General features: G+C 41.3%; 3 protein-coding genes and 1 pseudogene across 3 annotated transcripts; 2 read left to right on the forward strand and 2 right to left on the reverse strand.

Moving 5' to 3' along the window:
- The first annotated feature begins 5,547 nt into the window (after positions 1–5,547).
- On the forward strand, positions 5,548–21,237 carry LOC140211883 (solute carrier family 35 member D3). Its single transcript, XM_072282071.1, has 4 exons — positions 5,548–5,586; positions 6,079–6,258; positions 11,668–11,962; positions 15,477–21,237. The coding sequence occupies exons 1-4, from the start codon at positions 5,548–5,550 to the stop codon at positions 15,989–15,991; spliced, it is 1,029 nt and encodes a 342-aa protein (XP_072138172.1). The 3' UTR covers positions 15,992–21,237.
- ecd (ecdysoneless homolog (Drosophila)) lies at positions 19,865–50,742 on the reverse strand. The gene is made up of 13 exons (XM_072282675.1): positions 50,460–50,742; positions 47,574–47,691; positions 47,380–47,467; positions 46,420–46,598; positions 45,253–45,445; positions 43,758–43,886; positions 37,803–37,934; positions 36,613–36,698; positions 32,876–32,982; positions 27,753–27,933; positions 27,212–27,279; positions 26,762–26,976; positions 19,865–20,494 (listed from the first exon to the last, which is right to left on the reverse strand). The coding sequence occupies exons 1-13, from the start codon at positions 50,674–50,676 to the stop codon at positions 20,288–20,290; spliced, it is 1,920 nt and encodes a 639-aa protein (XP_072138776.1). The 5' UTR covers positions 50,677–50,742; the 3' UTR covers positions 19,865–20,287.
- Positions 32,086–32,167, reverse strand: LOC140212271 (U4 spliceosomal RNA; annotated as a pseudogene).
- Positions 50,743–90,434: 39,692 nt separating the features above from the next.
- Positions 90,435–440,294, forward strand: LOC140211885 (heparan-alpha-glucosaminide N-acetyltransferase). Its single transcript, XM_072282072.1, is given in 20 exon segments — positions 90,435–90,556; positions 129,756–129,883; positions 186,967–187,036; positions 193,562–193,612; positions 208,918–208,930; positions 210,775–210,863; positions 318,217–318,293; positions 320,418–320,436; positions 335,169–335,341; positions 353,380–353,492; positions 362,395–362,404; positions 364,568–364,678; positions 368,264–368,391; positions 369,881–369,967; positions 403,069–403,144; positions 406,554–406,556; positions 426,544–426,613; positions 435,595–435,707; positions 439,884–439,956; positions 440,186–440,294. Coding segments are annotated over 20 exon segments (1,635 nt in total).
- The last annotated feature ends 60,080 nt before the right edge of the window (positions 440,295–500,374 follow it).

The raw sequence follows: 500,374 nt of genomic DNA on the forward strand, positions 1-500,374 counted from the left end.
TAGGTAATAAAAATTATGTCTTTGTAGGGGAATGCAACAGAAATACTTATATTATTTTACACTTATTCTTATTTCTTATGTTGGTGCAATCAGTGAAGGGAAAGGTAAGTGTATCCCAGACTTCATGATTGTGACGACGTGAGGATCTGATGTCAACAAAGGAATGGTGGGGTGGGGGGATGGAACACAAAGGAAAAGAGGGAACAGGGTTAGCTATGGAGTTGCAGTAGATTACAGAGGAAGAGCTGCAAAACGTGGGCGAAATTTGAAAGAAAGGTGTGGATTTCAAAATAGGTGAATTATTGCAAAACTGTTCAACCCATGACTTAATATCACTTCGATTCTCCTCTTATCTCAGGGCCTTGGAAATGTTTCTTTTTTATACATTTATCCTTTTTGATAATGTGGTATGCAGAAGAAAATCTTTTCGTACCAATTATTAAACGTGATTTTTCGTTACCAAGCCAGGTTAGAAATAGTTTCTTCACATAATTTTGAACATCTTTTAAAATAAAATGTCTCCTAAATCATTTCCATTCCAAGCAAAATGATCTTACTTAGCTTTAAAACGCTCTCTCCGCCAGAGAAAGCAGGATCTCCCAGTGGCCACACATTTTAATTCCACATCCCATTCCCATTCTGACATGCCTATCCACGGCCCCCTCTACTGTAAAGATGAAGCCACACTCAGGTTGGAGGAACAACACCTTATATTCCGTCTGGGTAGCCTCCAACCTGATGGCATGAACATTGACTTCTCTAACTTCCACTAATGCCCCACCTCCCCCTCGTACCCCATCTGTTATTTATATACACACATTCTTTCTCTCACTCTCCTTTTTCTCCCTCTGTCCCTCTGACTATACCCCTTGCCCATCCTCTGGGTTTCCCTCCTTCTCACTTTTTCCTTCTCCCTGGGCCTCCTGTCCCATGATCCTCCCATATCCCCTTTGCCAATCACCTGTCCAGCTCTTGGCTCCATCCCTCCCCCTCCTGTCTTCTCCTATCATTTTGGATCTCTCCCTCCCCCTCCCACTTTCAAATCTCTTACTAACTCTTCCTTCAGTTAGTCCTGACGAAGGGTCTCGGCCCAAAACGTCGACTGTACCTCTTCCTAGAGATGCTGCCTGGCCTGCTGCATTCACCAGCAACTTTGATGTGTGCTACTTAGTTTTACTTGTCTCTTCACCTAACTGAAACCTTTTTCTCCCCTAAGAATTTAGGATTTGGCAGTTACCAACTTATACACAACTACATTTCATTTTTAATTTCCTTGTATGGCTTTTTATATTTGGCTGCGTGTCGGGGCTTTGAACGTGATGAATGAAGAAGGTCAGTTGGCGTAAATTTAATGGATTGTTGAAAATTGGTAGTTCCATTTCCAGAGCCTAAAAAATAACCTACTTCACCAGATCTCAGCCTGACAGCTCTGACACATGCTGGCAAAAGTATTTATGATGAAAATACACACAAAGTGCTGGAGGAACTCAGCAGATCAGGTAGCATCAATGAAGAGGAACAAAGAGCTGACATTTTGGGCCAAGACCTGAAACGTTCCATGAAATCAATTTGTCAGACAAAAATGAATCTCTCGTTACTGGCCAGCATATGGGTGATTGATTTAAGAAGAAATTCTCTTTTGTTGTAAAGTTTTTCTTTAATAATTGGAGCTGGACATGTTGGCTATGCTTTCTTTGGATGCTGGATTCTCAATTCAGCCTTAAACAGGACACATACTTATCAACAGTGTGTGTTACAGTTAGTGGATGATATCTTGTGATTTAAATTTAGATATCACATGATATGATGTGTACAGTTTATTTAGAGATACAGCTCAGAATAGGGCCTTCCAGCCCAATGAGCTGTGCTGCCCAGCAACCCATCTATTTAACCATAGCTTAATCATAGTAGTAAGCAGCCATCGAACCCAGGGGATCATGGGTTTGTGCCTCTGGTGGACTGTGTCCTCTCCAGGACATAAGCCTGGGTGGGAAGATTTGAAGAACCGGCTGTTGCCCATGCAGCAGATTCCCTCTCCCCACGTCACTGATGTAGTCCAAGGGAAGGGCAAGCGTCAATACAGCTAGCACCAGTGTTGTCGCAGAGGTTGCCAGAGTGAAGTAAACAACATCAAACTGTCTTAGGGACCCTGGCTCCGGATTTCTTCCTCCCGAAGCCTTTTCCATGGGTGGATATGGCGGCAAGGCAGAGGAGGTTTTAAATCGGAGTTTTCTTTCTCCTAGAGGGGTTGCCGTCCAAGGCTGATGAGCCCCCCAGCTATGACAACCTTAGGAACCAGCTTAATCATAGGATGATTTATAATGACCAATTAACACCATATTCTTATTCATTTACAACAGGTGGTGGGTGCTGGCAAAATATTTAAAATAAATATGTTTAATAAAGATGTAAAATAAGAATATTTAAAACAAAATATTTAAAGATAAAAATAAAATAAAGAGCTAAACTATGAAGTTTGTACTTATTAGGAAAGTTAGAACAGACTTGGTTTATTTTCTCCTTTTAAAGGAGACTCCTGAAATGTTAAATGAGAAGAAATTGACAGGCTAGTTATAAATCAGTAGCTTTAACCTCAGCAAAACACCAACTATTTGAGGGACAGTATAAAATTTCATTTTGAAAGGCACCTTGATCAAATGCAGCATGGATTTTCTAAGAACAGAATTTCCAGCTCTTCAATTTTTTGAAGGGTGAAGATGTGAATTGGAAGGTTGATGAGTGCAGTATATTTGATGTAGTCTTTGTGGATTTTAGCAAGGCATTAGATAAGATGTCCAGGTGTAAAAAAAACAAACTAAAACCCAATGTGATTCAAACAAGATTAGATAGAAGTTGGCTCAGTGATAGGAAACAAAGCAAAGATGACAATGAGGATATTTTTACCACTAGGAGATTATTACTATTGGGGCTCCACAAAGAGCTGTATCAATCCCTTGCTTTTGTAGTATAAATAATTTAGACTGAAATGAAGAGGACATGATAAAGAAATTTACACAAGGTACAAAATCTGGTTTTGAGAAGAAAAGCTTTATCCACAACAAGATATGATGGTCTGGTCAATTGGACAGAAAACTGGTGTGGAGTTCAATCTAAAAGTATGGGAAGTAATACATTTTCGACAAAGCAAGAGAATACACAAAAAATGGAGAATACAGAGAGGTGTGAAGAATAGAAAGACCTCGGAGTGTATGAAAGAGATCATTAAAAATTGGATAAATTATTAGCAAAAGCATAGCATATAAGAGCAGAGATTATGCTAGAGTTTATACAATACTAATTGAACCATAATTTGAGTATTGCAAATACTTATAGTCATTGCATTTCAAGAATGATGCAAAATGTAGAAGACAGAAATAGAGTAGATATTTGAGAATACTGCAATGATGGAGAAATTGTGGCTGTGAGGAGATGAAACTATGAGATCTGGTCCAAAGTGATGAAGGATGTGGTTGCATTGGAGAGAGCATGGAGGACCTTCACCAGGATGTTGCCTGGATTGGAAGATGCTAATCTTTTTATTCTTAAACCCATTGTTCCTACTAGGGCGTAGGCTGCTAACAGCAGCTCACCAGAGTCCTGGGGCTGTTTCACAAGTTGTCTCTAAGTGTAGCCTATTTTAAGATTCTTCCTCTTCCAAGGACAAAGTCTTTGGAGCTTCTGCTGGCGTCTCTGCATTTCTATTTTTTTTCAGGATGGCATTGCCAGCCCTATGCCTAACCCTTCTCCTATTGCAGCCAGGCTTGGGGCCATCCATGGCAGAGCTGATTCCAGTAAAGAGGTGAAATGTGATAGCCTGAGCTTGTTTTCCTCGAGTAAAGAAGGCAGAAGAATGACCTGATAGAGAAACATAAAATCATAGGAGGTATGGGGTAGATAATTAGAAACTTTTCCTCGTGATAAGGTATTGAAAACAAGAGGTAGAGCATCAACGTGATAGGAAGGAATTTTAATCAGGATTTGATGGGGAAGTAGTTTGCACAGATGATGGTTGATATCTGGAAGTCATTGCTGAAGAAAGCTTAGATGGATGCCTAAATATACAAGGCATGGGAGGGTTTGGATCTTAGGCAGGTTAATGGGATTAACATAGTCATAGATGGTCAACAGGGCTTGCTTCCGGACTCTCCTCAATACCATAGAACTCTATGGCTCTTGACATGCGAACAATAGATCACATGCAGGATGGTGGGGTTAAGCTGAGTACTGTATCACTCCTTTGGCCAGCACAAACCAAATGGGCCTTTAATTTTATAAGATGATTTTATAACCTGATTCAGTTTTTTTAAAATTAAGCAATAATTTGAAATCAAAACACGATATTTCTATTCATTTTGAGTATATCTGGCTTAAGGACCCTGTTTAAAACAAACACCCAGAAATCGAGTAGAGAGAAAAAATTAATATATTTGAGATTAATGTGAAAATGTGGGACTTGCTATCTAAAGGAGACAAATTGTATGGAAGAATTTGACAGGCATACACGCAGAGAAGTAGTGACCTGAGTTTATGCAAGGAAAGATTGGAAGAAGGTTGAAAGGAGAATAAACGGTGCTGGGTTGATTGTGCAGAATGACCTGTTTCTATGCTGTTCAGTTTATAAAATTACTCTGATGTACAATTGTAAGTTCCACCAAGAGGACCACAACCTTGTCGTGGTTTGGAGGCTTGTGTGCCTCAATGACCCGGAGAGCTATGTCAGCTGGAGTCAGGGCTTTATGCTTTGACCCTTGGTAGGGTCGCCCATGCCAAAAGGTCAAAATATTCGTAAGGCCAGTGATGTTGTAGGGATGGAACTGGACTGTTTGACGGTGGTGTCTGAAAAGAGGACGCTGTCCAAGTTGCATGTCATCTTGGACAATGTCTCCCATCCACTACATAATGGACTGGTTGGGTACAGGAGTACATTCAGCCAGAGACTCATTCCACCCAGATGCAACACTGAGTGTCATAGGAAGTCATTTCTGCCTGTGGCCATCAAACTTTACAACTCCTCCCTTGGAGGGTCAGACACCCTGAGCCAATAGGCTGGTCCTGGACATTTCCTGGCATAATTTACATATTACTATTTAATTATTTATGGTTTATTACTATTTAATTATTTATGGTGCAACTGTAACGAAAACCAATTTCCCTCGGGATCAATAAAGTATGACTATGATTATAACTATGACTATAGAGGACAGACTAAGAGTGGTCCACCGGTCCTCCAGGTTTGGGGGTCCATCTTAGGGCTAACAACCCTGACTGGTAAAACAAAATCGTTACGGAAACAGCAATGAAGAATTCTTCTACATCTGAGTGCGACGGTATTCCTGAGTATCCACCTGGGACTTGCATGACTGACAGTAGTGAAGACCGAGAGGAAGCTACTGACACGATGAAGGAAGCCCTGAACACCGCCAGAAATGAAGGACCTTCATTGCTGCCCTAAACGTCGGTGGCATAACTGTCAGTAAGTACAATTGCAAACTGAGCCCGCCGTAGTGTTAATATTGATGTGCCCACTTTGACTCCCCAAACACAAACATGGAGCCTCTTCAGGAAAATCCACATCGTTTCCACAACGTAAGACGCTGGCGCTGCCATTCTATGAGAAATTTTGATATGGTTCTTATTATCATTTCCTTTCGTCACGCCCTTTTCTAATTGTAATTTAATCACTCCATCTATTTACCTGTCTGAGTCGTGCTTATTTCTATATGAAGTATCATCTTTCATGGTGTCAGGGACTCCTCAACTAAGTAAACATTTTGAACCCTGAGAATTAGAAAGACACCAAACAAATTAGATATTTTCTCTTTGAATTTTGATTTAAGGACACTCGTAAAATAATATAATCCACCATTTCCTGTGCCTAATTTTGAACATCGGACATTCTATTTTTGATTTACAGAATATTTTTTCTGTATTTCTATCCAGGGGCATTGGGTATATCCCGTAAATCATTAACTGTTGTGGGAATAAAGGTCTGTGGGGAGAATTCAACCTGGCTCCCTCCACAGTTTAATTGCCCGTGGTTAATTTTTAATTTGACTCGGGTTGGACTTCCCGCCCCAGGTCCCATTCATTGGGATGGCGGTCCCGGGACCAGAAGGTTTGCGAAAGTGGCTCCAATGCGGCTGCTGGCTGTCAGCCTGTGTTCTCTACACTGCCTGTTCTGCGTTTTTCGAGTTCTTCAGTAGGATCTTCATTAACCAGTACCGCTTCACCTTCCCCGCCTTCATTGTCCTCTGTCAGGTGAGCGAACCCGGGTCTATGCATGCATCCTGGGATTTGTAATCCAGCAGTTGGATAACTTGCTCTGTTGCCGGAACAAGTGTCTCAGTCTGAGGACTACAACTCCCAACATCTTCAGCAATGTATTTAATATATCGAGTTTAATGACGCTTGATCCATCAAATAGATAAATATCTGCAACGGGGCTTGAAACTATTGTTTTAAGCGCGACATCACGTGTTTGAACACGAGTTAAGTAACTTGGAGATGAGAGGAGTTAGCGTGATCTTTAATTCGAGTCCGATGGTTGGACATTTAACTCTGTAGGGTTGAATACAGAATCCAAGAGAGCGTGGGTCGTACTGCGTAGGACCTGATGTTAGTGGTAATATATTTTTATGTATCTGCAATTGAAATAAATTATTTCATTAAAAAAAACAACTGATATCCCCAAATTGGAGGGTGTGCGTTGGACTCTTTCGGGACAGAGTAGTTGAACCGAGAGCCTGCCTGCTTTCCCGATTAGTATAAAATATTTTGAAGGAGAAAATAAGATGCTGGAGGATCTTCGCAGGCCAGCAGGTTTTGTGGAAGGAAATTGACATTTGACGCTTCCGGTCAAGACCTTGATCTCAACCCCAAATAACCCCTGTCCATTCCCCCCCCCCCCCCCCCCACAGACGCTGCCTGACCTACAGATTGTTTGCAGCTCTAGATTCCAGCAGCTACAGTCTCTTGTATTGTCAGTATTTTGGAGACTAGGGAAGTTCGCCCCATTGCCTTAAGCAATATTTACACTTCACTCAACATTACTCATGCAAGTCATCTGTTCATTATTACATTGCCCTCTGTGTATAAAATAGCTGTTTCCTGCATGGCAATAGTTTCTCTGCATGCATTATCTGTAAAGTACTTTGGGACTGTCCTTCAGTGACTAGACTCCAACAACATTCAGGATACTTAGCTCCCTCCGTGACACAGCAATCCACTTCACTTGTACCCAATCCATTAGGGTAAACATTCATACCCTCCATTACTGATGCACAGTGGGTGGATCAAGATTAGCTCCCTAAATCCATACATCTTTGGAACGTAGGAGGAAACTGGAGCACCCAGAGGAAACCTACACTGTAATGGGAAGAACATAACACACTCCTTCCAGAACATACCATAAGACAAAGAAGCAGAAGTCGGCCATTCGGTCCATTGAGTCTGCTCTGCCATTTTATCATGAGCTGATCCATTCTCCCATTTAGTCCCACTCCCCCGCCTTCTCACCATAACCTTTGATGCCCTGGCTACTCAGATACCTATCAATCTCTGCCTTAAATACACCCAATGACTTGGCCTCCACTGCGCCCGTGGCAACAAATTCCATAGATTCACCACCCTCTGGCTAAAAAAATTTCTTCACATTTCTGTTCTGAATGAGCGCCCTTCAATCCTTAAGTCATGCCCTCTCGTACTAGACTCCCCCATCATGGGAAACAACTTTGCCACATCCACTCTGTCCATGCCTTTCAACATTCAAAATGTTTCTATGAGGTCTCCCCTCATTCTTCTAAACTCCAAGGAATACAGTCCAAGAGCGGACAAACGTTCCTCATATGTTAACCCTCTCATTCCCGGAATCATTCTAGTGAATCTTCTCTGTACCCTCTCTAATGTCAGCACATCCTTTCTTAAATAAGGAGACCAAAACTGCCCACAGTACTCCAAGTGAGGTCTCACCAGTGCCTTATAGGGCCTCAACATCACATCCCTGCTCCTATACTCTATTCCTCTAGAAATGAATGCCAACATTGCATTCGCCTTTTTCACCACCGACTCAACCTGGAGGTTAACCTTAAGGGTATCCTGTACGAGGACTCCCAAGTCCCGTTGCATCTCAGAACTTTGAATTCTCTCCCTATTTAAATAATAGTCTGCCCGTTTATTTCTTCTGCCAAAGTGCATAAACATACACCTTCCAACATTGTATTTCATTTGCCACTTCTTTGCCCATTCTTCCAATCTATCAAAGTCTCTCTGCAGACTCTCAGTTTCTTCAGCACTACCGGCCCCACCACCTGTCTTCGTATCGTCAGCAAACTTAGCCACAAAGCCATCTATTCCATAATCTAAATCGTCGATGTACAATGTAAAAAGAAGCGGCCCCATCACGGACCCCTGTAGAACACCACTGGTAATCGGCAGCAAACCAGAATAGGATCCCTTTATTCCCACTCGCTGTTTCCTGCCAATCAGCCAATGCTATGGGAATGTAACTTTCCCGTAATTCCATGGGCTCTTATCTTGTTAAGTAGCCTCATGTGTGGCACCTTGTCAAAGGCCTTCTGAAAATCCGAATATACAACATCCACTGCATCTCCCTTGTCTAGCCTACTTCCAGACAACAGTGGGCATCAAATCCCAATCTTACACTATGCAACTGTGCAGCCCATCTACAAAATGCATTGCAGTTTCTCATCTGAGCAACTCTGTCTCCAAACTCAGAACTTCAAGACATAGGAGCAGAATTCGGCCATTCAGGCCATTGAGTCTGCTCTGGTGTTCCATCCTGGCTGATTTATTATCCCTCTCAACTCCATTCTCCTACCTTCTCCCTTTAACCTTTAACACCCTTACCAATCAAGAACTTATTAAAATCAGTTTTAAATATACCCAGTAACTTGGCTTCCACAACCATCTGTGGCAATGAATTCCACAGAATTATTACCCTCTGGCTAAAGAAATTTGCCCTCATTTCTATTTTAAATGGACACTGCTCTGTTCTGAGGCTGTGCCATCTGGTCCTAGACTTTCCCACTACAGAAAACATCTTTCCACCTCTTTCTCTAAGTCTTTCAATATTTGATAAGATCGAAGTTTCAGTGAGATCCACCTAATTCTCCTAAACACCGGCAGGTGTAGGCCCAGAGCCATCAAACACCCCTCATTCACTAAACCTTTCATTCCCAGAGTCATTCTCATGAACTTCCTCTGGACCCTTTCCAATGCCAGCATATCTTTTCTTTGCCCCAAAACTGCTCACAATTCTCCATTTGTGGTCTGACCAATGCCTTATAAAGCCTCAGCATTACATCCTTGCTTTTATATTCTAATCCTCTCGAAATAAAATGCTAACATTGCATTTGCCTTCCTTATTACTGATTCAGCCTGCAAGTTAACCTTTAGGAACTCCTGTACAAGGACTCCCTGGTTCCTTTGCCCCTCCGATTTCTGAATTTTCTCCCTGTTTAGAAAATAGTCTAGCCCTTATTTGACCAAAACTTCCTCACACTATATTTCATCTGCTAATTCTTTGTGGACTCAACCACAGGCTGTTCCAAAAAGGCACTCTACAAAATCCTTCTCTTGGGATCCAGCATCTACAAAGCAAATGCTGATAGCTTGGTTGTTAACCAATATGGAGACTGTACAGTGATTTGAACACGGTCCAGGAACCAAGGCTTCATAATGAGGACAGATCTGAGAGTGTAGTACAGTCCATGCCTGGGTAACAAACAGGTTTCGTTTTTAACAGATGTTCATAAGTCAATTTTGTCCCTACATCAGAATATATATAAAAATATCTCCATATGGTAACCCTACCACCGCATTATTGTAATAAATGACATCAGTAACACAAAAGACTGATAAGAAAGAATTACTACTAACAGTCATAAAGCACTACAGCTTTATGGACCTTCAGTCTGTGCCAAACTGTTATTCTGTCTCGTCTCATTGACCTGTAGCTGGACTGTAGCTCCCTGTATTCCTCCCATTCATGTACTTATCCAAACTTTGCTTTTGAAGTTAAAATACGACCCACATCCAATCCTTGGGCATCTTGTTCCAAAGTGTAATGAAAGAGAGGAAAGTGGTTCTGTCATCTGCATGAAAGAACGTGTACTTAGAGTATTTTGAGGATGTAATGAGCCCAGTGGATAGAGTGAAAAAGATGGACATTATTTACTTAGATTTCCAGAAGGCATTTGATAAGGTGCCACATAAAAGACTGATCCATAAGTTAAGGATACATAGAGTTGGGGGTGATGTATTAGCATGGAGAGAGGAGTGGTTAACTAATAGAAAGCAGAGAGTTGGGATACGTGGGTATTACTCTGGTTGGCAATCAGTGGTGAACGGTGTGCCTCAGGGGTTGGTGCTGGGTCCACAACTGTTCACGATATACATTAACGATCTGTAAGAGCGGACCAAGTGTAATGTATCTAAGTTTGCTGATGATACTAGATTGAGTAGAAAAGCAAATTGTGTAGAAGATACGGAGAGTCTGCAGAGAGAAAGAGATAGGAGTGGGTAAGGGTCTGGCAGATGGAGTACAATGTTGGTAAATGTGAGGTCATCAAATTTGGAAGGAAAAATGAAAAATATTATTATTTAAATGGTAAAAAATTGCAGCATGCTGCTGTGCAGAGAGACTTTGGAGTGCTTGTCAAGATTCCAAAGAGTGGTCAATCTATGGAGTGCTTTGAAGCACAAAAGGTTGGTTTGCGGGTGCAGCAGGCTATCAAGAAGGCAAATGGAATGTTAGCCTTCAGTGCTGGAGGGATTGAATTTAAGAACAGGGAGGTTATGCTGCAACTGTAGAGGGTACTGGTGAGGCTGCAACTGGAGTACTGTGCAGTTCTGGTCTCCTGATTTGAGGAAGGGTATACTGGCTTTGGAGGCAGTGCAGAGGAAGTTCACCAGATTGATTCCAGAGATGAGGGGATTAGCCTATGAGGAGAGATTGAGTCGCCTGAGATTCAGAAGAATGAGAAGAGATCTTATAGAAACTTATAAAATTATGAAAGGGATAGATAAGATAGAGGCAGAAAAGTTGTTTCCACTGGTAGGTAAGACTAGAATTAGGGGGCAAAGCCTCAAGATTCAGGGGAGTAGATTTAGGTTGGAGATGAGGAGGAACTGTTTTTTCCAAAGAGTGGTCAATCTATGGAATTCTCTGCCCAATGAAGCAGTGGAGGCTATCTCAGTAAATATATTTAAGACAAGGTTGGGGTTGGATAGATTTTTGCAGAGTCGGGGAATTAAGGGTTATGGGGAAAAGGCTGGTAGGTGGAGATGAGTCCATGGCCAGATCAGCCATGAACTTATTGAATGGCAGAGCAGGCTCATCGGGCCAGATGACCTACTCCTGCTCCTATTTCTTAAGCCAGACTTTGAATTTAATAATATTATGGGGGCTTGTTTGCATCTAAGGATGTTCCTAAGTCAGGCGATTGTAACCCGGGGAAGGCCTATGGTCAATTATATTGTCAATGTTGAAACAGTCAAATTTGCCTTTGAAGAGGATATCAATAATATCATTGTTTCATTCCAGAAGGAAATTCAATGTATACAGCTTTAAAGAAATTCATTTTCTGTAATGTACTGAGACACTCATATGACAATATTCTCCATAAATTTGTGTTTACCTTTTGATAGGCACTACTGACCATTGTAATACTGCAGTTATTAAAACGAGCCAGGCTGCTGAAGATTGAACCCTATTTACTGGAGCGTGGTGAGATTTTCTTGCTCCCTTCCATTTGTTTCAGTTTTCATTCCATCTTAATTATGTGGGCTGTGACTGCCTCCTACTCTACTGTCTTCATGTTCATCAGGCAGTTCACCCCAATGGCCAGCTTAGCTCTGATGCAAGCATTCAACCTGAAAAAGAGAGCCTCTTCCAGCATTGGTCACCTGGTGCTGATGGTTACTTTGTGCTCAGTTCTTGCAGGTAAGAGGTGATGATGATGAATTTGTTTGTAAAATTTGTATTAAAAATGGGCATCTTTCACGCCCCTTTCAAAGCACCACAAAATATTTCGCAGAGTGTAGTCATCGATGTACTGTAGACAATATATGAAAGTCTGGATACATCACTTCAAAGTAATTCCTGAAGTAATATATGCAGAGGCAAGGTTGTGGTTTCAAGTTCTGCTTCCACATCTGATAAGATTTAAGAGCAGAACTGGGAATACAGAAATAGGAGCAGATTGTGGGAAGCTGGTGGACCCCACCGTGGTTCCTGATGACCACATCTGCAGTAAGTATTGCTGTTGGAGAAACTCAGGCTCAAAGGTGATGACTTGGGATCTGAGCTTCAAACACTGCGATGCATAGGGGAGTGGGAGAGTTACCTGAACTCTCTGTTTCAGGAGGCAGTTCACACCCAACAGATTAACTACTTCAAATTTGGTCTGTGGTCAGGGACAGGAGAGTGTGACTGTGAGCGAGGCAGGTAGAGGGATCCAGTAGGTGGTGGTGCTGGAGGAGCCCTTGAGGTCAGAGATTGTTGCTACCATGAGGCTGAGGGTGGGGGCAATAGCGAGGATGAGCAATCGAACTATCATTCAGGGACCCAGTCCAGGAGGTGGGGGGGGGGGGGTGGCAAGAGAGGAGAAATGTATTTGTAATTGGGAATAGTTCTGCTCCTATGGTCTAATTAGGCCATTTGGCCCATTGAGTCTGCTCTGTTTTTTGATCATGGTTGACTTAATTTCCCTCTCAACCCCATTCTCCTGCCTTTTCCCTGTGACCTTTAATGCACTTCCTAATCAAGAACCTATTAATCTCCACTTTAAATATGGCCAATGACTTGGTTTCCACAGGCACCAGTGGCAACAAATTCCACAGATTTACCACCCACTGGCTAAAGATATGGATGCCTGTATGCATACTGTATATGTTTGTAATCTAATGTCTTATCTCCACAACATCTCTAACCCAGTGCTGGAGTCTGTGCCTTTGATCCGACATTCACGATATCCCATTCTCAGTGGCAAGGCTTCAGCACCTGTGACGTTATACTTTGTTATTTCCTTTCATGTCTATTGCAGCTAACTCTTTCCATGGAAAGTTGACTACAAACTTGTTTCAATCCTTATCTAATTTTTCAGTCACCTCTCCCAACACGTGTTCAGAACTCTTAAGATTATAAGATGCAGGTTATTGTTAAAAGTGAGGAAAAGTTTATATAAAAAAAACCCTCAAACTCCAAATGCCCCACCATTCATAAGATGATATATAGAAATACAATGGTTAAGCCACACAATGAGCAATTCATTATTTTGGATAACAATTTGGCTGAGGGATTTAAATTCAGTAAAATATATTTAGTGATCATTATTAAATCAGTAATGTTGACCTTACAACATATTAGACTGAGATAGTTTATTCACGTCCTTTACGGTAGAAAATTTGCTGCCTTAACTTGGTGGGGTTCATAAGGTTCTGGACAGAGGCAATGTGGTTTAGAATGCTGGCTTTCCACAGGGCATTGATTTTCTTTTTTGTCCAATGAGTTTACAAGATTTTGCAGAGACACCGCTGATGGTATTTCCATTGCCTTGAGGTGCATGCTATAGGTAGTCTGTGCTCAGATGAGTAAACATGTAATTTATTGCTACATGGTAAACCAGGAGTTTTCTATACTCATTCAGCTCTGTTGAAAGTACCATATCTTTCCCATGCTCAGCACCAGACTCCTGAAACACAAAATATCCCACAAGAAAAGATTACCACATTTACAGAAGAACATGTTCAAGGATGTGCTCATAGTATCCTTGAAGAAATACAATATCCCCAAGTCCTGGGAATCTCAGACTTCTGGCTGTTCAAAGTGAAGAAGGAGCATTTGGGATGGTATTGAGATTCTGAAATCAATGTCACGAAGGCACACATAAGTTCTGTGTAAGTAGCAGAATGAATGCATTACTGACTACCCAAACATCCATTCCCTCAAGCTGCTTATCCATTTGTGCAAGAATTTGGTTCCAAAGTTGGTCTCGCCAGCCTCCTCAAAACCCAAGAAAGCAGAGTGGTAGCAAGCTATTCTCAACCCCAATAAACTGCCTAAAAATAGTTTGTCCTTTGAAATCGCCTAGCAATGCACTGAATTGTTAAAAAAAATACAAATTAGAATGGATAATGCAGCTGACGCTGATCTTAAACATCATAGTCATGTGCTGTAGAAGAAACAAACTGCTGGAGGTAATCAACAGGTTAGTCAGCATCTGTGGAGGGAAATAGATGATCGATGCTTCAGTTCCAGATGTAAGGCTTCAACTTGAAACATCCTTCAAGAGGGTGAACCATCACCAAGCATCAGGACACGACAGTGTACCTGGCAGGGTTTGAAAACCTGTGCCAACCATCTGATGGGAGTGTTCAAGGGCATTTCCAGCCTCTCACTACTGCTGTGAGTGGGTCTCACCTGCTTCAAAAAGATATTAAACATACCAGTACGCAAGGGCAGCAGGGTGATCTTCCTCAATGACTATCAGACTGTAGCACTCATATCTACTGTGATAAAATGTAAAATGGTCATGTCTAGAATTAACTCCTGTCTGAGCAAAGATCTGGACCTGCTGCAATTTGCCTACCACCACAACAGGTCCACAGCAAAACCATCTCACTGGGTCTCCTTGTCCACTTTCATCTCATGTTATTCATCCAGTCTGTTAACTTTGGATGCTTTACGTCAGACCCCTTCCTTTCAAAGTTAAACACATCAAGTTCCTTCACTTTTCCCTTTCATAAATCAAAACTTCAATGCGTGGGCAGCATTTGAAATTCTACTACTTAAGGCCATGCACTAAAAGCTGGCAAGTGCTGTTCAGATAGAGAATTATTCTGGGGGACATGAGAGACTGCAGATGCTGGAATCTGGAGCTAGAAACAAACTATTGGAGGAACTCAGTGGGTCGAGCAGCATCAATGGAGGCAAAGGGATGATCAACATTTTGGTTCGAGACCCTGCATCAGGACCATTCTTTTCAGCTGGCATGGGCATGATAGAATGAAAAACCCTCTGTGATGTAAATGGTTCATGGTTTAACGAACAAATCTATATGTGATAAAGAGTGAACAGTCCTCAGGATAATTGTAGATTAGGGTACAATACAGTTTTTTCAGCTGTTCCTCTGCATTTTACTGTACTGTTAAATATTTTATTGTAGTGTCTAAGAATCCTCGGTTCACATCAACTCAATTACTTCCCTAGGCTTCATGAAGCATGTCACCCATTTCACTTCCTGGGACAAACATCTTACACTTACTCTCCTTAAATTCGATCTATCACTTCCTTAATAAAGCACAATATCTTTCTTAAATTTGGGAGCATCACAACCAGTAGCTCAATTGATATTCATTTGAATGTATTATGTTGTTTTGATTAATGAAAGAAAAAGTTTATCAATATTCCCGCCCTAATTTCTAACTTTGTCCTGTTCTAATTTTCCCTTCTTTAGGTGTTCGCAGTTTCAACGATGAAGCCATTGTCTACATCTATGGGTTGCTGAACCTCATGCTTGAGAGCATGTATCTCATTTTGCTCCAAAAGATTTGTGAAGACCAAAAAACTTCGGTGATGGATGTCCACTACACCTGTACCATTAACAGCTGCCCACTGCTGTTTGTGTACTGCCTTCTCCACCCAGAAACACAACGAATCTACGTGTCAGGAAGTTGGACTAGTCTGATCTTTCTGGGCTTCTTTTCCTTGGTGCTTATCCTGGGGTGTTTGCTGAAGTTTCTCATTTGTCTGTGTACCTTGCTGAGCTCAGCTCTGATGGCGAGCATGATGGTGATTGCAAAGACAGATGCACTGACTCTAAGGACCATCATTGCTAATGAATGGACGTTCTTATCACCACAACTCACTACTCTTCTCATCAGTGCCAGTGGAATAGGCATCTTTTTATATAAAGTTAGTGGAGAAACAAATATATCAACAAGGAAAGAGAGAGTGGGAATCCAACTCTGAAAAGTATCTCAAGCATTGGAATTTATGGGAGCCAATGTAGCCTGGCTGTTAGCATGATGCCTTTAGTTCAGAGCATCAGAGTTCAGAGTTCAATTGTGGTGCTATCTGTAAGGAGTTTGTCTGTTCTTCCTGTGACAGTGTGGGTTTCCTCTGGGTACTCTAGTTTCCTCCCGCAATCCAAAGACGTAGGTTAATTGGTCATTGTAAATTGTCCTGTGATTAGGCTAGGGTAAAATAGGTGGGTTGTTGAGAGATGCAACTCATTGGGCTGAAGGGCCTGTTCCATGCTGTAGGGCAGGGGTCCCCAACCTTTTTTGCACCGCGGACTGGTTTAATATTGACAATATTCTTGCGGACTGGCCGACCGGGGGTGGGGGGGGGGGGTGTTTAAGGAGGGTTAAACTCACCTCAACATGTATTTTACAGTTAGGGTTGCCAACCTTCTCACTTCCAAATAAGGGACAAAGGTAGCAGTCAAATCCCAGGACACTTTACCCCAGGAAAGACTACCATGACCATGATGCCTTGCGCGGGCACCTATGTACGCATGCGCATACATGCCGACCCCCCCCCCAACAAATCGGTTTTGCCTTCATCTTCCCGACTATACTGTGCATACATTATTTCTACTTTATATAGACTGTGTATTTATCATATCATTCCTGATTTTACTCTGTTAGTGTTATTTATTTTCGGTTTTATGTGGTATTTGGTATGACTTGGTAGGTTATTTTTTGGGTCTGGGAACACTAAAAAAATTTTCCCATATAAATTAATGGTAATTGCTTTTTCGTTTCACGCCATTTCCGCATGAAAGGTTTCATAGGAATGCTCTACCTTAGCGGGGGAAATACAGGACAAGGGCGGTCCCGTATGGAACAAACCAATTTAGCCCAATATTCGTGATGTCCCGGCAAATACGGGACAGTTGGCAACCCTATGTTCAAGTTCAACAGTGCGTGACAGGGAATGAGGAAAGGTGCAGCTGACTCATATCATTCCCTCGCGGCCCGGTAGTTGGGGGACTGCTGCTGTAGTGGGTGCTATGCTAGTGTACCAGTTAGCATGATGCCATTACAGCTTGGGGCATTCCAGAGTCCTCCCCATGGAATGCATGGGTTTCCTCCCACAGTCCAAAGACCTACCAGGTGGGTTAATTGGCTGGTGTAAATTGTCCCGTGATTAGGCATTATAATAAACACTGGAGTAGAATGCAGAGGAACTGCTGCATAAACTGTATAGTACCCTAATCTACAATTATCCTGAGGACTGTTCATTTCTAATCACATACAAATATTTGTTAAACCATGAATTATTTGCATCAGAGGGTTTTTCATTCTATCATGCCTATGCCAGCTGAAAGGAATTGTCCTGATGCAGGGTCTCGAACCAAAATGTTGATCATCCCCTTGCCTCCACAGATGCTGCTTGACCCACTGAGTTTTTCCAACAGTTTGTTTCTAGCTCCAGGTTCCAGCATCTGCAGTATCGCGTGTCCCCCAGAATAGTTCTCTATCTGAATAGCACTTGGCAGCCTATGGTTCGTGATCTTAAAAAGTTGTAGAATTTCAAATGCTGCCCAGGCATTAAAGCTTTGATTTTTGAAAGTGTTTGCTCGATTGGTGTGGCTAGAAGGGACTACTCCGTGCTCTACTGCTAAAATATAAAAAAAAATCCGAGTATATTATTGCTGGATCACTCTACTAAAGATGAGAACACTTGCAAATACAGGCCACAATAGTAAATGATGTGAAAATACTCAGCATCATTTGTGTAGACGGGCTCTTGTGATCTACAGCTGTCCTGAGATCATATGATATCTGATAGGATGACGGCAGAACAGCGATGGCTGGAGTTTCCGGGAGCAATTCAGGAGGCTCATGAAAGATACATCCCAAAGATGAAGTAGAATTCTAGAGCGGATGAGGCAATCGTGGATGACAAGGGAAGTCAAAGGCAACACAAAAACGAAAGCATAACATAGCAAAAATTAGTGTGTAGGTAGAGGAATGGGAAGCTGTTAAAAACTAGCAGAAGGAAACTCAATAAAGCATAAAGAGAAGAGATGGGATACGATGGTAAACTAGCCAATAATATAAAAGAATTTTTAAAAAGTTTTCAGATATATAAAGAGTTAAAGAGATGAGAGTGGATTTCGGACCACTGGAAAATTGAGAGAGGTAGCAATGGGGGACAAAAGAATGGCGGACCAACTTAATAAGTATTTTGTATTAATCTTCACTGTGGAAAGCACTAGCAAAATACCAGAAACATGAGAGTGTGTCGGGGGCAGGAGTGAATGTTGTTGCTATTCATAAGGAGAAGGGGCCTGGGACACAGAAAAATCTGAAGGTAGATAAGTTACCTGGAGCAGCTGGACTACTCCCCAGGGTTCTGAAAGAGGTAGCTGAAGAAGAGATTGTGGAGGCATTAGTAATAATCTTTCAAGAATCACTAGATCCTGGCATGGTTCCAAGGACTGGAAAACTACAAATATCACTCCACTCTTTAAGAATGAAGGGAGATAGAATAAGGGAAATTACAGGCCAATTAGCCTGACATAAGTGGTTGGAAAGATGTTGGAGTCTAATATTAAGGATGAAGTTCTGGGGGACTTGGAGGCACATGATAAAATAGGCCAGTCAACATGGTTTCTTTAATGGGAAATCATGACTGACAAATCTGTTTAGGGAATGACAGGCAGGATAGACAAAGAAGAGTCAGTGGATGTTGTTTATTTGGGATTTTCAGAAAGCCTTTGACGTGTTGCACATGAGGCTGCTTAACAAGATAAGAAAGAACCCATGGTGTTATTGGAAAGAAACTTGCATGGACTGTCCTGACGAAGGGTCTCGGCCTGAAACATCGACTGTACCTCTTCCTACAGATGCTGCCTGGCCTGCTGCGTTCACCAGCAACTTTGATGTGTGTTGCTTGAATTTCCAGCATCTGCAGAATTCCTGTTGTTTGCATGGAGAGAAGATTGGTTGACTGCCAGGAGGCAAAGAGTAGGAATAAAGAGGGCCTTTTCTGGTTGGCTGCCAGTAACTAGTGGTTTGCTGCGAGTGTCAGTGTTGGGATTTCTTCTTTTCACATGTCAATGATTTGGATGAAGAAATGGCTTTTTGGCCAAATTTGTGGACAATATTTAGATAGGTGGAAGGGCAGATAATGTTGAGGAAGCAGGGTGTCTGCAGAAGGAATTAGATTGGGAGAATGGGCATAGAGGTGACAGATGAAATAGCCTGTAGGGAAGTGCACGGACATGCAATTTGATAGAAGGAATAAAGGCATGGACTATTTTCTAAATGGGGAGAAAATACAAAAATCAGTGGTGCAAAAGAACTTGGAAGTCCTTGTGCAGGATTCCCTGAAGGCTAATTTGGAGGTCAAGTTAGTGGTAAGACGACAAATGCAATATTAGAATGGGGGGGGGGGGGAGAATCTCGTTGAAACCTATTGAATATTAAAAGGCCGAGATAAAGTGGATTTAGAGGGGTTGTTTCCTATAGTGGGGAAGTCCAGGACCAGAGGGCACAGCTTCAGAAAAGTGACTGCCATTTAGAACAGATGTGGAAAATTTTCTTAGCTGGAAGGTGATGAATCTGTGGAATTTGTTGCCCATAGACAGCTGTTGAAGCCAAGTCACTGGGTATATTTAAGAAAGAGGTTGGCAGATTCTTGATTAATCAGTGTATCAAAGGTTACTGGGAGAATGCTGGAGAATGGGATTGAGAAGGTTAATAAATCAGCCATGATGGAATGGTGGAGCAGATTAGAATTACTTCAGGCCTAATTCTGCTCCTATATTTTACAGGTTTGAATACATGTCAATTGAAATTTCATTACTACAAAATTTTGGTTAGTGATTTATGATTACATAAGGTCAAATTTATTTTACCCAAACAGGGGGCTACTGGTATAGTATACATATAAGATGATATTCATATTAACAGTGAAATGCAGAATAAGTGATAAAATTATATGGATGACATATTCACCACACAAACCCATATGTTAGCCTGCTAATTTCTTTAACGATAATGGCATGTACTCAAAGTTCTATTAAGTTTTCATTTATTTAGTTACAAAAATATTTTCTGAATGATTTCAAGGAAAATTAAAGAGGCAGCTACACTAAAGTCAGATTTAAGGACTCCTCTTCTCTGAATGATGGAATGGTATCCTTAATTGAGAAATGCATCACTGCGCAGATGATCATGGTGGAACCAAGTGGATGATAACAATCTGATGGAAGTACTTCAGCTGACAGAATCAGTTCGTGGCACTCCTTTTTTACATGGTGTTGTCCTTGTTATCTGGTAGTCGTAGACCCATGCTCTGTAAGATATTAGATGCAGGTCCAGGAAGGCCAGCTTGTGAGCTATAAGACTCCAAGAAGTTCTCTACTAGATTCAAGTCCACATCCACAGGCAGTAAGCTCAAATTCTCTTTTGACTCGCCCTTTGCTGTTTCTGCCAGATCAGGGTCGTCCAGATCAGCCTGTGAGACGTCAAACAGAAAGCAGTGTAAGTGACAAAAAAATCCCCTCTAAGATAAGTGAAAATTGCAGGCTAGGCTGTTTCAGTTCAATGTAACACACAAAACGCTGGAGGAACTCAGCAGGTTAAGCATCAATGGAGAGGAATAAAAGTCGACATTTCGGGCCTAAAACATCTAACTTTTCATCAGAGTCTTCGCGCCAAATGTCAACTCCCCACTGATTTTATTATATCTCAGGATAATTAACTCATTGGAGAATTTTATGTAAAAAAAAATTAGCATCAATGATCAAGTTACTGGCTGGTTTTCTTTTAAGACGAAAGTGAAATGAGCTGATGAAAATCTGTGCAATGAGGATGAAGGCTAAAGCAGAATGGGTGTTTATTGTAGGGAGTTTACTACAATTAGCTTGAAAAATTATATTGGTTAGAATATCACAAGTTCAGATTTTGTTTCTCAAAGGACGTAATGTGCATTATGTATGGGGAAAAAAATTAAGAGAGGATAGACTGTGAGTAAGAAGAATTTGGAACTGTTTGCAGTGGGGAATTGGATTGTTGAAAAAGAAATAGTATTTGCCAAGCTCAGGGTAAAATGCAAGGAAGGCAGGGTAATGGATAATTTATGGATCTGTAATCAGAGGACTGGACTTTGATTTATAAACCAGTGTTCAAATAAATCCCACTTTGGCAGTTGAGCAATTTATTGATGCAACAAGTTCAAAAGTTCTAAGTTATCATATTACATACGTCACCATATACAACCCCGAGTTTCATTTTCTTATAGGCATTCACAGCAAATCAAGAAACACAACAGAATCAATGAAAGACTGCACCCAACAGCATGGAGAAACAATCAATGTGCAAAATACAATAAAATGTGCAACTATAAAAAGAAAAAGTTAATACTAAATAAGCAATAAATATCGAGAACACAAGGTGAAGGGTCTTTGAAAGCGAGTTCATTTGTTGTGGGAACAGCTCAGTAATAGGGCAAGTGAAGTTGAATGAAGATATCCCCTCTGGTTCAAGAGCCTGATGGTTGAGGGGTAGTAACTGCTCCTGAACCTAATGATGTGGGTCCTGAGGCTCCTGTATCATCTTCCTGATGGCAGCAGTGAAAAGAAAGCATAGCCTAAATGGTTGGTATCCTCGATGATTGATGCTGCTTTCCTGTGAAAGCACTCTGTAGATGTGTTCAAATGGTGGGTAGGGCTTGACCCATGATGGACTGGGCCATATCCACTACTTTCTGTAGGCTTTTCCGTTCACGCACATTGGTGTTTCCATACCAGGTTGTGATGCATCCAGTTAGTACATTTTACACCACACATCTATAAAAGTTGGTCACAGTGTTTCAGATGACATGCAGGATCTTCATATTTCTAATAATGTAGAGGCACTGCAGTGCATTCTAACGGAACTGATATTCTGGACCCAAGACAGATCTTCTGAAATAGCACTGAAGGATTTCAACTTGCTGACCCTCTTCACCTCTGATCCCCCATGAGGACTGGTTCCATTTCCTCTTCCTGAAGTCAATAATCAGCTCCTTGGTCCAGCTGACAGTGAAAGAGGTGGCTGCTGTGGCACCACTCAACCAGATTTTTAATCTGCCTCCTACAAGTTGATTTGTCACGATTTTGACTCAGGCAATGACAGCGATGTAGTCAGCAAACCTGACTATTGCATTGGAGCTGTGCTTAGCCTCATAGTCATAAGTATAAAGCAAGTAGAGCAGGAGTAAAGCGCACAGCCTTGTGATGCATCTGTGCTAATGGAGATTGTGGAGGAGATTTTGCCAATCTGAACTGACCGGGGTCTGCAAATTAGGAAATTGAAGATCCAATTGCACAAAGAGGTATTGGACAAGGTCCAGAAGCTTATTGATCAGTTTTGAGGAGATGTTGGCACTGAATGCTGAGCTGTAGTCAATTAATCACTGATGTATGCAGCTTCACTGTCCAAATGTTCCAGGCTTGAGTGAAGAGCCATTGACCTGTTGTGACAATAGGGAATTTGGAGTGGTTCCAAGTTGCTTCTCAGACAGGAATTGATAAGTTTCATCACCAACCTCTCAAAGCACTGCGTCAGCAGAGAAAAAGATTTGGAATTAAAGGTCATCGCAGCAAATTTGACTGAAGGATACAGATTGTAGTAGAAATGCTTTTCAGGCATAGCTTCTTCCCCAGTCTTGCTTTGGTCTGAATCTAGATCCACAGCAATGTGGCTGATTCTTATCCGCTCTTAGACATCATATTTTGTAAACATGTATTCAATGGCCACTTTATTAGCTATACTTGTACAACTGCTTGTTAATACGAATATCTAGTCAGCCAATCATATGGCAGCAACTCAATGCCTAAACGCATGCACACATGGTCAAGAGGTTCAGTTGTTGTTCAGACCAACCATCAGAATGGGGAAGAAATGTGATCTAAGTGATTTTGACCAGGGTATGATTTTTGGTACCAGATGTGATGGTTTGACCATCTCAGAAACTGATCTCCTGGGATGTTCCACACACAACAGTCTCTAGAGCAGGGTTTCTCAACTGGGGTTCCACAAGAGGTTGCTAAGGGTTCTGTGAGACCATGATAAAAGAAAAATGTCTTTAGAACTTTGCGCAAAGCGCAATGCTAGCACCTGCAGTGGTGAGCAGTGTCCAAACAGCCCTGTTAGCAATCTCGTTAGAGGTCTCTTCAGCCCAGTATGGTAGTGCGCAGTAGGACCGTGTTTATTTGGTTGAGCCCATTCTTAGTTTTTGACGTGAGATAGGGGTGGCAGTTAATAATTGGTGAGTGCTGTACTGCAGAGGGGAGGTTGGTAGGCTGATGAGGAGCATGGAGTGTGTTTTCCAAGCATTGAATGGGCTCGCCCAACTTGAGCTGTGATGTCAGCCTCTCCCTCCGGAATTATCTCCCCCAACTTCCCCTTACGTGTCACCGAGTGACTCATGGGAGCGAACAAACTCTATTGGTATAGTAGAAAAATGGAGGGAAGTTTTCATTCTGAAGAAGGATTTTTTTTTTTTTTTTTTGTTTTTTTAACGTGCCATGACTCAGCAGCTGGCCTGCCACTTTGCTGTTGTTGTAACGTTGCAAAAGGTAGATAGCGTAGGTTAGAAGTGCATTGTATTGTGAAGTTCTTGTATTTTTTGTGGTTTTCTTGTTTAGTTATTTATTATGTTCTAGAATTTACAGAAAATGGTGCAAAAACATAATCAGTGAGCGGCAGTTCTGTGGGCAAAATACCTTTTAATGACCTAGGTCAAGAGAACTGCCAGACTGAATCAGTCTGGCCAACAGTTCGGCCACAGCAGCAAAAGAACCTTAAAGTGGTGCAGGAGACCATAAACATACACTCAGTGGCAACTTTATCAGGTACAGGAGGTACTTAGTAGAGTAGCCACAGGTACAGGAGGTACTGAACAGAGTAGCCACAGGGTGTATAAATAAATGTGAACTTGACACTGTTGAAGTGGGAATTTACTTCAAGTAGGTACAAGTTAGAAAAGCGTTTAATTGGAGTGAGGGGAATTATGTGGCTATCAGGCAGAAAATTCGAAGATGTTCTCAGGGAAAAGTATGGAAGAAATGTGGCAAATGTTCAGGGGATATTTGTGTGGAGTCCTGCACAGGCATGTTCCAAGAAGACAGGGAAGTTATGGTAAAGTACAGGAACCGTGGTGTACAAAAGCTGTAATAAATCTAGTCAAGAAGAAAAGAAAAGCTTACAAAAGGTACGGAGAGCTAGGTAATGTTAGAGATCTAGAAGATTATAAGGCTAACAGGAAGGAGCTTAAGGAAGAAATTAGGAGAGCCAGAAGGGGCCGTGAGAAGGCCCTGGCAGGCAGGCAGGATTAAGGAAAACCCCAAGGCATTCTACCAGTATGTGAAGAGCAAGAAGATAAGATGTGAAAGAATAGAACCTATCAAGTGTGACAGTGGGAAAGTGTGTATGGAACCGGAGGAAATAGCAGAGGTACTTAATGAATACTTTACTTCAGTATTCACTATGGAAAAGTATCTTGGTGATTGTTGTGACGACTTGCAGCAGACTGAAAAGCTTGAGCATGTAGATATTAAGAAAGGGGATGTGCTGGAGCTTTTGGAAAGCATCAAGTTGAATAAGTCGCTGGGACCGGATGAGATATACCCGAGGCTACTGTGGGAGGCGAGGGAGGAGATTGCTGAGCCTCTGGCAATGATCTTTGCATCATCAATGGGGATGGGAGAGGTTCCGGAGGATTGGAGGGTTGCGGATGTTGTTCCTTTATTCAAGAAAGGGAATAGAGATAGCCCAGGAAATTATCGACCAGTGAGTCTTACTTCAGTGGTTGGTAAGTTGATGGAAAAGATCCTGAGAGGCAGTATTTATGAACATTTGGAGAGGTATAATATGATTAGGAATAGTCAGCATGGCTTTGTCAAGGGCAGGTCGTGCCTTACGAGCCTGATTGAATTTCTTGAGGATGTGACTAAACACATTGATGAAGGTGGAGCCGTAGATGTAGTGTATATGGATTTCAGCAAGGCATTTGATAAGGTACCCCATACAAGGCATATTGGGAAAGTAAGGAGGCATGGAACCCAAGGGGACTTTGCTTTGTGGATCCAGAACTGGCTTGCCCACAGAAGGCAAAGAGTGGTTGTAGATGGGTCATTTTTTGCATGGAGGTTGGTGACCAGTGGTATGCCTCAGGGATCTGTTCTGGGACCCTTACTCTTCGTGATTTTTATAAATGACCTGGATGAGGAAGTGGAGGGATGGGTTACTAAGTTTGCTGATGACACAACTGTTGGAGGTGTTGTGGATAGTGTGGAGGGCTGTCAACAGTTACAGCAGGACACTGATAGGATGCAAAACTGGGTTGAGAAATGGCAGATGGAGTTCAACCCAGATAAGTGTGAAGTGGTTCATTTTGGTAGGTCAAATATGATGGGAGAATATAGTATTAATGGTAAGACTCTTGGCAGTGTGGAGGATCAGCGGGATTTTGGGGTCCGAGTCCATAGGACGCTCAAAGCAGCTGCGCAGGTTGACTCTCTGGTTAAGAACGCATACAGTGTACTGGCCTTCCTCAATCGTGGAATTGAATTTAGGAGCTGAGAGGTAATGTTGCAGCTATATAGGACCCTCGTCAGACCCCACTTGGAGTACTGTGCTCAGTTCTGGTCGCCTCACTATAGGAAGGATGTGGAAGCCACAGGAAGGGTGCAGAGGAGATTTACAAGGATGTTGCCTGGATTGGGGAGCATGCCTTATGAAAACAGGTTGAGTGAACTCGGGCTTTTCTCCTTGGAGCGACGGAGGATGAAAGGTGAACTGATAGAGATGTATAAGATGAGAGGCATTGATCGTGTGGATAGTCAGAGGCTTTCTCCCAGGGCTGAAATGGTTGCCACAAGAGGACACAGGTTTAAGGTGCTAGGCAGTAGGTACAGAGGTGATGTCAGGGGTAAGTTTTTTTTACTCAGAGTGGTGAGTGCATGGAATGGGCTGCTGGCAATGGTGGTGGAGGGGGATACAATAGGGTCTTTTAAGAGACTTTTGGATAGGTACACAGAGCTTAGAAAAATAGAGGGCTATGGGTAAGTTTAGTAATTTCTAAGGTAGGGACATGTTTGGCACAACTTTGTGGGCCAAAGGGCCTGTATTGTGCTGTAGGTTTTCTATGTTTCTACGTTAACATAATCTCTTATTATTAGTAATGAACAGTTCTTGTTCCCCATCAATTAAATTTGAACATAAACAGAAAATAAAGGTAAACCCAACTGGTTTAGAAATTGTTAAGTTGCATTTTAATAGCACTCCCCAGAGGAAGACATACCTTGAAGAGGCTTTGTTGGGAGTAGAAGTGTTGCCAATGTGCAGGAAAAGGATGAAGTTTAGGAAAAGATTTGAAATTAAGATTAACAGCAGAAAATGGAATGGCCAAAGGGCGTGGTAAGTATTAGAAAGAAAAAAAAACAACACTGATGAAGACCTAGAATCAAGGATCAGAATTGTTAAGAGAGAATTCAAATTATGCAAGAAATAAATGGAATCAAAGACATAATTGTCCTGAACAAGTTAATAGGCATTTACTGTTTGCAACGTAAAAGGCCCAGAACTGCTTCTAGGACAATGAATCAAGACCAATGAGGCTGTTAAAGCCAATGGTCACCATAGTTAGATCAGTCATGACAAGGTTTGGTGATAGGTGAATCTGGTGTTCTCTATGCAAGAATTCACATACATGATTGGCTTTTTCCAGATGGCTTACCTCATTGGCGACTTTGGTAAAGCTTTTGCCAATGTGGGTGCCAGCTAACTCCTGATCCATCTGCGCCATGTAGTCTCGGATATTCTCTAATGCCTTAGTTGCTGAAACACATTCCCCTGGGTCTTCTTCTCTTCTGTCAAATTCTTCATCGCTGTCCAATAAATCAATATCCTCCTCTTCAAGATCATCAGAATCAAGTTCATCTGATTCTACCCCTGTAAATCAGGACCAAAGTACTTAATACAGCACACTGGGTTGAAGTGGGAAGGCAAGACTATACAAGCTGTATAACTATTAGGCTTATCAGTGCAAGATAGGTTAACATTTCAGTTCTGATGCTGGGTCTACAGCTGAAACATTGACCTCACTAATCAAGAACCGATCAAACTCCCCTTTGAAGATGCTTAGCCTGAACAGACCGATGGAAGTGGTACCATCAGTGGTTCCTACCTAGAATCTTTTCCAAAGCACTGGTGATGGAGTTCACGTCAAATTGAACTTGATTGTTAGCTGAAGACCTGACAGGAAGATGAAGAAAGAAGATAGTTTTATCTCAAGTTTGGCATCGTAGCAGTTGATTATTTAGAAAAGAACTGTCAATGGCAATTTCTATTTTACGTGGTTTTAATAATCGCTCATGGGGGATATGCAATGAGTTACTCAGTAAATTTGGGCATTTAGAACTCAAAATATACTGGCCACCTTAATTGTATCACATGGCACTATACAGGAAATATCCATGTTAAGCACGGAGATATAACTAGACTACATGAAGATAAAATTCAGTTTTTATTCCAGTCATATTTCTGTCAAGCAATCCACTTACCTTCTTTTGATTTTATATTCATAATTAATTCAAGAAAAGTTCAATGAACAGATCTGTTACAATGTATGAACACCCCATGATTCAGTGTTACAGGTGAATGGCAATCAATGAATGTTATACACATACACACACACAAATCTTTAATATAAATTTCTTTTTTCATACCGTGGCACCTCTGCTCCTTCATGTGAGGAAACCTTTGATACAAATGCCTTCATACAGTTTGTGATGTCGTGTAGATCATAATCCTCCTCCTCTTTTTCCTCCTGTCTAAACAGTTTTGTTCCAGAGGCCTCCTCTAGCATTTGATCCAACTGTTCCAGTGAAATATTCAACCAACTGTCATCTAGGCAGGCAATGGATCAAACTAAGATAACAGCAATGAACCATGGTAGTTACTTAAGTCAGTCATATAAACCTTCCCATCAAAGCAAGAAGGGAGCTGCAAGTTGCTAGAGGACAGACTACCCACCCAAGTTTGTTTATTTAAACATGGAAGAAAATACACAAATCATTATCTTGTGCCATTCTGTATTAAGGTAATAACAGAACAATTTTACAGGACTACCGTGAAATTTTCATTGACTTTCCACCCAGATGCTATGCATGAATAAATATACGGTTGCAATAAGTATCACGAAGTGAAAGACAAGCCCAAGAAAGAGGACTCTGGCGAGCCGCGGTCTATGCCCCAATAGAGGTGATGGGCTTAAATAGGTACAGCAGTACTCAAAGGGTAAGACCTGAAACAATCCATTCCAACACACTAAAGGACATCTTTCATGGTGGCTGGGGAACTGGTGTAGGGGGCAGGGTTTCAGATTTCAGGATCACTGGAACCTCTTCTGGGGCAGGTGGGACCTGTACAAGAGAGATGGGTTACACCTGAACTACAAGGGGACCAATATCCTTGCAGGGAGGTTTGTTTGTGCTTTTGGGGAGGGTTTAAACTAGATTTGCAGGGGTATGGGAACCAGAGTGCCAGAGCAGATAGTGGAGCGGGGGTGAAAATAAATGATATTAAAAGTTCATGCAGAATCACAAATAGAAGGATTGTGTGTGATGGTGATAATCTTCTGAGGTGTGTCTATTTCAATGCAAGGAGTATTGTGGGGAAGGCTGACGAGCTGAGGGCATGGATTGACACATGGAATTACGACATTATAGCCATTAGTGAAACTTGGCTGCAGGAGGGGCAGGGCTGGCAGCTTAATGTTCCAGGGGTCCGACGTTTCAGATGTGATAGAGGCACAGGAATGAAGGATGGGGGGTGCGGTGGCATTGCTAGTCAGGGAAAATGTTACAGCAGTGTTCAGGCAGGACAGATTAGAGGGCTTGTCTACCGAGGCCATATGGATGGAGCTGAGAAACAGGAAAGGTATGACCACATTAATGGGGTTGTATTATAGACCACCCAATAGTCAGCGAGAATTGGAGGGGCAGATCTGCAGAGAGATAGCAGACAACTGCAGGAAACAAAGTTGTGATAGTAGGGGATTTTAATTTTCCACATATTGATTGGGATTCCCATACTGTTAAAGGTCTAGATAGGTTAGAGTTTGTAAAATGTGTTCAGGAAAGTTTTTTAAATCAATATATAGAGGTACCAACTACAGAGGATGCAATATTAGATCGCCTATTAGGAAACGAGCTAGGACAGGTGATGAAAGTGTGTGTGGGGGAACACTTTTGTTCCAGTGATCATAACACCATTAGTTTCAACGTGATCATGGATATAGATGGATCTGGTCCTTGGGTTGAGGTTCTAAACTGGAAAAAAGCCAAATTTAAAGAAAGGAGAAAGGATCTAAAAAGCGTGGATTGGGACAGGTTGTTCTCTGGCAAGGATGTGATTGATAAGTGAGAGGCCTTCAAAGGAGAAATTTTGAGAGTGCAGAGTTTGTATGCTCCTGTCAGGATTAAAGGCAAAGTGAATAAGAATAAGGAACCTTGGTTTTCAAGGGATATTGGAACTCTGATAAAGGAGAGAGAGAGAGATATATGACATGTATAGGAAACAAGGAGCAAATAGGTGCTTGAGTATAAAAAGTGCAAAAAAATACTTAAAGAAACGAGGAGGGCTAAAAGAAGACATGAGGTTGCTTTGGCAGTCAAGGTGAAGGATAATCCAAAGAGCTTCTACAGGTATATTAAGAGCAAAAGGATAGTAAGGGATAAAATTGATGCTTTTGAAGATCAGAGTGGTTGGCTATGTATGGAACCAAAAGAAATGGGGGGGATCTTAAATAGGTTTTTTACATCTGTATTTACTAAGGAAACTGGCATGGAGTCAATGGAAATAAGGCAAACAAGTAGTGAGGTCATGGAACCTATACAGATTGAAGAGGAAGAGGTGCTTGCTATCTTGAGGCAAATCAAGAGTAGATAAATCCCCAGGACCTGACAGGGTATTCCCTCCGACCTTGAAGGAGACCAGTGTTGAAATTGCAGGGATCCTGGCAGATATATTTAAAATGTTGGTATCTACGGGTGAGGTGCCGGAGGATTGGAGGATAGCTCATGTTGTTCCGTCATTTAAAAAAAGGCTCTAAAAGTAATCCCGGAAATTATAGGCCAGTAAGTTTGACGTCGGTAGTAGGTAAATTATTGGAAGGAGTACTGAGAGATAGGATCTACAAGTATTTGGATAGACAGGGACTTATTAGGGAGAGTCAACATGGCTTTGTGCATGGTAGGTCCTGTTTAACCAATCTATTAGAGTTTTTCGAGGAGGTTACCAGGAAAGTAGATGAAGTGAAGTGGTGGATGTTGTTTACATGGACTTCAGTAAGGCCTTTGAAAAGGTCCCGCTTGGGAGGTTGCAGAGGAATTTGGACCAGCTGTTAAAATGGACTGCAAAATGGCAGATGGAGTTTAATACAGACAAGTGTGAGGTATTGCACTTTGGAAGGACAAACCAAGGTAGAACATACAAGGTAAATGGTAGGGCACTGAGGAGTGTAGTAGAACAGAGGAATCTGGGAATACAGATACAAAATTCCCTAAAAGTGGCATCACAGGTAGAGAGGGTCATAAAGAGAGCTTTTGGTATATTAGCCTTTATAAATCAAAGTATTGAGTACAAGAGTTGGAATGTTATGGTGAGGTTGTATAAGGCATTGGTGAGGCCGAATTTGGAATATTGTGTACAGTTATGGTCACCAAATTACAAGGCGGCTATTAATAAGGTTGAAAGAGTGCAGAGAAGGTTTACAAGGATGTTGCCGGGACTTGAGAAACTGAGTTACAGAGAAAGGTTGAATAGGTTAGGACTTTATTCCCTGGAGCGTAGAAGAATGAGGGGAGATTTGATAGAGGTATATAAAATTATGATGGGATAGATAGAGTGAATGCAAGCAGGCTTTTTCCACTGAGGCAAGGGGAGAAAAAGAACCAGAGGACATGGGTTAAGGGTGAAAGGAGAAAAGTTTAAAGGGAACATGGGGGGGGGGGGGTTTCTTCACACAGAGTGGTGGGAGTGTGGAATGAGCTGCCAGATGAAGTGATAAATGCAGGCTCACTTTCAACATTTAAGAAAATCTTGGATAGCTACATGGATCAAAGCTGTATTGAGGGATATGGTCCAGGTGCAGGTCAGTGGGACTAGGCAGAAAAATGGTTCGGCACAGCCAAGAAGGGCCAAAAGACCTGTTTCTGTGCTGTAATATTCTATGGTTCTATTGCCAGAGTTAGTCCATCCATACACAACCAAATCTGTGAGAAGACCTTCACTAGCATTGGAAACAGTCCAGATAAAATCCTTTAAGTTTATTCCTAGGGTTTTCCCATCAAGAGCTAAAGAAACAAGATCTATATTCTTTGACGATTAGTAGAATGAGCAGTAACTTATTGAAATATGTTAAGATTTTGGGGAGTCATGACAAGGTAGATACTGAGATGTTGTGGAAGAGCCTTGATTGATAGAACATAGTTAGAAGATATGGAGGGAGTCATTTTAAACTGTGACATACTAGAAATCTTCTCATGGGGGGTGGGGGGAAAGGAGAAGGTGGCAAATTCTCTACTCCAAAGATTTGTGGAAGCATGATCATTGGGGGTATATAAAAAGGAAATAGATTACATTTTTAAAAGATTGGGGAATTGAGGATCATGAAGAATTGGCACTGAACAGTAGCTGAGGCCTAGAACAGATCAGCCAATGAACATAATGAAATGAGGAACAGGCTTGAGGGGCCAGCCAGACTTTTCCTTCTCCTACCTCCTGCATTCTTGTCTTGGTATCATACCAGGAGCTATTTTGATTTACTACTTTGAAACGGAACAAGTGTCACCATGGTTCCGGCACCAACATAGCATGTCCACAACTTGCTAAACCTAATCCTTAGGCCTTTGGAATGAGGGAGGAAATCAGAGGAAACATACAGTCACAGAGAGAATGTACAAACTCCTTCCAGACAGCAGCAGAATTGAACCCATGTTGCTGTGTCTGTAGTTGCATTAACAGACCACTGTTCTACTGTGCTGCCCATACATCCTCCCATTCTGGAAAAGTTTTCAATAAGCAATAATCGCGCCTCGGGTAAACCTCATCGGCTACGATACTGCCACTGCTCAGTATACAAGATATATAGTACAGACAGTATCCAATTGGGCCATTCACGCTGTTGTTGGTGGTACCTTCTTTCCTCAGGGTATTTTATTTATCCTCTTTTTGTTATGTGCTTGCCAGCCTGCCCTTAAAGGTATCAGCTTATTTGCTTCAAAATTCTCTCATACAGTTGGTTATCAACAATCTATCAGTTATTTAAAATAAAAAATTACCTAGCATTAGTTTATTTTTTTTTAGAATGCTAAACCTTTATATCCCCATCTGCAAACATTTCATAACTTCATCCTGAAAGGCCTGCCTCCTATTTGTGGACTACATCTCTTGAACATGGGTTTCCTAGCTGTAAGAATGCCTTAGACATTTGATCCTTAGGATCCTCGTCCCTGTGGCAAGTTTGATGAAGATTAGAAAATCTTACAAGTTTAAATAGAATATATTGTGATCATTAATTTAGTGGTTGACAAATGAACAGAATGAGGAAGAATTCTTCTTGCATATCACAATGTATGGTTACGATCTGCAATGCATGGCCTGAAAGTATGGTCTTTAACTGAGAACTGGATAAATAAGATTAAAATCTTAGACGTCAAGAGGCAAAGAAGGGTAACTGGATTGCACTGCAAAGGCCCTATTAGCCAAAATGCCTCCCTTTGTATTTTAGTGGTTCTATGATTGAACAAATTCCTCAGATATTGATACTCACACACACATTACTTACCATCTTCTGGAGGGAGATTCTCCCCCTCTTTCTGTAGTTCTTCCACACTGTAGGACAGAGTTTGCAAAAGCTGCATAATCTGTTCCCCTGGGCTTGAAGTAGATAAACTAAGGAAAAAAAAGACTGTATGACTAAACAAAAGGAAAAGGTATTAATGAACAATTAGTAATTCTAGTAGCCTCTTAGTGAGAATCCATAATTAATGTTCATTAACTAGGAATAATTTCCAATGTAATAAACATAACTAATGGAAATTTTCAGTATATTGCTATTTGACTTGTATTATTCTCACCAATTATTAACAAGGGTGAAGAAATAGGATATCATCTGCAGCACATCAGTAACAATACAGTTCTCTTTAAGCTTGGATGCTTTCAGACACTTACAATAGTGGCACAATTCTAGGCGTACTCCCAAGTAGGGATGAACTATAACTTATTAATGTGGAGAAGCAAATAGAATGCGTTGGCCATCACTGGTGTCTGAAGATCAAAACGAATAGTCAAAAAGAACAACGACAAACATTCACAACTTGGTAGAAGAGTTGTGTAATATTAGAATACTTATCCTTAAATTATGCACTCCATTTCAACTATTGCTCTTAAACTCATTAATGTTAATAGGCCTGAATTTGCAGTCTGGAATTGATATACAATGTCATATGAAGCTGGCGCAGCTGTGCTAGTTGGTGCTTAGAGCTGTACAATAAAGTTCAAACTGAACATCTGATTTAGGGTAATATTAGAACTTGAATTTTTGGTGCAGAATATATATATTTTTGTTATTGATATTACATGCCCACAAAAAACAAAATCAGACTGTAGATAGGATCAGATTGCTGATGAATTGGAAACATTGGAAAGCTTAAAATATAAATGCCAAAATTATAAATACACTGCCAGAATTTTATTAATATAAATTAAAATTAGTTTTTAAAGTTTAGCTTTCAGTTAACGCTAAGAAAATCAATCTTAGGTATTGTGCATATTTAATCATAACCAAAATTCTCACCTACTCAAGCCTTTCACTCAAACTCTTCTACCACTCTATACATAACTCCAGTCTATTGTGAGTTCCTTCCTCTTGCCAGCACCCCCTACTGTCTTCTTCAAAAAGCTTTGTTATCTAGGTAGGTTAAGTCACCTACTTCTCCTTCCATTCAGAATTATTTCAGATTCCCCAGAGCTGAGGTTATTATGTGCACTGTTCTACACAAATATTGTAGTTATGTGGTATGTTTTTGTGTCTGAAAATCCTTTAGGCCTTTTCAGTAAACATAGCTGAGGTCTGTCAACATGCAAAGCAAATCTAGCAAAGGAATGCAGAAAGTAGCCAATTCTATCTTTGAGATGCCTTCCAGATGTTTTAATTTGCAATTAGCCAAAAGAGCTTTTTGGGATCGCAGCAGAGGCAACCTCATTATATACATTTAAGATAGAATTAGATAGATTAGCAATCAAAAGCAGACTCAATCGGACAGATGGCCCATTTCTTATACTCTCATTTACACATGAACCTGCATGTATATTGCCAGCTTCGACTGATGCAGCCTCTGTAGTCAGTGAAGTGCATGAGACGTGATGGGCGGGGTGGTGGTGGACAAACAGCAAACTGTTAACATGGGGTTTATTCTCCAGCTGGACCCCAATAAGTCTGCCAATTAATCTGCTGTTTCTTATCAGCAATCACTTGGAAACAGCTCCCACTGTCTAAATATGTTACGACAAAACGGAAGATAAATGCACTGTTAGCAATCATTTCAGGAGGACTAGAATATAAGAACGTGTATCGCTGAAGCTTTATAAGCCACTGCTGAAGCCTCACTTGGAGTACTGTGAGAATTTTTGGGCCCCTTTTCTGAGAAAGGATGTGCTAATATTGGAGAGGGTTCAAAGGAGGTTCACGAAAATGATTCCAGGAATGAAAGTGTTTTTAATATGTGGAGTGTTACATGGCTCTGGGCCTGTACTCATTGGAATTTAGAAGAATGAGTGGGGAATCTCATTGATATTTACCAAATGTTGTAAGGTCTAGATCAGCGGTCCCCAACCACCGGGCCGCAAGGAAATGATTTGATTTGGCGATATGAGTCAGCTGCACCTTTCCTCATTCCCTGTCATGCCCACTGTTGAGCTTGAACGCACGCGAGGTCATTACCTGCGCGTCATCCATGTCAGCGCGGGAAGGAGATCAACTCCTCGAGCTTGCAAATGACAGCGGGCTGAAAAGTGTGTTTGATATAACATCTCTGCCGGCATTCTGGATCAAAGTCCAGGCTGACTATCTTGAGATAGCCACGAAAGCACTGAAAACGTTGCTTCCATTTTCAACATACCTCTGCAATGAATGCAACGAAAACTAAATTGTGGAACAGATTGGACATAAGGAACCTCCTTCGAGTATCACTGTCTCCCATCACCCCTCGATGGGACTGTCTTGTTGCAGGAAAAGAAGCCCGGGGCTCCCACTGATTCAGCGATATTAGAGTGTTGCAATGATTTTATATATTCATACGGGGAAAATATGTGCTGTGTGTTTAATAACCAAACGTTACTTAAAATGTTATGATGCTATTGACTTATATAATCATATAACAATTACAGCACGGAAACAGGTGATCTCGGCCCTCTAGTTCGTGCCGAACGTTACTCTCACCTAGTCCCATCGACCTGCACTCAGCCCATAACCCTCCATTCCTTTCCTGTCCATATACCTATCCAATTTTTCATTAAATGATAATATCGAACCTGTCTCTACCACTTCTACTGGAAGTTCGGTCAACACTTCAAGATCCCCTGATAATTGACTTATCGCTATATTCATGCGAGTAAAATATGCGCTGTGTGTTTTATATTAAATTCGATAAACTCTTTGAGAAACGAAATTGAGTTATTAGTCACTTATCACCTATATTGCGGTCGTGATTAACACCAACCCCCAGAACAGAATTGGCAAAAACAATTTGCAGAAAAGAAATCGGCACGAACACAGATGCGCAAGTCATGCATTCGCACTGGTGCCCACGCAAGGCTTCATGGTCATTGTAGTCTTTCTCAGGGTAACCCCAACATTTTGACAGCTACTCTTGTCCGTTGGCAACCCTACCCCCCCACCCCTGGTCGGCCGGTCCACAAGAATATTGTCAATATGAAACCGGTCCGCAGTGCAAAAAAGGTTGGGACCCCTGGTCTAGATAGAGTGGATATGGAGAGGATATTTCCTAGTGGGGGAGTCAAGGAGCAGAGGACACAACCTCAGAATAGTGATGTCCATTTAGAATGGAGATGAGAGAAATTTCTTTTGCCAGAGGGTGCTGAATCTGTGGAATTCGTTGCAACAGGCTGCTGTGGAGGCCAAGTTACTGGGGGTAATTAGGGTGGAAGTTGATAGGTTCTTGATTAAGTAGGGAGTGCAAGGTTATGGAGAGAAGGGAATGGGGTTAAGAGGGAAATGGATGAGCCATGATAAAATGGCAGACAAAACTTCCTCTGTCTTATGGTCTTATGTTGAAAGGCTATTATTCCCAGCTACGAGGAAAAGTGATGTCAGTGAAGAGAGGGTTGCATAGTGATATTTGTTGGAAACTAAATGGAGGAGGAACTTAATAAAATGAGCAATAATATTTTGTCCTGGCTATGATTTTAATGAGGTTAAGATGCTTAGATCAGAGTCTCATGGTCTGAATTTCAGTCCTGTTTATGTACTTCTGTACACAGGGTATTAATCTAGTGCTGTACCTTTTAGGTCTGGTGACAGACTGTTGGAAGTAAATCTCTGCCATTTGGAGCAATTCTTTATACCGTACTGAACCTTCCAGCTCTCCCTATCAAAGATAAACACAAAAATTCTCATGTCAAGTTGCTATTAAAAATTAAACTAGCCTTCAGACATGTGGGCTGAGTTTACCATCTTTTTGCTGCCAACAGCTCAAAACTTTTCTGCAGCCACAATGACCTTCACAAATCTAAATCTGCAACGTCTGTGTTATGTATTTAATATTTCAATAATATTTGAGTGATCTTGTATATATTGTTTGATTAAGCGTTCATTTGTTTAATTATGGGTTATAGGTAAAAATACGTTAATTGCATATGTCAGCATGCTACCATGTCATACATAGCGCCTCGCTTAAAGATGTTACACCCTTATTTCAGGCCCTGCGTCTTCCTTTGAAGATTAGTATAATGTCCTGAAGTTACAAAACACAAGTTTGCATGTTCTCAAGGTGACAAAGCCCTTAGATGAACTTTAACATTTATTTAGGTGAATTTTAGCATAGAATTAAAAATAGAAGTCACCAATAGTTTTTAATAAGATTGTTTAAAAAAATTGTCTCAGCAGTGATGCAAATGTAAAGACGTTTGATATATCTGCGTAGTTTATTTTGATTGCAGCCTTAAACTGTGATCAAGTCATAAGTAGCTGTAAAGCAAATATGCAAGAACACCTGCTCCTGTTTGAGCTCAATTGCAGATTTATACTAGCGTCACAGCCAATTCATATGTATTGATAAGCACATGCTCCACAGTAGTCTTCAATACATTTAGTTGCTGAAGTCACTGAAATATCTTTACATATTATTCAGCTCACAACCACCTGAGACACATGGTAAAATGTTAACTTATGCAGCCTTCAGTTCTCATATGGTGTTTCACCAATGCATTTATGCCTCGTGCTTCACTTACAAATTAGTTTACTACTAACTATATAAAACACACACATACACACACTTTTATTGAGCAGAAACAACCAATGTGAAACGTAGCCAATGATCTCAAATGCCTTTAAAAGCTTGTGAAATTAATATAAAAACTCTGCAGAAAAGTTGTTCACTGCAATTTAGTCCAATCAGCTCATCTGCAACATTCCAACAGCATGATATGCAAAGACACATCTCACAATGAATGGCAACAGCTTTAGTTCTTACCCTGAAATAGGCATTTTTCTTTAGACTGTTTAGAAACCCTTCCCAGAGGGGGTCATTGGAGACAGAATTTCCAGGTGTAAAACTAGACAAGGGTTGGGAGCATTTGGAAACCAGGATCTCAAAACCATGGGCCTAGAAAAGGGGGCAAAAAAGAGTAAATAATATTTATAGTTAACTATTCAAAAGCCACATGACATCAAAAGTGCAATAAACAAACTAACTTAAGAGGCAGCTGGACAACAAAGTATCAAAGAATGGTCAAGTGAAACAGTTTGAGGTGGGTCAAAGAATTTAGAAATATGCTCATCTTGTCTCTCCAGTCATTTCAGAACCTCATTTTTCATATGCTGGAATCCCCGGAGAATTAATTAACCAAAATCAAAATGACAGGTTTTGAATATTAATTATGGATATTAAAAACAGCACAAGAGGAGCATCTGTATGCTTCTTGGCCTCCTTTTATTTAATCTGATCATTGCAGATATGCTCTGGATCTCATCTCTTCTATGCCAGTTCACCATAACCCTCGATTTCCCAACCTTTCAAAAAACATTTATCAATTTCTTTGAGTACCTCCAATGATCTACAGTCTACAATCTTCCAAGGTGGAGAATTCCAGAGATTGACTATCTTCTTCAAGATGTACTTAAGCTTTAAGTGATTGCCCCTGAATCCTGTAAACGCGATCCCTTGTTCGAGATTTTTTCCATTAGTGCGAACATCTTTGACATTTACCCTTAGGATCAAATATTTCCATAAGATTAACCCTCAACTTTTCCAAACACCGAATAATTTACATATTATTTCTAAAGCCACTTGTAACAGGAGAACCCTATCATCCTGAGATAGTGTAGTGCATCTCCAATGTCAGTATATCCCCTTCTTAAATAAGACGATGAAATCTTTGCACAGTTCTCCAGACCTCACCAGTATTTTGTATCACTGTAACAATACTTCTTTACTTTTAATCCTCAATCTTCTTATCACAAATGCCATTTGCTTTTCAAATTACTTTCCACATCTGCTTCAAAGTTGCTGGTGAACGCAGCAGGCCAGGCAGCATCTCTCGAAAAAGGTACAGTCGATGTTTCAGGCCGAGACCCTTCGTCAGGACTAACTGAAGGAAGAGTTAGTAAGAGATTTGAAAGTGGGAGGGGGAGGGGGAGATCCAAAATGATAGGAGAAGACAGGAGGGGGAGGGATGGAGCCAGGAGCTGGACAGGTGATTGGCAAAAGGGATATGAGAGGATCAAGGGACAGGAGGCCCAGGGAGAAAGACAAGGGGGACCCAGAGGATGGGCAAGGGGTATATTCAGAGGGACAGAGGGAGAAAAAGGAGAGTGAGAGAAAGAATGTGTGAAAATAAAAAATAAGTAACGGTTGGGGTATGAGGGGGAGGTGGGGCATTAGCGGAAGTTAGAGAAGTCAATGTTCATGCCATCAGGTTGGAGGCTACCCAGACGGAATATAAGGTGTTGTTCCTCCAACCTGAGTGTGGCTTCATCTTTACAGTAGAGGAGGCCGTGGTTAGACATATCAGAATGGGAATAGGATGTGGAATTAAAATGTGCGGCCACTGGGAGATCCTGCTTTCTCTGGCAGACAGAGCGTAGGTGTTCAGCAAAGCGGTCTCCCAGTCTGCGTTGGGTCTTGTCAATATATAGAAGGCCACATTGGGAGCACCGGACGCAGTATATCACCCCAGCCGACTCACGGGTGAAGTGTCGCCTCACCTGGTAGGACTGTCTGGGGCCCTGAATGGTGGTAAGGGAGGAGGTGTAAGGGCATGTGTAGCACTTGTTCCGCTTACAAGGATAAGTGCCAGGAGGGAGATCAGTGGGGAGGGATGGGGGGGGACGAAGGGACAAGGGAATGCCTGCTCTGGATCTCTTTATCCACCCCACTCTGGTCTTCTGCCTGCTCTGGATCTCTTTATCGCTAACTGCGATGGGACATCAACCGTCTCAACTTCACCGCACCTTGTTCCCATTCCAACCTCACTCCTTCGGAATGCTCTGCTCTCCACTCCCTCTGCACTAATCCTAACCTTATTATTAAATCCGCCAATAAGGGGGGTGCTGTTGTAGTCTGGTGTACTGACCTCTACCTTGCCGAGGCACAGCGACAACTCGCGGATACCTCCTATTTACCCCTCCATCGTGACCCCACTAAGGAGCACCAGGCCATTGTCTCCCACACCATCACCGACTTTATCCGCTCAGGGGATCTCCCATCCACTGCTACCAACCTTATAGTTCCCACACCTCGCACTTCCCGTTTCTACCTCCTACCCAATATCCACAAACCTGCCTGTCCTGGCAGATCTATTGTCTCAGCTTGCTCCTGCCCCACCGAACTCATTTCTGCATACCTCGACACAGTTTTATCCCCCCCTTGTTCAATCCCTTCCTACCATGTTCGTGACACTTCTGACTCTCTTAAACTTTTTGATGATTTTAAGATCCCTGGCCCCCACCGCTTTACTTTCACCATGGATGTCCAGTCCCTATATACCTCCATCCCCCATCAGGAAGGTCTCAAAGCTCTACGCTTCTTTTTGGATTCCAGACCTAATCAGTTCCCCTCTACCACCACTCTGCTCCGTCTAGCGGAATTAGTCCTTACTCTTAATAATTTCTCCTTTGGCTCCTCCCACTTCCTCCAAACTAAAGGTGTAGCTATGGGCACCCACATGGGTCCTAGCTATGCCTGCCTTTGTGTTGGCTTTGTGGAACAATCTATGTTCCGTACCTATTCTGGTATCTGTCCCCCACTTTTCCTTCGCTACATCGACGACTGCATTGGCGCTGCTTCCTGCACGCATGCTGAGCTCGTTGACTTTATTAACTTGGCCTCCAACTTTCACCCTGCCCTCAAGTTTACCTGGTCCATTTCCGACACCTCCCTCCCCTTTCTAGATCTTTCTGTCTCTATCTCTGGAGACAGCTTATCCACTGATGTCTACTATAAGCCTACTGACTCTCACAGCTATCTGGACTATTCTTCTTCTCACCCTGTCTCTTGCAAAAATGCCATCCCCTTCTCGCAATTCCTCCGTCTCTGCCGCATCTGCTCTCAGGATGAGGCTTTTCATTCCAGGACGAGGGAAATGTCCTCCTTTTTTAAAGAAAGGGGCTTCCCTTCCTCCACCATCAACTCTGCTCTCAAACGCATCTCCCCCATTTCACGCAAATCTGCTCTCACTCTGTCCTCCTGCCACCTCACTAGGAATAGGGTTCCCCTGGTCCTCACCTACCACCCCACTAGCCTCCGAGTCCAACATATTATTTTCCATAACTTCCGCCACCTCCAACGGGAACCCAGCACTAAGCACATCTTTCCTCCCCCCCCCCCCCCGCTTTCCGCAGGGATCGCTCCCTACGCGAATCCCTTATCCATTTATCCCCCCCCATCCCTCCCCACTGATCTCCCTCCTGGCACTTATCCTTGTAAGCACTTCCTCCCTTACCACCATTCAGGGCCCCAGACAGTCCTTTCAGGTGAGGCAACACTTCACCTGTGAGTCGGCTGGGGTGATATACTGCGTCCGGTGCTCCCGATGTGGCCTTCTATATATTGGTGAGACCCGACGCAGACTGGGAGACCGCTTTGCTGAACACCTACGCTCTGTCCGCCAGAGAAAGCAGGATCTCCCAGTGGCCACACATTTTAATTCCACATCCCATTCCCATTCTGACATGTCTATCCACGGCCTCCTCTACTGTAAAGATGAAGCCACACTCAGGCTGGAGGAACAACACCTTATATTCTGTCTGGGTAGCCTCCAACCTGATGGCATGAACATTGACTTCTCTAACTTCCGCTAATGCCCCACCTCCCCCTCGTACCCCATCCGTTATTTATTTTTATACACACATTCTTTCTCTCATTCTCCTTTTTCTCCCTCTGTCCCTCTGACTATACCCCTTACCCATCCTCTGGGTTCGCCCCCCCCCCCCGCCTTGTCTTTCTCCCTGGAACTCCTGTCCCATGATCCTCTCATATCCCCTTTGCCAATCACCTATCCAGCTCTTGGCTCCATCCCTCCCCCTCCTGTCTTCTCCTATCATTTTGGATCTCCCCCTCCCCCTTTCAAATCTCTTACTAACTCTTCCTTCAGTTAGTCCTGACGAAGGGTCTTGGCCTGAAACGTCGACTGTACCTCTTCCTAGAGATGCTGCCTGGCCTGCTGCGTTCACCAGCAACTTTGATGTGTGTTGTTTGAATTTCCAGCATCTGCAGAGCTCCTGTTGTTCCACATCTGCTTGCTATTTTTTGTGATTCGTGCACAAGAACATCTAGATTTCTTGGTACTTCACTCACCTGCAATCTTTCACCATTTAGGTAATAGTCCACTCTTGGATTCCCGTACTGAAGAGCATAAAAATCCCTCTTTCCTCTATGTAATACCGTTCACCAAAATTTTGCCCACTCATATGAAGTAAATCCTCAATTATCTTCTGTACAAAATGCCTCTCTCGTGGTTCAGCATTCTAAGCCTGTTTTGACCATTTTGCCCCATATACAGGTGCCTATAAAAAGTATTCACCCTCCCCGAAAGTTTTCATGCCTTATTGTTTTACAACATTGAATCACAGTAGATTTAATTTGCCTTTTTTCATACTGAGCAACAGAAAAAGACTTTCGTATCAAAGTGAAAACAGATCTTCATAAAGAGATTTAAATTAATTGCAAATGCAAAATAATCGATTGCACAAGTATTCACCCCCATTTAATATGACACCAGATCATCAGTGGTGCAGCCAATTGGTTTTAGAAGTCACATAATTAGTTAAATGGAGTTCTGTTTTTGGAGACCTCTGTGTAGTCAAGGTGCTTCAATTACTTACAGTAAAAATACATCTGTATCTATAAAGTACAACTTCTGGTGAGTTAATATCCTGGCAAAAATTAGACCATGAAGACAAAAGAAAACGCCAAGCAACTCTGCGAAAAGGTTATTGAAAAGTACAAGTCAGGAGATGGATACAAGAAATTTCCAAGTCACTGAATATCCCTGGGAGTACAGTTAAGTCAATCATCAAGAAATGGAAATAATATGGCACAGCTGTAGAACTGCCTACAGCAGGCTATCCTCAAAAACTGAGTGTCCGTGCAAGATCAGGTCCAGCGAGCGAGGCCACCAAGCGACCTATGATAGATCTGGAGAAGTTGCAAGCTTCAGTAGTTGAGATGAGTGAGATTTTACATACAACAACTGTAGCCTGGGTGCTTCACCAGTCGCAGTTTTATGAGAGGCTGGCAAAGAGAAAACCACTGTTGAAAAAAGAGCTCATGAAATCCCAGCTAGAATTTGCCGGAAAGCACGTGGGAGGTTCTGTGAAATCAGCTGGAAGAAGGCTCTATGGTCTGATGAAACCAAAATTGAGCTTTGTGGCAATCAGACTAAATGCTATATTTGGTGTAAGCCAAAACCACACATCAAAAACACACTGACAATTTTTGGCTGGACTTGAAAAGGGCTGTTCACTCATGATCCCCACGCAATCTGACAGAACTTGACCAGTTTTGTAAAGAAGAATGGGGAAAAATTGTAGTGTCCAGATCTGCAAAGCTGATAGAGTCCTATCCACACAGACTCAAGGCTGTAATTGCATCTACTAAATACTGATTTGAAGGGGGTGAATACATATGCAATTATTTTGTGCTTTATATTTGTAATTAATTTAGATCACTTTGTAGAGATCTGCTTTCACTTGTCTTTTTCTGTTAAAAAAAAGTGTCAAAAAAAATTAAATCCATTGCGGTTTAATATTGTAAAACAATAAAACATGAAAACTTGGGGGGGGGGGGGTTGAATACTTTTTACAGGCACTGTATATGTTTTCTGAATCTTTCTGTTACAACTAAGTTGCTCATGATAGCATACCAAATAGCAAAAACTCATTTTTACAGTAAACAAATACTAAAATATTTACATTCAGCATTTCCTACCAGTTTCATGCCAAGTGAATGTGCTTTGAAGTTCCGGTCAGATTGTGTTGGCAGCACATAACCACTCCGTCTATCTGGCACAAACTGCTGCTGCTGTAGTTGAGCATACAGACATTTTGTAAAAGTCACCTAGAAAAAGAAAGGTTGTAATGAATTGTAGTAAACTTAAGAGCTCTCTCCCCTTTGATTAATAATTCTGGAAGTATACATTCACATTCCTCACATGCAATAACAATTTCTAACAATCTTTTTCTCCCCTGCCATTGAATCAAATGTTTTACTTTATTTCCTCTCCACATATTTAATCAAATTGATGGGAAAGAGAAAATAAAAAGAACAAATTAAACATGTTATATTCCTGTCTTGGTTATACAAAGCCAGGATCACGCAAATTTCCCTCAGACCTTGGTGATATTGTAAGTGTCATTATCTATAGCTTCAAGATTTAATCTGGCAGTAGGTGCACATTTTGCAGGCCCATCCCTCACAAAATGATACCATAAGCGTACCTGCCAAGCACTGAGATAGCAATTCTGCTCAGTATGTTTGTACCAAACCTTGGTAGAACTATTCTGTATGAAGAGTATGCAAGTTTTCACTGTACCTAGGTACACAAGACCATATGATATAGGAGCAGAATTCCCATTTGTCCCATCGTTTGCTCCACTATTTGACCACGGCTTATTTATTTTCCCTTGCAATCCTATTCTCCTGCCTTCTCCCAGTAACTTTCAATGCCCCTACTAATCAAAAACTCATCAACTATAAATATATCAAATTACTTCACCTCTACAGCCATCTGTGGCAATGATTTCCACAAATTTACCACCCTCTGGATACAGAAATTCTTTGTCATCTTTGATCTAAAGGCATGCCTTTCTATTCTAGGGTTGTGCCCTCTGATGTTAGACTAATGAAACCATCCTCTCTCTCTCTCTCTCTCCCCACGCCTTTCAATGTTTGGTAGGTTTCTAAACCTCAGTGAGTACAGGCCCAGAGCCATCAAATACTCATGTGTTAACCCTTTCACTCCTGGGATCATTCTTATAAACCACTTCTGGACTCTCTCAAATGCCAGCATGTTCTGTTAGAAACCTACTTTGTTAGATATGGGGCTCATCTGGCCATCTATTTAATTTCCCTTTGAAAATTGAGAAACATATTCTAGAACACAACACTATATATTTAAAGAAAGAAACCATCTGCCTCCTTTGCCAATCATTTAAAAATCTAAGTAATGATGCTATTGCAGCTAAGCATGGCTAATTTTTATTTTTCTCTTTATAAATTATGTATTACCTATTTATCACTTTCATCCTTCTGTTCAGCTTTCTCTGCTCAAGCAGAATAACAACAACTTTTCTTTAAGTTAGTAAGTGTCCAAATAAGAAATACCCAACATGCCAAGAAATTTTAGGGTATAATTTACCTCAGTACTGCACGTTCCCATGAGACATCTTAAAAAAACTGTTCAGTGTTCAATGGAGATCCTTACCAGAGCCATCACACGTGTCTCAGGGCGAAAGACCTTAAAGGAACGGCAAGCACGGAGGTCAAAAGGATCACGTAGATAGAAGGCCTGGATAGCAGGTGCCAAGAGATCTGGACGACGCTTCAGCACCGCAGCTATACCTGCTGGAACATAGCAGCAAGCTCGGTGTTGATCATTGTGAATCTTTTCTGGATAACTGCACAAGACAAAGTAGTATCAGCCAAGAAAAAGGAGGTAAAATGATTCTCAATCTTTCCAACTTAAAAGAATTATTCCAAATATATCTGAAAGATTAATATCCTATGACCTAATCAACATTATAGCTCACTGAGCAGTAAAGACAACTGTTGTGTCTGTACCACGAAGAGCTCATTAGCACTAAGTAGATGATCAGTCAGCTTTCAGTGAGTTAATTCAGTACCCACTTTCTTCTGCAATCAATATATCCTAAACTCTGAACAGCAAGCTGCCAAACACAGCTTTCAAATTTCTCACAACGCACAGCAGCATTTAGATTTTGGCTTAAAACTGACTGAACACAGTGAAAATAAGCAACTGGTTTTATCAGCACTAATGTCAAGAGGGACAGAGATTGATGCTCTGACTGGGGAACAATATTGTTCACTAGCATTATCAGATGGGAAAAGGGGAATAATGATGGGAATTCTAGAAAACAAAATTGACAGTAGTATTGGTAAAAAAGTCAAAATATTGTAAATGTGCTGACCATAACTTTTTTGCCATGTACATCTTTGTGTTCTTTTCATTAGAATGCAATTGGAAAATTAACCCCTCTTATTAATGGCTTTAGAAAACTAGTTGCTACCATGTACCAGGATTTATCATTTTTACTTGAAATTCAACCTGAATTTGACTCCCTATGCACAATAATCAATGCAAGGTTAATCAGTAGTTATTCTATATAAAAACATCTAATCAGCGAGGTTCAAAAATAGCTTGAATTTCTGGATCTGTCCTAAAATGCAAACATTGTAAGTGGTTAGCTGACACTAAGAACCCAGCCATGGGAGAGGAACTACCTCTGTGGATTTTGTAGTGGAAGAGGATCTTTCACTACAAGATTTCTTTAAAGCTGTGTTTCTTGTTCTTCCTTCCTACCAAAAATTATGTTTTGCTCTAATGAATCAATAAAGACTGAGAACTAATTACCTTTGTATACGTCTGTTTATAGCTTTGCGAATGGGCTCTGCTGCCAGACACCTTTCAGAATGAGCGGGGAGCAGGGTGAGGACCTGAGGGATGGTAGGATTGCCAGCTGGTAACCATGTCAGTTCCCCTGGGTTCTGAGGTAGTGGGATGATGTGTAAATGTCCATGATAGAAATATACCTAAAGAATAAAAACAATAAATCTAAATTTCCTATGAAAAGAGACAGCTGGGAACAAAAGAATATTCCTAAAGGGACAATGCTAGTAAGACCAGTTGCAAGGGAGAGAGAGAGAGAGAGAGAAACATTCATTGCAAGAGATGCACACCATATTGATTGGTCCATGAGCAATGCTATCAAACAACTTGGATAAAATATCTCAACAATCATCTTAACCATCATTTTAGGACTAGATATTCCTTTGAAAATATTAATCTGGATTAAAAATTTAGTTACCAACAGTTCTTAAGGTTTACTGGTATTAATGTACATTTTTGAGACTAAAAATCCCATTGTTGAACATTGATCATGACCAAATTGCTGTTTCTGCACTTTGTTGTGTGTAAAATTGTACAAGATTGTCCTTCTAACAGAAAATAACATGATATGACATAAAATAGAAAGAAGATTTACATATTATACAAATATCCTTTCACACCATACCCTTTAAGATTCATTGATGTGGCAAAACTGTTGTAATGTTGGAAATGTGGTAGCCAAAATAGCATACAAGAAAGTTCCCACCAATACCATGTCAATGATCACATTACCAGAAGTTGAGCAAGAGATAACTATTGGCCCAGAAGCATTTTCATGTTACTACGCTACCAAAATTAGAAATTAAATCCAATCCTAGATATGCACATGAAAAATGTTATTTCACTAAGCCACTGGAAGGCTCAACATGACCCATAGCCTCCATCAGTGAGAAAATTGGTGAGATAAAATGAAAGGTTTCTTACGCGGTTCACACTGGTTTCAGGGTTCAACCACTTGGGAAGATATTTGGCAGCCTCTATCAACAAGAAGTCTCCATCATCATCATCTATGCTGATTGCAAAAACAAATGTTTCATGTTACTTTGAATTACAAGGAGCTATCTCTTACTCTGTTTCAAATTTTATTTCTTACTGATTAGTAATGAGAGAATGCATACCTTGCCACCAAGTCAGGGAACTCTTTGGTGACCTGTTGAATAAGGTACACAATAAACCATTCATCATCCACATTATCACCAAAGTTCGTCATACCACCGATATGGGCAGGAATGTCTCCTAAAATGAATAGACTTCCATTATATTTTAAATGCATTAAGGTATGGAGGCTCAAAATGACTCTTAATACTAAATTTTCAGAATTAGAACCGAAGTTTTTGGACATCTCAGAGTTGGACTGTGGTCGGGCATGGCAGGGAGAGTTTTTCTTCTTTCTCGCGTCTGCGTGAGATGTGGGACATTTAAGAGACTTTGAACTTTTTACTGTGCCATGGACTGTTCTTCAAGTTATGGTATTGTTGCACTGTTGTAACTATATGTTATAATTATGTGGTTTTGTTAGTTTTTTCAGTCCTGGTCTGTCCTGTGTTCTGTGATATCACACCGGAGGAAATATTGTATCATTTCTTAATGCATGTATTACTAAATGACAATAAGAGGACTGCGTGTCTTCATAATCTAAAAAAAATTCTTAGTGCATCATAAAGAAAGATTGACTTGTACACAAGATACAGCAAAGTCACTCACATTGCCAAAAAAAAAGTACAAACACCAACAATTCTACAGATACTGGATGGAAATCTAGTTACACACACAAAATGCTGGAGGAACTCAGCAGGTCAGGCAGCATCAGAGAGCTGATGTTTCAGGCAGAGACCTTTCGTCAGGACTGGAAAGGAAGTGAGAAGAAGCCAAAATAAGGTGGTGGTGGGAGGGGAAGGAATGCAAGCTGGAAGGTGATAGGTGAAGCCAGACGAGGGGGAAGATAGGCAAGTAAGGGAAATGGGGGTGAAGTGAGAAGCTGGGAGGTGATAGGTGGAAAAAGCTTAAGAGGGAATCTGATACGAAAGAACAGTGGACCATGGGAGAAAGGGAAGGAGGAGGAGCACCCGAGGGAGAAGAGATAAGAAGGGAATCAAAATAGGGAATAGGATAGTTTTTCTTATGTACTGTATAAAGCACAATTTCTTTTTGTTTAAAAGATGAATGAGAATAAAAAGTTAAGAGTGTTCAGATGAACCTGTCTTTGTATGTGAATCAATTAATGCTTACAGGTATAGAAAGCAATTGGGAAGGAAAACAGAATGCTAACCTTTACTGCATGAGGATTACAGTATAAGAAACATGGACATCTAAAAAAAATTATTAGATCCTAGTGAGAATGCATCTGCAAATATTGTGCACAGGTCTGGCCTCTCTAGATAATCTTAATATAGACTGAGTGCAATAAATATTCACCATAGTGATTGCTAGAATGGACTGGGGATCCCGTGAACAGAAATTATGAAGGCTGGGCCTAATCTCTTCTAGAGATTAGAGGATTGAGTCAAACTATTGACAGTGTGTGACAGGACAGATGATTCTCAGAGGTTAATTTAAAAAAAGGGCCTGTCTGAAAATAAAAATCCTTCATCCATAGAGCTTTGAACCTTCAGATTTCCTCAAGACAACTGTGGGAGTTCAATTTCTGAACATAATGAAGACAGAGGTTGACAGATTGCTGGAGTTTAAAGGAAATGGAGAATATGCATTTAGTACAGGAAAGAGGCACTGATAAATCCACCATGATTACTGAATGTTGGAGCAGACAAGAGTTTTTCCTATTTATAGTTCTTAGCAAGAAAGGATACAAGAATGCACAACTACGAAAAAAAGTCTTTGAGTGTCACCTTCTCTTACTTTTCTCATCTCAAACAAGTATTCCAAATAAGAGTTTTTCTTTCTCAACTCCCTGTTGAAACTAATGCTAGAAATACATAGAGCCACAGAGTAATATAGCACAGAAACAGGCCCATTAGCCTAACTCATCCATATCGATCAAAGCCCTCATGTAAGCTTCTCCCATTTGCCTAACTCTTAACTCATTTCTCTAAACATTTCCAACCCATGTACCTGTCTGCATGTCATTTACATTGTTAAGAGAGCACAGATACAAGGTGAGAAAGGAAAGGTTTAAAAGGGACCTGAGAAGCAACTTCATGCACAGGGTGATGTGTATCTGGAACAATCTTGCCTCCAGCACTTCTTCCATTTACATACATACACCAGCCTCTGCACAAAGTTGTTGCTCCTCAGGTCCTTTTATATTTTTTTGTTTCCCTTTCGTTAGGAAAAAAAGCCTGTGTTTTAACCTCATCTGCGCTCCTCAAGGCCTCCTACACTTCTGCTAAGTAACACAATATTGAATATACTGAGAGAATAGATAACTTCAATTTAATAACTAAAGGTAGCTCTGAAAGTGCAAAACTCTCTCACTGCTTCAGTAGAATCACTTTAGATTCTTGTGCTAAAGTCTCTGGAGAAAATTGAACTCAATTCAGAGGCAAGAGTACTATCAATTTATACTACATTACAACCTTATTTACTATAGTTACCTCCCATGGAATCAAACGCTGGGAAATAATGTAATTTTCAGCCAAAGGAGGATAACTGCATATTGTTGAAGATATACCCCACTTTCCTTTCATGGTGTAACTGCACATTCTTACATCTCCTTTACAATGGAAACCCTGCACCCTAATTATATTCTGCCAGTGTTGATGCATCATCCACTGAAAGATTTTGACGTCCTGACCAATGTGTACGTCATGAAGTCTGTCTGCATAAATAAAAAAGTACGGTATTTGGAAATGCAAGATAAAATCTGATTTTTGGTTTGTAATTGTCATATCAGGTAACGCCTATGGAGAGAAAACCCATAGTATAATATGGCTGGAAGAGAGGAAGGATCCAAGAATACTAAACAAATGCAGCTGCGCAATGAAAGTGTTGTGCATGAAGCATGAGAAACTCCGGGCAGAACTCCCTCCTGGAGATAGTCCACTCACCCCGGGCCGCTGTGTATTTCAGACTGAAGGCCTGGTTGTTCCAGATGTACCCCGTAGACAACAGAGCCAAGCGAGCCACTATTTGCTCCAAAAGTCGCTCCAACATATCCTTACAAGCTTGGGGATCCGAAGGAGAAACCTTGCTGTTGAGGTAGAGCTTGTAACAAACAGTGTCCTGCGGCAACCGGTCTTGTTTCCTCTCTGCAAACCCCTCCATGTTATCATGCGCTCGATGTCCGACTCTAAAAAACGTCCCTCTCGTTCCAACACTCAAACCCTTCCGCCTACTTCCCAGCCAGCTGAGATCACATGCGCACTAACCATGACCTGCCGACCGTGACGTCCAAGTCTCCGTTCGTGACGACATTACGTAGGGAACTTCACAGCCTTGCCGTATGATCCCGACTTTGTGGTGATTTGTGCGTTTCCAACGGTTGCCTGACGCTGACAAATGGTTTAGCCAGTATGGAACTGTTGGGCCGAAGGGTCTGTTTCTGTGCTGTGTAACTTTCTAGTATGAATATTGCTATTGTGCCTTTACAACAGCATCTTGCATTTACATACTACCTGTAATAATGATTTATATTAATATTAATACTGTTGCAATGTCATCAAAACCAAAATAATGTAGGAAACAGCATCACTGAGCAGAGAAACAGAGTGAATATTTGAGGTCAAGGATACTGGAGAATTGGAAAAGAATAGAAGTAATTATGTTTAAATTGCGGAGAGTGGAAAGAGTGGAGATAACAGCGGGAACGTATAATAGGAAGCATACCAAAGTTGTCGAGGGTTCAACTTTAAAAATAAGAATAAAAGGGGATTGAGATAGAAAGGGTGTACTACATCTGCGAAGTTGGAGTTTTAAAAAATGGTTACTGAAAATTATTAAACTTAACATTGTCTTGATGCATACAAAGGTGAGGTGCAATATCTGGAACTTGGACTGTGTTAGAGCAGTGTGTAGGACAATGTGGATGAGACTAGAATGCAGACATCCCACCCTGCAAAAACTCATTTCAGGGAGGTAGCACCACCACCCTGCCCCCCACAACCCCGTATCCCCCCACCGCCCGGTCGACCTCTGTGTATGTATACAGGACATTTCATTATGAAAGAACACAACAATTTATTTGATCACATATTGAAATTATTTACACACAGATATATATACATATATTCCTTGTTGAGTATTTTGTTGGCAGTCTCAATGCTAATAGCTGAATGCTAATGCAACTAGCTTTTCTATTTCTTTTGCAAACTTTCCTTGTACTGTGATGTGGCTTGCTTGGCAGATTTGGGTATTTTGCCGGAAGTCTCAGCCTCATAGCAGTCTGTGTCAATGAATTTGTTAATTTTGCAAGACATCAGATTGACAAGTGTTTTGTGAGACAGCTGACTTCTGAATTCTGTCTTAATGTGACACACCATGCTGCAAGCATTGAATGGAACACACCAAATTGGAAGAAATGCAATGAATTACTGCTTCTGCTGGAAATACTGTTTGCATCCCCAGATGATTGGAAAGGAAGAGCTTGTTCCTATTGTCTCAAAGGAATGTGATCTAAATTACTTAGACTGCGGAATGATTGTTGGTGCCAGACAGGGTGGTTTGAGTATCTCAGAGACTACTCATCTCCTGGGATTTTAATGCACAACAGTCCCTGGAGACGAGAGTTTACAACAATGATGTGAAAAACAAAAAGCATCCAGTGAGTGGCAGTTCTGTGGTTGAAAATGCCTTGTTAATGAGAGAGTCAGAGGAGAATGGCCAGACTGGTTCAAGCTGACAGAAAGGTGACAGTAATTCACGGGTAAAGCCTTTCCCACCATTGAGCATATCTACTTTCAGCATTGTCACAGGAAAGCAGCATCCATCATCAAAGACCCACCATTTAGCCCCCATGCTCTCTTCTCGCTGCTGCCATCAGGAAGGGGGACCAGGAGTCTCAAGCCCTTCACCACCAGGTTCAGGAACAGTTATTACCCCTCAATCATCAGGCTCTTGAACTACAGAGGATAACTTCATTCATCCTCACTTGCCCCATCACAACCTATGGACTCACTTTCAGGGACTCTTCATTTCATGTTCTCTTTATTATTCTATTGTGTTCTTTTTGTATTTGCACAGGTTGTTACCTTTTGCACATTGTTTCTCTGTCCCATTGGTGCTATTGTGTTTCTTGTATTTACTGTGAATGCCCACAAGAAAATGAATCTCAGGGTTGTATATGGTGGTGTACATGTACTTTGCTAGTAAATTTACTTTGAACTTTGAACCACATGTTACGTCAGTAGTGTGCAGAAGAGCATCACTGAATGCGCAACACATAAAACCTTGAAGTGGATAGGATACGACAGCTGAAGACTATACTGAGTTCCACTTCTGTACCTCATAAAGTGGCCACTGAGTGTATATGTAAATGGGTGTATTGATGCAATTGCAGGCTCAGCCAATGGTCTGTGCTGTAGAACAAATGTTTCCTCAACTTGTTTATAAATTTGATAAGAAAAATACCACATATTCATCAACTCTCATTGTCACAAGGTATTTACAATACCAACATAAATCAATTGTGTATTGAACTCATGTAGCATTTAGCTGAAGACAAAAACAAATTGCAATGCGGAGTACAGATAGCCAAGAGTTATGCGAACTTTAACAATCCCATGAGGATTTTGTCTGTGCAAACTGAAATATTAATAGCTAATTTATTTTGTTTACATAAAGTAAATTACTTCTGATTATATCTACAACCATATATCTGAAAGTTAGTTCTGAACTCTATTCTAGTCTTTTAAAGCATAATCCAAAGTTCAACTCATATATGTTCTTGTCTAACATGGAGGTGAAAAAGGCTGTGGTTAGCATTGTTTTCGTTGCAGTGATGAGTAGTCATGGAATTTCTTTGAGTAAGAAATACAAATGGAGCCTGCAAAGTAGTGATTTGATTCTGATATTAAGATAATACTGATCTATGAGACAATATCTTGTCATTTAATTTCTAATCTGCCATGCAGATTGGATTTATGTTTTACATGTGCATGTTCTTTACTTGTAGACAGGTTTTATTTGGATACAGGTTTTGGTGTTTAATGAGACTAGCACGTAGCATTAAATGGTGGCATCAAAGCATCATCGAGTATGCAGTACAGTTCTGCACAGATAGATGCTAAAAAAGGGAAGTACTTGATTTTATATAGTATTTTTCACATCTCTTTTAGAAGATCCAGTCAATGAATTCTGGTGGTTATTGTGAAGTAAGAAACATAACAATCTACCACAAACCGCAGTGTTATAATGTCTTGATAACCTATGTTAAAAATGTTGGCTGAAGAGCATGGGATCTTTTACATTCACTTGAGAGATCAGACAGTTCTTTGTTTCGTTTAAGCCATCTTCAACACCAAAGCCCTTTTTCAGTTGAGCAGTGGAGTATCAGCCAATTCCTTGCTGAAAACACCTGGACTTTAAACTTTTTAAATTAAAGAAGAAACTGCTGTCAACTGAATTGTAAATGAGAGCTGCATTTGCCAAATAGCCAATGAGAAACTCTGAGCCTTGGGCTGCAGGAATATCCAAGCGTATCATTGTTTCATAGTCATATTACAGAAGAAAGTAATTGCTTCCAAAGCACCGTACTACAAGTGGTTGAACCACAAATGAATGTGGTTTGTTGTGTTTTACACTATGCTCAAAAAGAATATGGTGATATATTCACCATATCAATAGAAAAGGCAGTGTCTCATGGTAGTTTTGGTGCTTTGAGCAGTGGTCAATCAGTGTTCGGAATTGATTAGCAAGAGCAAATTAAAATAAAGCAGGGGCAAGTGGAGCGGCCATTGTCAGAGTGGTCAGAGTTGGAATGGAGATTTTTTAGTATTTAGCTCTTTGAGGCTTCAGCGAGGAGAGGCTTGAGTGAGAGAAGGCAACAAACTGTAGGTAGAGTTCCCTCCCTCCCCACCCCCACAGTTTATTGTTCTTCCTTCTTTATGTTTGCTCAGTTAGAACAGTAGAGGTGCCAAGCAGGATAATGGAATGGGTAGGCAGGGAAACTTCCAGTCTCCTTGATGACAACACCTGTGAGAAGTGTATGCAGCTGCAGCCATGTTTAGGCATTGGAGCTGGAACTGAATGAACCCTAGATCATTCAGGAGGCTGAGGCAGTGATAGATAGGACATATAGAGAGGTAGTTACTCTTGAGGTGCAGGACACAGGAAATTGAGTGACAATAAGGATCACTTTGGATATTGTTGGAGGGGGCATGACCTAGCAGAGGACAGTCACAGTGGTCAGGTCTCTGGCTTTGAGTATGGCTCTGTGACTTAGAAGGGGGTGGGGAGAAGAGGTGAGCTGTGGTAATAGGAGATTCGGTAGTTAGGGGAACAGAAAGGAGGTTCTGTGGAAGAGAACAAGATTCCTGGGTAGTATCTTGCCTTCCAGGTGCCAGGGTCCGGGACACCTTGGATCGAGTCCTCAGCATTCTTAAGTGGGAAGGTGAACTAAGAGAGGTCGTGGTCCACATATGTACCATAGCTAGGATGAGTGATGAGATTCTGCAAAGGGAATTCAGGGAGTTAGTTCTAAGTTAAAGGACAGGACCTCCAGGGTTGTGATCTCAGGATTTCTACCCATGAAATGTGCTACTGAAGCCAGAAATGAGGAAGACCATACAGTTTAACACGTGGCTAAGGTGTCGGTATAGGAGGGAGGGCATGAGTTTTGGAACATTGGCCTCTTTTTCAGGGAAGGTAATTCGGTTTGCACCCGAACTGGAAGGGGACATAGCGGGTGGGTTTGCTAGTGCTGCAGAGTGGGGTTTAAACTAGAGTTGCAGGGGAGGGAACCAGAGTGCCAGAAAAGTTAGTGGAGAGGTTGTGGAGACAAATGTTGCTAAGACCTCAAAGTCAGGAATCAAAAGGTTGAGCATGGTGTGACTAGTGTCCTGAGCTGCATATACTTTAATGCAATAAGTATCACAGGAAAGGCAGACAATCTCAGAGCATGGATCAAACACCTGGAATTATGATATTGTAGCCGTTAGTGGAACTTGGCCACAGGATGGTCAGGAGTGGCAGTTCAGTATTCTGTGGTTCCATTGGTTTAGACATGAAAGAGTGGGAGGGATGAAAGGAGGAGAGGGTGGCATTACTAGTCAGGGAAAATGTCATGGCAGCGCTCAGTCAGGACAGAGTGGAGAACTCGTCTAGTGAGGTGTTTTGGGTAGAACTGAGAAATGAGAAAGGTATGACCACATTCATGGGGCTATATTTCAGATCACCCAACAGCCTGAGGGATTTAGAGGAACAAATTTGTAGAGAGATTGCAGACTGTTGCAAGAAACATAAAGTTGTTATAGTTGGTGATTTTAACTTTCCACATATTGACTGGGACTCCCATACCGTAAAAGGACTAGATAGGATAGAATTTGTCAAATATGTTCAGGAAAGTTTTTTTAATCAATATGTTGAAGTCCCAATGAGAGAGCGTCTGATCCTTGATCTGCTATTCGGGATGAGCCAGGGCAGGTGACAGAAGTTCGTCTGTGGATCACTTTGCATCTCATGGTCACAATGCCATTAGTTTCAAAGTAAATATACAAAAAGATAGGTCTGGTCCGTGGGTTGAAATTCTAAATTGGAGAAAGGCCAATTTTGATGGTATCAGAAAGGATCTGGCAAGTGTGGATTCGGACAGGCTGTTTTCTGGCAAAGGTGTACTTGGTAAATGGGAGGCCTTGGTAAGGTGAAATTTTGAGAGTACAAAGCTTGTATGTGCCTCTCACAAGAGAAAGTAAAGATTACAAGTGTAGGGAGATATTGAGGCCCTGGTTAAGAAAAATAAGAACCCCACTTGTGATAGATGTCACTTTGAGGTGGCTTCTTTAACTCATAGGTTTTGGTCCTGTACTCTTTTGGAAAAATGTTGGAAAGATATTTTTGCTATTTCAATAGTTCTATGTTTTGATTTAAACCCCCATCCTATTATGGCAATTTTTGGATTGCCAATGGTTGAACATAGATCTTTGTCTTCTTCAGCCTGTCGGATGATAGCATTTGTTACTTTAAAGGCTAGAAGATCAATTTTGTTGAACTGGAAGGAAATCAATCCTCCTCCTACATTCCAATGGTTTTCTCAAACTTATATTAAGTTTAAATTTAGAAAAAATTAGAAGTGATATTTTTGATCCTTTGGTTAAATTTGAAGAAACTTGGAAACCTTTTATGCAACATTTCCATATGATGTAATCTGACCTTTCCGAATCTTTTTTTTAACTTAAATTGTATGAATAGAGGAGCGGAGTTGACGACATTACTGAACGTGTCTGATTCAAGATATTGGTCTAGCCCTGTTTTGTTCTGTATCTTTTTGGGTTTTTTTTTCTTTTTCTTTTGGAGATTTTTCTTTGTTTATATATATATTTTTTTCTTTTTATTTCCTTTTATGACTAATTTCATTATGAGTTTGGAAGTCTATTATGCCTATGTTACTTAAAATCCTTTTCGTATATGTTGATTAAGATTATTCCAATCCCTTTGTACCAACTTTGTTATTGAGTTTGTAATTTTGAAAATTAATAAATGATTTAAAAAGAAAGAAAGAAAAATAAGGAGGTGTACAGCAGGTAAAGACAGGTAGGAACAAATGAGGTGCTTATGGATTATGAGAAATGCAAGAGAACACTTAAAGAAATCAGGAGAGCTAAAAGAAGGCATGGGGTTGCCCTAGCAGATAAGGTGAAGGAAAATCCTAAGGGATACGTTAAGACCAAAAGGATTGCAAGGGACAAAAGTGTTCCTCTGGAAGATCAGATTAGTAATCAAGGTGTGGAACCAAAAGAGATGGGGGAGATCATAAATTAATCGTTTGCATCTGTATTTATTCAAGAGATGGACACAGAGTCTATAGAGGTGAGACAAAGCAGCATTGACCTCATGAACCCTATACAGGTTACAGAGGAGGAGTGTTTGCTGTCTTGAGCCAGTTTAGGGTGGATAAATACCCAGGGCCTGAGAAGGTGTTCCCTCGGACCTGGCGGGAGGTAAGTGCAGAAATTGCCAGGGCCCTAGCAGAGATATTTAAATCATCCTTAGCGACAGGGGACATACCAGAGGATCAGAGGTTAGCCAATGTTGTTCAGCTGTTTAAGGAAAAAAACCAAGAAATTGTAGGTCAGTAAGCCTGACATTAGTTGTGGGAAAATTATAGGAAGGCATTCTAAGGGACCATATATATAGTATAAGTACTTGGATAGCTAGGAACTGATTAAGGATAGTCAGCTTGGCTTTGTATGTGGTATGTCATGTCTAACCAATCTTATAGGGTTTTTTGAGAAAGTTACCAGGAAAGTGGATGAAAGCAAGGGAATGCATGTGGACTTTAGCAAGGCATTTGACAAGGTCCCATATGGGAGGTTGGTCAAGAAGATTCAGTCACACAACATTCAAGATAAGGTAGTAAATTGGATTAGACATTGGCTTTGTGGAAGAAGCCAGAGAGTGGTAGTTCGGAATGGGAATGGGAAGTGGTATTAAAATGGGTGACTATTTAATCCCACCTTTTCTGACAAATGGAGCATATGTGCTCAGCGAAGTGGTCTCCCAATCTACGACGAGTCTCACCAATATACAAGAGCCCACACCTGGAGCACCGGACACAGTATATGACCACAACAATCTCACAGGTGAATTGTTGCCTCACCTGGAAGGACTGTTTGGGACCTTGAATGGTAGTGAGGGAGGAGGTGCTGGGGCAGGTGTAGTACTTGTTCTGCTTTCAAGGATAAGTGCCAGCAGGGAGGTCAGTGGGAAGGCACAAATGGACAAGTGAATTGTGTAGGGAGTGACCCTTGCAGAAAATGGGAGTGAGGAAAAGATGTGCTTGGTGGTGGGAGATGGCAGAAGTTTCAGAGAATTATGTGCTAGATGTGGAAGCTGGTGGAGTGGTAGGTGAGCACAAGAGTTACCCTATCCCTGGTAGGGTGGTAGGAGGATGGGGTAAGAGCAGACGTGCATGAAATGGAAGAGATATGATTGAAGGCAGCCTTTATGGTGGAGGAAGGGAAGCCCCTTTCTTTGAAAAAGGAGGATATCTCCTTCGTTCTAGAATGAAAAGCCTCATCCTGAGAGCAGATGCGGCGGAATTGAGAGAAGGGGATGGCTCTTCCCAAGTAGTAGGGTGGGAAGAGGTATAGTCCAGGTAACTGTAAAGAAAGCTTTTGGCACATTGGCCTGCATAAATCAAAGTATTGAGTACAGGAGATGGGATTTTATGTTGAAGTCGTATAAGACATTGGTGAGGCCTAATTTGGAGTATTGTGTGCAGATTTGGTCACCTGCCTACAGGAAAGATGTAAAGGTTTAAAGAGTATAGAGAAAATTTACAAAGATATTGTTGGGTCTGGAGGACCTGAGTTATAAGGAAAGATTGAATAGGTTATGACTTTATTCCTTGGAACATAGAAGAGTGAGAGAGGATTTGATAGAGGTGTAGCCCCCCTGGCCAGCCTCAGGGTCGCTCGGCTCCCTGTCATCTAGGGAAACAGCCCTCAGCCCCGGCAAACTGGGTAATGTTTGGGTGGATGCTGTGTGATGTACCCCACCCCGCCCAGATAACAGACAATACACCAGATACGATTAAATGATTTACAGTTTATAGATATTACTGGAATTATATAATGAATAGAGAATAAAACATAAAAGAAAAATAAAAGGCACCACACTTACCAAAGTTCAAACTCTTCGTGCACAAACAGTTGGAGCTCAGGACCCTTCTTCTTCACCCTGCGACCCCTCGGACCACCTCGACCGGCCGCCTGGAACCAACAACAGTGGTCGACCAGACCCTCCACACGAGTCTGTCTCCGTCTCCTCTCCTCGCCGAACGCCCCGCTCGGGGTCCGACCCCGTTAGCGGACTCACAGCACCTGGTCCATCCTCTGTCTCTCTCTCCCGCCTTCTGCTGCAAAACCCCGCGCATACAATGTCTTCAAATACACCAAAAACGTAACAACTATCCCAATTGGTTCGTAACATATTCTTATCACACTCTAACCCAAAACAAGCTGCTAGCGCAAGAACTTTCTCAGCGTTTAACATAACAAAGAAGCATTCCCAAGTATAACGTAGCAAAGAAGCCATTTTAATTAGCCTACGCAGTAACATAAAAGATGAAACCCCCTTACAGAGGTATACAAAATTAAGAGGGGTATAAATAGGGTAAACGCAAGCAAGCTTTTTCCACTGAGGTTGGGTTTGTACTACAAACAGAAGCCATGGATTAAGGATGAAAGTTGAAAAATTTAAGGGGAATATGAGGGGAAACTTCTTCAGAGCGTTGTGAGAGTGAGAGCATTTGCCAGCACAAGTGGTGTCTGCGAGCTCGATTTCAATGTTTCAGATAAGTTTGGATAGGTACATGGATGGTAGGGGTATGGAGGGTTATGGTCCTGGTGCAGGCCGATGGGAGTAGGCAGTTTAAATGTTTTGGTGTGGACTAGATGTGCTGAAGGGTCTGTTTCTGTTCTATACTTTGACTCTATGTGTACATTCTATGAATAGTTGTCTTGAGCACCATATAATTTGAAGGCAGCTTATGCACACTCCTATTATCTGTATACTGATCAATTAGTATCTTCCCACTGCAAATGAGGAGGTAAATACTATATGTTCTGCCTGAAATTGTGCCAGCTGTTTGCTATTAATCATAGTTTGGAACTTTTTCTGAACATTCAATATCAGTGTTCAGCAAAAGTTCCAAACTGGACTAGTTGGACTGTAGTCTCCAGCCTAACTGATTAAGTGACTGGATAGAATTGTCACTTGGGTAAGAAGTTTATCTGCTAGTTTACAGTGACTCTAAGCCAATATTTAAAAGAAAATGGTGACTCTTGTTCGACAAACATTGGAATCTTAACATTTTTCTATGCTGTCTCGTTGTGGTGTTTTTGCCATTGAAATACTATTAGTACCTTTCCATACATTGGCTTCTCTGCATTTTACTCTTACCAAATTAGTCTTAAAATCTCTCAGTTTAAGGAAGTATTTCACCAAGGTAAGGAGAGTATTGGACATACATAATATTCTGGAATAAAAACAAGCATCTTTTCCATTTCATGCTTCTACAATCATATGATAATTTGTTCATAACCCTCTGGATATGATGTGTGAGTATTTGAATGTTACAGCTTAGACTTGAACACAGGTTGCTTAATATGCTGATCAGAATGTTTTAATTGCAACTTTGGCCAAATTTAATGAAGATCACAACATAAGAATACACTGTATATGTGACTTATGGAACATGTGTCACAATGAATTGAATTGAATTGACTTGATTTCTTACATCCTTCACATACATGAGGAGTAAAAATCTTTATGTTACATCTCCGTCTAAATGTGCAATGTGCAATCAGAGTAATTTATAATAATTTATAATGAATAGAACAGTCAAAGTAACATAGAAGTACACTCAAATCAGCGTGAGTTAATCAGTCAGATAGCCTGGTGGAAGAAGCTGTCCTGAAGCCTGTTACCCTGGCTTTTATGCCGCAGTACCATTTTCCAGATGGTAGCAGCTGGTACAGTTTGTGGTTGGGGTGGTTCGGCTCCTCAATGATCCTTTTCTCACACCTGTCTTTGTAAATGTCCTGAATCTTGGGAAGTTCACATCTACAGATGTGCTGGGCTGTCCACACCACTCTCTGCAGAATCCTGCTATTTTGGGAGGTACAATCCCGTACCAGGCAGTGACGCAGCCAGTCAGGATGCTGTCAATTCTGCCCCTGTAGAAAGATCTTAGAATTTGGGGGCTCATACCAAACTTCCTCAACCGCCTGAGGTGAAAGAGGCGCTGTTGTGCCTTTTGCACTACACATCTGGTGTGTACAAACCACGTGAGGTCCTTGGTGATATGGATGCCGAGGAACTTAAAGCTGATTTACCCCCTCAACCCCAGATCCATTGATGTCAATAGGGGTTAGCCCATCTCCATTCCTGTAATCCACAACCAGCTCCTTTGTTTTTGCGACATTGAGGGAGAGGTTGTTTTCTTGACATGACTGTGTCAGAGAGATTACTTCTTCCCTGTAAACCACCTCGTTATTGTTTGTGATTAGGCCAATCAATGCAGTGTTGTCGGCAAATTTAATTAGCAGATTAGAGCTGTGGGTGGCGACACAGTCATGGGTATACAGGGAGTAAAGGAGGGGACTTATTACACAGCCCTGAGGGGCTCCTGTGTTGAGAGTGAGAGGGGTGGAGGTGAGGGAGCCCACTCTTACCACCTGCTGGCAATCTGGCATAATTAGGTTAGGACAAATAAACCTCTCAGCTACTGTCCTAACATGTAATGTTCCTTTGTATTCCTTGCTGATGACCTATCTCCTTCACTTGAAAGCCTTCTTACTCACCTCTCTTACAGTAAAGTCCTACATACATATAAATATACCTCTAAGAATTGTGTGCATTATGTGGTATGAGGTTTGATAAATTTTTCTGCTCTTTTATTTTCTGCCTTGTTTCTGTTGAAAATGTATGTTGCAATATTTCTGTTATCAATTGAATACAACACATATAAAACATAGCAAATCATAACTTTCCCTAATGACTATAATGCCTTATTAATTGTGATTGGTTAAATCAACTTGAAGATTTACTACATGGCTCAAGCAAGACTCCTTAATTCTTTAGTTACTTAACTCTTTTAGTTACAATACTCTTTGTTTTCACATCTTCAAAAACCTACTACTTCTATCTGGATACAGTGGATTCTGATTAATTGGGACATATTCGGACCAGTACATTTTGGCCCAATTAAGCTGCTGTCCCAATCAGCTGAAGTTTCATGGAAATAATTAAAAGGTATAAAAAAGACAAACTACCATTTAATGATTTATATATTTAAGTGAAATACAGAACAAATTAGAACACTAACAATACCTCTACAGTCCTATAAAATTGTGTATTAGTTCCCAATAATTATCGATGGAGGAATTCCTCCAGCGTATGCAGGCACGCTCTTTACATTGACTGTAAATGAACAAAATCAGCACGACACCTAGTGTAGATAATGCACTTCCTTCATACAATGCCTTAGACAATTGCATCCTCCAAATCTTTATTTTCATTGTAACATTCAAGATAATTATCGATACCTTTGTAATTCCTAACTTGTTGAAGAAATGAAATCATTTTATTTTTACTTCTAGCTGTTTCTGGCATCTCCAAGCTTGAATGCTTGGACCACGGTGAGCGAAGCATCAGGTTTTAATTGTCTTACTGTTTATTTTTCACCTACTATCAATGAGAAAAATAACCGTTTCTGAACACAAACGCGCAACTGAGGCTTTTTAAGAACTGATCTAAGCACCGTGTAGTGTCTTAACGGCCTTACAAGTGTACACAGCTGACACTAGTTGGAAACTGTTCGGCGACAGTCTCCTGCCCCAGTTAAGCGGCATATTGTCCCAAATAAGTGAAAGGGAATTCAAACTATTTTCTCAATTTAATTTTTGTTCTTTAAGAATTATCCAAAATAAGTGGATTCCTTGTTTAACCAATCGCTCAATTAACTGGAATCCACTGTATTACTCACGCAGGTGAACCTTACTGGGGTCAACGCAGTGAGTTAGTTTACAAATCAGATGCCTAGGGTCTTCTGAAATTACTGGCCACCAGAGTTATTACTATCAGTTTTCTCATGAGGGGTCTGTTTTACACTTCTTTACATATCTCCCAGTTATTACTTTAATTTTATGGCCAATTTTATGGTTCTTAGTCTATTACTTTCCTAATGTGTACAAGTTCCTTTACTATTGTTCTCAATATTACAGATATTAATTGAGAATACAATATTAATTGAGAATGTTCTCAAGTCTGTAAAGCAGCCTCACCTTAAAAGCTCTCTCAGGCATGCTCCCACACTAATGAAATTTCAGTGTCTTCATTGTCACACAGTCCCTTTGCAATCTTACCAGGTCTGTTTATTTCCAATTCTTCTGCTTAACTCTTTTTTGTTCAACTGTTGACATTCCTTTTAGAATTAGCTTTCATTTTAGTATCTTTCTTTGAGGTAAATCCTCATTTCAACACTGCACAATTTTAAGATCAATTATCAATTCAATGGCATTTATTGTTTCCAATAGACTAAGTAACATGAAATGATAAATTCAGAATAGCAGTGAATACCCATATCATTGATTATAAGTTATTTTGTAACTGGATAAAGACTGCTTAGCTGCTAAAATGGAGACTAGCTAATCTGGCCTGTCCTTTTAAAGATAATTTTGGTCATCTCGTCAGGGGAAGTGGTCATAATAGGCTGCCATGGAGTTAATTAAAAAAATAATTTGGGCCAAATTGCTACTAATTGGTAATATTCTCCATGGAAAATTCAGGATGTTAAGATCGGAAAAGTCAGCATTGATGATCTAGGCTTTCTATATTTGATTCAAACCTCATAGTTTGCTAAATTGAAGATATTATCAAGAGTGGCATAGATGCAGGGCAGACTAGGGGATATGAAAATGCTGTCACAAGAAATCAACATCCATCATCAAGGATCTCCACCATCCAAATCATGCTCTCCTCTCGCTGGTTCCATCCAGCAGGAGGCACAGGAGCCTGAGGTCCCTCACCACCAGGTTCAGGAACAATTATTACCCTTCAGCTATCAGACTCCCGAACCAGCATGGATAACTTCAGTCACCTCAACACTGAACTGTATCACGACCTATGGACTCACTTTCAAAGATTCTACAACTCATGTTCTCAGTATTTTTTATTCATGTTGTTATCTATTTTTTTTTTGTATTTGCACAGGCTGTCTTCTTTTGCATATTGGTTGTGTGTCAGTCTTTGTGTGTAGCTTTTATTTGATTCTATTGTGGCGACCCACTTGGCAATCCGGCATTTCAGGTACTTCTTAGAAGGTAGACCCTTCACCGCGTTCACAGACCACAAACCGCTTACCTTTGCGTTCATGAAGGTGTCCGACCCCTGGTCGTCCCGCCAGCAGTGACATCTGTCCTACATCTCCGAGTACACGACGGACATCCGGCATTTCTCTGGAAAGGACAACGTCGTGGCGGACGCACTATCCAGACCTACCATACAGGCCCTGTCCCAGGGGGTGGACTATGCAGCGCTGACAGAGGCACAGCAGGCAGATGCTGAGATCCCCAGTTACAGGACTGCAGTCTCCGGTTTGCAGCTCCAAGACCTCCCCGTAGGCCCAGGTGAGAGGACCCTACTATGTGACGTAGCTACCGGCCAACCCCACCCCGTCGTCCCAGCAGCCTGGCGCTGGCGGGTTTTCGAATCCATTCACAGCTTAGCGCACCCCTCCATCAGGACAACCATACGGCTGGTCGACAACAGGTTCGTGTGGCATGGACTGTGTAAACAGGTCAGTGAATGGGCCAAAACGTGCATGCAGTGCCAAACAGCCAAGGTGCAGCGGCATACCAAAGCTCCGCCGCAGCGGTTCGAACCCACCCGCCTGAGGTTCGACCACATTCATGTGGATATCGTGGGGCCCCTGCCAGTGTCACGAGGAGCGTGGTACCTCCTAACTATGATAGACCGGTTCACCAGATGGCCAGAGGCAGTCCCACTCACCAACACCACCTCCGAATCCTGTGCCCGAGCACTGATCGCAACCTGGGTAGCCCGCTGCGGGGTACCGGCCCACATTACCTCCGACAGGGGCGCCCAGTTCACCTCCAGCCTGTGGACGGCTATGGCCAGCCTTTTAGGATCACAGCTACACCACACAACTGCCTACCACCCACAGTCGAACGGACCAGTGGAGCGTTTCCACCGTCACCTGAAATCGGCTCTCATGGCCCGCCTGGAGGGGCCTAACTGGGTGGACGAGCTTCCCTGGGTCCTGCTCGGAATCCGCACGGCGCCCAAGGAGGATCTGCACACCTCATCGGCCGAGTTGGTGTACGGCGCACCCCTGGTAGTCCCAGGAGAGTTCATACAGCCCCAAGGGGGCAAGAGGAAGAACCCGCAGCAGTCCTGGACAGACTACGGGAGAGGCTCGGTAACCTGGCCCCCATCCCCACTTCACAGCACGGACAGAGCCCGACCTGCGTACCCAAAGACCTGCAGAACTGTAAGTTTCTTTTTGTACGACGGGGCAGACACTGGGCACTGCTACAGCGGCCCTACGAGGGGCCGTTTAAGGTGATCAGGAACAACTGGTCCACGTTCGTGCTGGACATTGGGGGAGAGAGGAGGTTTTCACGGTGGACTGACTCAAACCGGCCCATGTGGACTTGGCGCAGCCGGTCCGGGCTCAGGCACCGCGGCGCAGGGGCAGACCTCCCAAACAGAGGCCGATCCAGACTGTGGACATTGGGGGAGGTATCGCCGGTTCTGGGGGGGGGTTATGTGGCGACCCACTTTCTGGCACACACGAACCAGCTCACAACAGCGCGTGCAGGCAGAGGGCCGGCCCCAAAAAGGGCGCTAGGCCATCTTCACCAGCAGGGGGAAAATCCCGTGCGCGGAAAGGGTCTGGGAATATGCATTGGCCACAGCAGTCTCGCCCCAGGGAGGGCGGGAACGGGAAGGCTTTAAAGCAGGCCGCGAAGTTTGAATAAATCTCTTTCATCGCAACTCTAACTCACTGACTCCGTGTGGTTATTCTAGCGCTGTGTGTAGCACACCGCTACACTATGATATTTCTTTGATCTATTGTGAATGACTGCAGGAAAACTGCAGGGGTAGTATGTGGTGACATATATGTACTTTGATAATAAATATTCTTTGAACTTTTGAACTTTGAAGAAATCTTGTATTCAGATAAAATTAAAAGCCCATTGGAGTTTCATGTTTGAAATGGGCAAAGTCATCTGAATCTGTTGATGCATTATTAGCATGTAGCGTTGGCCTTTGCACTTAAATATTATGGATTATTCACATTTGGAGACCATAAATCAAATGTAATGTTGCTATACCAAGCAAACAAAGTTTGAGGAAACAGACCATTATTCTTGCTCATGTAGTGGGACACCAGAGACCTCAACACATGCAACCAATTTGTGAGTGTAACATTGGTAGCTGGGAGTAACGGTCAAGGTTTGACAGAAATGCATGAAGAAGAAGAGTCTGTAATAAAAATTGACTCAATCAAGAATTTGCGGTTGTAGTGAGGATTGATTTATGGATGAGGAATAATGGGCTCAATAAACAAAATTGTAAACTATACAAGTTTGATTGGATGGTGAAAAGTGGGTTTCAAGAAATGAATTTAATTTGCAAAATCAATTTTCTTCCTTGTGTGCATATTTATTGCAGTTAACAACATTATTAGCAGTCCTTAACGTTTGGCATTCTCAGATCTGAGTCTTACGGGCCTGATTGTCCCTCTCCAGCAACAGTCCTTCTAACTTCTTTACAGCTGTGCAGACCAGCCATTACTTCCAGTAGGAAATTTTTGCACAGCCTAAAAACTGTACGACACTTTAAGTATATTTTGTAATATGCAGACTATGAATATTTAGAATGAAAACTGAAAAAAATTTATTTATTGATTGAAGGAAATAATGAAATATAGTACAGCATAGAGATCATTCATGTTTTGTAAACTATTAAATTTGGATGGTGTTGGTATTCAGCGGACCAGAGGAAAGAAGAGGGTCCCAAGCGAACAACACGACCAAGGGCAACATCCTGCAGATGGTTCATGAAACTACTTCTTTCACTTCTTTTAAGTCTTCATTTTCTTTCATATGTGATTCTGCTACTGTTGGAGCCTATGAGTTACATTTTGGTGGTGTGATTTTGGGCTGATTGAGCAATTTGGTGCTTTGCTGTCTCCAAAGGTATTCAGTGAGGCTTTGAGCGAAATGTGTGGCCTTGAGGCCACGAAGCCTGGAGAAGGGGCGCGAGTCCACAATCAACTCCATTTTTTTTTTACCAGACTTGTGAGTTGAAACTTTGAGGAAGATTGAAATTATTGAGACTTGAGTGGAAGGCGAGCAGGTGTTCACTGCCATCTACCAGCCTCTCACTGGCTGCTGCCTGAGGAAGGTGTCTGCATGTGATGGTCTCTCTCTCTCTCACTCTTGTCCACTGCTTTCAGAGGAATGTCCCTGCATTCCAATGGTCTCCCTCTCCCTCTCCCACTCCCTCCCCCACTCCTGCTCTCTCCCTCTCTCCCTCTCTCCCATCTTCACCCTCAATATAGCTGGAGGATTATGCTTGAATCCTGGGTCTTGTGCAAGGTTTAATAAATGCAGTTTGTGGATTGGACTCTGTAGTTCACAATATGTTGTGTTTCTGGTTTCTGATTGCTCCTTTTTTTTGTTGCTATTTTGGACATTTTTGATCGGGGTGGCCTGCAGATGATGAACAACACAGCAGTAGATTGAACAGAACTGAATATGTCTGGACTGTTTCAGTTCTGTGTTTTTCACTGATTTTTTGCTGTTTGCGCAATTTTTTTGTGCATGTGGGTGTTTGAACAGTTTTTATGGTTTTCTGTGGTTTGTGGCTGTCTGTGGGAAGATAAATCTCAGGGTTGTATATTGCATACATACTTTGATAATAAACATACATTGAATTTTGAAATGAGTTACTGACTTCCATTCTGTGTTTATTGTTACAATTTGTAACAGTTGTAACTTAAAACACTGACAATGTAAATAAGTTGAAACTTTGAAACTAAAATGTTTTAAAGTAAAGGTTGTGGTATGTTTAATATTTTAAAAATTGTGGATTATATTCATTAACATATCATTAATTACAGAGTATTTCACAATTGTATTAACATAGATCTTAAAATTATATTATCATAATTTCAAATTTATATTAACATTATATAAAAGAAAATGCTTGCTACCCAGCAACAAAGACTATGTGCATGGGAGCATTTCAGTGACTCTGCGGCTGTGCACCTGTGCAGCTTAGAGGGAACAGCAGTGCCGTCCAGAAACTGCAGCACAAAATATAGACTGACACCCAATAGTAGTATTGATAGAGTGCTGTGTCATCAAAAGGCACAACCATTTGAATGAGATGTTGAACAGTATCTTCCCTTTCAATGATATACAAGATTCTGTGGCAACACTTTGAGGAAAATGGAGTTATCCCCACTGTTCTTATCATATTAATCTTTCAGCCAACTTCACAGAAGTTAGATTATCTGGTTATTTTCATATTACTGCTTACGGGAGCTCGCAGGAGCAAATCAATGGACATAGCTTGCATAATACCTACATTTCAAACGAGCTTCATTGACTGCAAAGTGCCACTTTAATTAACAAAATGTTTTCACCCACAGAACTGCCACTCACTGGATTTGTTTTTTGTTTTTCGTTCCATTCTCTGTAAATTCTAGAGACTATTGTGCATGAAAATTCCAAGAGATCAGCAGTTTCTGAGATACTCAAACCACCCTGTCTGACACCAACAATAATTTCATGGTCAAAGTTACTAAGATCACATTTCTTCCCTATTCTGATGTTTGGTCTGAACAACAGCTGAACCTCTTAACTGAGTCTGCATACTTTAATGTGTTGAATTGCTGCCACATGATTAGTTGATTAGATATATGCATAAAAGAGCAGGTGTACAAGCGGATCTAATAAAATGGCCACTGAATTGAATTGAATTGAATTGACTTTATTTCTTAAGTCCTTCACATACATGAGGAGTACAAATCTTTACGTCTCAGTCTAAATGTGCAATTTATAATAATTTGCAATAAACAGTATGTACAACAGGACACTCAATATAGCGTAGAAATACAATTAATCAGTCTGATGGTCTGGTGGAAGAAGCTGTCCTGGAGTCGAGGCTGGTCCTGGCTTTAATGCTGCGATGCTGTTTCCCAGATGGTGGCACCTGGAACAATTTGTGGTTGGGGTGACTTGGGTCCCCAATGAACCTTCGGGTCCTTTTTAGCACCTGGGTCTGTAAATGTCCTGAATAGTGGGAAATCCACATCTACACCCATTCTGCAGAGTGCTGTGATTCACACCACTCTCTGCAGAGTCCTGCGATTGAGGGAAGTACAGTTCCCATACCAGGCAGTGACGCAGCCAGTTAGGATGCTCTCAGTTGTGTCCCTGTTGGAAGTTCTTAGGAGTTGGGGACTCATGCCAAACTTCTTTAACCATCTGAGGTGAAAGAGGAGCTGTTGTGCTTTTTGCAGCACTCAGCCGGTATGTACAGACCATGTGAGATCCTCAGTGGTGTGTATGCCAAAGAACTTAAAGCTGTTCACGCTCTCAGCCCCAGATCCATTGATGTCAATAGGAGTTAGTCTGTCTCCATTCCTCCTGTAGTTCACAACCAGCTCCTTTGTTTGTGCAACATTGGGGAGAGGTTGTTTTCTTGACACCAGGGTGAAGACTTCTCTGTAGGCTGCCTCATTATTATTTGAGATGAGGCCAAACAATGTAGTATCGTCAGCAAATTTAATTAGCAGATTGGAACTGTGCGTGGTGACACAGTCATGGGTATACAGAGAGTAAAGGAGGGGGCTGAGGACACAGCCCTGAGGAGCTCCTGTGTTAAGGGTCAGAAGGGCAGAGGTGAGGGAGCGGACGCTTACCACCTGCCAGTAATCTGACAGGATGTCCAGGATCCAGATACATAAGGCAGGATGAAGACCAAGGTCTCAGCTTCTTGTCAAGCCTGGAGGAAATTATGGTGTTCAATGCTGAACTGTAGTCCAAGAACAGCATTCTCAAATAAGCATTGTTCTTCTCCAGGTGTGTAAAAGCAGTGTGTAGAGCTGAGGCTACTGTGTCATCTGTTGATTGGTTGTGTCGGTAGGCAAATTGTAAGGGGTCCAGTGTGGGTTGTAGCATGCTGCAGACCAGCATCTCAAAGCATTTGCTTATTATTGAGGTGAGTGTGACAGGACGCCAGTCGTTCAGACATGTTACCTTGGTCTTTTTAGGCACAGGAGCAATCGTGGATGTTTTGAAGCAGGAGGGCAGTCTACAATGGGAGAGGGAGAGATTTAAAATGTCTGTAAACACACCTGCCAGTTGTGCTGCACACATCCTGAGTACTCGCCCTGGGATGCCGTCCGGTCCCGCAGCTTTACAACTGTCCACTCCTTGGAAACACCTGTGTACTTCAGCCTCAGAGAGTATATATTTTGTATGAAATATATCTCCTTTCATGTTCTCCTTACAACCATTTAATTACTTTTAATTAATAGTTTTAATTATCATTTTAAATTATTGGTTATATAATTTATGAGCAAATGTGATAGATGACTTGAGTACTGTAGGGTCAGGTGGAGAACAATTAAATAAGTTAAGGAAAGTGTTGATGTTAAGTGGTGATACTGAAAAGTATGAACTACACAGTGAGTTATTATTGGTTTGCACATCATTATGATGTGTTGCTTACAAGGAAATTAGATTTAAAAAATTTTTGGCTCATATGAACAAAAGAATAAGTTTAATTTTTAGCTCCATGTCCTTGAATGTAGCATGTTGCAGGTGTAGGAGTTCATGGTTAGGAATGAAATGAGCTTCAAACTCATTGAAGGGCTGGAAGGAAGTGGGATAACCAACAAAAAGAGACATGATTATTTTCTATTCTTTTATTTTCCATTGCCTACAGAGGATTGATCAAGCATTGGTTATTCTGCATAATACCTTGAGCCAACATAATGTCAGCATCCTCTACCTGTCAGATTACTGCTATAAGGTAATAAAGTGCTGGCCAACACATTTGACTATCACATCATTTATCCCTCTAAAAAGCAATAGTCGGGGCAGAGATTATGGGCAGTGAAAACTATGTACAGTAACTTCACACACTTGTGCTACATTACTTCCATTGATCTTTCTATGTTTACAAGTGGTTGCACATGATAATTGAAATTTTATATATATATATAAAAATAAATGTGGAGCGGAGAGTGAGTTTATAAATCTGGCAGGAGCAAAGGATGTTAGGAAGGGCAAAGGTTGAACGTCATGGGAGGGGTGTGGGACAGGTGTCAGAGAAGGAGTGCCAGGGACAGGGGTTGGTGTGGGTGCAGACACTCGCAGCCCTGCAACTTCAGGCAAGGTAATTTGATCCCAAACAACTGGTTTATTGATCTTTATAGAATGTTTCTCTGGTGCTCCTGCTCCTCCCCCTCCCTTCCTCTTTTCCCAACCATGATTCCCTCTCCCTGCCCCCTTTGGCTCTCAGTCCACAAAACAGACCCATATCAGAATCATGTTTATCATCACTCAGATATGTCATGAGATTTGTTTCTTTTTGTGGTAGCGGTACAGTGCAATACATAAAATTACTGTGGTCCTGTGCACCATTCTTAGGCACTGTGGCTACCTACATGTGCCTAAGGAGATCACACAGTACTGTAGACTGGGAGTGACCTGTCACTTGGACTGTACTTTCACACATCCTACATCAATTACATTGGTTGACACAGTAGTATCAATAATCGTGAGTTAGAGGTGGGATGGAAATTGTAGTTTATATTCATTCAAAATTGCAGTCGTCTATTAAAATGGCAAATTCTGGCACAAAGAGAACCAATTGAGTTTGACAGGAGTATATTTCTAGCAAGTTGCAGTGAGTGGAGGATAATTACACAAGAGGAAGTTATGTGTAACATCAGTCTTGATTCCCTATGGTAGTGAGGTCTCCAAGCATGATTAGTCAGGGAATAATATTGCCTGTACATGTACAGCTGAAATATTTTGTCTGGGTTGATCTTCATGATTTTGTTTCTCCTGGTTGGCTCAAATGCCATGCTTGCTGTCTGCAGTTGTCTCATGGGCTGAGGAAAAGATATGTAACTTGGCAAAATTTGTTCCAGAGTGGAAAGCTTTCATAGGTCTCCATTCATCTCACAGCCCTTCAAAGGATATTGTTGGCGCAGGGCAGTCATCTCTTTGCTTGTAGGACAAACGTATTGTGTATCAAACAGATATTGGTCATGTGAAGCACTAAACAATGTTTCCAGGTGAAAGATGCAATATTAAGAGAATGGTATAGGAATGTTGGAAAAATTGTCAATAGAGAAAGCTACTTTTTTTATTATGTTGACTTTTTTCCAAAATTGAAAAAGTAGTAACAGTGTAGCCTACCCTTATTTGTAATGTACTCTGATCACCGAATAGTCAGCAAATTCCTTTTAAAAAAATGATTGGCTGTCACTGAGATCTCCTGGGACAACTGAGTGCCCATAGATTGAAAAAATAACTTTTGAACTATCAGTCATCTTCCCTCTGAGCTTGCTTTGTTGCCATTTTTGGGTTATGCCAAAAAATCTTGGAATTTCACTTGCTATGGTGTTCAACATTGAAAAGGTTCCCTCTTGGTCTTCAGGGTGGACAATTAAACAGTTAATTGGAGAAAGAGGCTCTAAGTACACACTCGTCCTCAATGTTGGCAGGGCCTAATGAAAAAGGGTAAAGGAAAAAGGATATGTTAGAAAGACTTCAGAAGGCATGTGTATCCAATATTGTAATGCAAGAAAAAGCATCAGATGTGGTAAATCAAGTAATGATCTTGGAAATTATATTGAACTACATATGTTTGAAGGATTTTTTAAAATGTAAATTACTTCTGTTTCAGAGGAATTTGATTTACCGTGCTGCCTGTATTGTTTCACTCTGTTACAATCAGACTGCTAATTTATCATGGATCGTTATTAGTTGGAACCTAAAGGAAGACTGCACATCTGCTTCTTCCTGTCTCATTCCCTGCTTCCGATAAATACTAAAAATGGGAAGTAATTTGTTGATAAATTCTCCACTTTTGCCAGCAGGCGGTGCCAGAAGCTAACTAATCTGATGATAGTTTGCACTTGCTCGCACACAAACCTTTCAAAAACTGGTGGTCCATGACAAACCTGAAGTATAATTTATCATCAAAAATGAATGTTACACATACTACCTTGAGATTCATTTTCTTGCAGGCATTTACAGGAAAATAGAGAAATACAATATAATTTATGAAAAAAAACTACACATAAAGACTGCAAACAACCAAGGTGCAAAAGAAGATGTATTGTGCAAATTAAAAAATACTAAATAATACTGAGAACATAAGTGGTGGAGTCATTGAAAGCGAGTCTGTACGTTGAGGAATCAGTTTCACAGTTGTGAGTGAAGTTATCCACTCCGATTCAGGAACCTGATGGTTAAAGGAGGGTAATAACTGTTCCTGAGCCTGGTGTGTGGACTTAAGGCTGCAGTATGTCTTGGTCAATGGTAGTAGTGAAAAGAGAGCTTGGCTTGAAGGGTGAGGTTCTTGATGATAGATACTGCTTTCTTGTGGCAGTGCTACACCACGGGAACACACAGGAACAAAATATTGTTTACTTTCCTGGGGAATCCCTAAATAGGCATCAAAGAGTCTTCTATATTTGCCAAGCTCACTTTGGTTAAGTGAAGTCTATTTTCATACTTGAAGCAGAGTAGGTTCAAGCCCCATTCCAGAATGTGACTGTAAAGGCTGATGCAGAACAGAAGGCATATTGTATTGTCAGGGGGTGACATCTGTTGGATGAGACCTTTACTGACATCCTAGATGTTGTTCAGATGATGTTAGCTATCTCATGGTGCTATGAAAAAAAGCAAAGTAGGGAGTTCTATGATTATCTGGGGCAACATTTCTCCTTCAATCAATGCTGTATACCAACTGACCACTACTACAGTTTTGCTTGTAGCATCCTGCTTGTCAAATAGTAGTAACATGAGAGACTGAAGATGCTGGAAATCTGGATTAACACACACAGACATACAGACACACAGACACACACAGATACACACACACACACACACACACACACACACACACACACACAAAATACCGGAGGAACTTAGTATCTATGGAGGAAAATGAACAGTCTTACTTTTGGGCTGAGACTCTTCATCATGTCTAGAAAGGAGCAGGGAAGAAACCAGAATAAAATGGAAGGATAGCGGGAGGTGCTTGATCTGTAATAGGTGAATCCAGGCGAGGGGGGAAGGAAGGAGGGTTGGTGGGGGGAAAGGAATAATGTGAGAAGCTAGAAAGTGAAAGTTGGGGAATACAAACGGCTGAAGAAGAAGTAAGGAGAGGACAGTAGAAAATGGAATAAAGAGTGGGAGGTGGGATCCATTTTGCATTCCTTCTTTTATTCTTGCACAAGTCACTCATTCCCGTGCAATGGCAGGAGATGTACACTTACTCTTTTAGCTCATCCAGGGACCCAAACAGCCGTTCTAGATGAAACAGTGATGAACTTGCATTCTTTCCAATCTAGTGTATTGGGCTTGGAGTTACTATGGGAGAAACCAAATTCTGAACTTCCAGTTGTCAGTCACTTTGATTCTCCATCCTGTGTCCACTTTAATGTTCTATCTGTGGCTTCCTGCATCATTCCTATTGGATCAATGAAAGCTTGTTCCAACAAGTCTGACTTACATTTCATTATCTTTATGTGTCCCTTTGTTTGCACCCTCTCCAACTGCCCTCATTAATTCATCCTCATTATCAGTGCAACAATCCCACCCTATCAGAGATAACCCTTTTGTTCTATCCACACTAACCACATCCACTTTACAACTTGTTTTAGTTTCTTTCCCTATTCTGATACAAGGTTTTCAGTCCAAAACATCCATTTTGATTTTCTTTGTGGAAAGATAACATGAAAAATGTTACCTGTTCAAGCCTTCTTGGAATGTCTTTCCTAAATCTCAGGAATTCTACCTTTTAAGGCCATAAAGCATAGGAGCAGAATTATACTTTATACTTTATAAAGTATAAAGGCTGAGTTATGCCATTCAGCCCACTGAGTCTGCTCCATCATTTGATCATGGCTGATTTATTTTCCATGTCCTCCTAACTTATTTTTTTGGATCAATAATTTTATCAGTTGCTGCATTGCCTTGTTATTTGGCTCAGTTTGTTCTAACATGTCAACATATATCTGTGATGTTGATTCTACCTGTGAATGAAGATAGCCTTGGAATACTGCCCTTGTCAAAAAGTCTGAGTACCTAATCTTGGCAATGCACTTCAACCTTATACTGAGAAGTGCAGACATGCAGGTTGTATATAGACATATGTTGCTTATTCAAAGGTGTGTCACAGCCACTGAGTTAATTTTAAACTGTAAGGTTTTTATTGCAAAACCATTGTAGAATACAAGTGTTGTATCCATGAAATTTATTCATATTATAATTCACCAAGATACTTTAAATGGATACCAGTAATGAATTCCACATTTGGCAGCCCGTTCCTAAATACCCATGAGTTTTATTTATTCATTTATTGAGATACAGCGTGGAATAGGCCCTTCTGGCCCTTAGAGCAATCCCCTGCCCAGCAATTGTTGAATGTCTAGATGTTTTGGCTAGAAACATTAACTGCTCATGGCATCACTTGAAAAGTGGAACATTCTCCTTGAAATTTTCCTCCATTGATTAGGTTGATTGATCATTTCCCATTTGTGGCCTCAAGTATAACATTTGATTGAATTATCTACTTATAAATCACTTAATTATTAATTTATTGGCTGTTGGGATACAAAAGGTAAATAAAAAGAAAGTTTGTTCTTTATTTTCTTTCACTTATCTGCGGTATACCAGTTAAAATTTAGAACATGCACACAAAACTTGACAGATCACCTTGGTGTACTGCATTAATTTCCCTTTAATTTATTTCTGTGCAAAAATGATTATAGGTAAAAGCAATCAAAAAGAAAATTTATTCATATGGTGTCATTTCTATCTTTTCAAAGGAGCCCCAAACTGCTTTGGAACCACTAAAATAATTTGAAAGTATGATCATTGTTGTAATGTTAGAAGCACACAGCAAGATCCCAGAAATAGCAATGGGAGAGCGACCAGCTATTCTGTTTCTGTAATGTTAAGTGACAGATAAATGTTGATGTGATCCCACAGTAAATCTTCTGGCCCTCTTCAGACTGGTGCCATCGGATCTTTTATGTCGATGTATGAGAGTAGAAGGGACTTAATATCACATTCATTCAGCAACTTCATCAGAGCAAAGCTGCAGTGCAGTGATTCCCTATATTTTTATGCTTAAGGTTAAGCATAATGCAATAGTAACACTAAAATTAGAACTGTCCGATTGAAGAGACATATCATTTTGCTGCCTTCTGTAGACAGAAAATAAAATTGAAGCATCCAGCATATATTTTGAATGAATTGCAAATGAAATTCCCAACATCATGAAAGGTTTAGACAGAGAAAGTCTAAGTGGTACTTGAGATGAATGATCATAGCAAATCCATGGCAACAGTTGGTAAATGTATATAATCTGGAATCTGGAAAGAATTTTTTTAATAGTTAGCATATATAATAAGCTTCAGATGAGATTTATCAGAATACCTTTAAGTGTTTGAGGGTGGCAGACATATAAGGAATGGAGTGTAGTGTGTGTGGGGGAGGAGTGGGAGATGTGTTCTTCAGTTAAATTCACTTGTAATATGTCATCAGATTGTCCCCAAGAGCTTGTTTGATCACCTTAAGATATCTGGACCTTATCAAAGCCTTTAGTTTTACTTTCTCGATTTCTGCTTTCACGTTTTGCCACTGGTTAACATTATTAGTAGTTGAGGAGGGACGGGCGAGGTTACTTGGAGAATATTGGTTGGACTGATACTTCTCATCATTTTTTTATGTTTGTAAGCATATTATAAATCAGGCTGTTAGGCAAAAATATTGGCTGTCATGCTACCATTTTACATTCTTTTTCTGATATTATTGTCAAATAAAAATCTTACCCTGGAATGGTCAGATCAACAGTTTCCTAATTGATACAGAATGAGACAGAAGGTCATTTAGATTTCACTTGGAAAGGAATTAGATTGTTGGAATTATGAACTGCTAGAAAGGTAAATAAAGGAGCAGAATGGTAGAAAATTAACACAAAGATATTGGTGATTTGACTTTGGACATTGGGGGACCCCCAAGTCCAAAGGATTATAAATAAAAACAGATTTTCAAAATCACCCTTACAGGTCTTTAACAATGCAGTCTTTAATGTTCCCTCTTGCCTGGTAGTTCTCGTGACATATTTGTGAAGATTGTAGTTCTTTATAGTCCTAACATGTTTCTTTAAATTCAGATTTAGAAGCAGAAGGGGGCTGGCTGGCCTGCTGAAGTGTTCATTATTATAGCTGCTCTTCCGTTTTGTCTTTCTTCCTGCCTAATTCCCAGATCACTTGATTATTTTCCCACTTTAAGCCCAACAAACACAGTATTTTTGAGTTAAGATGTACGAGCAATTAATCGATTTTTGGTGAGATTTGAAACAGGAAATTTAGTGGTCAGGTCTTCCGGATACTTTCTGACAAACCCGTCTGGCTCCAAGATTGCTGGCTTTTCTTTTGCTGAATATGAAACTTTTATATGAACATATACAGAGAAAAACAATGAACAAAAATGCAGCATTTGTATAACTAAATAGGAATTTACATCCCTGGTAAAATGCTTTTGAGAATAATTATTTCTACATGCATTTGCTGGAACTTTGCTCTGAACCTTAACAATTCGCCTTTCTGGTGAGAATTGGCATTCCTGCCATCACAAGCATATCTGTAATAAGGTAGGGAAATCGGAGTCTGCCAGTTACACTGTTACCAGGACCCCTTTTAACTGAGCAAGAAATGTCTATTCTTGCACTCAAAACCTTTTGCACAAGACCTAATATGCTTCTGTCTTCCTAATTGCTTGCTGTAGTTTCTATCCACATGAACATCAACACCTTACAGTCTTTTACTTGGCCCAAAATGTCAACTGTTTATATCCCCACCATAGATGCTGCCTGACTTGCTGAGTTGTACTGGATAATTGAGTTAAATGTATGTTTTTAATTCTGTTCAATGCAACATTCTATTCAACAAAAACAGAAAGCTGACTGTTGAAATGGGGATTGACTGTAAAGCTTTCTACCTGGACAATGAATTATATTGAAGGGCAGGTGATCTGTTATGGCAGCAAATATTTACATACAGTGAGCAGCCTTTACTGCATTGGTCATTGTATCAATTTAATTGTAAGTGAATAAAAAAAAAATCTAGTGGGTCCATACACATATGTGGGATAATTTTGCAAGTACACAGCTCCAAAAAATTTAGACCTTGACCTTGAACCTGTAATTTTCTGAATGGTGATTCTGTCAGTGCCTTATTGCAAGCTCAGGTCCAGCTTCTGGGCTTAGAGCCAGAACCTTCTAATCAAAAGGTAACAATACTACCAACTGAAGTAAGGTGGCACATAAATATTAAGGGTTATGTAAGAAGACATGAAATATAGGTAGGTATAGGCCATTTGGTTTCTCCAGCCTGCTCCATCAGTTAATGAGATTCCAACTCTTCTTGTGGTCTCCAGGCACATTGTGGCTTCCTACATTGAAAATCAAATTCCCCAGCTCCTTGACTTTCGGGGAGACCACAGTGCGTGGAGATTGGAAATAATGTCTCCTCCTTGCTGGCAACCAACACATGCGCACCTCAAGGATGCGTGTGTAATGCCCTAGGAAAGGTTTCACTGCTAAATGTAATGGTCTTTCTATAGAAGCAGTGTTTGGGTTATGGTTAGAGATAATGGCTGCTTTAGAATGTGAGCTGGGTCCTTTGTTTGGCGAGAGATGAAGAGGGAAGACGCTGGAGAGAACCGGTTGTAGGATTCAACCCGGTAAGGGACTGCGATTGGACGGAGCAAGGTGCTGCAGTTGACTGAGGATCAGTGAATATTATTTTTGGAAGAGTTGAGCTCCAATCTGTGCACATTTGACTGTTTAATTATAATCGGCCCTTTTTGCTTATTCTTTCTTTTTTTATTAACCCTTTAGTTAATTAGTTTATTAACCCTTTAGTTTAGTTAAGTTAAGATTCATAAATATAATTCCTTTAATCATATGCCTGTTATTTCTTGGTACCGAGTTGTAACAGGGTAGCAAGTTACACAGCATCACACAAACCGGAGTTTGGGCTGGGAGAGCTGTTTCAATCTCATGTGTTTGGCGGGACCGGAGTGTCTTCCCTAGACTTATGCAGCCAAGGAAACCAGTGGGTTTCACATGCTTAGCCCATTGCTCTATTCTCTCTCTATACCCACGATTGTGTGGCTAGGTGCAGCTCAAACACCAATGATAAATTTGCTGATGACACAACTATTTTTGGCAAGATTTAAGATGGCGACGAGGAGGTGTACAGGAGTGAGACATATCAGTTGGTTGAGTGGTGTCACAGCAATAACCTCGCACTCAATGTCAGTAAGACCAAGGAATTGACTGTAGACTTCAGGAAAGAGAAGTTGAAGAAACACACACAAGTCATCATTGAGGGATCAGAAGTGGAAAGGGAGAGCAGTTTCAAGTTCGTGGGTGTCAAGTTCTGATGATCTATTCTGAGCCCAGTATATTGATGCAATTACAGGTAAGGCATGACAGCGGCTATACTTCATTAGGAGTTTGGGGAGAATTGGTATGTCACCAAAGACATTTGCAAATTTCGACAGATGTACAACAAAGAGCATTCTAACTGGTTGCATCACCATCTGGTATGGAGGAACCACTGCACAGGATTGGAAAAAACTGCAGAAAGTTGTAAACTCTGCCAATTCCATCATGGGCACTAGCCTCCCCACCATCGAGGACACCTTCAAATGGCAATACCTCAAAAATGTGGCATTCATCATTAAAGATCCCCATCACCCAAAACTTACCCTCTTCTCATTGCTGCCATCAAGGAGGAGGGACAGGAGCCTGAAGACACACACTCTATGTTTCAGGAAAAGCTTCTTCCCCTCTGCTATCAGATTTCTGAATGGACAATGAACCCATGAACACGGCCTCATTATTTTTCTTTTCCTTCTTTTTGCACTACTTATTTAATTAAAAATTTTTGTACTTATTGTATTGTATAGTTTTTATTATAATGTACTGCAATGCACAGCTGCTGCAAAACAACAAATTTCACGACATATGACAGTGACTTAAAACCTGATTCTGAACTCGCATTTTCTTTCTTTCTATGTCAGAACTGGCCATCTCTGCCTGTCACATTTTGGTTCTATTGTTATTTTTCTATTAGTATAATATAACCTGCTGAGTATATTCTACAGCCTTGCTAGTAACATACACAGCCAAAGGAGGTTAATGCTAAATTATCTAATTTGGGCTCATCCGATCAACAGTATTCTCTTTCATCTCCCTTTTTATACCTACATTCCCTGCTTCTGAAAGCTAACTCATTTTCCCTCTTTCCCAGATCTGACAAAGGGTCGCAGACCTGATACCTTACTGTTTCTCCTTCCACAGATGCTGCTTGACCTGCAGAGTATTTGCAGCATTTTCTGTTTTTATTACAGCTGATTACAATTTCCTGCCATATCCCTATATATTCTGGTTCCTCAGGTGACCAAAGCTCCATTAATCTCAGGCTTGAATGTAGTTCAAAAGATTCTAAAGAGAACTTCAGAGACATGCAAACTTCAGAATTAAGAAATTGCTCCTCTTTGCAGTGCTAAGCAGCTAATCCCTTAAACCCAGACTAGATCTCCTCGGTTTTGACTTTCCAGCCAGAGGAAAAAGCCTCTCAGTCATTTATCTTATCATCCTTGTCAGAATTTTGCATGTTTCAATGAGATCACGCTCAGTGGACAGGCCATGTCGTGAGCTTGCCTTGCACTATACTCCCAAAATGGATACTCTATTCTGAGCTCTGCCACAGGAAGCGATTATGAGACAGTAAGTAGAAAATATGCCAGAATACACCATCCTCCAATGACTGATTGGGACTGCTAGGACTGCTTAAAGTGGAGAAGGAGCATTTGAGTTGGCCTCAAGCCCATGCATCAAGAACACACAGAAACCAGTCCCGCCATCTGTGGTAGAGTTTGTGGCCTCATCACTCACTTCAGAACACAAAGAAAAAAGTGAAAGTACATCACCCTTGACCCAATGGAATAGGCAATGTACCATTTGTTTTCTAAATTACTTAACGTACTTCACATTTATTTTTTTATCACATTAACCAGAACACTGTGATAATTGTTATTGGGTATTTCTTTATTGTTCATTAAGTATCCTATTTTTCCTTTAGTGATGTAAAGCTCATTGCTTCACATTTTCCTATATTATACATCTGCCAGCTTTTAACACACATACGTAACCAGTCTAAGTCCTTTTGTCAGCACTTTGCATCCCCCTCCCTTTCCTTCCAAGTCATTGATATACTTGCAAATATACGAATTAGAAATATAAGACTATCTGCCTATTCCATATATTTTTGTAATCAGCCTTGTCTGAACTGATTCCCATGTGTAAGCATTCATCTTCACTGAACACTGTATCAGTTGTGGTCTCAGCAGTGCTTTATAAACTCAAACATAATCTCTTTGTTCTGTAATCTATTCCATTGTAATAACAATAACATTATGGTAGCTGTCATACTTTTATAATGTACTTGTATATTAACTATTAATGAATTATTTGCACTAGGACACTTTATGCATCCCAGAACTCAACATCTCCCATCACTTAGATAATATTTATCTTCCCTGTCCAAATGAACAGTTTTGCATTTTGCCAAACCATACACTATTTGCCAGATAATTGCCTACTCACTTTACCGATCTATATCCCATTACTACCTCTGTATGTCTTCTTTAAAACTTATTTTCCCACTTTGTGTCATCAACAGACTTAACAAACATTTTTTTTGTGTCCTCAAGTTATTCATATAAATTGTGAATAACTGCAGATATCAAACTGACCTTTTGGGTACCTAACAATTCAAAGTCTGCTAATCCAAAAAAATCTAATTTATCCCTACTCAATGCTCTATGTTTTTTAGCCAAACCATTATGCATGCTATTATATTGCTTCCAAACTACTGACCATTATTTTATAAAACAAACTTGTGTAATACTTTATTAAATATTGTTCAGCTTTCTATTCGATTAAAATCATAATTAAAACAAATAGTTTCCTATTTCCCATTAGCTCTTAATGTAATGAATTCACTTGGGCCAAAGTCTTATCCACATTCATGATAAGATTTTCTAGAAAGCCAAACCACTTATCATTCAGTGAGCAAAATTTCCAATCACACTTATAGAATATTCCTTTTGTATAATATTTAAATAATTCATTATATAAATTATACACATGGTGTTTTTATTACTAAGGCACTTGGATTATTTTGTAAGCACTTGTAGTTCCCAAGGTGGTAAATATTACACCTTTGACAGTTTTATCTCGACAAGTTATAATTCAAGTGCAAGAATTCTTGGCAAGTTAGCGATGCCAAGATCCATTCATCTCATTACTAATGCCACCAGCTTAAGACAGCTTAAAGGAATTCAGAATTACATTTACATTGGCAAGGCTCCAGTAGTTACTGAATAATGAGAGTGCCATGGTGATCTATAGGATGACCGATTAAACAGATCAGCATTTAGGAAACTAAGAATCGAGGGCCATTAATCTGCTACAAAGTGTGTATCTGGAATAATGAGCTGCTGATTTAACTCTATGTGGTTCTACTTCTCTACAAATTCAAAATAACTCTGATGGATGTCATCAATTAGAGGTAAATGAATCTGTGACATTGGTGTATAAACAGATTTGTATGACATTGTTATGAAATTGAGCTTCATTTTCATGATGTTTTAGCTCATTTATTTTAAAGGGGCTTTCTCTTGTGCTAAAATACAAACTAAATTCAGGTGCCAGGCTAAGGTTCAGTCAATTACTACAGATACAATAACAGATAACGTGCACAAATAGTTACTTGCACCTTTCTCAAGACCTTGGGATGACCTAAAATGTTTTACAGTCAATTGAGTACTTTTTGAAGCATACCGACCAGAATGATGTAGGAAATAGCAGTCAGTGACCATGCAACAAGGCAAATGGAAAAATGATAATTAGAAAATCTGTTTTAGGATTGCTGGCTGGAGAAATAATTATTGAACATCATGCCAGAGAGAACATGCCTATTCTTCTTTGAAACAGTCTCTTATTATCTTTTGTGCCCATCTAAGGGAGCATGCTGAGTCCAATTTTAAGTGTGTCCCAAACAAGGCCCCGTTGGAACAAGTGGCACTTCTTCAGTATTGATGAGAAGTCCTCACCCTGAAATATTAAATCTGCTTTTCTCTCTCCATTGTTGTCTCCCATGCTGAATATTTTTGGGATTTAAAATTTTTATTTTACTTCTTCGTGTTGCCCTCCTTCCCCTGAATGGCTATGACGACCTTAAGAGTTATAAGGAAAACCTAACCGAACTCAGCAGAATGGATGGTGGGTGAAGATACGTTTCTACCAAAGGAGGTGTAAGGTGCTCCTTCCCTCCACTAATCTGCAGGTCACCTTTGGGCAAAGGTATTGATAATAGCTGGGGTCATTTGTCTTGTTCAGACATGGCCCAGGAGAAGGCAATAGCAAACCACTTATGTAGAAAAATTTGCCAAGAACAATCAAGGTCATGAGACCATGATCGCCTACATCATACTGCACAGCACATAATGATACTGATTAAACAGAACTAAAGCTTTGGAGTTTAGGTTAAGTGGGTCTCATTTAATTCTATAAAACATTACTCAGATAGGCAAAATAAATGCTAAATATTGTTAAAACATAAAAGTCGGGTGAGGAGGAAATAAATGGAAATTGAAATTAAAATGATAAGTTAACTGAAAACATATTTTCAGATAGCACAGTAGCAAAGCATTAATATAACACTTTACAACCGAGATGCAAGATCGAGGTTCTGTAAGAAGCTTGTATGTTCTCCCTGTGACCACGTGGGTTTACTCCAGGTGCTTCAGTTTCCTCCTACATTCCAAAGCATTCCAAAAGATGTATGGGTTAAGGTTAGTGAGTTACGGGCATGCTAAATTGGTGCTGGAAGCATGGTGACACTGCAGGCTGTCCCAGCACATCCTTGATCAGTATTGGCTGTTAATGCAAACGACACACTTGGCTGTATGTTTCCCCAAGTTTCAACGTATATGTGACAAAAAAAGCCAATCTTTCTTTCTTTCTTTCATGCTTTATCTGGTGCTTCACTTAAATGATAAATAATCTGCCAAGCCAATAAATGCAGAAAATTTAGAGTTTTAAAATCTTTTTACATTATGATGAAGCAAATAAGTTACGAGAAATGTGAATTTTGTTGTGAGATTTAGATATTGAAGAAATAAGCTTTAGTAAGCAGTAGGTGGGATAAATCTCAATGACAAGGTCCCGCATGGGAGGTTAGTTAGGAAAATTCAGTCGCTAGATATACATGGAGAGGTGGAAAATTGGATTAGACATTGGCTCAATGGAAGAAGCAAAAGAGTGGTAGTAGAGGATTGCTTCTCAGAGTGGAGGCCTGTGACTAGTGGTGTGCCACAGGGATCAGTGCTGGGTCCATTGTTATTTGTCATCTATATCAATGATCTGGATGATAATGTGGTAAATTGGATCAGCAAATTTGCTGATGATACAAAGACTGGAGGTGCAGTGGACAGTGAGGGAGGTTTTCAGAGCCTGCAGAGGGACTTGGACCAGCTGGAAAAATGGGCTGAAAAATGGCAGATGGAGTTTAATACAGACAAGTGTGAGGTATTGCACTTTGGAAGGACAAACCAGGGTAGAACATACAGGGTAAATGGTAAGGCACTGAGGAGTGCAGTAGAACAGAGGGATCTGGGAATACAGATACAAAATTCCTAAAAGTGGCGTCACAGGTAGATAGGGTCATAAAGAGAGCTTTTGGTACATTGGCCTTTATTAATCAAAGTATTAAGTATAAGAACTGGAATGTTACGATGAGGTTGTATAAAGCATAGGTGAGGCCGAATCTGGAGTATTGTGTTCAGTTTTGGTCACCAAATTACAGGAAGGATATTAATAATGTTGAAAGAGTGCAGAGAAGGTTTACAAGAATGTTGCCGGGACATGAGAAACTCAGTTACAGGGAAAGGTTAAATAGGTTAGGACTTTATTCCCTGGAGCGTAGAAGAATGAGGGAAGATTTGATAGAGGTATATAAAATTATGATGGGTATAGATAGAGTGAATGCAAGCAGGCTTTTTCCACTGAGGCAAGGGCAGAAAAAAAACAGAGAACACGGGTTAAGGGTGAGGGGGGAAGAAGTTTAAAGGGAACATTGGGGGGGGGCTTCTTCACACAGAGAGTGGTGGGAGTATGGAATGAGCTGCCAGATGAGGTGGTAAATTGGACAGATACATGGATGGGAGGTGTATGGAGGGATATGGACCGTGTGCAGGTTAGTGGGACTAGGCAGAAAATAGTTCGGCACAGCCAAGAAGGGCCAAAAGGCCTTTTTTTGTGCTGTAGTTTTTCTATGGTTTCTATGGGTGACTTGGCACAACAGCATGATAATCTTTAGTGATTTGTATGATCAGTTCTTTTTGTGTCTTACATTTTGAATCAAAGAAATGTGATCTATGAGGTATGGCTGCTCAGGTTGCAAAGTGAAAATCATAATATTGTTTAGTTGTCTTAGTCAGGGCTAATTTTTTTAGATTGTGAGAAGACTCAGTCCTCTTTTATTGTCATTTAGAAATGCATACATGCATTAAGAAATGATAAAATATTTCTCCAGAGTGATATCACAGAAAACAGGACACACCAAAGACTAACACTGACGGAACCACATAATTATAACATATAGTTACAGCAGTGCAAAGCAATACCATAATTTGATGAAGAACAGACCATGGGCACAGTAAAAAAAAGTCTCAAAGTCCCGAGTTGATCGACTCCCGAGTCCCCGATAGCAGGCGGCAAAAGGGAGAAACTCCCTACCATAAACCTCCAGGCACCGTCAACTTGCCGATAACTTGGAAGCAGCCGACCACAGCCGACACTGAGTCCATCCATCCGAAAACTTTGAGCTTCCGAGCAGCCTCTCCGATACAGCCTCCCAAAAGCCATTCTCTGCCGAGCGCCTTCGACCTCTCCCCGGCCGCTGAAACACGCAAAGCCAAGGATTTCGGGGCCTTCAGCTGCAGAGATTCTGGTTACCACATAGTAGCAGCAGCAGCGAAGCAGGCATTTCAGAAGTTTTCCAGATGTTCCTCCGTACTCTCACGTCTGTCTCCATCAAATCAGAATTGCGCACGGTCCCCTACTTGACAGATAACAGATATCACCACCGAAGTGGCTGCACACTGCCGTCGCGCCACCATCTTCTCTCCCCTCCCTGTAGGGTTCTATTTCTATAAAACCAAATCTGTGAAGTTTCACTTGTAATTATTTATCTTTCATGGAATAGGAATTGTAAATGGATAGAAAAGGATGAGCAGAATATGGGCCAAGTGTAGGAAGTTGAGACCCCTCGGACAGTGTTTCCATGCTGTATGACTCTGAATTTGGATTGCACAATGATTTACAAATTGTTCCACTGACCCCTTACCAAAAAGTTTTGCATTTTGCCAAGTTATACTCTATTTGTTAGATTCTTGATCACTCACAATACCTATCTACATCCCTTTGTAGCCTCCCTACTTTCATAACTTTCCCTACTTCTAGAACTAATCCTTTTTTAGCATTAAAATACAGTGGGTCATACTCATTCAGTGTGTGAAATTAGCACTGTCAATATTGTCAAATATGCAGAATAGTGATGTTAGGTTTACCTATGTACATTCACTTGATTTCTGCCCGGTATTCTGTACTGATCTGCTGCAGCAGGTTGTTACAATATAGTGCACAGAGAATATCTTTCTAAACAGCTCATTAAAGGACTCACTAGTCTATACAGAGCTAAAGTCTTCAAGCTCCAAGACCGTGTTGCAAGTGTATGAAGAATGCTTGCCTTTGTCAGACAGGGCATTCAGTACAAGGTGTCATGTTACAGCTGTACAATATGTTACTGAGACTGATACCTGGAATTGTGTCTGCAGTTCTGGTCATTATGCTCTTGGAGAGATGTGACTAAGGCAGAGAGAGTGCAGAAAAAATCATGTTTCTGGGCTTAGAGGGTTTATTGTTTTCCCTGGAGTGATGGAGGCTGAAGGGGGACTTAATGGTGTTTTATAAAATTTTGAACTGCAGAGATGAGGTGGATGGACACAGTATTTTTCCTAGGGTAGGAGAGTCTAAAACTGGTGGGCATAAGGTGAGGGGGTAAGATTAAAAGTGGACCTGAGAAGCAAATTTCTCCACATGCCAGGTGGTGGGTGTGTTGCAACGAGCTAGGCAAGCCCAAGCGCAGGACACAGGCACAGAGATTGAGTTAGGGTGCAGATGCGGGTGTGAGCTTTGAACGGCAAACAGGAGGGAGTGCAGGAAAGCAGGAGGCAGGCAGAACTTATCTTGACACGGAGCGTAGAAAGGAAAGTGGCTGACAAAACTTTTCTTAGTACAGAGAGATGGAGTTACACAGGTAAACCTCGGTGCTGAAGTAAAACTTAGAATACTTATCTTGACACGGAGAGACTGAGTTTCACAGGTAACTCTCGGTACCGAAGCAAAACTTAGAACACACAGTCCTAAGCGGCTGGGAAACGTTAATTACCACACTGGCAAAACCAACGATCTGGCAACTAGTGGGTGCAAAGCTGGGGTTCTTATGCTGCAGGTCTTGATGAAAACCAGGTGTGCCGCCATCAAAGAGAATTAGGAGAAAATGGGGAATTAACGGTTGGAACCATGGCACAATCAAAGTGAATTAGGAGAAAATGGGGAATTAGCGGTCGGGAACATCATAGGGTGTATGGGATAAGTTGTTAGGAAAGTGCTGGAGGTGGATACAATTATAACATTTAAAAGATATTTGAACAGGTACATAAGATTTAGAGGGATATGAGCCAAATGCAGGCAAATGAAACTAGCTCAGCAGGAACCTTGGTCATCATGGATGAATTGGATTGAAAAGTCTTTTTCCATGCTGTGTAACTCTATGACATTGTGACTCTATAGATGCTGCAGAGATGGTCAGTGGTCTGCAGCAGATCTGTGGAATGAGTGTGCCCAGGGTTAAAGAGTAACCCAGAGACCCTGTGGCATCTTCAACTTGGTGTTGCCTGACCTGCTGAGTATTTGCAGCTTTTTTTATTTCTGTTTCACTGTTAGTGATGGTACCATGAATAAACAAAAGATGAAATGAATTTCCTGATGTGATGGGCACCCAGAAATGTGCACAATATTGTACCAATTGTACTGGGTTAACACAGTTTTCAACTATATAGTACTATGTCGGTTTGTTTTGTGAGTGAAAAAAACTAAGCTAAAAGTAATTTTTTAAGGAATGGGTTTAATTTGTCAAGTCATTTTGGTCAGCTGCTTCCCATGTGCTGGGAACGGAAAACCTTTGGTCCCTTTGATATCATCAAACCAACCCTATCATATTCTGTCACCACACTAAGATTCTTTTTAAACAAGTGCAGCATCCTAGTTTTGGTTGGACAGTTCCAGTTGCAATCACCTGTTAAAAGAACACTTCATTTGCATTTTCCTATCTCAGTGTTGTGCTCTGCTGCTTCCACCCCGCTGTTATTAAATGTTCCCTGCTATATGGTGCTCACTTGATCTCATAATGTATCTCATTATAATCTTGCACCTTGTGTTTACCTACACTGCACTTTCTTTGTAGATGTTATAATTTATTCTGCATTCTATTATTGCTTTACCTTATACTACATTACTGTAATGAATAAAGATTTGATGTTTATGAACAGCATGAAAGACAAGCTATATCTCAGTACACGTGACAATAACAAACCAGTTCCAACTCTCGAATTTGAATGTTAACTACCTTGTCTGATCTTGAATCTGTACCTTCTTATGAAATCAATAGTGAAAAATATCAACTTGATAATACAATGGGATAAAATTTAATTGTAAGAGTCTGAATATTCTCATCTTAACAGGAGATACTTTTCTATTAGAATAATAATATTTCCTTCGGTATTTTAGCTAAAATTTATTGAATTACTTTATTTAAATACTGCTTTAAAATCTGAACTATAAACAAAAAATGCTGAAAATGTGAAAGAAAAGCTTTGTTTAGTGTCTGTCATTACCTCATAATGTACCAAAGCAGTTTATAAACTACTTTTGGAGGATAGTTTGAATAATACAGCCTTAACATCAGTGCAAAGCAAGCATCAATTCTGTCTGTGTGTGGCTTCCATCTCACATCACAGTTTCCTCATGGTTCCTATGGTTGAAACTGTTCATTTTCTTAATTTGCAATAAACACAGCAGCAAAATTATCTACAGAAAGCTTCCATAAACGTTCATGTGATGATAACCAAATAATCCATTTTACTGGTGTTGTTGCAGAGATATTGGTCAGGACAACGGGGATAATCCTTTCAGTACCTGAAGAGAGAGGACAGGTAAACATTTCAGGGTAAATAAATTGAAAAGGAGGAATAGTATTAGTCAGGTTAAAGTCAACATAGTGTCCTTGCAACATAAAACAGTGAGAGAACAGGTAGAGGAGGGGAGAAAGTGTTGCTCTGAATGAGAACGAGAGGCTGTGAATCACTGAGAACTCTCGAGGCAAAAGTGCGAAGGATGCTGAAAATATTTCTTCTTTTATAGTGTCTTTATCAGGTTCTCCGTGGATTGTCACCTTGTCGTGGTGGAGAAGCTTGTGTGGTCCTGTGATCCCGAGAGCAATGCTGTCTGGAGCTATGCTCCTGGTAGGGTCACCCACGGCAGTAAGGTCAAGGGTGAGGTCCCTGACAAAGAACAATCCAACCAAGACCTCAACGGTGGAACACGTGGATGAAGTTACTTCGAACTCAATGGCTGTGAAGGCGGATGAAGGCTGCAACAAATCCATCAGCTCCAATCGTCGTGGTTTCCATGCCATTGGAATCAGTTGGTTAATTTGTGAAGTATCGTATGCTTCTTGGAGTGCAACATCAAGTACACGTTAAACAAATACACACACAGGCACCTTCACTCTGTGGGCCACTTCTTCAGAATGAAGACCATCATCCTCAACCTCGAGGGATAGCCACGACGATGACGATCAGGTTCTCATGTGTGCAGAGACTCAACAAGGAGACAATCCCACTGATTCTAGTGCTATTGTGAGTGTCCTGTTCCCCTTGACATTCCAGATTGTTGTTGGAGATGAGCATAACTACTCAGTCATCTGCAGGTAAGAAGAAAGTTATAATTGTGTAAAAGGATTTCGTCTTTTATGTTACTGTGTAGGCTAATTAAAATGGCTTCTTTGTTATGTTATACTTGGGAATGCTTCCTTGTTATGTTAAACGCTGAGAAAGTTTTGCGTTAGCAGCTTGTTGTGGGTTAGGGGGTGATAAGAGGATGTTACGAACCAGTTGGGATAGTTGTTATGACTTTGGTGTATCTGGAAGATTTGTATGCGTGGGGTTTTGAGGCAGAAGGCAGGAGAGAAAGTCAAAGGATGGACCAGGTGCTGTGAGTCCGCTAATGGGGTCGGAACCCGAGGAGGGCATTCAGCGAGGAGAGGAGACGGAGATGGACTCGTGTGGAGCGTCTGGTCGACCACCGTTGTTGGTCCCAGGCGACCGGTCGAGGTGGTCCGAAGGGTCGCAGGGTGAAGAAGAAGGGTCTTGAGCTCCAACTGTTTGTGCACGAAGAGATTGAACTTTGATAAGTGTGGCACCTTTTATTTTCCTTTTATACTTTACTCTCTATTAATTATATAGTTCCAGTAATATCTATAAACTGTAAATCATTTAATCGTATCTGGTGTATTGTCTGTTATTTGGGCGGGGTGGGGTACATCACACAGCATCCACACAAATTAATTACCCCGTTTGCCGGGGCCGAGGGCTGTTTCCCTAGATGACAGCGAGCTGAGCGACCCTGAGGGTGGCCAGGGGGGCTACATTTGAATGTCGCCATTCTATTCTATTAACTTTGATTTGTGAAGCATTTACAAGTTCCATGCTCACCTTTCTTCTTCCAATCATTCCTGGTCTCTCCTAATCTTACTTCCTGTGTCTTCTCTTTTTTGACTTTCTGTGTTCACTTTTCATAATTTTTTCTATGTCATTTCAACTAATTCAAACGCCCTAGAATAGCAATTGAATTGTACACAGTTGAACCAAAATAGCATGAGTCTGGACCAAAAAATATTTGAAAGAAGCTGGAAAATAGTGGACTTTTATATGGTTGAGAGCCTGAGAAAATCTTAATGAGGAACAGTACATGCATCACTGCTGGGATCAACTGAAACCCAACTAATATAGATAGATTACCAGTGCTGGGAAATTGAAGCAAGCAGCACTAATACAGCGTTAAACAGAGTTAACCTTTCCATTTGAATGTTTCTTATCAGACATTTGATGCTGCAAGTCTTGCTGTTGTGTCATTTTAATATCTTATTTCATAACCCAGCATCCATTTGCATCTCTATTGCAGGAAATTGAGCATAGTGTAGATACACACTGAACTTCTATTACTTTCAGGTCAGGTTGTTTGCAAGTAATAATAATGTAGTTTTCATGTCAGTGTCAAGCAGACATCAATACTGCAAGTGTGACACTTCCAATTCACACCACAGCTTCCTAATGGCTCCTATGGGTGCAACTGTTCATTTTCTTAACTATGGCAATTATGAACAACAGATCTGCACTTAGATTATAATGGAATTCTCTTACTTATGACTGGAAAATGATCAGTACTTCATCAGTCAGTATGAGATTAAACACCTGGACCAGAGGTGAAAGGCTGGCGCTGATCTCAGTGCAGTGAGACTTCACGCTCATTATACATGCCGTAGTACCGAGCCATTATTCCCTGCATCTTAACATTGTTCACTTACTTCAATCCCTCTAACTAAAATTCCTTTATTGAAATGTAGTGTAAGTTGATAACAAGAATTAAGATAGGTTACTGAATATGGCACTAACTGGGTGAGGAAAGGACAACTGCTTTCTCCTTGTGAGGATGTAAGGGAGAATAGGCAAGCCTTCTTTCCGGCAAGTCACATCTTTTGATATATGAGTAGTGTTAGGTATAGCCATGAATTTTGCAAATCACCACCATTTCCGGTATAGTGCCACTTTATGTTGCTAGTAATGGCATTTGTGACTCCTGGTCTGACTGAACACTTATCAAAGTTTGAAGCAGAGATGACAGAAGGAGGAAATCTTTCAACTTCGCAAGAATATAAATGACCTGCTCAGTTAGACAGAAAAGCAACAAGCAGAATGTTCCCAGGGAAATATGATATAATGCTGTAACAACAAGGGAATATAAAATAAATGTTTGAAAATTGGGAAGTGTGGAGAATAAAAGCACTTTTTCTGAAAAGGGAGCAAGACAGCTATAAAGGATGTTTAAAAACGTAAACAAAATATTTTCCTTTATTAGCTATGGCATAGGTGGGATAGGGAACCTATAGCGCATTTGCCTAGGATGGCATCCGAAAAACATTTGTTGGTAGGTAGCATGCATTGTCACCCTTGATTCTTTAAACCCCACCCATAATAAGAAGATACATAAGGATTATCTTTACTGCTGAATGAAGTGCCTCAGTGACTATTGTCCAGTAGTACTTACATTCACTATGATGAAGTGCTTTGAGAGGTTAATGAGAAACAAATGAACTCCTGCCTGAGAAGCATCTTAGATCCACTCCAATTTGCCTATCATCACAACAGGTCAACAGCAGATGCCATTTCATTGGCTCGTCACTCAACCCTAGAATATCTGGACAGCAAAGATGCATACATCAGGATGCTGTTCATTGACTACAGGTCGGCATATCATCCCCTCAAAGCTAATCAATAAGTTTGAAGACCTTGGCCTCCATACCTCTTTGTGCAACGGGATCCTGGATTTCCTCCCTTGCAGACCCCAATCAGTTCAGATTGGCAACAACATCTCCTCCACAATCTCCTTCAGCACAGCTGCACCAGAAGGCTGCGTGCATAGCCCCCTGCTCTATTCGCTTTATGCTTATGACTGTCAGACCCTGCACAGCTTCAATGCCATATTTAAGTTTGCTGATCACACCACTGCTGTTGGCCAGATCAAAAGTAGTGACAAATCAGCATATAGGACGGAGATAGGAAATCTGGCTGAGTGGTGGCACAACAAGCTCTCACTCAATGTCAACAAAGCTAAGGAATTGATTATTGACTTCAGGAGGAGGAAACCAGAAGTCCATGAGCCAGTGCTCATCAGGGGATCAGAGGTGAAGAAGATAAGCAACTTTAAATTCCTCGGTGTTATCATTTCAGAGGATCTGTCCTGGGTCCTGCACTTAAGTCAGATTACGAAGAAAGCACCGCAGCACCTCTATTTTATTAAACGTTTGCAAAGATTTGGCAATGTTATATAAAACTTTAACAAACATCTAGAGATATATGGTGGAGAATATATTGACTATTGCATCATGGCCTAGTATGGAAACACCAATGCTCTTGAGTAGAAAAGTCAATAAAAAATAGTGGACATGGCCCAGTCCATCACAGATAAAGACCTCCCCACCATTGAGCACGTCTAAATGGAGTGCTGTCATAGAAAAGCAGCATCTGTCATAAAGATTCCCACCATCCAGGCCATGCTATCTTTTTGCTGCTGCCACCAGGAAGAAGGTACAAGAGTTTCAGGGCCCACACCATCAGGTTCTGGAACAATTATTACCCCTCAACCATTAGGCTGAAACCAAAGAGAATAACTTCACTCAACTTCACTCGCCCGATCACTGAACTATTCCCACAACCAATGGACTCACTTTCAGGGACTCTATATCTCATGTTCTCAATATTTATTTATGTATTACTATTATCTCTTTTTGTACTTGCATAGTTTGTTGTCTTTTGCACAGTGGTTGTAGCTTGTGATGTTTGGTGCTGTCTTTCATTGATTTGACTGTGTTTTTTTGTAGTTATTGTGACTGCCCACAAGGAAATGAATTTCAGGGTTGTACATGATGACATATATGTTCTTTGATTATAACGTTACATTGAACTTCAAGCTCTTTGGACTTTGAATAATACAACCGAAGAGCAGTGAGATGCTCTCCTAGGAAATGTCTCACGTCAGCTTGGTGCCAGCTAGCCAGTTGTGAGAGCACCTGATGTTGGATGACATGTTTTGAAATCCTCGCAGTCTTAGTGTAGACATTAGTATTTGGATAGTAAACAGTTGGACCGGTTGCATTGGCTTCACTCTGCTTATATTTTTCCTTCTGTCATTTGTAAGTGATAATATTCAGGTGCTTTATGAAGCTTATTGTCTCCATGAATATTTTTCAATTGTTTTTTTTTAGAGATTAAAGTTAGTAAATTTTGAACAGGTTTTCTAAAATGCTTCATTTATTTCAATATGTTTCAGTTGCACTTTATTAAGAGAAAAACAATGTGACACAATAATAACGAGCAAGACTAATCCTTCCTCTTTAAAAAAAGTTTATAATTATTGTTACTAATTTATCAATTTATGATCATCTTTGCTCAAAATTACCTGGCAGAGAATATAGGAGCAGGAAGGTAATGTTAAAACTTCAGACAATCCTCAAAAGGTCACATCTTCAGTACAGAGCAGTGTAGAGTTCTGTCACCACATTGTACTGGAGAGAGTACAGAGGAAGCTTCTGAGGATGTTGGCAGATTGAAAAATTCTAGCTATGAGGGAAGATCGGATAGTTTAGGTTTGTTTTCAGTAGAACATATGAAAGGTATAGATAGGGCATATGCAAGAAGGCATTTTCCACTGAGTTTGGGTGATACTAGAACTAGAGGTCATGGGTTAAGGATGAAAGGTGAAAGGTGAAATATTTAAGGGAACGTGAGGGGGAACGTCATCGTTCAGAGGGTGGTGAGAGTGTGGAATGAGCTACCAGTGAAAGTAGTGGATGTGGGTTTGATTTCAAAGTTAAAGAGAAAGTTGGATAGGTACATGGATGGTAGGGGTATGGAGGGATATAGTCCCAGTGCAGGTCGATGGGACTAGGCAGAATAACAGTTTGGCATTTACACGATGAGCCAAAGGACCTGTTTCTATGCTATACTGTTCTATAACTCTACGACTAACAGAGAAATTTTGAAGGGAGACTAAGCAAAGGTGCATAATATTTTCCAATGGAGCTAGGTGAATGTGAAATGTCATGTATTTAAAGTAGTTGCTAGAAGAATTGAAAGGGAGATGGAGAAAGTTTAATTTCCACTAGGAGGATGTTAGATATCTGGAACTCACTCCTGAAAGCAGTACTATAGACAGAAGCCCTGCATGTGTAGTTTCAGGCTATGGATCAAGTGCTGGAAGTGTGGGATTAGATTAGGTAGCTTTTAGTATGATCACCACAGACGTCTTACTGGCATGAAATGGTAGTTCTACCAAATAATCCTTTTGCTGCGCAACCAGTTAACCTGAAATAGCTTTGGTGCTGTGAAAGGTAAAGGGTCATGGGCCCCATGCTGCAAATATCATCTGTCATACATACATCAAAATATACAGTGATGAGCCTTATGTGTGTCTAGTTAAATCAGGGAGGATTGTATTGGATAGCCCACAACTGCCACCACACTTCCAGCATTTGATCCATAGCCCGAAACTACACATCCAAGGCTTCTGCCTCTACCACTGCTAACCCACAAGTCTTTGGAGTGTGGTATGATACTGGAACAGTCAGAGGAGAAGAAGAGTAAGAACGTACAATCTCCTTATAGCATGGAGCTCAAGCTTTGGTTCTCTTTAAAGACACTATTTTCTTTCCTTTGTGTGTTGCGGGGTGGGGAGCTGAGCGGGTGCTACTCTGGTGGGATAGGTCTAGGAGATGTGGCCGTTGAATACCAAACACTGCCGACACTGGAAATCTGAAATAAAAGGAAATGATGAAAACACTCAGTGGGTCAAGTAGTATCTGTGGATAGATAAAGCAAGTTAATATTTCAGACCAATTTCCTTTGATCAAAACTCCATTATGATGCTGAGTATTTCAGCATTTTTCTGGTTTTATTTTAGATAATTTAGGGTATTTAATTTAGTTGGCTTCCTACTCTGGAATTGGTGATTGTTGTAGGAGCAGTGTAGAGAGTTGTTCTGTGAGTTTTCAATAGCTGATCAGTAGAACAGCTTAACTTAATATTCTGGGTAACACCCTTAAGTAGCTTTAATATTCTAAATAGCGGATGTAGGAAATCTAACAAATTAGCAATGTAATTAATGACCAAAAGTATGCAACTGAATTTCTCAAATGTGAAGTGGCACAGAAATGATTGCTGTTATGTTTTACTCTGGAACAAGTGATTTTCAGTTGCTTTGCTCTGGAAAAAAAAGTGTCATGAAATTAAATTTCTAGGTTATAATCTTTTTCTCTCACACCTTTAATCAAAAATATCTTGGTATTGGACACTTTGATTATTGAGAACAAGCTGTATAAATTGATTTAGAATCCAAGTGAGTGCTTCTAAAATCCAAATGCTGGGACTAGATGGCAAAGGAGTTCATTTCTGTCCAAAAAGATTCTCTATCTTGTTCTTTATAAATCAAATGGAGTCCCTTACTACTTGCATATTCCTCCTGTTCCGTGAAACAGTGCATTACTGTTCGTTGTCTTGCTTCAAAGCATAACAGAGAGCGCGGTTAAGTAGTGGAAGGGGAATTCTTTGAATAGGTAATTGTATTTAATTGGAAATTTGAACACAGATGATTGGAAATGAACCAGGAACAATTCCCTTTGATGTTTCTTTTCTTCAGTAATTTAACCAGATATTGTTCTTTTAAGTATTCTTTTGAACATGGTGATGGCTTTTAATCTATTATTAATCATCTAAATTAACCAAAACAAATGATAGAAGATAACAGTCAAAGTTCCTGTTGAATTGATGGTTACTTGCTTTGTTTCTAAATTATTCTGATTGTTTTAAAACAATAGAGCTGGAAATAAATTTGCAAAATGATCTATGCAGAATGCATTTGTATTTAATAATTTGCCATTTTAATGAGGCACTAACAGTCCAATACTAAGGATGTGTTTTATGTGATATGCTAACCTGATACTCTGTGACTGGATTTTAAAGATAGATGGATTGGGGTTTTCTTAGTGTGTTGACAACAGTTCTGCAGCAAATTAAGTTTCAGCTTCATAATCTTTGAGAGACATTCTTGAACTGAAAACACCCACAAAATTCTGGATGTTAAGGAATAAACAGTCGACATTTGCACGCCGAGCCCCTTTCATCAGGATATCTGATGAAGGATCTCGGGCTGAAACGTTGACTGCTTATTCCTTTCCATCGATGCTGCCTGACCTGCTGAGTTCCTCCAGAATTTTGTGTGTGTTATCCTGGATTTCCAGCATCTGCAGAATCTCTTGCGCACATTATGAAGAAGTATTGAGTAGGAATCCTCCCCATTTTGGAGCCTGGGGCTATGATATTCTATTGTGCATGACATGCACTCGCTTACAATGACAATTCTTCCCTGATCTTTTTTTCCTTTTGTAAAGAATAAAGATCACAAATTATGGTTGTAGGGAAAAGTGGTGTTAAGAAGAACCTACTCTCAGGGAGACCAACATCTTGGACTTCCTCCAGCTAATACTGAACGGCCTTAAATACTCTGATAGGACCTGGTCCAGGGTTCCAGGCCCATATCATTTGTGACTGTGTGTGTGTATGGTTAAAAGTTAGTTGCACAATATCAATCATGTATAATATGCTGACACAATAGACTGCAGGTACTAGAATTTTGAGCAGCACACACAATTCCGAAGGAACTCAGTGGGCCAGCTAGAATCTTTGGATGAAAATGACCAATTGATCTTTCAGATGGCACCCTTCATCTGCACTCTTCATCACCACATCTAATATGCTAATCAGCATCCTTGGACATGCCCTACAGTTTCTTTGTGTGTCCCTCTCATTAACTTACACCGGTGCCAAGCCTTATGGGTCCTAATGCCCTTCCCTCGGACAACATTGGTGTCGTGGAGAGGGGAGACTTGCAGCATGGGCAGCTGCTGGTCTTCCATACAACCTTGTCCAGGCCTGCGCCCTGGAAACCTTCCACGGCGCAAATCCATGGTCTCATGAGGTTAACGGATGCCTATCATTAACTTAGGTAGCCAGAAACTAATTTCTGCAATTAGTGTTCTGGCATATAAACTGCCCAATTACACTAGATGCTTGGGCTCTAGATAAAATTAATTCATATAACCATAAACATGTTAAAGCATAGCCTTTGGCCATCTGAGGAAAAGAATATTTGAAGACAATACCTTAAACATGGCACTAAATTCACAGTTTACCCAAGATTAGTAATCCTTGCCTTCTTATATGCTAGAGAGAGGTGAGCTACCTATATTAGACACCTCAAAACATTGGAGATATATCACCAATGTAGATATTGTGAGAACCTCCAAATCCATTAGTAAGGAAAATGAACGTCCATTGGCATCCTTTCCCAAGCCAACATCTTCAACAGTAGGCTCAATTACACTCAGTCAGCTCTTTTGGCCTCATTGATTTGTACCTTCAACATCAAACCCCAAAAACTAGTGCTTCACTACAATCTCCTCATGGCAATAAATTTACGGAAGGACAAAGAAAATATCTTGATTGTTTACAAAGCCTTTTTAGAAAAAATGTTATATCCTCATTGACTGTGAGAATTCCTGCCCTGTGAGCTCTCAAAATGGAGACGAAACATTTATTGTATTGTTTACAGATACAGCGTGGAAACAGGCCCTTGGAGCCCACAAGCCCACCCAATTACAGCCAAGTGAACAACTAACCATATAACCCATTCATCTTTGGAATGTGGGAGGAAACCTGATCACCTGGAGGAAACCCATGGAGTCATGGAGAGAATGTCCAATTGGATGGAATATCATATCAACCAAATTACTCAAATACCCTGTTATGCACTCCCTGCTCCAACTGTAGCAGAGTCTGTTTATCCCACAGGGATAGTAACACTGACCAGACTTCAAAAGAAAAGGACTTCAATGACTAAAAATATGTGATAGAAATACAATAGATTCCAGTTAATTGAAACATATTGGGACCTATACATTTTGGCTCAATTGAGCGGCTGCCCCAATTAGTCGAAGTTACATGGAAATAGTTAAAAAGGAAAATAAAGACAAACTGAGTAACAAAGTACTTATTTAAATAAATCACAGAACATATTAGAACACCAGCAATAGCACTACAGTACTATAAAACTGTGTATTAGTTCCTAATAATTATTGATGGAGGAATTCATCCAGTGTACATGGTGACATCGAGTACAGATAATGGACTGCCTTTGTATAATGCTATCAATGATTTCATCCTCCAAATCTTCATTTTAATTGTAATTACTAAGAAGTTTGTCAATACCTTTGAATTTCATTTAGTTTCATGCAGTTTCATTTTGACTCCTGGTCATTTCCGGCATTTCCAAGCCTGAATGCTTGAAACTGCAGTGAGCAAAACGGTTCTGAATTGTCTTACTGCTTATTTCTTGCCAGCCATCAGTGACAGAGATCACTGCTTTTTGAACACAAACGCATGCAACTGAAGATACTTAAAAACTGTTTGCTCTAAGCATGGTGCAGTGCCCAATGGCCACACAAATGCGTGGGACTGACCCTTGTTAGAACTGGTTCGGCAAGACTCCTACCCCAATTACCAAATAAATGAAGGGAATTCTGGCAATTTTTTTGAATAATTTTTGTTCTTTAAGAATTGTCCCAAATAAGTGGCTGGCATAATTAACAGTTGGCCCAATTAACTGACATCCACTGTATATTTTTTTTTCAAATGTGATTTAACCATTATTTTAAATCTTGAAGGAATATTTGCTAATATGCTTTCAGGAATAAGATATAATTTATCAAGTTGGTTGGCAAATACATAAATACAGATACAGTGGATTCCAGTTAATTGGGCCATCGGTTAATTGGGCTAGCCACTTACTTGGGACAATTTTTAAAGAACAAAAACTAATCAAGAAAATAACCAGGATTCCTTTCATTTATCTGGGATATTATGCCACTTAATTGGGACTGGAGAATGTTGCTGAAGAGTTTTTAACTAGCATCTGTCACATACACTGGTATGGCCATGAGACACTACACCATGCTTAGAGTGAAAAGTTTTTAAATATCGTGAGTTGAGTGTGTTTGTGTTCAAAAAGCAATGACTTTTATCACTGATAATTGGCGAGAAATAAGCAGTAAGACAATACAGAACTTTTTTACTCACTACAGTTTTAAGCATTCATGTTTGGAGATGCCAGAAACGGCTGGGAGTGAAAATGAAAGGATTTCACTACTACAACAATTTAGGAACTACAAAGAATTTGAAGGAATCGACAATCATCTTGAAATTTACAACGAAAATGTAAGTCATTGAAAGCATTGTATGAAGGTAGTCCATTATCTGCACTGATTTTTGTTCATTTACATTGCAGTGTACACTGGATTGATTCCTCCATCAATAACTATTAGGAACAAATACAGTTTTATAGTACTACAGTTGTATTGGTAGTGTTCTAATATGTTCCGTATTTCATTTAAATACCTACATAATTTGTTACTCAGTTAAATGGTAGCTTGTCTTTTTTATACCTTTTTAATTATTTCCATGAAACTTCTGATAATTGAGGCAGCCACTTAATTGGGCCAAAATGTACTGATTTTGATGGGCCCCCATTAACCAAAATCCCCTCTATTCCCAGATTACGAATGTCCAATTTATCTACAGCCCATCCATATGAATGAGTGTTTAGGTGATTTGTGTGGGTGGATTCGCAGCTGCTGCATGGCTGCAGGCAATTTCTGCTGCCTGGGATTGTGACCCCTGGCTGCCTTTGTGATTTTTGAGCTGTCTGGATAACGAACAGCTCACAGGAATGGAGCCCAGCTATAACCTGCAGAAGACATATATGTTTTGGAGACTGGTCAATCTAATTTAAAAAAGATAACGTAAAATAACTGAGGAGCCTCATGGTTTTGTTTGCAGTTATCAAAACAGACAAATTGCTGGAGGAACACCTCATATTCAATCTTGGTAGTTACCAACCTGACAACATGAACATCATTTTCTCTAGTTTCTGGTAACCACTCTCCTCTGCCCAACAGCCCCCCCCCCTCACATTTTCTCTTGTTCCTGTGGCCCCATTATCCCTTCTCTTTCCACTTTCCTACCTTCATGACCTGCCTGTCACCGTCACCTTCCCCCCCGTAGATTCCCCACCTCCTTCCGTTTCTTTCATGGCTTTCTGTCTTCTCTTGTTAGATTCCTTCTTCAGCCTTTTGCCTTCCCCATCAATCACTTCCAAGCTTCTTATATCATAAACACACGAGATTCTGCAGAAACTAGCCATCTTGAGCAACACACACACAAAATGATGGAGGAACTCATCAAATCAGGCAGCATCTATGGAAACATTGACAATTTACTCTCTTCCATAGTTGCTGCCTGATTTGCTGACTTCTTCCAGTATTTTGTGTGTGGTTATTACACCTTTCCCCCCGTCCCACCTCCTGCCTTTCCCCTTCACCTGGATTTACCTTTCGCTTGCCAGCTCTTTGCCTCTACTGTCTCCCACTCTTTCATTCCATTTTCTGCCCCCCTCCTTTCCAGTCCTGATGAAGAGCTTCAGCCTAAAGTGTCAACTGTTCATTTCTCTCTATAGATACCGCCTGACCCCCTGAGTTCCTCCAGCATTTTACGCATGTTGATCCAGTCTCTCTTGTATCTCTGCCTTTGTTTGCAGTTGTATGGATAGACAGTGAAAGTGCCGTGCCATTGCCATGATGGAGATATTAATCTATTGAATGCTTTGTTAAAATATTGGGGATGGGAATTGTTGAAAATGCTTTAAGCATTTACACACTAATATTCAGAGAGTAAAGTCAAGGTCATTCAGACTATTCTGTGTTAATGTTCATTCAATCCTATGCTCAAAGGAAAATGAACTAATTTAAAAAGGCAGATATAATATTGTCCAGCTGATCATTCGAGGGAAGGGTGAAATTAAAGGGGGAATGTAGGTCCTGGGGGAGTGCTGTCTGTTCAAAGTCATCCTCCAGTATAATGAGAAAGGTCTTGCGGAAAAATATTGATTGTAAAATAATCAAATTTATCACTCCCATAAAAGCTACCATGCCCAGTCTTCTTGTTTCTAGGTCACATTATGGTGATGATGATAGGATAGTGAGCCATTTGATCACAGTTTGAGTTGTGTCTTAACTCTGACTTGATTGCTCATTAAGACTGTTGATTCTGGTATAATATGATACCTTTGGTGTCTGCTCGATCCCCTATGAATGGTATATTGTCCTGTGGTTGGCATGATTAAGGATTTACATGAAGTTTTAATTTGCAAACTCCAGTGTTGCTGATCTACAAGGCACAGTGCTTCCCTCTGCCAATCACTTAATTCGGATGTATCAGCTCCTGCTCAACATTTCCTTCAGAAATACATTTTTGAGATTAATTAATTGTTAGGAAAGGGGCATTTAATTTTTCCTCCATCATTCAATGGTACAACATGCTGTTCAAACAGTTAATTCTCTCTCTATTAATGAAGTAACTGGATATCACTTTTCCCTCTAAGCTGTGCGTGTGTGTGGTTGCACAGTAACTGAAGTGCTCCCACGTAGATAGTCTTGTTGCTGTGCAGCTGGAATTTTCTTTTATATCATGCTAATGTAAGTTTGAAATTATGTTAATATAGTTTAGAGATCTATGTTAATATAATTGTGAAATACCCTATAAATTATGTGTTAATAAGTATAATCCTTACATTTTCTAAAATAATAAACATACCATGTGCCATCACTTTGTAACATTTTAGAACTTAGATGTATTTATATCATCAGTGTTTCAAGTTACAATATTGTTACAAATTGTAACATTAATCACAGAATGGAAGTCGGTAGCTCATTGTTAATAAACTGCTGGCCGATGCCGTCTAGTCAAAATGTTTTACTTTTGCCATTGTGCCTCTTAATTGTTTTGACTTTCTGACATAATTTACTTGTGTTGTGAGTTGTGGTTTGTGTTTGTTTGATGTGCATATTGCAAAAAAAACATTTAAAGTGCCGTACAGTTTTCAGGCCGTGTAAAAATTTCCTGCTCAGAGCAATGGTTGGTTGCGTAGCTGTAAAAAAAATTGGAGGGAACTTTGCTGTATATCTAATGGTTTATCCTAATTTTATAGTATAAATGTGCTCAGAAACCTTGCTGTCGAGCAGTTGCTTCATTGGGAAGTCCAAACTTTGGTTCAAGGCACAAAAGTATATGTCTGCATTGACAGCTGAAGCATTAATGTTGAACAGATGTTTAATTCCACTGAGAGGACCACAACCTTGTTGTTGGTTTTGGAGGCTTGTGTGCCTCAATGACTCAGGGAGCTATGTTGGCTGGAATCAGGACTTTATAAATTGACTCTTGGTAGGGTCACCCATGCCAAACAGGTGAAAGGGTAGAGGACAGACCAAGAGTAGTCCACCGGTCCTCCAGTTTAGGGGTTCAGCTCAGGGCTAACAACCCTGAATGGTAAAACAAAACTGTTATGGAAACAGCAATGAAGAACTCTTCTACATGTGAGTGCGATTGGTATTCCTGACTCTCCACCTGGGACCTGTGTGACTGACTGTGGTGAAAACTGAGAGGAAGCTACTGACATTATGAAGGAAGCCCTGAACAACACCAGAGATAGAGGACTGTCATTGCTGCCTTAAACACCAGTAGTGGTAATGGACAATAAGTAAGTAAGCAAATACTTAATTGCTGCTGCTTTGAGCAGTGTGCTATTGCCACAGACAGTGAGAGTTGGTGAATCAGGGATGTGAATTATGGCATTACTTCTGACCTGTATTTCCTCAGATTATCATTCAGACTGCAGTGTGGAATGTGGAATCCATTTTTTTCCAAAAATATACATTATTCATAATAAATGAAAATAAATATTATTTGGGCGTGTCTTGCACTACTTCAAATTTCAAAGTAAATTTATTATCAAAGTATTTAAATGCTACCTATACTACCTTGAGATTCATTTTCTTGCAGGCTCTTATATTCTCTTATAATGTGTTAATACCATTCCTGTTTCCTCCTTAAACCATTCATCTATGAGGCATTCGAAAGGCTGCTACACAAGCCCAGCTGCCTAATATTCAGTTGTGGTAGGACAATAGCCTGTGGTCCCCTTACAGAGCCACTGTAGCGATAGCACTGAGCTTTAATACAGCACTCACACTGCACCCTAGAATGTGTCAGTGGGCAGCATTTGCTTGCAGACATTTCTTACACTGGAAGTTTCTGGCAGACCAAGATGTCTTTTGCTATGTTGATGATCCTGCAGCAGCAATTAATTTTTGTCTCAGTGTCCCTGGGATCATCTTACGAATCATGAGTCAGTTACGCAGCTGCTCAAGGCGATCTTTGATGAGGACCACTGCTTCCCTTTCCAGACCTCCCGGCAAACAATGTTTCATGAGAAGGTGGATGATCGTCTCATCAGCGCTGAAGCTGTCTCCTAATGGACTTGAAGGATCTAATGGGAAAGTTCTGTCTCATTGATAGCCAACCAATGTTTTGTTGTTTCTTTGTGACTTCTGGCAATATGACATTCTGTCCAAAGATTTTGGAAGTGGTTAGGGAACCACCCCACAAGATCCACTGTCCCCTCCCATAGGATCTCTGGAACAGTTGTGCTGACCACTGCCCGATGGACAGGGTCAAAAGTACTTTTGTCCAGGAACTATTCTGCGAAGGATATGTGCAGTGGCAAGGTCTAAATCAGGGGTTCCCAACCTAGGATCCACAGATCCCTTGGTAATGGTATTGGTTTATAGCGTAAAAAAGGTTGGGAACCCCTGGTCTAAATGAATGGAATGTTATGTGGTAATGAAGCTAGGTCCATACTTCGCAACTATAGTGACATTGGTGCTTTCATGCTCTAGCTCTATGCATTCCTGGATGCAACCACAGATAAAGGTGGCCATCAGGATGAGAACTATTTTGGGTATGTTTTCCCCATATTTATTTGGAAACCCTGTACATCCTGACCTAATGGACTTGATCTATTCTGGATCTCCTGTTGAAACAGAAGATGGCTCAAATGTGGGAGTGGATAAGGAACACAGAGAGCACCTTTCACCTGATGTTCAGTTTCTTTCCCATTATTGAGAGGAAGGGCTGTTCCAAATTCTTGATGTCTGCTTCATTTTTGCTAGCCTCTTCAGTCAATTCTTATCTCACTTGCCCCAAAATGGATTGCCAGCACTTTGATGTATTTGGACCTGACAGTGAGTACTGCAGTTGAGTCCAACTACTGACACTGGTTCAAATTGGTCACAGATGTTGATCAACTCGTGGATCATTCTGAGGGTCCAAGCAGAGGAAAGCAATGCTGTCTGTATAAAGGGAAGCTTTGCCCTGATTGCCCCCACTTCCTGGCATTTATACACCTCTTAAGCCTTTGCCCTTCCTGAAGGATATAGTAAAAGGCTTGATGTAGCATACAAACAAGATAGAGAAGAATAGGCAACATTGCCTGCCCTCAGGTTTGATGGATGTTGATTACTTCTCACTCATTATTAGCACCTATGATAAGCTTATGAAGCAGCTGTATTCAATTCATGATTCCTTTCCCAAAATCCATTTTGGAGACCACATCCATCACGTATGCATGTGATGTTCTGCAAAAGACCTTCTCCTGGTCCAAGCTAACCAGGAATATATCCACTTCTTGTTCAGCATGTTGATAATAGTATTCCTGAACAGCACAAGGGTAGGGCATAGATTTGGTCTGGGGGATCACCTGCCTCAGAAACAGTTTTCACTCAATTGGCAATGACTTTGGGTAGAATCTTTATTAAATATTCATCAGTGAGGTGGGTCACCCATTTTGATGTCTTTCCTCTTCCCACTCTGCTTGTAAGTGATGGTGAAGATGCCCTTCCTCATTGATTCTGACATGCTACCTACTAGAAACATAGCCCACCGAGTTCCACAGACCCAAATACAACTTGGCCAGTAAATTGTTGCTTCCTGGAATCTTATTTGTCTCAAGGTAATGGATGGATCTTGTCAATTTCTCCAGGGTCAGTGGCTGGCTAGACTCTCCTACAATGCTGATGCCAAAGCCCTTAGAGACAGAGGACAGGAAGTTTTGGGAGGCTGTGCTTTCTAGGTCTTTTCCTTTGTATAGTCTTCCATTGATGGATTTGTAGATCCTTAATACATCTAGCTATGTGGCATCCTCTTCCTTAAGACTGTGGATCGTAGAGCTCCTTTTTTGTAATACATGAAGTGAGTATTTCTTATCCTGCTGCATGGAGAAAATTCTGATTTGCAAAATGATCTTGAGTGATTTTGAGGAAAGGAGGAAAATTGCTGGTTCTTTAACCCTCAGGGTTCTTTCTCCACTTCCTACCTGAATGACTGCAGCAGGAGTGGATTTTGTATGGTTTTCTAGAGGTGACACAATTCTCCCAGATTCTTTCTTACTTTCTGAACAATGCTCAAAGTTCTAAGTAAATTTATTATCGAAGTACATATATGTCACCATATACAACTCTGAGATTCATTTTCTTGCAGGCCTACTCAATAAATCCAATAACCATAACAGAATCAATGAAAGGCCACACCAACAGGGCGGACAACCATTGTGTAAAAGACAACAAATTGCAAATGCAAAAAGAAAAGAAAGAAAGAAATAGAGGGATAGATGAACAAACAAGCAAATAAATAAATTAAAATAGATATATACCTATCAAGAACATGAGCTGAAGAGGCCTTCAGAGTGGTTTGTGGGAACATTTCGGTGATAGGCAAGTGAGAATGAGGGAAGTTATCCCCTTTGGTTCAAGAGCCTGATGTTTGAGGGGTAATAATTGTTCCTGAACATAGTAGTGTGAGTCCTGAGGCTCCTGTATCTTCTTCCTGATGGCACCAGTGAGAAAGGAGCATGACCTGGGTGGTGGGGATCCCTGATGATGGATGTTGCTTTCCTGTGACAATGTTTCATGTAGATGTGCGCATTGGTGGGAGGGCTTTACCCACAATGGACTGGACTGTATCCACTACTTTTTGTAGGAATTTCTGTTCAAGGGCATTGGTGTTTTCATATCAGGCTATGATGCAACCAATCAATATACTCTCCACCACAGATCTACAGATGTTTGTCAAAGTTTTGGATGTCAGGCTGAATCTTCACAAAACACCTAAGGAAGTAGAAGCACTGCCATGCTTTCTTCATAATGTCAAGGAATTTAAAGTTGCTGACCCTCTCCACCTCTGATCCCCCAATGAGGACTGGCTCATGGACCTCTGGTTTCCTCCTCCTGAAGACAATAATCAGCTCCTTAATCTTGTTAACACTGAGTAAGAGGTTGTTGTTGTGGCACCACTCAGCCAGATCTTCAATCTTCCTCCAATATACTGATTCGTCATCATCTTTGATTTGGTTTATGACAGTGGTGATGTCAGCAAACTTGAATATGGCATTGGAGCTGTGCTTAGCCACACAGTCATAAGCATAAAGCAAGTAGAGCAGGAGACTAAGCACACAGCCTTGGGGTTCAACTGTGCTGATGGAAATTGTGGAGGAGATGTTGTTGCCAATCTGGACTGACTGGGGTAAATGAGGAAATTGAGGATCCAATTGCACAAGGAGATATTGAGGCAAGGTCTTGAAGCTAACTGATAAGATTTGAAGGGATAAAAGTATTGAATACTGTGCTGTAGTTGATAAAGAGCATCTTGATGTATACATCTTTGCTGTCCAGATGTTCCGGAGTTGAATGACGAGCCAATGAGATGGCATATGCTGTGGACCTGTTGTACCGGTAGGCAAATTGCAGCAATTGCAAGCTGCTTCTCAGGCAGGAGCTGATATGCGTCCTCACCAACTTCTTAAAACAATTAATCACTGTGGATGTAAGTGCTAATGGATGATAGTCATTGAGATAGGTTACCACATTCTTCTTAGGCACTGGTATAATTGAAGCCTGCTTGAAGCAGATGGGTACCTCAGACAGCATAGCGAGAGATTAAAGATCTCAGTGAACACTCCAGACAGTTGATCAGAATAGGTCTTTAATACTTGGCTTGGTACCGTATCTGAGCTGGATGCTTTCCGTGTGTTCATGCTGCTGAAGGATGCTTGCACGTTTGCCTCAGAGACGGAAATCACAGGATCATCGGGGCCTGTGGGAGTTAGTGATGGTTCCTGCATATTTTAATGGTCAAAGCGAGCATAAAAAGCATTGAGCGCCTCTGGAAGCCAAGCCCTGTCATTGTCTATGTTGCTTGATTTAACTTTACAAGAGTGATAGCATTCAAACCCTGCCACAACTGTCGAGCATCCTTCATTGATTCAAGTTTAATCCAGAGTTGCCACTTTGCCTGTGAGATGGCTTTCCGGAGAATGTATCTGTAACTCTTGAAACTTGCTTGGTTGCCAGACTTGAATACTTCCGATCTGACCTTCAGCAGGTTGTGGATCTCATGGTTCATCCAGGGCTTCTGGTTGAGGAAGATTCTGAGTGATTTTGTGGGGATATACTTGTCTACAACTGCTAATACCTTTGAGGATGAAGAATGTCTTGATGTTCTCCATGATTGCTTCCCGTCAGTTCACTGGAGAATCAAAGAGGCACTTCACATATCTCCAACATCTTTAATATCTCTTCAGTTCCTCGATGTTTTCTGGGTCAGCAGTCTGATATTCCACTTCATTGTCCCCCCGTCAGCCCTCTGGTCTTCAGAATCAAATTCAGAATCAGGTTTATTATCACTGTCATATGTCATGGAACTTGTTTTGTGGCTGCAAGACAGAAAAATTACTATAAGTTAGAATAAATACAAAATAAAACTGCAAAAGAGGATAGCAAGGCAGCATTCGTGGGTTCATGGACCATTCAGAAATCTGATGGCAGAGGGGAAGAGGCTGTTGAGTGTGGATCTTCAGGCTCCTGGTGCTTCTCCCTAATGGTAGTTATGAGATGAGGGCATGTCCTGGTTGGTAAAGGCCCTTAATGGCGGATGCTGCCTTCTTGAGGCATCACCTTTTGAAGGCAGGGAGGCCCGTTACCATGATGGAGCTGACTGAGTTTATAAACCACTGCAGCTTCTTTCAATTCTGTGCTTTGGATCTTCCACACGAGGTGGTGATGCATCCAGTCAGCATGCTCTCCATAGTACAGTCAGCTCGAAGTTGGCAATGGTCAGAGAAGAACACAGATGGTGGATCCAGCTGTGAATGCTTTGATCTCAATGAAGTGAATTACTGCACTATCTATTTACAGGTTTGTTAAAAACACTGTACTCCTTTTACCTCTTCCCTCAGGGCTCTAGAGCTGACATCCAGTTTGCTTTTGGCCCTGCTGTATCGTCCAGCTGCGTTATGATAGGGTTGAAAATGGGTAAAGCAACTAACCAAGGCACTGATGAATTAACTGATTCCAGATATAAATGATCTTCCTCCTTTTCTAGTAGTTCCCTGTTTATTTCCCTTTTTTTTCAATCTTTATACCAACTGTTTGGGGCATCACCAGCAACAATGGGAGTCACTGGAAGACAGTCAGGAACTCATTATTTTAGGGTGAGGAGCACACCCTTAGTTGGAGTGGAAGCTTACCTTGCACATCCTAATACAGCAACATTAGAGGTGCCATTTTTCAGGTGAGACAGTAAACAGGGGTCTCTCTTCCCCTCCTTAAAGTGAATAAAAGTGGCCATGGATGTGGTCATTCTCTTGCTATTCATTTCTGAAACTACATTGCTAAAGCATGTAATCTGGTTGTCAACTTGCTCTTTATGAGACTTCACTATTCCCCATCCAGCTGTTGTGTTCCCTGGCATAATAGCATAGCTCTCCTTAAAACATTTCACTGAATGTATAGTGCCTTGCCACAACGCGTATTTGCGAAAAGCATCTCATTAATGAAAGGCTTTATCTTTAATTTATGTTGATGATGGAAAAATGCACACTTTAAAGAGGGAAGATGAATTAACATTTTCTGGTTTAAAACCTCTTATCTGAATTATTCCAACCAAGGGTTCACACCAAAGCACTGATGAATTAACTACTTATGGATATAACTGATCTTTCTCCCTTTCCAGTAGTTCCCTGTTTATTTCCTTTTTTAAAAATCTTTATGCTAAATCCCTTTCAGGCATAATGTTTGAATACGATCTTAACAAGAATGACCCCTGTATTGATGTCTCCCTATTAATAAAAATTGATGTTGTAAAACAGAATATCCCTCCAGTTTAAAGAGTTTACACAATCCTATTAAAAATTTAGAGGATATAAAGGCAAACAAAATATCAAACTGTGGTTCTTTCCAAGGTATGGTTTCTGTCTGTATTTATAAATAATCTGAATGAAGTTGATGCTAATATTGAAAATTGCATTTGGGGTCAGCTTTGGTTGAACTTTGAAAGCATTGGATTTCTCCCTGCCCTGTTCTTGTCTGGGACTGGCAAAGCGTATCACCTTCAAATCAATGCATGGGTCTCTTTCTGTTTTAACCCAACTATCTATCGACCAGTTCTCACAAAAAAATCCTCAAGCTTCCTTGATCATATTATATATCTACTGGGAAATCAATATGGACAATTTTAAAATAGAAGGGACAAAGTAAAATGTCTCTCAGCTGATTGATACCTTATCTAACTAGAGGTGAATAGTCACAGATGGCTGGTGAGCTCTGAAGGTGGCACCTCCTGAGCTTGCTGAAGTAGAATGTTAGATCAGAATTATGGATTTAAACTCTTCGGCGACTCGTGTTGTACTGAGGAAGAATACCCCAATGAGAGAGATGCAGTCTTTCATGTGAATTATTAACTGAATGTCAACTAAACTTTCCCAATTCTACAGATAAATGGTGATAATTCCTTGGCACAATTGAACGAGTTTGGAATTTCAGAGGCCTGATTTATATCTCACTCAGACTTCTTTTTTCAAAAATTAACTTTGTTCATAAAAATATATAAAAGAAATACAAAAACCCAGTGCATGGCTTTCTTTACATTCATAGTTTCATGTAGTTAATTAATTAATATTGTTAACAGGTTTATACACTCACTAACCATTTAATTAGGTACTTCATGTACCTAATAAAGTGACCATTGAGCATATATTTAGGGTCTTTTGCTGCTGTATCCCATCCACTTCAAAGTTGGATGTGTTGTGCATTCAGGAATGCCCTTCTACACACCACTGTTGTAACGCATGCTTATTTGAACTATTGTCACCTTCCTGTCATCTTGAACCAGTCTGACCATTCTCCTCTGACCTCTCTCATTAACTAGGCATTTTTGCCCACAGAGCTGCCACTCACTGGATGTTCTTCTTCTTCTCCGTCTTGTTTTACAGCGGTTGGCACCCAGCTTAATGGTGCATTACCGCCACCTTCTGCTCCGGAGTGTGCAATAGACTTACATTCTAAATCCCTTCACCCAATCACACACACACATACCCTAACCTACACTTTATCCTCCCATCTTTGGCCATCCTAGTACCCATTCCTGCTTATCCGTCATATCCTATAAAAAAACCCTATACCAACTGGATGTTTTTTATTTTGTTTTCCACGTCATTTTCTGTAAACTCTAGAGACTGTTGTGCATGAAAATCCCAAGAGATGAGCAGTTTTTGAGATACTCAAACCACCCTGTCTGGCATCAACAATCATTTCATGGCCAAAGTCACTTAGATTATATTTCTTTCCTATTCTGATGTCTGGTCTGACCAACACTGAACCTCTTGACCTTGTCTGCATGCTTTTATACATTGAGTTTCTGCCACATGATTGGCTGGTTAGATATTTGTATTAATGGTTAGTTGTACATGTGTACCTAATAAAGTGGCCATTGAATGTACATTTATAGTATTAGTACATATTGCAAGCAAGACACTATTGCTCTTCCTGTGGTTTCCTTGGACATTGCACATTTCTGATGTTTGGAAGGCTTTTCTACATGAGCCATTCACTCAGTGTCCAATGGTGGCATGTTCTTAGGTGACAGTCCTTTTCCACAAAGTCTTTGTGTTTTCTGCATTGAACTTTAGTTCACCCCTTAGCTCGGTAGCAGCATCCTATTGCACTGGGAGACCAACAAGTTTTGGCAGACCAAAATGCATCTTTCATTGAGTTGATGATCTTCCAACATTTTATCTCTGTATGTGTCTTTGGGAACAGTCCATTGATCAGAATGTACTTGTTTATGCAGATGTTGAGGATAAACATTGACATCGACCATTGTATCCTTTGACAGACCTTCTTTGCAAATGCATTCCATAATTGTGTCATCTCATTACAGCCATCTCAAGCAGATTGCACGTGTTGAGGGAGAGATGCTAACTATGCAGGAAGGATCTGATGGAGTGGGTGAAGCATGGTCTTGGTGCTTGTTGTTGAGTTCTGGTGACTCTGCCAAATGGTTGTGATGAAACCATCCCATGAGATCCGTTGTGTCCTTCTCCTGCAGGTTGTTCAGTACTGATCATTGCCTGATGGATTGTGGTCAAAGATGTTTTCTTTGAAAGAACTTTTACACAAAGGATAGGTGTGTGTCAGTGTCCAGCCAAATGGAACATTGTGTAGCAACAAAATTAGATCTATCCTTCGCAACACTGGGGACACACAAGTGACCCTTGGTGTTTTCTTAAGTCAGTTCCACACACAGTTTAATACAGCCACGCACTAACATAGCCATTAGGATGAGGGCAATGTTGGGAACATGTATCATGATTCACGGGATGTGCTTCATCTTCCATCCCTAAATGAAATGGAAGCTGGCTTGGTTGACCAACTTGGTAGAGGAGCAGGTTATAGGTCACACTTCCTCCACATACAGCAATACAGAGAGCACCTCATGCTTGATGATCATGTCCTTGCTGGATATTAATAGATACCGCCACTTCAATAGTTGTTGCATTTTGCCTATCAGTTTCAGTCAATTTGTCTTGCATGTCTTGGCTCCACCGAATGACATCTCCAGCATCTTAAGGCAGTGAGACTTGATAGTGAGGGGACTGGAGGCTTGGTTAGGCCAATTGCCAGTGGTCAGTTGGCTGAGGCCAGTTCAAAATGGTTGCATGTGCTGATAAATCAGTGCAGCAGCTATGGATCCAAGCAGATAATTGTGATATTATGTAGACACTGAGGCTTTGATCTGAACGGTTCCATTGCTTGCCACCATCACTACTCTTTTGTTCTCATCTTTCCTGATGGATTCAATAAAGAAACCACAGCAAGACAGGAAGGAGCAGTTGGATGAAATGCATGATTCTTCTTTCAAAGCTCATTTTGGAGAACTTATCAAGTGTGTGTGTGAAATCCTGTCAAAGGCCTTCTTCTGGTAAAAGCTGACCAGGCAAATTTATACTTCACTATCCTGCCCATAGGCAATGATGACCCTGAGTATCAGAGTACCCGAAGGTTCCTTGCTGGGTATGGCTGGTTTGATCCAGGTGGATCGCTTTTCCAAGAGCACAATTGATCTGATTGGCAGTGACCTGGACAGAAGTTTGTAATCCACATTTAACAGTGAGGTAGATCTTCAATTTTCTACAATCTTCCTTTTTTACATGTAGATAAGGGTATTGATGGCCTTGTCTTGGATTCTAACATACTGCCAGGCAAAAGCATAACATTGTACTCTTCCAGCATGTCCAGGCCCATCCAGTCACACAGAGCTGAGTACTCCTCAGCCAGTAACCCATCATTTCTGGGAGTTTTATTTGTCTCAAGTAAAGTCAGTCATGAGCATACTGACATGAGCACTGAATTATGCCAGCAGCTCAGTGCAGTGTGCTGGGAATTCCTTTCGAAATCCATGGCAATGAACAGTTTTGAAGTATTGTGACACACCTTAGTTCCACAGCATTAAAAAGTCCGAGCAGGAGTGGGCCACCTTAACCTTCAAACCTGTTCTGCTATTCATCAACATCACGCTGATCCACTGCCTCTGTGCAACAGGCAGGATTGATCAATTAATCCCTTTTGCTACTTTGCCACAGAACAGTGAGGAAATTTCAGAACTGAATCTTGCCATCAAGCTAAATTGCTACTTTAGTAACTTTAGTACAGTTGTTATTACTCTTTCCCTGTTCCATAGATTCAGATAAATCTTAATGATTCAACTCTACTATTTAACAAAGGGTAGGGAATTCTCAGAAGCTCATAAGCAATATTCCTCCTCAGCTAACTGATGCACTATCAATTACTCCAAAAGACTGGAAGTAGAGTAAATACTGAAAGGCTTTTATTAACAGTAAAATGGATCCACGTCCATGCTGTATGTCTGTCCTGGACTGTGGGAGGAGCAGTGACACAATCGCCTTTATTTTGGGGTCTGTGGGAGGAGCCACAGTAGCAGTCAGCAGAGGAGCGTGTCCAGGCATGTCCAGCCAGGTAACCCAGTTACAACCTATATACATGGTTTGCCACACTAACTTATAGCAAAATTATTAGTTATTTACCTCCGATATTTTAGGCATCTTGCTAATGACTGCATATATCTTTACTGAACACCACTTACTGTACTTCAAAATTATGATTATTATGATTATGAGGACATGCAGTCCCCTTTTACTGTCATTTAGTAATGCATGCATTAAGAAATGATAAAATGTTTTTCCAGAATGATATCATGAAAAACACATGATAAACCAACTTAAAAACTAACAAAAACCACATAATTATAACATATAGTTACAACAGTGCAAAGCAATACCATAATTTGATAAGAACAGACCATGGCACAGTAAAAGTCTCAAAGTCTCTTGAAAGTCCCATCATCTCACGCAGATGGTAAACCTCCAGCGCTGCCAACTTGGCAGTGCAGCTTCCTGGAAACATCGGACCACAGTCCGGCTCCAAGTCCGTACGAAAAACTCCGCTCCTCCGACCACCTATTCGACACTGAGCACCGAGCACCATCTCTGCCAAGCGCTTCGACCCCAGCCCCGGCAACAGGTGATATGTAAAGCCGAGGATTTGGGGCCTTTGTCTCCGGAGATTCTCGATCGCACAGTAGCAGCAGCAGCGAAGCAGGCATTTCAGAAGTTACTCCAGATGTTCCTCTGCGCTTCTCATGGCTGTCTCCATCAAATCTGGATTGTGCACGGCTCCTAGTTACACATAATCGATATTCATTCAGAACGGCCACATGCACTGCGTTGCACCGCCATCTTCTCCTCCCTCCTTCAATTATCAATTGCAAATGAAACACTAGCTGGTATAGATAAAGTATTTTCTAAAGGATGTGTTTTTTGTTGTTCTTGGATATAGCCACTGTGTGGCAATATTATAAAGTTTCTAATTTGAAGTTCAACTAAATGTCTAACTGCCTAGTCTGGAATGGTCAGACTCATGAGAAAACTGAGTGATTAAATTTATTTGATTTCCTCTGCAAAAGCCTGTACAAAATTTCATCTGTTACCACACCTAGCCAATTCCATTGATTAAAAGCATGATAATACTGCATTTTACATGGTAAGATAATGTATCATACTCTGCATCAAAAGTTTTCAAAAACTTACTTCAGGCTGCAGTAAATTACTGTGTGTGGTACATTCAGAGGAACATGTTAGCCAGTATGCTGAACAGGATGTTAGGCCTTTGTTATTCTCACTCTCAGCAGGGTATGTGACAAAATATGCAACCTTCTCCATGCTTGGATGGTTACTCATCGGCAAATCAGAGGTGGAGAGGGTTAGCAACTTTAGAAACATAGAAACATAGAAAACCTACAGCACAATACAGGCTCTTTGGCTCACAAAGCTGTGCCGAACATGCCCTTACCTTTGAAATTACCTCGGGTTACCCATAGCCCTGTATTTTTCTGAGCTCCATGTACCTGTCCATGAGTCTGTTAAAAGAGTCTCTTAAATTCCTAGTTATTATTTTTCAGGACCTGTCCTGGGCCTAACATGTAAGTGCAATTCCTACTCCCTTAGGAATTTGTGGAGATTCGGCATGACATCTAAAACTTTGATAAACTTCTATAGATGTGTAGAAGAGAGTATATTGACTGCCTGCATCACAGCCTGGTTTGGAAACACAATGCTCTTTAATGGAAACTCCTACAAAAAGTAGTGGATATGGCCCAGTCCATCACAGGTAAAGCTCTCCCAGCCATTGCGCACATCTACTGAAATGCTGCCACAGGAAAGCAGTGTCCATTTATCAGGGACCCCACCACCTAGGTCATGCTCTCTTCACGCTGCTGCCATCAGGGAAAAGGTACAAGAACCTCAGGACTCAGCCAGGTTCAGGAACAGTTCTACCCCTCAACCATCAGGCTCTTGAATCAAAAGAGATCACTTCACTCAACTTCACTTGCCTCATCATTGAAATGCTTCAACAAACAATGGACCCACTTTCAAGAACTCTTCAGCTCATGTTCTCGATATTCATTGCTTATTTATTTGTTATTATTATTTCTTCTTTTTGCATTTGCATAGTTTGTTGTCTTCTGAACTCTGAGAACTCCCTAGTGGGTGGTCTGTCATTGATTCTCTTATGGTTATTTTTCTATAGATTTATTGAGTACAGTATGCCCATAAAAATGAATCTCAAGGTTGTATATGGTGACATATATGTACTTTGAATTTACTTTGAACGTTGAACTCACCAGGTTTACAGATGGCCCACTGGATCTTTTACCCAGGATCACGATACTGTCATTTGGCTTTTTGAGGCTACAACAGTTGGTCAAGGCAGAGTGTTTCATAAGTTACAGCTCTCAACATTTTTGCCAGGATGTAAATTCTCCAAAGCTATTGGTGTTTTTGGCATCCTGATTTTACCCTTATATTCCATGAAGACCTTACTTAGTAATTGAGTATCTCACATTGAACTGAATCAATTTTAACATTAATTTTAAATCTCAGCCGACTTCACACTTGTTGTTTGAAGCCTTTCTTTTGAAACACCCTATTTTGTTAAGTTCAATATATTCTACAGAGTTTTGACTATTTATGCTGAGTTTGTGACTCATTGATTAGAGGCTAAGGAATGATTTTCTCTTCTTCATATTCACTATCTAGATGAACTTTGCATTCTATCCTGCAAACTCTGTATATGTTTTAAACATATTAAACAGATCACTCCCTAGCCTTTTGAACTCTAGGGAACATTACAGAAATTGTAAAGAGAAATAAAACTTCTGCCAAAGGTTCATTATCAACCCAGATTAGTAATGCCTTTAATATGAGGTATTAGCCAAGCACTTATACTGGAAATATAACCTATAAGACGATCTCATCTCTTGGGTTTACAAACTTTCAAGATATCAATGCGTTTAATCAGCCTGTCTTCTTGTTTCTTCTTTCCTTCTAGAACTGTTGTCTTGACCCTCTTTGAAACTATATGTTCAAATCACTTCTCAGGACTTGAGAATATAATTTCAGTGAACCTTTAATGCAGTATCACACATAAAAGTTGCTGGTGAACGCAGCAGGCCAGGCAGCATCTATAGGAAGAGGTACAGTCAACGTTTTGGTCCGAGACCATTCGTCAGGACTAATTGAAAGAAGAGCTAGTAAGAGATTTTAAAGTGGGAGGGGGAGGGGAGATCCAAAATGATAGGAGAAGACAGGAGGGGGAGGGATGGGGCCAAGAGCTGGACAGTTGATTGGCAAAAGGGACATGAGAGAATCATGGGATGGGAGGCCTAGGGAGAAAGAAAGGGGGAGGGGGGAAACCCAGAGGATGGGCAATAACGGATGGGGTACGAGGGGAAGGTGGAGCATTAACGGAAGTTAGAGAAGTCGGTGTTCATGCCATCAGGTTGGAGGCTACCCAGATGGAATATAAGGTGTTGTTCCTCCAACCTGAGTGTGGCTTCATCTTTACGGTAGAGGAGGCTGTGGATAGACTTATCAGAGTGGGAATGGGACTCGGAATTAAAATGTGTGGCCACTGGGAGATGCTGCTTTCGCTTGCGGACAGAGCGTGGGTGTTCAGCGAAACAGTCTCCCAGTCTGCGTCGGGTCTCGCCAATATATAGAAGGCCGCATCGGGAGCACCGGACCCTTTATCACCCTTTACGTCTTTTAATGCAGTACGTAGAGATTGTTGCATGGTCAGAGTGTTAACCTTCAGACTCAGACAATAAACTGTTCTGTTGTTCCAGCACAGGTCAAAGTTTCACTTTGGCAATATTTAGGATTTGTCTCATTGATCCAACCAGCATTTGGTCCTCAGTCAATACCACCAAAAGGTATTTAGTGTGTAGGTTTTCGCAAATAAAACGAAGTGAGGTGTTTTATGTTGAAAGAAACCAGTAACATTTTTTATTGAACTTCCAAAACCTAAACACAAAACAGCGCTAAAGTGCCTTACTTGACAACGTCATCACGTCAGACCAGCCTCTTAAAGTGAAATCCTACTTAATGTCGGTAGTTGTGAATTATGCACATTTCTACCAATTATGTTACCCAACACAGGCACCCCCCCCCCCCCCCAAATTCTCTATGACCGGCATTGTGAGCCTGCTCAGAGCTCAGAAGAGCTGCCTGCTGAGGTCCTGTGTTTCATGGGTGGAGGAACCGTAGGTGCCTCTGGCTTGTCCAGTGGTGTGTTGGTATGCTCATGCCAGGGACTTGGCAGCAGAATACTCCAAATCTTGGTGGGCCGGTTTAAGGCGATCTACCGAAATACATTCAGGTTTACCCCTCTTATCTATGATAAAAGTCTTTCCTCCCCATTTCAAAATGTGGAATGGGACCTAAGGCGATGTTGGTGTGCATCCTGGTGGATGAAAACAAATGCGGTGGAACGTAGGACCCAGGAGAGCCGTACACCATGATGGCAAGTAGAAATAGGTGAAAAGGAATTAAATTTGCTGAGGAGGGTGGAGAACTGTAGAGAGGTTGACCAGGCATCAGGAATGAAATCGCCACATGGGCGTCAACCACCATCGGAATTAGGGACCATAAGGAAGGGTGAAGCCCAGGGGCTATTTGACTGGTGTAAAATGCCAAATCTCTCCACGTTGACAAACTCAGCTTTTGGAGTTGCCAGCTTTTTAGGATCCAGTCTACGTGTGTAGGCATGGATTGGTGGGCCAGTTGTGGGAATGTAATGCCCGACCCAATGTCTTGTGACTGTCGTGGAGAATGTAGGCTTGGTGAGGTCTGAGAATTCGCCCAGCAGTTGAGTAAACCCAATGCAGTGGTGTGTGTACTTGTCAGAGTCGTTGTGGGGTACTTACTGGGGGAGCAGGGTAACAACCCAAAGTCCTTTGCATCCACAAGCCGGCATTTCTTAAGATTGACCAACAGCCCTTGGGCACACCGGAAATCTGCACCAAGCAGAGGTCTAGCCGCTTTAGCCCAGATTGACATCCCATGTCTAATGTTGCCCACTGAAGCAAAGGATCATCCTGTAAGTCTGGATCTTGCTGCCTTTGGCAGCCTGCAGCAAGATTTTGTCGCCCTTTGCTTTCTCATCAATAGGTGATGCTGGTAGTACACTCACTTGGATACCCCTGTCACATAAGAAGTGTTGCCTTGAAAGGGTGTGCATAATGAACTGTAGACGCCCCTGGCAGCTGGAACTCACGGTGTTCACAATGCACTGGCACTGTCAAAGCTGCAAGGTGGTTGGCCCTACCTAGTGTTCCTATGCATGGTAGAAGCATAGTCCTGGCGTTGTCTGTTTTGCAGGTGTGGGCATGCTTACGTTGGGGGCCTTGCTGACTGAGGTTCATCCTCAGCGCAAAGCAGACTTAAGATTTCTGAAAGGCTATAATCTATAAAATTTATCTTTAGCATGGAATTTCCAAAGTACTTAAATGCCTAGAGGAGAAATTAGAATTTTCTTGTCACAAAGCATTATTAATATCTGAACAACACTTCCATAAACACTGAGGGGGAAATCAGACCTCCATGATAACTTTCAAAGGGAAATTGAAGATGAATTTGAAGAGTTTGAACTTGCAGAGCTATGGGAGGGTAGGTAGCGAAGCAGGGTTTAGTTGAATTATTCTTAGAATTGAACTGTCTCCTTCTGCACCATATGATTCCATGATTGCATCAATATTTTCCTAATTATTAGTCATTGGAACATAGGTCAAAGCCAGCCTGGGAATGGGAGTGTGGGAGAACTGGAGAGCCCCAACTTAGTTACCTAATCATTTTTACTTCCCAAACACATATGTAGCAAACTCAATTTTGAAATCTTTGCAACTGTCACTTTGTACACAATAAGGTCCTGTGAACGGCAACAAGAAAAGCAACCAGATATGTGATGTGGTTAAAGCAAAATATTGGTCAGGGCACCAGAGGCATCATTTTTGTTTCCAAATCTTGGATCTTTTATGTCTTCTGAGAGAGCAGGCTCTTAGTGGTTTGATGTTCCAACTTAAAATCAGTACTAAGAGTACAGCACTGTGTCAAGTATCAGCCTTAATTATATGCTTAAGTTTCTGGAGTAGGGCTTGAAGTTACAAATGAGATTGCTACCCATGAAAACAAACTGGCAGTGGTACATAGCTAACTAGGCTTCAATGTGCATGTTTCACTGAGCTCCACTAAGCATGCCTCATTCTTCAAGTTGGGTCTTTAACATTGGACATAGAACAACAGTATAGCACAGGAACAGGCCCTTTGGCCCATAATGTTGTGCCAAACCAGATAAAAAGTAAATCAACCCCCCCCAAAAAACGAATCCTACCTATCTACACAATGTCCATATCCCTCCATCTTCCTCATATCCATGTGCGTATCTAAATGTCTCATAAAAGCCTTTAACGTATCTGCCTCTATACCACACCAGGCAGCACATTCCAGGCATCCACCATCCTCTGAGTAAAAAACTTAACTCACATCCCCTTTGAACCTACCCCCTCTCATCTTCAATGCATGCCCTCTGGTATTAGACATTTCTACACTGCGAAAAAGATAACCCCTGTCTACTCTATTTATGCCTCTCCTTCTTTCTTTATTAATCTTTTTATTGATTTTTTAAAAAAGCATAAATACAGTCAAGAGGAGAATTAGTTCAAATATATATATATATCAGTACCAATATAAAGCAAGATTAAGACAAACATTGCTAAAATCATAGACATTGTTAAACTAGTATAAAATATACAAGAATAAAAAAATGAAAATAACAACTCTCCTCTTACCAGTTTATGAAGGAAAAGGAAAAAACATAGGGTTTTGAATGAAAAGAAAGAAAAAAAACCCACTACACTATAATAAAACAAATGAAAAAGGGACTGGGCAGTCCATTTTGAGGATATGACCAAAAGGTGAAAGAAAGGAAGACTTTCTGATCAAATGTAAAACTTCGAAAAAAAAGATTGAAAGAGTAATAAATCAAATTAAATGAAAATATTGGATAAAAGGTCGCCATATTTACTCAAATTTAAAGGATATATCAAATGTCCGACTTCTTATTTTCTCTAAACTTAGACAGGACATAATGGAGGAGAGCCAGTAAAAGACCGTAGATGGATTAGAATCCTATGCCTCTCATAATCTTATAAACTTCAATCAGATCCTCCCTTAGCCTCTGCCATTCCAAAGAAAACAACCCAAGTTTGTGCAGCCTCTCAAGATAGCACATGTTCTCTTAACCAGGCAACATCCTGGTGAACCTCTTCTGCACTCTCTCCAAAGCCTCAGCATCCTTCCTATAGAATACTATATAGTCTGCGAACTGGAGTACTGTCAATCGGCGAAGTTACATATTCCACTGAAAACTTATGTTACCAATCAAAACCAGTAATTTATATTAAGATCAATTAGTAATAACCAAACTGCCTTTTTATTTAATTGAAGGAATTTCACTGCGTTCAAGCCATTTTTGATCTGCCAGCCTCACTTTGAAAGTCAAATAATGAAATTAAGTTTTAAATAGTCATAAGATTAATGACCATTGAATTATGACTAAATTTTAAACAAGGCCTTAATCATCAATCGTCAGCAGTTCTGCTTTGTAAGTATGAACTTTCTCACAGAATTGCCATGATTTTTTCCCCCATCACCAGAAGAACCTACTCGGGAGCTTGGTTCTTACAAGAGAAGTGACACCAAGCGAAAGAGACAGCAACAGAAATTAGACCTTTGTACATCTCAACCTACTCTATGAACAGCAAATTACATTCTAGGGCAAAGATTTGTCAGGTATATGAAGCAATTGTGCAGCAGAATATCACAAACACAGCTTCACTTGTAGGGTAACGTAGCTGGGAGAAATGTGCATAATTCACAACCACTGACATTGAGTTGGGGTTTTGCTTTAAGAGGCTGGTCTGACATGATAATGTCATTACATCAGGATTTTTAGCACACTCTTGTGTTTAGGTTTTGGAGTTCAATAAAATGTGTTACTGGTTTCATTAAACATAAAACGCCTCACTTCGTTTTATTTGCGAAACCTACAATGGTGACCACAATGTTCTAGGAAGACTTCAGAGTTATTGAACATGTCGGCCAACACAGTCGCTTTGAAACTGCCAGAGTTTAGGAAGCAAAGTGCCAGCACCTGGTTTGTACAAGTCAAGGTCCAGTCTGTTCTGCGAGAAATCTCCGCTGACAACACCAAATATTTCTATGTAATAGCATCATTCAGCAATTCCATGGCTGTGAGAGTGGTGAGTCTACTTGAACACCCGCCTGAACATGATAAACACCTTTTACAGACTGTTGGACTATTGGAGTCTGAGCATACCAAATAGTTGCTGTCCTTACCTGGTCTTGGTGATGCTAGGCCTTCGGAGCTAATGGTTCTCCCGGGAAACCACTATCCTTATTTTATTTTTAAAGAACTCTTCGTGAAGCAAATGCCTGATCAAGTTTGCAAAAACCTCGCCAATGCACTTGTGAAGGACTATAGGGAGTTTGCTAAAATGGCTGATAGTTTACACTCAGCTAGACAGCGGTGCATCATTCCTCCTCCTTTCCCTACCTCAAATGGTGTTTGTAAACAATTTGTTGATGCAGTAGTAGATTGGATGTTACTTCCAGGTTTGAATTTTTAGTTCACTTGAGTAAGAAAGAACATACATTTACCGAACTTCAATGAATATACCAAAGTATCATCCACAGCTATTGGATTCCTTTTTAAACGTGGTATTGTTAAGTTGAAGGAGCAATGAATGATAATTGTTACTCTTCTGAAATTCACTGAAACGTGTGTAGTTATTTCATTTTAATGCAGATGGTTACTTTAATTAAATCAGGGGAATGAAAATCATTACAACAGAACCCACACATCCTATTACACAGTAACACACACAAAATGCTGGAGAAACTCAGCAAGCCAGGCAGCATGTATGGAAAAGAGTAAACAGCCAATGTTTTGGGCTGAGCCTCTTGATCAGGACTGTAAAAAAAGATGAGAACCAAAGTGAGAAGTGACAGTACTTTGCTCCCAAAACTCTGGCGGTTTCAAAGCAACTGCGTTGGCCAACATGTTTAACAACTCTGGAGTTGTCCAAGAGCATTGGGGTCATCAATGTAGGTTTTTGCAAATAAAACAATGTGAGGCATTTTATGTATATTTCTGCCGCTTACCTTGCCCTACAACAGCACTATAGGTAGCTACATTGTATGATCTACAGCAAAAACATAGAAGTTCCATTGCAGGCTGTGAATTGCATCCTTCATGGCCAAGTATTATAGACCATCGAGCCTTATATCAGTGGTAGGGAAATTATTGGAAAAGATTCTTATTATAGCATTTACTCACATTTGGAAAAAACAAAGACATATTAAGGATAGTCACATGGTTTTCTGCAGCTGAAGTATTGTCTCACAAGCATTTGACAAGCTCCTTCATGGTAGGTCAGTCCAAAAGATTAAGTCACATGGGATTCATTCTGGACCATTGTGAAGTAATGTGTTTTGAGAGGTCAAAGGCAAGAGGAAAGCATATAGTAAATGGCATGAGCATTAAGTGTATTGAAATGCTGATGAATCTTAAGGTGCAAGTCCATAGCTCCTGACAACACAAGTGAATGAGGTGGCATATAGCATACTTGTCTCCATCAGCTGGGGCATTGAGTGTGTAAATCGAGTTATCATGCTGCAGCTGTATAAAACTTGGTTTGGTTTCATTTGGAATATTATATTCAGTTCTGGTCAGTTTGGAGACGGTGCAAAAAAGGTTCACCAGGACGTTGCCTGGATTAAAGAGTGTTAGCTATCAGGAAAAGTTAGGCACACTTGGATATTTTTCTCTGGAGAGCTGGAAGCTGATAGAGGTATTTACAATTATGAGATAGGGTATATAGGGTAGATCGTTAGAGTTTTTTTTCCCCCAGAGTGGAAATGTCAAATGCTTGAGGGCATAAGTTTAAGGTGAGAAGGTGAAATTTTAAAGCACATTCATCAGGCAAGTTTTCTTTTATATAAAGTGGTAGGTGCCAGGAATGTGCTGCCAGAGGATGTTGTGGAAGCAGTTTATGGTAACACCGTTTAAGAAACATTTAGGCAGACAAACGAACAGGCAGTGAATAGAAGCATATGTGCAGGCAGATGTGATTAGTTAGACTGGCATTGTAGTTGGTGTAACATGGACTCGTTCCTGTGTTGTACTGTTCTATGTTCTAAAACTGCATGCAAAGTTTACAGTGGAGCAGACTTGATGGGCTGAATGGCCTAATTGTGCTCCTGTGTTTTATGGTGATGAGAATTTGAAGCTAAGCAGCAGTGAATTATAGCTGGTATCAGCAAGAGTATAAAGGAGACCTTTGCAATGGCTGGTTTTTGGAGAGCTTCCAAAGCATAATATTTATCTAAGAGCTCTTGCATATTTGAACTGCATTGTTCAACTCTTTAGAAGGCATTCATTGAGTACAATTTGCTGGTGCTGCAATTTTAATTTTACTCTGCATCAATCTAATATACTAATAAAATTTCCATTTTTCCATTGACAATTTGTTTTTTTACAAAAACTTTTAAATGTATATTTTTTTATTTCCTGTGAGTATAAGCAATAAAAATACAGCCACTCTTTCTGACTCTCATCTCTGCTCATTTGCTGAATTCTAGAGGCCTAGGTAAGAAGCTAAACTTCTAGAATTTTGGTTCAAATTCTCAGTCAATATTCTAATTCCAGGAATCTCTAAGAATCTTTTGCAACAGCTTTCCCACCACAGACATAAGGCTCACTATAATTACCCGGACTATCCCTACTACCTTTTTTGAACAAGGGGACAACATTCACCTCCCTCCAATCCTTCGGTACCATTCTTGTGGACAACGAGGACATAAAGATCCTAGCCAGAGGCTCAGCAATCTCTTCCCTCACCTCGTGGAGCAGCCTGGGGAATATTCCATCAGGCCCCGGGGACTTATCCATCCTAATGTATTTTAACAACTCCAATACCTCCTTTCCCTTAATATCAACATGCTTAAGAACATCAACCTCACTCATATTGTCCTCACCGTCATCAAGTTCCTCTCTCATTGGTGAATACCAAAGAGAAGTATTCATTGAGGACCTCGCTCACTTCCACAGCCTCCAGGCACATCTTTTCACCTTTATCTCTAATCGGTCCTACCTTCACTCCTGTCATCCTTTTGTTCTTCACATGATTGAAGAATGCCTTGGGGTTTTCCTTTACCCTACTCGCCAAGGCCTTCTCATGCCCCCTTCATGCTCTCCTCGGCCCCTTCTTAAGCTCCTTTCTTGCTTCCCTATATTCCTCAATAGGCCCATCTGATCCTTGCTTCCTAAACCTCATGTATGCTGCCTTCTTCCACTTGACTAGATTTTCCACCTCACTTGTCACCCATGGTTCCTTCACCCTACCATTCTTTATCTTCCTCACTGGGACAAATTTATCCCTAACATCCTGCAAAAGATCCTTAAACATCGACCACACGTCCATAGTACATTTCCCTGCAAAAACATCATCCCAATTCACACCTGCAAGTTCTAGCCTTATAGCCTCATAATTTGCCCTTCCTCAATTAAAAATTTTTCTGTCCTTCCTGATTCTATCCTTTTCCATGATAACATTAAAGGCCAGGGAGTGGTGGTCACTGTCCCCCTGATGTTCACCCACTGAGAGATCTGTGACCTGACCCGGTTCATTACCTAATATTAGATCTAGTATGGCATTCCCCCTAGTCAGCCTGTCCACATACTGTGACAGGAATCCGTCCTGGACACACTTAACAAACTCTGCCCCATCTAAACCATTGGAACTAATCAGGTGCCAATCAATATTGGGGAAGTTAAAGTCACCCATGATAACAACCCTGTTATTTTGGCACTTTTCCAAAATCTGCCTCCCAATCTGCTCCTTGGTATCTCTGCTGCTACCAGGGGGCCTATAGAATACTCCCAATAGAGTAACTGCTTCCTTCCTGTTCCTGACTTCTACCCATACTGACTCAAAAGAGGATCCTGCTACATTACCCACCCTTTCTGTAGCTGTAATAGTATCCCTGACCAATAATGCCACCCCTCGTCCCCTTTTCCCCCCCTCTCTATCCTTTTTAAAGCACTGAAATCCAGGAATATTGAGAATCCATTCCTGCCCTGGTGCCAGCCAAGTCTCTGTAATGGCCACTACATCATAATTCCATATATGTATCCAAGCTCTCAGTTCATCACCTTTGTTCCTGATGCTTCTTGCATTGAAGTACATGCATTTTAGCCCTTCTACCTTACTACCTTTATACCCTTTATTCTGTTTCTCATTCCTCAAAGCCTCTTTATATTTTAGATCTGGCTTTACCCCATGCACTATGCTCGCAATTCTGGCATGACCTTTATCCTCCTCCACCTCACTATCTGCTCTAATACCCTGGTTCCCCTCCCCCTGCAAATCTAGTTTAACCCCCCTCCCCCCCGGAGCAGCACTAGCAAACCTTCCCGCAAGGATGTTAGTCCCCCTCCAGTTCTGGTACAACCAGTCCCGTTGGAACAGGTCCCACCTTCCCTGGAACAAGGCCCAATTGTCCAGAAACATGAAGCCCTCCCTCCTGCACCAACTCCTTAGCCACGTATTTAGCTACATTATCTTCTTATTTCTAGCCTCACTCGTACGTGGCTCGGGTAGCAATCCTGAGATTGTAACCCTGGAGGTCCAAATGGAGCACCAACTAACGTGCCAAGCTGTCACAGGATCTTCTTTTTACGACTCCAGGGCTTCTTTCCCCAAAACGTACAGCCTGAAGAACTTAAATAGTGCAGGTCAGAGATTTCTTTCATACATAGCCAGCAGAATTCACAACCACATACAGCACAGGTCATATGATTGCAGCTTCCATCATTCATTTTTATTATGTGTGCTGCACATCGCGGACAAGGCTTAATAACATCCACTGTTGAACGAGATGGTAGAATTTGATTGACCAGCAGACTGTTTATTTCAGGTAACCCCTTTCTTCATGTAATCTCATCCTGAACGTATCTACGAAGTGTCCAGTTTTCTGTAGCCGTCGCTCCAGATTCTTGACTGTAGCTGACTGATGATGAATACATCACTCTTAGTCGTAAGCTCTGCGCTCTCGGTTGACGTGCAGCATCGCAAGTCTGATTCGGGTGCCATATTTGCTTACAGTGGTAACAGAACTCAGTACCACATCCTTCTCGGGCACAAGTCAGTTTTGGACAGCTGACAAAATAGTAAAAAAAAACAATATTAGTATTAGTTCCCATGTATATTGTTTTCTAAAACAAATTAATGAATATAGTTGAATAGAAAATGGAGGGTGTTGTTAGACTGATTTTGAAGTAGGTGAAAAAATTTGGCACAAAATCATAGGCCAGATGGCCTGTACTGTGCTGTATTGTTCTGTGTACTATAGAACTTGTCACGAACCTGCTACCAATTTAGGATAGTTAGCTCTTGTTGCAGTATTTGAGAAAGAGCTGGAGGTAGTAGCAACATTCTTCATTTAACTGATATAAGCACAGTAATTATTCAGTGATCTTACTGATGTTATTGAAATCTTTCTGTGTGCAAAACAGTGATGGTGCTTAGCAACTGTCGCTGCACAGCAGTTGCAGTCTCAGTGTTCATGTATTATTTGATCAGGTGTTGAATGAACATCAATTATCCATGGTCTGTTTACTTAACATTCGTGCTTCTGAAACTTTCCCCAAAAAACAAATATTTAGTAATAAGAACAGTTTGGATTGTCAGAAATGCACTAGAAGAGTCCATTCAGCCCATTGTTCTTGTGCAGGTTTTTTGAAGGATTGTTCATTATTCTACCATACTCCAATATTCTCCTTTTATCCAGATTTTGCCTTTTTCTCAGCTCAGCCCCATTTAAGTGCTTGAATTTTGTTGCAATATATACTAGACTATCTGTTCACAGTACAGTATTACTCAATGGATTGATAAAAAAACTTATAGTCACAGATTCAAACAGCATAGACGTGGATCCTTCAGGCCACAATGACCACATTACCAAATTACTCTAATCCCACGGGTGTTCATTAGTTCTATTTCTGAAACTCTTACTTTGGACAAGTGATTATGACCATCAACTCAGATGGGGTAGATAGTCAAAACTCACTAGCCCATGGTCGGAGTTTGAATAGGCTAGAAGGTTGGATAAGCTAGGCTTGTTCTAACCTGATAATCTCTCCTCAAAACTAAATTTCTCCAGTCAAGGCACCATCCTGGTTAATTTCCTCTGTGCTCTCTCCAGTGCAAACACATCATTCATCTAATATGGCAATCAGAACTGTGCACAGCACTCCAAGTGAATTCTAACAAGCTCTTTGTAAAGTTGCAACATAACATCCTTACTTTTATATCCACTGAATATGAAGACAAGCATGTCGTTTGCTTTCTTCACCACCTAATCTACCTGCCATTCATCTATGTTGAATACTCCTATGCTCATTGCTTGAAAAACAAGAGGCATGGGTTTAAGATGAGAGGAAGGACTTTTTAAGGGGATTTTAGAGCAAAGTTCTTGTTTTACTCAGAGATTAATTGATTTTGGAACCTACTGCCAGAGGATTTGGTGGAGTCAGATACAATCACTACATTAAAGAAATGTTTGGACAAACACTTAATGAGGCAAGACATATAGGATTTGTACTTAATGTAGGAAAATGTGATTAGTGTAGATAAACAAAAAAGTTAACACAGACATGATGGGCAGAAAAAGACTTGCCTCTGTGTGAGACAACTGTATCACTCTAAATCACTTAGTGTGCCAAATGATATACAAATCAAACTAATACATTGTCAGACATCTTCACCTCTTCAATTTGGTCACTTCTGCTTGGTTGGGAACCTCTATTCTTAATCCCTCAAAAAAGACAATTTAAGATATTAAACCTTATTAAACTTTAAATCCTGTCATGTATCATTTTAGTAACTTGCCTGAGTTCTGTAAAATATAATAATGCTTTCTATGTATGAAGTGCTAATTCTAACTTTTTTTTCTTTTGATAGTCATGATGATTCATATGGAGAGTTTGGTCATTACTTGATCTTGGTTCACAGTGCTTCAAGCGAAGAGTTAATAGGCAATCTCTCATGTAGCTACACCACAGACCAAGCACCTGTCAACAGCTACATACGTGAGTATGCGCAGAAGCATAACAATGCATATGTCAGGGAAAGACTACGGTAGTTTACTGGTCCAGGTCAAAATTGATAAAGTATATCACTGTACTCTTTTGTCTGTCATCTAAAGGACCTCTGGATTATTCTGATGTGATCTGTAAATTTTAGATAGCATGGTGCCATTTGGCACTTCTGGTCATAATTCATAGTCTCTTTCCTTAAGTGCTCTTGAGCTTTGTTTAACCTTTGGTTTGATTTTATCTATTTTAAGATTAAATGCTGAAAATTATTACTTCACGTTGAGTACCCCTTATCGAAAAGTCCAAAATCCAAAAACCTCTGAAATCTGAATTTTTTTTTGTGCGCTGACATGGCGCCACAAGTTCCCAGGTGGCGTACAGGTCTTTGTGCACTACAGACACTGAGAAGTGACCTCACATATGTAATCAACAGAATTTAATGAAAAGTAGAAAAACACTGCATGAAATGAAAAATAAAGATCTTGACCATGTATTGAAAAAGTAGATTTGTTAGCTATGGAGTGAAAATATGCTGCTTAAAGGTATGCTCATCATAAACAAGCAAAGGTCTATCACAATGAACTGAAAATTGAAGGTAATTGGGAATATTCAACAGACTGATTGCAGAAATTTAAGAAAAGGTGGACAATTACATTTTTAAAAAATTTTAAAATTGTAAAGATAAAGCATCTGCAGATCACGAAGCAGCAGAGGAATTCATTGATGAGTTTATCACGATTGTCGCTGGTGAAAATCTAATACCAGAATAATGCTGATGGTTTTTATACCTTACCTAAAACCCAAAAAGAAATAAAATACAAATGCAGTGTACTGTAACCTTTTAATCAAAACAAATTTCATGACATATGTTGGTGAAATTAAATCTGATTCTGATTCTAAAAACATAGCATTAGAGGTGGAAACTGAAAGCTTGCCATTGTTTATTGTTATTCAACAGCTGATTTAGCTATTCTCCTGTTGCTGCTGTACTGCTTTTGTAATCCTGCACACTGTTGTGACGTGAACAAAGTCATCGGAGAGTCACTGATGCTAATGGATATAGGAGTGTTTTATTTAGCAAAAGTGAGCAACAGGCACCATATTGAGACACTCTTGGAAGAAGAGGCCTGATTGATCTAATATGACATGAGATTTTTATATGTTAAAGATCAAAAGGTGCAGCAGGGCAATGCTATAGTTGCAATGTATCTACAATGCTTCCTTGAAACATATAGTTTCAAGCACCTCCTTCTTTGCACCCACACTCCAGACACACAAAATGAATGTTAATTCTCACCGACTCCGGTCTGCATTCTTGCATATTCAGGCTTCTACAGTCAAATGGAAGGCCCTTGTTCAGAGCTGTATTTTAAATTCAAGCTACAATCCACATTCAGTTCTGAATACTGGCTGCTGTAAAATTTGTATTTGCTGTATACTATAACTCCAGAATACACCATAACATGCACATTATATTAATGGTATGTAATCATTTATACTGTTAAGTACATAGGTATAATGGACAAGTGTAAGACAAAGACTACTTACTGGTGGCACATAAATTCAGAGTCAGAAATGAGGGCGATCCCGAACTATCTCATTATATATTCCAAAGTCTGAAACACTTCTGGCCCCAAGCATTTCAGGTAAGGGTTACTCAACCTATATTTTGTTCTTGTATTTGCACAAAATACACTGTGTAGAAACTAATATTTGAGGTCAGCTTGGCCTTGGTCTTCACACATGAGATGCTCAAGCATTGGAAAGAAAGAAAATTTCATTGGTGTTGAGCACCTTCACTCTATCCACAAAAAGCAGGATTTCCTGGTGACCAACCTTTTTAAATCCAATTGTCATTCCTATTTTGACATGTTGGTCCACGGCCTTCACAACTCTCAGGTTGGGGTAATATCAACTCATATTCCATCTGGTTAGCCTTCAACCTGATGGCATGAAGATTGGTTTCTCTAACTTCAAGTAATTTTTCCCTCTCCCCCTTCTCTCTTCTTTTATTCCACACTCTGGTTCCCCTCTTACCTCTTCTCTTCTCCTCACCTGTCTATCCCCTGGTGCCCTTCCTCCCTCCCTTTCTCCTGTGTTCCAATCTCCTCTCCCTTCAGATTCCTTCTTTTCCAACTCTTTATCTTTTCCAGCTATCCCCGCCAGTTTTTTTTTACTTCCTCCACCCTCCCCACCCACCTGGCTTCACCTATCACCCTCTAGCATGTACTCCTTCCCCTCCCTCAACCTTTTTATCTTGGCTTCTTTCCCCTTCCTTTCCAGTCCTGATGAAGGGTCTTAGCCTTGAGTTCCTCCAGCATTTTGCGTGTTGTTTTGAATGACTACTATCTACTATAATGAACTACGTTCCTGCTTTGTGGAGAGTATGCAATTTCCCTTACTTCTGGTATCCAGAGTTACATGTTGTGAACCATATGTGAGCAGTCTAATCTCAATTTATAACTCTGTCATTTCCCATCCGCATCATTTAACCATGTTTAAATCCCCATATTTTTAGCTAATCTGAAAGCTGCTACAGCAATATCCCTACAGTGATGAAATTTATAAATGTGTTCATTGAGTTTGCAAAATTCCTGAAGTGTCTGCTCCTCTTAACTCTCACAGTTCTTGCTGATCGATCATTATACATCATTCTGTTTCAAAAATCCTGTTAAAGAAAGTGCTAGTTTCACACACAATGTGTCTCTGCTAACCTTTCTATTTGTTGTATGCATAACAGATTCTAAACTAGGTGTTCAGAGCTCATATTTTGTGCAGCCATAGTCTTCTTACGGTGCTGTATCTTGAGAGACAGGATAAAAACAATTTATTTATTCAAAAAGACATTCAGCATGGAATAGCTACTTCCGGCCCTTTGAGCCACACTGCCCAGCAACCCCTTATTTAACCCTAGCCTACCCACCAGACAATTTATTATGAATAATTAACTTATTAACCTGTACATCTTTGGACTGTGGGAGGAAACCTGAGTACCCAGAGGAAACTCATACATTTTATGGGGAGGACATACAGACTCCTTACAGATGATGTCAGAATTGAACTTAGAATTCTGACACCCCTAGCTGTAAGTGTCACGTTACCCACTACGTTACCATGGCACCAAAGTTCACTGAACCTTAATTGTAAATTGTATTATATTTTGATTGAAAGAAAAATAAAAATAAAATTGTTGACATTAACAAAGAAGATACTGTGGGATGATGTGAAATGTTCCTATGTACTTTATTAGGTACACCTATACACTTGTTCATTAATGTAAACATCTAATCACTTTGGCAGCAAGTCAAAGCATAAAAACATGCAGACATGGTTAAGAGGTTCAGTTGTTCTTAGAATAGGGAAGAAATTTGACCTAGTGACTTTGAGCGTGGAATGATTGTTGGTACCAGACAAGGTAGTTTGAGTATCTCAGAAACTGCTGAACACCTGGGATTTTCACACACACCAGTCTCTAGAGTTCACAGAGGACGGTGTGAAAAACAAACAAAAAAAATCCAGTGAATGGCAGTTCTGTGGGTGAAAATGCCTTGTTAATGAGAGAGGTCAGAGGAGAATGGCCAGACTGGTTCAACCTGGCAGGAAGGTGACAGTAACTCAATTAACCATGCGTTACAACAGTGGTGTGCTGATGAACATCTCTGAGTACACATGTTGAACGTTGAAGTGGATAGGCTACTGCAGCAGAAGACCAGGAACATAGACTCAGTAGTCACTTTATCAGTTACAGGAGGTTCCTAATAAATTGGCCACTGAGTGTATATTGAATTTAAAGTTTTATTTTCAAATTTTTTGTTAATAATACATTAAATTGACAATGCTGAAGGAATATCAACACATCTGATACCCACATCCCTGTTTAATCAGTTAACAAAAATTTTCTTGACTATTCTTTTCCAAATTACTCTTTGAGGATTCATATCAAAACACAATTCACATTGTCTTTTATGGAAGCAGCTGATGTCTTTAAACTTGAGGGAAAAGTAACAATACCTTGAGCCAGTGATTTAGAGATGGGCAGGGTGTATGCCTGGGCTTTGGGCAAATCTTCTTTCGTAAGATACTTGAAAAACAAAATGTATTTAAAAAGAGGAAACAAAACTGAAGGAAGGTAATTTCTCCAAGTAAATACACCAGAGGATGATCACATACAGATTATTAATATTACTTTATTGTCACCAAACAATTGATATTAGAGCATACAATCATCACAGTGATATTTGATTCTGCGCTCTGCGCTTCGCGCTCCCTCGAGTACAAATCAATGGTAAATATAATAAAGATTTAAATTATAAATCATAAATAGAAAATAGAAAAGGGAAAGTAAGGTAGTGCAAAAAACCGAGAGGCAGGTCCGGATATTTGGAGGGTACGGCCCAGATCTGGGTCAGGATCCGTTCAGCAGTCTTATCACAGTTGGAAAGAAGCTGTTCCCAAATCTGGCCGTACGAGTCTTCAAGCTCCTGAGCCTTCCCCCGGAGGGAAGAGGGACAAAAAGTACGTTGGCTGGCTGGGTCGTGTCCTTGATTATCCTGGCAGCACTGCTCCGACAGCATGCGGTGTAAAGTGAATCTAAGGATGGAAGATTGGTTTGTGTGATGTGCAGGGCTGTGTTCACGATCTTCTGCACTTTTTCCGGTCTTGGACAGGACAACTTCCATGCCAGGTTGTGATGCACCCTAGGAGAATGCTTTCTAAGGTGCATCTATAAAAATTAGTGAGGGTCTTAGGGGACAGGCCAAATTTCTTTAGCTTTCTCAGGAAGTAAAGGCGCTGGTGGGCCTTCTTGGCAATGGACTCTGCTTGGTTGGGCCAAGTCAGGTCACTTGTGATATTGACCCCGAGGAACTTAAAGCTTCTGACCTGTTCCACCTGCTGATGTAGATGGGGTCGTGCGGTCCGCTACCCCTTCTGAAGTCAACAACCAAATCCTTTGTCTTGCTGACGTTGAAGGATAGATTATTGTCTTCGCACCATGCCACCAGGTTCTTAACTTCCTCTCTGCACTCAAACTCATCATTACCCAAGATACGGCCTACAATTGTGGTGTCATCAGCAAACTTATATATTGAGTTCGATGGAAACTTGGCTACACAATCATGGGTGTACAGTGAGTACAGCAGGGGGCTGAGTACACAGCCTTGTGGGGCACCGGTGCTCAGCGTGATTGTAGAGGAGAGCTTGTCCCCTATTTTTACAGCCTGGGTCCTGTCTGTGAGGAAGTTGAAGATCCAGCTGCAAATCTGAGTGCTAAGGCTCAGGTTCCGGAGCTTAGGAATCAGTTTATTTGGAATGATGGTATTAAAGGCAGAGCTGTAGTCAATGAAAAGGAGCTTTACATATGCGTCTTGATTCTCCAGGTGTTCTAGGGAGGAATGTAGGGCCAGAGAGATAGCATCTGCCGTTGACCTGTTGCTCTGGTAGGCGAACTGCAAAGTGTTGAAGTTGACCAGTAGGCTGTGGTTGATGTGTGCCATAACCAATCGCCAATCTTGCATAAAATCAGTCTCAGTCAGGCACAGTAAGGCTGGCTACCAGACTTTCTTGCCAGAAAAGTTACCCAATTGTTTTCCACTCTGACTGGGAATGCCATATCATTCTGTGAAGTCTGTAAGTGCTACACAGGCTCATTTGCTTCTGTGAGAAGCAAAAAACTGCTGGTGCTAATACGCAAAAAATACTGCAGCATCAATGGAGAGTGAAAACACATAACTAATTTTAGGTCAAAGACCTTTCTGGTGCCCTTCTACAGATGCTGCTTGTAATGCTGACCATGTTGCAGAATTTTCTATTTTTTAATTTCATTTGCTTCTCTGCTTACTTTAAATTGCTCAAGCCTACTCATGCTGAATTTGGACTCTGATCGTGCTTGCGTGCTTCCATGCATTACAAGTTAATCTTTCAGATAATCTATCTTATATGGTTTATTATAGAAATAGAGAACTGTATATGTCCTTGTAATTAAGTTATGATTCCCTTTGCACTTTCCCTGTCTCAGAATTCTCTTTTGAGAATTCTGTTCCAGCTATAATTCATCTTGGACATACTGTAATCCTTCAGTTCATCCCCCTTTCTAGATTTTGAGTTGCCTATTGCTCTTAATCAGCTTCTTGGCAGCTCTTCTACACCAAGTACATTTTGGAATTACTTCATGTGCAAGCTGTGACTCTGTTATCGGTGATTTATAAAGACCAGGACTTCTCCTTATCTCTTTTCCTGTGTACAACGAGGCCAGTTGTCATTGTTTGCCCATGAAACATGTCTTTATAGAGATTACACTGACACTGATCATCCCTGTCCTTTGAAATTGAGGACTATTGACACAAAGAACCAAAGATATTGATGGATGCTGTGATGGGGATGGAAAGTATTAGCTCAGCTGTGATAAGCAGAGTAGAGTCCCGGTGATTTAGTAACTAGACCTTATCATGATGCGTTTCCTTTGAATCTGCAGGCTGATATGAGGTGGGACTTAGATGTACTGAACAAATACACAGTACTTTTTATCAGTGCTCCTGATAAATATATCAGGTTCTCTCTTCCACCTATCTGAGATATTGGTCAGTAGCGCTGTATATGTAGGATCCTTAGCATTATCAAGGATCTCACCCACCCATCCCAAAATTTCTTTGACCCTACCTCTCGCCCACCCCTCCACCATCAGGCAGGAGGTGCTGTAGCATTAGGAGAAAGACTATTAGGCTGGGAAGCAGCTTCTTCCCCTAGGCTGTGAAACTACTGAACTCCCTGCCATCACTTAGGAAGTGCCAGTATCATTATACTGTTTATTCTTTAACTTGTGTCGTAAATGCACCTTATGCCAAATGTAAATCTTCTGGAATATATTTAATTATTTGTGGTAATATTACCTTAAGTATTGTGTGTGAGTTATAGCCTGTACTGTGTTGTGCACTTTGGTCTGGAGGAACATTGTTCACTTGGTCATTGGGATGAGGCAGAATAATAGTTTGGCATGGACTAGTTGGGCTAAAGGGTCTGTTTCTATGCTCTAGTACTCTGTGACCCCGCGTAGGCTGTTTTAGAAGGTATTCAAAGTCTGCACATTTCTATAGTCCTGGACTCTCATACAAGTCTGAACAGTAGGACAATAGTGGATGTAAAGTACAATTGTGAACCAGATGGTATTTTACAGATGCCACATATACTTCATGGATGCCACATATGATATGATCTCTTTAACAAAAACTGCTGATATACTCAGCAAGTCAATCCACATCTGTGGGAGTAGAAACTTGAGTTAATCAAGTAAAAGACTTTTCATTTAATTATTTTCCCTTTCCCACAAATGAGGCCGGACCTGCTGAGTGTTTACTGTATTTTCTGTTTTTGCTTTAGATTTCCAGCATCTTCAAGTGTTTTACTGAATTTCATTTTTTTAAATACTGGATTTAATAAATGGACTAAATTTCCTGCAGAAAGGTTTCATTTGTGTCTGCTTGGGTTCTAATCCAGTTATCATTATATCCTGCTGTGTTAATGCCTGGTGTCCAAATCTGCTGGAATATGACCCATGCTTCCCATTTGATGCTAAGGGACATAATAGGGTATTTTCAACCTTGTTGCTATTTCTACTTTACAATATTCGCAGGTACTTTTTTTTGTATCTTGATAACCATTAATGATAGCACTACAGGGGGCTTAAAATGTATGAAAATGCCAACAATTCAGCAAAAATTATGTGGAATTATCCTTTGAATGGCAGATCTTAGGGTTTACTTTTTAGTTTGTCTTTCATCATCAGATGATAAAGTATGGCAGAGTTTTCTTTTTGTGCATGTTAAAATTCATTTCTACTTTTCAGAGAGATGGGAATTCTTATCATATCTTGGCCAACAAATTTGTTTCAACTAAAATCCTCTGACATGTCATTCCTCTCTGTGCTCTTTGTTGACTTATTCACTAGTTGCCAGATGACCTATAATAAAATAGCATTAATTAAGAATATGAAAGAAAGATACTTTATTTTTTTTGCCACATATACATCAATCTAAATGTAAATATTTACAGCCTTTGCAGGCTCAACCACTGAATGGGCAAAGACCATCCAATCCATAGTCACCTATTGTCCTGACCCTGGCTACGAAGGATGGGTCTGGCCCCACTCCCGCGCAACGCTCCAGTCAGCTGGTCGTTGCTGGCATACCTGTCCTACGTAGAAAAGTTCTTCCAGGAGAACGCCTTTGACCACAGGGCCATCAGGCAGTGGTCCGCACGTAATGTCCTGCAGGCACTGCAGGAGAAGGACGTGATGGACACAGTGGGGTGGTTCCCTGAGCAGACCGTCCAGTTCATCTGGCAAAATGCCTCATCGCCAGATCTCACCAACAGGCACCAAGACCTCGCCTGGCTGGCGGTGAGAGGGGCCCTCCCAGTCAGAGCCCTCCTGTATGCCCGGAACGTCATCTCCACACCCCACTGCCCACGGGAGGACTGCAGTGAGGAGGAGTCTGTGACCCACCTCTTTGCACACTGTCAGTTCGCAAAGAGGGTGTGGAGGAGGATGGACGGGCTAGTGTCACGTTTCATCCCCAGCAGCTGCGTAACAGAGGACTCTCTGATCTACGGGCATTCCCGGGGACGCACACAGAGACCAACATCCGGTGCTGCTGGCAGACCATCAACTCGGTGAAAGACGCTCTTTGGTCGGCCCGAAACTTGATGATCTACCAGCACATGGAGATGTCCGTGGGAGAATGCTGCCGACTGGCATATTCTCGGCTGCAGGAGTACGTGTTGAGGGATGCACTGAAACTCGGTGCAGCCACCGCAAGGGCCCGGTGGGGAAGGACCACAGTATAGGTTTCTCCACCTGTGGGAGTGGGAGGGGTCGGGTGCTGGGGAGTTTACCCCTCAACAATGATGTGGTAAGGTGAACAACTGCAGTGCCACGTGGGTGGCCATAAGTATGGATATATACTGACTATAATGGAAACGTATGTAAAGGATGGAAAGTTATTGAATGGTTTATTGTATATAATTTTATTTTTGAATAAAGTATATTTTGAAATAAAAAAAAAGAATGTTTCTTGGCTTCACCAACCTTACTTTCAGATCAGGACTTGCCATACACTCTGTACCTACCGTATCAACCACCGTCCACTTACCTATTTTATTCATGCTTCCTCCACTATGTAAAACCATAATTGACATTGATCTAACGGTCACACATCTTAGACTTGTAAATTTACCAGCTTATGTTCATCATTAGTCAGTTTTAATCCTGTAATTTTCTGACCCAATTCCGAGCTGTTCAAGGCAGCTACCGCCACTTTCTCAAGGGAACTTGTGGCAAAAGCTGCTTATGACCATCCCACTCAGGATTCACAAGACAAATGTTGAAACTGTATCTTTTTGGAATTTAGCTCATGTATTGCACATCTCATAACTATCTGACACATTGAGATGCTTTTCTTTTCAGGTTTTCTGGTTATAATTGCAAATTTTAAAAATCTGGCTAAGCTGCAGAAGTATAGTCTAATGATTAATTTCTATTAACCATTTTAAGCTGCCAGTTGATGGGCCTGCACTTTATAGCCAGTAATGAAGCTGCACTTTACAATGATGTAATGTGGATATTGCCATGGTAATGTATTATACAGATGAGTAAAGAACTTGCTGATGGCTCACTTGTAGTATCACATTCCTCATTAGGCCATGAGCTTGTTAAATTATCTGGAAAGAAGTGTGAAAAAGACTATTTCCCATCTATAAGTAGAACCCATCACTGGCCCAGGCTGGTTGGCCATTTATCCACATGTAGGTTTCCTTGGATGAGCTATCAGGTTTCCACAGATGGTTAACTTCCCCATGTTTCCATCTACGGACTTTAAATTTACTGTGATCTTTGATAAAATGGTTCAACTGACTGGACTGTGCAACTCACAGACACTGCACTGTAGTGACAATGCTGTTGGTTTAAGACATCAATACTCAGGAAAATTCTGGAATCTACTTTTAAAAGTGTGGTAATATGGCACTTGAAAAATAATAGGATTGAGTAGTACCAACATGAATGTTTGAAAAGAAATCATTTTTTGACAAATCTGTTAAGTGGTTTTTGAAATAAAATCAGCAGATGCAGGACTGGCTCAACAGCTGAGGCAGAATCTGTAGGAAGAGAAACAGTTATTGCTTTGCATCCTTCATCAGACCTCAGATAGAGAGAAAAAAAGTTTGTTTTAGGTGGGAGAGAAGCTAGATGAATGAAAAGAGTGGGACAAGGGGAATATCCCAGATTAAATGGGACTAGATGACCTATTGTGGCAACAAGGGGCTAATGAAAATCAGGTTAAGCTTCTTTGTCTGTGTAAAGTATTGAAGTATTGCATGTGGTAAAGTTGTGCTTCCAACAGGCCAAGTAATATAAAAGAAGAAAAAGAAAAAGAAAAATTGTGCCAATAACAGTTTTCTGGCTTTAGATCTCTTCTGTTTGTATCACAACCAACCATTTCTACTAGCCATCACTTTGACTTTTTTGTTTTTGAGGGCTAGGAAGGAGACAAGAACAGATTAAATTCTGATTATGTTCCACTGTTTTCCTTTGAAACTCCAGTGGGAGCACCTAGAGGAAAATGTTTTGTTTTCAACAGTTGTTACATGTGGTTATTGGAATGAAGACTTGGCATAGCATTGGTAGTTACACACCTGAATGACCTCAGTGGAATTCACTCTGGTTCAGAACAAGCGTTGCCCCTTTGAACAATTCTAAAGAGCTGCAAACTTTGTACAGGAGGGGAATCAGTTACCACACTGGTGCAAGTCTCTAGCTTGGGCCTTGGATGGTTGGTCGATCTGGTCTGCTGCATGTGTGTTAGTAAAACAGGCTCTGGAAATTTTTGTTCTCTGCGTTTTGTAGTGGAGTTGTATTACACAACATCACCATGACAGGCATATAAATTAGGCTGGAGTTGGAAGCAGTGTGCTGGAATCATTGTTTGGAATTGTAACTAGGTCCAGAGTATTCTGCAGCTTTACAACCAGGAATTGAATCAACAGCTGAGAAAAGCTGTAGGGGTGAGGTGCCATGGCTGGGTAGCGATTAGCACAACCCTATTACAGATGGGGGCATTTGGAGCTCAATTATGGCACCGTCTGTAAGGAATTTGTACATTCTCCCTGTGATTGCGTGGGTTTCCTCTGGGTGCTCTGTTTCCAAAGATGTACAGGTTAGTAGGTTAATTGTCATTGTAAATTGTCCTTTGATTAGGCAAGTGTTAAACTGGTGGTTTGCTGGGCAGTGTGGGTCATTGGGCCAGAAGGGCCTGTTCTGCACTGTATCTCTAAATAAATTTAAATAAATAAAACAGGGTAGCAGCAAATGTGCCCAAGCATGAATTCAAACTTTGAGAAGAAGTAAGAAAGGTGTGCTAGTCACTGATTGTTCAATGTCTTCTGCATATCTAAATGCCAGGAAATTGGAACTGGAAGTGAGCCTTTTGAAAACGTGAAGAGAGTCATACAGCACAAAAATAGGCCATTGAGCCCATCGAGTCCACACCAACCATCATTCACCTATAAACACCTGTCCTGGCCACTAGAAGCACAGTTTATTTTATATGCAGTTATATGAACATCACTTCCTGTATGTAAGCTGTTTTTTATATAACTTCCTATGCAGGTTAACTTGGATTCAATATGAAGTGCACGGTGGAAAGATATCCATCTCCATCCTCTCTTTATTTGCCCTTGAAACAGCAATACCTTTTCACAAGTAAGATCTGATTAAAAACCCCGAGGAAAGCTTCTTTGAGAAGGTGTTTAACTCACTGTGTAGCTTTGTATATATACACACTGCAAGGGCAGTATAACACCTTTCTTACATTAATTCCAATTTATTCTCTTTAAATTCCCATCAAGACCTGCCAGGTTCTATTCTTGTACATATATATGAAGGATAATTAAAAGCGACCAGTTAATCTACCAGTCTGCAAGTCTTTGGGATGTTGGAGTCAATTCACATAGTCACAAGGAAAATCCTCAAACTCCACATTGATGGCATCAGTGGTCAGTATTGAACCCCAGGTTGCGGGAGTCAAGAGGCAGCAGTTCTAGTAACTAAACTGTTCTGTAGTTATTTTATGTTTACAATTTCTCAGATTAAATGCACTCAAAACAGCTAAGTTAAGGTTAATATGTTCAATTTAATTCCACGTCCCATTCCCATTCTGATATGTCAATCCACGGCCTCCTCTACTGTCAGGATGAAGCCACACTCAGGTTGGAAGAACAACACATTATATTCCATCTGGGTAGCCTCCAACCTGATGGCATGAACATTGACTTCTCTAACTTCTGTTAATGCCTCTCCTTCCGTTCTTACTCCATCCCTTATTTATCTATCTATCTATCTATTTATTTTTATTTTTTTCCTTTTTTTCTCTCTCTCTGTCCCTCTCACAATTACTCCTTGCCTTCTCTCCATCTTCCTCTGGCACTCCCCTCCCCCCTTCTTTCTCTCTAGGCCTCCAGTATCATGATCCTCTCCCTTCTCCAGCCTTGTATCCCTTTTGCCAATCAACTTTCCAGCTCCAGCTCTATCCCTCCCCCTCCTGTCTTCTCCTATCATTTTGAATCTCCTCCTCCCCCTCCCACTTTCAAATCTCTTACTATCTCTTCTTTCAGTTAGTTCTGACGAAGGGTCTCGGCCCGAAACATCGACTGTGCTTCTTCCTATGGATGCTGTCTGGTCTGCTGGGTTCCACCAGCATTTTGTGTGTGTTGCTTGAATTTCCAGCATCGGCAGATTTCCTCGTGTTTGCGTTAATATGTTCCTGTTATTTTCTTGAATGCTCATTGATAAAGCCATAAAACAGGAACTATAATCAATTATCAGAATAGGTCAAAGTGAAAGATTAGAGCAAGACCTTTTTATTTTTTTATAGGCCTTTAGATATGTAGAGCGGTTTATATATAAAGTGAAACTGGCAAACCTTGCAGGACATAACTTGAACAGTAGCAGATTGTATTATCTAGTTATTGTCTATTCTATTTACTTATTAATGGAAAGGAAAATTAAGAATGGTGTCCATTAAATGCATCTAGAAATTTCGTATAATTTAACTCTACAATTAACATCATTCTGTCATTAACTAAACTAGTGTTAACGATGTTGGAGCTACAAAAGATTTCGGTATCCTAAGATTCAAGAGTGTTTATTGTCATTCTTTAGTGAACGAGTGTAAAGAGAATAAAATGATTGTTACTCTGGATCCAATGCAGCATGAAAAACACAGTGAGCATAAAGAACAGAATAAAAACTGAAACTCAATAAATATAAATATAAAAGCAATCCTATAAAACACAATGTACAAGTGACTTATACACATAGACTGATTGTGTGTGTATAAAGTGATGCTGGGTGGTGGGATGGGTTAATGGCTGGAGGCACTGATCAGCCTGACAACTTGGGGAAAATAACTGTTTTTGAGTCTTACCATGGATGCTGCGTAGCCTCTTCTCTGATGAGAGTGGGAGAAACAATCTATTAAAAGGGTGGGTGGGATCTTTCATGGTATTGCTGGCCTTTTACTGGCACTTTTCTGTATGTATGTCTTGGGAAAGCTGGTGCCGGTGATGTGTGGGGCAGTTTTAAATACCCATTGTAAAGCCTTCTTGTCATTGATTAAGAATAACGCACTAATGAAAAGCGCTTGACAAAATTTCACTAGATTTGAGCAGGCGTTTCTTGGAATTTGTAGGCCAGCTGGGAAAGGCTAAGGACATGGAAATGCCCATGGGTCTTGCCTTGGCATCTCTGGGTCAGAGCACTGATGGATTGGAAGGTATATTGTTTTGGCTTGGACATTTGAGAATCTGAGGAAAAGTGCAAAGGACTTGAAATCCCTCAGACCACAATAGTTTATTGGAAACAGAAACACATTTGGGTTTTATGAGTTGAATAGATGGCTTGGAAGCCAAGTTGTGTGTTACATTGTTCATTTTGTGTTTGTGACAGCTGACATAGCTTAAGTATTGAAAAGCTGAATAATAAATGAGCTCAGGCTGGCGAGGTTAAGTTGGGTATTAAAGCATCTGTCACTGTGACAAGTATTTAATGGTAGGATGATTGCATGACATTTTTATGACACCCAAACACTAAATCAAGCTCGAAGTCTTTCAAGAAAGTCAAACAGTTCTCTCGCTGATATAAACATAAAAGGAAAGAAAGATACATAAACAAATGTAGGTCAAACAAATCTCTTTAAGAAAGAATTAGAGGGATAATACTCCATTTATTTTTTTTCCTTAGTATTTATTTTGAATTATATACCTTTGATCCTTTTTGGAAGCAGAATAACCAGTTTCAAATTTCTCTGCGTTTAGTTGATAACTCATCTTTTATTCAGGCAGCTGTAGGTGGACTAAGGCCCCAAACTAGTGAATTGACCACATAATCCTGGTTGAGGGAATGGTGCCCTGTCTGAGGAGCTGTGTTTTAGATGAGATATTAAATCATCTTTGTAGGACAATTTGCAAGGTAGCAGGATCTATAGCCATTTTGCCCATCATTTACTTTGAGCACTACTGAAAACAGATCTCGACTTCTGTCTGATTTCTAATGACTGGACCTCATTGAGTGCAAAACGATTGTTATTTCCCTGCATTGACACAATTCAAAGGTGTTTGTGCTATCCTATTTGCTGAAATGTGGTAAATAAATGCCAAAAAGAAATAAAAGGAATTCATCAGCTATGAGAACACTTTTGGTTCTCCATGAACTAGCAGCTGCTTGAAAATTACTTGTTGTGGCAAAATTTGATGCATGTTTTCAATCTTCACAATGATGTAGACTTGATTACCAGGCACAGCTCAAATGCCATCTATAAATTTGCTGACAATATGCTGTAACTATTGTTGGCAGAATCTTGGTTGGGGACAAGAGGGTGTACAGGAGCAAGATATACCAGCTAGTTGAGTGGTGTTGCGGCAAAAACATTGCACTCAGTGTCAGTCAGACCAAAAAACTGATTGTGGACTTCAGAAAGAGTAAGATGAGGGAACACACACCAATCGTCATGGCGGGAGTCGGGAATCAGATGTGGAAAGAGTGAGCAATTTCAAGTTCCTAGGTGTCAATATCTCTGAGAATCTAACCTGGACCCAACATATTGATCCAGCTACAAAGAAAGCAAGACGGTGGCTATATTTCATTCGGAGATTGAAGAGATTTGATTTGTCCCCTAAAACAGAATCAGAATCAGGTTTATTATCACCGGCACGTGACGTGAAATTTGTTAACTTAGCAGCAGCAGCAGTTTAATGCAATACATGATATAGCAAAGAGAAAAAAATAAAAAATATATTTAAAAAAACAAGTAAATCAATTACGTATGTTGAATAGACTTCTAAAAAGTGCAAAAACAAAAATACTGTATATTAAAAAAAAGTGGGGTAGTGTCCAAAGCTTCAATGTCCATTTAGGAATCAGATGGCAGAGGGGAAGAAGCTGTTCCTGAATCACTGAGTGTGTGCCTTCAGGCTTCTGTATCTCCTACCTGATGTTAACAGTGAGAAAAGGGCATTCCCTGGGTGCTGGAGGTCCATAATAATGGACACTGCCTTTCTGAGACACCGCTCCCTGAAGATGTCCTGGGTACTTTGTAGGCTAGTGCCCAAGATAGAGCTGACTAGATTTATAACCTTTTGCAGCTTCTTTCGGTCCTGTGCAGTAACCCCTCCATACCAGACAGTGATGCAGCCTGTCAGAATGCTCTCCACAGTACAACTATAGAAGTTTTTGAGTGTATTTGTTGATATGCCAAATCTCTTCAAACTACAAATAAATTATAGTCGCTGTCTTACCTTCTTTATAATTACATCGATATGTTGGGACCAGGTTAGATCCTCAGAGACCTTGACGCCGAGGAACTTGAAGCTGCTCACTCTCTCCACTTCTGATCACTCTGAGGATTGGTATGTGCTCCCTTGTCTTACCCTTCCTGAAGTCCACAATCAGCTGTTTCATCTTACTGACGTTGAGTGCCAGGTTGTTGCTGAGACACCACTCCACTAGTTGGCATATCTCACTCCTGTACACCCTCTCATCACCACTTGAGATTCTACCAGCAATGGTTGTATCGTCAGCAAATTTATAGATGGTATTTGAGCTATGCCTAGCTACACAGTCAAATGTATACAGAGAGTAGAGCAGTTCACAAGATCACAAGACAAAGGAGCAGAAGTAGGTCATTCGACCCATCGAGTCTGCTCCACCACTCTACCATGAGCTAAACTATTCTCCCATGTAGTTCCAACTTCCGGCTTTTCCCCCATATCCCTTGATACCCTGACTAGTTAGATACCTGTCAATCTCCTCCTTAAACACCCTTCATGATCGGGCCTCCACAGCTGTATGTGGCAACGAATTCCATAAATCCACGACCCTCTGGCTAAAAAAATTTCTCCTCATCTCTGTTTTAAATGGGTACTCTCTTGTCCTGGACTGACCCACCAAGGGAAACAGCCTTTCCACATCTACTCTGTCCAACCCTTTAAACATTCGAAATGTTTCTATGAGATCCCCTCTCATTCTTCCATACTCTAATGAATACAGTCCAACAGCCGACAAATGCTCCTCATATGTTAGCCCCTGCATTCCAGGAATCATCCTCGTAAATCTTCTCTGAACTCTCTCCAACATCAGAACATCCCTTCTAAGATAGGGGGCCCAAAACTGCACACAGTATTCCAAATGAGGTCTCACCAGTGCCTCATAGAGCCTCATCAACACCTCCTTACTCTTATACATTATTCCTCTTGAAATGAATGCCAACATAGCATTCGCTTTCCTTACTGCCGATCCAACCTGGTGGCTAACCTTTAGGGTATCCTGCACGAGGACCTCCAAGTCCCTTTCCACTTCCGATTTTTGAATTTTCTCCCCATCTAAGTAATAATCTGCCTGATTATTTCTTCTTCCAAAATGTACAACCATACATTTCTCAACATTGTATCTCATCTGCCATTTCTTTGCCCACTCCCCTAAACTGACCAAGTCTCTCTGCAACCTTTCCGTTTCTTCAACACTTCCTGCTCCTCCACCTATCTTGGTTTCATCCGCAAAATTAGCCACAAAACCATTTAATCCATAATCTAAATCATCGATATATGTTGTAAAAAGAAGCGGCCTCAACACCAAACCCTGTGGAACACCACTAGTAACCGGCAACCAATCAGAATAGGATCCCTTTATTCCCACCCTTTGCTTTCTGCCTATCAGCCAATGCTCCACCCATTCCAATATCTTTCCTATAACTCCATGGGCTCTCATCTTATTAGGCAGCCTCTTATGCAGCACCTTATCGAAGGCCTTTTGAAAATCTAAATACACAATATCCACAGCCTCTCCCTTATCAATCTTATTTGAGATTACCTCAAAAAATTCCAATAGGTTGGTGAGGCAGGATTTCCTTCATGAAACCATGCTAGCTTGGGCCTATCTTGTCATGCCCCTTGAAGTATTTCATAAGCTCATCCTTGAGAAGTGACTCCAATAACTTTCCAACTACAGATGTCAGACTAATAGGTCTGTAATTTTCTTTTTGCTGCCTCCCTCCTTTCTTAAACAGCGGAACTACATTTGCGACCTTCCAGTCCTCTGGAACCATGCCAGAGTCTATTGATTCCTGGAAGAACCATATAACCATATAACCATATAACAATTACAGCATGGAAACAGACCATCTCAGCCCTTCTAGTCTGTGCCGAACTCTTACTCTCACCTAGTCCCACCGACCTGCACTCAGCCCATAACCCTCCATTCCTTTCCTGTCCATATAGCTATCCAATTTAACTTTAAGTGACAACATCATACCTGTCTCAACCACTTCTGCTGGAAGCTCATTCCACACAGCTATCACTCTCTGAGTAAAGAAGTTCCCCCTCATGTTACCTCTAAACTTTTGTCCTTTAACTCTCAACTCAAGAACATTTTAAATGCCTCCACAATCTTCAAAGCCACCTCCTTCAGAACCCGTGGGTGCACCTCATCTGGTCCGGGAGACTTATCTATTCTTAGTCCATTTAGCTTCCCAAGCACTTTCTCTCTAGAAATCTTGACTCTACCTAATTGTATTCCCTGAGACCTTTGGCTATCAGGTATGTTCCTAATGTCTTCTACTGTGAAGTTGGCTAAGCACACACCCCTGAGGTGCGCCAGTGTTGATCGTCAGTGTGGAGGATGTGTTATCACCAATCCGCATAGACTGTGGTCTTCTGGTTAGGAAGTTGAGGATCCAATTGTGGAGGGAGGTACAGAGGCCCAGGTTCTACAACTTCTCAATCAGGATTGTGAGAATGATGGTATTAAATGCTGAGCTATAGTCGATGAACAGCATCCTGACCTAGGTGTTTGTGTTGTCCAGGTGGTCCTAAAGCCATGTGGCGAGCCATTGAGATTGCGTCTGCCATTGACCTATTGTGGTGATAGGCAAATTGCAATGGGTCCAGGTCCTTGTTGAGGCAAGAGTTCAGTCTAGTCATGATCAACCTCTCAAAGCATTTTGTCACTGTCGATGTGAGTGCTACCAGGCAAAAGTCATTAAGGCAGCCCATATTATTCTTCTTAGGCATTGGTATAATTGTTGCCTTTTTGAAGCAAGTGGGAACTTCCACCCGTATCAGTGAGAGGTTGAAAATGTCCTTGAATATTTCCGCTAGTTGGTTGGCACAGGTGTTCAGAGCCTTACCAGATACCCATCGGGACCTTCTGCCTTGCGAGGGTTCACTCTCTTTAAAGACAGTTTAACATTGGCCTCTGAGATGGAGATCACAGGGTCATCAGGTGCAGCAGGGGTCTTCACAGCTGTGGTTGTGTTCTCCCTTTCAAAGCGTGCATAGAAGGCATAGAGTTCATCTAGTAGTTCATGCTATTTTGCAAATTTCAACCGTGATGTACTGTGGAGAGCATTTTCTCTGGCAGCATCACAATCTGGTATGTGAAGGCTACAGCACGGGATCAGAGTAAGCTGCAGAGTGTTGTAACATGTGGTTATTTGAGTTACTGTCACCTTTTTGTCATCTTGAACCAGTCTGGCCATTCTCTCATTAACAAGCCATTTTTGCTCACGGAATATAAGGTGTTGTTTCTCCAACCTGAGTGTGGTTTCATCTTTAGAGTCGAGGCGGCCATGAATAGACATGTCAGAATGGGAATGGGATGTGGAATTAAAATGTGTGGCTACATCTTATATTCCGTCTGGGTAGCCTCCAACCTGATGGCATGAACATTGACTTCTCTAACTTCCGCTAATGCCCCACCTCCCCCTCGCACCCCATCCGTTATTTATTTTTATACACACATTCTTTCTCTCACTCTCCTTTTTCTCCCTCTGTCCCTCTGACTATACCCCTTGCCCATCCTCTGGGTTCCCCACCCCCCTGTCTTTCTCCCTGGACCTCCTGTCCCGTGATCCTCTCATATCCCCTTTGCCAAACACCTGTCCAGCTCTTGGCTCCATCCCTTCCCCTCCTGTCTTCTCCTATCATTTTGGATCTCCCCCTCCCCCTCCCACTTTCAAATCTCTTACTAACTTTTCCTTCAGTTAGTCCTGATGAAGGGTCTCGGCCCGAAACGTCGACTGCACCTCTTCCTAGAGATGCTGCCTGGCCTGCTGCGTTTACCAGCAACTTTGATGTGTGTTGCTTGAATTTCCAGCATCTGTAGAATTCTTGTTGTTTGAGGTTTAGCAAACCTTAGTTTTCGAAAGATATTGAGGCTCTGATTATGAAAAAGAAGGAGGTGCATAGCAAGTATAGCTAAGAAGGAGCAAATTAGGGTACTTGTGGGTATAAATGCAAGAGAACTCTTAAGAAAACCAGGAGCTCTAACAGAAGCATTGAATTTGCTCTAGCAGACGGGTGAAGCAGAGCCTCAAGAGATTCAACAGATATATTAAAAGCAAAAGGAAAGCAAGGGCTGGACAAACTTGGGTTGTTTTCTTTGGAATGGTATAGGCTGAGGGGAGATCTAATAGAGGTTTATAAGATTATGAGAGGCATAGAAAGAGTATACAGGGAGTATCTTTTTCTCTGCATAGAAATGTCTCATACCAGAGGGTATTGCAAATGCATTGAAGATGAGAGGGGGTAGGTTCAAAGGGGACGTGAGGGGTAAGTTTTCTGCTCAGAGAGTGGTGGACGCCTGGAATGCACTGCCTGATATGGTGGCAGAGGCAAGTACATTAGAGGAATTTAAGAGCTGTTTAGATAGGCACAGGGATGTAAGGAAGATGGAGGGACATTGCGTAGGTAGGAGGGATTAGTTTTGGTTTTTTTTTGATGTACTTCGTAGCTGGTTCAGAACAACATTGTGAGCTGAAGGGCCTGTTCCTGTGCTGTAGTGTTCTATGTCAATGATTTAGATAAGGAGATCGATGGCTTTGTGGCGAAGTTTACAGATGATATAAAGATAGGTGGAGGGGTAGGTAGTGCTGAAGAAGCAACGCAATTGCAGCAGGACTTAGACAAATGGGCAGAAAAGTGGCAGATGGAATATAGTGTTGGGAAATGTATGATAATGCATTTTGATGAAAGGAACAATAGTGCAGACTATTACCTAAATGGGGAAAAATTCAAACATCAGAGGCGAAGAGAGACCTAGAAGTCCTTGTGCAAGACGCCCAAAAGGTTAATTTACTGGCTGAGTCTGTGGTAAAGAAGGCAAGTGCAATGTTGGCATTTATTTCAAGGGAAATAGAATAAAAAAGGCTGAGTCTTTATAACTGGGCCTTTACACATCTGAGTCATGCCGCAGATGTGTTGTCATTGGAGAAAATCTAGAGGAGGTTCACGAGAATGATTCTGAGAATGAAGGGGTTAACATATGAGGAGTGTTTAGCAGCTTTAGGCCTGTACTCACTGAAACTACCTAATGTTGAAAGGGCTAGATAGGGTGGATGTGGAGAAGATGTTTCCTATGGTGGGGGTATCCAGAACTAGAGGGAACAGCCTCAAAACTGAGGGGCGACCTTTTAGAACAGAAATAAGGAGAAGTTTTTTTTAGCTAGAGAGTTGTGAATTTGTGGAATGCTCTGCTACAAACTGCGGTTAAATATTCAATGGGTATACTTAAAGCAGAAATTGATAGTTTCCTGACTGGTCAAGGCACCAAAGGATACGGTGAGAAGGCAGGTATATAGGGTTGAGTGGGATCCAGGATCAGCCATGGTGGAATGGCAGAGCAGACTCAATGGGCTGAATGGCCTAATTCTGCTCCTATTTCTTATGATCTTATGGTTTATGTTATATGTTCTATGTTCTAAGGGACAAAGTTGGTTCTCTAGGTGAGCACAGTAGTCATCTAGGTATGGAAATGAAAGAGATGAGGAAGATCTCAAATGATTTTTTACTCGGGAGATGGACACAAAGTCTAGAGAAAACAGGCAAAGCAGCAGTGAGGTCATGGACGCAAACAGATTAGAGGAAGTGTTTGCTGTCCTGAGGCAAATTAGGCCTGACAAGATGTTCCCTCGGACCCCGTGGGAGGCTAGTGCAGAAATTAGAGGGGCTATGGTGGTGAAATTTAAAATGGCCTTAGCCATGGGTGAGTTGCCGAAGGATTGGAGGACAGCTAGTTTTGTTCCGTTCTTTAAGAAAGGCTCTGAGAATGAGCCAGGATATTATAGGTCTGTGAGCTGAGAGCGGCAGTGGGTAAGCTATTGGAAGGTGTTCTACAGGACCGAATCTATAAATATTTGGATGGACAGGGACTGATTAGGGATAGTCAACATGGCTTTGTGCACGGTAGGTCATGTCTAATCAAAGTTATAGGATCGAAGAAGTTACCAGGGAAGTTGTTGAGGGCAAAGCAATAGATGTTGTCGACATGGACTTCAGCAAGGCCTTTAACAAGGAAAGTTGGTCAAGAAGGTTCGGTCGCTTGGTATTCAAGATGAGGTAGTGAATTGGATTAGACACTAGGTTTGTGGGAGAAGCCAGATAGTGGTAGTCGTTGGATGCTTCTCTGACTGGAGATCTGTGACTTGTAGTGTGCCATAGGGATTGGTGCTGGGTCCATTGGTGTTTTGTCATCTATATCAATGACCTGGATGGTAATGTAGTTAACTAGATCAGCAAATTTGCAGGTGACACCATGATTGGGGGGTATATATCACTTCACACCGCACGCTGTCGGAGCAGTGCTGCCAGGATAATGAAGGACACGACCCACCCAGCCAACACACTTTTCGTCCCTCTTCCCTCTGGGAGAAGGCTCAGGAGCTTGAAGACTCGTACGGCCAGATTTGGGAACAGCTTCTTTCCAACTGTGATAAGACTACTGAACGGATCCTGACCCGGATCTGGGCCGTACCCTCCAAATATCCGGACCTGCCTCTCGGTTTTTTTGCATTACCTTACTTTCCCTTTCTATTTTCTATTTATGATTTATAATTTAAATTTTTAATATTTACTATCGATTTGTAATCCAGGGAGTGCAAAACACAGAATCAAGTATCGCCGTGATGATTGTACGCTCTGGTTTGGCGACAATAAAGTAAAGTATATAGTAAGAAAGATGATCAAAGTTTGCAGTGGGATCTGGGTCAGCTGGAAAAATGGGCAGAAAAATGGCAGATGGAATTTAATGCAGACAAATGTGAGATGTTGCAATTTGGGAGGACAAACCAGGGTAGGACTTACATGGTGAGTGATAGGGCACTGGGAATACAGATCCATAATTCCTTGAAAGTAGCATCACAGGTAGATAGGATCATAAAAAAAAAACTTTTAACAGGTTGGCCTTCATAAATGATGGTATTGAGTACAGGAGTTGGGATGTTATGTTGAAATTGTATAAGACATGGGTGCAGTTTTGATCACCTACCTATAGGAAAGAGGTCAATAAGATTGAAAAAGTAGAGTACAGAAAAAATTTACAAGGATGTTGCCGGGGTTTGAGGAACTGAGGTATAGGGAAAGGTTGAACAGGTTAGTACTTCATTTCCTAGAGTGTAGAAGAATGAGGGGAGATTTGATAAAAGTTTACAAAATTATGAAGGGTGTAGATAGTATAAATGCAAGTAGGCTTTTTCCACTGAGGTTGGGTGAGACTAGAACTAGAGATTATGGGTTAAGGGTGAAAGGTGAAATAACTTAGGGGAACATGGGGGAGGGGTGGAATTTCTTCACTCAGAGGGTGCTGAGAGTGTGGAATGAGCTGCCAGTAGATGTGGGTTTGAGTTTGACATTTAAGAGCAATTTGGATAGGTACATGGATGGGAAGGGTATGAAGGGCTGTCGTTCAGTTGCAGGTCAATGGAACTAGGCAGATTAAAGGCTGATTTATTCTTGTGCGTACGGGTTATGCCTTAGCCTACACTGTAGCCTATGCAAGTGGCCTACGCCGTTGTGCTCATTTATACTTGTGCGTTGGTGTGTCTGCGTCGCTCTGCAATTCACTGCCAAAACGCTAGTTGGCGGTGGGGTTTCTATGCCACTGTGTTGAGTTTCTTCCTGTACTTCAAACAATGGCGATTGAAACTGAGTGCATCATGTTGGAGTTGGAGCTCATGTTGAGCTAAGAACGCTCAACTCACATTCTTCTTCTCTCTTCTCTCTCAATTCTGAAATGGCAGAGAAGAAGAAGCAACCGGAAATGTGTAGGAGGAAATGTGATGCTACCAAGTGGACTAATCGCAGTTGTTGCAGTCTGTGTCGCCGTGACGCGTAGTTACATTTTGGGAGAGATGCGCGTTCGGCGTAGAGTACAGCATAGGGTATGCGGCTACGCTGTACCTGCGGCATACATTTGACCCAGAAGTATAAATTAGGCTTTATAGTTCATCACAGACTAGACGTGCTGTAGGCCTGTTTCTTTGCTGTAGTGTTCTATGACTCTATGCCTAACCATAATCAGATGGGAATCAAGAACGCCACAGATGCCAGAAATCTGAAACTAAAACAGAAAATGCTGGAAACTCTCAGCAGGTCAGGCAGCATCCATGGAAGATGAAACAATTAATATTTCAGGTTCAGGATATTTCATTATAACCAGATTTTAATAATAATGAGATCTGAGTTTCAAATGCCCTGTGGTGGTGGAGGCTTCCTTTTACACATTTAGACTGATATAATAGTAATTAAGCATTAAACTCTAAGTAATTTCAGTAGATCATCCCTTTTCCTGGTCCTTAGAGTTAACTTTAGTGCAGAGGAAGCCAGGGGATTGTTACATTGCAAAGGCAGATCTACAGAACTGTTATTAATGGTTCTTCTCCCAGGAGATCATTAAGTAGCCAATATCACTGTCATAGGAACAAAACCATTTAAAATCACCAGACCTGGGAGAAATTAATTACATCCATTAACTTCTCCCGTATTAACTAACATTTTTCATTCTGATTATTACATGACCATGGATATAGAAAAATAACATATTTAAAATTATATTACCATCTAGCCTATTCAATTTCAGAATGGTGTTTCTAACAATATACTCATCATCTGTGAAGTGTGACAGAAAACTACACACAAAGGAAGTGTGCAGCACGCACAAATTGCTGGAGTAACTCAGCAGGTCAGGCAGCATCTATAGAAAGGAATAAACAGGTGACATTTTGCACCAAGACGCTTTGTCAGGACTGTAAATGAGCATACCCACTCATGGGGAAGGCTTCGGGAGTAAATCCCGAGGAAAAATCTGGAGCTTGTGTCACTATGGCAGACCTATGTTGACTTCAATGATGATTGGCAACTCCTGCAATGCCACTGGTGCCAAACTTCAACGGTCTGTGCCTTTTCTTTGGACTCATCAACTTGCTCTCCATATTGTACTGCCCTAGATTGCATATTAACTTTGACATAGACAGCTAGGATGGAATATCCATGGGTGATCCTGACCAATGGAGGACGTATCTATTGTGCCACCCTTTTTGCCAATCAATGTGCTGTCAATTCTTGCATTGTTACTATGTGACGCTCCATATTTGCAGTCAGTTCTTAAAATAACCAGGATTCTTACAGCCAGTGGGCACGGCTGTAATGATGGGAGATTCAAGAAAGTTTGAAGAACCTAGAAAGGGTGGTGAAGGAAAGAGCCGACACTCTCTAAATCTGCAATGCAGGCAAATGTGCATGTTTCATCTTTATGATCCTATGATGTAACCTTTTATGATTTTTATGATACTTTAATGATTTGTAAAATTTATTTTAAATAGTTATTATGTTTTGTCGTTATAAGCTTGCACTTTATCATTTACCTGCACTGCACTTCCTTGATAGTTTTTACAATTTATTCTGCTTTGTTACTATTTTACCTTATTCTAGCTCAATGCACTATACAATGATTTGAACTGCAGGTCACAAACAGGAGAAAATCTGCAGATGCCTGGAAATCTAAAGCTGATGCTGCCTGGCCTGCTGAGTTCCTCCAGCATTTTGTGTGTGTTGCTTTAGTATGCAAGACAAGCTTTTCGCTGTATGTGTGAAAATAATAAAATAATACCTGTTCTGTCTGATGGGGCATCAGAATCAAGTTTAATATCAATGTTATATGTCATGAAATTTGTTGTTTTGTGGCTGCAGTACAGTGCAAGACAGAAAAACCATAAATAGCAATAACAATTATTTCTAATAACAAATTAAAATAAATAAGTAGTGCAAAGAGAGAGCTAAAATAGTGAGGTAGTGTTCATGGGTTGGTTCATTGTCTATTTAGAGATCTGATGCTGGATGGGCAGAAGCTGTAAAACATAGTGTGTGTCTTCAGGCTTCTGTGCCTCCTCTCTGATGGTAGTACTAAGAAGACAGCATGTCCTGGATAATGGGGGTCCTAAAAATGAACGTTGCCTGTTTGAGGTGTTGCCTTTTGAAAATGTCCTCAATGCTGGAGAGGCTAGTTCCCCTGATACATCAGGCTGAGTTTGCAACTCTCCGTAGCTATTTCCAAATCTGTGCAGTGACTCCCTCCATACCTCTGATTTGATGAATTCCATAAGCATTGAGGGACTATACTGATACCTTTCCCACCCACCTAGCTTCACCTATCAATTTCTAGTTAGCCTCCTTCCCCTCCCCCAACCTTTTTATTGTCACATCTTCCCCCTTTCTTCTCAGTCCTGAAGAAGGACCTCGGCCTGAAACATCGACTATCTATTCATTTCCATAGATGCTGCCTGAACTGCTGAGTTCCTCCAACTTTTTGTGTGGTGCTTTGGACTTCCAACATTCGCAGAATTTCTAGTGTTTATAATTTGAAGAGAGCCTGATGGTTGAGGCTTCTGAACATAGATCCTGTGTTCAGGAACACGGGTCAAAATTAGACCTCTACAGCACAACATTTTATTGTTATAACCACTTCATTCCATTTTACTTCAAGTTATGCTTCTATACTCTATTTTGTTTTGGAAATTATCCCTGACTCTCTACATTATTCTGCAATGGCTGTAAAGTTGCCTCATTTATCATTTAGTTTTGAATTGGAAATTCAATTAGGAATCCACAATTATTTAAAAGCAAGCTTGCAATGTGGAACTCATAGTTTTGATACATGAGTCTGGTCTGTTGAACAGTGATGCACTGTGATATCTGTTGAAGTTTCTAGTGCAATTCGTAATTTAGCTGTTCTGCAATACAGTGCACTATATGGGCTAGATTTTATGTCCACTGACCATGAATTGGCATATTTATCCATATATAAATTACTTCAATGTTATTCAATATATTAATTTTTTAATTGATTTCAAGGTTTCCCTATTCATCTAATAATCATCAAAGGGTTTTTCAGCCTATCAATCCATTCCAGACAAGATACAATCCCTTTTCCCATCTCCAGGCCCAGAGCCTTATAGGCTATAACAAATTAAGCATGTTTTTGTCTCCATTATGATTTCTTCTTAGACAGTCCTTTTGGAAAGAAGATGACTTGATTTAACTGCTTTTTTCTGGGTTTCGAAGTGGCTAACATGGCCAATGTGGAAACTACAGACCTTTCCATAGTTGAGGTGGCGTATGGGTAGGTTGTTGGTTACGCAAAGCCTCTGTGTGTTCTTGATACACGCGGATTCTCAGGATGGATTCTTGCTGCCAACTTGATGCTCCTTCTCTGTAGATTCTCAGGTGTCATTTGGAAGTAGCACTTTTTCAAGGAAGCTTTCAGCGCAGCCATGATGAATTTCATTTGCCTGCCTGGTAATACCTTCCCATGACAGAGTGTGTGATTCTGGTGATGGGCATATGATTAACATGGCCAGTCCAAGGGCTTTAATATTGGGGATTTTAGACTGGAGTGGACATTGTTGCTGGTTTATTTATCTTGCTGTGAATCTGCAGGATTTTGCGAAGACAGCTTTGGATTCCCATCACTCTTTGAGGAAACAACTCTACAATTCTCCTCTAATTTTTCTGCCAATTACCTTAACTTTGTGCTGCCATTATCACTATAGTCTTCTCTGTGCTAAAGGGAAAAATGACCGCCCACAATCTCTATTTATACATCTGGGCAGAGGCTTAAAAGTAAAAGGTTAGAGAGGATATGAAACAAATATTTTTACCCAGAGATTGAAGGAAATCTGAATTCACTGCATCAATGTGTTGCAAAGACAGAAAACCTTTCAAAAATACTTTGATATGTATGTGGAGAACCATGATCTACAGGACAAAGTGCAGGAATACAAGATTCATCAGGGTAGTTTTTCTCATATTTTCTCATGATATAGGAGACCGTTTGGCCCTTGGAACAATTCCATCCATTTTTATGACTGATCCTCTTTACGTACCATTAACTCACTCCTATTCTTATATCAGCCACCTGCACTATGGGTAATTTACAGTACCAAATTCTTATATCAGCCTTAGGATGTGGGAGGAAATTGCATATCCAGTGGAAATCCAGGTACTCACAAGAGAATGTGCAAACTCCACGCAGATGGCACTGGACGTAAGGCTGAAGTCTAGGTAGCTGGACTGTGAGGCAGGAACAATCTTTTTTTCTCAACTGGCCATGTGGCTGCCTTCTGTGTCATAATTTTTCTATTGTTAAATTTACCCTTAGTGTCCTGTGGTCCGAAGAAAATTAATTTCCTTTTAGCTAGAATTCCACAGGTTTGGTTGCACCTAGAATTGATTGCAAATGAAGTCACCACGTCTGTAAATGGTTCTAATTCAATCAAGCATTAGGGTTTAGCACTGCCAAAAATAACCCAAGCTTTAATCTAATTGGTTATAATGATATTGGATCCTTCCAATCAAATTATATTCATTGTACACTCCCAGTTGCCCACAATTTTTTTAGTTTTGAAACATTCAAGTGTGAATACGTTTGTTAGAAATAACATCCTTGTTAAAATAACGGTAAAGAAAGTTCCCTCTGAATTTGTTAAGTGTTAATGTACTAATGTTTTTACACTAATTTCCATCTGCTGTACCTTTGTTGTGACCCTTTGATTATTATGATATTTGTGTCACAATTTAATTATTTCATTGAGATGACACTTTAAACAAGCCTCAACCATCAGGCTCTTGAACCAATCACAAACAAGAGAACAACTGCAGCTGCTGGAAATAAAAGCAACCCACACTAAATACTGGAGGAACTCAGCAGGCCAGGCAGCGAGACCCTTCTGCAGGACTGGAGAAAAAAAAAGATCAATTTTTTCTCCAGTCCTGCCAATGGGTCTTGGCCTGAAACGCCGACTGTAATTTTTCGCATAGATGCTGCCTGGCAGGCTGCATTTCTCAAGCATTTTGTGTTGAGGCTCCTGAACCGAAGGGGGTAACTTCACTTAACTTCACTTGAACCATCACTGAAATGTTCTCACAACCAGTGGACTCACTTTCAGGGACTCTTTATCTCATTTTCTCGATATCGATTGATTATTTGTTTTTATTATTTCTTTACATTTATATTTGCACAACTTTTTGTTTTTTGCATATTTGTTGATCATCTGAGTTAGTGTAGTCTTTCATTGATTCTATTATAGTTATTATTCTATTATAGATTTATTAAGTATGCCCACAAGAAAATGAATTTCAGGGTTATATATGGTGACATATATGGTACCGTGTAAACGTTTTAGGTACGTACATATAGCTAGGGTGCCTAAAACTTTAGCACAGTATTATATTTGTCAATGTGGAATGGAGAATGAGTTTGTAAATCTGTTGGGAGCAAAGGATGTTTGAAATGACAAAGGTGGAGTGTCATGGGAGGGGTGTGAGACAGATAGCATACAAGGAATGCCAGAGGTGTGATGGTGCAGACATCACTAGCCCTGAGACACCAGGCAAGGTAATTGGATTCCGGACAATTGGTTTATTGATCATTCCAGAATGTCTGCTGGAGCTTCCTGCTCACTCCTCTCTCACTGCCCCCTTCCTACTCTCAGAATACAACAGAGACCCATATCAGAATCAGGTTTATCATCACTCACATATGCCATGGAATTTGTTATTTTTGCAGCACTAGTATAGTGCAATACATCAAATTAGTACAGTACTGTCTGAAAGTCTTAGGAACCCTGGCTATATATCAAATCAAATCAAATCAAAAGCAAGTTTAGGTATCATTCAGACCATACATGGATACAATCGAACAAGACCGTGTTCATCTGGGGCCAAGGTGCATAACATACATTCAAAATAGTGAGAGAGAATAGAAAAACAAGACAGACACATTGTTACACAAGAAAACAAATATATAGTCCAAGTCCCTGAGCAACATGCAAATTGATGATACAGCTCCTGACAATCCAGCCTGCCCTTCCATTGGTCAAACACTGGGGGGCAGCACTGATAGGAGAGGTCAGCTCCGAACTGAGCACAAACTCTATGCTGCACCACCTCCAGTGTCGTCTCACTTGGACTACAGCGGCAGCAGGCAAGCCCGCCTGAGGCCTTATCTTCGCTACGACCAAAGCCACACAGCTGCCTCGATGCCTGTCACACCACCAAACAAGGAAAACAGGCCTGTGGGACAGGGTCTTGTGATTGCAAGAGAAACATCCAAGACAGTCCCTCACAGTTAGACTGCATGCTGCTTTCACACACCAACTCCAATGTCTTTTGGTGAGTATCAGGCTTTAAGTACCCAGGTCAGCTCCTCCTAACCTTCTCCGACCTGTCCGCCAGCTTCACTGTCTCCAGCCTGTCCACTAGCTTCTCCTTCTCCGAGCTGCCTGTCGACTTCTCCTTCTCTTGGCCGACTGCCTGCTTCTCCTTCTCCGAGCTGCCCGTCGACGTCTCCTTCTCCTGGCCGACTGCCTGCTTCTCTTTCTCTGACCCACCCGCTGGCTTCTCCTTCTCTGACTCGTCTTCTGGCTCCTTTGACACCCCAGCCAACAGCTCTGAACAACCAGCGGATCACTGATGCAGTAGACCTGCTGTACCGGTTGATCTTGAAGTACAGTATAGTCTTACATTTTAAAATGCATTTTAAAAAGGAAAGTGCACCTTTGGGCTCTGGTGAGACCACACCTGGAGTATTGTGTGCAGTTTTGGTCTCCAAATTTGAGGAAGGACATTCTTGCTATTGAGGGAGTGCAGTGTAGGTACACAAGGTTAATTCCCGGGATGGCGGGACTGTCATATGTAGAAAGATTGGAGCGACTGGGCTTGTGTACTCTGGAATTTAGAAGTCTGAGAGGGGATCTTATTGACACATGTAAGATTATTGAGGGATTGGACACGCTGCAGGCAGGAAGCATGTTCCCGCTGATGGGTGAGTCCAGAACCAGAGGCCACAGTTTAAGAATTAGGGGTAGGCCATTTAGAACGGAGTTGAGGAAAAACTTTTTCACCCAGAGAGTGGTGGATATATGGAATGCGCTGCCCCAGAAGGCTGTGGAGGCCAAGTCTCTGGATGCTTTCAAAAAAGAGATGGATAGAGCTCTTAAAGATAGTGGAATCAAAGGTTATGGGGATAAGGCAGGAACTGGATACTGATAGTAGATGATCAGCCATGATCACAGTGAATGGTGGTGCTGGCTCGAAGGGCCGAATGGCCTACTCCTGCACCTATTGTTTATTGTCTATTGTCCATTGGTTGGCCCCCGAGCAGCTGCTGCATTTGAACACACCACCATCTTACTAGAAGAGCAAGACTATTGCACAGTACTGTATGTACTTTGAACTTTGAAGACATAAACATTGGCTGCAAATGTAATAGTGCATCAGAAATTATTTGCTCTAAGTTCTTATGACCCTATTGTTGCTATAGTTAAGGCCTAACTTTTCTTTGTAATGATAGTTAACAGTAATAACCTATTGAACAGGTTAATGAGGTCAACAGATCCCTTCAAGTCATTGGCAGAATCTGTTATAAACTCTCCTCTTGACCAGACAGATCAGAATCAGATTTAATATCATTGGCATATGTTGTGAAATTTGTTATCTTTATGGCAGCAGTACAATGAAATACATGATAAATAAAGATAGAGTAAAAAAACTGAATTACATACATATATAAATGTTTATTAAGTAGCTAATTTAAAGTAAATAGTGCAAAAAAGAAAAGAAATAAAAAGTAGTGAGGTAGTGTTCATGGGTTCAATGTCCATTTAGGAATAAGCACATCTAAGTGTTGGCTAGCAGCCTCTCTGAGGTGAAGTCCTGCTGTTTTCCAGCTTGAGCCTAGTGCTGCTTCTCTCAGACAATCAATAATGCATTCAGCTCAGGTAACGGCTGAATGGAGCAGCTAATTTTGCACTGCCTACCCCTCAATAATGAAACATCAGCTTCTGCTTCTCCGTTTTTCATTCATAGCCAAGTGACGAAGTGTATTAACTCTACATTTACTGTCCCTGCAGGTTTAATAGATCATCCTTAATTTGTTAAGACTCCACCAATGATAGCCTGCCTAAAGGCATGTCTAGATGTTGTTTTTGAGACTTTGATGTGTTAGGATACTCTTTAGTCAGGAAAAGATGAACAAGCTAATTTCAATTTATAATAACTGGGCACAGGTTGGAGTATTCATCATATTTTACTGAGTACATTAAAGTTAATACTTACCTTATAATGGCTCACATCCATTTTAGAAGCAGCACCTCATTGTATAGTAATGGACTTTCTAGGGGTTGGTGTTTTACAGGCTCATTAGTGCAGTTATCTTTTGATGGTTAGGATGAAGAATAATCTGTGGTTCAAGTTACAAGTTATTATGAAGTATTTTAGTCTCACCCATTTATTTACTGCACAGTAGCATATTGATTTCAATATAACAATTTCTCCAACAGATTCATCCCTCTCCCTCAGATATGAAAAAAGGAGGAGGAATAAATCATCTTTTTTCAAGTTTGCAGGCTATTGGTAGTGGGGCACTGCAGGGATCATAAATTTGCTTCCAATGTTCAAAATCTAAAGTAACAATTAGGCTGAAACAATCAAATGTAACATACCTAGGTTTGCTGATGACACAAATTAAAGCGGGAATATGAGTTGTAGTGAGGACAGAAAAGATTTACAGGGGATTTGAACAGGCTATGTGAGTGAGCATTAACATGTCAGAAGGAGAATTCTGTGGGAAAATACTGGATTATCCACTTTCATGGGAAAATGTTGGGTGTTCTTCAAAGGTGATAGCTTGGGAAATGTTAAAACTTAAAGGGACCTGGGCAACCATGGACATAAGTCATTGAAAGCTAACATGCAGATGTAGATTGAGTACAATGATAAGAATGTCTGCCTACAATATATAGGGTCGTAGACAGCACTTGAAGTTTTCTGTACTGTTTTGATCTCCTTTCCTCAGGAGGAATATTTTTGCTGTAGAGGAATGCAGTGAAAATTCACCAGACTAATTTTTTGGCTTAGTTGGTCGGTCAAATGTAAACTTCAGAAGAGGCAAGCTCTTTGAAATACACACACACACACACACACACACACACACACACCCACACAGCAGCAAGGTTAACAAAGTAGAATGGGGGAGAATATATTTCCCCTGGTTGAAGAATTTTGTATGATGTATCATACTTGAATTAAGAGATAGCACATTTATTTCTATGATGAGGAGTAATTTCTTCAATCAGAGGTTGGTGAATTATTGGAATTCTCCACCACAATGTGTAATGGAGACACAGACATTGATTGCATTCAAAGCACAGATCAATGTTTCTAAATGCTAAAGGAATCAAGAGATTATGGGGATAGTCAAGGAAAACTGCATAAAGTAGATCAGCCAAGATCTTGATGAAGGGTCTCAGCCTGAAACATTGACTGTTTATTCTACCTGACTTGCTGAGTTGTTCTAAAATATTTTGTGTGTTGCTTCAGTACCATGTTAATCTATGACTCTATATGTACCATCCATTAATTAGTCATCCTGAAGAACAGTGGTCCTTCTGTGAATAACTAGAGAGTTTCATGATGGTATTAGCTTAAAAAAAGAGGTTTATAATGTTGACATAAGTGGTAACGGATTGACTCAATTCCAGGAAATTTCATTGATTGATCAAAACATCAGTTGTGATTATCAAAGTAAATTAGGGATACTTAAAAAACCTTGATAACTATGTAAAAAGAAAGCAGTAAAATAAATGTGAATGGCTTAGGGATTAGGTATGGACAAATTGTGTTGGAATAAAGAACTGCTTGAGGCATGAAGTTAATATTTTGTGTTACTTGTACTGCAGAAGATACAATAAGTGTCTGAAATGAAGGGATCCCAATAGTCAAATGTCATTGAGGAACTTAAAGTTATTAATATTGACAAGGAGAAAATATTGGAGAAAAATATGGAGTTTAAACCAGACAAATCTCCTGGATCTGATGGCATGGAAACCAGGGTTCTAAATTAGGAACTGTATGTAGATTTATCTTTTGAATGATATAACTTGTCACACAATATCAAGGTAGAAACTAAATACATATTTCTGGTTTTGGTTTGTTTTACAGTTTGCATGGATCTGACCTTTTTGTTAAAAAGCCAGTACCGATTACTTGGGCTCCCCTGATCTTCTAGATACCTATTCACTCACCTTGATTTTTTAAAATTTGCATTCTGCCTGACCTTGTCCAAGATGGTTTTATTGAATCAAACGGAGAAATCTGTTCCATATTGCAAAGTCCTTTCTTCTGAGTGTTGTTCAGTAGCTTTTGTTTAAATATCTGTATTGCACTGTAATAAATACAGATCGATATGCTTTGATGCGATATTGATTGATGTCAGGTAATTGTTCAGATAGCAGTGGCCTTGATTTTATCAACAGGATTCTTCTACTTATGGTGCTGTACTCCCTCACTACTGTACTGGCTTGAGAAAACTTAGACCACTATGGGCTGAAGGGCAGTTGTGAATAATGTTCCTGTCCTAACAGTCACTGAGTCTGGGCATTGTTGGTGCTGTTGGGGCACTAAACTTACTAGATGCACCAGGAAGTCCCTCAATATTTTGAGATGATTTGTTAAAGGTTGGGTATCTGTGGTCTAAGTTGTAGTCTACATATCATGGGTGTTCATTGGAACAGGTGTAATAAAGCTTTTTGTAGCTGTTCCCTACAATAGTGACTTAATTCTGGAAGCTTTGTTTAATATTTGTCTAACAAAAATTTGTCATTCTCTGGCTTGAAACTAATAAGTAGTTCCACCTTGCACCTTGCAGAACAAAATGTGAAATTCCATCCTCTGCAACAAACGCAAAATGCTGGAGGAACACAGCAAATCAGGCAACATCTGTGGAGGGGAATAAACAGTCGATGTTTTGGGCTGAGACCCTTTATCACAACTGGAAAGGAAGAAACTGACTAAGAAGGTGGGGGGAGGAGAGTGAGTACAAGTTGTTAAGTGACAGGTGAGACCAGGTGAGGGGGAAGGTGGTGGGTGGGGGAGGGGGATGAAGTGAGAAGCTGGGAGGTGTTAGGTGGATGAGTAAAGGGCTGAAGAAGAAGGAATCTGATAGGAGAGGAGAGTGGACCATGGGAGAAAGGAATGGAGGAAGGGCACCAGAGGGAGGTCATGGGTAGGTGTGGAGAAGAGAGGGGGTAAGAGGGGAGTCCAAAAAGTGAATGAAAAAAGAGAGAGAGGGTGGGGGAATTACCAGAAGTTGGGGAAATTCATGTTCATGCCACTAGATTGGAGGCTACCCAGACAGGATATGAGTTGTTCTTCTGTATGCTTTCTATTGTAGTCCTAAAGAGCCTGACTGATTTTTAGATTATTTTTCCAATGAACCAAAACATTTTCTCTCTACTTATCCTATTATTTACAGTACCATATTTATACTATCCAATTACTCTACCCAAAGGTTAATTCCTTAAAAAACACATTGTAACCTGGGTTCAAAAGTACAGCTAAAAAAATTGCCAGAGATGCTTAATAACTCAGGCAGTGTATGAGGAGAGAGAGAGAGAAAAACAAAGTTTCAGGTCTAGTTTGTACAGTTACTTCTTATGCAACATTCCATTTCATTTCACGTTTTGTGATAATGATGGCAATGGCACCATTTATTGTCCATCTCTAACTAGACCCAGGACAGTGTTGATAAACTGTCTTCTTGAACTGCCAAGGTCCGTCTAGTGAAAGTACTCCCACAGTGAAGTTGGGTTGGGAGTTACAGGATTCACTTGATAATGATAAGGAAAGGGCAATTATTATTTCCAAGTTAGGGTGTTGAGAGAGGAATCTGCATGTATTATTTAAGGTCATACAAACGAGCCTAGGCAATAAACTGCAAATCCAACCAGCAATTTTGATGTGTGTTGCTTGAATTTCCAGCACCAGCAACTTTGATGTGTGTTGCTTGAATTTCCAGCAACTGTACCTCTTCCTAGAGATGCTGCTTGGCCTGCTGCGTTCACCAGCAACTTTGATGTGTGTTGCAATCATTTTCAGTTGATACTTTCTGAATCTGTATGTGAACCGGTAGAGGAGGAATTGAATGCTTAGATGATGAGTGGGGTGCCTAATAAGCAAGCTGCTTTGTCCTAATAGTGCTAAACTTCATAAGTGTTGTTGAAACTGTGGTCTTTCAGGTAAGTGGAGATCTTTCAGCAGAATCTTGACTTGGGCCTTGTAGATGATGGAAAAGCTTTCAGGTGTCAGGAGGTGAATCAGCTGAATCTATGCCGATAAATGCAGTGGTCTGTGCACTTAAGCCTTTGCCAATATTTAATAATTGATCCCTGGTGAGGTGCCCTGTTTGGTCAAACTGGGGAAGCTGACTGTCATCCATCACTGTCATCTTCCAACTTAATCAGCAATAAGCAGAGCACTTGCTTAGACCACTTAGACCACTTTCCTATTTCAATTGTCTTGGGTACTTCATGCCATAACGGGGAGCCCCCAGCATTCAACTTTAAGATGCATTAAGTTACCACAGGGAATAATGGAAATAATGGACTTTAAAAGCAAACATCATTTCAATCCTAGATACTGAAGATGTGCTAACTCATCCAAGAAACTGCAACGTGAGGCCTTTTTGCCTGTGAACTTCGTCCAATCACTGACCTTTTTCTGGATAAAAGCTCACTATTCTTCTTTGATAATAGATTTAATAATTAATAGAAATCTGAACTTTGTCCAAATTTGTTTATTCCTTTGTTTCCTCTGTGATGAAGTACAGAAGGAGAAAAAGATTATCATAAAATAAAATTTCATTGGGCTTGTAAATGTTCTTTTAAGCCTGATGCTTTTTTTGAAGGTCTTTGGGGCATTTTACTTCTATTTAAGGTGCTGTCAAAACCAAGTTTTCAAAAGTATATTGTCTTGCCAATAAATGGAAATCCCTTTTACCTGTGATTTGTGGATTAGGTTTCTGTGGAATTGGTAATCATTGCGTTGATTGTTACGTTTCTTTTGCCAGACATCACCACCCATATTGTTCGATCAATGCTGCCCAGGTAATTGTAATACTTGATGATATTGGTGAAATAATAAAACAAAAGTGTAAGACTGCTACTGGCTTACTGACGTAAAATTAATAATTAGAAGGCCATAACAGTCAAAATACTCTTTCAGGATACATGCTAATAAATGATATGATCCTAATCAGCTGTTTCAGTGGATGTTTGTGGCAGAAAATTGTGCTGGAATGACATCAACTTCCAACTCTAGCAGTTAAGGGGCTTCAAATGGATCAACAGTTCTGTGATGGGACTTGTAGCCAAAAAAAAAATCGATTTGAAGTTATGTTTTAAGTTCAGTTCTCTCATCTTATAAAGAAGGCCATTAATGCTTAGTTATGATCTTCTTCAGAGAAATATCTTGCTTGAATGATTCAGCAATTAGGGTAATTGAGTTCATTTGTCCCATAGTTTGTTAATGTAAAGTCATTAACATTTCAACCAGCCAGCCTGAAACTTCCGTTGTATTATTACTTATTTAATTTTGCTGTAGAAGTGTTGACACAGATGGAAAGAATGGATTTAGAACAAATGTTGTGAATCCGGTTTATGTTGCCATGATGTGGGTGAGAGTTTTGATCATTGTTGCCACAGAAATAATGGACTATACTCTAATTAGAGCTGGTATATGTTAATCTTTAAATCACCTTAATTGTCCATCTAAATTCAAATAAGATCTCAAAGAGGACTTCTCATCTTATCGCAATATGTTGACTTGCTTGAATGAGTTTTCTTATTACCACTTTCAGATTAATCCCCAAATCACACCAACAGATAAAGATACAGGTTTTCTTTGTCCAAGTATAATACATTGTTTTTGATGAGAATATGCTGGAGTCAGCCTATAAGTTTCACCATGCTTTTGACGCTAAACTAGCATACCCACAACTTACTAACCCTAACTTCTACATCTTTGGAGTGTGAGAGGAAGCTGGAGCATCTGGAGGAAACCCACGTAGTCACGAGGAGAGTGTACAAACTCCTTACAGGAGTGGCAGGAATTGAACAGTGTTACTGGCTGAATTTACTCAGATAATGACCAAAATATTATGTACTTTTATATTACAAGAAGTTTCCGTGTTTATATTTACCAGTTTCTCTCCTTTCCCTCTTCCTGTAGGCGAGGTACTTTCACAAGTGGAAGGAAACTTCCAAATTTGTGGCTCATGTTACTTTAAATTTGTTAAGGTTCCATAGTGAAGCTTTTTGATGCCAAATTGCTTTCAAATTAGCAACTAATCATCATTGAAATGACTTTTTAGTTAACAGAACATTGCTTAAAAACAAATAGAAAATGCCCACATGTGAGTTATTCACCAGGGCTGCTGAATAATTTGCCTTTTCATCTTTTCTTCTCTATTCTCCTCTCCCTTTTTCCATTCCCCATTCATGCTCCCTTCTTATCTCTTCCCTCCACTTGCCTAACACAAACCTCTAGTATCCCTCCTCATTCCCTTTCTCCTATTGTTCAATCTCCTCTCCCACCAGGTTCCTTCTTCTTCAGCCCTTTATCTTTTCCACCTGTCACCTCCAACTTCTCATGTCATCCTCCCTCACCCACTCACCTACCTTCTCTTCCTCTGGCTTCACCTATCACCTTCTAGGTTGTACTCCTTCCCCTCCCTTCTTCCCCCTTCCTTTCCAGTCCTGATGAAGTGCCTTGGCCCCAAACATCAACTGCATCACTGCCTGGTTCGGGAATTGCACCATCTTGGATCGCAAGACCCTGCAGCGGATGGTGAGGTCAGCTGAGAAGATCATCGGGGTCTCTCTTCCCGCTATTACAGACATTTACACTACACGCTGCACCCGTAAAGCCAACAGCATTGTGAAGGACCCCATGCACCCCTCACACAAACTCTTCTCCCTCCTGCCATCTGGCAAAGGGTACTGAAGCATTCGGGCTCTCCCGACCAGGCTGTGCAACAGTTTCTTCCCCCAAACCATCAGCCTCCTCAATACCCAGAGTCTGGACTGACATTTACATCATTTATTATTATATTGTAATTTGTCCTCTACTGTGCCTATTGTCTTGTTTATTATTTATTGTACTGCCCTGCACTGTTTTGTGCACTTTATGTAGTCCTGTGTAGGTCTGTAGTCTAGTGTAGTTTTTGTGTTGTCTTACGTAGTCTAGTGTAGCCTTGTGCTGTCTCACATAGTCTAGTGTAGTTTTGTGTTGTTTCATGTAGCACCATGGTCCTGGAGGAACGTTGTTTTGTTTTTACTGTGTACTGTACCAGCAGTTTATGGTCAAAATGGCAAGAAAAAGTGACTTGACTTGAACTCTTTATTCCATTCCATATATGCTGCCTGACCTGCTGAGTTCCTCCGGCATTTTATGTGTGTTACTCTGTATTTCTAGCATCTACAGAATCTCTTGTGTGTATGATATACAGCTTTGGTACTCCTATCATTGCATAGACTCAGATTAGCTAGCAGTGCAAATGGGGATTGGGTCTTACTTCTCTTAGCTTGAGTAGCTTCAAGCATTCACTGGGTCTTCAGGAAGTACCGTATTCACTGGAATATTTCATTCTGAAAATAGGTTTTCAAGAAAAGATGATATTCAGGGGATGCATTTTTGCATTTCTGTTTGGAGTAGGCAATGATGCCATTTCATTCACTGGCTGATAAAAGGTCTCAGGGAATGAAATCTTCACCTCGAAACTGAGTTCAATTTCTAGTAAATGTCTTGCATAACAAAGCTGAAAAGAGATATCTTATATAGTGTGCATTGGAGGGATGGCAAGCTTCCTTTGTCAATGTCATTTGCTAATGCAATAAACATACAATGTTCCTAATCTACCAAAAACACAGCATTTACAAATTAGGTTACAGCCATGTATATTTCCAATTAGAGATAATGGGCCTACAGATATCTTCTGCTTTTCACTAATGATGTTTGATTTCCAGAAAAATGATTTTGAGCCTTTATTTTCAACCTTAATTACTTATTTAAAATTTCACTTGAAGTATTAAGATATTGCGATATTAATCATTTCCACATTCTTATTAAAGAAAAGGAACTCATCTTAATCTTATCTCTCAAGTGCCTGCTGTTCACCCATTATAAATTATACTTAGGTGACGTTGTGTTTGCAATCAGACAACACCCCCAGGGCAAGATCCAAGAGAGAGTGAGATGAATGATGAGCTGAACTGACCTTTGGTGATATTAGTTGAATGAGGAAAATTGGTCAAAACACTGGGAGAATTCTCAATTTTCCTTTAAGGTACTTTGGGAGCTTTACTGTGGTACTGCTGGGGCAGGCAGCCAGCTTCATGGCCCATTCAGAGGGAAGGCACTACCCCAGATCTCCTCACATTTCCGACATGGGACTCAAATTTCAAAGTTCAAAGTAAATTTATTATCAAAGTACATATATGTCATTATATATAACCCTGGGATTCATTTTCTTGCAGACATACTCAATAAGTCCAATAACCATAATAGAATCAATGAAAGACTGCACCAATTGGACCAGACAACCAGTGTGCGAGAGACAACAAGCTGTGCAAAAACAAAAAGAAAGAAAGAAAATAATTAATAATAATAACAAATAAGTAAGTAATAAATATTGAGAACATGAGATGAAGCGTCTTTTAAAGGGCGTCCATAGATTGCAGGAACAGTTCAGTGATGGGGCAAGTGAAGTTGAGTGAAGTTATCCTCCCTGGTTCAAGAGTCTGATGGTTGAGGAGATAATAACTGCACCTGAACCTGGTGGTGTAAGTCCTCCTCCTCCTGTACCACCTTCTTGATGGCAGCAACGAGAAGAGAACATGACCTGGGTGGTGGGGGTTCCTGATGATGATTGCTGCTTTTCCTGCAACAGCGCTCCACATAGATGTTTTCAATCGTGGTGAGGTCTTTCCCGGTGATGGACTGGGCCATATCCACTACTTTTTGTAGGATTTTCATTTCAAGGATATTGGTGTTTCCATACCGTGCTGTGATGCAGCCAGTCAATATACTCTCCACCACACATCTATAGAAGTTTCTCAAAGTTTTAGATGACATGCTGAATCTTAACAAATTTCTTAGAAAGTAGAGGACCTGTAGTGCTTTCTTCATAATGGCACTCATGTGCTGGGCCCAGGACAGGTCCTCTGAAGTAACACCAAGGAAGTTAAAGGTACTGACCCTCTCCACTCTGATCCCCTGACGAGGACTGGCTCATGGACCTCCAGTTTCCTCCTCCTAAAGTCAATAATCAGCTCCATGGTCTTGCAGACATTGAGTAAAAGGTTGTTTTTGAGGAACCACTCAGCCAGATTTTCAATCTCCCTCCTATGTGCTGATTCGTCACCACCTTTGATTTGGACAATGACAATGATATCATCAGCAAAATGTGGCATTGGAATTATGTTTAGCCAGTGCCATAAATTTATGATATTTAGGAGTCCTGATGAAGCATCTCAGACCAAAGCGTCAATTGTTTACTCTTTTCCATAGATGCTGCCTGGCCTGCTGAGTTTCTCCAACATTTTGTGTGTGTTGTTTAGGACTCAGAGATGGATATGCTATTATCTGAGCCAAGTTAATATGGAACTCCATTAAGATAAAATTGGTTGTCAACAATCAAAATCTTTTTTTTCATTTGGTCATAATATCTCTATCCAATTTCAATAATATTCATATTTTCACACAGCATTGGAGAACCATTGAATCAATGCCAGTTGTCAGTTCACTCCCATCAATCCTGTTCCCTTTTTTATTCCTCTGTATCTTATTTTCTCTCGCATGCCAATTAGCTTGACCTTAAATGCTTCTGCCATCCACCCCTACTAGGGACTGCTTGCAGTCAGCAGTTAACCCACCAGGATGCCTTGAGATGTGGGAGGGAACTGGAGCTCCCAGGGGAAACCCGTGCAGTCACAGTGAGAATGTGCAAATTCCACAGTCAGGACCTGAGGTCAGCGCTCAACCTGCGTGACTGGAGATATGCAGCTGAACCACTACTTTGCTGCACACCTGTGCATATTTTCTATAAACAGAATATTTTTTTCTCATTTCAACCAAGCCATCCCGGACAGGAGAGAGTTAAATTGAAACTGACGTAGCGCACATTGACCTTTTTGCATGGGAGAGATTTTATTAACTACAAGATTAGAAGTGAATAACAGTCTTTGTTGACTATTTTTATGTAGTCTTTTTCCTTCCTGTCCTCCTCCCCAGGCTATCATTACCCAGCAACTTTCAATACTTTTCAATCTGTTCTTCTATCAGGAGTCTTCACACTGGATCAGACTTTAATTTATTGTGACCCTGTAAATATTGTGCAATGAGAAGACCTGTATATGTATCTGGATATCTGTGAAAATTGGTCGAATTTATAAGCTGACAGTTTCCTTATTCAGGAAAGGTCCTGTGCCTGTTTTGAGCCCACTGATTTCCAAACTAATGCTTAAAAAATCTGAATTGTCCTCACAGTTGCTTGTGGAAGTTTTATTTTTAAAATGCATACCTATTTTGGTCACTTACCTGCAGGAAAGATATTGATAAGTTTGAAAAAGTACAGAGAAAATTTATAAAGATGTTTCTGGGACTATGTATGATTTTGATAATATCTATCTCAATCTCTGTTTGTATTGTTATTGATATATATATTTGAGATAATTCTCTTGTTTTTGTATTTATTTTCCTTTTAAATCAATAAAAAGATTAATAAAGAAAGAAAGGACCTGAGTTATAAGGAAAGATTAACAGGTTAGGACTTTATTCCTGGAGTGTAAGAAAATTTGATAGAGGGAGATTTGATGAGAGGTTTACATCGGGTAAATATAAACAGGCTTTTTTTGCCACTGAGGCTAGTTGAGACTAGAACTAGTGGTCATAGGTTAAGGGTGAAAGGTGAAATATTTAATGGGAACCTGAAGGGGGAAATTCTTCATTCAGAGGGTGGTGCGAGTGTGGAACAAGCTCCAGTAAAAGTGATGGATGCGGGTTCACGTGCAACATTTAAGAGAAATTTGGATAAATACATGGATGGGAGGATCATAGAGGCTATAGTCCAAGTGTGGGTCAATGGGACTAGGTAGAATAATAGTTCAGCATGGACTAGATGGGCTGAAGGGACTGTTCCAAGCTCAAGTTTAACTATCGTTCAACCATACATGAATATAGTCAAATGAAACAGTGTTTCTCAGGGGCCAATGTACAAAACACTTTACCAATAGGAAACAGCACACTGCATATAGCACATAGCATAAATATCACATCTAGTTACGATTGCATGAAAACATACAGTCACAAAAAAAAATATAGCCCAGGTCCCTGAGTAGCATGACTGTATATTGATGGTGAGTTTTCCTGGTCCAACTTGCTCTTTCACCAAGTGAGGGCAGCACCAACGGGAAGGGCAGCATCCAACCCAGTATGGATTCCAATGTGCCCACAGAGGGTTCTGCTCTGTCCTACACTGCCCTCCAGTGTCTTCTACCCTGGGCGATTGCAACAGGCCACTCTGTGGTGAGGGCCTAGTCCTTGCTCCTACTGAGGTATTTCCGCTCCTTCACCGTCAGTCTCACCAATGAACTAGTGAACCAAACTTGCAATATTCTATGTTACTAATGCCCAATCATAATCAAATGTCCAAGACAATCACTCGCACACCACACTGTCTTGTCACAACAAAGGTATGCAACAATTTCTGGCGCTAACACAACGGCACATGATAAGTCCAACTCCATCACTATCGAGCAACCTGCTGATGGGATAATTATGCAGTACAATGTTCCTGAGGAGGCAGTGTGGGACAGAGCAGAAACCTCTGTGGGCATGCTGGAATCTGTACAGGTTGGTGGCTTGTACTTGCTCAGTGCTGCTCTCTAGTGTTCGTTTGGTGGAAGAACAAGTTGGATCGAGACAAAATCCCATGTATCATCAATCTGCACCTATGCCACTGGCGGACTTGGGCTTGGGCTAGATGGCTTTGTGGCTAAGTTTGCTGACAATACGAAGATAGGTGGAAGGGCCGGTAGTGCTGAGGAAACGGAGAGTCTGCAGAGGGACTTGGATAGATTGGAAGAATGGGCAAAGAAGTGGCAAATGAAATACAGTGTTAGAAAGTGTATGGTTATGCGCTTTAGCGGAAGAAATAAATGGGCAGACTATTATTTAAATACGGAGAGAATTCAAAGTTCTGAGATGCAACGGGACTTGGGAGTCCTCGTACAGGATACCCTTAAGGTTAACCTCCAGGTTGAGTCGGTGGTGAAGAAGGCGAATGCAATGTTGGCATTCATTTCTAGAGGAATAGAGTATAGGAGCAGGGATGTGATGTTGAGGCCCTATAAGGCGCTGGTGAGACCTCACTTGGAGTACTGTGGGCAGTTTTGGTCTCCTTATTTAAGAAGGGATGTGCTGACGTTGGAGAAGGTACAGAGAAGATTCACTAGAATGATTCGGGGAATGAGAGGGTTAATATATGAGGAACATTTGTCTGCTCTTGGACTGTATTCCCTGGAGTTTAGAAGAATGAGGGGAGACCTCATAGAAACATTTCAAATGTTGAAAGGCATGGACAGAATGGATGTGGCAAAGTTGTTTCCCATGATGGGGAGTCTAGTACGAGAGGGCATGACTTAAGAATTGAAGGGGGCTCATTCAGAACAGAAATGTGAAGAAATTTTTTTAGTCAGAGGGTGGTGAATCTATGGAATTTGTTGCCACGGGCGGCAGTGGAGGCCAAGTCATTGGGTGTATTTAAGGCAGAGATTGATAGGTATCTGAGTAGCCAGGGCATTAAAGGTTATGGTGAGAAGGCGGGGGAGTGGGACTAAATGGGAGAATGGATCAGCTCATGATAAAATGGCGGAGCAGACTCAATGGGCCGAATGGCCGACTTCTGCTCCTTTGTCTTATGGTCTTATATTATGTTTTGTGCGTTTTTTTGCTATCATAACCATATGTGTTCTGTGCTGTGTGCTATTGGTAATACATTTTGCACCTTGGCCTCAAGAACATTGTTTCATTTGGCTATATTCATATATGGTTGAATGATAATTAAACCCGAACTTGAACTTGAAACATAATGCGCCTTGTTGACAATCCCTTGCTCCTTACTCTATCCAAGTCCATCATAAATCTACGCACCTCAGTTCTGTCTTTGTTCATTGCTATAATTTTCTAGCCTTGCATCTTCACAATTCTCTGCGCTCTTTCCAATGCTATTACATCCTTCCTGTAATTTGACCAGGTATGCATGCCAAGCACAACCTGTAATTTAACTGCTGTTTGTACAACAATAGTAGTATCATCTTTATATTCCCTGCCTTGGCTAATGAATGAAAGCATCCTTATTGTTTTTTAACTAATATTTATCTATTCTACTACCTCTCAGGTTGTTTGCAAGTGCATTCCAAGGTTCCTCTGTTCCTCCACATCACTCAATATTTTCCCATTAATTGCATAATCCCTTCTCCTATTGCACATTCCCAAATACCATACCTTACTGATGAAGGATCTTGATTCGTAACTTCAACTCTTTATTCCTTTCCATAGAATATGCCTGACCTTCCACATCCCTCCAGCATTTTGCATGTATTATTCAGGATTTCCAGCATTTGCAGATCTCTTGTGTTTACAATACCTTACATCTCTCTGGACTAATTCACAATTGCCGCTTTTCAATCCAACTGATCAGACCATCTGTAACTTCCTATTCTCAACCACATGCTCAGTTTTTATATGCCATCTGCAAGCTTCTTTGTCATACCTCTTACCTTTAGTCTAAATAATTATAAAGAGCAACTGTCAAGGTGTTCCTGATTACTTGTAATCAGCCTCCATTCATAAAAATACTCATCAACCAATGTCCTTTGCTAATAATTAAAATGCAAATGCTGGGAATCTGAAATAAGGAACAGATAATGCTTGATATACTCAGCAGATCTGGGATTTATGTCCTAACAAATGGTTTTGGAGTTGAAACTTTAACTCTATTTTTCTCTTTTCGCAGATGCTACCTGACCTGCTGAGTATTCCCATCATTTTTCTGCTTTCATTATCCTTTGTTATCTGTTGCTGAACAAATTTTGAATCCCATTTGTCATTCTACCTTGTATGCAGTCTGCCATGCAGGATTTTGTCAAAAACCTTGCAATGATTAGTTTAGATAGAAACATAGAAACATAGAGAAGCTACAGCACAATACAGGCCCTTTGGCCCATAATGCTGTGCCGAACATGTACTTTAGTAATTACCTAGAGTTACCCATAGCCCTCTATTTTCCTAAGCCTCATGTACCTGTCCAGGAGTCTCTTAAAAGACCCTATCATATCCACCTCCACCACCATCGCTGGCAGCCCATTCCAGGCACTCACCACTCTCTGCGTAAAAAACTTACCCCTGACATCTCCTCTGTGCCTACTTCCAAGCACCTTAAAACTGTGCCCTCTCCTGTTAGCCATAAATTAGATGTGACATCAAATGAACTTCCTTCATTGACCCTCATTATTATACCTACTAAAAGACAGTAAATACAATAATTACCTCTATCTACCTACCTGTGTACCTAGCTAGCTCAAGTTATTCAGACATGAGTATCCCTTACCAAATACCTTATATATTCTAATTAACTAAGACTGATTATTTCAAAATTATATTCCTTGTTAGTTTTTCTTTGCTGTTGATTATTCAAATAATAAATTATTCATATTTTAAATAGAAAACAATTGCTTGGAATAAGTAGCAGTGCAAGTTCATTTACTATGTTTTGTAACTACATGATAAAATATTGCTCTAATGTAAGTTTCCTTCCCATTAAATTGTAAAGAAGGATATATTACAAAGTTAGGCTATTCTCTGACAGAGTTTGGTTTAGGCGCCTTCCCAGGTCGGTGTAGTGACAGGTAGCAATAGAGCTGCTCTTTGCTACTATACTACTAGTATCCTCAATGCCTACACAGGATGCGATAGGTATAAATGTTCCTGTATTGTGTGCTCCTGTCCCTGAACTTGATGAATTCAATCTGCTCATTCTAATCATATACGTCCAATCTTCAATCTCTTTCCCAATTGGATAGCTATCTGATATGAACTTAATGTGCATAACAAAGGTAGTTCCTTTTGACTACAAAATCCTGCCGCCTTAAGCCTGATTTATACTTCTGCGTCAATGCGACACCGTAAGTACTGCGTCGCCACAAACCCTACGCCGAGCCGACGTGGATCCCTATGCCAGAGCCTGACGCGTACCTCTCCCAAAATGTAACTGCGCATCGCGGCGACACAGAACGCAACAACAGTGATTGGTCCGCCTGGGAGCTTTGTATTTCCTCCTGCGGTGCAATAGTTTCCCATTGGCCGACTGAAGGGCAGGGAAGGAACTCTGGCTGCAATGCTTTCCATAAAGCTTTACAGACCTCCGAAATTATGGAGGACACATTTCGCTTTTATGAAAAACGACGCTCGCTTTAAACTTGTTTACCCCGAGAAAGTCTACCATGACCATGAAGCCTTGCGTGGGCAGGTGTGTGCGCATGCGCGATGTGCCTGAATTGCAGAGCGACGCAGGCACACCAACGCACAAGTATAAATGCTCACAACGCATGTATGTCACTTGCGTAGGGTACGGCGTCGAATTAACGCAGAAGTATAAATCAGGATTAAGTGCCTGACTATTACAATAAGAGTTTGGTATACAATGTTGAGTTAATGACATTTGAGAGATTTGGATAAGTAAGATCACTTGACAAGCTAAGCTGGAAACATTTTGAAAGCATTCCTGTAAGAGTCTATGACTATTGGCTATGGATTTTTGGTATTGATAATGTTGATACAATTACAAGGCAGACTAGTTAAGGCTTCCACTCCTCTAAAGTCATGCATGTAGGTTAATTGTGTGCTAATGGACTGAAGGTCGGGGTGCGATGTACAGCAGTAATTAAAATATCTTATTGCAATATCATGAACACAATCTGTTTTCTGATCAATAAACAGTGTCGGCTAGCTGATGTGCTGCGTGTTACAACTCCCTGATCGCGTGTTGGGGTCTATTACATTCCTTCAATGGAAAGTAAATCAATTCAATGACAACCATATACTGTCATTGTGGTTGTAAAACTAGTTTTAAAGAAACAGAGATGCTAGAGCAATTGAATCATATTGAGTCGTAAAGAAAATAGTATGTTTACGTTGTTAGGGTTTTGAAAATTTCTAATGTGAATTTATCTTTCAGGCAACTACTTAGCTGATTGTTATCTCATTGCTATTTGTGAGGGCCTACAATATTTACGTTCAATTCATAACATTACAGCATACTTACAGTGGCATGCAAAAGTTTGGGCACCCCTGGTCAAAATTTCTGTTACTGTGAATAGCTAAGCGAGTAAAAGATGTACTGATTTCCAAAAGGCATAAAGTTAGAGTTAAAGATGACACATTTATTTAATATTTTAAGCAAGAAAACATTTTTATTTCCATCTTTTACAGTTTCAAAATAACAAAAAAAGAGAAGGGCCTGAAGCAAAAGTTTGGGCACCCTGCATGGCAGTACTTAATAACACCCCCTCTGGCAAGTATCACAGCTTGTCAATGCCTTTTGTAGCCAGCTTTCAGTTCTTGTTTGGGGGATTTTCACCCATTCTTCCTTGCAAAAGGCTTCTAGTTCTGTGAGATTCTTGGGCTGTCTTGCATGCACTGCTCTTTTGAGGTCTATCCACAGATTCTCGATGATGTTTAGGTCAGGGGACTGTGAGGGCCATGGCAAAACCTTCAGCTTGCGCCTCTTGAGGTAGTCCGTTGTGGATTTTGAGGTGTGTTTAGGTTCATTATCCTGTTGTAGAAGCCATCCTCTTTTCATCTTTGGCTTTTTTACAGATGGTGTGATGTTTACTTCCAGAATTTGCTGGTATTTAATTGAATTCATTCTTCCCTCTACCAGTGAAATGTTCCCCGTGCCACTGGCTGCAACACAAGCCCAAAGCATGGTTGATCCACCCCTGTGGTTAACAGTTGGAGAGGGGTTGTTTTCATGAAATTCTGCACCCTTTTTTCTCCAAACATACCTTTGCTCATTGCGGCCAAAAAGTTCTATTTTAACTTAATCAGTCCACAGGACTTGTTTCCAAAATGCATCAGGCTTGTTTAGATATTCCTTTGAACCTTTTGAATAGAACTCTTCAAAATACTATCTGGAAACCATGTTCTGGATATCAGTGTGAACTATGTACGGAATAGATGAATGCTCACTTAATTTTATCTTAATTTGTTTGACTGAAGAATATCATTTCTGACTGGTTCATATCCCTGTACTTGTCCAATAATAACATGAAAGTTTAACATTTATCCAGACTTCATTTTAAAGCCCAACACCCCTGGAAATACAGCTGTACCTTTATGGTGTATTTTAAAATTATTCCAAGATTATGAGCTCCTTTGCAAGTGTGGGGCAGAAATTTAGAGCTTTCTGACCAAGAGGTATAATTACTCACCACACTATCTACAGTATTGTAAAAGGATCTTGGGCACATTTGTATAGAGAGAGCTAGGGTGCCTAAGACTTTTGTATAATACTGTATTTATCAATGTGAGCGGATAGTGAGTTTGTAAATCTGGTGGGAGCAAAAGATGTTGGCATTGACGAGGGTGGAGCACACGGGGAACAGGTGGCAGAAAAGGAGTGCCGTGGCGGGGTTGGTGTGGGTGCAGACACACCCAGCCCTGAGACACCAGGCAAGGTAATTTGTTTCCAAACAATTGATTTATTGATCATTATGTAATATCTCTCCGGTGTTTCCTGCTCCCTCCCCTCTCCCTCCTCCTTTCCCTAACCATGATTCTCCTCTCCCTGCCCCCTTCCCGCTCTCAGTCCACAACAGAGACCCATATCAGAATCAGGTTTATCATCACTCACATATATCATGAAATTTGTTTTCTTGTGGGTTTAGCACAGTGCAATACATAAAATTACTACAGTACTGTGCAAAAGTCTTAGGTATCCTAGCTATATATAGGTGCCTAAAACTTTTGCACAATACAGTATATCCATATACATAATAGATAGTGAGAGTCACCAACAAATTGTGCTCAGACATAATGTGGCTTTGGTAAGAAGAGAAATTTTAAAAATCTATTAATTTAAAGGATGCGGGCTTTGCGGTCTGAACTAGCATTTAATTGCTCATCCCTTGTTACCCTTGAGAAAGCAATGGCAAAATGTCTTCATCTGCTGCAGTTCTTAAGGTGTAAGTATGACCACAATCTTGTTAAGGAGATAGTCCAGGATTTTGCTTCAATAACGATGAAGGAACAGGAAAAACTCATGGCCTGGAAGACCATGTCCAAATGGTGGTGTTCCATGCTTTTACTGCCTTTGTTTTTTCTGTTGGTAGATGTCAGGCATTTGGAAGGTTCTGTATTCAACAATATCTTTCTTATATCATGGAAAGGAGATTCTGTTTAACACCTTCCTTCCACCTAAGACCAATTATGAGCTATCAGGAGTGGAAACAGAAAATCCTGGAAATACTCACAAGTCAAGCAATAACAGTGGAGAGAGAAACAGAGTTAATCTTTTAGATTGATGGCCTATCATCAGAACTGATGACTTAAATTGGAATTGATGTCAAGGCTTGAAGATTTGATGAAAGAACACCAGCCTGAAACGGTCACTCTGTTTTTCTCTCTTCTAGGTTACTGCCAAGCATGCTGATTACTTCTAGTATTTTCAGTTTTTATTCTGGACTTTCCTCATCTGCGTTGCTTTTTGCTCTTATGAATTATCTGGTACTGTCCGTGACAATGCTGCAAATTATAGACCAATACCTTGGCTGACTGTATATGTTAGATGCAGAGTCAGCTTCCTTAAGCTCTTCCAATAATACTCAAAACATCTGACAAGCATGATAGCTTTTATTGTTATCTGGCATTAGCTCTGATTAAATTGAGAAGTTATGTTGACAACATAATACAGTATACATTCTGGAGCCAAAATAATGCAGGAGCTTTCATTTTTATAGATTGAAATTATTACTTAAATAATTTAACAATCCATATCAAATGACTTAAACATTTGTTGGTGTTTGGAGTGAAGAGAGACGGAAGGTGTCACTTGGTAAATTAGGCTAGATATTTTAAAGTTTTGGGAGATTGCCCATTCTTGAGCAACAAGTTGCCAGGCCCACATCCTTTGCAAGTTTCAGGAGTTGGGGGTTAAACCATTTTAGTCTCCTAGCTGGATTGAACTCATTGCTTACTTAATCGGTAAAATTATAGCAAAGTTTTGTTAAATTGCAGTTGGAAGCCAAAGTTTGATTGCTACTTTGTAAAGCAACATTAAGGTCATTGACTTTAATCCAACAGTCTTTGTTTGTCTTTCTTATCCATTTCATAATGATATGTTGGGAAAGATCAGTACAAAAATATAATTACACTTCTGCTTGGGTAATTGTGTGCCTAAATGAAATCAGTGACAGGCAGAATATTTCAAGTATCCAATCGAGTCTAAAAGAGCCAGGAGATAAGTAAAAGTTTAAGCATCAGAAAAGTTTGATTTGATGACCAACTTAAAAAAGTGTGTATCAAAAAATAAAAATGCCAGAACTAGGAACAACTATACCCCTTGTATGGGCTCCTCCATTCAATTGGATCATGGCCAATCTGCTGTTTCCTGCCTACTGTCAAGATTCCAGATGGTTTAGTGTTATTTTCGGGACACAAGTGTAAACAAGAACAAAATAATTAATACTCTGGATCTGATGCAGCACAAAAAAAAACAGCGCAATAAGATAAATAATGCAATAATAAAAAATCATAATAAATATAACTACATCAGACAGCCTAAATACAGGTTGATTGTATAGTCATAGTCATACTTTATTAATCCCGGGGGAAATTGGTTTTCATTACTGTTGCTCCATAATAATAAATAGTAATAGAACCATAAATAGTTAAATAGTAATATGTAAATTATGCCAGTAAATTATGAAATAAGTCCAGGACCAGCCTATTGGCTCAGGGTGTCTGACCCTCCAAGGGAGGAGTTGTAAAGTTTGATGGCCACAGACAGGAATGACTTCCTATGATGCTCAGTGCTGCATCTCGGTGGAATGAGTCTCTGGCTGAATGTACTCCTGTGCCCACCCTGTACATTATGTAGTGGATGCGAGACATTGACCAAGATGGCATGCAACTTAGACAGCATCCTCTTTTCAGACACCACCGTGAGAGAGTCCAGTTCCATCCCCACAACATCACTGGCCTTACGAATGAGTTTGTTGATTCTGTTGGTGTCTGCCACCCTCAGCCTGCTGCCCCAGCACACAACAACAAATATGATAACACTGGCCACCACAGACTTGTGGAACATCCTCAGCATCGTCCGGCAGATGTTAAAGGACCTCAGTCTCCTCAGGAAATAGAGACGGCTCTGACCCTTCTTGTAGACAGCCTCAGTGTTCTTTGACCAGTCCAGTTTATTGTCAATTCGTATCCCCAGGTATTTGTAATTCTCCACCATGTCCACACTGACCCCCTGGATGGAAACAGGGGTCACCTCAGGTCTACCACCAGCACCTTAGTCTTTATCACATTAAGCTGCAGATAACTCTGCTCACACCATGTGACAAAGTTTCCTACCGTAGCCCTGTACTCAGCCTCATCTCCCTTGCTGATGCATCCAACTATGGCAGAGTCATCAGAAAACTTCTGAAGATGACAAGACTCTGTGCAGTAGTTGAAGTCCGAGGTGTAAATGGTGAAGAGAAAGGGAGACAAGACAGTCCCCTGTGGAGCCCCAGTGCTGCTGATCACTCTGTCGGACACAGTGTTGCAAGCACACGTACTGTGGTCTGCCAGTCAGGTAATCAAGAATCCATAACACCAGGAAAGCATCTACCTGCATCGCTGTCAGCTTCTCCCCCAGCAGAGCAGGGCAGATGGTGTTGAACGCACTGGAGAAGTCAAAAAACATGACCCTCACAGTGCTCGCTGGCTTGTCCAGGTGGGCGTAGACACGGTTCAGCAGGAAGATGATGGAATCCTCAACTCCTAGTCGGGGCTGGTAGGGGAACTGGAGGGGATCTAAGTGTGGCCTGACCATAGACCGGAGCAGCTCCAGATCAAATCTCTCCAGGGTCTTCATGATGTGGGAGGTCAATGCCACCGGTCTGTAGTCATTGAGGCCGCTGGGGCGTGGCGTCTTCGGCACAGGGACGAGGCAGGACGTCTTTCACAATACAGGAACCCTCCGGATAATACTAGGCACAGGAGTGTTTGTACATAAGGCAACCCTGACAGGAAATTATGAAGCAGTGGTGGTGGGGTGTGTGGAGGGAGGGTGGAGGTCCCATAAATGGTGACACTCTGACGGAACAAACATCTGCCTATCTTGGCCTTAAATATATTTCATTGACACTACCTTTACAGTTCTGTAGGTAGAGAGTTATAAAGATTCATGACTTTCTGACCAAAGAAGTTCTGTTTCAACTCTGATTTTGACATTTTTTCATTTGAGAGGTTTGAGGATTTTTAAATGGAAGACTTCTTATTCCGAAACTGTGCCCTTTTTATAATATTCTCATAAGTGGCAACATTCTCCTGCATCTACTTTTACAATCCTCCTCAGATTCTTAAACATTTCAATAAGATCATGCTAATTTCAATAAGATCATGTTTCATTCTTTTAAATTCCAACAAGTACTGCTTTAAACTGCACAATCTCTCCTCATAAGATAAATCCTTAATCCTGAGAATAAACCTTCTATGAACTACGTTCATCACAATTAAGTCCATCCTTAAATAAAGAGATTAAAGCTATAAGCGCCGCTACATTTGAGGTCTCACCAATATTCCTGTATAACTGTAGCAGGACTTCCTTGTTTTTATACTTCATCCACTTTGCAACATAGGTAAACATTCTATTTGCCTTCCTAACTCTGTTACAACTGTACAAAAATGTATGTATTATGTGTGTGAGGAAGTTTGGCATTCTGCAGCCTAACTATTCTGCATTTCTGCTCTTCCTACCCAGATGCATAACTTCCTAATCCTTCACATTACTGCCCATTTGTGAAATTTTTGCTCACTCCCTGTACCTATCTATACCCCTTTGTAGACTCTTTACTTCCTTGTCACAATTTGCATTACTGCCTGATTTTGTATCATCAGCAAATGTAGCTGTAATGCATTTGGTTCCGTAGTCTAAATTATTCAAAGTCAAAATTCAAGCTTATTATCACATGCACAAGTATATGTAATTACAGGCACAATGTAAAACTTACTTCTAGCAACTTCACAAGGAAAATATAACTTATATACAATTTTCCTGAGAAAGAACATAATTAGGAGGCCATTTTTGTACTAAGTCATCACAGTGTTGCTAAGCTGTGGCATTTAGGATTGTGGCAAATGGTTTGTGTGGAACTTCAGGCTTCTGCACCTCCTGCCAATGGTAGTTGTGAATTAGTATAGATTGCAAATAATTGAGGGCCCAGCACTGATCACTGTGGCATGTATAGATTACCAAATTCATAATGGATAATTTAGCCTGAATCTCTGTCTTGTTAGTCAGTCATTTGACCACTTTAACATGTCACTCACAATGATCTTGCACTGTACCTTCTTATCAAATGCCTTCTGAAGATCCAAATGCACCACATAAATCAGTTTCCCTTCATCCACTCTGCTTGCTACACAGTTTCAGTAAATTTTAATAAATTTTCTAAATATTTTGCCTTTTATAAAACTATGTTGAATTTGCTTGGTTGTACTATGACTTGCTGTGTTCTGCTGATATTTCTTTAATAATACATTCCAGCATTTCCCTGATGACAAATGTTGGGCTCATTGTTCTGTAGTTTCCTGCTTTCTGTCTCTGCTTTCATGAATGGATGTAATATATTAATGGTTAAATGCTTCCTTCCAGAATCAGGGGAATTTTGGAAAGTTATAACTAATATAATCATTTCCTCTGCAGCCTTTATTTTAATATCCAAGGAAGAAGGCTATATGAACCAGGGGACTTGTCAGGCTGTCGTCACATTAATTTGCTCAGTTCCTCTTCTCCAATGATAAATTCCTCCTTTCTTTTAGCTCACAGAACTTCTACTATTATTGGAACATTTTTAGCCTCCTATAACATTTGACATTTTCCATTGACTTCATACACTCAGTAGCCATTTTATTAGGTATACGAGAGGTGATTGATAAGTTTGTGGCCTAAGCTCGAAGGAGTCAATTTTAGAAAACCTAGCACATTTATTTTTCAACATAGCTCCCGCCTACATTTACACACTTAGTCCAGCAGTTGTAGAGCATATGGATCTTTTCTTTGTAGAAGTTGATGTCTTGGACCTCCAGAAAGTGGTCCACAGCAGAGGTCATTGATAAGTTCGTGGCCTAAGGTAGAAGGAGATGAGTTATACAGCTCTAGTTACGTGCACGTGCAGTTCAACTCTTTGAGTGAAAATGCAGAAAGTTTGAAGTTAATAACTCATCTCCTTCTACCTTAGGCCACAAACTTATCAATCACCCCTGCTGTGGACCACTTTCTGGAGGTCCAAGATGCCAACTTCTACAAAGAAGGGATCCGTATGCTCCACGACCGCTGGACTAAGTGTGTAAATGTAGGAGGGGACTATGTTGAAAAATAAATGTACTAGGTTTTCTAAAATTGACTCCTTCTACCTTAGGCCACAAACTTATCAATCACCCCTCGTATCTGCTTGTTAATGCAAATATCTAATCAGCCAGTCACGTGGCAGCAACTCAATGCATAAAAGCATGCAGACATGGTCAAGAGGTTCAGACCAAGCATTGCAATAGGGAAGAAATGTGATCTATGTGACTTTGACTGTGAAATAATTGTGCTGTCAGATGAGGTGGTTTGAGTATCTCAGAGCTCCTGGGATTTTCACACAATATTGTCTCTAGAGTTTCCAGAGAATGGTGCGAGAAACATAAAAAAAAACATCCAGTGAGCATTAGTTCTGCGGGTAAAAATGCCTTCTTAATGAGAGAGGTCAGAGGAGAATGGCCAGACTGGTTCAAGCTGTCTGGAAGGCGACAGCAACTCAAGTAACCACACATTGCAACAGTGGTGTGCAGAAGAGCGTACAGTACATCAAACCTTAACAGCAGCAGAAGACCATGAGGATGCAGAAATACACTCTGGCCACTTTATTAGGTATCTCCTGTTCCGAATAAAGTAGCTCCTGAGTGTATATTCATGTCTTTGGTAGCTACGTAAAATAAAAGCTGAAAATTTGGAAAAGAAGCAATGGTTTTAGCAGTAGCTATGAAGTGGGAAGGAGTGTTGGTATTTGGATTGTAAGATTTGAAGCATTTGAGTAAAGGCTACAGGGTATTCTCTTTGTATCAGCTGAATGAAGAAACAATAGAGCAGAACTCCCACTGAAGCACTCTTTTGAATGCTCTTGCAATATCATACAGGGTAGAATTACAGGATAAATAACTGGATTGTAATAATTAATTCCTGGGAGATATTATAAATTATGGTTGTGTTCTTGGAATTTAGATTGAGTGGTGATTTGAGTGATCTCTGTATATTTAATACAAAGATCAATATATATAACAGGAATCAAGAGATAAGGGTCATTGTAGGTTATTCAGAATCAGAGCCAGCTTCATTTACACTGAATTATATGATATGAAATTTGTTGTTTTGCAGCAGCAGTACAGTGCAAAGACATAAAATTACGATAAATTACAAAGTAAATATAGTGCAAAGAAATGGAATTGTGTTATTAGTGGGCTCATAGTCTGTTTGGAAATCAGATGATGGAAGGGAAGGGTGGTTGAGTGTGGGAAGCGCTGAACTGGGACTGAGGTTAGCGATGGAAGAACTCAAAAGACCTACTCCTGTTTCAACTTACGTTATAAGTTCAAAAGGAAATAGGGTGATAAACTATTTCCACTGACTGGGAATGTCTGATCTAAGGGACATAGTCTGAAGATTAAAACCAGGACTTGTAGGAAACACCCCTACATGTGGCATTGGTAGAATCTTTGAACACTCTTCTGAGACTCTCAGTTGATACCAGGCCATGTTAATATGAAGACTTTGTTAGACAAGGTATTCAGGGGTATGGTAAAGGATGGGGGTTGAGAAGGAAATTAAGTTAAATCCCAGATCAGCCAGAATATTATTTCGTACTATAAACTGGAGAGGTTGAATGGCCTATATATGTTCCAATATTTCTAACAGTGCCCAACTGTTGAATTCTTGACAGTTAATTAAAATGACTATTGCAGTCATCACTAAAGAAATGGACATTTTCTTCCTTTCTCATCCACAGCTATTGCTGTTGCAGTTATTGTCATGATTGGACTGATTTTTATTCATGTAGCAGGATGTTACGTGTACAGGTAACACTTTTTTGTCCTTAGAGATTAAACATATTTAGAATTATAAATACTGCAGCAGCAGCCATGAGCGCTGGACAATTCAATGACCTATGATGGCATTGTAAAGTTTGCAAATCAAGCGGTATGCAGAAGTTGATTTCTGAAGCTACCTTACCGAAGCTTTTAATAGCGCAACTGTGACTGATGTGGAAGTTCTAAGTGAGGTTGAGGGACAAGGTTGCTTTCAATATTTCTGTTGGGGAATGTGGACCACTACCCCAGAAAAACCTAATAAAATAGCTCATGAGAGAAACAAAGCTTACATGTTAACTATTAAACTCAAAACAGTGGATTAGAATGGTATTCATCAACCTTAGAGTATACTAGGTGCAGCTACAAGGAGAGAATAAGGTAAGGTAACATAAGACCATAAAATATAGGAGCAGGATTAGGCTTTTTGGCCCATCAAGCCCGCTCTGCCATTCTATCATGGCTGATCCATTTTCCCTCTCAGCACCAATCTCCTGCCTTCCTCCTGTATCCCTTCATGCCTTGACAAATTAAGAATCTCTCAACCTCTACCTTAAATATACATAAAGACTTGGCCTCCACAGCTTCTTGTGGCAATGAATTTCACAGATTCACCGCTCTCTGGCTAAAGAAATTCCTCCTCATCTCTGTTCTAAAAGGATACACGTCAATTCTGAGGCAGTGTCCATCCAGTCTTAGATTCTCCCACAATAGGAAATAATCTCTTCACATTTACTCTATCAAGGCCTTTCAACATTCGATAGGTTTCAATTAGGTCACTTCTCATTCTTCTGAATTCTAGTGAATACAGGCCCAGAGCCATCAAATGCTCTTCACATGACAAGTCGTTCAATCCTGGAATTATTTTCGTGACCCTCCTTTGAACCCTCTTCAGTTTCAGCACATCCTTTCTAAGATAAGGGGCCTAAAACTGCTCACAGCACCTCAACTGAGGCCTCACCAGTGCTTTATAAAGTCTTGATACAGGTTTCCCCTGCCATCCGAAGGTACAGCGTTCCTATGAAACGGTTTGTAAGCCGGAATGTCATAAAGCGAAGAAGCAATTACCATATATTTATATGGGAAAATTTTGTGAGTGTTCGCAGACCCAAAAATAACCTACCAAATCATGCCAAATAACACATAAAACCTAAAATAACAGTAACATATAGTAAAAGCAGGAATGATATGATAAATACACAGCCTATATAAAGTAGAAATACTTTTCCACAATCATTGCTGGCACGGTTCTCTGTAGCGAAAACTTCACGCAGGCACTCTCGGCAGAAAATCTCACGCAAACGCTGCTGGCAAAAACACTCTCTCCAGTAACCTTTAAGCTATGAAGCTGCCAAATCATACCAAATAACACGTTAAAATACACAGCCTATATAAAGTAGAAATAATGTATGTACAGTGTAGTTTGACTTACCAGAATCGGGAAGACATCGAGCACACTGATGATGGTGTTTTAGGCTGAGTCGTCGGAGTTTGGGTGGTGCAGTGGCCCCCACCCTCCGGGCAGTGAACCGATACTGATCCGCAAAGCATGCAGGGGTACAGCGGTAGCCGGGAGGTACACGGCACATCTTTAAGAAAAAATCGAAATAAACATGCTAATTAATTAAGTGCCGCCCGGCATGTAAATGTCGGCCCAGATCAGAAGCGACGCAATCGGCAATCGCCTATCGCCTCTAATCTGGGCCAACAATTACGTGCCAGGTGGCACCTAATTAATTAGCATGTTTATTTCAGCTTTTTTCTTAAAGATGTGCTGGGTGCCTCCCGGCTACCGCTGCATTCTCTGCGAATCGGTATCTGTCCGCGGCCTGGGGGTTGGGGTGGTGGGACACTGAGGTGTCATCTCATCGTCGTCTATTTCCATTAGAGCAGGCAGCTCATCTTCTCCTATGACTGCCCGCCTCGATGTCGAAGGTCGAGGTTCGTCGTCTGCTGTGGCTGATGTGGAAGGTTTGCTTGACTGCTTAGCCTCGCGCATTTTTTTTATCATACAGTTTTTTGTAAGCACTCAAACCATCTCGCAAATATGCCCTAAACCGACGTACCCTTTCAAAATTAAAGTCATACTTTATCATTGCAGGGAAAATCCCACGCAGTTGCTTCACATTCAGTTCCTGGACGACTTCACTTTTGCTACTGAATTCAGTTTTGATTGTCATCTTTTCCTCTTCCAATTGCATCAGCTCTTCATCTATCAGTTCTTGGTTATGGGATGCCAAAACCTCTTCAACATCATCTTCCTCAACTTCCACAAGCCAAGCTCACTTTGTCCTTACTTCGTTCACCACAATCGAAAGGCTTAATTATGTCTAGTTTTACGCTAAGTGTAACACCCTTACGAGCTCTTTTAGGCTTTTCCGATACCTTAGAACTCACCTTGCTAACGGCTGCTCACAGGCACATGTTTAAGCGATGCTGGAGAGAATGCAGTTCCGAATCTCGGGAAAAGCGGCTGTTCGGGATGCGTGCTGATTTTTTCATTGCGCACTGCTTTTTTGTCGTGCGCTTCCTTTCTTCATAACAGTGAAAACATCTTTGGTTAGCGAAAACAGGTAACTAATGTAGGTTTTTCGTAACAGTGAGGTTTCGTAAAGTGAATGTTCGAAGAGCGGGGGACACCTGTACTACGTCCTTGCTTTTATATTCTAATCCTCTCGAAATGATTACTAACATCACATTTGCCCTACGCACCACAGACTCAACCTACAACTTAACCTACAGGGAATCCTGCATGAGGACTCCCAAGTCCCTTTGCACCTCAGAGTTTTGTATTTTCTCTCTATTTAGAAAATAGTCAACCTTTTCATTTCTTCTACTAAAGTACATGACCATATACTTCCCGACATGGTATTCCATCTGCCACTTCTTTGCTCATTCTCTTAATCTATCTAAGTCCTTCTTTAGCCGCTTCCTCCATTACCAGTGCAGAGTGGCTACAGAACATGCCATTGACAAAATGCAATGCAGTTACTCTCTCGGGGTACTGAGAGGACATCTGCTAATCCATGACATTTGTCACCAGGAAGGTGAAGAGCAGCATACAAATCGGAACACCGCTACCTATAGGTGCCCCTCCAAGTCAAACACTGTGCTGATTGTAAATATGTTAGTGATCCTGTATTGACATGGACCTAAATCTTGCAATACTCTACCCAACAGTATTGTGGGAGTACCGTTACTAAGATCAGAATCAGAATCAGAATCAGGTTTATTATCACCGGCATGTGATGTGAAATTTGTTAACTTAGCAGCAGTAGTTCAATGCGATATATAATCTAGCAGAGAAAAAAGATAATAATAATAAATAAAAATAATAATAATTAATAAATAAGGAAATTAATTATGTATATTGAATAGATTAAAAAACATGCAAAAGCAGAAATAAATGAGGTAGTGTCCAAAGATTCAATTTAGGAAATGAGTGGCAGAGGAGAAGGAGCTGTTCCTGAATCACTGAGTGTGTGCCTTCAGGCTTCTGTATCTCCTACCTGATAGTAACAGTGAGAAAAGGGCATGCCCTGGGTGCTAGAGGTCCTTAATAATGGATGCTGCCTTTCTGAGACACCACTCCCTGAAGATGTCCTGGGTACTTTGTAGGCAATACCCAAGATGGAGCTGACTAGATTTACACCCTTCTGCATCTTCTTTCGATCATATGCAGTAGCCCCTCCATACCAGACAGTGATGCAGCCTGTCAGAATGCTCTCCACAGTACAACTATAGAAGTTGCAATGGTTCAAGAAGATGGCTCACTACTATCTTCTCAAGAGCAATTAGGGTTGGAGAATAAATGCCGGCTTTCCCAGTGACATCACATCCTGAAGCATGAATGAATAAAAAGTAAGAATTACGAGGGGTGATTGATCAGTTCATGGCCTAAGGTAGAAGGAGTCAATTTTAGAAAATCTAGCACATTTATTTTTCAACATAGTCCCCTCCTACATTTACACACTTAGTCCAGCGGTCGTGAAGCATACGGATCCTTCTTTGTAGAAGTCGGCGTCTTGGACCTCCAGACATGTAACAAGAGCTGTATAACTCATCTCCTTCTACCTTAGACCACAAACTTATCAATCACACCTGATGTGGACCGCCTGGAGGTCCAAGATGCTCTCGTTACATGCACGTGCAGTTCAACTCTTTGAGTGATAATGCAGAAAGTTTGAAGTTAATAACTCATCTCCTTCTACCTTAGGCCACGAACTTACCAATCACCCCTGCTGTGGACCACTTCCACAAAGAAGGGATCCGTATGCTGCACGAGCGCTGGACTAAGTGTGTACATGTAGGAGGGGACTGTGTTGAAAAATTAATGTGCTAGGTTTTCTAAAATTGACTCCTTCTACCTTAGGCCACGAACTTATCAATCACCCTTCGTATGTATGATATCCAATCATGTGTTCGCTGCTCACCTGACATTCATCAATAGGTGACTTGCAGATGATCAGTCATTCCGCCATGCAACTATTTTTAAAAATGCATGAAATCATTAAAAAATTTGTTGTTTACAAAGAATGTGTAACCATTGCCAGAATATATCCATGACTGATTACATCACAAACCACAATAGCAGATTTCAAACAGTTAATAGATGTCTCACCGTAAATTGAGCAAGATGAAATATTAACTAATGTTGTTCCTCTCATTTGTATATGTAGGCCTGTTAAGTTTTGCCTTTTGTTGCACTCGAAAGAAAGGCATGTTGGGTTTAAAGATGTGTCTTATTCATATATTTGCAGTGTCCTTTTTAACAAGAGGTTAAGCAAGTATGAGAAGCCTTTTCCCCAGATTTGTCATGGAGGTGTTAGCTGACGTGCAATGCCTCCATGTCGAAATATTAAAAGAGACTTGTATTTCTGCTTCTGTTCTTGCCTTCTCTCTTAGTGATATGTCATCCCTTCTTATATTGCAGAGCAGTCTCTGTTTGACTCCTACCGAGGTTATCAGCAATTTTTAATGGTGGAAAATGGGTAGGATAATGCGTTCAGAAAATTCACTTGTCAGAATGTTAAATATATTTGGTTCAGTATTTTGATAGTTGAAAGGACTCTTGGGAGGAGATGCCAATGGTTATACTAAGGCTGTCATGTGCATGTGGCAGTTTGGTAGGCTTTAAGAAAACCCTGCACTGCTTTGCATTAGCTTACTTGAGACTCTGGTCAAAAACAGGCACAAAAATAATGTTGCCTATTTTCATAAAGATGTGTGCTTAAGATGCTTTATTTTAACCCAAATAAGGCAATATAACTGCTGTCTAAATGTAGCCCTTTGGTCACTGTAAAATTATAAAGAATTTTCTTGTCAAATGCCCTTTGCTACAACTGTTCTGAAAATCCTTGCTTTGTTTCAACTCTGGAGAGTGTTGCTTTTGTGTTCAGCATTTAGAACAACCAGTGTAGTGTATAATTGTGCAGCCCACTTGATTATACAGTGTTCACTTAGCTGGGTGATTTAATGACCCTGCCTTTCATTTTCCCAAATCTCTTAATTGTTTATTTTGATGGGGCCATTAAATTTATTGGCAAAAATGCACTTCAATTACTTAGGTGTCAAAAGCATTCAATCCAACCTGTAAAATTATGCATTGGTGATTTTACATTTCTGTAATAAATCTGTCCAGTCAGTAATCCATTTGTACCTACCCCTTCTGCATCCTGCCACCAGAAGCTCACTCACGCATTTACTGCTAACAAGGCAGTCCTTCGCACCTCTACCCATGGTGCATTTGCACACCAGATACTCAATCCTGTATTGTGTTAATCTCTGTCTAATGGATAATTTATGCACAATTATACATTTTATCTCTAACTACCATCAGCGGTGCACTTCCCTTTTTCTATCTCCTGTGTGAGTATGTGCGCACGTGCACACACACACACACACACACACACACACACACACACACACACACACACACACACACTTACTTCCTTACTTCACTGTCCTCGGCCCACCATATAAGCATGTTCCACCATTCCATGCCTTTCCTCCCGGTATTCCCTCAAATTCATCTGATTTTAGTAACTTTTTGTGAGTTCCTTCCTTCCTTTTTCAGATTCTTAATGAAAGTTTATTTTTCTCACTCCCAGGTTGTAGCCACAGACTCATGGATTAAGGGTGTGGTCATAGGTTAAGGGTGAAAGGTGAAATGTTTAAGGGGAACAGGAGGGAGAATCTTCTTCACTTAGAGGGTGGCGAGATTGTGGAACAAGCTGCCAGTGGAATTGTTGGATGTGGGTTTGATTATAACATTTAAGAGAAATATTGATAGATGCATGGATGGGAGGGGTTTGGAAGGCTATGATCCGAATGCAGGTAGAGGGAATAGGCAGAATAGTAGTTTGGGATGGACTAGATGTGCCGAAAGACCCATTCTATGACTCTATGACTCATGAGAAAGTATTTTCTGCTTCACTTCCTCCTTTAAAACTCTATAAAAAATCTGATCTTCTGCAAGTACAAAATAATTTCTTAGAAAGATTGTGCTTTTTGCAGGATGAAGTGCACCCAGAGGTCTGTGCAGCAACTCTTTGGGTCACCAGCACAGTAAGTACTGAACCTTCCAGCTATATGTGCTGTTTGGGAGCAAGCCAGGTAATGGAGAGTGAAAACTACTTTTCCTCTGGTTCCACTCTGGCACTCCTATTATAAAGAATGCGGTTAACGTATACCATAAGACCATAAGACAAAGGAGCAGAAGTCAGCCATTTGGCCCATCGAGTCTGCTGCGCCATTTTATCATGAGCTGATCCATTCTCCCATTTAGTCCCACTCCCCTGCCTTCTCACCATAATCTTTGATGCCCTGGCTACTCAGATACCTATCAATCTCTGCCTTAAATACACCCAATGACTTGGCCTCCACTGCTGCCCGTGGCAACAAATTCCATAGATTCACCACCCTCTGGCTAAAAAAATTTGTTCACATTTCTGTTCTGAATGGGCGCCCTTCAATCCTTAAGTTATGCCCTCTTGTACTAGACTCCCCCATCATGGGAAACAACTTTGCCACATCCACTCCGTCCATGCCTTTCAACATTCAAAATGTTTCTACGAGGTCTCCCCTCATTCTTCTAAACTCCAAGGAATACAGTCCAAGAGTGGACAAACGTTCTTCATATGTTAACCCTCTCGTTCAAAGTCCTATACAAAGTCCTTCTCTGAATTAAAACACATTACACTCTATCCCTGCATGACAAACACCTGACTTGAAACCCTTGTTAGCATTCCTATAGTATCATTAAATTCAAAAGTCCAACATATGTTTGCTCCTATGAACAGCAGAACTGGCTTCCTCTCTTTCTCCACTTTTAGTTTTTTTTCTTTATTATCAGTCTTGAAAGTGTTTTTGATGCCTTTCATTGCAATACTGTGGAGGTATGCTTACCATAAAAAGTGCTTTTACGTACTTTCCAAATTATGGTCAAAATCAAGTTAAGGACGTATATAAACATTGAGCCTGTTTATGGATGTAAGAAAATCAATGCACTATTTAATTGTATTACGAGGCAATATGGGAATGGTGGACCTGATTTAGTTTCAGTCCAGATGGCATGGAAGCATTAGAAATGAGAATCCTGGTCAATTTGCACAGTCATTATATAATGTAGCAGTTAGCGTAATGCTATTACAGAGCCGGCGACCCGGGTTCAATTCCTGTCACTGTTTGTAAGGAGTTTGTATGTTCTCCCTATGACTGTATGGATTTCTTCCAAGCGCTCCGGTTTCCTTCCACATTCCAAAGACGTATGGGCTGGTAGGCTAATTGATCACACTTTTGTAGTTGGGCAGAAGGACCTATTACAGTGCTGTATCTGTAAATATAAATCAATCAAGCAATCATGCTTTAAATTCTTGTTAGAATCTGAAGCACCTTCAATTACTCCAAAAGACTGAGGTTTGGTAAAAATACTGAAAGGCTTTTATTCGCTGTACAATACGACCTCCACAGTGAGTGTCTGCCCCCGGACTGAGGGGGAGGGGCAAGACGAACACCTTTATACAGGACTCTGTGGGAGGAGCCGCAGGGGCAGTCAGCAGAGGTGTGTGTCCAGACAGGTAACCGAGTTACAACATATATACATGGTTTACCACAGAAGCAAGGTCATATGATGTGGGCACCACTTTGTATTTGGGACTGCCAATTCAGTGAGTTGGGATTCTTCGGGGCAGATTTGTCTTCATATAGCAAATTACTGATGGGGACAAGCATCTGGACTTCAATGGCTGATAAACATTGTGTATTCATTGGGGAGCATCGTGTTGGTCAGGATCTATTAGCAAAAAAGAACTTAAGTTCTTATCTTAAAGCGAGGTGATCTCAGGATCTTTCAGCCTAGGCAGAGGCAGATCCTTTAAGTAATACAGGTGCTGGTCTGCTTTTGCTGCTAAAGGCCTGCTACTGCAGTTAAAGTCCTCACTGTTGATGAAGAGCACATTCACATTACTGTACATTAGTGCATAGAGGATCTCAGTACAATTTGCATGTAATAACAGTTAGCCTAATTTTGCCTGATTTGTGAATAAATCAAGAAAAGGATGATACAATGGTATCAATTCAATGCTTGTTGTTGACCCATTCTCTAGATTCTGTTTCCCGATTCATCTGGCAGCATACATAACAATGACTGATAATAATAATTAGTCAAGAATACACCAACATTTTAAAATACCTTCAAATTGCAAGTGCTCTGATTTGGCAGAGTTTGTGTCTATTTTTGAAGGACCATATCAGTCCCCTTTAATAATATTTTAAAAAATAGCATCTCTGTGCTAATAAAGTAACTTTTGCTGCAGGATTGGCTCTGTTCCTCAATCAATCTTTCTAATAACATTTCTTCTGTACATCAGGTCTCTGGCCATGTTAATCAATCATTCAATTCTCTTCTTCATCATTGGTTATCTGTTTTATTCTCATTTTGATTTCAAATCAGAGTAGTAAATTTAAACTAGGGTTGTAGGGAACCAGAGTGCCATAACAGATAGTAGAGTGGTTGTGGAGAAAGATGTTGTTAAGCCGACATACAATCAGGAATCAAAAGGTTGAGTGTGGTTTTGAGCTGCCTTTATTTCAATGCAAGGAGTATTGTAGGAAAGGTGAATGAGCTTAGGGCATGGATCAGCACATGGAATTATGACATTGTAGGAGTTAGAGAGACTTGGTTGCAGGAGGAGCAGGACTGGTAGCTGAGTGTTCTGGGGTTCTTTTGTGTTAGATGTGATAGAGTGGGAGGGGTAAAAAAGACAGGGGTGGCATTGTTAGTCAAGGAAAATCTCATGGCAGTGCTCAGACAGGACAGACTGGAGAGTTCATCAAGTGAGGCTTTATGGGGAATAAGAAAGGTCCGCGGGATTTAGAGGAGCAAATTTGTAGAGAGATTGCAGACTGTTTGAAGAAACATAAAGTTGTGATAGTAGGTGATTTTAACTTTCCATATAGTGACTAGGACTCCCACACCCTAAAAGTGTTAATTGGGAAAGTGCTTGTCAAAGGTGTTCAAGAAAGTTTCCTTAATCAGTACATGGAAGTCCCAATGAGTGAGAGTATGATACTAGATCTCCTATTAATGAATGAGACAGGGCTGATGACAGAAGTTTGTGTAGGGGAACACTTTGCATCTAGTGATCATAATGCCATTAGTTTCAAGGTAATTATGGTAAAAGTTAGGTCTGGTCCTCAGGTTGAGATTCTAAATTGGAGAAAAGCCAATTTTGATGGTTACAGAATGGATCTGGCAAGTGTGGATTGGGATAGCAACATGAACACAATGCTGGAGGAACTCAGCATGTCTGGCAGCATCTGTGCAAAAGAGTAGAGTCAACGTTTTGGGCCGAAACCCTTCATCAAGAATGGAGAAAAAAAGATGAGGAGTCAGGATAAGAAGGTGGGGGAGGGGAAGTATTAGGTGAAACTGAGAGGGGGAGAGGTGAAGAAAAGAGCTGGGAGGTCGATTGGTGAAAGAGATACAGGGCTGGAGAAGGGGGAATCTGATTGGAGAGGACAGAAGGCCATGGAAGAAAGAAAAGGAGAGAGGAGCACCAGGGGGAGTTGATGGACAGGTAAGGAGATAAAGCAAGAGAGGGAAATGGGAATGGGGGATGGTGAAGGGGGAGGCATTACCAGAAGTTTGAGAAATCAATGTTCCTGCCATCAGGTCGGAGGCTACCCAGCCAAAATATGAAGTGTTGCTCCTTCAAACTAAGTGTGGTCTCATTGTGGCAGCGGGTGGTTTTCTGGCAAAGGTGTACTTGGCAAATGGGAGTCCTTCAAAAGTGAAATTTTGAGAGTACAGTGTTTGTATGCTTCTGTCCGAATAAAAGGCATGGATAATAGGTTTACAGAACCTTGGTTTTTGAGGGATATTGAGGTCCTGGTCAAGAAAAAGATGGGGGTGCATAGCAGGTATAGGCAGGAGAAACAAAAGAGATACTTGAAGAGTATAAGAAATGCAAGAAAACAGGAGGCTAAGAGGAGGCAAGAGGATGCTCTAGCGGATAAGGTGAAGGGGAATCCTAAGGGCTTCTACAGATTATTAAAAGCAAACAAATAGCAAGGTTCAAAACTGGTCCTCTGGAAGACCAGGGTGGTAATCCATGCATGGGGCTAAAGGAGATGGGGGAAATTTTAAATGAATTTTTTCCATCTGTATTTACTTAGGAGATGGGCACAGAGTCTATAGAAGTGAGGCAAAGCAGCATCAACTTCATGGACCCTATACAGATTATAGAGGAGGAGGTGTTTGCTGAGGAGGTGAGGCATATTAGGGTGGATAAATACCCAGGGCCTGAAAAGGTGTTCCTTGGACCCTGTGGAAGGCCAGTGAAGAAATTTCAAGGGCCCAGCAGAAATACTTAAAACATCCGTAGCCACAGCTGGGTGCCAGAACATTGGAGGATAATGTTGTTCAATTGTTTAAGAAAGGTTCTAAGACTAAGTCAGGAAATTATAGACCAATAAGCCTGACATCGGTAGTGGGAAAGTAATTAGAAGGTTTTCTAATGGACTGGGCATACAGTGTAAGCATTTGTACAGACAAGGACTGATTATGGATATTCAACATGGCTTCGTGTGTGGGAGGTCATATCTAACCAATCTTTTTTGTAACATTTTTCAACAAAGTTATCAGGTAAGTGGATGAAGGCAAGGCAGTGGATGTTGCCTTCATTGATTTTAGCAAGGTCCTGCATAGTAGGTTGGTCAATAAGATTCAGTCACTTGGCATTCAAGATGAGGTAGGGAATTGGATTAGACGTTAGCTTTGTGGGGGAAGCCAGAAAATGATGGTAGATAGCTGCTTCCCTGAGTGGAGCTCTGTGACTAGTAGAGTGCTGCTGGGATCAGTGATGGGTCCATTGTTTGTCATCTATATCAACGATCTGGATAAGAATGTGGTAAACTGTATCAGCAAATTTCTGGATGACACCAAGATTAGAGGAGTAATGGACGGCAAGGAAGGTTGTCGGAGCTTACATGGGGATTTGTACCAGTTGGAAAAAATAAGCTGAAAAATGGTAAATGGAATTTAATGCAGACAAGTGTGAGGTGTTGCGCTTTGGGAGGATCAACCAAGATAGGTCTTACATGGTGAGCGGTCAGGCACCGAGGAGTGTGGTAGAGAGAGGGATCTGGAATACAGATCCATAATTCCTTGAAAGCAGTGTCACAGGTAGACAGAGTTGTAAAGAAAGCTTTTGGCACATTGGTCTTCATAAATCAATGCATTGAGTACAGGAGTTGGAATATTATGTTGAAATCATATATAAAGCGTTCATGAGGCTTAATTTGGAGTATTATTTGCAGTTCTGGTAACCTACCTACAAGAAAGTTATACTGTAAATAAGACTGAAAGAGCGCAGAGAGAACTTATAAGAATGTTGCCGGGACTTGAGGACCAAGGTTGTAGGAAAAGGTTGAGTAGGTTAGGACTTTTTTCTCTAAAACTTGGAAGATTGAGAGGAGATTTGATAGAGGTATACAAGATGAAGAGGGTATAGATAGGGTAAATGGAAGCAAGCTTTTTCCACTGGGTGAGACTATAAATGGAGATCATGGGCAAAGGGTGAAAGGTGAAATGTTTAAGGGAAACATGAACGAGAATTTCTTCATTCAGAGGGTTGTGAGAGTATGGAACAAGCTGCCAGCATAAGTGGTGGATGCGGGTTCAATTTCAGCACTTAAGAGAAATTTGATTGGTTACATGGATGGCTGGTATGGAGGGCTATGGTCCAGGTGCAGGTCAACAGGACGAGGTAGATTAATGGTTTGGCATAGACGAGATGAGCTAAAGGGACTGTTCCTGTGCTGTAGTGTTCTATAACTTCATGTCTCTATAAATAGGTTATTTTCTGCTTTTGTTATTTGTGACCTGGATTGCCTGAAAACTTCCTCCATAGTGTTTAATATTCAAATAATAATAAAATAAATAAAAGAATTAATGAACATTGCCACCACTGTAGCTCTTAGGTGAAGTACCTATTTAAAATCTTTAAGTACAAAAGAAAATGATGTCAGTAGGACATGAGACTTTGTTGCTTGTCCACTTGCCCTCTCACTGAGTGTGGCTTCATTCAATAACCATGAGACCGTGGAATTCCCTCTAAGACAGATATGAAATTTGTCAATTAAATAGTGCATCGATTTTCTTACACTCATAAAGAAACTATTTAAAATATTAATGAATAAGATTGTTATCATATATTGATTGGAGATTATTGATTGAAAATTTCTGTGGGGTTGGTGGTTCAGCTGTCTAAAGAAGTATGGTGGTTGAGAAAGCGAAGGTTTGTAAATATGGAGAGCTGCTCTGTGACCTACGTACTTAATCATTATATTTGTCAGTGCTTGACCTTGTGATTGCTTAAAGTTTGAACTGCTGGGGAGGTGAAATAGCTTCAGGCACAAACACTGCTACTGATCTTCAAACAGAAAGAGGTTAAGCTAGAGCAAGTTGAATTGCTAAAGCTCACTGCAAACATACATAACCAGTAGTTACACTGGTTGCTTTGATATAGTGCCTTTAAAGCAGTGTGATTTGATAGGAATAGCCTACCAGAAGACTATGTTTATATGAACAAAGTACAATGAGGAAAAATAATAAAAGGAGGTTTTAAGCTGCATGTATTTAGGGAAGAAAGAACAGTAGCAATAGGCATGATATAATTTACTGAATGCTTTCCTGAAGGAGGATGAGCCAACAAAGCAGCAGATGATCTTAATTTTGCTTATGAGTAATGACAGAAAATAGCAGGCAGTCCGGCATGTAACATGATTGAACATCAATATTGGGTTTGAAGAGGAAGCAGGAGGGTCACAAATTAGAGGTCAGGCTATAACAAAATGAATTTTTGAAGACATAAGCAAGGATTTGGCTGAAACTGTAAGAGGGAATTTACCAGCTGTACAAACTATAGACCGTATTAGGAATTTGTCAAGAAAGTAACTGCTGGATTACAATTCCCTAAATTATCAGAAGGACAACTGAAACAATGTATTCACTTTCAGATATGGTGACAGATTTTGGCAGATAGGGAGACAAATTCTGGAAAGGTGTAATAATAACAGGGTTGTTGTGGTGGGAGATTTTAATTTCCCAGATACTGATTGGCATCTCCCTAGAGCAAGGGGTTTAGATGGGGTGGAGTTTGTTAGGTGTGTTCAAGAAGGTTTCTTGACACAATATGTAGATACGCCTACAAGAGGAGAGGCTGTACTTGATCTGGTATTGGGAAATGAACCTGGTCAGGTGTCAGGTCTCTCGGGGAAAGAGCATTTTGGAGAAAGTGATCACATTGGAGAGGAATAGGAACAGACAAGTTAGGAAAGTGTTTAATTGGAATAAGGGGAAATATAAAGCTATCAAGCAGGAAATTGGAAGCATAAATTTGGAACAGATGTTCTTAGGGAAATGTACAGCAGAAATGTGGCAAATGTTCAGGGGATATTTGCGTGGTGTTTTGCAGAGGTACATTCCAATGAGACGAGAAGGATGGTAGGATACAGGGACCGTGGTGTACAAAGGCTGTTGAAAATCTAGTCAAGAAGAAAAGAAAAGCTTATGAAAGGTTCAAAAAACTAGGTAATGATAGAGATCTAGAAGATTATAAGGCTAGCAGGAAGGAGCTTAAGAATGAAATTAGGAGAGCCAGAAGGGGCCATGAGAAGGCCTTGGTGAGCAGGATTAAGGAAAACCCCAAGGCATTCTGTAAGTATTTGAAGAGCAAGAAGATAAGACATGAGGGAATAGGACTAATCAAGTGTGACAGTGGAAAAGTGTGTATGGATCTGGAGGAGATAGCAGAGGTACAGCTCTGTGGGCCAAAGGGCCTGTATTGTGCTGTAGGTTTTCTATGTTTTTCTATGTTTTTATGTTTTAACTTAAGCTTTAATGTTACCATTATGTAACAACATAATGTAACAGTCATGTAACAACATGAAGGCAAAGAACTGTGGCGGCAATTAAAGATAGACAGAGCCAAAATAGGAAGGGTAAAGATGTGGTACAAACATGATAAATAAAGGAAGAAACAGGTCTGATAAAACCTAGCTTGAATGTAACAACAATGGCAATAATAGAGGATAAAGTAAATGCTTAGCTTTGATCATCACAGTGATGTAAGGATGAAATTTCAGAGGGAGAGAGGAGTGGAGTGATTGGTTATTGAAGTGGTGAATGGAGGACCTTTGGTTAAGAGAGTGGTTGGAGATTCGTAACTGAGTGTCAAGACAGAAAGAATATTCTGAATTGTGAATGATGTCAAACAATATAGTAGTTCATGGATTACGAATGAAAGGGGAATGTGTGGAATATTCCACAGAAAATGGACTCATATATGTACTACAGTATTTCTTATAGCAGGAAGCATTGTGTTCATAACTTAGGAATGGACTTGGTCAAAAATATTGGCCACCAAATTTTTTTTTAATGTGAAAGATGTAAGAGACAAAATCAAAATCAGTCAACTAAAATGTATTGTCAATGTAGAAAAAAATCTAATTATCCACATCTTTTTTTTGTGGTGTTAAAATAGTGTTGTGTGACTCCTAAAGAAATGAGGACATTACCCAGCATTTAACAAACAATGTGGTCATGCTTCTTAAATAACATCTTAAGTCAGAAAAAGGACAATTCTAAAATCTGCAGTCATATTCACTCACATGAATATGTTTGTACTGCCTTCCTTCTCCTCCCTTACTCCCTTTTCCTCTGTCACTTGCTCCCCCATCTCCCTAGGGCTGTGCTTGTATGGGCTTCTGGTCCTCCCATTTCTGCATTGTGGCAGACGGTGTCTGAGTTTTTCTGATGATCAAATATTGCAGTAAGGAGTACAAGGAATGACTTACTGGCTGTTCATTTCTGGAGGGTGCAGCATAGACTAAATGGAGATACCTCACAGTTAGGATGTCCACTCAGTTCCTGACAGTAGTGTGTTTGTGACTGTAGCTTTGGATATGTGGTGTATTTGGAGATGGAAACAGAGTGATCAACTGTTAGAGCATAGTGCAGAGTTCGTTATGTAGGTCAGTGTAGCACTGGAAAGATAAGAGACACTGTGATGGGCTAAGAATGAATGATTCATGAGAATTAAAGATTAGCTTTATTTGCCACGTGTACATTGATACATTGAGACATACAGTGAAATTCATCACTTTCGTCAAATCAAATTAATGAAGATTGTGCTGGGAGCAGCTCTAAAATATTGCCATGCTTCCAGTCCCAATATAGCATGCCTACAACTTAATAACACTAACCCGTACTTCTTTGGAATGTGGGAGGAAACTGGATCACCAAGTAGAAGCCTATGCAGTCATGGGGACAATGTACAAAATGATTACAGGCATCGGTGGGAATCGAATCCCAAATAGAAATTTCTGGTACCCTAAAGTGATTGCACTAAGCACCATGCTACTATATAGTCTCACACCTGTTATGATATCACCAGCATATCTTGAATTCACTTGGAGAAAGATCCTCTGAAACTCTACTGTCAAACACACATTGAGAGAATATAATGTCTTCCTGTTGCCAGATATATGTGTGATGAGAATGGGAGCTCTAATGGCCACATGAGTGCAAGCTAGCAGTAATGACAGCAAATGCCCAAGACTATTCGGCCTACTCCAGACACTGAAATGGAATATAGACACTGTAAATGTCCTTTGTAATGTAGCAGTGAGCAGCAAACTCTGGTATTTTAATTACTAGAGCAGGCCAGCTAGTTATGTTAGCAGCTGTGAGCAAGGATGATCCTGAAGCTAAGAACTGAGAATGAAAGTGAACTTGACTTTCATCATGACAGCAGTGAGGCACCAGCATGGGTATCAACAAGATTTTCTGAGATCACAAAAATGAGAAAGAACTCCCTTGAGAAATCATCATCATCATCATGTGCCATGTTGTATGACATAGACGATCATAATTGTCCTACAGAAGTGGTTTGCCATTCCCTTCTTCTGGGTAGTGTCTTTACAAGATGGTTGACCCCAACCAATATATAGAATAGAATAGAAAACCTACAGCACAATACAGGCCCTTCGGCCCACAGAGCTGTGCTGAACATGGCCTTACCTTAGAAATTACCTAGGGTTACCTATGGTCCTCTATTTTTCCAAGCTCCACGTACTTATCCAGGAGTCTCTTAGAAGACCCTATTGATTCCACCTCCACCATGTTGCCGGCAGCTCATTCCACGCACTCACCGTAAAAACTTACCCCTGACAGCTCCTCTGTACCTTCTTCCAAGCACCTTAAAACTATGCCCTCTCATGCTAGCCATTTCAGCCTTGGGGAAAAAGCCTCTGACTATCCACATGACCAATGCCTCTCATCATCTTATAGACCTCTATCAGGTCACCTCTCATCCTCTGTCGCTCCAAGAGATTATCTTCAGATAATCTCCGAAGATTATCAATAATCTTCAGAGATTGTCTGCCTGGCATCAGTGGTCGCATAACCGGGACTTGTGATATGACCATCCACCACCTGCTCCCATGCCTGATTGGGGGGCTGAGCAGGTGCTGCACCTTGCCCAGGAGTGACCTGCAGATTCGTGGAGGGAAAGTGTACCTTACACCTCCTTTGGTAGAAACATATCTCCACCTCGCCACCCTCTTTTGAGAAAGTATAGTCTAAATCGACATTATCCTCCAGGAATGGTGGATCAGAATGAATCTCCTTGTCAAGCGTAGGGGAATATGTATTGGATGCTGAACGATAATGTGCTTGATTCTTATGGTGTCTGAGGTGTAGTTTTTGCATGCCCATGTTATCCATGAATAGGAGTGTTAGGTCTAGTTAAATGGGCTCTTTTAAATTAGTTTTAGTTTTTTTTTATCAAAATAAACTTTATTCATAATAAAAAAATTACAAGAATGAACTGTACAATGCCTTTTCAGTCTTTACATTCATATTCAATGCTTTCAATACTGTTCTAATACATTCCTACACATCAATAGCACTGCTGCCATGTATGTGGCCCTCTGTGTGGAATACTACTACAACAATTAATTGAGGGGTTTCCTCACCTAACCTGGCCCTCCCTATCCACTAGTAGAAGAACCTTACACAGTGGTCCTTCTGCACAGTGCCCTTGTGATGGGTACTCCAAACTTCAGTGTTTTTCTGCAACCTGGAATGTGCCAGTCAGCAACATTCCTCCATGGACATTTCTATGTGTTGGGAGACCAATAAATTTCAGGTGGACCAAAGTCTCTTTCACCAAGTTGATTTTCTGCCAGCACTTGATGTTCTTTAAGTTGCAGATGAAAATCCAAAGAAGGATCTGTTTTCAGAGTGAGCAGTACGGAACTGTGACTCCAGGTTTGGTGTGATTATCCATTTAAACAATGTTGTTCCTGAGCCTTGAGCAACAGTGAAAGCTGATCACGCCTCTGTATGTGAACAGCAACTATTAGTTTTCAGACCAATGTGCTTGAATATTGTACAAATAATGAATTGTCAGCATTTCAGGACTGTTACATAATTGAAGCAAATTTGACTCTCTCAAATTGCTCAGTAGCACAAAAACTCTTATCCAACATGAGCAGATGATATTCACAACTGATGCTTGAGCATTTAAAAACGTACAAAATCAATTCACTCAGCATTACCATCATTTTCACCAAAAAAAAACTTTTCAGGTGTTGTGCAAATTAATTTCTAGTCCTATTGCCACTCCAAGCTTCCATTTTTTACATTCCAATTGATACTGAAGGTGCAAAACCTGTACAAGTGATTGTTGTATGACACTTCAAACTTTAATGAGATCTGCTCTTAATTATAATTATCTGAATAAAAATATTGGCCACAGAGAACAGGCAGGGAAAATGGGTTAGCTGGCTTGCTGTTTAATAAATCTGGTTGAGCTCTTTGTGTACTCATTCTGTGATTCTCTGTTCAAACCCTTTGTGAACTTTATACCAGAGGCTTGGATTTCTCCTACAGGTGATGATACCCAAATTGTAAGGTGCAAAGGTTTGAGTGAATCACTGGCCAAAATAAGCTATGAAATAGGGAGTGTTAAATTTAATAAATATCACGTGTATATTAGGCAAGTGGTCAAATAGATAGCAGATGCAGTTTACTGTAGAAGCGCATGTTTAGTAGGAGAGTGGAGCAATAGGAGCTGCGTAGTGGATGAACCGCTTCTCTTTACGTTATATGTCAATGACTTAGATGATGGAATTGATAGTTTTGTGGCAAAGTTTGAGGACGATATGAAGGTAGGTGGAGGGGCAGGTAGTTTTGAGGAAGTAGAGAGGCTACAGAGGAACTTAGGTTAGGAAAATGGGCAAAGAACTGGCAGATGTAATACAGTGTCAGAAGTTTATGATCATGAACTTTGGTAGAAGAAATAAAAGGGGAAACTATTTTCTAAATAGAGAGAAAATTCAAAAATCTGAGGCACAAAGGGACTTGGGAGTTTGTACAGGATTCCCTGAAGGTTAATTTGCAGGTTGTGTCGGTGTTGAGGAAGGCAAATGCGATGTTGGCATTCATTTCAAGAGGACTAGAATATAAAAGCAAGGATGTAATGTTGAGGCTTTATAAAGCACTGCTGAGGCCTCACTTGGAGCATTGTGAGCAGTTTTGGGCCCCTCATCAAAGAAAGAATGTGCTGACATTGGAGAGGGTTCAAAGGAGGTTCATGAAAATGATACTGGGTCTGAAAGGTTTGTCATAGGAATATACCTTCTCCTTCACCATCTTCATATGTTTGATGGCTCTGGACCTGTACTCATTGGAATTCAGAAGAAACCTATCGAATGTTGAGACTCCTCGATAGAGTGGGATCTGGAGAGGATGTTTCCTCTGGTGAGAGAGTCTAAGACTAGAGGACACAGTTTCAGAATTGAGGGGCAAACTTTTAGAACAGAAATGAGGAAGAATTTCTTTACCTAGAGAGTAGTGAATCTGTGGAATTTGTTGTCACAGGCAGCTGTGGAGGCCAAGTCATTGCGTATATTTAAGACAAAGGTTGATAGAATCTTGATTAGTCAGGAGATGAAGGGATACAGGGAGAAGGCAGAAAATCTGAAGGCTAAGAAGGAAAATGGATCAGCCATGATTAAATGGCAGAGCAGACATGATGGGCCAAATAGCCCAATTCTGCTTATATATCTTACGGTCTTATAGTCTAAAGGGGTTAGGGGGATGCATAAAAACAATCAGAAGGTAGCAAAATGAATAGAGTGTTGATGAAAATAATGCAAGCGGCTGGGGCATTTGACTTGTCTTCCAAAGGACAGCACCTCCAGTGATGCAACATTCATCAGGATTGCATTAGAGTGTCAGGATAAACCTATGATGTAACATGCATAAACTTAGCTCTGAGATCTTTATCAAAAATATGGGAGAGGTACTTCTTTGTCACTTACAAATAGCTTTTCCTGGAGAACTGCATTAAATTTGGAGGGATTAAAAATCACAGGCAATTTTCCAAACTTTTGATTGGATGCCCAAATTTTTCTATAATGAGGGCAAATTAAACTAAAATGAATTGCTGGATGATAGTATTGTATACTTACTCTTGAGAAGTTATAGAGTGGTTTAGGAACTGCTGTCCGGCTTGGTAGTGTAATGTTTACACCATCATGTGAGACAGCATATGAATCCGGAATCAGGTAGAAAGTCATCACTATTTACATATTGACTCTTTAAGACTTTCTGGAGACTAAATGCATGTGAAAATGTTACATTATTTGGGTGAATATCCCAGCCTAATTGTACCGCAGTGTAAGCACACACGTGGATAAAAGAGATGGCAACTTGCTCCATGTTTAAAGTTACGTTCCAGGTTGTTTTGGCGCTGGCAAAAATTAGAAGCTAACTTGGAGGCTGTTTGCCTGCAACAGCACTGTTACATGCACTGATGAGAGAGTGTGCCTTGTATCTCTGACAGAAGTGTGTGGCATTAAATAATCTCACAGAGTAAACAAAACCTATTATTTCTCTTTGGGGAACCATAATGGAAGCGGTACTATTCTTTCAAAGGCTTGCTTCCTATAGGGCAACACTGAAGCGTATTGGCTATCTATTGAACCCCTCATTCCAATTCAACACTCTACTAAATCAGATGTGTATCATTCCATAGATGCTGCCTGATCTGCTGAGTTCCTCCAGTATTTTGTGTGTGTTGCTTTGGATTTCCAGCATCTACAGGTTTTCTCATGTTTAAGATCTGTACTTCAATGTTTTCTACTCACCTTGGTCCCCTAATGCTTTTATAACAAATTTGATTACTCGCAATTTTGAAATTTTCAATTGGATCTCCTAGTTTCAACAGTTTATAGAAGTGGAGAGTTCCAAACGCATCATGTAAACACTTGCTTCTTTGCATCAGATAACCTTCCAGTTTTTACATTGTGACCTCCTGTGTCAACTAAACCATGCTAGAAGCAAACCACCTATTTGCCTTTGCCCCTCCCTTAAACAGTCTGTGCAGTGCTACCACAAAGAGGTCTGTCTCTTTAAGAGTGGCTCCATCATGTCCTTTTCCTCAGTCTGAACACGTAGCCTGCAGTCATAGTGCACTGTCCTTTGCTCAGTTTGGGTTATCTTGGTCCTGACAAATTGAAATGACAAAAAGATCTATCAAAGAAAATTAGACTGCAAGCAGATTCCGGCTCTGTTTAGATTGGTAATCTGATCTGTGTCAGACTGAATGTTTAGCCCAGGGCATTGCTGCATCCAAATCAAATCAATGACTGCTGCATTCTGTGGCAGGACTCATTGGTGTATAAACATCTGTGTTGTGTATGATGCATGATAACAACAACAATAATTTTCATTAATATAGCACCTTTAACTTAACAAATTGTCCCAAATTACTTCACTGGAGCACTTAAAAACAAAAAAGTATTGAAATACTAAGTTACAAAGGAAGATACTGGAATTGATGACCAAGCAATGGCCTTTAAGGAGCTTCATTAATGAGGGAAAAAAACCAAGATCTTTTTGGGAGCATTGACATCAGAATAATTGGCCATAAAAGTAAAATTGGTAAATTTGACAAAATGGTAAATTGGTTTATTACTGTCACATGTACCAAGGCACGGTGAAAAACTTGCTTTGCATACAGATCACAATTCATTACAACAGTGCATTGAGGTAATACAGGGTAAAACAATAACAGAATGCAGAATAGAGTGTAACAGTGGAAGCACTGCAGGTGGACAATAAGATGCAAGGTCACAATAATGTTTTTCAGAGAGGAGCAAGAGGTCAGAATTGGAGGAGCACAGAGATATAGGAGGGTTACAGAGTTGGAGGAGATTATAGAGACTTAAAGGGGAGAAATCATGAACAAGGTGCCAGTTTTAAAGTTGGGGCATTACTTGCCTTGGTGTCAGTGCAGGTCCTCAAGTATAGTAATATAGCCAGTAGGGTTCTGAATCTCTTTAACCAAGAGAGGAGTAGGCCATTCTGCCCATTACACTTGTATAACTATTGAGCATATTCAACCTTGACTGATCTACTTTGTCCATTAATCCATTGCTTTACTATTTATTTCCTTGAGTTTAATAGAATTATTGATTGTTTTTATCCAGTTGCTACAATGTACCTGTCCTTAGGAGCAGTATCTTAGCCAGAAGAGATTATAGCTGAGTCAGAAGTTATCAGTCAGAATGTCATTAGTGATACTCAACAATCACTGCCTCTCTTGGATGTTGCAGATCCAGTCAGTTAACATTTGCAATGCACACAAAATGCTGGAGGAACTCAGCAGGCCAGGCAGCATCTATGGAAAAGAGTAGAGTCGATATTTCGGGCTGAGATCCTTCATCAGGACTGGAATAAAAAAGATTCTGTCCTTTTTTTTTTCTGGTCCCGATGAAGGGTCTTGGGCAGAAACATTGACTGTACTCTTTTCCATAGATGCTGCCTGGCCTGCTGAGTTCCTCCAGCATTTTGTGTGCGTAGCTTGGATTTCCAGCATCTGCAGATTTTCTCTTCTGTGTGAATTAACATTTGCATCTTTTTTTGTGACAAAGGCATATAGAGTCATATAATCACAGAGCTACACAGTACAGTAACAGGCCCTTCAGACCATCATGTCAATGCTAGCTACAATACCTATTTATGCTTATGCCATTTATCTGAATAGGATAACCTTGGCAATTGTGCACTTTCATTGTTATCTCGTCTAAAGATGTGAGAAATAGTCCACATTTAGTCATTGTTGGAATGTATCAAGACCTTTGCAAAATGACCATAACCTGAGTCAGGAATCATGCAATATTTATTCTTGATAAAATCCCCCTTGATTTTTCCTTTTTTGTCCAGCTCAGAGCTTCTAACCCAATAATCACATTCACATAGAGTCCGCAATTTAATTTGGCTCCTTTTCCCTGTGCTTGCTCTTTGGTGAAGTACCTACTCTCATTGCTTTTCCATTCATCTATACTTCTGCAAATTACTTATAAAATACACCTACCTCAATAACTGCTTTCCATATTCTAATAAGCCTGGTGCAGCATAAATGCTTCATGTGATAGCCTTGAATTCATCATTTCTGTGCCAACCAATGAGAAAAGGTCTTCTATACTTTGATTTAAAAACCTGTCATGGTTTTGTAAACTTCCATCATATTCCCCCATCATTGCCAACTTTAAGCCTTCGTTCTAATGCACCTTTGCTCTAATTGTTTTCCTTTTTTCTCATTGTACCAGGCACAGGCAGAAGACTTGTTGGAAGCCTTTACCTTGTTGGAAGTCAGTCACTGCTGCACAGGCTTAAGATATACTCCTAGGAGCCCACTCATGCAAATGCACTCAGATCACACGGTCATATGCCCTTGCCCACCCCTTATTCCTTAGCACCTCTCTCTTAACCCCTACTTGTTCACAATTCACTATCAGTCAGCAACACAAATTTTATTTTTGTTAGTTCTTCTCTCCGTTGTGCAAGCCCACACTGTAGTCAACTCTAATGACAAGGACTGAGAATGGAAACTCAGCACAAAGGATCAAGAACTCAAACCCTTATCCTGACACTGAGGTCCCCCTGTGTATCACTAACATGCATCTTCACTTAAATCCTTCAAGAAACATCTAGAGTCTTGAGCTTTTTTAAATTCAATTGCTTTCAGCTTAATTTGACCTCAAAATTGAACATGTTTTCATTTGTGTGGCCTGTTTCCAAATCTTTGTTTTTATACCTTTTACCAGCATCTCTGGAAAATTCTTAAAAATCTTTACATTCTTCATTTCAGGAACTTGCACCTGTAAATAATGCAGATACCTCAGCCAAGGCCACAAATCCCAAATCTCAGCAATTACGTTCTCTTGACACCTTTCGTAGGTAAGGCTTTTCCCTTCATTTAACCATGTTTGTATTTTAATGCAATCTGTTGCTGTACTACTCAGATTTATTTCTCTTTGTGGCTTCACTTTAATCAACAACATGCTAGAAAGTGCTGAAGCCAACACTGAGTCACTTGAGCCTCTACTTGTCTGAAAATGTCTACGTTATTTATCCATGGTGTCTCCATTAGGGTAGCAATACTTTAGGGATTCATGAAATGTTGTTGATGTTCCTTAAGTTGTCAGTGTTGATAGAGATTCTTTGGAGGTCAATCATAAACACAAGGGATTCTGCGGATGCTGAAAATCCAGAGCAACACACACAAAATTGCTGAAGGGTCTTGGCCTGAAACATCTAACTGTTTATTCCTTTCCTTAGATGCTGCCTGATCTGTTGAGTTCCTCCACCATTTTGTGTGTGTTGCTCTCGAGGTCAATATTTTCTTATCAAGTGCTCAGTTTTTTTTATTTATTGAGATGCAATGCGGAATAGGCCCTTCCAGCCCTTCAAGCCCGGTGCCCAGCCATCCCCTGATTTAACCTGAGCCTAATTATGGGACAATTTACAATGACCAATTAACCTACCAATTGGTATTTCTTTGTGGGAGGAAAGCAGCACTAGAGGAAACCTGTGTAGTCACAGGGAGATTGTACAAACTCCTTACAGGCAGTGGCAGGAATTGAACCTGGGTCACCTGTATTGTAAAGCATTGTACTAGCCACTATGCTACCATGACTCCCCATTTCTGTGGAGCTGCTTCACAATTCAAGGAGCCCTGGTTCAATTCTGACCTCAGCTGCTGTCCATGTGAAGTTTGGGTGATTTCACCATGAGTGCATGCATTTTCTCTGAGTGTTATAGTTTACTCCCACAAAGACCACAAAGATAGTTTAATTGGCTGCTGTAAGCAAAGGGAAGCCACTGAGTGTGAGAGAGCGTGAGTTGCAGGATTACAGGAAAATAAACAAGGGAGAGTGAATAGGACTGGTGACCCACGGACTCTCACAGCTATCTGGACTATACCTCTTCCCACCCTGTTACTTGTAAAAATGCCATCCCCTTCTCTCAATTCCTCCATCACTGCCACATCTGCTCCCAGGATGAGGCTTTTCATTCCAGAACAAAGGAGATGTCCTCCTTCCACAAATAAAGGGGCTTCTCTTTCTCCACCATCAACACTGCCCTCAACTGTATCTCTTCCATTTCATGCACGTCTGCTCTCACCCCATCCTCCTGCTACCCTACCAGGGATATGGTTCCTCTTGTCCTCACCTACCAGATCACCAGCCTCCACGTCCAGCACATAATTCAACGTAACTTCCGCCATCTCTAACCAGATTCCAGCACCAAGCACATCTTGCCCTCCCCCCACTTTCTACTTCTGCAGGGGTCGCTCACTATGCGACTCCCTCGTCCATTCATTCCTCCCCAATGATCTCCCACCTGGCACATATCCTTGCAAGCAGAACAATTGCTACAACTGCCCCTACACCTCCTCCGTCACTACCATTCAGGGCCTCAAATAGTCCTTCCAGCTGAGGTGACACTTCACCTGTGAGTCTGTTGGGGTCATATACCATGCCTGGTGCTCCCAGTATGGCCTCCTGTATATCAGTGAGACCCAACATAGGTTGGGAGACCGCTTCGCCGAGTGTCTACGCTCTATCCGCCAGAAGAAGCCGGATTTCCCAGTGGCCAGCCATTTTAATTCCAGTTCCCATTCCCATATATTTATACTGGTCTCCTCTACAGTCTTGATGAGGCCACACTCAGGCTGGAGGAACAACACCTTATATTCCGTCTGGGTAGTCTCCAATCTGATGGAATGAACATCAATTTCTGGAACTTCGGTTATGCCCCCCTTCACCATTCCCCATCCCCTTTTCCCTTTCTCACCTTGTCTCCTCGCCTGCCCATTGCCCCCGTCTGGTGCTCCTCCCCCCTTTTTTTTCTTCACGGCCTTCTGTCCTCTCCTATTAGATTTTCCCTCCTCCAGCCCTGTATCTCTTTCACCAATCAACTTCCCAGCTCTTTAATTCATCCCTCCCGCTCCCAGTTTCACTTACCACCTTGTGCTTCTCCCTCCCCTCCCCCCCACTTTTTAACTCTACTCCATCTTTTTTTCTCTTAGCCCTGCTGGAGGGTCTTGGTCTAAACTGTCGACTGCACTCATTCCCATAGCTGCTGCCTGGTCTGCTGAGTTCCTCCAGCAGTTTGTGTGTGTCACGTGGATTTCCAGCATCGGCAGGTTTTCTCTTGTTTGTGATAGGACTGGTGAGATTGTTTGCTTAGATGGCAGCATGGATGCAATGGGTTGACAGGCCATCTGTGTTGTAATAAGCAAGTAACCCTTCCAGCAGGAACCTGAGCTTTTATGGAAGGTACAGGACGCAAAAGCTACTGCGGCAGCAGCTGGACACATGATCGCCTTCCAGGATGTAAAGGGATTTAACAGCTGTGACAGAATGGATTGTACCACAAAGCAGTGGAAGGCCATTGCTTGGTTACAGGGCACATTAAATAAACATGTTGTTTCTGGTGTGTGTGAAACGTAGTTCATGATGACTCAGAACAGAATACTGTTTATTTCTTTTTGCTGTATTTTAAAAAAATTATCTGGGATGAGTGGTTTTTAATTTGATTTTTATACAATATGTATTGTATGGCACCAGATTCTAGGATGTTTAACTGTTTGCTGTCATTCCAAGTATATGCTAATTAAGTGAATTGGCTGCAGCTTGTAGGACTGGGACGGTATTAAGACAATTGTTTCTCATATTAGCAGAGTAAATGCTTGTATCCTGGAAATTACTTTCAAAAAACATTTTTATACCCAGAGAAAGAGAGAACATGGGCAAACAGAATAGGATTTCTCTGAAGTAGTGAAAATTGGCTTTGAGGAATCAATGACAAACAAGTGGTCTGTTAGAAAATATATTTATGCTCATGCTGTTTTTTTTATTATCCCTCTCAGAAATAACTTTAGGTGCTTCAGATGTGTTGAGCCGTTTCGAAATCCATCGCATGCACCTCTTTAGTTAAACATGGCAAACAGTTGTGAAGAGTAAGATCCCATGAATTCCAGAGGCGGTTCATCTGCAGTGTTGAGTGATCGGAGAATTTTACCAATACACTCAGAAATGTCCTGGTCTTTGTGTAGTTATGTTCAGGATCTGAAACAGACATGGATCTAGGATGCAAGGGTGATATCTTCTAACAGTCACAGGACAGCACTGTCATACCAGCCTACATAATGAGCTTAAATTCTAGGGTTCATCTGCATATCCTTCTGCTTCTTTTGTACTATCTGAACCAGCCATGAGCCAGAGAGAGGCCTTTGTTGCTACAGAGAAATTTTGATGACATTGTTTTAACCTTATAGATTCTTCTTCAAATGCTTTTGGTAGGATGGAGCCTGATGTCAGTGTAATATTCAGAGCCGAGTGCCACTTATCATACTGTGTGTTGCAGGATTCCCAATTTGCACATGTATCCATGAATCATTTAATATTGTTTCCTAGTACTGATTAATTGTTAACAAGCAAAACAGCTTAAGAACCTGGAGCAGAAGCAGTCCCTGCGACCCTGCAAATCCACTCCACAATTTCATACCATCCTATCTGACCTGATCCAGGCTTTGGTTCACTTTGGTTTGCCGTAATCCCCGGTTCCACTATTAAACAAAAATCTATCTTGAATATATTCACAGATCTCTGGGGTAGAACATTCTGAGAAAAGAAATTCTCCTTTATCTCCCTCTTAAATGGGCACACATTATTTTGAATTTATGGCCACCAGATTCCCATGTGTGTAGGAACATCTTCTTAGCAACTAAACACAAGAAATTCTGCAGATGCTGGAAATGCAGAGAAACACATACAAAATGCTGGAGGAAGTCAGCCGGTCAGGCAGCACCTGTGGAAAGATTGAAGTTTTGGGCTGAGACACTTTATGACGGAAGGGTCCTGATGAAGGGTCTTGCCCGAAGCATTGACTCTTTATTTCCATAGGTGCTGCCTGACCTGCTGGGTTCCTCCAACATTTTGTATGTATTCCTCTTAGCATCTACCTTGAGTTGCTGTTTTTTTCACCCTAAATATAATTTTATATTGAAATTTTGTGTTTCGCATAGCCAAGTTATTTCTCGTCACCTACTTTGTCAGTAGTTCTGCTTATCTCGTTCTGAAAATAGTAGAAGAATCAACAATTATTGTCACTTCAATAATTGGTTAGTTTGAATGGTTGTTCATTATTAACAGAGTGGAAACTGTGGACACGTGATAGCTTGAATTTCCTTGTAGCTCCTTTGGTTTTGCCACTGTAACTCTGCCAGTTACATGACAGAAAATGTTTGTGTGGCAGAGAAAAAGGAGCTGCTAGTGATTATGTGGCTAAATGATGGGCTTGAATCACATTTCAAACTTAACACCTCATAGCCGACATTTAAAGTACCGTTGTAGTTTGAACAAGGCAAACTTTGGAGCCAAATTGTGTGAAGTTCCATAACAGGTAGTTGAATGGCTCGATGATATTTAGCTTGAGGGAAGAACATTACTCAGGACATTCGTAGCTCTCACTTTTTGAGTCATGCTGAACATAATAGGCATCAGTTTATCATTTTATCAGAAACATCTCAAGATCATCAATTCAATATATTCTCTGTACCATTTTGTGCCTCAGTCTAGCAACTGAGAAAAGCTACAAAACCTCATAAAATAAAAATTAATTCTTGGGCATTTTGTACCACACAATTGTTTTGTATGGTGTAAGATTATTTTAGCAAAATTATTTGGCGAATTGTATGTTTTCTAAAATTTCAACTGTGGGTAAACTGCAAATTCATTGTACTAAAGTTATCATTCTAGAAATGGACACTGGAGGTGGGCAATGAATGTGACCGTAACAACATGTTTAAAATATAAAACATTAGCAGTTCATAACACAGTGCATGAAATTCTATTTTGGAATTATAAAGACACAAATTTGCAGCAGCTGGAATTTCTGTTATTTTTATTTATGCTTTATGTTGTTCTACTTTAAGCTCAGTTAAATTTGTCCAGTCCAGATGAAGGGTCTCAAGCCAAAATGTTGACCGATCATTTTCTTCCATAGACACTGTCTGACCTGCTGAGTTCCTCCAGTGCTTTGTGTACTGCTCCAGCTTCCAGCATCAGTAATTTCTTGTGTCTTCATTTTGTTACAACAAAGATTTAGAGAGTTAGAGTTACTTACTTTGGAAAAATCATTGTTCAGTAGTTGTAGCTCCTCTTACTTAAATGATGCCACGATTGGGGTAAGCTGCCCAGAATGAACGATGGCAATAAAACAAGTGGAGTTGTCAATGAAAATGTAGGCAACAGGCCTGTATGGATTCCAGGATGGATTTTTCAGCACATTAACAGAGCCTTTATGTCAGAGGGCATGCGAGGGCATGCAAGGGCTTCGCATAACCTTCTTATAGTGTAACACACCTTCAGTAATGCACAGGAATGTTAGATGAGATTTTTATGCTTGCAGTTATCATATGGAACTTGAACCCACAGCCATTAAATTCAGAGTGAAAATACCCCCCACCAGATTTTAAACTCTAGATAGTGTAGAACAAACTATTTGAATCTATGTGCTACTCCATGGAATCCTAGATTTTCTTGACGTTTACATTTCCATAAGCTCTGATGGAATGCCAGTTGGTGCAAAGGTTAGTGTTGCTGCCTCAGTACTCCAAGGGATTGGGTTAGATCCCAGCCTCTGGTTCTATCTGTGTGAAGTATGGCATCATGGGTTTCCTACAGGTGCCCTAACTTCCTCCCCCCCATATCCCAAGTGCCTGCTGTCTGGTTAATTAGATGCTGTAAATGATCACATTGAATCAGCTAATGGCAAAATTTAAGGAGAGGGCATTTGTGAGAGAGAAAAGGTTGTAGGGATACAGCTCAATGAAAAGAGCTGGAATAGATTAGATTATGAGGACATGCAGTCCTCTTCTATTGTCATTTAGTAATGCATGCATTAAGAAATAGGATGAATGGGATTGCTCTCCTGGGAGATAGCATAGACACGATGGGCCACATAGTCTCCTTTGTTGTTGTAAGTAAAAGATAAAAATTAAGACTTGCACTTAATTTTGATGTTCCTGTTTTAGTCCTAAATGGAAGAACCTGTGGAATCCAGTTCCCAAATCAATGAAAAGATCTTGAAATCTCAACAGTATCAGTACCCAGCTGACTCTGTGTACGTATCAAAGATGACTGAGTTTCTGTTTTCATGGTTGTGATTCCTACAATTAAAGCAAAGGTCCTAGAAATCCAAGAAATAAGATCAGAATTAGATGAAAGTTGCCATGGCAAAGAAGTTGGTTCACATTATCCTCAAAATCAAACCATGTTACTGATTCACACCAATGAGGTCAACCCTCGTAAACAGCTATAGGTAAAAGAGAGGAAGCAACACACACAAAATCCTGGAGGATCTTCATCATTGAAATGTTCCCACAACCTATGGACTCACTTTCAATGACTCTTCATCTCATGTTCTTGATATTTATTGCTTATTCATATTTTTATTATTATTTCTTTCTTTTGGTATGTGCACAGTTTGTGTCTTTTGCACACTGGTCGAATGCCCAAGTGGCATTTACCCCTACAAAGGTGACAAGTGCTACACCAGCCCTTACGCCTCATCTCTTGCCAACATTCAGGGACATAAACAATCCGGAGGCAGTGCTTCAGATGTGATTCTATCAGACTTATCCATTGTATCTGGTGCTCCTAGTGTGGCTTCCTCTACATCGCTGAGACCTGATGCAGATTGGGGTATTGCTTCGTTGAGCGCCTTCACTCTGCCTGTCGCAAAAGTCAGGATCTTCCTGTGCCCACCAATTTCAATAGGACTTCCCATTTCCTTACTGACATATCTGTCTATGGCCTTCTCTACAGCCATGATAAGGGAAAACTCGAATTGGAGGAGCAACCCCTCATACTCCATCTGGGTAGCTTCCAACCTGATGGACATGAACATTGATTTCTCTAACTTCTGGTAACCATTCTCTTCTGTGTCCTGTCCTGCATTTAAAAAAAAAATTCCCATTCCTCATTCTGGTGGCTCTCACTCCCTTTCTCTTCTCCTTCCCCATCCTCATTACCTACCCACCACCTCCTCTTTTTTCACACCTTTTCCTTTACTCCATGATCCACTGTCCTCTCGTATCAGATTCCTTCTTCATAAATGCAAGGGATTCTGCAGATGCTGGAACTCTTGAGCAACATGCACAAAACGCTCGAGGAATTCAGCAAGTCAGGCGACATCTATGGAATGGAATAAACAGCTGACTTTTCGGGCTGAGACCCTTCATCAAGACTCCTCCCTCTCCTTCTCATTCTCACTTCTGTCCCCTTCTTTTCCAGTCCTGATGAAAGGTCTCAGCCCGAAACATCGACTGCTTATTTCCCCGCATAGATGCTCCCTGACTTGCCGAGTTCCTCCAGCATTTTGGGGTGTGTTACTCAAGTTTTTCAGCATCTGCAGAATCTCCTGTATCTCAGAGAAAGCAGCCTAAGTTCACTCTTGGCTCTGGGAGTGAAATGCCAATTTATGTTAATTGATTGGAGAAGCTAGTCCCTGTGCCAGGAAATCAAATACTAATCACAACGCAAAAGTAAATTCCAACACATTCTGTCCCTGCATTTGGGACATATTAATAAAAACATTATTAATTTCATGTTTAAATGTTAAACTGGGTCTGTTGATGGAATCTCAAAGCTTACAATTTCTGATTGCAAAGCAATTGCTTCTGCTGATTGATGAAGGAGTCAAACCCACTGAAGCAAACAGCAAAACTATCAACACCTCATTAATCCCAGTAAATGAAAACTAGCAATAGACATGGAAAAAGTAAAGGCCAGACCAAATTAAAATTGTGATATCTCATGATGGTCTGCTAGAAATACAGAATAATTGCCTTTCATTTAAAATTGGGGTGAGATGGGCTTATTTGTGGATGAACTTTAAGACCAATTCTTTGAGTAAAAAAAGGGATACCGGTATAAGGCCTGAGAAATTCCATCATGTAAATTCCTGTGTTCAGTGTCATTCATTTAGAGTGATTAATTTTTGCGGTGAAATGTTGTAACTATTTCCAGATTGCTCCTCATTAATTTGAAGGGTCACTTCCGCGTGTGACACACCCTTCCATCCGTTGCACAACTTCTGTGTCAAGGAACATGGGATGATTTCAGATTCTATGCACAGCTCTTTACAGAACATTACTAGCAATTTACTCATCACTCACCCATTCCTCCCACTGGTTCCCCTCCGACACCGTTCCCATCTGTCTTCCCACCTCCCTCATCTGATTGCATGTTCCACCTTCCTCTCCCATCAGATCCTATCATCCGTAGCATTCTGTCACCCGTCAGCTTCTGTTGCTTTTTCCACTAACCCCTCATCCAGTTGCCTATCACCCCCTCCTCACCCAAATCCACTTACCGCTTGTCAGCTCTCGCTCCATTCCACCTTTTTATACTGGCTGTCTCCACTCTATCTTTCAATCCAGGTGTAGGGTGTCGACCTGAAACACCAACTGTCCATTTCACTACTCAGATGCTACTTGATGTGCTGAATTCCTCTAGCACCTCATTCTGTGCTCCACATTCCAGCATCTGCAGTCCCTTGTGTCTCAATTGTACCAAGTTGTCCTGCGTTCAACCGTAATTGGTCACTCCTGGGAGGATAAGGTCTTTGATGCACAGAACTTCCAAATCATAGGGCCCACCATGCTACACTACAATATTCTTGTTCAACAGGTCCCCAGCTTTCCCAGTGCCTTCAGCCATTTCGGACGCAGTGCCGCAGCTCGATGACTTCACTATTCTCCACAAAGCTCAGTCTTTTAAAGGCAGACGAGGTGACTAACTCATCATGGTACAAAAATGTGGTGATTCTGCCTCAGTCCTGCTTATTCAACTTGGAACATTTAGTGTTGAATGTTGTCCTTTTTATCTGCTGAAGGAGTTTTCCACTATCATCCTGGTAGTGGTGCACATTCCACCTCAGGCCAACATCAGGCAGGAACTGGAGGAGCTAAACTGTATAATCAGCTGGCACGAAACTCTGCTCCCTGATGTCCTTCCTATCATTGCAGGGGATTTCAACTAGGCCAGCTTGATGCATTCTCTGAGCAAGATATCACCTGTGGAACCAGAGGAGCCAGCACACTTGACCACTGTTATACCACCATCAAGAATGCTTACCGTGCCTTCCCAAGCCCACACTTAGGAAGTTCCGATCACCTGGCTGTACTTCTGCCCCCCGTGTAGCCAGGGCCTAAAGACCGTAGAACCAGTGGTGATGACCAAGATGGTATGGTCAGGAGAGGTGGAGGAGTGCTTACAGGACTGCTTTAAGTTGGTGGACTAGACAATATTCAGGCATTCATCTTTGGAGCTGAACAATTTCAGCAAAACCTGAATGGATGATAAATGTGTACCTTCAAGAACATACTGGACATATTGGACCTAAGCCAAGACCCATGGATGAACCAGGAAATTCATAGTCTGCTAAGAGCTTGATCTGTGGCATTCAAGAATGGTGATCGAGAACTATACAAGAAGTCTAGGTACAACCTACAGAACGCTATTTAAAAGCAAAAAAATCATTTCGAATTGAGGTTAGAGATGGAATCCGTGCACATCAACTCTGGCAAACGTTGCAGGCCATTACTTTCTGCAAAGAAAAACCTAACATGATGAATGGCTGTGATGCTTCGCTCCCAGGTGAGTTCAACGCCTTTTATGTACACTTAGAAAGGCAGAAAAAAACTACATCTGTGCAAATTCCTGCAGCATCTGATGACCTTGTGATCTCTGAGTCAGAAGCTGACGTCAGAACATCTTTCAAGAGGGTGAACTCTCACCAGGTATCAGGCCCTGATGGTGTACATGGTAGTGCTCTGAAAACCTGTGCGCTAAACCAATTGGCGGAGTCTTCAAGAACATCTTCAATCTCTCACTGCTGTAGTTGGAGGTTCCCGCCTGCTTCAAAAGGGTGACAATCATGTCAATGCCCAGTGCAGGGTGAACTGCTTCAACACCTATTGCCCAGTGGCACCCAGTACCGTGATGAAGTTCTTTGACAGGTTGGTTATAGCTAGAACCAACTCTTGCCTAAGTAAGGACCTAGACCCACTGCCATTTGCTTATCGCCTAATAGATCTACAGTGGATGCAATCTCATTGGCTCTCCACTTGGCCTTGGATCACCTGATCGGTAGTAATACCTACATCTGACTGCTGTTTGTTGATTACAGCTCAGTGTTCAACACAATCATACCCTCTAATCTGTTCTAATGAATAAGGTCCAAAAACTGGGCCAATGTACCTCCCTCTGCAATTGGATCCTTAATGTCCTCACTCACTGGGAGACCACAGATTGGAAATAACATCTCCTCCTTGCTGAGAATGAACACTATTTTACCTCAAGGATGGGGCTTAGTCCACTCTCTATTCTCTACACACCTTCACTGAGTGGCTAGGCACAGTTCAAATGCCATCTGTAAATTTGACAATGACACAACTATTGTTGGCAGCATTTCAGATGGTGATGAGGCGATATACAGGAACGATAGATCAGCTGGTTCAGTGGTATCGCAACAACTATCTTGCATTCAACATCAAAGAATTGATTATGGATTGGGAAATCAAGGGAGTACAAACTAGTCTTCATTGAGGAATCAGCAGTGGATAGGGTGAGCAGGGTGTTAACATCTTTAAAGATCTATCCTGGGCCCAATGTATTGCAAAGGAAGGGCAGTGGCTATATTTCATTGGAAGTTTGAGGGGACTTGGTATGTCACTAAAGACACTCACAAATTTCTACAGATGGAGAGCCTTCTAACTCGTTGCATCATCATCTGGTATGAAGGGGCCATGGCACAGGATTGAAAAAAGCTGTAGAAAGTTGTAAACTCAACCAACTCCATCCTGGGCACTAGCCTACCCAGCATTGAGGACACCTTCAAAAGGAGATGCCTTAAAGTTGGCACCCATCAGTAAGGACCCCCAGTACTCAGGACATGTCTTCTTCTCATTGCTAACATCAATGAGGAGGTACAGGACAGCCTGAAGACAGACACTCAGCATTTCAGAAATAGCTTCTTCCCTACTGTCATCAGATTTCTGAATGAACAATGAACTCATGTTTTTCCTTAAATGACTTATTGCCCTGTCTTTATATGTTCTGTTTTTCTTACCACCGCAGAAGAACAACATCTATTTCAAAGGTCAGCAGCATCAAGAGGGAGGTTAAGAAACCAAATGGATAAACTAGGCATAGATGAGATTTTTTAGAAAACTGCAATTAAGAAAATGATGGTAAAAATAATAATTGATGTAATCTCATTGCTGTGGGGAAAGAAATTCCTACTGAATTTTAATCTGAGTTTCTTGGTGCCCATCTAAATTTGATGGTCTTTAGTATTGTTTTTCCCCAAAAGTGGAAATATTCCCTCTTTATCGACTCTGTCAAAACCTTGCATCATTTGACAAACTGCCATTACATCACCCTCGACTGCCTTCTCAAGAGACCCAGTTGGTTTATCCTTTCCTGATATGCATAACCTTACATTTCTGGCATCATCTTTGCAAATGCTTTCTGTACCCTCTCCCATGTCTTTATGTTCATATTATAACATGATGATGAATCCAACCAAGATTTAGTATAACTTCCCAGTTTTTCAATTCTGTCCCTCAACAAATAAATTCTAGACCACTGTTTTCTGTGATATATACCTAGCTGAAATACGTTTAGTTCCATTTACTAATGGGATTTTAAGAATTGAATTGCATGTGTTTGCATAACTTTCTTACAGTAAGTGCATCAATATTTTTGGCTATTTTTGCAGTCTGTCACTTTTTTTGTATTACCATCTATTGTTGATGCATTCTGATCCAATGCAAATGTAAGTTCTGAGTACTCAGTTGCCTTTGTCACAAAACCACAGCAAAACATGAGCTGTAGTGAGATGTAGTGCAATCTGTGAGTTGTTTGTGCAATGTCTCTTTTTTGCTTAATCAATGTATTCCATTAATTGCCTAAAGCTTTTTGTTCCCGACACTGTAAGTGGTGTGCCAACCATCATTCAAACCAAAGTTAGATAAATTACAAACTCTGCAAGTTAACATAGACATATGAACTAAAACTCTTCTATGTCCCTGAAATAACTGAAATAAAAGTATTTAAATGGATAATCCTACATTTGATGGATCATTTTATTTTCAAGTTGGTTGCAGAAGAGTTGGATATTTAATTTATACAGACAAAGGTGGAATTGTTGGCTGATAATAAAAGCAAAATGCATTGCTGGGATATTGGCATCTGGATAGAGAAAATATATGTTAGCATTTCAGTTGCAGGCATGTCAGAAACTCTGATGCAGTGCTTGTCACGGGCATTAATTCACTTTTGCTCTATTCAAAGGACTTTTGATGTTACTTGAAGCATTCACAATTTTTTCCTTTCAATCTAATGTGACTTCAGACGCAGAAAGAGAAACCATTTTGTGAATCTCATCCATTTCCACACACTTGCATTGTTTCATCACCAAGAATGGTGGAAGGAATGATAGAAGCACCTCTCAGTCGGGCAGTCAACTGGAATGGTGCCAAAATAAGAACAGAAATCATTTTAACGAATGCTGTACCTGTATTCCTTATCTCTAAAATACGAAGCAATTTCTAGAGCCACTGGTCAGATTTTTGGAAGGAAGTACAAACCACCCAGCTTCTGCAAACATACAGAGAGAAAATTCCGAGGTATTTTGTGGGAAGCAAAGCATTGAGGAAGGAATGCCTTCTGGATAAACTGATAAACTCATGCATCATTATGACTATCATTTGTATATTCCTTGGCATCTTCAATACAGATTTAAAATTAAGTCTGGACTTTGGGATGCAGCAGAAACTATTCTCTGAAATTTCAGTTGTTTTGTGACTTCTACAAATAAATTGTCATTATTGAAATGTGCACTCATTGCTAGAGGTTGTGACATACAGTAGGTCAACAAGGCCACACTAAAAGCAAACAGGGCACCAGGGCTCATTTTTAGATGATATAGAATTGAAGGATTGGGAAGTTATACTAGGCCTGTGTTAAACTTTGGTTAGAGGACACTGAGAGTAGTTGTACAATCTGGGTCATTGTATCAATGAAAGAACGTAGAGACCCAGGAGGAGGTTAAAAAATTTTACAAAGATATTCCAAAATGTACGTTTCTGGATACCAGTGAATGATGATCAGATTGGGTCTTTTCTCTTGAGGAGATAGCCAAGGGGTGACCGAGTAGGGATTTTTAAAATGATGCAAGGTTTGACGGAATGAATAAAGAAGGTATGTTCCACTTGTACTAAGGAACATAACAAGAGACCATCAACTTGGATTGTCACCAGGAAACCTAGGTGGGGATTCAAACAGTGGTGGTTTCGTGAAACTCATTAGCACAGAGAGTGGTTGAACTGAATAGTACAGATATATTTAAAAGAGTCTGACAGGCATATATGTTGGGGAAGAAAATCCCAGGCTTCACTGATAGATTTACGTGAGGAAAGATAAGTGGAGGATTGGGTGGCTTGTTCTGTACCCTTTTCAATTTTTGTTTCCAACATTTCCTCTTTTTTTTAAATGAGGTTTTAGGATATATACATGAGTCAACTAAAATTGGAAAAGCTCCGACAATTGCATTAAACACAATGTAGTTCATGTGCTTTGAACAATGGTGAAATGGTTTGGGACACTGAATTACAAATATATAAATGGAGTATATGATATTTTACATGTCCTTTTGTCCTTAATGTTCATACTGATTTCCCTTTGTTTATGGTGATTTTGAGTTCACCCTTACATTAATGAGACTGATTGCAAAAAATCAAAAATGGAAACCTAATAGAAAATGCCAGGTACATTATTATTGTGTATATTATTACTAGTTAAGGCTGCACACTGCGGAGTGTTTTTAAATGTTGCTGCTGTAACAAAAGAATTTCCACTCAGGGTCAAAAAAGTATTATTATTATTATTATTATTATTATTAAGTTTCCAGTAGATCCGACAGCTTTTGAAGGGGAAGAAACAGAGTCAACATTTGATGTAAATGACCCTTCATTCTGCTGACTGTTAACTGTGTGTACAGTTTCTCTCCACTGATGCTGCCAGCCTCTGCTGAATGCTTCCTGAATGTTCTGCTTTGGTTTCGATTTCCACCATCTGTACTCTTTGTTCCAATTATCATGAATTGACATTGGCAACATGAACTAGGAACATGATTAATTTTCACAAGAAATTCCATCCATAATTTTCTGCAGTATGTATTACTTACAGTGACCACACTCAGACACCTATTTGATTAGCATACCCAATCCAACCTGGATTAGATTAATTTTAGACATTAGCGTGACATTGTAATGATTATAATGCAGACTGTGCTGTGCTATCTTTGAAATGAAGCAAGCCAAGAATAATGTAGCTTGTAATTTTAGATTGATAGCCTTGAGGTCAGTCAGCTTCATGAGACAGGACAAACCTGTAGAGGTTTGCTTCTCTGCACTTTTTCTTTGGTTACCTCCCTCCCCCTAGAGGTTAAGTAAACTGGTAAAACTTCATGTCCCTATTGGTTGTATACCTTCTGCTTGAAAGAGCAGACTGATCGGTTAAACGGAAGTTTACTTTCACACAGTTTCTTCCACTCCAGCTCCATTAATCATTTTCATGAGCACAAGATCTTATGAATAGCACACTGTAACTTGAGGTTGATTTTAACAATGTGATGTTATTTATATTGCATGTCAAAAAAAAGCTCTCAGTGGAAGAGCAGACAAACTATAGTCAAAGGTGACATGTAGTATCCTAACCGTAATGTTCTGATACATAGAACGATACCCTATTTGGGCATATTTCTTATTTTTTTTATTAATTTGTCTTATCTGAATATTTTGGAGGCTTGGAAAGGGCTATTCTTGATTCTTTTGTCTCCCTCACTTAAGCGTCACCAGGTCACCAATCAGGTTACTTACTATGAATATATCACAACTATTCTGACCATTTGCAAAACCAGCCTGCTTTTGCCGTAAGACGAAGAGCCTGCTTCTAGCAGGTTTGAGTCCCACGGATGTGGACATTCTGGGATTCTGGTGCAGCAAGCTTGACTAGAGCCTGGATTTTTTTTACCCACTCTACAGAAAGAATCTTAAAACTTTGTGGATTTCAGAAGGGAATGGGAGTTGGCTATGTCTAGATCCTTACTTTGTGGTGCAGGGTGAGTGGACCCTCAGTTTCTAAATAAAAAAAATAAAAATTCTTCAATTCCCCAATCTTTAAAAAATATATATACCTACCTCCTCTTCAAACATCTCCAATGATCTCGCCTTCTCAATGTTCTGCAGTGGAAAATTTCAGATTTCTAGATATATACCACTTTATGATTGCCCCTTACTTCAACTTGGCTTTGAGAGAAATGCTGAGAGCCCCAAGTCAGAAAGCATTGGGTTGATCTTCTTCTAGAACAATGCAAAGTTCCATTCTACAGTACCATGTTGAAGTAGCCCTCACATCCTCTAATATAGTGAATTCTGTTCTGTCCTACACTCAGTGGCCACTTTATTAGATACACCTGTACATCTGCTTGTTAATGCAAATATCTAATCAGCCAATCATGGGGCAGCAACTCAATGCATAAAAGCATGCAGACATGGTCAAGAGGTTCAGTTGTTGTTCAGACCAAACATCAAAATGGGGAAGAAATGTGATTTATGTGACTTTGACCTCGGAATAATTGTTGGTGCCAGAAGGGATGATTTGGGTATCTCAGAAATTGCTGCTCTCCCGGGATTTCCACACACAACAGTCTCTAGAGCTTACAGAGAATGGTGCAAAAATAAACAAAAAACATCCAGCAAGTGGTGGTTCTGTGGGTGAAAATGCCTTGTCATTGAGAGAGGTCAGAGGAGAATGGTCAGAATGGTTCATGGTGACAAAACGGTAACAGTAACTCAAATAACTACACAGTGGTATAATAGAAGAACATCCTTTGAACCTTGAAGTTGGTGGCCTACTGTAGCAGAAGACCATGAACATACACTCGGTTGCCAATTTATTAAGTACAGAAGATACCTAATAAAGTGGCCACTATGTGGATGAACTCAAAGTCCAGATGAACGCTAAAGATATTGCAGTACTATTTGAAGCAAATTAAGGCATTATTTAGTTAATTGTGGGATAAGGATGCTGGAACTGGAATTGGTTTACTTTTGTCACATGTACTGAGGTACAGCGAAAAGCTTGTCTTGCATACTGTTTATATAGACCAATCATTACACAATGTGTTGTGGTAGTTTAAGGTAAAACAATAACAGACTGCAGAATATAGTGCAACGACTTAACATTTACTTAACATTAGGGCTTCCAGACAAGGCCATGCCTCAGACTTAGAGGTTTATTTGTTTTTTCTTGGTTTGTAGAATGGTTTTGGGGATAGAGAAGTGATTTAGTGGTCAGGTTAGTGTTCAGGGACAGGAATGTGGGGGAATTAGAGGACAGGCTGGAGGCTAAGTCTCTGCTTTGCATTCAAATCGAGAACGTTTGGAAAATGCACTGTAGCTCTAAAATGCGGCAACGTGAACGAAACTGATGAAAACTGTTGACCAACATGGTAATATGATAAATATTTTTCACAGGGAGACAACAAATTTATTGTGATTTTGTCACTAACTAATTATCCCTTTAGTATCATAAGTAAACTTGCTTGACAGATCAAAGGATAACTGCCAAATAGATTTTCATTTGAGGTTCAGACTTTTTAAAATCGTCAGTAGCAACTGGAGATAATGGAGAGAGAAGGAATGAAACGGAGTTGGTGGGAGAGAGAGAGAGAGGGGAAGGAGTAGAGGCTGGCATGTGAGTTTCATTAGGTTGTTTGGAGGTTTTATTGAGGAAATTAGCTCTGTGAACCTGTTTTCCCATCAATGAGTTCACCACTGTCTGTGACCTAACTTTTTCTGAGGTTCCTTATGTCTACCATTATCAAACATCAGTGAATTTTTCTAAATTTCAGCTGGTTGTTTCTGTTCACTGATTATCAAATGATTTTTGGAAGTCTAAATAAATTACATTACTAGATTTCCCCAGTCCAGTACTTGCATATTTCTTTAAAAAGTCAGAGTGTGGGTTGATCTGGTGACATCATTTACTGAATGTGCTTCTGAGCAATGGTGGGGGTTACAAAGTAGATGAATTCATTTTAGGTAAATTAAACTTTCCGCATGTCTGTTTTTTTATTGTCAGTCTTTGATGCATTTGTTGCTTCTCTGAGTTGTGAAGTCATTCTCACCCCCATCTGTAGCATTTTAACAGTGTCATTGTCTTTTTCTGCATCCTAGTGCTGCATTCACTAAGTGTGCAGCCTCCATCAATTATATAGTGTTTATTCTCCTCTTTCTTTTCATAGTGACCATTATACTCTATGATGAATGTGATAATTACAATAAATCACAAGCACAGAACCAGATCTTAAGGCTTTATTGTTGGACAGTGACTTTTATTGTTTGAGAAAAAAATGAGTTCATGCTTAATCTAGTTCTCAGGGACACAAGTCCAGAGCTGAGCAATGCCAATAACTCACCACTAATTGAAGAATGTCACTTCTTTGTAGGAGGAGATAGACTTAAGGGTTGAAGTGATTTTCTTTCTCAGTAGCACACTCAAAATGCTGGAGGAACTCATTAGGTCAGGCAGCATCTATGAAGCGAAATAAAGAGTCGATGTTTCGAGCATTTTTTTTCCTCAGGTGCTTTGTGAGTTTTGCTGGATATTTGAATACACAGTCAATATATTGGAAGTCTCAAGCAGTAGATTAGACGTTAATTTTCACAAGGCAAAGGGCTACAACTTAATATTTTGCCTCCATAATGGGAGAACACATGCAATCATAGTCACTTGTTATCTATCTCTCAAAGTTGGCAATATCTATCTGTGATTGTACGGTTTGTTTTAATGATTGTCAACTTGAGACCACTTTCTGGACTATACTCTTAGTACTGTAGCTGAATTTCCTTGTTGGGAACAGAGATGAATGCATTAAATTGAAACATATTCACTTAAAGATGGCTGCCTGAAAATTCCACTTGGAGGTGTTGGTTTGTCAGGCAACAATGGAGGGATTTAAACATAGAGGTCCAGCAAGAAACTTAGTTAATATTTTTGAATTCTGTGAAGATGTGACAAGCAGAATAGATTAGAAGTAAATACTGGATGTTATGAGGATTAAGATTAGTTTTGTCACATGCACATCGAAACATGCAGTGAAATCCGCTGTTTGTGTCAAATCAAATACTTTATACTTTATTGTCGCCAAACAATTGATACTAGAACGTACAATCGTCATAGCGATATTTGATTCTGTGCTTCCCGCTCCCTGGATTACAAGTCGATAGTAAATATTAACAACTTAAGTTATAAATCATAAATAGAAAATAGAAAAATGGAAAGTAAGGTAGTGCAAAAAAACTGAGAGGCAGGTCTGGATATTTGGAGGGTATGGCCCAGATCCGGGTCAGGATCCGTTCAGCAGTCTTATCACAGTTGGAAAGAAGCTGTTCCCAAATCTGGCCGTAGGAGTCTTCAAGCTCCTGAACCTTCTCAGGAGGGTGTGCTGAGGACTGCGTCTGGTGCCAACACAGCATGCCCACAACTCACTAACCCTAACTGTAAGTCTTTGGAATGTAGGAAACTGGAGCATCTGGAGAAAACCCACATGGTTGTGGGGGGAAGGTAGAAACTCCTCATAAATGGCAGCAGGAATTACACCCTGATCTTACAGCTGGCACTCTAATAAGGTTACACTAACTGCTGTGCCATTCTGCCACATTTCGATGGGTTAGTAGGGTATTGCAGCAGTCCGTACGCAGGCACCAGCTACTCATGATCTATATTATGTATTTGGAAATGTCATATTTCCTAATTTGCTAACAGTATAAACAGCAGAGTTGTGAGCACAGAGAAGGATAGAGGAAGCCTTTAAGGGAGTATAGGAGAGCTGATTGAGTGGGTAAGAACATGGCAGGTTGAATATAATGTAGAAAAATTTAAAATTATCCACATTGGAGAACACAACAGACAAAGACAGTGTTTGTTAAGTGGCAAGTGATCAGGTAGCATCAGTGTACAAATAGACCCAGGATTAAGGAAGTTTTATTGTAATTGTATGGGCCATTGGTGATTCTGCAATCTATGTAGTTTTGACGTTAGTATCTAAGAAAGGATTCACTTGGATAGGAGGCCTGTAGGAAAGATTCAGCAGACTGGTTGTAGTTATGGTGAGTTTGATTTATGAGGAGAAATTGAGCTGGGACTGTATTCTATAGAGTTTAGGAGGATGATAGAAGGTGTATCTGAAACTTTCAAAATGTTTGAAGGTAATGGAGGGCAATTCTTTTGACTGAGGAGTCTAAGACCAAGTTCTGTAAGCTAACAATAAGGGGTAGGCTTTTTGGGAAGGAAATGAGGAGAAATTTCTTCACTCAGATAATGGAAAATCTTTGGAATTCTCTCTCCCCCCCCCCCCCCCCCGCCCCCATACATCTGTGGATGCTCAGTTGTTATGTTGAGTTGTTAGGCTATGGGATATTGAGTTGGTGCTGAGGTGGAAGACCAGCATTATCTTGAAAAATGGTGGCTCAAGCTTGAAGGGATATACCTGCTCATACTTTTCATGTTCAAAAATACATCCAGTGACAGTTATGTTTCCATCATCCACTCTGTGGCGACCTTGTCCACAAAACTGTCAATGCAACCAGACTGACCATCTATTATGGCAAGTTAATGATTACATTCTGAGGAAACTATTTAAATAGTGGCTGTTATGAAGGTGCAAAAGTACCATTAAAAAGACATCATTATAAACTATATTATTTACTAAGGAAGTGTCTATCATTCTTCCTGTATAAGTTTTGGAAGTTATTTACGGTTATTTAAAATCAGTTTATTCAAGTTTTGAACAGACTGGCTAAAAAATATCGCCTTCATGATAAACAAGAGTAAATCTGCAGATGCTGGAAATCCAAACAATACAAACAAAATGCTGGAGGAACTCAGCAGGTATTATCAGTGTTGAATCAAATTAATCATCAAGTCATAGGGAAATACAACATGAGAACAGACTCATACTGAGATTCCACTAACCATCCATTTATACTGATCCCTAATTACTCCCATTTGTTTATCTTTCCACATTTTCATCCACTCTCCCCAGAGTTTGCCAGTCACCAAAGCACCAAAGACATTTCACAATGGCTAATTAGCCTATTAATCTCTATATCTTTGAGATGTGGGAGGAAACTGGATCACCTTGAGGAAATCCAAGTAGTCACAAGCAGAACGTGAAAACTCCACACAATCGGCAGCTAAGGTCAGGAATGAATCTGGCACTGTGAGGCAGCAGACCTACCTGCTGTACCACTGTGCTCACCAATTTCTAAAAATGGAATTTCTTTAAAGGTTAAAGATTGCTTCCTACATAGTGCAAATTGCATTGGCTCTGAAAATTTTATTTGCCAATTATACAAATTTATTTAAACTGACACTTGAGCAAAAAACAACCTAATTTGTACGTGACTGCAAATTGTGTTCAGAGCAAATCTTTATCTTAGGACACTGCCTTCTGCCTTACAATGATAATGCTGTCATTAGTGCTGCTGCTTCACAGCTCCAGGGGCCCAGGGTTCATCCTGACCTCAGGTCCTGTCTGTGCAGAATCTGTTCATCCCCTCTGTGACCTCATAGTTTTCTTCTGGATGTTCTGGTTACCTTCCAAATCCCAAAGACGTTTGAGTAGATTAATTGGGTACGGTAAATTACCCCTGCATGTAGGTTAAAGGCATAAAGAATCAAAGAGGACTTGGTGTGCAGTATAGTGATGCTGAAGGTAGAGCTGTTGATTCTTGGCATCAGTGACCTAGTTTCTATCCTGAATTCAGGTGTTGTCTGGAGTTTGACCTTCCTTTGATCACAATGGTTTTCCTCTGCTTCTCTGCTTTATCCCCAAATTCCAATGCTATGTTGGTTCATAGGATAAATAGGACTAGTGATCTGAAGGTCGTGAGTTCGAGCCTCGGCCGGGGCAGCGTTTGTGTCCTTGAGCAAGGCATTTAACCACACAATGCTCCAGTATACCCAGCAGAGAATGGGTACCGGCAAAAATGCTGGGGGTTAATCTAGCAATAGACTGGCGTCCTATCCGGGAGGGAGTTTTGTACTCTCAGTCACTTCACGCCACAGAAACTGGCATAAGCACTGGCCTGATGGGCCACAAGGCTCGTGACAGACTTTAATCTAATCAGTATACTGTCATAGTTCGGTCTGTGAAGTCCATATTCTGGTTCACGGTCCGGTCCATCGACCCTTGCTCCAGGTTTTCCTTTCTACCCTGTTTCTGTCCTTGTTGAGCTAATTGAGGCAGCTGATGCTAATTGGGGCTGGCTGCATAAATACCTCCAGGGACCAGGGCATGGTTGCTGGATTGTTCTTGTCCCTACTCCCTGGATCCCTTGCTCGGCCTTCTGTTTTCTCACCCGAAGCCCTGCCTTGTCTTGCTGGAAACCTTCGCCTCGTCTTGCCTGCAGTCTTGTTCTGGAGCCACCCTGTTCCTAGCTCCTTTCTTGTCCCTTGCCTCCGCCCAGGTAGGCCAGGCTGTCTTGCCGTTACCTGGGGTTGGTTCTGTCCCTTCCAGTCCCTTGCCTCTGTCGGGTGGTGATCCACGCCCTGCCCAGGTGATCCGCGCCCTGCCCTGGAGGAGCCTGCCAAGCCTCGCCTCAAGTCTCCGGCCTCCAGCCCCCAGCCTCGCCTCAAGTCTCCGGCCTCCAGCCCCCAGCCTCGCCTCAAGTCTCCGGCCTCCAGCCCCCAGCCTCGCCTCAAGTCTCCGGCCTCCAGTTTCCAGCCTCGCCTCGCCTCGTCTCAAGTCTCGTCCCGCCTGCCTGCCAAGCCTCGTCCTTGCCTGGTTCTGGGGTCAGAGCCAGAGGCAAGACCCAGGTACTGGGTCCTTGTCCAGTCTCTGGCTCGGAGTCAAAGCCCGGGCTCCTAGCTCTGTTGTCCGGTCTTGTTCCAGGTTCCCAGTTCATGTCCATGTCCTTGCCATCGCCCTGTATCCTAGTCCTGTCCCTAGTACTTCAGTGTCTGTGTCTTGCACTTGGGTCCGTTCCCAGCCACCGCCCTTATGACACATACATCCTCATTGGGAAGCCAGTGAGCATGTGAGAGAGGCGGCCACAGAGAAATAAGAGAGTGAATGGGATAAAGAGAGAGCTGTGAGAGCTGGTATAGACCTGTTGGTCTGATGAGGTCAGAAAATCATTGACACTGACAACAACGTGCCCTCACAGGCGAGACAGTCAGTCAGCAGTAAACTTAATCTTCAGCATTAGTATGTTCCTCACTCCATGCTTCAGATGTTCTTTAAGCGCTTGATGTGTAACATATTTAACAGTGAATTTGGTCATTATGAAGTCATACACTCAGTTGCCACTTTATTAGGAACACCTCATTAATGCAAATCTCCAATCAGCGAATTATGTGGCAGCAACTCAATGCATAAAAGCATGCAGACATAGTCAAGAGGTTCAGTTGTTCAGACCAAACATCAGAATGTTGAAGAAATGTGATCTGAGGTTGCTTTGACCATGGAGTGACTGTTGGTTCTAGACTGTATGATTTAAGTATCTCAGAAACTGCTCATCTCCTAGGATTTTCACGCATAACAGTCTCTAGAGTTTACACTCCATGTGGGAAACAAAAAACATGCAGTGAGCAGCAGTTCTGTGAGTGAAAGTGCCTTGTTAATGAGAGAGGTCAGAGGAGAATGGCCAGAATGGTTCAAACTGACAGGAGGTATATGTTGTATATGAACATATAAGTATATAGGTATAGATATATGAATTCAAATAGCTATATGTTGCAACAGTGGTGTACAGAAGAACACCTCCAAATGTACAACATGTCAAACCTTGAAATGGATAGGCTGCAGCAGTAGACCATGAGCATACACTCAGGGGCCACTTTATTAGGTACAGGAGGTTTCTAGTAGTGGCCACTGAGTGTATTTATAAACACCTGGTAGAGATTCTTTAAATCCCCCAAATAGGAAGCTGTTCTTACTCAAACTTTGACATTCTTCTGTCCTGTTCGATACAAAGCTAAAAATACTTAATATTGTCTCTTGCTCACAAAATGGCAGGGGAAATGCTCATATCCCTCACACTATTACCTTTCATTGTAATGCGGATGACTGCTACAAATAATGAGTGAATTGGAGTGCATAGCAGGTGTTAATTGGGACTGCTGAAAAACAATGGTGGCTTGTAAATGTAATCGGTGCTATTGCCGCCAGGCTTCCCAAAGAGTACATTAACTTTCAGCAATACACAGCCTGCTCTCCTGTACTCATAGATCTTTACAGGGGGATTGATGGAGAGGAAGGGCCAGCATATTAAGTTAATGACTTGGATGGGATATCAAAGGTGGAAAAATCCATTTCCAGTCATGGTCTTTTTAAAGCTGAGACTGAGCATAACAAAGGATGCGTTTCCCAGTTTACTGTTCTTATCAATGATTATCGATAGTATAGATAGAATATACGGGGATTTTGAACATTCAAGTTTTTATTTATAGTTCAGTTTATGTGTTTATTTCCTTTCCTTTTGAATAAATTCAAAAATGGATAATATCAGGTATTTTTGGTTTTGTTTTAACGTTTGAGCACATATTTCAAATTTCTATTACAACTTGCAACTAAACTGGTATCAATAATAAATAATTCCTGCACACTTAAAGCCTTCTGTTATTACCAACATTTTTACTAATTTGGTTTTTTACTCCCAAGATATCCAGGCACAGTATAGATTTGACACAAATAACTGGTTGGTAGCCTCGAGGGGCAATGTCATTGGAGAGCTACACTTTTAAAGCAAAATGCATGGTTAACATTTCAAAATATATTCTCAGTGAAGTTCTTCTGGTGAAATACATAAATCACTTTTTAGAAATTGTTTTTTTTTTCTGCTATTGGTAAAAAACGAAAATATTCAAGCCTTAAACAGACAAGAGAAAATCTGCAGATGCTGGAAATCCAAGCCACACACACAAAATGCTGGAGCTACTCAGCAGGCTAGGCAGCATCCATGGAAAAGAGTACAATCAATATTTTGGGCCAAAACCCTTCGGCAGGACTGGAGAAGAAAAGCTGAGGAGTAAAGCCTTAAGGCTGATTTATACTTCTGCATAGTAGCCTACACCGTAGCCTACGCAAGTTGCCTACGCCGTTGTGAGCATTTATACGTGTGTTGGTGTGTCTGCGTCGCTTTGCAATTCACTGCCAAAACGATAGTTGGCAGTGGGGTTTCTGTGCCACCATGTTGAGTTTCTTGCTGTACTTCAAACAATGGCGATTGAAACTGAGCGCATCATGTTGAAGTTGGGGCTAGTAAATGTTGAACTAGAGTTTCTTTTATTGAAATTATTGCAATGCAGAAAAGAGAGAAGACGTCGGAGGAGATGGTGTGTACGACCAATGGATGGATTGAGGCAGAAGGGGGATGAATTTTCTGTGCTTGTCCGGCCACTGAGAGACATGGATGAGGAAATGCATTTCAAATATTTCAACTGCATTTCCTCATCTTCAAATACGAAGAGTCGTACAAATGTACATATTTTCAGACTTCCTCAATTTGATTCATTTTCACGCTCAACTCACGTTCTTCTTCTCTCTTCTCTCTCAATTCTGAAATGGCAGAGAAGAAGAAACAACCGGAAATGCGATGCTACCAAGTGGACCAATCACAGCTGTTGCAGTCTGCGTCGCCGCGACGCATAGATACGTTTTGGGAGAGTTGTGCATTAGGCTACGGCGTAGGGTTTGGTGTAGAGTACAGCATAGGGTACTGTGGTAAACCATGTATATATGTTGTAACTCGGTTACCTGTCTGGACACACCCCTCTGCTGGACTGCTCCTGTGGCTCCTCCCACAGAGTCCTGTATAAAGGTGTTCGCCTTGCCCCTCCCCCTCAGTCTGGGGGCAGACACTCACTGTGGAGGTCGTATTGTACAGCGAATAAAAGCCTTTCAGTATTTTACCAAACCTCAGTCTTTTGGAGTAATCGAAGGTGCTTCAGGTACGCGGCTACGCCATACCTACGACATACATTTGATGCAGAAGTATAAATTGGGCTTTAGACGGCCTTTAGCTCCCTCTCCGTACATTACTAAATCAATTGGCACCTACTGATTATATTGGAACATCTCTAGGATCTTTCTTTATTTCTGTGGCTATTGCAAACCTTTGTTCTAAAAATTTATCTTTTTTTCAAGTTCCCATTTACTTACCCGTTTTGAAATAAAGAGTGTTAGTTTTGCAGGGTTTTGTTGACTTCCCCAAGTAACTGTCTTTCTGCATTGAAATTTAGCCTGAAAACATAACCTCCCACTCTTTAAAATCGCAACATGAGAAAATCTGCAGACGCTGGATATTCAAGCAACACACACAAAATGCTGGTGGAATACAGCAGGCCAGGCAGCATCGGTAGGAAGAAATACAGTCAACATTTTGGACCAAGACCGTTCATCAGGACTAACTGAAAGAAGAGATAGTAAGAGATTGGAAAATGGGAGGGGGAGGGGGAGATCCGAAATGATAGGAGAAGACAGGAGGAGGAGGGATGGAGCTAAGAGCTGGGAAGTTGATTGGCAAAAGGGATACAGAGTTGGAGAAGGGGGAGGATCATGGGTCAGGAGGCCTAGGGAGAAAGAAAGAGGGGGAGCCCAGAGGAAGATGGAGAGTAGGCAAGGAGTGATTGTGAGAGGGACAGAGAGAGAAGAAAAAAAGGGGGGAATAAAAATAAATAACGGATGGGGTACGAGGGGGAGGAGGGGCATTAACGGAAGTTAGAGAAGTCAATGTTCATGCTATCAAGTTGGAGGTTACCCAGATGGAATATAAGGTGCCGTTCCTCCAACCTGAGTGTGGCTTCATCTTGACAGTAGAGGAGGCCATGGATAGACATGTCAGAATGGGGATGGGACGTGGATTTAAAATGTGTGGCCACTGGGAGACCCTGCTTTCTCTGGTGCACAGAGAAAGCACTCTTTGCTCTCTCCCAGGATTTCTCTGCTATGGAACTGCTTATCCTCCTAATCAAACTTTATTGCTAAAATTTCCATGCTTTGAAAGAAACTATTCACCTTCTGATGAAAGTTCTCTGGCCTGAAATGATTTTTTCCTCTCTCCATGCATGCTGAACATGGTTCTTCCAGTATTCTCTGCTTTTATCTCAGCATCCAGAGTCTACGGCTTTTGTATTTGCACTGATCTATCTGTCTGACCAGCCTCATCAAAGGGAAGTTGTATCACAGCTGGAGGGATAAAATCCCATGTGGTCTATAATAAACACGTGAAATTCTGCAGATGCTGGAGATCGTGAGCAACACACACAAAATGCTGGAGGAACTCAGCAGTCCAGGCAGCATCCATGGAAATGAACAAAGAGTTGATGTTTCGGGCCACCACCCTTCATCCTGAACAGATGTTGGGTCTCAGCAAGAATATTCCTCCAGCAATTTACGTGGTTACTCTGGTCTATAATAACTTCTGAATACTAAAGATGGTGGGTATTAAGACCATAAGTCCTGATGATTAATCCTAGAGAATCTGTATAAGCTATCATAACCAGATTTAAATAATGCACAGTGTACTAATTTTTTTAGTTTCTCTTGTAGTAAATGTCATGAAATCCAAATACTCATGCAATATATGACTAAAATTGGTTTAGTCCTTCAAAATCTGGCACAAAGTCAATTGGAATAAGCATTTTTCTGTTGACATTAATGTGAATTCAGAGCAGGGAGCCAAGATATTACTGGGAAAGCTCAGCAATGTTTGCATCTATGTTGAACAATGGGATTGAAATTTGGACTTTCCTGATTTGTACTTGACTTATTTATTGAGCCACTGGAGGGAGCCCTGCTCCGTGCTAAAGGACTGGATTGTGGTTGGTGGCTCTTGGAGTGACTGCCAGTCAGATTTTGGTAGAGGTTGTCTGCTAAACTGGTCCCTCACTAGGAAGTGGATTTTTTTACTTTTCCTTACAACACAAAGGAAGTGATTCAATCCATCAAGTATATGCTGGCATTTGGACACACCCATTAGTCCAGTTACCCCACTTATATCCCTGTTAATCTTTTATCTTTAACAAGCCCATCTACTTCAACTGTGCGTCCACCACCTACAATAAGAACAATTTACACTCACCATTTTGTCCACCATCACGACTTTGGCAATGTGAGTAGAAGCACTTGGGGGAGAGTCATACACTGACAGGGAGAATGTGCACACTTGCCCAAAAGCTGCCTGGTGTCAGGATGAAACTCAGGCCATGGCTACTGTACTGTAGCAGGACTGACTGCTGCATCTCTGTTGCCCTATAGTCCTCCTGGCCTTTGTGCTGGCTGATAATCCCTCCCCCCCGCCCCCCCCCCCCCCCCCGTTCAGTGACTTACTTGCAGCAGGATCACAGGCATATAGTGTGATATATGCAGCATTCATAATAAAAACATAAATTAAACACAACTTTTATGAGAAAGAATGCAATTCGAACAAAAAAAATGAAAATCAATGGTAGTACAAAATGATAGAAGTTGTCATAGCATTGCTGTACTGAGGTAGTAAGTTGGTTCAAGAAATAAACAGTTGAAGGGAAGTAGCTTTTTTTGAACCTCATTATGTGGGATTTCAGGCTTTCATATGTCCTGCTCAATAGTGGCTGCGATATGATGACATGGCCTGGGTGACGTAGAATAGATCTTTGATGATGGATGTTGCCTTTGTAGATACTATCAATGGTAAGAGTGATGTATTAGGTTGAGCCTGCTACTCTCTGTAGCTTCTTATGTGTCTGTACGTTTGAATTGCTGTACCAGATGATCTAGCTATTTAAACCATTTTTCTGCAGGTCTCCATTGAATTTAATAGAAGAATTAAGACAAACTAAAGAATCATCAAAAAATACACATGTCTTAGGAAGCTATCACATACACTTCAGTACCACTGAAATGGTTTGGAATTAACCGTGATAGCTAACATTTTGGTGTTCTTAAAATAGGGTATTCAGGACATCAACTGGTTAATTACAACAGTCTAAAAAAAGTAAAGTTCTCCTTACAAGTTGCCTCCAGGTTCCGAACAGGTTTCATTTTCACAGGCATCCACAAGTTGGAAAATACACAAAATCACTTGATACAGTAACTGTACCTTTACAGTAATGTTTGGTGTTGAGGAGGATCAGTTAACATGAACATTTGTGCACTGCCTTTCTCTGTCTAGTTACTAATGTGGCTGTATGTAAATAGATGTTAACTGACAGATTAGTGGCCATGTTACCTTTCAGGGCATTGGAAGTGTTTTGTTGTTGACCTGAGAAGGTGGGAGTTTTGAAATGGTTAGCCATGTAATGAAGAAACAAGATGCCATTGGTTACGGTTATGGGAGGTTCACTTACAGAGGCCTATGTCAAAATATTATGGGACCTAAGATAGCTGGTGTACGTTTTCCAAACAATCTGAAGACACTGATTTGACTACATATTCTTCTCTTCAGCATGATGAGGGCTGAAATGCTATGAATTGCCTTGATTTTCTCCTCAGACTTGACAAATGGCCCACTAGTATGATATCAAGCATCTCATACTAATGGGCCATAATTCCAGTCTTGAAGCAACAGTGGGTCCTGTGCTGGTGTACTGTTTGATAATGAAATGGAGACCCTTAATATTCAGATGCATCTAAAATGAGATTTTCTTGAATGTAAAGCATCTATGGTTTGCATGGGCTATGTGCACTGATATCCAAATGCACTGGCTACTCCAAAGAACAGTTTATTCATCTGTATATATACATTGTAATTTAATAACAGTTTAACTTGTATTCACCTGGTGGCTGATAATAAACCTTTCAGCTTGTTTGTTGAGGTCTGCAGACTGATGTACCTGAGGTCTCTTAGCTGAAGATTTGCAAGTGTTGACGTTTTCTGGCAGGTGTTTTGATCTCTTCTTAGTCTAGTCCTGAAGTTATTACATTATTTCCCTTTTCACTTTACCTTGTTGAATAAATAATCTCTTTGTGTTTAAATTGCACCTGTTCTTTCTAAGCAACGTGTGCCTAAGGAGCAGCCAATTTTCTTTGGCTGGTATTCTGCAGCAACAGTTCCAGTCTGCAGAGTTATTGATCCTTTTGTATAAAACCACCCCTCTTGACTGTATACTCAATGAGCCAGTCCTCATCGGTGGATCAGAAGTGGAGAGAGTCAGCAACTTGAAGTTCCTCATTGTTATCATTTCAGGGGATCTGACCTGGGTGCAGCACGTAAGCGCCAAAGCAGTTCCTCTGCTTTCTTAGAAGTTTTTGAAAATTCAGCATGTCATCTAAAACTTTGACAAACTTCTATAGATGTGTGGTGGAGAGTACATTGACTGGTTGCGTCATGGCTTGGTATGGAAACACGACAAAAACTAGTGGATACAGCCCTGTCCAAGTAAAGCCCTCCTCACCATTGAACACATCTACAAGAAGTGATGTCACTGGAAAGCAGCATCCATCATCAAGGACCCCTACCATCCAGGCCATTGCTCTTTTCACACCATTGCCATCAGCTCCACCAGGACCTACACCACCAGATCCAGGAACAGTTATCACCCCTTAAGCATCAAGCTCTTGAACAAGAGGAGATAACTTTACTCAACTTCACTTGTCCCATCACTGAACTGTTCCCACAACCTTACAACCTTGCTTTCAAGGACTCTTCGTCCGATATTCTCGATATTATTGCTTATTTATTTATCTATCTGCCATTCTATTTCATTCGATATTTTTTATTTTTGTACTTGCACAGTTCGTTGCCTTTTGCACTCTGGTTGTTTGTCCACCCTGTTGGGTACTGGATGATGGGGGTCTTTAATGATGGATGCTGCCTTTATGAAGCATTGCTCCTTGAAGATGTCTTATGATGTAGGCTAGTACCCATGATGGAGCTGACTGAGTTTACAACTTGCTGCAGCTTCTTTTGATCCTGTGCAGTAACACCCCCCCACCCCCATACCAGATGGCAATGCAGCCAGTTAGAATGCTCCCCACAGTACATCTGTAGAAATCTGCAAGCGTCTTTGGTGACGAACCAAATCTCCTCAAACTCCTAAGGAAGTATAGCCACTGCTGTGACTTCTTTGCAACTGCATCAATATGTTGGGCTCAGGATAGATCCCCAGAGATGTTGATACTCAGGAATTTGAAATTCGTCACCTCTTTCCACTTCTGATCCCCTATGAAGACTGGTGTATGTTCCCATATCATACCCTTTCTGAAGGCCACAATCAATTCTTTGGTCTTACTGACATTGAGTGCAAGGTTGTTGCTATAACAGCACTCAACTAGCCTGATATATCTCCATTAAGTACTATGTACTTTACCATTTATTTTGAACCATTTTAGACATAGCCGTTGCTTTTGACTTAACTATTGAGAAATTTAGAGAAGTTGAGCACATTATAACATTTTTATAGGTAAGTTTACAAGATGTAACTTCACTGGTAAAGCCCAACATTTTATTTCCCATTGCCAGTTGTCCATTGAACTTAATGATTACAGTGCTGTTTTAAGCAGAAGAGTTAACTGTGTTAGTAGAGCTTGAGTCTCATATTGGCTAGGTGAGGCCAGTAGAATTGCTTTCCTAAAGACCATCGGTGGACTGTATGGAATTTCAGAACATGATCACCACTACTGATACTAAACTTTTCTCTATCCTTATTCAATTAACTGAATTAATCTTTGCTGCATGATCCAACGGGGAATTACTGATCACGTCCCTCCCTTTATACTACTGCTCAGTAGACTGCAAGCTTGTCTGGTTTTGAGATCTTGGTTTTTGAGAAGTTCCTTTTCCCAAATGGCAAAGGACTGATATCACGTTGAATTTTAGCATTGATGGACCCCTCTATTGAAAGGTAGCTTCCAAGTTGACTCCCATTTTCCCAGGGGTGTTATTGTTGATCTTGATCATGATGGGAGGGAGAGGGGGAGGGAAAATTGGTGGGACATTGTGCATTGTAGCAGATTGTTGAAGGTATGGCATTGTGCATTGTAGCAGATTGTTGAAGGTATGTTGTTCAGTGGCTTTTTAGGCCAGTGCTAAATCCTTTCGCACTTCAGACGAGGTTTCAATGACTAGGAGCTTGGCCCCTGGATGTAGAAGTATATAAGCGTTGTCTGCACTCTGCAGATCAATAACTTTCAGAGGCCAACACGCTGGGTATGAAGTCTCTGATCATACTCATCCAGCAATGGAGACCAGGTCACGTAATTTGGGAGTAAACTACTGAAGTAGGCTCAGCTCCATCATGGAAGAGATTTCAAAGAGGAAATATTCCAAGGATATTCTGGAAAGATGTAACAACTTCACGTACTCATAGGAAACTCTGACCTGACTGATCAAAATGGAGGCAGAGCATCTGGAAAGATAGCAAGCCCTTTGAGTGCACAGAGTGGAAAGAATAACATCCTAAACAACTGACCTAGCCACCCTATCGAGCATCTCCTGTCCCACCTTTGACAGAGTGATCTTCCGACATTAGCAACCTCAAAACCCACAGAACTGAAGAGGAAGCATGTCAATCCTAACTCTAAAGGACTGTCTGAAAGAAAGGTGCCACAAGGCAACATCTTGCATTGGGATGTACAAATTTAGATTATGAAGATTAGCTTTATTTGTCATATGTACATCAAAATATACAGTGAAATGTGTTGTTTTCGTCAATGACCAACACAGCCTAATGAAGTGCTGGAGGCAGCCCACAAGTGTCGCCATACTTCTGGTGCCACTTTGTATGCCCACAACTTACTAACCCTAACTTGTCACTTTCAGTCTTTTTTTATTGATTTAAAAGAGTAAGGATAAATACAAATCAGAGGAGAGGTTATCTCAAATGCATATTTCAATGATAGTACAAACAAAGAAAGGAATATACGCTGTCAAAATCATATATAGTATTAAGCTAATATCAAGAAAGAACCACTTCTCCTCTTAACAGTTCATAGAAAAAAAAGACTCAAGATTTCTGCAATTGAGAAAAAAAACACCCCACTAAACTAACCTAAAACAAAAAAAAAGGGACTCGGCAGTCCAGTAACCCTAACTTGTAACACACATAAAAGTTGCTGGTGAACGCAGCAGGCCAGGCAGCATCTCTAGGAAGAGGTACAGTTGACGCTTTGTCGGCCCGAAACGTCGACTGTACCTCTTCCTAGAGATGCTGCCTGACCTGCTGCGTTCACCTGCAACTTTTATGTGTGTTGCTTGAAATTCCAGCATCTGCAGATTTCCTCGTGTTTGCGTTTTTAAAAACCCTAACTTGTACATCTTTGGAATGTGGGAGGAAACCCGAGCACCCAGAGGAAACGCGTGATTTCATGGGGAGAACATACAAGCTCCTTACAAACAGCGGCAGGAATTGAACGTGAATCGCTGGGTAGAACATTACTCTAAATGCTACGCTACAGTGCCACCCTGTCAATAACCCAATTGTTTGATGTTTGTAGGTTTTTAACTGACAAAACTGCCCTTTTGCTAGAAAATCTGTATGTTAGTTTAACCATTTCTTGTCTCTGAGTTTCAAATCCACATTTCACTGCAGGATTTGAGCTCATGGTTCAAGTTGACCTTTCAGTGCTCTAAGAAGAGAAGCTTTAAGATGTCCTCCAGATGTTCATCTCGGCCATCTTGGGTGACTTCACTTCAGCTCTCGGCTCCATCAGGAAGAGTGGTGGGTTCCTGCAACGGCGAGCTGCGCAGCTAATTTCCGCAAGTCCCTGAAAACAGGGAATGAGATGCAAAATTAGTCCAGCTGCTTTCTGAATGGTGTGAGCATTGCTAGGTCAGCTGCCACTCTCTTTGATGAGGATCTGGGATCTTTAACGTCAACTTGAGCAAGCTGACAGCTTTTGGTTTAATATCTCATCCAAAGTGCTAATAAGTGCCTGGTGCTCACCAGATGATTTCAGTATAGGAATTCTCCCAGAAGAAGCATGATCTCAACACATTTGTGCACAGAACTAGTTCATCATCCAAATCTCTGGCCTTCACACTTCCGATTGCTTTAAGGTCCAAGTACACATTGTGGTACCAAACCAGTTTTAAAGCCTGCTCTGGGATTCCTTGGGCCTTCTTGACACATTGAAAAACTTGCCCGAAATCTATTTAATTGCAATGGGAATATGGGCTCTCCCACCCCTGCTCTCACATGCTTTGGCTATTTACTGGCTGGGAGCTCTGTGCACAGGCACACCTGCGCAGAAGTGTCGCCTGGCCAAGGAAGTTCAAATCAAAGACAGGCCCAATTGCAGTCACTAATACCTACAAAATAAAGGCAACTGTGAACTCTAAGCTTCCTTAACACCGTGAAGAACAAACCTAGGATAATTTCTGTTGCCCTATCCATGCCGTATCATTGGCTATATGTCCTGTTGCTCAGTTGCTCTGCTCTGTGAAACTGTGTTTTGTGTTAATTGGCTTGTCTCCTTTTTTTTTATGCTCTTGTTATTTACGAGGGTTTGGCAGCAAAACCAGCTGGTGATTTTTTTTATGAGGGTCTGTTTCAATTAAGAGGGTCTGATTCCCAGAAGAGCCATGCATAGGGAAGAGAAATGGTGGTGCCTTGGCAGGGAATTGATGGTGGAAGTACAATTTATGACGGATCCAGTGGAAACAGGGATTTCTTTTCTATGTACAATTTTATGTGAATACATTAAGTTCATGTAATAATAAATGAGCATTTCAGAAGAGTAGCTTCCACTCATTGTCTTTCCAATTTTGCAGTTGAAAAAGATGGATTATTAGAGGATACAGGAAAACAGGGAGACTGATGGAGTATTAAAGGTGTAGTGAGTGAAGGGAGAGGGCAGATAAACATTGAGGTATTGAAGGATACAGGCAGTGAGGTGAGAGTGGATTGAACGTTGAGATATTAAAGTGTACGGTGGAGAATTAGTTTAGAGACACACAGACAGCAGATGCTGGCATCTGGCCCCCAGAGCATATCGATGCAACTGAACCTGATGTCTGGACGATGACTTAGGCGCCAGGCCGAATGGGAAAGGTCGGGTACAGGCCGAATCGAGGCAGTGGTGCCCAGGCCCCAGATTGTACTGAAGGGACTGAACCTGGTGTTTGGATGATGATTTAGGCACTGGGCCAGATTGAAAATATCAGGGTGTCAGACCTGAGGTGAGGGGTGGGCTGCTTCAATTCGCTGCTCTGCTCTGCGCTGCACTAGGGGCCTGTGGATGTACTTTCTTTGAGGACTTCGGTTCAGAACGCTATATACTTGCATTTACAGTATTGTTTGCATGATTTGTTTTTCTCTTCTCTGCACGTTGGGTGTTTGACGATCATTTTTTTAATGGGTTCTTTTGGGTTTCTTTGTTTTGTGGCTGCCTGTTAGGTTGTATAATGTACTTCGATAATAAATGTACTTTGAACTTTGATCTGCTGGAGGAGCATAGCAGGTTGAGCAGCATCTGTGGGAGGAAAGAACTTGTTTAAACTAGGCAGGATTTTACTGGAACTAAAGAAGTCTGTTTGGAGATAAATAAAGAATGAACATTTTGCAGTAGGATATGGAACAATCTTGAAGGACATTCTCAGTATTTGCTCTTAGGCCATTAAGAATGAGATGTCAAGCTAAAGGAAAAGAAAGGGGTGACTGCCAGCTCCCATTTGTTAGAACAGTCTTGATTTTCAAAGATCAGGTTATACATATGCTCAGACTGATTGTAGGACGTCATTTCCGCAGTGGGTGGTGAGGGGAGAGGAATTTGAGACAGTCGTTGGGAGTGGTCAGAGGCATCAGCAACTGGTATGGAATGCCTCCAGATCTACACTCAGCTCAACCTCTATGCTGGCCTAAGCTACAGGGACATTGTCACTCACCAATGTGTCAGGAACTTGACTAGGTTGCAAAATCAACTTTAAGCAATATTTTCAGAAGGGTAGGAGGAAAATTTTTAAATTGCTAAAATGAATTTGTACTCACCACAAAATCCGGTCCAGAGCCAACATGATCCCCTACAGCCAACCTTTGTCTGTTTATAACATCCCACATAATTGCCGAAGGCTGTGAAACAAGCAAAGCCAAACAAGCTCCACCCAGGTTGAAAGGTCTCGGCCCAAAACATTCACTGTTAACTCTTTTCCATAGATGCTGCCTGACCTGCTGAGTTCCTCAAGCATTTTGTGTGTATTGCTTCGATTTCCAGCTTTTGCAGAGTTTCTCTTGTTTGTAAGCCCTAACCTAAACTGGGGTAAATCCTGATTATTCATTTTTTAATTAGACCTTATCATTCCAAAAGGTGATTGCTCAATATTATAGAATGATTACATTTGATGTAATTGTTCATTGCTTGTTACTTTAGAAGGGATGGGTTGGCCACTTTGGGAAAACCTAACAGAGATATAAAGGTAAACACAAGGAAATCTTCAGATGCTGGAATTTCAAGCAACGCACATAAAAGTTGCTGGTGAATGCAGCAGGCCAGGCAGCATCTATAGGAAGAGGTACAGTCAACGTTTCGGGCCGAGACCCTTTGTCAGGTCCTCTTCCTAGAGATATAAAGGCTCTTTATAAACTAAAATCTTCCAATTAAAGGCATTGATTTAATAAAGGGTAAAGAAGGCATGAAACCTGTCTGTCCAAAAAGATGGGTGCTGGGTCTCTAAATTTATTTTTATGTTAGTTCCTGTAGCACCCAATCTAGACTGAATCTAGCTTTCCAGGATACATATGTGAGGCTTCTTAAACATGCAATTTAGCATCTGCTTCAAGGTAGATGTTGGAGTCTAAATCAAAATTCACAGATAAATATATCCCCACATACTTAGCCTTATGATACTGGCTTTTAAGAAACCTAGCCTTCATCACTAAAAGAACTGCTGGAAAACATCCCATTAAACAATGCTTGAAAGGCATTAGGACAGGAACCTGGATAGGAAAGTCATAGAAGGGTTATGGGCCTAACGTAAGCACAGTGCTAGGCATCAGAGTTGGCATAGATAAGGTGGATTGAGAAGGCCTGTTGTGTTCTTATTACAGGCTTATAAAAAAAAAGTCTTCCATTTGCTTCCCATACATGGAACTAGCTCACATAGATATCATAGCTAGCATGAATGAGTTGAACCAAAGAGCCAGTTCCTGTGCTGTATAATTCTATGTTTCCATGGCACTGTAGCAGTTAACGTGGTGCTATTATATCTAGGGACGTCGGAGTTTGGAGTTCAATTCCAGTGTCCTCTGTAAGCAGGTTTGTATGTTCCTTCCTCTGTGTGTGTGTGTGTGTGTGTGTGTGTGTGTGTGTGTGTGTATGTGAAGGCTTAGTCCAGGTTCTCCGGTTTCCTCCCACAGTCCAAAGATGTACCGGTTAGTAGGTTAAATTGTCCTGTGATTAGGTTAGGGTTAAATCATTTGTTTGCTGGATGGTGCGGCTCAAAGAGCTGGAAGGCCTGTTCCATGCTATATCTCCAAAGAAACTAAATAAGCATTTACACCTTTCTTTTGCCTCATTTGAAAACACTCCTGCCCTCATTGTCAATCACTTATCTCCCTCTCAGAATTTACCAGCTCAGATTTTGGAAAGAATGAGTTCCAGATGCTGGAGACGTAGAATAAAATCTGAAAACTGAGATACTATCCAAGTCAGGCAGCATCTATGAGGAGAAAAGCAGAATGGACTTTGGTAGCAGAATGGCCTACCATCAAAGTTAGAAAAGTGAGCAGACAGCTGTGTTCCAAGATGTAGAGATGGTGGAGGAGGAGAGAACTGAAGGAGTATGAGCATTGATAAAGTAGAGACCAAGATTCCTAGGAATTGTACTTGTTTTTGGAAGTCCTTTTTCATTTGTAAATCTCTTGTAATTCAGAAATCTTTTACAAATTAGAAATCCTCTGTGTGGATTAAATGTGTGTATTAAGCATTATTTGTCTAAATTTAATCATGTATTATTAAAAATAAAATAACTATTATTTGAACTACTTCGTTAGCTGCACGTATCTCCTTCTTGCCAGGGAAGGGGGAGGGGGCACCAGCACTCAAGCAGTGGATACTGGCATCTAAACCTCGCTGCAAAGACTAGACAGGATGTAAGCTCGCCCTTGATGAGTAGGTGCATACATTATAACTTCGTTATAGTGTGGGTACCCTTAGATGTCTATATCAGATAGGGCTTACAATCTTCTTTTGAGTTTAGGGCTTTGCGGGCAGGGACCCCAATACAATCACAGTGGTTAGTATGCAGGCTCTTGCAGATTCTACAGTTGATAGTCCAGTGAATCATTAAAATATGGGATCCGAGGGAGCTTAATAAAACAAAGTAATTTTTGTTCTCACTTTGTGTTATTCTAGAGTCGCAACTGTTGCCTTTAATCTCAGTGTGCTATATTTTGAATGCTGGGATTCAAACTGTGGCTAGCAACAGAACCTTCTTCCATTGATTTTCTTAATTGCTGTTGGACTTCCTTTTGAATATCCTGTGACTGACAACACTCAAATAAATCAAGAAGTAGACCCCAAACAAGCTGATCGGAAGAACATGACATTATGACTTCCATCCCTTTTTTCAAGAGTAACTAGAATTCTTGAAAACCAAAATTCTTTGTCATGTTTGTACTTACAGCAGCCAGTTCTGATTATGCAAATTGTCCCTTAAAAGATAGAGTCTTGCAACACAACATTCAGGTGCTTTACTTCTTCTGATCGATCTTTGCAAATTTAATGGATACTGTTTAAAATGGTACAAACAGGAAGGGAGAGACAAAAAAAAACACATGACTATAATGGGAGAAATACTGGAAACACACAGCAGATCTGTCAGAATCTACAAAGAGATAAGACAGCATAATATTTCAGAAAGCTCTTTGCCAGAACTCCCTTTCCTTTCTAATGATGGGTGTACAAAAAAAATATTAATCTACTCTTTCCACTGCAGCAATCTTCCAGTATTTTCTATTTTATGTATTAATCATTACAACTGAGAGACTAGATGTTCAAAGGCGTGCATTGTTTAAATTGTCAATAACTCACATTATCCAAAATACAAATAACAATGGTCTCAAAATTATACCATGGGGTAATAATGTTTGCTTAAAAAGCTTTTGCTCACTGTCTTAAAGCTATTAACTTACAACAAATATAGCTTTGGGTAAAATAATTATACTGAATATTACTTGATTAAAAATCACAAAAGTTGCAGATGATGGAGATCTGAAATAAAAATGGAAAACGCATTAAATGTACAGATGGACAGATGATATCCGTGGAGAGTGATAGAGTTAGTTAATGCTTAAAGTTGAAGAACCTTTAGAGAAAAGCAAGTCAGAATCAGGTTTAATATCACTGGTATATGTCATTTGATGCTTTGCAGCAACAGTACAGTGCAATACATAATAATTAAAAAATTACAATAAGAAATATATACATATAAAATTAAATATGTAGTGCAAAAAAGAAAAGAAATAGTGAGGTAGGTAATGTACATGAGTTCATTGTCCAATTAGAAATCTAGTGGTGAAGTTAGTTTTAAGGTGCAGTGAGAGTGGGATAAGATAGCATCGGATAAAGGGAATATTTCTGATGCAAGAGGTACAGAATTGCCATGAAAGTAAACAGTTGGTGAAGACACTTGGTGTGTAGATACATGAAGGCTATTAGAAAGGTAGAAAACAAAGAGGAATGCAAAGGTTGTGAAATGCAGTTCAGACCTGTAGGAGTGATCCTGGGCTTCCAGTTTGCGCCAATAATTCTTCATCTCACTCACAATTTAACTTATTACCACTTGAGCCACTGATCAAAAGGAATTGCCAGTTTCTACACCATGCCAATGCTGTGTCATTAGGTCTTAACTTGCTTAAGCCACTTGCAGCCTTGTAGATTTAATTATATTTGAAGGCGCGAGCATAATCTTAGGCTTTAACACAACAGCAGTTTTGAACAGGGTGGCAGGGTAGAGATACGTCTCTACCAAAGGAGCTGTAAGGTGCTCCTTCACTCCGCTGCCCTGCAGTCAACCCTTGGCAAGGTGTTGTACTTACTGAGCCCTCTGGACAGGGTCACATGAAGCCATGGAAAAGGCAGAGGATGGTTGTACGAGCAGCTGGTGCATATCGCGTCCTAGTTATGCAACAACTGATGCCAGGCAGACAATCTCTGAAGAGTATTGATAATGGCTGAGATCACTCATCTTGCGAAAACACTACCCAGAAGAAAGCAATGGCAAACCACTTCTGTAGAAAAAATTGCCGAGAACAATCATGGTCATGGATAGGGAGAGGAAGACCATGATTGCCCACGCGATGTGACGTGGTATATAATGGTGATGAGTATTGAATGAGTGTTGCAGTGTCAGAGCTTCTGCCTTTTGTCTCAGATGTGAAACCATTTAATAAAGAATTGTTTGTTTTCTTAAGCATCAGTTGAACAATATCCTTCCAATTAATAATAACAAAAAGATTTGGATAGAATGGACAGGTAAATGGTCTTTTACTTGTGGGCAAGAGCAAAACCAGAGAGCATCAGTGTAAGATATTTGCCAATGAAATAAACAGAACTTAGGCAAGAAAATTTTAAGCAAAACATTTTAAATGTGGAATACATTACCAAAAAGAGTAACGAGGGAGAAACCGTATTAATGTATTTAGGGGGATGCTACAGAAAGAAATGATAGAGAATAGGAATGGAATAGTTGGTTGATGGAGTTTGATAAGGATGGACAAGAGGAGGCTTTAGAGCAGGAGTTCCCAATCTTTTTATGCCATGGACCCCTACCATAAAGTGTGGGCTTCAGTTTGGGAACCCCTGCTTTACAGGGATGCAAATGGCAGTGTGTACTGGTGGGCTGAATTTTTTTTTATACAGTATATTCTGTGTAATGATTTATTTCCACATTGGTCACTTTAGATCTGGATGTACTAAAAAGAGTTTCATTTCTACTCCTTGTATCACAGTGGCACTTAAAATATAATAGGGAGCTGGATAAATGCTAGATCCTCCTCAGGTTGATCTCAGTTTATTTTCTGGTTACTTTGATAGCTGTAAAACCCTGTTGTACCTTTACCACTTCTCGGCCCTGCTTCATCTTTACAAATCATTCTACGCTCCATTAGTCCCATCTGTTGACTGCCCTCTGCTCCCAGTCATGATTCTGCAATGCCAATAATGTCAATATTGTAGCTGGCTAATTCCAATGCTTCTTAATCATAATGCTTCTTCCATTAGTATAAAAGCATTTTAGCTTATCATTCAGTCCTTTTGGATGCTTGTTTAAACCTTTTATTTTATTTATTTCTATTTACCTTGAACATTATTACTTCCTGTTCTTCTCCATAAGTAATGTCCAGTTGCTTATGCATGTGCAACGCAGATTTTTTTTTAGCTGTTTCTCTTATCATTTTAATTGAACAACAGTTTTCTCAGGTTCTGATCCAATTTATCAGCCAACCATCAATGTCAGGTCCCATAGAGTATTGTTTCTGTACAACCTTACACTGTTTTACCTTCCTGTCAATGCATGAAATGTTAATGTCAAAATCAGACTCAGGATCAGTTTTATCATCGCTGATTATATATGACATGAAATTCAAAGGTTCAAAGTAAATTTTATTATCAAAGTACATAAATGCCACCATATACAACCCTGAGATTCATTTTCTTTTGGAAAATCTCTATAATAATAAGCATAATAGAATTTATGAAAGACCACCCAACTACGATGTACCAGAGTGCAGGAGACAACAAACTGAAATTACAAAAAGAAGTAATAATATAAATGAATAAGCAATAAATATTGAGAACATGAGATGAAGAGTCCTTGAAAGTGAGTCCATTGGTTGTGGGAACACTTCAATGATGGGGCAAGAGAAGTTGAGTAAAGTTATCCCACTTGGTTCAAGAGCCTGGTGGTTGAGGGGTAGTAGCTGTTCCTGAACCTGGTTGTTTTTCAGCAGCAGACAGTGCAGAGACCAAAAAATTACTATGATTACAAAAATAAATCATACAAAAGAAACAAATAATGAAGCGGTATTCATAGGGTAATGGACCATTCAGAAATCTGAAGGTGGAGGAAAAGAAGCTGTTCCTGAATCATTGGGTGTGGGTATCCAGTATCCTGTTCCTCCTTCCCTATAGCAGTAATGAGTATAGGGCATGTCTCAGATGGTGAGGGTCCCTAATGATGGACACTGCCTCTTGAAGATGTCCTTGATGGTGGATGGTCAAGATCATATTATTTGACATACTTAATTCCCTACAACATACCAGGAGAGAACTGCTGGAGGTCCTGTGATTGTATGTCACTCACAATGTAGCCCAGCATAGATAGGAAGTTAAGAATTTTCATCTAATGAAGAGAAAAGAATATATTTCCAAGTCAGGGTATTGTGTAACTTGGAATAGAACTTAACAAATAATTCCAAATACATAGTCCCTGAAGCTGACCGTTGGGTGCAGGTTTCATCGGAAATAGCCTGTAATTAGATATTATGAAATACGAGATTTGTGTATAGTAATGCAGCATCTCCAGGGAAAACATAATGCATTTTGTTCCTTCAAGAAAATACAAACCACAATTCTATTAAGGGTTATCAATTTCTGATCTTCTGCATTGAGTTCGCTAAATCTAAAGATCATGTTAGAAAACAAAGTGTTGGTTAGTTCCTACTGAATAATCAAGGACTATGCTGTATGGCTTCAGATATAAGCTAGGAGTCTTTTAATTATGCTTATATAAAAGCCAGTTGATACACCTTGTTTGCACACTGATACATTTATGGTCATATATACACTGATCTTAACCCACTGGAGCTTGCTGTGCTTAAAGCTTCCAAATCATCTGTTTACTTCTCTCCTCCTCCAATCACCCTGTCAGGCAAGCAGTTAGCAGTTATACTAACTCAGTACAATAGATCTAGACACTAGACACTAGAACATTACAGCACAGTACAGGCCCTTCAGCCCTCGATATTGTGCTGACCCATATATTCCTTTAAAAAAAAGGTACTAAGCTCACACTACCCCATAACCCTCGATTTTTCTTTTATCTATGTTCCTGTTCAAGAGGTTCTTTAATACCCCTAATGTTTTAGCCTCCACCATCATCACTGGCAAATCATTCCAGGCACCCACAACCCTCTGTGTAAAAAACTTACCCTTAACTTTGTATATATGCCCTCTGGTGTTTGCTATTCGTGCCCTGGGAAACAGGTACTGGCTATCCACCCTATTTATGCCTCTCATAATCTTGTAGACCTCTATCAAGTCCCCTCTCATCATTCTGTGCTCCAAAGAGAAAAGTCCCAGCTCTGTTAAACTTGCCTCATAAGACTTGTTTTCCAATCCAGGCAACATCCTGTTAAATCTTCTCTGCACCCTCTCCATAGCTTCCACATCCTTCCTATAATGAGGTGACCAGAAATGAACACAATACTCTAAGTGTGGTCTCACCAGAGATTTGCAGAGTTGCAACATGACCTCTCTACTCTTGAACTTAATCCCCCTATTAATGAAGCCTAGCATCCCATAGGCCTTCTTAACTATCCTATCAACCTGTGCAGTGACTTTGAGGGATATATGGATTTGAACCCCAAGGACCCTCTGTTCATCCACACTCTTAAGTAACTGACCATTAACCCTGAACTCAGCCTTCTGGTTTGTCCTTCCAAAATGCATCACCTCACACTTACCTGGATTGTTAACTTTACGTTTGAAACATGCACATATTGCTTTCTTCCACAGTGTAATCAGGATTCTGTTTTTGCTTTAGATATAATGTATTCTGTGTTTTTACGAACTGGTCCAAATCTGAGCATCATTTTATCTTATTTGTTCACTTTGGCACAATGCATCATTTAAACCAAAATATTGCAGGATCCCATCTTTGACGAAAACCTCAAGCACAGTACAAAATGTTATCATGGATAATTATATGATACAGATACTTAGGATAGTAGTTTCCTTCGTGGTGGTGGCATCCGTTAGTCTCGTGAGACCATGGATCTGTGCCTGGAAGGTCTAGCTTCAGTCTGTGTTAGAGCAGCATCTGTTGTGGCTATAGAGGCCCATACAGGAGTGCCAGTCTCAGCTGCATCGACTGCACTTGAAGGCGCTGTCCTCCAGTGTTGTCTTGGAGCTGTTTCCTTCACAGCCAGATGATGTACACTGAACTTTTACACTAAGTAGCAGCTCTTAAACACATTGCAGATTTCTTGTTCTCTATAGATTCTTTTGTTTGTTAGAGCTTCTCTTGCTCTCTTTGTTCCTGTGCCCTTAACTGCATCCAATTCAAAGGCAATTTTTCTGAGAGGTTTCTTATTCACAATTTAGGTGATTATTTCCACTGATCTTATTTAACAAATTAAACACTTGCTTCGTCATTTGATAAAGAGTCTCTGATGCAGATTCCTCTCCTTCATGTCTTATTATGGGCTTTAGACCATAAGACCGTAAGTTATAGGAGCAGAATTAGGCCATTCAGCCCATAGAGTCTGCTGGACCATTTCATAATGACTGATCCTGGATCCCTTTCAACCCCATACACCTGCCCCTCACTATATCCCTTGATGCTTAGACCAATCAGGAATCTGTCAATTTCTGCTTTAAATATACCCATGGACTTGGTCTCCACCATAGTCTGTCGCAGAGCATTCCTCAGATTTACTACTATTTGGCTAAAAATATTCCTTCTTTTGCCCTCAATTTTGAGGCTGTGCCCTTTGGTTCTGGATACCCCCACCAGAGGAAACATCCTCTTCACATCCACCTTATCTGGTCCTTTCAGCATTTGGTAGGTTTCAATTCCAGTGAGTACAGGCCCAAAACTGCCAAACACTCCTCATATGTTAACCCTTTCATTCTTGGAATCATCCTCGAGAACCTTCTCAGGATTCTCGCCAATGACAATATATCCTTTCTGAGATAAAGGGCCCAAAACTGTAGACAATACTTCAAGTGAGGCCTGACTAGTGTCTTATAAAGCTTCAGCGTTATCTCCTTGCTTTTATGTTCTATTCCCCTTGAAATAAATGCCAACATTGCATTTGCCTTCTTTACCACAGACTCAACCAGGGAGTTAACCTTCTGGGAGTCTTGCACGAGGGCTCCTAAATCCCTTTTCACTTCTGATGTTTGAATTTTCTCCCCATTTAGATAATAGTCTGCACTATTGTTCCTTTTACTAAAATACATTTTCATTCATTTTCCAACACTGTATTCCATCTGCCACTTCTTTGCCCATTCTTCAAATTTGTCTGTCCTAATGCAATTGCATTACTTCCGCAGCACTACCTACCCTTCCATTTATCTTCGTATCATCTGCAAACTTTGCCACAAAGCCATCAATTTCACTATCTAAATTATTGACAAGCAATGTGAAAAGTAGCAGTAACACTGTAGGATTTTATCTTGTTAAGTAGCCTCATGTGATGCACCTTATCAAACGTCTTCTGAAAATCTAAGTAAATGACATCCACTGCCCACCCTGCTTGTTACTTCCTCAAAGAACTCCAGCAGATTCGTCAGGCAAGATTTCCCTTTACAGAAACCATGCAAGCTGAGACTTACTTTATCATTCGTTTCCACGTACCCTGAAACCTCGTCCTTGATTTTCACTTTCTCCTACTTGGACCTCTTTAGCAAATAACACACATAAAAGTTGCTGGTGAACGCAGCAGGCCAGGCAGCATCTCTAGGAAGAGGTGTAGTCGACGTTTCCTGACGAAGGGTCTCGGCCTGAAACGTCGACTGCACCTCTTCCTAGAGATGCTGCCCAGCCTGTTGCGTTCACCAGCAACTTTTATGTGTGTTGCTTGAATTTCCAGCATCTGCAGAATTCCTGTTGTTCTCTTTAGCAGATGATTGATTTTGATGCTGTCTGGATTTCTCAGTACTTCACTTGGATTAAACTCAATTACTCTTCTCAAATCCCTTTAGGGATGATACCTTAGCTTTCGAGCAGACTTGGTCTGGGCACCTGGACTACCAGTCCTTTATCCCTAATAAAGTTTTGGGTTTGTTTTAGAGACCTCTGAACCTGTTAAGTTGGTCCAGATTCTTCACAAGCATCACTTCCATTTTCCCTTTGGCACATGGATGATAGAAAAATGGAGGTTTATGTAGCAGGGAGGGGTTAGATTGATCTTAGAGTAGGTTAAAAGGTCAGCACAACATTTTGGCCAAAGGGCTTGTACTGTGCTACAATGTTCTATGTTCTATGTTAAGTGGCATACCCACCTCTCAGTGTAAGTTCATATTCATAACTGAGGCAATTCTCTTGCGATGTCTGCGATAGCTTGTCCATCACTTTCTTTGTCTACCTCTGCAGTGCTTTCCATGGTGCATATACTTCAAAGATACAAAGGTTCAATTTAATATCAGAGAAATGTGTACAATATACATCCTGAAATGCTTTATTTTCGCAAAACATCCACGAAAACAGAGAAGTTCCCCAAAGGATGAATGACAGTTAAACATGAGAACCCCAAAGTACTCTCCCAGCTCCCCCCTCCCACACATAAGCGATGGTGAGCAACAATCCCCCCTTCTCCCACTGACAAAACAAAAAGCGCACCTGCTACCAAGCACAAGTGTGAGCTAAGCGATAGCAAAGACACAGACCTTGCAGTTACCCCAAAGACTATCGTAATTCATCTGGCATTCAGCAACCCACAGGTTCTCTCTCTCCCTGGCAAGGGAGAGGGAGATGTCCCCCATTTTCACAGCGAGCAGGAGACATAACAACGACCTGCTGGTTTAAAATGTTAAAAAGTCCGTTTGGTCACTTTTTACGTGCTCTGTGCCTGAAGATCATAAAGATCTCGGGTCTTCGGGCCCCAATGAAAGATTTTCCAGCCTCCCTGACGACACACGAGTCTCCTGCCGTGACACCAACCCTTGACCTGCCCGTCTCCAGAACCCCGAGATCTTAGGCTTCCAAACACTAGACTGCCTCTCAGGCCTAACCCTTGGCATGCCGAACATCGGCTGGTCCTGAAACCCCAAGAACAGGTCCCATTCCCACAAAGAACCGAAGTCAGTGTCTTCAAAAGAGCCCTGAAAGGGAAAATTAAAGATGGAAATAGATCTGTTTCCAAAGATGCAAGCAAAGGAGTTGCCCTTTAGTGCCATCTTAGCTCCGCCTCCGTCTCTGACTGCACTTAGGTGCAACTTTCCTGATACTGACACGTAGATGTACTACTTGACCCTTTAGGGCACTTCCTCTCTTCACTTGCACCGTTGGCTCATTTACATGTCTATCTTTTGTTTCCTTTACACTGTGCTGAATAAAAAAAACAAATCAAGGGATTCTGGTTGGAAAAATCCTGTCAGTTTCTGGATGTAATTTGGCATAATTAATTTTGGCATGACTTCAGGACACGGTGCATCTCATTCTACCCAGTCTTCGCACAGTCCTCAGAGTACATGCGTAATAGGAGATTATCTTTCATTAGTGCTATGGACAACACGGTAGTGTAGTGGCTAGAGTGACTTTAGGTATATTTAAAGTGGAGGTTGATAGGTTCTTGTTTAATAAGGTCATCAAAGGTTACAGGGAGAAGGCAAGAGAATGGGGTTGACAGGGATGAAGAATCAGCCTTGATTGAATGGCGGAGAAGAACTTGATGAGCCGAATAGCCTAATTCTGCTTCTATGTCTTATGGTCTTATGGTAATGCTTTATAGCGTCAGTGTCGAAGTTTAATTCTCACTGCGGTCTTAAGAAGTTTGTACATTCTCCCTGTGATTGTTTGAGTTTCCTCCCACATTCCAAGGTTCGGGTTAATTGTCGGAAGCATGGCACCACTTGTGGGCCGCTCTCAGCACATCTTCGGACAGTGTTGGTCATTGATGCAAATGACGTATTTCAAGGTACCTTTCGAAATTTTGATGTACATGTGACAAAAAAGCTAATCTTTAACAAGACTTGTGTAAAACAAAATTGCTCTAGTGAGTATCTCACCACATTATAGAGTAGTTTGCTGCATTTTCTATACTCATTACAATGTCCTAACCATTTGTTTACATGACAATTGTGAACTTGCTGCTGCTTTTTGCCATGACGTAGCTGAAGCTTATATACAATCCTCCATGCCCTCTTCAATGTCTTAGATAATTTCTGTGATACTCAGTGCACCTCCAGGTGGATTCATAGGTGTATTTCTTTGCATCTAAGAAAATTGTGGGCTAGAATTCTGTGCCGGGGTGTTCTGTTTCTCTCTGCAGGATGGTGTCAGATGTTTAAGATGATTGCAATAGTAAGAGTGAGCTGCTTTAATGGGGCAGCTGGAAGCTACATGGTTTCTGTAACAATGGCAAATGGGCTCCTTGTTTTTTTGTAATCATATGAGTTAGAGAATGTTTGCTTCTCATGTGTGTATGGTCCTGTCAGAACCAGTCTTGAGCTTCATATAACCAGATCTTGTTGGTTTTGCCACTAAACTCAAGTGTACTTTGAGATGCCTGATAGCCATTAATGTGTCTTGGTGGTGTTTCTATTGAAATGGCAATTCATGTTATGAAATGACTACTGTCACAACAGGTCCACAGCAGTTGCCATTTCATTGGCTCTTCACACAACCTTGGAGCACTTGGATGGCAAATATGTATATATCAAGATATTCTTTATCAACAACAGCTCAGCATTCAATACTATCAAAACTTATCAATAAGCTTCAAGTCCTTGGCCTCAATACCTCCTTGTGCAACTGGATCCTCCGCTTCCTTACCTGCAGACCCCAGTCATTTCAGGTTGGTAACAATATCTCCTCTACAATCTCCAGCAGAACAGGTGCACCACAAGGTTGTGTGTTTAGTCCCCCACTCTACTTGCTTTACACTTATGACTGTGATGATAAACATAGCTCCAATTCCATATTTAAGTTTTCTGAAGACAGCACTATCTTTGGCCAAATTAAAGGTGGTGATGCATCAGCAAAGGAGGTTCAAAGGTTCATTTATTATCAAAATATACAACTTGAAATGCTTCTTCTCCGGGTAGCCATGAAACCAAGAAACAAAAGAAAGACAGCACAATAATCAACCCCCAAAATCTCCCCTCCCCAAATAAAAAATGAACAAAAATGGAACGGGCACATCGACCCTCAAATCTTTGCTCCCGCACAAAAAACATGAACGAAACAGAATAGGCACATCGAACTCCAAATCCCCCTCACCGCACAAAAACTCCCCAGAAAGATCAGGCAATAAACACAGAATATAAAAAGTCTATAGTCCAAGTCCACATCTGAAACACAGAAAACCTGGGCAACATTCTCCAGGCCCAGAGGCAGACCTTTTCCTCTCTGTAGCAGAGTCATCAAAGGACAGGTAGCTGGTGCTCTCTCTGCACTCGCCTCGATACTTCGATCTCCCTTGTTGCTTTAATCGGTGAACAATGGAAGCTTTGATCGGCGAAATGGAGTCGAACTATGGCTTAAGCCCCACCCTGCAGCCTTTTTGCCACAAAGTTCGCGCACTCTGTCTCTGTCTCCTGAAATCCTCTTGAGACTGCAGAGTGCTGAAGCACCCAAACAATCAACGAGCTTTCGCATTTGCCTAGATGTTTCAATCTTCCTCATTGCTTTAATCGGTGAACAATGGAAGCTTTAATTGGTGAAATAGAGTTTAAAATCGGCTCGCAGCTTGCCCGCCATGAGGCTCCCACATGCTGCCTTTGCTTTCTGGAATCCTCTTGGAGATTGCAGAGCACTGGAACATCCAAACGATCTTCAAACAGCAAACCACAGGCTCCAACAGTTCCAGAATCACATCCAAGACAAAAAACAAATGTAAAAGACATAAAAGGAGTGAAATATATGGTTTCATAATCTATCTAGAAAATGTTGACCGAAGCAGCATTGTATACAGGGGCCATCCTGGCTGGAAGTTTTAACAACTTCCCCTATTTAGGAGGGAGATTGAAAATCTGACTATGTGGTGCCCCAACAACAACCTCTCACTCAATGTCAGAAAGATCGAGCAGATGATTATTGACTACAGGAGAAGGCAACCGAAGGAACATTGACTAGTTGCCTGGTATGAAATCACCAATGCCCTTGAATGGAAAATTCTACAAAAAATTGTGGATACGGCTCAGTCCATCATGGCTACAGCCCTTTCCACCATTGAGCACATCTACATGGAGCGCAGTGGCAGGAAAAGAGCATCCATCGTCAAGGGCCACCAACATCTAGGCCATGCTCTCTTCTTTCAGCTGCCATCAGGAAGAAAGTACACGAGCCTCAGGACTCACACCACCAGGTTCAGCAACAGTTATTGTCCCTCAACCAGCAGACTCTTGAATCAGCAGGAGTAACTTCACTCAACTTCACTTGCCCCATCACTGAACTGTTTCCACAAAGTATGGACTCAGTATCGAGGACTCTTCATCTCATGTTCTCAATATTTATTGCTTATTTATTTATAGTTATTACTATTATTCCTCTTTTGTATTTACACAGTTGGTTGTCTTTTGCCCATTGGTTGTTTGTCCATCCTGTTGGGTGCGATCTTTCATTGATTCTATCGTGCTTCTTGGATTTACTGTGCATGCTCACAAGAAAATGAATCACAGGGCTCTACATTGTGACATTTAGTAATTTGATAGTGAATTTACTTTGAACACCTTTGTCTCCTCGGAAAGTCTTCTATGTTGTAGATTTTGACCTGTAATCTCTGTATATCAATAAGTTCCTCATGCTCAGTCCAAGAATATTCCAAACGATTATATCTTGTTAGATCTCTCCATCTGACAATTTAATTCCCAATGCGTCCTCTCACATACTGAACTTGTAACTCTGATATCTTTCGGATATACATCACAACAATTTCATCAAATGAAATGTCTATTGCACAGGTGCTTGTGTCACATATCAATCATCTGTATTAATATTATGACGTTCTTCCAGACAAGAATCACTGAATTTAATTCTTCTACATTTTTGTCTCTAGGATAATTTTAGACGAGAAGAATGTTCTTCACAGGATAGTACCAAACTCTTTCTGTGCTTTATTATATTTCCCCTTCTGTTACTGCTAACTCACCTCAACTCCTTTTTTGCATGTGCTAACAATATATTTTTATCCACACACAAAATGTGGAAGCAGGGAGCACCTTCACTCTGTCCAACACAAAAAGTTGGATCTCCCGGTGGCCACCCATTTCATTTCTACTTCCCATTCCCATTCCAACCTGTCAGTCTATGGCCTCCTCAACTGCCAGGATGAGGTTGGAGGAGCAAAACCTTATATTCCATCTGGGTAGCCTCCAACCTGTTGGCATGAACATCAATTTTTCGAACTTTCAGTAATGCCTGCTTCCCGCTTCACCATTCTCCGTTTCTGTTTCCTTTTCTCAATTAATCTCCTTACCTGCCCATCACCTCCCTCTGGCGCTCCTCCCCCTTTTTCTTTCTTCCATGGCCTTCTGTCCTCTCCTATCAGATTCCCCTTCTCCTGCCCTTTATCCCTTTCACCTATCAGCATCCCATCTCTTTACTCAACTCTCCCCCTCTCCCGCTTTCACCTATCACCTGCCACCTTGTACTTCTTCCCCTCTCCCCCACCTTCTTATGCTGACTTCTGCCCTTCCTTTCCAGTCCTGAAGAAGGGTCTCGGGGTGACATGTTAACTGTTCACTCACTTCCATAGATGCGGCCTGACCTGCCGGGTCCCTCCAGCATTTTGTATGTGTTGCTTTGGATTTACAGCATCTGCAGATTTTCTCATGCTTGTGGTATTTTATTTACATTTTATTTTACATATCTTTGCAAATGAGCAAACTCACCATCTTCAGCCTCTCTTCGATCTCTTCAGCCCACCACTTCATGCTGACCTTTTTTTTTGCCCTTGTAGGTTAATCTCATTTGACTATATACAGTGGATTTTCTTGGCAATTAATTTGTACTGCGATGTAAGTATAATTAAGTATAATAATTTAATACGTATACATAATTAAGGCTGTCCATCACAGTTCATGGTGAACTAGTTGTAAAACAAATGAAAATGTCTTAAGTACTTCTGGGGCTGATTAACTCCTTCTTGTATCTTCACTCTTATATATTATGTCAACTGTATGAATCTCATCATTTCACAGTTTGAGCACGAGATCAAACCCAGTATAGAATAAGGTAGTAATTTCATTTTTAGAAACTTGCCCACCTTCCTTTGAGAGTACAGCATGGCATACCACCAGAGGCTCATGTAAACCCTACCACTAAATTAGAGCAACACACATCAAAGTTGCTGGTGAACGCAGCAGGCCAGGCAGCATCTATAGGAAGAGGTGCAGTCGACATTTCAGGCCGAGACCCTTCGTCAGGACTAACTGAAGGAAGAGTTAGTAAGAGATTTGAAAGTGGGAGGGGGAGGGGGAGATCCAAAATGATAGGAGAAGACAGGAGGGGGAGGGATGGAGCCAAGAGCTGGACAGGTGATTGGCAAAAGGGATATGAGAGGATCACGGGACAGGAGGTCGGGGAAGAAAGACAAGGGGGCGGGGAACCCAGAGGATGGGCAAGGGGTACAGTCAGAGGGACAGAGGGAGTAAAAGGAGAGTGAGAGAAAGAATGTGTGTATAAAAATAAATAACAGATGGGGTACGAGGGGGAGGTGGGGCGTTAGCGGAAGTTAGAGAAGTCGATGTTCATGCCATCAGACTACCCAGACGGAATATAAGGTGTTGTTCCTCCAACCTGAGTGTGGCTTCATCTTTACAGTAGAGGAGGCCGTGGATAGACATGTCAGAATGGGAATGGGATGTGGAATTAAAATGCGTGGCCACTGGGAGATCCTGCTTTCTCTGGCGGACAGAGCGTAGGTGTTCAGAAAAGCGGTCTCTCAGTCTGCGTCGGGTCTCACCAATATATAGAAGGCCACATCGGGAGCACCGGACACAGTATATCAACCCAGCCGACTCACAGGTGAAGTGTTGCCTCACCTGGAAGGTCTGTTTGGGGCCCTGTATGGTGGTAAGGGAGGAAGCGTAAGGGCATGTGTAGCACTTGTTCCGCTTACAAGGATAAGTGCCAGGAAGGAGATCAGTGGGGAGGGATGGGGGGGACGAATGGACAAGGGAGTCGCGTAGGGAGCGATCCCTGCGGAAAGCAGAGAGAGGGGTAAAGGGAAAGATGTGCTTAGTGGTGGGATCCCGTTGGAGGTGGCGGAAGTTACGGAGAATAATATGTTGGACCCGGAGGCTGGTGGGGTGGTAGGTGAAGACCAGGGGAACCCTATTCCTAGTGGGGTGGCGGGAGGATGGAGTGAGAGCAGATATGTGTGAAATGGGGGAGATGCATTTGAGAGCAGAGTTGATGGTGGAGGAAGGGAAGCCCCTTTCTTTAAAAAAGGAGGACATCTCTCTCGTCCTAGAATGAAAAGCCTCATCCTGAGAGCAGATGCGGCGGAGACGGATGAATTGCGAGAAGGGGATGGCATTTTTGCAAGAGACAGGGCGAGAAGAGGAATAGTCCAGATAGCTGTGAGAGTCAGTAGGCTTATAGTAGACATCAGTGGATAAGCTGTCTCCAGAGATAGAGACAGAAAGATCTAGAAAGGGGAAGGAGGTGTCGGAAATGGACCAGGTAAACTTGAGGGCAGGGTGAAAGTTGGAGGCAAAGTTAATAAAGTCAACGAGTTCTGCATGCGTGCAGGAAGCAGCGCCAATGCAGTCGTCGATGTAACGAAGGAAAAGTGGGGGACAGGTACCAGAATAGGCACGGGACATAGATTGTTCCGCAAAGCCAACAAAAAGGCAGGCATAGCTAGGACCCATGTGGGTGCCCATAGCTACACCTTTAGTTTGGAGGAAGTGGGAGGAGCCAAAGGAGAAATTATTAAGAGTAAGGACTAATTCCGCTAGACGGAGCAGAGTGGTGGTAGAGGGGAACTGATTAGGTCTGGAATCCAAAAAGAAGCGGAGAGCTTACATACCATTTTGTATGCCACATGCAATAAATTACATAAAGGATGTTTTAATTTCCTTGTAGGCAAATGTGGATGTTTAACACACACAGAAAGTGGAGGCCAAGTCATTGGGTATGTTTAAAGAGGAGGTTGATAAATTCTTGATTGGTCAGGGCATCAAGGTTTCAGGGAGAAAGCAGGAGAATGGGGTTGAGAGGGATAATAAATCAGTCATGATGGAATGGTGGAGAAGACTTGATGGGCTGAATGGCCTAATTCTGCTCCTATGTCATGGCCTTATGAAAGTTGCTAGAAACATTGGAGAGATATATGCTAGTTATTGTACGTCTACTGCACTGGTAACAGAGGAAGGTGAATTTGTGACGACATTGCAATAACTTCACACTCTTTTCAAATAGTTTCAAGGAATCTTTACTGTCAATATCAATATTTGGAATAGGCTTTTAATTTAATATCCCTTGTGGAGGAGAGCAGGAGGGGATGGACAGTGAGGTGCAATCAAAAGGAGTAACACGAAGGAATGAAAATTTCTGCTTGTATTTATTTTTCTTCTATTAAAAATGCTGCTTTTGCACAGAAAGCCACTTCTGAGACGGTCCATTAAAAGCTTTGGTCATGTTCTGTGGATTGAGCTTTTATCTGCCCGGACAGTCATAAATCATTTTTGTCATCAATAAGAATTTCCCCAGAGGAAGGAGATACTCTTCAGCTGCTGAGTAGCTCTACAACAGGAGCAAAGGGTAGATTTTGCCTCTTTAAAAATTCCGCCTTCAAAAGTTGTTTGCTGGTAAATAATTTCGGAAGTTTGATGATTGCTTCATCAAAACTAAATAATGGTGATGGGTTTTCTGCACAAACTCATGTAACAAAATCTTTAAACAGTTCTTCATAAACAAGGAGTGAACTATTTTATTGTAATTGGTGCAGTGACCACTGTTTGAGTGCTTCGCCAATCTTTCACGGATCTTTAAGCTATGTTGCAGGAAGCTTGTTGTATCTGGATGTTTTTAACCTCGGGTGCATAATGTGGTGGAAAAACTGTAAAACTGGGAGTGCTGTCATTCTGAGCAATGCACACGCACAAAAAATGCTGGAGAGAAATAAATAGTTGATCTTTCAGGCCGAGACCCTTCATTAGGACTTGGCCCGACATATTGACTGTTTATTTCCTTCCTTAGATGCTGCCTGACTTGCTGAGTTCCTTCAGCATTTTGTGTGTGTGCTGCTCTGGATTTACAGCATCTGCAGAATCACTTGTGTTTATGATATACTGTCATTCTGATGAGATGTTAGCAAAGACTTGTTTGCCCTCTGATGGATGTAAAAGATCCCATGGTACTATTTATAAGGAAAAGTGGAAGTTCTTCTCATGTGCTAACCGATACTTAACCCTCAACCAGAAACTTTAAAAAAACAGATGATCTGGCCACTTGCTTAATTTGCTATCTGTGGGATTGTCTCCATTTTGTACATTACTACTATTCATATAAAGTGCTTAGTTGTCTGTAAAGTGCTTTGGGATGCTCTGAGGTTGTAAAAGGTTGTAAGTCTTTTTATTGTGCCTACCAGCTGTGCTCCCTCCTATAATCAATCCAACATTGCAGGGAACAATAGAATAGTAGGTCCAAGAAAAGGTGAAGCTTCACTCAAGTTAAAAACAGTTTTTTGAATGAAGTGAATGTCTGATTTCTCTCAAAGTCTCATTGCTTAAGGCAAAGTTCAGCTCACCTACACAGACTGCCTCAGCATTGAATAAAGTGAGGAAATGTTACATTTTCATTTGGAAAATGATTACTTAGAGCCCCAACCTGTTTTTTTTTGGTTCCCAAATACTTTAAGTGTTTACATTGAATTATTCTTTACCCAAATTAGAATGTTTTTAAATCAAATAATCGAATCACTTCCTTGAAGTAGGATTAGCTAAATTGGTGTTGAAACAGTTAATTCCCTGTGCTGGGAATTGATTCATATCTAAGTATTGATTTGCTGTACTGGAAGTGAAATGGTTAATCTCTGTTGCTAGAAATAACTAATTAGGGCAAAGGTGATGAAAGAGGTAGAAAGACAATCAAATGTTTGGTGACAAATGGAGTGTGAGATAGTCTGGAGCCGGTGGGAAGAGGCAAGTGGGAAGTGCCTTCAGTTTAATAACCTATGTAATTTAGGAGTAGCACATTGAGTTTGCTCTGAATAGCAATGTTTCATTGGACAAATTGGTCCAGAAGTTCACCAGTGTCTGGAAAGACATGTTAACGATGCAGACTGATGAGGCCAACAGATTTACACAGATTCTTATACAGATTTAGCACAAACTGTGGATTGGTATTGGCCATTGGGCATGTTATGATGTTGAGACACTTTCTAGGATGTGCTAGGACACAGTGATAGAATAGGGCTTGACACTTTAGCTCAATTGTTCCTTCATTACAGAATGAGTGAAGAAAAGCACATAAATTGTGCACCAAAGTCAAAGTAAATTTATTATCTAAATATATTTATGTCACCATTTACTACTTAAAATTCATTTTCTTGCTGACGTTTACAAGCAAATAAAGAAATACAATAGAATTTATGAAAAACTATACAAAAACTGACAAACAACTGGTGCGCAGAAGAAGGCAAATTCTGCAAAAGAAGACAAATATTGAGAACGTGAGTTGAAGAGTCCTTGAAAGTGAGACTTTAGATTGTGGAATCAGTTCAGAGTTGAGACGAGTGAAGTTATCTACACTGGTTCTGGAGTTTGATGCTTATAGGGTAATAACTGTTCCTGGACTTAGTGGTGGGGGACCTGAGGCTCCTGTATCTCCTGCACAACGTAGTAATGAGAAGAAAGCATGACCTGGGTGGTGGGTATCCTTGTTGATGGATGCTGCTTTCTTGTGGCAGCGCTCCTTGTAAATATGCTCAGTGGTGGGGTGGGCTTTGGCTGTGATGGACTGGGCTGTAGCCACCGCTTTCCGTAGATTGTGGCCATGATACCATGTAGTCATTCTGTAGTTGTGGGCCATGATGGATAATGGGAATAGAGGGCAGAAATACTGAGCATCAATGCGCTGGGGGTTACAGCAATTAGTTCAGATGGAGCTTGGTGGTTGCAATAGCAGATGGATTTGGACAAGGGAAGAGCTGGTGAGAAATATTTTTTGTTCCAAGAGAAACTACCTTAAGCCAGTTGCAGAGTTTGATATGAGTGATTTATGAGATTAGCTTTATTTGTCACATATACATCAAAACATACACTGAAGTGCATCATTTTGCGTCAAATCATCTCAGCGAGGATTATGCTGGGCAGCCTGCAAGTGGCACCACACTTCTAGTGCCAACATAGCATGCCCACACCTCACCAACCCTAACCACATGAGAAGAAACCCACACAATCATGGGGAGAAAGTACAAACTCCTTGTAGGCATTGGGGGGGAATGGAACGCCGTTTGGTGTTTGCTGGCATCGTAAAATGGTGTGCTGACTGCTACACTACTGCACCACCCAATCTGCTCCTGTAGGACCCTAACCCATGCCGAAAGTTGCCGTCGCTTAACAGCGAACGTAATGGAAATATCATCCAGATGTGCAGTGACCTCCACTGGACCTGTTTATGTGGCTATATGCCCTAGCATGCCAAACACATAGAAGGCTCAGAAGAAAATTGTGAACATTGTGTACTGTCTGACAAGTCACTTTCACAATTTTCCAGAAACATTTACTGCATAATGAAAAAAACATTCTGCTATGTATCCTTTTTTCAAAGACATTTGGTTTTGTCTAAGTTAAAAAATGTGTTGATTTTTAAAATATGTTACACTTGAGTGCAATTAATGTAGGAAATTATACTCTATTAACATTCCTGACACACAATGGGTGCAAAAGGAGTATGTGCACATGTCAGCTGGAACTCAACGGGTTGTTTGGGTCAGAAGTGGTTTAAGTTCATTTCCGCAACCCTGTGCATTAAAACTAGGGTGACACTCGGGTGCAAAGTTGGGGAGTTCTAAACTGCCAGAAGTGCCATCTCTGAGACGAGATGGGAAATTGAAACCCTGACTACATTCTCAGTTGGATGTAAAAGAACCCATGACAATATTTTGAAAAGAGCAAAGGAGTTACTCAGCACACGAACACCATTAAAAATGGACTATCTTTTCATCCTGCTTGTGATGCTCTGCTATCTATTAGTCAGCCACATGTTTCCTACATTACAAGCAGGATCTATATTCAAGTCAAGTTTATTGTCACTTAATTATTGTTCCTCTGGACCAGGGGCTAAAGGACAGTAGTACCATAACACACATGTTGTGGGATGTTCTAAAATTACAAACAGCAAGGTCTTCTTTTTTAATGAAAAATTATGTACATTTTTATGCCGCCCCATACTGTAGTAAAGTCACAAAGTGCCTCTTTAAGCGATAGATTGCTTTGAAAAGAGGTGGTAGATAGGTAAGAGTGGCATGGTAGTGTAGAAGTTAATGCATTTGCTTTACAGTGCCAGTGATCTCCAACTGAGGTCATATTACAGATGCTGTCTGTAAGGAATGTGTACATTCTTTCTGTGACTGCATGAGTTTCCTCCAGTTGCTCCAGTTTCCTCCCACATTCCAAATGACATATGGATGAGGGTTAGTAAGTTGTAGGCATGCTATGTTGTTGCTAGAAGTAGCAATTTCAGTCTGCCTCCGGCACAATCTTTGCTGATTTGATGCAAATGGCATACTTCACAGTACGTTTCGATGTACTTGTGACAAATAAATCTAATTGTGACGAAAGACCTTTATGAGGATGGTTTGGACCCAAATGCTGGAGTATTGGAGGCTAGGATCAAGACACGGAATAAAACTGAGCACAGAACAAAATGCTAGATGACATCTCGGGTTGGGCTTATGATTGAGCACTGAGGCTCCATCCAGGTAGTCTTTAAATTTTCAGTTCTTGGCACCAAAAACACGATTGCCTAGTAGCGTAATGGTCCTAAACCCTTAAACGGACCACACCACGTATCCATAATCCGTAGAGTGTCTAAACCCTGGAAGCTAGCATGGGTGGGTGCAGCTTGTAGCAGGAATCCCTCCCCTGTGGCCAACTCCTGCTCTCCTGGCTGCTCAGAGAGACAGTGATGATAGTTGTGGATGAGATCCGGATCCAAGATGTCTCTTTCAGGCACCCAGCACCTTTCCTCTGGTCTGAATCCCTCCTAGTCCACAAGTTATTGCTGAACGCCCCGAGCAATTTATGAGTCCAAAAATCTCACGTGAAGACCTGTTCCCCATCGATAAACCTGGATGACGGCGGGGCTGATGGTGGTGGGGCTGAGAGGTTGGTGCTGACAGGTTTTAATTTAGAGACGTGGAAAGTGGGATTGATCTTTAGGGTTTTGAGGAGCTACAGGGTGTAAGCCATCAGGTTTACTTCCCTCAGAACTATGAAGGGTTCAATGAACTTGGGCACCAACTTTCTAGACTTCACCCAGAGAGACATGTCATGAGTTAACAGCCAGACCTGTTGCCCAGGCTGCAAAGTGGGTCCCTGCGATCTCCCTTGGCTCGCCATGGTCTCCGCCTTCCAGGTAGAGGCCAGCAAGATCTCTTTTGTCCTAATCCATTTCTGCTTGCAGCGTTGGACGAGATCTTCGAGTGCAGGAGCCCCACCCTCGGCCTCCTGTTCCTGAAAGAGTGGTGGAGGATAACCAAGCTGGCACTCGAATGGTGACATCCTATGCGCCGAATGCTGTAAGGTGCTGTGGGCAACCTCTGCCCATATCAAATGGTTGCACCACTCCTCAGGTCTTTCTGAGGCCAAGCACCTTAGGGTTCATTCCAAATCTTGGCTCATCTGCTCCGTCGGGCCATTGAACTGTGTGTGAAACCCAGAGGAAAGACTTGCTGTTGCCCCAATCATCTTACAGAATGCCCTCCAGAAATATGATGTGGATTGTGGACCATGACTGAGACAATGTCTGCCAGGAATCCATGGATCCTGAAGACCTGGTCCAGAACAATTTCAGCCGTTTCTGCCACAGATGGTAGCTTATTCAAGGCAATAAACTTGCAGGTTTTCAAAAACCAATTGGCAGTTACCAAAATGATAGTCTTCCCTGGGATGGCGGAAGACCCATGACAAAGTCCATGGAGATGTGTGCCCATGGTCTTTCCGGAACGAGTAGGGACTTGAGAAGCCTTTGAGGATAGGTACGGAACTTCTTGCTCCAGCTGCACACCTCGCATGCCTGCATGTACTGCCAAACCTCCTTCATCATTTTGGGCCTCCAATACCTTCTCTTGGTAAACTCGATGGTCTTGGAAATCTCTGGATGAGTGATAATTCTAGACGAATGTCCCCATCAGAGTTCCTGAGACCAGTTGGAACATGGGACAAACAGCCAACCTGGAGGACCGTTTTTAGGAACCTGTCTTTGCTCTTGGGCCTTGCAAACAAGAATGTCGATTCCCCAGTGAATTGGCGCTACCACCTTGGCTTGGGCAAAATGGCGGTAGGCCCTCCACTTGTTCGGGTTCATCGAACTGATGGGACAAGGCATCTGGTTTCTGATGTTTTTCACCCCGGTCGATAGGTCAGGATGAAATTAAACTGATTAAAGAACAAAGGCCATGTGGCCTGCCTGGAATTTACCCTCTTGGTCTCCTGAATATAAGCCAGATTCTTGTGGTCTATCCAAATGGTAAAAAGGTTCTTGGCTCCCTCTAGCCAGTGATGCCATTCCTCCAAAGCTAACTTAACTGCAAGAACCTCCCAATTTCCGATCTCATTGTTTCTCTCTACTGGGGAGAGCCAGCGGGAGAAGAATACACATGGGTGCAGTTTCCTGTCCGAGGGTGACTGTTGATACAACATTGCACCCACTCCGATGTCTAAGGTGTCCACCTCCACGATGAAGGGAAGGTCCGGGTTAGGAGAGACCAAGGTGGGTGCTGATGTGAACTGTCTAAGATCTGCAAAAGCAGCCTCCACTTTGGTCATCCAGACAAAAGTGCTTATGGTTTTTTTAGTGCCACCAGTGGAGCTGCCACCAAGCTGAAGTTCCTAATGAGCTTCCGGTAAAAGTTTGCAAACTTCAAGAATCACTGGACTTGTTTGACATTGGATGGTTGCGGCCAGTCTCTGACTGTCTGGGTCTTGGTAGGATCCATCTTGAGATTGCCAATGGAGCTGATGAAACTCAAAAATGAAACTGTCGTCATGTGAAATTTGGACTTCTTCAGCTTGACATAAAGTCCATGGTCCAGAAACCTCTTTAGAATGTTCCTAATGTGAGCGACGTGCTCCTTCATGGACTTTGAGAAGATTAGGTTATCATCCAAGTCGATGAAGGCATACTTATGGAGGGTATCCCAGAGCACGTCATTTATAAAAGCCTGAAAGGCTACTGGAGCGTTCACAAGACCAAAGGGCACAACCAGGTACTCATAGTGCCCAGTTGGTGTATTGAATGTGGTCTTCCACTCATCCCCCTCCTCTAGACACACCGGATTGTATGCACTCTGTAGGTCTAGCTTTGTGAATCCCCTTACCTCTTGGAGCATCTTGAAGGTCATATTCATGAGTGGAAGGAGTAACGATTCTTGGCCATTATGTGGTTTAACCTCCTATAATCAATGCATGGTGCAGGCTCCCATCATCTTTCTCTTGTACAAAGAAGGAGCTGGCATCAGCTGGTGGAGGTGGTGGGTCAAATGAAGCCTCCTTTATATACTCCTCCATTGCACTTCTCTCTGGGCCTGAAAGCACGTACAATCAATCATGTGGAGGGCAAGTACTGGGCAGCATGTCTATAGCACTGTCGTAGTGTCGGTGCATTGGAAGAGTCGAGGCCTTCCCCTTGCTGAAGACCTCCTTCTAGTCCTTGTAGACAGAAGGTATTTCGACTGGAAGGTATTTCTACATCATTGAGTGGTGAGTCAATGATGTAGAAACTAATGTCTCCCACATGATCCTCAATCCTCATCTGCAAAACCACAATCAGTTGTTGGATCTGCCTAGAACCTAGTGGACCGCCATCCAAGACCATTGCGGGCAGGGACTGGCTCAACTCAGCCAATGGGTAATTCCTAAGTCCAGAAAATTAACTGCTGCCCCAGAGTCCACAAAAGCCCTTATCTGTCTCTGGTTCTTGCAACCGGTGATCTCTGCCTTCAGCACAAAACCAGAATTGGTGGGATTGGGAACAGTGGTTGCTACCGACACAGTCCTCCTGATGTGGCATGGTCTTTGCTGTTCTTCAGATGGATGCAGCCTGAGGCAGGTGACCAGTCTCCCCACTGTAATAGCAGCAGCCTTGACTCTGATGGTGGGACCTCTCAATGGCGGAGAGTCTAGTGCAGCCAATCTTCATTTGTTTGACTGAGTCCTGAACAGGGGATGGGCAGGTCAGTATCCAAGATCAGTGTGTGGAACTACGATATGCTGAGGCTGGGCTTGGGTTAGCACTCTTTGACGTCTTGATGTAGTCCCACTTCCACTCTACCAGACAATTATCAAGACAAATGGATCGGTCGGTCAGATCCTCTAAGTCCTCTGCTGGCTCTCCCAAGGTGAGGGTATCCCTCAGTTTGTCTCTGAGTCCATGGCGGTACAGAGAGCCAAGGCCTCTCCGTTCCAGCCACTCTCTTGGGCCAAGGTCTGAAACTCGATTTGTGTGGTTGGCTGGTGACAATTCACTGTTGAATCATCATCAGGTGGTCAAGGCTTAGCTGGCTCCAGAAGGGTGATGGAACATCTTCGTCATGGTGGCCTTGAATTCCTCTGAATCCAAGCAAACCCTCCGTCCCTAATGCATGATGGCCCAGGTCAGGGCTCTTGCAGTCAGAAGAGAGATAATGAAAGCCACCTTTCTGCACTCTGAAGGGACGGTTGGAGTTTGAGCACTAATGAGCATTGAATGAGGAAGCCATGGCAAGAGCAAAGGTCACCATTGAAGTTCTCCAGGGTTGGAAGATGTACTTGCTCTGCAGAATGACTGACTGGCTCTCCCAAGCGACTCTGGCTTCCTCCTTGCGAAAGTTGACAAATGGCTACCTGGAGGTCGTGTATCTCCAAGCTCTGTCTGGAAACCTTCTTGATGCGGCTGGTCACAGCGGATGAAAGACTCTGATACCCCGCTATGTCCATACTGGCTCAATTGTACAGTGACGAGAGAGTCCTTGACAAGGATGGTTTGGACTCGAATGCTGGAGTGTCCGGGACTAGGATTGAGACATGGAATAAAACTGGATAGAGAACTGAACATGAAACTAAATGCTAGATGATAACTCTACTTGGGCCTACAATTGAGCACTGAAGCTCCATCCAGGTGCTCTTTAAATTCTCAATCAGTGGTGCCCAAAACATGATTACCTATTAGCATGATGGTCCTGAACCCTTAAATGAGCCACACCAGATAGCCATACTTCTGAAGCTGGCGTGGTTGGGTACATCTCATAACACTAACGTTTAGTTATTTATATCTTGGGAGATTCAGCAAAGACCCACAAAATCAGTCCATCTGTGCTTTTCCCGGAGAAAATAATATGGCCAGAATATGCATTTGTGAAAGGCACAAGACTTATCTCTGACTTTCCAACTAGGTGAATCCCAAGAGAAGAAATACATAAAGTTAGCCCTAATGTAACAAGGCACAGTAATTACATATTTTTTGTATGCTGCCTGGATATAATATCACCATTATCCTGTACTTTATACAACCTGGATTTCAGTGATATAATATTGCTATTATGTATATGTTGAACATTTTGAAAATATATTGTAACAGTTTATAAGACCTTAAGACCATAAGATACAGGAGCAGAGGTAGGCCATTCGGCCCATTGAATCTGCTCTGCCATTCAGTCATGGGCTGTTCCAATTCTTCCAGTCATCCCCACTCCCCTGCCCCCTCCCCATACGCCTCAGCGCTATGGAGATGAGCATCGCAGAGAACGAACTAAATCGTCTCTCGTCTCAGCCAACACCTTGTCTTTTCAATTGTAAATTGTGTATTGTGTAAATTATAAATTGTGTATTGGTTACAACTGTTTAAAAGCAACAAAGCAATATCTGCCCCTTGTGCTGTTCTCCCGAAGACAAGCTCCATTGACTTAAAAACTGTGAATTTTTAGCCTGAATGTGAGGCGAGTATTAACTGTATTTGGTTACCTAGATGCAGCAGCCCAGTGGTTTAATAAATCAGTTGTCAGGAGGTAGATTACTGTTAAAATTGTTGGGGTTTTGAGGGAGCACAGCTAGCAGGCAATTATTCCCAAACTTACACAGAGTGAGGTCACTGTACCAACCCAAACATTTGCATGATTCATGGAGCTAAAAGGACATTGTGCCTTGAAAAAATTTACTAGTTTAAATGGGCCAATTAAGTTAATTAGTTAACCAAGCCATTATTCTTTATATTGCAAAGAAATAGAATATTAAACAACCAGTCAAATCAGGTCAGGCTAATCCATCAGAAGAGGTGTAAGATTGAATTTGCTGCCCAGAAGGAGGTGTTAAATTATGGATTATTCTTCTGTCCTTGATCACTATTCCCTTAGGATTTTTTTTGTTTTCCAGTTGGATGCAATGTACACAAAATGCTGGAGGAACTCAGCAGGACAGGCGGCACTTATGGGAAAGAGTAACCCGTTATCATTTTTGTTTGAGACCTTTCATCAGGACTCCTGATGAAGGGTCACAGCCCGAAACGTTGACTGTTTACTCTTTTCCATAGATACTCCTGGCCTATTGAGTTCCTCCAGCATGTTGTATGTGTTGCTTTGGATTTCTAGCATCTGCAGATTTTCTTGTGATTCCAATTAGATTCCTTCCTAACAAAATCAAATCTGTGTCCATAAGTATTTGTGCCAACTAATTATTACTAATATCAGGGAGGATGTACAGGAGCCTGAAGGCCCACAATCTGCAGCTTAGGAACAACTTCTCTTCCTCTGTCATCAGATTTTCTGAACAGTCCCTGAATCTATGAACTCTACCTCACTATTGCTCTTTCACAGTATTTTTTTATTGATTGATTGATGGCAGCTTATAATAATTTTTATGTATTGTACTGTACTGCTGCCACAAAACAACATATTTCATGACATATGTCAATGATAATAAACCTGTTTCTGATTCTGTTACTAAAATCTAATGCTGAAATATGTTAGCAGCTACATAAAATAAAATTGGAAGCGGTGTGCAGCTTTTGGAATTTGTCACAGAGTGGTCCAGTGATATAAACAAACTCAATGATGGCAGATCTAGAGGTGCATGATAATAGGTTAGAGACATGCGCACAACAGTTCATAAAGTCTTCAGTGTAGCTATTACTCCAAACAAAGGAAGGATAAGCTTTTCACAAACACATGACATCTCAATGCACCTCGCAGACAAAGCCCTTGCTTTCATGGAGTCATAGAACATGGGAGCAAGGGTCAGTTGTTCAACCCTTAGGGTCTGCTCTGCCATTGACTATGATCACAGTTGATCATCCATCTCAATTCTGTATTTTCACTCTCTTCCCAAATGCCTTGGTGCTTTTAGCATTTGCAATGTTGTCTACAGTATCTCATTTAAAATTCTTCACCATATCAGCCTCTGTGGTAGTGAATTCCACAGGTAGACCACCATCTGTGTGAAGTAATTTCTTTTCATCTCAGTCATAAACCCTAAATCTCTTGCTCTGTAATCTGAGACAGTTACTCTTCATTCTAAACCTAAGCTAGCGGAAGCATGTTCTCCACATCCAGTCTGTCTAGTCCTGACAGAGTTTTATAAGTTTTTGTTAGATTTTCAGTCATTCTTTAAAGCTCAAGTAAATACAAGTCTAGTCAACTTAATCCTCTCTACCATCAAGGCCACCTTCAAAACGCGATACCTCAAGGAGGCAACATCAATCATAAAGGACCCTCAGCATCCAGGATATGCCTTCTATTCGTTCTGTCACTAGGGAGAAGGTACACACTCCTACTCTACAGTTTAGGAACAGCTTCTTCCCCTCTGCCATGAAACCGGGAAAATGATTATTTTTGTAAAATCTATTTATGAAATGATTAAATAGTGCAAAATAATGATTATTCATTGTTTTGCACTATTTTTGCACTATTTATTTTTATACATTCTTATTGTATCTTATTGGTAATTTTTTGTGTATTGCTCTGTACTGCTGCCGGAGAACAACGAATTTCATGACATATGTTAGTGATAATAAACCAGATCTGATCCCTCCTCATATGACAGATGTGCTGTTATCAGTCAAATGAACGTTTACTGCACTCCCACTACAGCGAGGGTGTATTCTTCTGTAAGGATGCCAAAACTCCACGTTGGACTTCAAATCTGGTCTTTTACAACCCTGTATAATTGTTGCAAGACAGGTGTGGCTCCATTATTTAAATCGTCTTGCTGGCTATTTGCCTTCATAAATGTGTGGTGTACCTGATTGTTTACTTTCAGAGACGATTGTACAAGGACACCAAGTCTTCCTTGCATGTCAACGCCTTCCAGAATAATACAATTTAAATAATACACTGGAGACACAAGAGACTGCAGATACTGGAATCTGCAGCAAAAATCTAGCTGCTGGAGAGTTTTAGTCCAGATGAAGGTTTTCAACCTGAAAAGAGGGCTATCAATTTCCTTCCACTCTTTCCTTCCTGAACTGCTGAGTTCCACCAGTAGCTCATTTTAAGCAAAACACTGCCTTTCTGTTTTTGCTACTGAAGTGCTTAACATCACTTTAATCCATGTTTTAGTGGTTCTTCATTTGCAAGTGGGATAAGGCCTTGGACTTCTTGTGGATAACAAGAATATCACGTGGCTCTCCCCTTTTTTATTCAATATGCCCACCAAATAAACATAAATAGCCATTCAACACACATCAAAGTTGCTGGTGAATGCGAAATATCCATTATAATGTTCTAAAGGAGTAATACATTAATAAACATAGTGAAATGTTTAACTACCTGAAATAAACAGACTACTGACATTGAATGTACTTATACTCACAAGCAGTGATCAGTTTGAAATCACAAAGTACAGCTGTATATACAAAGACTGCTCTCTTAAACAGTGCAAAGCAGGGACCCATTTTACTTAAGTGGTCTTGAAGCTAATTATTTTACACAGACAAAAACTGGCTCTGACTCAACAAGTATAGATATATTTGTCAAAACATTCCAGATTGGGCATGGCGTTGACTTGGTGAATATGTAGTTCCATCAGCGGCAAATTAGCTGGCTACATAGCCTTGAGTGTATACTGGCCTGAGTGTAGGAAACCCAGCAGTAACTTTATGCACAGTAAAATCCCACAAACAACAGTACTATAATGATTAGCTAAATTTAAACCAGTGAACTAATGTGAATTGTTACATATGAGTTGGCTAAGAGCGAGATGAGCAGATAATGGGAATGGTGTTACAGCTGGTTTCAGTGCAGACCATCAGATGAATCTAGTCCTCTTCGAGATTTAACTTGAAAGCTTGGACAGAGGGAAGTTTCAATTAGGAGCGAATTTTCCAGTTGTATATAATTTTCTTGATTAAAACTTTTAGGTTGTGCAGGTTTATTTAATATGTATCACTAAAATTATGCACTATGAGGTCAATGTAAAGTCAATTTTTGTTGTTTATTTGGCAGTTTAAGTAATCTCTCCCAAATCTCACCATCATCCATGTCCTTTGCTTTGGTGAACACCGATGAGAAGTACTTATTAAGGCACCTTAATTACTTCCTCTGGCTGCAGACATAAATACCTCCTTTGTCCTTCAGTGGACATATCCTTTCCTGAACTACTCTCATGATCTGAATATATATAGGAATGCCTTGGGATTGTCTTTAATCCTACTTGTTTAGGGCCTTTTATGGCCTCTTTTAGCTTTCTTACTTTCTTGTTTCTTTCCTGCTTGCTCTATATCAAGGGCCTTTACTGATTTCGAGTCAGAAGGTCATAGAAAACTACAGCTCAGAAACAGGCCCTTCAGCCCATCTAGTCCATGTCCAATCCATTAATCTGCTGAGTCCCATTGACCAGCACCCAGACCATAACCCTTTATACCCCTCCTATCCATGTACCTATCCAAATTTCTCTTAAATTTTGAAATTGACTCCACATCCACCACTTGCACTGGCAGCTTATTCCACACCCCCACCAGACTCTGAGTGAAGAAGCTCCCCCTCATGTTCCCCTTAAGCATTTCACCTTTCACCCTTAACCTATGACCTCTAGTTCCAGTCTCACCCAACCTCAGTGGAAAAAGCCTGCTTGCACTTGCCCTATCTATACCCCTCATAATTTTGTATAACTCTATAAGGATATCCCCCCAATCTTCTACATTCTAGGGAATAAACCAAAACTTATTCAACCTTTCCCTCTAGCTCAGGTCCTCAAGTGCCCGTGATGTCCTTGTAAATTTTCTCTGCACTCTTTCAATCTTATTTACATCTTTCCTGTAGGTAGGTGACTAAAACTGGACACAATACTCCAAATTAGGCCTCACCAATATCTTATACAATTTCAACATAACATCCCAACTCCTGTACTCAATATATTGATTTATGAAGGCCAACGTGCCTTACGACCCACGAATCCATTTTCAAGGAATTATGGATCTGAGTTCGCAGATCCCTCTGTTCTAGCATACTCCTCGGTGCCCTACCATTCAGTGTGTAAGACCTACCCTGCTTGGTCCTTCCAAAGTGCAACACCTCACACTTGTCTGGATTAAGTTCCATTTGCCATTTTTCAGCTCATTTCAACAGCTGGTCCAGATCCCACTGCAAGCTCTGATAGCCTTCTTGCAGTCCTCAACACCTCCAATCTTGGTGTCATCTGCAGATTTGCTGATTCAGTTTACCACATTATCATCCAGATCATTGATATAGATTAGTTAAGTTAAGTTAAGTTAAGTTAGACAATCTCTCCTCCTCCACTCTCACCCTGAACACCGGTGTGCCTCAAGGCTGTGTGCTGAGCCCTCTTCTGTACTCCCTTTTCACCTATGACTGCGTTCCTATACATGGTTCTAATTCCATAATCAATTTCGCAGACAACACCACAGTGGTTGGTCTGATCAGAGGGGATGACGAGACGGCCTACAGGGACTAGGTCCAGCACCTGCCCGCGTGGTGTGCCGACAACAACCTGGCCCTTAACACCCAGAAGACCAAGGAGATCATTGTGGACTTCAGGCATGCTAGGAGCCACACTCACATCCCCATCTACATCAACGGAGCTGGAGTGGAGCGTGTATCAAGCTTTGAGCTCCTTGATGTCCACATTTACGAGGATCTCACCTGGTCCCTGAACTCCTCCATCCTGGTCAAAAAGGCACTACAGCACCTTTATTTCCTGCGGAGCATCAAGAAAGCTCACCTCTGTCCCAGGATACTGACGGACCTTTACCCCTGTACCATTGAGAGCATACTCACCAACTGCATCTCAGTGTGGTATGGCAATTGTCATGTATCGGTCCGCAAAGCACTCCAGCGTGTGGTGAAAACTGCCCAGTGGATTATTGGCATCCAATTGTCCACCTTTGAGAACATCTAGCATAAACGCTGGCTGGACAGGGCAAAAAGCATTATCAAGGATGCATCTCACCCTAGCCTTGGACATTTTACTCTCCTCTCATCTGGTAGGCGCTACAGGAGCCTCTGCTCCCGCACCAGCAGGCACAGGAAGAGCTTCTTCCCTGAGGCTGTGACCCTGTCGAACCTCACATCACAGCGCTAAGCAGTATTTCACCCATATTGTACTGTCTCAGTACTTTTATATTTGTGTGCTGTAGCACTTACTTTTTATTCACAGTTATTTTGTAAATAACACTATTCTTTGCATTTCTGGTCAGATGCTAACGACATTTCATTGGCTTTGTATCTGTACTTGGCACAATGACAATAAAGTTGAATCTAATCTAATTACAATCAACAACGGATCCAGCACTGATCTCTGCAGCACACCACTAGTCACTGTCCTCCAGTCAGAGAGGCACCTATCTACAACTACTTTCTGACTTTTTTTGTGAAGCCAATGTATAATCCAATTTACTACCACATCTTGAATGCTAAGTGATTGAACCTTCTTGACCAGCCTCCCTTCTGGGAACTTGTCAAAAGTTTTGCTAAAGTCCATGTGGACAACATCCACAGTCTTGGCTTCATTAACTTTCCTGGTAACCTACTCAAAAAATTCTATAAGATTGGTTAGACATGACCTACCATGCACAAAACAATGTTAACTATCTCAAATTAGTCTCTGTCTATCCAAGCACTTATATATTCAGTCCCTTAGAATACCTTCCAATAACTTTCCCACTACTGATTTCAGGCTCACTAGTCTTTAAGTCTTATTCTTCAAGTCTTTCTTAGACAATGGAACAGCATTAGCTATTCTCCAATCCTCTAGCACCTTACTCATGGCTAAGGAACTTATATATACTTAAACCCGGTTCAACCCAGCCTGAGGAGCTGACATTTTATAATCTGCATTTTATCTATCTTTTTGATCCCAATCTCTTATGCTTATTTGAAGTACTATCCAGCAAGGTTTTCCAGGCAGATAATGATCTGCCTGCAACAGTAAGGAACCTCATAAGTTTGGATCCATGAGGTCCCAGTGGAATTCTGGTCAAGAGTCAAGCTGCAAAGCCACTGCAACTATCCCAGTAAATGGAATTAAACATGTGGCTTTTCAGACATAAATATGGCCGAGTTACAGTGATTTTACTTCTTTAGCATGAAGGTTTGGGATGTCCAGATATAGTGATGGGATTTGTGGCTCAAGGAGCTTCAGATCCAACAAATTCAAGGTCAAGGACTCACCAATGCTTCTGATTTACCCACCCACAGTGAGACTCCTCACAAACTCCTCTCTGCTATTTACTTACAAGCAACCACTTTGGTCCACTCTGTTGACCTTTTTAGGTTGGATGTGAGCTGGTAGTGTTCACGAAGTTTGTCAATAAGAATGTCTTAGACCGTTAATTCAAATTTTCTGGAAATATTTCTGAACACTTCCACTAGGTGGAGCACCTTGCTGCACCATCATACCAGGCCACCATCGAAAGGTCCGCTGAAAGCCTGTTCTGGGTCACTTTCTGTGGCAACAAACGCTTCCTGCCAGGAACACTGACAGAAATTAAAACTAAGGAAAATAAATTTGCTGTTATCCTGATCTGTATCTGTGTTATTAGTCCTCTTATTCCTTAATTGAAAAATATACGTTAACACAGCAATAAATGTTAATTCTACTCAATGAGTTGTTTTGACAATTGCTCATGCAAGCAGCTGTGAGGCGAAAGGTCCCTATCTCTGCCACGTGTTATCATGGGAGGGGCTCGGGAACAGGTGCTGCATCTTCAGGATTAAAAAGCATTATGGATATTATCCTGCCTAATGGTACAAAGCAGGAAGCTTGATGCTCCATTTCCAATCAATAGGGGAGCAAAAAGCTGGCTGGTTGAGCCCAGCGCCACAGGATGGATGAAGGTAATTAATCCGCTCACTTTGGGGGCCGAAAGGAAGAATATCCTCTCTCCACAAATACATCAGAAATGAAGAGTCACTGTTTAACTGCCGAGATAAGACTTTAATCTCCCTTGTTATCTTAGCCGGGCCATTAAAAATATAGCAATGCTGGCCGTGCGCACTGGTGTAATCAGGTCCATTAGTTGCCACAGCAACCAAGACAAAGGTTAAGTCATTTTCCAGTAGACGAGCACCGCAGATTATAGCAATATGCCACTTTATTGTCAATCTTTTTAATTAAATCCTCCTCCTTAGCCTGTATTAACAGAGGGGGCCTCATGACCACAGTAAATATTAAGGGTTGAATTACCTACCTCTAATTTCCTGTTGCCCTTTGAGGCTGCTGATCCTGCAGAATACGGGACTGCTCTACAGCGAGGTGTGGAGCACAGATAACACTAGGTGATCACAGAGCTGAGCAACAAAGAAGCAGGAATAGTTAACACAACAGATACAGCACCAGACTATAGTTGCTTAGTCGTTACATTACCAGACCAGAAGTCTAGACTGATAAGTCGTGATTTCTGATGCCAATATTGTAGCTGGGCAATATAACTTCAAGAAATCAGATAATGTAGATCTGGAACCAATAACAATAGGTGGGGTGCTGGTAGGCAGGACGATTGAAATCACTAGATTGTTATTAAAAATCCTGGAACGCTTTCATTGCTCAGAGAAGGAGATCCGGCAACTTCATCCTCTTTCAATTCTACTCATTGAAATATTATGTTACGAAAGTGGAATCATTATTATCTTACAGGAGCACAAGAGGTAATTTACTCTATCGAGTCCATGCATTTGGGTTAGGTTGCCCTTGGTACAGCAATCCATTTGATCCTATTTGCTTGTCCTTTCTGGCAGCACTTGTGAGTCTATTCTGTTTCGTTTTGAAAGCCTCTGTTTCACATCTTGACCAACTTTATGTACCATATCATCCGTGCTTTCTGGGTAGAATACATTCATTAACTAGCACTGGTAGAGCTAGTTGTGGAGTGAACCAAATCACTGGAGGGAGACTGATGCTAGTGGATATAAGTGTTTTATTCAACAAGAATGAGCAACAGACATCATATTGAGACCTTTTTGGAGAAAGAGGCCTGTTCAAAACAATATTACTTGACATCTTACATGCTAAAGATCAAAGGACAATTCTATATTTACAATTATATCTACAATATAATTTTCACACCTCCTTCTTTACACCCACACTCCAGACACCCAAAATCCAGCAATGTCTGGATTTTCAATTACCTGCTGTCCACAGCTCTGGGAACCTATTGTTCAGGGCTGCATTTTAGATTTAATCTACAATCCATGTTCAGGTCTAAAGACAAGTTGCTGAAATTAGTTGTTGAAGTTAATATTTGCTATCTGCCCTAATCCCGGAATATACCCTAACAAAGCTGACGATCAAAAATTAATTGTCTGATATCTTACATTTTGGTGGGATGAGACTGCATGTATATGGTTGTGTCATGGTCGTATTGCCACACCAGAGGTCTAGGTTAAGAACGCATGATCTTAAACTGCACAATGGCAAGTAGAAAATATAACTTCAAATATATATCTCTCTCTATATATATATTCTTTAGAGATACAGCACCATAACAGACTCTTTCAGCCCAAAGAGCCTGCACTGCCCATTTACACCCATGTAATCAATTAAATTACTGACCCGTATGTCTTTGGAATGTGGGAGGAAACTGGAGCAGCTGGAAGAACCCCATGTGGACATGGGGAGAACGTACAGTTCATTCTCCTTAAAGATAGCAGCAAAAATGAACTCGGGTTGCTGGTGTTGTAACAGTGTTACACTTACCACTACACTACTGTGTGTCCCATAAATATATATGAAAGGATAAAGATAGAATCAGTAATATTGGACAAGAAACTACTGGATTGCTGTAAAAACCCATCTGGTTCAGGTATATCTCTTAGGAAGCAGATATGCCACCTAAGTTAGTCTTAGTTTTCCTTAAATCCCCTTCCGTTGATAGTGCCTCTTAACTCTGAAATTGCTCAGTGCTGTTCCTAACCCCATCAGTAATTTGGGTTCATTTCTGATTTCTTTGCTGAGTTTGCATGTTTTCTCTTGGACTGTGAGTACTTCAATTCCTGGCCAGATCCAAAAGGATGGTGCTTAATGATCAGCAAGGGCTTGGCATGCTATAACTCTCTCTGATTAGAGCCAGTAGTTTTTATTATAAGACCATAAAACATACAGCACTGAGCAAAAGTCTTAGGCACATATATATAGTTAGAGTGCCTATAACTTTTGCACAGTACTGTAGTAATTTTATGTATTGCACTGTACTGCTGCCGCAAAAAAACCAAATTTCATGACATAAATCTGATTCTGATATGGGTCTCTGTTGTGGACTGAAAGTGGGAAGAGGACAGGGAGAGGAGAATCATAGTTGGGAAAAGGGGATGGGAGAGGAGAAGGAGCCGGAAGCACCAAAGAGACATTTTGTAATGATCAATAAACTAGTTGTTTGGAATCAAATGACCTTGACTGACATCTTAGGGCTGGGCGTGTCTGCACTCACACCATCCACCACCCCTAGCCCACCTTTTCTGCTACTTGTCCCACACTCGTCCCGTGGCACCTCACCTTTGCCATTGCAAGCATCCTTTGCCTCTGCCAGATTTACAAACTTGCCCTCCACTCCACGCTAACAAATACAGTAGTGTGCAAAAGTTTTAGGCATGTACTTATGGACTGTACTGTAGGAGCAGAATTAGGCTAATCAGCCCATCGAATCTGCTTCACCATTCCATCATAACTGTTTTCGTACCTGACTATGCACAGGTTGGGAAGTTAATTAGCTACTGTTAATTACCTTTTGGTGTAGTGTGTGGTAGGAAAATTGAGAGGAATAAATGGGCATGTTAAAGAGAAATAGATTGTGGGAATGGAGTCGATGGAATTGACTGGAGACCTGTGTAAACTTGTTGGGCAAATGGATCCTTATATACGTATATAGCAAACAAAAATACAAGGAAGTCACATTTCAAGGAATGAACAAGATCCTTGCCTGGCAACAATACCTTTATCTCATGTATGAGAAATTTCAACCAATTACAATTTAGAGTAAAACTTGTTGGTGAAAACCTCTTGTTCTTCATTATCTATCGATTTGTCTTACTGTCTATACACAGCTGCTTGAGTAAACCATTTTATCATAATTTTTATCTTCTACAGGTAAGTAAGTCCCTTTAACGTTTATTGCTCCGAATGATGACTTTAAATGTGGGTGCTCTGTAAAATCCCTCTCAAAGCAATTCATGAATCTACAGCAGAGATTTCAGGCTTTGGAGATGTTTATACAAGACAGCTTTTCTTTGCAACATGTCCCAGAGCCTCTGACTAAACTAGCTAACTAGATATTGCATAGTATCACTCCCCCGCCGCCTTCCCCCATACCATACTCAACATGGCTGCATAGTAGTTAGGTAACGCTTTGCAGTTTCGGTGATTTAAGTTCAATTCCACGCTGTCTGTAAGGAGTTTGTATATTGTCCCTGTGGCCATGTGGGTTTCCTCACACACTCCAAAGATGTACAGGCTAGTGTTAGCAAGTTCTGAGCATGCTGCGTTGGTGCCAGAAGCATGTCGACATTTGCGGACTGCCCCCAGCATATCCTCAGGCGTTGACACAATGATGCATTTCACAATATGTTTCAATGTACATTTAACAAACAATGTTAATCTACCACACAATGCAGTGTGTTAATATGTCTTTTGTAGTTCATAGTCGCCATTATAAATGCCCCTGACTACCCACTGAACCAGTTAGTTTGCAGTGCAGTAACTTGTAATGTAGGAAAACATGGCAACAGTTTGCATTTGGCAATTTCCAATAAATAGTTCAAAGTAAAGTTTATTATCAGAGTACATACATGTCACCATATACAACCCTGAGATTCTCAGCAAATCTATAGAATAGTAACCAGACAGGATCAATGAAAGAGCAAGAGCAAAGAAGACAACAAACTGTTGAAATGCAACTATAAGTAAGGCTACATCCACACTAGACCGGATAAATCCGTAACCGAAGCCTTTTCTCCTCGTTTTGACCCTCCGTCCACACTGAAACGGCGTTTTCCTCCCCCGAAAACGGAGCATTTCTAGAACACTCTCCAGAGTGTTTAAATCTGAAAACGTCGGTTGGCCGTTGTAGTGTGTACGGGGTAACCGGCTAATTTTAAAAACGCTGTCATGACGTGACGGAACAAATGGTGGCGGCAGTGCGGCATTTCATTATTTTCTTGAACGCAACCTCCAACACCACAACAACAATATCTGACAATAGATGTGTAACAGTCTAATGTAACATTGTATGGAAATACAAGATAACACTGATGCAGACATGTTTTATACATTTAACAAGGCGCTTTATTTGTCATGGTCACTTCCGGCAATCCCCCACCTTACTATTTACCTCAGGAATTGGGCTTCAATCCCCTCATTTAATTTCCAATCATTCCCAGGTTCCACTAACTACGCACACCTGCTCCCCATCAGAAAATGCAGGATAAAGACCCTGTGATCACAAAAAGGAACTGCCAATTTGTTGGTCGACTCCGGTGTGAGTAACCTTGTTTCATGGTTCTTAGGGCTGTTAGTTCTAAGTCTAGCATCACTCCTGGACTCTCTCCAAACCCAAGACTTTGAGTAAAGACTCTCCTGGAAACCGATTCCATGCTCGCTACGGCGATAACGCCTCCCGACTCTGCCCCCACGCCCATGTTCTGCACTTGGGTTCGTCCACCGCCACGCTCGTGTAACATTATTAATGTTTTGCTTGTGCAAACATTCAATAGATGCAATTGTCACTTTTGCCCAGTAACTCGTTTTATGGCACATGTTAAATACAGCAAAATAATACACAAAGACATGGCAAAAGTAAAGGCAAACAAATGAGGTAACAGCAAATTTCACTTTTGCCCAGTAACAAGCCTTATTGCATTTAGTTGTAGCTGTCATCCCTTTCATCGGTGAAGAGACTTTGGCTGTAGGAAATGTTTCTGGACAAACGTGCACCAAGTCTTTTGATTGGCAATTTCCTTTAAGTTTTTCTAGTCTAACTGGACAAATGCACACCAAGTTTACCGTTTCCTCTTCGCTTGTTTTCTGTGTGTCCTGCGCATGCCCAGGAGGAGGAGATTCGCCCAAATATCCGTTCTAATGTGGACGGAAGTATTTTGAAAAACGCCTGGTGTGGACACCTATCGTTTTTACATGAAACTGGTGTTTTCAAAATTATCGTGTCTAGCCTAAATATCAACAGATAACGAGAGCATGAAATAACAGGATAAAGAGTCAAACTGAGATCATCAATAGATGAGTGTATTTACCCTCTTTTGTTCAAGAGCCTGATGGTTCAGGGGTAGTAACTGTTCTTGAACCTGGTGGTGCGAGACCTGTGGCACTTGGGCCATCTGCTGGATGGCAGCAACGAGAAAAGAGCATGACCTAAGTGGTGAGGATGTTTGATGATAAATACTGCTTTCCTACAACAGCATTTCATGTGGATGAGCTCAATTGATGGGAAGGCTTTACTCGTGATGTACTGGACCGAATCCACTACCTTTTGTAAGATTTTCCGCTCAAAGACATTGGTGTTCCCATACTAGGCTGTAATGCAGCCAGTCATAACACTTACAACTACATATCTATAGATGTTTGTCAAGGTTTTTGACGCTATACTGAATCTCTGAAGCTTTCTAAGGAAGTAGAGGGTCTGTTATGCTTTCTTTGCAATTACATTTATATGATTGGCCCATTCAGGTCCTCTGATGAAATTACAAGATAAAGAGTTCTTTGAGACACTCAGGAATTTAAGGTTATCAACACTCTCCACCTCCAATCCTCTGATGAGAACTGGCTCATGGATCTCTGGTTTTCCTCTCCTGAAATCTACAATTAGCTCTTTGGTCTTGTGGACATTGAGTGAGAGGTTGTTGATGTGACACCACGCAGTCAAATTTTCAATATCCCTTCTCTATGCTGATTCATCACCATCTTTGATACGTCCCACAACAGTGGTGTCATCAGCAAACTTGAATATGGTGTGAAAGTTGTACTTGGGTGTAACGTGAATAGAACTAAGCACAAGGCCCTGTGATGAGCCTGAGTTGATGGAGATTGTGGAGGAGATGTTTTTTTTGCCAGTCTGAACTGACTGGGGTCTGCAAGTGAGGAAATTCAGGATCTAGTTGCACAAAGGGGTATTGCAAGGGGGTAAATACCAAGAGATGTTTGTTGAATGAAAGAAGCTCAACTTGCATTAGGACTCTGCACTTTTCCAAACAGTGCTAAAGAATAGTTAATGTGCAGCTAAACTACATTGCCAGTGAGCCTTCCTACCCAAGTAAAGGCATATAGTCAGAAAGATGAACACAGCAATTTCTACCACTCTAAACATAGAGATAATTGTCTAAAATCAATCTCTGTAAATATCAGAGATCTTTAATATTAATTTTCCTGTTGTTTGAACATAGAGCCTAACAAGTTTATTTTAAGTGGATTCACACCTCTGTTTATATAAAAAAACAACTAATTTTGTTGTTTAAGGAGTTAAAACTCAAGAAAATTGTTGAGTTCCTAATTAATTGAGTACTCGTTCGGACTATTTGCCATATATGTGGAATTAGGTGAAACATCCTAAGTAGACTGCCACCTGCTTCCCACAAGAACTGGCTTCATAGTTCTGAACTGCTTTAGACTGTGGTGGAGGTGGAGTGAATAATACAGTTCATTTTGGATGAATTTGGCATGACAACACAATGATGAGTGAGTGTCCCGCTTAACATCCTGTCCATTAACCTGGGGATCCTGACTGCCCCGACAAATAAGTCTGTTTTAAGAGCAGACGTATTCTCCCCAGTGTCTGATTTCATGTTACTATTTGTACTCAATCTCACTGCTGTTTTTTTTGAGGCTTCAAGAATGGTTGCAAAATGCTTCATGAGTTCCAGAGGCCATGAAAGGTGCTATGTAAATAGAGATCTTTTGAAATTCAGGAACCTGACATCTCTGAATGCCAAAACATTATGGAAGTTCAATTCTCCAGCCACAATGGGAAACTGTGTGATTAATATTGATATACTGTAAACTTAACATGTTATAAATATGATGCCCAATTTACTAGTTTTTATAGGAAACAGTATAATTGTTAATAATATTATCTGTTATCAATGATCCAAATGATAGGTAATGATCTCACACATTGAAATAAAATGTTAAACATGTGGAACCCATATTATCTTGGTGGCATTTAGTCATAAAATATTTGCAGTGCAGGAGGCTGTTTGCTCCATCAAATCCATACTAGCCCTTTGCAGAGAGATTCAGTTTGTTCCATTTTCCTCACTCCTGAATCAGAATCAAATTTCTGATTACAGGTAATAGATAGATAGATAGATATACTTTATTGATCCCGAGGGAAATTGGGTTTTGTTACAGCCGCACCAACCAAGAATAGAGCATAAATATAGCAATACAAAAACCACAAACAATCAAACAACAATATGCAAACTATGCCAGATGGAAAATAAGTCCAGGACCAGTCTATTGACTCAGGGTGTCTGACCCTCTACAGGAGGAGCTGCAAGTTCGATGGCCACAGGCAGGAACGACCTCCCATGCCGCCCAGTGTTGTAACTCGGTGGAATATGACCGAAGTCCAACAGTAAAAAGTTCAATATCCAGTCTGCAAACATGTTCCTCGATCATAATATGCCCCGGATTGCACCATCCGTTGTTAGCCAGAACAGTAAGCACCCAACTCCTTTACGCTTACCGCTCTCAGTGCACTTCCGGTCAGCCCGAACGGTCTGGAAGTTCTAGATTATAACCACTCCGGGAAAACTGCATTTATTAATCTTCACTAACAAAGATTACAATAAAAATAAACATTCTTGTGTTCTGCTGAAGGGTTTCAGCCGGAAACGTTGACTGTACTTTTTTCCACAGATGCTGCCTGGCCTGCTGAGTTCCTCCAGCATTTTGTGTGTGTTGTAAACATTCTTGTGTTTTTGTTTTGTTGATATCAGAGTGGAATGAATATAATCTGCAGAGCATCTTGAGTTCTGATCAGTGAGATGAGTTTGTCACACTTTGGTCTGTATGAGGTTTACAGGGTGAGTCTAGTGTCAGTTGCTTGAGCTATCAGGAAATATTATGAAATATGGGCTTATCACTCTTCACTACAGGTGACAATAATAAATCTTCTAATGATGGTGAAAGTATAAAATTAATTCCAAAATATTTGTTCAGATTAATAGGAGAAAGTACTTTATATTATAACTAATGAAAGGCAAATTAAGGACTGATACCAAAAAAGCTTTTCTGTAATATGGGATAATGGATGTAAAATTCAATAGTTTCAATAATTCCATTTAATATCAGAAATATGTATACAATATACAACCTGAAATTCTTGTTTTTCGCAGACATCCACGAAAACAGAAGGGTGCCCCAAAGAATGAGTGACAGTAAAAACATGAGAACCCCAAAGCCCCCCACTCCCCCCTCCCATGCACAAACAGCAGCAAGCGTTGACCCTCCCTCTCCCCACTTACTTCACCAAAACAAAAGCATCAGCACCCTCCACCCACTAAGCAAGCAGTAAAAGGCCCCCAAAAAAAGATCATGATCTGCAGTACCACAAAAACTAATTGTTCACTCGACAATTTGATGTACCACAGGCTCTCTCTCTCTCCCCCCAATAAAGGGACAGAGAAGTTTCACCCTTTCACAGCGAGAGGGGAACCGTAACAAAACAATTTGCTGATTTGCGAAGATAAAGTCTGCCACATTGCTTTCCACCCCCCCCCACCGTGTTTTCCAGCTTGAGAATTGGAAACAAACTGTTTCCCACCAACGAGAGAGAGAGAGAGAGAGAGATTGATTCGCCAGTGCAGAGCCTCCGACAGCCATTTCGCTGTCCTGATGTTCCATGTTCTCCCGCGATGCTTCATTTGGTGACACTAGCATAGAGTCGACTCATCCACAGGGCCGTCGAGCCTGAAAACCCTGAAGGGGCACTCGTCTTCCAGGCCACATCCTTGGAATATCGAAAAGTGGCCCGTCGTCAGCCCTCGGGAGAGTGTCCCACCGCTGCAGAGAACTGAGTCTGAGCGTACCTCTAGGTCAGGGTCTCTGATAGAACCCCATCCTTGAAAAGGAAAAAGGAAGACATTAGAGATAGAAATTAAGTTGTTTCTGCTGTTAAGCACCATCGTATCCCCACCATCTTAATGATTCAGATATCATTGAGGAAAATGTTAGTAAGTGATGGGATATTTCTTCAGCTTTAACTGGCACTGGCCAAACAATGAGTAGAAGTTGTGCAATCACAGATAAAGATTCCCACTTACAACTTCCTAACCTTCTCTTTCATAGGTCTCTAACATCATCAAATATAGAAGTTAATATTGACATTGATATCTGTACACGTCCAAGTAGATTTAACATTCACTGGTGTCCAGGAAAGTGGACAATGTGGGGTTTTGAAGAGCAAAGGTGTAAAAGAAAAGTCAGCCAGAGTATGAAAGAGGCATCTGGCTCATCTATTGTCAAAATTAAAATTCATGCTAGGTAGTTCAGGCAAATAACCTATTTTATTCACAACATTTTGTATGATAGGTATCAATACAATGAATTGTCTTAATTTTTTCCCATTCTCATGCTGTGATGCAGTTTGGATTATGAGTGTGGATTATCCAATCTAATTGACAACTCTTCACATATGGGTTTAAGTGGTGAATCCTAATGGAACACTCACTTTGGAGATGTATCTGCCAATAATACTTGTCTGCAGGTGCATATTTTTGTAGCAGGATGTACTATAATTTACTTTTAGAACCCCGGAGCTCAGTCCTCTACACACACATTCTTTTTTTAAGAACAAACTGGGCACACGTCTCCACACCCCCAACTGGGTGCCCTTGTGCAGATGGCTCAAGGCCAATTTATACTTGTGTTTCAAATCGACGCTGTAGGTACAGCGTAGCCGCGTACCCTACAATGTACCCTGCCCCGTAGCCTGATGTGCACCTCCCCAAAAATGTAACTATGCGTCGCGGCGACGCAGACCGCAACAACTGTGATTGGTCCACTTGGTAGCATCGCATTTCCTCCTACGCTGCAATAGCTTCCCATTGGGCGACTGAAGGGCAGGGAAGGAACTCTGGCTGCAATGCTTTCCATAAAGCTTTACAGACCTCCGAAATTATGGAGGATCCTGTGCTTGCCACCAGTTTGTAGCTAGCTGCTACAGCCTGTTGACTTCCACCTGAAGCTAAAACTCAAATGGTGATTGCCAGTCTCTGAGTATACTGTGCGTACACTGATGCGAAATAAATGGTTGGAGACCATGAGCCAAATCGTCAAATCTACCTGCCGAGATCCGAAAATATTTGAAATGCACTTCCTTGTTCATGTCTCTCAGTGGCCGGACAAGCACAGAAAATTCAGCCTCCTTCAGCTTCAGTCGCCATTGTTTGAAGTTTGAGTTTCTTCGCATTGAGTTCCAACACGAAGAAACTCAACACAGTGGCATAGAAACCCTACTGCCAACTAGCATTTTGGCGGTGAATTGCAGAGCGACACAGACACACCAATGCACAAGTATAAATGCTCACAACGGTGTAGCCCACTTGTGTAGGCTATGGCGCAAGCTAGTACACGCAAGTATAAATCAGCCCTCAGTGTTATCCCAGGAAGTGTATCTATAGGAGTGCCACACTGTTGAAGCTGTTACCTTTCAGTGAGATGTTAAACTGAGAATCTGTCTGTCCTCTTGAGGGGTTAACATTTCCATAGCATTACAAAAAAGATGAGTAGGGGGTTAATGTCTGTTTCCCGACCAATTCATCCTTCACTGAGATACTACAATAACAGACTGACCATAAGACCATAAGACCATAAGACATAGGAGCAGAATTAGGCCATTCAGTCAACTGAGTCTGCTCCGCATTCCATCATGGCCTCTCAATCCCATTCTCATGATGTTTCCCCGTACGTTTAGCTGTCCTGATTAATCAAGAACCTATTAATCTCTGCCTTAAATATACCCAATCACTTGGCCTGCACAGCCATCTGAGACAATGAATTCCACAGATTCACCACCCTCTAGCTAAAGACACTTTTCTTTATCCCTCACTCCTTTTTCTCCCTCTGTCCCTCTGACTATACCCCTTGCCCAGCCTCTGGGTTCCCCCCCCCCTCCCTTTTCCTTCTCCCTGGGTCTCCTGTCCCATGATCCTCTCATATCCCTTTTGCCAATCACCTGTCCAGCTCTTGGCTCCATCCCTCTCCCTCCTGTCTTCTCCTATCATTCTGGATCTCCTCCTCCCCCTCCCACTTTCAAATCTCTTACTAGCTCTTCCTTCAGTTAGTCCTGACGAAGGGTCTCGGCCCGAAACGTCAACTGTACCTCTTCCTAGAGATGCTGCCTGGCCTGCTGCGTTCATCAGCAACTTTGATGTGTGTTGCTTGAATTTCCAGCATCTGCAGAATTCCTCGTGTTTACATTTCTTTATCCCTGTTCTAAATGGATGTTCCTGTATTCTGAAGCTGTCATTCTCGTGAACCTGCCCTGGACCTTCACCAATCACAGCACATCTTTTCTCAGATGAAGAGCCCAAAGCTGCTCACAATACTCCAAGTGCACTCTGACCAATGCCTCATAAAGCCTCAGCATTACATCCTTGTTTATGTATTCTAGTCCTCTTGAAATGAATGAGAACATTGCATTTTCATTCCTTACTGCTGACTCAGGGAGGGAGGGAGGGAAGGAACGTTGACTCAGACCATGAGAGGCCTGCGCCGGGCATTTTCATGCCTTACAAGGCACAGATTGGAAGTCTGTGTGGGGCGCCACTCCTCGCACAGACTAGAGTAATGTGTGATTAAGTGCCTTGCTCAAGGGCACAAACACACTGCCACAGCTGAGGCTCGAACTAGCGACCTTGAGGTAACTAGACGAACGCCTTAACCACTTGGCCACATGCCCAACACAACACGTGCTGACTCAACTGCAAGTTAACCTTTAGGGAATCATGCACAAGGACTCCCAAGGCCCTTTGCAACTCTGATGTTTGAATTTTCTCCCCATTTAGAAAATAACCCATGCCTTTATCCCTTCTACCAAAATGCATGATCATGAACTTCCTAATACTATATTCCATCTGCCACTTTTTGCCCATTCTCCCAATCTGTCCAAGACATTCTGCAGATTCCCTGCTTCCACAACACTACTTGCTCCTTCCCCTATCTCCATATTTTTCACAATCTTGTCCTCAAAGCCATCAATTCTTTCATCCAAGTCATTGACATATAATGTAAAAAGAAGCAGTCTCTTTCCTGTAATACCATGGACACTTATTTTGTTAAGCAGCCTCATGTGTGGCACCTTGTCAAATGCCTTCTGAAAATCCAAATAAGCAACATCTACTGACCCTCCTTTGTTTATCCTGCCTGTTATTTCCTCAAAGAATGCCAACAGATTTGTCAGGCAAAGTATCCCTTTAAGGACAGCATGATGGCGTTGGCCTACTTTGCCATGTGCCTCCAAGTAGCCTAAAACCTCATCCATAATAATAGATTCCAACATCCTGCCAAACACTGAAGTCAGGCTAACCGGTCTATAATTCCCTTTCTTCTGCCTCTCTCCCTTCTTAAAGACTGGAGTGACATTTGCAATTTTCCATTCCTCCAGAATCATTCCAGAATCTAGTGATTCTTGAAATATCATTACTAATGCCTCCACAATCTCTTTAAACCACTTTCAGAATCCTGGGGTGTAGTCCATCTGGTCCTGGTGACTTATCTACCTTTAGACTTTTCAGTCTCCCAAGCACCTTTTCCTTAGTAATAGCAGCGACACTCACTTCTGCCGCCTGGCACTCTTGCAGTTCTGGCATTCTGCTAGTGTCTTTAACAGTGAAGACTGACACAGAATACTTATTAAGTTCGTCTGCCATTTCTTTGTCTCCCTTTACTACCTCTCCAGCCTCATTTTCCAGTGGTCCAATATCCATTTCTTTGTCTCTTTTACCTCTCTCTCTCTCTCTCTCTCTCTCTATATATATATATAAATTTCTTTGTATCCTCTTTGATATTATTGGCTAGCTGCCTTTCATATTTCATCTTTTCTCTCTTTATGGCTTTTTCAGTTGCATTTGGTTGGTTTTTAAAAGCTTCCCAATCCTCTAACTTCTCACTAATTTTTGCTATATTATTTGCCATCTCTTTCGTTTTTATGCTGCCTTTGACTGTCTGATCATATTCACACTACTGTTCTGGGAATTTTCCACCTGTAGCTTGCTGGTGCATTACAGCAGTGACTACGTTCCAAAATTGCTTCATTGATTGAAATGCACTTTAGCATATTATGAGGTTGTGGAAAGTGCTATATAAATGAATTTTTCTCCTTTAAACCAGTGGAAAAAAATCTTGTTATATTAGCATCTGTAGCTTTTATTGCTTTTTAATGTAATGTGGTCTTTGAAAATCTGGTAAAATCCTGTATTGTCATGTATAAAAAAAACGACCGTGAAAGCATAAGACATAGAAGCAGAGTTAATCTGTTTGGTCCAACAAGTCTTCTCTGCCCTTCAATCATGGCGGATTTATTTTCCCTCTCAACCCCATTCTCCTGCCTTCTTCCCGTACCCTTAACCCCTTATGGCGGCGCAACGCAGAGCGCGTAGGCTCTCCGGTGAAATGATATCGTATTTGTTAAATAGGGTACCGTGCACAATTCTGATTTGATGGAGACAGCCATGAGAAACATGGAGGAACATCTGGAGTAACTTCTGAAATGCCCAGTTTGCTGCTGCTGCTGCTACTGTGCGATAGAGAATCTCTGGAGGTAAGGCCCCAAAATCCTTGGCTTTGCCTGCTGCTGGCAACCGGGGCTGGGGTCGAAGCGTTCGGCAGAGATGGTGCTCAGTGCTCGGTGTCGAAGGCTCGAAGTTTTCAGACAACTCAGAGTCGGACTGTGGTCGGGTATGGCAGGGAGAGTTTTTCTTCCTTCTCCCATCTGTGTGAGATGTTGAGACTTTGAACTTTTTTACCGTGCTCATGGCCTGTTCTTCATCAAGTTATGGTATTGCTTGCACTGTTGTAGCTATATGTTATAATTATGTGGTTTTTGTCAGTTTTTCAGTCTTGGTCTGTCCTGTGTTTCTGTGATATCGCACCGGAGGAATATTGTATCATTTCTTAATGCGTGCATTACTAAATGACAATAAAAGAGGACTGCGTGTCCTCATAATCTAATCTAATCTAATCTAATCAAAAACCTATCAACCTCTACTTTAAATAGACCCAATGACTTGTCCTCCACGGTTGTCTATGACAATGAATTCCACAGATTCATCATCCACTAACCAAAGAAATTCCTCCTCCTCTCAGTGGGTGAGCATCTGGGGGACAGTGACCACCGTTCCCTGGCCTTTATAATTATCATGGAAAAGGATAGAATCAAAGAGGACAGGAAAATTTTTAATTGGGGAAAGGCAAATTATGAGGCTATAAGGCTAGAACTTGTGGGTGTGAATTGGGATGATGTTTTTGCAGGGAAATGTACTGTGGACATGTGGTCGATGTTTAGAGATCTCTTGCGGGATGTAAGGGATAAATTTGTCCCGGTGAGGAAGATAAAGAATGGTAGGGTGAAGGAACCATGGGTGACAAGTGAGGTGGAAAATCTAGTCAAGAGGAAGAAGGCAGCATACATGAGGTTTAGGAAGCAAGGATCAGATGGGTCTATTGAGGAATATAGGGAAGCAAGAAAGGAGCTTAAGAAGGGGCTGAGAAGAGCGAGAAGGGGGCATGAGAAGGCCTTGGCGAGTAGGGTAAAGGAAAACCCCAAGGCATTCTTCAATTATGTGAAGAAAAAAAGGATGACAGGAGTGAAGGTAGGACCGATTAGAGATAAAGGTGGGAAGATGTGCCTGGAGGCTGTGGAAGTGAGCGAGGTCCTCAATGAATACTTCTCTTTGGTATTCACCAATGAGAGGGAACTTGATGATGGTGAGGACAATATGAGTGAGGTTGATGTTCTGGAGCATGCTGATATTAAGGGAGAGGAGGTGTTGGAGTTGTTAAAATACATTAGGACAGATAAGTTCCCGGGGTCTGACGGAATATTCCCCAGGCTGCTCCACGAGGCGAGGGAAGAGATTGCTGAGCCTCTGGCTAGGATCTTTATGTCCTCGTTGTCCACGGGAATTGTACTGGAGGATTGGAGGGAGGCGAATGTTGTTCCCTTGTTCAAAAAAGGTAGTAGGGATAGTCCGGGTAATTATAAACCAGTGAGCCTTACGTCTGTGGTGGGAAAGCTGTTGGAAAAGATTCTTAGAGATAGGATCTATAGGCATTTAGAGAATCATGGTCTGATCAGGGACAGTCAGCATGGCTTTGTGAAGGGCAGATCGTGTCTAACAAGCCTGATAGAGTTCTTTGAGGAGGTGACCAGGCATATAGATGAGGGTAGTGCAGTGGGTGTGATCGATATGGATTTTAGTAAGGCATTTGACAAGGTTCGACACGGTAGGCTTATTCAGAAAGTTAGAAGACATAGGATCCAGGGAAGTTTGGCCAGGTGGATTCAGAATTGGCTTGCCTGCAGAAGGCAGAGGGTGGTGGTGGAAGGAGTACATCCAGATTGGAGGATTGTGACTAGTGGTGTCCCACAAGGATCCGTTCTGGGACCTCTACTTTTCATGATTTTTATTAACGACCTGGATGTGGGGGTAGAAGGGTGGGTTGGCAAGTTTGCAGACGACACAAAGGTTGGTGGTGTTGTAGATAGTGTAGAGGATTGTCAAAGATTGCAGAGAGACATTGATAGGATGCAGAAGTGGGCTGAGAAGTGGCAGATGGAGTTCAACCCGGAGAAGTGTGAGGTGGTACACTTTGGAAGGACAAACTCCAAGGCAGAGTACAAAGTAAATGGCAGGATACTTGGTAGTGTGGAGGAGCAGAGCGATCTCGGGGTACATGTCCACAGATCCCTGAAAGTTGCCTCACAGGTGGATAGGGTAGTTAAGAAAGCTTATGGGGTGTTAGCTTTCATAAGTTGAGGGATAGAGTTTAAGAGTAGCGATGTAATGATGCAGCTCTATAAAACTCTGGTTAGGCCACACTTGGAGTATTGTGTCCAGTTCTGGTCACCTCACTATAGGAAGGATGTGGAAGCATTGGAAAGGGTACAGAGGAGATTTACCAGGATGCTGTCTGGTTTAGAAAGTATGCATTATGATCAGAGATTAAGGGAGCTAGGGCTTTACTCTTTGGAGAGAAGGAGGATGAGAGGAGACATGATAGAGGTGTACAAGATAATAAGAGGAATAGATAGAGTGGATAGCCAGCGCCTCTTCCCCAGGGCACCACTGCTCAATACAAGAGGACATGGCTTTAAGGTAAGGGGTGGGAAGTTCAAGGGGGATATTAGAGGAAGGTTTTTTACTCAGAGAGTGGTTGGTGCGTGGAATGCACTGCCTGAGTCAGTGGGGGAGGCAGATACACTAGTGAAGTTTAAGCGACTACTAGACAGGTATATGGAGGAATCTAAGGTGGTGGCTTATATGGGAGGCAGGGTTTGAGGGTCGGCACAACATTGTGGGCCGAAGGGCCTGTACTGTGCTGTACTATTCTATGTTCTAAGCTCTATGTTCACTGTTCTGAAGAAACATCCTTATATTCTGAGACTGTGCCCCCTGGTCCTAGGCTCATCCACTATTGGAAACATTCTCTCCATGTCCACTCTATCAAGGCCTTTCAATTTTTGATAGGTTTCAATGAGATTTCCTCTCATTCTACTAAACTCCAGTGAATGTAGACCCTGAGTCATCAAATGCATCTCACATGTTAACCCTTTCAATCCTGGGATTATTCCTGTGATCCTCCTCTGGACCCTCTCCAATGCCGACAGATTTTTTCTTAGATAAGGAGCACAAAACTGCTCACAATACTCCAAATGCAGTCTGACCAATGCATTATAAAGCCTCACCATTACATCCTTGATCTTGTATCCTAGACCTCTCAAAATGAATGCTAGCATTGCATTTACCTTCTTTACCAGTGACTCAACCAGCAAGTTAACCTTTAGGGAATCCGGCACAAGGCCTCCCAAGTCCCTTTGCACCTCTGAATTTTGAATTTTCTCCCCATTTAGAAAATAGTGTACACCTTTACTTCTCTTCATTCTTCTGAACTCTATAGAGAAAGGGAGCTAAAATGATAGTTAACATAAATTTGCGATCACTGAAATTTCCTTTTATCTAGATTGCATTGCTGTGAAGCCATTGCTTCTTGAGGATCTAACCCTAGCAGTTTACAAACCTGTGTCTGTTGTGCAGAAGAAAATGGACCTAACTCGAGTTCTTTAGCTGTCAATACATATACTTGTGTTATTTACTTATAGCTGCAATAGCTCACCAAATGGATCTTTCCAATATACCACACGATGGTTAGGGAATGAGCTGCTAGAATGCTCTAGCAACCATCCTGGGACTGCAGCTTTAACAGCATAAACTTCAATAAAATGAAAGAGAAAACATTTTAACTTACAAAAATCCATACTCTTAAAACCACCGTGCACACTTAACAGGTAAGTGGAGCAGAGTCTACCCACTTAGGTGAGTAAGAGTGACAGCCTGTTTTAAAACAAAGAGGAACGCTTGTCATACCATCAGGTCTAATGTATTATAGATAATGCGGAAATTTTAAAAATCAGCATATGCATAGAAATTTGTGTTGGTAAGCGGATAGAAGCAGATGCTGGGTGACTGATATAATCAATATTGTAATAAATCGGAAATGGACTATCCATCAAAAATGATACATTAATCATAAGTATTACTTCTATTAACCTATTGAGTATGAAAGGAGGCTTTTATATTTGGAACTTGTGTTCTCTTTGAGGAAGAACAACATCTTCACTATATTTCTTGTAGTTTGAAATTGCAGGCTTATACAGTGCCTATAAATAGTATTCAATCAACACCCCCCCCCCCCCCGGAAGCTTTCATGTTTTATTGTTTAACAACATTGAATTACAGTGGAGTGAATTTGTTTGTTACATGATCAACAGAAAAAAACTCTTTTGTGTCAAAGTGAAAACAGATCTCTACAAAGTGATCTAAGTTAACTACAGATATAAAACACAAAATAATTGATTGTTTAAGTATTCATCCTTCTTTAATATGACATGCAAGATCAGCACTGGTGCAGTCAATTGGTTTTAGAAGTCACATAATCAGTTAAATGGAGATCCGTATTGGAGACTTGTGGAGTCAAAGTGTTTCAATTGATTGTAGTAAAAATACACCTGTAACTGGAAGGTCCAACTGCTGGTGAATCAGTATCCTAGCAAAAGCTACACCATGAAGAACACTCCAAACAACTCTGCAAAAAGGTTATTTAAAAGCACAAGTCAGGAGATGGATACAAGAAAATTTCCAAGTCATTGAATACTCCTTGGAGTACAGTTAAGTCAATCATCAAGAAATGGAAAGAATGTGGCACAGCTGTAAACCTGCGGAAAGCAGGCCATCCTCAAAAACTGACTGACTATGCAAGAAAGGATCTAGTGAGGGAGGCCACTAGGATACCTGTGACAACTCTGGATGAGTTACAAGCTTCAGTGGCTGAGATGGGAGAGACTGCACATACACCAACTGTTGCCTGGGTGCTTCACCAATCTCAGCTTTATGGAAGAGTGGCAAAGAAACTGTTGAAAAAAACTCACATGAAGTCTTGACTAGAGTTTGCCTGAAGGCATGTGGAAGGCTCTGAAGCCAGCTGGAAGAAGGTTCTATGGTCTGATGAAACCAAAATTGAGCTTTTGGCCATCAGACTAAACGTTATGTTTGGCATAAGCCAAACACTGTATGTACATCATCAAAAACACACCTTCCCTACCTTGAAGCATGGCAGTGACTGCATCACGCTTTGGGGATGCTTCACTGCAGAAGGCCCTGGAAGGCTTGTGAACTACTACTACTACTACGTTGACTCAGACCTAGGGGGGCCAGTGTCGGGCACGATGACAGACTCTTCACTTCTCCCTCTCCTTCATCAGTGTGTTCAGTTCATCTACATTAGCCGTGCCGCTGTCTTCTAGGAGCGTGTTGACCATAGTCTTGGGAGGGCGCCCAGGGTTCATCCTCCCGTGCTTGGGCTCCCATATGATGACTAGGCTGGCAGGTAGCTCAGGGTGGCATAGACAGTGCCCCGTTAGTTGCAGTCTTCTCGCCTGAATTTTAGTGGAGAACATCGGTTGTTACAGAGATCAACGTTTGTCATGTGCTGTTGCCAACTCACATCAAGAGCCATCCGGAGCATTCGTGTATAGCAACCATCTAGAGACTTTCACATCATCTTGGTGAGTGTCTACGTCTCGCATCCATACGTGAGGATGGACTCTATGACTACTATGAAAATCCTCTTTCTAAGCCCTCTGGTCAGGTTCGACTTCCAGAAGGTAGAGGGTAAAATGAATGCAGTGAAATACAGGGAAATCCTGGAGGAAAACCTGATGCAGTCTGTAAGAGAACTGCGACTTGGGAGATGATTTGTTTTCTAGCAAGACAGTGATCCAAAGCATAAAGCCAAAACTACACAGGAATGGCTTAAAAACAATAAAGTTACAAAGTTAATGTCCTTTAGTGGCCAAGTGAGAGTCCAGACCTCAATCCAATTGAGGATTTGTGGCTGAACTTGAAAAGAACGGTTCACTCACGATCTCCATGCAATTTGACAGAGCTTGAGCAGTTTTGTAAAGAGGGATGGGGAAAATTTGGATTGTCCAGATGTGCAAATCTATGCACACAGACTCAAGGCTGTAATTGCTGCCAAAGGTATATCTACTAAATACTGAGCTGAAGGGGGTGAATACTTATGCAATCAATTATTTTGGGTTTTATATTTGTAATTAATTTAGATCACTTGTAGAGATCTGTTTTCACTTTGACACAAAAGAGTCTTTTTCTGTTGATCATTGTCCAAAAAGCTGAATTAAATCCATTGTGATACAATGCTGTAAAACAATAAAACACAAAACCTTCTGGGGGGGGGTGAATACTTTTTATAGCACTGTATTTTTTAGCAGAGGTAAGGTTTCAGCAATATTTTTGTTGGTCTGTGTGGCCTCTGTCTCATTTTAGGTACTAAAACTAGCTTCCTTAACCTGGAAGCCATTTCAGTGGCCAGGATTTTCAATTATTTTTATTACTACCTGGGGAAAGCAGTGTCACTTTGGACAGGATCAATGCAGCAAGGTAGCATGTAGGGACACGGTCCTGCGATTTGACGTATAGATCCATGTCCCTGAAGATTTTAGCCAAGTTCCACCAAGGTTATGGTTCGATTGGTGGCTGCTCCATTGATTTTCATTGCTTTTACTAATATTTCTGCAGACAATTACTGATTTTGAACACTCATTCCAAGATCTTGAGCACAAAATCTAAACTCATTTTCCAAAGTAGTACAGAACTTGTATTTGAGGAACTTTTTATCAGACGATTTAAAAATGCACAATGCCATTTCTGCAAAGAAGGGACTGATTAGGTTAAGGTAAGATTAACTTTATTTAACACATGTACATAGAAATATCAAAACATACAGTGAAATGCTTTGTTGACGTCAACAATGTTGACTGATTAACTCACGCTGATTTGAATATATTTCTATGTTACATTTATTATATTATAAATTACTATGACTGCACATTACACATTTAGACGGAGACATAATATAAAGATTTTTGCTCCTCATGTATGGGAAGGATGTAAGAAATAGAGTCAATTCAATTCAACGATGGTTTGATTTCAATATTTAAGAGAAATTTGGATGAGTGCACAGATGGGAGGACATGGAGGGCTATGGTCTGGGTACAAGCTGATTGGACTAATAGGCAGAACAATAGTTTGGCACCGATGGGATGGGCCGAAGAGCCTGTTTATGACTGTAGTGTTCTATGACTCTATGACCAGCACTGTCTCAGGATGTGCAGGCGGCAGCTGCAAGCATCGCCCAGCTTCAGGCACCAACATAGCACGCCTACAACTTACAAAGCCTAACCTAAGGGTTTGGAATGTGGGAGGAAACTGAACCACCCAAAGTAAACCTTTGCGGTCACAGTGAAAATGTACAAACTCCCGACAGACAATGGCGGAATTGAACCCGTGTCGCTAGCATTGAAAAGCGTTATGCTAACAGCTATGCTACAATACCACTGTCAGCCTTGGTTGTTGGTAATCTATCAACCAATCAATACATAAGTTAACTGGGCCCCAAGTTCTGCTTAAGTTACAAGTACCACATAGGCTTAAGTAGTGGAGATAACACTTCTAGCTTGTCCTCAAGGCCTCTGTGCATAGCAGTGGTCTTGACAGTAGAGAGTCAGATGCCTCCATTTTGCAGTTGCTTTGTAGATGTTGGTTGTGGTCTTTCCCACAATGCAAGTGTATCACATAATAATTTACTGGATGTCTGGCATCTTATCCTAAGTTTCTGATGGATTCTGAATAAGAACAGAAGAGGAAGAAGCAAGAACAGTCCACCCTGCTTCTCATGTCTGATCTGCCACCCAGTAACATCATGGCTGAACTTTTACCTTATTGACACTTTCCTGCAGTAACCTCATGTCCCCTGATTCCTTTAAAATCAAAAGTCCATTGATTTCTGTCCATTGAATATACTGAATGACTGAGTCTCCAGTGGAGAATTCCCCAGAAATTTCTTCTCATCTCTGTCTTGAATGGCTGATTTATTTTGAGACTGAAGCCTCTAGTTCTATTGACTCCGGTAAGGAGTATTGTCATTCTGGCGTCTATCCTGCAACTCCATTAAGAAGTTTATGTTTCAGTGACATCTTCTCTCATTCTTATAAACTCCAGAGACTACAGTTCCAGTTACTTATTCTTTTTTTGTAAGTTAACTCTCCTATCTCGAAATAAATAAACGAACATTGTTGTGCTCCTGCTTGTGCAAATATACTTGATTATAGACAGGCAGTCCACCTACTCGGTACACCAAGTGTGGTCTCCCCAAAGGCTGAGATAATTGGTATAAGGTGAATTTTCTTGTTTTCAAATCCTATTGCAAAGAAGGCTTACATATCTAAATGCGTATTGTATCTGGACATTAACTACACTAGGATACTCAAACAGCTCTGAATATCAACGCCTTTCAATCTCGCACTTTATTTTTCTCTTTCTTCTACCATGTCCTATTACATTCATTGAATGGCCTGCAAGCCTATGAACATTACTTCACTATTTACTTTTTATATGTTTTTTATTGTAACTTACAGCAATTTTTACATATTGCACTGTACCGCTGCAGCAAAAGAACAAATGTCACAGCATATTTCAGTGATAAAAAACTTAATTCTTATTCCGAGCCTGTCTATAACCACTGCTCCCTCACCACCCCCCACCCCCACCCAAGTTCTCCTCACTATGTTTAAGTTTACGGGGAACATGAGGGGAAACTTCTTGATTCAGAGAGTCATGACTGTGGACTGAGCTGCCAGTGCAAGTGGTACATGTGAGCTCGATTTCAATGCTTAAGGGAAGTTTGGAAAGGTACATGGATGGTAGGGGTATGAAGGGCTATGGTCCCAGTGCAGGTCGATGGGAGTAGGCAGTTTAAACAGTTCAGCATGGATTAGATGAGCCGAAGCAACTGTTTCTGTGCTGGACTTTTCTATGACTCTAAGACAACCACATTGGCATTAAGTTCTGTACCATCAGCAAGCTTAGATACATGTATGAAGACATGGCACAGTAGTTTTATACCGAAGAACACACCTGGAGCATTGAATACAAAAAATTAACTTGACAGTTCTAGTACAGTACCAAGGAAGTATTGTGTTTCTAAGAGTGCTGCTTTTTGAATGAGGTATTGAATTAGGAGTCTTTCTACCCTCTCTACTCTCTCTGACCGGGTGCACGACATCCTGGTACGAGAGGGAAAGCAACCAGAAGTCGTGATACATGTTGGGACCAACGACATAGGCAGGAAGAGGGATGAGGTCCTGAAGTGTGAGTTTTGGGAATTAGGCAGAAGGCTGAAGAACAGGACCTCAAGGGTGGCGTTCTCAGGATTGCTGCCAGTGCTACGTGATAGTGATGGTAAGAATTGGAGGAGATGGCAGTTGAATGCGTGGCTGAGGAGTTGGTGCAGGGAGCAGGGTTTTAGATTTTTAGATCAATGGGATCTCTTCTGGGGAAGGTGGGACCTGTACAGATTGGATGGGTTGCACCTGAACTCGAGGGGGAGCAATATCCTTGCAGGTAGGTTTGCTAGCATGGTTCGGGAGGGTTTAAACTAATTTGGGAGGGGGATGGGACCCAGAGCGATAGAGCAGTGAAAGAAGTGCATGGAGTAAAGCCAGATCTAACATACAGAGAGGCTTTGAGGAAAGAGAAGCAGAATAAACGGCGTAAAGACAGTAAGGTAGAAGGGCTGAAATGTGTGTACCTCAATGCAAGAAGCATCAGGAACAAAGGTGATGAACTGAGAGCTTGGATACATACACGGAATTATGATGTAGTGGCCATTACAGAGACTTGGCTGGCACCAGGGCAGGAATGGATTCTCAATATTCCTGGATTTCAGTGCTTTAAAAGGGATAGAGAGGGTGGAAAAAGGGGAGGAGGGGTGGCATTACTGGTCAGGGATACTATTACAGCTACAGAAAGGGTGGGTAATGTAGCAGGATCCTCTTTTGAGTCTATATGGGTGGAAGTCAGGAACAGGAAGGGAGCAGTTACTCTACTGGGGGTATTCTATAGGCCCCCTGGTAGCAGCAGAGATACAGAGGAGCAGATTAGGAGGCAGATTTTGGAAAGGTGCAAAAATAACAGGGTTGTTATCATGGGTGACTTTAACTTCCCTAATATTGATTGGCACCTGATTAGTTCCAAGGGTTTAGATGGGGCAGAGTTTGTTAAGTGTGTCCAGGATGGATTCCTGTCACAGTACGTGGACAGGCCGACCAGGGGGAACGCCATACTAGATCTAGTACTAGGTAATGAACCGGGTCAGGTCACAGATCTCTCAGTGGGTGAGCATCTGGGGGACAGTGACCACCACTCCCTGGCCTTTATAATTATCATGGAAAAGGATAGAATCAAAGAGGACAGGAAAATTTTTAGCAACACACATCAAAGTTGCTGGTGAACGCAGCAGGCCAGGCAGCATCTCTAGGAAGAGGTGCAGTCAACGTTTCAGGCCGAGACCCTTCGTCAGGACTAACTGAAGGAAGAGTGAGTAAGAGGTTTGAAAGAGGAAAATTTTTAATTGGGAAGAGGCAAATTATGAGGCTATAAGGCTAGAATTTGTGGGTGTGAATTGGGATGATGTTTTTGCAGGGAAATGTACTATGGACATGTGGTCAATGTTTAGAGATCTCTTGCGGGATGTAAGGGATAAATTTGTACCGGTGAGGAAGATAAAGAATGGTAGGGTGAAGGAACCATGGGTGACAAGTGAGATAGAAAATCTAGTCAGGTGGAAGAAGGCAGCATACATGAGGTTTAGGAAGTAAGGATCAGATGGGTCTATTGAGGAATATAGGGAAGCAAGAAAGGAGCTTAAGAAGGGGCTGAGAAGAGCAAGAAGGGGGCATGAGAAGGCCTTGGCGAGTAGGGTAAAGGAAAACCCCAAGGCATTCTTCAATTATGTGAAGAAAAAAAGGATGACAGGAGTGAAGGTAGGACCGATTAGAGATAAAGGTTGCTGAGCCTCTGGCTAGGATCTTTATGTCCTCGTTGTCCATGGGAATGGTACCAGAGGATTGGAGGGAGGCAAAAGTTGTTCCCTTGTTCAAAAAAGGTAGTAGGGATAGTCTGGGTAATTATCGACCAGTGAGCCTTACGTCTGTGGTGGGAAAGCTGTTGGAAAAGATTCTTAGAGATAGGATCTATAGGCATTTAGAGAATCATGGTCTGATCAGGGACAGTCAGCATGGCTTTGTGAAGGGCAGATCGTGTCTAACAAGCCTGATAGAGTTCTTTGAGGAGGTGACCAGGCATATAGATGAGGGTAGTGCAGTGGATGTGATCTATATGGATTTTAGTAAGGCATTTGACAAGGTTCGACACGGTAGGCTTATTCAGAAAGTTAGAAGACATGAGATCCAGGGAAGTTTGGCCAGGTGGATTCAGAATTGGCTTGCCTGCAGAAGGCAGAGGGTTGTGGTGGAAGGAGTACATTCAGATTGGAGGATTGTGATTAGTGGTGTCCCACAAGGATCTGTTCTGGGACCTCTACTTTTCGTGATTTTTATTAACGACCTGGATGTGGGGGTAGAAGGGTGGGTTGGCAAGTTTGCAGACGACACAAAGGTTGGTGGTGTTGTAAATAGTGTCGAGGATTGTCAAAGATTGCAGAGAGACATTGATAGGATGCAGAAGTGGGCTGAGAAGTGGCAGATGAAGTTCAACCCGGAGAAGTGTGAGACGGTACACTTTGGAAGGACAAACTCCAAGGCAGAGTACAAAGTAAATGGCAGGATACTTGGTAGTGTGGAGGAGCAGGGGGATCTTGGGGTACATGTTCACAGATCCCTGAAAGTTGCCTCATAGGTGGATAGGGTAGTTAAGAAAGCTTATGGGGTGTTAGCTTTCATAAGTCGAGGGATAGAGTTTAAGAGTCGCAATGTAATGATGCAGCTCTATAAAACTCTGGTTAGGCCACACTTGGAGTACTGTGTCCAGTTCTGGTCACCTCACTATAGGAAGGATGTGGAAGCATTGGAAAGGGTACAGAGGAGATTTACCAGGATGCTACCTGGTTTAGAAAGTATGCATTATGATCAGAGATTAAGGGAGCTAGGGCTTTACTGTTTGGAGAGAAGGAGGATGAGAGGAGACATGATAGAGGTGTACAAGATAATAAGAGGAATAGATAGAGTGGATAGCCAGCACCTCTTCCCCCAGGGCACCACTGCTCAATACAAGAAGACATGGCTTTAAGGTAAGGGGTGGGAAGTTCAAGGGGGATATTAAAGGAAGGTTTTTTACTCAGAGAGTGGTTGGTGTGTGGAATGCGCTGCCTGAGTCAGTGGTGGAGGCAGATACATTAGTGAAGTTTAAGAGACTACTAGACAGGTATATGGAGGAATCTAAGGTGGTGGCTTATATGGGAGGTAGGGTTTGAGGGTCAGCACAACATTGTGGGCTGAAGGGCCTGTACTGTGCTGTACTATTCTATGTTCTATGTTACAGTAAATACTCTTGTCCAGTCCAGTCCTCTTTGAGGGGTTAGCAGTAGAAAGAGTGAACAAGTTCCAGGGCAGCACTGTGAAGATCATGTTTTTTGATTTCTCAAGTGCCTTCAATACCATACAGTCCTCATTGTTGGGGGAAAAGCTCCGTTCAATGCAGATTGGCACTTCCATTGTATCCTGGATAATGGTCTACCTGAATGGCAAACCACAGTATGTGCAGCTTCAGAACTGTGTGTCAGACATGGTGATAAACAGCACTGGAGCCTCACAGGAGACTGTATTGGCTCTCTTCCTGTTTACCCTGTATGTCTCAGACTTGAGATACAACACTGAGTCATCTGCAGGAATTATCTGATGACATCAATAGTTGGGTGTATAAAGGGAGGATGGGAGGATGAATACAGGGCCCTGGTTGAGGACTTTGTCAAATGGTGCAAGTTGAATCATCTGCAGCTCAACATTAGTGAGACAAAGGAGATGGTGAAGGACTTTAGGAAGACTAAGCCTGCATTGCTCCCTGTTACTATCGATGGTGAGGATGTGGATGTGGTGAGGACCTACAGGTTTCTGGGGGTGCATCTGGATGACAGATTTGAGTGGAGCTCCAACACAGAGGCTGTGTATAAGAAGAGCCAGCATAATCTCTACTTCCTGAGGGTACTGAGGTCCTTTGGAGTACGCAGACCTCTCCTTTACATGTTCTACCAGCCTGTTGTTGTTAGTATAATCTTCAATGCGGTGGTGTGCTGGGGCAATGGTATCAACATGAGTGATGCCAACAGGCTCAATAAACTGATTCAAAAGGCTGGCTCTGTTACAGGAGTTAGACTGGACACACTGGAGACTCTGGTAGAACAAAGGACCCTCCAGAAAATCCTGACAATTCTGGACAATGTTTCCGACCCTCTTGCATGCCACCTTGGTTGAACAGAGGAGCACTTTTAGTAATAGACTAAGACAACTGCACTGCTCTAAAGAGCGCTGTATGAGGTCATTTTTACCCTCGCCCATTAGGCTCTATAATGAGTCAAACTATAGCCGGAGAAGTGATGCTGTCCTCCTGTTAGACTGTTTGTGGTAACTTATTTTTTTATTCTTTCCACTTCTCTTCTAATATTTATGTCTGTGCACTTGTAATGCTACTGTGACACTGTAATTTCCTTTGGGATCAATAAAGTATCTACCTGTCTATCAACATCAAAGGATCAAACCTGGGCCCAACACTTTGATGCAATTATAAAGAAGGCACGCCAGTGGTTCTACTTTGTTAGAAGTTTGAGGAAATTTGGCATGTCACCAAACACTTCCAAATTTCTATAGATGTATAGTGGATAATATGGAGGTTCCAATGCACAGGATCGTGAGAGGACTTAGAGGGTTGTAGACTCAGCTAGCTGCATCATATGGCCAACTCTCCTCACCAGTGAGGACATCTTCAACAGGCTGTATCTCAAGAAGGCAGTATTCATCATTATGGGCCCTTACCATTCAGAACAAGCCCTCTTCTTATTACCGTCAGGATCTTGAAGACTGACACTTCTTTCCCGCCGCTATTAGATTGCTGATAACTTTTGAACCCATGAACATAATTTGTTTTTTTTGCACTAGTAGTTTTCATTGTAACTTGTAGTACTTTTTATGCTCTTTGAATTGCACTATTACCACTAGGCAACAAATTTCATGACACATAAGCTAACAAACATGATTCTGATTCTGTTTCTGGCATATTGTTTCGCATAAGAAAGAAATTTCCCATTGCCTGTCTCCCAAACAAGCAGACTCAGAAAAGATTATCTAGTTTGTTGTTGTGTGAATGAAGTCACTGGAGAAAAGTACTGGTAGATATAAAGCAGCTTCTTTATTCAACAAAACAAAGTACAGCAGGCTTTTGGTCAAAAGGTCTGGCTAGCCCAACGTGGGGCTTGATATTTTATGTGCTAAACATCAAAGGATAATTCCACATTTACAATGCATCCTCAATGCTTTCTTTGAAATTGCACACAAACTTTACACCTCCCGATATGCACACATACCACAGACATCTAATTGAATTTTAATCAGCAATGATTCAATGTTTTTAGGAACCTATTGTTCAGAGCTGCATTTAAATTAAATCTACAATTAATATTCAGATCTGAAGATTGGTGGCTGAAGTCATTTGCTAAATGTAAATGTGCTAAACCCAAGAAACCCTCTAACATAGTTGTTTAATGGAGCTTGCTGGGTACCATTTGTTTTTCTCTACACCAACAGTAGTTAGCATTGAAAGAGCAAAGACTACATTGGTTGTAAAATGATTTGGGACACACTTAAGGGATATGTTCTATAAAGCTTTTCTTTTCTTATTTCTGTGTAGCTGTCCAAAGTCGGATTCTATGTAGTTATATGCAGTAGTTGTGCACTTTTTGTGTTGCAAATTGAAAATAGAATTAAATCACCTTTTCAGAGGATAATATCTTAACTGCAAGGTTTGCATTTGATTCCACATTTAGAATCCTACATGCCTTTGTTCTTCAAATCAAAATCACAACATATGGAATATCCTTTTAGCAAATTAGTCTGCTTGTTTATATGAGCAAATAGTTATTGGTATTATCTCAGCTTCCATTCATTTATTCTCTGGAGGGGTGTGAATAAGTCTGAACTGATTTTTTCTCTCTTTTGTTCTGCCTGAACTTAATTAAACAAAACCATCAGGAGTTCAATTGAAAATTACAACATCTGTCTTGAGCCCTGTCTCTATTGATAAAGGAAGTTCTGGGGTGAGATTACTGACCATTTACTAAGGGCAGGCAATCAATGCAGAAGTGTTAGTATAGTATTACTAATAAGCTGCCGGTGTACATATCAAGGACAATTAACTTGAAGTTGACACTTGGATAAGAGTGTGTAATTAAACTTAGTCCTGCTCCTTACTTGTTCTCGTGACTTGAAGAGACATTCAGATGTTTGGGTGAATTTTTAAAAAAATGAAAATAACATGAAAATCTTTTTTGATGTTTCTGCCTTGTAAGATCTATGACAAATGTAAAGAACGCCAATCCATAATCTCCCAAACGAGTGCAAATCCTGGTCTTTGCTTCTGTCTCAAGCACTGCCAATGAAACAAGAGGCAAATGAGCAGGAGTCAATCACCCAGTCTTCTGAAAGGCTGCCGTCAATTTGTTAGGCATTGTAATTTTTAGTTTTTGGTATCTGTAATCAATAGAAGTAGAACCAAATGGCATCTTCTCATTCCCCTACTGAAGAAACAAATGTTCCAAGTTATTCAGGATTTAAGGGGTATTATAAAGGTTTTTCAAAACAACGTGTTGTTTAGCTACTGGGTACCAATGAATTTACTAATGCTGATAACTTTATAACTTTATACCATACAGTCTTGCATTTATCCATATCTTCCCGTTCATTTCTCAAAGTTCACACTAGGAGCCATGGAAACATGCTGATACTAGTGGATGTTCTGAACTGTCTCAGTGGTTATAACTTGGTATAGTGTAAGTTTGTGTAGTCCATTTTTAAAGATTCTCTGCAATATTAGCACACTTTGTAGAGTTGCTTGCAAAACAGTTTTAAAAGATTTTCTACTATATTAACACACTTTGTAGAGTTCTTTGCAAAGCATTATTGAAGATTTTCTACAATTTAAGCACACTTCCGAGTGTTCCACAGACATCCCACCCTGCAAAAACTCATTTCAGGGAGCTAGCACCATCAATTTGCCGGAGACTCCCGGAACTTCCGGCAGAGGTGGGATGTCTGCAATAGAGTAGCTCCTTAGCAGTTAACCAGCTAGTTTAAATAACGTTAGCTATGCTAATGAACGAATGACACCTGTTAAACTCACCTCAACATGTCTTTTACAGTCTTAACCCACCATGGGCAATAGAAAAGTCACTGTTGCAAACAGTGCAGCGAGCAATACTGTCATTATTTTGACCCCTATTAGGCAGAGGTACACTTTAGGTGGTCTGGGGTGACGTACGTTTTATATTTTATCTTTTTGGAACACTCTGCCACTCTGACTTTTTTTGGAACTCTCTCGCTCTTGCTCTCGCTCTCTCTCTCGCTCTCGCGCTCTCTCTCGTGGTCACTCTCACTCGCGCTCGCTCTCTTGCGCTTTCTTGCTCTCGCTCGCTCTTGCGCTCTCTCTGTCGTGGTCGCTCTCACTCGCGCTTGCTTTCTTGCTCTTGCGCTCGCTCTCTCGCTCTTTCTCATGCTTTCTCTCACACTCGCTCTCAAAAAAATCAATTTCTGGGACATTGTATATAATTTGCAGGGAGCCACTATTAATATGCAGGAGACTCCCGGAACTTCCGGGAGAGGTGGGACGTCTGGTTCCAGGTATACTGTATCTTGATTTGAGGGCCCACCTTGCTAACTTTCAATACTGTTTCCTGTGCAATTTATTTGAACTGTCGATGACAGCTGTTCCAAACTTTTTAAGGACCACAGCAAGAGAAACAGAGCTGTCATTGTCCTTTTGTAGAGACAGGACTGACTATGTGAAGAGGCCAGTGAAGCTGGGAATCTTTTATTTAAACCAGAGCAGATTAAGGGAAGGTTTAAATAAAGCTTCAAATTAATGGAAGGTTTTGTTAGAGTAGATTAATTTCTCATAACTGGAGTGTCAGAAGATAGACAATACATATTGAAAATAATTTGCAAAAGTAAAAAGAATTTTTATAAGTTGTAGGTTCTGATCTGTAACGAGTTGTGTAAAATGGTAGTACTGTTAGGTTCAATTCTAACTGCTAAAATCAGTCCAGCTAGTTAATAATTAAATGAATCTTCAGAATGGATTGAAAATTGGCTGGCTGACAGGAAACAAAGAGTAGCGATTAACGGGTCCCTTTCAGAATGGCAGGCAGTGACCAGTGGGGTACCGCAGGGTTCAGTGCTGGGACTGCAGCTGTTTACAGTATACATTAATGATTTAGATGGAGGGATTAAAAGTAACATTAGCAAATTTGTAGATGACACAAAGCTGGGTGGCAGTGTGAAATGTGAGAAGGATGTTATGAGAATGCAGGGTGACTTGGACAGGCTGGGTGAGTGGGCAGATGCAGTTTAATGCGGATAAATGTGAGGTTATCCACTTTGGTGGTAAGAACAGGAAGGCAGATTATTATCTAAATGGAGTCAAGTTAGGAAAAGGGGATGTACAACGAGATCTAGGTGTTCTTGAACATCAGTCACTGAAAGCAAGCATGCAGGTACAGCAGGTAGTGAAGAAACCTAATGGCATGCTGGCCTTCATAACAAGGAGAATTGAGTATAGGAGCAAAGAGGTCCTTCTGCAGCTGTACAGGGCCCTGGTGAGACCACACCTGGAGTACTGTGTGCAGTTTTGGTCTCCAAATTTGAGGAAGGACATTCTTGCTATTGAGGGAGTGCAGCGTAGATTCACAAGGTTAATTCCCGGGATGGCGGGACTGTCATATGTCGAAAGATTGGGGCGACTGGGCTTGTATACACTGGAATTTAGAAGGAAGAGAGGGGATCTGATTGAAACATATAGATTATTAAGGGATTGGACATACTGGAGACAGGAAGCATGTTCCCGCTGATGGGTGAGTCCAGAACCAGAGGCCACAGTTTAAGAATAAAGGGGTAGGCCATTTAGAACGGAGTTGAGGAAAAACTTTTTCACCCAGATAGTGGTGGATATGTGGAATGCTCTGCCCCAGAAGGCAGTGGAGGCCAAGTCTCTGGATGCTTTCAAGAAAGAGATGGCTAGAGCTCTTAAAGATAGTGGAATCAAAGGTTATGAGGATAAGGCAGGAACAGGGTACTGATTGTGGATGATCAACCGTGATCACAGTGAATGGCGGTGCTGGCTCGAAGGGCCGAATGGCCTACTCCTGCACCCATTGTCTATTGTCTATTGTCTATTGTAATTGTACTTGTATATGAAACTGACTAGACACTAGGGAGCCCTTGATACAACAATCAAATCACTGCGTGCAATAACATTGTATGACAGTAAATTATTCTGTCACAGAGACAGACTTGCACCAAAAGGATCTTGCACTTATTTGATACTACTTTTCATTCCTCAGTATTCACCACTGGTTTTGCCACTAATGAGTTGTACATTAAATGCAGTGTTGTTGAATAAGTGAATTTTTCTAATTACTTGCCATGGAATTTAAAGAAATTGAGAGTTTGCTACTTGGGTAATAATTTTGCCTGTAGAGTTTACCATTTCATTTGATTGTTGTTTTCCTTTGTCTGGTGTATGTACTATTTTGTGAATGAATGTTGGACTTGCGAAGTCTCTTTCCATCAGAAATTTCACAGAGAGGACCAAAACTCCTTACCTTTGTGTTTTTATTTTGTTTTTTGTCACTGCTTGACCCTGAACTCATTTTGTGTACAAGAGATGCATTCTGCTCCCTTGTAGTCTGTTCTGCTCCATTCCTATTGCTGTCAACTTGTCAACCACTGTCTCTTGAATTTTATTGTTTTATAGTGTTAATAGTTTTTCCTCAAGTGCTCATTCATTTCCTTAAAATCATAACACCTAATTTCAAAATAAAGCAATTGACCCCTCCCCCCATTATTGCTCCATCTCCACTGTTTCCTGCGCAGTTTCTTTGAACTCACAGCCTCCGAGTTGCAATTGAATCCTTCCAATCATATTTTCAACCCTGCCATGATATAGCTCTGATTGAAATAATGGACCAAAGCTTAAATCACTGTGACATGTCTATTCCATCCCTTTTTAAATCTCCTGTTTTGTAACAAAACACATTGTTGAGGGTGGAGCAGTGGATGTAGTGTATATGGATTTCAGTAAGGCATTTGATAAGGTTCCCCATGCGAGGCTCATTCAGAAGGTAATGAGGCATGGGATCCAAGGTGACCTTGTTTTGTGGACCTAGGATTGGCTTGCTCACAGTAGGCAAGGGTAGCTGTAGATGGTTTGCATTCTACATGAAGGATGGTGACCAGTGGTGTTCTGCAGGGATCTGTTCTGGGACTCCCCCTCTTTGTGATTTTTATAAATGATCTGGATGAGGAAGTAGAAGGGTGGGTTAGTAATTTGAGGGTGTTGTAGAAGTCTGGAAGGTTGTCAGAGATTACAGCGTGACATCGATAGAATGCAGAACCGGGCTGAGAAGTGACAGATGGAGTTCAATCCAGATAAGCATGAAGTGGTTCATTTCGACAGGTCAAATCTGAAGACAGAATATAATATTAATGGTAAGACTCTTGGCAGTGTGGAGGGCCAACGATATCTTGGGGTCCATGTCCATAGGACACTTAAAGCTGCTGCGCAGGTTGACAGTGTTGTTAAGAAGGCGTATGGGGTGTTGGCCTTCATCAACCGTGGGACTGAGTTCAAAAGCCGTGAGATAATGTTAAAGCTATGTAAGACCTTAGTTAGACCCCACTTGGAGTACTGTGTTCATTTCTGCTCATCTCACTACAGGAAGGATGTGGATACTATAGGGAGAGTGCCGAGGAGATTTGCAAGGATGTTGCCTGGATTGGAGAGCATACCTTATGAGAGTAGGTTGAGTAGATTTGGCCTTTTCTCCTTGGAGTGACGGAGAATGAGAGGTGACCTGATAGAGGTGTATAAGATGATGAGAGGCATTGATTGTGTGGATAGCCAGAGGCTTTTTCCCAGGGCTGAAATGGCTAACACGAGGGGGCACAGTTTTAAGGTGCTTGGAAGCAGGTACAAGGGGGATGTCAGAAGTAAGTTTTTCACACAGAGAACGGTGGGTGCATGGAATGCACTGCCAGTGAAGGTGGTAGAGGCAGATACAACAGGGTGTAGAGACTCTTAGATAGGTACATGGAGTTAGAAAAATAGAGGGCTATGCGGTAGGGAAATTCTAGGCATTTCTAGAGTAGGTTACATGGTCTTCACAACATTGTGGGCCGAAGGGCCTGTAATGTGCTGTAGATTTCTGTATTTTATGTTATATGTTCTAAATCTGTATGTGGCCGTTGATGCATTATGCCATTCTGCTCCAATTCCTCCTCACCATTGTACAGGTGGATGAATTTTTAAATACCTGGATTAATTCCTTTTAAATAAAGCATATTCACTGAATCTCCAGTTATGTGGTCAGTTTCACAGCTGCAATCTAAGGATCTGCCTTTGCCCCTGTTCTCTTCAACAGGCTGGCCCTCTGCACCATCTCCCAATGACAGTTCCTAAATTACACTGACGAAGGCACGTTTGGTCTCACTGGTGTCTCTCTCTCTTCCACTGTGTCTACATTGCCTTCTTTGTGTGACAGAGGTTTCTGGGTGAGCAGACATTTCCTCCAAATAAGTACAGGCCCTCTGCAGGCTGGGACAGAGTTCTTTTCCTGTGAGCTGTTTGTAACCTAAAAAGTTTGCAGGTTGCGAATGTGACAGGGCATCTCAGTTCTCACACAGTGGAAGATGCTTACAACTCTGCAGTCACTGGTAAAATCACCCTGCCATTCTCTCAAACACTCATTCATATGTAAGTTGGGCATTTGTCAGCTGAGAAAGATAATCAGGTTTGGTCTCCCATCATAAGCTTGTTTTATACTTCTAATTCCATTCCGTTCCCTGGCAACTACATTAAAATGAATCCCAACACACACACACGGTCCTTTTCACCCATTGTGCTGTGCTTACTGACCTAAATTGTCTCTCAGTTGATTACTACCTTTATTTCGTAAAAATGCTTATGCTTGCTTCCAACATAGAACAGTACAGCACAGGAACAAGCCCTCCAATTCATGACGTTGTGCCAAATTAATTATGCTAATGATGCCTAATTGCACTAATCCCTTCTGCATACACAAGGTCTGTATTCCTCTAATTTCTATGTATTCCTTTGCCTCTCTGAGAACCTTTTAAATGCCTTTACCAAATGTGTTCCACCACTATCCATGACAACACATTCCGGACACCCACCACTCTTTGATGTGTTTTTAAATCTTGTTCCACGCATCTTCTTTGAACTTTCCCCTTCTTGTTTCAATTCATGCCCTTTGTTATTAGACATTTTAACCCTGAGAAAAAGATACAAGCTACCTACTCTAAATATTCCCCTCATTATTTTATAAACATCTATCAGGTTTCCTATAAGCCTTTGCCACTCAAGATAAACAATAATTATCCTATTTTAAGCTTACAGAACATGCTATAAGGAGAATATAGTATGTACTATATTTTCCTTATAGTACATGCCCTCTAATCCAGTCAGCCTCCTGGTGAACCTCATCTGAATCCTCTCCATAGCCTCCAGATCCTTCCAATAAGTGGGGAACCAGAATTGAATGCAATAATCCTGATATAATAACCTCTTTGTTCTTGAACCTCATGTCTGTGGTCTTTGCTAGCCTGATATCCTGACAACCAGCAGCAATTCTCACCTCTTGATCATACCTTATTTTAATAACACCACCGATGTAGTTATGCTTAAGTTGCCAAAGCCCTATATTCAGAAATTCCCTTCTTAAATTCTACACTGCCTCTGTACCACTGATGCTTCCTTTCATTCATTTCTTAAAACCAATCTCTTTGCCAAGCTCTTGGCCAGCCCGTCGACTTTAGCTTAGTTTGATAATATTCTTGTGAAGCATCTTGGCATGTCTTTGTTGTATTAAAGGAGCCATATAAATTTAAGTTGTCAAACTTATTTCTATTCTTGTTTGAAGATATATACTTTTGTCATCTTCAGACATTAAAATAATTCAATATGAATTAAAGGAAACTCTGAGTACAATAGCCTGCATTTTCTTTGTAACATTTTAGAACTTAGAACATTACAGCACAGTTCAGGCCCTTCAGTCCATGATGTTGTGCTGACCTTTTAACCTACTAAGGTCGATCTAACCCATCCCTTCTACATAGACCTCCACTTTTCAATCATCCATGTGCCTACCTAAAAGTTTCTTAAATGTCTATAATGTATCTGCTTCTAACATCACCACTGGCAGGGCATTCCATGCAGCCACCACTCTCTGTGTGAAATTATACCACTGTATAATTTTATACTATCTTCAGTCTTAGGATATCTGACTGGCTGATAACCTTCAGTCTGTGGCATTTACACCCTACTTTCTCAATCACATCTCAAAATGTTATTGTTAAATCCATCATTTGTTACTTTGCACTTGCTTTGTAAGGAAATCTAACTGGAGAACAAGATTATCTCCAAAAAACACTGAGATGATCAACTGCCTTACTTGTTTCAGGTTAAGAGAGAAACATTTGTAAGAGATCTATCTCTCTGATGGTTTTTTTGTGTTTGCCTAAAGAAACCATTGGGATTTCAGTCTATGTTTCAGAAAGTGTACGACTTATTTCAGTATTCTGGATTATATGTTGCAACCAGAAAATGATTGTGAGCCAACAGCTTTCTTTTTCAGAGTTGAGGATAATAGCAATTGACAGGCAGGTTACACGTTGGTGGACCCTCAGTTTGGGAATATGGATTAAGTGAATGGACTCGTAATAAATGCTGTTAATAAACATATCTCCCTCTCTCCGTATTAACAGTTTGGCACTAACAATCATGGTCTTTGTCAACTATGGAGGAGGCAGCTATTGGTTCTTTGAACATGCCCCATGGAATGGTATTGTAATAGAAATTATTTTTGGTTTGTATTACCAGACACAGAACACAATATTTTCATTAATATTTTGCACTGTATTATCCAGATGGAACTCCATGATTTAGTAGTCAGGATAATTACTAACATATACTTTCAAGTCAATTGCTAGGTTTGAGACTGGGGGCTTATGGAGAAAGTATGAAATTTTGATTTTCCTAGAATTAGGTTTTACGTATTTTTCTTGATTTTCACACCTACATTGACAATCTAACATATAACTGTTAAAAATTATGTTTGTAAAACCCTTTTGACTGGCATACTCTTTGCAGGGGACTAATGGAGCAGGAAGAGCTGGAGACACAAGAATCAGAGAATGGGCATTCAAAGCTGAGACCTGAATTAAATGCAGAAAGCAGAAGCAGGGTTTGCGTCTCATTATTAGAGCTCAAATATATCACTCAGAATGAACACTGGCTATTTGGGGCATCAAGAGGGGCAAACAAAGAGCTGCAGGTATTGTTGCTTAGCCAGTGACTGGAATATTTGCTGCTTCCACATGACCTTCTTAACAGCAGAGATGTGAACTGGGTCGTGGCTGCATTGATATTGCTGTACTTCAGTCAAATAGGAGATCTGATCAGTCTGTCCTGTTACTGCAGCTGATTCTTTTACAACAAGGGCGGTGGTGGTGCAAGCCTTGAAGATAGTCAAGTTTTATAAAATTCTTCAAATAAAACCAGATGCTATAGAATATCAGCATGTGGGACTAGATTCTTTCCAAAGTCTAATGTAGAGCAAATTGAATGTGCAACTGAAAGTATAGATCCTTACCCATTGATTTAAATTAATTCTTTTATGGAAGCAATAAATCAAAAATTATTCGGGAATTAATATTCCCCAGGGTCTGCAACCTGAGTCTCTGGTGTTATTGATTGACATATTCCAGAGGGTTTTAAACCTCAAGTCAATTTTGAAGGAAGCATAATTTTGCAGAGCCATCCGCAGTACCCTCAGGAAACTTAATAAATCTACCTTTGAGGGTGGGGATTGTGGTAGTGGAAGATGGAAGCGAGGCTTACACGACTTTAGGGTAAAATGGATATTGGAATAAAAGTGTGATTGATGTGGAGTAAGAGCAGAAGAGTCCCGCCTCTGTCAGTTACTATTCTTAGTCAGTCCATGGTGGCCAGGATGCTTCCAGTCAGGAGGAGATGGAAGGAAATGATGGTCAGAGATGAAGAATTAGGTGATGACAGTGATGACGATGGATGATGACAGACATGGATATTTTCAGCAAGCTTTCAGTTTTGCCAGCAGCCCAGGATGTCAAGGCGGATCGACCCGATGCAAGAGCACAGATACCGCAAACACAATAACACAAGCAATACTTTCTCAAACCTTACTCTTTATTCATAGCATGCTATGGGGGAAGTTACACACTGATCTCCCAAAGAGCCAGTCCGGACTCTACCCTCCCCCGAATCACAATTCTTCACAATTTATAATATTGATCATTACGCCCACAGGAAATCTTACAATTACGCGAGTTAAGACAGTTTTGGAATAGTTTCGATCGCATGTTGATATACTATTAGATGTAAAATCATCATTGGTTAGTTATAATTATTTTCTGCCAAAGCTAGCCTGGATACAACATTAGCTCCTTATACTGTATTGACACCTTCCCCTCTCTCTCGAACATTCTATCCCCTATGCCACCCTTCCCATATTTAGTTATACCTTGAGATGTCCCTTCTGAATGGCCAGATAGAGGACAATGTCTAATACGTCACCTGTTGCTGGGTAGGGTTTCTTTCTGACTTGCCCAACAACAGTAAGCTAAGGTGCTCATAAGGTGATTGATCATTAGCTAATCATTGTTCTTAGTATTTACCTATCCCTCTACTCTATCAAGGAGAGATTTAGTGAGTGGATTGGTGAAGGGCTAAGAGGGAATGACCCAATTCTGCTCCTATATTTTATGCTCTTACGGATCTCGAAGTGTAATATGGAATAAAGATTTCTATATATTTTTGATCCTAGTAAATACCTCAGAATTCTAAAAATACTCTGCTGAAGAATTAAGTACATATCTGCAACCTTGCATGAAATCTTTCATATAAAATCTCATTTCATGTTTTGCAGGATTGACTGTAGCTGACCTTTGATGCCTTGGTAAGCGATAATGAAACTGGACATACATTTATATCAAGAATTCTCATTAATTGGCCCTTGATGGTTTTGCTATACTTTTACGCATTAAATAAACCGGGAGGATCTGGTCTTCAGTAGAATAGCTCCCATCAAAAATCCACCACGATTGATGTTTGTATTACATTAGATATTGTTTCAGAAAGGCTAGCTAACAGCTGGATCACTTTGACAGAAAAGATGGCAGATAACTGCTTTAGAGAAAGCTAACTCTAGTGGTAGGAAGTATAAAAAAGGCATCTGTTAGTCTTGCCAGACCGTGGATCTGCGCCTGGAAAGTCTTCACTCTCCAGGGCGCAGGCCTGGGCAAGATTGTATGGAAGACTAGCAGTTGCCCATGCTGCAAGTCTCCCTTCTCCACGACACCAATGTTGTCCAAGGGAAGGGCACTAGGACCCATACAGCTTGGCACCAGTGTCGTCGCAGAGCATTGTGTGATTAAGTGCCTTGCTCAAGGACACAACACGTTGCCTCGGCTGGGGCTCGAGCTCACGACCTTCAGTTGGAATCTGGTGTCGAAAGGCCTCTACTGGATTAGGCTACATTGCTAATCTTGCAGCGATAATCAAAGAAAGAAAAAGAGGATTTCTTTTAGCATCATGTATAATATCAGTACACCTGAAAACAAGGCGCCACTGGATGATGGCTGAAGTGTTATTCTTTGTCCAAACAAGACAGTTAATTGCATGAAACAACTCTGGTCCACTCCAGCAAATTTGAGCCTAGCATCACTCTCCTCGGACACCGGGCATAGCACAGCTTGATGTAGAATTCTTCATCCACTTAGTTCTTGCCAGAAATAACACAAACACAGAAAATGCTTGAAATACTCAGCAACCTTGGGAAGAGAAGCAGAGTCAATGTTTCAGATCAGAGACCCTTCACCAAAACTGAAAAGGTGACAAAGGAAGCTTGAATGTGTGTGGGAAAGGGGGCATATCAATAGGATAAAACTGGGATGACCATAGGGGTAAGCTGTAAACTTGATTTCCTGGTCAGTGAGTGAATGGCAGCAGTTAGAAATTGAGAACATCGACAATAGAACATAAACAGCAGAGTGCAGCAATGTGAAATGCAGAACAGGAACATATGCCTAGTAGACTCAGATTCATTTATTTATTGAAACAAACAGTGAAATGTGTCCTTTGTGTTAACAACCAACACAACCTAAGGATGTGCTGGGGGCAGCCTGCAAGTATTGCCACACATTATGACTCTAACATAGCATCCCCACAATGTTCAGTAGAACAGCACAAGCAACCACAGAAAATCAAGCCCCTTTCCTCCCTCCCACCCACTCACACATGCAGACAGGCCTCCACCACAGATTGGCTGTCTCTGAGCCTCTGGAGTCCAAAGGACTCACAGACATGAGGCTCCAGCTCCCCCAGTGGAATCACAGACCCAGGGCTCTGGCCATTGGGCCTTGACTTCCAGCCACGACCACTTCAATCTTTGGTCTTTTGACTTCGATCTTCAGTATCAGCTCAAGGACTCGCTGTTGATGGATCCCAAATTCCAGGCCTTGAACTCACTGATCTGGGAATGAGGGTCAGGGAGGGCCATTGGCCCTCATGCCTTCTGCCTATATGTACCTCTGATCCTGGGACACATTGAGCAGGGGTTGGCGGGGGGGGGAGCAACTTGGTTACCTGGCGGTGAATCACCGGCCCTCATCCTCACTGGTGCTTGCCGACCTGACTGGGGATCACTGGGCTTTGTCCCATAGAGCACTTTGACCTGAACTCCAGCCTGACCTCCAACCACCCCATCTCCTTGTCCCTAAATCCTAACCTGACCCCTAATTCTTTGCTCTGTCTCCAAAACCATCCTTACAAGTCTAAAAAACAACTGAGCCACAACCTTGAAGAAGAAGAAGAATACAGTTTGATGCCATGGTAACTGGAAACCAGTTTGGTCAGTCTGGGCATGCCCTTCACTCCCAGAGTTAAATAAAGAATAAGAAATGGAGAGAAAAAAATGAACTTACATTATGCATGGCTAACTGATAAGGACTGAGAAATCAAATTATCCGAATAGTAAAATTCAATATTGACTCCTGAAGGCTGTAACGTGCCCAGATGGATGTTAAGGTACAGTTCTTCAAGCCTGCATTGTAACATTGCAGGAGGGCACAGGTCAATAGATTAGAGTGGGATGAGGAATCAAAATGGCAGCAATGGGAAGATCAGCATCACCCCTTGTGGATTGGATGCAAGAGCTCTGCAAAAGTATCACCCAATTTGTGTTTTGATCTCTCCATTGTCGAGGAGGCCACATTGTGAACACTGATTGCAATACACTAGATGAGAAGAAGTGCAAATGTCATCTGTTTCATCTGGAAGGACTCTTTTGGCACAGCTGGTGGGAAGGGAGGAGGGGATAGGGCAAATGTTTTGTTCCCTGCAGTTCCAAAGGTGTGTGCCCTAAGAAGAGGGGTGGTTGGTGGAAACAAAAGGATAAAGGAGGGGGTCATAAAGGGAAGGTCCCTATGAAATATTGAAAGTAGAGGAGAGAGAAGGGTGTGTCTGGTGGTGGAATCTCTTTGAAGGCGACAGAAATCGCAGGGGATGATCTGTTGAACGTGGAGGCTGGTGCGATGGAAAGTAAGGGCCAGGGCAACTCTAAGATTGTTTTGTCCTGGACGAGTGGCAGTATGAGCAGATGAATAGGGAATGGTTGAGTTGTGGTCTAGGGGTTTGTTATTAATGGAGTGCTAGTGAGTTAGATGTGTAACTCTAGAATGATTATACTAACTTTGGTAAGGACAGGAAGGGTTGAAAGCAGAATTGATGGAGTAAGATGTCATTTGGATATTTTATAATGTTGATTGGTAGTTTGATGGAGAAATTATACCCAGTAAATTATTCTTCCATGTAGTGCCACTCAGCCTTCAAATTCTACCTGATATTTCAGCAGCACCTCAGTTTAATACCCCATCTCCAAATGCTCAGTGTTATACTGGAGCGTAAGCATGGATTACATGAATTTAGGATCCATTAGGAGGATGCCTGGTTTGGAAAATCATTTGTGCAGAGTGAATTGGTAATCAGACACTATCCATAGGTAGACAGAAGGGAAAGTGGACATTTAATAACTTGAAGAGGTGAAGATTATTTTCTCTGATTTGGCAGTCAGTGATGAGGGGCCATTGTTAATAAATCAATTGAGGAGAAACTTTAGAAGGATTTCTTTTAAGCAGGTAGTTAGCTATTTTTTTGGTGCAGAGGAGGCAGAGTTGCATACTTTAAGTGAAAAAGCAGAAACAGAAATGTATAAATAAATGAGGACCAGGCAATGGGATTACTTTGTGATTGCTATAACTTTCGGCAGCTCAAACAAGTTGAGCTGAATGGCCTCTTTCTATACTTGTACAGCTATGGAACTTGAATTCAGAATATTCTGAGTCAGATGAATGCTCTGTATCATGAGCTAAGCTAAAAAATACAAATGGTTTGAAAAGAGACCAACTGTTAACCAGTGCCGCGGAGCCTATGTCTTGCTCTCATACAGTTTGTGCATAATAATAATTTCCTGCAATCTCCTTTGCCGTCAATCAGAAGTTGCACATCTGGATTTGCTAATGCTAGTGATCCATGTAAGAAACTACTTGGTAACTCTGGTCCTCTGTTCACCTTGAATAACTGTCAGCATGGAAGTGGTGTAGTCCTGAAGAAGGACAAGATTGTTTTTGGCAGATCCTGAGTTAGTGAAGAGTTCCTCACTGCATTGTTTCATGCCCAGTGCCTGTGAAAGCATTGATAGGCCCAGACAAGCTGGACTAGACGGATTGTGAAATTCAAATTGGAGCAGCTAACGTGCAGTAGAATATGACGCCAGAATATTAGATAACCAAATGAAGGACAATCAGGGTTCTGTTTGAGTGCGATTGTAGTTGTTCGTCAATGAAGTACTTTAAAAGATTGAAACAGTAACTGAAGAGAATTATTATCCACTTCACAGACCGATAAAAATAATGAAATACATTGTAGGGCTATGAAAGGTGGAGCTTAACCAGCACCACAATATTTGATTTAGCTTGGGATGGTGGATGTCACCGTATGGAGCTAATGAGAACTGACTCAAGTTAAACGCAGTCCAGAACGAGTAGACATGCATTTATAGAGCACCTCATCATATCTTTCAACGCTTATTTTCCCCAGTGCTTCATATGCAGTCAATTACTTTGAAGTATGGTGGCTTAAAGTGTAATTGAAAAACAAAGGCCAGTTGTTGCTGGCAGGATCCTAAAAACAGTAGTGAAATAACAAGCTTTTCTGGGGTGAGAAGTTGGGCTTTGAAGAGAAGAGATGTATGACAAGACATCAGAGAATCCCTTGTTTTTCAGGCTTCATATTTCATCAGAATTAGATTATTGTGACATGGCAACAGTCCCTCCATGACTGAATAAATCCAGGTTTTATCCACGTTCACAAAGAAGAGTCAGAGAACAGATTCAGAATCAGATTAACACTCAGTGGCCACGGAGTGTATTTCCCTGTGTTTGTGGTCTTCACTGCTGCAGCCTATCCACTTTAAGATTCAACATGTTAGGCATTCAGAGATTGTCTTCTGCATACCACTGTTGTAATGCATGGTTATAGCAGACTGTAATACATGTAAATCAGACTGTCTGCTTGAACCAGTCTGGCCATTGTCCTCTGACGTCTCTCATTAACAAGGTGTTTTTGGCCGCAGAACTGCCGCTCACTGGATGTGTTTGTTTTTTTTTTGCACCATTATCTGTCGACTCTAGAGACTGCTGTTCATGAAAATCCCAGGAGGTCAGCAGTTCCTGAGATACTTAAACCACCCCATTTGGCACCACCAGTCATTCAGAATCAGAATCAGGTTTAGTATCACTGGCATGTGTTGTGAAAGTTGTTGTTTTGTGGCAGCAGTACAGTGCAATATAAAATAATGGAAAAAACTATAAATTACAATAAGAAATATGTATGTAGTATATATAAAATCAAATAAAATAAGTGGTAGGCAGGAGGAGAAGATGGCGGCGCGACGCAGCTCGCAGCGGCCATTCCGGTGGTGATACCTGTTATCTATCTGTCAAGTAGGTAGCACAATCCTGATTTGATGGAGACAGACATGAGAGCATGGAGGAACATCTGGTGAAACTTCTGAAATGCCTGCTTCGCTGCTGCTGCTACTGTGTGGTCCAGAATCTCCAGAGGGGAAGGCCCCGAGTCCTCGGCTTTGCTTGTTGCTCAGCGGCCGAGGCAGGGGTCGAAGCGCTCGGCAGAGATGGTGCTCGGTGTCAGAGGGCTGGTCAGAGGCTCGAAGTTTTTGGATGGACTCAGAGTCCTCTGTGGTCGGGTGCTTCCAATGCATCGGCAAGTTTGCGGCGCTTGGAGGTTCATGGCAGGGAGAGTTTCTCCCTACTGCCACCTGTGTGAGATGATGAGGCTATCGGGACTTTGAGACTTTTTTTTACCGTGCCCATGATCTGCTCTTTATCAAATTACGGTTTTGCTTTGCACTGTTGTAACTATATGTTATAATTATGTGGTTTTGTCAGTTTTAGTCTTGGTTTGTCTTGTGTTTCTTGTGATATCATTCTGGAGGAACATTGTATCATTTTTTAATGCATGCATTTCTAAATGACAATAAACGAGGATTGAGTGTCCTCATAATCTAATCTAATCCAGTGCAAAGAGAGAGCAAAATAAAAAAAAAACATGAAGTGAGTTATTGTACATGAGTTCATTGTCCATTTAGAAAGCTGATGGCAGAGGGGAAGAATTTGTTCCTAAAACATTGAGGTGCGTTTTTAGGTTGCTGTACCTCTGTCATGGTAGCAATAAGAAGAGGGCATGTCCTAGGTGATGGGGGTCCTTAATGAAAGATACCGCCTTTTTGAGTCATTGGCTTTTGAGGATGTCTTTGCTGCTGAGGAGGCTAGTGCCCTTGATGGATCTGGCTGAGTTTGTAACATTTTGCAGATTTGGTGCAGTGTAGTTCCCCCCATACCCGACAGTGATGCAACCAATTAAAATGCTCACCATGGTACATCTGTAGAACTCTGTGAGAACTTTGGTGACATACCAATTCTCCTCAAAATCCTAATAAAATATAGCTACTGTCATGCTTTCTTGTTATTGCATCAATACGTCAGGTCCAGTATAGATCTTCAGAGATACTGACACTCAGGAACTTGAAATTGTCCACCCCTTTCCACTGTTGATCTCTCCATGAGGACTGGTGTGTATTCCCTCAACTTCCCCTTCCTGAAGTCCTCAACGTTGTTGTAATATTGCTCAACCAGCTCATCTATCTCACTCCTCTATGCCTCCTCATCACCATCTGAAAAGTCTGCCAACAATAGTTGTGTCATCAGCAAACTTATAGATGGTGTTTGAGCTGTGCCTAGCAACACAGTCATTGGTGTACAGAGAGTAGAGCAGTGGGACAAGCATGCATCTTTGAGGTGCACTAGTGTTAATTATGTCATCCGGTTCGGATATGGCCCAAGTGCGGAGTGAGAGACACTGAAGCAGGTCGATAGTTCACAGACTCTAATGCAAACAGTGTTAAGGGGAAAAGAAAACAATAAACGCTATGCCAAATAGTGCCATTAACTAAAACTCTCAAATGGAAAACGAAGCCTACACTGCAGTTGAAAGGAAAAAGTAAATTTAAAATGAATACCGGTAGTCTTCAGAGTCAGCTGACTCGACAGTCTAATTTCTCAGGCAAGGCCGAATGCAAACAGGCAGTGAAGTATTGCTGTGCTGTGTCCAAGTCTCGACAAGCACTACGCCGAAAAGAATGGAGTTAAGTACTATCACAATGAAATAATAATTAGCTGACATGTGGATATTCACAAGCGCAATTGCCTTATCTACTGACCTGCCGCATCTGCGGTTGTGATAGATTGTCAGTGAGGAGGAGATGTTATTTCTGATCTGTACTGACTGGTGTCCCGATGAGGAAGTCAAGAATTCAGTTGCAGAGGAAGGTACAGAAGTCCAAGTTTTGGCGCTTGTTGATGAGTACTGAGATCCAAGTCACTTCGATCACATTTCTTCCCCATTCTGGTGTTTAGTTTGAACAACATCTGAACCTCTTGACCATGTCTGCTTGCTTTTATGCATTGAGTTGCTGCCACATGATTGGCTGATTTGATATTTGCATTAACAAGCAGGGGCAAGGAGTACTTAATAAAGTAGCCAATGAGTGTATTTATCACACTACATCGAAACATGCAGTGAAATGCATCGTTTGCATTAACAACTAACACACTCAGAAATATCAGGTGCCAAGTCACACAAGGTTTTCTCTGAGCCAAGAACAGGTAACAATAAGGAGAAAAATATCACAGGTCTCTGCACATTATTTTTAAGCTTTACGCTGTTTTGCACAATTATTGATGCAACTATGAATGTTGATAGCTTTAAAACGTAACTTCAAAGATCTTCATACATGCTCATTTAACAAAGGACTTGGTATTATTTTTGTGAAAAAATTAATTCTAAATCTGAAAGAAAAAGTTAGTATCAATTGTAGTACCCATAAAACTATTGGATAGTTGTAAAACCTTGTCCATTTCATTAAGACCCCTAAGGAAAGACAATCTGGCTAGGCTGTGTGTCTTGTCTTATTTCTCTGTAACAACACAGCAGAAGGCTATTCAGCCTATGAGTCTATACTGTCTACCAGGAGAGCTAACTCATTAGTTCCATTTTCTTTCCTTATTTCCTTGCTCTCTTCAATCCTGACTTCAGATTCGCCAATATGTGCCCTCCACTATGTTCTGGAAGGCCAGTCAATTCGGGGGGTGGGGTGGGGAGCATTAAGAAATAAACAACACTGCTTGCCCCTTGAACAAATGAACTGAATATTTTACTCTGAGGCAGTTGGCTCATTCCGTACATATCATTTGGACAATCTGTTTTCAATAGTCATAAACTTTAAGGTACTATAGTTTCCCAAGGTGAACAGACTTTTATTCCACAAGAAAACCTTTGGCCTTAAACTTCAGAATATTAGCAAATGGATTTTTTAAGTTAAGAATTTTTATGTTCACTATTTCAAGAGAGGACTTTACTTCAAGTAATGTCTTTGTAAATCCACTCAATTGCTGAATATTTCGAGAAGGTAATGAGTGGGATGACGCTGAAGAATGTGCTCCATTATAAAGCATCTCACTGGTGATGTAATGATGGTTCCTCCAAAAAAAAGAGTCCTTGCCATTCCATTGGTCAAAACTGACCCCTTGACCAACCCTCCCTCTGAATTGACTCAGTCTCCTCACTGAATACTCCAGACCTCATAACAATCTCCTTGATTTGAAAGAGCCATCCTTTTGACTGATCCTGCATTTGAGAGGTCTTCAATTTGCCTACCAGCACAGTAGGTCCACAGCAGATACCATTTCATTGGTTCTTTGCTCAACCCTGGAACATTTAGACAGAAAAGATGCATGCATCAGGATGCTCTTTATTGACTGCAGCTTGGCATTCAATACAATCCAATCATCCCCTCAAGACTAAACAGTAGGCTTCAAGGCCTTGGCCTTAGTATCTACTTGCACAATTGGACCCTCAGTTTCCTCACTTGCATGCCCCAGTCAGTTTAGATTGGCAGCAACATCTCCTCCACGATCTTTACCAGTATAGGTGTACCACCAAGTTGTCTGCCTAGCCCCCTGCTCTACTCACTTTATACTGAATGACTGGGAGGCTAAGCACAGCTCCAGTGCTATATTGAAGTTTGCTGACAACTCCACTGTTATTGGCTGAATCAAAGGTGGTGATGAATCAACATATTGGAGGGAGACTGAAAACCTGGGTGGTGCCACAACAACAACCTCTCACTACATGTCAACAAGACCAAGGAGCTGATCAGGCAACTGCAGGAAACATAAAGTTGTGGTGGTAGGGGATTTTAATTTTCCATACATTGATTGGGACTCCCATACTGTTAGGGGTCTAGATGGTTTAGAGTTTGTAAAATGTGTTCAGGAAAGTTTTCTAAATCAGTATATAGAGGGACCAACTAGAGGGGATACAATATTGGATCTCCTGTTAGGAAACGAATTAGGGCAAGTGACGGAAGTCTGTGTAGGGGAGCACTTTGGTTCCAGTGATCATAACACCATTAGTTTCAATTTGGTCATGGACAAGGATAGATCTGGTCCTAGGGTTGAGGTTCTGAACTGGAAGAAGGCCAAATTTGAAGAAATGAGAAAGGATCTAAAAAGCGTGGATTGGGACAGGTTGTTCTCTGGCAAAGATGTGATTGGTAGGTGGGAAGCCTTCAAAGGGGAAATTTTGAGAGTACAGAGTTTGTATGTTCCTGTCAGGATTAAAGGCAAATTGAATAGGAATAAGGAACCTTGGTTCTCAAGGGATATTGCAACTCTGATAAAGAAGAAGAGGGAGTTGTATGAAATGTATAGGGAACAGGGGGTAAATCAGGTGCTTGAGGAGTATAAGAAGTGCAAGAAAATACTTAAGAAAGAAATCAGGAGGGCAAAAAGAAGACATGAGGTTGCCTTGGCAGTCAAAGTGAAGGATAATCCAAAGAGCTTTTACAAGTATATTAAGAGCAAAAGGATTGTAAGGGATAAAATTGGTCCTCTTGAAGATCAGAGTGGTTGGCTTTGTGCGGAACCAAAGGAAATGGGGGAGATCTTAAACAGGTTTTTTGCATCTGTATTTACTAAGGAAGCTGGCATGAAATCTATGGAATTGAGGGAATCAAGTAGTGAGATCATGGAAACTGTACAGATTGAAAAGTAGGAGGTGCTTGCTGTCTTGAGGAAAATTAAAGTGGATAAATCCCCAGGACCTGACAGAGTGTTCCCTCGGGCCTTGAAGGAGACTAGTGTTGAAATTGCGGGGGCCCTGGCAGAAATATTTAAAATGTCGCTGTCTACGGGTGAAGTGCCGGAGGATTGGAGAGTGGCTCATGTTGTTCCGTTGTTTAAAAAAGGATTGAAAAGTAATCCGGGAAATTATAGGCCGGTGAGTTTAACGTCAGTAGTAGGTAAGTTATTGGAGGGAGTACTAAGAGACAGAATCTACAAGCATTTGGATAGACAGGGGCTTATTAGGGAGAGTCAACATGGCTTTGTGCGTGGTAGGTCATGTTTGACCAATCTGTTGGAGTTTTTCGAGTAGGTTACCAGGAAAGTGGATGAAGGGAAGGCAGTGGATATTGTCTACATGGACTTCAGTAAGGCCTTTGACAAGGTCCCGTGTGGAAGGTTAGTTAGGAAAATTCAGTCGCTAGGTATACATGGAGAGGTTGTAAATTGGATTAGACATTGGCTCGATGGAAGAAACCAGAGAGTGGTGGTAGAGAATTGCTTCTCTGAGTGGAGGTCTGTGACTAGTGGTGTGCCACAGGGATGGGTGCTGGGTCCATTGTTATTTGTCATCCATATCAATGATCTGGATGATAATGTGGTAAATTGGATCAGCAACTTTGCTGATGATACAAAGATTGGAGGTGTAGTAGACAGTGAGGAAGGTTTTCAGAGCCTGCAGAGGGACTTGGACCAGCTGGAAAAATGGGCTGAAAAATGGCAGATGGAGTTTAATACTGACAAGTGTGAAGTATTTCACGTTGGAAGGACAAACCAACGTAGAACATACAGGGTTAATGGTAAGGCACTGAGGAGTGCAGTGGAACAGAGGGATCTGGGAATACAGATACAAAATTCCCTAAAAGTGGCGTCACAGGTAGATAGGGTCGTAAAGAGAGCTTTTGGTACATTGGCCTTTTTTAATTGAAGTATTGAGTATAAGAGCTGGAATGTTATGATGAGGTTGTATAAGGCATTGTGAGGCCGAATCTGGAGTATTGTGTTCAGTTTTGGTCACCAAATTACAGGAAGGATATAAATAAGGTTGAAAGAGTGCAGAGAAGGTTTACAAGGATGTTGCCGGGACTTGAGAAACTCAGTTACAGAGAAAGGTTGAATAGGTTAGGACTTTATTCCCTGGAGCATAGAAGAATGAGGTGAGATTTGATAGAGGTATATAAAATTATGATGGGTATAGATAGAGTGAATGCAAGCAGGCTTTTTCCACTGAGGCAAGGGGAGAAAAAAACCAGAGGACATGGGTTAAGGGTGAGGGGGGAAAAGTTTAAAGGGAACATTAGGTGGGGCTTCTTCACACAGAGAGTGGTGGGAGTATGGAATGAGCTGCCAGACAAGGTGGTAAATGTGGGTTCTTTTTTAACATTTAAGAATAAATTGGACAGATACATGGATGGGAGGTGTATGGAGGGATATGGTCCGTGTGCAGGTCAGTGGGACTAAGCAGAAAATGTTTCGGCACAGCCAAGAAGGGCCAAAATGCCTGTTTCTGTGCTGTAGTTTCTATGGGTCTATGGTTCTATTGGCTCCGGTTGAGGTGGTGGAAGCAGAGGTCCATGATCAAGACCTCAGTGAGGGATGAGAGAAGCAGAGGGTCCACAACCTTAAGTTCCTCAGTGATATCATTTCAGAAGATCTGTCCTGGGCCCAGCACATAAGTATAATTACAAAGAAAGTACAACAAGGTGGAGGTGTGATGGCAGCGCGCGCGACCTCTCCGGTGATGAATATCTGTTATGTATCAAGTAGGGGACCGTGCACAATTCTGATTTGTTAGAGACAGACCTGAGAGTACGGAGGAACATCGGGAAAACTTCTGAAATGCCCACTTTGCTGCCACTGCTACTGTGTGGTAACCAGAATCTCTGGAGCAGAAGGCCCCGAAATCCTCGGCTTTGCGTGTTTCAGCGGCCGGGGCGAGGTCGAAGGCGCTTGGCAGAGGATGGCGCTTGGGAGGCTGTATCGGAGCGGCTGGTCGGAAGCTCGAAGTTTTCGGACAGACAAACTCAGTGTTGGCTGTGGTCGGCTGCTTCCAAGGCATCGGCAAGTTGACGGTGCCTGGAGGTTTATGGCAGGGAGTTTCTCCCTTTTGCCGCCTGCTATCGGGGACTCGGGAGTCAATCGACTTGGGACTTTGACACTATTTTTACCGTGCCCATGGTCTGTTCTTTATCAAATTATGGTATTGTTTTTGCACTGCTATAACTATATGTTATAATTATGTGGTTCTGTCAATGTTCGTCTTTGGTTTGTCCTGTTTTCTGTGATATCACTCCGGAGAAACTGTATCATTTCTTAATGCATGTATGCATTTCTAAATGACAATAAAAGAGGACTGAGTGTTCTAATAATCTAAACACCTCTACTTCTTTAAAAGTTTGCAAAGATTTGGCACAACATCTAAAACTTTGTCAAACTTTTATAGATGTGTAGTGAAGAGAATATATTGACTGGTGGCATCACGGCCTCCTTGACTGTATGACCCAATGAGCCAATCCTCATCGGCAGATCAGAAGTGGAGAGATTCAGCAACTTTAAATTTCTTATTGTTATCATTTCAGAGGATCTGACCTGGGTCCAGCATGTAAGCGCCATTACGAAGGAAGCACGGCAGTGCCTCTACTTTCTTAGAATTTTTTGAATATTCAGCATGTCATCTAAAACTTTGACAAACTTCCATTAATGTGTGGTGGAGAGTACGTTGACTGGTTGCATCATGGCCTGGTATGGAAACACCAAAGCCTACAAAAACTAGTGGATATAGCCCTGTCCATCCCCACCATTGAGCATATCTACATGGAGTGCCATCGCAAAAAAAGCAGCATCCATCATTAAGGACTCCCACCATGAAACCATGTTCTCTTGCTGCTGCCATCAGGAAGAAGGTACAGGGATCTCAAGACCCACACTATCAGGTTCAGGAACAGTTATTACCCCTCAAGCATCAGATTTTTGATATTTAGTATGCTTACCTTCATAGACTGAGGCCCAAGGTATAAGAGTTGAAAAATAATGATGCTGTTGTATTAGAGATTAGGTAGACTGCATCTAAAGAATTATGCATATTTTTGGCTGCCACACTGCAGATAGGATGTGGTAGCAATAGAGAGATCAGAGGAGATTTATCAGGCTGCCTGGAATGGATGGTTGTAATTATAAGGGACGATTGGATTGGCTGGTTTTAATTTCAATGGAACATAGTAGATGTGGGGTCAATGTGGGCAAATGGGATTGGCATAGATGGGCATTGTGGTAAGCATAGAAAAGATGGGCTGAAAGAGGCTGTTTCAGTTCTGCACATTTCTATAATGCTATGAAACAAGCCTACCTTTCATTGGAAAGAAAGCAGAGTATGTTGGATACAATCAGCCTGTCAGTCAGCATCTGTGCAAAGATCAGATCAGCTCAGGTTTCAATGTTTCATCAGAAATGGTCGATCAAAGCTGCTGAGCCTGTGTGCCCAGCATTTTGTGGTCTTATTTCCAATTTCCAACACCTTTGCCTTTCAGACTTTCATTAAGCCTTCTGAATGATGCTATGTCTTGGAAAATTTTTTCAGAGCCTTTGAGTGGCACTTTGAACATAACCAAGCCTTTCAAAGGCCTCCTGAATGACTTTTTCTCAGGATAATTTGTGAAATGTTCAGATAATTTGATTTACAGTTGGTCTGTTTATAGTTTCTTTGTACAGACTGAATATATTGAATTGCATTTAATGATTGTGTTTGTGTTACTAAGCTGGAAAGTATAAGGGCGTATTCCTTATATAGTAAATATTAACTTCACCAGCAACCAATCTTCAGACAGGAATGTGGATTGTAGATTGAATTTAAAATGCAGCCCTGAACAATGGTTTCCCTTGAGCCATGGACTAGAGATGTTTGCAGATCAGACAATGCTGATTAACGTTCATTTTGTGTGTCCGGAGTATGAGTGTGAAGAAGGTGATGTGTGAAAACTATGCGCAATTCAAAGGAAGTGTTGTAGATACATTGTAAATATAGAATTGTCCTGCTGTTACCTTTGACCTTTAGCATTTAAAATGTCATGTAATATTGAGTCAGGAGGACTCTTCCTCCAAGAATGTCTCAATATGATGTTTGATGCTCATTTTTGTTGAATAAAACACTTCTATATCTATTATCTTCAATGTCTCTTTGGTGACTTTGTTCATGCTACAACAGTGAACTCACACCCACCACTTGTCTTTGAAGAGTAGAACTTTTAAAAATTGGCAGTATGGACCATTATGCAAAAATCACCTACCACACAATAGGACTGCTGGTGATCATTTTTTCAAAGTGGTGTTACCAATTACAAATCCTGCACAGTCAAGCTATTAACAGCTACTCTGATCTCCTCCTTATTCTGGCTTCTTTTCCCTTCCTTTCCAGTCTTGATGAAGGGTCTCAGCTTGAAATGATGACTGTAAATTCATTTACATAAATGCTGTCTAACCTGCTGAATTTCTCCAACATTTTGAGTGTGTTGCTCTAGATTTCCAGCATCTGCAGAATCTTTTGGGTTTATGATACTCTGAGCTAGAGCCTTGTTTCCTCATAATTTTATGTCGTGTTTTTATTGTGTTTATTTCCCTATTTTGCTCCACACTGTTCATGCAAGTTGTTTATTACTCAAGGTTCAATAGCACCTTGCTTTTCTTTGTTTTCTGTCTGAAGAGATGCAGTTGACTTGTACCCAGTATCTTGAATTCAACTTGGATCCATTCAGGATTTGGTTTCCAGGCGCAAACTGTCTCACTTGTTACATCCCATATACTGTTGAGCTTTTCACAATGGAATGTGTGCGATCAAAGTCATAAGCGATAAATGGTAACTTATGGTGTGTTCTTTGGTTTGTTTTCATCATTGGTACATCTGTAGCCCTGTCCTTCAGCGCTATGCTCTGACGAGGTATCCCTCGACTGCAGTTGCTGCGAAAGTTGACCTGGAGATCCATTATTCTGCTACTGATTGGAGCTTTCTTCATCAACTATGGCCCAGCTGATGGACCCCGTAAGTACACAAGCCACATTGGCACTGCTGTTCAACTGGACTGACTCTTCCTGTGCTCTTGATAGAGCAAATAAAGGATAAAGACCTGAGTTAGAAATCATATGGATGAAGGAATTAAAAATCTAGCTGCATTATGCAGCTCATGAATGGCAACGTCCATTTGCTCTTGGGTTCTCTGAACGTAAGACACATGGTGACATCAGGCCACGTGCTGTCATATCAAGCTACACTTGATGCCACTTCTGCCCTATCAAATTGTGTGGCACAGCTTAAAGAGACCTAACGTGTAGGCCCCCTTAGGGATTTTTATGTGTCTCCTTTTCCACTCCACCCATTCAGCAGGTGCCCTAGCTCGTAATCTCACTGCACGTCTCATCAGCTACACACCAACATTCACCATCACCTGATCCACTTGCTTCAATCTCACCCTCAAGATCCCAATTCCTCCTGTCACAGTTCTTACCCTCTCTACCTATAATATGTGGTGACCTACAAGAGTTACTGGAAGATGGACCTGTTTGAGCACCTGTCTGATTCTGCCACACATAATGCTATTGACCTTTGCAATGTAAGAATCTCAACTAAAATAATTGCTATTGTTCACAGAAGCCAATGATAAAATGGCCTGAGATCAGATTACCTGCGATCTTAATTTCCATCTGAACAGACAGATTGTTCCTCACTTTCCATTACATATAAAGCAAAGCATCACAGACAAGATGAAAGCTACTCTTATTGCATTGTCCAGATAGACTCTGCCAAAGGAGAAAACCTGACCTTAATGTAGATGCTGCTATTGTTCTCCTGGAGATGACTACTTTCCCACACAAGACTAATAATAATTGCAAAAACTATTTGCAAGGAGGCCCACGTAGGCAGGGACACCTCTTCCTGATTTAAGATTAAAAGTTACCTTTATATGTCACATGTACATTGAAATGCAATGAAATCTATCGTTTGAGTCAACAACTGGAGATGTGCTGGGGGCAGACCGCAAATGGAGAGGAGGAGGAGGAGAAGATGGTGGCGTGATGCAGCGCGCGCGGTCTCTCCAGTGATGAATATCTGTAATCTGTCAAGTAGGAGGCCATGCACAATTTGATGGAGGCAGACATGAGAGCACGGAGGAACATCTGGTGAAATTTCTGAAATGCCTGCTTCGCTGCCTCTGCTACTATGTGATCTGAAATCTCCAGAGGGGAAGGCCCCAAATCCTTGGCTTTGCCTGTTGCTTGGCAGCCGGGGCCGGGGTCGAAGTGCTCAGCAGAGATAGTGTTCGGTGCTCGGTGTCGGAGGGCTGGTCGATGGCTGGAAGTTTTCGTACAGACTCAGAGTCAGACTGTGGTCGGGTGCTTCCAGGATGCTGCAACGGCAAGTTTGCAGCACTGGAAGCTCATGGCAGGGAGTTTCTTCCTTCAACAGTCTGCGTGAGATGTTGGGGCTATCGGGACTTTGAGACTTTTTTTTACCGTGCCCATGGTCTGCTCTTATCAAGTTATTGTATTGCTTTGCACTGTCGTAACTATAAGTTATAATTATGTGGTTTTTGTCAGTTTTAGTCTTGGTCTGTCTTGTGTTTCTGTGATATCATACCGGAGGAACATTGTATCATTTTTTAATGCATGCATTTCTAAATGACAATAAACGAGGACTGAGTGTCCTCATAATCTAATCTAATCTAAAATGTTGCCATGCTTTCAGCACTAGCATAGCATGCCCACAATTTAGCAACCTTAACCCATACACCTTTGTAGTGTGCAAGGAAACCAGAGCACCTGGATTGGGGAGCATGCCTTATGAGAATAGGTTGAGTGAACTCGGCCTTTTCTCCTTGGAGTGACGGAGGATGAGAGGTGACCTGATAGAGGTGTATAAGATGATGAGAGGCATTGATTGTGTGGATAGTCAGGGGCTTTTTCCCAGGGCTGAAATGGTTGCCACAAGAGGACACAGGTTTAAGGTGCTGGGGAGTAGGTACAGAGGAGATGTCAGGGGAAAATTTTTTACTCAGAGAGTGGTGAGTGCGTGGAATGGGCTGCCAGCAACGGTGGTGGAAACGGATACAATAGAGTCTTTTAAAAGACTCTTGGATGGGTACATGGAGCTTAGAAAGAAGAGGTTTATAGGTAAGCCTAGTAATTTCTAAGGTAGGGACATGTTCAGCACAGCTTTGTGGACTGAAGGGCCTGTATCGTGCTGTAGGGTTTCTATGTTTCTGTGAAACTCACACAGTCATGGAGAGAACATACAAAGTCCTTACATACAGTGCAGGAATTGAACCACAATCTTACCGCAGTTGCTGTAAAGCTGCATGGTAATGTAGCACCTAACTGCTACACCACCATGCTGTACTGTATCATGAGGGGGAAAAAATAAGTAATTTGTAACATTGTATTGTTTAACTTTGGTCTAGGATAGGGTAGGGATTTCACTAGGATGGGGCAGGGGTTTGGCAGGTGGGGTGCACAATTAGTTCTTAAAGAAGCAAGTTTATGGCTCAACCAGTGAAGGTAGAAAATACTTACTTTGTCTGTGTACAGTGTAAAACATTAGGCTTGTAAGTGCAGAGGCTGCATTAATCATTTCTTGCTATCTAGGATGCTTTCTGTTCCAGACTGAATGTCGCTCAGTTTTACAAAATGACTAAAGACATTCCTGGCTGGGGTTGTCCAGACAAACATCACGTTATCAATGTCAGGAATTCCAAAGCAGGTACTTTGGTCTGCAGTACTCCATATTAACATGCCATTATTGTTTCTCACTCTGGGGAAAAAAGATAGATTGCTAATCCAGTTTTTGAAAATATTGATGGCAATAATCTGATTCAGGGATTTCTTGTGAATTATGATCAGATCAACTATTTGATACCAGACAGTCATATGATTTAATGCCAGTCTCAAAGGCAACAGTGCAATCTCCCAATAAAATATTACTTACTCCCTTTAAAGGTTGCTGCCTCTTCCTCCTCTAGTTTCATAAAGTGTTTTATCTTAGAAATTGGTTTAATTCTGAGAATGAGCAAGAATGCAATGTCAACCACATAGCACTGGGTGAAAAATAATGCACAAGAATCTCAGAAAAAAGAATTTCAAGATGGTGCCAGCGATCATCGGCGTCATCCTATGGGCTGCAGAAAATTGTTCGAAAGATTATTTTAAATATACCTCTTATGAATTAATTTCACTGCAATCTGCAGCATGTAACTTCTCTCTAAGCAATGGACTTTTAACTCAACTCAATGATCTTCAGATCTCAGGATCTACTGACAGGCACAGCACCTTTAAGAAGGTTCATTGGCAAGGCCAAAAGCGAGGCAGAGGGTACTCCAAGTCAGGCTGGGTCAGGATGGATGTGGTCTCCTCTACCCAACATCTTGTTGGGAAATGCGCAGTCTCTGGAGAACAAAATTGAGGACCTAAACATAAGATAATGAAGGGAATGCTTAATTGTATGCTTTATTGTAACTTGGCTTTTCTGGGTTCAGCACATTCAGCAGTCAAACCAGAAGGATTCTTGCTTTACAGATTGGACTGACCTGCTGATTTTGGAAAGGCAAAAGATGGAGGTCTGCATTTCATGATAAACTCTATTTGGTGCTCTGATGTGGCAGTTTTGTCGAACTCGCGTTCCATCGACTTGGAACACCTAACAGTCAAATGGCGTCTGTTCTGTTACCTAGAGAGTTCTCCTCCGTAACCCTGATTGCAGTTTACATACTGCCAATGGCCGACTATAGTCAAATGCCTGTGACACTGCATGATGCTCCCTCCAAACAAGAAACAGCCCATCCCGACACATTCCAAATCATAGTCAGAGATTTCAACTAGGCTTGTTTCAAGAAAACCCTGCCCAATTAACATCAGCATATAACTTATAGTACTGGATGTCCCAAAACACTAGACCACTGCTATACTCAGATAAGGAATGCCTATCTCTCCTTGTCCAGAATGCATTTTGATAAATCAGTTCATTGGGTTGTCCTTTCCCTACTGCATACAGGCAGAGACTAAAGAGCAAAGCTCCAGAGATTAGGACAACAGAACAGGGGGAGGAGGCAGAGGAGAGATTGCTTTGAGTCAGTGGATTGGGCCGTGTTCAAACACTCATCTAGGTATATGAATGAATACACCATAGTTGTAACACACTTTATTACAACTGCTGTAGACAAGTGTGCCCCCATTAAATCATTCAGAGTCTTCCTCAATCTGTAGCCTTGGAAGAACTATGAGATCTGAAATGTGGTGAGGCCAGATCAGAGGCATTCAAATCTGGAGACCAAGAGAGTTACAGGAGGCCCAAGTGCAATCACTGGAAAGCCAGCAAACGGACGAAGTAGAAATTCCATACCAAACTTGAATCAACAAGGAATGCTTGACACTTATGGCAGGGCTTGAATGCTATTACCTCTTATAAAGTTCAATCAAGTGACATGGGAGACAACAGGGTTTCGCTTCCAGATGAGTTCAATGCCTTCTATTCTGACTGTCAGATCATGGATGAACCATCACAAACTCCCACATCCCCTGATGGTTTTTTGATTTCAGCTTCTGAAGCCAATGTTTGGATTGCCTTCAGGAGGGTGAACCCAAGGAAAGCACCTGGACCGGACCGATCAGCTGGATGATCAGCTTGGTGGTATGTTCACTGAGATTTTTAACCTCTCGCTTCGGCAGTGTGTGTGGTACCCACCTGCTCCAAGTAGGTTTCACTTATACCGGTGCCGAAGAAGAGTGTAGTGACCTGCCTCAATGACAATTGTCCAGTTGCACTTACAACCACAGTGATGAATTGTTAGTGATGGAACATATCGGATCCTGCCTGAGAGGTGACTTAGATCCATTCCAATTTGCCTATCGGAGCAACAGGTCCACAGCAGATGCCAGCTCATTGGCTCTTCACTCTATCCTGGAAGACACGGACAGCAAAGAGGCATGCATCAGGATGCTCTTTATTAATTACTGCTCAGCATTCAATACCGTCATCCCCTCAAATCTAATCAATAAGCTCCAAGACCTTGTGCAATTGGATCCTGGACTTCCTCACTTGTAGATCCCAGTCAGTTTGACTGGCAACACCATCTTCTCCATGATCTCCATTAGCACAGGTGCACCGCAAGGCTGTGTGTTTAGTCCCCCATTCTAATGGCTTTACACATGACTTTATGACTAAGCACAGCTCCAATGCCATGTTCAAGCTTGCTGATGACAACACTGTCATGGGCTGATTCAAAGGTGGTGAGGAATCAGCATGTAGGAGCGAGACTGAAAATCTGTCTGAGTGGTGTCATAACAACAGCGTCTTGTTCAATGTCAGTAAGACCAAGGAACTGATTATAGAGAAAGACCAAGGAACTGTAATGGTATTGCAATGGAATAAAGGGAATTACAGAAGCATGAGAGAGGAACTTACCCAGGTGGATTGGAGAGCGATACTGGTGGGGGTGCCGGTGGCCCAGAGGTGGCTGAAGTTTCTGGGAATAGTTCACAAGGCGCAGGATAGGTATGTCCCACAGAAAAAGAAGTTCTTAAATGGCAGAGCTAGGCAACCGTGGTTGATGAGGGAAGTTAAGGACTACATAAAAGCCAAGCAAAGGGCACATAAGGTAGCAAAAACGAGTGGGAAATTGGATGATTGGGAACCTTTTAAAATCCAACAAAAGGAAACTAAGAAAGCTATAAGAAGAGAAAAGATGAAACATGAGGACAAACTAGCTGATAATCTAAAGCAGGATACTAAAAGTTTTTTCAGTTATATAAAGAATAAAAGAGAGGTGAGAGTGGACCACTAGAAAATGATGCTGGCGAGGCAGTAACGGGGGACAAAGACATGGCACATGAACTTAATAAGTAGTTTGCTTCAGTCTTTGCTGTGGAAGTCACTAGCTGTATGCCAGAGGTCCGTGAGTGTCAGGGAGCAGGAGTGAGTGCCATTCCTATTACAAAGAAAAAAGTGCTAGGCAAACATAAAGGTCTTAAGGTGGGTAGTCACCTGGACCAGATGGACTACATCCCAGAGTCCTGAGAAAGGATGCTGAAGGGATAACAGATGCATAGGTCATGAATTTTCAAGAATCACTTGATTCTAGCATGGTTCCGGAGAACTGGAAGATTGCAGATGTTACTCCACTCTTTAAAAAGGAAGACAAAAGAGGGGAAATTATAGGCCAGTTAGCCTAACCTGAGTGGTTGGGTAAGTTTTGGAGTCCATTATTAAGGATGTAGTTTTGGGCTACTTGGAGACTAATGATAAAATAAGTCAAATGCAACATGGTTTCTGTAAAGGGAAACCTTGCCTGACAAATCTGTTAGAATTCTTTGAGGAAGTAACAAGCAGAATGGACAAAGGAGAGGCAGTGAATGTCATTTACTTGGATTTTCACCGGTGCAGCTCTCCGGTGAAATGATAACGTATTTGTAAGCAGGATGCTGTGCACAATTCTGATTTGATGGAGACAGACGTGAGAAGGCACAAAGGAACATCTGGAGAAATTTCTGAAATGCTCGGTTCACTGCCGCTGCTACTCTGTGATTGAGAATCTCCGGAGGGAAGGCCCCAAAATCCCCGGTTTTGTCTGCGGTTGCTGACCGAGGCTGGGGTTGAAGCGCTCGGCAGAGATGGTGCTCAGTACTCGGTGTCGGAGGACTGATCAGAGCTCGAAGTTTTCGGACAACTCAGAGTCGGTCTGTGGTCAGGCATGGCAGGGAGAGTTTTCTTCCTTCTCCCGTCTGCGTGAGATGTGGGACTTTCGAGAGACTTTGAACTTTTTTACTCTGCCCATGGCCTGTTCTTCATCAAGTTATGGTATTGTTGCACTGTTGTAACTATATGTTATAATTATGTGGTTTTGTTAGTTTTTTTCAGTCTTGGTCTGTCCTGTGTTTTGTGATATCACACCGGCGGAATATCGTATCATTTCTTAATACATGCATTACTAAATGACAATAAAAGAGGACTGTGTGTCCTCATAATCTATTCAAATAATCTAATTTTCAGAAGGCATTTGATACGGTGCCTCACATGAGGCTGCTTAACAAGATAAACTCCTATGGTGTTACAGGATATATATTGGCATGGATAGAGGAATGGTTGACAGGCAGGGGGCCTTTTCTGGTTGGTTGCAGTGACTAGTGGTGTTCCTCAGGGGTCAGTATTGGGACCGCTACTTCTCACATTGTTTGTCAATGATTTAGATAATGGAAATGATGGCTTTGTGGCAAAGTTTGCAGATGATATGAAGATAGGTGGAGGGGCAGGTAGTGCTGAGGAAGCAATGCAGTTGCAGCAGGACTTAGACAAATTTGAAGAATGGACAAAAAGGTGGCAGATGCAATACAGTGTTGGGGAATGTATGATAATGCATTTTGGTAAAAGCAACAATAGAGCACACTATTACCTAAATGGGGAGAAAATTCAAACATCAAAGGTGCAAAGGGACTTAGGATTCCTTGTGCCAGACTCACAGAAGGTTAATTCACAGGGTGAGTCTGTGGTAAAGAAGGCAAATGCAAGTTGGCGTTTATTTCAAGGGGAAAAGAATATAAAAACAAGAAGATAAGGCTGAAGCTTTATAAGACACTAGTCAGGTCGCACTTGAAGTATTGTCAACAGTTTTGGGCCCCTTATCTCAGAATGGATGTATTGTCATTGGAGAGAGTCCTGAGGAGATTCACGAGGATGATTCTGGGAATGAAGGAGTTAACATATGCATTTGAAATTTTGGGCCTACACTCACTGGAATTTAGAAGAATGCGTGGGATCTCATTGAAACCTACCAAATGCTGAAAGGACTAGATAAGGTGGATGTGAAGAAGATGTTTCCTCTGGTGTGGGTATCCAGAACTAGAGTGCACATCCTCAAAATTGAGGGACGCCCCTTTAGAGCAGGGATAAGGAGGAATTTTTTCAGGCAGCGTGTATTAATCCTGTGAAATGTTCTGCCACAGACTGTGGTGGAGGCCAAGTCCATGGATATATTTAAAGCAAAAGTTGATTGATTCCTGATTGGTCGGGACATCAAGGGATATGGTGAGAGGGCAGCTATACGGAGTTGAGTGAGATCCAGGATCAGCCATGATGAAATGGCGGAGTGGACTCGATGGGCTGAATTCTGTTCCAATGTCTTATGGTATTATGGCCTTATAGACTTTAACAGAGGGAAACCAGAGGTCCATGAGCCAGTCCTCATCAGAGATAGAGAGAGTTAGCAACTTCAAATTCCTAGGTTTTACTATTTCAGAGAACCTGTCCTGGGCCCAGCATTTACAAAGAAAGCACAGCAGCGCTTCTGCTTCCTTAGGAGTTTGCAGAGATTAGGCATAATATCTAAAACTTTGACAAACTTATATTGATGTGTAGTGGAGGAGTATATTGACTGGCTGTATCACAGCCGGGTATGGAAACACCAACGCCCTTGAATGGAAAATCCTACAAAAGGTAGGACATTCGGCCCAGACCGTCATGTGTAAAGCCCTCTCAACAATTGAGCACATCTACATGAAACAGTGTTGTGGGAAAGCAACATCAGGGATCCCCATCATCTAAGTCATGTTCTCTTCTCACTGCTGCCACCAGGAAGGAAGTACAAGAGCCTTAGGACTCACACCACCGGATTCAATAACAATTTTTCCCCTCAGCCGTCAGACCCTTGAACAAAAGGGGATAACTTCATTCAATTTCACTTACCCCATCACTGAAATGTTACCACAACCAATGGACTCACTTTCAATAGCTCTTTGTCTCATGTTCTTGTTATTTCTTGTTAGTTATTTATATTTACATTTGCAATTTGTTGTCTTCAGCACTCTGGTCGAACACCCTAGTTGGACGGTCATTCATTGATTCTGTTATAGATACTATTCTATAGGTTTCCTGAGCATGCCCACAAGAAAATGAATCTCCAGGTTGTATAGGGTGACATATATGTACTTCGATAATAAAATTTACTTTGAACTTTGAATCAGTCAACTTGTGGTGTCTGGTTGCAACTAGTGAAGTGATGCCACGGTGTTGCCAAACAGCTGAACGCTGGTCTCAGAGAACTGATCAGTTTAGATGTCTACACCACTATGTACCCAATTTATGTTGCTCGTCCTGATGTACCTTAATCAGGTCTTCTACCAGCTTCCTCTACACCAAGGAACACAAAACCAGTCTGTTCGGTCTCTGCTCACAACTGATATGTCCCATCTAGGCAACATTCTAGTAAATTTCCACTGCAGCTCTCCAGTGTAATTATATGCCTCCTGTCGTACATGATACTGCGGCTATAGCCTAATTAACATTTTTATCAAGTTGTACCATGAGCTCCATGCTCTTATATTCTAAACTACGGCAAGTGAAGGCAAGCATTCCTCATGTGTTCTTTGACCCCACATCTTCATGTGCTGCTATCTTCAAAGAACTGCAAACTTGGATACATTAGTGGAAAACTAAAGAGTTTAGACAAGGCTGGGTTGATATGCTTCCTGGCACTGGTAATAATGTATGTTAAATAATATGCTTAAGAGCAGTGCAGTGTTTACTTGAATAGAAGTGTGGCCAGGCTGAATTAACAGACATTGAATGTTCTTGTGCTTTAATAAGTCAAAGCCCTTTTCCTTTTCCTCACTTTAACTTTTCTGACAGAAATTGCATTTGCAAATGTTATGGAGGGTGCAATTTAGTGCACATCTCTGAATAAAGATGGTTTTTAATTAAGTAATGAGTTGATTTTAATAAATCTCTTCCTGAGAGTGCATCTAAGCTCAGGGTTAATTCTCTATCCAACTGATGATTTATGTGCTGCTGATGTGCTTGTTCTGTCACATAAAGAGTGCTGACCGCACTTAATCACTCAGGCTGCTTCATTTTGGCAGTTTTCCTTTGTGCTTTAGAATTATCGGTAGTATTTGAAAGGTTTTGTTCTTCCAGCATAGTCCTCATGTATATCCATGTCAAATTCTGATCAATAATGCTAATCATGAAGGTGGTTTCATGGAATTCTATGGCTGCATAAAATAATGAATGTCTAGGATTCATTAGCATGTTGAGTTTTCTAGCAATTATATACACTCAGTAGCCATTTTATGAGTGAAACTGGAGTGGAACATGATGTGGTCTTCTGCTTTAACTGATCCACTTCAAGGCCCGACATGTTACGCATTCAGAGGTGATCCTCTGCACACCACTGTTGTAATGCATGGTTATTTGAGTTACTGTCACCTTCCTGTCAGCTTGACCCAGTTTGGCCATTCTCCTCTGACCACTTTCATTAACAAGGCTTTTATGTCCACAGAACTGCTGCTCACTGGATGTTTTTTTCTGTTTTTCACACCATTCTCTGTAAACTCTAGAGCAGGGGTTCCCAACCTTTTTCATGCCATGAACCAAAACCATTTAGCAAGGGGTTCACGGACCTCATATTTGGAAACCCTGCTCTAGAGACTGTTGTATGTGAACATCCCAGGAGATCAGCAGTTTCTGAGATACTCAAACCGCCCCATCTGGCACCAACAATCATTCCACGGTCAAAATCACTTAGATCACATTTCTTCCCAATTCTGATGTTTGGTCTGAACAACAACTGAAGTTCGTAACCATGTCTGTATGTTTTTAATGCACTGAGTTGCTGCCCTGTGATTGGCAGATTAGATATTTACCAATTAGATATGTGCATTAACGTACTGGTGTACCTAATAAAGTGGCCACTAAGTACATGTCATTCAGTGTTGGCAAAGCAGCTGTAATTGTACCATTGGTAGTTCTGCTGACAAGGCTGTTGATTTTCATATTAAACTAGGCACTGTAGCAGAATACATATCTTACCCACATTTCCATCCGAGCTCCCATTCTGTACTCATCAATCCCGAAAATAAAAACCTCAGAAACAACCTCCAAATTGTGCAACCACAGTAAAACCACTGCCACTGCTGAATGGTCATGAAGGTGCACAGTACAAATATCAGAGCACCTCATTCCGAGAAGGCTATAAGATTATAGTGGGGAAAAGAATTGTAAATGAAGTGGCTAAGCTTATCTGTGCACTGATATTTATTTGATGTAACTTTTGACCTTTGCTGAAGTATCTTTAGATGAAGAATCTTCAGAATCAGAACAGCCTGTTGTAAACACCAAAGGCATGATATTTTAACTATTACATAGACTAACCTGCCTCTCCTGGAACCAGTAACTTACAAGGTGTGAAATGTATCCTGACCGTTTTGTTCACTGTGCTTTAGATTCCCACTGGCACAGCGAAGTGAAGAGTGGGTTGCTTTCTAGCCTTCTGGCCTCAGCAATGAGTTCAGCAGCTTTAGACCATTATCACCGCTGCAGTTTTATTGGACAACAGATGCTAGTAATGGTTCTGCTGTATCTGTTTACACCTCCTTTAATTGTTTTTTTGCTACCCCACCCTCACTTTTGGCTCAGATCATCATGCCTGTTGTTATTTAACTACTGCCTCTTACATTATTTCTGACCATGCTCTGACTTCTCCCACGACCCCTACCCTTCCTCCACCATCTTTTCCTTGACTTTGTACCAAATTTATTTTGTATTTGACCTTATACTTCTAATAACACAGAAGGAACTGGACCCATGATGGCTATTGGGTAGGCGATTCCTTTAGTCACCTCTGCTTATGTCTCCATGAACTCCATTTTGACTTTTTTTTGCCAATAGTGTAGACTAAAGAATAATTCAGTTGACAATTAATATTGGACATGGATGTTTTCTCAAATGATTGAGCAATTCAGGAACAGTTTCTTCCCCTCTGCCATCCAATTTCTAAATGGACATTGAACCCATGAACTCTACCTCACTATTTTATTTCCTTTTTTTTACACTACCTATTTTTAACTTAACTATTTAATAGACATATATATGCTTACTGTGATTCAGTATTTTTTCTGTATATTTATTTATCATTTATTTCATTGTACTGCTGCCGTAAAGTTAATTAATTTCACAACATACGCCAGTGATATTAAACCTGATTCTGAAAATGGGAGAGCCTATGATCAGAAGGAACAGACTCTGAAAACAAGGATGTCCCTTTAGAAACAGAGATGAGGAGGAATTTCTTTAGCCAGAGGGTGGTGATTCTGTGCAGTTCATTGTGATGGATGACTGTGGAGGTCAAGTCATTGGATATATTTAAAGCAGAGGTTGATAGGTTCTTGATTACAGAGGGTGTCAAATGTTATGGGAATGTTATGGGTAGGGGAATGGGGTTGATGAAATAATGGAGCAGACTTGTAGACTGAATGGTCTAATTCTGCTCCTATGTCTTATGGTTTTAACTTACTAGTACATCTTCGGTCTATGGAAAGAAATTAGAGCATCAGGCATGGCCAGTGCAATGACAGGAGAACATGCATTCTCCTAAGGTCAGGACTAAAACCATGTCCCACCTTCTGATCGAAGGTGATTGATATAAAGCAATGATTGTTTTTTCCTTTTTTCCTGATTGCTGTTTACTTTCAGAATCTCCTCTTTTTAAATCAGATTTCCATCATCTGGAAATTTTATTTTTGCTTTGCTTTCATCTTTTAAGTGCACTTTGAGTTGCCTGGCATTATCAATCCCAAACAATATTGAACATTTTCGTTATTGAGTTCTTCCAGCACATTGTTGAACACAAAAGGTGGCAGTTTTATAGACAACCATAATCATGAAGAAAGAAAAATTAAGAAATTAAATGGTACTTTTACTTCTCCCGTCGATTGTGTACTCCGTTCTCTGTAGCACCTACTCCTTTTGGAAGGCCCGGCCACATTATGTATAAATCAACTTGGTTGTGACCATCCATGGGATTTGTTGAAATCATAGTTGTTAAATTGCTTTATATTTCTGCCAGTGTTAAACATTAAGGTGGTTACAAACCAAGCTTTACCTCGGAGGATAGTTCTTCATTCTGGCGGTTTTTTTGGCCGTTTTCCTTCCTCCCCATTTTCTCCCCGATCCATATTCATACTTTAGTTCCCAGTGCACTTAAGAGAAAATGGCACCAACTTCTCTTAATATGAGGTGAGTGGAAGGAAGCGAGGCATCGCCTGGTGAGTATCTTCAGAGTTCAAAGTAAATTTATTATCAAAGTACACATACATCACCATATATAACCCTGAGATTTGTTTTCTTGCGGGCATACTCAGTAAATCCAAGAACCATAATGAAATCAATGAAAGACTGCACCCAACAAGGGAGACAGACAGTAACCAATCTGCATAAGATGACAAACTGTACAAATACAAAAGAATAAAAATAATAATAGTAATAAATAAATAAATAAGCAATGAATATTGAGTACATGAAATGAAGAGTCCTTGCAAGTGTATGGTTATGCACTTTGGTGGAAGAAATGAAAGGGTTGACTATTTTCTAAATGGAGAGAAAATACGTAAAACTGAGATGGAAATGGACTTGAGTGTCCTTGTGCAGGGTTCCCTAAATGTTAATTTTTAGATTGAGTCTGAGGAGAGGAAGTCAAATACAATGTTAGCATTCATTTCAAGAGGACTAGAATATAAAAGCAAGTATGTAATATTGAAACTTTATAAAGTACTAGTGAGGCCTCACTTAGAGTATTGTGAGCAGTTTTTGGTCTCATCTTAGAAGAGACATTCTGAAACTGGAGACAATTCAAAGGAGGTTCATGAAATGATTCCAGGTTGAGCGGCTCATTATATGAAGAGTGTTTAATGGCTTTGGGCCTGTATTCACTAGAATTCAAAAGAATGAGGGTGACCTAATTAAAACCTATTGAATACTGAAATGCCTTGATAGAGTGGATGTGGAGAGGATGTTTCCTATGGTGGAATAGTCTAAGACTAGAACATACAGCCTCAGAATAGAGGAGTGTCCTTTTAGAATGGGGATGAGGAAGAATTTCTTTAGCCAGAGGGGTGAATCTGTGGAATTTGTTGCCATAAGCAGCTATGGAGTCCAAGCCTTTATGTATATTTAAGGCAGAGGTTGACAGATTCTTGACTGGTCATGGCATGAAGGGATATGGGGGGAAGGCAGGAGATTGGGACTAAGAGGACCAGTCATGATGAAATGGCAAAGCGAACTTGATGGGCCAAATAGCTCCTATATCTTATGGTCTTATGGTTCTATGGCCTTATAATCCCCCGATGAGGACAGGTTTATGGAGCTCCAATTTCTTCCTCTTGAAGTCAATAATCAACTCCTTCATCTTGCTTACATTGAGTGAGATGTTATTGTGGCATTGCTCAGCCAGATTTTCAATCTTCCTAATCTCCAAGACTCCTGCACACTGGTCCCTCACCACCTTTGATTCAGCCTATGACAGTGGTGTCATCAGCACACTGAAATACAGCATTAGAGCTGTGGTTAGCCACACAGGTGGGTAGAGCAGGGGGCTAATCACACAGGCTTGTGGTGCACATGTGCTGATGGAAATTGTGGAGGAGATGTTGTTGCCAATCCAAACTGACTGGGATCTGCAAGTGAGAAAATCAATGATCCAATTGCACAAAGAATTATTGAGGCCAAGATCTTGAAGCTTGTTGATAGTTTTGAGGGGAAGATCGTATTGTATGCTGAGCTATAGCTGATAAAGAGCATCCCGATGTATACATTTGTGCTGTCCAGATGTTTCAGGGTTGAGTGATGAGTCAATGAGATGGCATCTGCTGTTTGCCTGTTGTACTGGTAGGCAAATTGGAGCAGATTCAAGTCACTTCTCAGGCAGGAGTTGATGTGTGTTTCATCACCAAACTGTCAAAACAGTCCATCATAGTGGATGTAAGTGCCGCTGGTTGATAATCATTGAGATAGGTTACCAAGTTCTTCTTAGGCACAGGCATTCTCAAATTCTGCTTGAAGCAGGTGGGTACCTCAGACTGCTGAAGTGAGGGGTTAAAGATATCAGTCAGATTATATCCATGCCAGATGACTCCAGCCAGATGATCAATGTTAGAGTGAGTTTTTTGTGTAGACGATTTGTTTACACTTTGGCCACCAGACTTCTATTTTAACTGTTTGACAAAGGACTCTGGATTGAGTCCACAACAATGGACTTCCTAAAAAGGTGTGAATACCAGATGCTTCTGGTGCCGTAGTTTGACCTGATGCTGTAGTTTCGAAGACAGTATTATCTATACATTATAAATATTAATTGTCTATGTTAGCATGGGAAATGCCAAATAAATGTATTGTAGACTTAACTTACATTCCTAAAGGCTGTGGATACCAACCCAGACATGTTGGCGTCGGAAGGAAAGGATGGTGTGATATTTTGTATGTAGCTTCAATAGGAAGCATTGTCTATGCATGGTCTATAACTTTTTAAGTAACGATTGCCTTCGTGTTTAGCATATAAATATCGAGCCCACATTGGGCTAGCAGACCTTTCTACCAAAAGCGTCTCCGTCCGTAAGATGCCTGCTGTACCTTGTTGTGTCAAATAAAGAAGCTGCTTTGTATCTACCAGTGACTCTGTCTCTCTGGTAATTTCATCCACGCTACAACAATCAGCATAGGTCTTTAGTACTTGGTCAGGTACCTCATCTGGCCTGGATGCTTTCGGTGAGTTCACCCTCCTGAAGGAAGCTCTCATGTCAGCCTCACTGACTGAAATCACAGGGTCATCTGACACTGTGGGAGTTCATGAAGCTTCCTCCATGTTTTGGCAGTCAAAACGAGCATCGAATGCGTTGAGTTCACCTGGAAGCCGATCCCTGTGTCACCTATGTCACTTGTTTTCACTTTGTAAGAGGTAATTATGTTCAAGCCCTGCCACAGCAGTCAATTATCCTTTATTAATTCAAACTTAGTCTGAAATTGCTACTTCGCCCCTGAGATGGCTTTCTGGAGATTGTACCTGCACTTTTTGTATCCTACCCGTTCGCCAGAGCTGAATGCTTTTGATCTGGCCCTTAGCAGATTGCGGATCTCATGGTTCATCCTGAGTTTCTGGTTAGGGAAGACTCCGAATGATTTTGTGGGGACACACTTGTCTACGGCTATTTTTATAAAGTTTGTGACAACTGCGGTGTATTCCTTCAGATCCACTGATAAGTGCTTGAACATGGTCCAATCCTTGAACATGGCTCAGCCTGCAAGCTGCTAGCTTGGAAACGGCGGAGAGGCTTCAGGTCACAAGGAACATGAAATCTACAGTGCGTGATGCGATTGGAGGATTTAACTCCTGGTAGGTTTTATGTTGGATCAGTTTCTGATAAGACGTCAGCCTTAGAAGACATCTGTTCTGCTATAGTAACATAAAGGAAGACTTGTACTTATGATAAACAAGAGAAAATCTGCAGATGCTGAAAATCTGAGCACCACACTCAAAATGCTGGAGTAACTCAGCAGGCCAGGCAGCATCTATGGAAAAGAGTACATTCAACATTTCGGGCCGAAACGTCAATTGTACTTTTTTCCATAGGTGCTGCCTGGACTGCTGAGTTACTCCAGCATTTTGTGTGTGCCTGTACTTATGATATACCTTTCATGTCTCTTTTTTGACCCACTGGAGTGGGTTGAGTGAATTAAGTACTTTTAAAGTAATGTAAGAAATGCAGCAGCTTATTTTGTACTGCAAGCTCCCATGAATGGCATTGCAGTGATTTTCTTTATTGATGGATGGAAAACAATTGGCTAGAAAATTGTGGCGAGCTCCCCAGTTCATGTTATGATGGTGCCATGGAATCTTTTATATACATTTAGAAGCAGCTGGGATCTTGGTTTTCTGACTGATCTGAATGGTGCCTCTGAACAGTCCTGCTCTCCCTTAAAACTGTAACTCAAGTTCTGCACAGAATGCCTTGAAGTAGGCCTTGAAGCCACAACTTTCAGGACCAGAGATAAGAATGCTCCCTATTAGCCTGTCTTTATAACTTCTTATCACATTCTTTTTCCCAAGTCTAGAATTAAGAGTCCTGTGGTTCTGCCATAAGCGTGACATTTGTTTCCATGGTTGCAGAAAGATCCTTTGTCCTTCTCCCAATTGGTCATTATTCCTATGTTAGCTTTGAGAATACATGTCGATAAGACAGTTTAACAACATTGTATGTTTGTTTCATTTGTTATAAAGATATTTTTTTAATGTCATGGTCTTCAATAAAGATGTCTGTTTATAGCTTTATATGGTTATGAATTGAAGTGCTACAGGGTTTTCCTTCAAAATGACCCTAATTTTAAAAAAATCACTGTAAACCTATAAGTTGCTGATAAGGAGAGAAATGGATGCACAAAGAAACCCACAGTCCATTGCCAATGATGAGAAAAGAGTGTTGAAAACACACAAGGAATCACTGACATTAAGGCTAATCCTCCTCTCTCTTCTTTTTAAATCTTTTTGTTGAATTAGTATACACAAAGTAAAACATATAGTAACCAATACATTGTTACGATATAGATATACAAGAAATATTAATACAAAAAAAAATGCAAACAACATAGGTTAGTTATAAAATAACAAGGTAATATAATTGTATACTAGTTTTCCATATAAAACGATAAAGGAGGAAAAAAACCCGTAACCTCCCCCCAAAAAAAACTACCGTGCCACTAAGCTACAAAGCAAAGCAATGGGCCAACTAGGTAAATAGCGGACTTAAATAGATTAAACAATCACGTCCTCAAACCCGACCTCCACTAATAGCACATAAAATCCACGAAGGAAGTGTATATGATCAGAGAGAAAAAAAATAGTTACATTAAATGAAAATATTGAATAATTCTCCTCTCCCTAATGATCAGATAGGATCTATTCACTGAAAGTCATGGTTTTAGTTCATGTTGAAACGCTGGCAAATCATTTCTTACCTGACATATGGAATCAAAAGCTTATTATATGTATCCTCCTGCCACTTCTGACTATGTATGGTTGTTGACCAACATAGAGACCAGGGTTCTGACTTAACACCTGAGCTCCTCTCTGCAGGTTGATGTGATATATTTTTTTAACTAGGGACAAACCTGTGGTGCCTTACTTCAGGCTGTAGTGGGATTGACCATCAGCATAGAGCCAATCTTTTAGATATTAGAATATCAGTAAGAAGTTAAATTGTTTTCTTCTTCTTTGACAGTGTCATGGGAAAGGGCCAGAATCCCTGGAGTTCTGCAACGTCTTGGCTTCACGTATTTTGTCCTTGTCCTGATGGAGACTTGTTTTGCTAGAAAGGATTTGAAACAATACGTGGTGAGAAATTATTTCTGGTGATCAGTTATACAATACAGCCATGTGATATTATACTTTATTGAATTCCCTTGAGGAGGCAAGTAATCTGTTACCTCTCAGAGCCTTTTAAGACAATTTGTGAGATAGGGTCTCACCTGTGTAGAAAGTTGCACATTCTCACAGTACTGATCCAGTAATGATCCATGTTGACCATGAGGATATTTCAGGATGAGTCCAACTCATAAGCCACTTGAGACCCATAAGTAGGTCTATCATCCTCGACCTCGAGGGATATCCATGATGACGATTTCAGGATGCTTTTAACCACCAAAGTGATATTGAGTGGATTAGGAAGATATTCTTGAATGAAGACAAATTTCACGTCATATGCCAGTGATAATAAACCTTATTCCGATTCTGAAGACCTTGGGGCTAAGCCCTGGAACAATCTTGCTCTGAGACCAGTTGTCTTCGATTGTAACTCTGCTGGAGTCATTGAGTATTTGTGCATGTGTGCTCTTTCATTCCTAACCACATTTTAAAAAAGGATAAATAGTTTGGCCCGTGGCAAGATTTTCACTTAGAGACACCCAAGTCAATACACCGTCCATGATATCAACTACATTCCTCAGTGCTACCACTCTATATGCCATTTTGTTTTGGGACCTGAGAACATAAGGAGTAGAAGCAGGAGTCTGCTATTCTGCCCATCATAGCTGCTGTACCATTCATCTTTTACCTGAGCACCATGCATTAAACCCAGATCCTTCAATTCAAAAGTCAATTGTTCTCTATCTTAAATATAACCAGTAAATGAAACATAGTCCTCATGTGTAGCAAATTCGAGACGATCACACAATTCCTAGATATTTCCTTATCTCTGTGCTAAATAGTCAATCCATTTCTTTAATACTGTGGCTGTTGGTTTAGATATGCCTGCTGCGGAAACATCAATTCCTCAGGTCTCAAAGCTCTCCGCTTCTTTTTGGATTCCAGACCAAACCAGTTCCCCTCTACCACCACTCTGCTCCATATAGCGGAATTAGTCCTTACTCTTAATAATTTCTTCTTTGGCTCTTCCCACCTCCTCCAAACTAAAGGTGTAGCCATAGGCACCCGTATGCGTCCCAGCTATGCCTGCCTTTTCGTTGGCTTTGTGGAACAATCCATGTTCCAAGCCTATACTGGTATCTGTCCCCAACTTTTCCTTTGCTACATCAACGACTGCATTGGCGCTGCTTCCTGCATGCATGCTGTGCTTGTTGACTTCATTAACTTTGCCTCCAACTTTCACCCTGCCCTCAAGTTTACCTGGTCCATTTCTGACACCTCCCTCCCCTTTCTTGATCTTTCTGTCTCTATCTCTGGAGACAGCTTATCTACTGATGTCTACTATAAGCCTACGGACTCTCACAGCTACCTGGACTATTCCTCTTCCCACCCTGTCTCTTGCAAAAAATGCTATTTCCTTCTCACAATTCCTCCATCTCCACCACACCTGCTCTCAGGATGAGGCTTTTCAGTCCAGGACGAAGGAGATATCCTCCTTTTTTAAAGAAAGGGGCTTCCCTTCCTCCACCATCAACTCTGCTCTCAAACGCATCACTCCCATTTCACACACATCTGCTCTCACCCCGTTCTCCCGCCACCCCACTAGGAATAGGGTTCCCCTTGTCCTCACCTACCACCCCACCAGCCTCCGGGTCCAACATATTATTCTCCGTAACTTCCGGCACCTCCAGTGGGATCCCACCACTAAGCACATCTTTCCCTTGCCCCTGCTCTTTGCTTTCCATAGGGATCGCTCGCTACACGACTCCCTCGTCCATTCGTCCCCTCCATCCCTTCCTACCGATCTCCCTCCCAGCACTTATCCTTGTAAGCGGAACAAGTGCTACACATGCCCTTACACTTCCTCCCTCACCACCATTCAGGGCCCCAGATAGTCCTTCCAGGTGAGGCGACACTTCACCTGTGAGTCAACTGGGGTGATATACTGCGTCTGGTGCTCCTGATGCGGCCTTTTATATATTGGCGAGACCCGACGCAGACTGGGAGACCGTTTCGCTGAACACCTATGCTCTGTCCACCAGAATAAGCAGGATCTCCCAGTGGCCACTCATTTTAATTTCATGTCCCATTCCCATTCTGATATGTCTATCCACGGCCTCCTCTACTGTCAAGGTGAAGCCACACTCAGGTTGGAGGAACAATACCTTATGTTCCGTCTGGGTAGCTTACAACCTGATGGCATGAACATTGACTTCTTTAGCTTCTGTTAATGCCCCACCTCCCTTTATTTATTTATTTATTTATTTATTATTATTCCTCTTCCCTCCGGGAGAAGGCTCAGGAGCTTGAAGACTCGTACGGCCAGATTTGGGAACAGCTTCTTTCCAACTGTGATAAGACTGCTGAACAGATCCTGACCCGGATCTGGGCCGTACCCTCCAAATATCCGGACCTGCCTCTCGGTTTTTTTGCACTACCTTACTTTCCCTTTTCTATTTTCTATTTATGATTTATAATTAAAATTTTTAATATTTAATACCGATTTGTACTCCAGGGAGTGTGAGGCGCAGGATCAAATATCACTGTAATGATTGTACGCTCTAGTATCAATTTTTTGGCGACAATAAAGTATTATTAATTTTTTTCTCTCTCTCTCCTTTTTCTGCCTCTGTCCCTCTCACTATACTCTTTGCCCATCCTCTGGGCTCCCCCAACTTTCTTTCTCCCCAGGCCTCCCATCCCATGATCCTCTCCCTTCTCCAACCTCATATCCCTTTTGCCATTCACCTGTCCAGCTCTTGGCTCCATCCCTCCCCCTCCTGTCTTCTCCTATCATTTTGGATCTCCCCCTCCCCCTCCCACTTTCAAATCTCTTACTAACTCTTCCTTCAGTTAGTCCTGACGAAGGGTCTCGGCCCGAAACATTGACTGTACCTCTTTCGAGAGATGCTGCCTGGCCTGCTGCGTTCAGCAGCAATTTTTATGTGTGTTACTTACATCAGTTCGCTGTTCATTGTTACAGCTCAGCATTCAACAGAATCATACCCTCAGTTCTAATCAACAGTCTCCAAAACCTGGGCCTCCGTGCCTCCCTCTGCAACTGGGTCCTTGACTTCCTCACTGGGAGACCACAGTCTTTGCAGATTGGAAATAACATCTCCTCCTTGCTGATAATCAACACAGGCGCAGCTCAAGTATGTGTGCTTAGCCCACTGCTCTACTCCCACTACACTCACTTCTGTGAGGCCAGGCACAGCGCAAATGGCATCTATAAATTTGGGCTGATGACACAACTATTGTTGGCAGAATTCGAGATGTGATGAGGAGGCATACAGGAGTGAGATAGATCAGCTGGTTGAGTGGTGTCACAACAACCTTGCATTCAATATCAGTAAGACCAAATAATTGATTGTGAACTTCAGGAAGGATAAGTCGAGAGAACACATACCAGTTCTCCTCAAGGGTTCAGAAATGCAAGGGGAAAGCAGTTTCAAGTTCCTGGGTGTCAGCATCTCTGAGGATCGATCCTGGGCCCAACATATGGATGCAATTACAAACACGGTGGACAATTATAAAGGCATGACAGTGACTCTACTTCCTTAGGTGTTTAAGGACTTTAAGTGTCACCGAAGACGCTTGCAAATTTCAGAGGGGAGGAGAAGATGGTGGCGTGACACAGCGCGCGTGGCCACTCTGAAATGATATCGTATTTGTAAGTAGGCACCATGCACAATCATGATTTGATGGAGACGTTCGTGAGAAGCATGGAGGAACATCTGGAGAAACTTCTGAAATGCCTGTTTTGCTGCCGCTGCTACTGTGCGATCGAGAATCTCCAGAGGGGAAGGCCCCAAATCCTCGGCTTTGCCTATTGCCTGTTGCCAGGGCCGGGGTTGAAGCGCTCAGCAGAGATGCTGCTTGGTGCTCAGTGTCAGAGGGCTGGTCAGAGGCTCGAAGTTTTCGGACGGACTCAAGAGTCGGCTGTGGTCGGGTGTGCCCAGGGTGCTGCATTGGCAAGTTTGCGGCGCTGGAAGCTCATGGCAGGGAGAATTTTTCTTCCTTCTACCGTCTGCGTGAGATGATGGGACTTTCGAGAGACTTTGAGACATTTTTTTACCGTGCCCATGGTCTGTTCTTTATCAAATTACGGTATTGCTTTGCACTGTTGTAACTATATGTTATAATTATGTGGTTTTTGTCAGTTTTTCAGTCTTAGTTTGTCTTGTCTTTCTGTGATATGATTCTGGAGGAACATTGTATCATTTCTTAATGCATGCGTTACTAAATGACAATAAAAGAAGACTGCGTGTCCTCATAATCTAATCTAAAATTTCTACAGATGCACCATGGAGAGCATTTTAACTGGTTGCATCACCATCTGGTGTGGAGGGTCCACTGCACAGCATCAAAAAAGCTGCGGAAGTTGTAAACTCAGTCAGCTCCATCGTGAGCACCAGTCGTCCCCAGCATCCAGGACACCTTCAAAAGGCGATGCCTCAAAAACCTAGCATCCATCATTAAGAACCTTATCACCCAGGGCATGCCCTCTTTTCATTGAGAGCATCCTGACTGGCTGCGTCACTGCCTGGTATGAGAACTGTATTTCTCTCAATCGCAGGACTCTGCAGAGAGTGGTGCGGACAGCCCGGCGCATCTGTAGTTGTGAACTTCCATGATTCGGGACATTTACAAGCACAAGTATGTTAAAAGGATACATAGGATCATTGGGGACCCAAGCCATCCCAACCACTATCTTTTCCAGCTGCTACCATCTGGGAAGTGGTATCGCAGCATAAAACTCAACAGGCCAGGCAGCATTTGTGGAAAAGAGTAAACAGTTGATGTTTCAAGCCAAGACACTTCATCAGGACTGAAAATAAAGGGAGGATGGGGAAACTCAGAATAAGAAGGTGGGGAGAGGAGAGGAAGAAGTACAAGGTGACAGGTGATAGTTGAAACTGGGAGAGGGCAAGGGGGTAAAATGGAGAGTTGGGAAGATAATTGGAGAAAGAGATAAAGGGCTGAAGAATGGGAAATCTGATAGTAGAGGACATTAGACTTTGGAAGAGAGGGAATAGGGAGGAGCACCAGAGGGAGATGATGGGCAGATAAGAAGGGGAGTCGCAAGATTGAAACAAGAATGGGGAATAGTAAGGGGGGAGGGCGCAATTACTAGAAGTTTGAGAAAATGATATTCATGCCATCAGTTTGGAAGCTATCCAGACAGAATATAAGGTGTTACTTCTCAAAACTACGTGTGGCCTCATTGTGGCAGTAGAGGAGGCCATGGACTGATATGTCGGAGTGGGAACGGGAAGTATAATTGAAATGGAAATCCCACTTTATGGGGTGGACAGAGCGAAGGTGCTTGACGAAGTAGTCTCTCAAACTATGTCTGGTCTCACTGATACACAGGAGGCCGCACCAGGAGCACTGGGCACAGAAGATAACCCCGACAGACTCACAGGTGAAGTGGCGCCTCACCTGGAAGGACAGTTTGTGGCCTTGAATGGTAGTGAGGGAGGAGGTATAGGGGCAGGTGTGGCACTTGTGCTGCATGGAGGGGGATCAGTGGGGAGAGGCGAGTGGACAAGGAAGTCCAGTAGGGAGCAAACCCTGCGGAAAGCCATTTGGTTAACCCGCTTTGCTTTGAGCATTTAAGATACGCCATAGGATATTATTTTTATCCAGTAGATTTCCCTGGAAATTTTTGTTTTGCACACAAAGGGGGAAATTGTCTGCAACCAGAGCCAAAGAGCTTCCCTCAGCGACCATACATAGGCCTGCTGCTCATGATTTTCCATTTGTTATTTGTGGATACAGTGATAGACTCTGAGGTCCAAGGTGGTGGTGACAAGAACATAAGCCATTTAGGGCAGTAATACTTATGCTGCTGCTCACAGTGGCTACTCAGGTTAGGAAGCCTGCTGCTCTCTGCCTTCAGCAGGCAACAATAGCACCTGTCCAGTCATGAGCAAAGCTCAGAGGTGTAACCTGCGGAAAGGCATGATATCTCAGGGAATCAAGATTCACACATTGGGAAGAATTTCAGATCCTTACAATTTTGCTGGAGGCAAGCTGTTACAGCAGGCCTTCTGAACAGGTGAACAAATGAGCTCACCTATGTGCAACACCTTCCAGGCTATCTTAGTTCGGAGACAAGTTTCAGAATTGCAGCTGATTGTCAATACTGACAAAAGCTTTAGTCTTAGTCAACTATTCAAGAAGTGGGGTTAAACTCACATACTCCTGATTTCAAGGTACTTACGCCACCACTGGGCCAAGGTGACAGTCACCTCCATGATGTACGATTAATTCAACGCCCTGTTACATACCTCGGTTCTGCTTGCTTAATGGCATCTTCCTACATCAACTGTTAATTCAGAACACCAAACCAGTTCATTCTGACATTACATTTGGATGTGACTGATTTCAGAGGTAAGGGTCTTGACTTGGGTTTGGAATTGTTTTAGGGAGGAGAGAAATGCTGAGGTGAAAGATAAGACCATAAGACCATAAGATATAGGAGCAGAATTAGGCCATTTGGCCCATCGAGTCTGCTCTGCCATTTCATCATGGCTGATCCATTTTCCCTTTCATCCCCAATCTTCTGCCTTCTCCCCATATCCCTTCATTCCCTGGCCAATCAAGAATCTATCAACCTCTGCTTTCAGTCAGTCAGTGGGTGCCGTCCCAAATCTGGGGTTGGTGGCTATGCACCTCCATCTTCTTCGATCTTGCGACAGCATAGAGTACAGCAACCCCTCCAGTTTGTTCTCGCTGGCCGCCTTGGCACCGCCCGCCGCTGCCCTGCCGAACCTGAGCGCGAGGCCGTGTCGGCCTCCAGCCGCGGCTGCTTCTTCGAGCTCGGCCCTTCCTTAGGCGGAGGCCTTGGGCAGGTCCAGGCACACGGTGCAGCGCCCAAGTTCATCATGTCTCTTCTAACTAGGTGCATAGCATACGATTCGTAGATACGTGGTGAGGCTTTAATCTCTTCCACGGAAGATGACCGTTGGCTCACAAGGAGCTCATCCGCCCTTTGTCAGGTCTTGTTTTTTTTAGTCCTGCTGGGTATTCTCACACCGTCCTCACCAGACTAAGTCTGGTGGAGGAGCTGGCCCAAGTCGATGACCACTCGACCACAGCCCCCGGGCCAAGCGCCGGGTGCCTGCCCCCTGCCAAATCTCTCTGAGCGCCCAGCGCCCGACCGAAAACCATGGTCAAGTGGCCAGCGACCAACCTCTGCTTTAGGTATATGATAAAACTCGGCCTCCACAGCCATCTGTGGCAATGAAGCCACAGATTCACCACTCACTGGCTAAAGAAATTCTTCCTCATCTCTGCTCTAAAAGGACGACCCTCTACTCTGAGGCTGTGCCCTCTGCTCCTATTCTCTCCCACCATAGGAAACATCCTTTCCACATCCACTCTACTGCAGCCTCTCAGAATTTGAAAGGTACCAATTTAGTCACCCCTCATACTTCTGAATTCCAGTGAATACAGACACAGAGCCATCAAACGCTCTTCACATGCTGTCAATCCTGGAATCATTTTTGTGAACCTCCTTTGAACCCTTTCCAGTGTCAGCACACCCTTCCTAAGATAAGGGGTCCAAAACTGTTCACGAAGATGTAAGGGAGAAAGGTCCAGAGAACAAGATAGAAACATCTTAACCTGGGGGTGTAGCAAAGCACACAACGGCACAGAAAGAACATTAAGGTCAAGTTGCAGAGGTGGTTTCCTAAGCCATCAACGAACGTAACATGGCAAGAACTTAAAATTCAATCAGTCAACTTTCTCCTAGACCCTCTCAGTTATGTGAGAGGACACTCCAGAAATATTGAATTTGTCATGCATGAGGCCTGGAATATGTCCGCATCTTGTGAATACTAGAAGCCAGTCACAGTAACGAAGGAGCTCGTCAAACGGATGCTTCCTTATGTGATTTATAAGCTACACAAGCCAGTTTTCTTGAGTCTGTCTCACCACCACTTCTGTTTCACTTCTATTCACGTGCTGGGAATGTTGGATGAACAGGTCTCGCGGGCCCCACTCAGATACTATGGGAATTCTGTTTACTTGATGGCTGCTCCTTTTGATTAATGGCTCATATTACAGATCTTGCTAGGGGATATTACATAATCATATTCTGTCACACACAAATGGGTGGATGGAATGAAAGGGCATCCATCTTCAGGTCTGCTCAGCCCAGAGGTGTGCCACATTTAATTTAGGACTAATGTTGTGACTTGTTTCTCCTTTGTCTTTCAATATTAAGCCCCAGAGGCTACAGAATGCACTTGCAAAGAAGGTGGAAGGGTATATGTGAATTTAACAATAATTTCAAAACTATCTGTACAAATGAATACTTTGTCATATCACTGACAGAAAGTTTTCCATATCTTTGTAAGCATCGTTAAGCTGCAAACACGTTGCTTTCCCTGTAGCTGTTGTGAATTTATTTTCTGATCCTACTGGACAAATAGAGGCGCGTGCTTGCTTGCTCCTCAATCATTGTAATAGGTACGCAGACAGTCAGTTCTATATCTAACTGGTATAGAGCGGCCACTACATTGGATCAGAAAATACTGCAAATGGTTGCAAACTCAACCAGCTTCGTCATTGGCACTAACCTCCCCTGTATTGTGGACATCTTCAAAAGGCAATGCCTCAAAAGGGTGGCATGCATTATTCAGGACCCATCATCCAGGACGTGCCCCCTTCTCATTACTACCATCAGGGAAGAGGTACAGGAGCCTGAAGGTACATTTAACGTTTTAGAAACATCTTCCCCTCCACCGTCAGATTTCTGAACAGACAATGAACCAACCGATGAATACTACATCACCATGTTTGCTCTCTTTTTGCTTTACTTATTTAATTTAAGCTTTAAATGTATTGTCTTTTTTAGGTATTTCACTGTATGCTGTACGAAAAACAAATTTCATGACATACTCTATGTCAATTATATTAAAACTGATTCTGATTCTGATCTTGAGTTTAGAGATTCAACCCTTAACTCCGGGTGGAATCATCGGGAGGCCTCCATGACGGTGTTTTTTTAGCAGGCTTTCTTATTCTTACGAGGCCGAGTTGCTAGCTCGACGCTCAACCCAGCACAGATGGAAAGTGTGCAAGGGAGCCGGCTGGATTTGAACTCGGGAGCCTTCGCTCCGAAGTCTGGCGCTGATGCCACTACGCCACCAGCCGGCTAAATAATATTGCACTGTATGCTGTACCAAAAGCAAATTTCATGACATACTCTTATGTCAATTGTATTAAAACTGATTCTGATTCTGATTTTGAGCTTAGAGATTCAACAAGTAAATATATGCTGTTTTATAAATAATTTCAAAGCCATTGCAATCTTCGTCACATCAGTCATTTGAGCAAGTTTGTTAGTCTGGTTTCAATGTTGTCTTCCTTCTCCCTTTCGCTCTTCCCCACCTTCTGGTTTGTTACTAACAGTGGACATATAAACATACAAAGGATGGACACTGTTTTGAGTGATAACACAAAGCAGGCAAGAGAAAACTGGCAGTCAGTTTAATCTCTATCTTTGTATCTTCTTTCATTTGTTTTGTAAAATACTACAGAATAGCAAGTAATTTAAACTAAGAAATACTCTATTTATAAATGATTTTGCAATGTGTTAACCAGAATTTCTGATGTGGCTTCTTAACAGAACCAGACAACTTCAGATGCCTCTACACTGAAACACCTATAGCAGTATACAGGGAGCAGTTGTTAACATTTTAAAGGGGATGCCTACATAATCCCCAGAGGTATTGTAAATGCTGGAAATCTAGAGTAATAACCACAAAGTGCTGGAGGAGCTCAGCAGGTCAAGCAGCATCCACGGGTGTCAATGCTTCGGGCTGAGACCCTTCATCAAAACCAGAAAGGAAAGGGAGAAGTCGGAATAAGAAGGTGGAGGAGGGGAGGAAGAAGTACAAGGTCACAGGTGATAGGTGAAGCCAGGGGAGGGGGTGAAGTCAAGAGCTGGGAGGCTGATTGGTAGAAGAGATAAAAGGCCAGAGAAGGGAGAATCTGATAGGAGAAGACAGAAAACTGTGGAAGAAAAGAAACGGGGAAGAGCACCAGAGGGAGGTGATGGGCAGGTAAGAAGAGAAGGTATGAGAGGGAAACAAGAATGTGGCCGTAGTGTGGCAGTAGAGGAGGCCATGGACTCACATGAGAGAATGGGAAATGGAAATAGAATTGAAATGGGTGGCCACCTGGAAATGTAAACACGGGGAATTCTGCAGATGCTGGAAATTCAAGCAACACACATCAAAGTTGCTGGTGAACGTAACAGGCCAGGCAGCATCTCTAGGAAGAGGTACAGTCGACTTTTCTGGTAATTTAGTCCTGACGAAGGGTCTCGGCCCAAAACATCGACTGTACCTCTTCCTAGAGATGCTGCCTGGCCTGCTGCGTTCACCAGCAACTTTGATGTGTGTGGTCACCTGGAAATCCCGCTTTTTGTGGCCACACTCAGGTTGAAGGAGCAACACCTTATATTCCATCTGGGTAGCCTTCAAACTGATGAGATGAACATTGATTTCTTGAACTTACGGTAATTAATCACCCTCCTCTCCTTCACCATTCCTCGTTTCCCTCTCATACCTTCTCTTCTTACCTGCCCATCACCTCCCTCTGGTTCTCTGCCCCCTTGCCTTTCTTCCATGGTTTTCTGTACTCTCCAATCAGATTATCCCTTCTGCAGCACTTTATCTCTTCTACAATCAACTTTCCAGCTCTTTTCTTCTCCTCCTCATCCTCTCTCAGTATCACCTATCATCTGCCACCTTGTACATCTTCCTTCCTTCCCCCACTTTCTTATTCTGACTCCTTTCCCCTTTCTTTCCAGTCTTGATGAAGGGTCTTGGCCCAAAATGTCAACTATTTATTCCCATCCATAGTTTCTGCCTGACCAGCTGAGCTCCTCCAGCACATTTCATGTGTTGTGCATACATAATATTGCATAATCTATACAATGTATTGTCTCTTGCACTCTCCAAAGATTTCAGAATTCTCTCCCACATGGACATTATTTCGTCATGTTTTGCTGTTCCACCCAGGTGGTTTTGTGAATGTGCATTTCACTGTCCCCAGAAATCAGGGCAATTGGGAAGAGGAATATGGAACAAATTTGGACAGCGCTTTTGAAAAGCCAATATTAGCAGGACAAGGCAAGTAGAGGTCTCAGTACTGTAAGGTATTTGTTTACCCGTGTGTGAGATTTATTTGTGTTTACATCAATTGTGATTAATCACATAGAAAGTTGTTTCCTAAGGGCCTCAATCTCAATGGCTTTTAAACTGTGCTATAAGGAGAGGCTCTCATTTCAATTCCTGCATTCTACCATAAGCGTCTCATTCCAGTTTTAAAGGAGCAGTAGCATCTTCCATGGACAACAAGACTGCAGCTCATTTACTTTATCAAATACTATAAGATTCAGGTTGACCCAGAGTAACAGAGAACCTGGGAAGGACAAAAACCCAGCTGTAGAATAGAAATTCCACCCAGGGCTACCAGCATGGAAAAGGTGACCCAGATCCATTCTAAAATTCCTTTGTTTTGGTTGGAGAATTATTTTTAGATCACTGTTTGGAGTTGAGTGCCACATGTCATATTATTACCTTGAATCTGTGTAACTCTTGCAAAACACAGGAGAGAAGTGGAGAGAATTTCAGTCAGTATTCTAAAATCATTGCAAGAAATGCTTATTTAGAGTTATACTGAGGTGGATTTTCTCACCTTTCCTGAATGCCACTGGTGACTAACTTCCTTACAGCTCTACCAATGACCTGACTGGGTAGATGATTCCTGCTTTATTGTAGTCACATCATATCCTCCCTTGTGATGGATTGACTTCCCTGGTTGTCTCTCTTTTGCTTCAGTTTGCCCTCTTCCGTGTCTGGCCCCAGTTGTCATAAAGTCTTTGCAGGAAGTTAGAGAGCGGGGAAAGTGTTGCACCCTGTGGAAATTAAATCAGATCTAAATAATTTGCATGTTCGATATTTGTTTCCTGCATGTTAATTTCTTTCAGTTTATTACTGTTGTCAGAGCAAAACAGTTCCTCAAAATGCTGATCTTCTGCTTTGAACTCCTGAACTTCCTTTACAGAGGAAGTTTTATCTCAAGCAATCTTTTATAGATCCATTCATAATGATTTAGTTATTTTCCATGCACAGCAGTTACCTGTGTGTGTAATTCCTCATTACTGTATACAATTCCTTTCTTAGTTCAGCATTTATGTAAGCTTCTCGGAAGGTGATCCTCCACCACTGTTAGATTTCCGTGAAAATAATTAGTTACTGCATGGTCAATTTTATAAGAGCACTTCTTGTGGTTGCACATAGTGGGAAGATTATTCCCAGACAGAACAGAGATGCCTAGGTAATTCCCCAACGTAAAACCTTGCAACTGCACTGCTGTAAGTGACTGCAATACTCTTTATCCATGGAATTTCTGTGTGATGATCCACATATGTCTATTTTTTTTGTCTGGAGGAATGATGTTATGTACATCTGAAGAAATATCTGCATTTTCCAAGAGAAGTTTCTGTAAATTCTCTCAGTTTTATTTCCTTTACTTTTTAAATACACTATTTTCTGAGTAAGTTGACCCTTTAAGTGATATCTAGTATATTTTCCCTGAACTCAGCTCCATGCACTACAATACCTCCAGCTCATTGGCTAATCAAGGATCAACTTTATTCATCACATACGTGTATTAGGAATTTGCTGTGGAATGTTGGCACTGCGTACAATGGGGGGGGGGGGGGGGCGGGAGTTGAATGGTTGATCAGTTTAACTGCTAGGGCCGTATATAGCCCAGGCAATTAATCTAGGTGTAGTATAGTATTGTCATATGACAATCTGTTCAGTATGAAGTTTGACCAGCAATTTATAAAAGGAAATATTTGTGAAGCTGTAAGATTTTGGATAACCTTCTCTTCTTGGACACCCTGCTCTGGTTCCCTGTCTGCTCTGGATCTTTTCATCTTGAATTGCCAGTGAGATGTCAACCATCTCGACTTCAGCACTTGTCTCTTCTCCTCGAACCTTACGAGTCCAGCTCACTGTCCTCCACTTTCTCCACACCAATCCCAACCTTAACGTCAAACACGCAGACAAAGGGTGTGCTATTGTAGTGTTGTGAATTGACCTCGACCTTACTGAGGTCAGGTAGCAATTCTCAGTTACCTCCTCATACGAACCCCACTCCGGACCATCAAAATACTGTCTCTGACACTTTCACTAACCTCATCAACTCTGTAGAACTCCCATCCACTGCCACCAAACTCAAAAGTCCCCTACCCCACTGCTCTTCCTTCTACCTCCATCCCAAGATCCACACACGTGACTGTCTGGGTAGGCTCATCACCTTCTATCCCCCATCAAGAAGGCCTTAAAGCTCTCCATTTCTTTTTCAATAATAGAACCAAGCAATTCCTCTCCACCACTACCCTCCTCCATCTGGCAGAACTGGTCCTCACCTTCAACAACTTTTCCTTTTGCTCCTCCCACTTTCTCTAGACTCAAGGGATAGCCATGGACACTCACATGGGTCCCAGCTATGCCTGCCTCTCTAACAATGATAGTGTTTCTCTTGTCCTTATCTACCACCCCATGAGCATCCAATCCAACACATCAGCCTCCGCAATTTCTGCCACCTCCAAAGGGACCCTACCACTAAACATATACCTACCTCCCTCCATCTCTCTGCTTTCCACAGGGACTGCTCCCTCTGTGATTCTCTTGTCCATTTGTCCCTCCCCACTAATCTTCCTACCGGCATATATCCCTGCAAGCAGGCGAACTGCTATACCTGCCCATTCACCTACTCCCTCACCTCCATTCAGGGCTCCAGTCAATCTTTCAAGGTGAGGCAACACTTAACCTACGAGTCTGCTGGGGTTGTCTATTGTGTCTGGTGCTCCTGATGCAGCCTCCTCTGTATTGGTGAGACCCTTCATAAATTGCAGGACCACTTCATTGAGCACCTCTGCTCCATGCGCCAAAAGCAGAACTTCCCGGTGGCCAAACATCTTAATTCCGATTCCCATTTCCTCTCTGACATGTTGGTTCATGACCTGCTCTTGTGCCAAGATGAGGCCAACCTCAGGGTGAGGAGCAACACCTTATGTTCCATTTGGGAAGCCTCCAACCGGATGGCTGAATATCGATTTCTCCTTCTGGTAAAAGAATTTTCCTTCACCCTCCCCTCTTCTTCTATTCCCCACTCTGGCCTCTTATCTCTTCTCACCTGCTCATCACATCCTCCTGGATCCTCTCCTCTTTCACTTTCTGCTATGGTCCAATCTCCTCTTCTGTCAGATTCCTTCTACTCCAGCCCTTTATCTTTCCTACCTACCTAGCTTTACCTGTCACCTTCTAGCTACCCTCCTTCCCCTACCCTAATCTATTTATTCTGGCATCTTACTCCTTCCTTTCTGGTCCTGAAGAAGGGACTTGAGATGAAACGTCAACTGTTTATTCATTTCCATAGGTGCTGCCTGACTCGCTGAGTTCCTCCAGCATTTTGTGTGCCTTGCTTTGGATTTCCAGCATCTGCAGACTTTCTCTTGTTTATAAGCCATTAGCAGTTAGACCATGAAAATCTGATTGTAACTGTGACACTAATCTCGGCTGTCTACTGTAGTTAGATGAGATTAAAGACATTAAAACTGGACTGCTTCTGATTACCCTGTATTGGAAGATGGATTCATTGCCCAACTCTGACCTATGTCACTGTAATTGACTTCACAGGGGCTACCTTGGAAGCTGGAGGTATAGGAGATGATGGAAAGTTCTCAAATTGTACTAGAGGGACTGCAGGCTACATTGACAAATGGCTTCTGGCAACGAATCACATCTACAACTGGCCCACCTGCAAGGTAATGTCTCTGCCGTACTCATGGTCTGAGTTGTGATCACTTGCACCAAAACACTTGTAACGAATATGCCGGGGCTGCGCAGCACTGGTAGGCAGAGCAAGGTTTGAGGCTCAACCTTCCGGTCAGGGACTTCTCTTTAGAACTCAAGAATGTCACTGATGGAGCAGTAAGTGTAGATACCAGGACAAGAAAGAGAGGGGAAGAGGGGAAAGATTTGAGGTCTGTGACAGAGTGGAAGGCAGGATCATTCCCAGCTGCCATGGACTGCTTATTCCCTGCTGAACAACGGCAGCAAACGCTCTGAACTGATAAGTCAAAATTTGAAATTTTTGGCAAACAGGAAGCAGCTTGTCGGTAGACCAGCTGGAGAGCGTTAGATGGATGAATGTCTGCAGCCAACAGAGCACCATGGTGGAATTCCCTGCAGGTCTGGGGCTGCATTTCTGCAAATAGAGTTGGTTCAGGATTAAAAGAATCCTCAATGCTGAGAAGAACAAGCAGACTCTCATCCATCACGCGGTACCGTCAGAGAGGTGTCTGTTACATCTAGCTGGCGCCAAACCAATGTGAGCTGCTTCCTGCAGAAACAGCTCACTGCTCTCGGGTTGTACCAAATAATTCACTGCTTCATTTGGCAGTGAAGATAATAATTAGGAATCTTTTTATTATGGTTAGGGTTTTAAAAATCGAGGGGCAACACTGCATGCTGCGTGCCTTTGGTTTGCCACCGCTGCCTGAAGGTAATCTTGAGGATGGATCTCAGTGATGTCTCCAATTTAAGGAGAATTGCTCTGATTCCCAATTCAGCTCCAAAATGAACAAAACCATACACAATTCATCAAAACTCCAATAACTCATCAACCTTGGGACTTCAGTGTTGCTGGACTAGCAGGTATTGAATTAATCTTTTTATAGGCTTTACACAACAGCAAAATAAAAATTCCAATTAACAGGTGAGTTTAAAGGGAGAAGGGGAAACAAGACTTTATTAAGTCTAAACAGAGCCCAGGAAACAGGGCCCTGGTGAGTATAAAGAGTATTGGAAATACTGTCCTATTGAGTTAAAAGAGAGCATGGGAACAGTGGATTTTTAAAGAGGGTGGGAAAGACACCCTGGTGAGTTTAAAATGAATGTTGGAATGGAGCCCGGAATAGCCAGGTACTGAATTTTTGTGAGTTCCAGACAATGGGACTGTAGATTACTGGAGATTTACTATTTAACACAACTCTGCCCAGCTAAACTCTGCATAACAATACACAACACAGTGTTACATTGTACAACATAACTATAGACTACATTATGTATACTACAAAATCAAACGATCTTTTCAAAATTATATCTTTTGGTATTAACAGAAATTTTACAATGTGTTTCATTCTAGTGAACTAAATCCGTAGTACATTTGGCCATAGATTTCATTACAGTCTCGGTATTTCTGAACAACTTGAAATATCTTACACTTACTTCCGTATTTATTTTATATTTCAGAAGCTGTATCATACTACTGAGCCCTTCGATCCAGAAGGAGTCTTGGGAACAATCAATTCCATTTTAATGGCCTTTATTGGATTACAGGTAAGAATGATGTGCAAACTTCACCAACATCAATACCTGTTTCAGGTTTAAATTGATTGTCCCTAATTCAAAAGCCCTCATTTAAGAATTCCATTTCCAATCATTTTTCAAAACAAACTTCTATCATGAAATAGTAGCAGTGTTATAAAGGAAATCAAGAGCTTTTGAAAATTTTTGGTTGACACACAGGTCATTTCATACATATTCTCTGCTGAACTTCACTGGAAGGAAATAGTTATAAGTGTGCTGTGTGAACTAACCTGGCTTCTCCAATCTGGTTTCTTGTGTTTATGAGTTTGCAACAACAGCTCACTTCTTCCCTTTCACATTGGCTCATAGAGGGCAACAGGACTGATCTCAACGTGAACACAGATGAGCTCTGATGAAAGATTAAAACAATTTACTAGCTTTAGCTTATTGGTCACATTACTGCATTAGCATCCAGAGTTCATGAGTTTAAATCTCACTATGGCAGCTTGTAGATTTAATCTACCTTTATAAACTGGCATTAATGATGTGAACTATAAAGCTACTAGATTGTTGCAAAAATCCATCTAGTTTACCGCAGTCATCCAGACAAGGACAAGGAAATCTGATATACTTACCTAGCCTGTCTTACAAAAGGCTCTGCACCCACCAAGACTCCTACCATGGTCAATTTAAAGGAAAAGCTGATGAAAAACAAACTCAAAAGGTAAGCTGCATTATAGTATCATTTGACCCACTGCAACTGCATCGACCATCAAACTCCCATATTCGCTAATCCTACATCAATCCCATTTTCTTTATTCTTCCCACATTCCCATCAACACCCTTCAGATTTTACCAATATACCAGTGGAAATTCATAAAAGTCCATCAAGTTACCAGTCTGCAAATCTTTTGGATGGAGGGGGAAACCAGAACTCCTGGAGGAAGCCTATGGACCCCACAGGTAACACCAGATGTCAGGATTGAACCTGAGTTAGTGGAGCTATGAGATAGCAGCTCACTAGTTGCACCACTGGGCACCAGGTCTGTTTAACAGGACAACAGGATGACAACCATAAGGAAGAGATATAAGGAGGAACCCATAAAAGTTGCATTAGAGAATGGTTTAAAAGTTGAGTTTTAGATTGGGATTATCAGAACCCGGGTTTTAAGCCTGGTGTATATTGGTGAGACCCAATTAGATTGGGAGACTGCTTCTTGGAGCACCTTTGCTCTGTATGCCACAAAAAGTGGGATTTCCCAGAGCCACCCATTTCAATTCAACTTCCTATTCCTATTCTGACATGTCAGAACAAGGCTTCCTGTACTGCCACGATGAGGCCATTTCCAAGTTGGAAGAGTAACACCTTATAATCTATCTGGGTAGTCTCCAACCTGATGGCATGAACATCAATTTCTCAAACTTCTGGTAATTGCCCCCTCCCACTCCTCTCCTTCACCATCCCCCATTCCTGTTTCCCTTTCACACCTTCTCTTCTTACTTGCCTAACACCTCCCTCTGGTGTACCTCCTCCTTCCCTTTCTCCCATGGTCCTCTGTCTTCTATCAGATTCTCCCTTCTCCAGCTTTATCTCTTTTACCAATCAACTTCCCGGCTCTTTACTTCACTCCCTCCCCTCCCCCTACTTTACCTATTACCTGCCACCTTGTGCTTCCTCCTCACCACCCCCCCCCCCCCACCTTCTCATTCTGACTCCTTCCCCCTTCCTTTCCAGTCCCCAAGAAGGGTTTTGGCCCGAAACATTGGATGTTTACTTTTCCACAGATGCTGCCTGGTCTGCTGAGCTCCTCCAGCATTTTGTGTGAATTGCTCTGGGTTTTAAGCAGTTTGAGGCATGACTGCAAAAGGTTAGATTAGATTAGCCTTATTTGTCACATATACATTTAAACATCGAAACTTGCACTGAAACGCCCTGTTGGCATCAATGACCACCACAGTCCAAGGATGTGCTGGAGGCAGCCGGCAAGTGTTGCCAGGCAACCATTGCCAACATAGCATGCCCATAAATTGTAACCAAGAAAGATTGTACTTGAGGCCAGAATCAGAGAGACTGAAATCTTGAAATAAGATGATCGTATGGCTCTAAGAGAATATAGAGATGAGGTGGCACAAGAGGTTGATATGATTTAAATAGAGCAAGAGAATATAAAATATTTGGAGACTAGGGTCAAAGGTGGTCAGAACAATGGTAAAAAGCATTCAAGACTTGATATAGGTTAGGAGATACCACTTTCAAATAAAGTAGAAAAGCAGGTCTTTCAGGACACTATCTGAAGGTCAGAGTTATACAGTGAGGAAAGAGGCTCTTTGGCCAAGCTCAATCATATCAGCCAAGATGCCCACCTAAGATAGTCCCATTTTCCATATGTTTGGCCCAAATCCCCTGAACCAGGGGTTCCCAACCTGGGATCTACAGACCCCTCAGTTGATGGTAGAGGTCCATGGCATATAAAAAAACACTGGGAACCCATGCTCTTTCCTATCCATGAACATGAGAGCCATGACTAAAACAAATTCTTGGAATCACCTACAGATTAGGCAAATAGAGATAAAGTGCTGGATCTTCATTTTAAAAATTGGGTGATGTGATGAAAGGGCACATACTCATGGGCTTTAAGAGTTTAAGTACAGGCAGAATGAGCTTCAAAGGACCAAATGACCTGTACTTTTATGAAGGACAGCCACTCTTTAAAATGGTTATAACTTAACTCACAGTGTCCTCTGTAAATTCAATATTCCCTTTTGCTCTGTATGAAATGCTTCAACTGGAAACTCCCCCTCAAAAGAAAATAAATGAGGAGCTGCTGCTAAAGTCTTTCAGCTGTTCCTCCCCTTCCTAGCAAAAAGAGGCATATTTTCTCCTGATTTTCCACACAAAATTGTGTCTAAGGTAGGGACCTGTATGCTCGCTGATGTCTCTTACATCCTCCTTTGTGGTTTTTAAAATATCTAACCAAAGGGGTCAGGATGTAACCAAGGAAGCTTTCCTTTTTGGATGATGTGAAGAGTACGATGTAATGAAAATGTAGACACACGACTTGCATGACCCTCACCAACCCAAAGCTGCTTCTCAGGTGGCAGTTTGTTAAATATCACCACCACTCTGATCCCTCCTGTTACCATAAATATAAGTCCTGAAGAATATCAAATATTTGAGCAAGAGACTGATTTCCTGCAAACAAAGTGGTGAAATGGAATTGTTCCATGCCAATTACTTTGACTTTTATTGTTGTCCTATCCACAAGGTCTGCTTTTGATGACTAGTAAATGGGAGCCTCAAGTTCCTCAACTGTGGCACATTCACCATTTGAGGCAACTGTGAAGACTAGTTTTAATGGATCCGGAGGACAACAGGGCACTTTTTGAGCAGATAAGGTGTCAGAAACATGTATGGTTAGTGAAAAGCAGTAAATGCTCTGACCAACATCCTCTTGTTTGCTTAATTCTCAGATTTGAGCGTGGGTTTCCTCCGAATACTGTGGTTTCCTCCCACATTCCAAAGACGTACCGGTTGGTAGGTTAATTGGTCATTGTAAATTTTCTCTGGGTTAGGCTTGGATTAAACTGGGTGACTGCTGGGGGGTGCAGCTTAAAGGGCTGAAAAGGTCTACTCTGTGCTGTATATCAATAAAATAAAATTAAAATTAAAAAACATGGAAAGTCAGCATTTATTGCTCATCCTTTGTTGCTTGTAAGAAGGTCGTTGTGAGCCAAGTTCTTGAGTTTATGCAGCTCTTCTGGTGAAGGTCGTTCCATAATGCTGTTGAGAATGGAGTTCCAGACTTTAGATGTAGGGATGTGAAGAGACAGGAGATATGTTTCCAAATCAGAATGGTGTCAACTTAAAGGGGATTCTGTAGGGGGTGATATTGCCGCACAATTGAAGTACTTAACCTTCCTGGTGATGTAGGTAATGGATTCGGGAGATGCAGTTGGAGTAGCCCAGGTAGGTAACAAGAGTGCATTGTATATGGTGCACTGTGTGCCAGTGGTGGAGGGAGTTAATTGAGTGTTGTCATCCAGGCCTGTGGACTGTATTCCGTCACGCTCCTGATTTATGCTGTGCAGATGGCGGAAGATATTCTGGGTGTCATGAGGTAAGCCACTCACCATGGCATTAAATATTGGGTATATTTAAAGTCGAGACTGATAGGATCTTGATTAGTAAGGGCTTCAAAGGTTTACGGGAAGAAGGCAGGAGAATGGGGCGGATAGGGAAAATAAATCAGCCATGATTGAATAGTGAGCAGGGTCGATGGGCCGAATAGCCTTCTTCTGCCCCTATGTTTTAGGGTCTTATGGATTATCAGGGAATGGAGGGTTATAAACAATGTGCAAGGCAGATCACAGTTTAAATTGGCATCACAGTCAGCACAAGTATCATTGGCTGAATGACCTGTTCACGTGCTGTCTGTACTGTTCCATGCTCTATGTTTTAAGAAAGCTTAAACAATGTGAAAAACTTACATTTCATTTGCTAGCAAAGTTATTTACCAATATTTCAGAGGTACAGTACGTACTGTTGAGCAGCTGTCCAGCTGAATAATTGACTGAAGGAGGTGGACAGGCCATCGAGAGCTGGAAAGGGCAGAAACATTTACCACCAATGTATACAATGACTTGATTCATCAGCCACTCCAATCAAAGAAACAGCACTGAGCCCTTTGAGCCTGTTGCACCATTCAATGTGATAATCACTGTTACATCTCCACCTTCACATTGCTGCCTGTGCCTTTATTCATTTGGTTTGTAAAGCCTATCATTTTCAAATATACTATCAACAACTGAACTGTCCTTATTAACTGCCCTAGGCAGAAAGAGTTCTAAATGTCTTCTGTCAGTTCTGACGAAAGATCTTTGACTTGAAATGTTAATTTTGTTTTTCCTTCCGCAGATGCTGCCTGATCGCTGGGTGTTTCCAGCATTTTCTGTTTTCATTTCAGGTTTCCAGTATCTGAATTGTGATTCTCACACGGAGATGAACATATGAAGTAAATCTGCCATGATCGAATGGTGGAGCAGACTCGATGGCCGAACGGCCTAATTCTGCTTCGATGTCTTATGGGTATGCTCTGTTAGGATGTTCTCTTTGCTGAAACTAGTTTGAATTTTTGGCCAAATGAAAGTCATAGTTCAACTGTACTGTCTAAATTTAGTTTGAGGATCAAAGACAGTGTGACATGGCAGAAAGAAGTAACCATTGAGCTCATTTGTTTGCGCTCTTTCCTTTAATTTTTTTTGCTTATTCAATTTTTGGGGGTCTGGGTTTTGCTGAAAAGGGCATTGGTTATTGTCTACCTCTGATTGCCCGTGAGATGGTGGAGGTGTGCTGCGTTCTTGAAGCACTACAATCCTGTTAGACCATAAGACCATAAGACATAGGAACAGAATTAGGCCATTCAGCCCATTGAGTCTGTTCCACCATTCCATCATGGCTGATCCCGGATCCCATTCAACCCCTTACACCTGCCTTCTCGCCATATCCTTTGATGTTCTGACCAATCAGGAAACTATCAAGTTCTGCTTTAAATATACCCACGGACTTGGCCTTGGTAGGTTTCAATGAGATACCCCTGCATTCTTCTAAGTTCCAGTGAGTGCAGGCCCAAAGCTGTCAAACACTCCTCATATGTTAACCCCTTCATTCCTGGAATTGTCCTCGTGAACCTGCTCTGGACTCTCTCCAATAACAACACATCCTTTCTGAGATATGGGGCCCAAAACTGTTCACAATGTTCCAAGTGCGGCCTGACTAAATTCTTATAAAACCTCAGCATTATCTACTTGCTTTTATATGCTAATCCCTTTGAAATAAATGCCAACATTGCATTTGCCTTCTTTACCGCAGACTCAACCTGTAAATTAACCTTCTGAGAGTCTTGCACGAGGGCTCCCAAATCCCTCTGCACCTCTGATGTTTGAATTTTCTCTCCATTTAGATAAAAGTCTGTATTATTGTTCCTTTTACCAAATTGCATTTTCATACATTTCCCAACACTACATTCCATCTGCCACTTTTTTGCCTGTTCTTCCAATTTGTCTAAGTCCTACTGCAATTGCATTGTTTCCTCAGCACTACCTAGCCCTCCACCTATCTTCCTACCATCCACAAACTTTGCCTCAACGCCATTAATTCCATTATCTAAATCATTGACAAACAATGTGAAAAGTAGCAGTCCCAATACTGACTCCTGACAAACACCACTAGTCGCTGGCAGCCAACCAGAAAAGGCCCCCTTTATACCCACTCACTGCCTCTTGCCTGTCAGCCATTCCTCTATCCATGCCAGTATCTTAACGCTATAGGATTTTATCTTGATAAGCAGCCTCATGCGAGGCACCATATCAAATGCCTTCTGAAAATCCAAGTAAATGACATCCACTGCCTCTCCTTTGTCCACCCTGCTTGTTATTTTCTCGAAGAACTCTAACAGATTTGTCAAGCAAGATTTCCCTTCACAGAAACCATGCTGACTTTGACTTATTTTATCATTAGTCTCCATGTACCCTGAAACCTCATCCTTAATAACAGATTCCAACACTTTCCCAACTACTGAGGTTACACTAACTGGACTATAATTTCCTTTCTTTTGCCTTCCTCCATTCTTAAAGAGTGGAGTGATATTTGCAATCTTCTAGTCCTCCGGGACCATGCCAGAATCAAGTGATTCTTGAAAGATCATAGCTAATGCATCGGTTATCTCTTCAGCAACCTCTCTCAGGACTCTGGGATGTAGTCCAAATGATCCAGTGACTTATCCATCTAAAGACCTTTGAGTTTGCCCAGCAATAGCAATGGTATTCACTCCTGCTCTCTGATACTCATGGACCTCGTGAACACTGCTAGTGTCTTCCACAGTGAAGAGATGCAAAGTACCCATTAAGTTCTTGTGCCATATTTTGTCCCCCATTACTTCCTCACTAGCATCATTTCCCAGTGGTCCAATATCAACTCTCACTTCCATTTTACTCTTCATATAACTGAAAAACTTTGTGAGTATCGTGCTTTATATTACTGGCTAGTTTGTGCTCATATTCGTCTTCTCCCCTCTTATAGCTTTTTTAGTTACCTTTTGTTGTATTTTAAAAGTTTCCCATTCACTTTTGCTACCTTATATACCATTTAATGCAATCCCTTGTCAACCATGATTACCTACCCCGCAGTTTGAGAACTTTTTCTTCTGTGGGACATATCTATCCTATGCTTTGTGAACTATTTCCAGAAACCTTGACCACCTTTGCTCTGCTGCCATCCCCGCCAGTATCCTCCTCCAATCCACCTGGGCAAGCTCGTCTCTCAAGCCTCTGTAATTCTCTTTAATCCATTGTGATACTGATACATGTGACCTATGCTTCTACCTTTCAAATTGCAGTATGAATTCAATCATGATCACTGCCTCCTAAGAATTCCTTTACATTAAGCTCTCTAATAAGATCTGGGTTATTACACAATACCCAATCTAAGATAGATTCCCCTAGAATGCTCAAGCACAAGTTGCTCTCGTAGGCATTCAACAAATTCCCTCTCTTGTGATCCAACACCAACCTGATTTTCCTAATCCTCTTACATATTGAAATCACCCATTACAATTGTGGCATTACCCTTATTACATGTATTTTCCAGTTCCCTTTGTAATTTCAACTCCACATCTTGGCTACTAATTTGGAGGCCTATATACGATTCCCACAACGTTTTTTTTTCACCCTTGCAGTTTCTTAACTCCACCCGCAAAGCTTCCACATTCCCTGACCCTATGTCACCTCTTTCTAAAGATGTAATTCCATCTCTTACCAACCGAGCCACACCACTGCCTGTTGGTGAGGGATCTCTCACCGTGCTGTTAAAGTCAGCCAGAATTTAGGCATAGTGATCGCGAAGGAGTGGCAATATTTTCTCAAATCTGGATGGTGTGTGACTTGGAGTGGAGTCTGCAGGTTGTGATGTTGCTGTACACCTGCTGTCCTTGTTCGTAGGGGAGCTGCTGGAATGATGGAGCAGACTCGGTGAGCTGAATGGCCTAATTCTGGTTCTATGTCTTCTGCTCTTCATGTATGTTTTGGACAGATAAAATATTACTCCTAATTGTCTCTTTTGTCAATAATTTTAAGTTATTTAGGAAGTGATGATTTTTTTTGACTGTATAGAAAGTCTGTCTTGATCAGTAATGCTTTAAACATTCATGAGGGCCCTTTGATATAATCAATTAAGAAATTCATTTCCGTGATGTACATGGAGTCAAATTTTAGATGTGGATGACAAATGCAGTCACCACTATATTGTTCAATTGGCAGTCATGGTGAACTTCATCTCAGTCTCCAGAGAAGTTGTGGCTGAAAAAGGAATGGGGAGAAGTGAACTGTAGTGATAGGGGATTCGTTGGTTAGGAGAACAAGAAGGAAGTTCCGTGGATGAGAATGAGATTCCCAGATGGTTTGTTGCCTCCCGAGTGCCAGGGTCAGCGACATCTGTGATGGAGTCCACAACATTAAGTGGGAGAGTGTGTAGCCAGAGGTTGTGGCACACATTGGAACAATTGACAAGGGTAAGATGGGCAATGAGGTCCTGCAAAGTGTGTTCAGAGAATTAGGTGCTAAGTTAAAGGACTGGACAGTCTGCAGGCTTGCTTACTGCTGCAGACCAGGTGAGGAAACTCTGGAGGCAGTGCAGCATGTAAATGCTTGGCTGGCGGCTGTCCTCTTCCATCAGTGCTGCCCTCCTGTGTTTGAGCAGTGGAATGACAAGCTGGAGTGTGTACATCTGTGCACCGCAGGGAGACTGTACCGTAAATTGTGGGACTGTTGCTCAAGGTCTTGGACTATATATATATATTTTAGGCATCCATTAGTCTCGTGAGACCATGGATTTGTGCCTTGGAAGGTTTCCAGGGCGCAGGCCTGGGCAAGGTTGTATGGAAAACCAGCAGCTGCCCATGCTGCAAGTCTCTCCTCTCCACGCCACCGATGTTGTCCAAGGGAAGGGCATCAGGACCCATACAGCTTGACACCGGTGTCGTCACAGAGCAATGTGTGTTAAGTGCCTTGCTCAAGGACACAACACACTGCCTCACCCAAGGCTCTTGTATATATATATATATTTTTTTTTTTTTTTTGTATGTTTTGCACCTTGGCCCCAGCAGAATGCTGTCTCATTTGGCTGTATCTATGTATGGTTGAAAGATAATTAAACTTGATTTGATTTGATAGAAGATCAGGAATCATAAGGTTGATCATGGTGGAACTAATGTTCTGAGCTGTGTATATTTCAATGCATGGAGCACTGTAGGAAAGGTGGATGAGCTTAGGGCATAGATCAGCATGAGGAATTGTGCTACTGTAACCATTAGTGAGACTTGAGTTGCAGCTCAGTGTTCTGTGGTTCAGTTTTTAGACATGATAGAGTGGGATGGATTAAGGGGAAGGGAAAGTGAGGGAAATTGTCGCGGCAGTACTCAGAACAGACTAGAGATCTCATTTAGTGAGGCTTTATGGATAGAACAGAGGAATAAAAAATATATGACCACATTAATGGAATTATGTTATGGACCACCCAAAAATCCACAGAATTTAGAGGAGCAAGTTTGTAGAGGGACCACGGATTATTGCAAGAAACATAAGGTTGTGATAGTTGGTGATTTTAACTTCCAACATATTGATTGGGACTCCGGGTACTGCAAAAGGCCTGGATGGGAAAGAGTTTGTTAAATGTGTTCAGGAAAGTTTCCTTAGTCAGTGCCTAGAGGTCCCAGCTATAGAGAGTGTGATACTAGATCTCCTGTTAGGCAATGAGAAGGGCAGGTAACAGAAGTTTGTGAAGAGGAACACTTCACAGCTAGTGATCATAATGCCATTAGCTTCAGGCTAATTTTGGAAAAGGATAGGTCTGGTCCGCAGGTTGAGATTGTAAATTGGAGAAAGGCTGACTTTGATGGAGAAAGGAACTGGCAAGTGTGGATTAGGATAGGTTGTTTTCTGGCAAAGGTATACTTGGTAAGTGGGAGGCCTACAAAAATGAAATTTTGAGAGTACAGGGTTTGTACGTTCCAGTCAGAATAAAAGGCAAGGATAACAGGTTTATGGAACATTGGTTCTTGAGAGATATTGAAGCTCTGATTGAGAAAAAGATAGTGGAGCATAACCAGTATAGGCAGACAGAAATAAATAAGGTACTTGAGGAAAATAAGAAATGCAAGAGAACCCTTAAAAACAAATCAGGAAGGCTAAAAGAAGACATGAGCTTGCTCTGGCAGTTAAGACAAAGGAGAATTCTAAGGTCTTCTACAGATAAATCAAGAGCAAAAGATAGCAAGGGAGAAAATTAGTCTTCTGGAAGATCAGAGTGAATTGGAAGAGATGGGGGAGATCTTAAATGGAATTTTTGCATCTGTATTTACTCGGGAGATGAATGCAGAGTCTACAAATGTGAGGAAGTGCAACAGTGAGGTCATGGACCCTATACAGATTACAGAGGAGGAGGTGTTTGCTGTCTTGAGGCAAATTACGGTGGATAAATTCCCAGGGCCTGACAAAGTGTTCCCTCGGACCCCTTGGGAGGCAAGTGTAGAAATTGCAGGGGCTCTAGCAAAGATATTTAAAACATCATTAGTAATGAGTGGTGTGCCAGAGGATTGGAGAATAGCTAATGGTCTATTATTTAAGAAAGGCTCTAAGAATTCCAGGAAATTATAGGCTAGTGAGCCAGACATCAATAGTGGGAAAGTTATTGGAAGGTATTCTGAGGGACTGGATATAAAGTATTTGGATAGGCAGGGACTAATTAGGCATAGTCAACATAGCTTTGTGCATGGTAAGTCATGTCTAACCAACCTTATCGAGTTTTTCAAGGAGGTTACCAGGAAAGTTGACAAAGGTAAGGCAGTGGATGTTGTTTACATGGACCTCAGCAAGGCATTTGACAAGGTCTTGCATAGGAGGTTGGTCAAGAAGATTCAGTCGTTTGGCATTCAAGATGAGGTAGTAAATTGCATTAGACATTGGCATCACACAAGAAGCTAGAAAACGGTAGTAGATGGTTGCCCCTCTGACTGGAGGGCTGTGACTGGTGGTGTGCTGTAGGGACAGGTGCTGGGTCCATTGTTGTTCGTCATCCATATCAACAATCTGTGCGATAATGTGGTAAACTGGATCAGCAAATTTGCAGATGACTCCAAGACTGGAGGTGTTGTGGATAGCAAGGATGACTATCAAAGCTTGCAGTGGGGTCTGCACCAGCTGGAAAAATAGGCTGAAAAATGGCAGTTGGAATTTAATGCAGACAAGTATTGCACTTTGGGAAAACCAGCCAGGGTAGGTCTTACACATTGAGTGGTAGGACACTGAGCTGTATGGTAGAACAAAGGCATCTGGTACACAGAAAGTAGCATTACAGGTAGATAGGAACGTAAAGAAAACTTCAGGCACATTGGGCATGTTTGCTGGTTTTTTTTTGCAATTGCAAGACCCTGTTAGACATTAATTGCTGCTGGGCTCAGTTGGTGCTGCCCTCCAGTGTTGGATCGGTGGAATTACAGGGCAGACTGCTGGGGACCATCAATTTGCGGGACTTGTCACTCAGCTTCTTGAACTAAAAATATGTTTTCTTACGTGACTGTACTTTTTTCCCTTTCTCGTTATTTTGAATGTGGGGGCATGTTTTTGCACCTTGGCCCAAAGGAACGCGGTCTCATTCGGCTGTATCCAGGTATGGTTTGTATGACAACTAAACTTGATTTAATTTGATTTTGATTTGATTTGGCCTTCATAAATCAATGTATTGAGTACAGGAATTGGAATGCTATGTTGAAATTGTATAAGATATTGGTGAGGCTTAATTTGAAGTATTGTGTGCAATTTTGGTCAGCTAACTACAGTTAAAGACATACATAAGATTGAAAGAGTGCAGAGAAAATTTACAACAATGTTGCTAGGAGTTGAGAACCTGAGTTATAGGGAAAGGTTGACTAGGTTAAGACTTTATTTCCTAGAACATGGAAGATTGAGGGGAGATTTGATAGAGGTATACAAAATTATGGGGGGTACAGATAGGGTATATGCAAGCAGGCTTTTTCCACTGAGGTTGAGTGACACTAGAACTGGAGGTCATAGGGTGAAAGGTGAAATGTTTAAGGGGAACATGAGAGGAACCTCTTTACTCTGAGAGTGGTGAGAGTGTGGAATGAGCTGCCAATGTAATTGGTGGATGCTGGTTTGATTTCAACATTTAAGAGAAATTTGGATAGGTACATGGACGAGTGGGGTATGAAGGGCTAAGACCTGGGTGCAGGCCAATGGGACAATGCAGATTAATGGCTTGGTACGGACTAGATGGGCCGAAGGGTGTTCTCATGTGCTGCAGTAATCTATGACTCTATGATTGGATGGTGGTTGGATTGCAAGGGGCCATTAAGCTCATCAAATTGAAGTAAGACCTGTCCGGTTGCTCCTTGTACCCCTTCTCTCCACATTTCAGTAAATTCTTTAACACAAGATATTCTGCAGATATTAGGAATCTTGAACAACATGCACAGGGTGCTGTAGGAACCAGCGGATCTTGCTGAGTTTCTCCAGCATTTTGTATGTGTCTGTGAATTATTTCTTTTTCGATACTTCATCAACTCCCTTTTGACTGCTGCAATTCGATTATTACTATCCCCAGCGATGCATTCCAGACCTTACTACTTGCCACGTAAAAGAGCTCACATTATGTTACTTCTGGTTATTTTGTGAAAACTTCTCATTTTATCTTAATAAAATTCTGAGGTTTTCCACGACTGTAAGGGCAATAAAAAAAGGCAGGTTAATTCTCTTCCTTTCACTGATGTTAAAAAAAAAGGCAGGTTAATCCTTTTCCTTTCACTGATGTAAAAATGTGTCTGGGAGTCAAATACTTAATGGGGAATTTTGCTGATTCTGTCCGTGAACTCCACTATACTCTGATTTTTCTGAGAATGAATAATCTACCTCCATGTACAGATTTTAGCAGCTAGCGATTCCAGATAGATAGTGTCATCATGCCTGATATTTTGTGAAGAATTTATGATATTGTTATCTAGAAGTGAAATGTCAGAGAAGATATGGCCTGTCTGTGACACAGTTGGGATAATGTAAGTGGTTCACCCTTTTTAATTTGTATGCTAGAAGTGATTAAATTAATATTTCATTGAGGAAGGAAGTGACAAATCATCACTATCTGTAAACTGAAGAGACTTAGAGGTAACGTTTAACAAAATCACCACGTAAAGCACAATGCAGCAACTGCAGAACCACAGACTGATCTAGCCTGTGTACAATGGGGAGTGTGCTTTGAGCAATACCCTTCAATTCTGTTCTCTTGATGGATGAATGAAGTACATGAACAGGCTTAAATCTGGCCAAAAAAATCTAGCAGCACAATCTGTGCACACTGGCAATAAATTATGTGAAACACTTTTAGGCAGAGGTGTTTTCTTTCACTTTCTAGTCAGGTCAGTGTTTGAAATTCCACCTCTTGCTGGAGTCTTTAGAAATCAGCAAGTCAGGGACAACTGCAACATTTGATTAAAGTAAATAGCCTCTGCTGTATTGTGCATTTGTTGTTTGCAACTGCGATTGAATTTCTCCTCCTTCAATTTCCTTAAGATGATCATATCTCAAGTAAATGGATATTACCCTTATAAATTCTCAACTGACTTTGGATCTGTCACTATGGAGTCTGTATGTTTACACATCCAGGCCTTCTCTAATCAACTTCTTTATTCCCCTGGGTTTATTTTTCACCAACTTAGTTTCAGCTCTTTTTTTAAAATACGTCTTGTAAGTTTGGCTCAGCTAATAGCCTTGGTGATAGAGAGTCACCTTTCTGGGCCAAGTGCAGATCCTTTGGCACTATAAAGAAGGGTTATAAGACCCTACAGGTGTCCTCTGTATAATTCTGCAAACAAAATTAAGTAAAACATATCAATTGATTAGTCAGTTTATTGCCTTTTGTGGGATCTTGTTGAGTTGTATAATGGCTACTATATTTTTTAACATAAGAACAGCCTTTGTATTTCAATGTAGTTTGCATTTTCTTCGAAATTCATCCTAGTAATTTGCGTAAAGCAAACCCTATAGCCGTAACAATGCAGCTCTACATTCATGCTGCTAACATCAATGGAATGACTTTTGGAACTATAAAATCTTTTTATTTAATAACTTAATAAGATACAATGTGTTATAGGCCCTTCCAGCCCTTCTAGCTGAGCCTCCCAACAAACCCCAACTTAATCCAAGCCTACTCTCGGGACAATTTAACCAATTTAACCATGGACAATGACCAATTAATCTACCAACCGGTACGTCTTTGGACTGTGGGAGGAAACCAAAGCACCCATAGGAAACCCACATGATCACAGGGAGAATGTACAAACTACTTACAGGTACTAGGCAAGTATTGAACCTGGGTTGCTGGTACTTAAAGCATTGTGCCAACTACAACGCTACCGTGCCGTCCCTAATAATGTAATACAATGAGATAATAAAATGGTATACTTAGTTTCACCGATGGGGAATGAATGTCTGGACAAATGAACCTTATGAAGTTTGAGAAAAATGATATGTAGTTATAAACACACATATTTCCATGTAGATTAATGCAAACAAAGAATATCATTTCATCCTGGTGTATAAGACCATAAAGTAAACTAATCTAATATAAATTCACATAAAATACTTTTAAATTCTGTTTTAAAACACTGATGGGTTTTGTACTGCTTGTAGAAACTTATTGATCCTTCTGTAAAGATATTCTGAGCACAAAATTATTCTTGCCATAAGCCCATGAGTTTGTAGGCTATAATGTCAAAAGAACACCAAGGAATTGTAGTGAAAAATCACTTAAAGATAGAATTTAAATCAATTCCACAGGTAGCAAGAACTCTGTAGTGTATTATTCATGAAAGGCACATATTTATATGGTACTTTATTACACCCAAGTACTTCTCACTTACAATTATATTATGAAACTTATTATACAGAGCAGTATTTGTTAATGGCTATTTAACAGCTTCCTTCAATTTCCTTAAAAATCCACAATTCAAAGTTCAAAGTAAATTTATTAGAAAGTACATATATGTCATGGTATACTACCCTGAGATTCATTTTCTTGTGGGTATTCACAGTAATACAGAGAAATACAATAGAATAAATGAAAAACTCTATACACCAAAATTGGACAACCAATGTGCAAAAGACAACAATTTGTGCAAAAAACAAAAAAAAAGAAAAAAAGCTAAGTTATAACATAAATAAGTAAATAATGAATATTAAGAACATGAGTTGTTGAGTTTTTGAAAGGAAATTCTTGGGGTGCGGGAGAAGCTCGGTGTTGGGGTGAGTGAAGTTATCCACTCTGGTTCAAGAGCCACTTTATCTTAGGTAGTTGTTTTTTTTTGGTAAAACTTCAGAGAAACAAACTCTTTACAGGCACATGTACACAACTCTAAAGATAAGGATTTTAAAGGTTAGCTTTTCCAGTGCACGTAGAACACATCAGAACAGACATTACACGCAGCCCTTAAATGGCAGAGTTCATTCTGCTGCTGGAAATTGGTGACTAGTTTTGTCAGCTAATTTCATTGTGTTAAAATGTCACAATTCTGTTTATGCCTTAAGTTTCCTGTGGGTTTTCTGATCTGCACAGCATGCTTGTTTTTGTTTTGCCAAGAATCACAAATAATTCCTGCAATAGAAATCTCCTTCTCCTGTGTGCAAAAACCAAACGTGCTTAAGAAGTTGAAAAGCCAGTTTAGTTTTAAAACGAGTAAAATAGAAATACTTAACTTTTGAGAATAAATTGGCAGCCAACCACAGATACTTCATTTAATTATACTGACCAAATTTCGTACTGGTTACCTTGAAGTCTACACAGCTGTGTGAAAAGGCAAAGGAAATTTTTCCAGGGAATGTATTGTATTTCCACTCCACTTGCATTAGCAGCTACGCTGTCTACACAAAACTCCCAATTGGGTCCAGCTGCCTTCTGATGTCACGAGCTCTGATTGAGAATTCCCCATACATCATCCAGAATATGGAGAGAAGCATGCAAGAGAGAATTCCACAAAACAATTTAAGGAGACAGATACATTGTATTGACTAAAAGGCTTTCAATCAGCTGTCACAAGGAGAAAAAGAATTTATTTACCTATGGGAGATGGACCATTTCGGAATGGTTCCAGCACTTTGAATTGAAGGATTTGTGCTCCAAGCGTTATAAAGGAAACAACAGAGAATCTTACAAGAGAATTCAAGGTTATCATTTGTGTGTACATTTTGTGCTTGAATGTTTGAAAACCAGGGAACCGTTTATCTCTTACAACTAAAATGCCAACAGCAAAGAATGATAATGTTTTCATTTATATACCATCTTATCATTTCAAAACATCTCAAAGTGTTCACACAATTTATGCAACCTTATAATGCAGACAATCTACATTCTATATACAATGAGGTGAATGACCAGCTCATCCATCTTGGTCTGTCTCTGTGCTGTAAATGTTACTCTGGCTATCCGAATGGCAACTTGTGCAGTTAGCCTTGAGTTATTACCATGTGGGTGAAAGCATACTATTATATGCTATTTACATGTCAGAAATAAGCCAGTCCTTCCATGTCAGTCCTTATGCTCTGCATATGACTTCTCCCACCCTTTTGAGGACTTTGTGAGAATTTAATTGCTCCCAATTGCTGAGCACCAACATGAAGCATTGACATTTCTTTTTTGGATTTTGTCGACCTAAAAGTGGTGAAAAACAGGCAATTCAGAGGTTTCATGTGAAAAAGATCAAGAAACTATTGCTACTTAAAGGATGTGAAGATCCATAACAATCGCAAAATGTTACAGCTATTCGGATGAAAGGGTTTTTATTTTGGCTTTTCTAGTCAGAAACTGTGGTTTACATTTATTAGAATCAGGTTTAATATCTCTGCCATACGTTGCAAAACATGTTGTTTTGTGACAGCAGTACATTGCAATACATAGTAATAAAAACTATAAATTACAATTAGAAGTAGATACTGTATATATAAAACATTAAATTAAATGAGTAATGCAAAAGAGCAGAAAACTACTGAGGTAATGTTCATGGCCTCATTATCCATTCAGAAATCTGATGACAAAGAGGAAGAATCTGTCCCTGGAACATTTGAGTGTGTGTCTTCAGGCTCCTGTATCTCCTCCTTGATGGTAGCAATGAGAAGAGGGCATATCATGGATGATGGGGGTCCTTAATGATGGATACTGCCTTTTTGAGGCATTGCCTTTTGAAGGTGTCCTGAATGTTGAGGAGGCTAGAGCCCATGATGGAGCTGGCTGAGTTTACAACTGTGCAGCCTTTTCCAATCTTGTTCAGTGTCCCCCCCACCCTACCAGATGGTAATGCAACCAGCTAGAACGCTGTCCACGGTATATCTATAGAAATTTGCAAGTGTCTTTGGTGACATACCAAATCTCCTCAAACTCCTAATGAAATAGAGCTGCTGTCATGCCTGCTTTTCTGCATCAATATGTTGGGCCCAGGATAGATCCTCAGCGATGTTGACGTCCAGGAACTTGAAACTGCCCACCCTTTCCACTGCTGACCCCTCCATGAGGACTGGTGTGTGTTCCCTCAACTTCCCCTTTCTGAAATCCACAATCAGTTCCTTGGTCTTACGTTGAATGCAGGGTTGCTGCTGCAACACCACTCAACCAGCTGATCTATCTTACTCCTGTACGCCCCCTCATCACCATCTGAAATTCCGCCGACGATAACTGGGTCATCGGCAGATTTATAGATCATGTTTGAGCTGTGCCTAGACATAAAATCGTGGATGAATAGAGAGCATAGCAGTGGGCTAAACAAGCATCCTTGAGATGCGCCAGTGTTGATTGTCAGCGAGTCAGTGATTCCACTTATGGAACAAGTGAAACTGCATTTTTCCAACAGTCTGGAGGCTTTAGTAGGTTTTTAGTGTATTAGGATATTTGTAGTTTTGGATAGTACAAAATTTCTTTACTCATATCTCAGCTCAGATAAAGGGTAAACTATTTCAGCTTTCACCTACCAGAGTTAGAACACTTGAAAGTATTAAGCTGTTAGACTTTAGTTCCCTGTTTACAGGCTTTTCAAATTGTCTTACCATAGATGGAAATCAGGCATTTTAGCTGTTACACAGGAAGCTTTATTTTGCATCTAATTGCACATAGAGTGCTTACCTACATGATAGTCATCACTGTCACTCAGGGTCATTTGAAATGCTTCGCGATGTTTGAATGGTTTGATGTGATGGAATTCACGTTTGGATCATTGCTATTAAATTATTGGAGGGATCTGAGTTCAAATCCCTCACAGCTGTTAACCATTTTGATGCTTTCACTGTTGGCTTTAATGGCATGCTACACTGTTGTAACTGTCTAAAGCCAAAATCCCATGCTCTCCACACTGATGATCCCATAATTTTGTTCTGAGATGGGAGTTCTTGACGTACAATAGCCAACATTTAACCATTAACACCCGACCAGGCTAAGTGGTCACCCACCTTACCTCACTCCTGCTGGAAGGACAAGTAGTTGTCTGAGTAGCTGCAGGAAAGCAAGACTTCAAAGTAATTAATTATGATAAATGACTTGTGAATTTTTCTGAGTGATCACTGTCAGTTGCTTAAGCTAAATCAAATGATTCCTGCTGGAAAGTTCAGCACAGAAATTGAGATCTTAGCACTTTTTATTATTTAAATAGTTTTGATTAAATTATACACTAGCACAATTACATTGTATTTTTAAAGAGGAATAATAAATATCAGAGTATATCATCAGCATATGAAGACGAGATGGGTGGTAAATGACAATGCAAAGTTAATTACCAGTTGGGTAAACAACAGAGAAACGAAGTACACAACTTCTCCCAGTAAAAACAAGATCATTTATCCAGCAAATGGTGTGAGTAAAAGTTACAAATTGTCTTGTAAAACTAGAATCAGTCATAGTGATCACTTACAGCAGCATGGTCACAAAGCTAGCTAACAATGGAATCCGGTCATCTCCACACTCTATCAACCGGCTGCCCTTGGTACCCAATAACTACAAGATAGTAACTTAAACAAAAATAGGATTCTTGAAGATGTTTAAGTTTCTTACTTTAATATTTTTAATTTTAATTTTTATTTGAAAGTTATTGCATCTTAATTTAGTTCCTCATAAAATCAATAACGTGATTAATAACGTAATAAAATTACCTTCTGATAAGCTGATACTGAACCTCTAGCACTTTTGTTACAGGTTGTTAATAATTGGGAACACATTCAATTAAATGTATCTTTATTATCCATAGAAATGGTTACTAAAATTGTCGTTGATCAGGAGAAAATCCTGAAGAGGTGAAATAACACCATACAATGCATTAAATCATAGCTTGATTCATCCATATTTGATAATATTCAATCACATAATTGCAGACGGAATGATGAATGGGTGAGGATAATTATGGAAAAATATCTCTTTGCTGTCAGGGTGACAATTGAATCATCCATTGCCAAGGAAGAGTAAATAGAAGCTTTCAAAAATATTCAAATAGTTCAATTTAGTAGCAGAGAATGTATATAGTACACAACCTGAAATTCTTACTCTTCACATATTCTAAGTGCTTCTGTGTAATGACTCACTTAGAATTTTTTGATTATAATTGTAAGCATTCCAAGTAAGATATCACAAGCAAATAATTTGAGCTGCTATTCTGGTGCTGGTTAAGGAAGCAATGTAAATTGGAATATCAATGAGAAATAAAGAAAATAGTTCAAGGTTGCGAGGAAAGCCAGCAAATCCTTCCCATCAGTTTCCCAAATGCTCACCAAATGTATGGGCTGTATATAGTTGAGCACTCGTAAGCTGTGAATGATGTGTACTTTGTTGTGGGATCTCGAGTGTTCTCTAATAAGTAGATGTATGTAAATACATAGTATGTAGTTCTATAGGATCCATCTTCTCTAACCATATGAGCAGGAATCAGACAGAGCAGTTAGCCAGATAATACACCGTTTATCTCACTTTTACAAATCAAAACCTGCTTTCCTGCATGATTTATGCTGTTAGTAAGACTAACATATTAATGCTTCCCACACCCAAAAACTCCATGCAAGTGAAAAATGCAACATAGATTTGTAACTTTATTTTCTTATATTCTGTTGTCTGATGCATCCAGAGTTTTAAAACAATTCTTCCATCAACAACTTTTAATGCATTCAAATAGCAGAGCAGCTGAGCTCTGGAGCTGTTAGCAGGGACATTCTCTGAAGTAGCCATCCTATTAGAAAGCTGAAATTTGTCAATCAGCACCTTGTTATAAAAGAGCTTAATGAAACAAATGCTGTTCATGCTGTTGTGACTTGCATTGAAAATTTTGATAGTTGGTGGTGAAATGTTCTGTGATTGATGATCAGGTCTGGCCTTACCAACAGCTGGTGACCATGTGCTGTTCTCACATTCACCAGCACTAGCTGGAACACACAGGTTTAGAAAATGCACTTTCGTCACGGCGAAGAGCATGACCTGTCAATCCACCTTTCACTCACATTAATAAATATTCAACACTATGACATTCATTAGGAATATTAATTTTCTATTGCACTTCGCTCAGATCAAAGGCAACCCTTGTATTTTCAGTCAGCAGTGGATACCTCAAACAAACTAATCAGGAGCCTTCACACCATAGATGTGAAATAATATGTGAAACTGTAATGCAAGTTTTGGGACTTTTGCACTTAGCATACAAAAACAAATACAATTTAATTTGAAGACACTTTTTAATCAGACAGGTTTTAAATTATTTAAGTTTATGACCAATAATACAGTCAAACAAAATTTACTTCAGTGAAGAATTGAGCGGTGACTCTTTTGACAGGATCTCTGGGGAAAGACGAGGGGATGGGACCAATTTCGCAGCTTGCTCAAGGACAATGTACTCACTGCCCCTTTTGACATTCATTCTGTAATTCTGTGCTAACATTACGTCACATAGTATTGAAATGTATGGGCAATACTTTAAAGTGAGATTAATTAAGCAGCCAATGTTGAGCATTAAAAGAAAACAGCAGATCTTTAATATGGGTGGAAAGTTAGCGCAACACTATTACAGCACCAGCAAACCAAGTTCATTTCCGCTGCTGCCTGTAAGGAGTTTGAATGTTCTCTCTGTTACCATGTGTGCTTCCTCTGGGCGCTCCGATTTCCTCCCACATTCCAAAGGTGTAAAGGTTAGTAGGTTAATTGGTCATGTGGGTGTAATTAGGTGGCGTAGGCTTGTTGCACCAGAAGGGCCTGTTACTGTGATGTATCTTTAAATAAATAAAAATAAATAATATTTCTTTGGTCCACAATATATAATGGTAAAATATCTTGTGCTAAGCATGACATTTATGATAATACTATGCTCCCCTTGTATTGTAGTGGCAACCCACATTTTCCACTAAGTTACTGAAGTGGGGTTTTGACTCATATCCTTATATCCAAACCCTGGTGACACAGATACCATCCATGCATATATTCACACTGATAAAATGAGTGAATTATTCCACCTACTTGTTTTGAATTATGTTATGATCTTTCATAGACAGAATAACACTTCTGTGATATCTTGGAGGGAAACTTTGGGGGTGTAAAGAAAAACTGAAAGAGCCCACCTGTATTCAATTACTGTTGTTATGGCATCTTTTTGGACAATATTTAAAATCTGTTGCACACTGGGGTTTAATAACTTTTAGGATTAATTTATGTAATTGAACCCATGAACTCTATGTTTGAAAATAATGCACCTTGTTAAATTCTTGCAATGCTTAGATACATTATTCATGAGGTCCTTGTTGCTTTTCTTTGCCTGTAGATGACTTAATTGGGTTTAATTTGGAAATGTTTTCATTGATTAAAGCTAAGAAGTATGATGAAAAGAAGATTTTTATCTTAATGGTTTTAAAAGTTCCAAGCAAAACAAATGTGAACAATTTTACCAGGAAAATCTGATGGATTACTCTTGGCAATATATGTCCTTTAGATTATTTTATTGGATTTTATTAGGCATTGGTCAGAGTCAATGTCTACTTCCTAGTCTCAATAATTTCTTTAATGTCAAAACATAGACATAATATATTGTATTTGTAAAAAGGAATATGGCAACTTCCACATTCTTGAGAGATATCCCACAGTGTTTTTTTAGTCAAGGAATTATTTTTCATGTACTGTCCCTGTCGTGATACTGTTGAAAGAATTTTACAAACCTTGATCTTCAATCATTGCACAATGGTTCAGTCTTTCAGTACATCCACTGTCTACAGAACTTTTAATGTCAGAATATTTTGCATGGAAGTAGACTTACATGCCTGTTTTACCTTATTTAAACCCAGAAGTGTAATTTCACTCCGGTTGAAGGCTATGGTTGATCTTGATTCTGATGTAACTCCACAGGGGAAATCATTGTTCAAGTTCAGAAAAGGCATTTTAGCCTGCCAAGCTTTCACTCCAAGGCCATCAACAAGCTGCATTGCCAAAAGCTTGAAGGGAATGAATGGGAAAACTAATGGGTAAAGCTTCCATATTATACTCACATCGTTTCTCATCTCACCATTTGCTTCATGAAGAATTCCATTTTCGAACGGGGGGTGGGGGAAGGGATGCCTGATTTACTGGGTCACTTCACCTATAGTGGAAGAGTCTTGGACCAGGGTGCACAGTCTCAGAATAGAAGGACGTCCCTTTAGAATAGAGGTGAGGAGGAATCGTTTTAGCCAGAGAGTGCTGAATCTGTGGAATTCATTGCCACAGGCAGATGTGGAGGCCAAGTCATTGGGTGTATTTAAAGTGAAGGTTTATATGTTCTTAATTAGTGAGGGTATCAAAGGTTGCACAGAGAAGGCAGGAGAATGGGGATGAGAGGGATAATAAATCAGCCATGATTGAATGTTGGAGCAGAGTCAATGGGCTGAATGGCCTAATTCTGTTCCTATATCTTATGGCCTTCACTTTAGCACAAATATAAACCCTGCTCTGGTGAGCGCATGATGGAACTCAATATTGCAGAGTGTTCAAATAAAATAATTACGAGAGCTTGGTAGTTTGTTCAGTTTCGTTTGGTTGAGAGCTCGGGGGTTCAGTTCTTTTCTTTGATGTAAGTATGGTAGTTGAGAGAACTAGTTAGTCTCAAAATGGGAATGGTAGCTTTCTCCTTTTATGTTTGTGAATAGTTAATTGGATCAAGAGGGAGCTAAGCCAGGTCACTGGGTGGTGAAGTGCCGTACTAGGTAGTGTTGTTGTTTCAACAGCTCCAGCAGCCTAGCTCAATCCTGACTTCAAATTCTGTTTGTATGGAGCTTGGGCACCAAAGCCAAAGTTGAGTTTATTGTCATATGGCAGAAGTACATGTATGCACAGGCATAATGCGAAACTTACTGGCAGCAGCATCACAGACACATAGTATAAGATAAGAAGTGTTCACAAGAAAGACATAAAGTAAACATAAACTATACACATTTTTTTCAAGAAAACAGAATTAGAACACACGAAAGTAGTCATTGTAGTCATAGTGATGCTATACTGAGATAGTGATTGCGGTTGTGCAGATTGGCTCAAGAAATTTATTTACCATCACAACAGGTCAAAAGTAGATGCCATTTCATAAGCTCTTCAGTCAATGCTGGAATGCCTGGACAGCAAAGATGCATATATCAGGATGCTTTTCATTGACTACAGCTTAGTATTGAGTACTATCATCACATCAAAACTAATTAATAAGCTTCAGCACATAGGCCTCAATACCTCCCTGTACAACTGGACTGGATTTCCTCACTTGCATACACCAGTCCGTCTGGATTGGCAACAAGATCTCCTCCATATTATCTATAACACAAGTGCACCATAACATAAGGCTGTGTGCTTAGCCCCCTTTTCTACTTACTTTATATTTGCGACTGTGAGGCTAAGCACAGATCCGATGCAATATTTAAGTTTGCTGATGACACTACCGTTGCTGACTGAGTCAAACATGGTAACGAATCAGCATAAAGGAGGGATTTCGAAAACCTGGCTGAGCAGTGCCACAACAGCAACCTCTCAACACAATATCAGCTAGATCAAGGAACTCATAATTGACTTCAGGAAGAGGAAACTGGAGGTCCATGGTTCAGTCCTGATCAGAGGATCAGAGGTGGCGAGGGTCAGCGACTTTAAATTCCTCAGTGTTATCATTTCAGAAGATCTGTCCTGGTCCAGCACATAAGTGCCGTTATGAAGAAAGTGCAGCAGTGCCTCTACTTTCTTAGAAGTTTGTAGAGGTCTAAAACTTCGACAAGCTTCTCTAGGTGTGTGGTGGAAAGTATAATGACCAGTTGCGTCACAGCCTGGTATGGAAACACCAATGCCCTTGTGTGGAAAAGCCAACAAAAATGAGTGTACATGGACCAGTCCATCACGGGTTGAGCCCTCCCCACCATCGAGCACATCTACATGGAGAGCTGTCACAGCAAAGCTGCTTCCATCAAGGACCTCCACCATTCAAGTCATGCTCTCTTCTCATTGCTGCCGTCAGGAATGAAGTACAGGAGCCTCTGGACTCACACCACCAGGTTCAGGAACCGTTCCCACAACTACTTTCAAGGATTCCTCATTTCATATTCTCGGTATTTATTGCTTTTTTCATTGATTGTTTGTCCTTATTGTTGAGTATAACCTTGCACATATGAATGCCACAAGGAAATGAATCTCAGGGCTGTATAAGGTGACACATATGTACTTTGAAAATAAATTTACTTCGAACTTTGAAATGAATAGTTGAAGGGAAGTAGTTCTTGAACCCGATGGTGTTGAATTTCAGGCTTCTGTACCTCCTGCCCAATGACAACCGTGGGAAGATGGCATGATCTGGTTGGTGGAGATCTCCAATGATAGATGTTGCTTTCTTGAGGTAATGTCTCCTCTAGATACTTTCAATGGTGGTACTAAGTAGCAGAATGGGACTGATGGGAATATAGTGAGAGTTGTAATAGACTTGATGGACCAAATGGTTTCCTTTGATGTCTTAAGAAAACATAAATTGTGAGAAAAATGACTCCAACATCTCGCAATAGGAGCTTGGAGTCAGTTCAGCAGCCATTGACTCAACAACTAAACTGAACACTTGAGCTGCAGTGTGCTTTTGCTGACTAACCCAGCAGTCTATCTCAGCAGTGGAGCCTGGATAAAGAGTCTACAATTATTGCTGGTTTTAATGAATATCAGATATGCCAGGTAAGGTGATAGCAAGGTGGTATAGCAGGAAAGACTTGGAGAGGACGTTTCCAACGGTGAGTGAGTCTAGGACCAGATGACACAGCTTCAGGATACAAGGGCATTCCTTTAGAACAATTCATTGTGGAGGCCAAGCCATTGGGTGTATTTAAAGCAGAGGTTTATAGGTACTTGATTATTAAAGGTGTCAATGTCAAAGGTTGCTGGGAGAGGGCAATTGAATGGGTTTAACAGTGATAATAAATCAGCAATGATTGAATAGCGAAGCAGACTTGATGGGCTGGATGCCCTAATTTTGCTCCTATGTCTTATGGTTTTTCAGTCTTATCAATGCTTGTCAGATAGTTAGAGATGATCCTGCAAGCTAATGTCCATATGGGTAAGCATGGACATATAGCAGGTAGCATATCTGGTAACTTATTCAAGAATACAGTAGCTGCCTAAAATCAAGCTATAATCTTCATATATGTTGAGGAATCATGATACCATTTTCTTTCAGTGTAGTATGATGCATGGACAGTAAAGGCTAAAATTCTAACAAATAATTATTATATTTCTTATTTTTAAAGTATATTTTCTGATACCTCAAGAATCAACTTTCATAACTAATATTGAAAATCTACTCCTCTTCACATTTTGTGGAATTACGCTTTGTGCCAACATCTCCTTGGTAATCAACAGAACATTAATGGCAGGAGAAATATTGCTCCAATAATGTCCCAACCAATAATATGAACAATTTATATCCTATCTCATTCCCTTTCTCATAATAAAGCATCCCAACGTCTGCACAGCAGACTGTATTCAAAAATTTAATTGTTTTTGGCATTAGTGGGTCAGATACTGTAACCAAACACCTGAATAAAAAATGTCCTGAAAGGCAATTTTAAGAGGTGAGAGAGAATGGGAAAGAAGTTTTTTTTTAAAAAAAGAATTCCATAATTTAGCATCTTGGTATTAAAGCACGTTCACCAATATTGGAGTGATGAACGTGGCAGACGTAAATTGTGGAAACACAAGTATCCAGGAAGGTTATAGCATGGACAATGTTGGATGGTTTAGTAGGAGTGATGCTAAAGGGGTACTTGTACAAAGTTAGACCTTGTACAACCTTATATTAATGTCATGTTGTTGCACATCTAAGTGAGCCCACGCTCCTGAGTTGCATTAACAATGGGTCCATTTCTTATCTACTGAGTTCATTTCTTTCAGATTCAAGATCAGGTTTGACGAATGGTAAAGTGATGACTAACTAGAATAGATCTATTGTGGGCATTGTACTAATACATCCATTTGACTTGCACAGTGTAAACAAAACTCTGCCTTGAAGATTCTTATATTTTTAAAGACATGAAGTCTTTAATTTTTAAGAGGTTCCCTTTTGCAGTATCATTATTGATTTTTATCTCAGAAATGATGAATGATACTTTATACTGAAGTCTTTAATTCATAGACATAGGTACAGAAGTATTTTATTTGTGGAGTTTGGCTGCTTATGATTAAACAACTGCATACTGGCAGGACATAAAGTGCCATTGTGGGAAATCAGTGCACCACAATGATCCAGTAAAGGTAAACTTCCAGCAAAAGATATGTTGCTTGGTGCATGTAGGAGCATTACCATTAAGTAGATTGCACAAAATTGAATTTCATAATTTTGATAGAAATGCTTATGTCTGAAAAGCAATGTAAACATGTCAAGAGTTGGCAATAAAAACTAAAAATAGTGTAACCTCTCAAAAAGAGTAATTGAACTGAAATCTTGCCACTTCCTTATTCCACAGCCTTATTGCTTTCCTTATTGCCTGACCTGCTGAGTATCTACAGCATTCTCTATTTTTATTTCAAATCTTGATTTGTTACCTTTTCATTTACAATACTGCATTCTCCTTTGATTTTACTTACAAACGAATACCTACTCAAACATTAGTGGCAGAAGATTATAGTTTTAACTCTATGATAAAGTCCTGTTGTAAACAGAAACTAGCATTGAACAAGAGATTCCTTGTTAATCAACACACACAAAATGTGGGAGGAACTCAGCAGGTCAGGCAGCTTCTGTGGAAAAGAATAACAGTCGACGTTTCAGTCCGAGACAGTTCTTTAGGTCTGAGAAGGAAAGGGGAAGATGCCAGAATAAAAAGGTGGGGTAAGTGGAAAGAGGCAAGAAGGAAGGTGATAAGTGAAGCCAGGTGGGTGGGAAAAGTCAAGGGCTGGAGAAGAAATAATGTGATAGGACAGGAGAGGACCATAGGAGAAAGAGAATAGAGGGGACCCAGGGTGAAGTGATAGGAGGCTGAGAAGAAGTGAAAGGTAAGAGTGGGGAATAAAGGAAGAAGGAATGCTATTTGTAGTTGCAGATACATTGTAAAACCAAGATCCCATTTATTGTACGTGGACGCTGCTTGATTTACTGAGTGTCTCCAGCACTTTGAGTGTATTGCTCAAGGTTTCTAGCATCTGCAGAATCTCTTTTGTTAGTGAAGATCTCTTGGTATTATATAAGGAAGAGCCAATGGATTTGAGTATCTTGGGTGACATTTTCACCTCAGCCAAGACCATGCAAAAAATAAATTAACAGTTCATTTTGTTCATTAGATGTTTAATGGGGAGGAGAGGAGTGTTGGTAGGGGTTACAGTATGCAAAGTGGCCGATGCATTTTCCTACAAAACAATGGTTGTCATTTATCGGCATATTCTGAAGAAGTATTGAAATAGGAGCTTACTCTTTGCTCACTATCAGACAGAGACCACATAGCTGAGCACATTAATTGGACACAAAAGAATGAATAAAATTCCCCCTTCCAAAAGCTTACAGTATGATTATAAAAGTCACTAAAAGAGAAAGTAAATGAGCATTAGTACCCCAATCCAACATCTCCTGGAGTGTTAAACTAAAGTTGGATAAGCAATTAAGAGTTCATTATATTCAGCCATGGATTCTCTTGTTAATCAACTGCTAATTATTTCTCAATAAGCTTCCCGTATTGACGTCACAATCATTAATCCTGTAGTGTGAACGTCTGCACACGCCAATGACATGGAATACATTGGCACTCAGCCCAGAGCTAGACAAAGAAACACCCCATAAAATTATAACTGAGGATCATATTAAAGGAGCAATGTGATTTTGAATGTGATAGTTGGATTGATAGGGAGATTGTAAACTAGATGTACATCACCTCTTCTCATTCATTCAGTTTCCTACTCTCAGTTTTGTAATTCTTCCCAGTGAATCTTTACTCATTTTTACAGGGATTAACAAAATCCCTTCACTTAAACTGCATTTGGGTAGTTAGCCTTGAGTGTCATATGCCCAGCTAATGCCATAGGTGGATTGACTAGACAGATTGGAAGGAGGGGCTACTGAGAGCAATTACCTTGAGGCATGAGTTGGTTGGTGGAGATAGGGATGGAGGGAGAGCAGGGTGATGATAAGAGGAAGTTGATGATGGTGGTGGGGCTTGCATAGAACCTACAGAGCAAGAGCTCTCCTCTGGCCTATTCAAGGTCAAGGATTAGAATTAGACTTGAATTTACCAGAGAAGAATTCTAGCTCTCCAGATTCTACTAAAATAATTCTTCATGCAGGTCTCACTGACTTACCAATAGATTCACAAGGTCACAAGATCACAAGACAAAGGAGCAGAAGTAGGCCATTTGGCCCATCGAGTCTGCTCCACAGCTCCCCCATGAGCTAAACTATTCACCTATCTAGTTCCAATTTCTGGCTTTATCCCCATATCCCTTGATACCCTGACTAATTAGATACCTGTCAATCTCCTCCTTAAACACCCTCAATGATCGGGCCTCCACAGCCATATGTGGCAACGAATTCCACAAATCCACGACCCTCTGGCTAAAAAAATTTCTCCTCATCTCTGTTTTAACTGGGTACCCTCTAATTCTAAGATTATGGCCTCTTGTCCTGACTCACCCACCAAGGGAAACAACCTTTCCACATCTACTCTGTCCAACCCTTTCAACATTTGAAATGTTTCTATGAGATCCCCTCTCATTCTTCTATACTCTAATGAATACAGTCCAAGAGCCGACAGACGCTCCTTATATGTTAGCCCCTGCATTCCAGGAATCATCCTCGTAAATCTTCTCTGAACTCTCTCCAATATCAGTATATCCTTTCTAAGATAGGGGGCCCAAAACTGCACACAGTATTCCAAATGAGGTCTCACTAATGCCCCATAGAGCCTCATCAACACCTCCTTACTCTTATACACTATTCCTCTTGAAATAAATGCCAACATAGCATTTGCTTTCCTTACCGCCAATCCAACTTGGTGGTTAACCTTTAGGGTATCCTGCACGAGGACCCCCAAGTCCCTTTGCACTTCCGATTTTTGAATTTTCTCCCCATCTAAATAATAATCTGCCCGATTATTTCTTCTTCCGAAATGTACAACCGTACATTTGTCAATGTTGTAGCTCATCTGCCATTTCTTTGCCCACTGTCTGCAACCTTTCCGTTTCTTCAACATTTCTTGCTCCTCCACCAATCTTGGTGTCATCTGCAAACTTGGCCACAAAACCATTTAATCCATAATCCAAATCATCGATATACATCGTAAAAAGAAGCGGCCCCAACACCGACCCCTGCGGAACACCACTAGTAACCGGCAACCGATCAGAATAGGATCCCTTTATTCCCACCCTTTGCTTTCTGCCTATCAGCCAATGCTCCACCTATTTCAATATCTTTCCTATAATTCCATGGGCTCTCATCTTATTAAGCAGCCTCATATGCGGCACCTTATCGAAGGCCTTTTGAAAATCCAAATACACAACATCCACAGCCTCTCCCTTGTCAATCTTATTCGAGATTACCTCAAAAAATTCCAATAGGTTGGTGAGACAGGATCTTCCCTTCATGAAACCATGCTGGCTTCGGCCTATCTTGTCATGCACCTCGAGGTATTTCATCACCTCGTCCTTGAGGACTGACTCCAATATCTTTCCAACCACCGACGTCAGACTAATAGGTCTGTAATTTTCTTTTTGCTGCCTCCTTCCTTTCTTAAATAGCGGAACTACATTTGCGACCTTCCAGTCCTCCGGAACCATGCCAGAGTCTATTGATTCCTGGAAGGTCATTTCCAATGCTTCCACAATCTCCAAAGCCACCTCCTTCAGAACCCTTGGGTGCACCTCATCCGGGCCGGGAGACTTATCTATTCTTAGTCCACTTAGCTTCCCAAGCACTTTCTCTCTAGTTATCTTGACTGTACCTAATTCTATTCCCTGATACCTCTGGCTATCAGGTATATTGCTCATGTCTTCCACTGTGAAGACTGATGCAAAATACTCATTCAGTTCCTCTGCCATCTCTTTGTTATCCATTATAATTACTCCAGCATCATTTTCAATTGGTCCCATATCTACCCTTGTCATTCTTTTACTCTTCATATATTTAAAAAAACTCTTAGTATCCTTTTTTATGTTAATTGCCAACTTCCTTTCATAATTCATCTTTTCTTTCCTAATGACTTTCTTAGTTTCTTTCTGTAAGTTTTTAAAGGTCTTCCAGTCCTCATTTTTCCCACTAATTTTTGCTTCCTTGTACGCAGTTTCTTTTGCTTTTATTTTTGCCTTAACCTCGCTCGTTAGCCACATTTGTGCCATTTTTCCATTCATGATTTTCTTTTTTCTTGGAATATATTTTTCCTGCATTTTCCTTATTTCTTGTAGGAATTTCATCCAATTCTGCTCTGCCGTCCCTCCATTTAGCTTACTTTTCCAATTGACTTGGGCCAGTTCCTCTCTCATACCACTGTAATTTCCCCTGTTCCACTGAAATATCGATACACCTGATACCAGCTTCTCCTTTTCAAATTTGAAACTGAACTCAATCATATTATGATCACTACTTCCAAGAGGTTCCTTTACCTCCAGTCCCCAATCGCCTCAGGTTCGTTACACAGCACCCAATCCAAAACAGTCGGTCCCCTGGTGGGCTTCTGGACAAGCTGCTCCAAAAAGCCATCCTGTAGGCATTCTACAAACTCCCTCTCCTGAGATCCATTACCTTCCTGACTTTCCCAATCCACTTTCATATTAAAATCCCCCATAATTATCTTGACATTGTCCTTCTGACATGCTTTTTCTATTTCCAGCTGCAACTTGTAGTCCACATCCTGGCTGCTGTTTGGAGGCCTGTATATAACTGCTATTAGTGTCTTTTTACCCTTGCTATTTCTTAATTCTACCCATAAGGATTCTACCTCTTCTGATCCTATGTCCCTTTTTCCTATTGATTTGATATCGTTACTTACCATCAGGGCCATGCCACCCCCTTTATCTACTTTCCCATCCTTCCTGTACACTGTGTACCCTTGGATATTCAGCTCCCAATCACATCCATCATTTAGCCATGACTCGATGATGGCCACAATGTCATATCTTTTAACCTGCAGCTGTGCAGCAAGGTCATCCACTTTATTTCTAATGCTGCGTGCATTTAAGTACAGTACATTTAGATCGGTACCTGTATCGGTACCAGATTCAGCTGGTAAAGAGTGTCCTATTCATAAGCAGGTTAAATTTTCAAAAGAGGTCTTTTGGATCTGGGTGAAGACTTACTCTGAAGATATGTTAGTCTTCCTTAAACTGCTCCCATCATTATTTCTCCAAGAGGACCACAACCCTGCCATAGGATTTGGAGACATGCGTGCCTCAATGACCCAGAGAGCTATGTTGGCTGGAGTCAGGGCTTTATGCTTTGGCTCTTGGTAGGGTCACCCACGCCAAACAGGTCAAAGGGAAGAGGCCAGACTAAGAGCAGTCCACCAATCCTCCAGGTTTGGAGGTTCAGCTCAGGGCTAACAACATTGACTGGTCAAAAAAATTGTTATGGAAACAGCAGTGAAAGATCCTTCTATATCTGTGTGCAACAGTATATGGCCAAGGACGGACAGAGATGGAGGACCTTCATTGCTGCCCTAAACACCAGTGGCGTAACAGGCAGTAACCAACCTGTCACTATAGTCTAAAATACAGAATTCCATGACATTGACTCCATGATGATGAATGCTCAACTGTAGACAAACTACACTGGTGGGGTGTGATAAGGTGTAGCTAAATTGTATGTAACTTGAGGGAATTGTTGCCACTAATCACTAAGATCTTAGAACAGCCACATTAATTTTGCTTTCGAAAATTAAGTCATTGCACAGAAACAGGTTTTGCCAATATATCAAGGTTGGAGATTAGAGTTAGAGTCTTGGTTACAAAAGGAGAATTATTGAACATACTATTCCCCTATCACCTAATGGTTTATCATCAGCTGGACTGGGTCTTAGTACTGAAGAGAATGTATCACAGTTGAATATACGTAGCTAAAACATCAGTGTTTCTCCAAAACAACGTAAGACTTGACCAGAGATGACTTCTTGCTCTCCAGGTTCCATGAAAACAGGGGTTCCAAACTATGGACCAACACCATGAAGCAAAAGGTCCATGGAGCCCAGCTTGGGAACCCTGGATTAAAAGAATTCTTCATACAGGTCTCACTGACTTATTAATAGATTCAGAGGACATGAAGAGAGTTCCAGTCATAATTTCATAAGAGACCATGGATGTCTGGGTCTGGGTGGAGCATTATTCTTACTTCTGTACTGTAGGACCACAACCCTGCCACAGGACTTGGAGACATGCCAAATCCAAATTTGGAGACATGCCAAATCCAAATTTGGAGACATGCCAAATCCAAATCCAAAACCATTTGTCAGCAGTGAAATGGTGGCATTTTAATATTCAAAACCTTTCTTCCTCCTAAATTTTCCAATCCGTTATTCCTCTAGATATATCTGATTTGTTTTTTTTCCCAATCTTTTCATAGGCTGGAAAGATTATTCTTATATATCGGCCGAACAATTTCAGCATCCTCAAGCGGTTTCTGATCTGGGCCGTTTTTCGTAAGTAAAGCAGGCTGCATCCAAAATAAATGATTCTCATAGGCAGTAAGGTCAGATTATCCTGCATTCTCTGTCTCCATTTGTCATCCATCCGTGACATTAGCTTCTAATTTTTCCTTCTTTTTATCCTTGGTAGGAGAGGTCATTCCCACCCTGACCTGCTGGGTACGTCTTCCCACTCTATATTTTTCACTCCTACCTCCTTTTGTCTACTATATGTTTCTCTGTTGAAGTCCTCTCACTTTATCTGCTCCCATTTTCTCATTGACTAGATGACCTTGTTTCCGGTTTATCCCCTTGGTCAATCTATTTTTTTTTTTTCGTTCCCCACCCTCCCAAGCTTCTTTTATCTCCTTTTGCAGTTCTGACAAATTATCTCTGACCTGAAACATTGTTTCTCCCACATGGATGTAGCCTGACCTACTGAGTATTTCCAGCAATGTCTCTTCTATTTGAAATCCCATACTTTGAAGTCTTAGGCCCCTCTTCCCAAGACACTGTATTCCCTTTGAGGCCCCAGACCCCAGCTATTTGCACGGCCACTGATGCATACCCTGACCTCCACCACTCTCAGGTTTCTTAACCAGTTGCAAACCCTTGCCCTCTTATTGTTCACAAATCTGACTTGAGCTTGGGGCCTGATCAGGCCCATAACTACTGACTCACTAGCCCCAGTGACCCAGCTTCACACATGATCTCTGGCTGCACATCATTCCCATGATTGCATGGGACTCTCCTGGATGTTATTTGTTTCCTCCTACATCAAAAAGGATTGTCTCCTGGCATGGATGAATGGTAGAGTCTGAGGGAAATTGATGGGAATATGGAGAGAATAGGTTACAGAGAAAATTAATTGAGGATCAGAGAGAGTTCATGAGCCAAAATGGCCTCCTTTTGTAGAACAAAGAATAGTACAGCAGAGAAACAGGCTCTGCAACCCACAAAGTCTGTACCGAACACAATGCCAAATTAAATCAATGCCACTTGCACTCACATTATTCATATCCCTCTATTCCTTACATATTGATATTGAAAAGCCTCTTAAACACTGGTATCATAGCTATACCCCACGTACCTCTTTCTGTGTAAAAATAAAATTGACCCACACATCTCCTTTAAACTTTCATACTCTCGCCTTAAAGCTCTGCCTTCTGCTATTTGACATTTCTACCCTGGGGAAAATATGCTGATTGTCTATGCCTCTTATAACTTTACAAACTTCCACCTGATCTCCCCTCAGCCTCCAATACTAAGAGATACAATCCAAGTTTGTTGAACTTCTCCTTATAACTCATGGTAATTCAGGGAATGTTCTTGTAAACCTCATCTGTACCCCTTCCATGGCCATTACATCCTTCTTGGAATGGGCACCCAGAATTTCACACAATTCTCTAAGTGCGGCATGATAAAGAAGTCATAAGAAAATAAGAATAATATGAGAACTATGGCCCCTGAAATCAAAGCACGCAGTGTTCACACAGCAGGGCCCAAGACTCAACTAGAGTTTGCAATACCAGGCCTATGCTTTAAATTCTCACAGGTCCACTATGTAATTTTCAGAGAATAGACACTAATTGTTCTTATGGCTCCCAGAGCAATAAAATACACAGCTGCATGTTTATGGAGTGAAGAGAAACAAATAAGAGGGGAACCAGAAATACAACATGCAAAATGAAAACCCCCTCCAAATTCGAAGAGCAATGCAGTTACAGTGGTTGCCTCAAAATCAAAAGATTCTTACTTCCTCAAATTCTTGGTCCTTCCACCCTGACCACAGTATAGTGTCAGAATGGGACTGATCAAAATCCCATACTTTTGAGTGATGAGGAGCCTCTTCTCAAAGTTCTGACACCAGTGTTTTCATATGCATTGTGTCTACTGTACCTCAGTGGATGGTGCTCTTGTCTCTGAGTCAGGTGGACATGTATTCAAGTCTTACATTATTTACAGTACTGTCCAAAAGTCTTGGGCATAGATGTATGGCTGGGGTACCTAAGACTTTTGCATAGCATTGTTTTTGTCAATGCGGAGCGGAGAGCCAGTTTGTAAATCTGGCTGGAGCAAAGGATACTGGGAAAGGTGAGGGTAGAGCAGCACAGGAGGAGTGTGAGACAGTTGGCAGAGGAGTGCCAAGTATGGGGGCTGGCACAAGTGCAGACACACCCAGCCCTGAGATGTTAGACAAGGTCATTTGATTCCAAACAATTGGCTTATTGATCAATGAAGAATGTCCCTCTGGTGCTTCCCCCTCCCTCCCCTCTTCCAAGCCATGATTCCCCTCTCCCTGTACCCTTCCCACTCTCAGTCCACAATAGTGACCCATATCAGAATCAGGTTTATCATCACTCACATATATCATGAAATATGTGGGGTTTTTTTGCGCCAGCAGTACAGTGCAATCCATAAAATTACTACAGTACTGTGCAAAAGTCTTAGGTGCCCTTGCTATATATGTATGCTTAAGACTTTTTAACAGTACTGTAATTTAGACTGATAGACCAGTGCTGAAGAGATCCTGCGATGCTGATAGAGGCGTCTTTTGGATGAAGCATTCAACAGATGTCATGTCTGCCCTCTCATTAAAGATCTCAAAGGTTGTTATCCAGTGTATAACTAGTTATGGTTAAACTGGACAGGTCACTAGTTTCAGAAGGTACTTCAGAGTCAACCACATTGTTGTGGGTCTGGAGTCACATGTAGGTCAGATTGAATAAAGATGATAAATTTTCTTTCCTTAACAATATTAAAAGTTCAAAGTAAAATTTATTATCAGAAATTTATTCTTTTGCTGTGGGCATACTTAGCAAATCTATAGAACGGTAACTGTAAACAGGATTTGTAAGCTGTAAACACACTGTGCAAGTGCAGTTAATAAATAAATAGCAGTAAATAATGAACATGAAATAACAAGATAAAAGTGTCCCTAAGTGAGTGTAGTTATCCCCTTTTGTCCAAGAGCCTGATGGTTGAGGGTAGTAACAGTTCTTGAACCTGGTTAGTTAATTCAGTATGTTTTACGACAGTTATGTAGCTGCATAGTTCCTGTAACTAAAGCTAGCTTTCTTTAGAAGTTCATTTATTTCTGTAATTTAATTAACTGAATTTAAATTCCACAGCTGCCATGCTGAGCGTTTACTTCATTGTCTTTTGGAGTACTGTGTACAAGTTAGCTGTCACATTATTTTTCCTTAAATTGCTGTTCTTAGCGTGGCTACCAGCTTCTTCTCAATAGCTTGAAAATATTTACTTGACCTTGTGCTTGGTTATACTCTATTACAGCTCAGAGCGTCAGAGTTCGAAGTTCAATTCCAATGTCATCTGTAAGGAGATTGTACATCTTCTCCATGAATGCATGGGTTTCCTCCGGGTGCTCTGGTTTCCTCCCACAGTCCAAAGACATACCAGTCAGTAGGTTAATTGGTCATTGTAAACTGTCTTGTAGTTAGACTGGGTTATACCAATGAGTTGCTGGCAGTGCAGCTCAGAGGGTCGGAAGGACATACTCAGTGCTATATCTTTAAATCAGGAGTTCCCAACCCGGGGTCCATGGACTCCTTGGTTAATAGTAAGTCTTATTGGCATAAAAAAAGATTGGGAACCCCTGCTCTAAATAAAATAAAATAGTTATCCTTCCAAATTCTACTTTGGCTTCTATCTTTAGCAATAATGCCATAAAACAAAATTTCTCTGAAGTCATTAGAATGATGACATTATTAAAGGTGTGATTAAGATATAAATTGGTGCTCTAGATTATTCCTTTTACTGTGTAGGAAGGTTTGAGTAATCTAGGTTGATGGTTTGGTGCAGAGAATAGAGAGTGGTGCATAGTTAAGATTCCATTCTTCTGATGAGATGCTAAACAGAGGTCCCATTAGCCTGTCCTTGGGGATTAAAGACCCCACAGCACTAATGGACCAGTAATAAGAATCATTCCTCATCCAGCAAACCCAATAGCACATTAACTCTTAATTCATTCATATGATCTTTGTGGCTTCCCGCTGTGCATAGAATGCTGGCTTGCATAGCAACAGCCAAGCACTTCAAAGTTGATCATTGCATGCAAAGTACTTTGTGGCTTTTTGAAATATGAAATAAGTTAATTATAAAGGTCAACTTCTATTATTTTGTTGATATTTTCCTGACATGTTATTTTGAGATGTACAAAGATTAAGCAGGAATAAATTGTTAAGTGGAAATTAAGTTGAATCCAAGAGAGAACAAATACAAACATCTAGTCATGAGTGGGAAGCTGGTGTTTGTTAAAAGGACAGATATAATTGTGTTTAATTTCATTAGAAAATCATTTGTAATGTTTTTGGCTTCTGTAGTATTGTGTTGTGTCATGTTTTGTAGCTTCAAAACATTAAACTAATTCAAAGGAAGACATGAGAGTCCAAAATATGAGTCTAGCTTCGTGTTTACTTTAAGCGAGGCACTCACTTATTACGTTCTAGTGTGATGAAGTATGCAATTCACATATTTATACATGTAACCCATAATGGATTATTTAAACAAACAAAAGTGCTTAATCAACCAATATAGATATACAGGATTACTCAAATATAACTGAAATATTAAATACATAACACTCCTCCCTGCTTAGCTATGCACTCCAATTCAATATAGAATGCATCTCAATTGTATACACAGTATACAATATAATATAGCTACTATATAGACATCCACAGAATAGTCAGTTTTAAATCGCTGTGAAGAATTTTTTTTCTCTTGTGGGATAATGTCTTTCCTGACAAGGGGGAATATCTCTGCTTGGCAGGAGAGACTTGTGACTGTGAAACAATCTCAGGTTTTGGGGTCTCCTGTGTGGTGATTGTAGGAATTGACTCTGAGACTGCAGGAGGTGGTTCTGATAGTGGTAGCCATCTTTCTTCTTTCTTTTTTTTCCTTCTATTTTGTGCATCTTGATCTTGAGAAGGTGCATTTAGTTCACTGGAGTATTTTCTTATTAATCCTTCCATTGCTCCCTTTATGATCTGATCTCTCCTCTTGGTTTCCTCATCAACAACATCATCTGATTAATCCTCTGATTTTGTATCTCCATTGACTTCATTCTTTTTGGCCTTCCATTCATCCAGCCGGGCTTTGGTCTTTGCAACTACTCTTACAAGTAGGTTTTTGTCTTCCACTTGAAGTTCATGGAATGGCCTTAATGCATGCAAAGCAGATTTCAGTTGTTTCTACTCACAAAAGCCAAATGCTTCCAACTTTCCTGAAGGTCCTTGAACTCTCATCCAGCTTAAAATCAGATGCACAGAGGTTGGCATCAACACCCGTTTGTCCTCTTTTGGGCAATGGTTCATAGTGTTTAACATAGAGACAGTTGTGGCATCATTCGGTATCTTTCTTAATTCATCTTCAATTGACTTTATTGTGGGGAATGCGGGATGCAAATTCTGGATGGATCTCCAGTCAAGTTTCGCTGTCTCAGCTACTCACAAACCCATACTGCTGGTATTCCTATTCTTACCACATACAAGCCCAATGTCGCTTGTTGTTTGTTGTATTTCACTGTCATGAATGTCATTCCCACAGGAATTACCTTTTCTCCAAGGAGTTATCTTTTCTCCAGTATAAGTTCTTAGTTGGATATCTGCAAGCTTCAGTTTAGTATATTTGAAATGCCTCTCAAACTCATTTTGTGGAATGACTGAATCAGCTTAACCAATGTCTAATTCCATTTTAATTAATTTGCCATTCACTTCTGGTGTAAATTACAGTGCTTATAAAAAGTATTTACCATTTCCTCCACCCCCAGAAGTTTTCATGTTTTATTGTTTTACAACATTGAATCACAATGAACTTAATTTGGCTTTTTTGACACTGATCACCAGAAAAAGGTTCTTTCATGTCAAAGTGAAAACAAATCTCTACAAAGTGATCTACATTAATTACAAATGTAAAACACAAAATAATTGATTTCATAAGTATTCACCTCCTTTAAAATGACACACCTAATCATCACTGTCTGTCTGTATCTTGTTTTACGGCGGTTGGCATCCAGCTTAATGGTGCATTACCGCCACCTAATTATCACTGGTACAGCCAAGTGGTTTTATAAGTCACATAATGAGTTAAATAGAGATCACCTGAGTGCAGTCAAGGTGCTTCAATTGATTGTGGTAAAAATACAACTTTATCTGGCAGGTCCAACTGCTGGTGAGTCAGTATCCTGGCAAAAACTACACCATGAAAACACAAGAACACTCCAATCAACTCTGTAAAAAGGTTATTGAAAAGCACAGGTCAGGAGAAAGATACAAGAAAATTTCCAAGTCACTGAATATCCCTTGGAGTGCAGTTAAGTTAGTCATCAAGAAATGAAAAGAATATGGCTCGGCTGTAAATCTGCCTAGAGCAGGCCGTCCTCAAAAACTGTGTGACTGTGCAAGAGGGACTAGTGAGGGAGGCCACCAAGAGACTTATGACAGCTCTGGAGGAATTACAAGCTTCTGTGGCTGAGATGGGAGAGACTGCACATACACCAACTGTTGCCCAGGTGCTTCACCAGTTGTAGCTTTATGGGAGAGTGGCAAAGAAAAAGCCTCTGTTGGGGAAAAAACTGACATGAAATCTTGGCTAGAGTTTGCCTGAAGGCGTGTGGGAGACTCTGAAGTCAGCTGGAAGAAGGTTCTATGGTCTGATAAAACCAAAGATGAGTTTTTTTAGCCACTGGACTAAACACTATATTTAGCGTAAGCCAAACACCTCACATCATCAAAATCACACCATCCCCATCGTGAAGGATAGTGGTGGCTGCATCATGCTGTGGGGATGCTTCACTGCAGCAGGCCCTGGAAGGCTTGTGAAGGTAGGGGGTAAAATGAATGCAGAGAAATTCTGGAGGAAAATCTGATGCAATCTGCAAGAGAACTGTGACTTGGGAAAAGATTTGTTTTCCAGCATGACAATGACCTCAAGCATAAAGCCAAAGGTTCACATGAATGGCTAAAAAACAACAAAGTTAATCTCCTGGAGTGGCTAAGTCAGATTCCAGACCTCAATTCAATTGAGAATTTGTGGCTGGACTTGAAAAGGGCTGTTCACTCATGACCCCCATGCAATCTGACAGATCTTGAGCAGTTTTGCAAAGAAGAATGGGGGGAAATTGTAGTGTCCAGATGAGCGAAGCTGATAGAGACCTATCCACACAGAGTCAAGGCTGTAATTGCTGCTAAAGGTGCATCTACTAAATAGTGACTTGAAGTGGGGTGAGCAATCAACTATCTTGTGTTTAATAATTGTAATAAATTTAGTCCAATTTTTAAGGGGGTGAATACTTATGAGATCAATTATTTTGTGTTTTATATTTGTAATTAATGTAGCTTCTGTACCTTCCAAGGAACACTTCCAAGGTTGGCGGTGGGGAGCTGCTTTCTATGGCACAGTATATTACTTATCTATTGCTTGTTTTCACATTGTAAATCTCAAGTTTACACAGTCCTGTGTTGCTCTCTTCATTATCAGATTTTTCATCAACATTGTGCAGATGAGTGCTCTTTCTGAAACTGCAACTTGACTTTTTATCTTTTTCTCTTCCCTGAGGAGTCCATTTATTTTTGTCTGCCTGATATGCTTTTTGTGTGTGCCCCACTTTGTTGCATTTTCTGCAAGTTTCATCTTTAAACCTGCTTTTGTTTGATGTATGTGATCCCCTGCCACAATGGGAACACAATTTATTTGGCCAGGCTGTCTCCTGTTTAGAAGCTGCAATTTTGACCATACTCACTTTCATTCCTGACTGCAACTCTATTGCGTCTCTGTACGCTGTTACCATTGAAATAGAAATCTCAACTGTTAAATGTGAGTTGTACTTCAGTTAGGAGCCATTTTTGAATGTTTACTTGCAGGATTTCACAAACTAAATGATCTTTCAGTGCATCTTTAAGCCTATTACCGAACTGACAATGGTCAGACAACTTTTTCAATTCTGCCATGTACACTGAAATGGACTCGCCTTCCTTTTGATTCTGCTTATGAAACCTAAAGTGTTTTGCAATCAATAATGGCTTCAGTTCTAAATGTTCCTGTATTACTTTGACAATATCAACAAAGTTCATTTCTGCTGGTTTGGCTGGAGCAGTCAAACTTTGAAGCAAACTGTGTACCTTTAAACCCAACAAATTCAGCAAAATTGGTACTCGGTTCTCATTGACTATTTCATTTGCTTCAAAATATCATTGAATTAGCTCAGTATACATACTCCAGTTGTCTTTTGTATAATCAAACACATCAATATTTCTGATGTAGCCAGCCATTTCTGCTGTTATTTATGATTATTATCACCTGGTACTCACTCTTTATGAACCATGAATTCTTCTGTTTCCTGTCATTTTTGTTAAAAACTTGATGGTGTCTTCCCTTTACACAAACCTGTAATGGATTATTTAAATGAACAAGAATGTTTAATCAACCAACATATCCACAAGATTACTCAAAGCTGCTTAGACCAATGACGCTTAGAGTAATGCATCCCAGAGACATCCAGCGTGCTTCTGGGAAGGAAGTAGGTGGGGTACTGGTGAGTTTACCTGTCTCTGTCATCATCAAGGATCTCCACTATCCAGGCCATTCTCTCTTCTCACAGCCGGAAGAAGGTATAGAAGCCTTAGGTCCCACACCACCAGGTTCAGGAGCAATTATTACCCTTCAACCATCAGACTTCTGAACCAGAGTGGATAACTTCACTTACCCCAACACTGAATAGATTACACAACTTGTAGACTCACTTTCAAGCATTCTACATGCAGGGTATCAATAGGCATTATTTACTTATTAATTTATTATTAGTTTTTATATTTGTGCAATTTATTATCATTTGCACATTGGTTGATTGTTCATCTTAGTTTGTGTGCAGTTTTTCTATTGATCCTACTGTGTTTCTTCTGAATGCTGGGAATATGTACTTTGATAATAAATTTGCACTGAACTTTGAGCTCTACAATCCTCATTGTCCTGACACCATGGTTCAGCAAGCCACGCTGGCAGCCCCCTTTCGCATTCCAGAACCCCACTTCTGATAACATATCTGGCTCTCTTCTTAACTCCCAAGCCCTAACTCTGGCATGTATCTGCCTTCCTTCCCAACTTCTTACAAAGATTCTGCTTTGCCCATCTTAGATTGTGTGCAATATAATGCAAGTCTTCTTATAACTTAAATACCTTTGGTTGATCCTTTGATTAGCTAGCTATCCTTCAGTATACCAGTGAGTGCTTGTGTGAACGATAACATTGCATTTATATGGGAGTAATTGTAACCAAACAAAACATGTCAGTGAATTATTTTAATGTTTAATCATGAAGGTAGTTTCTGCAACAAGATCTGAAAGTAATGGTGAGATGAGCCAGCAGTTCATGTGAGAAAAATGTAGAACTCCCTGTACTTTTAGAATAAAAACCATGGGGTCTTTATTGTGTGCTGGGCCAAGAACTGTGCTTCCAGAAACATAGAACTATCAGCTTAGGCTATGTGTGGAGACTTGCAGCCCACACCAGTGGGATTGCATAGTCTAATTCATGATGAAAATCCCTGTCACATTCTGTGACAAATTGCTGTCTTCTCCCACTTTTGTGTCAGAAGCACGGAGTCCTCTGTCTATTATACACATCTGTGCAGCCCTTCACATTGTACGCACTTCAAATCACTACAGCCTTTGATGGATCATGGACAGCAGGATTTTATTTTAAATCAACCTTTCTCTGTTTACCTATACATAAACAAGGGCTCCCATGTTCCAAAAATTAATGGGTAGTTGGTTGAGATCCGCTCCCTTAAATTGATGAAGCCAATTTTCAGAAAGTGATGATGTAATGATTTATAACCTGCCTCCGGAGCACTTCCTATGTCTACACAAAACGTTTTAACTTGTGCATTGAATCCATCTGAGATTCATTGAAAATTGTGCTGTCTCAGTGGTACTTACAAAGAAGTATACATCCGATGGCAGGCCAGGAAAAAATTCATTACCTTTGTGTCCACTAGATTACCAGGGCCACAAGGGTACAATAAATACATTGAGATGGATACTTGCATGCTGATCATTTTCAAGTTCCGGAGGTGAATGGGCAGTTTTCTATCAACACTGCCATTGAAGAGAGCAGACCTTTTTTCCTCTGAGCCTGGAGAGATTTCAGCAAAACTCTACATCTCAGCAAACTACAGCAGCAAGTTGTCTAATAATATAAATGGAGAAAACCTCACTGCTGCATTGATTTAAAATATTGAACAATATGGACAGTTTAGAGAAGAAAATCCAGAGCTTAGGATCAAGGCGTGCAATGAAATGAATTAAATTAAAAGTTGGCAAGAGTGTGAGTCAGGGGAATGAGGAAACTTGGAAGATTTAGGGCTTTAAGTTCAAGTTTGTTTTCATTCACCCGTATACATGTATACTGCCAACAAAACAATGTTCCTCTGGACCAAGGTGCACAACATAGTACAGGTTATAACACACACAACACAAGGTAATATTACCCCAAATAAATTAACAATTAATAAAATATATTCCAGAAGATTGACACTTAGCATAAGGTGCATTTGTCACACAAGTTTAAGAAGTGAACAGTATAGGACTACTGGCTCTTGATAAGTTAGAAGACCTGGGTGGTGGCAGGGAGTTCAGTGGATTCACAGCCTGGGAGAAGAAGTTGTTCCCATCCAAACAGTCCTTGCCCTAGTGGTATGGTAGGAGGTCAAAGAGATTGTAGGATAGATGGAGAGAGAGTGCAAGGCTGGGGAGAAGTTTGAAAACTAGAAGAATTATCGAACTAAGGTAAAAAAAGAATTTCTGTCACATTATTTGTGATACTAATTCATTAAAAAAGTCCAATTTTCTCTGTCTGTGACATAAATGTACCACCTAATTGTCCATACATTCCTCACTGTTAATGTTGATTGTAGGACTTTTATACTACAGAAAAAAAAACTGCTGCAGTAGAGATTTGAAAGGTCAAAGCATTGTTGCCCCAAATTATCTATGGAACGGTTGTCCACCTGTAAACTGTGTGCAAATACGAAACTCTGTACCTGTGGACAGTTTACCAATGTGTGGAACCTGAGGACAAAAATGGAACTTGGTTAAGAGTCAGTTGTCCAGAAATCTAGTTATGAAAGGCTGGTTTACTCTGAACCATGTGTTTAAAATGGATTTTAAATTAATAAATGACATTTGTGAGGATTTCCATGTCAAATGGAAATCCATGAAATTCAGTTGTGCACATCCTTGTAGTGAGTCAGAATCTCTAACATAATTAGTATGTCAGGAAATATGAAATGACACATTTTTGGAGCACTACTAGGGAACTTGAATCTTGTTGTCTTTGAGTCACCTCTGATCGGATACTCGCTGGATAACTAGAACTTAATCCCATAGTGTCAGTCTCGATCTTTGGACCTTTCTCTCTGACCCCATGACCATCTCAAATAATCATGGAATATCCTAAGGTCCCTTCCTTTGATATATGGGCTATTCCACAACCCCTCATTTGATGTACAACTAAGATATTCTATCCCACCCCAATTTATGTATAATCCAATGGCATACCCTTTTTTGAATTGTCCAGAGGCCTGTTCTCACCCTACACCTGCTGTACACCCCAAGTCCAATTTTTCCAAATGCTATAGCCTTGTTTCTCTCTCCATAATGGATACCACACCAAATATTTTTCTCCCGATCATGCCCAGTGTCCCAGATTGCCTATGATAGTTAAATTGCTTCCCCCTGGTTGCAAGCCATATAGAGTGCAGAGCTGTTAACTTGTAATGGAGGCTGTGTCCGAGTTCTAGGATTTATATACAAAAGATAGATGAATCCTTGATTGGTGGATTCACTGAGTTCTGGTTGTTTCATTTATGTTTTATAAGCCATTATTAATGGCAGAGAACTATGTTATTAAGATAACAGTTGTTTTATTTGCCAATTTTTCAAAATAACTTTTCATTAGCCTTCGAGTTCAAAGTAAATTTTATTATCAAAGTAGATATATGTTACCATATACAACCCTGAGATTCATTTTCTTGTGGGCATACTTAGCAAATCTATAGAATAATAACCATAACAGAATCAATGAAAGACCACCCAACTTGGGAATTTAACCAGAGTATAGAAGACGGCAAACTATACAAATGCAAAAGAAGAAATGGTAGTAATAAAAAAATGCAATATTATTATTATTATGATTATGAGGACATGCAGTCCCCTTTTATTGTCATTTAGTAGTGCATGCATTAAGAAATGATAAAAATGTTTTTCCAGAATGATATCACGAAAACACATGACAAACCAACTTAAAAACTAACAAAAACCACATAATTATAACATATAGTTACAACAGTGCAAAGCAATACGGTAATTTGATAAGAACAGACCATGGCACAGTAAAAGTCTCAGAATCTCTCAAAAGTCCCATCATCTCACGCAGATGGTAAACCTCCAGCGCTGCCACCTTGCCGATGCAGCATCCCGGAAGCACCCAACCACAGTCCAACTCTGAGTCCGTCCAAAAAAACTCCAAGCCTCCGACCACCTATTTGACACCGAGCACCATCTCTGCCGAGCGCTTCAACCCTGGCCCCAGCAACAGGCGATATGCAAAGCCGAGGATTTGGGGCCTTCGTCTCCGGAGATTCTCGATTGCACAGTAGCAGTGGCAGCGAAGCAGGCATTTCAGAAATTACTCCAGATGTTCCTCTGCACTTCTCACGGCTGTCCACATCAAATCCGGATTGTGCACGGCACCCCTAGTTACACATATCGATATTCATTCGGAACGGCCGCGCGCGCTGCATCGCGCCACCATCTTTCAAATAATTGTCGAGAGCATGAGATGTAGAGTCCTTGAAAGTGACACCGTTGTTTGTGGGAATATTTCAATAATGAGGAAAATGAAGTTGCATGAAGTTATTCCCTTGGGCTCAAGAGCCTGATAGTTGAGGGGTAGTAACTGTTCCTGAACCTACTGGTGTGAGTCCTGATGGCAACAGCAAGAAGAGAGCATGTAGTGGGTGGTGAGGGTCCCTGAAAATGGTTGCTGCTTTCCTGTCACAGCGTTTCATGTAGATATGCTCAATGGATGGGAGGGCTTTACCTGCGATGGACTGGGCTGTTTCCACTACTTTCTGTAGGATTTTCTGTTCAAGGACATTGGTGTATCCATACCAGGCTGTGAAGCAGCCAGTCAATATATTCTCCACTACACATCTATAGAAGTTTGTCAACGTTTTAGATATCATGGTGAATCTCCACAAACGCCTAAGGAAGTAGAGACACTGCTATGCTTTCTTTGTAATTGCACTTATGTGCTGGATTCAGGACAGGTCCTCCAGAATAATAACACATACGAATTTAAAGTTGTTAACCCTCTCCACCTCTGATCATCTGATGAGGACTAAGCTCATGAATCTTTGGTTTCTTCTCCTGAAGACTATATCAACTCCTTGGTCTTGCTGACATTGAGTGAGAGGCTATTGTTATGACACTACAGAGGCAGATTTTCATTCTCCCTCCCGTATGCTGACTCCTCACCACCTTTGATTTGGTCAACAACAGTGGTGTCATCAGCAAACTTGAATATGGCTTTGGAGATGTGCTTAGTTACGCAGTCATAAGTGTAAAGCTCAAATCACTCCTTGTGCAATTGGATGCTGGATTTCCTCACTTGCAGACTCCAGTCAGTTTGGATTGGCAACAAGGTCTCCTCCACGATCTCCATCAGCACTGGTACGCCACAAGGCTGTGTGCTTAGCCCCCAGCTCTACTCACTTGAGCCCATACCGTAAGAGCAATTATGAAGAAAGCATGGCAGCGCCTCTACTTCCTAAGGAGTTTGTGGAGATTCGGCGCGGCACCTAAAACTTTGAGAAACGTCTATAGATATGTAGTGGAGAGTATATAGCCTGGCTGCAGTGCAGTATGGAAATACCAACGCCTTTGAACAGAAAATTCAACAACATTTTTGGTAAGGCCTTCCCCACCACTGAGCACTCCCCTCCCCTACATGACATTCTGTCACAGGAAAGCAGTTCCCTCATCAGAGACCCCTCTTCAGGACATAATCTCTCTCGCTGCTGCCATCAGGAAGAAGGCATTGGAGCCTCAGCATTCACACCACCAGGTTCAGGAACAGTTACTACCCCTCAACCATCAGACTCCTCAACCAAAGGGGATAACTTCACTCAACTTCAGTTGCCCCATCATTGAAATGGTCCCACAATCAATGGACAAATTTTCAAGGACTCTTCATCTCATGTTCTCGACATTTATAGCTTTTTTTATTGTTGTTATTATTATTTTTTCTTTTTGTATTTGCACAGTTGTTGTCTTCTGCACTCTGGTTGAATGTCCTAGTTGGGTGGTCTTTCATTGATTCTGTTATGGTTATTTTTCTGTAGATCTATTATGTTCACAAAATGTGGTGATGTATGTAGTTTGATAATACATTTACTTTGAAATAAAAACAAGAAATAAAGGGAATACTCAGCAGGTCAAGCAGCATCTATGGAATGAGAAGCAGATGTCCATTTTGGGCCAAAGACTCTTCATCAGAACTCTCAGATACTATCTGGCCTAATGAGTATTTCCAACAGTTTTAGTTCTTATTTCAGACTTGCAGCATCCGAAGTTTTTCCTCATAGCATCCAGTTTTTCAACCCAAGGACTGGATAGAAACTGACACTAAATTTTACTCTCAGAAAGTGAAGTTATCCCTCCTCCCTTATATTTTACAGTGATTATCTGTACTGCATTGGACTTTGGCCCTCATCATTTCAGGTGCCTAATGTCAACATCCTGATCCTCTCAGACTGAAGTATCGTACAAATCAGCTTCTGATTGAAATCCCCCTTGTCCAAGTGAAAGCTATAGTCTCAGAATTTAGCCATGAGGCAGTATACTTAACACTTCAAACTGACCAAGTCCATTTTCCTGGAACACTAATCCTTTCAAAGTGCACTTTGTCCAGAGAAGTTATTGAAATGTTCCAAGCTATTTCACATAAAGCGGTTGCTAATGTTTTCAGTTTGTATTCTACTGCTTTACAAACTGTCTGAAGAGCCCAGTTATTAGTATGCTTATGAACGGTGCAAACCTCTGTCTCGATTCTTCAGAGCCTTGGCAGTTCTACAGATTTCAAACAGGAGCCAGAATGACTATTGGATTCAGGAAATGCATTGCATCTCAGATAGATAAGGCAAAAAAGACAAATGTATTTCTGCAAACTAAAATTAGAAAATCCTGCTAATCTTCAGCCGGTCAGGCAGTGACTGTGGAGAGGGAAGCAAAGATGATGTTCTGGGGAAAGTTTAAGAGTGATACCAGACTGGATAGATCAACAGAATTTCTTCCCTTGCGAAGAAAGCTATGGGTGAGTTAATGCAATTAGGAGGTGTCTTTATAATATGGATTCAGAGAAAATGTTCGCACTTGGGGTGAAGAACACTAGAGGCCATCATTGTAAGGTAATTAACAAGAAAGACGTTTAGGGTTTCAGAAAAAAACTTCATTTCTAATGAGTGTTGAAAAGCATTCAGGTTTATTATCCCTGACACATGTTGTGAAATTTGTTGTTTTGTGACAGCAGTACAGTGCAAGGCATAAAATTACTACAAGTTACGAAAATAAGTGGTGTGAAAGATGAATAACATCAGTATACCCCTCAACATCAGGCTCTTGAACCAAAGGGGAAAACTTCACTCAACTTCACTTGCCCCGTTTTCTGTTCAAAGGCATTGTTGTTTCCATTCCAGGTTGTGATGCAGCCAGTCAGTATACTTCTCCACCACACATCTATAGAAGTCAAAGTGGGATTGTGTCTGCTGTAGACCTGTTGTGGAACATATTCCCACAAATGTGACTGAGGTGTTGATACATTTAAGGGGAGGCTGTACAACAAAGGAGCTTGCTGATAGTCTTGGAAGATGATAAACAGGAAGAGTCTTGACTGGAGCATAAATACTGTCATGGACTTGGACTGAATGTTCTGCCTCTGGGTCCTACGTCTTAATTTAACCTTAAACTCTGGCTTCCCCTTCCTTGTGTCCCCCACCCCCTCAACACCCTACCACCTTACCCTGGGGATCCAATAACTGATCGCATCTTCCCCAAAGTTCAAAGTACAAAGCTCAAAGTAAATTTATTATCAAAGTACTTCTTCTTCTTCTTCTTCTTCTTATTATTATAGGATTCCATTAGTCTCATGAGACCATGGATTTCTGCCTTGGAAGGTTTCCAGGGTGCAGGCCTGGGCAAAGTTGTATGGAAGACCAGCAGTTGCCCATGCTGCAAATCTCCCATCCCTACGCCACCGATGTTGTCCAAGGGTAGGGCATTAGGACCCACACAGCTTGGCATTGGTGTCATCGCAGAGCAATGTGTGGTTAAGTGCCTTGCTCAAGCACACACACGCTGCCTAGGCCAAGGCTCGAACTAGCAACCTTCAAATCACGAGACGAACGCCTTAACCACTTGACATATAAGTCACCATATACTATCCTGAGATTCATTTTCATATGGAAATTCACAGTAGAGAGAAAGAAACCCACAATAGAATCAATGAAAAAACTACACACAAGCAAAGATGGAGAAATGACCAATGTGCAAAAGATGACAGATTATGCAAATACAAAATAAAAACAATATAATAATACATAAAACAGGTAGCAAAAGTTTTCATAAATATATAAAGCCAAAGAGGGTGGCTAAAGTCATCGTAGGTCCCTTGGAAGACGAGAAGGGGAAATTGATATTGGGTGATAAGGAAATGGCTGAGGCATTGAACGACTATTTTGCGTTGGTCTTCACGGTGGAGGACACCTCTAATATGCCAAAGAATGATGTTATGAATGAAATGGGAGGTAAGGACTGTCACTAAAGAGATAGTGATGAGCAAACTAGAGAGCCTGAAGGTAGGTAAGTCCCCTGGTCCTGTTGGGATGCATCCCAGGGTGCTGAGGGAATTGGCGGAGGTTATAGTAGATGCGTTGGTAATCATTTACCAAAACTCTCTGGACTCTGGGCAGGTCTTGGCAGATTGGAAGACAGCAAATGTCACTCCACTTTTTAAAAGAGGATGTAGGCAAAAGACGGGCAACTATAAGCCAGTTAGCTTAACATCTGTAGTCGGGAAAATGCTTGAAACTGTCATTAAGGAAGAAATAGTAAAACATTTAGTAAGGAGTAGTTCCATTAGACAGACACAGCATGGATTCAGAAAGGGAAGGTCCTGTTTGACAAACTTACTGGAGTTCTTTGAGGACATAATGAGTGCAGTGGATAGAGGGGAACAGGTGAATGTCATATACTCGGATTTCCAGCAGGCCTTCGATAAGGTGCCGCACAAGAGACTTATAAATAAGATACAGATGCATGAGTTGGAGAAAGTGTATTGGCATGGATAGTGGATTGGTTAACCAATTGAAGACAGAGAGCTTGTAAAAATGGGTGTTTCTCCGGTTGGCAGTCGGTGGTGAGTGGAGTGTCGCAGGGGTTGGTGCTGGGCCCGCAGCTGTTTACCATTTACATTGATGATTTGGAAGAGGGGACTGAGTTTAGAGTAGCAAAATTTGCTGATGACACTAAACTGAGTGGAAAAGAGGATGTGGAGCGTCTGCAGAGGGATATAGATAGGTTAAATGAGTGGGCCAAGGTCTGACAGATGAAATACAACATTGGTGAACGCGAGATCATCCACTTTGGAAGGAATAATAGAAGGGGGAGATTATTATTTAAATGGTGAAAGATTGCAGCATGCTGTTGTGCAGAGGGACTTGAGAGTGCTTGGTCATGAATCGCAAAAAGTTGGCTTGCAGGTACAACAGGTTATTAAGAAGGCAAACAGTATGTTGGCCTTTATTGCTAGAGGGATTGAATTCAAGAGCAGAGAGGTCATGCTGCAACTATACAGGGTACTGGTGAGGTTGCACCTGGAGTACCGTGTGCAGTTCTGGTCTCCATACTTGAGGAAGGATATACTAGCTTTGGAGGCCGTTCAGAGGAGGTTCACCAGGCTGATTCCAGAGATGAAGGGGTTAACCTATGAGGAGAGATTGAGTCACCTGGGACTATACTCTCTGGAGTTCGGAAGAATGAGAGGGGATCTTATAGAAACATACAAAATTTTGAAAGGGATAAATAAGATAGAAGTTGAAAAGTTATTTCCATTGGTAGGTGAGACTAGAACTAGGGGACATTGCCTCAAGATTCAGGGGAGAAGATTTAGGACGGAGATGAGGAGAAACTGTTTTTCCCAGAGAGTGGTGAATCTGTGGAATTCTCTGCCCAGGGAAGCAGTTGAGGCTTCTTCACTAAATATATTTAAGATACAGTTAGATAGATTTTTACATAGTAGGGGAATTAAGGGTTATGGGGAACAGGCAGGTAGATGGAGCTGAGTTTACGGACAGATCAGCCATGATCTTATTGAATGGCGGGTGAGGCTCGATGAGCCTGATGGCCTACTCCTGCTCCTATTTCTTATGTTCTTATAAATAAGATATATTATTATGATCATGAGTTGTAGAGTTCTTGAAAGTGAAATCGATTTAGTGTCAGGCTGAGTGAAGTTATGCACTCTATTTTAGGAGCCTGATGGTTGAGGGGTAGTAACTGTTCCTGAACCTGGTGATCGTGGGATTTAAGGTTCCTGTACCTCTTCCCTGATGGTAGCAGTGAGAAGAGAGCATGGCCTGGATGGTGCGATTCTTTCACCTTAATCTTAATGAAACTCCTGCCTAAGTAACCAATAGCCCATAATTGACGTTTATTTCTCTTCCCCCACATGCTCCCAGCTCCAGATATCCAAACTTCTTCATTCATTGATAGAATTCTGAGAGTAGAGGTCTTTCCTTAAGTCTAACTCGGCAAGAGGCATAGGTCCCATTGAATTTGTAAGCAGCAGGCCCAGAAGCAAAGAGTTTGTTGCCTCACCCCTAGGTGACTGTTTAATACACATTTGCAGGCATTATCCAAACTATTGGCCGTAATCTGAACACATTTACACAGCTTCTGCTGCATTGATTGAAGTTCTACCCCTTGGATATGCAAACTTTTCCAGCAGTTATGGATTTGAAAGATCTCATGACACTATGTGTGGCTGGGTACTCCTGATATCCTGTTAGTGTTCTTCATTTGAAATCTGGCTTTTCATCTTGCTGTTGTTCATGAGATCTTCACACTTGCGCAACGGTAGAAACAATTCCCTGAGGGTCACTGTACCTTCTTATGCAGAGTGTTTTTAAAATTTTGATAAAATGCGTTATTAAACCTAGTCTTATTTTCTGAATTGAAATTGTAGGGTCTGTCAGGAAATAATTGAAATAAATAATTGTTCGACTGAAGATTTAATTACAGAATGGCTCTTGCTAATCTGTCAATGCCCGCTTTCAGATCCTCAACCTCGTGAAATATGGCCTGGTGTCTCATTATTGGCTCATGTTGCCAGCTGTGATCCTTGTCACTAATGTCAACCAACAGCGTGAGGAAAGAATCAAGCCTATTTCTCTTATAAGGCAATGCCAGAATGACTGGAGTAGGCAACATAATTGAAAATAAGACAGAAGGCACTTCAACCAACTGATGTGAATTTTTCTTGAAGAACGTAAGAATTGTATGATCATTCGTAATCAATTATGCAAGGCCATTGACATCACTCATAGGTTAATTGTTATGTACTGGTGTGATTTCCGGGTCAATAGTTGTTTTTGAAAACTGTTCCAATTTTACTGTCAGTTACATTATTTCAGCATCAGCTTGACTCGGTGCTAACTCAGTTTTATTACATCTCTTCAATGTTACAGACAATGAATTCGTCTGAAGCAAAAGACAGCAGCAATCACTTTCCACAGCATGATCCACTGAGACAGGCAATGAGTAGATTAACAAATGACCCACTCTTGTGAATTTTTCCTGTAGGTCGAGTTTTGACATACACATTTTCCGAATAGGGCAATGGGATCTTTGGATGTGTTGGAAACAGTGGTTAAATAATTAAATGAGTCTGAAATTAAAGATCTGCCATTAGTTATGGTGATCCTAAAACTATCAATTGTTGTTAAAACAATTTTGTGTGGGTTACTCTGGATTTCCAGCATCTGCAGAATTTTTGTTAAAATCCAGCTAGTTTCTTAGGAAAGGAAATCTGTCATCTTTATTGGCATGATTCTGGACCCATTTTGCAATACAATATACCATCAAAGGAAACCATGTGGTACATCCAGTCTTAACTGACTCGAAATGCAATCCCTATAATCTATTCTTCTTCCATTCCCATCAACTCTCCCCTCCCTCCCAGGTTCTACAATTAAGAACAATTAACAATGGCCAATTTACCTACAAACCAGCATATCTTTCGGAGCCACTATTGAAATCAAGGCTTAGTTGCCTTCTGAATTGACCAATCAGGGGCCGGCTTGGGGTGAACACTAAATACCAGCCTGGCCAGTAATTTCTGGTTTGAAACATGATGCTGACAGCAAAGCTACAGTCGATTTTTACCCCTTTGTTTATGGCACATGGGCAACAGTGATTGGGTCAGCATTTATTAAACTGAATGGCTTTCTGGTGCTGTTGAGAGGGCAGATAAGTGTCAGTACATGTTAGTAGTTTGGATACACAGAAAGGCCAGACTAAATAAAGGCAATAGATTTTCTTTATCTGGGGATTTTTCACCAATCAGGTGATTTAATCCAGATTCATTAAATTAACTGAATTTAACTTCCACAGCTGTTATTGTGAGAATTATTATCTCATGCCTGTGGACTAATTGGTCTGACACTCTGGGTTACTAGTTTACTGACATAGTCACCATGCCGTCATTGGTTGTCCCAAGGTGAGGAGCTTAAACTCAGGCCATCTGCATTTTATGCAGTGACCTCCAACGTGATGTTTGGCTGACTGCAATTGACGGGATGACAGGACTATATGTGTTGGGTTTGTGTCAGGTTGGTGTGAAAAGGACCAATATTCTTCAACATGATAGATCAAGTAACTACTTATAAGTCAGAATGCTAATGGTTAGTCCTTATGATTAAATACAGTTCTTTATAAATAAAAGGTTTGTGGAGGCTCTTTAATGCAGGGCCAAGTGGTGTATTCTGCACACCCAGGACAGGAGTTCCAGAGAGTGAGAACTGGATTAGGTCAGGTGGCAAAACAGATGGTGCCTGGTACAAATTCCCAGTGGTTGGGTTTTGATTACCAGTGATGGACTCAGATTGGTAAGGTGTGATCAGACTTTATTTCTATATCTGAGTTGATCTCTAGTGTGGTGTCATCTGAAGTTTTTTGTTGACTCTGGGGGGGGGGCGGCGGGTGGAAAGAGAACCAATTTATATCCTGATGGGCAGGGAAGAGGCTGACGTAAGCATTGTCACTACTCATAGCACACACAAAATGCTGGAGGAACTCAGCAGGTCAGGCAGCATCTATGGAAAGGAGTAAACATTGGATGTTTTAGTTCGAGGCCCTTCATCAGGACTGGAAGGGAAGGGTGTACTCTTTATTTCTCTCCATAGATACTGCCTAACTTACTGAGTTCCTCCAGCATTTTTGTGTATTACTCTGGATTTCCAGCATCTGCAGGATCTCTTGTCTTTATTGTTATCACTGTGGGCTGTTTGGACTGAATGGCATGTTTGTTTTTTGGGCTGAGGAACTATGGTTTAAATGTCATTCAAAAAGTACAATATTTTATTCTTGTATATACGCACAGTAATTTACCACAAAGATTGCTCATTTCATTTAAATAGTTTCTACATTGCCCAGAAGGATGTGACTAGTGGAATATAATTTGCTAATAGTTAGAGTAGTTACTTAAAGATCAATATCAATAAGGATCAGTTTTCAGCAAGGGATTTCTACCTCTTACAGTTGTTGCCAAAGCTTTATCTATCTGTAAATATACAATGAAATACTGTCATTCATGTTGCAGAAGTGCATCTCTACCCCAACGGTACTGTTGCACAATTTGTTAATATCTGACCTTGAACTGAAAGGTTTGTTTTAAATTGGTGTCTATGCTAAGCAAACCAGTGTCTCAGTGGATTTGCTCATCTTTTCCAAACCTGACTAAACTCCAAATACAAATTAAACATCAAAATCTGACAACAGAATTAAACATTCTGGCCTTCCTGACTCATCCATGCAAAAGGACTCTGGGAGATGTTAACAATGTCCAAAACAACCCAGAAGGGAAACTGAGGATGGATTTCGTCGCTCCGAGGGTGATGAGAGTGTGGAATGAGCCGCCAGTGGGAGTGGTGGATGCGGGTTCAATTTTCTACATTTAGGAGAAATTTGGATGGGTACATAGATGGGAGAGGTATGGAGGGCCACGGTCCGGGTGCAAGCCGATAGGACCAGACTAGGACTACAGCACAGTAGAGAATACACCATACTCCCCGCTTCCAATATTTAGTTCTAATTAAATAGCCAGAATTCCACCTCATCATAGTGAAACCGCACTGCCTGCATGAAGCCAAAAATGAATTCTGCACTATTATCTAGAATGCAGTTCATGGGAGCACACGCTATGCATAAATTGACTTCCTCATTTCCCATCTAGCGATTAGGACCACATCTCAAATGTACTTCTTTTGTTCTACAGTTTGTGAAAGAGCTATTTAAATGTGAGTATTTCATCTTTTTAAGAAAAGATATTGGATTCCAGAGCTTATTCCTGCATTGTCCAAGTCTGAGTTTTCTAGAATGCTAGACTATGACCATGCTTGTATACTTTACGTACGGGCAGTAAGTGGGATGCAGTAGACTTGTCTTTGAATGTACATTTATTTGTTTAACTTGTGACCTCTTTGCCCTTTGGCATTCAGGAAGGAGGTGCAGGAGCTTTAGGTCTCATACCACAGGTTCAAGAACAGTTATTACTCTTCAATCATCAGACTCCTGAACCAGCATAGCTAACTTCACTGACCTCAACACTGAACTGATTCCACAACCTAGAGAGTCACTTTCAAGGATGCTCAGTTCATGTTCTCAATATTATTTATTTATTTCCTCTTCTTATTATGACTTTTGTATTTGAATGGTTTGCACATTTGCTGTCTGTCTTTGTGTGTAGCTTTTCATTGATCCTATTGTATTTCTTTGCATCTACTGTGAATACCCACAAGAAAACATATTTCAGGGTAGTAAGTGGTGATATATATGTACTGGATGATAAATTTACTATGAACTTGAATTTTTGATATTTCAGTTTGAAGATTTACTTTTTATAAAGGATATTCCCTTCATGGCTTTGTTTTTCATTTTTCAATGACTATCTACAGGATTAATCCAAATGCTTACTGTAAATATTGCTGCAGACTTCTATTCTTTTATTTCTTATTCCATGTACTTAGGGATTCAACAAATGTTTACTTCCTGTGCTTGTAGGGATAATATCAGCGGTCGTAACAAAATGCAGTAAGGAGGAAGGTTTCATCCCTGTCAATAAAAATCTTTGGTAAGTGCTGCTTAAACATTCTGGGAGAAGAGACTCCACTAAAAATAATCAAATATGAATCCTTTAATTAGATGCATTTAACATGAAGCTTACATAGTTTTGCATTCTGCTGAGAACAAAAGAAAGTTGTGGTTACAGTAATTCCTATCACACATTGGAAATATCTAAAATTATGCCAAATAGGCTACAACGTGGTGATTGTTGCAACTTGGGCCAATGCAGTAACCATTCTTATGTGGAGTGTGATCTCATTAACAATGATATGAATGGTCTGTTAGTCTGTATGTTGCTGGCTGGGGGATATTTGATATTGTATTTCCAGGAAGGTGAAGTATTGCTTTAATTCAGTATCTGAAGGGCGATAATTAATCTCTCATAAATTTATGTGAATGCCAGTCTGCATTATATGATCTTTACTGTTGTCGCCCTTTGAGGATGTAACAAATAGAATGGATAAAGGGGAAACAGTGTCATCCATATCACAAAGATTCCATTTGTTTTATGTTCACTCAAAGAGTGTTGGGTTTATATGCTGGGCCAGCACTTACTTACCTTTTGTGAAGGTGGTGATGAGCTTCCCTCGGGACTACAGCAATCATTGACACAAAATAATCTGCAGATGCTGGGGTCGAAGCAACACTCACAACACGCTGGAAGAGTTCCGGCCTGAAACGTCGACTGATCTTTTCCACGGATGCTGCCCGACCTGTTGTGTTGTGAGTGTAGCAATCATTGAGATGTTCTTCCTACACCATCCACAGCTTAAAACATGTTTAATTTCTATTGTTTCCAGTTTTGATGGCAAAGCATTGACTTGGAAAGTTGATGTTTTTTGCCACAACTGCTGACTAGCCTATTGAATATTTCCAGCACTTTTTATTCTATTGTAATGTAATTATCTTGTTTTTCCTCAGCCCCAAAACCAAATCTTTTCCTGGGGCTCCAATGGTGAACTACAATTTGCAGCTGGTGTATTTGAGGATCGTGATTCAGTGACCAATATTTCCATTATCAGAATATTATGTGCTTGTAACATTCAGTCACAAAAGGAAGCTATCCTTAAGTAAAGTTTTCCAGCTTTATGACCTTGGGGCTAAAACGGCCCTGGACGTCTGGCATTTAGACACTACAGTGACAGGAAAGGAGTGATGGGTGGGGGGGAACTGTGTTCTAAAATACGGATTGAATACTGTCAAATTGAATGGATTCTTTTGAGGATCTGGCTGTTGGATTGGGATGGTTTGTGGCCCCTGCCCACAATCCCAGAGCAGTGAGGATGGAAAGCATGGTGCATCTGAGATCATGAAACATGGACCAATTAGTTCGGGACTCATGGATAGATTGCAGGAAATGGGAAGCAGGTTAGCTTGCTGACTCAGTGGGGGAGTACATCTGTTGCCTACGTTTGCTTAGAATTTCGTCCAAGGCAAGTAATGCTAACCACATGATCTGGGAGCATCAGTGAGTTGTAATTTGCCTCTGAAATTAATGTACTGGAGGTACTTAACTGTAGATAAACTTGGAATTCATTGTAAAAGGACTGTTTCTTCACTTGATGAGGTCCTTCCACTTTGTTTACCTGTACTGTAACTGAAAGTACCACTATGTCCTACATTCTATTACTGCTCTTCCCTTTGTATTGCCTTAATGTACTGTGCATACAGTATATTTGCAAGTATCTGTATGGATGGCATTCAAAACAACGTTTTCCACATACAGTATCTCGGTATATGTGACCATAATAAATCAATTCCTATTTACTCGAATGCTGCACCCATTCTCCCAATATTATTATTTGATCTGAAAAACTTGACTATTTTAATCCCACTCTCAGTGAATGAGTTCTCCATATTCAAAATTGTATTATTTCTTAATTTATAGTAATGATCCTGAAAGTATATTTTTCTGTAAATACAGAATGCCAAAGCTATGCACATTTTTCACATTGTAGTGTAATTACTATGGAGCATTCATTTCCAACTTTGTTTCAATGTTACAGATTAACAAATCATTATTGAAAATAGAACTTAGATGATTATTAAATTAGCAGGTCGCAACTGCAGTTATTACCAAACAGATAATTTGTCTGTACAAATTTTGCATTCTGTGCTGTTCCATGTACTTGACAAATAAGCTTGCTAATTTTCACTCAAGCTTGTGAAGCAAATCAATTCAAACTCTCAATGTATGAAAGGTAAAAGAAATTGACATATAAAATTAACCAAATTAGTTTAAGCAACTAATAGTTCACAACTCAAAATATAAGCATATGCAATTTTCTCTGAATCTAAATCTGCTTGAACAGTAAGAATTGTTTGAACAAACAATATTTTTAAAACTTTCTTTTCCTATCATTTGCAAATGAGGGTTCTGCTCAAGAACCTTGACTTTTTACCTGCTGTGTATTAATGAGGTTGTGATCAAAGCAAATATATTTTTCTATATAATTAAGGTGCTACTGGTGCTGTGCTTATAGTGGTCAGTGGGAGGAGAGTTGAGCAGATTGGGTATGATACTGAAATAGACAGAATTTCTTCAGATCACTAATAACTTTTGATGTGTGCTGCACGTAAAATGCTGCAGTTTGGTTTGCTGTGATTCTGGAGTGAATAAAACTAAACGACATCGAAGACGTGGAATGAGCTGCCAGTGCAAGTGGTGCATGCAAGATCAATTTTAACATTTAAGAGAAGTTTGGATTGGTACATGAATAGTAGGGGTATGGACACTTCACTTGTGAGTCTGTTGGGGTCATCTATTGCATCCGGTGCTCCCGGTGCGGCCTCCTCTACTTCGGTGAAACCTGACGCAGATTGGGGGACCGCTTCATCGAGCACCTCCGCTCTGTCCACCACAACAGACAGGATCTCCCGGTAGCCACCCACCTCAACTCTGCTTCCCATTCCCATTCGGGTATGTCCATACATGGCCTGCTCTACGGCCATGATGAGGCTAAGCTCAGGTTGGAGGAGCAACACCTCATATACCGTCTAGGTAGTCTCCAGCCCCTTGGTATGATCATAGAATTCCAACTTCCGGTAATTCCCTCCCCCTCCCTTCCCCTATCCCTATTTCACCCTGCTCCCACCACCAGCTGCTTATCACCTCCCTCATGTTTCCGCCTCCTTCTACTACCCATTGTGTTTTCCCCTATTCCTTCTTCACCTTTCCTGCCTATCCCCTCCCTGCTTCACCTCCTCCACCCCTTTATCTTTCCCCTTACTGGTTTTTCACCTGGAACCTACCAGCCTTCTCCTTCCCACCCTCCACCCACCTTCTTATAGGGCCTTTGCCCCTTCCCTCTTCAGTCCTGACGAAAGGTTCCGACCTGAAACGTCGACTGATCGTTTCCACGGATGCTGCCCGGCCTGCTGAGTTCCTCCAGCGTGTTGTGAGTGTTGCTTTGACCCCAGCATCTGCAGAGTATTTTGTGTATTCGGGTATGGAGGGCTATGGTTCAAGAGCAGGTAGCTGGGAGTAGGCAATTCAAATGGTTTGGCATGGAATAGAAGGGCTGAAAAGGTGTTTCTGTGTTGTATTTTTCTATGACTCTCTAACTCTATCAGCTTAGATCAGTTGTGAAGACAGAAAATACTACCTAAACCACAAAAACAATCAATTCCAGTAAAGAATTCCCTAAGCTATTGTATTATGCTTTTTAAGGAGTCAGAAGTGTTACTATATGATTAGCTCATCAGAGTGCAGGTATCACCAAATTTGCTCAATTTATTAAAAATAATTATTTGTGAAGATACTCCTAATATCTGACCCAGGCAAATCAACAATCTGTAAGTATAAAGTAAATCCTTAAATAAAGTGCAAGCAACTCAAACATTAAATAAGTGCCCAGGCAGACTGCATAGCAAAGAGTTCAGCATTTGCATCAACACCAGTTATTGGCCCGTTCTCAGAGGGGAGAATCCAAGAAGTTGCAACCCTGTCCAAGTGAAAAGACTTCCTGTAGTTGATTAAAGTGGTCACCGAGTGTATAACTGTGGTCTTCTGCTGCTGTAGCGCATCCACTTTAAGACCTGATGCGCTGTGTGTTCAGAGACGCCCTCTCACATACAACTGTTGTATGGTTATTGGAGTTACTGTCTCCTTCGTGTCAGTTTGAACCAGTCTGGCCATTCCCCTTTGACCTCTCTCTTTAATGAGGTGTTTTCACCCACAGACCTGTCAGTCACTGGATAGAAACAAAGAAACATAGAAAATAGGTGCAGGAGTAGGCCATTAGGTCCCTCGAGCCTGCACCACCATTCAGTATGATCATGGCTGATCATCCAACTCAGAACCCTGTACCAGCCTTCCCTCCATACCCCTGATCCCTTTAGCTACAAGGGCCATATCTAACTCCCTCTTAAATATAGCCAATGAACTGGCCTCAACTGTTTCCTGTGGCAGAGAATTCCACAGATTCACCACTCTCTGTGTGAAGAAGTTTTTCCTCATCTCGGTCCTAAAAGGCTTCTCCTTTATCCTCAAACTGTGACCCCTCGTTCTGGACTTCCCCAACATCGGGAACAATCTTCCTACATCTAGCCTGTCCAATCCCTTTAGAATTTTATACGTTGTTTTATAATTGTTATAATTGTTGTTTTCACACCATTCTCTATAAACTCGAGGGACAGTTGTGCAGGAAAATCCCAGGAAATCGGCAGTTTCTGAGATACTCAAACCGCCCCGTTTGGCATCAACAATCATTCCACAGTCAAAGTCACTTGGATCACACTTCTTTCCTGTTCTGATGTTTTGTCCTAACAATAACTGAATCTCTTAACTCTGTCTGCATGCTTTTATGCATTGAGTTGCTGCCACATGATTGGCTGATTAGATATTTGCATTACTGTGCAGGTGTACCTAATATGCAAATCTATTTGTTTTCCATGTCTTTTTTTTATATGATTGGCATTTTCAGCTAAAATTAAAACATCCTTTGCGATAGGGGTCTGTTGTCGTGACTTGATCTCAAAGCAGTGCTGCGGCATAATGCACTACTCAAATCCGGCTTATTTTAGTGGGTGAATTTACAATGCACAAAAGGCAAGTGTGGATCCATTGTACATTGTGTTGGGGGTGAGGATCAATGGGAAATAAAGCAGGGGAGAAGACTGAGAGAGGACAGAGCAGGGGGAGAAGACTGAGGGATCAGGGAAGAGGAAAGAGGGGAAAAGAGGCATGACTGATGGGGAATGGAGGTGGCGAAGAGGACAGGAGGAAACGATTGGGAATAGGGCAGGGAAAGAAGACGGGAAATGGGCTGGACTGGGGAAGGAGAAAGGAGCAGCGGAAGAGGATGTAGAAAGTGGGAGGGGAAGAGGAAGTGGAATGCGGGGAGAGGAAAAGGGATGGAGCAGATGGAATGTTTTGGGGAATTGGTCAGGAGGAAGGGAAGGGGAATGGAGCAGGTAAAGGATGGGGAAGGAGCGGGGGTAGGATGAAGAATAAGGCAGAAGAGAGAAAGAGGAACAGGGCAGGGACAGTATTGGATGGGGGAAGAGGAAAGGGAATGGGACAGTAAGAGGATGGGAAATGGGGCCGGGAAAGGATGTGGAAGGGCCAAAGGTAGAGGACAGGGAATTAGGTAGGGGAGACTCCCCCTGCCCTGTTCCTCTTTTTCTCCCCTGCCTAATTTCCTGTGTTTGTGGAATTGGACAGGAGAGTGGAAGGGGAATGGGGCAGGGAGAGGATGGAGAAAGTGCAGCAGGAGAGGATTAAGGGTGGGGGAAGGGGAGAGGATTGGGGAAGGGAATAGCACAGTAATGTCAACAAATACCAAGGAAGCAGAAATAGAGTTTTTCCAATGGGAGCGTCACTGTGCTTCTCTTTGAAAGATTAAAATGAGAAAATAATGACACTGATTGATCAGAACATAAGCAACTTGGAAATAAAGGTGGCTCTCTGCCAATGATCTGAGCACTTCAACTCATTAAAATAATCACTCCTGATCTTTGTTGTTTATTCAGTTTCATCCTTGATGAAAATTATTTTGCATACATTATCATCTGTTGGAAACCACAGTGTGTTGTATTATTCATTGATTATCTGCCTCTTGACAAACTTGAGATGCAGCAGGGGGCAACAATATATTTCCTTTCAATGTCAGTTTTCATTAGTGGTCAGGATATGATTGGAGAAGCGGACGGTGACAGTTAGTGTACTTAAATGCTGGGCTGATCTCATATTTCCAGTCATCCGAAAGAGAGCTTCTCTCTTCCCTTGACCCCCATCCATGGAAATATTGTTATCGCTGTGAATATTCTATTAGTAACCATTGATTGTAACAAAGGAGTTGATTACTGCTGGCACTCTCTTCCAAACATCCCTCAATTCAGTTCCATCTTCAATGGCATTTATTACTTCAGCTCTTGATGCCCTACAATCTGAATCCTCTCCTCAACTTCTCAACCCGCACCCCCCCCACCCATCACCTTTCTGCCTCCAAAATAATTCATAAAATATATTTCTCTGAGCACACTTTTGGCCGTTTGCCTTCATGTTTCCTTTTGTAGCTCAGTGTGAAGCTGGTAATGCTTCTCTTAAAATACCTAAATACTACTTTTCTACTGTATACCCCTTTTTTCTCTCTGTCCGCCTCTCTGTTTCATATAACGTAAAACATGAATTTATTACATGTATACTTCTGTATGTAAATGCAAGTAGTTGTTTGATGGCTAGTACTTAGATTTGTGTTCGCAGTACTAGGTCACACTCCAGTGAAGTACTGAGGAAGCTGTGTTTTTCTTAAAGTTCTGTAATATTCTAAATTATTTTTCCATATTTTTAGTGTTTGAGAGGTAGCATTTTACCTTAAATTCACCTTACTAGAACTGTGAGCAGCTAAATATACAATTTAGTTCGGAACTAAGTGACTATCTGAGACAACTGTTTATATGTTAAACTGTGATTGGGTCTCGTTTACTTCTGCGAACAATCAGCTGAATCAGAAGAGGTCAAGATTTCACAATTTTTTTTGTTTAGTTGCAAGTCAATAGTGTTGATCAAAGTTCCGGTTATCATTAGTTTTTCTTAATGGATATCTGTAAGATAGTTGGTTCTTTCTTCCTGGTTACATTTCAGACACAGTGTCCATGTTCATCAGCTCTTTGCTTGTGTCATATTTCCATTCATGTGGGTATGGGGTGCTCTGCTGCCATTATACCCTCTCATGTGTTTTTTTATCTAGGCATTTCCCTGGTGTTGAGGATGACTTAATCCCAGTGCTGTTCTTTGAATACTGAAGTGGCTGATGAGGCAAATGTGGGATCTGCAGACTCTAAAGGAGCAGCTGGGTGCTTGGGTAGCAAGGGCACTGATTCTTATAGTGTGTCTACTAAACTTCCAGCAAAAGGACTCATTCCTCAATGCCTTTCTACATGTACATTCTCCATTTTAATCTGTTTGGAATCAGGGATTCACTGCTGAGGATGTTGCGTGTCTTCAAAGAAGTTTTAGGAACATCCTTGAAGTGTTTTTTTTTCTGTACTCTTGGTATTTTTCTGTGATGACATAGTTCAGGGTTGAGTTGCAGTGTACACGTTGCCTCAGATTTACTGTGATCACAGTGTCCCCTCCCAGAGCAACATCTCCTAATTATGCTTATTTGGCCACATTGAGCAGGTCATTTAATTCACAATCTAGACACTAGATTTCCAAAATGCTGTCTATTCTGAACTCTGTTATGGGAAGAAATTACCAGCCAGATAGTGGAGAAGGTTCAAGGCCTCCTTTATTCTTGGAAAACTTGACTGTTCGATATGCTGACAGGGCATTTAGGATGGCATTTCCAGAACACTCAGAAGCCAGCATAAATGGTGGAAGGAGCCGACCACTTCACAAGCTGGCTTCGCACCTACCCAACCCAACTGGTAGGTCATTTGGAATGGTCTGTGGTCCCACTTTATCAGTTATCTCGCACCCTGAAAAATTGGAGTGGAATCAAATCATCTTACATCCCAAGAGAATGTCAAGGTGAAAAGGGAATACCATCAGTTTGTCAATACTACTGTAATGCTTTCTGTTTCATATCAGGCAAAGAACCACTGTTTAAAAAAGACAAGCTTTTGTCTTATCCTTTGTATTTGTGTGAAGCAGAATCTAGCAAGATACTGATTCGTCTATGATGTCTCAAAATTCATGAATGTGATTGTAGTATTTTGTTACTATCCTGATAGGAATGATTTATGTGATACGTATGGAGTGGATATTACCATATTTGGAGAATCCATTATAAAATATAAGACAGTCACTTATAGTCCTGTTTTTTTTTGTGATATCACTCTGGAGGAACATTGTATCATAATGCATGCATGCATTTCTAAGTGACAATAAATGAGGACTGCGTGTCCTCATAATCTAATCTAATCTCTAATCCACTGGAGCATTGAGCAGTGGTTTTGTGTTTTACTGGGAGTCCCTTGTCGTTTATTCCTCAATGAAGTAACATCATCAAAAACAGTTCAGCAGAACATTAACATATTGTGGAACATTGTTATCAAATGAGAACTTCTTTGTGGTGTTTCTCAGGATGTTATAAACTATCAATTTTGTTTATGTCTCTATAGTTATGTATGTATGGAGCAAGAACGAGAGCAGAGTAGTATGATTTGAACATTTTTGTTTCCTGAATCATGTTCGTACAGCACACGCTCAGCGACTTAGTGCAGGAGTGAACCAGGCCTGCTGAGATGAATATATGCACACTCAAAAGCCTGCCTAAAAGAGAGAGCTCGGTCAGTTCAATGTGCCACCCATTGGCCACGTGTGCACTGACTCTCCATATTCTCGCAATCAATCTGATACCATACATCTATAATTTAAAGTTGTGATCCCATAATCTGGGATTTCTGGTGGGGAATCGTGCATATGACCAGTGACTGTGTTGTATTCATTGATTTGAGTGTGCTTACCCAACACTAGCTGCTCAAGAACCTTTGAATTGGTACTTGATTTGCTGATATATTAATTTTATGTCTTTGTAGGTCCCTGTCATTCATCACCACAGCAGGCTGCTTCTCTTTCATCCTGCTGGGTTTGATGTACTATGTTATCGATGTGAAGGAGTGGTGGGGTGGAGAGCCATTCATTTTCCCAGGTATGTAGCCAAAATGGTCTCTGTACCCTGTACACTGATTCTCACTCTCACTATACAAGTTGCAGGCACACTATCAATCACAGACTGTTGCATTTGTTTTAGAAACTTGGAAATTACCTTGAGAGCTTTAGGATTCTTTTTCAACACACTGAACCGCAAAGTCCCTGGAATCAAAAAACTCTGAATGCTGGACATCCGGTATTGGACATCCCTGCTGAAGCATTGAAACAAAGTGGTGACAATGTTCAGCAGGTGGGAAAGCATCTGGAGGGAAGGATGGATCCCCTCTTACTCCTTCTATTCTCCTCACTTGCCAGAGGGCACTCCTTCTTCTCTTTCTCCCATCTCCTCTCCTGTTGGATCCTCCTTATTCAGCACTTTACCTCTCCCCCCTATCATCTCCGAGCTTCCCAATTCATTCCTCCTCCCCAACCACCTACCTTCCCCCTCACCCGGTTTCACCTATCATCTGCCAACTTGCGCCCCTTCCCCTCTCCCCATCTTCTTATTCTGGCTTCTTCCCCCTTCCTTTTCGCTCCCAATTAAAGGTCTTGGCCTGAAAGTCATACCCCTCCATAGATGCTGCCTGACCTGCTGAGTTCCTCCAGCATTTGTGTGTGTTGCTCTGAATTCCTGGCATCTGCAGATTCTCTTGTGTAAAGGCATATATTCCACAGAAAGCTGTGCCGTCCCTCTCAAGCTCCATTAAATAAGTCTAAAAGTTCCATTTTTCCACGGTCTGATGGAGAGCTGAGATCATTATTGGTTATGCTTGTTGTAAATGAGAACAGATGGAATGTGGAGGGTTTAATGAAGGAGGACAATGCCCTGAGACAGCTATTTTCTGTTTGTCCAATACTGTTAAGAAATGCATCACTTGAAGTGAACTGGCCCAGTGCCTCTTTATAGTCAAGCCCATATGACTGTTAAGGAAGTGATATCATGAATATAAATGCACCAATTGGTTAGCCAATTTCTACATTTAGTCTTCATGCTTCATGTTCAACTTGTAAAGCGCAAAGTGAGAGTTCTAGGAACCAATCTACTGAAGTATTGTAATGTCCTTTAAGTCCCCATTGTCGAAACATTAATTTTTCTTGTGATGTGTGATTGAGAATTTACTGTATCTGTACTGAACTGTGATAATGACTGTCTTGTGGTTTGTATCGATTCACCCTGAAAGTTCCACTGGACACACCTGGGATGATTCACCCAATGGAATCTGACCTGATTTGCGTGTCAGCCCTACATGCAATGACTTAATTCCCTGTGCCACGTCTGAATCCTTTCAGAGTAACTTAGACCAAGAACAGCCATCTCAGGCCAACCTTTTCGCTAACTCAGTGCTTGAATGAGGCTTCCAGAAGTCTTGCCTCCTCACCCACTGTACAGCTTCTCTTTTAGACATTCTGTGAGGTCTTTGTACTAAACCCCAGAGTTCCAGGCCTTAACTCCCTGTTATCCAACCCCGTGACTCTCCTGGGCTCCTCATCCTGAGCCTGTTCCATCTGTCAGAATCTACCGCTCCCCTCCAGCTGAAGGAATCAGAAATGAAAGAACTGTTTTTATATTGTTACAACACATAACTGAAAAGCCAGTTTGTTTAAGACTAGAATTTATAGCTATAAATGTCAGATAATTACAAAAAATACAGTTGAAAAAAAATATGCAGGAGAAACCTCAGGGATAATTTTGCCAAACTCAGCACAAGTTGAGGCAAAGGAATACTCAAAGGGAAATGGGTTAAAAAGCTGAATATGTTTTTTCATAACATTATCAAACAAAGTCTTCATGTTTTTAACATCTGTTTTTATTACTTTTAATTCCACCATTATTTGCACTAAGGCCTCTCTTATGTCTCCACGAAGTTTTTTTACTTTTAATCTCTTCTTGTTCTCCTTCCTCCTTTTCTTCATCCGTATTCACTGAGGGGTATGATTCTAACTCCAAATCACTCTCACTTTCAGTGGCAATCAGATCTTGTAGCTCAGTTTGTACCGATTTGCGCATGCCTGCTTCTTTACGCATGTGCAATTCCCGCTTCTTCTTCCTAGAGACTGCTGCCGTTGCCGCTGCCTCCTGTTCTTCAACGCCAGAGACAAAGTGTGTCTCCTCGAAAGGAGATCCAACCTGACCACGAGGTTCCATTGTAGTAGTAGGCCCTTTTTCCTTCCCATCTCGCGGTGTCGTCAAAACAGTAGTCTTCTTCTGTTTCTGTTTACAAGGCATATCTTAAGATAATCTTGAGTAGTTTATAAGTAGTTTTCAAAAGATGTTTATTAACTTTTCTTTATTTAAACGATACTTTACTGATTTTTTTTACGGGAGAGCTGGATTTCCGCGTCTCGATCCTATGTCATCACGTGACGTCCCCCAAAAGCTGAATATGTTGATGGGATTTAATTGCAGAAGGGTGTGAAGAGATTAGTGGGCTGGCCAACAACACCAGCATGGATCTGTTGGGCCAAGTGCCTGTTTCCATGCTGTGAATAAGATGTTATACGAACAATAAACAAACTTAGGGGTCCAACATTTACTTTTCCATCAATGGAATCCAGTTGTAGTTACTCCTGTGGAGTCTGTCATAATCTCATTGGTGAACAGGGAGAATATTTGTGCTGTGAGTTCTTTCTGATTTGTGGTGTTAAAGCTTTGTGAGGTCATAGCACTAGCCACTAGGCAGGTGAAAATAAGCACACACATACACTGTCCCAGCAAAAGAAATAGCCTGAATGATCAAAAATCAATAGTCATCAGATTATCTCTTTCGCATTGGTGGATGAAGGAGAATGGCTGGAATACTAGACTAGGGCTGGCCGGGACATCCCTCTCTATTCCCACTCAGCCATTAAAAATCTGACTACTTGAGCAGCTGAGAGAAATTTTAAGCAAAAGGGACAAAGTAATGGGATATATGAAAGAATGACCAAAGGAAATGAGCAACATACAACTTGGTGGCATCCGTTAGTCTCGTGAGACCATGGATCTGTGCCTGGAAAGTTCCAGGGCGCAGGCCTGGGCAAGATTGTATGGAAGACTGGTAGTTGCCCATGCTGCAAGTCTCCCCTCTCCATGCCATCGATGTTACCCAAGGGAAGGGCAAGGGCTGATACAGCTTGGCACCAGTGTCGTCGCAGGAGTTGCCAGAACAAGGTTGAAGGCAACGTCAGACTGCCTTAGGGACTCCAGCTCCGGATTTGTCCTCAGGGTTTACTCCCGAAGCCTTTCCCATGAGCGGGTATGGCCGCAAGGCAGCGGAGGTTTGAAATCAGAGTTTTCTCTCTCTTAGATGGACTGCCTTCCCAGGCTGACGAGCTCCATCTACCCGAAGCAGAAAGAACTCAGTGGGTCAGGCAGCATCTATGGAGGGGAATGGACAGTTGACATTTTTTGGTTGAGACTCTTCATCTGGTCCATTTCTCTTCACAGATACTGCCTGACCTACTGAGTTCCTCTAGCACTTTGTGAGTTGTTCCAGATTCCGGCATCTGCAGTCTCTTGCTTCTCCATAGGAAATGAAGAACTATTTGAATATCGGGCTGAAACTGTTCAGGGAAGGAATCTTTGAAGGTAGGAACTTGGTTAACAAAACGTCAGTGATAGAGATTGCAAATGTGATAGATGGTGGGTGTGTATAGTAGGGGTTTGCTGAGCAATAACATTAAAACCTGACTCCAAGCTGATCTGAGGCCAAGCTGTACAGTATATCCACATGTTGAGAAAAAGAAGCACAAGAAATTTTGCAGTTGCTGGAAACCCAGAGTAACACACACACAATGCTGGAGGAATTAACTCAGCAGTGTCTATGGAGAGGAATAAAGAGCCAAAGTTTCGGACCGAAATCCTTCATCAGAAAAAGAAACTGCTTCATTTGGTTCCTGCACTCTCCTAACTGTCATGCCCTGTCATGGAATACAGAGCCTCAGTGCTAGTTTTCATGAAGATCAGCCCAATCCAATACTAACTACGGATCATCTATTTTTTAAATGTAGAACTATAGAATGGTTACAGGGCAGAACAGACCATTATGCCCATCATGTCAATACTAGTACTCTACCAGAACTACTCTAATTCAAAGGCTCAGGTCGGGTAGCAAGGCACAGTAGGACAATAGAGGGAGTCTCTGGTAGGCAAAGGAGATTAATGAAAATCCTACCTATTCTGTGTTGATTACAGGAATGAATTCAATCCTCATTTATGTTGGACATTCTATACTGGGTGGATACTTCCTGTTCAGCTGGGAAATAAGTACAAGAATACTCATGCAACACACATCAAAGTTGCTGGTGAACGCAGCAGGCCAGGCAGCATCTCTAAGAAGAGGTACAGTCAACATTTCGGGCCGAGACCCTGACGAAGTGTCTCGGCCTGAAACGTCAACTGTACCTCTTCCTAAAGATGCTGCCTGGCCTGCTGCGTTCACCAGCAACTTTGATGTGTGTTGCTTGAATTTCCAGCATCTGCAGAATTCCTCGTGTTTACAAGAATACTCATGCTGAGCGCCTACTCTAGGATCTAGTGGGCATTGCTGTTTGGGTTTTCATTGCATATCTGCTGTATAGAAAGAGATTCTTCTTAAAAATGTAATTAGACTGGAATAAATGTCACCAGGTAATTTGGTTCGAATGAAGTTTTAACAAGTGTATAATATTATCCATTGCTTCCTCTTTTTTTCATCTTTGAGCCTGAACTTACCTTGATAATTACCTCTGGGTGACTGAATAAATTATCCTGTTTTCATTCCTTTATTTATCTGAGGTTCCATTCTCTAATTAAGCTGTTTTTATATAACAAGTAAATCTTGTGCTGTGATGAAAACCATGAAATTATCCTTTAGGCACAGCAAGCTATGGATAATCGACAATTAGAAACATCATCCCAAAGCATTTCAGCTTTCTCTGAAGTACAGTAATGGCTGCTGTGTGGGGAGATTAAGTACTGTCTGTAAACCAGAGGGTAAAATTACCTGAACATCACCATAACAATGCAATAAAACCTTAAGCTCAATTTGACACACCTTATTAAACTGATTAAAAATTCCACACTAGTTACCTTTGATGCAGATCTTTCAATTCAGTGTCGAATGCTGAATAAGTGGTCAATTGCAGTCCACTGCAACATAGAACACAGAACAGTACAGCACAGGAAAAGGCCATTCAGCTCACACTGTTGTGCCGAACCTGCTAAAAAGTAAATCAAAAACTCCCAAAAACTAATCCCACCTACCTACACGATGATCAATCCCTCCATCTGCCCATCTAAACATCTCTTAACAGTAATATTCACGAGAGGCTGGACATGAGAAAAGTAAAGAGTAAGATTTAAAGACAAATATAAACAAAAACAAAAGCACAATGGTCTGAATAATCTCCCTGCTCTGAAATGTATTGGCCTCTACCAGCATACCAGGCATCCACCACTCTGTAAGTAAAAAAAAACAATCACATCCCCTTTGACTTTCCCCCTCTCACCTTCAATGCATGCCCTCTGGTATTAGACATTTTTGCCCTGGGGAAAAAGATGCTCTGTCTTCTCTATCTATGCTTTTTGTTACCTTTATAAACCTCGATCAGATCTCCTCTTAGACCCTGCTGCTCCAGAGAAAACAGCCTGTTTGTCCAGCCTCTCGTGAATATGCTCTCTAAGCCAGGCAGCATCTGGTAAACCTCTTCAGCACCTTCTCCAAAGCCTTAACATCCTTCCTCTAGTGGGGCGACCAGAATTGTGTACTATTCTCTAGTTGTGGCCTAAGCAGACTCTTATAAATTAATTGAGTTGTCTAAATTGTGTTCACTTCAGACCTAACCAATAGGCCATGTATCTCTCATACAATTTCAGAGCAGGGAGATTATTCAGACCATTGTGCTTTTGTTTTTGTTTATATTTGTCTTTAAACCTTACTCTTTACTTTTCTCCATTCATGGATTCATTTTAACCCTTTGATTACAGAACTCCACTGTTAACTCTCTCTCAGCTCTAATTTTTGGAACCTCTGAAATTTATTTCTACCAACACCTCTCATAACTTCTCCCACAAGTAACCTTCTTAGCCCTACTTGTAAGCTCAAGCACTTCACATCTTTTTTCATAGGAATTTTTCATAGCAAATATTCGGAATGGTTAAGATTTGAACCAGACTACCAATGATAATAGTTTCTGTAACTATTACTAAGCTAATTGCAGGGGACCCAGCAACGTGCCAGTGATTGTCCAAATTGCAGAGAGTTGTGAACACACGTAATGAAAACCAGCCTCCCCTTCATGGACTCTGTCCATGTGTCTCACTGCTTCAGTAAAGCAGCAGAAGATTCAACAGCCTGAAAGCAGGTTAGCACCAAGCTCAAGGAAAGCTTCTATCTCATAATTAAAAGACTATTGAAAGGACCTCTTGTGTGCTTAGATGGACCCAACCTCACAATCTGTTTCATCGTGGCCATGTACCTTGCTGTCAGTCTGCAGTGCACATTCTCTGTACATGTAACACTATATTCTGCATTCTGTTATTGGTTTTCCTTTGTACCACCTCAAAGAACTTGTGTGATGAAATGATCTGCATGGAAAACTGAGTTTTTTCATTGTACATGCAACAATAATAAAGAAATTTACCAATAATACTCAAGATGCATGTAGATTCACCCGAGTTATGGCTGAAGAATTGGTGCATGGGCTGGGTTTCACATTCCTGGATCATTGGGATCTCTTCTGGGGAAGGTACGACCTGTACAAAAAGGACACCTGGACCTAAGGTGGACCAATAACTTGTGGGCAGCTTTGCTGGAGCTGTTGGGAACTAATTTGGCAAAGTGGGGGATGGGGCAGTCGGTATATAAGAAGATGCAATGTGTAGTGAGGCTGTGAGGAAGGACATGCAAGTAATAGGGAAAAATTGCAGACAGTGATGTTACTCGACTCGAGTGATCGCACTTCTAAATTGCCTCAGTACATCATGTGGATGGTAAGTACTGCATTCACAGAGTATTTGTTTTGGGACTAAACACTTAAGTGTGCTGCAGTAAGCTAAATGTTGTTGAACTGCTATAGTAGAGCTGTAGTCATCAGAAAAGTGGACTATATTCAACCACACTCTGGATTTGAGCCATGGCTGAAAGACTTTGAGGAGTCGCCACAGAACATTCAATCTCAATTCTGCTCTTATTTAAAGGACTGGTCCAATTAAATTGGAGAGGAATTTTGCAATGGAAATGCCATTAGCTGCCAAAGGGATAGGAGATGGCTATTATCTGGTTCTTGTGCAACAAAATATGACATGTTATTTATTATCTGCAGCCAGAATTCTGTCCATAGCTGCCGCATGGGGTGATTTATTTTCTTTAGAGTATTGTGCATTAAATAGTTACTACAAAACAAGTCTCTGTTCTTTAAATAGTTCATTATTTATTCACCTCATTGAGATGTAATGAGGTACATTATAAATGTATGTATTTTTCAAATTTCTGCAAGCTTGAGTTCATGTTTTACAGATTAAACCTGGAACAAAACTTACAAAAATAATGAAGGCATAATTAAAATAATGATATATTTGAAGTACCAGTTAATAGGATTTGGTGCTCAAAGAAGGTGTATTGTATCTGAAAGCTAATTGACCCTGTCAAAAATATTGGTTATCATTTTTAGGAATGATAGAATATTCATACTAAACCATAATTATGAAATTGGCTCTTTGAATGGTAACATACACCCAGTGACCACTTTATTAGGTACCTCTTGTATTAAATAAAGTGGTCAGAGCATGTTTGTGGTCCACTATAGCCCATCCACTTCAAGGTTTGATGTGTTGTGCATTCAGAGATGCTCTTCTGCACACCACTGTTGTAAAGCTGTAATTAGTTAAGTTGCTGTCACCTTCCTGTCAGCTTGAACCATTCAGTCTAGCCATTCTCCTCTGACCTCTCTCATTAACGAGCTTTTTGTCCACAGAACTGCCGCTTACTGAATGCTTATTATTTTACGCAACATTTTCTGTAAACTCAAAAGACTGTTGTGCATGAAAACCCCAGGAGATCAGCAGTTTCTGAGATACTCAAACCACCCTGTCTGGTAGCAACAATCATTCCAGGTCAGTCACTTAGATCACATTTCTTCCCCATTCTGATGTTTGGTCCAAACAATAACTGAATCTCTTGATTGCATCTGCATGCTTTTATGCATTGCGTTGCTGCCACATGATTGGATGGTTAGGTGATGGCACTAATAAACAAGTATACAGGTATACCTAATAAAATGGCTACTGAGTGTATATCAGCAGTTTATATTAATGTTATCTGTCAGCTAGATTACTATTTGATGTAATAATTTAGTTATGAGGAAATGCCAACTTCAGGTTTCGAATGAAAGAGTCTATCAATTCACCTTCTAATCTCATCTCAAGTTATCTTTGGAATAGTTTTAGTTTTGAGCTATCCTTCTACAGATCAGTAATTGGTAACTGTATCTTAGAAACAATAAACCAATGAAAAGCTTGTTTGTTTACCATGCAGACAGATCATTCCATACATAAGTACTTTGAAGTGGTACAAAGGTTAGAGAAAATGTTCAGTGCAGGAAGACAAATGAAGTGGAGGGACCACGATGAGGTAGAATAGGAATCAAAATCAAGTTCAATATCACTGACATAGGTCAGAAAATGTATTGTTTTGTGTCAGCATTACAGTGCAATACATAAAAAGACTATAAATTACAAATTCAATTAAATAAGTAGTACAAAAGAGAGCAAAAATAGTAAGGCACTGTTCATAGGATGGTTCACTGTCTGTTCAAAATTCTGATAGCGGTGGGGTAGAAGCTGTTCCTAAAGCATTGAGTGTGTCTCTTCATGTTCCTGTACCTCCTCTCTGATAGTGGTAATAAGAAGAGAGCACATCCTGGTTGATGAGGGCCCTTAATGATGGATGCTGCCTTTTTGAGGCATCGCCCTTTGAAGATGTCTTTGATGCTGTGTAGGCTAGTGCCCGTGATGGAGCTGGCTGTTTGCAACCCTCTGATCATGTGCAGCAGCTCCTCCGCACCAGATGGTGATGCAAACAATTAGAATGTTCTCCACAGTAGGACTGTATCAGTCAAAATGAGATAGGTTGAGGTAGGTTGCGAGATCAAGAGTTCAGTTTTGTTACATAAGAAGTCTATTCAACTTATAACACTGAGATAGAAGCTGTTCTTCACCCTGGTGGTACGTGTTCCCAAGCCTTTGTGTCTTCTGCCTGAATGGAGCAGGATGAAGAGAGAAGAACTGAAAAGGAAATGGCCCTGATTATATTGGCTGCTTTCCCAAGGCAGCAGGAAACGCAGTTTGGTTTTCATGATGGACAGGGCTCTGCTCACAACACTCTGCAGTTTCTCAGTAGTCGAGGTGTGATTTATTCAGATTTATTGCACAACTTGCTGTGTGTCCAGCTGTTGAGGCGACAGCTCAGTAACCTGATTTACTGTCAGTTCTCATTATCAAGAGCAAAGACTATGTGTGCTTCCTGATCTTTCTTTCTCTCATTCAAGTGGGGGTCCTAGCAATGAGAGAAAGATTAGCTATATTTGTGAATGTATATTGAAACATCAAAGCATAGGGTGAAGTGCATTCATTGCATCAAAACAAATCAGCAAGGATTACATTGAGGGCAACCCGCAAGTGTTAGCGCTCTTCTGGCGGTAACATGCCCACAACACACTTGCCCTAACTGTACATCTTTGGAATGTGAGATGAAACTGGGGTTCCTTGGGGAAACCACTCGGTTACAGGGAGAATGTACAAACAAGTTACAGACAGAGGCGGAAATCGAACTCCAATCAGTGATCGCTAGCGCTGTTAACAGTGTTATGCTAACCATTAGATTTGTTAGTACCATTCTTGGACTCCATGACTCTGCATTAACTTTCCCTAACGTCATTGTAGCCCTCAGAATGGAGATTGAGCAGTCTGAGAGATTGATTCATCACGTTCACTTCTTTGCATCCTGAAACTAAGAACATCCCCCAGCAGCCGAGCCTAGAATGAACACGGATCTAGACTGGCGATATGTGATGAACACCAAAATGTGATGATTGAAGGTAACTGTTTAAGAAAAAACATAAAAAGAAACTTGCAAGGGATAAGAAAACTAAAACATGAAGTATTTTAATGCTGGTTATGTTATGTGCAATATACTATTCTTCGAAAACTACTAATGATACTAAATACTAAGAGTAGGACAGATGCATTGAACAATTATTTTGTTTATTATTGGAGAACCCAAGAAACTAACACTGAACAAGAAATAAACACAAGAGATTCTGCAGATGCTGGAAATCCAGAGCAAAGTGCTGGAGGAACTCAGCAAATCAGGCAGCATCTCAAAAGAGGAATGAACAGTTGACATTTCAGGCTGAAATTCTTCAAGCGATTTTGATTCGACAAAAGTAATGAATGTAGAATTATGGTTAAGAAGAAATTAATGACACTGTAGAGCACTAAATCCTCAGGCCCAGTGGTTTCCATCCAGTTATTAAAGGAAGTACAAATGAACATTACAGGTGTCCAAAGTATAACTTTTTAAAGTTCTCACAATCCTATATATTGGAAAATTGCAGATATAACTGAAATATTTGTGAAAGATGAGAGAGGGAAATCAGAGAATTATAAACTACTTTACATGGTTAATGAGGTCCAAGAACATCTACTTCCCTTCAACCATTCAGTTCTTGAACCATCTGGCACAATCCCAATCACCACACCTTGGCACGAAAATAGACTTTGTTTTTTATTGTTTGAATTATATTCCTTATGGTAAAATTTGCCAATAATTTCTGTTTAATTGATGTTTCTCTTTTACTATTGCTCTTTGGTTCTGCTATGTGCCTGTGATGCTGCTGTAAGTATGTTTTTCAATACACCTGTGCTTACATACTATAACAATAAACTTGACTTTGACCTTTGACCATTTTCACAAGAGTCTTTAGTTACACTTGGACTAACATCCTGAAACCTTCAGTCAGTCAGAGAAAGTTTGCTTAGATTTGTAAGGGAATGTCATATGTAACAAGATGTGATTAAGTTAGTTGCTGTTGTAATGTTTATGGATGTTATTTAATGGATTTCCAGGAATCTCATGATAAAGTTTGCTAAAACTGAAGCTCATGGAACAGAAGACAAATGATTGGGTAGGTTAGAAAAGCAGCAGAATGGAGACAGAGGAAAGATAAGGGGCAGGCATTCAATTTGAGAGGATGTGATTGCCAGTATCCCCCCACAATCTCCTCTGGTAACATACCTATTCATAATATTTCTTAAGGACATTGACACAGATGATGGTATCAAAATCTGTATGACATAATGAAAGATGGTAATGCAGACAAAGGCACGCAATTGGAAAGAAATATTAATAGATTATGCAAATGAATTTCTGTGTGGTTATTCATTTTAAACACAGAAAGGGCTGAATATTTTTAAGTACAAAGGATTCTGGTTAATTAGGACACATCGGGACCAGTACATTTTGGCCCAATTATGTGGCTGGCCCAATTAGCCAAAATTCCATGGAAATAGTTAAAAAGGTATAAAAAAGATAACTGAGTAACAAACTATATATTTAAATGAAATACAGAAACAAATTAGGATATTACCAATACCACTACAGCATTATAAAACTCTTTATCAGTTCCTAATAGTTATTGTCAGAAGAATTTATCCAGTGTAAGCTGTCGTGTTTTTTTCATTGACTCTAAATGAACAAAGGGGGTATGGGGTGTCTAGGGAGACATAGCACCTGCTGCGAAAAGGTATGTTGTGTCCAATATGGGGCAGCTTACTCACCTTTGGTCCCCACTGGATACTCGATCCTCACCTGTGGTTCTCAGTAGCTGTTTGCATGTGACATTGGCCATGCCTTTGTACACCGCTTCAATAGATGGGCTAAACCAGGTGAGGGTAGTCAGTGGGCCTGTTACCCCGGTGAGATAGGAACACACCTGGCCTAGCATGTGAAGTCAACTCCAGCAGTCTGGGTGGATGAGATCTATAATGAGGTCCAACAACTAGGAAAGTGGTTCTGCAACGCACCGCGGATTGCAAAGGACATGCTGATGAGGCACAGAAGTTGTGGTCATCCACTGTAACCAAGGAAGACCCAGTAGCGACAACCATTCGTACCATTGGACCCAAACTTCCGAGGTCGAGAGAGTGGAACTTACCCAGCGCAATGGGTTCTCTACTTTTAAAACTCTCCTGCACAGGCTTGCTGTCATTGTTACACCCTGGACAACCACCAAAAGAACAAAATCAGTGCACTCACCTCATGCAGAAAATGGACTGCCTTAATACCCTCATCGACTGCATCCTCCAAATCTTCATTTTCATTGTAACATTCAAGATGATTGTTGATATCTTCAAATCTTCACAGTTCCTAACTTGCTGAAGTAGCAAAATTGTTTCATTTTCAATCCGAGTCGTTTCTGGCACCTCCAAGCCTGTATGCTTGAAACCGCAGTGAGCAAAACAGTTCTAAATTGTCTTAGTACTTATTTTTCACCAACTATCAGTGGCAAAAATCACTGCTTTGTGGAAACAAGCACATGCAACTGACACTATTTAAAATGTGTTTGATCTAAGAATGGTGTGATGTCAAATGGTCAGGCAAGTGGACATGACTGATGCAAGCAACTCTCCGGCAACAGTCTTCTGTCCCAATTAAGCGACATAGTGTCCCAAATAAATGAAACAAATCCTGGCTATCTTCTTGAGTAGTTTTTCTTCTTTCAGAGTTGTCCCAAGTAAGTGGCTCCCCCAATTAACTGGAATCCATTGCATTGAAAGCTGGAAGAAGTGTATGTCCAAAGAGAACAGGGGTTCCCATATAAAGTATGAATATTTTTAGATCTCAAACAGAGGGAGGGACTCAGAACTGTAAAAATGTAAGTAAATTTCCAAAATACAGAACATAAGGCCTGTAATATCTGAAGGTTTCAGCTATTGTAAAACCAGATGGGGTTAAGTTCAGTCTGGAAGGTTTAGTGAGCACAGAAATTTTATATTCCAAAGACAACATTATTTTTTGACAGAGTGCAGAAAGCCCAACGGTTCCAGACTGATTTATAGAATGAAATGGGTATGTTCTGCAATCTGATGGTTTGAGTAGGTGGGGATATTCTGCAGGTCAAGCAGCATCTGTGGGGAGAGAAGCAATGTTAACCATTCAGGCTGATGAGCTTTTCACAGAACTGGGTCATCTTGGAAACTGAAATCTGCTTCTCTCTCTACTGATACTTCCTGGCCTGCTGAGTATCCCCAGCACTTTTTGATGTTATTCAGATTTCTGTCATCTACTGTTTTTGTCCTTTCGAATTGGATGAAGATTAAAATCAGATTTAGTGAAAATGTATAAAATAATTAATGGGCTGGGAGAGAGAGACAGGCCCCACTTATTTATTTTAGCAGAACGTTAACCAGAGTTTAGTGCTGAGTGTTCCCGCATCCACCATCTTACAGCCAGAAGGTTCTGAATGTTGCCACAACAAGCTTTCACTCAACATCAGCAAAACCAAAGAGTTGATTATTAAGAACAGGAGGAAGAAACCGAAGGTCCAGGGGCCAGTCCTCTTTAGGGGATCAGAAGTGGAGAGAATCTGTACCTTTAAATAACATGTGTTATCGTATCAGAGGATCTGTCCTGGGGCCAACACGTAACTTTGACAAACTTCAGTAAATGCACAGTGGAGAGTATCCTGATTGGTTGCATCATACCCAGGTATGGAAACACCATGGCCCAAGAATGAAAATTTCTGCAAAAAGTGATTTGGGGCAGCACAGTCCAAAGCTCTTTCCGACCATAGAGCACATCTACAAGGAGTACTGCCACAGGAAAGCAGCATTCATCATCAAGAATCCCACCATCCAAGCCATGTTCCCTTCTTCCTGCTGCCTTCAGGAAGGAGGTACAGGAGCCACAACACAGGTTCAGGAACAGTTATTACCCTTCAACCAGCATGGATAACTTCACTCAGCTCAATTCTGAACCGCAACACTCACAACACGCTGGAGGAACTCAGCAGGTCGGGCAGCATCTATGGAAATGATTGGTCAATGTTTCGGGCCGGAACCCATGTTGTGAGTGTAGCTTTGACCCCGGCATCTGCAGAGTATTTTGTGTTTTCAATTCTGAACCGATTGCTCACTTTCAAGGACACTACAACTCATGTTCTCATTATTTTATATTTGGACAATTTGCTGTCTTTTGCACATTGGTTGTTTGTCATTATTTATGTGTAGTTTTTCATAAATCCTCTGACATTTTTTATTTCTAGTAAATTCCTGCAAGAAAGTGAATCTCAAGGTCATATATGGTGATATACACACACTTCGATAATAAATTTACTTTGAGCTTTGAATCCAGACTTCATGCTATGTTGGTATGATATATTGCCACCAGGAGGATGGTGATACTTGTGGGTTGCCCCAAATTCATCCTTGGGCTATGTTAGTCATTAATACAAATGACACATTTCATTATATGCTTTAATATTTCTATGTACATGTGACAAATAAAGTTAATCTTTAAAATTAAAGATCTTTAATAGAGCAATCTATTAAACCACGTTTTTTAACTACCACATGTTTTCTAATTGCTCTGTGTGCAGTTCTTTGCATGCAAAATGTTGTGTTGTTTTTTTTTATTGGTAAGAAAAAAACTTAATTGACCTTGAGATGATGATAATGATTGAGCCCTCTACAAGCTCATATGACAAGGATACTCCAAAGCGTGCAACAGTTTTCATACATGAGTTGCTAGGACATTCGGAGTCACATTCCTATGGGTATGGAATTTCATAAAGCTTCAACCAAGGTAGAAACAGTAATCTCCCTTCCTTAAATTACATTAGTGAATCAGAGGGGAAGGGTAAGGATCACCAGCGGATATGTGTAGTTAATTACTTGAATTTAAATTTCCCATCTGCTATGATGGGATTTGAACTCATTTCTCTGAATCATTAGTGGAGGCCTCTGCATTATTAGACTGGTAACATAATCACTATGCCACTGTACGCTGGATGACAGCACTTCAAAGCATTTGAAGCAGTCTGAGCGTTTAGAGAGATGGAACAAGGGCAATACAACATCTGCTGTCTCCCAAAATACACGGCATCGGCTAACTAAGACTTTGAAGGTACTTCAATATTTACATGCATCTGGACCGCACAAGGAACTAGTCTTAGATCCTCCTTTGATTCACGCAACTAATATCAATGAAAGGTAAATGAAAAACTAGGCAGCTTAAAGCTGTGTGAAATAATCAGAATCAGGTTTATTATCTCTGGTGTGTGCCATGAAATTTGTAAACTTAGCGGCAGTGGTTCAATGCCATACATAATATAGAAGAAGAAAAAGAAATAAATAAGTAAATCAATTATAGTATACATATATTGAATAGATTAAAAATTGTGCAAAAACAGAAATACAGGTTTCCCCCGCCATCCGAAGGTAGAACGTTCCTATGAAACAGTTCGTAAGCCGAAATGTTGTAAAGCGAAGAAGCAATTACCATTTATTGATATGGGAAAAATTTGTGAGCGTTCGCAGACCCAGAAACAACCTACCAAATCATGGCAAATAACCCATGAAACCTAAAATAACAGTAATGTATAGTAAAAGCAGGAATGATATGATAAATACACAACCCATATAAAGTAGAAATACTTTTCCACAATCATTACTGCACTGTTCTCCGTAGTGAAAATCTCACGCAAGCGCTGTCGGCAAAAAATCTCACGCAAGCGCTGTCGGCAGAAAATCTCACGCAAGCGCTGTTGGCAAAAACACGGCACAAGCGCTGTCCTGTAACCTTTAAGCTATGAAGCTGCCAAATCATACCAAATAACACGTAAAAATACACAGCCGATATAACGTAGAAATAATGTATGTACAGTGTAGTATCACTTACCGGAATTGGTTCAGTGCCGAGCACACATGATGGTGTGTTAGGCTGAGTCGTCGCAGGTTGGGTGGTGTAGTGGCCCCCACCCTCTAGGCCGACGAGCGATACATTGCCGCGAAGCATGCAGGGGTGCAGCGGTAGCTAGGAGGCACACAGCATATCTTTAAGAAAAAAGCCGAAACAAACATGCTAATTAATTAGGTGCTGCCCGGCACGTAATTGTCAGCCCAGATCAGTGCCAATTTCCGATTGCATCGTCTCTGATCTGGGCCAACAATTATGTGTCAGGTGGCACCTAATTAAATAGCATGTTTATTTCGGCTTTTTTCTTAAAGATGTGCTGTGTGTCTCCCGGCTACCACTGCATTCTCCGCGAATCGTGGGGTGGTGGGATACTGGGGTGTCATCTCGTCATCTGTTTCCATTAGAGCAGGCAGCTCATCTTCTCCTATGACTGCCTGCCTCGATGTCGAAGGTCGAGGTTCGTCGTCTGCTGTGGCTGATGTGGAAGGCTTGCTTGACTGCTGAGCCTCGTGCATTTTTCTATCATACAGTTCTTTGTAAGGATTCAAACCATCCTGCAAATATCCCATAAACCTACGTACCCTTTCAAAATTAAAGTCGTACTTTATCATTGCAAGGGAAATCTCACGCAGTTGCTTCACTTTCGCTACTGCATTCAGTTTCAATTGTTATCCTTTCCTCTTCCAATTGCATCAGCTCTTCATCTATCAGTCCTTGGTCATGGGATGCCAAAACCTCTTCAACATCATGTTCGTCAGCTTCCACAAGCCAAATTCACGTTTTCCTTACTTTGTTCACCACGATCGAAATGCTTAATTATGTCGTTTTATGCTAAGTGTAACAGCCTTACAAGCTCTTTTAGGCTTTTCGAATACCTTAGAACTCATCTTGCAAATGGCTGCTCACAGGCACGTGTTTAAGCAATGCCGTTCCGAATCTGGGGGAGAGTGGCTGCTCAGGGTGTGCACTGCTTTTTTTTCCTAACAGTGAAAACACCTTCTGTTAGCGAAAACAGGGTACTAATGTAGGTCTTTCGTAACAGTGAGGTTTCGTAAAGCGAACATTCGAAAAGCAGGGGACACCTATAATATATATTAAAAAAGTGAGGTAGTGTTCATGGGTTCAATGTCCATTTAGGAATCTGATGACAGAGGGGAAGAAGTGTTCCTGAATCACTGAGTGTGTGCCTTCAGGCTTCTGTACCTTCTACCTGATGGTAACAGTGGGGAAAAAGGCATGCTCTGGGTGCTGGGGATCTTTAATAATGGACGCTGCCTTTCTGAGACACTGCTCCTTGAAGGTGTCCTAGGTGCTTTGTAGGCTAGTACCCAAGATGGAGCTGACTAAATTTACGACACACTGCAGCTTCTTTCGGTAAGATTGGCTGTCCTGGAGGGAAATCCAATGTTTTTTTTAAGTTTGTAAATTAATTCCTTGTTGTTAATGTCTGGTCTGATTCATGGTGTGAATACATTAAACAATTTTCTCAAAGTATAAATTTCCCTTGAGGTAATTGTATTTGTTTTAAGTATATCAAAGCTATGTAAAGAAAGCTGAACCCCCTAATTATATTAGCACTTTCTAGCTGGCTTGGTAAACATACTGATCTTTTATACAGAAACTATTCCACTCTTTTTCCCACCAAGATTGCTCCAGGGTTATCACACGCCTAGGTTCCCAAGGATCTGACAAAAGTTTGCCTTGTAAGAGTACTTCATTGCGGAGGAGTTTGCCATTTGCTCATTGCTGGAGGTGGTCATTTTGATTATTTTTAATACAATCCTGGCAATGCTATTTATAGTCAGTCTCCTTTCTCTCCCAAACCTGGACTGACCTGACTAGGCCAGGACATGAAAATTTACACCCAAGATGCCAGTCCAAGCAACCCGGGAAAAAAGAAAGACTTAGTTAAAATCTGTTCACTCATTTTCTTTACATATCTCACTTACTGAAAACTAAGAAGTTGCTAGAAAAAATATAAAAACAACTGTATTGTAATAACTAGGATGTATATGGTTTACGGGGAGAGGGAAGGAAAATGGGGTTGAGAGGGAAAATAAATGGTATTTATTCCTGCCACTTTCTGTGAGGAGTTTGTATGTTCTCTCTGGGTTTCCTCCAAGTTCCTGTTTTCCTCCCACAGGCCAAAGATGTACTGGTTGAGAGGTTAATTAGTCATTCTAAATTGTCCTGTGATTTGGCCAGGGTTAAATCGTGGGTTGCTGGGTGGTGTGGTTCGAAGGGCCAGAAGGGCCTGTTTTGCACTGTAGCTCAATAAATAAATAAATCAGCCATGATTAAATGCAGGAGGAGTGTCAATGGACTGAATGGCCTAGTTCTCCTCCGATACCTTTTGGCTTTTAATCAGATATTGCAGGAAGGAAGCTGTTTCATCCATTGAAACTTCTATTCAGCAACAGAAAATTTCTTTCGCTTTTCAATTGGTTTGAAATTCGAAAGACGTTGTGTGAGAAGATGGATACATCAGGTGAACGGTGGTGGGAGGCTGGCCGGGGGTGGGGAAGTATTTGGAGCCAAAAAGTCATAAGATGAAACCTCGAGGGATGCATCTAGTTATAATTTGAAATTCAAAACCATCCCCAAGAACCTCTGGTACACACCTGCTGTACCTCCTCGAGTTGAAATGATTACACATAAAGATAAACAAAGCTTCCTCTGATGACAGAAACCCAGAGTCCTCTTGATATCGGACTTGGGACTGGCACGCAGTTGCAACTTCGAGCCACTTTCCTCACAATAAATTGGATCACAAACCAAGGCACAAGAAGAGCATAGTGGCACTACTAGTAGAGCTGCCACTTCACAGTTTGGGGGACTCAGGTTCAATGCTGACCTCTGCTACCTTGTGAAGAAACTAAAATAGGATTAGTATCAGGGGTGGTTCGTTGCTGTGGACTTGGTGGGCCAAAGGACCTGCTTTAAATTGGCAGCACAGTGGCGTAGCCATTAGCATTACACTATTAAAGCACCAGTGACTCTGCGTCAATTCCAGCCGCTGTCTGCAAGGGCTCTTTATGTTCTCCCTTTGACTGCGTGGATTTCTTCTCACATTCCAAAGACACACGGTTTAGTAGGTTAATTGGTCACATGGGTGTGTAATTGGGCAGCATAGGCTCATTCTGCCTGAAGGGTCTGTTACTGTGCTGAATCTCTTAATAAAAATAAAAAAAAAATACGTAGCCAGTTTTCTTCTTCGGTTGTCCATCGAAATCCGATGACGACGTCCACACCTTTAACGGTGAGATCTTTGATGACTATACAGTCCTATCCTGGACCCACAGGCTCTATTGCAGGTGGGACATGTATATGTGGTAGGCGCGGCAACCATGGCTGCATTTCTCCTGGCTCTCCTCTGCTGTCTTCTAGTTGTTCTTGCCATCTCCAGAATACGAACCCCGTCCCTACACAGCTGTCGCCAAGTGGTACAGTCAGCAGCAACATCCTCCAGGTCCTCGGGTCTGATCTTGCACTTCCTTAAAGCATTCTTCATCTGATCCTTATAGCGCTTCTTCGACCCTCCAGCTGAGCGTCAACCATGATGTAGCTGGCCGTATAACGCTCTGCGGGGTAGCCGACATGGAGGCATCCTTATCACGTGCCCCAGCCACTGCAGCTGACGCTGGGTGATCATGGCCTCAATACTCCTGCAGTTGGTCTTTACAAATATTTCAGTGTGAGGCACCTGCTCACGCCGGGTAATTCCCAGGATGCGCTGGAGGCAGCTTATGTGGAAGCGCTCCAAGGACTTGATGTGACGGCTGTAGGTTACCCAAGCTTCACAGCTATAAAAGGAAGGTGGTGACACAGACCGCTTGGTATATGGCAACCTTTGTGGAGGGACAAAGGCTCCTGTTCTGAAAGACTCTACGCCGAAGTCTCTCAAAGGCAGCTGATGCCTGTTTAATGCGGCTCTGGATGTCGTTGTCAATGCCGCTATCCTCAGAGAGAATGCTCCCCAGATATTTGAAAGATGGCACTACTGACAGCTTTTCATCACCAACAGTGAAGGCAGGTAGAGTGGGTGGGACACTGGTACTCCATTGACAAACCACTTCCGTCTTGGTGGTATTGACAGTCAGCCCCATCCTGCTGTATGCTCTCACCGCCACAGCAAGGAGAGTCTGGAGATCCTCCGGAGTATGGGCCACAAGAGCACAGTCATAGAGAGCGGGTCCTGCAGCTGCAGCCAGTTTTACCCATTCCTTAAATAATGCAACTTCAGCAATTCATGGGTGCTTAGAGATATGTGAGTGTATGACTTCTTCCCCCTTTCTTTACAGTCCAGATGAAGGGTCTTGGCCTGAAACATTGAATGTTTATTCTTTTTCATAGACACTGCCTGACCTGCTGAGTTCCTCTAGCATTTTGTATGTGTTGCCCCACATATACTGTAAGTGAGACACTGCTTATGATAGTGCTCTCACTTCTTCCAGAAGAAGATGGTACTAGTGAATAATGCGACCAAGGGTGACATCGTCCAGATGGTTCACAAAACTACTTCCTTCTCTTCTTCTGCATCTTCTTTTTCCTTCAGATGTGGTTCTGTGACTCTTGGAGCCTGTGGTGGTGTGTTTTTGGGCTGATTGAGCGATCTGGTGCTTTGCTGTCTCAAAGGGTGTTCGTTGAGGTTTCGGGCAAAGTGGGCGGCCTCAAAGCCAAGAAGCCTGGAGAATCCATTTCTCACTAAATCTTGCTGATTAAACCATCAGGGAAAATTGAAATGATCAAGTCAGGAGCAGAAGGCGGCCGGGTGTTCATTGCCGTCTACCAGCCTCTTGCTTGCTGTTGCTGGAGGAAGGTGTTTGTGTGGGACAGTCTCTATCTCCCTCTTGCTTGCTGCTCCCAGAGGCAAGTCCCTGCCTGCATTCGAATGCTCTCTCCCTCGATGCTGCAGGAAGATTGGGCTGGAGTGCTAGGTCTTGGGCAAAGCTTAACTGAGGCGGTTTGTGGATTGAGCTCTGTGGTACACATTAGGAGGTGTTTCAAGTTTCCGTTTGGTCCTCTTTTTGTTGCTGTTTCGGATGTTTTTGATCAAGGCAGCCTGCAGATAACAAATGACACTGAGCTAGATTGAAATAAACTGGGATGAAATGAATATGCCTTGACACTTCCTATTTTGTGTTTTATATTCTGTTTTTTGCTTTTTTTCATCTTTGCTGCTGAGTGATTTTTTTTGCGTATGGTGGGTGGGGGGTTGGTTTGATATTTCTTTGTTTCGTGGCTGTCTGTGGGAAGATGAATCTCAGGGGTGTATACTGCATAAATACTTTGATAGTAAATGCACTGTGAATCATTGAATATTATCCAATCTTTTCCCAGATTTTCCTTTTTCCTGAAGAAACTGTTTCTGCTAGGATGAAATTCCATATTTTAACTGCTCCTGGTATTTGTCAGAGGACTATTTGGTGTGAAGGTTAACAGCGAATGCCAAGCAAGTTTTGCAGGTGAGCCTGATCTATCTGTGGGATGGATAACTCCCATCACACAACAAAACAGTGGCAGTAGGCAAGACTGTTAAAGGGCTTAAAAATTGACGATATTACAGCTGGAGTTCAAAGATCAATTCTGGCATCCTCTGTAAGGAATGTGTACATCTTACCTGTGGAATATATAGTATTTCTCCGGGTGCTCCGGTTTCCTCTAACAGTCCAAAGACGTACCGGTTAGTAGGATAATTGGTCATTGTAAAGTGTCTCGTGATTGGGCTAGGGTTAAGCTGGGAGCTGCTGGGCGGTGCGGCTTGGAGGGTCTGAAGACCTATTCCATGCTATATCTTTAAAAATATAAATCAAAGTCTAGAGTACATTTATTATCAAAATACGTGTACGATATACAACCTTGAAATTCGTCTTATTACTAGCAGGCACAAAAACATGACCAGCTCCTCACCTCCATCCCTTAACTGTACTCGTAACCCAAACACTGACCTCCACACCCATAGAATCCATTAAAAAGACTGTCAAATACCAACTGTGCAAAAAAAAAAGAACAAATCATGCAAACAATAAACAGTAAACAACTAACACTCGGAACTGAAGTTCACAAAAGTGAGTCCACTGTCACGAAGTCAGTTCATCACTGCAGCCAGTCTAGGAGCCCGTTAGTTGCAGGTCTCATCCTCAGGTCAGCGCAGAGACAAGTAAACTCGCAGAGCAGCATGCTCCACACCAGCCCATCCCTTGCCTCTGGCCCCGACAACCTGACCTTTTCCATCTGGCCCGGCGCATAAATCGGCCAAGCATTGGCTTATTCCTTGCTCTCAGGACTGGGTCCTGCCACTTTGATTGGGCCCAAAGTCCACTCCAGCAATGGCCAAACTTTGGGTCGTTCCTTGCTCTCGGGTTCGAGCAGCACCATCTCGATTCAGCACACAGCCATCACGCCACCACTTTCGTACTGCTCCTTTGAAACTCCAGTTCATTGAATTCCCGCACAAATGCCATGTTCTTCAGTCGGTTCAAAAGCACATTTCCCATCGGGAGTTACAGGCTATTGATTGCAGTGATCATTATCCTGAAAAAGTATGATTAATAGAGTAGCTAGTACATTTGTTTGCTGCCAGGAAAGCGTCTCTGTGTCTCACCAGCACCACCTTAAACTCAACCCCCTCTCTCCTCCAGCTCCTCACCTCCATCCCTTAACTGTACCCCTAACCCAAACCCTGACCTCCACACCCATCCCTCCTCCAGGTCCTCACCTCCATCTCATAACTGTACCCCTAACCCAAACCCGGATCCCCACACCCCTCTCTCCTCAAGGTCCTCAACTCCATCCTCTAAATGTACCCCTACCCTACGCCCATCTCTCCTCCACGTTCTCAACTCCATCCCTTAACTGTAACCCTAACACAAACCCTGACCTCCGCACCCATCCCTCCTCCAGGTCCTCACCTCCATTCCCTAACTGTACCCCTAACCCAAACCCTGACCTCCACACCCATCTCTCCTCCAGGTCGTCACCTCCATCTCATAACTGTACCCCTAACCCAAACCCTGACCTCCACACCCATCCCTCCTCCAGGTCCTCACCTCCATCCCCTAACTGTACCCCTAACCCAAACCCGGATCCCCACACCCCTCTCTCCTCCAGGTCCTCAACCTCATCCTCTAAATGTACCCCTAACCCACGCCCATCTCTCCTCCAGGTCCTCAACTCCATCCCCTAATTGTACCCCTAACCCAAACCATGACCTCCACAACCCTCTCCCCTCCAGCCCCTCATCTCCATCCCTAGACCCTACTCCTAACTCAAACCATGACCTCCACAACCCTCTCTCCTCCAGCTCCTCACCTTCATTCCTGGACTCTTCTCTTAACTTCCATATCCCTCTCGTCCACAACGCTCTCTCCTCCACAATGCTCTCTCCTCCACAACGTTCTCTCCTCCACAACCCCCTCCTCTTCAGCTCCTCACCTCCAACCCTGGACCATACCCCTATCCCTAAACTAAACCTCCACACCCTATCCCCTTACCTCCATCATCTAACACTACCCCTAACTCTAATCCTAATCTCCACAGCCCCCTCTCCTATACCTTCCTCTCCCCTCTAACCCTTAACCCTAACGACATCCCGCAGGGGAACACACCCCCATCAAGCTTGGGGAAAGCCCCCCATTAATACTGAGCATCCAAGCTGCAGTCAACACCCCATTGACTTACAAGCTGCTTCACTCCCACACATACACAATTCCAACCCTCTGGCATAACTGACCCTCAACCTCTACACATAAGCGTAGGACAATACCTTACTCATAAGAATGCTGGATTCCAAGAAAGGCAAGAGGAGCAGAACCAGGTTAATGAAAGCCTGGGCCATTCCAAAGTGATGGAGTCTAGTGACACTGAATCTCTAGCGATGAGATCAACGGACACAAGAGGGACAATTTTCCCTCTTAGTGGAAAATAGTTGGTGTGTAAATACTCTTAACCAGAAATAGTTTTAATAAAAAAAGTTTTGAGACAAATAGGTGACTTCAAATGGCAGTTAAGCTTCAATGCTTTGCCAGTTGCCTCTCCACTGTGATTTAGAAATGCACTCAGTGGCCACTTTATTAGGTACACTAGATTGTTAATGCAAATATCTACTCAGCCAATCATGTGGCAACAACTCAATTCGTAAAAGCATGCAGCCATGGTCAAGAGGTTCAGTTGTTGTTCAGACCAAACATCAGAATGGTTAAGAAATGTGATCTAAGTGACTTTGACTGTGGAATGATTGTTGGTGCCAGATGGGGTGGTTTGAGAATCTCAGAAACTGCTGATACCTGCGATTTTCATGGACAACGAACTCTAGAATTTACAGATAATGGTGCAAAAATAAAAAAAAAATCCAGTGAACAGCTGTTCTGTGGGTGAAAAAACCTTGTAAATGAGAGAGGTCAGAGGAGAATGGCCAGACTGATTCAAGCTGACAGAAAGGTGACAATAACTGTTCATTATTCAAGAAGGGAACTAGGGATAATCCTGGAAACTATAGACCCATGTTTCATGTCTCATGTCTGTGGTAGGGAAGTTACTGGAGAGAATCCTTAGGGATAGGATTGATGCGCATTTGGAAGATCATAGCCTGATTATGGAGAGCCAGCATGGCTTTGTGTGGGGCAAATCGCGTCTTACCAAGTAAGTTGACAAGAGTGATTGATGAAGGATGGTGATACTTTTTACTAAGGCATTTGACAAGGTCCCTCGTGGGAGGCTCATCCAGAAGATTAAGATGCATGGGATCCATGGTGAATATGTTGTTTGGATTCAGAACTGACTCATCCATGGAAGATAGAGGGTAGTGGTCAAAGAGACTTACTCGATCTGAAGATCTGTGATTAGTGGCGTTCTGCAGGGGTCTGTACAGGGACCTCTGCTGTTTTTGATGTATATGAATGACCTAGATGAAAATGCAGATTGGTGGGTTAGTAAGTTTACAGATGATACAAAGATTGATGGTGTTGTGGATAGTGTAGAAGACTGGCAAAGAATACAATGGGATATAGATCAGTTGCAGATACAGGTAGAGAAATGGCAGATGGCACTTAGCCTGGCCAAATGCTGTGTTGTAACTTGGTAGGTTAAATGCAAAGTGACAGTAGAGCAGGGTTATCTTGGGGTCCAAGTTCATAGCTCCCTGCAAGTAGCTGCACAGGTTGATAAGGTGCTTAAGAAGGCAAATGCTTGCCTTTATCAGTTAAGGCATTCAGCCAGGAAGTTATGTTGCAGATTTATAAAACTCTAGCTAGGCCATATTTGGAATATTGCATTTTAGTTCTAGTCACCCATTATAGGAACGATATTGAGGTTTTGGAGATGGTTCAGAAGAGATTTACCATGATGCTGCCTGGATTGGAGAGCATGTACTAAAGTGAAAGGTTGGACAGAGTAGGGTTGTTTTCTGTGGAGTTACAGAGGCCAAGGAGAGATCTGATAGAGATGTATAAGATTATGGGAGGCATAGTTAGAGTAGGCAGTTAGTAACATTTTCTCAGAGATGAAATGCCTAAAACCAGAGGGCTTGCATTTAAAGTGAGAGGGGATAATTTCAAAGGAGGTGTGAGAGGCATGCTTTTACAGAAAGTGGTGGATGCCTGGAATGCGATGCCTGGGGTGACATTAGAGGCAGAAACACTAGAGGCCTTTAAAAGACGTTTAGATAGGGACATGAATGTGAGGAAAATGGAAGGGTATGGCCATTGTGCAGGTAGAGGAAATTAATGAGATTGTCCATTTGACTACTAATTTAATTGGTTCGGCAAGACATTGTGGGCTGAAGGGCCTGTTCCTGTGCTGTAATGTTCAATGGTCTATGTTCTAACACAAATAACAATGCATCATAACAGCGTTGTGCAGAAAAGCATCTCTGAATGCAATATGCAAGGAACCTTGAAGTGGATTGGCTACAGCAGCAGAAGACCATGCAAGTACACTTTAGGAACATCCTGTACCAAATAACGTGGCCACTGAGTGTATATTGTAACCAGTTTTCTGTGCTGGAGCCTTTCACAAAATGGCATGCTAAAGCTATTGCTTCACTATTCCAGCTACCCAGATCCAATCCTGACCTCTGCACATCCTCACTGAGATTATGCAGCTTTCCTCTGGATAAACCCATTTTCTCTCACATCCTAGACTCCAGCAACTTGACCACTGTAAATTGCTCCTTGTGAGTGGTAGTATGAGGGAGAGTTGGGAATAAAAGATGGAAGTGTATTAGTGTGTGTGTGCACTTGATGGTCGGCCTGGATTCAGTAATCTGGAGGGTCTTTTTCTGTGCTGTGTGATTCTGAGACTAAAGTATGAAAGCATTGGAAGTGGTTCAAGAAGACAGCTCATCATTTTAAGAAGGGAATCTATATACAGGCAATAAATGTCACCTTTGCCTATTCATCCCGTATAGGGAATAAAAATATACGTATTCTGTAAAAGGTGACATGCCATCCAGCCAATATACAAATAGTCATGCTTTGTAAAATAAATCATATTTAAACAAAACTTTTTGCTGTTTATGCTGTCTTAAATTCGAATCAGAATCAGGTTTAATATCACTGGCATATGTCGCGAGATTTGTTAGCTTTGCAGTAGCAGTACAATGCAATACATGATAATAGACAGAAAAACTGTGAATTACAGTAACTAGTGTGTGTGTGTGTGTGTGTGTGTGTGTGTGTGTATATAGTAACTATAGTGGAAAAAAACAGAAATAGTGAAAAAAACAGGAATTAAAAAAAGTAGTGAGGTAGTGTTCATGGATTCAATGTCCATTCAGATGGCAGAGGGGAAGAAGCTGTTCCTAAGTTGTAGACTGTGTGCCTTCAGACTTCTGTACTACCTTCCTGATGGTAACAATGAGAAGAATGTATATACTGGGTGGTGAGATGCTTAAAGAAGGGAGCTGCCTTCCTGAGGCACTGCTCCTTGAAGATGTCTTGGTTACTACAAAGGTTAGTGTCCATAATGGAGCTGACTAATTTTACAACTCTCTGCAGCTTATTTTCATCCTGTGCAACACTCACAACACGCTGAAGGAACTCAGCAGGTGGGGCAGCATCCGTGGAAACAATGAATCGACGTTTCGGGCCGGAACCCTGTGCCAGGACTGTAGAGGGAAGGGGCAGAGGCCCTATAAAGAAGGTGGGGGGAGAGTGGGAAGGAGAAGGCTGGTAGGTTCCAGGTGAAAAACCAGTAAGCCTCTGCCCCTTCCCTCTACAGTCCTGACGAAGGGTTCCGGCCCGAAACGTCGACTCATCGTTTCCACGGATGCTGCCTGACCTGCTGAGTTCCTCCAGCGTGTTGTGAGTGTTGCTTTGACCACAGCATCTGCAGGTTATTTTGTGTTTGATCCTGTGCAGTAGCCACTCCCACCCCACCTCCATACCAGATGGATCCTACGGCATTATGTGAAAAACAGTAATATTCCAGGTAGGATTTATCCCTCTATGTTATCAAAGGAGATCATCTGGACATTATCACATTGATTACTCTACAGTATTGTGATTATTGGGTGCTCTGCAATGTCTGGAGGTTGTGTTAAATGCTATATAATTGTTGCTTCTCCCTTTAATTTTTAATGTGCCCATGATCTGCTCTTTATCAAATTATGGTATTGCTTTGCACTGCTGTAACTATATGTTATAATTATGTAGTCTTGTCAGTGTTAGTCTTTGGTTTGTCCTGTTTTTTTGTGATTTCACTCTGGAGGAACATTGTATCATTTCTTAATGCATGCATTTCTAAATGACAATAAACGAGGACTGAGTGTCCTTATAATCAAAAAAAATTACTGCACTCTTAAGATATTTCATTACCAGTAAATTATTAGTAGATTTAGTCAGTGTTGTGTATGTAGCCAAGTTTGTTTTTACCTTCTTGGCTGAGACACAATAATTTCAATGTAACACCTCACAATTGCCTCTTGACCAGCATCAGTGCAGGTTAAAGAATGAACCTGAACTGATTGAGACCCCGTTAGGTAATTCAAGGAGAAGCTACCTCCTATACTTGGACTACTAATGTAAGTAGTCACCTCTGAGTGAACTGCCTCAGTAAAAATTTAAGGTTACATGACAACATCCCCACACCAGGATTTACAACCTGCCATTCATCAGCTGCATTCTCTGCTGAAATATTTGGTCACTTCCAGCAACATGCACAAAATGCTGGAGGAACTCAGCAAGTCAGGCATCATCTATGCAGGGGATTAAACAACCTAGACTGATGAAGGGTCTTGGCCCGAAATATTGACCGTTTATTCCACTCCAGCAATTTGTGTGGATTTCTAGCACCTGCGGAATCTCTTGTGTTTATGGTTTGGTGTTTTCTGACAATTTTTAACTTTGTTGCAGAAATTTTCCAACCTGTCAAACGCTCTGTATGTTTCTGAATATCACAGATATTAAGAAACTTAAAACAATTCGGGAGCTAAACCACATTAAGTTATTACAACTTGAAAACAGAAATTAAGCATTTGAAACACTTCAAAACTCTTAAAACAATATAAAAACAAAGAGACAAATGAATTTCAGATTCAGGTTTATTTATCACATGTACATTGAAACGTACAGTGAAATGCATTATTTGCATTAATGAACAACACACTCCGAGATGTGCTGTGGGCAGCCTACAAATATCACCACACATTCCAGTGCCAGCATAGCATGTCCACAATGTTCAACACAACAACAGCTCAACACATAACAATAAAACAAGACAAAAGCAAACCCCCCCCACTTTCCCACCGTCCCTATTCCGCGCGCCCCCCCCCCAACACACACAGGCCTCCAACTCCCGTGCAGGCCACCTCCGGTCTCTGGTCTCCGGCCCAGACTCACTCCCTCTCTGTGAAAGATAATTTAATAGCATAAGTAATCTTACATTTGACTTTGTCCCTAGCACCCGATCATCTCCTTTCAAATAAATGCTGAGGAATTGCAGCATGCTTATTCATTGCCTTTGGATTCTTTGGACAGTCTGACAACAGAATACAAACTGGAGGTTGCCAGCAGAGTTTAGCCAATAAGTGCTTATGGGAACATATGCCGACAATTTATTTCGGAAAGAGCAGTGTTTTCCAGCAAATTCTGTCCTACAATGTACAAAAGGAATACTAACTCAATGATGGTGAAACATATTTCTCCTGTGTATAATGCCCCTCGTGGTTTAAGTACACTGATTTTTATGTCTTGTCAATATTTAAAGTTGCAAACCCTTTCTGTCAGTGCAATGATTAATAATAATCTGTCAGATATGATCAGTAATATTATTTCTCACTCCTCTGTAAACCTTGTAGAGTGAAGAGGTGTATCAAAGAGCCGCAGTGATATTCAAATTCTGTGTGTGAGCTGAAATCATGTCTAATGATGGAGCTGTGGCACCAGCCTCCCTTCCAGAAATTGATGGTCCTGTCTGCAACTATTAAGTGCTATTTTGATGGTAATTATCCTCAGTTCCCTCACATCCATTAAACTACCAACTGTCTTTTATAATTGATACTCAAACTGCCACCGGTAGTGACCTGGGGATCTGGGCCGTACCCTCCAAGTATCCAGACCCGCCTCTCATTTTTTTTTTTGCACTACCTTACTTCCCATTTTTCTATTTTCTATTTATGATTTATAATTTAAGTTTTTAATATTTACTGATTTTAACTATTCTTAATATTTATAATATTTAATATTTGTAATCCAGAGAGTGTGAAGCACAGAATCAAATATCGCTGTGATGATTGTACGTTCTAGTACCAATTGTTTGGTGACAATAAAGTATAAAGTATTAAGATGTCCAATGGAACAACGCAACGACAACTTTCATTCCTTTAGAGATCTTTGGACCAGATTTGTTGAGTTCCCTGAGGTTACCCATTATGTTTTATAACTCCAAAATACTAAACTAATTCAAAGGAAAACATGGGTGTCTGGGAATACGGGTGTAACTTCGTCTTCACTTTATGTAAGGAGCGCACGTATCATATATTGGCTTGATGACGTATACAATTAATGTATTTATATATATATACATATAACCCATAATGAATTATTTAAAGAACAAGAATGTTAAATCAACATATATGTATGTGTGTGTGTATATATATACACACACACACACAAGATTATTCAAGTATAACTGAAATATTAAATACACAATATTACTAGTTGAACTCTGTAGCAGTGTACAACATTTCTTCATCCTACTCCCAGGCACAGCCTTCCAACAGATCTTAAGCTCACTGGTAAAGTGTCGGGTTTTTTCAGCTGTGTGTGGCCACCTCCACACCTGAATGGCCAGAGATCAGGAGGAATTTCGTCAGCCAGAGGGTGGTGAATCTGAGAAATTCATTGCCGCGTAGGGCTGTGGAGGCCACATCATTGGCTGTATTTAAAGCAAAGGTTGATAGGTTTGATTAGTAAAGGCATCAAAGGTTATGGGGAGAAGGCAGAGGAATGGACTTGAGAGGGGAAAATAAATCAGCCATAATCAAATGTCAGAGCGGACTTGATGGTCTAATTTTGCATCTGTGTCTTATGATCTTATGGGAAGCCAGTGAGATCTAGTCCCCAGTTCACTGTGGTTAATGTCTTAAAATTGAGCAATAGTTGTTGGATATTAATGTAATCAAGAGAGGTGGAGGGAATACCAGAAAGTAGCATTAAGGTAGAAGGTTAGCCAAGATCTTATACAGCACCAGAGTAGACATAAAGGGCTGAATGGCCGATCCTGCTTCTATTCATTACATCCTTGTACTCTAAAATAACCAGTATCATTACAGATTACTGAGAAAGAATTGTTAATGAGAGCCAGTGTTTTCACCGTTCTCGAAGCTCATCTTTCTTCATATTTGTAAATTAGTTTTGAAATCTTTAATGGTTGTCTTAAACAGTCATTTGTATCGCGAGACAATAGTTTTGATAACCATCTTATGGACTTTGTCTTGCTTAAGTAATTAAGTTACTTTGCTCTGATGAACGGCTTCAGAAGTGAAATATTTACTGTTTCACTTTCTACAGATGCTGCCTGAGCTGCTGAGTTTTTTCAGCATTTTCTGTTTTATTTCAGGTTCTTTTTGATTTACTTAATCTAAGATCATCTCACAAAGTGTTAAAGGCTTATTCAGGATATCAGTACCAACCACTCACAGCTCGCTGTCTGACATGGTCTGGGCTTCTATCCTGGGTGGTAACCACAAGACACCTAGTTTCTTGGTAGAGGATGGAATGTTTGGACTCACACTCAGCAAGTGAAGAACGAGTGTTCCCAATGTACAAATAAGCAAAACTGTAGAAAGCAAGCAAACCAGGAGTCCAGAACATTTGTCCAGGACAGTGACCCCAGGCATTCCATATTAAGGCTTGAATAGCCTTGTTTGGCTCCAGGTCCCCAGGACATAGCCAGGTACAGCCTGGATCTCACCACAGACGATTTTGGGACAAAAACTGAAAAACCAAAAAAACCCTGCAGATACTGGAAACCAGAAATAAAGGCATAAAATGTTGGAAACACACAGTAAGAGAGGCAGAGTTAATGCTGAGGGTCTGAGAGCCTTTGTCAGTTTTACTACTGAGAAATAAAGTGACAAGGGGATATTGTATCCTTCTGGTAGCATACCTGGGACACATTATGTGTGGAATGTTTACTCCATTGACTGGAATTCCCTGATCCTCCACTCCTCGGCAGATGACTAATATCAACGAACAACATGGTTTCCAAAATATTGGAATGAATGATTGAAAACCAAGAGTCATTCCATTCTTTATGTTAATTATGACTTTTTCTGTGAATTTTGACCTTATGTAAGTGGGAAATGCCAGAATGATAGGTCTGTGTAATTCATGCTTAATTCCATGAATATCAGCATGTGGACATCCAGTAATTCCACAGACTATAGATACCTGAGGATATCTTAAGGACCAGTCAGCAGGTATTTACATAATGTATCACAGAATAAGTGTGTCTGCTCATTTGACACAGCCTACAGTTTTGAGAAATCTCCTTGAACACTTTAGGGAATCAGCCAGTCTGTTTAATTATTTGGCATGGATTAATCAAGGTTCTGTACTTTGCAGTTCTTTCCCAATTGAAACATGTCTCAGCACTGGATATGCTTTTATTAAGTTCTTGGGAACTTAGTTAAAGTCAAAGTAAAATTTATTATCAAAGTACATATACGTTACCATATTCTACTTTGAGATTCATTTTTGCAGGCGCTTACAGAAAAATAAAGAAATACAATAGAATTCATGAAAAACTATACATAAACCAAGACTGACAAACAACAAATGTGCAAAAGAAGAGAAATTGTGAAAATTGAAAAAAATAATACTGAAAACTTGGAGTTGTAAAGAGTTTTTGACAGTGGATCAGTTCAGATTTCTGGTGACTGAAGTCATCTGCACCAGTTCAGAAGCCTGATGGTTGTAAGGTAATGATTGCTCCTGAACCCGGTGGTGTAAGACCTAGGGCTTCTGTAACTCCTGCCCAATGGTGGTAGCAAGGAGAGGGCATGGCCTGGATATTGGGGGTCTTTGACGATGGATGCTGCTTTCTTGTGGCAGCACTCCATGTAAATGTGCTCAGTGATGATGAGGGCTTTGTCTATGATGGACTGGTCTGTATTTATCTCTTACCATAGACTTTTCTGTTCCTGGGGATTGAAGTTTCCATACCAGGCCGTGCTGCGCAACGGATCTTCGTATTCCTCTGCCCATTTATACTGAAGTTCTACAATGTCCTAAAGGCTCTCATTTCCTTAGACCGATTGGATATTGGCCACAAGGGGAGAGTCAGAGGCCAGAATTTAGTCAGAGGGTGTGTTGAAATGGAGTTGGGATTGGGATCAGAGAAACTGGTCTGTTGAGGCAGTAAGATGAGGAAGCAGAGCAGCACATTGTATGGTGTGATCTGAGATAGGAGCTGGCATGAAAATGCTGAAAGGTTGGTTATAAGTCCATTTCATGGCAAGTCTATCACATTTTCCAGGTGATACCAACTGACTGGTTAAAAAAAAAATTTTGAATTCACGCGTAGGGATTATATAATTGTGTTTTTGCCATTGCACTCTTATCAAGGATCATTGTTGGATATGTGGTTTCCTTTGAGGTCCAACCCAAGTGCTCCACCTCACTGTCTAGACCGAAATTAATGTACCATTCAGATACTGAGTCCGCCGCTTTATGAATGCAGTTGGTAATTGGATCATTATTGTACCAAGATACAGTATGGTGAAAGGCTATTGTTTGCCTGCTATTCAGACAGATAATTCCATGCAGAAATACATCAAAGTAGTACAAAAGGTAAACAAAAATGAATGCAAAAGAGAGTCGTGTGGTTTCAGAGGAAGTACAGTGCAGGTAGACAAATAAAGTACAGTGGCCTCAAGAAGGTAATCTGGGAGATCGAAAGTTCATTGTATGTGCAGGAGCTTCCTTCAAGAGTCTCTTAACAGTGGGATAGTGGCTGTACTTGAGCTAGGTGGGAGAGGTACTCAAGCCTTAATATCTTTTGGTCATTGGGAGGGGCAGGGAGAGAGAGTGGCCAGGGTGGGATGGATCCTTGATTCTGTTGGCAAACTATTTGGTCACCTTGTTCCTTTTATTCTGTTTTGATCTTTATTCTTCATTTCTATGAACAAGAGTCTCCTGTTGGATGTAACCTGCAAATTTGGAAGTGTATTTCCAATTCCTGAATGAAAGTTATTTACAAGTAAAATTAAAATTATCTCCAGCCACACTGGGGAAGCAGTTGGAGGGAGACATTGGTCATTTCTTATTGAGCTGCACAGTTGGTATGTCGTAATTACAAGTGATTTACAATTCAAGCACTAAAGAACAGAGGGAAAACCGTCATGCATAAATCAGCCCAGGTTAAACAAAGAACAACCTTTTACTTCATCCACTCCTCTGTGCCTTGGACCCCTTCAAAAGGTGTTGATATTCTTGCTTTGCATCAACCACAGTTAGCAAGAGAGTGCTGAAAAGGTTACTGCTTGGATGATATTTAACTAGATACACCAAGTACTGCTTAAACAGGGGGGTTGTTGTCAATGGCCCTTTGGATCTGTAACAGTAAGCACTTCTCAAACAGGTCACTAAAACTGTTCAAACAGATCTTATTACAAATCTTATGAAATGTCAGGAATGTGAAACAAATTGAAATAATCACGTGTTTAAGAACTTTTGTCAAAATATTGATGCCTGTTAACTATGTACCCATAGGTTGAACTCTCTCTCAAGTTTTTCATCTCCTCTCTATTATGCATTCTTCCACACTTAGCTCTTTGCATCTGACCTCCCCCTTTTCAATAATAATCCAACAAGACTTCCATAAAACAGGGTAAAACTCTTGCCCACTCTCATCTTGGTCTATTCCTATGGGTTTTCCCCATTTAAATACCACATTTTCACTCCTTGCAAGTTCTGATTGTCTTCCTCTGACTCTCCGTATCCTCCAATCAACATCATTGTCTCCTTGCCTTTGTTAATGACACTCTTGCCCCGAGCATCAAGATTGTTGAAGAGCTGCTCTAGGACCTGAATATACGATTAATGTTGATGCTCTGGTTCAGAAGTGAAGGACTGCCACCCTGTCAGAAATGACATCCTTCAAGTCAGATGTTGAACCAAAGTATAGAATGACTTGTTTTGGATTTCTGTGCAGTGTTTGAAGAAATACAGAAAGATGATCTGATTCCTTCCATTTTTCTCTATTCATCGTCTGTTTCTGTTTCTTGATGACATCATCTAGATGCCTTGGGTTGTCCTAATATCTGCAAATTTATCAATCTAGCCCTTTGACTTTGGATGTCTTCTTCTACCTTCCCTGTGTACCTCAGTCCTGGATGGTTATTAGCTTATTCTGTTTTATTCGCCATGTTCCTTTCATACTGTTTTGATCTTTATTTAATTGTGCAGGCAGATGGTCATTTCACAACCTGAAATGTTAACTCTTGTTTCTATTTCCATAGATGGACAGAGCTTCTTCCCCTCTGCGATCTGATTTCTAAATGGACATTGAACCCATGAACACTACCTCACTACTTTTTCATTTCTGTTATTTTGCACCACTTATTTTAACTTACATATTTAATAGACGTACATATACTTAATGTAACTCAGTAGTTCTCTCCATATTTATTTCCCATGTATTTCATTGTACTTCTGCCGTAAAGTTAACAAATTTCACAACATATACTGGTGATATTAAATCTGATTCTGATGCTGCCTGACCTGCTGACTGTTTTTAATTTAGATTTACAGATTTTGATTTCAACCTAGACTTCTGCTCATAATCTTGGCATCTTCACTGTGGTTTCGACTATCATTATGGACCAGAGCTACCAATAAGATGTGCTGAAGCATGATGCATTTGCTTGGGATGGAAGATCTGGACAAGACAAGATGAGGTGCGACCTCCTCTACGTTGGGGGCTGCTCCATCGAGCACCTTCTTTCCGTTCACCACAAAAGGCAGGTTTTCCAGATGGTCAGCCATTTTAGTTCTACTTCCCATTCTCATTCAATAGGTTGGTACATGGCCTCGTCTCATGATTACGCCCCTCGCAGGTTGGAGGAGCAACACCTCGTATTCTGTCTGGGTAGCCTCCAACCTGATGGCATGAACATTGATTTCTCGAACTTCCGATAATTTCTCCAAACTGCCACTTGTGTCTTTTTCCATTTCCCATTCGGGCTCACCTCTTACCCCTTCTCTTTACACATGCCCATTGCCTCACTCTGGTGCCACTCGTTCTTTCCTTTCTCCTATGGGCCACTCCCCTCTCCTCCTTCTTTAGCCCTCTACCTCTACCACCTATCACCTCCTAGCTTCTCACTTCATCCTTCCTTCCTCCTCACCTGGTTTCACCTATCACTTGCCAGCTTGCACTTCTACCCTTTCCCCCACCTCCTTATTCTGGCTTCCTCCCCCTTCCTTTTCAGTCCTGATGAAGAGTCTCAGCCTGAAATGTGGACCGTTTATTCCTCTCCATAGATGCTGCCTGACCTGCTGAGTTTCCAGCATTTTGTGTGTTTGTTCCAACTAGTTGTCAGTTTGGTAGATTTATATTGATGGCTGTTCATCTTGTCAACCAGTTAACTGATATCAGTTAAACTTGAATGAATGATAAGACCCATCTCATTCTCCTCAGAGTTTGGTGAAAGTCCTTTTTAGTGTTTTGTTTTAACTGCTTCATCTCCTTTTCAGGGCTCATCACCTTTTTTTGTGTGCCATACTCTGCCAGAGCCTCGGCAACCACTTTTTTTTTAAGTGGTTGTCTTGGAGGAAAGATTCTGTGAGTGGTCCCCCACGTCCTTCTCACAGCGCAGTTTTTTTTTAACGAAGCCGAGTTGCAAGCTCGACACTCAACCTGGCATGGATGAAAGTGTGCCCGGGAGCGGCCCGACTGGGTTTGAACTCGGGAACCTTCGCTACGGAGTCCGGCGCTGATGTCACTGCGCCACCAGCCAGTCCGGCTCATCATTACAACCATCCTATTGTAAATATCTGAGTGGGATTTAACAGCCTTGGTGTAATTGGGATTTTTAGCTCTGTTCAATGGTCTTCTTCTGGTTCATGGTGAAGCTTTTGCAGACAGTTGCTGCACACAGCTCAGAAACTGGTGAGCTTTTACTGTTTAATTGTGAGTACCAAACACCCAGCGTTCTGTAACTAAAGCAAAGCTGACTAGACATCATCCATCCTGCAATCAGGAGCCACAGCTTGAGCAAGACAAATAAATCTTTTCAAAGTTCAAGGTAAATTTATTATCAAAGTAAGACTAGTTCAAGCTGACAGGAAGGTGATAGTAACTCAAATAACCACATGTTACAACACTGATGTGCAGAAGTGCATCTCTGAATGCACAACACGTCACACCTTGAAATGGATGGGCTACAGCAGCAGAAGACCACGAACATACACACACTGGCCACTTTATTAGGACTGGAGGTACCTAATAGTGGCCACTGAGTGTATGTTATCACGTACTACCCTGAGATTCATTATTTATTTATTTATATTTTACTTTGTGATCCAGCACGGATAAGCCCTTCCAGGCCTACGATAACCAATTAACCTACGCGATAGGTCTTTGAAGAGTGCAGGAAACTGGAATGCTTGGGGCAATCCCATACATTTCAGGGGGAGGAGATACAAAAACTCCCTACCGGTGATGCTGGAATTAAACTCCAAACTCCGAGCTGTAGTAGCATGCAGGCATTCACAGTAGAACAAAGAAATACAATAGAATCAATGAAAAAACTACTCATAAAGACTGACAAACAACAAATGTGCAAAAGAAGGTACAAATACAAAAATAATAAACAAACAAATAAATAAATGGATAAATAGATAGATAGATAGATAAGTAATTCTAAGAGCATGAGTTGTAAAGTCCTTGAAAGTGAGTCCATAGGTTGTGGAATCCATTCAGAGTTGAGGTAAGTGAAGTTATCCCCTCTGGTTCAGGAGTCTGATAGTTGAAGGGTAATAACTGTTATTGCACCTGGTGGTGTGGGACCTAAAGCTTCTGTATGTCCTTCCCGATGGCAGCAGTGAGAAGAGAGCATGGTTTGGATGGTGGAGATCCTTGATGATGGAAGCCTCTTTCTTTGGCAGCACTTTTTGTAGATGTGCTCAATGGAGGAAAACTTTTCCTGTGATGGGCTGTGATCCTCTATTTTTCTGTAGCCTTTTCTGTTCTTGGGCATAGGTGTTTCCATAACAGGCAGGACTACAACCAGTAAGGATGCTCTCCACTGTACATCTGTAGAAGTTTGTCAAAATTTTAGATGGCATGCCAAATCTGTGCTAACTTCTAAACATATTGCATAGTAGAATAATATTGATCAGAAAAGATTGATCGATTTCCATTCCCTTTGCCTAGTTCTCATTTTGCTGTTGTGGGTGCGTGAGCAATAAAGAACATTATAAACCAATGGAATTATCAGCTGAAGCTACAGTACTCACTCATGGCATGTTAGGTCTGGTTTTACAGTCATTATTCCATGCTGGTTCAATTTCTTATTCAACTGTGGCTTGGCTGGAAGCCCCAGGTGTCTTAGCAGATCATTTAAAGATTAAAGCTTTGCTTTTATTTGTCACATTTACATCGAAACATCAACCATACTAAAAATGTGTCATTTGCATCAAATCAAATCAGCAAGAGTTTTGCTGGGTGACCCATAAGTGGCGCCACATTTCCAGCGCCAATGTAGCATACCCAAAGCTCGCTAACCCTAATCCATACATCCTTGGAATGTGGGAGGAAACCAGAGCACCCAGAGGGAACCCACACTATCATGGGGAAAATGTACTAACTCCTTACAGGCCTTATAGGCAGCGGCTGAATAGAACTCAGGTCAGTGGCACTCTGTTAGCGGTACACAAATCGCTACGCTACTGTGCTATCATCCTCAATAAATTGCAAAGTCTCCATTTACTACTTGTCCCTTGTTTCAACTGAACGGCTTACTAAGGTACATAAGAGGGCAGCTGAGACCACTGGTGCTTGGACCATGGATATATATAACATACAATGTTAAACAGTATAGCACAGGAATAGACCCAGAATGTCTGTTCAGAATATAATTCCAAATTAAACTAAACTTCTCTGCCTGCATATGATCCATATCCATCCATTCCCAGAATATCCATCTGTCTATCTAAAAGTGTCGTATATACCACTATTGCATATATAGGCCAGATAGATTCTAAAAAAGTTTCCTTTCGGAAAGATTAATAAACCTGCTGGCTTTTTGTGACCACTAAACAGCTTGAGAAACAAAGACTAGCACGCAAAAAATTCATATTTCAAACACAGCATGAAGTTTTAAACAGCTACAGAAATAGTGTGCACGTACAGTGGTGAAATATAATTACTAGATAACGACTTCAACCTTTAACCTGTTATGTCCTTTCTAAAAGATTACTTGTTAATACGATATCTATATAATATTTCAAAAAGCATAACAAACTTGCCATTCATTCCCCTTCAAAGTGATGAAAGACAACAACTGTTTTTCCTTGGTTGACAATAGCTGTTGAGTTGAGAGGAAATGTTCTGCATTTTATCATTTAGCTTGAGAAGGTTGTTCAAATATGAAGCTCCTGAGCATTCAGTACTGAAAAGCTGTCACTTGTAGCCACTTTGTCTCCTATGCTACCTACCTCCAAATGTTTTGCTACTAGACTTGCTAATAATGCAAAATAATTAGTGAATCATTATCTCAAGTAATCTTCTGAAAACTAGCTTGGATCAATTGGAGATGATATCTCCATGTCAGGAGTCCAGGATTGGGGCTGTTGATTCACTGTGATAGGGGATGGAGGTTTGTACTGGCATACGGCAAGATTCAACTCAAAATGCTGCTTATCTGTTTGATTGATGGTTCAAGTTACCAACTGACATAATAGAAGTTCATTTGTTTCATACACCCCTGCCTTCTCTAACACTACCAAAGATTGTTTATTTCCTCATTCCCCACTTTGACCTCTTCCCACCCACCTATTACTTCTCCGTGTTCCCTCATCCTTCCCTTTTTCCTATAGTCCACTCTCCTCTCCTACCAGATTCTTTCTTCTCCAGCCCTTGACCTTTCCAGTCCACCTGGCTTCACCTATCACCTTCCAGCTAGACTCCTTCACCTTTTTATTCTAGCATCTGTCTTCCCACTTCCTTCTCTGTCCTGAAGAAGGGTCTCGGTCCGAGATGTCGACTATCTATTCATTTCCATAGATGCTGCCTGACCTGCTGAGTTCCTCCAGCACTTTGTGTGTGAGTTGCTGTGGATTTCCAGCATCTTCAATTTTTCCTGTGTTTATTATTTTTTTATTTATTCTACTGGTCAAGACCCTGCACTGGCAATTTTGGTAAAATTATCATCATAATGATGGCAAAACCATTGGCTTTCGGCATCATTGATGCAGGATGAAGACATCAATTTTAGGATTTCCACCAATGTGACATTTAAAATCCAAGTCCTAAAGCAACTATCAATTTACTGGAGGAAGTCAATGGGTTGAGCAGCATCTGTGAAAGGAAAGGAACTGTTGACATTTTGCTCCTTGCATCGGGATGGGTGATATAACCATAGATTTTTTTTTTAACAGCAACAACTTCTTTCTCCTCCCTGATGCTGGTCGACCCATTGAGTCCCTTCTGCAGATTGTTGCAGGTATTGTCTTCCTGCTCTGCATTTCACAAACCTGTAAAGTCCTTTTTGTCTGGGCACTCATTCTCAATCTGCCCCCATTCACTTTGTTGACCATTAATATATAGTATTTCCTCATAGTCACCCTCGTTTCACCCTATCAGAAACAAACACTCCCCTCCCTTTCACTCTTTGTAGCTTAAAAGCTTCTTTTGTCTTCTTCCGATGCAGGGTTTTGGCCTGAAATGTTGACAGTTCCTTTCCTCCCACAGATACTGCTCGAGCTGCTGAGTTCTTCCAGCAGATAGTTTGTTGCTCCAGATTCCAGCATGTGCAGTCCCTTGTGTCTCCACAGAGTTACTGAAGTTGGCTCAGTATTGTTCCCTGGACTGCAGATCTCGTCCATCACAATCAAATGGAAATCACATAAAAAGACACTAAATACTTTTCGTCCCAGTAAAAGACTGTGGAAGCCATACATTTTCTTGCATGAATTCTGTTAATGGGGCCCTGAACCACAATGCTAAGTAAACGATCTGGCCTTTTAAAAACTGATCTAGTCCAGGTGTTTGTAATTCCTGTAGATTAATATTCCAAAATGAAAAAGATTTTAAAATATTTCTCATGGTATTTCAGGTTTCTCCATAATCAAACACGTATGTCAGAGTCTTTAATTCAAAAAGCAAAAATGTGCATTTTACTGTGTGTGACAGTTCGAGCTTCCCCACCAGTTTGATGACATCACATCTGTTAGAAATTAGGAATCTCTGAAAACACGGGTTGGAAAAGTTAAAATTCACACTCTGGCAATCGTTCAGTCTTTCTGGAGAGCTTTCTTTGAGGATGACTGCGAGTGTTTTAATTCACTGTTGATCACAAATTCTGACTTTTATGACAGTTTGTTAAGTTCATTTAACTTTTCCATATAAAACTATCTTGGAACTTCATAGCAGTAAATTGTATCCTATGTACTTTGAGATATTTTAAGACACATGGTAGATTGCAGGTTCCTTAAGGTTATCATAGCTGGGGGAGGTAGTGGGGATAAGCTCCGGCTACTTATTAAATGTTCACAATGGTGTGTGCCTCAAGCAGCCTCTGACAACCAAGTCCAGCTCCTGGCCTTTATGCGTGGCTTAGCTACCAAGCCTGTCAGAACCATTTCTACTGACAGGAGAAGGGGCAAAGGCAGGTTGCTGGCGCCTTATAACCAGTAGCTTAGGGCAGATGGGGCTCATCAGCTGTGGTTGGCAGCTCATCTAGGAGAAGGAAAACTCTGATATCAAAATTCCGCTGCCTTGTGGCTAGACCCACTCAGAGGGAAGGCTTCGAGGGTGAACTCTGAGGAAAAATACAGAGTTGGAGTTCCTAAGGCAGACCTATTTTGAGTTCAGAGATAACTGGCAACTCCTGTGATGTTGCTGGTGCCAAATCGTATCGGTCTCTACCATTCCTTTGGATTCATCAGCTGTGTGGAGAGGGGAGCTTGCTGCATGGGCTCCATATTGTACTGCCCTGACTTGCTTTCGTACTGGCTACATATCACACAGACAGCTGGCACGCAATATGCATTGTCGACCCCGATCAACAGAATACCTCGGCAGGTAGGATGCTTCCTGCTCTTCAACTTGTTTTACTTGGTATTTCTATTTATACTTTAAACTATTTAAAATGTTTTAAGACACATAAAAATGAACTATAAGATGATGCTTGTGAAACACAGCGACACCCTACTGCCAGCAAACAAAACTACTAACTACTCTATTAATCACACTTTTTCAGGACAATGATCACTGCAATCTATAGCATGTAAGTTCCCTTTCGGAGCTGAGCTTTTGAACTGCTTGTACAACTTGGTATTTTTGCGGTGTGAACTGAAGTCTCCAAGATGCAGAATGTTGCACCGTGGTGTGCATGGCCGGATAGAGGCAGCGGGGCCCAGGCCCCAGAGTGGAGAATGAGTCAATATTTGGCCATTACTGGAGCAGACTTGGAGCTGATTCAAAGCGGCAAGTCTGAGGCGAGGCAGAGTCAAGGGGACAGAGAGCGAGGAATTCCAGGCCAGATCGAAAAGATCAGTGTGTCAGGGCCGAAGGCTAGGGACAGGCCAGTGTTCTGCTCGCCACTCTGTGAGATTTAGTTGTCTTTACACTGAACGGAGGCTGTGGCAACTAATGGGCTCCTGGACTGATGACTGGCTTCGTGGCTGTGAACTCACTTCTGTGAATTTCAGTTCTGAATGATATTTGCTTACTTTTTATTGTTTACACAATTTGCACATTGGGTGTTTGACGGTCTTTTTTACTGGTTTCTATTGGGTTTCTTTGTTTTGTGGCTGTCTGTAAGGAGACAAATCTCAAGGTTGTACAGTATATAGCATCCATACTTTGATAATAAATATACTTTGAAATTTTCTGCAGTATGTGAATAGGGGCAAAATAGGGCAAATGTAGGTCCTATAAAGAAATGACAGAGGAATTAAACAACTACTTCTTCTCAACAAATTACTTGCTGCAGTCACTCAGTGCGCCGAGCAGTATTTGTTGAGGAAACGAATTGGACTTAGACTGGAGAGGGAAGACAGTCAATATAGAGAGAAGAGGATAAGTGGAGAGACAGGGCCAAATGTTCAACGTTCGAAAGTAAATTTATTATCAAAATATGTATATGTTACTCTATACTACCTTGACATTCATTTTTCTTTTAGGCATTTGCAGGAAAATAAAGGAACACAACAGAATTTACAAAAACGATATGAAAACAGACAAAGTCTGACAAATAATGAATGTGCAAAAGCAAGACAAACCATGCGAATCAAACAAGAAATACTGAAAAAGTGAGTTGAAAAGAGTCCTTGAAGGTGAGTCTGTAGGTTGTAGACTCAGTTCAGAGTGGTGGTGATTGAAATTATCCGCACAGGTACCTGAGCCTGCTGGTTGTAGGGTAGTAACTATTGCTGAACCTGGTGGTGTGGGACTTACTGCTGATGGTAGTAGCGAGAAGAGGGCATGGATCAGTTAAAATTAGCACCAAAATAGTGTTACATGAAACGCTGATAAAAATCCAAAGATCTACATTCCAGAGTTTTGAAAGAGATGGTTATAAAGATAGTCGATTCTCCGGCTATCGCTGGTGAAAATTGTATAGATCCCGGAATTGTTGCTGTGGATTGGAAGGTAGAAAAGGTGACCCTACTCCTTAAGAAGGGAGGGAGAGAGAAAACAAAACCATCGATCTGGCATGTCCTGCCACTTACTCAGCTTGTCTACAAGCCTTTGAAGCCTCTTTAGATCCTCCTTGCTTCTCAAAATCACCAGCAAACTTGGCAATATGACATTTAGTCCTCTCGGCCAAATTGTTAACTTAGGTCATAAATAGATAGGAAAAAGGCCCTGCAATGTCCCACTATTCACAACAGGTCAACCTGAGAAAGTTATATTTATTCCCATTCTTTACTTTTCATGCAATAACAAATCCGAATCTATAGCAGTAGATCACCGCCAACTAAAATCAAGTTTTAGTTTGATTTCTTTTTAGTTTTGTTCTTTTTCTTTTTCATTCAGGGTTGGTTGGGGGGTGGGTGGTTGATGTATGGTCTTTCTGTACTTCCTGGCTATCTGGAGAAGACAAATATCAGAGTTGCATTGTACAAGAATACTTTGACAATAAAATGAACCTTTGAATCTGAACTCTAACACCTCCTGATAGATGTGTACAAGATGATAAGAGGCATAGATTGAGTGAGTAGCCAGAGGTGCCAACAACTCACTAACACTAACCCCATACATCTTTGGAATGTGGGAGGAAACCCATGTGGTCATGGGGAAAATGTACAAAGAAAAAGAAAAAGAAAACGTCGACTGTACATCTTCCTATAGATGCTGCCTGGCCTGCTGCGTTCCACCAGCATTTTGTGTGTGTTGCAAGGAAAAGGAATTTCAGGATGTATATTGATTACATTTCTTTGACATTAAGTATACCTCTTGAACCTATTGAAACTCATTACAGGCACTGATAGGAATCAACCCCCGATCGGTAATCACTGGTGTTGTAAAGCAATTGCTCTAACCACTGCGCTACCATACCACCTACTGACCAACAGCCTCATTCAGTGCTTCCCTGCACTTCAATATTCAGTGCCGAAAGCCAGTGATTAAATTCCGCATTGTATTGGGTCAGAACTAAAAATTCTTGTCCAGGAATATATTAAAAACCTCCGTGGCGTTTCGTTCCCACCATCAGGAAGGGCAAGGTCAACTATGCTGTGGGAACACCATCACCTCTTGGTTCCCCCACCTTCAGTTAAAATGACCTCCTTTCCTACTAATAGTGAGCACCTGCTAAAATTACAGAAACATCAAAGAGCTATAAAGCCGATCAGAAGGTAATAATCAGGCAATCAACCCTCTGCTTCATTATATAAATAACACTGTCAGCATTTTAATGAATTACAAAGAAAAATGTAATCGTGCAGTGGGATCGGGGAGGTGACACTGGGGTCAAATGATGAACATAAACTACTTGACTTTTGTGGTTTATGCTGTAATCCTACCCTTTTGATTGGATTACCCATAAACAAGAGGGAACCAGCATCCTTTTTGCAACATCGTTAACTCAACATGCTAGACTAAAGGCCATGCATCAAACTCTGACATTCAGTTTCTGGTCCAAATATTTTATAATTGACCCTCTCCTGTATAACTGTAAACTGATAGAATGATTGAATTCACCTAAATGTTTTTTTTCAAAAAAAAAGAGAAAATCAATACTAATCTTTTAAGTACCTCTGTTTCTTTTTAATGGTTTCAGAAATTACCTGTTTTTCTTCTCTCATTTTTTCGAATCTGAGCTGCCACTAAAACTGTGAGGTTAGATGGGGTCAAAGATTTCGCTCGAAATGTGAATCTATCCAAAATCATTAACAAAAAAACCTGCCTTCTGAGAATTTCTAAAGCAATTTTTTTTCTCTCCTCCAAAAAGCTTGTGGCTGCACCCTCTGCTTACGAGATTTCTGCCCTTTACTATAAGGTGGATATGCAGCTGATGTACAAAAACTATCCTTCGAAATATTTGAGTGTAATAGCAAAATCTGTTTACAAGTACAGACTTTTGCAAATATGTTTGGTAGCTATGTGTGATTTTGTTTGTCTGACCTTTTTGAATGATGGTTTAGGACAGATCTGTATTGTTGGAGAATATTGATTGGCCGTAGGCAGCATATGGCTCCTAATCTTTATCTGATAGAGAGACATCTGATCCCTGCAAGATCCCAGCAGGTGGTTATCTGATCTGTCTCTCTATATTTCCACTGTCATTCCTGCAGATTAAAATTAGGATAGAAAACCTAACAAAGCGTTCCTGGATCCTGCTGTGGAATTTTTCAAGAAAGGATAATTCCAATGTCTGTAGTTTTATCTGCAATATCAAATTCAAGATCACTTATTGTCATCCGTCAGCACAGAGCTGCAAAGGAGAACGAAATGATTGTGACTCTAGATCTCATGCAGCATAAAAAACGCAATAAGCACAAAATAAGCATAAAGAACACAATAAAAACACAACAGATATAAATACGTGAATTACTTACATACATAGACTGAACGTATGTACATAAAGTGTTGCTAACTACAGGAGTATCTATTCATCAGGTGACTCTGACAGGAAATGATAAAGTGGTGAAGTGGGTTAATGGGTAGATATGACCCTGGGGGTAGTAGCTGTTTTTGTGTCTGGTGGTCATGGCATTGATGCTGAGTCGCATCTTTCCTGATGAGAGTGGGACAAATTAGTTTATGAGCAGGGTAGGAGGGGTCGTCAATGATATTGCTGGCCTTTTTATGGGCCCTTGCTGTCCATTCTGGTCCTGGGACCAGCAGGTAAGTGCCAATTCAAAGAAAGCACGGCAGTGCCTTTACTTTCTTAGAAATGTGCGCAGGTTCAGCATGTCATCTAAAACTTTAATGCACTTTCTTGGATTTGTAGTAACTTCTACTTTGAAAAAGGCCCACGCGACAACTTCATGCACAAGAAACAACTTTATTTTGAACTTCAAAACTGTTATGTATATATCGAGGCTTTCACAACCCATACGGCAAGGCAGGCACACTATATACAAAGCCCACCGGAACTAAAAAGAACAGAAGTAAAACCCCCCCATTATCCTAATTAGTATTAACTTACTTTTAATAATGCTCACATTACAACACTTCTCCCCCTTTAAAATCTAGCATTCCCCAAATGTAAAAACTAGGAAATAAAAACAGTGGTGTTATTAACTTGCGTACCCCTGAAAACTCATACTAGTATCTCAGCAACAGTTTATCAATACAAAAGATCTGGAAAATGTGACAGATACAACATTCAATCTAACAACAACAAAAAAAAACTGTCCCGTCAAAGATTCAGTCTGTCAGGAGGTTTACAAGTGCGCTGTGATCTGCGCACTAACCCCAGTGACCCAGCAGACACCGCTGGTGAGGGTGTTGTGGGTGGGTCTGGTGTTGGGGGCATGAGAGGGGTCTGTGTGTCTGCGTGAGAATGTCCATCCTCCTCAGGGGACCCCAACCCCTCTGCCAGCGTCTTGCCCTCTGGCAAAGTCACTGGTGGACATGCTTCCACAGTAGTCTGTCTCACAAATGGAAACTCCATGGAACTGTCTGCCTCTGAGCTGGTATCATGACGCAGGCGCACATGGTCCTGATGTCTGCGGAAAACACGCCCATCAGTCAGCTTAACAACATAGGAGGCGAGACCACTTTGCTTAAGAATAACCCCAGGCAGCCATTGCTGATTGTTTCTCACATAGACATTGTCATCCGGTTTTAACTGTCTCTCTCGCGCATGTTGATCATGTCCCTCCTTCTGCTTTTCCTGCTTTCTCTCCATTTTCACCTTCATGTCCGGGCGCAGCAAGTCCAATCTTGACTTGGGCCTACGCCCCATCAGCATCTCTGCTGGAGTGTGGGCAGTCGTAGTCTGTGGCGTGAGGCGGTATTTAAACAGGAAACGTGAAAGCTGTTTTCAGGCCTGCCTTCACTGTCTGAACAGCCCGCTCAGCCAAACCATTGGAGGCTGGGTGGAAAGGGGCTGTCTGAATGTGATGAATGCCATTCTGCTGCAGAAACTCACTGAACAGCTCACTGGTGAACGTCAGGCCGTTATCAATGATCAGAGTGTCAGGCAACCCGTGGACTGCAAACACTTGCCTGAGTTTGTCTATGGTTGAGGGGGCTGTGCTGTTGCTCATGATGTGAGCTTCGATCCATTTAGAATGCGCATCTACCATTACAAGAAGCATCTGCCCCATAAAAGGGCCAGCAAAGTCCAAATGTAGCCTAGACCAGGGGTGGTCTGGCCACTCCCGTGGATGCATAGGAGCTGGTGGTGGCATATTCTGACTAGTCTGACCTTGCGTGCATGATTTTACCTTGTTCTCCAGATCCTGATCCATTCTTGGCCACCAAACGTAGGATCTTGCAAGGCTTTTCATTCGAGGCACTCCTGAGTGAGTCTAATGAATTTCCTCCACAATCTGTGAATGGCCAGGGGGAGGCACGATGACCCTCACCCACCAGAAAATGCAGCCATCCTGCAGACAGAGTTCTGTCTTACATTTGACATAAGGCCTCAGTTCCTCTCCTTCCACGACTCTGGGCGAACCTTGTAAAAGGAAAGTCTTGACTTGGGATAGGACTGGGTCCCTCTCTGTCCACTGCCTGATCTGGGTCACCTTTACAGGTGTCTCTAACAGCCTCTCCAATGAAAACACAGTCTCTGGAGGCACATATGTAGTAACAGGTGTCTCAGGTAAAAGTAGTCGACTCAGTGCATCAGCATTTGCATTATTCCCACCCGCTCTGTACACAATAGTGTACTGGTAGGCTGACAATGTAAGAGCCCAATGTTGTATCCTGGCTGAGGCTAGCGGTGGGATGCATCTAGTCTCACTGAACAGGCTCATCAGTGGTTTATGGTCTGTATAAATTGTAAATACGCGTCCATAAAGGTACTGATGAAAGCGTTTGACCACAAAAACAATGGCCAGACCTTCTTTGTCAAGCTGTGAATATCCCTTCTCAGCAGCTGTCAGGGTTCGTGAAGCAAAACCAATAGGCTTCTCTGAATGGTCCTCCATTACATGTGAGAGGACTGCCCCAACTCTATAGGGCGAGGCATCGCATGCAAGGGTGATCTCCTTGTCTGGGTCATAGTGAACAAGCAGGTTCGCTGAATGGAGGAGTTCTTTCACTTCCTTGAAACGTATAAAATTCTAAAGGGATTGGACAGGCTAGATGTAGGAAGATTGTTCCCGATGTTGGGGAAGTCCAGAATGAGGGGTCACAGTTTGAGGATAAAGGGGAAGCCTTTTAGGACCGAGATTAGGAAAAACTTCTTCACACAGAGAGTGGTGAATCTGTGGAATTCTCTGCCACAGGAAACAGTTGAGGCCAGTTCATTGGCTATATTTAAGAGGGAGTTAGATATGGCCCTTGTGGCTAAAGGGATCAGGGGGTATGGAGAGAAGGCAGGTACAGGGTTGTGAGTTGGATGATCAGCCATGATCATACTGAATGGCGGTGCAGGCTCGAAGGGCCGGATGGCCTACTCCTGCACCTATTTTCTATGTTTCTATGTTTCTCCTGCTCTTCACCCCACTGCCACTTAGTGTCATTGTGAAGCAGCTTATATAGCGGGGTCAAAAACCTTGAGAGGTCAGGAAGAAACTTGCCATAATAATTCACCATGCCCAAAAATAAACTGAGTTCCGTGATGGTCTTAGGGCTTGGGGCTTCCTTAATAGCGCTCACTTTGTCCTCCACAGGGCAAAGCCCCTCAGGCTGTGATCTTGTGTCCCAGGTAAGTCACACTCGATGCAAGGAACACACATTTTCCGCGTTTCAACTGCAGACCTGTGTCTGAGAGCCTCTTTGGCACCCGTTCTAAATTAGCCAGACGCTCCACCTCCGTAGCCCCCGTGATCAAAATATCATCAGGTACACTGCTACGTGCAGAATCCCCTGCAGCAAAGTGTCCATTGTCCTTTGGAAAATGGCAGGGCTGGACGCCACTCCAAACACCAGGCGATTGTACTTGAATAATCCCTTGTGCGTATTAATTGTGACGTACTCCTTTGAATCCTCGTCGAGCAGCAGCTGTTGGTAGGTGTGGCTCATGTCCAGCTTTGTGAACAGCTTACCCCCTGGCAGGGTCATCCACCTGTGGCAACTTCAAGCCCAAGAAACAACTTTATCTAGAACTTCAAAACCATTATCTGGCTCCTCCAGCCTAGAGACCTGATTCACCGTAAGCTTATAATCCCCCACATATCCTCACCGTTTTGTCTGCCTTCAAAACTGGAACAATGGGAGCCACCCACCTTGAAAACTGGACAGGCTCAATAATGCCCAGCCTCTGTAAATGTTTCAGCTCCTCCTCAACTTTGCCTTTCATGGCATAGGGCACCGACCTGGGCTTAAAAAAACATGGTGTGGCCTCAGGGTCGACATGGAGTTTCACTGTCACGCCCCTCAGTGTTCCCAGCTGGTTCCTGAAAACATCACTGTACCGCAGCAGAATGTCCTCCGTTGTGTGTGCATACTTAATTTCATGCTAGTTTAGCAGGATTTTGCGAAGCCAATCGCGACCCAAAAGACTGGGCCCCCTGCCCTTAGCTATCACTAGCCTGGCTTCAGCCTTCTGACCCCCGGCTGAAATGTCAACACATAACACCCCTAAATGAGGTATGGGCTGCCCCGTATAGGTCCTAAGTTTGAGCTTTGACGGTCTAATGGGAGGCAGGTTGGACCCCCATGTCCTCCTGTAGGTCTCCTCACTAATGACCGATGCAGTAGCCCCTGAATCAATCTCAAACTTAATGTTCTTTCCCCTGACAGTGACTGTGGCATAATATGGTTCAGGTGGTTCCTTGTCAGTTTCCACTGCAAACATGTTGTAGGCACACGCTGCCTCTTCATCTGCTTCTTCTAGATGGTACGTGGCTGCCTGAGCCTGTTGAGCTTTCCCCTGCTCAGGTTTAATCTTACCCTTTGAACTTCTGCACTTTTTAGCTAAGTGTCCCTTTTTGCTACAAGCATAGCAGACAGTGTCTTTGAATTTGCAATTATTTGCATAGTGCGTCTCTCCATACCGGAAACATTCGACCCGCTTTGCCTGTTTACCAGTCTCCCTCCTGACTTGGTGCACTGCCACCAACTGTGACCCCCCATGTCCTTTCTGGAAATCCTTGACATTATTAACAGCCATCTCCATACCTTGGGCAATCTCTAAGGCTTTCTTGAAAACTCAGTGGTGGGGTTTCCCCTAACAGGCAGCATTGTATGCCATCATTATTAATGCCGCATACCAATCTATCACGGAGCATGTCTTCCATCACCGCTCCAAAATCACAATGCTCCGACAGCTGCCGAAGCTCGGCCACAAAATTGGCCACAGACTGACCTAGCTTCCTGAAACAGCTATGAAACTTACACCGTCGGACTATCACCGAAGGTTTCGGATTGTAGTGGTTTCCCATGAGCTTGACCAGTTCGTTATATGGAATGTCCCCCGGTTTCTGCGGTGCCCCACACACACTCAGGAGAATAGAGTGCTTCTTAGCCTCCTCAGTAATTCCATTAGCACAGAAGAAGTGTCCCAACCTTTCCTCAGTCCTCGTTTCCTTCCAGAAGTGTCCCAACCTTTCCTCAGTCCTCGTTTCCTTCCAGAAATTCACCGATAGTTCCAAACGTAGCCATCTGAAATGCGAAGCTCCCGTTCGAAAAACGTGCCGATACGTTCACAAAACCAGTTCAACTCGTCACCAAAAATATGTAGTAACTTCTACTTTGAAAAAGGCACGCTCGACAACTTCATGCCCAAGAAACAACTTTATCTCGAACTTCAAAACCATTATGTATATACAGAGCTTTCACAACCCATACGGCATGGCAGGCACACTATATACAAAGCCCACTGGAAGTAAAAAGAACGGAAGTAAAAACCCCCTTTATCCTAATTAGTATTAACTTACTTTTAAGAATGCTCACATCACAACAGGATTCACAGTGGAGAGTATGCTGACTAGTTGCATCACGACCTGGTATACAACAGCAGTACCCAAGAACGGAAAAACTTACAAAAAGTAGTGGATAGAGCCCAATTCATCACAAAAGCCTTCCACACAATGTGCACATCTACAAGGAGTGCTGCCACAAGAACGCAGCATCCATCATCAAGAACCCTCAACATCCAGGCTACTTAGGCGGGAGGAGAGAGAGCAGCGCGCCGTGCATGCGCAGCCCTCCGGTGAAAAATGATATTGTATCCGTTAAATAGGGGCCGTGGGCAATTCTGATTTGATGGATATAGACGTGAAAGCACAGAAGAACATCTGGAAAAATTTCTGAAATGCCAGTTTGCTGCTGTCATAACTGCGCGGTCGGGAATCTTCTGGAGGGAAGGCCTCAAAATCCCCGGCTTTGCCTGCTGTTGGTGACTGAGATTGACGTCAAATCGTTTGGACAGAGATGGCACTCAGTACTCAGTGTTGGAGAGCTGATCGGAGGCTCGAAGTTTTCTGATGATTCAGAGTCGGACTGTGGTCGGGATGGCAGGGAGAGTTTTTCTTCCTTCTCCCGTCTGTGTGAGATGTGGGACATTTGAGAGACTTTGAACTTTTTACTGTGCTCATGAACTTCTTCATCAAGTTATGGTATTGTTGCACTGTTGTAACTATATGTTATAATTATGTGGTTTTGTTAGTTTTTTCAGTCTTGGTCTGTCCTGTGTTCTGTGATATCGCACCGGAGGAAATATTGTATCATTTCTTAATGCATGCATTACTAAATGACAATAAAAGAGGACTGCGCGTCTTCATAATCTATGCTCTCTTCTTGCTGTTACCATCAGGAAGGGGGTACGGAAGCCTTAGCCACCAGGTTCAGGAACAGTTAAAACCCTTCAACCATCAGGCTCCTGAACCAATGTGGACACCTTCATTCACCACAACACTGAATTAATCATTGAACACAAACTATGAACTTACTTTCAAGGATCCTACAACTCCTGTTCTCAATATTATTTATTTATTTATTTAAAATTATTATTAGTTTCTTTTTTCTATTTGCCCAGTTTGTCTTCTTTGGCACATTGCTTGCTTGTCAGTCTTTGTTTAGTTGTGTGTAGATTTTCACTTTTTTTTGGTTCTGCAGTGAATGCCTGCAAGGAAGTGAATCTCAGGGTAGTATTCGGTGACATACTGTTTACGTACATAATTCGATAATAAATTTACTTTGAACTTGAACTTTGATATTTCATTAATGCTGAGTAGACTGGTGTCAGTGATGCCTTGAACAGTTTTAACTATGAATAAGTTACTTTCTGTCTGGACATTTCTAGTATTCTTTGCTAAGAGTGGTAAGAAAACCAATTATTCAGCTTTTAAATGGATCAATGAAATTCAAAGTAAAAAGAGCAGTATTTCTGCTGAGTGTTAATTTTACTATGGTTTACTGCAAAATTTGAACTATATTTGCAGCGTCTACAATTCATGATTAAGATTTGTACAGCTCCTCACAAAGTGCAGACAGCATCTCCTCAGATTCCTTTCAGAAATGTGCATTTCATTGTTTTGGAGCTTTCTTCTACTTTTATGATCTCTTCTTCATTTACTGGCCCTTGTCTATTTTATTGTGCAAACATTAAAGTTCATATAGTCTTATTTTATCATGAATTTCTCACCTAGTCCCTTTCCACCAGTCGAGTATGACAGATAGCTGCTGCTTTCTGCATTCTGCCACATATCTTTCTTTCCAGAGGATGCATCAACACTCCCAGTGACTCCTCTAGGTCTCCCTTTACACAGATTCAGCATTTGGCCCTTCAGGTTTGCCTGGAGATACCAGCCTCTGCACATTTTCAGTTATGCAATCCACACCAGCCAAAGCTTCCAGAAATAGGCTCTTCCTAGATCTTGGAACCCCTCAGTAGATTTGCCATTATGATCACTTCACAGGTCACAGAGGGTACTTCATAATTTTATGAATGTTGTGATAAATATGACACTTTCTAAACTATTTTAGATGAGGGTTATAGGATGGACAACTTCAGTAATTCCCATTTTTAAGTACTAACTTTGAGATTGCCTTTTATGAATTGGCAATAATGTATCTCTCTGATCTTTGCAAACTCATACTTTAATTACTGTGCCCATGGTCTGTTCTTCATCAAATTATGGTATTACTTTGCACCGCTGTAACTATATGTTATAATTATGTGGTTCTGTCAGTGTTAGTCTTTGGTCTGTCCTGTTTTCTTCAATATCACTCTGGAGAAACATTGTATCATTTCTTAATGCATGTATGCATTTCTAAATGACAATAAAAGAGGACTGAGTGTTCTCTTAATCTAATCTAATTCACTAATGAACAGTTTAATTTTAGAACAGTACAGCACAGTGATTCCTTAAGGTTCTTGTAGGGTGGGAGAGAGGTGGTGGTATTGGGGATAAGCTCCCACTACCTATTAAATGCTCCCAAAGGCATGTGGCTCAAATAGCCTCTGACAACCAAGTCCAGCTCCTGGCCTTCACAAGTGGCTTGGCTACTAAGCCCTGTGGAACCGTTTCTACCAATGGGAGAAGAGGCAAATGTGGGTTACTGGTGCTTTAAAACCAGTCGCTTCGGGCAGATGGGCTTGTCAGCCATGGTTGGCAGCTCATCTAGAGGAAGGAAAACTCTGATCTCAAATCCCCGCTGCCTTGTGGCTACACCCACTCATAGGGAAGAATATGGGAGTAAAGCCCAAGAGAAAATTCAGAGCTGGAGTCCCTAAGGTAGTCTTATGTTGAGTTCAATGCTGACTGGTAACTCCTGCGATGCTGTTGGTCCCAAACTGTATCAGTAACTGCCACTCCACTCATCAGAAGCATGGACAGGGAGTGCTTGCTATATGGGCAACCACTCGCTTGCCGTATTGTATTGCTCTGTCTTGCATATCTAGTCAGCTAGGACGCAACATTCATTTTCGGCCCTGGCCTACAGAGGCCTACTTGCCTACTACTACTACAGCACAGTACAGGCCCTTCAGCCTGTTATGTTATGTTGACCTATATAAACGTACTCCATGTAAGCTGCCTCACAAGTTGATGGGGTAGTTAAGAAAGCTTATGGGTTGTTAGCTTTCATAAATTGAGGGATAGAGTTTAAGAGTCGCGGGGTAATGATGCAGATCTATAAAACTCTGGTTAGGCCACACTTGGAGTACTGTGTCCAGTTCTGGTTGCCTCACTATAGGAAGGATGTGTAAGCATTGGAAAGGGTACAGAGGAGATTTACCAGGATGCTGCCTGGTTTAGAGAGTATGCATTATGATCTGAGATTAAGGGAGCTAGAGCTTTACTCTCTGAAGAGAAGGAGGATGAGAGGAGACATGATAGAGGTATACAAGATATTAAGAGGAATAGATAGAGTGGACAGCCAGCGCCTCTTCCCCAGGGCACCGCTGCTCAATACAAGAGGAAATGGCTTTAAGGTAAGGGATGGTAAGTTCATGGGGGATAGGAGAGGAAGGTTTTTTACTCAGAGAGTGGTTGGTGCGTGGAATGCACTGCCTGAGTCAGTGGTGGAGGCAGATACACTAGTAAAATTTAAGAGTCTACTAGGCAGGTATATGGAGGAATTTAAGGTTACATGGGAGTATTATATGGGAGGCAGGGTTTAAGGGTCGGCACAACATTGTGGGCCGTAGGGCCCGTACTGTGCTGTACAATTCTATGTTCTATGACTAATCTAATCCTTCTCTCCTACACAGCCCATAGCCCGCCATTTGTCTTAGCTCATAGAACATAGGACGTTGAACAGTACAGCCCTTCACCACAATATTGTACTGACCTTTTAATCTTCTCCAAGGTCAATTTAACTCTTTCCTCATGCATCTTCCACTATTTTTCTTTCGTCTACGTATCTATATACTATAAGTGTCTCAAATGTATCTGCCTTGACCACTATTTTATTATTTAATGCTGACATGTTAAACTTTTGGTCATTTGGCATGTAATGTTTCTAGTCTGCTGAAGTTTCATTAGATGATTGCCAGTGGGAAAGATGGTCACAGGCATATTTGACAAGATGGATTTTGGAAATCCCTTTGAGACCAAGTAAAAGTAAAGAAAGAGGAGAAGAATTTTTCCAATGTTTTATTGAATGGGCTGAAGGTTATAACATCAATGGAGTAATGGAGATAACAAGAGAGGAGTACACATTTCCACAGGACAGAGGCTGAGGTACAACTCTCTATCAACCAGAACCAATTGACTTCTGAACTTTGGGTCAGAAACCCTGTAAGTATCGCAGATGAGATGGGGGTTGGTGGACTTGGGAAGGGTGTGGATGAAGTAAGAGTTTGAAATATCCTGATTTCGTTCAGGGCGGGTGTAATCTAACAGCATGACTGAGATTAACCCACATTTAGGTGCTAGGGTAGCACAACAGTTAGCCCGACACTATTACAATTCGGGTATCAGAGTTCAATTCTGACGTCACCCATGTGTTCCTCTGAACGCATGGGTTTCCTCCAATTTTTTAGATTAGATTAGATTATGAGGACACGCAGTCCTCTTTTATTGTCATTTAGTAATGCATGCATTAAGAAATGATACAGTGTTCCTCCAGTATGATATCACAGAAACACAAGACAGACCAAGACTGAAAAACTGATAAAAACCACATAATTATAACATATAGTTACAACAGTGCAAAGCAATACCGCAATTTGATAAAGAGCAGACCATGGGCACGGTAAAAAAAATTCTCAAAGTCTCTCGAAAGTCCCATCATCTCACGCGGACGGTAGAAGGAAGAAAAACTCTTCCTGCCATGAACCTCCAGCGCTGCAAACTTGCCGATGCAGCACCCTGGAAGCACCCAGCCACAGCCGATTTTTGAGTCCGTCCGAAAACTTCGAGCCTCCGACCAGCCCTCCGACACTGAGCACCGAGCACCGAGCACCATCTCCGCCGAGTGCTTCGACCCCAGCCCCTGCCGCCAAGCAATAGGCAAAGCCGAGGATTTGGGGCCTTCCCCTCCAGAGAATCTCGATCGCCCAGTCGTAGCGGCAGCGAAGCGGGCATTTCAGAAGTTTCTCCAGATGTTCCTCTGTGCTTCTCACATCTGTCTCCATCAAATCAGGATTGTGCACGGTACCTACTTAACAAATACCAATATCCAATTAGTTGATCCAATTTCCTCCCAGATTCCAAAGACATACTGGTTAGTGCTGTAGGTTGATTGGTTATCCTAAATTGTCCTGCAATTAGGCTAGGATTAAGTAGGTGGGTTCCTGGACAGTAGGAATCGTTAGGCCGAAGGGCCTATTCCATGCTGTATCTTTAAATAAATAAATATATGAATAAAATGCAGACCAGCACTCTGCTTGGTTCTAAACTGTCCTCATATTACAACCAGTCACCTCAGGTTACAGAAATAACCTCCTGTTGACTGAGCAGGCTCACTAAATTGTCAGCACGGCTCAAATGTTAATGGTTATGTCCAAAGGATCAGAACCTGGTTGAGAGAATACTGTGGTGCTGTGGATGTCATCTTGTCGACGGAACTAGTGTTGTGGAAGAGGAAGACACTCATGATCTGAGAAGGTACCGTCTAGCTCTCTTGATGTTCATCTTCAATTAACACCCATAGAGTTAATGATTAATTTGTCCTTCAGGGATCTTGCTGTGTGTACAGGGATTTTTTTTTTACACAGCTGCCGCTGTCCTACAGTCCACAAGAACTATTTAAGAGAGGTGATCATATATCCCGGAAGTCCATTTCCTTTATAAATGCGTAACAAGGGAAATGCTGCACTGCCAGACATGCTATTTGTTGTTGGACAACATGGTAGCATAGCAATCAGCATAGTGCTACTACAGTGCTAGCGGCCCAGGTTCAATTCCCCCACTGTTGGTAAGGAGTTGGTATGTTCTCCCTGAGGCCATGTATGATTCCTTTGGATGATCCGGTTCGTCCCATATTCCAAAGGCATACAGGTTAGTAAGCTAATAGGGTAGCATGGACTCCTTGGGCCAGGAGGGCCTGATAATGTGCCATATCTCCAAATCAATAAAATAAACAATATTGAATGCAAGATTCTTATGGATATAAGGGATTAAATGCAACTATATTGGAGGAAAGGTGAGAGTTCTCCCTGTACACATGGCTAATAGTTACCTCACACTCAACCTTACCAAAGTATCACTCAGTGGCCACTGTATTAGGTACATCTGTACATCTGAGCACCGAATCCAATAGATGACCCTGACAAGACTCGCAGGTGAAGTGTCGCCTCAAGTATGCCAATGTCTAATCGTCAAATCATCTAACAGCATCTCAATGCATAAAAGCATGCAGACGTGGGAAAAGCGTTCAGTTGTTGTTCAAACCAAACATCAGAATGGGGGAAGAAATGTGATATAAGTGGCTTTGACTGTGGAATGATTGTCGGTGCCAGATGGGGTAGTTTGAGTATCTCAGAAACTGCTGATCTCCTGGGATTTTCACACACAACAGCCTCTAGAGTTTACAGAGAATGGTGCGAGAAACAAAAACATCCAGTTCTGTGGACAAAAATGCCCTACTAATGAGAGAAGTTACAGGAGGATGGCCAGACTAGTTCAAGCTGACAAGAAGGTGACAGTAACAAAGAATCATGTATTATAACAGTGGTGTGCAGAACAGCAACCCTGAATGCACAGTACATTGAACCTTGAAGAGGATGGGCTGCAGCAGCGGAAGACCATGGATATGCACTCAGTGGCTTCTTTATTCAGTATAGGAGGTACCTCATGGTGACCTCTCTGTGTATCTGTTCATTGTCACACTGTGAGCTTGCTGTGAACAAATTAACTACCATAGTTCCTCCACCACAGCATGGACTTTACTTCAAAACTATTTCAATGCTAAAAAGCACATTAGGCCAAGGTGCTGCATAAGAACAAGGTTATTTTCCCTCTTTCTTCCTTTTATTTCTAATCAGCAGGAATAGATTGTTTAAATTACTGGGATAGCCCCTTCCTGCACAGTGTTAAAACAAAAATTGATTTATACTGATCCACAATTTTGCTCATTGGATGCCCTGACCCACCACAGGTATTTCCAAATCATCCTTATACCCATAACAAAGTTATTGTGCCTCTATTTAAACCAATTATAACATTCACACAGAGGTTTTAATTACATCGGGATACCTCTCTCTCCCTTGTTGGTGAGAGAGAGAGCCTGAGGGTTGTTGAACTGTTGGGTGAACAGTGGTTTTTGATGGTCCGTAGATCATGGTCTCTTTGGGGGCTTTGCTGTCGCTTGCCTGGTGGGTGGTGGTAGTGGGGTGGGGGCTGATGCTCTTTGCTGTAGCAAGTGGGGGAGGGAGAGAGTGTTGATATTTTTGCTGCTGCTTGTGTGTGGGAGGGGTGAAGGGGGCTATGGGGTCCTAACATTTTGTCTATCATTCCTTGTTTGGGGTTTTCTCTTGTTTCGTTGATGTCTGTGGAGACTAAGAATTTCAGGTTGTATATTGTATACATTCTCTGATAATAAATGGACTCATTGAACCATGGAACTAGGAAAGGAATATGGTGTTAAAAGGTCATAGAGTACAGAAACAGACCTTTCGGCTCACTCGCTGTGCTGATCATCAAGCATCATTTTAAACTAATCCTACGCTCACTCCATTTTACTCTTCCCACATTCCCAACATCTCCTTCCAGATTCTACCACTCACCTACACTCCAGAGGCAATTTAGGGTGGTCGACTAACTCTCCAATCCCTGTCTTACAGACGTGGGAGGAAATCGGAGCTTTCAAATAGAGTTTTTTAAAACAGATTTTTAAGATTCCTGTCACAACGTCTCAGTTTCAGATTCAACTGGGCCAGAAAAATAGCTGCAGTGTTTGAGGTCTTATCTGGTTCAGATGTAGGGGTTTACCTTAGAAACATACCGTATGTCAAAAAATGGAGTTTGATTTGAATTTCTGCTGCCAGCTTGGATATCCAGAGACAGTTTATGTTAGTGAGCAGAACTTTAGTAATTTTCAGCAACATACACAAAATGCTGGAGGAACTCAGCAGCACAGGCGACATTTATGGAGGAGAATAAACAATTAACGTTCCACCTGAGTCTCTTCATCAGAATTGGAAAGGAAGGGAAAAGAAGCCAGAATAAGAAAGTGCAGAGAGGGAACCTGGTATGGAAGTTGTCCTGTCTAAGACCAAAAGAAGCTGCAGAAGATCATGAACACGGCGCAGCACATCACACAAACCAATCTTCTGTCCTTGGACTCACTTTACACCACACGCTGTCGGAGCAGTGCTGCCAGGATAATCAAGGACACGACCCACCCAGCCAACAGACTTTTCGTCCCTCTTCCCTCCGGGAGAAGGTTCAGGAGCTTGAAGACCCATACGGCCAGATTTGGGAACAGCTTCTTTCCAATTGTGATAAGACTGCTGAACGGATCCTGATCCAGATCTGGGCCGTACCCTCCAAATATCCAGACCTGCCTCTCAGCTTTTTTTGCACTACCTTACTTCCCATTTTTCTATTTTCTATTTATGATTTATAATTTAAATGTTTAATATTTACTAATTTTAACTATCTTTAATATCTTTAATATTTAATATTTGTAATCCAGGGAGTGTGAAGCGCAGAATCAAATATCGCGGTGATGATTGTACATTCTAGTACCAATTGTTTGGTAACAATAAAGTATAAAGTATAAATGCTGGCAGGTTATAGGTGAAACGAGCGGGGGCAGGGGGATAGTGGATAGGTGGGGAAGGGTGATGTAGTAAGCGGCTGGGAGGTGATAGGTGGAAGAGGTAAAGGGCTGAAGAAGGAGGAATCTGATAGGAGGTACGGTGAACCATTGAGGAAAGGAAAGTAGAAGGGGCATCAGAAGTAAGTGACGGCAGGTGATGTAAAGAGAATGGGTGAGAAGGAAACTAGAATGGGGAATGGAAAGAGAGAGGAAGGGAAGAAGGAGAAATTATGGGAAGTTAGAGAAATCAATATTTATGCCATCAGTTTTGAGGCTACTTAGACAGAATATGAGGTGTTACTCCTCCAATCTGAGCGTTGCCTCAACATGGTAGTCAGACATACGGGAATAGGAAATTCGATTGAAATGGGTGTCACCAGGGAATCCTGCTTTTTGTAGGGGATGGAGTGAAGGTGCCCAATGAACCATTCTCTCGATCTACGTCTGGTCTCAGCGATGTGGAGGAGGCTGTACCAGAAGCACCGGATACAGTAGATGACCCTGACAGACTCAAAGGTAAGCATGACCTCACCTGGAAGGACTGTTTGGGGCCCAGAATGGTGGTGAAGGAGGAGGGATAGGGGCACATACGGCACGTCATGCTTGCAGAGATAAGTGCTCGGAGGGAGGTCAGTGGGGATGGACAAGGCTTCTGTCTCAGAAATTATTCTGGGTTTTTTCTCCCTTCCTTTCAAATCCTGATGAGGAGTCTCCACCAAAAACGTCGACTGTTTATACCCTCCATTGATGCTGTCTGACTTGCTGAGTTCTTCCAGCACTTTGTGTGTCTGTGTTGTTCAAGATTTCCGGCATCTACAGAATCTCCTGTGCTTACGATTTGACAATTTTCAGTGGCGTTGAAGCTGGTTTTTGCTCAGCTGGATTTAAGCATGGCCCAGCGCATTCCGTATGAATGTCAAATTGCTGATTTTCTGTCTAACACACCTTCTTCTATTCAATACACTCTAGTTTTTAAATTAATAATTAATTGAGATAGATTTCGGTTACAGATTGCTGCTTTTAATGCATCAGTACAATAAATCTCTCTCACATTCCCTTTCGTGGGCTCATTCTCATCCAATTAAAGCATTTACAGATTTACTGTAGATTTATGTTTTGATTCAAAGTAAATATACTCTGTATCAAGCCAGATGTTGGATCGAGGTAAATATTGTTTGATAGTTACCAATGAAGCCAAATGAAATCTAATGACTGGCTTCAGATTATTTAACAATGTCCTCTCTCTCCAGCAGTCTGTAAAATCTAGCCATTTGTTACTGTCAATAGAGTGTGTGTACCAAGGATTAAAGCAGTAGCTAATGTCGGTGCACAGAAATAAAGGCAGACCTTGCATTTAGAGCCAGACAGCACAGAAACATCCTTCAGCCTACCGTCCAGATTGACCATCACATGATCCCACTTTATTCTTCCCATATTCCCACTGATTCCTCGGCTCTTGGGGGAGGGGTGGTGGTAACTTACTGGATGACTTCTGGGATATTGGAGGAAACTGGGGTGGTCAGGCGGTCACGGGGTCAACGTACAAACTCCACAAAGACAGCACTGGGGCTCAGGACTGACCTTGGTTGCCTGAGCTTTGTGTCGGCAGCTTCACTAACCCGCACCACCCTGCCATGTGTATGTAGCTTTCTCTCCACCCTTCAGTCACGAGCACTTTTTGACTGCAGTCTCTGCCGTGACGTACAAATATTGCTAAGTAAATAATTAGGCAGAAAGTTTGTGCTCAATAAGCTCTTACAATCAGCAAGAGAGAGACATAAATGGAAACAGGCCCTTCAGTCCATAGGGTGTGTGTCAATCATCAACCATCCATTTATACTAAAGTGACTTTTGTGCCATTTCTCTACCACATTAAAGAATGAATACTGGCCAGGATGCTGGGGCAACCTGATTTGAATGGTGCCATGGTCCTGTGGCCTTCCGAGACTCAACTAAGAGATGGCACCTCTGACTCACTGATACTTAGAACATAGAACATAGAACATAGAATAGTACAGCACAGTACAGGCCCTTCGGCCCACAATATTGTGCCGACCCTCAAACCCTGCCTCCCATATAAGCCCCCACCTTAAATTCCTCCATATACCTGTCTAGTAGTCTCTTAAACTTCACTAGTGTATCTGCCTCCACCACTGACTCAGGCAGTGCATTCCATGCACCAACCACTCTCTGAGTAAAAAACCTTCCTCTAATATCCCCCTTGAACTTCCCACCCCTTACCTTAAAGCCATGTCCTCTTGTATTGAGCAGTGGTGCCCTGGGGAAGAGGCACTGGCTATCCACTCTATCTATTCCTCTTATTATCTTGTACACCTCTGTCATGTCTCCTCTCATCCTCCTCCTCTCCATACTTACCAGTACTGGAGTGGAGTATCAGGCCAGGAAGGTTATGATTAAATAAATGCAAGGGATTCAGCTGATGCTGGAAAATCCAGAGCGACACACACAAAATTCTGGAGCAAGTCAGCAGGCCAGTCAGCATTTAAGGGGGAGGAATAAGCAGTCAGCATTTCAGGATGAGACGGAAATGTTGACTAGTTCTTCCTATCCATAGATGAGCTCCTTTAGCATTTTGGGTGTGTTTTGATTGAATATCTGGGGTGAGATTTGAACCCACAGATATGTGTGCACCTACTGAGCCAAAGCTGACACTGTTAGTTACCTGGCCTGTAGCAGAAATGGGAATAGAGATTGGGAGCAGAGAGAATGGGGAATTGCAGTGCTGAGATCCGGTGGCAAACATGTACTCTGTCTTCCCTACGTATTGGAAATTCTATTCATAGACTCATGACATATCTTTCCATTTCAATAAATGAGCAACAGCTATCTAAAATGCATCAATAACCAACCCACGATATTCAGAGAGAGTACTGAGCCTTGAAGTAAAACCACTATTTAATATACTGAGAGAATCGGGGTGGTTTGGTAGTTAGGACTGATCAAGTAATCCTGAAAAATGCATTTTAAATTGGTTTATTATGTCACAAAAATATTGCAAACATTATTACCCTTTGGTAAACTGATTAGGAGAGCGATTTAATTAGTATATCTGAATCAACATCTTGTTTCAAATAAATTTTCTTAGATTTAAATTATAATAAATTCAAATTAAAATGAATAATCTTTCAATTAGCTAAATAAGATTTGAGCTGCATCTGGATCGCAATGAATAAATTTGTATATAATCCTACCTCTTTTAAGAAACTTAAATTGTGCTGAGGTAAAAATGGTGCATGTGCTAGAGGTGCGGCAAGACTGACCCCTTTACTACTACTACTGGTTCTTTATATGCTTAGCTAACTCATGCTGAAGCAGGGAGTCTCCAGAACAACTTGGATAGGTTAGGAGAATGGTCAAAGAAGTGGCGAATGGAATACAATGTAGGGAAATGTATGGTCATGCATTTTGGTAGAAGAAATAAAGGCATTGACTATTACTTTAAACAGAGTAACTTGAAGTCCTTGTGCAGCATTTCCTAAAGGTTAACTAGCATGTTGGATCAGTGGTAAGGAAGGAAAATGCAATGTTACTAAAATATAGAAACAAGAATGTAATGCGGAACCTTTATAAGTCATTGGTCATTGTGCACTTGGAATATTGTGAGCAGTTTTGGGCCCCTTATTGTAAAAAGGATGTGCTGGTATTGGAGAGGGTCCAAGGGAGAATGATCTCCAGAATGAAAGGGTTAATGTATGAGGAGCATTTAATGGCTCTGGGCCTATACTCGCTGGTGTTCAGTAGAATGATGGGGCATCTCGTTGAAACCATTCGAATATTGAACGAGCTAGATAGAGTAGATGTGGTGAGGATGTTCCTTTCACTGGGGGAGTTTTGAACCAGAATGCTCAGCCTCAGAATACAAGGATGTCCCTTTAGAATCGAGATGAGGAGGAATTAGCCAGTCCATCTGTGGAACTCATCCCCATGCAAGTTGATAGATTCTTGATCAGTAAGGGCCACAAAGGTTATGGGGAAAACGCAGGAGAACGGTGGTTGATAGGGATAATAAGTGAGCTGCGATGGAATAGGAGAGAAGGCCTGATGGGCCGAATGGCCTAATGCTGCTCCTGTGTCTTATAGTCTTTTAAATTTGCCAGGTATTCATCATGAAGAGTAGAGGTAAAGTATACCAGTCCAACTGTTTGCAACTTCCATCTCAAGCCCCTACCACCCTCATCCTCCTCTTCATACCTTGAAGAACTTCTATAACTAGTCATTCTGGCAAAATTATTCCTTTTTTTCTAAATTGTTTTTACATGGAGCATCAAAAATATGTAAATCATATTTTCTTATCAGAATCAGAATCAGAATCCTTTATTATCGCCAAGTATGTGGACACATACAGGGAATTTGATGCCGGTTTCCCTGAGCTCTCGCTGTACAGAATCAAAATAGAGGGATACCATCGAGTCTACCATCAGCCCATCAGCACACTCAGTGGCCACATTATTAGGTACACCAGCATATCTGCTCGATAATGCAGATATCTAATTAGTCAATCATGTGGCAGCAGCCAAACACCAAAATGGGGAAAATATGTGATCTCAGTGACTTTGACCATAGAATGATTATTGGTGCCAGACTGGATGATTCGAGTAGCTCAGAAACTTCTGGTCTGGGTTTTAGAGTTTACAGAGAATGGTCCAAAAAACAAACAAAAAAAAAGAAAATCCAATGAGCAGCAATTCTGTAAGCAGGAACGTCTTGTTAATGAGAGAAGTCAGAAGAGAATGACCAGACCGGTTCAAGCTGACAGGAA

The sequence above is a fragment of the Mobula birostris genome, chromosome 18 (assembly GCF_030028105.1).
Source record: "Mobula birostris isolate sMobBir1 chromosome 18, sMobBir1.hap1, whole genome shotgun sequence".
NCBI lineage: Eukaryota > Metazoa > Chordata > Chondrichthyes > Myliobatiformes > Myliobatidae > Mobula > Mobula birostris.

Excerpts from the sequence above, each read along its gene's own strand:
- LOC140211883 (XM_072282071.1), top strand. The coding sequence starts at position 5,548 with ATGGAGCCTCTTCAGGAAAATCCACATCGTTTCCACAAC. Across the intron at positions 5,587-6,078 it reads ATCCACATCGTTTCCACAAC|GTCCCATTCATTGGGATGGC; the intron begins GTAAGACGCTGG and ends TTCCCGCCCCAG. Across the intron at positions 11,963-15,476 it reads TTTGTGCTCAGTTCTTGCAG|GTGTTCGCAGTTTCAACGAT; the intron begins GTAAGAGGTGAT and ends TCCCTTCTTTAG.
- ecd (XM_072282675.1), bottom strand. The coding sequence starts at position 50,676 with ATGGAGGGGTTTGCAGAGAGGAAACAAGACCGGTTGCCGCAGGACACT. Across the intron at positions 27,934-32,875 it reads GAATCTCCCTCCAGAAGATG|ATGACAGTTGGTTGAATATT; the intron begins GTAAGTAATGTG and ends TTGCCTGCCTAG. Across the intron at positions 20,495-26,761 it reads TTACCAAAGTCGCCAATGAG|GCTGATCTGGACGACCCTGA; the intron begins GTAAGCCATCTG and ends GACGTCTCACAG.